The sequence below is a fragment of the Polyodon spathula genome, chromosome 9 (assembly GCF_017654505.1).
Source record: "Polyodon spathula isolate WHYD16114869_AA chromosome 9, ASM1765450v1, whole genome shotgun sequence".
Classification (NCBI taxonomy): Eukaryota; Metazoa; Chordata; class Actinopteri; order Acipenseriformes; family Polyodontidae; genus Polyodon; species Polyodon spathula.
In genome coordinates this window covers 46,497,242-47,073,957 of record NC_054542.1, presented here as the reverse complement: position 1 = coordinate 47,073,957, position 576,716 = coordinate 46,497,242, and the positions used below count along the sequence as shown (strand labels likewise).

General features: G+C 36.4%; 2 protein-coding genes and 1 pseudogene across 4 annotated transcripts; 1 reads left to right on the top strand and 2 right to left on the bottom strand.

Moving 5' to 3' along the window:
* Window positions 1–163,770: 163,770 nt before the first annotated feature.
* On the bottom strand, window positions 163,771–411,205 carry LOC121321104 (annotated as a pseudogene).
* A 1,130-nt stretch (window positions 411,206–412,335) lies between these two features.
* LOC121320948 (tudor domain-containing protein 3-like) lies at window positions 412,336–427,152 on the top strand. 3 transcript variants are annotated; one of them, XM_041259782.1, is made up of 14 exons: window positions 412,336–412,608; window positions 413,723–413,807; window positions 414,416–414,481; window positions 414,916–415,076; window positions 416,070–416,211; window positions 416,649–416,720; window positions 417,063–417,212; window positions 417,662–417,808; window positions 421,393–421,549; window positions 421,744–421,869; window positions 424,270–425,144; window positions 425,478–425,603; window positions 425,949–426,085; window positions 426,898–427,152. In XM_041259782.1, exons 1-13 carry the CDS (start codon window positions 412,571–412,573, stop codon window positions 426,063–426,065), a joined length of 2,262 nt encoding a protein of 753 aa, XP_041115716.1. In that variant the 5' UTR covers window positions 412,336–412,570; the 3' UTR covers window positions 426,066–426,085; window positions 426,898–427,152. The 3 variants fall into 3 exon arrangements, with proteins under 3 accessions (XP_041115716.1, XP_041115715.1, XP_041115717.1); XM_041259781.1 differs by having other exon boundaries at window positions 421,741–421,869; XM_041259783.1 differs by lacking the exon at window positions 425,949–426,085 and having other exon boundaries at window positions 421,741–421,869.
* A 13,924-nt stretch (window positions 427,153–441,076) lies between these two features.
* On the bottom strand, window positions 441,077–445,027 carry LOC121321121 (protocadherin-20-like). The gene is made up of 2 exons (XM_041260022.1): window positions 444,888–445,027; window positions 441,077–444,475 (listed from the first exon to the last, which is right to left on the bottom strand). The coding sequence occupies exons 1-2, from the start codon at window positions 444,933–444,935 to the stop codon at window positions 441,848–441,850; spliced, it is 2,676 nt and encodes an 891-aa protein (XP_041115956.1). The 5' UTR covers window positions 444,936–445,027; the 3' UTR covers window positions 441,077–441,847.
* Between the last annotated feature and the right edge of the window lie 131,689 nt (window positions 445,028–576,716).

Here is a 576,716-nt window from a genome sequence, read left to right as displayed (position 1 = left end):
TTTTGATTCCATGTTGTAACACAATAAAATGTGGAAAAGTCCAAGGGGGGTGAATACTTTTGAGAGCCACTGTAAAGTTTCATAACCAATGCAGTACTGCCTCCTTCATCTGTCCTTTCCAAAACCACACATATTGTAAATCTGTATGTAAAACTAATGCATAAATTACTGTCATGTATATTTAGATGTATTCAAATCAGAAATCAGTGTTCTTTCACTAATAATTACTTTTGAATTACTGACACTTATTGAAAGATGTACATATTCAGATTACTCTTAGATAATATGGTAATATTTTACATTATGTGTCTCAAATTAATGTGTAATTACATAGCACAATGTTATTAGGTATACCAGTAGTTACAATTTACTTAACGTATAAATATTTTTTGCATGATATTTGCAAGTGCACAATTATATCTGAAAAGGGTTAGGTTTAGAGCTAGGTTTAGAGTCAGGGATAGGGTTAGGGATAGGGATAGGGTTAGGATTGGGGTTATAGCATGCAAAAAATGATACATTAAGTGCATTGTAACTATGCATAATGACGTTGTAATTATGTGTAAGTACACATGTATTTACTAAGTAACTATTCTGTAAATACACTGTAATTAGAGACACTTAATGTAAAGTGTTACCAATAATATCTATTTTTCAATAATTACTGTGTCTTCCGCATTTATAAGCAAATAGTACCTTATTTGTTTACTACAATGAGACCTAAAATAGTAGGCATCTATAGAAGCCATTTTATGTATACAGTTTTTGATAAACCTAAAAGTAATAAATGCACTTTAAATGCACAGCATGTGTGTGGTTTTGGATATTGTTTTAAAGTAGCTGTAAGTAAGTCATCTTGTAGCAAAAGAAGTTGATAGATTTCAGCAAACCTTGCCAAGTAGTTACTTTAGAGTATAGTGGATTGAAACCCTTCCAAATGTTCCAACTGTGAACAGCAGATCTACTAGTAAAATAATTTAGTTGTTGAACACTACTCATCCACCAAAGCTGCAGAAAGAAAAACCCAATTCAATAGTTATCATATAAACCTGTAAAAGGTTACCGTTTAAACGTTTTTATACATATAATACATATTTGTTGTACACACAATCAGAAGCAGCTTTAGGCTAGCACACATCTGATCTGAAACACTGACAGGGACAAATCCCCTCATCTTTACAACTCAATTATTGTAATCTTTATCATACATTTGTCAAAGCTGGTGAAAGGCAATCTTGTGAATGAAGATAATAATGAACAAAGGTAGCTCCATTGTGTCAAATGTCAGTAAAGCTAAAGTCAGAGTAATCAAAATAGGTTCAGTAGCACAGCGCCTAATTCACATGCTGTATCTCAATAGACACTTTGAGCAGCTGGCCCAACGCATGTGGTGCATGAAATAATCTGTTCTATGAAGATGCGAATTGCAATACTGCCTCTGTGAGTGAGACACAAAGCTATGGTGCAGATCTGCTTCATTTGCCTTCTGTGTGGTTGATAGCATAACATAGAAGTAAGATCATTATTATACTGCATATGGCAATATGTATCATCTTTATTTAGAAAATCATGAATATACAATTCCTATTGAAATTCATCTAAAGGTTCCTGTGATTTTTACAATACACTTGATCGTCATGATAACCAGTTTCTCTTATCGCTTTGTTGGAGATTAATTTGAGGTATGCACATTTACAGCACTGGGGTTTATTCAATTGAAAGGCTTAGTATAAAAATGGTATTATTGTAAATATCTATTATTGGAATTGACACATTATATAGGCTCAAAATGTCCTTTTATTCATTTAAGTGGCCAGCTAATGTCAGAGCCATGCTGGCATGAAAGTGGTTTTGAACTCTTTTTGAAAGGTGAAAGATACATGGTCATTTTACAAAACTAATCAATTACATCAATTTAGTTTACTTTACAGTCTGGATTAAAACACTTTGAGAATAGGGCCCTAAATGTTTTAAACTTAAAACAAACATAAAGAGTATATAGAAAAATTGTCTATTCCGCAGTTTAGAGTATACTGTTTATTTATTGAGAACCTGAAATAGTTTGTTGACAACAGCTGTTTTAACAATAAGAAGGATTTCATTTATCAAGAATGATGGATATATGTTGTGTATACTTTAAAAGAAAAAGATTTATACCCTGAACCTTTCCAATTGCACTATTTGTGAAGCGTTGAATTTGCTGACCTACGTGCAGGGGAGGGAACATAAGGAGCTTTTCATCATAGTTCCCATTGAAGTAAAATGGGCAACTTGATACAAAATGTGTTTTTTTGATGCATCAGTAAATGTTCATTAATTGAACTTGTCGTAACTGTTTTGCATGTATGTCATTTTAAAAATGATTTGATCTTAACTCTTGCTGTTTTATTAATTCAGCCTAGATTGGCAAATCCCACCTTGCTGGTAATTTATCAGAGTAGTTCAGTTGCTTTAAATGAATAGGGTAGTTGTTTTCTGGTTATTATTTTTTATTTTGTATTTAAAAAAGACAGCCCTTCTATCATGTAAGCATGGAATGACCTGTAATGCAGTTTATACTTGGTGAAGATATCACTTCAGTTGCCTTCAAAGGAAATTGGTCTGTCTTCCTCCACAGGGGAGATGTGAGTACTGTTGCCTAACCTTTATTGGCAAAGGTTTAAAGGCATACCTAAAACCTGTAGCAATTCCTTATAGATTTGGTCTCAGGAAGTATTGAACAATAAGTTAATCTTTCCTACAATTCATTCATTTAAGTCTGAAAGGTAATCCAAATATTTCCACTGAGTAATGTAGACTACTGTACTACACTAGATTGATAAAAAAAAACTATTTTAATCCTGCAAAGACAATCTGTGACTGTATACAGATTGTTGCATGTTTTATTATGCATGTTTCACTGAATCATATATACTACTGGTCAAAAGTTTTAGAATACCCCCATTTTCCCAGTTTTTATTGAAATTTAAACAGTTCAAGTCCAGTGAATAACCTGAAATGGTACAAAGGTAAGCAGTAAACTGCCAGAGGTTAAAAAAAAGTTTAGGTTACCAAAAACTGAAAAATAATGTATGTTTCAGAGTTATACAAAAAGGCCTTTTTCAGGGAACGAGTAATGGGTTAACAACTTACAGCTGTTCTGCAGCAGTGGAAGTAAATTAAGCCTTGAAAGTCGATGCTAACAATTCCTACAGGTGTCCCAGCTTTTGTTGATTACTTACAACCCTCTGTATAAAAGCAGTGTTGGAACAGACTGTCTTACTACACCCTCTTAAGCATTATTTGGACAGTATTGTACTTTAGGAAGTAGTATATTGCTATCATAATGGCGAGAAAAAGGCAATTAACAAAGGAAGACAGACAGACCGTTATAACCCTTAAAAGTGTAGGTCTTTTCTTTAGAGAAATTGCAAAGAAAGCCAAGGTGTCAGTGAATACAGTTTCCTACACCATCAAAAGGCACTAGGAAACTGGAGGAAACTCTGACAGGAAGAAGTCTGGCAGACCCAAAGCCACAACAGAATCAGAAGAGTCTGAGAGTCAACATCTTGAGTGATAGGTGGCTCACAGGACAACAGCTTTAAGCACAGCTTAACACTGGTCGAAGTAAGCAAGTCTCAGTTTCAACTGTGAAGAGAAGACTTAAAGCTGCAGGTTTGACAGGTCGAGTGGCAGTAAGAAATCCATTGCTAAGATGGTAAAATAAGAAAAAAAGAGGCTTGCCTGGGCCATGAAGCACCGCCAGTGGACTACTGAAGACTGGAAGAAGGTCTTATGGACCGATGAATCAAAATTTGAAATCTTCGGTTCATCAAGCAGGGTTTTTGTACGCCATCGACTAGGCGAAAGGATGGTTCCTTGGTGTATGACACCAACTATCAAACGTGGAGGAGGAAGCGTATCACACTGAACCAAAATGGCTACCAAAGCATTTTGCAGCTCCATCCAATACCCTCTGGTAAATGCCTAGTTGGTCAGGGGTTCATCCTACAGCAAGATAATGACCCAAAACATACCTCCAGGCTATGTCAGAACTACCTTAGAAGAAAAGAACAAGACGGTAGGCTTCAAATCATGGAATGGCCAGCACAGTCTCCATCGAGCTGGTTTGGGATTAACTGGACAGAAGGGTGAAAGCAAAGCAACCTACAAGTGCAACACATTTGTGGGAACTTCTGCAACGGTGTTGGGAAGAACTTTCTGAACAATATTTAATTTCCATTGTCAAAAGAATTCCACAAGTGTGTCCTTCTGTTATATCTGATGTCTATGCTTTAATTTCAGAGTACATTGAGACATTAAACTGAGTAAATTTCAATAAAAACTGGAAAAATTGAGGTGTTCTAAAACTTTTGACCGGTAGTGTATTTTAGTTAACACATTTATATGATTAGTCTATAAAGACATTTTTCAGGGATGTCTAAAAGCATGCTTCATGCTAATGGCATTTTCAGTTACTTACTCAAACAAAGACACTGGTTGATATTGTTCATTCTTATTTTCTTCATATCCTACTTAGTGGACAGGAATTGTAACGTACAGTGAAGGCTCTATCTGAGGAGGCAGAGAGAACTAGCAACTGGCTCAGGTTGGGGGGGGGGGGCAACTGGGGACCTTAAAAAGAGAGGTGATGGAGGAAGTCAACATCAATGAAAAATAAGGGATGGTTAAGGGATGTGATGGAGGAAGTCAACATCAATAAAAAAGAATGGATGGTTAAGGCACGTGATGGAGGAAGTTAACATCAATAAAAAAGAATGGATGGTTAAGGCACGTGATGGAGGAAGTTAACATCAATAAAAAGGAATGGATGGTTGAGGCACGTGATGGAGGAAGTTAACATCAATAAAAAGGAATGGATGGTTGAGGCACGTGATGGAGGAAGTTAACATCAATGAAAAAGAATGAATGGTTAAGGCACGTGATGGAGGAAGTTAACATCAATAAAAAGGAATGGATGGCTGGTAAGTAAAGTGTTGTAGGTTGGGTGGGGGGTGGAGAGGAGTGGGACTGGGATGCGAGCAATACTGTCGAGGTTTCTTGAGGTGTCATGGGCTAGTCGAGGAAACACTGAAGATGGGAGGTGCTCAGCTGATGGCCCCTGTGGTGCCCCACCCAGCCCTTTCCAGACAGGCGCTAGTGAGGCTGCTTTTTGGTTGATCCCTGGAGCCAGCATCACCAACAGTGCTGATGTTCCAGGGAGGCTGTAAATAGGGTGATAAACTTCATGTGATCATTGTTATCATTGATGCAAATAGACTGATAAACTTCATGTGATCATTGTTATCATTGCTGCAAATAGACTGATAAACTTCATGTGATCATTGTTATCATTGCTGCAAATAGACTGATAAACTTAATGTGATCATTGTTATCACTGACGCAAATAGACTGATAAACTTCATGTGATCATTGTTATCATTGCCGCAAATAGACTGATAAACTTAATGTGATCATTGCTACAAATAGACTGATAAACTTCATATGATCATTGTTATCATTGCCGCAAATAGGCTGATAAACTTCATGTGATCATTGTTATCACTGCTGCAAAGTGTTTTCTTCAAGACTATATTAACAATTCTTTGTTTTGAGATTGTGCAACATTTTAAACAAAGATTTTAATAGAGCAATGGCAGTTTTCTGTGACACATCAGGAACGCAATCTATTCCAGTTCTATTTGTTCAGTTCTATTTGTGTAGCAGTCAAAATGTTACAATTAGAACTTGAAGCATCTTTCACCTTATAAATCAGTGCATATTACTGAAGCATGAGACATGAATGAAGCTGAAGGTATCCCAGTCTCCACTTCTCCAGGTCTTTCTACTAGGCAGTGGCTGACAAACCCTATACTGGGAAAGAGGAGAAACAGGACCATCAACAAATGCCATATTATTATTATTATTATTATTATTATGTAACTTTTGTTTTATCCACCAACTACCAAGTTTTTCTTTGGACACCACAACAAAATTAATGTTGAAATAATAATTAAGATCTAATTACAAATTTCAGTTTTGCTAAAATGATACTGACATCAAAGCAAAAGGAGCAAGGGGATTATGAAATATCAATAATTTAAGCTATATTTTACTTCCAGACTTGGATATCTATTGCACGTGAAATGCTAGATTAAGTCTCATGGGTCTACCACATCTAACCTGAATCCTTCATTTAACTTGAAAAATGACTGTGTAGCCCACCCTAGAGGCTTAGAAGAATGCCTGCCAGCCTATTTCAGTTTGCTTATTAAAATATGTTATTTTTCATTCTTACCTGTACAGACATACAGTTTTGCCTCTGCTGATTTTGAACTTCTGCAGCATGTATGACACCAGTGTTTTGTGGAGCTCCACTGGCGAGAGGAGCAGTCAAGCAAGGCAGGATGGATGTGCTGTCAGATTTCCCTGTGGTGACAATCCAAGCCATTGGCCCAGATAAGAACTGACAGAAATTGTCACCGATTGAGAGAGCTTCAGAATGGGATGGTGACGTGAGCGTGCCCACAGTAAAAGCTGGTTCCTACATGCTTTCTACAGATGTCATGTCACCATGGCGTGTATTAATGTTAAAGCAGAGTGTGTTTGGACAGCAGCAAGATCTTGTGTGACTGTCTGTATGGTATGAGTGGAGTAAGTATAAATAGGCTCATTCCCGAATCATTTACAAGTAACATTCAATTACCTTCAGCCACAGTGGAGTATCCTCTTTTGGAAACTAAGGTCTATTTAAATTCCCTTCCATCCTCCATGAAATTTTTTAACCAAAAACAATCCCACTGAAATCTGAATTGTTTTGTCACCTTAATCCACATCCATATGGGATAGAGTTAACACTCAACCGCTTTATTAGAAACACTGACAAGATCTTGGTTGAATCAAAGTAGGCTTTACACCTTGTCTCTAGTCAAGCTGAAGCACTTTAATCAATGATGATATAATGAAAATCTAAAGGTTAATAGCATCTAATTCCATTACATTTCCCTTGTCTTTATTTGATGTCAATCTGTATGCTTCTGTATTCGTTTCCTCCAGTATTAAGTTTGCTTGAATAATAGCTGTTTTCTTTTTCTTTGGTGGAATGACTTTTGTGGGTTTTGCATCATCTCTTCATGATGAGGCACACATTGCACACACTTTTTAGCAGATTAAAATAATTATTTGTTTTAACTGAGCATAGTAGGTTAAGCAAAGTGTAAACATTGAAATTAGAGAAAATACTGTGAATTTGTTTCTTTGTCTAGTCTAATGAACATTTCAGTTTAAGACACCAACTAACGGAGAGAATATTAATAAAATGTTCTAGGGGGCATGACAATACAGTAATTATAGTAATAATGAAAAAAAAAAAAGCTTACCTGTAATACTAGTGTCTATTTTGTCTGGAAAACCGTGCACAATAAAACAGAGACCCAAACACAGGTGATTTTGTGTTTGAGAATCAGAGACAGTTCTGTTACCGAAGCATTGTACCCTTGCTCGGTACATAAAATTAACCGCTTTGTGGTGCGTGAAAAAATACAGAGCAACTGTGCAGGTGCATCATCAAAGAAAAAAGGAAAAGTTCAAAAATATGAAGAAAATTACTAAGAAATTGGAGGAATCTTTGTTGTAACTGTAGATGGACCTCGTCTTCAGTGTATGGTCTGTGGTGATGTGCTGGCTAATGACAGCTTGAAGCTGTGCAAACTGAGATGCCATTTTGAGACAGGACATCCTGAATTGAAGGATAAGCCACTCAAAGTTTTCAAAAGAAAACTGGAGGCATTACATCAGGAAAAAGTGTTCTGTTCGTGAAGAAGCTATGAATTGGGATCAATGCATTGGGAGCTCAATCCAATGATGGGAAAGCACAGCGGTTTGGTAGCCCCCGGTTTAAATGAACACACTGTATGATACACATATACAGCAAGCAGTGCAGATAATCCATTTCATAAAAGCACAGCCACTTAATACACGTTTTACACTCAGTAAGTGGTAAAAGGTCAGCTTTTATGGTTTTGACTCTTTTTTTTATAAAATATCTGCAGTAAGCCATTATATGCATTAATTTTCATAAAAACCTGCGATCAATATCTTACATTTATTTTAGGAGTGAAAATGGCTATTCATTTCAGGACCTATTTCCTCCAGTATAGAGAAAATATTTTAAAATATCTTAAAAGTGTGTGTATAAAGCTAATGCTTAATAAACACCATGTATGAATAATGCTCTAAAATCTCTCGCATCCTGAAGAAGCAGTGTCTATATCATTGCTTTAGTTCAGGTTTTTTGCTCTATAAGAAATGGCAATGTCTGTGCCAGAGTTAACTCTATTAACTTGTTTCATTAACACTGCTTGTATTCTTGGATCAATGCAACATAAAATGGAGCAACATACAGAAGATCTCGAAAGAACACTTTGTTCTTCAGACACCTTATGCACTATCAACTGTCACTCATAAGAACTGAGAGCTATATATATATATATATATATATATATATATATATATATATATATATATATATATATATATATATATATATATATATATATATATATATCTGATTCTCCCCCTGACATTCTAAGATAGCTTCCCATAACTTTGCAAAGGATTAAGCAATGAACAGTTATACCAGCAGGTGAGTTGACAGTATGTGCTGGAAAGTAATAAATGACCTTGTGACTGAGATCACTCCTTCAGAACATGTATTCCTCCCTCTCAGCTTTATTTCATTTTTCTCCACTGAGTTTTAACCCTTTTCCAGGGAGGTCTATAACGATGTGTGAATACAATGCTGGTACGTCTCCACACAGCACATAGCTGCAATAAAACCTCATGTATACAGTATGTAAATGAATAGGATCCTTAAAACGTATAGTAACTGCTGTCCAAATAAATCTGCTGAAGAGGTTCCAATTCATTTATTTATATATTTCATACACATTTAATTCGCTCTTCCTAACTATTTAAACATGTTTAATTATGTTGTTCAGCTAGGGTGACACTAAAGTAGTTTTGCACAACAACTTTGACTCATCTCATGCAAGTAGTAACGACCAATTAAAATAATAAAGCTGTACTTTCACTGCCTCCCTTTTGTACTTTCAATATACAGAAAAAAGTTTGATTACTGCAGAATCGTTTCTTCATACAGGTCTCATGGTGACCTAGTTCCATTTTAAAGGTATCAAGGAAGTTCCACCTGAGTGGCTAGCCCTGCTTTTATTCTTTACTTTATAAATACAGGGGCTCTGGATTGTTGAGCATCATCATGTTAGAAACATGACATAGGTCTGTTTAAACACAATCAAACTGCAACAAGAACATTTCTAAAGTCCCGGAAACAACAAGATGGAGTAGGAGTATTATCTTCACACGAATGCTGTGGCATTTTGGATGCATTACTCCAAAATACGTATTCATATATATATATATATATATATATATATATATATATATATATATATATATATATATATATATATATATATATATATATATATATATGTGTGTGGGAATTATCCCTACAAAAGCAATACTACTGCTGTGACTAATTACGTTAAAAACAAGAATTAAAAAAATACATGCAAATTTTTAATCAGGCAATTTTTTAACATTTTTGATTTCACTTGTGATTTATTTCTATAGGAATCTATAATTGTCTGGCTATTGCTTTGCTATTCGAAAGCAGAAACACCTCTTGTAACTCCATTCCATAACAGCTACTGTTTTCTCTGGCCGCAATGAATTGTGTGTGCGTCCCTGAATAAAAATGAAATGCATGTCTGTGGATGCTCTGACACTACACCATCTGTCCAAGAGCACACATTTAAACTCCCAGATATCTTCATGTTTCACCCGGTGATCCCTAAAGAAGCATCACTGTAAACAGGGCCGCTTGGACACAACATCTCTCAGTGCCATCTCAAGGTCTTTCCTTTAGTTCCGGGGGTCTTTAATCTGAATGAATGGGGGGGTGGGGGGGGGGGATTGAGATGCATAAAACAGAGTGGTGGTAGCCAAAAGACACAAACATTTACAGCTGAATATGCTGGTTGCTATCTCTCGGTCTACCTTGATAAAACATGTATTGGAAATTAGCTCAGAAGCCTCATGAATTATATTCAATTTGTGCTGTGGGCACTTGTCAATTTTGGATACTATTACTTACAGGCTACATGGACAGCAAGCTAATAGAGCTCTCAGGTCTTAGAATAAAAGAATAAGCAAGTTTGGGAGTTACCAGGTGGAGGTGGTTCTTGGGCTAAGGTTACTGAGGTTAATTCCATCTTTGCCAAAATCCAAGTGTGGAATGTGGCTGGGTCTTGGTTGACTAATTGATGTAAAGGGAGACAAATGCTTTGTTTAGAAGAAGGTAGTTAGAGTTCAGTGAAGGCAAATGCTCAGCCTAACCAGTAGGAAAAAGCTACATCCGCTGTGATAGCATTGTTTTTGTGTTTTTGATGTATTTGTATTTGGCTTGTATTGTTTTGTTAAAACTGTTATTTCGTTCCTGTGTTTTTTGTTTGTTTTTGTTAATAAGCATCATGCACGTCCAGCACTTTAAACTGCAGCTTCCTGCGTCTGAGTCTCCCTCCTGGTGGTAAACAGTCTTGCCTGCGACGCTACCCTTATACACTGGTGAATTAACTGAGTTAGGCCATAGTTTACAGTATTTGTGCTGGTTTCTTTTATTGACTTCATTAGAGTATTATTTGTACAGTATGACTGATATTTATTTATTTATGTAAGTCAAAATATATCAAAGGCCGGAAACACATACCATCTTAACCATAGAATGGTGGCGAGCCACAAAAGTGAACCCAATTACAGGTACTAAAGAAAAGCCTGTAAGGGAAACATTTGTTCTCAAGAGCACATTAGATTATAAAGCACTCCTAAATCATTAGATTCTGTTAAACAGAATGGAATGCAAGACCAGTTACTAAAGCTTTACAGTAAAGTCCTTATGAAGGTTAAAGAAAAGCTGATGTTATTCTTAGTGTCAATAAACTAATTTCTCTGCAGCCATATGATAGAAGATCTCCAGTGCTCAGAATGCTAGTTTTCAGCGACAAGAAGAGACTCCTGTGGAGAGAATCAAAGAACATATCTTATTGATTTGTTCACAAATACATTTTATTGACCCAGATTCCAATAATTTTGAAGGCTACTTTTGATGTATCCCAAGAGTAAACTGCATGATTGCTATTTTTATTGAATAAATGAAATCATGTTAGCAGACAGAAGCAAATGCAAACTGTTTCAATTAAAATGGATCTGAAAGGACTGAATGACAAATGAAAAAGTGTAATGTAATGCAAGCATAAAACAGGCAAACAGCAAGAATGATGATAATCACATGAAGCAGCCTACTAAGCTTGTTAACCCTTTTTTAATTGCCAGCTCTGAAATTCCAGATTATCTGAATTATTAGTTTGTCATCTTCTTATTTCTAAAGCCTTGTAACATTTTAGTAATCACCAACCAGCCTATAAAAAAAAAGCTTTTCTACCCCATTATGTTTTTTTTTATTTTGTAGGCAGAGTAATAGATAGACATCCTTGACTATAAAAATGCTATAAGATGAAATATAATATAACAGCAGACTTGTCTACATTGACAGACAACATTCACAGGGCGCATGCTGAAAAAAAAAGTTCTTTCATCAAGCAGCAAAAATGTAAAATACATAAATTGTGCTACTGTGCTACCATATTTTTCAGCGGATTGATTTGGAACAGAGAATAATCATAGTTTGAACGATAACATTCAGGGTCCTTTACCAGAGATTAGGGACATCATATTGACCAATTAGGTTAAAGGAAATATCTGATCCATTTTCTAAGGTATATTAAATTGACTTCTGCTTGTCATTTTTGTACAAAATGAGATTTGGGAAAATATAATTATTTCACATGGGAATTTGTTTATCAAATTATAATTTGAACATCCACACATCATTACTGTATAGAGTAGAGTAGAGTCATTTAGTTCCCAAATGGTAGATTTAGGCTAATTCTGAAGTGTGTTTTTGTTTTCAAGGTAGCTAATAATGTATTGGATCATTTCAACATATTCTCTGCAGTCTGCAGTCAATTATACATTTAAACGCTGAACTATTATTAAGAACTATCTATTATTGAAGACAGTGTATTTTTTGATTTTTTTTAGATAATGTAAGGTAGTACTATTGTGATTTAAAAGCTGTTTAATTATTTACAATTAAGGGATGGTAGAGTAATTGATGTACATTCTTGATTATGCATTGTATTTAAAAAGGATCAGTGGCACTGCAACAAATATATTTTGTTCTTCTGTCTTCCTGTAATAGATTCTCGGTTTGTCCATAAAGATGTAAGTAAAATGAGCATCAGACTATTACTTTAATTGAGTCTCCCCCTGTATTGTAGGAGTGGCCAGGTTTTGTTTTTTAAAAAAGCCTTCAATGGAAAAGCAGACAGAAAAAAAAGAGTGGGTAAAAGAGTAAGAACTACCAACAGGGGAGAGTCACAATTAATAGGAGTTAAAACATGATTTAAGATAATCTTGATAGTTTTTATCCACTAATCAGTTGTAATTGTATTATTATTATTATTATTATTATTATTATTATTATTATTATTATTATTATTATTATTATTATTAATAACTGTTTGTTTCTTCTAGTTTGATATGAGCACAACTGTTTTTATCTAAGAAAATTACCCTTTGCACTCGCTAGAAAATATATTCAATATCTAATTAGGAAAACACCTTGAGTTGCTTTATACAGAACAGTCTGTGAATAATCATATCTGTAGCAGGACAGGGTTTGTTAGTCATGGAAGTGAAATAATAAATTATTATTATTATTATTATTATTATTATTATTATTATTATTATTATTATTATTATTGATGGTAAACAATAATATTCCTGTAAGCTACAGTGTTTAATACTATTATTATATATGGTGGTAGTTCAAGATTAGGCAGTGGAACGAGAGCTGTGTATAATAAGATTGCCTGTGCATACTGTTGATGAAACAACTGCTAACCTCAATTTTTAAAAACAAACTCAACCACCAGTACATGAACACAATAAAACATCGTCAACACCAAAACAAACAACAGCGGCCAGATTTCAAGTTTTAACCACTGAAGACAGGGAGACATTTGTGGAAGGGCAGAGTAATGCAAGTACTCTTAGAAAAAACAATAAGAAGCATATATTTAGGAAGAAAGTACCTCATCCACTCATGTTAGATAGTAGGTAATGTGGACTGATGGCCCTCAGAAAGATGAGGCTCTTGAGTAATAATGAAATCATCCAACCACGCTCCAAAAAAGCCAATCCAATGTTCTGCTGCGATTCTTAGAAACATTACCTATAATATTCCTGCCCCCCCCCCCCAATAAAAAGTGTTAAGATAATTTAAAAAATCACACCACCTAATTTTCAGTTGTTTAAAACAAACACTGCTAGTTCCACAATTTCTGTCCTTCGCCATGTAGACTATAACAAATAATATTCACCAAAACTAGCGCTCTAATGATTTATGTCACCAGAAGCCCTTATAGAATTACAGCCTTATTATTTACAGTTGGATGTACACTATTATTATTATTATTATTATTATTATTATTATTATTATTTATTATTATTATTATGTTTCCTAATAGTTAACCTAATAAACTTGGGCTCATAGAAACATGGAATTTTTAATTCTTTCTATAGCATTCTGAAGGGTTTTTGAATAAATGTATTCAGTGGGCAGAATTTCAAATTAGTATGCTAGGTTAATAAAGGTTACCAGAAGGCATTAAAAAAAAAAAGTGTTGTGGTAATGGCTCTTTCATTCGGTTTATCACAATATACACAATAAGTAAGGCTACAATTTTGTCACGGAATTCAAGGAAAATGTGAATTTGAATAAAGTCTGTGAAATCTTAGAAATGGATATAAAAACCCATGTGATTAGGTGCCTCCTTTATTTCTATAAATAAAATGCAGGATGTCATAGACTGAAAACAAAAAATCTGCGAGTGTCTGTAAATTGCTTGCGTACGCACGCAGCAGTTACCTGTCGCTATGTAGGTCATCGAATGAGATATAGCTGAGCTGGCATGCATGTAAATGAGTGGGGTGGAAGCTTATGGGGTGAAAAACTGGAGACAGAAGTGTGAGTAAAGTGGCAAATATCACTGCTGAGCAGAGAAGTGACAAATATCCAAAGGAGACATTTCATGAAAGTGGTGGCAGGATGTTTTGTACACATAAACGAAAAGCTAGCTGTGGCAAACATGCTGAAAGCCAGTACAAGCCTTTGAATCTGCTGTAGGAAAGACAGTTGTACAAAAAATGGTGAGTGAGCTGTTTTCTATGAAGACAGAATAGCAAATGCATCGGAGAACAGAGTTTACCGACTTACAGAGGCTTTCTTTACACACACAGTACGTTTTGTACTCTAAAGTAAGTTATTTGTTTTGACGTATTATTTAAAAGCTCTTGTATATGTTAGTGTAGCAAACTACATTATTTGGTGACCTTTCCGTGAAATCTTGTTGTTTTTGCCACACCTCAATCGTGAAATGTATTAAAAATGCTAAAATCATAGCCTTAACAATAAGTAACTTGTCTAAAGCAATTCTGCTGGGAATTTTTGTTATTTACAGTTTGAACATCACGTGATCATTCAAACATATTGGGATCTATTAGCAAGCTAGCATGTTAGCAAATAAAAAAAAAATATATGTTTATCTCAAAGTGATTATGTACTGTGTGAAAAGCATTTGAGAAGGTTATAATAGGCAAAGCAAAACAGATGGGATCAAAACAAAATCTATTTAAATATGCCTACTGCCAACAACAGGTCTAAATATTCCTGCAAATGATTGCATGCTATGACACCTACCAGCAATGGATTATGGTGTCGATTTCACATATGATGATTTTCACAATCCTAGACCCTTTTAATAAGCATATGTAAACTGCTTTGTAGAGCTTTATGGCATTGTGGTGTGATGTGCTGAGTTATCACAGTGTTTTAGGATGAGGAGGCTACAGGTGGTGTGTTGTTTAAAAAGTTAATTGGTTAGGATGTGTGATTAACCAATCAGAGCACAGCATCTATAAATGCTATTTTTGTAAAAACTATAATTGCTGTGGTACATATTATTAGGTGTTGCTTGATTAAATAAACAGAAGGCAAACAGCATTCTTGCCGTCACATTTTTCAGAGCTGGACGCCTAATGGCATAAACCTTTTTTCCTCTTAAAATAAATAAATAAATAAAATCAATGTAAACTAATTTTGGACACACAGTCCCTTGTCAGGTTGATACTTAACCACTTTCAGTGGGTTTATACTGTTCCAAAGCTAATTAAGCTTTGCTGTGTGAACATGTTTACCTCTTTTATTAGTTGTTAATGGCAATAGAAGTCTTCAAGATTTGTAACCATGTTGTTCTTGTCTGGATAAAAACCTTTTGGTTAGAACCCATGCCCTGGATGCACTGATCTGGAGCACTTTACCAATGGAAAACAGAGGACTGGGTAACTTAAACATACATATTTAATTAAATATACATTTTAAACAAAAAAATAATAATCTGTGGAGATGCACCTAAACTATTTTTTGACCGTTTAAAAGCCTCAATAGGTGGTCCACAGGCCAAAAGGGACCTTATGGGTGACCCTACAGCAAATCCATATTTATTTATTATTAAAATAGATTTTATCAGACTGTTAAATAATAACCTATAAACCAAATGTTTAAATATTAATGTGAGGCGAGAGTGTATTAAATGGAATGTCCAGACAGTAATTTATGTGTACAGAAATAAAATAATTTATTTTTATTTTCTATACACCACAAAAAGGATTAAATAACAAACGAAAAAAAACAAAATGGTGTGAGGGAAGGAGTGCAGGGGTGAAATCCAAAACAAACTGATGACACGTCTTTAATTTGTCTTCGTCGTGACCATAAACAAAAAAAAGACAAAAGAAATGTTAGTATTTCAAAAAAAACCCGCTGCACAAAATCAGTATCTCCCTTCACCGTGACTCCTCCTACTTTTTCTTTCGGACCAACCCCGAACACAGTAGTACGTTCCCTTTAGTATGTAATGTCCCGCCTCTGTAGTCAGTGGAACACCAATCCCCAACCGACACGTGTCCTTATCCTTCACTTGACTCCAGTGGCTGGAAGTTACATACTCGTACTTCCGCCCCTCACCAAGGTGCCGCCCCTCAAAAGATGACTTTTGCCATGGTCACGAGATCTTGGTAAGGGAAGTCCCGAGTTGGTTTGATGCCACCTACTGTCGGGAGGCTGAATCACAGACCGAAACCCCTTTGACTCATCACAATTAAATATAAATCTTATTCAATGGATTATAAGCACACTGTAAAATTATTGTATATATAATAAACACTTGATAGATATACAAAAGCTGTAACTTGCTACACCTAAGAGTATACTAATTATTTCCATTTGTTTGTTTAGTTGTATGTTATTGTTGCATAAATCTAAAATTTAAATGTAACTGGCTACATATATTCAAAAATCCAGCCTGTTATGTAATTCCAATCAATAAGTCTAATCGAGTATCACTGGTTTAAGATGTCTCCAAAAACAGTCGGCATCTCTTATTTATATTTCAGTTACCTACATGCATTGACCATCTAAAGTGTGTCAGGCTGCATTATAAGTGCAATATCATAAATTAGTCACTAATAATGTGATACAATTATAAAAGTACATCTTATATAGGCCTACATCTATTTAACATAAAGTAATTTGTTAAATACCACCACTTCCATGCTCACTGGTATTTGAAATGAATTCATTATAACACAGTAGGCATACTTCTCACACCACTTTATTTTTCATCTACCAAACATCCACAGTCCTTCAGGGTCATGGCTAACAGGGTTATTAACACAGACGTGGTTGAAATACAATCTGAATTCACAGTAGGAGGCCTTACATCTCAATCAACAACAGCAGTGAGGGGGATCTTCTTGGAAGTGGTGTGAGCAAGAAGCCAACTGACTTCGTTGTCCTGAGACCAGACTGTTAACCCAGGAGTATTCACAAATATACAGCTTATTGGCTTCCCTGTCATGAGGCTATGTTAGGTATGGAGAACTGAGATAAACAGTCTACAAGATAAAAAAGACATTCTACAATACCGTACAAAAACTAAAATAGGTAGAAACAGATCATATATATTTACGTGTTTGAAGTAACAGGAAAACACTATATATACAGTGCCTATAGAAGGTCTGAACCCCCTTTCAAAATTTTCACCTTTTGTTGCCTTATAGCCTAGAATTATAATGCATTGAAAATATTTTTCATTTATCTACACATCCTACCCCACAGCTTCCAAAATTTATATACAAATTTGTATAAAATTAAAAATAAAAACTGAAATAGCTTGGTTGGATAAGTGTCCACACCTCTTGTAATAGCAATCCTAAATTAGCTCAGGTGTAACCAATCACCTTCAAAATCACACACCAAGTTAAGTGGCCTCCACCTATGTTAAATTATAGTGATTCACATGATTTCAGGATAAATTCAGCAGTTCCTGTAGGTTCCCTCTGCTGGGTAGTACATTTCAAAGCAACGACTCAACCATGAGCACCAAGGCACTTTCAAAAGAACTCCAGGACAAAGTTGTTGAAAGGCACAGATCAGGGGATGGGTATAAAAAAATATCAAAGGCAATTATTAAGAAATGGAAGGTGTATGGCACCACCAAGACCCTGCCTAGATCAGGCCGTCCCTCCAAACTGGATGACCGAGCAAAAAGGAGACTGATCAGAGAAGCTACCAAGGGGCCAATGGCAACTTTACAAGAGCTACAGGCTTTTATGGCTAAGAGTGGTCAAAGTGTGGATGTGACAACAATATCAAGCACTCCACAAATCTGGCCTGTATGGTAGGATGGCAAGAAGGAAGCCATTACTCAAGAAAGCCCACCTTGAAGTATGCAAAAAACTCTCAGGAGATTCTGTAGCCATGTGACAAAAAGTTTTGTGGTCTGGCTAAACTAAAATTGAACTTTTTGGCCTAAATGCAAAGCGTTTTGTTTGGCGCAAACCCAACACAGCACATCACCCAAAAAACACCATCCCTACTGTGAAGCATGGTTTTGGCAGCAACATGTTATGGGGATGTTTCTCATCGGGAACATCGGGATGTTTCTCATGTCAGGATAGAAGGGAAAAAAATGGACACAGAAGAAGTGAAATCCTCGAGGAAAACCTGCTGCCCTTTGCAAGAAAGCTGAAACTGGAACGGATGTTCACCTTCAGCATGACAACAACCCAAAGCACACAGCTAAAGCTACACTGGAGTGGCTAAGCAACAAAAAGGTAAAAATCCTTGAGTGGCCCAATCAGAGCCCTGACCTAAATCCAATCGAAAATTTGTAGCATGACTTAAAGATTGCTGTCTATCAACACTCCCCAAGGAACTTGACAGAGCTTGAACAGTTTTATAAAGAATGGTCAAATATTGTCAAATGTAGGTGTGCAAAGTTGGTAGAGACCTATCCTAACAGCCTCACAGCTGTAATTGCTGCCAAAGGTGCGTCCACCAAGTATTAAATCAGGGGGCTGGAGACTTTCTTTCGGTTTTGCATTTTTAATATATAGATATATTTTTTGCTCAATAAAAAACCTTTTTCCCCTTAACAATGTGGATTGTGATGTGTAGATATGTGGAAAAATCCTCCTTTAAATACATGAAACTCTGAGGCACTGATATGTATATATCCATCCATTTTCATTAACCACTTAATCCTTTACAGGGTCGTGGTGAGCTGGAGCCTAACCTGGCAGACACAGACAGACGCGCAAGGTGAGACTACACCCTGGACTGGACGCCAGTCCATCGCAGGGCACCACACACACACACACACACACACACACACACACACACACACACAAGGCAATTTAGAGTGACCAATCAACCTGAACAGCATGTCTTTGGACTGTGGGAGAAAACCAGAGTACCCGGAGAAAACCCACGCGAACACGGGGAGAATATGCAAACTCCACACAGACAGACCCCTAGACCAGAATCGAACGTTGGACCCTGGTGTTGTGAGGCAGCAGATCTACCACTACACCACATATATAAAAAAATAAAGAATGTCTCCAATAAGCAATCTAATAAAACAATTCTTGTAAGGGTGAACTAACCATCCATGCACCTCACTTAATTGTTGATATTTATGGACTCAGGACTCGTCGCAACTCTTATATATTCTTTAAGACTTGACCACTGTTGCAGTAAAATCTTCTTGCTTTTGATCTGCTTATATATTTTTTATATTCAAAGAAGAAAAAACACAACGTGTGTGTCTTTATCAGGTGTAGCTATACAACAATCTCTAATTATTTAAACAAGCCCAAAGGCACTGGGCAGATGCAAAGTAGATCTAAGCAAATATCAATATTCTTGGGAAATATTGGGAAAAAAGATGCGTACCTGGTTAGTAAGATAGAAAATATCTCTATCCGTTGTTTAAATGACTTCTATTTTGTTTTATTAATAAACAAAGAAACCAATGATGTGGATGAGAAACGTCAAGGTCTTAAATGGAAGCTAAGACCCATGCAGAGAGATTGAGGGGACCCTGCACTATATAATAGAGAAATTCTGAAGATACTGTAATTCTACAGGCCATGAAATAGATCTCTCTGCCTGCAGCTGAGAAGGAATACATAGTAGAGGGATATTTATAAGACAGGACATATAAGGACCTGTATTAGAATGGGAAAAAAATTGAGATTGATAGGATTTTGAGGCAATGCTGTGGGATCAAATAGCTTCTAAGCTGTGCTGGTGAAATGTGGCAGTATCTACAAGCCGTGAGATTTTTGAGAAGCAGGTGACTTGCATGTCATGGTATAGCATGTAAAAGGTCAAATGTCTGTGTATTGTCCATGGTACTCAAGTCATACTTGGAATACCAATATGGGTGCCTAATAGGAAAATATGTATTGCTGCTCACAAAGATCACAGGTTCATAGCACACAGTGTGCTCTGAATGAAGCTCTGCTAATGTGTTTCATGAAGCCAAACTTCTGATACCCAAAATCTGCACAGCTTTAAACATACAAAGTATTGACCTTGACCAGAAGCAGTAATTCTTTCCCTGGATTTTGTCAACAATCAGAAAGTACACTTGCTTACTCCCTCTTCAAGCCCCGACACTCCAAAACAATATATCTCAATGGAGGATTAACACTGGCTGCAAACTCCCGAATGCCTTGTTAATGGTTGGCACTGTACAAATACTAGAGTGTGGAGGATGTAGAGAGCTTTCTAAAGTACAATCGCATTTTCTGTATCTAAAAAAAGGTTTAGAATACAAATGGGTTAATTAGAAGACTACCTTACTAAGTTTTAAGCCATAGCTTATCAAAACCTTGAAGATTTAGTTAATTTATGAAAGGTCAAACATGATTATTAATGCACATTTTAGACAAAAACAGAATATGCCACTCTTATAATAAAGAAAAAAATAGCCTTTCTGTTGGAGGGGAAAGGAGAATGTCTGGAATTTTCCAAACACATCTGATTACCTAAACTATTACAATTAATATTTTTATAGAACCTGTCTGTGTGTGCCAGTTAAAGGAGGCCATTTTATTAAAATTGCATCTACAAGAAAATCCCCAGGGCTTGATAACCCTTCCATTTTCATTTTCTAACAAGAATTAAAGACAAGTTGACCTTCTTACCAGTCCAAGCATTTGCTAAAACTACAGGTTTGACTCTAATGAGTGCACTGTCCTTTAGATCTGTGCAGTATTGTAATGTATTTCAGCCCAGGGAATTTATAAAGAGGTTTTTTTTTTCATTGAAATATTTGACCAAGAAGTTCTTTATCTTGTAGAGAAATAATTAGAGCTGCTAAAATTAATAGATTATTGATTGCCATGGCTTTTATTTTGTGACCCTCAATTATACATTAGTTGATTGATTAATTGCCCTGGTGCCCTATTTGGTGCCTCATGTAAATCAGCTAGATAGTGTTTTTCTGTGCAAAACGATATTATCTATCTATAATATATATATATATATTATATATATATATATATATATATATATATATATATAGTCTGTCTTCTTGCGGAAAATTAATTTTTTAGGGTCCCAGTGCATAATATTATAAACGGTAAGAACAAAAGTCATTCAGTTTTATTTAAGAGGTCACATGTTTTGTTTGCATCTTGCTTTTGAATAATAAAGTGTTCTGAACGCATACATTATTGTTAATCGTTACCAGTCTAATGTGCGATTAGGCAATTGTTGCTGATTTCACATCTAGAAATAGAAGTTTACACTCATACCATCATATAGTCAGCATGGTAAAGCATTGTAAAGCATGATGAAAAAAGAGATATATGGTAAAGCATAGTCATGCATGGTGAAAATTGAGAGGTATGGTAAAACATAGTCAAGCATAATGAAAAACAGAACTATGGTAAATCATAGTCAATCATAATGAAAAACAGAGATATGGTAAAGCATTGTCAAGCATAATAAAAAAAGGGAGATATGGTAAACATGACAAACTAATGTAAATGAGTACTGTGCTTTATAACGCTGTATTCAGAAGCCATAGACACTGCTTCTTGAAATGGAAGAATGGGAGCCCTGAGGCCATATCACTTAACAACCATTTCTACAGTATACAGGGCTGTCTTATAATGAGGTAGCACTGTACAAGCATGGGGGAAAGCATTGTGAACTGCCAAATTGCTGTGCTAATTTACCATAGTAAAATTGAACATGGATAGAATGACCACCCTGTAAATACCGGAACAATATTATATGAACAATCATACAAGCATGTCATGTAAAGGACACTTGATCAACCTTGATAACATGTTTAATACGCCCTTTAGTGTAAAATCTGATGGTAATAGTTGGTATTCTTTAACAGTAATTGCACACTGAACTATGACACAAAATACATCCATATGTCAGAAAATATAACTGATGTTTGATCAGTCAGCAATACACAAGGTGGCCAATCCATTTCCAGTAAACAATGTCACTTTTTAGTTATTTATGTATTTATTTTGAAATGTTAAAGACTCTGCACTCCGTGTATAACTGTCAAGCACAGAGTCTCTAACCTAGTTGTTTTCAAGGCACAGTAATCATGCCTGTAAACGGTCTTGACGATCTCCATGGAAACAAAGATCGTGAGTGTAACCCTTATTCATGCCCACAAAGCTTGACCAGAATGCCTGAAGCATCAGAAGGGGAGTAGGTTTACACTCACAGGCACATTCATAGAGACTGCAATATCTTATTCTTAGGTAACCTACATTGGCCTGCATTGATTATGACAGCTCATATGAAATCAAATACATTGGTGTGAAAAAAAAGAGTACTCAGTAAACTGCAAATGTAATATTTCACCTTCGTCAATACCAGTGTTAATGTGCCTCCTGCTTAAAGTGTTCTCCTCAGCATATTTATTGAAATGGAATGGCACGTTCGTGTCTCTGTTTATTTAAGAGAGTTGTGAAAATTGTAGTCGTAAGAAGAATACATCAGTCATGGATGACAGGAAATAGACGAATAAGCAGCATTTAAATTTTTGGTAAAGTAATTGTGCACATCGATCACAAACAATGCAGGTGCTGCTACAATGTAACAGATACATTGTGTGGGGGGAGGGCACACGCCTACTGAAATTTAATTAAAAACACTAGACAGATAGAAAAAGCTTTATTTTCCTTAACAGTCAATATCTCATCAACCATAATTAAAGATATGACAAGTTTATGCCAAAAACAAAAAAATCACATCTTTGCTAAATAGGCTGGTGAAGTCCTCCTAGCTTTAGTGTCTAATTACTGGTGTCATGCTTATAATAATGGCATCTGTGCACACTCTCACAGGCAGCTCCTCCTGGACTAATGCATTTGAATTGATGGTGTGTCGCGTGGCTTTTGGCTTCTCTCAATTGTAAAGGAGGCTGTGCCCTTCTGCTCGCGCAGTCCCTGAATGGACAGGCTCTCTGCTGGGGAGCACACACTTACAGATGGCCAACAAAAGGTGAAGGCTGCCAGAGCTTTCTGTCCATCACTCACTTTTGTAAAAAGAATGTGGCCTGATTTGCTAATCAGCTTCCTCATTACCAAACTTCTGATCCATCATGCCACTGCTGTTAATCCCCTTACTCAAAAGAGAAGGCTTGTTCATTGCTTTTAGGGGGGCGGGTCAGTGTTTTCAAATAAAAACACTTGGATTCAGCCAATCAGATTCAAAGAACTTCACACCAGTGATTACTTTCAAACCTGACCTTTTTGTTTTATACACTGAACAGTGCATCTTGATAATACACTATGTTATATATGTTCTATTTAACAGGCATTCACGTATGTACTACTAACTGTAAACATCTCAATACGAGAATAATAATAAATACATAGATAAATAACTCTCTACTTCCTATTCAAATGGTAATCGTTAGTATATTTTATATACAACTGACAGGAAGTGTTTACTGTATTTGAATAAATTCATTATGTGTAATTGATGTATTCATTGTAAATGGCTGTATTTGAAATAGTGCAATAGATTAGATACTGAGTTATTTTGTTTGAGGCAAAAATAAATGTCACTGTTACGTTGCTGTTCAGTTAGTAATTGCACACTAGTGAATCATTTTCTCATAACAAAGAATATTTTATCTTTGAATATAATTGGTAAACCAAAGGAGCTTTTATATTATTAGAATTCTTATGAAGGTGTTATGTGCATTCATATTTAAAATGCGTTTCAAATTACCTGGTATGCAATCAGAAGCATGCATAAAAAGCTATGAAATAATTAAGGTGTAGTTTTTCATAGCAACTTCACTCAGTAAGCTGTTTACCTTCCTGCAAAGCCTCATTAACCAGAAAAACAAGGAGTTAGGTTGATTAATGTGCTGTAAGTGCGATTTCAGAAAGAAATTATTTATGCAACATTATGCTAATAAATTTTACCTCCGTTTTTAATGAAATGCCTCTTTTCATTAGTTATTTTTTAGGGCAGTAAATGTGTAAATTACTAATCTGTTTCCATTTAGTGGAACTTCATGACAGGAATTGCATTTATAATTGCAATCAGGAAGGTGCTTTACCTGTGATAAACACATTTATAAACCCTATTGTTAACTTTCAAAATGGTACACAGGGCTACATGATCGGGCATGTGATAACATGAATAGAATTTCTTTTTTTGTTTGTTTGTTTTTCAATCAGATAAGACAGATGACACAAAGTAAATATCTGCTTTACTCCATTGATGTTACTGAGCAAATAACATTCATTATTGCCAAATTGGTGCAGGTGCTCTTTTCTACACGAGTGGCAACTGCAGTATGCACAGTGCAGTAAGCGCACTTTATTGGTACTGATAGTTATAGCATGCAAATGTGATGATTTAAAGGATTTGTTTCAAGCAAAACAATCATACAATAAAAACATGTATTGTTTGTGTTAATATAATAGGTATATGAGCTGATTGCAGCCTGGACCAGCAGAGTACAGCTGTGCTACAGAAAAGCGGAAGCAGTAATATTATTGCTAGTGCTCATAAGAGGTAAGAACATTGTATTTAAAACCCTGCTTCACACTACTTTAGGCATCCCTGGTTCAATCCTTACAAAACTAAAGTTCTCTAATGTTAGTAATGAAGTAAGAGGCAAGACACTCGTTAGGGTTAAGAAAGGTCGTTGGTTATCTAACAGCAGCAAATCAGGCAGAACCTCCTGCTACAGTAGTATTGATAAATGCACGCAAATTTGGATAACAAGAAAGTTTGGGTAACTGTGACACATTTTAATACTGTAAACAATATTCCAGTATGTCGCAATGTTTCTTTCTGTGAACTGAATTTTGTAGTGGAATTTTGTAGTGTATGGTTATTTTCCGTGCAGCATTGTGAGTGGGCTCAATCATATTTTATTGTATAGAATAGTAGTACCAGCACTAAACTGAATACAGGTAAAGTGAGCTAAACCCACTCAAGTATCACTTGTTTGAATAGATGCTTTCAGTAGCTGAAGTATAATAAAGTGATTTGTTGATGTTGTTTTTGAATATAGAGTAGGCTATAAAGTCATTGCTCATTTAAAGTAAATTGCTCTACCCCAAGCTCAATAACGTTTTGTTTTTTAATTCGACATTCAATGTAAAATGCATTATTCATATTGTATGACCAAACCTATGAGTAATCCCAATTGTTCTAACAATATGGTGTTTGGTTGGTCACAGGTGGCTAGTAGTATAGGAAGAGATTGAATGAGAGTGCAGTGTACTGTAAGGCTGGACTTCAAATTTGAAAAATGCAGTCCAAGGCTTGGTGGGATCAGCTGAGACTCTGATTGGCTGAATCTTGCAATGGATCTGTGTTGTTATTTGAAAAAGCCATATGGTCACTGTAAGCTGCCTTGGATAAAGGTGTCTGCTAAATAAACACTTAATTAATAGTTTAACGGGAATCACTGTGGTCTAGTGATTAAGTTGGGGGCTAAATCAGGCAAGAGAGCTTGTGTTTGAATACCAGCTCAGTTGGTTGCTGACCAATTTTGAGATCTGGGTACAATGAAAACAAAACTGGTGACATGAAGAAAATGACCGCTTCCTCAAGCATAACGATGATTTGAGTTCACTGTAAATAGCATCTTATTCAAGGGCCACAGACTGCCATAATAAATAGTATTGATCTAAATCTATATAATACATACATTTAACAAAAGTGTGAAACTGAGGTATATTTCATCTAACAAACCAAAGACAAAACAAATTGATTTAATATTGCGCATAGAAATAAGAGAAACTAAGAAAGATAAAGACAAGTGATGAAAGGTAAGTCAGTTAAGAGGAATTGGAGGTTTAAAATAGTGCACAGAAATATTCAGCACTATTATACATGATCCTGCAGACCCAAGAGACAATGCCTTAGCTAAACAGTCTCCAAATTCACACAGCGGAGATAAAAAGAGGTGATATCATTCACATCACTGAGAAGAGTACGAGGACTGGATACAATATGTAAATAACTATATTACAAATGCAAAGAAGAATGTGACAGATACACCTAGAGATGCAAAATATACAATTTTGTCTTTTTTTCCCAGTATTTTACAAGCAAGAGTTTGGGAAAATTGGAAGTTAGATCATTACACATGGTATAAACATTAATAAAGTAGGAAATGCCATGTACCATTGTCAGATTGCCCACTCACTGAAAAGTAGAGGACAGTCAATAACCTGCCATGCCCAGATGTTATTCAACCTTAGGGTTTCCTAAGGTGTTAAAGAAGAAAAGAGAAGTTCTGTGGATCAACCAGTGACCACAGGGAATAAAGTGCCACATTACTGCCTTAGGAAACCGACAGCAAATGCTGCATTGTATTCTATAACAATAGTACAAAGTAAAAAATAGCTTTTCCACCATTGGGTTGTAGTATAGTATATCTGATCAGTTCCAGATTAGGATAACTTTACAAGTGTAGAAACTACTGCAGAACCACAAGACCACCATATCATTACCATTGGTATGTCAAAGTATGAGCACGTGATATCACTGTGCTTGCTGTCCTTGTGCTACCATTGCCCTTTAGCAAAGGACCTTTGCGTTGTCATTGCGCTATGCATTGCCACTGGCAATTTGGTAGTTGAGGGCACTATACCTTTTAATATCTGTAACACTGAATATATTAAAAACAATACTAAGGAACAGGCTGTGCAGCAATGAACTAAGAATAGATAATCTGCAAGGATCTGATCCAGCCTAATTAACCTATTTGACTTCTTTGTGAGCTGGTTAGAAAAAAGGTCAAACATGACTTAATTTATCAGGATTTTCAGATAGGCTTTGATAAGGCTCAATGTGACAGGTCGCTACTTCAGCAAAAAGCATCTGGGATGTTGAACAGAGGATAGATGGGATTGGAGAAAGGTCTGGTTAAAAAGAAAATAGGAAGCAAAGAACTAGGGGAACAATATCAAAGTGTGATGGGAGAGGATTATTCAGCTGTTAATGATCACAGTGAAAGGCTGAAAGCTTAATAAATTGACAGTCATCACAGGGATTTAGATCTGTGCCATGATTGGTCAGGCACATAGAAAATATGTTAAATTGAATGCTAACAAATGTAAAATCACAAACATGTTGGATCATGTACAAAACTAAGGGGATCGAACAAAAGCTACTTCAATACTTCAAACCAGACTTTTTGTAGTTACAGTGATCAGCTCTGTAGCAATTACAACCATAGCGAAGCAATTCTAAAGAGCATGTGCTCAACACTGTGGAAAGACCCCACCTGAAATATCCTATACAAGAGTTTGGTGGGAAAGGAAAAGAATGATTCCAGGGTTACTGGTAGAATAAAATGCTTTTTTATTGACAGACACATATTCTGCTTCATTTTCTTAGGTATTAATTGTTTCTTGGCTTCAACGTTACCATCTAGACACTTTCTCCTAGCTACAGCGTGAGGCAATGATCCCTTTTGTAATGAAATTTTACCTTGATTCAGGTAGCAAGAGAGTGTCCACCCCACTACTGGTCCTTGAAGATAGCAGGGAGCTAGATATGGATGAATGGCATCAGCCCAAGGCACTACTATAGCAGCTTTCTTGCTTTTTATTTGAGTGCACAGGGTAAAGCCGGTTCCAGTTACAATAATACATAATATCAGTACTCAGGGTTCCTTAAGGGTTGAAGCGTGCTCCCTCTCTTTCTTCGTGCGTTCGCTGCCTGACTGCATACTGTCATTCAAAAGGGCTGAGCTGGAATTCTGCCACCTCAGATTATTACATTTTTCTTGTCCTCATCTCTGTATTAACTGTTTTGGATGGGAGGTTGGACACACAATGGATAAATATGTGAACTTCCTAGCACAAAGTGTGGTCTTGCTAACTACAAGTAATGACAAAATGAATATTTGACGTGCGATATGTTATGATAAAATAAAGGTTGAAACGCTTGAATGACATTTTGAAATGCTTGAACATGCATACGTATGTTGCTTCAAAACTTTTTAGTTACAATCCCCAAAGGGTTTTGAGCTGCTTTAACTGAGCATATTCTCCACATTGTCGATTCTTAAAAGACTTAAAAGGTCAACCAATAAACCTCTCTCCAATTTTAGATGAATGACTGCACAGATCCACAACCCAGGCAATACAAGTCTCACCCTTGCTTTTGCATGTAATATTGCTAATATTTTGGCATTTCTAGCCAGTCTTATGAAATGCTAATAGACTCACTGAATATACTTTTTGACATATAGGACTTCATCCCCTCTACCTTTTGACAGTTTAATAATACATTCAAAATAAAGACAGGGACATTCAGCCAAACAATGACGAGAACTTGAACACAGTGAGGTTCAGACAAAGAATTTAAAAGAGGCATTTTTGAAAGCACGAAAATGAAAATGGAAGGAAAAAACACTTGCTGATATAAACAAAACAAAGTCGTATTTGCATTCAGTGTGAGAAACAGGAGGATCAAGGGATATAAAATAAAACAACACAATACAAAATATCCAATACACATGCTCTCTGAGAGTTTAAGTATAACGGCCCCCCCCCCCCCCTTTGTCACTAAGATTCTTTCTTCAAATTGTACTCCTGACAGGACAATGTGCCATTAAACTGTGCCGTTAAAACATATCATCTGTGTTCTCGTAAAAAGCCCTTTTTTAAGTTGCAACAGCTGTCGGGTCAGATGGGGGGAGAAAGGTAATGAAGGCAGTTTTACTGTGGTGGCAGGCTTGTTTTTGTTCATATTTCTACAGTAATTCTAGATCTCCTTTTCTTCGGTCTCTAATCATGGTGCTGTATTGACCACCTTCTATTTTTCACCCTTTCCTACCTCATTATGCTCCACTTGCACTTCCATTATCACTTCTACTCAACTCGATCTAACCATTTTACACCTGTTCTTACTACCACCCTCCTATTCCCTTTAATCTGTTTCACATCAGTTGCTGCTACAGCTGTTATGTGCCAAAAAAAAGTGGATTCTTGTTTTTTTTTCTGTTCTGCTTCTTCCTGAAATGAAAGCAATGCAGGCAAACCTGTTTGCATCTAACATATATATATTCCTTCTCCTTTGGAATAAGCTACTGTTGTTTGCTTTATATATATATATATATATATATATATATATATATATATATATATATATATATATATATATATATATATATATATATATATATGAAAAACAAAAAAAATTAAGTGCTGCCTTAGTCACCTAACGGCATAATCTTAGCATGCTTAGCAGCCCTCTAAAAGAAGGAGAAGTCTGGTTGACAAACTTTGACTTGCGGTGCTTTGTCATTCTGTTTCAGCCAAGTCTCTATAGGGGTAAAATATCTAGATTTCATTCAAAAATAAAATCAGTAATTAAGACAGATATATTAAGTGATACCAAGCACAAGGTAAGTGGTTCAGGGTTGTTTGAGTGACCACAAGACGTCATAACTTTAATTAAGTTATCAGGACAAGAACCCTGGGAAGAGGCTACCAAATGACAACAAGGTATACTGTCACTACCTCAGAGGGGAAGTTGGGGTCATGAAGCATTCCTTCTTTAAGAGAAGTCTATATTTTTTGCCAGTTTAACTGAACCCCTCTTATTGGGATGTAAACCATCTTTCTTAAAACAAAACAAAAAACAGGTCTCTCCCAAAAGCTATCCCAGTTATCAATAAAACCCAGTTTCTCAGAAGTACACCAAATCTGCTAACCCTACATTTAAGAACAGTCTACTGAAAGCTTCGCATCCCCTACCAATAGCAGTTATAGGTGCCGAAATAATAAATACTTACCAAATTCTTTTAATTTACAACAAAGTGATTTAAAATTATTCTTGACAGTCTCACTCTCTGTACATTATATCGTTAATACCTATATGGACAATCGTGGTGGACAACTGTTTATGTTGTTGAAATAGGTTGTCATTGTTAATAAATAAATAAATAAATAAATTAAAACTTTCGAACCCCTCTCCTCTAAATGCGCGAGCCCGAGTGAAGCTGCACCTGCTATTGCTCCACCACTGAACTAACCTGTGGAAAATAATTAACCTTTTCATGAGAAAATGCTAATCTGAGCATTGAGAATGACAGTGCTGTCAATGACAGGTTTTTTTTTTTTTTTGCTTTAATGAATTTCCTAACAGCATGCAGCTTGTGTGCAATCACCTCAATTAAGTTAGTCACTGATGTGCAAAAAGAACTTCAAACATCTATATGCAGTGTGGAAGAATGGAGGGAAGGGCTTGAGAAAAGCAGTATCATTAATGCCTTCACCCGCAGTTTTGGGCTGGCTCAACCCCACAGAATCACTAGGAAAAAATATATGATATACCGTGTATGGCTTATATCATTTTACACTGTGACATTATTTGAAAATGGGAGCATTAAAAAACACAAGATAAAAAACGAAATGTTCTGGTATCCATCTGGAAGCATGGGACCTAATGTTTGCAAGAGTAGACCAAACAATTTAAGACTTCCAGTCATTTTGAGATTTCGAGATTTTGGACCTATACCCACAAGGACAAGATGTGTTTTTGACAGCTGGGAGAGGATTTGTGGTTGTATGTACCTTTCAGTGTCACGTGTAGGTTACAATAAAAACGGTCCTATTGTTAAAGGTTATATAAGAACCTTTTTATTTTATTGTGTTTCCATATGTTGCTACTGTGTATATTGTTTTCATTTTTTTTTTCTTTTTCCATTGTAGTAGAAAATGGCACATGGCAGAGTATTAGTTACTTGGATAATGAAAAAGTACAAGCTACTTGTATTTTTCCAAGACCTGTTGTTTTTTCTACCATATAGGCTTTAGCAAAACAATTACTATATAAAGAATTGTCTAGTTGTCTAATAAAAAGGAGAAGTAACCGTAAACTGCCAGATGCTGCAGTTTTAGGGAACTGTAGCTGTTAAAAGAGAGAAATACGATGTATGTACGTGACTTTCTACACGAACACCCAACCACCTACCCCATGATTAAGCTTGCTTTTGTCCCAGTGACAACGTAGACATAATTACACATTATTATGGGATGTTCTTATGCTCAGTTGTTCTGTTATGATTGGCTAATGTATATGTATAATGTTAGTAACTTACTAGTGTTAAGGGTATATAAGGAACTAATCTGCTTTTGTATGTTGGAACACTGCTCGATGATTATCTTGCACCCTGTGTGTTGAGAGTGTTTTCAGTTTGCAAACTTAAGAAATAAACGCCTGTGTGTTTGGAACTTGCAGTCTCTCTTCCTTTTATTAGAATTTCCAAGACAACATTTTGACCTCTTTTTTAAATTTTTAAATTGCATCACACTGCCTCGAAGATGGCTTCACATGGACCTGCTTGGACCACTCAAACTACATTTCCCATCATCCTCCTGCTCACATATGTAACTGAGATAGATTTACCACTGAGCAGGAGGATGATGGGAAAATGTGTTCTGATAACTACATGAGAGGCCATCTTGGAGCTACAAAAGAAACAGCCAGAAAGCACTGCAATTGAAAAGTGAAAAAAAAGTGGTCAAGATGTAAAAAAAAAAAAAAATTATTAAAACAGTATACACACCTTACTGAAACAATTGTAGCAAAATATGCGGACATGTAACACAATAAAATAAAAAGGCCCTTATATACCCTTTTTGCAAGTGCAAAGGCAAATTCAATTGTTCTGAACAAGACACCAGTAAAACAGTAAGAAACAGCTTAGTTGTGAGCAGCTGAATATTTTTTTATGGAATAGATTCTTCCAAGTTTCATGTAACAATGAAAGCCCTGTTTTTTAACATTTTGCTGCTTACGGCACGGGGAAAACAGAACCCGTATCCAGAGGCAGTCATAATACATTAATTATTTATTAAAAAAAAAAAAAAAAAATGAACACATATAACAATATAACTGTTTTACAATATAAGATTATAGCCATACAATAATGCGCTGTGGGGGGGTCAGAAGGGTATTGCACCAGAGGTGGTGTATCTGCTGCCTTTCAGCTATCTTGGAATATACAGTAGCTGCTTGATAAAATTGGCATATCACTGCACCAAACAAATAGAAAGGCTTACTAAATCGACATGTGTAGCTGGATCACACGACACAGGTTGATTACTGCAGGAACAGAAAAGGGCTTACAGTAGATAGTTAAACCAATAGATGCTGCTGTTGTAAAGTTAGATACTGGTGTTTGTTAATAGATTATAAACATTCAAAAAACACAGTCAAAGAAATTATAATCTGAATCATCAATTTAAAAAAAAAAAAAAAATCAGAGTTACAGTACCGATATGAATAGTTTGCACCGATCATCAATGTCCAAAACATTTTGTATGCAAACACTATTATTTCCAGTGACTGGGTAAAAAAATAAAAAATAAAAAATAAAAAATAAATAAATATATATATATATATATATTTTTATATATATATATATATATTTTTTTTTTTTTTTTTTTACAGTAAGCCTCTCATTTCATGCTAATAAACCACATTCAGAAACTGCAGATTACAGATTCACTACAATGCACATTCAGAGAGGTTTGACTTAATCCAGACTAGGATTTATAAAAACACATTGTTCATTTAGCAGATGCATTTATCCAAGGTGACTTACAGAGACTAGGGTGAGTCACTTACAACAATGTCTCGCTGAAAGACAGAACACAAGAAGGTTAAATGACTTGATCAAGGTTACACAGTGAGTCAGAGAGTGAGTCGGGATTTGAACGAGGGACCTCTTACTTACAAACGCTTTTCTTTAACCATTGGCCCACATAGCCTCTCTTTGTTCAACAAGATGCAACACTTACTGGAAAAGAAATAGCTTTCCTTAATTGACAGAGACTGGTTTTGCTACTTGACTGAAATACATTTGTTTTTTAGGATTCGATTTAATATGTTTTGTTTCTTTGTTTTTTAGTTGCTTAAACTTTAAAAAAAAAAAAAGACAAAACACAGTGTCACTGATTTCTTCAAATGTACCCGCACAGTTGATATCAAAATCATGATTTTTTTATATGTGAATGAAATGCTTTCAGGTTTCTTTAACAGTTGTGTTCCGAGCATTGCCAAGCAACTTAGGAATTAAAACAGTTGAACTCAAGAGCCTCAAAAGAGGCATTATGGACAGTCCAGGCATTTTAAAATAACTACACAGTATGAACCAATAAAACAATATGCCAATGGAATGAAACGTTTTCATAAAGATATTTTGTTATACCTTTCGGTGTTTAAGCATAAATCGCCTTTTCTTCATTATTTATGATTTGTTTCTGATTTATTTCAGCAATTACACAGCTTGATCAGGAATAATACCCAACCATGAACAGTTATATGCATGCTGTAATCCAACTATGGGATGCTACAGCATGTGTCTTCTGTATTATTCTTTATTGGTGTATTCACATAGATTGTTAATGTTATAAACGATATGAATCACAATAGCATGTAAGCACAATGTTCTGTCATCTAATTTAGCTGCTGTCATGAAGTTCACAGAAAACTGTCACAAAATAGGCAAGGCTGCAGTGTTAAGAAATTACAAAATAAATCCGGTACTGTTTGTTTCATTGTAAAGCTATTGTTTCTATCAGCCTGGAAGAGAAGCTGTCATTTAAGATTTGCTTTCAGCTTATGGGCTGACATACAGAAAAACAAAATCTACCCACTGTACCATATTCGTATAAAACATATAAAACAACTGCAGCTCTGTGGACAATGAAAATAGTTTAACAAAACCCAATTGAAGGGCTTCATTATCTTAAGGATTCAATAGCGTAACCCTGCCAACACATGTGATAAATGCAGAGGTCCATTATAATTATGGGATTGAGAAGATAATGACTGGGACAACCTCAATCAAAACAAAAGCATGTTTCAAAAAGAACAAATTCAACCAGTGTGTCATGGGGAGAAAGTCCTCTCCTAATACAGGAGCTCTGAGTCAGACACAATAGACCCTGCCAGCGTACTGTGTAACTTAATGAGCAAATGGGGCAGCAACAGGAGAGTGATGTGTTCAGATTTAGCAACTTAGTCACTGAATCATGATGATACATACCTTATGACATGTAGCATTAACATGATTGGTATTGGTCTAACTTTGGCATCATAGTGTATTCTGATTCGCCGTCACTGTGCTGCTCACAGCTCTGATTGGCTGAAAAGAATTTCAAAATACATCAAACTACAGATTGTGTAGTGAGAGGTTAGTGCACATGTAGGTATTTTACTGATTTACCGAGTATGTTAGATTGCAGTTTATAAACAAGTAGTTACATGGCAATAGCTGGGGGATGACGATCATTCTGGTTGAAAATGGGTGGAAATGGCTTGTGTCATGATGTTACCATGTAATTACATTTGTTAGCAAAATGCTGCTTATAAGCAATTTCCATGGAATTGTACTGGGTAAGAGCAGGAATCGTTGGTATTTACCCTGTCATTATCATGTAATTACATGTAGTGCATTGCTTTTTGTATTGCACGTGTTTTTTCTAGTTTTTACTTTATGTAGTAGATATTGTAAAGATAAAGAGCAACCATTCCCAATTTATAATCCGTCATTTCAGAATTCTTACAGTGTGTCCACAAATTGAAAAAAAATAAACAAACAATCTTCTTACTAGGTACGCTCTCATGGACGTATTTATTTATTTTTAACAGCACTAAAAGCTTTTTTGTTTCTGATCCTTTGAAAAAGTCCACAGAATATATTAAACCATTGATTTGTAATTCATTTCTGTGTAGTTCGTTAGTACATAGCATCTTACTGTCATAGTTTGATCAAGTCAATTTAAAAGCAAACACACAAAACAATGTCTAACTGAGAGGACTCCAGTAGTAAAAACTGCAAGCAGCAAGGACAGTGGATGGAGATTTACAACGCAAACAAACAAGATCAAAGGAGAAGTTAGCAACATCACTTTACTGTATAAATAGGTTGATTTTTCTGCTGTTGATTTAGTGTGTAGTAAATAAAAAGCAAATATTGGTAGCTATAGTTCTATCCAATTTTATAGTGTTGTCACGGAGTCCATTTCCTGTGTGCTGTACAGTGCGGCTGTAAAAAACAGACAATGCCAGAAAAGTGACCAGAAAAAGAAAACAAATAATTGGTGTTATCTTCACACACATATTAAAAACAACCATTTCTACCTTAGCAGTGTAACATCATCAGCACCACCCAGGCATGACTCTAAAGTCTGTATTGTGTTAATTGCATGTTCGTTTACACCAGCATACATTGAATTGAAAAAACACTTTTTGATTAAATCACTGCCTTTGTTTAACCAGGCAGCCTGTTCCATGTTTCCTGCAGATATTAATAACCAGTTATTTAAATATGGTTTCTTATGTGGGCACAGCATACATGTATTGAGATGTTTCAGATCTTGATGTGAGGATGCATTCAACAAGTTGATTTCAGGTGGCAACGTGTGACTTCACAAAACTAGTCCTCTTGTGCAGAGAATCCTCAATCCACTGAAAATACCAACTGTAATGACCCCACAGTCCTGGCACAGCCTCCTCCATGCTTGACTGAAGGAATGGTACATTGCTGCTGCTTACTTTCACTTAACAGAGTACCATCAGCAACATCAGGATTATCATAGCATTCAGCTGAGACATGCCTTACCATCGAGATAGCAGTTGATTAGTCAAGGATTCAATCTACAAAGAGGTCTTAGAACAATTGATTGAGGAGGCTGAGATAACATTTAATGTTAACCATGATCTACCGACAATGTTGTTATCTGAAAGCATTTTTTGTATATCCAAAAGAACAGAAACAGGAACAGTCCCTAGCTTTCAAAATTATTTGTTAAAGTGCCTAATCTATGCTTGTACATGCAGTGCAGCTATCCAGTGTATTCACCCCAGAGCCTCTTTTGAGCACACACTGCTAATTTAACCCCAGTGTGAGGTAGCTTAAGGTTATGAACAACTGGTACAGTAGTTCATTAAAAAATAATCCTTTCTATTTTTTAAAGTAATTTCTTTCTCTGAAGGTGGTTTCAGGCGCTACATGTGTGAAACCAATGGCTACAAGGATCCTCAGAATCCAATAATGCCTTACTTTTCAGTCTAGTCAAGAACACAGTTTTTTTTCTCTCATAATCACTTTGGCTGTTGCCATAGTGAGTTATCTTATTAATAACAGAATGACTTCCAATCAGTGGCACCAAACACCTGGAAGAAAAGCAACATGTTGTGACTGGACTGAGCGCTGCTACAAGGTATTGCATTTTGCTTTAAAGCCCTGAGCTTTAGATGTACAGTCAGTGAAATAAGGATTGTCAAATAAACACAATGCAGCACATTTGAAAATATATTATCTTAAGAAAGTGACCTGGAAATCTATAATCTGACCAGTCAAGGTCAGAGTTAACGTGTCTGGGTCAGTGGTAAAACGAGACTGTCCAGTATTAGATGTGTACATGTTATGCCTGGTCCATGTATAGATGTAACAGTAAGTCCTTATTTTTGAGCAACTGAATCGTAAATAAATATTCAGAGAGAAAGTACAGTGCTCCCCCTTTATAACGCGGTGATTGGGAGTCATAGTTACGAGACCATGCTATTTGTGTTCCTTCTTATAAAGAGTATGGAAGTGCTAGTGGAATGGCATTAGAAGCCAAATGGGAGTCACTGCAATGCTACATTATAACTGATCCCATATTATAAAGGGCTTCCTTATAAAGTGTGGGTATTTAAATAATATTACAAACTTCATTGTATAATAATGTATCTGCTCCTTCTTATAACTTTGTTTCTTTCCTTGTTAGTTTTATACTCGGATGCTTGTATTTTGCACATGCTTCAAAAGGCCTGTGTAGTTAATGTAGATTTCTCAGAGCTGTTGGAATTTACCTTAATGTCAGTGTAAAAAAAATACATGCTTAAACACTAACATTAAGGTTTTACAGAATGTCTCTCATGCTGTATCCCTGCATTTGATTTTCAACAGGAGATGACATATGTTGTTTCTGAAGATCTTCAGACATACATTGTGGACTGCATTCTACAACAAATGAATTCAAAATCTCAAAACAATTGTGACTTCTTACAGTATATTGCAGGAATACATTAGAGAACTAGAGATAACAATGTTAGGTAATAAAATTGTTGTAAACAATACATGATTTTCTGTAACACTTCATTTACAGATGTATCACAGTAATTTTTTTTTTTTTTTAACAAGTACTTAATTGGTCCAATTAAGTAATTTAGGGTTCAGTTGGAAGAAAAACCAGGAGGGACACCAGCCCCACAGGACCAGAATTGGAGACCACTGCTTTAGATGATTAAATACATATTTGATTTACACATCAGTTTTCAAATATTGGTATAAATTAGCGGTCCTTTGTGTAGATATTGACAAAATTAACTGTGAGAGCCTTTGTATTTTGCATGGACAGAAATTACATAAACAGGGCTTCTGAGTGGCGCATTCGGTGAAGGTACTCCGCGTGGAGTGCAGGATGTGCCCTATAGCCTTGAGGTCGCCAGGTTCAAGTCAGGTTATTCCACTGCTGACCGTGGTCAGGAGCTCCCAGGTGGCGGCGCACAATTGGACGAGCTCCGCCCGGGTGGGGGAGGGCTTAAGTCGGCCAGCGTGTCCTTAGCTCACTGCGCACCACCAACCCCTGTGGACTGGCCGGGCACCTGCGGGTCTGCCTGTAAGTTTACCAGAGCTGCGTTGTCCTCTGAAGCTGTAGGAGTGAAATGAAGCGAACAGCTGACGGCGCACATTTTGGAGAACGCATATGTCAGTCTTCATGTCTCCCGAGTCAGCACAGGGTTGGCAGTGGTGGGCCGGATTAAAATAAAAATAATTGGGGATTTCAAATTTATGAAAAAAAAAAAGAAATTACATATACATTTTTATAACTGTGGACAATTTATGTAAAAAAAAATAGTACAGGTTAACTTGTTTAGCAAAAAACCTGCCAAAGTTCTTAAACCAGTGTGGATGTTATTGCAGCAGCATATGGGGAACTAAGGACACCTAAACACTATCATACCCTGAGCAGTATTGGAACCTGCAGTGAAACTACAGTATGTGCTTCTTAGCCCACAATATTGCTTATTTCTGCCAACAATACTTTAAATTAAAACAAATCGGTGTGGAACATGAACAGATGGTGTTCGACAGGTGGACATCATTCAGAGGCCTAACAGGACATTTTACACATAGCTGAATCTGTAGGGGAGTGACATCAGCAATCAGCCTACTAAAAAGAATGCATCTTCGTTCTACAGAGACAAACAGGAGCAGCTTACTGTTTGAATGTTCCCCAGTGATCAAGTACTGTGTCTCTGTGATGTGATGGCTTCCCCCTGGGAAGTTTATGATCATAGGAGAAACTACAACCATATGGGGGTTCAGAAACGTGGAGCTGGTAGGTAGTTAGAGTCACTATGGGAATTCAATTGCCCCAGGCCATATGTCTAGGGGGTCCTCACTTGCATTTAGTTCAGTTAATTCTTTCCTTTCACTGAGAATTGTGTGTATGCTTTCCCTTATTTATTTGATATTTATGAAATTCTATGGAATCTAAAATTCAAGCTGGAAACCTGGGGATCCAACACTGTTGAACCAGATTTAACAGACGATGGAAGACAGTTAGGGGGCCGTGACAAAAGAAACATGTGCACAGCGGGGAGGGAAGTCGCTTGTTTGGCACACAGTGTTTAGCTGCAGATATACTCTGTACTTTTACTTTGTGAGATGTTTGTTCTGAATTAAAGTGCATTTCCCCAAATCTTTTTTTTTTTTTTTCATTTATTGCTATGCTTTTTGACTGTCTTATACTTCCAAAGTCATTTCAATTAGAGATGGAAATGGTCCTCATCCCTTCGATGGCTTCTTTCCTGACAATAACCAATCAGCTTCTTCCCCTATTGACTTTCAGCCAGTAGCATGCTTTAGCCCAGAAGATACTGCTGAGTTGCTGAGTTGCTGAGTTGAAATGACCCAGGCATGTACAAGTGCAAAAATATAACCCAAGAAAAAGGAAAAGCAACTGAGTTTCCTTTAACCTGAAGTAGCCCCAGATATTTTAAAATTAAAATTCATGTGATTATGGGTTTCATTTAAAACAGCACTTTTGAGACGCATGTAGCTAAGGGAAGTGCAAAAGGCTTAAGGTTCATGGAATTCTTTTGTTAGGTACAATTACTTTAAACTCGTTCAAATGGATCTTATCCTTCTGTACAAAACTTAAGGTTGTTGCTTCCAGACTGTTAAGTAACCAAAGGTTACATGAGTGTAACACATGGTGGTACTAGAGGTAGTTCACTTCTGTCAAACACAAGGAAGACCCCTGCTGGTGAAACCTGGTAATTAAATATAAGCAGCAGCATGCATGTCAGTGTTATAAACATGACAGACCAAATCTAGCAAGGCTTGGATTACAGGGCTTATGGAAATTTACAGTCAAATGGATCTGTTCTTTTTGTGTGCAGCTACGATGAGATAGCCAATTGACAAGCAGCATCCAGAAGTTACAAGACCACTCAAGCAAATGCAAAGCTTTTACAATCTACCCAACAGTAAATAAATGTATGACGGTACCATCACATTTGCCTTTTGCCTATACAAGGTGAAAATTAGTAATTAATATATAATGGTATGATTCTGCATTCATCATGATGTGAAAATATGCAGGCAATTTTTTATTTTTTTATTTTTTTTTAACAAATTACGATTTATAGTGACTGCAGTGACCCTTGAATGTCAAACAGAATGCTGTGAACCTTCATTATGAATATCAGTATTTTAAGCTTAATGTCTGTTCTGTTGGTTAGTTGGTTAGTATTTAAAAACCAAACTTAATTGACTTACATATTTAAATAAACTGTACAAATAGAGACACATATCTAGAATACGCATACGCTTCTGTGCTAAAGTCCGGATCATATTAAAACCAGAGCTATTTTATTAAAATGTCAAACACTAATTGTCTGTAGCCAGTGCTAAATGAAGCAGCAAATAGATCCACACTCATAATAATTGTGGGATAAGTAAACATTTTCAATTATGGAATAATCAATTTTGTTTTATGAAAATTGCATTAAAAAAAAATGGGCAATAAAAACCAATCCTGAAGGTAATAATTTGCCAACCAAAAACAGGAATCTGCCATTTATAATTTGCTCACTCAAAAGACCATTTAAACAGCTAATTTCATTGTAATAAATAAATAAATAAATAAATAAACCTAATTTAATGTTGGACACCAATACTATATGAGGTTTTAGAAATATGAAAATTCATGAGGGAATTAGTTTATCCAATTTGCATTGACTAAACCTGCTCAATTACTTGCAAATCAGTTTTGGAAGTGACACAATTGGCACACTGTAATGAAGGGAGGAACATTGTTTGGTGTTTTTTTTGTATTCTGTCAAACATGTAGACATCGTCTTTTATGTTCCTTGATTCTGTAAAATATCAGTTTTAACGTGCATAAATCATGCCCCCCCCACAAGATTGCTTAGTGCTATGCTTTTTTACACAGTAGTGATTTCATTCAGCCAGTTTAGAATGGATTGAGAAAGCTACTGTACTGTGACTCTATATGAGGACTGAAATATATGATATTGCTGTTATTCAAAAAAAAAAAAAAAAAATGCCATAAAAAAAAAAAAAAAAAAAAAAAAAAAAAAAAAATGCCATAATGAATCTACTATTTTACCAAATACATCTAGGCAATCATGCAAACCACAACTCTAATATTTATCATAAACAATATTTCCTTCCATGTAGTTTTGAAACACGGTCTACTGTCTGCTTTGGCTCTGTTGTCATAGAACACATCACATGGGTCTTTGAACCTGTGGTCCACGACAAGACGTTTGGTCACACACCCATTAATAAAGTGGTATAGTATACAAATCATTGAACTTGACTCCATTTTTAATGTATTATATACTGTATCTTTAGTGTGTGTCAAAATACTGGATGGAATTTGTATTCCATGCTAGGTTTTTTTTCAATCTGTAGGCCGAATGTATTGAATTGTAACGAAGTGTTGTGTAATACTGCTTTAATTGCACTTGTCTCACCTTGACGTCTGTCCTCTCACATGAACTGAATTCAATTCAAAGATTGGCTTATCTATGAACTGATTAAGCCACAAAGACTGAAGCTTTTAATATTATTCTTCTCTGTAGAGCAATGTATGTAAATATGTGAGTATTTTATACTAGGGGCTTTTTAATAGTGATTTTTGGTTCAGTTAGTCCTCAGATCATGAATAGAATATATATGACTATACTCCTGTAATCAACTGGACAGTTATTGGGAATAGAAAGAAAAAAAAAACTAGGTAGATCATGGAAGTGCGCCCCTAGTGGATAGAAAGTAGGGTAGCTGCTTCCTTTAAGTAGGGACAGATGTGTGCGAGTAGAGGCAGAGAGCCAACACAAGAAATAAAGTGCAGCACCAAACAAAATAATACTTTTTACATAGAAAAGAAACAAACAAAACCCTTGCAGTGAAAGGCTCGAACTAAACTCTAATTACCGACCTAACGAGGGGGCTAATCCCAATACTAAGCACAGAATTACCCTACCTAACGAGGAGGGCTAATCTCTTTACTAAACACAGAATTACCCGACCTAACAAGGAGGGCTAATCCCTTTACTAAACACAGAATTACTCTACCTAACAAGGAGGGCTAATCACTTTACTAAACACAGAATTACCCTACCTAACAAGGAGGGCTAATCACTTTACTAAACACAGAATTACCCTACCTAACAAGGAAGGCTAATCCCTTTACTAAACACAGAATTACCCTACCTAACAAGGAGGGCTAATCCCTTTACTAAACACAGAATTACCCTACCTAACAAGGAGGGCTAATCCCTTTACTAAACACAGAATTACCCAACCTAACAAGGAGGGCTGATCCCTTTACTAAACACAGAATTACTCTACCTAACAAGGAGGGCTAATCCCTTTACTAAACACAGAATTACCCAACCTAACAAGGAGGGCTGATCCCTTTACTAAACACAGAATTACCCAACCTAACAAGGAGGGCTGATCCCTTTACTTCCAAACAAAAAGGTGAACATGCAGTTCAAGCAAAAGGCGAAATAAAACAAGGTGTTGGGGAAACAAAAATAAAGAAAAACACTGAATGGTTTTCAGTTTAACAGTCATCTCTCCATGCACTCTTCTCCACTCAGTCTTCTCTCCCACAAACAAAGGAGCTGGCTCTCATTTGATCCTATATGTGGCTGGGCTTAATTGATCCTCAATTAATCAATTAAGCACCAGCTCCAGGATTTGGCAGAGATGAGATTTTAACCCCATCCCTCCTAAACAAATTCAAGTTACAACTAACTTGAAATTTACAACTGTCTCAGAGCTGAAAAACAAGTAAAAAGGTCTAATTAAGCAAATTACCAGTTAAATTAGGGTATAGTTAAGTAATTGAGAGTTCTGTTGGAATGTAAACCAGCAAACACAGGGAGGAAGCCTATTCATTTTGAAACACAGTCTTTTCAGCTATATATAGGCTTGCTACGATATTAATCAGTAAAGCTCACTAAACATTAAATTCCCAAAAAAAGAGAGTTCGACTGAAATAAATTTATATAGGATAAATGTCAGTAAAACCACTCACTACTTTTTATTTTCATACCAAAAATAACAATTTAAAAATCATCTATAACTTTTTTAGTTTATATGTTTACTGTCCATCCCGTCTCTGTTCCACTCTGAAAGTCTAGGGATCATTTCAGTGATCTTACTGTAGTATAGTTTCACTGTCACTGTCATTTCACCCATTTCTGACAGATCTCATTGACTGAAGCAGTGCTCTCATTCGTTTAAATGACTGTCCATCAACAAGACCTATACCGACGCTGCACTTTTATTTGCCAGCTCAAGCGCCTGTCATTCAAAACGCCTACTTTTGAAATTAGAGGGTTAAGATGTAGGTAGGCTTTTGATAAGTAAGTAGCAGCATGGGTTCATAACTGGTTACAAGATAGAAAGCAACGAGTTGTAATTAGAAGCCAGGCATCAAACTGGAGTAAAGTAACAAGTGGAGTACCACAGGGATCAGTACTGGGACCATAGCTATTCTTAATCTATAAAAATGACTTTTAATCAGTAAACTATGCAAATTTGCAGAAGACACAAAATTGGGAGGGCTAGCCAACTCCCAATCAGCAACTTTAATAATACAAAGAGATTTAGGTAGCAGTGGATGAATCTCTGAAGCCAATTAGACAGTTTAGAGAATCTATAAAAAAAAGCAAATAGAATGTTAGGTGATATAGTTAAGACAGTAGAATTCAAATCAAGAGAAGTTACAATATTAAAATGATACAATGCATTGGTACAACCACACCTAGAATACTGTGTCCAGTTCTGGTCCCCATATCATAAGAATTACATTGAGGCATTGGAGAGAGCACAGAGGAGAGCAACACGATTAATTCCAGGATTGTAGTGTATGTCATATGAAGCTGAAAGAGCTGAATCTGTACAGCCTAGAAAGAAGGCGAGCTAGATGCAACTTAGTAGAGGTATATAAAATTGTCAAGGGGTTTAACAAAGTAACTGCTGAAAATTATTTTTCACAGGTCACAGAGAACAGAACCAGGTGCCATGGGTGGAGAAGGGCGTATTCAGTACCAAGGGGAGAAGGAGCTTTTTCACAGAAAGGGTGCTGAATCACTGGAACAGGCTGCCAGGCAGAGTTGTTGAAGCAGAGACCATTTGATCCTTCAAGAATAGACTGGAGGCTGTCATGAACAATACTGTATAACCCTCTCTATGACCATACCAAGACTGGTCCATTTAGCCACGGATTCCCAGAGGTTTCATTTCCCCTACTACCCTGGTTAGGGTTTTTTTTTTTTTTTTCCTCTCCTGAGTGCCACAGACCACACTGGCACCAAAGTGAGTATAGGTGGGCTGAATGGCCTTTTCACATTCTAGAATTTCTTATGTTCTACAGAGCTGAAATTCACACTGTCACATTTGAATGGAATGAGGAAGGCTGGTCATTTGCTCCATTTAGGATTCTCCAGACAAGCACAAGGCAAGCTCAAAGCCAGGTAAAGGGTTAAAGAAAAATAACAATAACCCAATTGGGTTGTAACAGAACCTTGAACCACTCTGAATGATTGCAAACACATGCAAAAATATAGATAAAAACTGCAACTGAAGCTCCTCTTAAGAATTCAGCAACCAGGTTATTCAGCATGCAATTAAAAAAACACAATACATATTTTTCATAACACTGTAGAAATCCCATTATGCAATAACATGATATCCTGGATTGATTCATGAAACCCACCAGGATACTATTCAAAACGTACAGTAACTGCTGTTGTTTTGTGTGTGCATTCCCATAGCACATTCTAGAAATATCCCTTCATGGACCTACTTTTGAACTGCTTCTGTGTGATCACTAAAAGAAAGAGAAATGGAAGTTGAAAAGAACTTGATAGACAAAGGGTTATACAGGGAAGTGGAGAGGTCCACAACAGCTTTGTAGTCTGCTGCCATTCTCTGCCTATGATGCACATCTATAGTGGGCTGGGCAGATCTAGCTGTCAACAGCAATGTCTCTCAATGAAGCACCCTTGTCTGTTTCCGGGACTTTATTGAAAGTTCTATAAACATTACAAAACCAAGAAGTAACGGGTGTACTGAAATGAACATTACGTGGGTGCTTAGTTGTGGATTTTGAGCGTATGCTTTTTATTTTATTTATTTATTTATTATCTCTGCACAAATGTAAAATGCTTAAAAAACAACCCTGTCATTGTAAAATGTATATAGCTGTGGTTCTTGCTTTATGAGTGGCCTGCCAGGTTTCAGGAACACTGACTGAATCTCTGCTTTTAAAAAAGGTCGAGAGACACTGATCAAACACTACACCTGGGAAGCTGAAAAGAAGTGAATCCACAACAGTATGCGTATCCTGTCTACTGCGATCCTTTGGGGGGTATGGTGTGAGTCTCTTAAGTGTACTTTTGTCTTTAAAAGTAAAATGCCAGGTTTGTTAGATCTAGAAGTAATGAGATTTGCCCACTTTTAGATGTTCTACTGAAACGAGTTCCAGTATATTAAAATCTTCTGCTCATATTGATGTTACAGTGCACCAGTATGAAATGTGTAATGATTATTTGAGCTTACAAAAAAAAAAAAAACACCATGACACCCTTTTTTTAATAAATATTTACAATATATTTTCATTTCAGCCCATAGAACCAGTGAGTACATACTGAAGTTAAGTATTTCATGAGCCCAAATCCCTCAATACGTAATGTATATGAATGTGATATGAAAGAACCAAATGGTTACATGATTTACACATAAACATGTGATAACACAGTAGCAAGGAATGAGCTCTCAACTCCAATATGTCAATATCAGTCTACTGCCAGCTGTCCATCCACTCTTACTAATATCAATCAATGTTCATTTCTGAACTGCCAGTTATAATAAATCAACTCTAAAAGGTTTAAAATGCATAAATACAGAAATAACAAAGTAAACCATGATCCTTAAATGAAACGAGGGCCGTACTGTTATTTATTTAACTGTATAGCAATAATATTGTTACACATTTAAGCATTCAGGAATACAATTATGAGACGGATCAGCTACTGAAACACACAATCAATTCATTAATTTGTTTTGTTTTTTTGTTAATTGTGTTGTTGTTTTTTTTTTTAAATTGCAGTATTTCCTTACATATGTACCCATTTCCACACAAATGTGTTATTATTATTATTATTATTATTATTATTATTATTATTATTATTATTATTATACATTGTATTATTCAATAATAAATATACGGATAGTATGACCTTAACTGACAAAACATGTTTTTGTAAAGCAGTTTTGCTTTCTAATTTCATTTCTTTGAAATGAAGGTGGAGATTTCTTAAAGAAATGACAGTAGACAAGGGCATTTATCTTTCTTAAACAGCCCTTGTAGACTTGGGGGTTGAATTATTGCTGGGCCTACACTCTTATTTACAGTGTTATGTACGTGTGTGTGTGTGTGTGTGTGTGTGTGTGTGTGTGTATATATATATATATATATATATATATATATATATATATATATATATATATATATAGATAGATAGATAGATAGATAGATAGATAGATAGATAGATAGATAGATAGATAGATAGATAGATAGATAGATAGATAGATGGTGTATTATATTGTGTCAGTCTTCAGGGGTCAGAGAAAAGGTCTTTCTTGCTACAAGAATGGGATTTTTTTTTTAAGTGTAAGCTCTCTGAACAAATTCCCTGCAGACTAAAGGTTAATTGTGACTCTTTCGGGTCTTGTGTGTAATTGTTCAAGCAGAATGTATCTCCTGTGCTGTTTAAGCATTGTGCATTCTGTTGTGGTCATCTCAGTTGTCCTGCTGACTAATATCATGCTTGATCTAGGCCCACCTATCATCCTCTGCATGAAACTACCAGGTTTGTTTTGTGTTGTTTCTGTACGCAATTATTATTGTAATAATAAAGGTATACATTGATGCTTCTCCCCACCTCCACCCTTTCTGCTTTGTGAACTTGACCTAGTTTGGTTGTTCTGGGACTCCTCTCATGCACTATGATCCACTTTCTTTACACCAACAAAAGATTAGTTCCGCTGGTCATTTTTCTAAACATTATAATAGCCTAAAACTGCAGGTTAAAAACGTGTCAATTTTTTGTCAACTAAACCTCTTATTGAAGAATACAGACAAAACATTTCAATCAGAATGACATCCTGTATGTACATCATGCTCCAAATGATATCAGTTTTAGTGCTGTAACAGTCTTGGAATTCATTGCAGAATCTCATTTCTTTATGGACAACATGAAGAACAAACATCTTGCTAGTCATTCTCCTGCCAACCCTTATCTTTTAACTCCCAATCGCTTCTCTTTTAACAATTGCTGGTTACCATGATATTTCATAGCTTCATGAACTTCACTTCAGTCAAAACTCACAGATCAGAAAAAGCATGGCATTCTGGGTAGCGGCACAAGGTAATTCTCTATTGGCCTTTGCAATTTAGCAACAGAGCAGTCACACTCGTCAGTGTGAAAACTGATTTAAAGATTAGCAAAGAGGTTTTTGTTTTTTTGTTTTTTTTTCTGGAACACGTCTCACTTAACAGAATGTTAAAGATGTTTAATTGGGATTATGCCACTGTTACCAACTATTATTTAAACCTTCCTTCAGGTTTCTTGAGCGTTATTGGAGACACAATCTGGTCTATAAAGCAGAACAGCATCAAAGGGCCTCTGCCAATTAAACTGCTGGATACATTTGAGCAGAAAAGGAGAGGAAGGCATTACTTTGAAATGTAAAAATAGTGGAATGCATAGAACAGTACAGAACAGGAAATAGTGTGCACACTTTCTATACTTTAAATAGACTTGAATTCGTTTGATCAGCAAGGTGTAGCAGTATTTCATACTACCATAACTATAGATATTTGTGATTAATACCTCATTGTTCCGATTTACTACATTTAAAAAAAAAAAAAAAACAGATCTGGCTTGTGAATCGCTAAGCACATGTGCTGGAAGGCTAAAACAGTGTGTCCTTTCCTATGTGTTTCTGTTTTATTAAAATACCAGGCATTTGGCAGTGTTGCCTTGTGGTTTTAAGGGCCAATGTTGGGGATTAAGGCATTATTATAGTCAAATTATATTTTTAAGTAACTTGTAACTGTAGTGGTTCCTTTTTCAGATAGGTAATGAAACATGGTAACGGATTACATTTGATACAAAAAAAAAAATGGGTCCATTTAAAGTGTCCGTACTCGATATAGTTCTGTGTGAATTGTGAACAACAAAGCCTGCTTGGGAAACGAACAGTAACAGGATTTATTTACAAAGAGTGAAAAGCACACGTGACACTACCAGCAATGGTAGAGCACTGAGGACATAGAGGGGAATGTACGTAAAGTACAATAACAACACTCTACAAAAACTATCAAATAAAGGGTGCCATGAAAAAGGTGTGCGCTACTCTTTACTGCATGGAGGGCCTGCTTATTCACCTCGCTGTCTATACTTGGTAGGATCTACAATCCCTGAACTAATCTTCTCTGTTCAATACTGCACAGATCCTGACTCCAGCTACTCGCCTGGCCATCAGCAGTTTCGGTTTCTTTGCGTTCTGATCTCGGGTCACTCTCATGGCGTCAGAGGATTACAGCAAGGTCTTTAGGTCTCTTTGTTCGAATAGCATGGACAATGTTCAACCCATTGCCCTTGGCATTGCAGCAGCCCTGAGGTGAATAAATAGGACCTCTTTATAGCCGAAACCCCGCTGGAACACACCTACCTGCTGATTATCCGCAGCTGGCAATCCCACCCACACAGCAGGCAGGCTCTCCCAGGAGTGCCAGGTACTTCATTCATTATTTACACACAATATTTAAGTTTTACATATTTCATAAATATTGATAACTTTCAGAATGCAGAATGCACAACACTGCCAAGAAAGCATGCAGAATAAAGAAGTAATACAGTCACTTTCTAAAATCAATCTTCGGGGCGTGCGAGGTCAAGAGATTACCTGCAGGTGGCAGATGCATTTGGTAAATACTGTAGGAAGGGCTTCTATTCTGTTACTATGCCTGAGGTCAGTTATCTGATTCAGTGGCTATCTGAACAACAATATGTGTGCCAATTATTATTACTGCAACAATTGCATTGATCCCTACCTCCCAAGCAAGTCTTCTCTAAGTGGTATGTTTCTTGAAACTCCAAGAGTGGTTTCACAATAGAAACTATCTTTACTGCTCATTTACAGTATTACCCTTCCAGATCAGCACCTTTGTCTAAGATGCAAGATTTCTTATAAAAAGACCATTACGTGTGTGGATTAGGTAACACAGGGTCATTAAAAAACAGACACTACCCTGAGGTACAGTGGCTTGCGAAAGTATTGACCCCCCCTTGGCATTTTTCCCATTTTGTTGCCTTACAACCTGGAATTAAAATGGATTTTTTGGGGGTTTGTATCATTTGATTTACACAACATGCCTACCACTTTGAAGATGCAAATATTTTTTATTGTGAAACAAACAAGAAATAAGACAAAAAAACAGAAAACTTGAGCATGCATAAGTATTCACCCCCCCAAAGTCAATACTTTGTAGAGCCACCTTTTGCAGCAATTACAGCTGCAAGTCTCTTGGGGTATGTATCTATAAGCTTGACACATCTAGCCACTGGGATTTTTGCCCATTCTTCAAGGCAAAACTGCTCCAGCTCCTTCAAATTGGATGGGTTCCGCTGGTGTACAGCAATCTTTAAGTCATACCACAGATTCTCAATTGGATTGAGGTCTGGGCTTTGACTAGGCCATTCCAAGACATTTAAATGTTTCCCCTTAAACCACTCCAGTGTTGCTTTAGCAGTATGCTTAGGGTCATTGTCCTGCTGGAAGGTGAACCTCCGTCCCAGTCTCAAATCTCTGGAAGACTGAAACAGGTTTCCCTCAAGAATTTCCCTGTATTTAACGCCATCCATCATTCCTTCAATTCTGACCAGTTTCCCAGTCCCTGCCGATGAAAAACATCCCCACAGCATGATGCTGCCACCACCATGCTTCACTGTGGGGATGGTGTTCTCGGGGTGATGAGAGGTGTTGGGTTTGCGCCAGACATAGCGTTTTCCTTGATGGCCAAAAAGCTCAATTTTAGTCTCATCTGACCAGAGTACCTTCTTCCATATGTTTGGGGAGTCTCCCACATGCCTTTTGGTGAACACCAAACGTGTTTGCTTATTTTTTTCTTTAAGCAATGGCTTTTTTCTGGCCACTCTTCCGTAAAGCCCAGCTCTGTGGAGTGTACGGCTTAAAGTGGTCCTATGGACAAATACTCCAATCTCCGCTGTGGAGCTTTGCAGCTCCTTCAGGGTTATCTTTGATCTCTTTGTTGCCTCTCTGATTAATGCCCTCCTTGCCTGGTCCGTGAGTTTTGGTGGGCAGCCCTCTCTTGCCAGGTTTGTTGTGGTGCATATTCTTTCCATTTTTTAATAATGGCTTTAATGGAGCTCCGTGGGATGTTCAAAGTTTCGGATATTTTTTTATAACCCAACCCTGATCTGTACTTCTCCACAACTTTGTCCCTGACCTGTTTGGAGAGCTCCTTGGTCTTCATGGTGCCGCTTGCTTGGTGGTGCCCCTTGCTTAGTGGTGTTGCAGACTCTGGGGCTTTTCAGAACAGGTGTATATATACTGAGATCATGTGACAGATCATGTGACACTTAGATTGCACACAGGTGGACTTTATTTAACTAATTATGTGACTTCTGACGGTAATTGGTTGCAACAGATCTTATTTAGAGGCTTAATAGCAAAGGGGGTGAATACATATGCACGCACCACTTTTCCGTTATTTATTTTTAAAAAATTTTTTAAACAAGTTATTTTTTTCATTTCACTTCACCAATTTGGACTATTTTGTGTATGTCCATTACATGAAATCCAAATAAAAATCAATTTTAATTCCAGGTTGTAAGGCAACAAAATAGGAAAAATGCCAAGGGGGTTCAATACTTTCGCAAGCCACTGTATGTTTATATACCAATAAAGGTATCAATTCCCAAACATCCCTGTGATGAGTCAAAGGGATTTCGGTCTGTGATTCAGCCTCCCGACAGTAGATGGCATCAAACCAACTCGGGACTTCCCTTACCAAGATCTCGTGACCATGGCAAAAGTCATCTTTTGAGGGGCGGCACCTTGGTGAGGGGCGGAAGTACGAGTATGTAAATTCCAGCCACTGGAGTCAAGTGAAGGATAAGGACACTTGTCAGTTGGGGACTGGTGTTCCACTGACTACAGAGGCGGGACATTACATACTAAAGGGAACGTACTACTGTGTTCGGGGTTGGTCCGAAAGTAAAATAGGAGGAGTAACGGGTGGAGGGAGAGACTGGTTTGGTGCAGCGGGATTTTTAAAACAAAAAACACTAACATTTCTTTTGTCTTTTGTTTATGTATGGTTCGCCACGAAGACAATTAAAGACGAGTCATCACGGTTTGTTTTGGATTTCACCCCTGCACTCCTTCCCTCACACCATTTTGTTTTCTTTTGTTATTTAATTATTTTGTTGTGTATAGATAATAAAAATACATTATTTTATTTCTGTACACATAAATTACTGTCTGGACATTCCATTTAATACACTCTCGCCTCACAATCCCATAGGAGGCTGTGTGGTCTAGTGGTTAAAGAAATGTCCTTGTAACCAGGAGGTCCCTGGGTGAAATCTCAACTCAGCCACTGACTCATTGTGTGACCCAGAGCAAGTCACTGAACCTCTTTCTGCTCCGTCTTGCAGGGGAGACGTTCTGGTAAGTGACTCTGCAGCTGATGCATAGTTCACACACCCTAGTCTCGTATCTTGTATACCGCCTTATGACAGTGGTCCACTATGAAAGGTGCTATATAAAGATTATTATTATTCATTATATTATTATTATACGTATCATGTGTGTTTCAGCTCAGGAGTATGTCTCCACTGTGTCACTCCCAACGTTTTTAATGATGTCCTCCCCCAAGGTTCAACCCTCTTCCTTCTTTTCCTCCTCCTCCTCCTCCTCCTCCTCCTCTTCCTCTTCCTCTTTCTTTTCCTTCTCTTCCTCCTCTTCTTCCTTCTTCTCTTCCTCCTCATCCTCCTACTCCTCCTCCTTATTTTCCTCTTCCTCTTCCTCCTCCTCCTCCTCTTCCTCCTTCTCTTCCTCCTCCTCTTTCTCTTCCTTCTACTCTTCTTCCTCCTCCTCCTCCTCCTCCTCTTCCTCCTCCTCCTCCTCCTCCTCCTCTTCCTCCTCCTCTTCCTCCTCCTCTTTCTCTCCTCTTCCTCTTCTCCTCCTCCTCCTCCTCCTCCTCCTCCTCCTCCTCCTCCTCCTCCTCTTCCTCCTCCTCTTCCTTTTCTTCCTCCTGCTCCTCCATAGTAGTAGTGGTACATTAAAATCACATTGAATTGTAGAGGGAATTATCAATCAAAAGAAGAAATAAGCATATGTTCAACTTATAGGCTTTATTCTATATACAAGATTTATTTTTCTGTATTTATATGTATATCTCTATGGGTGAAGTGGACGTTTGGCTATAAAGGTGCAATACAGTACAGTAGTGTATATATTTCAATTTAATATTAAATTGCTACTAGCAATACCATCAGTGGCAAGTATTCCCACTTGAAACTTGAAAAGTTGGATAATTTGCTTTAATGAAAATAATTACAGTCATCAGATGTATTCATGCAAACAAAAATAGTGGCTGGGAACATGGCCATTTAGGGTATTTATGATGATATGGTTTAATTGAATAGGACAACGTTAACATAATTATGTTGTTGTGGTTTTATGAATATTATTTTATTAGCATTTTCTATGCCTGCCAAAAGTAATATTATTTGCATGAATAATAGCCAACAATGAAAAAATGTACAATACATCTGATGGCTAAAAATCAATTATTAAAACAAATTAGTCAACTTTAAACGTCAAGAATAATAGTATTAACAGACAGGCAAGTCTGTTTAGAAAACAGTGTCTATTAAATGTACTAAACAATCTAACTGAAAAAAAAATCAAATGGCAGTGTCGTTACTCAATTAATCAGGCACAAATGCTGTAAAAGTGTCCTCTCAGGTGTTTGAACTGATATTTGAAATCATGTTAGTCTTTAAAGCAGTTAAGATAAAAGTGACATAAGTAGAGCTGTATCAGAAGGTTTGAAGGTTCATTCGCTAGCCAGGAATTCGAAAATTGTTAAATACAACTTTGTTCTTTATGTTTGCATGTTCTTCTCTTGTTTTTGTTTGTTAAATTACAATTAAAAAGTTAAAAGTATAGGTGAGGTATCTCCATTTTATTGTTAACTCACAAATGTATTTTTTCCATCTAAATACTGCATTAGATTTGCTTGTAGTCTGAGAAATTCCCCTGCCAGTAAAGATGAAAAGTAGAATATTATTATTATTATAATTATTATTATTATTATTATAGTAGTAGTAGTAGTAGTAGTAGTAGTAGTAGTATTATTATTATTAACTGTTTGTTTCTTCTAGTTTGATATGAGCACAACTGTTTTTATCTAAGAAAATGACCCTTTGCAATCGCTTAAAAATATATTCAATATCTTATTAGGAAAACACCTTAACAGAACAGTCTATGAATAATCATATCTGTAGCAGGACAGGGTTTGTTAGTCATGGAAGTGAAATAATAAAATAAGCATTTACAGAACAATATTTTATTTTAACTAAAAAACACATTTCCAGTTTCCTAACCACCAAAAAACAGCGTCGCACCACCATCAGTCCGACCACTAGCGTAGAAAAAGAGAAGGGGGTAGAGGTGAATGGGACAGTGGGTAGAACAAGAGCAAAGGAGATGAAGAAGTGGTTCGAGAAGGAGAGAGGGGGTGATTGTAGGAGAAAAAGGAAATCAGCTTCTGGAGAAGATCAGCTCCTGCTGGCAGCCAGCTTTGTGAGTAGGAGGCAAGGGGGAGAGGTGGAGATGGAAAGGGTGAAGTAGAATGAGTCGCATGGTAAAATGAAAGAGGTGGTGATTGAAGAGAGGAGGGAGTCAAGCTCATCAAGGAAATGAGCTGGGGGACAAGGGGGGAGGAGTAGAGGATGGGGGCACGGGGAGAGAGATCAGGTTGGAAGGATTAGAGCAGTGCTGGTGGGAGATTGTGCGATAGAGTGAGGAGAGAAGGACTGGGATAGCAGAGAAAGACATTGTGGATAGAGTGGACAAACTAGCAGTTAGGAAGCAGTGGAGGAAGGGAGTGGTGCAGACAGTGCACACAGGCAGAATGTATAGGGAGGAAAAAGCCTGTGTTTGTGATGAGTTTAAATAGCCAGTGTGTGAATACAGTAGTAATTCACACAGGTCTCAGTAGCACCTAGGACAATCTAAGACAGTTTAACAAACAGTGTGTTCATTTATTCTAACAAGAACTATATCTTGGCATGATCCATGCATTGGTAAACCTTAACAACAGAGAGTACAAACAAGTTCTGAGTATAATTGCACTTTCTATTTCCAATAGAATAAGTAAGAGCTGCATTTTTTTCTGTAATCCTGTTATACTAAATGTCAAACCCAGTAGAGAAGATATGATTTATTGATTTACTTTGTTATAATGATAAAGTGCAACAGAGTTCATTCACACACACATTCAGGCTTCTGGCATGTGTCACACCTCATACTTCACTTTGAGGCACCCTCTTGTGCCATGTGGAAAGAAGAGTCCTATTTTGTTAGATAATATTTTGCATTCAGAAAAAAAAATTAATCATGAACTTTATGTGTAGTCAGTGCTCCAGATAAGGTTTTGGATCATTGAATAATTTACTCTACAATTTAAGAACATAAGAACATAAGAAAGTTTACAAACGAGAGGAGGCCATTCGGCCCATCTTGCTCGTTTGGTTGTTAGTAGCTTATTGATCCCAGAATCTCATCAAGCAGCTTCTTGAAGGATCCCAGATTGTCAGCTTCAGCAACATTACTGGGGAGTTGATTCCAGACCCCCACGATTCTCTGTGTAAAAAAGTGCCTCCTATTTTCTGTTCAGAATGCCACTTTGTCTAATCTCCATTTGTGACCCCTGGTCCTTGTTTCTTTTTTCAGGTCAAAAAAGTCCCTTGGGTTGACATTGTCAATACCTTTTAGAATTTTGAACTCTTTCTAGAGCAGCAATATCTTTTTTATAGCGAGGTGACCAGAACTGAACACAATATTCAAGATGAGGTCTTACTAATGCATTGTACAGTTTTAACGTTACTTCCCTTGATTTAAATTCAACACTTTCCATAATGTATCCAAGCATCTTGTTGGCCTTTTTTATAGCTTCCCAAAATTGTCTAGATGAAGACATTTCTGAGTCATCAAAAACTCCTAGGTCTTTTTCATAGATTCCTTCTCCAATTTCAATAACTCCCATATGATATTTATAATGTACATTTTTATTTCCTGCGTGCAGTACCTTACACTTTTCTCTATTAAATGTCATTTGCCATGTGTCTGCCCAGTTCTGAATCTTGTCCAGATCATTTTGAATGACCTTTGCTACTGCAACAGTGTTTGCCACTCCTCCTATTTTTGTGTCGTCTGCAAATTTAACAAGTTTGCTTACTATACCAGAATCTAAATCATTAATGTAGATTAGGAATAGCAGAGGACCTAATACTGATCCTTGTGGTACTCTTCTCGTTACCTCACTCCATTCTGAGGTTTCTCCTCTAATCAGTATTTTTTGTTTTCTACATGTTAACTACTCCCTAATCCATGTACATGTGCTTCGTATAATCCCTACTGCCTTCAGTTTGAGAATTAATCTTTTGTGCGAGACTTTGTCAAAAGCTTTCTGGAAATCTAAATAAACCATGTCATATGCTTTGCAATTATCCATTATTGATGTTGCATCCTCAAAAAAATCAAGCAAGTTAGTTAGACACGATCTCCCTTTTCTAAAACCATGTTGACTGTCTCCCAGGACCCTGTTACCATATAGGTAATTTTCCATTTTGGATCTTATTATAGTTTCCATAAGTTTGCATATAATAGAAGTCAGGCTTACTGGTCTGTAGTTACCTGGTTCAGTTTTGTTTCCCTTTTTGTGGATCGGTATTACGTTTGCAATTTTCCAGTCTGTCGGTACCACTCCTGTGTCAAGAGACGGCTGCATGATCTTGGTTAGCGGTTTGTAAATAACTTCTTTCATTTCTTTGAGTACTATTGGGAGGATCTCATCTGGCCCAGGGGATTTGTTTATTTTAAGGGCTCCTAGTCCCTTTAACACTTCTGCCTCGGTTATGCTAAAGTTATTTAAAACTGGATAGGAACTGGATGACATGTGGGGCATGTTGTCCGTATCCTCCTTTGTAAAAACTTGTGAAAAGTAATCATTTAATATATTTGCTATTTTTTTTCTTCATCTATGATTTTGCCATTTGTATCTCTTAGACATTTAACCTCCTCTTTGAATGTTCTCTTGCTGTTGTAATATTGGAAAAACATTTTGGAATTGGTTTTAGCCCCTAGCAATGTTAATTTTTATTTCTCTCTTGGCCTTTCTAACTTCTTTTTTGACTTGTGTTTGCAGTTCGGTGTACTCTTTCTGTGTACTTTCTTTTTGGTCCTTTTTTAATGCTCTGTAAAGTGCCTTTTCTCACTGAATATTTTTTTTAATTGATCTATTAAACCATTTTGGCAATTTAGTTTTACATTTAGGATTTGTTTACTTTAGGGATGTAATTGTTTTGCGCCTCTAGCACTACATTTTTGAAGAACAGCCATCCTTCTTCTGTGGATGTTTTCTCTATTTTACTCCAATCTACTTCTGTTAGTCTCTGATTCATACCTTCATAGTTTGCTTTTCTAAAATTGAAAACCTTAGCTTTAGTCATTACTTTTGGGGTTTTAAAAAGCACTTCAAATGAGACCATGTTGTGGTCTGAGTTTACTTGTGGTTCTCTGACCTCTGTTTTAGTTATTCTGTCTTCATTATTTGAAAAGACTAAATCAAGGCATGCCTCCCCTCTAGTCGGTGCCATGACAAATTGTGTTAAGAAGCAGTCATTTGTCATTTCCACCATTTCTATTTCATCCGTCGTGCTACCCACCGGGTTTTCCCATTTTATATGGGGGAAGTTGAAATCCCCTATTATAGTATTGCTTCTCCTTTGCTACATGCATTTCTAATGTCATTGTATAACAGATTATTTTGCTCACCGTCTGAATCTGGCGGTCTACAGCATGCTCCTATTATTATGCCCTATTATTTGTGTCCATTATTCTGACCCACATTGATTCGGCTTTATTTTCTTTGTCCAGGTTTAACACCTGGGCTTCAAGACTGTTTCTTATGTATAGCGCTACCCCTCCTCCTCTTCTGTCCTGGCTGTCTTTCCTATACAGTGTATACCCACAAATATTATAATCATCCCCATCACTCTCAGACAACCAAGTTTCTGTAACACATATCACATCATAGTTACTTGTTAGTGAAGTAGCTTCAAGTTCTAAAATTTTGTTTCTGATACTTCTAGCATTTAAATAAATACATTTAATGGTTGTCTTACCTGAGTTGTCCTTGTTTGATGCGGTCTCCCTTCTGTTTTTTTGTTGATTTCTCCCCACTTCCTTTCAGGTTTAAATGCTTCTGAACCTGCTTGAGGATATTTTCTCCAAGTAGACTGGTGCAGTCTGTCCCGTCTATACAGATAGTCCTCATTGTAGAATGTGGGCCAATGATCAAGATCGGTGAAGCCTTCCTGTGTGCATCACGTCTTCAGCCATGCGTTTAGATTAATTATTTCCAGCTGTCCATGTGGTCCTTTGCAAGGTGCTGGTAGTATACCAGAAAATACCACAGTTTTGGTCTTCTCTTTTAATTTCCTTCCTAGCTCTCTGAATTTGTTTTGCAGGATATTCCAAAGTTGGTAAATAGCGACTTATAGCACTTGAATATAATGTCATCCCACCTGAGGATAATGACTAAATGTTGTACCAATGTTGGCCCGATGAGTAAAATGATGTAGGGCCAACCAAACTGCAAACCTGCCTGGATCATTTTTGGCGCACACAACCAATTCCATTCTGCAAACCCCTTCTCTCTACTAACAAACAATCCCACAACTACCCTCTTCACTACATTAACACACCTTAGTTTCAACTAGAGAACAATAAACCAATTATTCAGTCGGAGTCACAAAAATAATAAAGTGTGCATTTTAAACACCATGTTATCAATCAATAAAACAATCCAATCATTTGTGACAATACCATAAAACACCCAACAGCAACAACATAATGAAATGCACTAACACAGAAACAGCAACACATCCCTACCACACAATACACTGGGGATATACAGTATTTATTTAAAAAAGCTCCCTAACGATAATTGTTTTAAAGTGTAGCTGTACAGAAGTTGATATGATTTGGATTTGATAGACATGTAACTTGATTGTTGTGACAAGTCTCTACTGTTATAGTCTCCACAGGGCACAGTAAACAAGGCCTTGCATCTCAGAGGGTGGGTTCTGTATAATCATTTAGTAAATAATATCAATAAAATAAGGCTGTGTTGCTGCCACCCCTGTTGCTTCAGCTGTAGGATTATTTTGTCTAATAATAGGCACTGGGAGCTATTTGTGTGTAAACTGGTGAGCTTCCATTAGCATTTTCATTATTCAAGGAACGAGGAAACTCATCTACCAGCATGTCTAAAATTAAATTCAGCATCAACTACCAAAATGAGTTCAATCTGCAGGGTCAGAGGTTTCTCCCGTGTTTGTTCATTGAATTATACAGTAATCCTTCGCCAACCACGGAATTCATGTATACACGGCTTTCCTTTTGTATACCAACATGCCAACCGCAGCATATAGATTAGTGTATACGCGGTTTTGCATGGAAACATATGATGCATCCGCATTTGCTTCTGCGCCATCTTGTGTATTCTTCCGTGCTTCCATCTCGCCAGCATCTCCGTCTACCAGTGCCAGCATCATCTTTCGCTTTGTCTCGTGTACTAGTCATAGTAGCATGCACATGCGGTCTCGTTGCTCCGTGTTAACTTAGCGTAATTATCACCAGTCAACAAAACCCTGGCATTCAACTCTAAGGATTCAAGGCAAATAAAACATTACTTGCTATTATGTTATAATTTTATTACTTTTTTACATGTTACATTACCCAGTATGTTATAGTATTTGCATTGTTTTTATGTTACTGTGGTTTTCATTTGTGTTTAGTGAAGGAAAATACAACTTAGATAGGTTTTGATAAGTGTAACCGTTGCCATGCAGAACCTAACCCCCTATTTCCCGTAAGCTCTAGCATTTATCAACTGCGGTTTTGCCAACTACTGACATTTCTTTATTTAAAAAAAAAAAAAAAAAAAACAAAACTGTAATATATATTTTGCGCTTTTGGTATTCACAATCTTCAGCGTGTGACCCCTACTCGTGAAACACTGTATTTCAGTAGTAATCTGTGACAAACCAGTTTCAAATCAGATAACTCCCTCTAGCGTTCAGAAAATGCAGGACAGGTTATCTAAACTGCATATCATGGAGATTAAAGTGCCATATTTCACTGTTTTTATAGCTGCTTTTGGGTGCCACTGTAGATAAGAATTTAACACAGTACAGTTATACACACAGTAAGGACATTTGAAAACCTCAACTACTCCAAAGATGTGTATTTAGTGCACTTATAATTGACCTTATTGTTTCATAATGATCACATTTCTTCTCTTTCTGGATGTACAATTTCATGATTAACCAAACCGTTCTTCCAAATGAAGCAGGTTGATTGCATGTCAAGTGAAGCCACTAGAATGTACACTCAGCTATAAACAGTGGGTGAAGTATTGCATGATTTCTGATTAGTTGGGCTCAGCTACACTAAACATGCACAATCTAATTGATTTACTTTGGAAGAAGAATAACATAACTCTCGAAGTATACTGCATGATGTTAGTATTGTTGTGATTAGTGCAATTTAATATGTTTAAATTATTATCTTCAGTTTTCTTGAATTAACTTGTGGTTATTACCACACTAGTGAAGAAGAAATGAGAAAGCAGACACAAAGTATGACAGCATGGACGTATTGTTCTTATAGTACAAGTATGTCTATGGAAAATGAATTTGGAAGCAAAATTATGGATCACTCGACTGTATTGCTGTCCCAGTATACCACCTTGTGCTAATCCCTGTATTTATTTCCACAGCATTTGGAAAAATTATATATATATATATGCCCTTATCATGTTGAAGAAGGATTACAATTGTGTCAGTTGTGATGGGGCATGCCTGTACCTTCTGCCTTAGGGCATTTTGTCTGCAATTGGATGTTTCCTAAATATAAAGTGGACTTTCTCTAAATATCTTCCTACACTTCATTTGTTTCCTACAGCAGTTTAGGTTTAGGTTGTGTGAAAGGCAAGAATCAAGGGAAAATGTTTGCCCAAAAGCGCATCCACATCTTAAGGGGATTTATTATGTACAGTTGCAAAACTTGTAGCTTGTACTGTAAGTTGTTGCCTTGTTCATAGCTATCCATACAGAAGAAATAGTCAACCAACGCCGAAGAATGTAGTGAACAAATGTTCTTCCACAATTGAAGTAGGGTTAATATTTTCAATCAGTTTATGTAGTGGTCTTTGCCTCAGTATTTCAAGTTTAATCACCGAGGTTTCAGCATAATAAAGAGGCTGCAACATTTACTAGGAGCCATAAGAATGGCAATGTTGTCTCATAACTGTTAAACAATGAGCTATTACTATAAGAACATTTTAGCTCATTCATTCATAAGTGTATTTAATAATAAAACAATGCACCTTTAATGAATTAATGCTGAAGAATATTAATATTATAATGGTGAATGGTTCACAGACTCACCTAGTAAAGGCTCTGTAAGGGGAGTCTTGTGTTCATTAATCCCTCTTACTGCAAATTACCGGTCTTGGCCAGGGGCCCACAGGGAGTGCTGCATTGTCCATTGTATTTCAGTGGGGTTAGTTCACCCTTGTCTTGCTTCGGTGACAACCACAGATAAGCCACCTGATGAGACCCGGTGGAGACAGCCACAGCTTTGCCCTTGCCTCCAGGATTCATTAGTAACATAAAAGCCATGGTTATGTTCAACAAGTGAAAAGACAAGATGGGAAAGAGAGTAGGAAAAGAGGTTGCCTGCTCTTTTACAGTCCATCTGATCAGGTGGATATCAGAGATGATGCAATATTCAAACTCTGTATTTAATGTGCAAAACAGAAGCAGTGTGTTGAAATTTCATAGGAAAACATAATGTTGCATATCAGCATTGCCCTCCGAAAGAAAAAGTGTTGTTAATAAGGACTCAATGCTGAATTGTATGCATTTATTAACTTCTATTGGATTGTCACAATCAAATTGCCATTTGGATAAAAATAAAAAAATACCTCAGGTCTAACCCTGCTGCTTTTAACCATGCAGCTCATCAGGAGAGGCTTAGGTTTGCAGTGATGCATAGATTAAATCTTGGAATTGTATTCTGAAACATGTCAAAGAGAACGGGTGGTGGGGATTAATGACTGAATTGCTTTTGAGACATCAGTGGACATCAGTAGCTTCTCAGTCTAATGATTACATGCAATGCAAATGACTGTGCCAACTACCCCAGCTCCAGATTTGTTTTGTGTCGAGTTTGGACTGCTTGCCAAGTTGAAAAGCCATCAAAAGTCTGAAAGATTCTCTTAGCTAAATCTATCATTGCACCAACACTGGAAAGTATACAATATACTGTCTTTATATAGTCATATGGTTTTCATCGTTACCAAGTGCATTCACTAACAACAAGAAAGTGAGCAAAGGAACACTGCATTATTGGCGCTGGAAGGACAGTAAATGCACACAATATATTTGCCAGCACCACACCTACACTGTGTCCTGTGGTAGTCTGATTGTGTGGGATCCCTGCTATCATTAAGTCCACACATGTTTTCTTTGTGTTTTAATCAGGTTGCATTGGGATTGCATCACTCGGGAGCTCAGTGCCCAGTGACTGGCGTCGTTAGGGCTTTATGGCTTACTTGCATGGCTGGCTTCAGTTACTGTAATAAGCAAATGGCGCAGAGAAAGTAAATAAGGTTAAAAAAATAAGAAAAAAATATTTTACAACCCTATTTATATTTTGCTCTTTTTGAAAATGACGCTGAAAGTGTTACAATAGAAAGGTTCTTATTGATGCCTGGAAAGTTGAGGTATATGCTATACGAACCTGTCATCTGAGGAAATCATTTTAAAATGAGAAAATGGCATTGTATGTACATCTATAGTCTAATGTTTTGCATCACCTAGAATTATAAGATTGAGTCATAATTAAAAAATATATGGACATAATTTAGATCTTTTATTTAATCAAAGATCATGCAATCAAAGAAAGTACAAAATTATATCGTAAAAGTCTACCGGAAGCCAGTAGTATTTCATGTTAAGTTTAAAAATGTCAATTTTTTTACATTTTTGCCAAATGTTCGTGAAGTATATGAAAACTACAATGTGGTATGTAATTCAATATGTTAACAAAACATTATTCAGCAGGTTTTATTCGACTTTATGAAGCAAAATTAGTTAATTTTCTAGGGTGATGCAAAATTTTTTAAAATGCTCTTTTTTTGTTGCTGTTCACAAAGGATGTATTGATGGTATATGCTAAAAGCACAGTGCTTTTGTTTCAAATAAACCACAGAAGGTTAATAAACATGACCCTAAAAGCTTTTAAGAAATAGACTCCGTATGATCCCCCCCCCCAAAAAAAAGAAACCTTCACATGATGTCCTTCATTCATATGTCAGGCACAGTGGATAACAAATAAAAACAAGTAACGAGTAACACGGCTCAGCAGGTCGGACGAGCCGAGACATTTTCACTAGCTTGTAGTGGGTGTTTATCAGCAGTCAATCGCCTCTCAGTATGTGAGAAGAAACAGTTTCTGTTGTTATGGAAAATGAAGTGCTGAAAACTAATAAACAGTAGAAATGCTATTGCTAACACTATATCTGCATTGAAGTTGTTGCAAAAGACTTCACCAACCCATTATACCCTTCACAGAGTAGGCAATGGAAAAGCTCAAATATTTACATGAAACACATTTCTGTCTCCCTTCATGGTAACTATAGCTCACTATGAAAAGGACAAACCTTGGCATTCTGCCTTGGTTATTATGTGCAACACCTTTGAAAACAGCTCAGATTTTTAAAATCTCTTTATTCTAACACGGGTTATGTTACCCTATTATTACTCAGAGCGGTTGAATTATCAGCATGTCCAGATATGCTCCAGTAGAGATATTGGCAATAGAACTATAAGCTTTTCTTTCAGTTTTTAGTGCCAAGAGCATCTTCATTTGTTTCCCTTGGTGCTGAGAAATTGCATGGAATAATGTAAACTTGTTAAATCTGCAGACAACACAAGAATAGGAGGAGTGGCAAACACTGTTGCAGCAGCAAAGGTCATTCAAATTGATTTAGACATAACTCAGAACTGGGTAGACACATGGCAAATGACATTTAATATAGAAAAGTGTAAGGTACTGCACATAGGCAATACAAATCTCCATTATAAATACCATATGAGAGATACTGAAATTGAAGAAGGAATCTAGAAAAAGTTTTAGGAGTTCATGTTAACTTAAAAATGTCTTCATCTAGACAATGCAAGGAAGCTATAAAAAAAGGCCAACAAAATGCTTGGATATATAATGAAAAGTGTTGAATTTAAAATCAAGGGAAGTAATGTTAAATTCTAAAAGGATTTAAAATTCTAAAAGGTATTGACAATGTCGACCCAGGGACTTTTTCGACCTGAAAAAAGAAACAAGGTCCAGGGGTCACAAATGGCAGATAAAGTGAAATTCAGAACAAAAAAGGTACTTTTTACAAAGATAATTGTTGGAGTCTAGAACCCACTCCCCAGTAATGTTGTTGAAGTTCACACTCTGGGATCCTGCAAGAAGCTGCTTGATGAAATTCTGGGATCAATAAGCTACTAACAACTAAACGAGCAAGATGGGCTGAATGGCCCCCTCTCATTTATAACCTTTCTTATGTAAGGTTATGTCTCCAGTAACAATGTTGTATATTATTCAGGCATTATTCAAAACAGATGATCTATTACTAAGTTAACATTGTAAGATACTTTAAAAAGGATGTTTGTACTTTTGCCAGCCAATAAATAATAATAATAATAATAATAATAATAATAATAATAATAATAATAATAATAATAATAATAATAATAATAATAATAAACTCAGCCAACACAGTGATGTATGAGAGACCAATGATACATAACAACAAAAAGAAAACTAATTAGGAGTGGAGAGCAATGATACGGAAAAATGGAAATAGGGAATTCATAAAAGAGAAAATATTTACAGTGTCAAACAAAACAGTAGCATTTTGATAGTCCTGCAAATGTGCTGAAACGGAACAGTCATCACAGTTACCAGAACTCCTCATCCACCATGGCTTATTTGTGTGTATTCATGTTTTTGTAAAATGTTTTAATACATGTACAACAGAATCCTATGACTGGGATAAAAGCTTTGTTGCTTGGTCCCATCCTCAGAGTCATGGTGTTATTTGTTATCTGCTTGTAGTAAATATTAGTAAATGGTAACCACAGTGTAACCGCATGCAGTTAATGTGCCTGTATTTTGAAGTTTTCCAACATTAATATATAGAGTTGAAAAACACAGATTTGTAAATGTATGAAATTTTGTTCTGTTTTTCAAGCAGAATTTAAAACAAATAATATTCAGTTTTTTTAAGTGTTGATTAAATACAGTTTATAAACGTGGGATACTATACTGTATATGGAGCAAAGATATTACATGCCTCACGTTTGGAAATGTGATTTCAGATTGCAGGTACACTTCTCTGTGTCAAAACAGTGGAAAACAATCATTATGTGTCACTAAACCTGCCTTGACTGTTAAACGGGCTATAGTTATGGAACTCAAGGGAAACAGATGAAACTCTTTCTTTACTGACATACCAGCCGCATCCCTGATCTTCCGCACCCCCTTTGGCTCCCCTCCATGGTGCATTAGATCAGCACTACAGTCCCTAACCAACTGGAACACCCTTACTGTTCTAGAGTTCATCTGCAACTCAATTAAAGGTTCTTTATATATCTCAGTCAGGTATGCTTCTACTCTGAAGACAAATGGAATAAATTCATTGCATCCTTTATTTTTATATTATATTCAGTTTTCTGTAAAGACAGTAAGCTTTTCATAAACCCCACGGGGTCTAGGGTTTGAAAGTTGTTATGTTATATGAAGTTAAGTAGAATGTTTTTAATTTAGTTTTCACAGTAACAATTTCAGTGTAATAATAGAGTACATAGTAGCACTGTTTTAAAAACCGCTATAAACTGGTGAGGATATTTCAGCCAATCAGAGAGCACGTTTCACCTGCTGTATTCCATGACACGACACATAGAAACCTTTGCATGACATCAACAATTTATGTTTTTTTACAGTGCTGTCTTCTCTATTTCAGTATCATTGACATCACCTGCTTTAAAAATAATTCATACCTGAGGCACATCTCGAAAATCAATTTAAGTGCAAAGCCAATTCAAAATAGTGACAATTACTGACATATACAGATGTTCACTATCCTATACCCCTATAATAAATCGGCTATTGACTTGACTTTTTACATTTTAGTGGAAACAACTTGCCTGGATTGAAAAAAAAGTGATCTTCAGTACAACTTTCGACTTAAAATACACTTGGTCTTCCACTATAGACTTCAACTAACTTCAACTTTAAGCTAACAATTTATGAAATATATGTTAATTACACTGAAGGCAGTAAACACAAATGTGAATATCTTGGGGGCTGTTCAGTTCTGGGACATATGCACAATTGAAGAATTTTGATGTTACAGCTGAATTTCACATTCAGTTGTTTATATATATATATATATATATATATATATATATATATATATATATATATATATATATATATATATATATATATATATAATGTAAAGATATATATTAATGTTAATAACAAACTATTGTAAAAATTTGAGTAAATTCAGAGGACGGCGTGAGAGCGTGCATATTAAAGATGTAATGTCATTTAAACAGGCTCATTTTGCGGGCGGAAGTCTTTCATCTTGGGGAAAGCAAGCCAGCCTTATCCCCTCTGATACCATTGCTGGTAGAGGTTTTTGTTTGTATTAAATAAACACTTTTTGGAGTTTTCTACTGTTTGAACCTTGCCTTTGTCACCACCTCGTAAAGCTAGTTTTCTATGTGACACAAACCTGGCTATTTGATTGGCACAAGGACACTTGAATAAGTCATTACTCCCTCAGGAATAATATCATTTGATTTTAACAGTAAGATAAAACTTCAAACTCCTTCTTCATGCCGAGATGACTAGAACCTGTTTAAATATGCATGCAGTTAAGGTTAATAGGAAAGGACTTCCCATTCTCTAGACTGGCTGTTGCACACATGCTGTACATCTTACCCCACTCTTTTTTACTTTTTTACATGGTCATGGGATGGAAGGGAAGGGACTAGCAGGAATCAGAGGGATGCCAGGAAGAGTGCTCTCATCAGGGTAGGGATAAGTGACTTCCCCTTAAATAAAGGAGACCAAAGAAGCACTGTGTAACCTCTTCATTACCGTTAGGCTTTGGGTAGACTGAATTCCTCCAACCAGCCCCAGGTAATAAGAAGTATCAAGCCCTGCAATTACCACTACAAAAGCAATGGGGGGGGGGGGCACTCATTTGTCTTGATTGCTATAATTAACCTGCTACTGTTTTAAAAAATCAGTCTTAATAGTTAAGTTGGTTTGGATTAGTCTGAGATGCTGGAATGCAGGCTAGGGATATGAAAGGTCAACATTCTGGTGCATGACTGGAAGATAAAAGCAAATCCTGTCATTGGGCAACAGAAAATAATGACACACATTTTAACCAACTGTCTTAATCAATGGTCAGTGATTGACATACCTAAGCACTATGTCACAATGTAAGAAGCTGCTGGGAAGGTATGTCTCTGTGTTCTGCATCACATAAAAGGCAGTGGACAAGGATAAAGCCCTGGTATCCTGTCTGCCATGCACATTTATATTACTCAGCTATTGGGGAGGGTTCATTATACTTTCTAGTAACACTGTATTTTAATTACCATTTATAACAATATTATCAGTTATTACAACAGACTAACTGAAGCCTGACTAAACTCAGCTGTCACTGTTAACCATGAATTCATGTTCTTTTATGAAGACATGTGGGATATATAATTAATTCATTTGTACATCTTGAAATGATTATGTAAATACCTAGGGCCAGATAGTCAACAATTTTGCAAGGGCAGGTGCAGGGATTTTCTGCCTTGAGAAAAAGTTGTGCCTATGAGTGAAATTTAAAACAGGAATATTATTTATGTTATTGTTTATGTGGTTGCTAGGGTTATTCATGTTATTGTTTATGTGGTTGCTAGAGTTTATCAAAGGGAATCATGGGACAGATTATGCTTTGAATATATGTGTTACCCAAGTAGTTCAGCTGGAAATGGTATTCAGCCAATTTTATTGAACCAGGTTTAAGAGCTATCAGTGATAAACTGTAAAAGGAGGATACTGAATGAAAACAAGTTGAATTTTCAGAATATACAACTTGAAATTGGCTGAATACGTCCCTTGTCACGGCTCAGGGATTATTCCGCTGTTTCAAGTTGTATATTCTGCAAATTCAACTCATTTTAATTCAGCATCCTCCATTAACATCAAAATGCTGAAAATTCTGAGTACATTATAAAAATGAAAATCCAAGCAATGCTGGATTAGTTTGCATTATCTCTAACATGAAACATATTATTCAGTTCATTCAGCAACATTATGCATGGTTTTAAGAGTGCTGTGGGGTCTCTGCACTCCCAGCAAGCTTGTTACCATGTTAAATGAAAACCATTAATGTTTGGCAGGCTCAAAAGCCTTATTAAAAATGTGTAATACATATTGTGTTTTCTGGTTACATTTATTTTGTATTTCACTTTTACTATAGATTTTTTTTCCAAACCATCATACAAGCCTCTTTTCTTTTCCCCAGCTGCATGCATTATGGGTGAATTTGCTTGACAATCTTACTCCATACGTTACCAATAATAGAGCATGCTCTTTGACAGAACACCAAAATAACTTTTTTACAAATCTAATCGCATGCCTCTGCCTGAGGGCAACCCTATTAGACAAGAAATGCAATATACTTCTGTCAGCATCTATAGATACTGGGAGGACGGGGGGTACATGACACAAAGCTCTTCATGCCTGCTTAATATTTTTTAAATGAATTGCTTTCAGTTGCCACTACCATGGTATTGAAGACTTGTCCTTTCTGGTAGTCTTCATTCATGTGTTTTATTTTTCTAGGAGACCATTTTACGCTATGTCAAACAAGATACTAGAATCTCTGTGATGATGGTTGTAAATTAGAGTTATTGTAACATCCTATTTTGATCCAAGTGCAAATTAGAACTTTTTTTTTTTCTGAAACTGAACTCAAAACAAAAAACCTATGTTTAAAATGGCTTGATATTCTTATCTATTGTATGACTGTACATGGCCAGCTTCAGGTGTGTATCTGTTGGTTAGGTCAATCTCAAAGGGGACCATACTTAATTGTATTTTCTGGTAAAATAAACCAAGACAAATGTACAGTGCTTCATACAAAAAAGTAATTTGATATCAGTACTGTATCTTTAATTAACCATATCATTCCATTGTGCATGTCCATGTTTCTGTAACACTTGCCCAAGCTTACATTGATAATAAGCGTTGTGACTGGGTCAATTTTACAGCTGATATGTGGATTTCGGCAGATGGATGACGATTAATAGATTTTCTACTAAAAGAAACTGCACATCTTCAAACAGCTTCTGGAACGAAATTGTAACAATATAACTATAATGCAATCTAACTCTGGATCAATGAATAATCAGCAGGTTTTGTGTGTCATTTCCTTACAATTATAAAGCTGTGCTCAAAAGAGATATGCTCACAAGCTTTTATAGAATCCAAACAAGAAAATATATAACAGTAGGCATGTTACATACAGTGTGCAAATACTCATGAGAAATTTATAAACATCACCTCTCCTCATACACTGCCTTTAAACACTGCCCCAAGAGGAAAAATGCTTTTATATAGCAAACTCTTTAACAAAAGTGAAATCACTAGCTGTCATGCACTCCTTTTCTATGGATCCAGCTATATAAAATCTCAGTATTTTCTGACAGAAATCCTTTAAACCACACCAAGACATTAGTAAGAGACTGTCATGCAGTTGGATTATTAAGCAGAAATACCATTAAAAATGAAATATTTATTTTACAAGCATCATGGCCACGGTCCACATTATTACTGTGCAGTAGACCAGTAAAAGGAGAGTGACATTGCTGGTAAAATTATACTGTTGCAGGAAAACCTGTATCATTTATCTGTAATATTCCATTAACTTATTCATGCACAGTATTCCACCAGGGTCTCTCGTACTCAGTGTTTGGTCTCCGGGGAAAAGATTGCAAAACACACAGATTCAAAACTAATTACACAAACAATAACCAATTGACAGTATTACAGTGAATGCTCTATGTATGGCAATTTGCATGTTTTAAAATGTTTATTGCTATAATAATCTGTTTCACTGGGATAAGAGCATCATGTTTTAAAAGGCTCCTGGGCAGCAGGCTCTAACACAATGTTTAGTTTCATAGATGGATTGTAAATTTTCACTACTCATGTGCTTAAGCACTCTTTCATGAGGTGTGAGTCCTGTCTAGTGCATATCTAAAGGGGCAGGAGTGTCAAAGACAAAAACAAAAGTGTGTACTGTATGTGTCAGAGATCAGCACATAGACTTTACTGAGTTTGAATGCATTGTTTTAGGCTTTATTGTGGGTGTCTCTTCAAATCGCTGAAATTGATCACTCTTAGATATTATTGATTTTTTTTTTTTTTTTTAAGAAAGTAAATGATTGTGCAGTGAATTTGCATGTCTGGGCTGCATAATGTGAATATTGCTAATTTACTCATGTTCTATGTTGATTGAAAATATTGTCAGTTGAAATTTGTCAATAGGAAACTAAGGTTACAGCACTGATTATAAAAGAAAAGATTGTGTTTTCCCCAGAGCATTATTAGCCCCTGTTGGAGATGCATATTCCCACCAGGGGATATAGCAGGTAGCCAAAAGCACCTATGTCTGTATGTGTGACACACTTTAAAGTTTTGCATATGTATAGAGAACCTCTTGTCCAATAGTGATGAAAGTTGACATTATTTAGAAGAAATTATTGAATGTATCACAATCTCTGGGTAAATGAAGGCTCTCTGTATTTCACTTTTACTTATTAAAAAACTAATATATTCAAAATAACTTCATGTAGTTTATTTGTGCCTCAAAACAACGTTTAATAAAACTAATTTTATTCTTTAAAATACTGTCAAATAAACAGACTTCCTAACTTAATGCAGGCACATTGCAAGTTTGCTTTCTGACACTGCATTGGGTGCTTTTCCAGAAGATATTTAGGCTCAAATAAATGATGACTGACCGCCCCAAAGGGTATTGTGCATTTCTACTTTATTGCATCTGTGTCTGTAGTAAACTATTTTTGCAATATCATTGTTTCTAGTAAACTAGATTATAGATAAGCAAGGTGTATAAAATAATGTCTATCTTTTTAAAGTCTTTTTTTTTTTTTAATTATACTTGGAGAATAATTGCAGAATCACCTGCGTGCCAACAATGAAGCCAACATCTTCAAGAGTTAGATTATAATCATCCCTAAACCAAAAAGTCCATGACCCTAATTTGGCAGCCATGTGGGTATAAAGTGAAGGATGCCGTAGATTTTGCTCCCAGAGTTGCCACAATGCTTATAACTGGAAATGGCTAGCTTTATATTAGCAGCAGTTGGTGTGGCAGCAGGTTGACAAACTCAAACAAGCTCCCTTACAAGGATGCTTATTACACAGGCAATGCAAAACTCTACATTCAAGAAATACACAGCTCAAATGGGTTGTGTGAGGGAGGCTGATGTGTTAATGAGTTCTTGTTTAATAGCCACTGCCTTTTTTTCACAGATGATGTGTAAATGAATGTGCTGCTAAAAGAGTTTAGTGTTGGATCTGTTTTTAAACCAGTGACATAATAATGCTGGATTTCTTAAATGTCCTTAATTTTCTCTACTATTGCCAAACCCCTTGAGTTAATATCAGTAATTCATTTGCCCCTTTCCTTTATTCTAACAAGTGTACTAGACGACTGTTAGTTTGCACGTTCTTAAGAAGCGGAACAAAGTTGGCTTCACTGTAAACATTTGTATTCTGTTGCAGGTCATATTTTATTTATGGGATCATGATAAAAAAAAACAAAATTCTTAGTTACACATAGTTGTGGTATTCCACAGTTGTTTATATGTGGTTATGGTATGGTCTTTATTAATTCTGATTTAACATAGTAGTTGTGATGAATGTACAGTAGGTTGTTCATGCATTTGTGCATTATTTAGTGTTAATGCCTACTGTAGCTGTTCGTTCCTTGCCACACAGTTAATTTGTTCTGTTAATTCTCTGTCTGAATGTATGTATTCAATGCAAAGTCTAAAACTAGCATTTATAGTATATCTCGAATGGATATCACTGGACAGTGGGTGCTGAAGCTTGACCAAAGCCCTAGAGTACAAGATTACCCTTAAAACACAGTTCTGTCTTCTGTGAAATAGTGATTATCTGTATATTCCAAACTCTCAGATTTCTTTTTCCCCAGAGTATGATATTGTTGTCTACTCATTCATCACAGATGTCATCTTTACCTACTTATATTGTTTATCTTAATTGGCTAAATAGCTCTGAGGAGTGGTCTGGATAAGCCCTGGGATCAATGAACAGAATGTCCCAGGAATCAAATGGGCACTGCAGCCTCCAGCTTGCAATTCTGTCTGGTCTGTGTCTGACAGAGACAGTATTCAGAGAACAAGTCTTGCAAGTCATGCAGAATAGTGCCCACCTAATCTTTAACAAAAATCACACTTGCACGTTACTGAGATTATATCATCACAAAAAAAAAAAAAAAAAAAAAAAAAGTTGTAACTACCTGTGCAAAGTATCTTTGGGTGAACTGAACATCTTAACAATGTCTTTATAGGTGCGGTTAAAACACCTGTTTGGAGAAGACACACTATATATTTATTGGTTATATGTAGGGCTTATGATTTTCGATTTTAAACAATAAAACATCCTCGATACAAAACAAAATGAAATTGGTGTATAGCCAACAAACACCGGAAAAACACTGGAAATGGTTACTCAATTCAAATTGACTTGATCCTTTCCTATTTAAAAAAAACTACTAGAAAAAAACAAAATCAAACCACCTTTAGAAGCGCACCTTCCTGAATTGTCTCGATCATTGATTCGCTCTCAATAATTTAAACACACCCCAACTACTGAGTGGCAGAAAATTCCTATATTTGTATCGGAGACTCCACTTGCAAAATTTCAGATGAGATTACACTCAGACGGTTTCTTCGCCAGGATTTAAAGCTATATTACGGCTTAATAGAACTGCAAATTGTGGTGAAATGTTAAAAAATGCCTAGACACACAAAAACCCCAGAAGAATATACCTGGGACCATAAGGATTTTGTTGTGTAAAACAGCAAAGAAAAGAAGGTACAACTGTGCAAGCACTGTCGAGTTACTATACATACTAGGACCAAAAAAAAAACGACCAAGCATTTTGGAAAGTAAACGAAGACAATAATTTCATACAGTATATAAAAAGCACTGAAAAAATAAATAAATAAATAAAGATTTACATAAAACAAAAAAATAAGCATAAGCACCAAAAAATTTAATTAATAAAGATGGAAAAACAGAAGACCTAGCTACAGTATATGCTACCCCCCTATAAGTGAGTTTGGGTCCATTCTTCTCTTTGTGATAGGGGTCATGCCAGAAACTGATCCAAACTCACACTTGAGTGGTTTAGAGCAGTGTTTCTTCAAATGACTCACTTTGGCTAACTTCCAATTACATGGAAGCAAATAGTTTCTAAGTGTCAAATAACATGTAAGTAAATATATATGTATATATATGAGCTCAATAAATGATCAAAAGGATTTGCTCTACTCCAAAGATACACTTGAGTCTCAATGTACAAAATGAAATTTACTGGTTGCATAGGTTTTCACTCCCTTAAGTCAGTACTTGGTAGAAGCACCTTTTGCAGCAATTACTACTATGTATCTTTTTGGATAGGTCTCTATTAGCTTTGAACAGTAAGATGGTGAAATTTTTGCCCATTCTTCATGGGAACACTGCTCCAGTTCTGATAAGTTTGTTGGGGATCGTCGATTGATTAAAATCTTCAAGTCTCGCCATCAATTTTCAAATGGACTCAAGTCAGGTCTTTGACTGGGTCACTCAAGAACACTAATTCTCTTCTTGTTCAATCACTTCAGTGTGGCTTTGGCTTCATGCTTCAGGTCATCGTCCTACTGAAATGTAAATTTCTTCCCCAGTTTCAGAGTCTTGGCTGACTCAAACAAGTTTTCCTCAAGGATTCGCCTGTACTTTGCACCATCCATTCTCCCATATATCCTGACAAGTTTCCCAGTCCCTGCTGAAGAGAAGCATCCCCATAACATGATGCTGCCACCATCATGCTTGACAGTTGGGATGATACTGATTAGGTGATGTGCAGTGTTGGGCTTGCACCAGACGTAACACTTGGAATTTAGTTCAATTTTTGTCTCGTCTGACCACAAAACCTTCTAAATGCTTTTTCGCAAACTCCACATGTGCTTTAAGATGAGGCTTCTTGATTAATGGCTTCTTTCTTGCCACCAGTCCATACAGGCCAACTTTCTGTAGGGACCGGCTTATTATTGATGTGTGAACACTGACTCCCATCTCAGACACAGAACTTTGCAGATCTTTCAAGGTCACTGTTGGCTTCAGAGTGACATCCAGAACCAGTTTCCTGCTTGCCCGGCTGCTCAGTTTGGGAGGGCAACCTGATCTGGGTAGTGTCTGGGTGGTATGATGCATCATCTTAATGAATGATGGACTTCACGGTGCTGAGAGGGATAATGAGCGCCTTTGAAATGTTCTTGTACCCTTCTCCTGCTCTGTGCCTCTCTACCACTTTATCCCTGACTTGTTTCGAAAGCTCCTTGGTCTTCATGGTTGCTTTGTTGGATCACTATGTGAGTTGCAGCTTGAAAGTTTTTATTCTGTATACCTTAGGGAAATTATCTACATGTTAAACCACTTTGAGTACACAGAGGCTGAAACCATTTCACTAATTTTGTGACCTTCCAAACAAATCATTTGTACCTGAGCTGATTTAGGGCTGTAGTAGTAAAGGGGTTGAATACTTTTGCAACTGAGATTAATCGTTTTTTCTCTGTAAATCTTATTTATTGATATTCTATATGCTTTTTTTTTTTTTAATTTATCAATGTGGAGTAGTTTGCATAGATTCGACATGTTAAGTCTAATTTGAAAGTGTTATGGAGTACGCTCAGGTGCCAAAAAAAAGTGAAAACTTTGCAGGGGAGTGAATACTTCTGCAATACTATATATATATATATATATATATATATATATATATATATATATATATATATATATATATATATATATATATATATATATATATATATATATATAGTGGTTTGCAGAAGTATTCACCCCCCCTGCAAAGTTTTCACATTTTGTTGGCAATATATACTCGTATGGTCATACAAAAAAAAAAAAAAAGTTTTGTAGACACTAAACAATAAACTGTAAGAGAATACTCAAATTTACCTGTGTAGAACTGGTAAACTCTTTTGAAGTTGTTTACCAAAATGCTTACTGATTACCTAAATATATATATATATATATATATCTATATATATCTATATATATATATATATATATATTCATATATAGAAGGAGTAACAAGTGATCAGACTCATATAACTTTATATTATAACACATGTCTAATATACCTTGACACTTGAAATTGTTTTGTTTAATTGCCTTGAAGGAACGCTATGCAAAGTGTTCTGCAGTGAAAAAGCTGTTTGATGAGATTCTGGGAACAAATAGGCTACTGTGGCAGTGCGATTGCCCTGCACAGTGGTAAATTAGTGTTGGTGTGGTTTATATGTGGGAATGGGTTTATTTTGTGTCGTTTTGGGACTTGATTAGTTTGACTGTATTATTGTTTACAGACGGGCGCTCGATTGAGACTTGCTGCCTGCTATGCTTGGTTGAGGGAAGGGCAGCAAGTGATTGGCTGTGCTGGTCCTCAATCAGCACGTGGGCGGGTTTCGACCGAGTGTCCGTCAATTTAAAAACATGCGCGGGAGATTGCTCGGGGCTGCTGCAAGGCCTGCCGTTTTCACGGCACCTTTTGAGTTATAGTTTGGGGTATTGTGTTTTATTTTGCACTTTTTGTACAGTTTGCTGTATTTGTCCTCTGTGCGTTACCATCGCTGGTAACGTCACATGACCGCCTTTATTTTACTTTAGTTTTATGTTTTTGTTAATAAATCCTGAGCGCCTGTGCCGGCGTTTCAACACCATGTCTGTCTCTCTGTATGCTTGAACAGCGGCGACCCACACTCGAGGAAGACCCTGTCACAGCTACTAACAACCAATCCATCAAGATAGGCTGAATGGCCTCCTCTCATTTGTAAACTTTCTTATGTTCTTATATGTCATACACTGAAGAAGCATTTCGTGATCATTAAGAGTCAAAAAACATGATATTCCAATCCATACTGAATCCTGAGAATGTAACATCATGTAACATTGTTATCATTTATACATGCAAATGTGATTAGTTTAAAATAAATAGCATATGTAAACAAAGGATATATTAATTTACAAGACTAATTTCTATTAATAATTAAAAAGCAATTAGACTGATCTTGGGTCTTTTCCAATTGCAATGGTAACAATCTTTTATGTAGGCCAAGTTGGATTAAGAACGGATGCTGCAATTAAATGACTATTTGCAAAGCTGATAATACTAATTTTAACGAACATTAACATGTAAATGAAGGATGCATTGCAGTTATTTCAACACAGCAACAATGAGATTGTATTTGATAATGAATCTTCGGTGGTAGGATATTGTACAGGAGTTCTTAAACAGTACATTCTAAGCAATATCTATCTTGACAATCTTAATAATCACAATCCTGTGAACCAGATAAGCCCATGGAACATGTCTGTAGCTGGAATACTATTTTAGCAAGGTTTTTATTGACCCAGACCAGGAGCCTGTAGATTGAGACCAGCCACATTGATTGGATACCAGTGTCCATTCATGTTGCACTCAAATTATTGATTGTTTCTGCATCAGGAATAATTGCTTCTGCTTAAGATGCAATACAGAGAACATTGAGTCAGCTGGCAGTCAGTGTCTTTGAAGTAAAAAGATGTGCTTTAGGAGACAAAATCGCCATTAAAAATAAGCTCAGTGTCATTCAGCGGGTGTCCAAAGTGAACCGATTCAAAAGTTAATGCAGCTGAGGGTAACCCATGTTAGTTTATAGTGGAAAATTGCGAGTATAAAGTTGGAAAGTTGTGAGTATAAAACTAAAACAAACATGAACTTACTAGAAAGAATAAGGACTGGAAATAGGAACAGAGAAGAGAAAGTTGTTTCTCAGTGTGTGTCTGGCATTAGTTAACAGAGGGTATGTTTAACATGTAGGAGCAATTTTAAAGAGCCAGTATCACGTCTGTATAAGTTATAACAATACCCATAAGATGCATTGGACCTTGCTGTGCTAATTCTTATCCTCCCAAATAACTTTAAATAACTTTCAGTATTTTTCTGGCCTTTTGAATTGCTTCAGGCATGTCTGTCCTGAAGCTTGGTGGTATATTTACGTTTTGGGCTACAGTCCCGGATTTAGCGTCTCCATTCCTTCAGGCCAGATAGTAGCAGTTGCACCACAATAAAAGTTAGTACATGCACCTGCTATTCTCACTGGAGAGATCCCCAGGGCTAAGTTGAATACAGTAGCTGCTCAGGTTGCTAGGATACGGTATGCCTGCAGTTACGTGCAGCAATGTCATTTAAAATGAATGCGCTCAATGACCTATTGGTTTTAGACTTAATTTTTTTGTATTTTAGACACCAATAAAACTTCATTTTTAAATGTAGCATGTATTCAATGCAGATAGACCTGCCTGTGGAATGGCAATATAAGGGTTACATTTTGATAGTGATGAGTTGTGTTCAGACAAAAAATGAGATCTTTGTATTTGTTGAACTGTGTGGCCTCAGCGTCTTTAAATTACAGGTTTGAGCATTTGCATCTGTGCTATTAAGGTTCCCGTATCAGCACCTGAGTTGAACGTTGTATAGGGAGACACAGGAAGTGAAACCTGTATTAATGAGGGAAAGTTGTTCTGTACAACTCTTCCTTTATACATTACCATAGTAAGAAGTGTAATAAAGCACCGTGAAAAAATGCTAAAGCATAGGCAAGCACTGTAAGGTCCAGAGAGGTACGGTAAAGCATATTAAACAAGCATGTCCTTCTCCTGCCATGGCTGTAAATTCAGAACTAGAGCTGCAAGTATGACAAAAAATTGGCAAGCCAAGGTAAACTATAGTCAATGCATACTGTAGTATAACCATGGAAAATGCATGGAAAAACCACACATCACTGTGTAAGTTTACCAGGGTAAACTTTTCTAAGTACTGCCGCTTATTAACAACCTCTCTGTTTCCAGGAATAAGCGAAAAGACCCAGTTTTCAAGTGTATTTATATGGATCAACGATATATACTGTAGTTGTACAAATATGGCACTGAAATACATGTGTTTTAAATGTTACAGTATTAAAAAATTAACATGAGAAACACAAAATATCCAAACATAGTAGTGTTTACTTCACGCGTGTGTAAAATAAAAAAAAGGAGCAGGCTTAAATAGTACTACAAAAGGATGTACTGCAAGTGTCCTTACAATGAGTAAAGCAAACATAAAAAAACATGTGTTGTACTTCATCAATTTTAAAGAACACAATTTTAAAATAAGAAGTTGTCCAACATTGTCTGCTTTTTTCAATGTACCACCTCTCGCAGTAAATCCATCTCAATTTTGCGTGTAGCTTCGTAGCCAGTTTCTATTTCACAAAGACTACACATTTTGTCTTAGTTTGTTACTGTGGGTTTTTAACTACACATACTTTAGTGTCCACATGTACTGTTTTCCCCTCTCGATGTTTATTTGTTACAGTGAATCCTAGATTCACATACCACAGGTATTTAACCCTTTAAGGGGACATAAGTGATACCCCAAATAAAGCTTATTTTTCCAATGAGGTGCGCAAAACAGTTTAAAATTTACTAAGGTTGGATCTGCTCATAAGAACATAAGAACATAAGAAAGTTTACAAACGAGAGGAGGCCATTCGGCCCATCTTGCTCGTTTGGTTGTTAGTAGCTTATTGATCCCAAAATCTCATCAAGCAGCTTCTTGAAGGATCCCAGGGTGTCAGCTTCAACAACATTACTAAAATTATCAGTTTCCTCATGACACCTGAGTCACTCTCAAATGTATTTTAAGAAGAACCCGTTTGAACCATCGTTCAATTCCTTGTGTACCTTAAGGGGTTAGCCATAAAAAAGCACTCATGTCAGAGAAAAGAGTTGTGTAGATGGCAGAATTGTAAATTGGAGCAAAAAAAATCAAAATAAGATAACTGAGACGAAGTTAAGAGAAAGCTGCTGCTGCTGCTGCTGCAGTGTGAACCCTATCCTCACCCTCTATCTGTACCGCATCATCCTTATATAACACTGCATAAGGTTTCTCTATATTATGTGACGCACATTCACCAGCAAGTATCTCGTGTGTGTTTTTGCTTCTGTAATGTCACACAGCAGATATTATGGAGCAACTTGATAACTGAACATGTTTTTTTTTTTTTTTTTAACTATAGTACTCAAGGCTCCGATGTCCCATAGTCACATTCATCTTTGCAAACAAATGAGAAAATGAAACGAGCAATACAGATATTTGGAGGTATAATACTGCAATATGATTGAACTCTATAACCCAATTAAACAAACAGGTTTATTTAAGTTTCTTCAAAATCAACTATTTTTATTGATTTCAACATACACTGACTTGTATCTTAGTTACTGTGGTCTGTAATTGATTTCTAACATTTGTGAATATCATCAACAGGAAAAGTAGTAAAACTAGTGTTTGGCACTTTATTGTTGACCTCCAGAACTAGACTGCCAGATTCAAACAGCACTTTGTCAAGACAGGATAAAACCTGATGAATTCTTTTCTCTAAGTCAGTGGTTCCCAACCTGTGGTCCGCAAACAACTCCCACAATTCGGTTCCGTAGTTCTTGCAAACGCCCACTTGTACACAATCACACATTGTGATACTAGTAAGCAACACAACAGAAAGCTTTAACCATGCCATATATAATTATAAGACATGTATGCAGCATTTTCCACCTTTATCTGTTTTCTTTTATTACAAGTGTGTTTATAAATTAATACAGTAGATATACAGTACATATTACAGCGCCCTTGGATGCAATACCAAGCGAACTTAATTGAAGCAGCTTTCTAATGTGAAACAAACACTAAATAACTTACACATTATGAAGGCACATTTGTCGTGTCCAAATAACACACTTCTTTTTTTAGCCAGCATTATTTTAAAAAAAATCTAGCATTCACATAAATGCACATCTTTGCAATCTGTTCTCATTCTAATGCTTGTGTTCACTGTTCAGGGAGAAATGTAATCCCAGCCTTTTTGCTCTGCATAAAAGTGATGCACTGCATTGAATATTCTTAACTTGGTTGGAATGACTAAAATAAAACAATTTAAAATTAAAAAAAAACAAAAAAAAAAACAGTAAAACCACAGTTTTAGTTCTTTTCATTTTCCGCAATATAAAATATATGCTATATTGGTGCCAGGGATGTATGAACTTCCTTATTATTTGCATACATTTTTGGAGAGGTTAGTAATAGAAGTTAATCTTAAACAAAAAGAGGCTATATGTGTAGCTTGTGAACTGTACCGTAGTGTGTGTGATTGCTTTCAGCTCCATGTTATTATATGGGTTTATTCAGACAGGTTTAATATCTCACAAGACTATAAGCCAAAAGGTAATTCTCTTAACACTACTCTAGAAATAATGTGTATAGTCTGTTCTTGACGCTGTCATATTTAACCAACATGCTATAAACTGTGTCAACTGTGCGCCACCAATCCTGTACATTGAGAGAAGTTGGCAAATAATAAAAGTGGCATTACAAATGGGTAGATTTGTTTGCTGCACGAGGCAACGGTTGCGAGGAGCAGCACTGGCATTTCCATTTACTGAATCCGAGGACGACCCAAGCTCCATTGCACTATTTGTCAGGACGTTTTATCAAACAAAACTTTTAAACCTGCAAAACTGATACACCATTTATCTACAAAGCATTCAGAATGTGAAAAAAAAATTAAAACAAAAGAAACAGGAACTTTGCCATCAGCAACTTTCAAGGCCAGGAATCTCATTGTTAGGTATGTTACAAAAATACTTTATATTCTACATGTACTTATACATATGCACATAAAAATTAGTCTCAGAATGCTGATGTGAAAAAATGTGTTGCAAGTGGTCCGTGGGAATAATCCAAACACCAAGGTGCTCCCTACCTTGGAAAAGGTTGGGAACCATTGCTCTATGCTTATTAAAATAATAATTGTAAAGCAGAATATTCATATACATAGTATCTTACTAGCACCTCTCCCTTCTGTTGTTTAAGAAGTCCTTAGTATCTGTGAGATAACGCCATCCTGTTCCTAACTGGCTGCCAAAAGATAAAGATACTCATATTATGAGAAAAAAAAAAAAAGATGATAAATACAGCTTTCTGCTAAAGGGTTATGCTTGGCTGCATAAGGTGTATAAGTTAAATGGTGGAGTGGGAATTATATATTAATGAAATGAAGGAAGAGGGCACCTATAAGATTCTGTATTGAAGGAGAGGGAGTCGTTATGTATACAGGAAGCAATTACATGGATGTGGCTTGCATGTTATTCCTGAGAAAAGCTTGGTATTATGCATGTAAAAGATGCCGGGTGAAAGGTAAGATGTAAATACACAAGCTTGCATCCTTGAGGGTGCTGTTTGTAAGGAAATTAGAAACATGTTTATTTTTGAAGAGCACTTAGCTACATAATATATGCAGTATTTACTTTTGGTATATTCCTTTTCTTTTGATATACAGATTAATAAAATACATTTATAAAAGTCCTAGTCTATGAAACTTACAATGGTTGCGATAAGGGTAATTTAGATGCTGGGCACAAAGCCAGTTATCTAGGTTTCAGGAAAACTGGAAAGCTGAGATAGACAAAGATATTTTACCAGCATACATGGGGCTGGTAACAGCTTCTCTGATCTGAGCAATCCAACTCCCCTCTTCCTCCAGTGAAACATAGAGATTTTTCACTTATGTCTCAAGTATTGAAAGACTCTATAGTGGTAAGGCATGAATATTAACTAGGTTTTAAAATGACCAGTCGATACCACTTGGCTCTCTTGAAACAGGATTTGGCAGTCATTTAAAAACTGGCACTATTGCTTTACCTTATTTATTATTATTTACTTTTGTTACCTTGGCTGCTCTGCATTGTTTTCTTAATGTATTTTTTAGGAAATTGAAGTTTCAATGCAAATTACCATTCCAATCCTCTTTAATCTTTCCAAACAAGATGTAGTGCTGGTACCTGCAGGGCTTACGTTGTGAACCAATATATTGTGTTGAGATATACCAGGAGGATGAGGCAGAGTGACTTGGCTGCTATCCAAGAATACACATCAATGATAAATTTCAATTGAAGATCATTAATTTGTCAGCAGGGTTTATTGAAGAAAGGGTAATTTTGAAACACCCGAAGGTACAATACAATAAGATATAAACCGGGCCTTGCAGGTACCATACAGTGAATAGGAAGAGAGAGGCTCCAAAATAGCACAAACCCTTAGCTTTATTTAGTGAAGTCTCTTTACCACATGATTGCCAGCATTCACATTTGCCCAAAACCCACTGGTCCATAAATAATGGACATGCAGCCTGTGATCAAATTCAGTAGAGCACACTAACCCTTTCACCTCAACCTTCCAAGAGAATCAGCAGACACACCAGGGACCAATGAGCTCCACAGGGTCCAATGTGCATTCAGAGATAGTATATGGCTTCATACAATACATAGAAGCAAGGTTTCTTTTTTAATTTGCCCGAAGTTCAGACAGAACAGGACAACAATTCCCACCTACTTCTCAAATCTAATGGTACAGTCTTCTTTCCTTAGGTCACCTGTTTCCACAATACCTGTATTTCCATAGCAATCTATCTCCCCCAGTATGGTGACAGTATTTGGGCGGGAGAACTCCAGATGCTCTCTGACATAGAGGGAAATGAGATATGTTAAATCAAGGTCCTGTCTACTTCATATAAGGTACAAGCACATTTAGGAGCCAATAGCGCATGAAAACACCAGTGATGTGACGTACATCAACAAGCAGCAAAAACAAGGCTCAAAAACTCATTCAGAATTAATTTGAATTTTATATCTCTGTTGTTCCTCAAATGTGGAATGCTAAGAGCCTCACGTTACAGTTTTATATCTTGCGGTCCCTTTATCATTGTATGACATTTGCAATCATTCTGAGAGCTTCGTATTGCAAAAAGCTATTTGCCTTTTTACTTTTTATGCATCAAAGTGAAGCTTTGAGAGCATAATGCCATCGTTCATGGAAAAGTACCTGGTTAGACGCAGTGGTACATTTTTAAACATATCGCCAACTCTTTTGAATGGTTAAATCACATATCATGGGTCATAAATCAACTGGGCAATGCATTTCTTAACATTTACTCGGGAGGTTTTGCCAGGAGAAAAATGATTCTCTTCTAAGGATGGCAGTGTATCCAAATCATATTCCCCCCTGCAACAATACACCACTCATTTCAATTAGAGCACCAGCGTCATTGCAGGAGGGAGCATGAACTGGACACACTGCAAACACCTCAGAGTAAAAGTATTTCCCTAATCGATTCCCCTATGATATGTGAATACCAAAAATATCAAAGCAAATTGGGAATATGTTGAAAAACATACTGTGATATAGACAACTTGGGATACAGCAAAGGTAAAGGAAACACTGAAGGGGTTCTGTAACATTGGTAATAATGATACATCGACTGTCTTTCTGTTCCCCTTGTCAATAAAGTTTATGGCATATATTAAAATGGCTTTCTGCATAATTTCCTTCTTGATTAAAAAATTTAATTTATCGTATCCAGATGTTTAGTTAAGTCTAGAGTCAAGAGGACATTGTCATTGCAGTTCTAGTGTTGCGGTGGGGGGTTGTATGTATTTGTTTGTAAACTTGGATATAAAAGCTTATACATTTCTAATTTGATCAGAGTGAATTGACGATGTCCAGAGCTGTTGCCAAATATAACTTTCCTCTTCTTTTCTTCTCCCGGAGTACATTTCTGCCCAATGTTTGAAAAACAAACAGCAGATTCTGCTTCTGGCTAGTTCAGAGGCTGCACGTTAGTTCTGTAGGTACAGTAGTTGTCAGCAACAGACATGTGTAACGCACTGAAGATTAGGCAATGTATCTTTATATCAGTACGCGCCAGCTCCATCTAGTGAACACTCACTGTGCATTTAACATGTTCTGGAAAAACATATTGATCCAGTTTTGTGTCGTAATCTAAACATTATGTTAACCTTGGTTGTTTTTATTTTCTCAATGAAGTGTTATTCTTACTGTCCTACTGTTGTGAGCATTCCACTTGTCTACCTGAATCAACCAATAGGACGTATTGGGAAACACCTCAATTCTGATTCTGAGAATTCCGCTTTAACAACATGGCCCTTTAAAAGGGCAATGGATCTTTCTTTGATTGATTTTAGATAACTGTATGTAGCAAAGGACATCTGAAAGATAATGGATGAACAAATGGAGATCAGTTCCAGTTCTAAAGTAGAGATGTGTTATTTGTAAAAGCTTATTTCCCCTTTATGGATGTTTACATTAAGGAAACACATTTAAATTATCCAAAAGAAAATATTATCTTCAAACATTAGAGCAGCCCTGATGCAAGAGCAGCATCAATAGCAGCCCCAATATTAGAGCAGCCCATGATGTTTAATTTTTTTCTTTTTTTTTCAAGGTTATAATAACAGACCAGCTCTATTTTGTCCCGTTTAACAATCCATTTGAACCAGTCTTTCCGAATGGCTTTGTAGAACATTCACATCAGTAATAATGATAATATTCCCCAGGGCTACATGCAGTGAGAATGGTAGGAATTTAATTTACATTAATCTGAATAGTGTAATAGAAAATGTGATTGTTGAAAGCAGTGGGTGTGGAGGAGAGAAGGACGATGAACAATAAGAGGCAGGAAACAGGACACAGATGACTAACTGTCTGGGAGATCAGCGGTAATTTCTTCTTTTAAAACAGGAAACGTGTCTAGAAGTGAGGAAAAAGAAGGAAGAGTAACAATAGTCCATAAAGGACAACAGGAACTGTGGCACACAAACATCCCCAATTAGATTCCAGACGATTCAGACAATGACCGACGAACATGTTTCATTGTAAGATAGTTAGAAGATCCCTGCAATAATTATGATGCTTAAAGATAACGAAAGAATTGCCTATGTCTTCCTGCATTGAGCTTCAAACCTATGGATGAACCTAAAAATATCAGGGTGAGCAACCGGTATTGCTAATGTAAAATACCAGATAGGCAGCAAAGAAGATTCTTCTAACTATCCACTGAGCAGGCACAGCATGTGGGCCAGTCACACTGTGCACATACTGTATTGATCTCCTATTGTGTCTGCCAGGAGTAACCACCATCAAGTGTGTCAAAAGGTAGTTCATTTTTCATGCCTGCAGCCAGGCCTGCGGCTCTCTAGTGAGATTCTATAAATTCCAGCTAAGATGGGAGTTCAGTGATGTGGATACTTGGCAGCAATCAGGCTTAGGTCTCATCACACAGGTCAATCAGACTAAATTACCTTGAGTTACTACCATCGTGAATTTGAAATAAACCACTAACCCAAGGTAAAAGGGTTTATATGCACCTGAAAATTCCACCACTCAGCTCACTGAAATCCAGTGTTCTTAGGAATTGTATGCCATAGTACAACTGGAATACTTCCAAGTTAAACTGCTGTAATTTATTAAATTAGGAGATTCATTAGAAAATATAATATTTAAAAAGTGGGCTAGTAAAAAGTGCAACGGAGCTATACAATATTGGAAGCAAGACTTGTGTATTATTAGAAGGGCTAACATATACTTACTTTTAAAAACATTTTGTTACAAGCTTTATTAAACTTATTATTAAACTTATTACTGCCTCCTCTTTTATAATGCTGAGAATCATTTGGCATATTACTTGTTTGTTTAGGATATGCAAATATAGGTGGGCACCTCACCAGTAAAGGCAGCTAAAGTATGAGGGGAAACATAACAAAGTGGTGGTTCAGGCAGGGAACTTACTGTTTAAACTAAATTAAAATCATAAACATCAAGCATATTAGGTGTCTCCATTACTAGGACATCGTCAGTTAAATGGCTAGTACTGTATTTCATTCGTCACTCGATAAACAACAAGTCCAATGAGCTAGAAATAGCTTTATATATTCCCTCAATCCATTCATTCCCACTGTGTGCCAGAGTTTGCCTCCACTCAGCCTTGTGGGGAGGGCAGCTATCCTGCCTCCTTGCCCATGGCTTCTCTACAGTCAGCCTCTCCACTATCAGCAAACTCAATTATGGCCAGGGCCAAAGGCCAAGGATGTCATCAAAGTAGGTATACTGTGGATTTGTTGTGGAAGCTTTAATAAATATTGTTCTCTATCGCATGAGTTTTCCTGACTGAACTATTTTCTGTTCAAGCACTAGTTGCTCATTAATTAATCAGACACCTATGATTTCACTGCCCGTCAAAAATCAAACCACATTTATTTCAAATTACTGGTTTGAAACTTTAAATTAATTAGACATGTGTTTGAGCAATTAACTTCATCAAAATGCAAACAAGAGCACGGAAAGATCTAATAAAAGATAATGAAATTGGAAACAAAAACCTCCAGGCATTGAAATGTGCAAATTAAGCTAACTGACTGATTAATAATAAAACAAAAATGTCAACTGCTTTCTGTAGCTCTGGCGAAATAAAATATTTTTTACTCCGTTTGTCACTCTGTTCTGACATTATTTAACTGACTTTTAAATAATGTATTGCTATATCAATACAATGCTCAGCCATTGTGTTATTTTGTGCATTTTTTAGCATTCAGTATGACCAACAACAAAGAGGTGCATCTTGGAAGACCTGCTCCACTCTTTGAAGTACTGTAGTTACAATATAGGTGTGCTTTTAAATATGGCATAGCCACTCTCCAGCAAAACAAAACACTAGGATCTACACTGATGCATTGCAGTATGTGCCAATCTTAAAGTACAGCTTAACAAGTCAAGAATGTGGGCTCACATTTAAATCTAGAAACTTCCCCAATAACAAATTGCCAGGGCACCATAACTACATTATAGGTTACTGGTTTTGATTACCCAACATTCAAGGTTGTTTCAATGAGTCGGAGTACAGACAGTCAACCATTTCATATGCAGCAACAGCAAAGATCCAACCCAAACCATGTAAATATACCATCACCCATAACTATACAACACTCAATAGTGGAAGATTTAAAAATACTAAAAGAAACTAGTAAATTCAGTGACAGATGTTTAGACTAGAAGTTTTTCTCAATGTCTTCAAATATACCCTCAGCCATGCAGTTGTATTGGTAAAGGTGTAATTATAGCCCTGGACTAATATCACATCCGGTATCACCATTAGATGTGATTTACTGTATGTGCCGTGGTTCACTTCAAACAGCACATCAGGGTTCGTTAGTAAATGCTCTGCCTCTTTCAACCTGAGCCAAAAAAAACCTGTCCTTTCTAAAACAGACAGAAAGAACAGTGAAGTGTAATATCCAAGGTGTTGCATGCATAATTTAATAGAGCCGCATCACCTGGTAACCTCGGGAATGATTGCATTTGGTCAGCAGCTTGTGTTATTCCATGTATATTCTGTTGATATGGAGCAGATCGATTGTTTACAATGATTTTGTTGATGCAGTTAACAGAAGCGTAACTCTAATATTCTTGTGTCCAGGTCCATTATCTCAGCATGTTAAAGACCTATCTATTGTAAACCTCATAGACGCAGAATCTTTATTCATGGTTTATAAATGGAAAAGCATCCAGTCTAGAGGGTTCTAATATTGATCACCTGACTAAAACGGTCTCCAGGGTGATTACCTCACAGATTGCTCATCAGTTTAATCTTTCATTGATTACTGACACTTTCCCTTCATGATGCCAAGATTATTCAGCTTTACAAGTGCTGAACTAGTTTTTTTAGCAGGGGACTAGAACCCAGTTTCTTTGTACTTTCTATCTAGTTTTTAAAATGACTTCATGTGTACATCTGTTTTTAGTGTTTGTATTAGTGGGCATTAAATAAAGGTTGTACTCTTGTGATATATAGTAATCCGTCTTGTAACCGGCCGTCACATATCTGCCCTAACCATTTATCCGCCATGATCAAGCTCTTCAGGTAGTTTATTATTGAACAGAGAATATTGGTTTAGAGATTGAAGATCACCAACATTTTCATACACTGTGATGTATGGGCTCTGTGCTCTACTGGTACTGTCACGTGAGCTGTTCATTGCTGACATCTAAATAAATCCTGTTCACCTGCAGGGCGTATCAACTTTAACCTCTGTTTCGATCAAAGCTGAATCGCAAAACTATAATTGTGTGAATATTCTAATTGTTACAATTGTCTATAATGGCTTTTAAAACAGGATTCATTCATCTGACTTTTTACATCTCCGTCCTTACCCTGGTCCCACTGCAGTCGGATATGCAACGGATTACTGTATTTGTTTAGCCTGTTTAACAGGATGTTATCTTTCAAACTATATATTTTTTATGTATTTAACGACTTTCTATTTCTATTGCAGTCTTTTCTTTCTTCAGTCTCTATTCAGTTTGAAACCCTTGCAGGATGACAAGCTGCTGTTGTGCTATGTAGGACATGAATAGTCCAGAAACCACTTCTTATCACCTTTGATAGCAAACAATCAATGTATAGATTTAACAAGCTGGGCCACTTAACAGCTTGTCAGATTTCCTTTTAATTATACAGTAACACATCACTATATAATGGTGGTACTGTGCAATGCTGGAAATGCCCATATTACTGTACATGAATTCAGCACTCAGAAAGGTTAAAAGCATTTATTTATCTATCTTGTTGATACTTTGCATTGATTTTGTATGTTTTTGCAACTGTGCAGCTAAGGACCACTGAATCTCAAAAAAATCAGCAACGTTGAGTTTCCCTAATCCCCCCTGAAGTATTTCTCCAATCCTAATGTACGCTTGATGTTTTTAATGTTCTTGTGAATATGTTACTGTTATTTGTATGTTAGTTTGTTTATTTTGTGACATGTTGCTTTGTACAGGGGATCATCTCAAAAGTCTATTAGTCTATTATTAAAACACCTTCAAACCGCTAATTACAAACATGCTCTGATGGATTTCAAAATGACGAGTTCCCTCCAAATATATAAAAAAAAAAGCTTGAAAACCTGTGTCTGTTTGTTCAGTGGTTTTGTAGACCCCTTTCTCCTTTACTGACTGATTTATTTTTAATGTGTCAGTGTTTTTTTTTTTTAAATAAATGAACAAGGTTCTCTTTGAATAGAAGCAAAAAAAAATAGAATGCTGTCTTTACATTTCCCTTTAAATAAATAAATGAATAAATAAATATATACAATGTATCAGTGCTTTTGTTTGTTAAAGATGTAGAATGCTCTTTCTCTTCTTTTAATAAACTGTCTAACACCCCTGGTCTTTTTTGTTAGTTTCTTCACAGGCACTTAAATTAGGAATTCTCTTTATAACTGAATGTATAAAAGGCATAAGATAGACAACAAAGGTAGGAGGAATAAGTAATGTATGCCCTTTAAAAACCTGTCCTGGGATCCACTGTATCCTGAAAACTCAATGCAGTGAAAGGATAATAAGATATATATATATATATATATATATCTATATATATATATATATATATATATATTTATATATATATATATATATAGATATATAGATATCACACACACACACAATAGCTTTTTTTTTTTTTTTTGGAGGCTTCACCTGCAGCTGTCACGTCTCTTTCACACTGGCATGCCCTAGCTGGGGCAGGCGTTACCTGGGTTGGCTACGCAATTTCACACTGCTTTCTGAAGACACTGTGTTGACCTGGGTGACACAAGCAAGTATTGTTTGCTTTACAGTACATGCAAATTTCACTGTTTGATGTGCATTAAGTTACCTGGATTCACATAAAGTAGCAAATCGCAGCGTATTTGGAAATTGAAATAACAGCCAAATGTATTGCAAGACGTTGCTTCCATTGGGCTTGTTGCAGTTTATTTATGGAACTCTCTAGTCCTTTATTAAATAATGTGCTGGGTAAAAATCAAATGAGTATAAACTCCAGTGGTAGTGATTGTCAGCTTTTGAGAAGTGCAGTGCATATTAAAATCATCATTTTTTTTTGTCATGATACCCTTCTTAAAAAGGAAATGCTCATCAACAGGTTTTTTTTACTCGCAAAATATTTAAATACAAATGTTAATGAAAAAAAATGACAGTTTTATTGTTTCCTAAATATACAAAAATTCAACACAACATTTAAAGAATAAGTAGCGGGTTCCGAAAAACATAGCGTTACACGTCTCCATGTACAACTGTTTAAAACTTACCAGTCATTTTTCTTTTCACTGTTAAAATCCGGATGACTTCTTACACTTATAACTTTAAGGTCTGTTTCAAAGCTCTTCTCGAAATGCCCCCAGTAGTGCAAGGATTATTGCCCACATTGTCAAACAGGTAACACATCAATAACGATCCATGATGCGCTGCGGAACACAAAAGCCAGAGCGCTTGTGGCAGACTTTTTGAAAATAACTTTGAAAACGACTTTAAAGTTGCCAGGACGTTAACTATGAAAAGAAAAACAAAGAGCCGTTATTTAAACAGTTGTAGCGAGACATGGAGACGTATAACAGTATAGCTTCCGGAATCCTTCTACTGACTCTTTAACCTAACATGTCAAACAGGGTCCTTTCTGTTTCATATAATCATGTTGTGTATTGTAGTCATGTCAGTATGCTTTTTTTATTTTTTTATATCTTTTCTATTCTATTCAAGCAGACCCATTTTTCACGAGTGTAATTAACAGTTTCCCCACAATTGGATAAGGAAAAATGTAAGTGTGCATACTGACAGACAGACCCCGCCCCCCATATATTATTGCATCCCCAGAATCTGATTTTCTCAGTTAATTATGCTAAAAACATTATGCTAATAACTAAATAAGTGATTTTCCAGAAGTCTGAAAAACGTGAACCATGACGTGTGTGTCTGACCACCCCCACTCAACCTGTAACATTATCAGTTTGTTTGTTTTACAAAAAAAAAAAAAAAATGAAAATAAGAATAAAAAGGTGCAATTGTAGCACAGCGGTAACTGTTTCATGAATATGGTCCCATGTCTTGTATACCGCACATGGTAGCATGGCATGAATTAGTTGTCTAGAGAACTAATTGGATGTATAGTATTGAAAACAAACAATCCTGTGCCAGTGAAAAAGGGGTTGACACTAACAAATAACCATGGTAGGCATATGGGATTACATTGTTTTTCTGGGGGGAAATGGTCTGAATTACAGTATTTTTAAACTGTTCAATAACTTTTCAATGTGTACTCAATGAACTAGATTATAGAAAATATAGCCCCATGGCTCTTTCTGTGAAGTGATAGATGTTGTGTAACTGAAGTGCTTTTAATAGCCAATGTACTGTTTTACACATGGATGGTGTATTGAGTTGCATTCTACACATTTCCAAAGAAATATGTTGTAAACCAAGACATATATTTGTACAGGTTGACCAATTATACATAGAGTGATTAAATTGTTAAGAAGTTTTTTTTTTTGTTTGTTTTGTTTATTTAGCAGACACCTTTATCGAAGGTGACTTACGAGACTAGCGTGTGTGAACTATGCATCAGCTGCAGAGTCACTTACAACCTCTCACCCAAAAGACTGAGTACAAGGAGGTTAGTGACTTGTTTACAGTCACACAATGAGTGAGCTGGGATTTGAACCGGGGACCTCCTGGTTACAAGCCCTTTTCTTTAACCACTGGACCACAAGTTATCTATTAAATAATTATCTTATTTAATGGATATCATAAAAAAGCTTTTGTAAACCTTTAGGACAATATTCACCTTTGTTGTAAAGTTTCCAGATGACATTTTAAAAATAGACTTTACTTGACTGTGAATATTCCATTGATGCCAGCAGGGCCGTTTTCTGCAAAGCTGCTTATCAAAATTTAATTGCTAATGAAGTCATTATTGACAGGAGCTGTGTTTAAGAATCCAGGTCAGCAAAAAGATGCAGTAAGGTAACCAAACAGAACTAAATCCGGCTATATTATCAAACAGCCATGAAATATTCACAGCACCTTTAATGTACTATTTTCTTTTACCCACTCCTTTGCTCTAAAGCAATAATGTTCTTAATTACATATCTCTCAAATAATGTCAGATTTGTTATGAATATTCTTTTCTCATTGTCATGCAAAAGGGGTGGTTAGCTGTCAGAAGTTAAATTAATATTAAGTTTCCTCTGTTGTACAGCAAACAGAATAAACAGATGCATCTCTGCCTTACCTTTGGAGGGAAAGTGAGTCTGTAATAAAATAAATTACATGAGTGCTGCTTAATATAGCTTCTAGAAGAAGTAAAACAAAACAAAACAAAAACTTGTTTATTTGCGTAGCTTTCTGTTCATTATTCATTTGTAAAGTATGTATGTGTGTGTGTGTAATATGTGACCTCTTTGGAACATACAGAGGGGGGAAATAGTATTTACTTTTTTGTCAAGTTGACCCAAAATGTTCTAATTATTATCTACTCCCTCTGGTCACTGATGCAGACAAAAAGCACATAAGGTTCACTGAACCCACAAGTGTACAGCTGTTATCTTTGACTTGTGGCCAAAACAAAATGGGAACAGAAGAGACTCAGACAAGTGTAAAGCCTTCTGTTTAAGGAAGTTATTATTTTTTTTTAAGGCCACTTAATCTGCTTTGAGACTGAGAGGCAATGAATCCTTATATTTTACGAGGACATCAAACTAAGGTCAGCTTCAGTAAGAAGAGATGTTAACTCGGATTACTCACTTGACTGCACAGATCTGCCGAAGTGTAACAAAAAGTTAAATGCAAGGAAAGTTAGTCAGTGTACTTAACAATGTTACTCCATCCCCCTCAGATATTCTTAAAAGCAGTTAGAGAGAGAGAGAGAGAGAGAGAGAGAGAGAGAGAGAGAGAGAGAGAGAGAGAGAGAGAGAGAGAACGACTCACTGTATTGTAAATAAGAAATGGTTGTATATAAATCTAAGGTGTATTAGAGACAACATCCAAAGAGGCTCTGACCCACTTCCAGCAGCTACAGATATTTTATTTCTGCATGGTAAATCGTAGCATCTTATTTTCCAGGATTGCTGCCCTCAGTTTGAGGGGTTGGGTTGCTGCTGATTTTCTAATAGTCCCAGAGAAAACCTAGTTGTTTTTTTAATCAGTGTACATGGTGTAGAGCTCACGAGTTAGCATGTCTACAGAAATTAAAGTGTGCTATTTTATAACAATTCAGCGTCGTGCATATTTACATTGTATATCTAGGGTCTGTGTCACAACTGTGTCCTCACCAATTACCATTAAAGAAAATACCCATTATAGCTCATCATGTAATTATTAACCATGATAAACACAATAACTCAATAAGAACTAGCAATTCGGGCTTAATTATCTATAGATTCATAATGAAAATAGACTAACAATTAATATTATGTATGTTTAAGTATTTCAAATCAATCATAAATGTGTATTCGTTATAAGACAAAAAGAAACCTAACAATTATCAATTATTAAAGATGGAGAGCAAACAATTCATGGCATGATTTCAAGTTGTTTATTGAAACCCAAACCCCTTTTTTGTAAGTGTTTATGGTTATGTTTCATTTTTATTGTAATTCGTTTACTCTAACCATTGTAATTTCACTGAAAAACAACAGCCATTGTTAAGTACACCTGCTTTTGTATGATATACCATACAGACCTCCCTGTGAACTCTCACACTGTTCTCTGAAGAGCTTCATGATATTGTAGCTTCTGTTCGCCCATGAGAGCTCAGGCACCTCACACATTCACACAGGCCTGATCCTCACAGCTGTATTTAATACATGTGTCCATAATAAATGTGCACAAGAAACGTTAGTATCAGGATTTCAAAAAGGAGTCACCACAAACAGATGATTACCACTGTAAAAGGTTGAGTCAATAGGGGAGAAATTAAAGGTGTAGGCTGGCGAAGTTTATTCTTTACTTCCTTGGCACAGTTTTATTGTTTTTGGTTACAGCATTAGAATACAGAGCTAAAGACACTTGCTCAAAGTACCCCATGGTAACTCTCTCCTTAGTTCCAAGACACAACCTAACTCAAAAACAGTTCAGCAGCCAGGTCACAGTGTGTAAGACAGGGGTCTCCAGCCCTGGTTCCTGGAGAGCTACAGGGTCTTCTGGTTTGCTGCCCAACAGAGCTCTCAGTTACTGTTATTGTCTTAATTAGTCAAGATGAACAGGTGTTCCAGGTCTTTAGCCACTGGTGATGTAAAGACAACTGTAAACCCTGCTGGATAGGGGCTCACCAAAGATGGAGACCTTCCAGTTAAAGTTACAGTAGAATTAGCTGAGCAGTACAAAAACAGAGTACCATGTTTTATTTATTTTTTAATATTAATTCTAACAACTAATAACATTATCATAAAATCGTCTGAACAGTGTAAATACTGTAACCTGGCCAAAACAACAGAAAATACATTCCAACATAACAAAGGTATAATTGTAGAGGGAGTAAATTTTAACATTACTTTAGGTAGGTAGATTATGTTTACAATTAGGCATGCTTAAAATTCAGAAGGTATAGCATAGCACAGCCACACTAAATAATTAAGTAGTGCCGTTAACATTTTTTAACTAGTGAAATGCAATTCAAAGTTGCTGCAGTTTGTCCCCTGTTTTGTCATTTGAGATATTTTCAAAAAACTAACAATTAAACTTTAAAGCTGCAGTGTGAAGTGCAAAACCACATTGTAGGTGAAAAACGCTGGAATCAAAGTTGCTACATTTAAAAGTGATATATAATACACATGCAATTACATCTAGGCAGTTTTTTTTTTTTTTTTTTTTTTTTTTTTTATTCACGTGAGCCGTGATATTTCCCCTCAGGCATTATTTGCATATGGCTATTAAAAGCCAGGAATTAATGGTGAAAATGTTACTTTCAACTGAAAGTTGGGAGGGGGAGCAATAGTTCAAACCATATATATGTGTGTGTTTGTCGATATATATATATATATATATAGTAATCACAGCAGCTTTCATCCTGCAGACGTGTAACATTCTATAGCGCTGTTTAATGCATAAAATATATATATATATATATATATATATATATATATATATATATATATTATAATATATATATATATATATCTATATATATATACTTTTTAAAAAAGTTTTTCAAAGTAATAATTAAAAGACTCCCTTCATTATATAATTTAACTCTTATTTACTCCCTCTGAGCCCAGAATAAGGGCAATCAGTTTTATTAATCATTATGTTCCTCCCATTATAGGCTAGAGGAAAAAAAAATGTAATCCCAGACAATGTTCTGCTGTTACTTTTCAAATATTTATACCACTGTAATGTTTTATGAAGCCAATTGTACTCCATTTAAGTTAAGGAAACATTTACCATAAATAAGTTTTAGCATTTAAAAGCCAAAAAGAAAAAGTTATCGTGGTAAAAATCCCCAGTACTCTACATAGCTTAAATGGCAAAACTCTTTGTTCATTCCCGTTCATTTTAATGATTAAAATTTAATTATTAAATAGATTCTACTTGTGTGTTTTCTCTGAAAGAAAATTACCTTAAAAATGTTCCTCGCACTCTAATTGTCCCTTAAGGGAAATTGTCTGCGCATTATATAGACTTCACAGAGAATGTATGGGCAAATGTTCACACACAAACCCCAGGCTTCAGGAGAGTAAACATCCTAGAATATTTAAACTCTGAGAGCACTGCATAACCCAATGGTTAATAACCTTGATAAAGTCAAGAACCACTTTTTCAATGTTTTCATCTCTTTTGTTGACTACAATGATTGTGTACTTGGTGGAAACTGTTTTGTAGCTGCCAGAGTCATAAAAGTGCACATAAACTTTGATCTGTCAGCAAATCAAAAAGGGACAATTAAACTGAGTAGTCCATGGAACAACATCGCTGATTTATAGAAATTGCTAGGAATGCTCCTCCGCCCCTTCCCGTATCTCATCAATCAAGGCTGGGTAATAAAAAACAGCCCTGTAGAAGTTGAAAGGTGACTGAAACTAGGACTTCTATAAACATTTTCATTAGTAGTATTAGCTCTATATCCCCTACTCTTATTTGCTACAGTGTTGTTATTTTTAAAGGAAGGTATATACTTTTTATGACCTTCTTACTTTCATTTATTTTCCTTAAAGGCACAGGGGCTGATGAGACCAAATAGAACTACCTAAAATGCAAAGTCCTTGTGGATTGGCAGTGGAGCAGATCTTTCACCAAAAGGGCACCAGGCCACAGCAGACAAGGTTGGCTGTGATCAAATGGCATTTCAATCTGGTGGCTGTTGGGAGCCTATGTGAAATGAATTATGGTCGTATCTGCCCAGTTCCAAGGGTATGTCCACATTAAGAAAGCTTACTACCACCGTTGACTTTAATGGCTAGTTTTGCATGCATTCTCAGAGAGGCTTAGGATTGGATGGAATGATGACTGAACTGCCCTCTCGCCCACAGAACAGGGAAAGCTGCCTGTGCTGTACTTGCTGTTTTGATTAAATAGAGGACTTTACTTTCAGTGCCCTCTAGCACCTTTCAAATGCACACAAATCCATTACAACAAATGAAGCTTAGCATTTACAGGTGTTCTTGCAGTGAGGCGAAGCCTCAGTCCGTTGCAAATTACCTTTTGAACTTAGTACACTACCGTATTTTGATAGAAGTTAGGAAGTGTCTGAGGTAGATTTATTACTAGAAGTAAAGAAGCAACAGTACATGGACCAAAAAAATGGGGAGGCAGAAAAAACAGGGCTGCTGCAGTAGAATGTTTTCATTCTGACTGACAACACTCCATATCTTCTTAACAGTTTATCCCAGTCTGGCTGTTAAATGCTTTTTTTCCCACTAGCTGGCAGAGAAAATACAGTTGGGGGACTTCACGTACGTTACCGGTACTGTCGTTAATGAGAAATTATGATAACTAAATTATTGTTCTGTTCTAGATGTGTTTATGACAAAATAATAAAACAAAACAAAAAAATTGATAATGTTTAATAAAAATATGTATATAGTTAAAACATGATGATTTTGTTTTTCTGTATATCCATCTATACAGTGTTATTTTATAAAATAGTTATTTTATTAATGTGTATCTTTAATAAAAACAAATAAAACAACATTTTTAGTGAATACAATGAAATAAAATGAAATTTGTAAATAAATAAATAAATAAATAAATAAAAATATTTTCACGGGGCTTTAAATTTTAGTAATAACACTAGCACAAATTCATAGGTCATGATATTTCAGTGTAATATTTTTTCAATTACATAATTTTTTTTTTAAAGATATACAGCGTTTTTAAAATGTTCCTACGATAGGATGGATTTCTTTTTCTGGTCACTTTTTTAAAATCTTGAAACCAAATGATTAAATTTCCATTATTCAGCAATTCACTCATAATATAATTTACATTTTTTTCACATTTAAGTTAGTAATATTTAAACTGTTGATTACAGTTAAGTGTATCATACAGCCTGATTCATCTGATGTGGTTTAAATGAGACTTTCCTAACAAAGAATTACATATCACAGCAAAAGCATCTATAGGCTTAGTAGTCATATGCCAAAAGAAATGTTACTGAACCTAGCTGAACACAGGTCTGTTTCTTCTGTATAAGGAACAGGGCTGACACATTTGTGTCCTACCTCACTTGTAATTATCTGGCAATCCTTTCTTTGCAACAAACCCTTCTCCAATTAGCAATGCACATTAAATACTTGATAACAAAAGCAATAGTGCTCTGAAACAGTACTGAACATGGATTAGTGACCATCAAACAACACCATAAGCAAAGAACAATAGAATGAGATTTGCAAGGACTATTTTTACCGATGATAAAGGAGAGTTACTGACGATGGAACTGAACTGTGTAATCCCCGACCGATAGAATGCTAAGTGCTTAGCCTTTTCTTTTATGCAGCTGCTTTTTATTATTGGAAAACAGAATGGAATACAATTTAAATCTAAATAATTGACATGGTTAGATTGAGCATGTAAGCCTTTAATTTAATAATATGGAAGATTAAAGGCTTGGCTTCCACCTTCACATGAAATGTTCCCAATAGGATAATTCCTCCCCTTGGTAACCTCAGACGAAGCTTTTAAAAAACAAAATACTTTAAAACACATCTCATGCAGCATTTTAAAGATACTATCATAAATGGAAGTTTTGTTTTACTGGTTATTATTTCCATTGAGTACATATCTGCCTTTTTATATCTTCAAAGGTTTAAAAGTTAAAAACAACATTATTAGCCTTTGCAATCTATAAATAAGAATAGGTACTTGTCTATTCAGCTGCTCTGTATCATACAGTGTTTGAATGAGTGGATTGTCGGATCTCTTTGTTTCGTTTGCAATGCTCTGAAGATCGACAGTTTCTTTTAAAAGGGTAATGACTCAAGCCGTGTGTATTGTTAACCCTGAGTAACATTTTCAACAAGAGACCCCCCCTTTCTGAGCCATCTGTCAGGGACTATTTTTAATGTGTTCAAAGATGATTCATTTAAAATTTTACTTGTCTTCATTTTAAAGAGCAGCCTGTAAAAAATGTTCCCAGATTTACATCTGCTTTGTGCACTCCTGTAGAGAGATTCCCATCAATACCAGATGCCCTTCTATTTGTAATGTACTTGGCTTTACTATTTCTGTCTCAGTCACAGTACCTCATTTATATGTCTTTACCTTGGGGTGTCACAGTTGTCAGAGATCAGTGGATCAACAGGTTTTTGTCTGTTTCAAATGGATTCACAGAGTTCTGAAGATTTACACAACGAGAGTCGCTTTCCAGTTTTAATAACCACAGCTTTCAAAACAGTCTACTGCTGTTCATTAGCAAGGCAAGTCATTTTGCTATAAGTCTTTTTCCTTTTTTTACTTGGACTTGATTGGAGACCATTTATCCTGCCGCAGCACTAGAAAGTCCACCCTCAGTTTATCTTTGTCTACCTGAAAATAAAGGTTGTGTTTTCTTTTTGTTGTTATTTGATTGCAGCTAACAAAATAATTCCATCTCATTTGCTGTTCACATCTATTAGTTAAAGTCTCACATGTCCAATTTTAAAAGAAACACACGATTGGTGATTTCATCTTGAGGGTAATATTGTTTCTTGTCATTAACCCACCAGCTGCTTCCCCTCTTGACTGACATGCTGAGGTGACATGACAAGGAAAAAATCACCAGAAGGCTTAATTTTTCACGGTACACTGGGGTCCATTCAATTGATCCGAACAGCATCGGATCTAAATATCACCATGAAGATTATATAAATGTGTGCACCATGGTTATAAAAAAAAACAAAACAAAAACAACAAACAAACCCGTAACATGCATATATCTTTAGTGCATTTCTGTCTTTAGAAATAATATAATATAATCTCTATAGCATTATATTAAAGCTGTGAATTGTGCATTATATGCAGAATCACTTACGATATTTAACATCTCATCTGCAGGATGGAGCACAGTGACTCGCTCAGGGTCACACAGTGAGTCAGTCAGTGGCAGAAGCAGGATTTGAACTGATGACCTAGTGGTTACAAGCCCCTGGACTTTAACCACTGGGCCACACTACCTCCTGATATTGACTTGAGAACTTCACAATGTGTGGTACAAGACAGTGAATGAATGACTGGAAAATGTGTCAATGAATCAATGAATGACACATTGGAAAAAACATACATAAAAGGTACTTACAATGTAACACATGGAAGAAGAATATACTAAATTCCACTGCAATATTTTTTCTAATCATATTTTGAAACACACATTGGATGGCCACTATTCTGAACTACAGTATGTGTTTGCTTCTGAACATAGCTGCAAACATTAGGATGTAGAATGTCTACAGCAGGTATCAATTTATTTGACTACCTGACCAATTTTACCACTTTCAAAATGGGCTCCTACATTCCAGGTTCTTGCTTTGATCACTGATCTTGAAGTGGCTAATTTTCTGTCCATTAACATTTTCAGGCTTTTATCTTTAGATGTCATGATAGTGCTCTGTAGGCTGCTGAGCTGCTTTGGGAATGGGTGACTTGATTTTGTTTTCCCTGTTAGTTGTTTCATAGCCACATAAAATAATAAAGCCCCATCAACCAGATTATTCACGATACCTCTCAGGCCTAACCAATAAGCCTAACTGTCACTCAAATGTTACCCATCTAATAATTTTTATCTGCAGTGATGAACCCTACTGTGATAGATGGTACTGTAACATTCTGAGCACAGGAAAGATGCTTGGTTTCTTTTCAATGCTTTGTTTGTACGTTCTCTCACACACCAGAGTCCACAGCTCTGTCAGCAACAAAGGATTCAAACAGTGACACAGATTGTTGGGCACAACCCCTTTTTATACACATAGCTCTGCCGCCGTTGGTCCTCGGCAGTAGACTTCGTCCACAGGGAGCAATGTCTGAGAGTTCAGCTCTACAGTTGGAGCTATGCTAGTCCTGCTGGTGTCACTACGATTCGGTTCAGGGCTTGCCTCTTGGTTTGGCATCGCGTAGGCTGCAAAAGTAGTACAGGTAGTACAGGTCCTGGAGGCACGCCAGCATCTTCTTGATGCCGAAGTGCCTTACCCCTGGCACGCCGTGGTTGGCCTGGAGTACTGCATGCCGGAGCAAAGCAGGCACCACTAGTTGCAGTCGGGCCACGCCTCTGGACGGGACTTGCCATTTGCGGTGTAGGATACCCCCCTGGAGGTCCAAGGCAGTCCAGTGCAACCACAACCCTTTCACAGTCTGCAAGGGGGGCTACTTCAGCCCAGTCGGGCAGACGGTCCACTCTTTCCACTTCATGAGTATGCCGAGCTCTGGGTCCTGTGATAGATTGGGGCTGCACCTCTCTCTCAGTCACTGTGTCCCCGTCCTCTCCCAGTACCTCTCTCTCCCTGGTTTCCTGGTGGTCACAGTACTGGCAACTGACTGCTTCGCTCCTGGCTTGTTGGATTTCCAGCTCGGAGGTCTAGAGAATTGAGCAAATGGGATACCTGCTCCTCAGGTTCCTTGAATCACAGCAACAACTGCAGCGCAGTGTTATTGGTGCGGAGCACAAACCAGCAACTACAAAGGGAGTAGCGGTAATCTTTGATGGCTTCCAATCGTGCCAATAGCTCTCGCCTCGTCACACAGTAAATGTGCTCTGCTTTGCTGAGGGCACGAGTGTAGTACTCTTAACCATAACTCTTTCTCCATCTTCAGGGATTCCTTGGGAAAGCACCTCACAGATACCCTTATTTCTTGCGTCTGTGTCCAGGTGTTCTTATGGATGGGGCTGCGAGCACAGGAGCGCTGGTCAGGGAATGACGCAGCTGGGAGAAGGCGGTCTCATGTTCGGATGCCCGATGGAAGTGCTGTTTTTTGTTCAGGAGATGGTGACGGGGGCTAGTGATGGTGGCGAACCCCTTCACAAGGGGTTTGTAGAACCTGAGGCCCAGGAAACTGCGGAGATACTTCATGTTGGCCGAGGTGGGCCACTGCTGCACAGCAGAAATTTCTCCAGGGTCATTGACGATGCCCTCTTCGCTGACCTGGTGGCTGGTGAAGGCAGCCTTACACTGGCACAGGTGGCCCTTGTCTGGGTGCAGTTGCGGTCCGACAGCCTGGATCCTCTGCAGCACCTGCCGCAGGTGGAGCAGGGCCTCGGAGAAGGTCAGGGTGTGTACACACATGCCTGTCTGTGGATGCTGTCCAGTATCTTCTCTGTCAGCCGTTTGAATGTGGCCGGGGTGTTGCACAATCTGAACGGAATGACACTGAACTGCTTTTTGTTCTGAGGGTGGTGGTTAGCGCTTCTAGGAGTAGCGCCAGTTCCGCTCGGAGCATTACCGTCCTTCACTCCAGGTCCAGTCGCACTCCCGCCTGCTACAGAAAATCAAACCCAAGGATACACTGGTCCTGGATGTCCACAATCGAGACCTTCAGATCGAAGGCGGTCCTGCCCAGGTGCAGCTGCAGCAGCCCTCTCCCTGTTATTGGTGCTAACTGGTCCGTCACCATCCACAGTTGCACCGGCGTGGGTGCCACCTCAGCCCGGCTGATCTCACTGGCCCGCTGGAAGATGTCAGGTCTGACCAGGGTGACGGAGGACCCAGTGTCAATCAGCGTGGTGCAGGGCATGCCCTGTACTCAGCAGTTTAAATGGAGGTGTGCCCCAGTACTGGTTCTCCCCATGGTAATTTGCGCAATGGTTGTGTTGTGGCTGGAGGCTCAGGTCGGTGTTTCTCCTCTTACATCGGCCGACGGCAGGAGAAGTGACTGACTGATGGGTGGTGGTGGCCCTAACCATCCCAACATGGCTGCACACTTCAAACCAATGGGAACACACATAGATGGGAATAATCACAGGGGGTACACAGAACGCAAACAAACAGGCAGAGGTAAACACAGCAGCTGCGGAAATACAGTGTGGGAAACACAATTACAGCGGGTAAACACATCAGGAACAGTGGGAATGCAAAGGAGGGAAACACAAACACACAGATCGCTACATTATTTTCTGAAATGCTTTTGGGTTCAAGATAGGTACACCTCAGGATACTGGATAGGTAAAGTAATGCATTTCTTGTAAACACTACTGGGTGTTCTGTAACCTCATTAAACACTCTTTTATACATTAGAGACACTCAGAAGAGGCTCTGTATATATCCATGGAGTGCATAAGCATAGACAGCAAGACGTTTCAGTCTTAAAATAGAATACTGTAGTTTGGAGAATAAGAAATCCCTGTTTTCTTAGAACAAGTGACTTATTGAGCAAAAATAAACTAAATGGTATGAAAATAACAACAAACACATTCATAAATACAGTTTGAGGATGTACAAGTTCTTAAAAAACAACAGAACGTTTTACCTAACAATAATGCACTTCACACAAACTGGCAAACAGCCATCATCTCTCACTGATATGGATGCAGCCATTTTGTAAACAGAGCAAGGTTTGTCTCAGCATGTTTTTAAATCTAGCCCAATCAATCAAAAACAGGGGTGTGTTATCAAGGGAAGGAACATGCCACTTTCTAAGCCTCTTGACAAGGGTAATGTTGGGAGTCTGAGCAAGTGAGTGAAATCAGTGCAGGCACTCTGAAATCACTTTCTCAAGCTCTGCATTAAAGCAAAGATAATGACAGTCGGTGGATAGTAAAGCAGTTCACTCCCAGCAGCAGGGAGTTCTAGTGAACTTTTCTTTTTGTTATCATTTTCATTTAATGTGTAATGAATTATCGATTTCACCCCCAGTGTATATCAATTTTCAAATTAAATTTTAAGATAAGACCTGAAGGTCCTTGGTCCAATATGGCATCAAATAACTGCCTCTTAAAAAATGCTAAACAAGGTAATGTTATCATTACAATTGCGATATTCTCAGCATCACCTTCATAACCAGGACAATAATTATTTTAATCCTACAGATTGTGCAAACTTTAACTGATATTCATCTTCTCCTACTAAAAGGAACACTTGATTGTCTGTTTGGTTTAATTAATTAATTGTAAGTTAACCACACGTTTTGGCACACCAGAAGAAAGTGCATTACAATAATCAATTCTAGATTAACTACTTTTTTCTATTCATGTCTCTGCTGCAAAAACAAAAATGAGGGTCCAAGTTTGCCCAGTTGTGTTTAAAAGCCACTTATATTAAACTGTACAGGACTGATTCTTGTTGTATATATCCTGGCCTCTAGATATGACATCTTTATATGGCTGGTTGTATTATACACAGTGCTGTACTTAAGCAAGGAATACTGACAGTCCCAGTCAGACATCATACAGTGTCTGGATGGAAATGTTCCCAATTCCCTGATGTGGAGAGACTTAGTGTGTTCATCCTTGGGTGTTTGATCATATCTAACAGTCTTTTTTGTTCTTTTTTTTTTCTGTATTCTGTACTGTATTTGATTCTGGTTCTGTTTTAAGTATCCTTCCTCGGGAGTTCTTCCTCGTTTAATATTTGGTTTAAATAAAATGTTCTATTACTCTGCAGCAAATGTTTCAATGTATTCATTCTGTTGTTTAAATCGAAATGTTTTTATTCTCTGTGACAGCAAGTGAATCAAACATAGCTCTACAGCACAGGTGCCATGGTGGGCTGTTAAACTATTACAAATGACAGTTGCTTTATGCCTCAAGATGATAAGATGTCTGGTTTCAAAATTGATTTAATATTCCCATAATATGGAACATTTTGTTTAAAGTGAATTGAACTTGAATAAAATCTCGTGATTGTGTGTAATTTATCTTGTGGCATGCAAAGGGTGCTTCCATATAATGAACTTGGCATCTAGACCTCTATTTAATCCATGCATTTAAAAGCTGCTTTCTGTTTTAATGGCATCAATTGGTGTTTCTCAGCTTACAGTTGCAAAGGAGTGAACTTATTTTCCTTTGTTAGATGACAGTTTGAGATCGTTGGTCTGTGAAGACATTGAATGAGCCTGTGGCTGGGATGACCATCTACATTTCAGTGGTGTCAGGCCAGATCTGTCAGCCTGAAAAGAACTCAAGCAATCTTGTTAATTGTGCCACACATATCAAAGAACTGCAGTTGTTAGATACAGGAATGTGAATGTGCTAGTGAAAATATGAAATCAGGTCATTTGTTATTTTATTTTACTGCACTAAAAGCTCAATAAATGCGTATAAAAATCTAGAAATATAAAGGTCACTTACGTAAAACTCTCTTTGTTCAAATTGACAATAAGTAACAAGGACTGTTTTTTTTTTTTTTCTTCTATTGATATTGATCTGTTTTAGTTTATCCTGCAAGTGGAGCTGAAATAAGCATCAAGTTGCTGGTATGTAATGGGTATTAAGACGTGAGTAGTTTTATATCGTAGCCAGCTGCTCCAGTCATAGGGGCGGGCAGTACTTTGTTCTGACTGATAATGCATTTAGGCACTAACATGAGGGGATTATTGTGACAATGCAGGAACTATATGCTACATAAGTGTGGGGGTCACTACAGTGATGATGTGGAAAGATGTGTTTCTTCATTTAAGTCCTAGTTCCAGCCCCCTCTCTAGTTCACAAATCAGCAGCATACTGTACTTGTTTTTCTAAATATAGTAAATTAACTAATACAAAACAAAGGTACTTATGCACAAGCATGCATAACCCAATGAATGATAATGTGCTTCGATCATCATACACAATTTTGCAACAGTATTTTTTATTCTTTGAATGTCTTACATTGCAAAAGTGTTTTTGCTGCAATCTCTGCTAAAGCTTTTAAAAATGTCAGACATACTGTATCTGTTCTTAAAGTACCCTCTGGTCTGCCGCCTTATTTTCAATCACAATTCATCTACACTTCCCTCACTAAGATGCCAAGATAGCGTTGTGTTGGTGATTTTTGTATGTGCTTTGATTAGCTAACATTTTCCAGGAATATCTCTGATGGAATTCTATTCCTGGGTTAGTGCTGCAGTGTTGCTCATCTCCTTCTTCAGATAAATATCACATTCGACAGTAAAGGTTATAGTACACATACAGTAGGAAGACTGGTATTGTGTAATGTGTTTTATATGTTTGTAGACATACTTGTGTCTACTAACTGATAAGCATCATGTTTCTATCACTATTTTCACACAAAATAAAAGGTGGTGTTGAAGTAAAATGTCGACAGAAGAAAACTGGTAAATGGTAAGTTTGGAAGCTGGTGATATGGACTTATTATTATATATTAGTATATTATTCCAAATATCCAATTTGCCCTGGTCAATTTCTGCTTTTCTTAGAGTGGATTTAAAAACAAATTACTGTGCCCCTTTAAGATCTGCTATTGGAGGAATATTTAGCTGTGTTAGCAAAATTGCCACTTTGATTCAGTCTTAATTTGAAATGTATTGAATCAGGAAAATGCACAGGTACTTTAATTTTCAATTAAATGTACCAAGAATATTACAATTCTAGCAGTTTCTGTTTTAACAAGGTTGCAACATAGTTGGGTCATTGCAAGTCTTTGTCCCACAAAGCTACTGGGTGTAGATGTGCTGTCCGTGGTGTTACATGCTGCAATCCTATAATGCAACACTTCACTGACATCAGTCAAGTTCTGTCAATTCACCTCCAACTGATCCAGGAGTGCACACTAAATCTGTACACATCAAGCCAGGAGTTGGGCATACTGTTGTCACACTAGATGAGACTGTTACCAAGATCCACCTTATTGTGCATCTCAGACATTCAAAAAAGCTGGCAGAAAATGAGATGGTGTTACTCGCTTTCATATTTCAAAGAAACCACTGAAAAGATGATGACAGCAACTTGTTTTAAGTTTCTTGTACAGGAAAAAAGTACAGCAGTTACTTTAATAAGATCATGATTCACTGGCAAAGGCTATTATCAAGCTCATATCAAAAATTCCCACAGGACAGTGAATGAATAAATCCTAGTTCTGCAGTGGTAGTTCAGGAGGTGGATGTCTGATTACTGGCGAATATTTTTTGGACTGAAAATACATGTGTCAGCTACGGACAGAATGCTGGACCTCATATTTACAGCAGACACCAGCAAGTACAGAGCAGTTCTTGATTATATACCTGATATTAGAATGTTGCCTAACCGAAACTCAGAGAATTCGAACAGCGCCTCACTACTGTCAAACAAAGAAATTAAGTTACGCCTAAAAGGCATATGGAGCATTTGCAGAACTGCAATGCTAAAAGCTGAAAAGGACAAGGAGGGGTAAGAAATATTACAATGCAGATACATAAGAGGGTCATGCCATTTAAAGAGGATGCTAATATCTATGACATATTGATGAGACACAGAAAACACACACACAATACATGCTGCTGCATTGTTAATGGTGATTTTAGTAACCACGTTTTCAAATCAAGACACTGATATGCTGAGCACCTTAACTGGTCTGAAGGCAATTACAATACACTTACATATATGTGTTCAGTGCAGAGGAAGCAGGAAGGAAAACCACAGGAAAACAAACAAATGGGCCTGTGTAAAGAAAAAAAAGATAGTTGTAACAAGAAAAATGGATGCAGACTTTTCAAAATAATTCTTTGTGCCTGAAAATTTTAGGAAAAGGCCATTGTCAAACTATGTAAGGATAAGTGAATGGCTACCTGTAAAAGCAGAACTGCAAACATACCCCCCTTCAGTAAACACATTCTTATTGGACAGACAGCTTCCTGAAAGACTGTTCTTGTCTTTAATCACTGACATACTGCAATTGTGATTTCAAATTGCGGTAACTAGCTTTCTGAAAAGACACAATTATACCCCAGTTTTACATGAAGTTTACACCATTTTCAGGGTAACATATGATGAAGAGCAACTCAAAATGCATTGCTTATGACCATATTTATGAAATGTTTGTATAAAAAGTAGTTCTCAAAACGGTCTCAGTTCTATAAGGTTATTTAAAATTAACCTTGTATAAACCACCCTTCATTTAAGAAATCTGTTACTAGAATCTTCGCTGCCCAGTTTTTAATTAACATATCACAGTCAATAATGTGTACATAGTGGATGTAGTTAAATATAGAAAATGGGGCAAAACATGACACATTTGAATCTAAGAACATTCTCACTTTCTCTGTTGATAAAACTTATACTTTTGGATCAAATGTAAACAAACATTTCAGAATGGGAAATGTATGTACGTGCACTTACTAAATAAAAGCAATGGATCTCAAATAGTAGCATTTGTCTTTCACGTTCATTGAGAATAGTCGCTGAAGCTTTATGTTGCACTTATTGTCATGCTACAGTCATATGAAATACATACAGTGATAGGTAAGCAATTCAATATACACATTTGGAAATGCAAAATTGAAACACCTTCCCAAATGCCCAATGTGCTACTGCTGTTTTTGTACATCACCTTTGTAATTAACATATAACACTATCAGCTCTCCCAGGTCTTCCCTGTTACTTAAAATTTGCCTCCTCTGGCAGACTTACCTTTTACAACAGGGGTGGCAGAGATTCACTGCTTCACAGTATGAGACTGGCATCGCTACATACCTTCTTTATTAGATGTCAGGCATCTGGTCCTTGTACGGCTCAAGGATTTTGTGTTCATAGACACAGCAATTAATTGACATAATATTGCCAGTTGTAAGCATGAGGAAAGGGGGAAAGCTTTCAGGTTAAGAAATCAGTTTTGCAAAATGAAGACATTGTTACATCAACAAGGTGTGCGTCTCACTGTGTGTTTGTGCATTGTGCAGTCTTTCACTGCACAATGCAATTAGTCCGTCTCATCTGTGTATTCAATCTGAATCGATTGGGTTCATTGCATGGGAAGACTAGTCTGTTGTTGGAAATCTAAAACATAACAAAATAAATGTTTTTTGTAAGATTGAGTTTATAATTTTTTTTGATAAACTGATTAAACTGACAAACCAACAATAGGTTAATAGCAACACAGAACCATCAACATATCGTATATGGAATCGAGGCACAACATTTGAAACCCTTTACAAAGTCAGTATTTGTTGTCAAAATAATATATTTATAGGCTGGAGCTTGTGTTAACAGAAAAGTGACAAAGTGAGTAGCTTTTTAGAAAGTTGGTCTTTACTTTGTAAGATTGACAGTCGACCTCATTAATGTGGCAAATACTCAAACATACAGGAGCTCTAACATGAAGTTATAATAAATGTACTTCAAAAGGAACTACTGTACGATAAGGTCATCTTCCACAAATGTATCATTTTAATAACTTTAGCATTTTGTTTCCATTCAAGACAGAGGCCCTGCTCATTTTCTTTTCTCTGTTATGTATTGTATGTGATTGTTACAGTGCCTTCCACAGAACATTCTGCACGTTTACTGTCATTGAAAGAAACATAAAAGGATAAACCAAACAGTACAAAAAACAACACACTATTCAAATTGTATAATACAGTAAACTACATGAGGAGCTTACATTGAAACAGACAGAGTAGCTGCTTCCCTATTTTCTCTAGCACACGTTTGCAAAAGGGAAAACAGACTGGTTAACCTACAGAAAAAGCAGAGACAAGGTTTATATTATACATAAACATTCTCGGCTGCTGGAAATATTGACACAGGGTTTGCATTTTTTCTCAGCGTCCCTTATTTGGGTGGATATGAGAAGCTCTTTATTAAGGGCCCTACAGTGAATTATGGTTCTCTTCTGTTACAAGTTCCATAGCACCTGATCCAACTAACACTTGTCAGCTTACAAAGGCCAATAAAAGGTGATCCAGTTGTTTTCCCACATCCAAGATGGTGCAGTATTCCTTATTTGGAACGGACAGGCTCTTAAGAGCAAAAACCAATGCCTCCACATGCCCAGCCATGTGAGCTGCAAGGAAATCACAACTCATGTTAATGGCATTGCACACGTCCAGATGCTGCTAAGAATACTGACATCCACAATAGGTTTCAATGGAGCCAACTATCTATTCTTCATTAAAAGCACAAGCTGCATTCAGGCGATGCTCTGCTCTAGAATTATAGAAAGTTCAATAGCACTTCACTATTAGTGTGCACTATAGAAAATGACAGACATACCTGTTCTTGCATCTGATCTACTTATATATTTTATACACACAAAAGGAAAGTACATAATAGGGTTATTAAATAAATTACACACCTCCTGTTTTAGACTATCACAGTTAGATGTCTGCTATTTTTATCTATATATTGAGAAGTTGTTGCTACCCCCCACTTTAAAGAGGTAGGCTGTAAACTGCATTATATGAAGTCACTTACAATAGGGCATGGACTTAACATCTTATTTGCAGGACAGGGCACAAGGGAGGTAAAGTGACTTGCTCAGGGTCACACAGTGAGTCAGTCAGTAGCAGAGGTGGGATTTGAACCAGTGACAATCTGGTTACAAGCCCTGGACTTTAACCACAGGACCACACAGCCTCCATGGTGTTTTAAAACCCATTTGTCCAAAAGACCAATAGTTGTCATGGTAAATCCAGACAACCTGCAGCCACAGATCTAGACTAGGTCTTAATCTGGCCTTGCATATACCATGAAGATGTGCAGGGTTTCAAATGCAAGACATACTGCACTTGTGAAAGTATCCAAACTTAAAGTTGGGCCTGGTCAGTACTTTAGAATATCCGGTGTTGCAGGAAGTGGCATTGCTGGCTCCAAATAAAGCACACACATGCTATTTCGTTCTGTTTCTTTGCTAAGAAACCCAGGCCGGTCTCCTTTGTGGGCACTAGAGATATCAAAGCACTCTGGTGTAAACCCTTGTGTACTGGACATTGGAGGGATGAAAATATATTTTTGACATTAGTTAAAACAGTGAACCCGTTAGATCCTGCAGTGATCTGTGACCATTACAGACCACATGCTCAGCTCCTGTACTGATCTGCTGATAACATCTCACAGACATTCTTACTTTTAAAAAGAATATTGCTAAATAAAATGAAAACTGTACAGGTTTTCTTTTGAAAACTCCAAGAATGCTCTGGAAAAATGTGAAACCAGCATGAGACAGACAGTGCTCAATCAGATTCCATCTAGTTTGAATAGATCACATACTTGACTGCAGCGTTTTTGTATATGTAGAAATTATTGTGAATCAGCACTTATGCTTTAGAGGTGTAATCCCACAATCTTTTATCATTTGACACTGTTAAATTGCACATGATTACAGGACGTGTGCATCCTTCGAAGATCAATTTGAATATATTAAATCATATTTTAACACATTCTTCTTCTTGCCAGCTTTGAAAAAGTATAACATTTGTACAAGAAAAATTAAAGATTTTAATTAAAATTCCGAAAAATTAAAAGTGCCAAAGAAAAGGTGAACTACCCCCTAATGTGGAATACACAAATAATCCTTGGAAGTTTAATTGCTTTATAACACAGTGTGTGTCAGAATAATCTAGCACTGTATTGGGCAACACCATTCAGTTTTTGCACAGAATAATTCAAATAAAAGCCAAACCCATGATGAGGATTGTAATTAGTATTTAGAATACATTAAGAGCACTGATTGCAGGTAGCATTCTCATTACCTAAACAAACCCATCTGTATCGGTACATATTATCAGGTTCACATTAACAACGCCAGATGACAGATGAATTGTTTTGTGCGTAACGAAATGAGATTCGTTGAGTGACAAAATAAAATCGAATGAGTGCAGTCCCAGACCTTTTAAAATGTGCGGCTAATTCTTCACCAAAACAAGAAAACATTTACACTTGCTTTCATTTTATTGTATACATGATGTTTTCTGAAACAAAATGCTTTTTTTTTATTACATTATCCTATAATTAAACACTTAGAATAATTAAGATCAGTAAATAAGAAAAGCACATTTACTAACGACAGAAAGAAATTCACTTGTTCTGTTTGGATATAGCGGTAAGATAAAGTTATCTGGTCTGATTTAATTCTAATCATTAATTTTTTAAAGAGATTATTACACTTGTAGTGCTTGGGAGAATATGTAATTATTAAAATTAACTGTGAAAAATCCCTGTGTGTTGCTTAATCCAATTCTACACCCTACTGCAAAACACACTTATAGGAATCCAACTGAGATAAAGTTTAAAATTACAAGATGGATCTGCTTATTGCAATTTCATGTTCAATCGAATCGAGGTAAAGAAACAAAAAAAGTTACTTTGATGATCTACATTATTTAGTAGTTCTTACTCTAGCAGTTTACACAAAGAGAAATAATCAAGACAGCTTTATCAAAACAGAATACTTAGTGACAATTACAGAAAACATATATTAGTATATACAGATACAGCTTTTATGAAAACAGTTTGCATAGATATAGCTATATGTGTCTCCCTCTTTGAATACATTTTAATCTACACATAAGATCAGTGCTTTGGTGTTCATGCAAAAAAATATATAAGAGGTGCAGAAGTGAATGAATAAATGTACAAGAAATATAAAATCTAAATGTTTCCTTAACCCTTTATTGCCCAGTGTGGACCTACATAACCGAGTGTGGTATAAATTCATGTGGGGGAAATATTTGATCAAATTGTTGTTTTACAGGCAAGATTATTTGTGCAACATTCCTTGAAAGCCATAGTAACACTTTAAAACGAATTCACTAAAAACACGCTCAACCTTGTTTTAAGGAGCATCTGCAGATAGTGACCACACTACATTGTTGCAGAAGTTAGTTGGGAACGTTGTAGTTAAGGAACACGTCACCAAACAGATTGGAAATTGGGCAGCAGGAGGCACAAAAAAAAAAAAAAAACAAGGACTAACTTCATGTGTCATGAATGTTACTGCAGTAACAGGTTACAGCGACCCCCCCATTCGTCTCAAGAGAAAATTTAAAAACATCCATATTAAGACTGTTCTCCCTTTCCTCTTAAGCAATGCAAAGTTACCAACCGACTTATAATCACCCAGTATGTTTTCCGCCTGCAATCCCTTGTAAAGACCACCTGGTTCTAAAGACCAATTTTAATGGTACCTTTATAATCAGGCTTGACTGTACTCCTTATGGAAGAGGAAAATGACATTGGCTCCAATAAATACAATAATGGATATTAATGTACACATTTCCTGTATATTTTTTTTTTTAGATATTTTGTCTGGTTTGGTATCTCCTTGCTTTAAACTGTACAGAATGACAATTATAGAGCAAGCGAATTTTCCTTTAAATTGTAATATTAATACATAACAACATAACATAACAAAAACACAATATAAACTTTTGAAATGGTTAAGTGTTACTGTATCATTAATATATTCGCCTTCCGGACTGCTGTGCGTTGCTGAATATCTACATTATATATTAACTGTCTCCTTAGTCGCTGATCTGGTGCTCCCCTACATTAAAAACAGTGTAATCTATATACTGGTACTCTACGAAGGGAAAACTGTAGGTGCTAAATAATAACCTAGCTTATTCATTTCTGTTCTGCCATAAGCCTTAAACGTTATTGAACAAAATGTCAGGAGCTCAAAAAGGTTAAGGATCTTCAAATAAAGGTTAATTGTGAGCAGGTATGTGATATACCATTTTGCTCATTAGAAAAATGACACTGTAACACTGTAGTGGGTTTACAAGGCTTGCAATCTAGCACACAGGGCCTCTACCCCATCTCTCTTTTATATGAGGAGTGTGTGGAGAAAGGTACTGGTACAATGGTGTAATGTAGTGAGTTTACAAGGCTCGTAATCGAGCCAGTAGGGCCTCAACATCATTGTCTTCCTTAGGAGTGGAGCTGGCAGGCTCAATTTCCTTCTCCCGGGTGCTTGGGCCAGTGTGGGCCTCTCGCTTTCCAGCAAACCTGCTTCTTGCTGTAGATGAATGAGGCTCCGATTCATAATTAAGCTCCTTGGAAATTGGTGCTCTTGTCAAGCTAAAATTTATATTCTGCCGAGAACATGACCTTTCCAAAGGTGCCTTCTGGTTTTCTGCAGTTGGATAGGAAAAAAACAAAACAAAAAAAAGTCATAAAACCATATAAACAAAAAAAAAAAAAGGGGGACTGAGCTGCTTTGAGTTGTGGGCCATGTAAAGCAGAGATATCATTAGACAAACAGGGGAGGAATCATTCAGCACAAGAGGGTGAAAGCAAGGCAGTGTCGGTCAGAGATGCACAAATGACAACCACACTCAAATAATGAAATGGAAGTGTAACTAAAACCCAACAGTGGTCTGTTTTGAAGTAATACTTATTTCTAGAAAATTCAGCCGGAAGGGAAAAATGGTACTGATGTAGGCAATGCATCTTTAATAGACAGATTCACATTTCATATTTTCACGTCGTGCTAGACATGTGGGACAGGCACTTACACTTCTGCTCTTACATCCACACCTGGCTTAAGTCTGCAAGGGATTCTCTAAGGCATGGATGTGCCACTATTTAATTTCCAGCAGGTAACTAAAGAGAGACTGCGATCCTGAAATATCATATCTGCTGTAGCAGTCAGTTACACTGGTTGATGATTAAATGGGTCTGGCTGATTGACTTTCGACAAGGAGTGCCGGGCTACATTCTTTAATGTAACATGCAGCTTGCCGACTATCGAGGGCGCATTATAAATTATCCCCCTTTTGCAGATCTCAAAGTTTTAAAATGGGAAACTCCATATTCGTATAACCTTGAACGAGGCTCGAGTAACAGCATTGACAAACTTGACATAACATGTAAAGTCTCTCGGTTATTCTTTAAAAGATGTTCTATCATCCCATCAGTAATGACTTAGGAGCAGAGACATTCATTTGTGACAGTGTGTTTTATGGTACGCTGAAAATCCCTACCGAAAACAGCTTGTATATTAATAGGCAGCTGCGAAAGATATTTACTGTAGTGTCATTTCTTGACCAGGGGCTTGTGGTGATGGATTAGTATTTTACACAGTCCCTTGGACAATCTCAACAAATCTCTGGGAATGATCACCTTGAGGTCACTGGGGAGAAAATGGAGGCGCTCGCAAACCTCACCAAGCAAGCAGATAAGGGCCTGTCAAAACGCATGTAAAATTTACAGGAAAAACAAACAAACAAATAAAAACAAAAATAATTGTATCATTTTATTCAGTTCAATACAGGATGTCTGGGGGTTCCCTGGTAAAAGCATGGTTGTGTGGTGTGCAGGGTGAGTCATACAGTCAGGAGAGCACAGGTTCACGTCCTGGCTGTGTGGTGTGCAGGGTGAGTCATACAGTCAGGAGAGCACAGGTTCACGTCCTGGCTGTGTGGTGTGCAGGGTGAGTCATACAGTCAGGGGAGAACAGGTTCACGTCCTGGCTGTGTGGTGTGCAGGGTGAGTCATACAGTCAGGGGGGAACAGTTTCACGTCCTGGCTGTGTGGTGTGCAGGGTGAGTCATACAGTCAGGGGGGAACAGTTTCACGTCCTGGCTGTGTGGTGTGCAGGGTGAATCATACAGTCAGGAGAGCACAGGTTCACGTCCTGGCTGTGTGCTGTGCAGGGTGAGTCATACAGTCAGGAGAGCACAGGTTCACGTCCTGGCTGTGTGGTGTGCAGGGTGAGTCATACAGTCAGGAGAGCACAGGTTCACGTCCTGGCTGTGTGGTGTGCAGGGTGAGCCATACAGTCAGGAGAGCACAGGTTCACGTCCTGGCTGTGTGCTGTGCAGGGCGAGTCATACAGTCAGGGGATTTCGGAGGGAGCGGCACATTGGCTTTGGTGCTCCCGCGGGTTAGTGAGGCAAAACCAGCAGGGACGGTTTCCCCTCATCACACTACAGCAGACCCTACCGGCCAGGCGCGTAGTGAGCCCAGGAGGACACCTGCAGGGATGGCCATTGTTTACCAGAGGCTGACAGTTCACTGACATGCGCTCTCGAGTTCCTGGGTGTAAAACAGTAAACTGGCTTGGTTGTGGGATCGGAGGACGCCCACAGAACCTTCTGAACCAGTTCTCCTGAGATATGTGGAGAACTGCTGAGATGACCAAAGCAGAATAACTACATTCACCAACAAAAGGCTCAGTACATGTTTTTTCTTTAACAAATGAGCATTTTCATTTATCACAGTGACAGGAGTTAAACCTTAGCAGTTACGGTTTAAGGCTTCTATGATTTAACTTGCAGTCAAAGCATAATGACTAATTGCTCATTCTTTTTAATTTGAGTTCATTTTGCCTCATCTCCTACACTGGCGGCTGCATCTCATTAATCTGGCTTTTCTATGTTGTTGTACTGATTTTGGACCTCCTCCTCTGTGTTCTCCAGGCTGCTTGTCTCTTTCCGTCACCCCTGATGCCCTTAGCTGGTTTCCTGGGGGCAACACTCATTAGTTTTGTCTCCTCTTAGGCCTTACTTTCACTTGCTCTGATTTGCTAGTCATGATATGTAGGTCATCCGGATATCAACAAATCTTTTTAATGAACAACAAACTCGATGATCACAATCAAATAAAGTTCAACTCACATTATTGTGCTTGCCTGCCTTTTAAACTAACATTAAAACACAATCAATGTCAGCAAGTCTCTTCTTACCAGTGTAGCAACCCTTGAAAAGGGATAGTGATGAGACCTGCCCTCATTCTTTTCTGATAACTATGTGAATTGATTATTGTTTTTATGTTTCCTACTAGGGGGTGGGGATATTGGGGGGGGGGGGGGGGGGGGGTATTGACCTGGTTGAAAAATGGCAAAAAAAATAAAATAAATAAATAAATCATCAAGTCTCATATACTTATTGTCATTATGCTTTTTATCACGTCTTGTAGTAAGTTACCCGGCCATAGCTGTAACATTTTAATTTGTCCAACATGTATCCTTCATGCATTAGCAATAGGGCTTTACAATCTGCACACCACATAATATTATTTTTGCCATAATAATTACCCTCTGACAGAAGGAGTCTGCAGATCAATCAGGTCTGCAGTTGAATCCTAAACTGGCTAATATTCAAATCAAGTGATGTGCACAATCCCCAATTCATCTTCACAGCAGTACAGATATGACCTAGTAACCCAAGACCAACTGAATGTATTGCCTCTTAAAGCTGCAGAGACCACGTTCACTTTCAGGTTTAATCCGAATGCATGCCGTTTACCCCACTGCTCAGGCATTCACATTGATGTTTGTTTACTGTACATTCACTAAGAGTAACTTTACTTAAAGTGTTTGTTACACTGAAAACAATTTACTGGAAACATTTACAGAGCAGATAATTTTAGAAACAGCCACCTGATTAGGATACATATTATTTGTACAGCTTTCTTGGACAAATCTTTACATTCTTAAAGCACTTGTGCTTCATCAATGTAAACATGCTTATCCCCAGTCCAGTGATTATTAAGACAGACACGCTGATTTGACTGACAAAATACCTTGCAATTGTGTATATGGCTGTATACCAGAGCTGCTCTTGTTATACATATAATATACCAAAAAAAAAAAAGAAAATTATATATATATATATATATATATATATATATATATATATATACAGGCAGTACCAGTCAAAAGTTTGAGTATACTTGCTGGAAACTAGGTCTGTTGTGTTTGTTTTACATCATATACGTTTCTGTAAATACTTGAAAATGAAAACACATGTTACAATATACAAAACAGAAAATCAGGAGTATCAAAGCAATGTTCAAGAAAATTGAAAATTGTCTCTAAATCTTGGATTTCTCAAAATAGCCACTCTTTGCCTTAACAGCCTCACAAACACGAGGCATTCGGTTAACAAGTCACAAGGAAATCACCCAACATGTCTTCCCAGCTCTTCTGCAGCAATTCCCAGAGATGTAGGGCACTTGTGGATAGCTTTGCTGTGACTCTTCTGTCCAGTTCGTCCCATACTAGTTCTATGGGATTGAGGTCTGGAGACTGGGCAGGCCAGGTCATTAGATTGAGTTCACTTTCCTTCTTCACAAGATAGTTCTTGCACAACTGTGAGGTGTGTTTCAGGTCATTATCTTGCTGAAGAATGAAGGACTGCCCAACTAGCCATAATCCTGATGGAATGGCATGCCTCTGAAGTATGCTATGATAGCCATGCTGATTCAGCTAACATGGACTTGGTAAAGATCACCAACTCTGTCACCAGCAAAGCAACCCCAGACCATGACACTGGCTCCTCTGTGCTTGACAGTGGCAACCACACATGCAGAACTCATGCACTCACCCTCTCTGCGTCTTACAAATACTCGGCGGTTGGATCCAAATATTTCAAATTATGACTCATCAGTCCATAAGACCGACTTCCACTCCTCAAACGTCCAGTTTCTGTGTTTTTTGTCCAGGCAAGTCTCTTCCTCTTATTCTGCACTCTTAACAATGGTTTCTTTGCAGCAATTCTTCCAGTTAGGCCAGCTTCACGCAATCTCCTCTAAACAGTTGATGTTGAAACATCTGTACTTCTAGTAGCATTTAGCTGAGCTTGTATGTCAGGGGCAGTTAATTGCCGGTTTCTCAGACTTATGACTCGAATGAACATGTTCTCTGAACATGTCACCCTTGGCCTGCCTGACCTTGTTCGGTCCTCATGGGTACCAGTTTTTTCAAATCGTTTGATGGTCTTGGCCACAGCAGTTACAGAACTTGCAAAGTTCTTGCGATTTGTCTTAAAGATTGACCTTCATTTCTTAAAGTAATTGCAGACTGTCTTTTTTCTTAGCTTAACTGAGCGTATTTTGCCATTTTCTGCTCCCTTACATTCAGGAGTGACAAACTTGTGCTTAAGCTACCTACATTTATAGTACTCATGGACCCTCACTTGTTAACAATAATTGGCGACAAAAGGTTAATTAGGTAACATGCTAGTTAACTCAGAGAACATCTAACAAAGACACTTTTATACTTAGGACAGTGTTCTAACACTGTGCTATACACATTTCAGACTTTTAACTGACTTGGGCTTCAGACTGAAATCCCCTTGCTTTGGGTGACCATTTCATGGAAATCGACAAGATTTACATTTTCATTTAAAAATTAAATTTTTGAATGCAATTCACTTATGATTATCAGCTTATATAAGTACACATATCATATAAGTGTTTATAAACAAGTTTATACAGTTAAAAGCATAGATAATCATAAAAAACCTGGTTTCAAGCAGATGTGTGTGTCTATACAATGCCTTGCAAAAGTATTCAGACCCCTGACCAATTCTATCATATTACTGAATTACAAATGGTACATTGAAATTTCGTTCTGTTCGATATTTTATATCAAAACACTTAAACTCAAAATCAATTATTGTAAGGTGACATTGGTTTTATGTTGGGAAATATTTAAAAAAAAAAATAAAAAACGGAAATATCTTGCTTGCATAAGTATTCAACCCCCACACATTAATATTTGGTAGAGTCACCTTTCACTGCAATAACAGCTTTAAGTCTTTTGGGGTAAGTATGTACCAGCTTTGCACCCAGTGTCGGAGTGATTTTGGCCCATTCTTCTTGGCAGATTTGCTCCAGGTTGTTCAGGTTGGTTGGACGACGCTTGTGGACCGCAATTTTCAAATAGTGCCACAGATTCTCAATAGGATTGAGATCAGGACTTTGACTGGGCCACTGTAGGACATTCGCCTTTTTGTTCTTGAGCCACTCCAATGTTGCTTTGGCCTTATGCTTGGGATCATTGTCCTGCTGAAAGGTGAATTTCCTCCCAAGCTTCAGTTTTTTAGTGGACTGAAGCAGATTCTCTTGCAGTATTTTCCTGTATTTTGCTCCATCCATTCTTCCTTCAATTGTAACAAGATGCCCAGTCCCTGCTGATGAGAAGCATCCCCACAGCATGATGCTGCCACCACCATACTTCACTGTAGGGATGGTGTGTCTTGAGGCATGGGCATTGTTAGGTTTGCACCACACATAGCGCTTTGAGTTTTGGACCAAAAAGCTCTATCTTGGTCTCATCTGACCACAAAACCTTTTCCCACGTCGCAGCTGGGTCACTCTCATGCTTTCTGGGAAACTCCAGACGTGCTTTCAGATGGTACTTTTTGAGTAACGGCTTCTTTCTTGCCACCATCCCATACAGGCCAGTGTTATGCAGAGCTCTTGATATGGTTGACTGGTGCACCATTACTCCACTCCCAGCCACTGAACTCTGTAGCTCCTTCAAAGTGATTGTTGGCCTCTCTGTGGCTTCTCTCACAAGTCTCCTTCTTGTTTGAGCGCTGAGTTTTGAGGGACGGCTTTTTCTTGGCAGTGCCTGGGTGGTGTGATGCAGCTTCCACTTCCTGATTATTGATCCAACTGTGCTCACTGGGATATCTAAACACTTGGATATTATTTTGTACCCTTTCCCTAATCTATGCATTTGTATTACTTTATCTCTAACTTCTGTAGAATGCTCTTTGGTCTTCATTTTCCTTCAGATTCACAGCCTTATCAAAGATCCTTCAACAGTGGGGTTTTTATCCAGAAAATGTGACAGGAACTTTAATGGTTCACAGGTGGAGGGCAATGGTAAGGTAATTGTGTCCTCGTTAGGGCAATTTCTTTCATCGGTGCAAACTGGGAGCTTCCACAGCACAGGGGTTGAATACTTATGCAAGCAAGATATTTCAGTTTTTATTTTTTTTTCTTAAAAATATTTCCCAACATAAAACCAATGTCACCTTACAATAATTGATTCTGAGTATCAGTGTTTAAAAATAAAATATCAAACAGAACGAAACGTCAATGTACCATTTGTAATTCAGTAATATGAGAGAATTGGTCAGGGGTCTGAATACTTTTGCAAGCCATTTTGTGTGTGTGTGTGTGTGTGTGTGTGTGTGTGTGTGTGTATATATATATATATATATATATATATATATATATATATATATATAAATTCAGGCCTTTGTGATTTTATTATTCGTGTTGTTGCAGGTTTTATATATAACAAGGAGAACATTGATTTTTTAAATTATTATTACTAGTTTTAGTAGTAGAATTGTTTTGTGTCACTTTTCTGTCTCATAGGGCAGTGAACGCCATAGAAAAGTTGAAAAGGTTTAATATTATCAAGAGATTGGTGTCAAAACGCACAAGGTTGCAGAACCCGATAGTCACACTTCCCTGACTGAGTTCCCTCATCATTTGTTTAGATTTTTTTTTTTTTTGCAACAAAATTTCAACACCAACATCAAAAGTTTCAATAGGCTGTCTGAGCCTGCACTGAGTGGTATAAAAATAACCAGCACCTTTAGTCTCTCTGACACTTGATGAATATAATTATTAGTGTTAAGGGAAATAGGCGCTCATGTAAAAATCTCTCAATGTCCCTTCATCTGGTCTTTAAGGCCAGTCGCACACCAGGCAAACATTGCATTTAGACCAACATTTGATTCTAAAAAGTAAAAGGCTAGGGATCATCTTGGGACTTTAATTATGCGAAAGCAAGCTAACAACAAATGTGATCAGAACATGCAAGCTCTGTGCAGGACGGCTCTTTGACAGACGAGGTTAAGAAAACATTTATGCTGCAAATCATGGCATCTGCTGCTTATAGTAGGAGCTGCAGGACACCACCACTAAATCACTGAACCGTCTTGGCAGCTTCTGGGTACTTGGGCTCTGCAGGGGCTTCATTCCTTTGGCAATTTACTAAAAATGCTGCCAAAAATTGAATTAATGCCAAAGATACTAAATTACGGGGAGAAATCTCTGGTCGTTCAGACCTTACAAGGCAATTACATGGAGGGATTTTAACTCTACTGTAGGTAATCACCTAAGCAGATGGATTTTTAGCCCTCATAATTCCACAACTTAGCAGGAGTGTGAAACATTAAAACCGATGCATCCTTCAAAAGGAGCTGTAATGCCCCTTTGTTGATAACTAAATATAGTTTTATGATTCATTTAGCTTATAGCTCATTCATCTTTTGTCAACAGCATTATTTCCCAGTTTAAATACTTTTGGGGAGGTCAACGGCACCCAAAGACAAGGTCAGATAAGCACACAGCTGAATTTTACAAATATGCGTAACAGACAGGAATGCATTTAGCAATTGATGCTTTATTGATGCATTTGTGAGTTCAAAAGCGCGATTAGCTGAATACAAACTACTATGCATATGTGATGTGGTTGCTAAGCAAAAGGGTACGAAAAAAGAGGAAAAAAAATAGAACCATAAATCAAGATGCTGACGGCACTGTTATGCCCTGAACTGTCTTGTTGAAGGACTTGCAGAGCAATGACCTGGACATTATCCCACATCAGAACATTACTTAAGCAGTAATTAAGGAAATCATTTGCAAGTCCAGTCATTTAAAATACCAAAGGTAATGGATCCTCTTCCACTAAATTCTGCAGGTTTCATGTGAGATGCAAATGTGTTATGTATGTCAGGAAATAAATATACTGTATGTATGTTATACAAGCAATCCTGAAAGGTAACCCAGCAGCATGTTGTATTGCAATTCGTTTGAAAGCCTTATCTGCAGCTGTTGGGTTCTTTTTTCAATTGATGTTATTCTCACCAGGTACGTAACACAAGATTGTCTTTGTTGAAATTAAGCAAGTGAATCAGTAGTGCCTGTGGTAGTGGACGGAACCATTTGGGAATCTTCCTAATGACTTGCAGACAATTCTGATGTTATTGGTCCAGTTGACCATATCACACTAGCTGTAGTGATTCCATGTACTGGAGAAAACTGACAATTCTTAAAAACATCACCAGAAATATATAAAAGATAATAAAAACATATTCTCTGATGACAGACACTGCAGTTTCTTCAAGGGATTTAATATTCAAACTTTAAAGCCGTTTCATGAAAATCAAACTGATTATTTTAAACTGGCATGGGTTAAATATATGCATCCGTACATTTTACCTGGCCAGCAGTGGCGACTCCAGGATTCTGGATGAGGGGAGGCGAAGGGGTGGCAGACAGATGGGCTTGTGGAAAGGTTTTTTTTTGTTTGTTTGTTTTTTAACCCTATCCTAGCACAAACACAATATCATGAAAGAAACAGGTGGAAATTATTCAGAGAAAAAAAAAAAAAAAGAACTAGCCTGGGTGTTTACTTGAAAAAAAATATTTCTGTATGATACGTAGCTCTATTACTGTAATGTGTACAATAAAATCCAATATTAAAGCAACTAATTAAATCTATTTCTATGAACAATGGTTTTAAAAAGTATAAAGTGAATTAGCCTACATTTGTTAATAAAGTCTTTAAGGTCGGTAATTATTTATTTATTTTTTAAATTACAAACACCCTTTCAAAACTTAGCCTGCCATTTGATGATTCTAAAGTCTACACGGAAATACATTTCAGGGAGCTCAGAACGATCACATTACACATTTTGGAAGAATGAACAGTTTAACAAATCTGTTTCTGCAGTGCCTGAAAAAACAAGTAAAGGGGAAGGATTGATAAAAACTACAGTATAATTGATTTGTTAATCACACTGACTGACATTAGCTATTTCATATGAAACTTATTGCAATGTAAATTTCTAAATGCCACGAATACGGGTCCCATTTCATCCCCAGTAATGCAGTATTATCAATACTCACTAGAAACCTGTCAGACATCAAACAAATAGTTTAAACTCTACGGCCACATTCCAGCAATGCAGTTTTCCAAGACAACACAACACATTCATCTGTTTTTTTTTTAATTATTATTTTTCAAATAGCATTCTTAAATCATAACACCGTAACAGTGAGATTTCTTACAAACCTGTGTGTGTGTGTGTTCTACACAAGGTTCCTTATCAGCTCGGTGGCACATTTTTTTTTCATTGAGGCTTGACACCGACTCTGGAAATAATTACGTTATTTGGGTCCTGTATTAACATGAAATTCTTCACCTCAGTTAACTTGTTAAAATGTACCATGGAATTGCTTACAAGCTCACAACACAGCGAAATAAAATAAGGAATTTAGAAAATCCATGTTATAAAACAGTTTCGTTTAACAGTATAGGCACCTTTCTTGCTACAGTGGTACAAGTCATGAGTCCAGTTTCGTTTGTTGTTCACGCTTCAACCAAATGACGTCTGCACTGACAATGACTGAGAGTAGCTTTCAAATGTTCTTAATACTCTGATTGGCTGTAAAGATAACAAGGCTAACAATAGATTGGATAATGCTTTGTTGGGTGGACTTTTCTCACCAGTAACTGAAGACATGGTATTCTGGGAGATGAGGATTGCACTGTAAACAGAATCCCCAGCAAAACTTATATAAAAAATGTATAATCCAGCATATGCAGCATGCAGTTTGAACTGCTGCTTGAAAGGCTTGGTTGTACTACCCAATAAAAGCAAAAGCATAACATCTATATAATCTATTGCTCAATGAACTGAGTTAGACATTTTGTTTTTGAAAACTGGGGCACAATTAGAGGATGCGCCTAACATAAACTGAGTGCGCACAAAGCAACTTGGTTAGACGTGCCTCAATAACAAAACAACACTTTGCACCACGACTAAGCTTTGGTAAATATTTCTTTGCAGTTATTTTCGTCATCAGTGTTACTTTTGCTCTTGCCATTTGTTGATTCCCACAGTGCTCAACACACACCTCTACTTCTCTGGGACAGACTTTCATATACATTCAAAACAGCCTACAGTCATGTTCCATATTTCATTCAAGCTGAATATTTAAAAAGATCAACCCACTCAAAAAGCTATAAAACCTTCCTTACTTCATCTACTATCCTATAAATAAAATGTCACATGCCATATCACATTATTTAACATTGCCAGGACGGCCTTTTCATATGCAAGCACATAATCCACTCCTTGTTGTGTTGCACAGCCCAGGTTACTTTCATGTATAACACAGGCTTCGTGATACACTGTGTCCTAATCCTCAGCAAATACTGGGAGGAGCTGTAGGGCTTCTGCTGCCCAGCTTAATGTCACATGTTATTGTTTATTGTAAATCTGCAGCAGAGGGAATTCAATTCAAAGCACAGCCATGAGCACAAATGACAACAAATTAGTGAACACCGAACACAAAGACCACAATTAATGTTGGCAGACTTGCAAAAGAAGATGCTTTACTTCATGGTACTGCAGATCGTCACCACTGTATTTTGGGCGTTTCTGCTGATTTTGCAGAAAATAGCATAGCTGTGCTTGACAAGCTCTCAATCGATTACGTTTACTTTCTTCCAAAAACATAACCAAGAACACAGCCTCCATGTTGTCACACAAAACCTCACGATCTGCGTGTAATGATGGCCCGAGTTCAGTGGTTTGTTTACAGGGAGTGCACTCACTTCAGTAATGAAAGGTGTGTGTGTGTGTGTGTGTGCAGCAAACAACCGCAGAGAGTGCCATTTGTAAATACGGTTGTCGAGCCAACTGCAGTGTGTGTGTAGGTAGCCTAAGACTTACACCTGTTAATACAATCAGTTTTCTATTTTTACTATTGCAAACTCAGTAAGACTTGAAACAAACAGCCAAACAGTTACAGTTACTATATTCCTAAACCATTCACTGTAGGCTTCCATGGTTCAAGTGAAGCAAACACACGCTAAGACAAAATAGCTTTTTCTATGTCTCTGTAGGGAGCACAGGTTTCTGTCATTAGAAACTAATCTAGAACATAACTCTGTGAGTCAAATAGGCACACAGGGTGCAGCCACTTGCAATAACAGCAGGTCCAAAATTCTATGTTTCAAGTTCTGTTATAGTTCAGAAGGCAAACTTTTTTTTTTTAAATCAAAATTGTGTTTTTGTGTATATTTTTAACATCCTCTTACACAGTTTTTTTTTTTTTTTTAAAGCACATAGAGGCTCTACACCAGTGCATGAAAAGATAAACACAGAAACACTTAATTAACTGCCACACCTGACACCTGTGTCCTGTTAATCATTATTAGTGTCTAAGGAGCTAATCAGTGTCTGGCTACACCTTAAATCCCAATCTGACAGAGGCATCCTAGGGGGGTAATGCCAATTAGGATATATGATGTCATTTTGCTCCTTTTAAAGAGAAGCCTTGCTAAACTGTAAGGTTATAGTTGAGTATAAATGTGTCCAATGTTGAATCAGTAGCATAAAACAACAACAAAAACCACACATATCCATCTCAATGTATCTGCACTGGAGTATGTATGCATTCATAGACTCCATTATCAGAATTGTATTGTACCAGTGAAAAGTACCACTTCTCACTGTTTAATATGACTTGGTTGGCAACACTTTGACCTAGTTGGTATTGAACATCATTCCTACTGCTTTCAACAACATGAAACAAACAACAGAAATCTCTCTGTAAGAAAAGAAATAGTACCAGTAAGCGGAAACTCTAGGCCATGACTCTTGATATGACTATGCCATGCAGAATTGTATTCAGAAATGCAGTTGGGCAGAGGTCATACCGAGGGGAAGCATGCAACTCCTCCTACTGTAGTCACTGCAGCATACAGTGAAATGTATTGCAGCAGGGTCAGATCCCAGATATACTGGCATCATGCTTATACATGGCTTCTCCTCAGCTTTCAAAAACAATATCTGTCAGCCACTGCTGAAGTGCTTCTGCAATAGAAAACCTACACTTCCCACTCAAACCAGAACGGCAGCCTAATCTTGGTGTCAAACAACGCTCTGCAGGAGAGTGCCTCGAACTGGGGCTAATTCTATAGACTCATACGGATGGGGACAGAAGGGGCATGGATGACAGTAAAGAATTACAAAAAAAAAAAGTGCTGATAATGTGGGTCACAAAGGTCACACATGTCTGGGCAAATCTGAATGCATAATGTACACCGGGTAATGTTGCATGACCTCATTAGAAATGTGCGTTGATATATCAGAATGCTCAGAAAAGGAAAACTAAAATAAACAAAGGAAGAATACAATGAAAGTCTCACACTAATGACATTTTGCAATTCATTTTACTACTTTAAGTACATAACACACAACTCTTTGCAGCCCAGTGTCCAATATATTTGACATTGTGAAAATAGGCATTAAACGTACCCAGGGCAGTAAAGGGTTAACATTTTAACAAGGCCCTACTTTCTGCAGTTGGGGGATGGGGTCATTTGATTTAGAGAACTGATAATATGCAGCAGCTAAGAGAAAGAATAAAAGAACATCAGAATGCCTAATTAAATGGCACTGTGATGTCCAATTCCTTTGTGTAATATCCAAGGACACTGGCAGCGCTGAGATATGTATTTTCTAAACAGCTAACATTTAGAGCACAGACAACTGTGGAAACGAGCTGGGTTTGATAATACAACATGGTTACAATTCACATAGACCTCATGGGATTAAAAGAGCCAATGTACAATGTGGAGCACTGGCTTGTAAAACAGTTCCTGCCTGAAGAAAGGGATTTACTGTTTTCAGAAATATAATTGCCCAACATGAACTAACTTGTGTCCAAGACGGAACCCAAGCTTATATTCTCTCTCTATGGATAAATATAAATATAATGTAAAAAAGAAAATTAACCAGCAGCATCTCTGATGAAATGATAACTCAGACAATTAAAAATCTATGCTTCAGTACTCCATCCATAGATCTGATATGTATTTGAAATGTTTTGGTCCCCAAGAGTTCCAAACTGCTGATGATGAAGCCTATCACAAATCAAGTTAGTGCTTAAACAGAATAGTGTAATCAAAACCTACAATTCTACTGACACCATATGTTTTAAAAGAACTATGATTGAAATGTATTAACCATATTCTACTCACTGTTGCTTTACTCTTTGTTGTATATTTTAGCATAAAAATTAGAACAGCAAATAGAAACAATCAAACAAATAATGGATTGGTATTTCTAAAAAGCAGGATCACTTTATTTTATTCTGTGAAACACTTCCACCCATTTTCCAGATTGCCGATGGCACGGATTTCACTATGAAAGGCGTTCAACAAGTTTAAAGAGCGTTATTGACTTTATCATAACAGAAGAATATCATGGAAGGTATTTTAATGACATGTCTGTAGATGCAATAATTGTTTTTTCTCCCCCAGACGATGAGAAGCTATTACCTACAGCTTGTGACAAGCTTTCATCGCTTCTTGTTTGCTCTTCTTACAAAGGTGGCTAAGATGACAGAAAGGACTAATATCTCTCTGACTACTGGAATTCAATCCTATCCAATCTGCAAGTTAGAGCAGTTTTTTGATGTCATTTGATTTAGAAGGAAGCAAGAATGCACTCATATAAGTTGTTACAAGCTAAATATTCATCGTGCTTTAAAATGATGAATATATATTATATTATACTAAACCTCTGTGTTTTTGAAGGGGACATTTCTGGTTTGTCATTCACAGCCTATAAACCTGCAGTAAACTATCCAGTCTGTAGACAGAGCTTAGAGAATATCACAGAAGTTTCTGATAGCCGAAAGACAATATTTTCCATGATAGTTTGAGTATTATCTGTATTAGATATCCTTTATAATTTCTAATTCAAAAAAGCAGTCTCTCTCTTTTCCTATTTCATCATTACTTGGCGAGTAGCATTGTTTTTATGTGACCTTAATCCTTGACCAGCAAGCAAAGCCAGTCAGAGAGAGTGAGGAGAGAGAGAGAGAAATGTGCTTTCCACTATCCAACAAAGTGTCTTTTGAAATACATAGACAGGTAAATAGAAAGGACAATGTATAGATGGTTAGACAGCGGAAAGCACATTTCTGTTTCTACAGTAATACATATCAAGAATCAAGGTGAAATTCCTTAGTAGAGAGCTACGGTAATATAAGTATGCATTTTTGTTAAGTTTTGACAGTGATAAGGTTTCAATATATATTCTATATCAATGCACACAATCTTTGTGCTTTCCCATTATTGTTGCTGCACAGCTTATACAGGTCTAATTAATTACATCACAGTTCACGTAAACATTTTAATTTGCATATGTTGCAGATTGGGTTATGCTCCAGTGTTACTGACATTATATTTTTTTGGACCCAGTCAGTGTATAAAGCAGTCACATAACAAAAGAATAAGGACTGCTAATCTATATGCAGCATTGCAGTAACAAGTAGTAAATACTACAACAAATAATAATAAAAACAATGAGTGCTTATGAATCTAGATACATAGTGTGTTGAGAGCACTACTAAAAAAGTGAGTAATGTTTTATCAAGACTTCTACAGAGAATTGTAACTAGGCTGACAAGCTAAACGGACTGTGACAGCTCATCAGTGATTAGACTCAGACGTTTGTAACACCAACAGTTGTGATGTCTGTATATTCAGGGGACCTAAGCGATGGAAAGCCTCCAAAATTAGACCCGCGAGTCAAAAAAAAGCTAAATATACATCCTACTGTCAAAAGCAAAGTGAAAGCAATAGTCATTGCCACTTGTGTGATGCCAGAAACTAGAGAATGACAATGGAAAGCAACTACTACAAGTCAAGAGAATGGTGCAGTGCTGCTCGTCTGTGGTGGTTTTGTTTTGCCCACGCTGTCTGAGGCAATAAAGTGAATCAGAAGTTAGAGACACACACACCACATAGTCTGTAAATGTGTCAGGAACAAATTCAAAACTGCACGACTCGTATTATCTTGGAAACAATAGATGTGGCAAGTACAATCTCTTGTACCTGCTTTGATCACACAACATATAAAAGGAAGGTGAAACGGACAGCACCTTTTTCCTTTCAGTGGTATCTTGATTGCCCATTTGTACAGCAGTGTGATTGTATTTAATCTCCACAGACATACCTCAATTCACACAAAGCAGATTTTTACACTATGAAGATTCATGCATTGCTGCTTTGTTGGAATGGGACTTTTTGCTTTTTTCCCGACTGCTTAGGACAACAATTAAAATGAATCTCTGTTTATCCTATGTTTTCTCAGGTTAACATGTTCTCAGCACCAGGCAGATTAATTAATTTTGTTGATTAAACAGCTAAGGGAAAAGGGTTCCAAGATCCTCCTCTTACTAACAGTTCTGTTTTTTTCAAGCGATGGTAACCAGAGAAAAACAGGAAATGACAGGTGCCGTGTACAAGTCAATCATTTCTGACAGCTTCTCATATTTTCTGCAGCTAACGGGATAAAAACAAAATACATATGTGGTAATACTACTGAGCACAAGGAAAAAGGAAGTATTCTAGATAGACAAACCAGGCTTTATTGTGTACAGGGAGATGCCAGAATAACAATTTAAATGTTATCAATAAAAAATAAAAAATGCCTGCTCTATCTCCCTGAATCCAAGCCTGTTTTCCTTTTTATTGAGAAGATTATGTGAATATTGGAGTGCCAGTGGCAAAACATGGATGGAATTGAAATGAGCTGTAAAATACAATTTTAAGAAGTCATATGGCACCAAGTGGATTTGCAGTTATAACCTTCTGAGGCTGTCACTTATGTTACACAAATATGATATTGTACAAGTTCAGTGCTCATGAATGTTGGCAGATTGACAGCACTGTGGACTAATGTCCACTCAGTAGATACAACCATAGTGAGCTTTATCATGCTGCCTAAATATGTCCCACAGGCATTCTTCAAAGGCTACATCCCTGGCAGGGGTAAGCAAAGTTGACTTTTTCATCACAGCTCTTTGTTCCAACTATGTTCCAGGCGCTACAGTATATACAGGTAGCTATTTGTATCTATAAAAGACAGAGTAGAATTGCCTTGAAGGAGGTGAACTGGAGTGCAGAGAAAATGTATCCACACAAAAGTTCACTCTAAAAGAGTGAATCGGAGAACCATTTTCTATAATATAGCCACATTGTCTAGGTTGGAGACCACCAGTCAGGTACCATTCCAGCTTTGTTTTTTACAAGAAGCTATACTTCTCTACTGGATGATGTAAAAGAAAAGACATGTTAAAGACCAGGTTAATGTAATCTTGGGTCTGACACACTAAATGTATATACTTTATACCTTTATCTATTGTAATCTACACAGATGCACTTACATACGGCTATAATCACACTTTAAATAAAATTAAATACACTTTGACAATGTGAAATAGTTTATGTATTTTATGTTAGCTTTTTTTAAATATGCATCACACCAATTGTAATTAAGAACAATCAGTATGTAGCTTCTAACATTTGCAGACTTTAAGACTGTATCAAGCTTGTAAAATCCAAACATGTGCTTTTTGAAACTGTGTTGCTATTTTATTTGTACCATAATCAAAATCGGGAAAGCAGTTTTCTATCTTTACTGTACAGTACCTTATGGTCATTATTATAGTCTGTAGTATAAACGACAATGTAACAATACGGAAGACAGCTAGGGTCTACGCTCAGAGTTGCATCCTGATTTGTTTTGGAAGAAAGTAACCAAACCTAAAAAAAACCCAAAAAACTGCCATTATTCTTCTAGTGTCCCACAATTGCATAACAAAGTATTAACTGATCCAAACACATTTTTTTATCTGATTCGCAATGTGGTTAAGTTATACGTGGGAACGGAACTATACACGGGACTCAGGTGTTTGTTGGGAGTTTACGGGAAGCAAACATGAAAAACAAATCCTAGATAACGCACTTCGATGCATTCTGCCCACCCTTCTTCATCTTCCTCAATCATATGTAAATGGCTGTCTGATATACTGCGAAAACTACGGTACTATACCAGAAATAACTAATTACTGGTATTCCTTTCAAAATGTATACATTTTTTTTTTTTTTTTAAATCAGATTCAGCTTCAGTTTCCTGTTTCTGAATAGCTGAAATGCTACCCTGTGACAGGGTACTCCCCGCCCCATGTGCATTATATTATGTGTTGTATTATTATTTCAAATGAATGGTTTAGTGTGGTAAAACTGCTTTTCTTGTTATTATTGTTTGACAGCCTGGATGGGGTTAAAATGCCCCATACAGATAAAATCGTGAGAGTGCGTACTTAATAGCGAGTGCTTATTGATAAACTGGCTGTTGACCACTTATATGATAAAACCTGTGCCGAATGTGGTCGAGGGGTAAACTAGACAATTGGTAGCCAGTTAATCCTTCGGCCACAATATAAAAACAAGCAGCTTTAGCAGAACTTGGTTGGTGTGTTCAGAGGCAGAACGAGTGGGGAGGTTAAGCAAAATAATAAATAAGGATTAATAACAATTATACACAGGCTGGTCCTACACCAGCATGGTTTGGTTCCGTGTTGTTTTGTCTGTTTGTTTTGTGAAGTGTTTTGTTAAACCTTTTGATTTATAATAAACCGGCACCACAGCGCATTCACTCACAAAACTGTGTCCTATACTTCTTGGTCTGATGTCACCACAGAGCTTACCTGTGACATACCCAAACCTATTTGATTTATGGGGTATTCCTTTAGAGATATGTTGTGCCATTAGAAATGAAGAAATATGGATTTTAGAGCTGCAGTGTTGAAGCAGAGGAACAGTTATCCATGTCTACTGTACTTGTGTTCTGTTATTTGAAGTTATCCATGTATACTGTACTTGTGTTCTGTTATTTGAAGTTATCCATGTATACTGTACTTGTGTTCTATTGTTATTTGAAGTTATCCATGTCTACTGTACTTGTGTTCTATTGTTATTTGAAGTTATCCATGTATACTGTACTTGTGTTCTGTTGTTTTAAGTTATCCATGTATACTGTACTTGTGTTCTGTTATTTGAAGTTATCCATGCCTACTGTACTTGTGTTCTGTTATTTGAAGTTATCCATGTATACTGTACTTGTGTTCTGTGTTATTTGAAGTTATCCATGTCTACTGTACTTGTGTTCTGTTATTTGAAGTTATCCATGTATACTGTACTTGTGTTCTGTTGTTATTTGAAGTTATCCATGTCTACTGTACTTGTGTTCTGTTATTTGAAGTTATCCATGTATACTGTACTTGTGTTCTGTGTTATTTGAAGTTATCCATGTATACTGTACTTGTGTTCTGTTATTTGAAGTTATCCATCTCTACTGTACTTGTGTTCTGTTGTTATTTGAAGTTATCCATGTATACTGTACTTGAGTTGTGATATTTGAAAACCTAAAGGAGTATTTGGCTGAGAAACCATTCAAGAGTTGGGTTTGTAAATAAACAAACACCTGCAGACCTGCAAGGTCCATGCTTTCCATTGAAGCACATTCCTGTGTTTTAGTTTTTTAATTCCTTGTGTAACAAATTCAGAATATTAAACAACTAACAGGCAAGATCTAGTTGTACAAGACTGCTGTTTGCAATGACAGCATACAAATAGTACCTCGGATGAATGCTTAATATCTCTTTCTGTCTGTTGCCTGGTTCTGCTTTCCATCATATACACAGCAGCGCAAAGTGGCCAAATATTTAGCAATAATGCCTTCCTCAGTGCAGTTGTTCTGTGCTAAAACAATACAGTATTATAGTAAAATTATGAAAAACAAGTATGGTAATATCGATCACTGTTGCTCGTTAAGAAGTGTCGGTTACATTGAGCGATAGAGACCCACTGACAACTTTTAGCTTGCAGCAAGAATAGCAAAAGACAAAACTCTCTGTAGCGTTTTGCCAATTAGATGTTATATTTGCACCCTGTATCTGGGTATTGCAGGATCTGGGTTGATACTGTCAACCATGATAATCTCACACACTGATTTAGCGAACAACAGCACTTACTCTAGAAGCAAATAGTATATGACAAAGGTATAAGAAGAGTTTGAAATGCATTTGTCCTGTCAACAGGAGTGATAGAAAGAAATACCAAACCATTCCCCTGAGAGTTGGGGGGCATGGTAAAGATTATTCCTCACAGTTTGCAGTTTGTCAGAAAGGTCATCACCAAGCCAGGACCCTGTGTAATTCTGATTCTCCTCACAGAAATCACAAATAAATTCACTCTTATTTGCTCAGTGAGGCACGGCTGCCTTAGGTTCAGCTTTGAATGCACACGTGTCAATTTACATACAAATATGTACACAGCACTCCAATTCAATGTATTTTTCCTGACAATCCAAACATTAATTTCTGAAGTCGTGTCTATTTCTTTATTTCACCAGTAACCCAATGAACTGTGACCTAATGTAATGTGCAAGTGGGTGCTGAGAAAACAACATTGACAGCAACACATTAAAGGAATAAACAAAACCGGTGTGATTGTGTTATTTTAAAAGGCCCCATTATGAATTTAATTAAACTTATGTGACTCTTTGGAATACAAGTGACTGGCTTAGTGCATCACTTTTCAGAGATCCACCTACATGTTAGGTTTAGATTACCACACTGTCCAGCTGGCTCATTCTCAGTCTCTATTCCGAATTGTTAATCAGGACTCCATAACTCTAAGTGCGTCATTGCCATTATATGGCCAGCTGTAGGACCATGAGAGTAGTTAACTGCACCAGCACCTTGAATTGTAACAAGGAATTGATTTTATTGACTAGCTTAACCTGGTCTCTACGGAAACAGGTGATAAAAACTTGAGCCCCTCTGCTTAACAGGGGGTCTACCTGGAGTTCTCAGGTGAAATGGCAGGGCTCTGCATTTAGCCCAATAAGTACAAAACTGTATCACCCTGCTCGGGAAGTTAATAGCAGAGTAATGCATTAGGTTGTGTGATAGCGTCATTCAAAAATAAAATAAACAATGTTATGGATTATTTGTTTAACTATTCTGATTATGTTTATACCATACGTTTAAATGATAATAGCTGATCTATTTTTTAAACATGGCTTTTTGTACATTTAAAATGTTTTGACTAGATGACAACATAAAAACGAGTTATCTGCAAGAAATTCACCCAATGTTAATTTTTAAACTATTATTGTGTTATTTTATATACTGTTATTTTTGTTACTGTTATTAGTAAAGAAAGAAAAGAAAAAATACTCAATTTTTCACTGTGGAAATCTGGTAATCCTAAACTACATGGACAGTGCGAGAAACTGAAGCTCTGGTAGAAATTTTGATCAGACATCAGAATCTTGCCGAACTCGACAAAACTCTCAAAATAACAAATTACTTTGTTTAATGTCGACATTAGCAGAACCATGCGTAAAGCATTCTCCTACTGTAGGTATTCAAGAAATGTATTCATTAAATTAGCAAAGTGCTCCCTAGTGGTTTCTTCCACAGCAATATGCCAAAATCTAAAATATGCTGTATTAAAAACTGGAGCAATACATCAATAGCTTCCATCTTTCAATATACCTTGCAGGATATTGTAAATATCCGGTTCACACAGCATATAAATGAGCCCAGTGCACTTGCAAACTGCATTGTGAACACAAACTGACTCAGTCCTGAAAAAACCCAAAAGGGGGGGTGGGCTGAAATCATTATGTGAAAGTGACTGAAGGTATACAGAGGCAGAATAACATTTTGATCCAAGACATTGAGGTGCTGACATAATTAAGAACAAATTAAATGGGTGCTAAATTTAGGTACTGTGAATTCTAAAAAGGTTCGGTAAGACCGATGTTATTCACTTCATTTGTGTTGCCAACATTATGCTGCCAACATTACTACCAGCCAGTCAAATTTCTGGTACTTTATAGTCACACCCTTTCTTGCTATTTATTTTTACAAAATTACATAATAGCAAAACAATGGTGCCTAACTGCCTACCATGTCAGTGTTTGAACAGAGAGGTTTAATACTTGCCTATATGGGTGGGCTTCGGAAAACAGCAACTAAATAAAATGTATGATGTGATGAGGAACAAGATTTACAACATATGGGAAGTCTAAACACACTTTTTTTTTTTTTTACACATGTCATATCTTTTAAGCTCAGAGGAGTCAAATAGAGAGAATTAAAACAGCTTGGAAGATCACAAAAGCATTTCAAATTAAGGGAAGATTATGAAAAAGGGTATTTGAAGCCTTTTAAAAGTTCCCTTATATCTCTCTTACATGTCTGAATAAAATTATAAAACTCCTGATCGGTTTTAAAAATGGTTATACAGCAAAAGCATAAACAGGATCAGCAATATCCTATCCTGAAGCAGTTCAATTGAATAGTTTGTAAACAGAAAAAGTAGCTGCAGTTTTACTAGTGGAGAGGGAATGAGGGTGCTGGGTGCTGGTGCAGGCTGACAACGACCTTGCATGAATGATTAAATAAATCACTGGTGCATGGCTGTGATGCTATAAACTCAGTTCAGACTTCAATTTTATTAAACAATTGTTCTCACTTAACCTATTTACTGGGAAAACTGCCTCAAAGTTTGCTGATAAAGCTTCAATTTTAAATTTTAAATTTGTTATTAACGTGTTGGATGTTGCCACTCAACAGTGGTATACTGTATTAAGAGAACTTGACCATTGGAAGTGCACTGTCTGCCTCCAATAACCTGAGAATAATCTTTGATTCTCAGAACACAGTACATATCTCTTCCGCCCTATGGATCACCACACACATAAACCTGCTGGCAAAAGCATGACTTGAGAAACTGGGTATTGACCCAGTTATATAATAGAGTACCCTGATATGGATATGAGAGGTGGAAACAACGTCATGATAAAATGAGTGATACTATAAATGATGAAACAAATATATAGTATAGTGCGGTGTAACATTCAAACTGATTTTACCCACTCAAGGTTAGAGGGGCCAGCAGGTCCACTCGTGGGCACCCACTCTGGCCTCTCGAAGTGCGTATCAACTTGCATTGTACTGGACCCTACACCCACATATAATAAATCAGACTTGTATAATTCTTTACAATGCTTACTATATAGAGAGTTTAAATGCATAGACCAAAAGACAATGCCTCTTTCAATGCTTCAGGGAAATGAGAATTTACCAGCTTAAGTCAATAAACCAGCCCCCCTGTGGAGCCCAGTAGTCATGATATTTAAATGGGAATACATGTTAAGCAGACTAGTTCTACAGTACAGCAGTACAGTACGTGATATTACATATTTGACGTTAATAAGGAAATAAATTGCACACATATTTTCCCTAACCTCTAAGTTGAACATATGCAAGGGTTATTCCAAATTAGAGAGAAGGAACACAAGAGATACCGAGGGACCTGGAGCTTATCCAACAGTCCACCCATACAGATGCACAGTTACTGTGGAGCCAACCCAGCAGAAAAACATGGTACAAAGCAGCATGTACTCGATATTATATTGCAACATATAGTGAGATTTTAGACTTCTTAATTTCAACAGAGCATGGCCTGAAATCCTACCTACTAGATGTACTCTGTGGCTTGCTCATTATTAATTCTGCAAACATCAAAAGCAGTTAACATGACGACATGTTCATGGCTGGGAGAAAGTCTGTATAAGTATGTACAGTAGATGGCACAAACCCAAAAGCACATCAACTTCAAGGCAAAAATCAATTCAAATGATGGGTTAGTTACTGCCCGGAAAGAAAAATCCAGATATAAAAACAAAAATAAATCCGAGAAACAGCCGGTGCCTGCATGCTTTGCAGGTATTTGTGTTTGGCATACTGCATGAAGCTATGCTTATAAGTGTTTCCAGCTTGACCATGAAACCTTTCTTTCAGCCGATAAACAGCACACAGTATTACTGTTTTGTTCCTGGTGATGATAGTTTACTGGCATATTTCATTTTGTCACTGAATTCATTTGACCCTTTTGAAATTATTACACATCTGGTATGTTTTCTATAAAAGAATATTGGAAATGTCTAATATTTTGGTGACAGTGTTTGGCTTGTTCCATTTATCTTCTGCCTTTGTAGTTTCCATAAACCTGAATTTCCAAAGTCAGTTTCTCAAATGGTTTATGAGACACTGACAAAGCAGCTGTGGTGGAGGGTTTACAAAAACATGCAAGCGCTACTTTATGGGAAAAAACTTGCTCTCAGCCAGCAATAAAATCACATAGGAGGCATCTGCACACAATGCATGCACTTTCTCTGTCTTACTTTATATAGATCGAAACACCAAACTGAAAATGACAAGGTTTCAGTCACATCAAGGTGACATCACAGATCACATGTAAAATGAGCGATACTGTTTAATCAATAAGAGGCTCACAAATAGATTATGGTTATCTTAATGTTGACTGATTAATGTTGACTGCTTGTTACAGCAGGCTTTGTCCTGAGAAATTAAGAATTCCATGTTGCTGTTAAAGGCTAAGAAAACATAAGGATAGACTTCATATTCAAAAACTCCAGTTTTATCCATAGCCGGCCGAGCTAACTGTAAAGCTACACTGATGTGACTAGAAGCTGGACTATATTGGTACTATAATCAAACTTGTTCCATTGCATTTGAAACCTTTTAATATAATGCCATTACCAGCTTAAAGTGCAGTATGAGTCCTGCAAATGCATGCTGTGAACAGTGACATATATGCTGTGGCTGCTGCTATTAAATTACTTAGAGGTTTAAGTAGCTGTAGGTCTTGATTCAGCAAATGTCCTCTATGACATGGAAGGGGAAAATTAACACTAGTTAATTAACAAACAGCCCTGTCACAGGACTTTGAATGCTAACTTACAACTTTCCTGAACAAGTGCCTATTAAAGCTGAAATTTGAAGCCTCCCATACATTCCCTAAACACAAGACACATGTCCTTTGGTCTGTAGATTGGCAGAAGGGTATGATGCTCATCTTTGCATCAAGAATGCAGACTATAAACGGAACCAGAGGGAATGGGGTGGTGTGGGATTATGTCTGGAAAGATGAAATTGAAAAGTACAGGGCTAAAACCAACTGTTTGGAGATATGCTAACAGATTTTTTTTTTTTTTTTGGAAACAGGACAACTATTAATAAATGCAACAGATGTACAATAGGAAGACATATGTCAGATGCATTACAGTGAGTTATCATCAATTTAAACAGGTCTTGTGTTTAGACAAGATCCATTTTGTAAAATATTTACATCCTTATAAATGCCCAAGTTGAATTGTCAGAAATGCAGGAGAAACAAATGGCTTTGTTATTCTCTGCTCGACTGGAAAGGATTTTCCACATGCCTCCCATTTAGGCGAAGCTACAGGTGGGGGCGGAGGGGCATAGCAAGCTATGTCGGGATCAAGCCTTAGATTTGGTGCCAGTTATCCTTCATTTGGAGGGCAACTGATCACTATTTCACAGGGAAGTGCATTCAGTAACTTGCTACAATTAATCTTGTCACCAGACTCAGTCAACAGTGCAGACATGCAAACTGGAACTCTGTGGATCCATACATAACAATATCCATCGATTACACAGCGCCAGAAACTATTGTCTCATAAGTGCTTTACAGAGATAGGACAATACATCATACTAATCATGGGTTGCAATATCACTAGACCCAACATTTCTGCCTAATTTGTCAGTCGGGTTCGGTTACTTTTATATTTCCCCCCAGCAAGGAACCGATTGAGCTGATAAAACAAGCCAATTTAGAAAACACTGCTTGTAATTCAAAGCTCTGGGAGAGAGCTATAACACTGCTACATTTGCTGTTATAACACACTTGCTCTGTAGGCAGACTCCTGCATCAGGTGTAGACAATTAATGCAAGTCAATATAAAAATATTGACAAGATGGGTTAACTCAAGTTTTGAAATCAATTTACCAAATCTAAATTAGCTCCAGTAACCTTTTAGCTTTTCTTAACTTTGAACAGCTTTCTTTGGTGTCCAGACGGAGGATCTTTCAAACTATTCAATGCACAATATGTGTCTGTAACGATCTGCAGCAGATTGCAGAAAATAGTACAAATGATGTTGTGGTAAAAAATTGTTTACTGTCGGGCTGGGATTGTAGTGCATTAGGGCTATTTAAGAGCAGTAATTACCAAGTACCACAGACAGCAAGCCAGCCCGGACACAATACTCAGTGAACAAAACAGATATACAAGGTTAATTACTAAGTCAAAAGGTAAAAACAACCTTTTCCATATTTCTGGGTTTAGAAAAGGTTGTTTTTACCTATTACTGAAGCTAATAGTGTTGCCGCATGCATGTCAAACCTTTTTCCTTACATCATCTGAAAAGAAAACATTTGCTCACTATCTTAATACAAAATTAAGGTAACTTGACTGAGAATGACATATTGTTATATGACACAGCAAGAGTTTTTTGAACTTTGAATGCAGCAAAATCAAAGGAAGTAAATTTAGCAGTAGCAGCACATACACTGTTTAATGAACTGTGAAATATGTAAGCGTGAGATAAAAGAAGAGCAGGTGAAGCTGTTGACAGAAAGAAAAGGGTCTCAGTATAGTGTGTAGAAGAGATGGCAATAAAAAAAAGATAAAACTGCACAGCGGATGAATGAAGGTAGCAGGTACAGAAACCCTGTCAGGTGTTTGAAAACAAACCTGAATAATACAAAGGAGATGGTGAGGAGGCCCATCTCTTCTGCTTTGATTTTTGAGTGTTTATGTATTGAACTTGAACTGGATTCAACATCAACATTCTTTCATTTCATCCTTCTTTATTTCATCACTTCTTTTGGATCGCTCTTTTTTGTATTAGTTGAAAACATATACTCATGTAAATCTGTAACATACTTTCTAATGTTAGTGGGCTATTAATATATATGCTGTAGTGTTTTATGTTATTCAAATATCAAGGTGGGTAAACAATTAACTGGTACTGGTGTAGACGTTGGTGTAGGGGGTACAGGTAGAATACAGTCTGACTGCTCTGTACAGCTGTACAGATATAAAATAAAAAGGAAGTAATTATGTCCTCATATTCCATACATACTCTAGTGTAGAGAAGTGAAGTTTAATCAGGGAAAATCCTTCAGCCTCGCTGCAGGGCCGAAAACCTGTTGATCCACAAGTGCAATTCAAATCTGTACGACCTTTGTTTTAATGTGTGAAAACAAAAAGGGTCAGGTGTGCAGGACTGTCCTAAGGCTTTGACACAAGATGCGATTTCAATGCAATTGACGGCTTGCGATCATATAATGATGGGTCGCAGTCAAGCAGTCACAAGCATTCATCTGAGGGGAAAGGCTACACATCAGAGTGCAATACTGGCAGCAGAGGAGGCTGGCAGCAGAGGTCTTATTACGTACAGGGGACATGTGCAAACTTATTAATGACCAGTAATGCCAGACCTACCAAATGAAAAACAACACTGTAAGAGCTTATAGGAAAATGTGTTTACCATGTATAATAATAATAATAATAATAATAATAAATAATAATAATAATAATAATAATAATAATTCTGTATAAGATATAATTTCGTACAAAATAAAACCAAAAAATAACAAACAACCCCCCCTCATAAACAAGGTAACTTTTGTAAAATGGATCATCCTATTAAATGCACCCTCTTTAAAGAAAATATTACTCGAATTGCAAAAATAGAAACAATCTGAAAAAGGGTAAAAGCCGTTCACCGAGTACAAATGGTAATAAGAGACCCCTACACACAGTGTATTAACGTTTATTATGGGCCTAATAAAAGACCCCTACGCACAGTGTATTAATGTTTATTATGGCCCTAATAAGAGACCCCTACACACAGTGTATTAACGTTTATTATGGCCCTAATAAGAGACCCCTACAGATAGTGTATTAACGTTTATTATGGTTCTAATAAGAGACCCCTACAGACAGTGTGTTAGCATTTATTATGGCCCTAATAAGAGACCCCTACAGATAGTGTATTAACGTTTATTATGGTCCTAATAAGAGATCCCTACAGACAGTGTGTTAGCGTTTATTATGGCCCTAATAAGAGACCCCTACAGATAGTGTATTAACGTTTATTATGGCCCTAATAAGAGACCCCTACACACAGTGTATTAAAGTTTATTATGGGCCTAATAAGAGACCCCTACGCACAGTGTATTAACGTTTATTATGGCCCTAATAAGAGACCCCTACAGATAGTGTATTAACGTTTATTATGGTCCTAATAAGAGACCCCTACAGATAGTGTATTAACGTTTATTATGGTCCTAATAAGAGACCCCTACAGATAGTGTATTAACGTTTATTATGGCCCTAATAAGAGACCCCTACAGATAGTGTATTAACGTTTATTATGGTCCTAATAAGAGACCCCTACAGACAGTGTATTAACGTTTATTATGGTCCTAATAAGAGACCCCTACAGATAGTGTATTAACGTTTATTCGTTTATTATGGTTCTAATAAGAGACCCCTACAGACAGTGTATTAACGTTTATTATGGCCCTAATAAGAGACCCCTACAGACAGTGTATTAACGTTTATTATGGCCCTAATAAGAGACCCCTACAGACAGTGTATTAACGTTTATTATGGCCCTAATAAGAGACCCCTACAGACAGTGTATTAACGTTTATTATGGTCCTAATAAGAGACCCCTACAGACAGTGTTTATTTATTATGGTCCTAATAAGAGACCCCTACAGACAGTGTGTTAGCGTTTATTATGGTCCTAATAAGAGACCCCTACAGATAGTGTATTAACGTTTATTATGGCCCTAATAAGAGACCCCTACAGACAGTGTATTAACGTTTATTATGGTCCTAATAAGAGACCCCTACAGACAGTGTATTAACGTTTATTATGGCCCTAATAAGAGACCCCTACAGACAGTGTATTAACGTTTATTATGGCTAATAAGAGACCCCTACAGACAGTGTGTTAGCGTTTATTATGGTCCTAATAAGTACAGACAGTGTGTTAGCGTTTATTATGGTCCTAATAAGAGACCCCTACAGATAGTGTATTAACGTTTATTATGGCCCTAATAAGAGACCCCTACAGATAGTGTATTAACGTTTATTATGGTCCTAATAAGAGACCCCTACAGACAGTGTGTTAGCGTTTATTATGGTCCTAATAAGAGACCCCTACAGACAGTGTGTTAGCGTTTATTATGGTCCTAATAAGAGACCCCTACAGACAGTGTGTTAGCGTTTATTATGGTCCTAATAAGAGACCCCTACAGACAGTGTGTTAGCGTTTATTATGGTCCTAATAAGAGACCCCTACAGACAGTGTGTTAGCGTGGTAATAAGAGACCCCTACAGACAGTGTATTAACGTTTATTATGGCCCTAATAAGAGACCCCTACAGACAGTGTATTAACGTTTATTATGGTCCTAATAAGAGACCCCTACAGACAGTGTGTTAGCGTTTATTATGGTCCTAATAAGAGACCCCTACAGACAGTGTGTTAGCGTTTATTATGGTCCTAATAAGAGACCCCTACGCACAGTGTATTAATGTTTATTATGTTACTCTTAATAATGGTATGTTTATTAATAGTACGCGTAACATTATGGGTGCAACACCTTTTTTGTTTTGCTATTGATTTTATTCCAGAGCATTTTCCACCTGACCCCTAAACCCTTTCACTGTTGAATTCTAATACTGTAAAGTCTCCTTGGTGCTTAACAACCCCCATGTTAGATATAACAGTGGTTGGACATTGACAGCACCCATATTTTACAGGATCTTCATAAATCTGATCCATACTTGAGCCACAAGAAATACTTTGTGTCAGAACTGTCAGTTTCTGCATTGTCTTGGACCAGAAAGTTTACTACTACTACTACTATTATTATTATTATTATTATTATTATTATTTATTATTATTATTATTATTATTATAATAATATATAATAATAATAATAATAATAATAATAATAATAATAATAATAATAATAATAATTAACTAGGATACATTGTTCCTCTTTGCAATGTGTACTGTTGTGGGAAAAACATTCATATAAAATGCATTTATTTCTTATAGTATCTGTTTGGCATATGACCTTCATAGACCCTTCACAGCCTTCTACTTCTACTTCAAAGCTATTAGCAATGCGAGACTTGAATACAAATTACTGCAATCAGCTCTACAATATGTCAAATTCCATGTACATGCTCATACTGGAAAGACTGTTAAAAAAATCAACATGACTCCCAAAGTCACTCAACCATACATGCTGACCTTGGGCATCCTGACTGACCCCCACACTTAAAATGATTCAATTAATCAAAATGATTTAATTTTGAAAAATTGATATTGAAATATCAAAGTCATTTTTGGAGTAGGATTTTCCCCGTTCTTAGCCCGCTGCATAAAAATAAATACATGCAATAACATATGAATGAATACATTCATTTTCAAACTAACTTCAATTGATATTAGTCATTTCAAGGCCATTCATGTTATTCCACCACTACTCAAGAGTAATATCCTTAACATTTACGGAATGCTGAAGAAAGGACCATTAACAATTGAAGAGTACTGGGTAGCTCTTGCTAGTCACTGCTTTTCAGTCATATATTGCACACAGAATGGGTAGTCATTCAGACTGAACTCTACATTTTAATTAAAAAGACAAAGCAAAAAAAACCCTACAAACTAAAATGAAAAATATGGTTTGTGGTGTGGCTGAAAAAAACATATGATGGTTGATCAAAGCTTTATCATTTTCCCAACACTAGTGTTTTATTAGGTTATCATGAGGGAGGTACAGTGCATCTAACCTTGTTATAATAAAATCAATGAATGTATCCTAAAAACAAATGCAGATAAATGGAGATGGAGACCAGGATTTTTGGTCCAAAAAATGTCTAAGGGGGACGGTAGTAAGTAGCAACAACCCTGCATGAGATCACGTTTACAGAGTGAAACACATTGGCAGTCAGTGAGTTTCAAATGAAAGCAACGAAGAATAAACTAGACTGTGCAGGAATCCAGTGTGTGCAGACAATAGAGATTGCAACTCCAAGATATGCATAACAGAAAGTGTGGTACTGACATAAAAGGGAACAGAAAGAAAATGTCAGTTACATAAACAATCTGAAAAAGAGATGCCCCTAAATATATATTCCTGGAAGAATTGGAGAGAAGGTCTTCACATAACAGTGGACCAAAATGAGGGGCTGAATTGTGATACAAGAGCAACAGATTCTGTGTAACAAAGTTCCTTTTAAGACAAATATAATTATCTTAGACCCAGGAAAGTGTCCTGCAGCAGTTACATTAGTACATGTTCCTGCCTGTACAGTTTATACTATGGGTATATGAACTTTTAATGATATATCTTAATAAATATCTGACCCTTCGAAAACATTCTTGTTGTTTGATTGAAATCATAGGTATAATCAAGTACAGTAAATAAGTTCAGATTTGTGGATGACTGTGTCCTGAAATGCCCTTTCTGTCAAAAGAGATAGAACCAAGAACATATTAAGAGATGGCATGATATGAAAACATGTTTTTTTCTGTTTTTGGCAAAGCATAATGAAGTCACTACAATGAAACAAGACAATGTCCACCAGCTACACCTTCTCTCAAACCCTACTATTTAACTTCTCCGGTCTCCATCACAGTGCAGTGCATGTGTTATTCTGACTATCAGGAGTAAGATACAAATTTAATATAGTCGTTGTTGTAACCAATTGTATTGACATGCTAAATACCTTTGGGAACCAAGGATGAAAATCAAATATACACACTCCCTCTTACCAAGGCAAGCCTTTATACAGCAGAAAAGTTTAAACACAGCAGTCTCTAAACTAAAGCAAAAATACCAATAAAAAGATGTCAGACTCAGCAGTACTAGACCCAACATTGTGAAGATATTCTTACAAACAAGTATAAATGATAAAATGCTTGGTAAAAAAAAATCTAACTATTGAAAGATGAATGATGTGTCTGTTGTGTGTGTGTGTGTGTGTGTGTGTGTGTGTGTGTGTGTGTGTGTGTGTGTGTGTGTGTGAGAGAGAGAGAGAGAGAGAGAGAGAGAGAGAGAGAGAGAGAGAGAGAGAGAGAGAGAGAGAGAGAGAGAGAGAGAGAGAGAGAGAAACTGCAATACTGAATGATTCATATTTTCTTCATAAAACATTGACTGGTTTCCATGATCAAACAATTTAAGACAGTAGCCTACTCTTATTTTTCTGTATGAGAGCCAGCTGCCAGCTACATATTGTTATAATAATCAGTTTCCACGTACAAAAACATTAAATATGTATTCCTCTTGTTTTTTTCAAAGCAGCGGAAGCTGAAGGTTTAACGTATTAGCTGTTTGTCTACAGTGTTGTTCCTAATGAATTGCCCTGTTGCTCTGCAGCTCCCTGATTATAATATAACAGCTTTCATTAGTCATTGCAAATAAGGTTTGGTGCCACCTAATTTACATTATCAGTGCAAATAATTGGCATTTCATGTAACAATTATTCTGTGCACTTGCAAACTTGATACATGGGCACATCAAGATTCCTTTTATTTGGTTTACAGTTCTGAGAAGTACAAGCAGGAGTTGTTTTCTTTTCTTCACTCTTATTTTCATTACTAAACTATTCTCATGTAGTATTCTTTAACAGCTTGGGAAATCAAGACTCTTGTAATTACTGTAGACATTGTGAGCAGCAGTGAAGTTTCCCTTGTGAGTGAACTGTCGCTGAAGGGAAAACATTGACACTGAAAATGTATAATGACTCAAAACTTCTTGTCAAAAAAATAAAGACCAAAAGCAGACTTTATATGGAGTTGAGGGGCAAAGTAAATAAAACTAAAAACATAAGCACATTCATTTGCCTTAATAAGTACACTGCTATTCCCCCACCTGTAAGGAGTGATGAGTGGCTCCATTCTCATGTGTCTCCCTTGCCAAAGCCTTGAGTAGGCTGCAGACACAGTAACAGATGAGCTGTTTGCAGGTAAACTCACAATGGAATAGCATGCTGAGCCCTTTTATGCACTTTACTTGGCACAGAAACCTAATTTATCACTTACAGAAAGTGATCCAAACTTTTGAAACTGGGTGTCTGAGGTACAACTCCACAAGGTATCCGATAACTCTGCAAACACTTGTAAGCATCATTAATCTTAAAGTTTCTAACGGACTAAATGCAGAAGCAACAGAAAGAGAAAAACCCAAGTAACAAATAAGAGGTGAAAACCTGTTGATGTGCTGAGTAGACCAAGCCCATGTGAACTGAGACAATTTACAGCAAAAAGAATGAATGGCTGCTGATTTTTATCATTTTTAAATCCCTGTGCCACTGGGTTCAGTACAGAGCTCACCCTTATTTTGGATAGTTTCCATGCTTTTACATGGCGGATGTCTTTCAACTCACACACAGCATGGGACAGTGGCTAAAGGAAAGAGTGATAAAACCAGTATTTATCAGAATCCACAGGTCCTTACAGGAAAATATGTTAATGAAAACTACTGCAGTACTGATCTGAAAAGATATAACAAAATAAAATAATCAAAGTGGGCTTAAACCACACGCAGAAGTGAAATGTTTCGGGAGTTTAAAAGAGCAGCTATTGTTCTAACAGCCCATCTGATCAAGCACTACCAGGGAGCAAAGGTTCAATCCCAAGTTACTTCATCTAATGAAACGTATTCTGAACAGGCTAGATACAGAAATGTACAGTCCTCCACCCACAATCTACAAGAACACACACATCAAATGTTTTAGTAATGACAAATGTGGCCTGAGATAAGATTAGATAATACATTAATTAACTGATTAATAATCTAAGAAACACCATATTTCTTTAATGAACATGTGCACAGATAAATTCCTTGCTGGCAGAACCTTTTTGCTTTGCAGCTGTTACTGTGGCTTCTAGTTAAGCTTCCTAGATGTATTCTCTCTATTGGGAGACACCTACTGTGTCTCTGGGTTTCTGTTTTTGTGCTCCAGACCTACAATACCTGGTATTGCAATGACAGTAAAATAACCAAAATATAAATGTATTAATTGTACAGCTTTTTATTCTTGTTGACATTTCATAGTTTCAAATGTTGTATATGTAATACTGTATGAGAATACAGTTTGTTTGTGTTCGGTTTTGTCTCCCTTATTGTGGATTGGTATTACGTTTGCAATTTTCCAGTCTGTCTGTACCACCCCTGTGTCAAGAGACTGCTGCATGATCTTGGTTATTGGTTTGTAAATAACTTCTTTCATTTCTTTGAGTACTATTGGGAGGATCTCATCTGGCCCAGGGGATTTGTTTATTTTAAGAGCTCCTAGTCCCTTTAACACTTCTGCCTCTTTTATGCTAAAGTTATTTAAAACTGGACAGGAACAGGTCGACATGTGGGGCATGCTGTCCGTGTCCTCCTTTGTAAAAACTTGTGAAAAGTAATCATTTAATATATTTGCTATTTTTTTCTCTTCATCTATGATGTTGCCATTTGTATCTCTTAGACATTTTATTTCCTCCTTGAATGTTCTTTTGCTGTTACAATGTCGGAAAAACTTTTTGGAATTGGTTTTACCACCCTTGGCAATGTTCATTTATATCTCTCGCTTGGCCTTTATAACTTCCTTTTTGACTTGTGCTTGCAGTTTCAAGAACTCTTTGTGTACTTTGTTCATGGTCTCTTTTAAATGGTCTGTAAAGGGCATTTTTTTCTCTGAAATTTTTATAAATTGATTTATTAAACCATTTTGTTTTAGATTTTGATTTGTCTACTTTTGGGATGTATTTGTTTCGAGCCTCTATTACTACATTTCTGAAAAACAGCCATCCTTGCTCTGTGGATGTTTTCTCTATTTTACTCCAATCTACTTCTATTGGTCTGTTTCATTCCTTCATAGTTTGCCTTTTTTTAAAAATTGTAAACTCTATTTTTGGGAGGTTTAAAAAGCACTTCAAACAAAACCATGTTGTGATCTGACCTCTGTCTTAGTTATTCTGTCTTCATTACTTGAAAAGACTTAAAGTTTACATTCTCTCCACTCTGTAGTTCAGGTTGCACTATCAACAATAGATATCTTTTTATTCTTTCTTGTCAACCATGTGTTGCATTACAGCATTATGTTTCATGTTATATTAACGAGTAGCATCTGAAGCACAAGATACATTAGACCCAACCAGGGGAACAAACCACGAGGACATCTGCTTCCCAGACAGGCAGCTAAACTCAAACATACTGTCAATTGTAATACCCTGTCCCCAAACCCAGGCTTCTGTTTGGTTTACAACATTTAATGATATATCAATAGAAATGTTTTTATGGGATGATATCTCACATACAACTGTAAAAATAATAAAAAAAACATATAACAAAACAAAAAAAAAAAACAGGAGGCCCCTATGCTTGCCTTTATTTTTGAGGGAAATGACAGACAAAGCTGCAGACAAGACCACTTTTTACACAATAATTACTGTAGTTAGATGTATTGTACTGAGGACTTGCCCACTCTGGGACTTGCCCCTAAGTATTCGAACAACAGGTCAAACAGAGGGCAAAATAACTCTAAAGCTCCAACTCTTTGAGGTCAAAGCACTTTACAAGCTGCAAAGCATGTCAGTCATTGTGAGAAACAGCTGGTTGGTTACTGACAAGGAAGAAGGCCTCGCAGGTGTGGGGTCAATGTCTCTCTCCAGGTGAAATGACCAAGACAGTGAAACACATAGATTGCTTTAACCTAGTGTTGTGCCAGCTATCATGTTTTAAAAATGGAAATAGTAAAATACCTATATAGTGAAAAGACACGAACGGCGCAGAACATTTATGGAATCATTTTGTTAGCTACAATCCCTCTGGTGCTACAGGTAAAAATGTGGCTTCTGACTGATGTTAGTTGGTCATTAAATATCAATGGAAAAAAAGATGCTTCCTTTACTAGACCTGTCCCATATTAAGCAAATTCAAATTTCTACCATCCTATTTATTCTCACTTGATAGAGGCAAGATCATAAAAATATTACAGCCATTCCTCTGTACTAAGCTTTTTACTTTGTGTCCTAACACCCAGTGCCACAAAGCATTACACACACTCTGCTGAATAATCCTTTACTATTTATTTCATAACTCCTGAAAGGAATTATTAAGTTAAATCAAATACACAGGTCACTGCCTTTGAGGCTCTGTGTCACTTTCTCTTTGTGTCACTTATCCGCACCACTGCACTGCCACTGTGGCCACAAGAGCTCACGTCAGACGGAGCCATCAAATCAATTATAACAGCCTGCCATTGTCTTACACAGACAACAAATGATTGATAACAAAATCTGCCTACCTTCAGTCTTACAGCAACAAAACAGTCCATGCCTGCTATTACAGATATCTGTCATAAATCAAGAGCAATTTCATCAGTCAGGAAGAAGCTGTCAGCCTTACTCATTCCATCTGTTTTCACATTATTTTCAAGGTTTATGAGCAGAAGTATTATAGACAAGGTATGGCCTTCTCACTGTACTCCTTTCCACCACTACCATTTAAAACAAACCAGCGGTGGGCATAAAGCCTCTTTGGTCTTCCACTACACAGTGTAGCGCAGCTGCAGAAACAGAGACTGTCTGCCATTCTCAGTGATGGGAAGTGTGTTAAATGCTGGGCTTCGATCAAAAGATTCAGCTAAAATCAAACTGCACCTGAACTGAACACTCACATTCTTTCTGGTTCTTATCCCTATGACTTTTGAAGCAGAATGTGGCCCCCTTTTAAAATAACAGCTGTTCACAAAAGCTATATTTGCAACCTTACAACAATTGTGGGCTAGTAACAGGATGTCAAGTGAGTGGAGGGGTATGGGGAAAACACAGTAGGCTTGTAAAAACAACGTGAAAGGTTTAATTTGCATTTAAATACAATACAGTATTTTTTGTATTACTCTATATTTGCTATTCCAGGAGATGAGAGAAGTCGTTCTTAATATAATGATCTACTTTGTGCTGCTGAGAGAAGCACTCTTCACTTCATCTCTGTTCCTGAAAGATGACCAAATAATTATCCTCCAAAGAGGTTTTGATTAAATGCTTCACATTTCTTATGTGTTTTCTTTATAGATTTGCATGTGCTTCGACAGGGAGCTGAAAATTATTATTTATTGTAAGCAGGGTATAAAATAGAATTGAAGGCGGTGGCACTTCTATTCCACAATCCTAACTAGTGAACACTACTGTTTGTTAAACTGTATTACTGGTTTTCTTCTTCTGCCATGCAGTTGCTTTACTTCCATTTCTCAGTTAACACATTTTCAACAATTCTTACAAAAACTAAATATTCAATATGTAAGAGAGAACATTACTACACATAAACATGCAGACAGTCTACTTCCAGAGAGCTGAACAAAATATGCCATCATGGATTGCTAAAACCTCAAACGCTCATTTTTCACTGGAAGGGAAGAAACAGGAGGTCTAGTAAGTTCTTGTGGGAGTATTAGTTAACATTCTCAAGGATTCTTGAGCAGCGAATGATAAATCATTAATATTTTTTTGATGGAAACTTGTCTGCAATCTTCAAAGGGCCCTAAGTTGTAATTGATGTCTGGTAAATAACTTAATCCTGCATCTAAAAAGAATATAGATAAACAGTTCTGCATAAAAGAAATACAATAATTATTTATGTTTATTTCTTGCACAAATGTAGGACTTGGGTTTAAAAAAATGAAACTAAATATAATGGCTGAAGTAATCTTAAATTACAACTGTTAGATGCAAACATCAATAAGATTCTCCCCACATGTGCTTTAGTGATGAAGGCACTCACCAAAATGTTAGTCATTATTACTAATTCAAGTTTATAAATGCTGTATCAGTTACAATTTACTATTAATCTAAATTAATAAACATATTGTATTATTGAGAAAGAAAAAGGTTGAAAAGAAGCAATTCACAGCAGGACTGATCTTCAGCCCTTTTGACTGGTAGGTGGGCTGTTGCAGTGAGGTAATATTTTGAACATAATTGTTACATTAGTATTGCATATTTACTAGGGGTTTGCTGAAACTCGACAGTGTTATTTAATATAGAATCTGGCGTGACCAAACTAATTAAAACTCATTTATATTATATAAACAGTTATTTGTCTTACCTTTCTTGTATATTTCTTCTCCTTTACCACGGCGACTCCCCACACAGCTCAGGGACCCAAGGCTCAGTAGGCGTCCTCTGATCCCACGAGCCAATCGGCATCTTTTTACACCCAGGAACTCAAAAGCTGATGTATGCAGGCTACCGGCCTCTAGAGCAAGGTTTCCCAATCCTGGTCCTGGGGACCCACTGTGGTGCTTAATTAGACTTTTACTTGTTTTCAGCTCTTAAAGTTGCAGATTTCAAGTTTGCTATAACATTTTATAAGTACCTTGAACTCTGCAACTGTTTAAGAGCTGAAAACAATTAAAAAAGGTCTAATTAAGCAAATTATCAGTTCAATTAAGGGTCTAGTTAAGTAATTCAAAGCTCAGTTGGAATGAAAACCAGCAGACACAGTGGGTCCCCAGGACTAGGATTGGGAAACCCTGCTCTAGAGGACCAAAACCAGCCAAGCAAATCTCTGCCTTCAAGCTCACACTATGTCTGGCCTGTAGGGGTCGCTGCAGAGCGGTGAGGAGAAACAGAACAGATCCAGATTTCACCTCCCCAACCCCGGGAGTGCCAAAGTCAATGCGGTGCCCTCGGTATGCCCCAGTAAACACCGGCTGCCTCACACAACCAGGATTCGAACTTTTGATCTCTGGTTGTATGTACGACAGTGCTTTTACCAGGTGAGCCATTCTGGGACCCCCCTTTCTTGTATCTTTTTGACATCAAATCATTAAAAAATAAATAAATAAAAAATAAAAAAATAAAAAAAAAATAAAAAAAAAACTCCTTAGATTCCTAAGAAATGCATCATCTCTGCAGTGAACTGTGGGATTGTAGTCCTGGGTCAGGTGTTATCTGATTAAACTCCACAAAGAAATACATAATCACAGTTTCCACAGCCGTAGTTCAAGTTATTATTACATTGCTGTGGCTGGATTACTTATTTATTTTTATTTTTGGCACGAACGTGTTTTATCTTCAGGAGATTTGTCCCCCAGATACTTACCAAAGCACTGCAAATCACTGACTGAAGTGAAAAGAAAAACAACTTTTACCATGTTAAGATGTACTTTTTACAAATATACTGCTCTGCCTCAAAGTAAATTATTAATTATAATTTATATTTCAATATAATAAAGTGGAAATCAAGAATACAATTTCAATTCAGTCAAAGAAAACATACTCTGTGTAGTTTTGCTACAGACCCAGGCTTTAAAGAATCTGCTTTTGTTGATTCAATATGGATTACACAAATTAACATAAGGGTAGTTGATAGAAGAAAAATAAATTGATTTGACAAACAAAACACAGGCCAATTTAGACCTGCGTTACAAAGTTATTTGGCCTATGTATATTTTCTGTATAGTTATGGGCTTAACTATCGTTTAAAGTGCACTTCAAAGTAGTTTAAGAGCATAAGCATGCTTTATTAAGAAGAATGTCACTACAGAAAATGGGGGATTCGATAAAAAATATGTCATGCTATAAGATGTCGTCCCTTACTGCATCGCCAGGTTAAAGATATGGGGGCCTGCAAACACTCAAGTTAAAGATTGTCTTTGTTGTTTTATGGCACAGAGGACTTTATTATGTTGTGTGTGATTTATGGCAGGGAGGCTTCAACACTAAAGTCTGTTTCTGAGGGGGATGCTGACGCCATTTATTTTCATTCTTTGTGAACATCTAAAATAATAAAGAAAGAGTAATCCATGGAGATGTAGGATTCTTCTACTAGTGCCATTGTGGTAGCTATCATAAGATAATACTCACTGAAAGTACAGCTTCTACTTATAATGTGACTATGTAATAACCTGCTGCTACAATGTTTTCAGAATAACAACCACCTTTTGGGGGAAAAGTCAATACCCTAAAACTCCTAAAATTACCTCATGAGCTTTTAAATATACTTGCTATTTGTAGACAACTACATTTACATAAGGGTTAGATTGCAAGTGTGATGCTATTACTTATCTTTGATATAGACTACAGGTTTTAAGATTTATGTCTGACTAAGCTTTCTGTTCTTTCCAATTTCTGGATTTAATAAATTATATTATTAAATAAATATTATTAACTGAACTTTCCTTGTGTCTAGTGTGTGTGCTCACAGTAAGTCCTGGAAATATTTCAGATTGTAAACTAAATACAACCTACAACCAAAAATGCCTATAGTGTTTGTTTTATTTTCTTAATACTAAAATTCAACAATGATCTTCTGGAAAAAAAATAAATAAATAAAAAAAATACAGTGACAGCCATATCATACACTGATCTCAGAATTATGACACTGAAATAGTGGCTATTATCATACACATCATTATCATGGTTCGTATTACAGGCCAGTTTCAACAACCAGGGTTCAGATTAGCAAAAGTGAACTGTATCTTGTTACCAGAATGACCACTAACTGCCTGCTTTGGATACATAAGGTTTTCCTGTGAGAGATAAAAAATACCCATTAAGGAGTCCCAGTGTGAATAATTTTCTTACATGATAGCGAGCTGGGCCTGCTAAAGTATACCTCCGTGGGCTCAAACACAGCTTGTAACAACCTAATGAGCCCTTTAGCCTCAGGCCACATCAGATTCCCCATGCCGAGGGCTGGAACAAGCAAAACCCTTGGTATCTGAACTGTCTTTTTTAACATCTCTGAGTTGTGCCCAGGATTAAAGAAACGGCTGTAAAGATTTGACTTAAAACGGTCTCTCTAGGATTGGTGTCAAATTAAATCTCAGTGTCATCAGCCTTTCTTCCCAACAGGTTTTGAAAGTCCCAGATCAACAGTTGTCAGTGCTTCAGCCAAGCTGTGCTTTTGCCTACAGTAGCACTACGAGCGCTGACGGCTGCTCAAACTATTTCTTTAAACAGAGCAGCCGGTAAGCCTTAGGCACAAGTGCTTTTGGGGGCACATCATGCTGTTAGCCCAAAGACTCAGAAAGCGGTACAACTGTGCTAGTTAAAGGAAAGACAGAAGGGACAACAAATGGCTACAATCAGCATCCCCCCTCCCCCTCCTTTACCTTCTGAATCTGAAATTGTCACCATGGCAACAGTTGCATCATAGGACACAGGCTAGCTCTGTAAAGTGCTGTAATACTTTTAATAATACAATCAGCAAAGTTTAGGATTAAGGGAAAAGAAATATTAATATATATATAGGTTATAATATATATATATATTAGATATCATATCTATAATATATATATATATATATATAAATATATATATTAGAAAATAAGGTACTGTCATTCCAAGACAAGGGTTCTGTCTTCCTAATCTACTGCAGATGACGGTTGTCGTCACTATGATAATTGTACTATTTTTCATGATTACTAGTGGTGCAGTCGGCAACCTGATTTCATATTCAATTATCGTATAGACATTTATCAACAATAAATCAATGTATTGACATTTTTTTTTTTTTTTAATAAATAACAAACATTAGTTTATTTAACAGAAGATCCAATAATTAAAAACACCGTTGTGCATAATAGTTAAACAAAAAGGCACAAATTAGAACATTTAAATGAATCTCACAAATCCGGACCAATTTAACTACCGTACTAAATACGGTTTCTTTTTATAGAATATTGCCAAATAATCAAACACAACATACCTTGAAACAACAGAAGGCAAATGAGTAGATTTAATATTTGCATTCTTTTGAACTTATTATGCCTAACATAAAAAGTATATTCTTGAGTAAAGCCAATAAACATACAGGCAGACCCTCAGCTTGGGAAATCACGCTAGTTCTAATGAGAACGAATGTGAAGGTATGGTACCCTTTGTGAAGCTGAAACTAGAAAGGCAGTACAAATTACTTAATACAGAGCCATTACAGCGACAGAATTAGTCTGCTTTACCCTACTGTATGTGGGAGGGCTGTGTCAGCATGGAAATCTAAGATAATGAGTATATAATTCAGTTAGCACAAAGTGTAAATAGTTGTTAATTTATGACAAATTCACATTAGCTAGAATTAATTTGTCAGAATAAAACTGATGCTAGTTAATCTGGATTACAATCTGCTAACTGTTCCTGCTTGTGGTTCTTTCTACTTCATAGTAAAAAGCAATAGAAACCCATGCAGCCTTCTGCTTTTGGGTTGGGCATTTAATAAACAGAGCTGTACTGTGAGTCAGTAGGTACACTGCTGGTGTCTCCCAGTCACTTCATTATAATGCTAATGGCTCAGTGCTGGCTCAAATCATTATGTGGATTTCTGTGATCAAGCTTTCCATTTCAAAATTCGTTCTGCTGATAATACATCTTTCTGAAGAAAGCATATGGCTATTAAAGAAAAGATAACCAGAATTTCTTAGAAGCACAAGCAATTTTAGATTATTTAGTCACCTGCTAGTTCTCTTTAGGCACAACTGTGGATGCCGACTAAACTTCTCAATCTGGCTCGCCAGTTCCATGCTAAATAGTTTCCACTTCAGATCGCTTAACCGCTTTGAATACATCCCTCAGCATTGCACTGTATCACAGTGGAAGACATTTTGCAGAACATTAATTTTTGTTCTCCAGAATTTTATAACACAGGCCATGCAAGTCAGATTTAAATCTTGGTCTTGCTGATATTCAGTTAATAATACAAATAAATAAAAAATAAATAATTCCACATGTGAAACTTTGAATTGATCTAAGACCTATACTATACTGTATACTGGAAATAGGCTGCTAATACTAAAAAGAAAAAAGTTTCAGAGGCTTCACGGAGATTTGCTGCCATAAGCAAAAGAAAAAACTCATCTCAGTCTGTTATACAGTATGTACGAATAAGAAACAGACATCCGCACCCCTCTGAACGTTTTTGGCATTTTGTTGTGTCATGCATTTAAATAAGGATTTTTTTCCCCACTTATCTACAAACCATACTCCACACTGTTAAGGGGGAAAACAAGTGTTTATTGAGAAAAAACAAATTATATATTAAAAATACAAAACTGAAAGATCATAATTGGATAAGTCTCCACCCCTCTGACTTAATATGTGGTGGAAGCACCTTTGGCAGCAATTACAGCCGTGAGCAGTTGGGATAGGTCTCTACTTTGCATACCTAGATTTGGCAATATTTGACCATTCTTCTTTACAAAACTATTCAAGCTCTGTCAAGTTCCTTGGGGAGCATTGATGGGCAGTAGCCTTCAAGTCATACCACAAATTTTCGATTGGATTTAGGTCGAGGCTCTGACTGGTCCACTCAAGGACATTTACCCTTTTTGTTCCTTAGTCACTCCAGTGTAGCTTTGGCTGTGTGCTTTGGGTCATTGTCATTGGAACTTCCGTCCCAGTTTCAGCTTTCTTGTAGAGGGCAGCAGGTTTTCCTCAAGGGCTTTTCTGTACTTTGCTCCATTCATTTGCCCTTCTATCCTGACAAGTGCCCCAGTCCCTGCCGATGAGAAACATCCCCATAACATAATGCTGCCACCACCATGCTTCACAGTAGGGATGGTGTTCTTTGGGTGATGCACTGTGCTGGGTTTGCACTAAACATAAAGCTTTGCATTTAGGCCAAAAAGTTCCATTTTAGTTTCGTCAGACCACAAAACTTTTTGCAACTGGGCTACAGAATCTCCTGAATGTTTTTTTTGCCTACTTCAAACAGGATTCAAGGTGGGCTTTCTTGAGTAATGGCTTCCTTCTTGCCACCCTACCATACAGGCCAGATTTGTAGAGTGCTTGGGATATTGTTGTCACATGCACACTTTGACCAGTCTTGGCCATAAGAACATAAGAACATAAGAACATAAGAAAGTTTATAAACGAGAGGAGGCCATTCGGCCCATCTTGCTCGTTTGGTTGTTAGTAGCTTATTGATCCCAAAATCTCATCAAGCAGCTTCTTGAAGGATCCCAAGGTGTCAGCTTCAACAACATTACTGGGGAGTTGATTCCAGACCCTCACAATTCTCTGTGTAAAAAAGTGCCTCCTATTTTCTGTTCTGAATGCCCCTTTGTCTAATCTCCATTTGTGACCCCTGGTCCTTGTTTCTTTTTTCAGGCTGAAAAAGTCCCTTGGGTCGACACTGTCAATACCTTTTAGAATTGTGAATGCTTGAATTAGGTCACCACGTAGTCTTCTTTGTTCAAGACTGAACAGATTCAATTATTTTAGCCTGTCTGCATATGACATGCCTTTTAAGCCTGGGATAATTCTGGTCGCTCTTCTTTGCACTCTTTCTAGAGCAGCAATATCTTTTTTATAGCGAGGTGACCAGAACTGCACACAATATTCAAGATGAGGTCTTACTAGTGCTCCAATGCATATTCAAGACCTTTGACATTTTTTTTATACCCATTCCCTGATCTGTGTCTTTCAACAACTTTGTCCCAGAGTTCTTTTGAAAGTGCCTTGGTGCTCATGGTTGAGTCTTTGCTTTGCAATGGCCTATCCAGCAGAGGGAACCTACATGAACTGCTGAATCTATCCTGAAATCATATCAATCATTACAATTTAACACAGGTGGAGACCACTTAACTTGGTGTGTGATTTTGAAGGCGACTGGATACACCTGAGCTAATTAAGGATTACTATTATTAGGGGGGTGGACACATATCCAAACAAGCTATTTCAGTTTTTATTTTTAATTAATTTTCTACAAATTTGTAGAATATTTTTTTCACCTGGAAGTTGTGAGGTAAAATGGAAAAAAACAAAAAAAAAAAAAGGGGGGGGTGTAGACTTTCTATAGGCACTGTATCTTGCATTCATTCAAATCCACCAGCATCAGTGGACGAATCACACTATTCCAGATTATGCAGTGTTGCTAAGCAGGTGCAGAGACAGAGATGGAAAAATACATGAACATATTTTGAAAAGAAGATAACAAAATAAATACAAACAAATAAACTTTGGTTCAGATTCTAACTAGCCTATTTTTCAAACAACATTTTCCATATAGTGAACTGTAAAAATGTAAAAATGACAACAACAAACCTCCCAAAACTAACTCTCCAGCTCCTCCAACATATTAATGTGTAATTGATTTATTGACAGGAAGCTCCTTTGTGCAATGAATGTCAAATACTACCGATTTCCATATCCCTGCATTCAATGTATATTTTGGCTATTTTTCCATGACTTACTGGGTTATTAAAATCAGCCCTTCCTCAGCTGGTAAACTGAGAATGATCTAATTTATTTTCCATTACTGATCATTAAAATCATGCTATAAGGTCCCTACTTCTTATTGCTTGTGATAGTTCAGCCATCTGGTTGTGTCAGATGTGTAATGTCAGGGTGCAGAACAACAACTGTAAAGAAGCGTCATTCCCCTGGAAGCTCAGCGCCATTCAACTTTCGAAGCAAAATTGGTTAATTCTATAGGGGGATGAAAAACTTTTGGCCACAACTGTACTGTAGATTTAGTAACCTCAAACTCTTGTGCTAGCAATGTTATACATTATGACAACTGCATGAGCCACTCTATCTGGATAATGACAAATGAACAAAAAGTAGATACTATTTTTCAAGTAGACTTCATACTGAAGTCTGCCTGGTCTAGAGAATGCAGGGGGTGAGGAAGCACTTCAAAAAGTCCATACCCCTCCCAGCTGGCTTTGATAAAGCTCTGAAAGATGCACCAGAGAAGTGATTCAAGGACCCACAAGGTCTTTTTCCAGCAGTTCAGAATACATTATATCAGGTCAACTGTAAACGCTTGCTCTATAACAATATTTTAGGAGGAAATTACATTACAGGGTTTGATTTTAAGGCTTGTCCGTTTGCTCGGAAAAATCAAACAAAATTGGTGCACAAGTGCTTCCAACATATTTGGCGGCCCGTGCAACAAGTGCTTCATAAATACATTTCAACATCTTGTATAATGAAAGCTGACGCTTCCTCTAGTGGTGTGTGCTGGCAACTGTACAGTGCTAGTACTAAAGATCAGAGACGCTGGGAACCAGAGAACGCTACTTCTGCAATGTACATACTGTAACAACATACCTTGTGTCTTACCAATCAATTAGCAGTTTTAGTCCGCCGAGTGCAGTACTATTATGGGATGTAGATGCGTGTCCCGCAGGTGACTGCACGTCTAAACGGGATTTCATCATTGTGGGAGGAATCGTAATAGTTCTGCATGTTTTACATTTAGTTGGCTGTTCTGAAATTCAAGTCAAGTATAAGCATCATCGTATAGTCAGGGTGTATTGCTTTCATAATCTACTGTAAGAGATTGAACAGTATTGTTCATTAACCAGTTACCTGGCATTCAGTAGCACAGCTTTCGTTTAGGGTGGAGAGTTAATAGTATAGTTCTCGTCATCCTGCTTAATTACAAGGTTAGCTTTGTTCCTGCTCCCTTTTCTATTTGTATATGTAATGTAATACAGATACAGCTGATGTTCTGCAACAGGTCAAGGAATGTGTAACATTCGGGCATCCTTCTCCCCATGTTACATTAATGAAGTACGTGAATAGAAATGTTACTATCCTCACAATCTTTTGCCGGGACCTTGTACTCCTGAGATACTCTAATACCTCACTAAGAGATACTGATAAATCAAGCCTTTCTGACTATTACAATATTCAGACACATACAGAGTTCTAAAAAAAATAAAATAAAAAAAAATAAAAAAAAAATCTTGTCAAACTGAAAGCTGTTTTTCCCATCCAATGCCACATGTTAGAAAGGTTGATAAAAACAGATGATCTACCTAGCTGGTTAAGTGGTTAGGTGAAGAAATATTTGAAATATTTGAGCATGAAAAGGAATTTTCTTAAAAACTTAACTGACTTTGTTGGGCGTATTATGACATACTCTTCTAAACAAATAATTCTTCAAGATCTTTTTTACAGACTGCTTCAAAAAGAAAAAAAAAAAAAGTTTAAAAATTCCTGGGTCCACCAAATGATGCCTGAGCACAAAGCATAATCCTCAATATAACCTGTTATGCTTGGAAACCTCAATTCTTAGCCTGCCCGTTGCGGGAAGTAGGCAAACTGACAGCAATCCATGTGAACAGAAGCCAGTGTGGCTCAGTACAGTTAAGTGCTGTTCTAGTTTGTCAGCCGTCTCTGCAATAGAGCTACCAGTTTGAGTGCCAGCAAGGGGGCCCAGCTCATGATGAGTGTCCAGGTCTTGAAGACATGGCTCAGTGGTGACGCAGTGATGAAGTGGACAGCTGCTTCCCTCTAGAGACCGCAACAGAGAATCAATTTGATTTCTGTACAACACTGGCGCGGTGGCCCAGTGAGAGGCAGCAGCTGTGGGCGATGCTGCTGTTGTCCTCTGTCCTGGTAGTTGCGGTTATTTTAGAATTCCTATGATAGGGTTTTGTATACGATTTTAACCCACTGATTCTCAAATTATAATACAAAAATTATATGATGACAATTTTTGTAAAAACGTAGACAAATTATGCCAAACAGAGCATCCCTGTAATAGAGGAGTTGTATCTCATAGTATATATGCTGTCAAAATGTGTTTAATGAATAACACAATATAAAAACAGCAGCCTGCTGGCTTTTCTTTGTTTTGTTCTTAAATAAGTAAACAAACAAAAACAGTACTACTCTTCAAAAACAATTTTTGCACGCTGGTCTCAAGTGTAAACCAATACGTACATCAAATGAATACACCATGACTCTGTAAATTACAGGTAACTGCCTCTTCTCAGTGGGCTTTCTTGACAAGCAAAATACATATACATGTGCGTGTAAACAGCCAGTATAGGAATGCTTACAAAACTTAATGAATCAAGGATTTTGTGAACTAAAAAGTGAAAGGGTTACAGAATATAATGGAAAACTGTGGCCCCTGACATGCACACATAATGTTCATAGGTAGTTACTTAACATATGTTCTGAATTCATTTAACTTTCCATCTAGATAGTGTTTTTTTTGTTCTTACCAGAATAATCATTCTTGCGAAGGTTGTATGTGTATAGAACAAAAAAAATAAATAAACTGCAACATATTCAGAGTTGGTATAAACTGTAGTAGGGCAGTGCAGGTGTCAGGTCGCTGGATGAGAAACACTTCAGCCTTGCTTAACAGAAAGCTGTGATCTCATTCGGGTTCGGCAGCACTCCTGTGCAGGTGTAATATGTCATTAAAATGTGCTGCCTACATTGGGGGGAGTTTTGAGGCCATAAAAGCCATAATTTAGGAACCTCATAGCATGGACAGTCGAAAGGCTTGGAGGTGTCAGTGTAAGACATGCTGCAATGAAAGTCTTTACCACAAGTCATTCTCTCCTGCAGAGTCATCAGAGGTTATAGTCTGAGCAGGAGAATGATCAGTTTCAAAACTATCACACACAGCATGTTATTTTTGTATTTAGCAGACTAAACATCAACATATAACTACTATGCCTTGCCAAATCATCCACCTTGTCCTCACACTTGAGACAAGCATGGGAGATGTATTCAAGACAGCCACACTGGAAAGAGACAAGCATAGCAGACATATTCAAGACAGCCACACTGGAAAGAGACAAAAGGAGACAGACACACAGGAATGATGCGTGGAATGCAAGTCGAACCCAGGATCATGTTGCACGTATGTAATGGCCACCATTACTGCCATGGTTGGCATACCTGCGAGCCAGCAAGACTTTCTATAATATCCCTGCCGCTTTCATTACTCTGTCGCAGTCAGCACAGTGCTTGTAGAACACAACACCGTTAAATCTACAGCAAAAAAACATTGATATCCAAGGAACAAAAAACAAACAAAAAAAAACATGTTGAAAAAAAAAATAAGGTTGCTGAACTTGTAAACTTGTAACTTGCAAAAAAGCTAAGAAAATAGGATTTTCTGGCTATAACAAACAGCATAGCAGTTGGTATAAATGGAAGCGAGGATAAACAAAAGCTCTGGACTGCACTGAGAAATAATTGGCTGCATTCAGTTGTAGGCCAGTGGCTGGAAAGTGGAAAGGAAGCTGACCTGGAGCAACACAGAAAGCCTGCAGACTTATTACTCAGTAAGCTGCAGCCAAAAGAAGGCAGAACCTGGAGCAACACAGAAAGCCTGCAGACTTATTACTCAGTAAGCTGCAGCCAAAAGAAGGCAGAAGCAAGAGCCAAGCAGGGAGCAGCTCCTCGCAGCAGTGTACTTTGCCCTGTGAGACTTGACTGGAAATCCCTTAATGCACTGTGCCCTTCATTTATTTTTGCTGCTGGATGTCTGTGTGCAGTTAGCTATGTGATGTTTCTGCTGCTGCTTTGCCAATGAGGAATAAAACAAAAGTAAACTTTAAAATTGTATATATCTATATTGTATATATCTGTTTTCATTGCATTTAGTACAAAAAAAACCTAAAATAGTTTATTTACTTGTGTGTGTGTGTGTGTGTGTGTGTGTGTCTCTCTCTCTCTCTCTCTCTCTCTCTCTCTCTCTCTCTCTCTCTCTCTCTATCTCTATATATATATATATATATATATATATATATATATATATATATATATACACACACACATATATATATATATATATATATATATATATATATATATATATATATATATATATATATATATATATATATATATATATATATATATATGTACACACACGCACACACACGCCGGGTCTGCTGGCAAATATTGTAAATAAATGCCAGGTCTCTTGTCAATGCCATTGAAGCTGAGAAAGAGCAATGAACTGCTAATAAGTGACAGTGATGAAAGTGACTAATAATAATAATAGAAAACATAATTTAAAGTAGGTCTACATGTAATGCAGTTGTTACGTTAATAAAACTTTTGATAATTTTAAGCGTGCTGAAAGTAGGCCAGATACAAACCTCTTGGTGTATTTTAACGTGTTTTGTTGAATTAACAATGTACAAGTTTCAGATTAAACAATACATTATTTTTGATAATGACACATTGCTTTTATTGTTAATTAAAAAATAAAAAAAAACATTGTATTATTATTATCATTATTATTATGATGCTGTAAGGGTAGCCTACACACCTGTGTTCTGATATTTACACATCTGTCTTACTGGATTAAGATCATCTGTCTTTTTTTCCTTTTTATTATTTTTTTATTTTTTATTAATGCTTTAAGACTGAATATATTTCAAATTATAAAGGCAACAGCTTTTGTCTGGATGAACAAACTTACCATGAAAATGACTTTAAAACCTGTATTCATATCTAATTTGAAACAGCTCAATGCTGAACAGCAGCAGAAAGACGAGTTCAGCATCTTCAGTTCCTGACACTCTGTCACCCGGCAAACTGGGGATAATATATCTGTTATTATGTAGCAAGTTGCTACACATTTCCTAAGCAAATGGTGCTCAATTTTCTTTTTTAACTGCAATTATAGTTCTGTAACTCTGGATGTACCTAACCTGCTGAATCACTCAATTAAAAAAGAAGAGCAGTGAATGCACTTGTTACACTGATATGAATCATCTACTGTATGAAATTCCCATTCTGTAGTACATGTTCATGCACGCTACTTGAAAAATAAATTATTACCTGGCTTATGATAATATGGGCAGGCAATTGCAGTCAGCTTTGGGGCTATCTGAATTTATGCAACACATTCAACACATAGGAACCAAAAAAAAACCCCAAAAAACACATCTTTCATCTCGCAGGGTGTGCAAATTGAGACCACGACTTGGGAGGTAACAACAATTTTGGAAGGGCAAAGTACACTCACTCAGTGCATTTATGAAAATAGAAAAGATGCTGAAAAACTAAAAAATAATAAGCTCAGGTATGATAGAGGTACAGAAAGCATGCATATTTATTATATAATATATATTTTATAATATCTAATATATATATATATATATATATATATATATATATATATATATATATATATATATATATATATATATATATTTTTTTTTTTTTTTTACCATGGTTAGGTCTTCAGTTTTGGCCTCTGCGAGACGTTCTAACATGAGACGGATCTGTGCCCGTCAAACATTTTCAGTTACCAGTGTGAAAGTGAGTTACACTTGTCACATATTATATATATATATTTATTTATATTATATATATATATATATATATATATATATATATATATATATATATATATATATATATATATATATATAAAAAAATATATATATTATTTTTTTTTGCCTTCATGTTGGAGTGCACTGTCCTTTCAGATAGATATATTTTGTGGCAGCTGAATGCAGTGGCAGAAGGAATAAAACATTTACTTCATTGGGGCGTTTCAACTTCCTATATAATTATATTAATATACAACTCACAAAGATAAGCTGCATATGCTTCTATGTAGCTGTCTTGTCATTATAATCAAGCAACACAGACGTCAGTACATCGCTTCACAAACTGGTACTGACATCAGCCAACAGAAATGAGTGTCTTTCTGTCATCTGTCATCATGAAGAAAAGATTAAGAATGCCCCCTGGCGCTGCCATCCTTCCTCCCCTACAGCATTTCATTCATTGCATAGCTTAACTTTTTGTTGGTCAAAAAGTTAAGAATTGTATTCCCCTGCTCCCAAGGTAGGTAACATAAAACAAGGACGGTATTCACCTTTAGGCCTGGGTGGACGCTTCCTCCGGTCTCTGAATGCAGCACCTGACTGCAGGGCCTCCAGCAGACAATCCATCACTCCTGTCTCATCATTCTCTGCGGGGGGGGGGGACAAAGAAAAAAAAAAAAATGAAAGGACTGGGGGAATGAGGGTTGCCATAGCAATGTCAAAGAATACAGGGATAAAAAAGGCCACTATGTCATGACTAAAACCAGCAATTTTAAAATCAGACAAGCTTTTAACTTGCTCATAAATCAGCTTTACTTTTACTCTGAACTCAGTCTCGTTTTGTGGTTTTGTTGCCGTCCAATAAAATGGATCAAAGTTCAATTGATTAATCTCAGGCCATTGCCTTTTATAGTGAAAATGAACAATAACTCTCTGCCGAATAACACCATTCTCATATTGGAACCGATAACAGGACAATTGCGCTACTCGTAAATCACCTTTCCTTATTTGAGGATTGGTCATTCTTGGCATTTCTATTCCTGCACAAAACAGCTGTTATTAGAAGTGACTTGAGTTACATAAACTACCACTTAAAGCATGTATGTGACACATCATTAAAGTTAACAACATTAACCTGTTGTTTCAATATACAATATAAAACAGTTTCAGATTCTGATACCCTCAATAACTTGTAGTTAAGAAATCTGTAAACCAATATCACAAATGAGTATTCAGCATAACATACTGTAAGTGTGACACACAATAATGCATATGCAAAGACAGGTGGAAAGAGCATGTTTAACATATACTAGTTGAGTCCCTAGCTCTACCAAGAGTAAAGTCACTTTATTCTGCAACACTTGATCGAAGTTCAACTGGACGGATAGTAAATTGTGGTAACTCTGATGTGCCATGGCATGAGATCAGCTAGTGCTACTGTAGGTGACAGTATGTGATAGTTTGCATGTTTCTATACCTTGATGGTATCAATAACATAATTCATGCCTGCCCCACAAGGTCAACAAGGTAAAATGTTAACATGTTTACTATAAGTTTCATTTTTCACAGGCCAGCGATAGCCTAGGCCATTTGATAAAATTGCATTGGTTTCTCATAAACTCCTTTGTAGCAGAAAGGATTTTACTGGGTTTCCTGTATTGCAGGATCCCACCAGATGGTCACTAGAGTAACATAAGCATCAGCAATTGGTAACTTCTGCACCACTACTGAAATAGCCTTGAAAATATTGTTTGAATTACGGAACAATATCCCCAGGAAAAATATAAATAGTTCCCAAGGTGCTAGTGCCTTTACCGAATACATTTAAACAAAAAACCCTTTTTATACAAAAAAATCTGTTTTATTACATGGTACATAATTTTTTTTATAAAACTTATCTGCAGAAATGGTTTTTGGTCCCCAACTAAAAACAAGACTCAAAGCTCAACTAATTCCAACATGGCCATTTCAACAGTGTTGCTTAGCAGAACATGCCACACATTAAAGACACATTAATAACCTGGGAGAATGTTAGTACGTGTACGTTAATGGGCTCCAGTCATAATGGACTGCAGTGCTGATTGAGCAATTGTCAGAAAAAATGAACATAAGTCAGGTCTCTGGATCCCAGAAAAAGGTCAATATATTCTAGTATTTGTGGCATTTTTCAACCCGGTTCTCCCTTTCACATCTTTGTACTTACACAGATGACAAGGCCACTGTGAATGCAATCAATCATTGTTTCAGGGCTCTCAGAAACTAGTATTCACACAATTGACATTTTGTAGACAAAAATACCAATCACAGAAAAAAGGTTTTATCTAAAAGGAATCACATCTGAAAAGCAAAACACACCATTGACCTTTATTAGCTGCTCTTCGTTTTAAATAGGATACGCCTTCCAAAGAGACCCAATGCAATCTTCAGGAATGAAATGATCTAAATACAGCATATACATACACACACACACACACAAACACACACAGCGGCATTATAGTTAGGGTTCAGTAGGCAGTTTAATGTTAACCCCAATTTCTGTACTTCGCTCTGCTCAGATATGCATGTTCTGAGATCGAGATAGTGAAAACATTTTAAAAATCTGTGTTTTTTGCTATTTTTATTTTATTTATTTATTTTTTTAGGTCTCCAGCTTCCAAACAGTTTTTCATGTCAGTTTGAGAGGGCAGCACCAACAACACGGATCAACCAAGAGTTTTTCATGTCACGCTGTATGAGCAACAGAACACAGTTTAATGGGAGGGATGGCATCACCATCACAGTTGGGATGTATACGTTGTACTGTAATACCAGTATATTCTGTATTCTCCACTGCTTTAAAACTATGTTGGCAGATAGCACACCCATGTGTTCTGTAAATATCCATCCTTACGCAGTGCGACTTCCTTGACAGCATCCCAGTAGATTTCTAGGGAGCACTTAGAGGTAATACACCTAGTGGACCATGATGATAGATGTCTCTTGTGTTATCTGCAGAGCGCTGTTGTTCCTCTCAATTGATGATGGTTGTCTGTGGTTGCTTGTGTTGCCTTGCCCCTTCCATTGCTTGTAAGGGGGTGGGAGGGAATGGAGAATTAGGATTAAAAATCTTAACATCGTATTTCCCTACTTTCATCATTTTAATATATTTGCAATATATATATATATATATATATATATATATATATATATATATATATATATATATACACACACACACACACATGCACATCTATCTATCTATCTATCTATCTATCTATATATATATATATATATATATATATATATATATATATATATATATATATATATATATATATATACAGTACTGTGCAAAAGTTTTAGGCAGGTGTGAAAAAATGCTGTAAAGTAAGAATGCTTTCAAAAATAGACATGTTAATAGTTTATATTTATCAATTAACTAAATGCAAAGTGAGTGAACAGAAGAAAAATCAAAATCAAATCCATATTTGGTGTGACCACCCTTTGCCTTCAAAACAGCATCAATTCTTCTAGGTACACTTGCACAGTCAGGGATTTTGTAGGCATATAGTCAGGTGTATGATTAAACAATTATACCAAACAGGTGCTAATGATCATCAATTCAATAAGTAGGTTGAAACACTATCATTAACTGAAACAGAAACAGCTGTGTAGAAGGATTAAACTGGGTGAGGAACAGCCAAACAGCTAACAAGGTGAGGTTGCTGAAGACAGTTTACTGTCAAAAGTCATACACCATGGCAAGACTGAGCACAGCAACAAGACACAAGGTAGTTATACTGCATCAGCAAGGTCTCTCCCAGGCAGAAATTTCAAGGCAGAGAGGGATTTCCAGATGTGCTATCCAAGCTCTTTTGAAGAAGCACAAAGAAACGAGCAACGTTGAGGACCGTAGACGCAGTGGTTGGCCAAGGAAACTTACTGCAGCAGATGAAAGACACATCATGCTTACTTCCCTTCGCATCAACTGAGAATTGGCAGAAAACAGTGGGACCCTGGTACACCCATCTACTGTCCAGAGAAATCTGGTCAGAAATGGCCTTCATGGAAGACTTGCAGCCAAAAAGCCATACCTCCGACATGGAAACAAGGCCAAGCAACTCAAATATTCACGAAAACACAGGAACTGGGGTGCAGAAAAATGGCAGCAGGTGCTCTGGACTAACGAGTCAAAATTTGAAATATTTGGCTGTAGCAGAAGGCAGTTTGTTCGCCGAAGGGCTGGAGAGCGGTACACGAATGAGTGTCTGCAGGCAACAGTGAAGCATGGTTGAAGTTCCTTGCAAGTCTGGGGCTGCATTTATGCAAATGGAGTTGGGGATTTGGTCAGATTTAATGGTCTCCTCACTGCTGAGAAGTACAGGCAGATATTTATCCATCATGCAATACCATCAGGGAGGCATCTGATTGGCCCCAAATTTATTCTGCAGCATGACAACAACCCCAAACATACACCGAAAGTCATTAAGAACTATCTTCAGCGTAAATAAGAACAAGTCCTGGAATTGATGGTATGGTCCCCACAGAGCCCTGATCTCAACATCATCGAGTCTGTCTGGGATTACATGAAGAGAGAGAAGCAACTGAGGCTGCCTAAATCCACAGAAGAACTGTGGTTAGTTCTCCAAGATGTTTGGGCCAACCTACCTGCCAAGTTCCTTCAAAAACTGTGTGCAAGTGTACCTAGAAGAATTGATGCTGTTTTGAAGGCAAAGGGTGGTCACACCAAATATTGATTTGATGTAGATTTTTCTTCTGTTCACTCACTTTGCATTTTGTTAATTGATAAATATAATCTATTAACATGTCTATTTTTGAAAGCATTCTTGCTTTACAGCATTTTTTCACATCTGCCTAAAACTTTTGCACAGTACTGTATATATATATATATATATATATATATATATATATATATATATATATATATATATATATATATACACACACACACACACACACACACACACACACACACTTTTTTTTTTTACTATGCTGTGCAATTTAATTTATTTGTGAAGATTGGGAGATTAAAATTAACCACCTTTTAGAAAATACATATGGTACACATCCTTGACATTACACATGGCATTTTCCCCACTCTTCATGGATTTCAGTTTGACCCTTTTCAATAAAGCCACTTTGTAATCCACTAGCCTTTCTGAGAATTGTGAATGGATAAAAAAAAAAAAGCACTTTATTGATAATTATTTTATTTACCAACCTCCAATAAAATATGTCCTTGCTGTATGTGATATGGTTTGAATGTCTAATACGGTATGATACTCTTACTGAGCTGCAGAGCTGTTTTAGTATAGCTTGATTCAGATTGATTTTGCTGTACTTTTGAAATAAGTGCCATGAAACAACTACTGACAGGCTGCTTTACTCTGTGTTCAATGTGAGACACCATTCGGGGCAGAGGGTACAACTGGTGTGGAATCAAGTTAGCTGGATGCTGCTGCTCCAATTGCTACTGCCACAGTATTTTAAAGATGTGAATGACCAGATTTATAGTGTAGTGTACATTATTATAAGAAATCAGGCTTTTGTAAGGGTTTTAAAAACGCATAGAAAATAAACTGAACCAATTCCAGGTAATTGTACAAAGCAATCGTGCTTAACTAAAATGCCTGAATCCTGATTGCCAAGCAAACAGTATCAATTCCCCTAGTATTAGGATTGGTACAGTACAGGGAGCTTTATAAATTGGAGTCTGACATGCATTGGAAGGAATGTAGGTCTTTGAATCCCCTGGATAGTTAGCTCTGGTTCTATTTTATTTATTCATCTTTAATACAAAGTAGAAAACCAAAAGGATACACTTCCTAAAATATTACCTTTAAGTGAGGCCAGAACTAATGCACACTCTCTATATTTGTGAGAAAGGGAAGAGGAGAAGCACAAACTTTACTCTACCTCATTCTGAAAACCAGGCTCTGTAAAGAACGCCCTGATTAGAACAGCTTGTTTCATAAATAGCAGTCAGAGTGATGCACAAAGCACCTGCCAAAATGATTGAGTTCTCAATTATGTTACAATAAATTTGGTTGATGATATCAGTGTTGCAGTTCTTTAGAGTGATAAGATAAAAATAATTGATCGGTGTGCTTTCCACCAAGTACATGAGTAGCATGATCAAACGAGTCACATGCAACTAATGGTATGTTTAGAACGGTTGGCCTTTACTATTTAGGCTACACTGTAAACATGTTTTTGTACAGGTGTGGCTTCTTCGAGGAATCGGAAAATAATCAGTGAAGTAAATAAACTAACACTGTCACTATAATCCTTGGATATGAAACTTTTCACTTTATTTTTTTAGTGTCATGACTTTTCAGCCGGCACAACATAATAAACATTTTAAATAACTGAATATTCCAATCTAATAAAATAAATAAAATAACCGAGTTCTACATTTGAATGGGTACAATATCGAAAGGCAGAACCAGAAAAAATGTTGCTAACTAGCGTTTTTAAAGTGGAAGCGCAGATAAAAAGTAATGATACAAATGCAGTAATGTATACTTTTTGTAATAAAAACAACAACAAACTATTGCTTTAAGAATTACAGACACCATTTACTTCATGTACCCTGCCCATGATGGGAAACAGCACTGTGTGCCCAAGGGAAGTCCATAGCAAGACCCACAAGACTAACAAGTGAACAAAACAGCACATCACATGTTGATGCCAGTTCCCAACGGCTGTGATTCTGGGAAAGCTCATGGATGCAGGTCCTTCTCTGCCTTTAACGTGTCAGAAGCAAGGCTGCTAAAGCAATTAGCAGAGTGTTCTGAATTCAGCTTTACAGAACGATCACCAGAGTGGCATGACTTCATTAAATCCAGAGCAACAGCAAAAAGGTTATACCATGCTGAAAACTATTTGTGAAGAAAGCAGACTGTCAGATATTGTACAGCAAGAACCGGTGTGGGCGTGCGTGCAAGAGAGAAAGAAAGAGAGAGAAAATAAGGATGGAGTTTTCAAGAGATACATTTAAAAGAGAAAAGGAAAACTAAAAACGTACATGAATGTGACAGACTGCCTAGGTAGTAATGAAGATTGCTGAGAACAAGGAATATGATTAGAACTAATTGCTGTGAAATAGATTTGAAATGGTATAGAACCAGGCCTTCTGTGAAGTGACAAGGTGGAAGCACAGGGTATAATCTTCCTTTGAAGATAATACCAGGGAACGAGGCTTTGATGCTCACAGCTTTGCTCGTTCGATTTCTGTCTTTCCTAATTTTTGAAGCACCTTTGAGTGTGTAGGTTTCACTAGATGTGTACTGAACATTTTGCTTTTCAAATGAAAAAAAGAAAAAACTGACTCAAGCATACACACGATACACAAACAGAAAATGAATCCTAAATAGAACATGCTCATATGTGTTACCGTATACTGCCTGATGTACTCCATTAAATGTTACACAGAGGTTATACTCAAGTGCATATTATGATGCCTGAGGTAGATTTTCTGTAGTAAGGTTAACTATAAACACTCAAACATTGAGATATAAAGTAGAACTAAAATAATCTGAATTCAGTTTTTTGATGAGAATCCTGTAGATGTCTTTTGTGTTCTCACGAAGGTTGGTTGATAATGACAGTTTATGAGCAACATGTTTTTAAACTCCTTTACATTCTGACTTTCTCCCTAGTCCTTCAGACACATCTGCTTTTTCGCTTGTTGAATATTTTAAATAAAGCCATACCACTGGTGCCTTCCACAATAGAGGGAGGACTGAAATAAAATAATTTTGGTGGCTACTTTTATGACATGGCACTTACAACCCCCCCACCCCCCACCCCCACCAAACCCTTGCATTTCTTTGTAGACAACTAGCTTGTAGCAGTGGTGCAGATTCTTTTTAACATTAGATAACTCAGAAACACGGTTATTACGGATATTGATTACTGACAGTATTGTTTCAGTGCTATCATTAAATAAGGCTATGAATATTAAAATCATGGTTTGTACCAGGGTAGGACTGCAATCAGTACTCAGTCAGGTTTTATGCAGGTCATTAAGGATTACAGACCAATTGGCTAATCAAGTATGTATTAAACCCTGGAATGGGTGAAACTGCTATGGAATTGGAGTCCATCCTTAATCTGGTATCATGATAGGTTTGTGCTTCTTTCAAAGTTGCACAAATGAGTGCTACATAGCAAATAGAAGTGCACAATTATATACAGTTGCCAAGAAGAATGTTCTTAGACCAGAGGTATATTACATGCTAGAGCAAGCAGTACAGTTAATTAACATAATCCAAAGGGAATTGCTGTCAGAATATTCAACATACCTGAATTCTGGGAAACAAACTTACTGTAAGTCTTGGCTTCTTATTTCATCCTAAGCCAAGGCCTAATGGCCCTCAATAGGCTGAAACAAGTGAAAGAAACTTGCTTTGAAACAATTAAGTTCTTACCAGTATTCATTTCCAGCAAACGCTGCTTCTTCTTCTGCTGCCTCTCCAGCTTCTCCCTTTCTGCCTGCTCTTTTGCGATTTTGACACGTCTCTGCTTCTCCTCAGCTTCTCTCCTTTTCGCATTCTCCTTCACTGCTTGCTGCACAGAATCAAAAGATAAAAAAAAAGAAGTGGGCCAGATTAAATGGAGAAGATGGACACTGGAACTTAAAGATCGGGGAGATGGCTTTGGCATTTTATTAGCAGCCTTTGACACCTATTTGGTGACACTGAGTATTCGCTGAGGTACTGTATGCTCTTTTCATTGCGGTTGCATATGAATGTTGGAACATGTATAACTTTTAAATGAAGTACAATAAGACTTGTTTTATTCTTACCAGCTGGTGTCTTGTAAAAGTGTTGACATCTCTTTTAGGTCGAGCCCCCCTTTGCTAAATATTGGCACTGACTCTTACTCAGTGACACTATTATTAGATAAGAACCGGAATTATCTTTTTTAATATCCAATCTGCCATCTGTGCAAGATGTATAAAATGTTCATATTCTTCAATACAGCTCCATGATTTGCTGACACAATACATAGGAGACGAGAGGATTTGATATAATCAGAATATAAAATTAATTTAAGCAGAATAACTATTACATAACATTACAAAAAATGGAGCTTTAATTATATTACAGGATAAATCGAATTCTTTAGGAGAGCATCAAATAAAGATCACATGTTTTTCCAATGCTTTTTTGTGGTTCCTAGTAAAAGCATGAAGCTCAATAGTGTCTGTGTACAATCCACTGATCAGTAATCTTGAGGCCAACAAATTCATTTAACTTATATGTGTATAAATACATGTATGAACAGATTAAAAGGGTCTGCTGTGAGATGCTGACAGTGTATGGTATATTTTTAAAGAAACCGTAGGTTCAAATGTCACTAATATATTAGTATATCTTTATTCATTCATTTATTTACTTTTTTTTAACATTTCCGTTCTAATGTTTGCTATCATTCTGGGTGGTTCTGGTTTGCTCCAATATTGAATCATTATAATTCTCTACATCTCCCTTTACCTTGCTTTGAACTGGGCTTCAGAGCCCAAGTACCTGCTCTGTACAGCCTTGCTCATTCCTTTCAAATCACATGACCTTCCCACTGTGCCAGACCTGCAGTATGTCTGAGAGCTGTAACACTCCATGCCAAACGTCCTGACTAGAAATCAGAGCACCACTGACCTCAATGGATCAAACTATTTCTGAAATACATTTCCAATAGTTTACTCCATGCTTCAGACAATAAATTGCTAGTTGAAAGTAAAAGATGGAGTCTCAACATATAAACCTTAAAAGGTAAAAAATATTTTGTTCCAAACGGTTTGTGTGTTTTTAATTGGGTGTTCACTTTGTGAGTGGTTAAAATAATAGACAGGCACTGCATACGTAGTCTACATAAATACAGTGGAAGGTGCCTGATAGCATTTTGGTTTATATAAACCTCTGTTTATTGTCACAAGACTGAAGTGTCCACATCACATTATAATGGGAGTCAACAGGAATGAACCCAATAATGTCAAAACGCATATGTAACAGTCCCACTCCACTAAACATCACTTAATGACTTCCAGCCATAATTCATATGTAGCCTATTTATTATCATTACATTGAACTTAACTAACCCTTCCTTGATCCAGTAGCAATTAACAACGTGCTGCTTTGCTTGCCCCATAACCAATCATTGCTGTATCCAATAACAAATCAAACTTACTGTTTTGTGTTGTTTAGACTTTACCAGTATTTTATGTGCAATATGCATTGTGGTAAATAATTGACAGTTTAGATTCCATTAAACAAGTACAGTATAATCAAGTTATTTATAATGCATGTTTCAGGGATGTCGGTGTCAAAATACACATCAAATGTAGTTTATGAATCTACAATAACATTGAAAGCTATACATTCCAGTACCTGAACAATATTTTGGACCCACTGTACTGTACATCGGTATCATTTACACTTTAGATAAACAGATACAAAAAATCCAAACAGCTAGCATGTAAGAGATCAATTTAAGATACAGAACACCACATCTGAATACACTGTATAAGTATATTATATGGGAGTGAAATCAGGATATATTCTGAGGTGCAAACTATAGTGTCACATGATAGTGTTTTAACAAATCATGAGACAGATTTTAAAACCAAGGTTTAATATGTATATACGTGTGTTTGTGTGTGTGTGTGTGTGTGTGTGTGTGTGTGTGTGTGTGTGTGTACAATGTATATGCATGTACTTAAAGTTTAAAGTTTATTTATATAGTACCTTTTCCCACAGTGTCTCAAAGTGCTTTACAATACAATAAAAAAACAACAATACAATAATAATCAACATACAATAAAAAACAACAAAGCAACAACTCTGTTTAAAAACAGAAATACAGTGAACGAAAGTTTAAAATAATAATAGAATGATACATAAAATCAGGATTCAAAAGCTAAATCTAAAAAAATGAGTTCGATTTAAAAACATTAAGTGACTCGCTTCTCTGATGTTGGATGGCAATCTATTAGTCTTGGTGCGTTATAGCTAAAAGATCTTTCACCCTTTCTCTTGGTCTTAATCTTTGGAATAGGCAAAAGGCTGCAGTCGGCTGACCTTAGAGCACGGACAGGTGCACATGGGCACAGGAGTTCTTTTAGAGTCAGAAGCCAGACCATGGGGTGCCTTGTAAGTTAGCAGCAAGACCTTAAAATCAATTTGAAAATGTATCGGAGGCCAGTGAAGTGCAGCCGGTACTGGAGTTATGTGGTCTCTTCTTTGTTCTATTTAGCACCCTGGAAGCTGGTATCAAACGCTGCACTTACTCCCACTTAGATCTAACAGAACCAGAACAGATATATGACCGGAGTCTGCGCTCAACAGTAAATCATTCAGCACTTTGACTAGGGCAGTCTCTGTACTGTGACCAGATCTAAAGCGTGATTTAAAGTTTTCAAGTATTACAAATAAATACAGTTTAAGTATCACCAAGAAATATATTGAGTTGGTCAGCTACCTTCTTCTCTAAAACCTTAGCGGCAAAAGGTAACTTGGATATATGTCTAAAGTTGCTTAAAATAGTAGGATCTAAGTTAGATTTTCTGAGTATGGGCTTAACCAGGGCAGTTTAAAAGCAGCAGGAACTATTCCAGTTGACAAAGATTTATTTATAATTTCCAAAATTCATTTTTTTCCACAGATCATTAAAAAAGTCTTTGAGGAATTTAGTGTGGATTGGATCTAAAATACAAGTGGAGGAGTTCATCTTCATCACTAATTTATTCAGGTCTTGTAACGTGATAGGAGAAAATGATTCCATGACAGAACCAACTGGTCTATTGGGTACATTCAAATTCAAGTTAGGCCATTCTGAGAGATATGATCCCTGATCTTGATCATTTTATTGTGAAAATAATTAATAACTTTTTCACACTTAGCAGGTATGGCTTCAATCAAAGGTACAGTAGAAGATGGGTTAGCTCATTTTTCATTGGTTGAAAAAAGAACCCTAGAGTAATTTTTATTTGTGTTTATAACAGTGGAAAAATATGAGCTTTTGGCTACCCTCAAGCATTACTGAAATTCACCTGATGCTGTTTCCAAATTTCAAAATGGATAAACAGTTTTGTAGTCCTCCATCTGCGTTCTAATTTACAACCTTCGTTTTCATCTGGTGTATGTCAGCAGTTACCCAAGGTGACGTTTGTTTAGAGGGGACAGTGCAAATTGTGACTACTATAGCTGTCAACTAACAATGACTGAGAAGGAGTGAGCGGTGATAACCTTAATATATTATAAAACTTGGATGTAGTTAAAGGGTTTATTGAAAAAGTTTTATAAGAATGAACTTCTCTTATTTTGTAAGGGCAACTCAATATTAAAAAGAATAGCAAGATGGTCGGAGGTAGCAAGATCTAATTTTGATAGATTATGAACACTTAAGCCCCTAGAGATGACCAAGTCTAAAGCATGGGCATGATTGTGCGTAGGCCCTAAAACATGTTGGGTGTAATCTAAAGAATCTAAAAGCCTTATCAACTCTACAGACAGTGAACAAGATTCATTATCAATATGTATATTAAAATCCCCAACTAAAAGGACCCTACTATGCTTAGTAGTGTTGACAATTAGCAAACTCTGTTAAGAAATATGAACTATATTTTGGCAGTCGGTATATAACAATGAGAACAGGTAATTTAATATTTAGTATTATTAATAAGTGTTCAAATGAGGAATAATCTTCATTATTACCCTGTTTGATGTTGTGAGTACTGTGACAGATAGCAGCGATTCCACCCCATCGGCCCACAGAGAGTGACTTCTGGAAAACAATATACTTTGGAGGAGAAGCCTCTATCAGTGAGATGTTATCATCAGTACCCAGCCAAGTTTCAGTTAGGCATAAATAATAAAAAAACAATATAATATATATATATATATATATATATATATATATATATATATATATATATATATATATATATATATATGTATATATGCCAGGAATGTAAGAGTAGTGCAAAATGTAAAGTTCTTTTAAGAGGCAATGATTGAGCCACATTAGTGAGCATGTTAGCAAGACTATTAGAACACGCCCCTAAAGACTTACACACTGACATATAGCAATGGGAACTATTTGATAATATGACGTCAATTTTATGAAATCGGTTGGTAATTGTTTTCCCGTCCACAACCACCTCCTGTTTAAATAACTAGCTATGTAGCTTTCAATGTTTTCTGCCAGTCTCCTTGCCCCCCATTTATTTTGATGTAGCCCATCTTTCCTGTAATAACCAGATGTTCCCCAAAATCAATCCCAGTTGTTTATAAAACCAATACCTTCTTTTGTACACCAGTCTGCTAACAACTTCTTCAGGGATCCTGTTCTGCTGTATGCTTCATCCCCCATGCCAAAAACTGGTAATAATCCTGACATAAAAGTTTTGCCTCCAAAATCTACCTGCAATGTATGTATGTATGCCCTTTTCTTTAGGGAACTCTTCTGTAAACTGATACAAAGTGGGTACAACGGCATATAGATCCTTTATATATATAATTTATATTTAAAAAAAAAAAAAAATTGTAGAAGTGTTACTAATGTCATACCAGTATCTGTGTAATAAGATCTCATGTGTTTTTCATATTTTTTGGTCTGTGTATTTTTCTATTTTTTTTTTTTTTTTCACACACCCAGTGTGTTTTGAATCAGGTTAGATATGGAATACTGATCATATTTATAATGACTGCTGTTCCTGACTCTGCTGGTTTATTTGAGAACAAGGTGTCATCGGCCAACAACTATAACAAAACGTAACCCTGATTTGAAAATGGCATTTTAACATGTTTCACTTTGTTTTAATTTGTTTGCAGCAAATGGAAGTCAAAGGCTTGGTTATAATCATTAATAAAAAAAATACAAAACAATTCTTAAACCTCCCACACAACAGAACACAGCACATTCGATGCACGATAACATTGTAGACGCATGAAAATATTGTAGATGCACAATAACTTTCCCGATGTGGCCATTCACCAGGGTGTTACTGTTATTTAACAAGTGTTCCCATAGAGCTAATATGGCAAGTACGAAATAACCCACGACAGGGTGTGCAATAAGACAATTCTTACAGTACATCCTGGAGTGGGTTACTTTGCTTATAAAATGGCTAAAAAAAGTGAAAATAATTACAAAAACAAGCTTTTTTAAGGAAACTATTTGAAATGAATAATGTATCCTTCCACTGAAAAAAAAAAATCATTGAATACACATATTTTGTACTTTTTTTATTTGCCATAAAACCATTACATTGAACACTCCCTTTTAAAGTAACATTTTCGAGATAAAATGACATTTGGGAATTGAAAGCAGACTGATTTCCCACACCTGAGGGAGGATTCACGAACATCTAAACACTGCACTTGAACTTGACATCAAGGGAGGAGCTTCTGAGTGTTTTTTTTTTTTGGTTTGTTTTGTGCAGGAAATGATCCTACTCAGGTTTTGCAGTGTTCAATAGAAGCTGATCAATAATTTCAGAGGCTATTTTCACATCGATGGCCAGTAAACAGCATCATTTCCCTAGATTGCAAACCAGCATTAGATATGTGGACTAAACAATCTTCCCATCAGTGGGGAGCACAATAGAATTCTTGTTTAAAAACCCAACGGTTGTGTCAGAAGAGAGCAGGAGATTTTCATTTTGTTTTAAATGTTTCTGAAATCGGACGATAGTGGTGAGATGTATCTGTTGTGTCTAATTTAAACACTGCATACTCATTAGTCAGTTTTATGAGGCGATAATTAGTTTAATAAGTAGATATCACTGCTGCATATATGTTACATTCTGAGTGAGTCTTGTGTTGTGATTTCTAAAATGGCTCTTGAATAAAGTGTTACTGCTACTTCTTACCTCAAAGTTTTTTGTTCTGTTCTCTGACTAAATACCACAGTATATTTGCCACATTCTGCAATTCTTAGTGACAGGTGAAAAAAACAGATTGTTGAGTGATTTAAATGCCGTTTCAGTTGTATGTTGACATTTTTACCTACAGAAACAGTGTTTAGATTATTGTTACTGTTAAGGTGTAGTAATATTAATAGATCAGGTAAGTAAGCTGGTTTATGATGTCATAGCCGTGCGGTAAGACAATTCTTACCGCACCGTCATGTGATCTTGTTAAGCCAATCACAGCACTTAATTTATCCAAGCCATTTTATAAAATCCACTAATCAAAGGTGCACCATTTGTGTAGTAATCTGCATCCGATTTATAGTATAGAACAAGCAGACTGTCCATTTCTCTTCAGCAGAGAACAAGCTAGTGCATCCATACATGTGTGTGGTGTTTTGTTTTTTTTTTTTTTTTTTTTTTTTTGCAAATACTCTGGCTGGCTTCCCAGCATGCTAAATGCTAAAATTCAAAACTAGGCAAGGGTGACAATTATATTCTAATTAGCTTAAAAGAGAACAATACTTCAAATCCCTTCTGAGCGGCAAGCTCTTTTATGGCAATTTTCAAGACACTAACAATTTTGGCCAAGAAGGACACACTGTAAAACTGCTGTACTGCAGTATACTGGACATTGCACAACAGCTGCCACTTACATTGACAAATAAACAGACATACCAAAACCAGTTTTTGTTAACAGAACAAAGTAAAGTCCTACTACGAATTCTAAGACTACAACAAATGTGAAATAATTACTCCAATAATTTGCTTTGAATGCAAATCGCTGGAAGAGTTGCAGGCAGCACAGTTACATGATTTGTATCAAAAAACCCATAAACTTACCATAAACATAGATCTGAAGTTGCTCAAGTCGGTGAATAACTCTTCAGCTGATGTCTTCTTTGAGTCAATGGCGTAATACTCCACCAGGTTCTGGTAAAACGTACCCATGTTATTATGCATAACAACCAGCTTCTGATACTGCTCCCTGGCCTGCTTGGAGAAGCTGTAAAGCCACTGTTAAGGACACCCAACATACATCATGCAGCTCTGTTCATATATACTGTAGCGTGGAGTCCAGCCTTAATTAAACAGTCCCCACAGTCACCAAAGGGGCATACCAGTTGTGGCTGGCTATTCAAGAGGCCTCATATATACACGCACTGGGTTTAAAAAAAACCCACTAAATCTGTGATTAACTGGCTGGGACAAATATACACTTGTTTTGCTGTATATGAACTGACACGAAGAAAAGGACTTTTTAAAAATTAAAATATTTTGGGCTGTGTTCAAGAAATAAATTACAATAAGATGTGATTTTAATTGTAATGTTAACAGCTGGGTATGTCAACATGTCCAGAATATATGATAATTAAGACAAATTAGACATAAAACATTAATTACGTGACACAACAGCTACAAAGGGAAATCTGGGGAAAAAGTCAAAATCGTAGTAGGGTTATAAATATGTGCATTGAAGCATATCCAAGAACTGAACTCACACTTCAGTAAGTGCCCCCCCCCCCCCCCACCCATAGCATCATCATGAGCTGCCATGTTGTCTTCACATCTTGACTTTCTAGCTTTCAGAAACTGCTACAGCCAAAAGAGTCATCTTAAATCACAGTTCTGTAGCAACAAAGAGCCAGGCAATTCTGCAGGGTACTTTGGCAGCACAATCATAAGTCAGAATTGGCTGTTGTTACATAGGCAGTCATACACAGGCTGCTGTATGGAAACATACCAGCTTGTTGATAAATGTGAGAGTAAAGTACTACTCCTCCTCTCAGATCTTTTCTATACAGTCCATTTGCAATGGTCATACCCAAGTAAATCCATCCTGTTGCTGCTGGTATGTTTCAGATGCTTCATACTTTATAGTACATGCTTTAACACGTTACAGAATTAGTTGTTTATGTGCAGATTTTGTTGGATAGTCGACACTGCCGATTTCACTTCACTCATTCTTCCCTCTCTCAAATTCCCAGTTCTTATTTACAGTTGCTTTGTAGAAATGTATATCCACATTGTGACTTTTCAGATCTTGACTGGTAGATCAATGCTAATGTGTTCAGTTCAGGGTTGAAGGTTACACTTTTACATGCACTTTGTTAAATTAAGTGCTGTAATCTGCCCACCCATCCCTTTTGCATATCATGGTGTCGATCAAATTTCCTATCAGTGCGATATATTTCTGCCCTCATGATGGATTCAGAGCTCAGACTGAATCAGTATGGTAAAATATGCAATCCTATCTGACTTCTTCCTATTACAGTTTATTGGACAGTACCATTTGCAGTTTGACTTTTGAATGATGAGCAATTTGTAAAGAAGCTCCACTACATGCAAAAGCAATCACATTATAATGATCTAAAGTTAAAGTATGGCATCCCATGTCAAATGCTTTGGTGAAATCAATGAAGCTCACTGAATAAATGTTGGTTCAAACCCTATTCCTTTCATCACAGGTTAGTCATTATTTTGTCGATCTATGGTTCCATTTTCTTGTTCTAAAATAAAATCTGCCAGCACTTTGGTCATGAAATACTACATTTTGCATTCAGCTGAACTTGCAAGTAAATGAAAATAATGTGGTGAATCAGTTTGTTTTTACTCTTTCAGGCTTGTAAATTCAAGAAGTCTGAATGTGAGATCTGCGGCTGCAAGGCAGGCATCGTTAGGGATACCATCAGTAATGTCCAGCCTCATAATACCAGTGGAATTACATTGACGATTACGGAATCAGAAAGACTAGTGAGTCACTGGAATTATTGTTACTGAAGTATCTCTATTTTAAATACAATGATGGGTGGAGGGTACCTCGAAATGAGTGTGAGGTTTAAAAGCAAACTCATAAGAATGAAATAAGGGTGTCTCTCAGTGCACATAAAGTTGAATGTTTGCAAATGTTCAAAACAGGTATATAAACACACAACAAAAAAGGTGGATAAAACAATGTATCGTAATCTCCCCAATAAGATGGCATTGTTTGAACAACAGTAGTGTATCTGAACAGTTCATCCCTGATGTGATACCCTCTTAGCATGTTCTACAATCAGAGATGCCAACTTATGAAAGTAGAAAATAGTAGCATATAGTAGTAGAAATATTTGTTTTAAGGCCAGTGGCTGCTAGCCTCTAGAAATGAAAGGTTCTTAGGCTCTGGAAAGCCAGTTACCTCATTTTTAAAGTGAGTTAAACCTCAAAACCCATTTGCACAAACATACAGTAACGGGGAGTGTCAGATTCTGCTTATTGCTGGTGTTTCTTGTCCCTATGTGAGTGATACAGTCATGACTACTACCACGTTTCACAGAGAAGTCTGCCCGGCAGTATTCACGGTAGATGTGAGATTGAGACACTTGACTTCTTTTAATGAATGACCGTTCTGTGGTAAATTCCTCTCGATATTTCTGACAAGCTAACCCCGATCTTTTAGACGGAGGAGAGTGACACTTTTTGCTTGATTTGTAATTCCTATTTTAATAACTCATAAGTAAGGCTGGGATTTTGTCATGGAAAGTTGTTCAAAATCATGAAGGAAGAGGGAAATGGTGTGTGATGTCACAGGGATGAACAGTACCTACATAAACATAATATGAATCTGTCTATAGAAGTAGGAAAAAGGGAAAATTAATCTAAATAGGGCTAAAAAAAAGTATACAGTTACATAATTACATATTCTGAGTGGGTTAATTCTGGACAAGATTATGAACTTTGTCTGCAAGGATGATAGAAATAGTTTGCAATTGAATTACACAAGGATTGTGAATGCTAATGAGTTCATTAGTAGTCTGTTGCCTCTGATATTCAGACACAGGATGTAGTGGCTCAGTAGGCTTGGATCTGTAATTGCACGTGGGATGACAAACTGTTTCCAGCAGAGCTTTGTCCTTCCTGTTTCTGATTTCCTGCTGTCCTGTATTTAGCAGTTCCGTGGGTTAAACACATCAGCATCAGTCAGCTCCCTGTGACAGACTGAAGTGCAGATGGGATCACACATCCCTGCACTTTGCTGAAGCCTTAACCTTTTCATCAGGCTCCCCTTGCTTAAGTAATGTATTGTACCTCAAGTGCACTCCCCTAATTAGTATGCTCACCAAGCGTTACCAGAAACATATGCAAAACCACTGTTTCTAAATGAGGACCAGTCTGCTGGGACAAGAAATAGATGAATGTTACATGAATGTTTCCTTTTTTAGATCAAAATTCAGGTAAATTAAACAATATGCTTCCCCCCATTCCTTTGTACTATTGAATTAAAGCCGACTCAAAAAAAGGCCAAACAACAGTCATATAATGACATCCCGTAATTCACTGCCAGCCTATCCAAGCTACACCAATGTGAAGTCTTAGTGCTACAGAGCTGGGACTAGACATTTTATACTGGAGACTGAAAGTTAAACTGATATTGCAAGACATACTGTATACTGATTAATGGATTGAAAATGTAAAATATATTGTGTTGTTTTTGTAGATATATTAGTTATATGACCACATATGGCAGGTCAATTTCATGGCCACCAACACATTTAGTATATAGTGTATATATAACTCTTCAAAATATGAAGTCACAAATTATGCCACAAAACGGATAGTTTCAGTTACAATACTCACATAGCCACAAGGTGTCAGCCCACATGTCACTCAAAGTAAAGGGTGCCGTTAGATTTTCCTTGATGATTTCTATTAAATTAAAAATCTGAAGTTGGCATATTATATCGTTGATATGATATCAGATGTACCAACAGTGGCAGTATGCTCCCCTCATGAGGAAGCTTAAAATATTGGTAAGGATTTAGAACACTAATCTAGACAGATCAGCTGTCAAAAAAAAAAAAAAAAAAAAACACAATAGTTTACCATTTAAACCCTAGCTTGTTGGAGAGAAAACAACGAGAGGACAGATGCCGGGGGGGGGGGGGGGGGGGGGGTTGCTTGTCAGTCTAATCAGTAAAGAATCTCATGAACTTTTATGTAGCTGTGACATTTGGAGAAATGTTAATCCACACTGGAGATAAGAGATCATCAGGCTCCAGGCAACTAGTTGGTGATATACTGTCTTGCATGTGTTTCCACAAATAGTTTTGATTAGAGTCTAGGTACAACAGCCTGAAATCCACTTTAGTAAATTTTAACAAAAGCTTGCATATTTCACTGAAATGCAATCTGCAAATCCCCTTCTAAATCCCATTTGTAAAGGCGACCTTACTGCAAAAAGAGGTGGCGATTGCAGGGTCAGTGTTTAATTTAGTCATGGCTCGAGTAAGCCCGCTATAAACAATGTGCAGGTTTTCAGAAATGCTTTCAGAAGCTGACACTTAAGCTCTGCATGTTTGAGTGCCAGAGTTGAAGCTGCCTCAATATTAATATAAGGGTATATGCAAATGCATCCTAAATGTTAAATAAACCTATAGCTAACTGACTGATGCTTGGTGACCACTGTAACTGTCAGAAAGGATATGGACAGCTTTGTCACAAACTTGTCATACATGTCCTCTGTAGGGGGAAAGGTCTCCAAATCCTTTTCAAGCTGTAGAAGCTGTCGCTCCATCTGCTTAAGGTTCTTCTCCAGGTTTTCTGCTGAGACTAAAATAAAAGATGAAAAAAAAAAAAAATGAAAGCATTAAACCTCACAGCAGAATGCTGTAAATGTACAAAAGCAGAAGCATAAATACATAAATAATTACTGTATAAAAATAAGTCCTTTTTGTGGTTTCTCGCTTTTAAATTACATTTAGACAATTTAAATTGTGATTTATTTGTGTTCTATTGGTTAAAGTTTTTAAATAATTTTTTTCCATTTTTCACAGTAAATTCTGCTTTATTTTTTTCCTTTTCAACATGGACTTATTAGGATAGACAGAATTGTGCTGTCAAGCAAAAATAATTCTGTGGCACTGTCAGATCTCACACCCTGCTGTTGCTCCTTGGAACATTTTTGATCAAAAAACAGTTTCTTTCAATCTTGCTGTGCATGAACATGACATAATAGAAAAATGCAAAACTAGCCAGAAACAATGATACTGCTAGCTCTATCATCTTGCTTACCAATAAACCACTACTGTAATGAATCACCTTGAACTATAATTTTTTGTCTGAAACAACTGCATGTAAAGTAATTACTGGAGACACTACTGACAAGAACACTCTGCTGCACGTGATGCAAAATGACTCAAACAATGCAAAGGTTTTACATTTTAAAACCATGGGGTGGCTATTCTTTTAAGTATATATTTTTAATTAAAGGTGTAATAAAACAGATTGCTTTCATGCAGCAATCAGATTTTAAATGGAAAGACACACTAATTTTTTAGTCTTAAGTCAAGTGTAAGTTCCCATTATAGTCATACAACTGGCTGACCAAGTAACTGGTGCAGAAAGACTTTATAGCAACACATGTAGTACTGTAGTTTGGATCTCTTCCCCGATAATGGGATAAGAAATATCTGAGGCTCTGGGTACTGTCAAGTTAAGGGTATTTTTCAATGCAAGTTTCAAATGCATGACAGTGAGAGAGGCATGGCATAGCCCCGCTGGATTAAAGAACAAAAGCCCTAATGTCTCTGCAGACACTTCATGCAGCAGTTGTCACAGGTTTGACCTTTACTTTAAAATACTAAATTTGATGACAAGCATAAGCATGAATTATCACCCTGCAATTTTACCCATGTTTAACTACTACAGTTTAATACCAAATGAAAATGAGAGAGGAGAAACAGCATATGGAAGAAATAGGGTACAACATGGCATCTCTTGTCATATCAATTTTCTACTGCATCTTTAAAGTAATTGATTGTTTACATGCAAGAAACAATAAACACAAGCATCATTCAAATAACCTACATGTCATTTACAAGTACGCAACTACTGTACATTATATCTTGGCTGAATCGTAGCAGTGAAATGGGTGAGATTTGAAGAAAAAAAAAAACAAAAAAAAAAAACACAAAAAAACAAACGAACAAAAAAAACCAAACATTTGTTCCAAAGTCATGTGGCACTCCAGGGTCCTTTCCTCTTTTGGGAACTAGCGATTTATGTATCATACATTATAACAGTGAATGCCTTTGTATTATTCCTGTAATTTCTCATTTACACAAATTTCCTTTAAAACAGAAAAACAAGACAAAACACCGCAATATATTACTTTTCATAAGAGAGTGAATACTTCAGAGACTAGAACTCACTACAGACTCATTGAAAACTGCATTTCTGTCTAAGAAAGAAATTGAGACATCAAACACTGATGTGTGTAGTACTGTATATGTTCCAATGTAGCTTCATCATAGCCTGCTTATATGACCACAGCAGCTACTTCTCACTTTGATTACCTTTCATCCAACGAAGGGAGATGTGTCTAATACGGGATGACAACACAGCGAGTACAAAACATATGTGTGTATCTTCGAGTAAAGATAAAGAATGTTGTTTTAACAACACAACATGTTTTGTAGGTTCAGTTGAAGCTTATTTGAATTACTTATTTTTTAAATGTGTCTTTTAATTAAATTGAGGAACATTTTTAGAAGACCAATAAATCAGAATTTTTACATGATACAAAATGTATTATTCTTGTATCGTACGACTCCCAAGTTGCAAAAAATATGTTATTGCCAACTGTTTTCAGAGAACACACATTGCCTGCAGTACTTGATTACTAATGCCAGCGTAATAACAACCTGAGGGAATCAGTCAGTTCTTTGAGAGAATAAATTGGTAGTTTAATATTTATTTGATGCCTGATATAGACAAGTATTCCTTCTTCATTCCCATGTTTTTCAGCTCTGTAAAATACATGTCAATACGTCAGAGAAACTGATGCTTTAAGAAAAAACAGAAAAGAACATTTACTCCACAGGCAAATTCCATGGCTCCTGTCCTTCATGCATCACCATCAAACTAACAAGATGCTTAGTCCTTGAGGTCCTTGCATATCTTTTGTCTCTAGTTTTCCAATGGGAGTAAGACAACTTTAGTAATCTATTTTAAAGAAAACTATTATTAGTTTTTAGTTACATATACTGTGGAAATCTGTCAATTCTTATAAAAAAAACAAAACAAAAACAAAAACAACAGCATTGAGATGAAACAAGAGTAAGAAAGATGAAAAACAAGCTAATGACAAAATGGCTAAACTCATTTCAGATCTGTATACGGTTTCTTACATACATACACATGGTATGTTTTGCCCTTTATGGCTACTACAACTGTTATTCATTATTATATGTTCTTCTTGAGAGTCTAACAACACAGCACATCTTTTTAAACAAGAAGTTTATTGCCATGAACAGGAGATATACATAATAGGATACTATAGATGAGAATGCAGGAGAGCTCAAGAATCAGAAATGTGAAGGCAGGGTGTTTTAAAGGCTGTTTTTATCCTCACTGTTGCCTGACAAAAACCCAACTGCAGGGCTTTTACAGAGCTAAAAGTTTCTTTCTCCTTCATTAAGAGGGACTTTGAAAATGTAACTGTTTTCAAGGCAGACAAGGAGAGTTATTTACTATGCAATGCACTTTATAAAAGAGTATTAATATTGACGTTAATTTTGCAAAACTAGAATCAAACATCTACTGCAAGTAATTCAATTCAAGGCATCAAGTGTTCTCATTTAAAATCTTGAGGAAATTATTTGAAAATGGGATGCAGTTATACCCTAAGAAGTCAGTACACATACAACAATGTACCGAGTTACGTGTTATTGAAATGTATTGAGTCTGCAGATGCATTTATTGAGAAAGTTGCAGATGTGTGTTACACAGTCTATGTAATACAGAGCTAGAGTGTACAGAAAAATTGTGCGCTCAAATCTCCTATAGATTTGCATAATATTTTAGGGCAGGCAACTGTTTACATCTACAACAGATGTACTTCTATTGACTCAATCATAAATTCTGAGCTGGAACTTTTATATAAGGGGTGGACAGTTCTGGTCCTCAAGGTCCAGCGCCCTCGTGGTCTTTATTCTACCTATACTCTGAATTATTTCATTGAACAAATGCTTTCAGTTCTTAATTACCTAATTGCTTGATGATATCGATAAAGCCTGGAAGACAGGGCAGTATTTGTGAACCCCTGTTTCACATGATCAATGCAACACTCAACGGCATTTATTGAGAAAGTTGCAGATGTTTGTTACACAGTCTATGTAATACGAAGCTAGAGTGGAAGCCAGTATAAAACAACAGGATCCAAGGAAGGGACTTTCAAATTGAAAGGCACAAAAGCTTATTTACTTTTATATTTTTAAACAAGTTAATAAAAGTTATTAATGTTTTTATTATATTACTTTTCATTCAAAAGATACAAATCCCACCTACCTAATCATAGTTTGGCATTTGTAGCCAAAGGATGTAACAATGTACAATTATAGTAAGGTTAGATATTAATGTTTGCATGGCTAAAGTACTTTGAATTGTACAACTTACTGTAAACCACATAACAGAGGGACTGCAAATCGAGTCACTGACTTTACTGATCTGTCTTTATTAGTACCTGGACTACTTACAATAAAATGCTTAGTACAGTACATATGCAGATTCTTTCTGGAAGATCCCAGTTTAAAAGGTGAAACTCTCCTGGTTCTGCCTCATGCTGCATGGTGAGAAAATGAACATGGGAATTCTGGCTGTACTGTTATAGAGCAATTAATTAGCCTATGATATATTTACATTTTCTAAGATCTAGGAAATTCACAAAGATTATTAGGAATGGAAAAGACAAACAAGCAGACAGGTACAAATGACAGGGAAAAGGATGCTTTGTGTCTATAAATTACCTATTTTTCTGTGTTCTGTATGCATATAATGCAGTTTTCTAAATTTATGCAAACAATGTAGTTGCCATGGGGTTTGGATCACTGAGGATGTGCGTGATTCTAACTGAGCGACAGGAGTCTGAAAGAGACTCCCAGGTGCTTGGCTGGTAATAGGAAGAGAACATTTTCAAGTCTGAGCTCTTTGCCCCTCTTAATCCTGAAGGAATGATAATTTTGTGAAGACTGAACTGGCCCGAGGCATTTTAAGCAAAGGCTGTGTAGTCTGTTACCAGCATAGTATGAACACATTTTGCAAATTAAGTCCCTTTTTGATGTACATGTCAAGACATCTAGATCGGATCATTGTAACTTCTCTTTCTTTACAATAATTAAAAAATAAATAAATAAATAAATAAATAAATAAAGTATAACCAACACAAAACTTCCTTTTCGTGAAGCTCATTATCTGGGGAAGAGAACAACAAAAGATGCAAAAAAAAAAAAAAAAAGTACAGAAAAATTGTGCGCTCAAATCTCCTGTAGATTTGCATAACATTTTAGGACAGGCAACTGTTTACAACTACAACAGCTGTACTTCTATTGACTCAATCATAAATTCTGAGCTGGAACTTTTATATGAGGGGTGGACAGTTCTGGTCCTCAAGGTCTGGCGCCCTCGTGGTCTTTATTCTACCTATACTCTGAATTATTTCATTGAACAAATGCTTTCAGTTCTTAATTACCTAATTGCTTGATGATACCTATAAAGCCTAGAAGACAGGGCAGTATTTGTGAACCCCTGTTTTATATGATCAAGGCAACACTCCACGTCAAAAACCTCTAACACCCTCTTATGGAACATTCTGCACAACTCTAAAGATAACCACAGTGGTGCGTAACTAAGCTGATTATACTGTATCCTTTTTCGAATGTGGATGTTCAGAAGATCGCAATGTGCGCACACGGTTAATCTACTCTCAGAAATGAAATTTGTGCCAGAGTCCAGGTTGGGGTTGATGATATCTGTTCACGTGTGGGAATAACTGACACGACAAGCAGAAAGCTTCGAAATTTGACTTTGAGGACCTTGCTTTGTGAAGCAGAAGATAAATATACCAATATCCCTTTGACTGAAAAATGAAATAAATAAGAATAGTGATAAGTGAGGTTATCGAGTAATGCATGACGGATGGCAGACTTTTCACAGCTTGCTTGAAATAAGCTTCAGATCATGAAACAAGGTAAAATCATATTGGTTTTTAACACCTTAAGTCAGTTACAGAATATTAAAATTATCCATCCGGTCTGGAGAAAAGGGATTACTTCAGTTTTCAAAGTATCTTTCTAAACCAACTATTTAAAAAACAGAAAACAAAAACAATAGAAGCTACTGTATAAATGTTAACATCCTGAATGATAAACAGGGCAGCAGGCAGAGGTAACGTCGGCATGATTTTCTCTCCCTTATGAAAACCACAAAGCATGGCAAGCCCCAGGCAACAGAGACCCCTTGGGACAGCATTTCTTTTTCTTTTCTACAGTAGATGTCAATTTCAATTTCCATGCCCTTCCCTCAAGGAAGTAAGAAGCAAATTACAAAACACATTTCACCTCTTATTTAAATAGTTATTCAGGAATTTACCCCCCCCCCCCCTTCCTAAATCTGTTGAGGTGGTTACATTATGTGCAAAATAACAACACAGCATAAAACTGTATGTAGAAAATAATTACATATTGTTCTGTCATACTACAAAATATCTTTATACAACAATCCTATTAGACTTGCTTTTACAAATACATCTCCCAATTAAAGTAATTGTGATCCTGAGTACATCTTGACACGATTATTTGAAATTAATTTGCCTTTTACAGTATCTTGTTATGACACACCATATTTTACAAAGACCTAGGATGACACACTCTGTACTGTCAGTATTACCAAACGGTAACAAGCTCACTACTGATCTCAAATGAGATAAGCCAGTTTTTATTTTTTATTTTTATCATGTTAAAGGTAAAGTACTGTTAACATCCAAATTCATTGATTATGCCTGTTTTTGATTAGTTGGGTGCCAAGTAACAAACATTGTAATATTCCTTATCAAACTTATCATTTACTTTTACACTCAAGAGAAATAAATCAAAGAGGCTTAGTTAAATCAATTACTCATTTACTGAAAAAGAAGAATGCCCAACCATCCTGTGACTTTTGTTAAGCTATTAATTTTAGCATTGTAAGGAAATGAAGGGTGTCCACTAAGAGCACCAATTCTGAGGAAGCCAAGAGCAAGGGTAACAAATGCTTTAATATTACTGATACATCAAACCAGTATGAATAAATCTGGCATCAGCACTGTGGACCACATTTTGACAGCAATAAGTGTTATTGTTTATCTAGATAAGGCTCCCTCCTGCAGCAACACTGAAATGTATGGCTATTATAAATGGGAAAGCCAGTAGGGTTGCTGAAAGAGGAAATAAGAGCTGGATACAATATGATGTTCATAACATAAAATAATTTTTCACATGCTGGTCGCCCCAAAACAAAAGTATTTGGTTTTATTCCTAAGTAGATCTATGACTCATGAATGAAAACATTTGTCATTATGTGGGAAAACAATATAGCTGCTATACATGGGATGCAGAGGCAAAGACACGGTAGTGTGTTTCATGTAAAAACTACAGGGCGCTCAGTAACCATTCTAGATAGAGATTTGTGGTTAGAAATGGGTCTGTTCTTTGATGCTTTAATGTCACCGTCATGTTGTCTAGATACTAGAAGTGCTCTGATAGACGGGGTTGTATTCTCCTGGAAGGATTCTGCTGCCCAGCAGTCTGGGGTGCTGCCAGTTAATCATGCCGTGTAATAAAATTGTAAATTATTTAAAATATGACATTTTCTCCTACCACCCCCCATCCCAGCCTGATTCATGCAAGTTTGTTTAATTTGCACCATTGTGGAGTGGACACAGATACAATAGTCCTGCAGGCAATTTCTCATACTGACAAGCCATCCTTCCCCAATGTGCATAGCAGTAAGCTTTCCTGAAAATAATGTAGTTCCCTGCAGACAGACTTTATAGTAAAAGACAAAACTGTGGTCAGTATTCCATACTTGTATCTGCAGTAGCCAGTGTACTCTAAACAGCATATATGCTTATGTCAAAGGATGAACACTCAATAAAAAAAAAAAAAAAAAACTTCCATCATTTATATGACTGTTCTTTAAAAATGTAGAGATTATTAAATGTGTCAATGCAAGCTTTTTCATACAACCTCAAACCACCCTTGTTAAATCTATAGATTTACAGTAGCAAATGTAATTGTTGTATGTTTTCTCTCTCATGTAACTTTAATCTAGAAGAAAATAGAGCATATGTTTACAGGTGGCCTGGGGTTTGGTAGAACAATAAATCTTCCACTGATTCTTATTATTGACAGAAGCATTATTCTGAGTAATACCTGCATCCAAAAACACTCATTTTGGGGGGGTGAATAACAGTCCTGACACAGGACACAAAGTTTTTCAAGGTTTTTAAATGCAACCCATTCATTGGTTGGGGAATAACTTTAAATTCCAAACACAGTGTTAAGTAGATGCCTCATACCAAGAGTCTTGATCTGCCTGTATTTCATATCAGGCAGAAATACTAAAGAAAAAAATATCATTTGTCAGTAGAGGCTGCAGGAGAGATAGTGCCAAACCTAACAATACCATAAAAAAAATATTCCTTTTGATTTAGAAAGTGTTGCATATCTACTACCCAAATGATATGTTGCTACAAAAAAAAAAAAATATTATTTATTCTTTTTTGAACCTGGTATTATTAACATGGTCTGCACTGTGAAAATGCAGTGCATTCTGGACCAATGAAAACTTGCATGAAATCTCCAACAACATGTCTTGCAACAGCTAAAGCACACCTACTGGGTTCAAACAAAGAACTTCAAACAGAAAGACACAGTCTTGTGAAAACTTTACCCACAATGGCTTTGTACTATTACATATAATTGAAAAATGGAATCACATCAGAGAAAGACAGTAATGACTAGAAACAAGTTCCCTACAAACAAACCTCCAAGTCATTATCTCTTAGCAAACCTGAAGCTTTAATGAAGTATATCTTGTGAGTGTCATGAGGATAGCTTATCAACAAGATATGTTACTTCACAGAGTAAACATATTCACTTATATACACACATACTGTACTTCAGAAAAAAAAGCAGTTAAAACATTAGGCCTTTGAAGACTAAACAGTTTTTTTTTTGTTACATTGCATTACAAGGCTATACAAAATAGCATCAAGAATGTTTTAAAAAGGTTGTCCACCTTTTCCCAAGGACTACTCTAATATAACAGAACTTAATGACATTTTATCACAGAAGTCGCTTTTTTTAAGTCTTGAATGGTTTGCAATATTCTGGATAGTTCACCGATTCTCAGGATGAAGTGGTGGTATAAAATATATATATATATATATATATTGTCATTGATGCATGCAAAATCAATCAACCTGTTGTTTTTCAAGGACTGCATATTTCTGATATAATTAGAAGGGAATTAAGAGTTCGTATGCAACGAGTCGCAGATCCATGAGTTACACAGGACTTCACTCTGATTGGCCACCATTACGTATTCTGTTAATACTTGAAGGCACTTTTATTAGTATAACCCTTTTTGGACCTCACTCTGCACAGGTTAACTAGACCATGTGACTGGCACTTTTATAGTAAATGCCGATTGGTGCTTGCTGGTCCATGACATCAAGTTCTAATTCTATGTTTGATGATGTAAACGCAGTCATTGGACATTCATGTGTTAAAAGGAAGAAAGTTACAGATTAAGTTTGAGACACAATCAAAGGTGCCTAATGTTAATTAACACAGATTTTCATCAGCCAGGGCAACACATTTACACAGGGCTATGCCTCTGTTTAAAATGGTTTGCCATGTAGTTTCACATGAGTTGGAAAATGATGAGTTGTGACAGTCTGTGTACCCAACTGTCTTTTTGCCCAGGGTGCTGCCTGCAGCGTTCTGACCACATTGAACATACATCAAGTTTGTACTCTCGTGTCAGTCACTTTAAATTAGTTGTGCTAGGTCTTACTCCACAGAAGGGATTCTTAATTGAGAAATTAATGTAATGATCTAGTAGGTCACGGACATAGATACATAAGACTATCTGCTGAACAATGAAATGATAAAACACAATGTATCTTCAACGACTCTCTTTACCATTGCAGCATGAAGGATTTATGAGGAAAACAGAAAATGAGAGTTTTCCTTGATTAATGTTAGTTTTGTTAAAAGGGAGGCCTTTAATTATTGTCATAATCTAATATATGATTCCAATCAGTGACTCATGTGTGAAATCCAAAACACTAAGACTAACATAATATATTGTGTAGTGTTACGGTGCAACATATGTGCCATGGTGTTTCACACTAGCGGGCTCTCGACCTTCCGGATTTGTAATGGCTTGGTATTTTTCATCCCATTGAATTGAATGGAAGCGCAAAGGCTGGACACAGACCAGTGACGTCAAAGAACTTCCGTTTTGTTTTATTCCATTCCATTCTATACAGATGCAGAGGTTTCTGATGAAGGGACTAATATAAACCACCACTTGTCTTCATTTTCTTGACACTTCTTTCTACACAGTCATATTCCCCAAAGGCTGTCTTTTAGCACCTTAATGTCAGGATGAGGAAGTTTATTGTGCACTATGTGAAATACCTGGGGAAATAGTAACAAATCATGACAAAAACCCACTGTTTTAGTAATGTAGCACAACAACTAAAACAGACAAAAAAAAAAGGAAAGGTTATTCTGTGTTTTTGGTCAACAAACACAAATATTTTTGAACAACAAAGCAGTTAAGGTGGATTTAAATGGAAGAAAAAGAATAACATCAATGGAAATAACACTCTCAAATTCTTAAACAATTTCACTAACCTCTTCTGGCTTTGTCTATGTGTTGCCAGTCATCCACAAACTTCAGCACATCAGGAAACCTTTCCTCGGATACTTCAGCAAGGAAATGCAGCAAAGTTTTTTTCTAGTCTGATGATTTTGTGTCCTTGAGCTAAATAACAAATAAACACAGAATCAGAAAGGTTAATTACAAACGCTCTAAATGTTATAATCAGATAGATTACTAATGAAACCATTATTTTTGTTTACTTCTCTTATCACAATGGCAATGGGTAATCTTATTTCAGGATCAGTTTAACCTCTGCTCATACAAGTCTTAAGAAAAGATTTGCATCAGTAAATACCTTTAATTAATATGGTTATCAGATGATTTAATAAGATGCCTGTTGCAGGGCTATTAAATCAACAGTTATTTACACATAAAAGGTGTTCTTCTCTAAAATAGGTTTTATGGTAATCCCAGTGTGGTATTGAATATAGCTGAAAATCTTTATCTGATCTTTCACTGCATTTGAAGAAATCAGAATCTAGCAAACAAAACAATTGAAGAAACAACTTGCCATTTAGGGTTTGCACTGATGTTGTATATGAGCACATCAGTGTGTGGATGCATCACGTTCCTCGAACAATTAAAAAAAAAAATAATAATTGAATCTGTATGTGTATGATTAGACACATACTGAAGGCCTGTAAGCTACATCTGTATTAAATGTTAAAACAATTATGCTAGTAATACACCACCCCAATCATAGTTGTAAATACAAAATAGGAGCCTAATCTTTAGGTTGGTTGCTTGTCTTTCACAAGTATATTTGCAAGGAAAAAGGAGCATTTAAAAACATATTTTCTATCTGTACTAAAATGTACCGAAAACATGCAGCAACGCTCCCATGCAAGGATAAATATACACTACAAAACATCAACAAGCAGCATTTCAAACTTTTCAAACAAAGTTAAAAAAGAGTAAGCTAATGGTCAACATTTAAAAGGTCGAATAGCTGGCATTTAAACTGATGGTTGAGATCTCCACTAATAAACGAATGGCTTGGCACACGGCTAAAGGAGGCGATGCATGTGCAATTATTCTTAACCAAGTCACAGATAATGTGTGTCTCTATACAGCACTCCTCACAACTTATTTTAGTTGATCGTCTTTTTCTTTTACTAAATATAGTATGTCATATTAAAATGGATGGTATGTGCTACTGAACTAGTGTAATACAAAAAGAAGGGCATTCCAGAGCCGAGCCATTGTTTTCACAGCGGTCAAAATATTCTATTTCTATATTCTATTTCACCACTAAAAATAGTATGTGGAAGAAATACTGTAATCATTGCTCCTTCCTCATTCTATAGTCTCTGCAGACTTCCCTTTCTGGTGTCTTGCAGTCACCTCTGACCTTCCTGTACAGCTAACTGTTCGTAAAGTTAAAGTGTGAGGAAGCTCGTGATCATAGGCAGACAGCATTAAATCAGAATGCATTTTTAAAGTAGTAAGTTGGAAGTTGAAGTTTTTGAGAGGATTCTTTTTTTTTATATGGTACCAATTACAGAACACCTCATAAATGTTTATCTATTGGTGCTCATCAGCTTTTAAATTAAAAAAAAAGCAAAAAATAAAATAAAGCACACAACGAAACAATACAACTTTTGTAGTAATTGTTAGTCAGTTCAAGGGAAACATTTTGATACTGTTTTCTTTTTATGAGATTGCTTGGAATGCATTTAATAGATAGAAATATGTCACTGTCCATGCCCTGTCAAAATTAATATGGTATACACTGGGTGGATGCTTAACATTGTAATCAGTAGCTTCTGCTTGCTGAATGAACTTGTTTCCAAATATCTGGCTGCTATAGAAATACTGTGCTGTGTACAGTGTAGTACACACAATTTTAAAATACAGTAGTCTCTGGCTAAGAGAACAGCCTTCGGGAAGCAAGAAAAGTGTTCTCTTAGCCAAACTGTTCTCCAAGACAGAGTTGACCACTGCACACAATATGCCAAGGCCAATCATGATATGAATCAATAAATACAAATGTATTTATTACTTATGTCATGATGTATGTGCATCAGCATATGAAATTAACAGAATAAGAGAAAAGCAATAGGCAAGCATATGTTAATAAACTATAATTATAAACTAATTGACAAGCTAAAGGTAAGAAATTAACTTACAAACTAAATTAACAAAGCAACCCTAAATATGGTAAAAATGCAGCTGCAGCTCTAGTCCAACAGTAATTATGAATACGAGAATTTGAATTTGATGAGTTATCAGGTTACACAATAGTACTATAGCAGTTTTGAATCGGTTACTAATTAATCATCTCATTTGAAGCAAAGTTTCTGTTCCTTTAAGTGGAACATTTACAATGCGACATTTCCATTTCACCACATGGTTGTTCCCTAAGCCGAAGTGTTCTCTTAGGAGGTGTTCCTATTCGTGGAGACTACTGTAACTAGGTGATTTAAATCAATCTAGCTAGCTTTAACCCCATTGAAAACATTGGATTTTGAAATACAAGTTACCCATGGCAATAGCTGACATATTACTAGTACGTATAATCCACAAAACAATATTGATAATTTACTAAAAAGATTACAAGCCCAACTTATATTTCAAATAAAACATTTTTGTATTATATAATAAGGGAATATGCATATATTACATAAAAAACTGGAATGTCATGTGTTAGTGAGTCCCATGTACTACATACTAATCTCTTGGGCTTTACAGCCTTTCCTAATGCATAACAATATAACAGCACACTACAAATGGATGTACTTAAATATATAGTTAGCCTCCTGTCCATCCTCTCCCAATGATCCCCATGATGGTGCATGGATAGGGCATGCTTGTTATCACTAAATTCTGCTCTATTATTTTTCTTTATTTAAAGAAGGGATCAAATACAGGCAGATGTCTGAGGTTGAAACCTGGTCCACTGTAGTTTGCTCTGCAGTGCAGATGGGACCCAGTCAGTGGGGCTGTATGATGTCTGCAAACTGTGTAGACACATGCACACAGAGAGGTGCAGCAACCAATGACACAGCTGTGAGGTGGTTAAGGTCCAACAGCAATGAACTATCAAATGCACAGTGGTAATCCTCTTGGGTACAACCCAACCCCAACGTTCAAATTCCTTTAATGAAGTAAATCATTTTATTTATTACCAAAATCTGACAATTCTTAAGAGTAATGTATGTCTGTAAATTAATTGACTAGAGGCATGGTGTAGCTTCTGAGCCATCCATTTACACAAAAGCTCTGAGATCACACATCTTGAAAATGTGCTTCATGGGCAATGGCATTATCCTTTTTTAAATGGTTTGACTCATTCTTAGCATTCAGTATCTCTATCCTGGCTCTATGCTTGTATTTTAAAGATCAATTTGGTATATGCAGACTACACAGCAGAAAGAAAGGTTCCTGTTACATCATGCTCTTAGTGTTTGTTCACTCACTCATTGTATAAGCAGCCCTGCCCTTCCCAGTTAAACCTATAACGTCTGAGAAACATGGACAAATACACTTACAAAACCCTGCAACTGTAACATTAATAAGACAGTTTCTCCGGTCAGTTAGAATAATCTGATATATGGCATTTTGCAGCTACTAAACAACCTCTAGGGACCACAACAATAGAAAAAACATAAGGATCAAATTGCGCGTCACAATTTTACAGCAGATACCGTTTTTTTAAAGACTGGCTTCTCCAGACACTATATAGAGTACGTATACAAATCCATGGGAATCTACTGGATGTTAAGGGAAGGTCAGGTTGGGCTTGCTGATTTAATGAGCTGTTGTAACACAACAGCAGGTAATGAAAGCATTGATTTTTAGATTGGACTCAACTTGGAAATGTGGTTTAACATCTTCCAGACTTTGAAACTCGAACACTTTGGCGATAAACACCGACATGAACAGACACCTCTCACTCCATCACATTACCTTCAGCAGCAAGAACATCACTGGAGTAGTAGTCATGTAATCACTCACTCAGAAGAGTTTCAGGCTACGTTCTACATATTGCCTAATATGGTGTATATATATGTTATGTCATCCAAGCTCAGTTACTCTTTAAAAATCATTACTATATCCTCCACTTCTCCACAGAGAACTGCTATAAAATAAGGAGGCTACTCCTATGATATGATATAAAACACAGTACACATACACAGATATATGAAAACAACTAACATTTTAAATACCTCAACTATACAGAGAATGGAGCCATGGGTAACAGTGTAAAGGTGTGATAACTGCACAAAAGATTCAAAGGAAGGAAGCAAGGTTGTATCGACAAGTTCACTGCTATTTAATATAATGTACATAGTCTGGATCCCACTGCATTCTGTATTCAAACACAGTTCAACACAGGACAGATTCACAACTTCATTAAAAAAGGGAGGACAAGTTTGAATGTCTGTATTTGTAAAGCTGTTTATTCTGTGTGTATTAAAGGAGATACATTACATTTTCACTGGATGACATCTTTGTAAAAGGTATGCAGAAGGTTAATTAGACATATTTATGTTGTATCTGTCAGAGTATCACAATGCTTTCAATTATATTGCTGGCAGGTGGTATTTTGTATTGTGGAAAGATAACAGTGTGCTGTGTCACCTCATTATTCTTCTTTCAGTGTGACAGGACAAGCAAACTGCCAGTCCTAACAAAAACAATGTAGACACAGCTTCAAAACTTTCAGTCGACAAGGTGACTCTCACAATTTGCATTCAGACAAGTAATAGAAATACTGAAGGATAAGAATAATGCACTCTTTGGATCACATGCTGTACATCTTCAAAAAATATTTCAGGTTATCAATGCAATTCAAGTGAAAACACTGAGTGGAAAGTTAAGTATATGCTTCAATCTCTTTTCTAATTTATTCTAGGGAAGGAGGGGTTATACAGTCTGATTCATATGACATTCTTTCATATTTCAAAAGAATTATATTAAAACTGGTTTTCTAACAAACTTTCAAGGTCTCAATTAAATTGTAGTATAAAAACCAAGGATACATGTTTGAAAAAGAACCGTACAAAGACGGCAGCAGATAGGAAGAATGTTCTCAGAAATGCACTAGTGATGTGCAGCTAGAAGACATTGACTCACTTTGCACAGGGAGCTGAGGTCGAAGCCATAAGACTGAGCATTTCGGGAGCCGGAGTTCATGTAGTTTTCCATCAGCAAAACCAGCTCCAGCAACTTGCTAAAGCTTTTACTCTTCCTTATCTCTTCGCAGGCAGCATTTATCGCCATGATGTCACGTCTGACGTTGTTCACCTGCTCCTCAAACTGCAGTTTAAAGAGAATGGCATTGAGCCGTGGCCGCAGTCTCTTCACACCTCTCATCTGATTGGAGAGAAAGGCAGAGGTTCTCTTTAAATCCCTACTCAGTTGTGGTTCCATATAAATGCATATAATCAAAAGATGATTTATTGGTGTTATAGGCCACAAGAAGCAATATATCTCTTAAAGCTGATAGGAAATGGATGAATGAATGAGGGACACTTGGGTAAGCAATTGAAATCTTGCTTGTGGTTGCTAATAACAATCACCTTTCCCACAATAGCTGGTGTGTAAGCAATAAAAGATATGGCCTCATCATAGATCAGACCTGTCATCTCACACACCAAATCCTATATCAAATAATAAGAGTTTATGACCCAGAAGCTGCAAGGAAATCAGAAAAGTACTTTCAAACTAACAGTGAGATAAACTGCAATCAGGAGTGGATGCAACTTTTGTTTCCCTTGACTAACAAAATACTTGAAATCGTTTCTATAAATATGGTTCTTACAAGCAAGCAAAAGCAACATATTCTGTCGTATCGGATGATTGTAGGTTCTTGAGAACATTGTCAGTTCTGATTGTTATGCCACTGTAAGTGCAGAGCTGCATTTTAAATGCTTTACCTTTGTACAAAACCTCTCGAATGATGTTAGAATCTCAAGGTTCAATATATTGTATAACATGCAATTTAAAATAGAAAATTAATTGAATTATAAAACGCATACACACAATAAAAGAACTTAAACTTAATTGCAGTTTGAACTTTACTGTAGTGTTTGTATTAAATTCTAGATTTCAAGGCCAAGCAAATCTTAACAGTTCCATGACAACTGGGCTTTTATTATTTAGATTCAAACAGTTTAAACAACTTTCTAAGAGCAAGTTTTTTTTTTTCTTTCTTACAGTTCACTTTTAATATAATTACATGTCGTCTTTACACATCATACACAGATACTTGCAATTATGTACTGCAGGAACTTATATATTGATTTATTTATTGATCACATCTACATGTTTGTATTACATAATATTCTATTATGGTAACACTGTATACAATAAATACTAAAAAGTTAATAGTTACAAAGAAAGAGTAAAAAATATATCAATGTTGTTTTTGATGTAATTGATAAACATTAATTTATTAAAAGCAAAGTCGTACAGAATTTGTTTGCAATTACATTATATATATATATATATATATATATATATATATATATATATATATATATATATATTTTTTTTTTTTAAAATAACAAAATGTCTGTCATGTGTTTAGGTGTACTGAAACAGGATCACACTCTCTGTTGAGTGCTTCTGCTGCCTTGTTAAAACTTTTACACAATACTACAGCCAAGCCTCAGCTTTTGCAGGAAGCTCTGAAAATTGCAGTTCCATGTTGAAAAATATATCAATAGCAGTGGGATAATCAAGGAGCGGTTTCTACTGGCTGTCATTCCGTGTAGAGTAGTTTTTAGGGCTCTGGAATCTTGACCGCAGGGTCGCTAGTTCAATCCCAGGTGGGGTACACTGCTGCTGCTGTAACCTTGAGCAAGGTTCTTTACCTAGATTGCTCCAGTAAAAACCCAACTGTTTGAATGTTTAATTGTATGTAAAAAATAATGTGAAACAATTGTAAGTTGCCCTGATAAGGGTGCCTGCTAAGAAATAAACAAAAACTTGTAATAGTTTGCAATGGTATATTGCATACGATGCTGTGCTTTGCAGTTGCACAAGCATTCAAAAGTTTTAAAATACATTGATCTAACAAAATAATTCCAGTAACTTTCACCTCATAACCTCATTTTTAAAGATTTTACATTTTCCTTTGTGAAACACAGACATTACGACAAAGGTGAGTTTTATTATATTTTATTGTAAAGCTTTTAGTGAATAAAATATAGATCACATTTTTCCTTGCATTCCACGTCAAGATGTTGAATGAGAGAAGGTAGTGGACACTGAAAACATAGCAGTAATAGGAACAGCAGTGCTTAGTATTGGCAAGGGGAGCCAAAGTGTGAAGTTTCTGGGAGTTTCAGCTTGTATAGGAACTGAAGTCTAAATGAAAGCAAAATTGTAGAAAATGTAGTCTAAACATTCCAAATTATTTTTACAAGAACTTTACTCCCAGACGCAACCCATATATATTCAACGCTGATTAAATAATCGAAAGCACTGATACCATAATCTGTGTTTGGACATTTTTGACTGTCCTTGACAAAACTCTCTCCTTTCTTGTTTAAGCCTCCATTTTTATTTTACTTCTATAGAATTATTTTAATTTCATACTTGCTCATTACAGATTGTGCCACTACCAGCTCTGACTTAAACTGTACTGATTTTTATTACAACTAATAAAAGGCACTTCTATAAAAGTCCTCAACATTTCCAGCAACAGCAGGTTTGACAGAATTTTAATATTTTAGCATTCTACTCCAATAATCCTTAGAAAAGTTCAAGTTAAACCAACTGACATTTTATTGGTGGAAGTGAACACACAGTAGTATATGCATAACATTAACATGTTGTTTCTGGTTATATTAGGATTTGGCTTTATACAACAACTAAACATACACAGTATGCATATATAATATAAACTGACAAAGCCAAACCATGTTTTTCACAGTAATTAGACCTTCTCTGGGTAAAAACAGCAAGGGCTTTAATTGGCAGCTAGTTATAAATAAATAATGGTGCTTCTGATGGTAATAAGTGAATATATTATTTGAAATACCCATTCTACTTTCCAGTTTTTTTAATCAAATGAATAGCTTCACAACAGAAAGCTAACCCAGTCTTGTTCACCCACCGTCTCCTAGTCAACATTGTGCCACTTATGTAAAACCAGCATGACTGTTGGGTGTGATCCCTCTTTTCCGTTTTCAATATACTTTTTATGGAAATCCCTGCACTTCAAATTTCTCAGTGCAGCTGAGCCGTAAATGGGTGGGAAAAAAAAAAAAAAAAGATTATAAGCCTCCATGTATTTTTGTATGTTTTCCTATTGCTGCTGCCTGGTTCTTTGCAGTTCTTTAAACCGTGATTATGAACCGTTGAAGAAAAATGAGATATTATAACCCATCATATTGTGCTTACATCTGTGACTGGTTCAGCGCTCAAGGCTGTACTTGTCAACATGAAGGCAGCTGAGGATCTAATTTCAGGGTGGACACGTTTTTACCTTAACGATTGGCAGAGAGCACTATGTTAGTAAACGGGGTTGAGGTTGACAGATTAAATCTTTATAATAATTGAACAACCCCTTGTCAGAACCAGCAAAGATGTTGTTTTTTAAGCTGATCCTCTTAAAAGTTGCCAGGAAATGGAACGTATAGGGCTGTAAATCATGCTTTCAGGATCTTGAAATTGGGAGCCTTCTGAATGTCTAGATGGGACACAAATCTTAATAACCTTAAAAGACAACCATTGGCAAATGTGCTGCGCTCGGGAGACCTTTTTTGCATGCAGTTACAAAATGCTGAAGGGCTGCTTTCAAATAAAATTAGCATGCATGTCATTTAGCAAACCAAAAAAAAATCCAGAAACAGCCATAAAAAGGAGAGACAAAAATGTTAAATACATGCATAATGTATATGTATAAATATGCTGCCAACTTGCAATGTGTACCATCTCATTACGCCAACCTGAATCTAATCCATATTGAAACAGAATTGAATTCAAAGGTGTTTGTTTTTGTTTAAAAAAAGAGCATTCACTTGGGGAAAAAAGGATGATATACTATATTATATATATATATATATATATATATATATATATATAACATCCAACATTGACAGGAACAATGACTTTCAACCACAACCAGACAGACTGACAGGTTACCTGGCCTAACAAATTTACAGCAACCTTAAATTTCAGTTTGGTGCACAATCTGTCAAGCTAATTACATTTCTCTGTCAGGTTACAATACCCGCAGAGACTAATCCTTACAGGCAAAAGGCCAATTAAACTTCAGTGCTCTTATTGTTCTGTGGATGTGAAAGTGTTCATACATAATCTAGGTGACGCTGCACTGCCCCAAATATAAACAAGGTGATGTGAGCAGCGCTTAGTGAAATAGCTGAACAGGTAGTCTGGGCTAACTGCAGACATTATGCAAGGGAAAGATCAAACTACACCAACAATAAAGCAATAAGTTCTAACACATTTCTGATGCCACACTGCACTGTACTTTATTGGAGTTGGTGCCAGAGCACTTGGAGAAAGAAGACATGTTAAGAATGGCTGTTTCAGCACTTTCTGTAATACAGGTCGTAAAGTTTTGGTGGAGCTAAAAAGTTGTCAGGAGGATCTAAAAAGCCATGCCATTCTTGCAGGGTTAGAAACTTGCACTAGTTTCCTGGGTTTCAGAACTACTACCCTCAATTAAGAATATTATTTGAAAGTGTAGGAGCTAGGAGTTTGATCAACCATGGAGCATTCCATGGCTCTTTATTTACAGCACAGCTGTGTAGTACAGCTGCTTGAACAACTACTAGTAACCCTATAGACTCTGGTGAGACTGTGCAATACTGTAATATGTGCTATGAGTTCAGTTATTTCTTTTAGTATTACATTTGTAAATATTGAAACCATAAAAAAGAGGGGCTGTGGCAAAGTGCCCACCCCTATGTGTATTATATGTTGTATGTTAACGTTGGTGTATAGTTATTGGTACACGGGATATAAACGGGTCCGTGTAACACAAGTGTTTAAAATGTATATTTGTATTTAGGCACGAGGACTGCACAGCACTTCATGTGCAAGTAAAATGTAATATGTGAGCACGGCGAAAAACGACAAAAAAAAAAAAGTCAGAAGACACCGTCAGGCTAAGGGACTGGATCCAGGACAATGCTGGGCTGGAGGCCAAGTCCATGCCCATAGCCATCCGGGTCCTGTGGCTGATGGACAGGGAGCGATGGGAGGCGTACGAGAGGGAACACACCCCAAACTCCCTGGAGGGAGGTGTGGAGTTGGTCCTCTGCTACCTGGAGGCAGCTATAAACAGAACAGCAGCCCAGGTAGCAGGTTCTCCAAATCCCAGGCAGGGGGACCGTGAGAGTCCAGCGCCCAGACGGGGGGACCGTGGGGATCCAAGGCCTGAGAGGGAGCTGTTCTCATCTCCACCAGTAGAGGGTGAGTGCCTGCTGGTATCACTTCCCCTACAGTCACCAGCTGGAGGAGAGGAGCAGGTGCTTCCTCTGCCTCCATCACCTTCCCCTGCAAGTGAGGGAGAGCCGCACCAGTCCCCTGCTCCCACCTCCGCCGCCAGGAGACTACACGCCGCTCGGCAGGAGCAGAGCAGCAGGAGCTGTCTCTGCCTATGCCAGCTCCACCAGCAGAGGGTGAATGCCTGCTGGGTCCCCGTCCACCAGCAGAGGGTGAATGCCTGCTGGGTTCCCGTCCACCAGCAGAGGGTGAATGCCTGCTGGGTCCCTTTCCACCAGCAGAGGATGAATGCCTGCTGGTATCGATTCCCCCACCAGCAGAGGATGAATGCCTGCTGGTATCACTTCCCCCACCAGCAGAGGGTGAATGCCTGCTGGGTCCCTTTCCACCAGCAGAGGATGAATGCCTGCTGGTATTACTTCCCCCACCAGCAGAGGATGAATGCCTGCTGGTATCACTTCCCCCACCATCAGGAGGAGAGGAGCTGGAGCTGCCTCTGCTTCCATCACCATCAAGAGGAGAGGAGCAGGAGCTGCCTCTCCCTGCACCAGAAGGACCAAGACTAGATGTTGGTGGTCCTCAGCAGCCCTTGCATAAGAACATAAGAACATAAGAAAGTTTACAAACGAGAGGAGGCCATTCGGCCCATCTTGCTCGTTTGGTTGTTAGTAGCTTATTGATCCCAGAATCTCATCAAGCAGCTTCTTCAAGGATCCCAGGGTGTCAGCTTCAACAACATTACTGGGGAGTTGATTCCAGACCCTCACAATTCTCTGTGTAAAAAAGTGCCTCCTATTTTCTGTTCTGAATGCCCTTTTGTCTAAACTCCATTTGTGACCCCTGGTCCTTGTTTCTTTTTTCAGGCTGAAAAAGTCCCTTGGGTCGACACTGTCAATACCTTTTAGAATTTTGAATGCTTGAATTAGGTTGCCACATAGTCTTCTTTGTTCAAGACTGAACAGATTCAATTCTTTTAGCCTGTCTGCATATGACATGCCTTTTAAGCCCGGAATAATTCTGGTTGCTCTTCTTTGCACTCTTTCTAGAGCAGCAATATCTTTTTTATAGCGAGGTGACCAGAACTGCACACAATATTCAAGATGAGGTCTTACTAGTGCATTGTACAGTTTTAACATTACTTCCCTTGATTTAAATTCAACACTTTTCACAATGTATCTGAGCATCTTGTTAGCCTTTTTTATAGCTTCCCCACATTGTCTAGATGAAGACATTTCTGAGGGAAGCACGGGGAAGAACCGCCCGGCCGCAGTGGCCAAAAAAAAGTGGCCACTTGTAATGATGCAAATTAAGGATGTTGAACAATTCCACTTTAGACTATTAAATTAAATGCACCAATATTAGGATTGTTTTCAATGTTTCATCCAAATAAATAAATAAATATCAGTATATTAAGTAAATTAATAAATGCATAAAATACAGTAGATGTTACAAACACATTCCTTTAAATTAGAATGTATCATATCAGTTAGTGAATACTGACTTTCTGTAAACATTAAAAGAACCATGCACATCATTACATTATGCACTGACAAGCACTGTGCCAACCTATGATCCTTGTTAGTCTGTGCAACAAAGAGACTTTGCTAGTCTCCAGTGATGTGTGCTTAAGAGAAGGTTTAGAAGAGGATAGAAAATATTCAGGGCCGAATACAACCTATGCAGGCCTCTGTGTTTAAAAAAAAAAAAAAAATCAGGCGCCTCGGCCCTCACACCTGGTTTCCAGGGTAATGGATGTGTGTTCCGTTTCCTTGCTGAAATTTGAGGCACTAACTTGATTGAATGCTGTCTCCAGATATAGCATACATGTTTATTTAATATAAACCCACAATACTATTTTTTCAATTTTATGGGGTTGTATTGTTATTTTCTTTTTGTTGCTTAGTGTAATCCCTGCTTGAGTGTGTGTGTGTGTGTGTGTGTGTGTGTGTGTGTGTGTGTGTGTGTGTTTATGAGCAAGATTCTGCAGTAAGTACAGGTTTGTCTTTATAAAGGATTAAAAACACAGAACCTCTCAATTAATGTTTTTAACAGCTTCTTCAAAAAACATATAAACATGTTATAGGAAGTTATCTGAAATAATTGATGTACTTCTCAGAACTGATCTTGCCAATCATCACACTTCAGTGTGTTGCAAGCCTCTCGATTAGCCTGCAGAGTATATTAATTGCCTTGGCTGTGGTGTGAAACCAAACAAGCTTTCTTTTACGACCCAACTCTTTGCAACATGTCCAATAATCACTCAATATGCTTTCAGAATCCCTGATGTCAGTGAATCAGATTCAGAAGAAAATGTTTCCAATAATGACCCAGAGGCTTCCACATTCGACCACTTTTAGATTACTGTACATGAAGCACATTTAAAACAAAATATGAATGATATATTACAGTATTTTGGGCACTGCTCAAAAATAAAACCCAGAAAGAAAATCCATTGGTTACACTATTTATACAGAAATGGATTCAAATACATATTTTCACTTTTTTCCCCCAAAAGGGCTGTCTACCACTGTTACTGGCCACACAATGACTCATTGTGAATTCAAGGTGGCAATAACTAGAAACATAAAACAAGTCAGCAAGGTACACAGTAATAACTAGAAACATAAAACAAGTCAGCAAGGTACACAGTAATAACTAGAAACATAAAACAAGTCAGCAAGGTACACAGTAATAACTAGAAACATAAAACAAGTCAGCAAGGTACACAGTAATAACTAGAAACATAAAACAAGTCAGCAAGGTACACAGTAATAACTAGAAACATAAAACAAGTCAGCAAGGTACACAGTAATAACTAGAAACATAAAACAAGTCAGCAAGGTACACAGTAATAACTAGAAACATAAAACAAGTCAGCAAGGTACACAGTAATAACTAGAAACATAAAACAAGTCAGCAAGGTACACAGTAATAACTAGAAACATAAAACAAGTCAGCAAGGTACACAGTAATAACTAGAAACATAAAACAAGTCAGCAAGGTACACAGTAATAACTAGAAACATAAAACAAGTCAGCAAGGTACACAGTAATAACTAGAAACATAAAACAAGTCAGCAAGGTACACAGTAATAACTAGAAACATAAAACAAGTCAGCAAGGTACACAGTAATAACTAGAAACATAAAACAAGTCAGCAAGGTACACAGTAATAACTAGAAACATAAAACAAGTCAGCAAGGTACACAGTAATAACTAGAAACATAAAACAAGTCAGCAAGGTACACAGTAATAACTAGAAACATAAAACAAGTCAGCAAGGTACACAGTAATAACTAGAAACATAAAACAAGTCAGCAAGGTACACAGTAATAACTAGAAACATAAAACAAGTCAGCAAGGTACACAGTAATAACTAGAAACATTCAGCAAGGTACACAGTAATAACTAGAAACATAAAACAAGTCAGCAAGGTACACAGTAATAACTAGAAACATAAAACAAGTCAGCAAGGTACACAGTAATAAACTCATAAAACAAGTCAGAAAGTTACACAGTAATAACTAGAAACATAAAACAAGTCAGCAAGGTACACAGTAATAACTCAGAACACCCTCAGCAAGGTACACAGAGTAACTGTGCTTAAAACAAGTCAGCATGGTATCCAGTTAACTAGAAGCATAAAACAAGTCAGCAAGGTACACAGTAATAACTAGAAGTCCACAAGTCAGAAGGTACTGTAATGCTAGAAGCATGGTCAGCAAGGTATGTAATTAGAAGCATAAAGCAAGTCTGCATGGTGTAATAACTAGAAGCATAAAACAAGTCAGCAACACAGTAATTTAGGGAGTAAAACAAGAGCAAGGTACACAGTAGTTCATCAAGTCGTGTTCTTGTTAACTAAATACAAGGTACACAGTAATATAGTTCAATACTAGAAACAGATACACAGTAATCTTTTACACAGTAATTAAAGCATAAAACAAGTCAGCAAGGTACACATAATAACTAGGGATAAAACAAGTCATTAATAACTAGAAGCATAAACAAGTCAGCAAGGTACACAGTAATAACTAGAAACATAAAACAAGTCAGCAAGGTACACAGTATAGGATTCATAAAACAAGTCATTTGGTACACAGTAAATCCTAGAGTATTCGGCCAGTCAGCAAACCCTGCTAGAAATTCACACCAACTATTTAGTAAAATTTTCTAGTAGGTATTCAGGCCTAATCCTGGATTCGGTGCATCCCTAGTTATAAGCACATTTTACATTTAACCTTATGGACAGGTCAAAGGTCACAATCAAGGTAATTTTTGAATAGAGCATATATGGGTTTCTAAATGTGCTGTACAGTAACCATAACTATGTGCACTGCAAGGAGTTATAAGCTAGTTTTACATTTTACCATAGTTTCCTATATGACTTCCATAGTAACCATTAACCCATCTCTACTTTGTAAGATTTTGAAAGGTTTTTAAAAAAATTCGCCAGGTGGCCACATTATTTTACGCACAAATGCCATTTTTGAAAAAGTCAACTGTATTGACACAGGGATGATGCTTGTCAATTTTGGGGTTAATCAAATAAACAATTTTTCTTCTGGCAGCCATCTTGTTTTACAAAAGAACACCATTTTTCCCTATATGAATCCCACTGTCACCAGGATGATGCCTACTAAGTTCAGAGAAAGTTGGTTAAACGGTTTCAAACAAAAGCAGTTTGATGTTTGGGGCGCATTTCAGTTAATTTGCTGGCAGCCATTTTGATATTAAAATTTATCGCTACAATTTATGCTCTGCAACTTGAAGCGGGTTTGGTTGCTGATGACATATGCAAAGTTCCAGATAAATCGGCTCACCGGTTCCCAAGAAGATGATTTTGAAAGGTTTTTCCAAAAAAATACATCAGGCCGGTTGACACAAGAGTGCTTTTTTTTTTTTTTTACATCTGAACTGTAATCTACACGGGATGATACCTGGCACGTTTCATGTTGATTGGTTATACTGCCTGCGAACAGGAGCAGTTTCATGTTTTTGGAGGAAAAGCGACAATAAAAAAAAACAAACAAATAAATAAATAAATAAATAGATACAAGAATCTTTGCAATCTTAACAATAGGCTTCCAAGCCAGCTTTGCAGCCTAATTATTATTATTGATGTGTTACTTGCTCAGTCATTATGCTCTTTTAAAAATAGAGCAAAGTGATGTCAAGGACTACTAAAGGACAATAAAACCAGCTTTCAATTATGCTTGTGAATGCAGTGCTGCTGAAATTTACAGCTACCCCCAACAGCTCTGTACTCTTTAATCGTGACTGCCCCCTGACATTCAGGCCTAGACCTCTATCAAACAGAAACTCAAAATGTTGCTACTATGATGAATTGCTTGGTGGTTTCGGGACCTGGACTACTGTTCACAACTTGATTCAAATCCAGACTGCCAGAGGTGAAATGCATGAGAAGCTGGGGAGTTCTTTCCCCAGTACACACACCTTTGCAAGTGTTGTTTTAGTTTAAAGTGGGGTGTGTTATTTATGTGAAGTGGCAGTTGCTAACCCCTCCTATTTGCCAAGTGTTAATGGCCCTTAATTGTTACTATTGTTCCAGATATGTTTCCATGAATATCCAATGAAATTACAGCTTTTTTGTTTGATATGTAACACCTGTCACAGTCAACTATTTATCACCAATTAAAAGTTGTAATTTAAAAGATGATTTTTTTTTTTTGTTTGTTTAAATGGAAGACATTCAGAGGTACTGCATAACACCGTGTAACAATTTTTTTTTTTTTTTGGTTCCTGGGTAGTAAGTGTTATTTCCTAATTGCTTATGCCTCAAAAGTATAGAAAATGGCTATTATTCCCCACAAACTTTGCTCTTGTGACCAGGACAGTGATATTTTGAAATTTTCCAGAACATTCCAGATAGATTCAGTGCTGAGTAAACTTGGAGTAACTTCTAGAACTTTCTAGAACTTTCCAGTAATATAAATAGTAGTATAAATACAGGGGCCTTAAGCCCATCAGTTCAGTTTAGTTCCAGCTGCCTAAGTGGATACATATCTGCATTTTTCTGAGATAGCATCAAGAGGCTGCAAGCATCCGGCAGACGCATTTTGCTATGTCTGCGGCCAATTTATCAAGACAAGAGCAAAAAAGTACTCCGTGGAAGCATCTGCTAGAAGGCATATTTCGGCATGCCTGTCGGGGATCAAGACAAACCCTGGGCACCTCATTTCACCTGCGAGCACTGCAAAAAAACTCTGGAAGGTAAGATGGACAATTGTCGCTCGCAATTTTATGTTATAAAATTTGTTAAAAATTTTTAAATTGTAAAGTTTTTAATGTTAAAATGTTTTACAATTTTCAGTGTTATTGAAAAAATATATCATATATGAAAAATGTTGCGAGAATCTCTTACACATTAGTCATGGGTGAAATAAATGTATTTTTGTAGGATGGTACAGAGGGGAAAAGAGAGCCATGAAGTTCGCTATCCCAAGAATTTGGTGGGAACCCACTGACCACTCAAGCAACTGCTACTTCTGCATGGTGGACCCTTCCAAACGTCGGACTGGCAAGAATGCACCTGCTATCACGTATCCAGACCTTCCTTCATCCATTGCCCCGATGCCACACTGCCATGAGCTCCCCGTACCCACTCCTCCGGAGAGAAAGCAGCCGTCTTTAGAAGAGAGCAGCAAGTCAGAGAGCGAGGAAGATGTTGTAGATCCAGAAGACAATTTCAGAGGTGGAGCTGAGGAGAGAAACCTGTACTACCCCAACCAAAAAGACCTCAACGACTTGATTAGAGATCTTGGTCTCACCAAGTCCAATGCCAAGCTTTTGACGTCTAGGCTCAAGCAGTGGAACTTGTTGGATGAAAGTGTGCAAGTCGCAGATCAGAGGAAGCGTCACCAACCTTTTTCCAGCTTCTTCACCCGTCAAGATGGGGTCTGCTTCTGCCACAATGTGACCAGTCTGTTCGAGGCAATCGGAATCGCCTGTAACCAGAATGAGTGGCGCCTCTTCATTGACAGCTCATCCAGGAGCCTCAAAGCCGTGCTGCTCCATAATGGTAACAAGTACATGTCTCTTCCCCTGGCTCACTCGGTGCACCTCAAAGAGGATTACAACAGCATCAAGATCTTGCTGGACGCCTTGAAGTATGATGAATACGGCTGGGAGGTCAAAGGAGACTTCAACATGGTGGCATTCCTGATGGATCTCCAAGGCGGTTTTACCAAGTTTCCCTGCTATCTTTGCCTTTGGGACAGCAGGGACACCAAGGCGCACTACCACAGGCGGGACTGGCCACAGCACAGTTCTCTGTGGGGAGGAACAATGTCAAGTGGGAGCCACTGGTGGACCCCCTGAAGGTGCTGATGCCACCACTGCACATCAAATTGGGCCTTATGAAACAATTTGTCAGAGCTCTAGATAAGGAGTCGGCAGCATTCAAGTACCTTCAAGACTTCTTCCCTAAGCTGTCTGGGGCAAAGGTCAAAGCCGGTGTCTTCGTTAGACCACAGATAAAAAAGATCCTGGAGTGCAGTGAATTCCCCAAGAAGCTCACTAGTAAGGAGAAAGCGGCTTGGAACAGCTTTGTCGCAGTGGTTCGGGGCTTCCTGGGCAATCACAAGGCCGAAAACTATGTGGAGCTGGTTGAGACTCTGGTGAAGAACTACGGCACAATGGGCTGTAGGATGTCCCTCAAAGTCCATATCCTTGATGCTCATCTTGATAAATTCAAGGAGAACATTGGAGCGTACTCGGAGGAGCAAGGCGAACGCTTCCACCAGGATATACTGGACTTTGAACGCCTCTACCAAGAACAGTATAACGAGAACATGATGGGAGACTACATCTGGGGGCTGATTCGTGAAAGTGATTTACAGTATAATCGTAAATCTCGAAAAACTACTCACTTCTAAATCTTTTGTAGTCATTTTTGTATTACTTTAGTATAAATACATGTTAACTTGGATTCATATGTTGTTTTTTTCTGACTTTATGGGAACGAAGACACAAATTTGCCCGTTTTCTCATTGTAAATATTTACATTTCAAAATATCACTGTCCTGGTCACAAAAGCAAAGATTGTGGGGAATAATAGCCATTTTCTATACTTTTGAGGCATAAGCAATTAGGAAATAACACCTACTACCCAGGAACAAAAATTGTGTTACACAGTGTAATTAATACATTTTACAAGTTGCCAATTCACAGAATATTTATTTTCTAGCTTGTTTTCTGCGTAATGTCTGTCACAATGCTAATTAATCAATATCAACCTTTAACGACTGCATTAGGTTTCACTTCTGGGGTGGTTGTCATAGTTGACAACAAGCCTCATATACTGTAAAGTAAGGTTCTGACAGTTTCTAAACACAGTTTAGAAAACACCTAAATGTTGTGTGTTAGTAACATCTTTCACACCAGGTTTCATCCAGATACATTTTGAAAGTGATGTGCAGTATATAAATATTTGACTTAAAGGTCCACGTGTTTTAATTAACCTCTTGTCTGAATTTGTAAACTGGTCACCTTACACAGTCATTACAAACTGGGAGTGTTTGTTTTTAAGCTGCTAAAACAGTGTCCCCTATATTTTAATGAAAACCTCCCTCAATCCTAATACTGGATTCAATTTGTAAAACTGATTCCAGGATTTAAACATGTACACGTTGTTCTGTTTCAGATGTAATGGCTGTGTATGCAGATTTATTTTATTTGTTTTTAAAAAATAACTTCTCTTTCAACTCTGAGTCCCAATCTGCTGTATATATAAACTGAACCATGTAAGTATATGTCAAGCCCAGTTACGCGTGCTAGTTTCTGCGCCTATCTACGCATGAACATTTGTATTACAAGGTATACATTTTTTCAATTTAGCATTCTAGCTCCATGGTAACGGATATATTATTATGCACAGAATAATAAAAGGACCCTGGGTAATCTAAGGCAGCCTAGTCAAGCGTGTTGTACATGGGTGCATGTTATATTACAAACCTAAAGATGTGACAATACTTAGCATATCATTGCTTAAATAACTCAAGGAAAGAGGTTTGCTTCCAAATACAATTTTTAAAAAAAATTTTAAAAAAAGAAAAAGGAAAACATGGCTTGGGCATGTGCCATGGTACTGGAGAAGACCCAAGAGCCTGTGTCTTCTAAACTGTTATTTAAAGTTAAAAAAAAAAAAAGGTTTAGTGGCATACAAAATAATAAGAACAATGAGAAACACACTGCCATACGCCTGTCTACTTACCACCACTCCAAACTGCTCTGGTTCAGACAGGCTAGGAAATTCATTTTTAAAGCGAACCAAGGCATTCAGCTGCTCCTGCTCAGGGAGATGCTTTACCAGATTCTGTTGACAAAGAACACAAAGTTAAGAAACAGACTGACCCAGAGACTCGCAGAGAACATTTACTCTACATCAATCAATATTATTGTGATCATCTTGTTACCATTTACCTTTTTTTTTTTTTTTTACCATTCTACGTTCTCTTTTGACAAACAAACAAACAGACAGACAAAACACAGTACACAGAAGCAAAGGAATTGCCGGGCACACAATGTGTGTACAACAAGCAAGACGAACAAACATTTAAACAATGGTGAATTGGAGGTGAGAAACATAAATCACGTGCCACACAAACTCAATACTTCTCCACTGAAAAAACCCTCTCAACTGCATTTGATTTTGAACAGCTTTTGAATGAAAGAGATCAAATAAAACTAAAAACACCTGAGCAAGCTACCACTATAGGTATCACTTTATGCCAGTCCTTTATTATTATAATTTTCTTTTTCTTTACAAGCCCTACACATCCAAGTGTAAACAACCTGCTAACAAAGCTGATATTTGTGGAGTGCATTTCAAGAACACTGTACATAAAGGGACATATAATCTTATGCTACTGGAGGACCTATCATCTATACCTGGGCTTGTTTTGACCCCATGATGTTATGAATTCCAGACTGACACAAATTACATTTTACATTATTTGGCATTAGCTGTTGTGTGCAGGGCTGTATAATACTAGTACATGAAGGGTGCCATGCTAATGCGAGTTGTGTTGTAATTTACTGTTTAAACATCCCTGCCAAACAAGCACATTTCTTGATCATTGTATTTGCTAAGAAACGGCAAACTTGTTGTCAAAAGACAAAGAGTTTAAAATACAAAGGGCAGAATTCTTAAGAATGACTTTTTGCCTGCGGTAATCTCTGTATACATAGCATATGGGACTTTCCAAAGCAACCTCATACTGGATTAGTTCAAGTTTGCTTAGACTAATTCAACACTTAACAATACTAAGATGCTTTCCAGAGTCTTCCCCTATGCTGTTTTACAGACAAGCAGTATTGATTATATATAATAATGTTTGAGAGAAACAGCACCAATGAGTAAGTCTCCAGCACCACTCCAGTAATGTAAAAGAACAGCCATTATGTTACCTGACACATGTTTGTTTGGTTGTTTTTTTTTTTTTTTATTCAGTAGAATATTTTGAATATTTTTGTTACTTTTGTAACATACTTGCGCTATTAATATTATATAGTATGATATGGTGTTTTGATATACAAGAGGTCTGTGTGTGTGTGTTATACAAAAGCTGCATTTTATACTAGAGGTGTAACCCTAGGCAGCTCAATCACTCATTTTATATAACAGAATGCGTCATATTCTAAGACATGACAGTAGACTTACAGGGGAAAAAATAAATAAATAAATAAATAAATTCTGAATACTACACTTCAACCTCACCCATGAGAAAAAAATTGCTTATCATCGTTTAAATAACACACACACAAAATAAATAATTGGAATTAATAGTTTCCAGGCTACCGTGGCTTTAGCTCCATAATGGAATACCATTGACTTTCAGTTTTGAATAAAATGATGCAGAATGTGCATCTCTGTGCAAAGGGAATCTACGGAAGTTTCCACAAATAAGTGCCTGTCAGAGATGCCTGAAGGCACGATGAGAGGTCAAGTCCCCTTAATTGAATAAAAACAAAATCCTTGTGACCTTTCTTTGACAAGCAATGTTATTGTCAGTACTTCCCATTCATTCCACTGCCTTCACTGAATGCCTGAAGACACTGGTTCAACAGGCAAAACAAAATGGGCTGACTCATTTTCTTTTTATATAGAATTAGTTTATAAACAAAAGGTCCTGTTAAATGCTGTCTCTTCATAGGTTTCAAATCACTAGGAATTTGATAAGAAAAATGTAAAGGGCATATGTAACTTATTTATGTTTGACATTTTGTTAATAAATTACCTTGCTGCTCTCTTTGTTTTCATTCTTGACTTGCTGATTGATGATATCTGACCAGTGATATGTACACCCACATAGTGTGAAATGCGAATGACACAATATTCAACCAATTACAAAATCTGTTGTTCATGGCTAGAAACTGAGCCTTCAAATTCTATCATCAGACATTTGTATTTCTTTCACTGGTAACATTGAAAATATATCCGCACGTCGTTTTCTGAACAAATTTACAATACACAGAAATTGTAGTTTTAGTTTGTTTAAGGTGAAGCCCTCAATCTCCTGACCTGAATCATAGGCTCTGTCAGTTTTTCTTCATCCACTTCCAAAACCATCCTTTTGATTTCTTGATAAGGTATCCGAAAGGAACCCAGAAAAATTGCTAAAAATAAGACAAAAAAAAAAAACACAAAACTTTTGGATGAAGTATATGCTTCATTGCGACTGGTGACTTTGCTTGCAAGAGCTGCTGTAAGTGGCTTGGGGACATGACAAAGCCAACAGCACGACCACAGGCACACAACATATAACACCACTCATTTAGTTTAAAATAAGAAGAGAAACTAGGTTTAAAGAGCACTCAAGGAAAACAACTAGATGGATGACCTTTCTAAAGCATGCTTTCAAAGGAATTATTCTGGTGGGATTTCACCTATACGAAACCATTTTAGATGTATTAGCGATACAGTAACCGGTTTCTCTTACCATTTGAAAATGCTTCAGGGTTTTGAACTTTCTCAATATTAGCACATGCATGGCATTATATATATATATATATATATATATATATATATATATATATATATATATATATATATATATATATATATATATATATATATATAGATTGAATGCACAGTGGCTTGCGAAAGTATTCAGACCTCTGAACAATTCTCTCATATTACCAAATTACAAATGGTACATTGAAATTTCATTCTGTTTGATATTTAATTTTTAAACACTGAAACTCAGAATCAATTTTGTAAGGTGACATTGGTTTTATGTTGGGAAATATTTTTAAGAAAAATAAAAAACTGAAATATCTTGCTTGCATAAGTATTCAACCCCTGTGCTGTGGAAGGTCCCAGTTTGCACTGATGAAAGAAATTGCCCTAACGAGGACACAATTACCTTACCATTGGCCTCCACCTGTGAACCATTAAAGTTGCTGTCACATTTTCTGGATAAAAACCCCACTGTTGAAGGATCATTGGTAAGGCTGTGAATCTGAAGGAAAAGGAAGACCAAAGAGCATTCTACAGAAGTTATATAAAAGATAAAGTAATACAAATGCATAAATTAGGGAAAGGGTACAAAATAATATCCAAGTGTTTGGATATCCCAGTGAGCACAGTTGGATCAATAATCAGGAAGTGGAAGCTGCATCACACCACCCAGGCACTGCCAAGAAAAGGCCGTCCCTCAAAACTCAGCACACAAACAAGAAGGAGACTTGTGAGAGAAGCCACAGAGAAGCCAACAATCACTTTTAAGGAGCTACAGAGTTCAGTGGCTGGGACTGGAGTAATGGTGCACCAGTCAACCATATCAAGAGCTCTGCATAACACTGGACTGTATGGGAGGGTGGCAAGAAAGAAGCCGTTACTCAAAAATTACCATCTGAAAGCACATCTGGAGTTTGCCAGAAAGCATGAGAGTGACCCAGCTGCGATGTGGGGAAAGGTTTTGTGGTCGGATGAGACCAAGATAGAGCTTTTTGGCCAAAACTCAAAGCGCTATGTGTGGCGCAAACCTAACACTGCCCATGCCTCAAGACACACCATCCCTATAGTGAAGTATGGTGATGACAGCATCATGCTGTGGGGATGCTTCTCATCAGCAGGGACTGGGCACCTTGTTACAACTGAAGGAAGAATGGATGGAGCAAAATACAGGAAAATACTGCAAGAGAATCTGCTTCAGTCCACTAAAAATCAGAAGCTTGGGAGGAAATTAACCTTTCAGCAGGACAATGATCCCAAGCCAAAGGCCAAAGCAACATTGGAGTGGCTCAAGAACAAAAAGGTGAATGTCCTACAGTGGCCCAGTCAAAGTCCTGATCTCAATCCCATTGAGAATCTGTGGAACTATTTCAAAATTGCAGTCCACAAGCATCGCCCAACCAACCTGAACAACCTGGAGCAAATCTGCCAAGAAGAATGGCCCAAAATCACTCCGACACTGTGTGCAAAGCTGGTACATACTTACCCCAAAAGACTTAAAGCAGCTCTACCAAATATTAATGTGTGGGGGTTGAATACTTATGCAAGCAAGATATTTCAGTTTTTTATTTTTCTTAAAAACATTTCCCAACATAAAACCAATGTCACCTTACAATAATTGATTTTGAGTTTAACTGTTTTAAAATAAAATATCGAACAGAACGAAATTTCAATGTACCATTTGTAATTCAGTAATATGAGAGAATTGGTCAGGGGTCTGAATACTATGTGTGTATATACTGTATCTATATTATGTGTGTGTATATATATATATATATATATATATATATATATATATATATATATATATATATATATATATATATATATATATATATATATACACACACATAATATAGTGCACTCCATTTCTAAGAATTACTGACATAAGAATCAACTGCACAGTGATCAAAACCACTGGGACAAAATCATTCTCATACTAACCTTGCTAAAATACTCTGCTTATAAGAATCATTTTGGGGCTGACTACATTCAATATGATACTGTATCAAGTGCAATGATGTGTACATCTCAGGTAATTAGGTAGGTACATAGTGTGAGCAGTATAATCCCTGGTCCGCAGCAACTCCCAGTAGAAAAAAAAGCAAGTCGTGCAATTTATGTGTGTCGACCTGGCAGGAAAAAGAAAGACATACGACTGCATTGTACAGGTATTTTTTGTGTTCTCTGTTAGTAAAAATGTGTTTTAGATAAAGTGAATACACATTCATTGAATTCATACCGAGTACAGGACTGTTATTGTGTGATATGCATGTAGAGGAAAGTGGATTGCGTTGCGGAGCTTTGAATCTCTGCTTAGTGAAAAACTGTGTGATTTGCATCGCTTAAATGCAGTGGTAGTCCTGACAGTAAAATACTGTACTGTAATGTCATTTTAATTCAAAGGCCATTACATGTAACACTGCACGGCAGTTAAAATAGGCACCCTCACAAGACGATTGCTTCTCAAGTATACTGTAGTAAAATAGGATTCTGCAGTCTTGAGTAAACATAATCGTGATCATATAACAAGTTGCTTACCCAGGAGGATTGTTTTGATGTGTTGTCTTAGTGATTGAGCACCATTGACATTTATATACTGTATTTAAGCTGCTGATGCAGAGACACTTTTGCTAATTGTAATCCTATCTGTCTGCTTTTAAGAATCAACCACGGATAAGAATCAAATCAACGGGTCTGATTCTTATAAAACAGAGTGCACTGTGTTTGTTTTTGTTAAAAGTAACTGCTTGCCATTATGTACCTTCTGCAGATCATTTGGATCAAAGGAAATCACATCTCATGTTCTAATAATTATTATAACATTTTTACTTCAGCCCTCATCATGTAACAGCAGTTACTATGTGGAGCTGTTTCTGTTTTAATACAGAGAAAGAGAGTCATAGGCACAGAGAATATATTAAAAACACTGTGTTTGTGAAACCATAAAGACATAAACAAAATATCCCTTGAGCGTCCTCATCATCTTCCTCAAGTATGATTTCTATACTATTTCTGCATCAGAAAAAACACTACAGCAGTCAGAAGTTTTCTTCTGCATAATTTATTACTTTGATTTCAATGATTAGCCTCATTTTCATTTAGTACTGGAAACAAAGGCCACGTGCCCCTTTGATAAAGTTCAATGAACTGCATATATTAGTAGCTACTTAAGTATTTTCAAACCATTGCTGCTCAAAGGAGGATTAGTGATAATTCAGAGTTCTAAATGATAATTTAAGAGAGATCACTGGTGGTGTGGGGACATGGCGCAGATTATTTACAGTGTGTAACTTTTCCATTGCAATAAGGGTTCCCAATCCTCATAAGACTTACCAGGCTTGTATTACCTTAACACTTTCCACTCTGGTCTACGTTATATTGCTTGGCAGCATGCTTTGTTTTGCTTGCTACTGAAGTAGAGTGGGATTCCATTGCAACGGCAATATTACACTTTAAACAGCAGTTACCAACCACAGCTTTTAGTTATTTACATTCCTAAACTGCTGCAGTATTCTCTTCATCAAAGCTAGTCTTATTAAGATGGTATTTCTTATCTGAAATCTACTTTTCTGTAAACCTAGTTATAGCACCTTATGAGTCCTGGATTGCTGCCATGAATAAGAGACACATGCTGGTTCTTCCCTGAATACCACTGGAAGAATTATGCTGTACTGGAGTTTTGCAGTATCACAAACTGACCACCACTCAAATTCAAGAGGGTGATGCTAAACTAGATGAAGTCGATTTGAACTCGGCAGCGCTTTATCTGCGATGTAGGAAAAAAAAAGTCCAGAGAGAGAAATGACCCATTGAAAAGCATCGGGCCCCCACATTGTCGCAGTAAAAATATAAAAGAAATTCTGATTCAAGGCTGGACAGAGAGGAGTGAATGCAACTATATGAAAGAAATTGTACTTTGCAAAGATGTGGGCAGTAATTCCTCTCAAATTTGAATGTAACCAGAATCAACCTAAACTCATGCCAGCGTTTAAGACTATTGTGCATGTAACCAGAATCAACCTAAACTCATGCCAGGGTTTAAGTGTACTGTGAATGGTGGTCTTGATTATAACAAGTTCCATGAATGCATATTGGCTTATCGCGCAATGAATTCCATAAGAAACGAAAGTGGCCACTTACACAGATTCTGTGCTATCTTTGGATCCAAGACTTTCAGTTATTTGATTCTTTTTTTGATGGATTTCTTCTCCAACTCCTCCTCCTCCTTCTTGGCTGTAAATTAATCACAATACATTTCAAATGAATCTGAAACAAAATGCTTATCCTCATTATCTGTGTAATCCTTGGAACAAACAGATCTGTGTGTCTGGATAAGAATGCTTTATGTCCTATATAATGTTATCCACCTTTGACTTTTTATTTTTTTTTAAACAGCCTATTAAAAAGCCTTTAATAATTTAAGGAATACAAATGAGAATATTCTTCTTTCACTCCTTTGATTATTTATCATTCTTATGACCTCAATGGTTATACATATTTTGTCAGCAGCGATTAAATAATGACGACTTCTCTCTAAAGCATGCATTTGTTTGTTTAAAGCTGTAGTGCCATTGGTAACCCTGTAGGCCTATATAATTCCCACAGTGATTACGACATCTCCCCAACAACATTAAATATTGTACCCTGGTCTCTCATTTTACGTCAATATTCACACAGGACCAGTAAAAACAAAACCAGCTTTGAACACAGGTCAATTCTCACAGCTAAAACATAAACGTCATACATCTCGCCAGACACAATAGCAAACTAGAAAGCACTGCAAATAGCAGAAGAAATGTTAGGTAAAGATACACAAATATAGAAGCATAACTTGTATTAGGGCTAGTGTCTTCACTGTCAGTGACGCATCATTTTAATGGCGACTAATAAAACCTACAATAATACAATGTGTTATCCTCTTATTCATAAAACCAACCCATGGTGCCAAGTGATAAAACTCAATAGAGATGGTGGATTTACCCAGCACACTCCATAATAATGCAACAAAAACATGAATCTTTTTGTTCTCAAACAAATTTTACTTTTGTCAGATTTAGGAGATATTAATTTATGAAGAGATAATTCGTCAGTTATGTAGAGCGCATTTACAATGATGTAAGCTACCTTTTCAAATGAAACACTTTGTAAGTCATAGCAGAGGTCATTAACTAGCTGCTTTGCAGGTCTCCTATAATAATGTCCGACCACCACCAAATTACCATTAAATAGGACTGTCTACCAGAGTTTCTGAGGGGATTCTGTTGAGGTATTCATTTTATCAATGTGCAAAATAAATGTGTCACAGTTTTTATTTATTTATTTGGTTTACAAATAAGTCCCACCTGATTTCTCTCTTTTTCCCCAGTTCCTATTTCATTGCTATTACAAAGTGTTCCTAATTGGATTTTACATTCTGTTGTCTTATACATTTTGAATACAGGCTATGATTAAAGATGGCAGTCTTGGATATGAACACTGCTACATCTTTGCAAATGCCAATTTGCTTGGTTTCAGATGTCTGATGAACAGCAGATGATCTTGCACTCTGATTATATTATAAATAGACAGTAGAACATGCGGATGGCAGACTTGGTCATAGCACTGTACATCTACCACTCAATTGTCCAAACTTTGAGACAAAAATATTGTATTATAGCATAGGATCATAGGACATGTAGAATCACTCTGCCATTTCCTTTCATTAGGATTCTAAACCCTGTTACTGTACTGCACATGATAACGTATAGCTGATAAACAAACATCACATAGGCTAGGTTCAATAAGAAGCAGCTATATGTTTGTTTTTCTGTAGTCCAAAGCACTTTTCTGCTCACACACAATGAGTCATATAATTAGAGCCTAAGTACTGTATTATAATAGTGTAGTATATATTGGGTATTGTATTATTAGTATTACTATTTGCAACATTCTATACGTTATACAAAAGTGTATTAGCAATTTGCTACGTAACACTAATTTACAGTGTTAAATTCATCCTTTAAAACATCCAAATTAGATGCCTTACATCTTGGTTTATCTATGCTTTGTATAAGTAAGTAGCCTTTTTAAATCAAAGAAGGGAATCCAAATAAGAGCTCTGGGCAATTGATTTATGTTGGCAATGGATGAAGCAAGATTTTGCTGAATGCAAGTATATTTTTTAGAAAGCATCGCAAACAAGCCCCTGGACAACAAAGCAGTTTGACAATTTTCTTGGCGTAATAAAAAACAGCAAGCTGGGAAACAAAGCAATTACTGGTAATTAAAAACGATGCATATGGCTCACATGACTACTGGAAATTCACAGGGTCGAGAAGGAAGTGTACTAAGCTGAGGCAGGGATTTCACAAGGGACACACCTAGCAGAAGGTACAGTAGTACACAACAGGGTAAATACACAGTGTGGAAATGAGAACTCCCATGACTTACGTGGCTCCTCGTCACGACATTTCACTTCACAGACTTTAGTTTGCCAGGAGAAAGAACGTTAGAGAAACATTCAAGCAATATTTGAGAAAACATTCAAAGTATAAAACCTTCTAATACTTGTAATTGCTTTCTTGTTTCTACATATTTAATGATGGAATAAGTAAATAAAAACACACAGACTTAATGTACAGATACAAGACTATTAAAGTTTAGTTCATTGAAATAGCTGCTTGTTTGCTTGTTCTGTTCCTAAAGAAACAAGACATGGGTGAAAGTTACTGTTCTATGCAAAGCAGTAAATTTGTATTATTTGTTTCAAGTGCTCATTTCTTCTGCGAAGATTATATTGCAAGGAATATATTTAAGTTGTAAACGCTGCACAAAACGACAAATGGATAAGTACTGAATGACAAGGCAGCCAAATGTGGATTTTAATCATTCTCACGAAATGATAAATGTCAGATCAAATCACCTTGGAGGTGAGGCAACTAAAGTCAGGCAGATGAAGCTACAGAGTCCTGCAGAGTTGTGAATGCCAATGGAAACAGCAGCTCTTAATTGCACTATTAGGTATCTCAATAAATAATCCTGTAGAGTCAATCAATAACTATGACATATGAAAAGACATCAACACACATTAAAACTTACAACCTACTCACGCCCTTTTTGTGTGCCATTTATGTGCCATTGATCTTCCCAGAAATAGCACCATTACACCACCATGGAACGTTGTGCTGTTTCTAAAACCTAACAGGAGTCCCTTTTTGTGATGCGATAAAATTGCAAGCAAAGGAAAATAATATTGGATGAAATATATTGACAAGATGAAAGACAAGATTTATCTTTGAAATGCATGTCTGTCTTTCATTTTGATAGCTATAATACAGATTTAAATTAAGATCCGTTTTAAGCTTGAACACTGACCATATGAAGCTGCAAGCTCCCCTCACAGGGCTACTTAACTATGTATGAAAAAGTATCAGCTAGTAGCATTCCTATAGCTTTGTATACCTTGTCAAATGTGCAAGATATTACATAATGCTGTCTGGATATGGTACAAAAGACCAGGGGCCATATTGCTGAAACCTTCATAAGAAAAAAAAAAATCTTTAATCCATTTTTTTTTTTATTAAATTTGGACTTAAGAAAAAAGTTAAGAAGAAATTATATTCTCCAAGAACCTTTTTTTTCTAATCTTTTTTCTTAAAAACAAACTTAAGTAAAATCTGTATTCTTAAAATGTCTTAACTAAGATAACTAAACCCTTGCCTTAAAATAAGTAGCTCTTGGGAGGTATGTAGAAGAAATACATATTACATTTTTTGAAGAGTTTAATAAAGAAATGCAAATATATATTTTAATATATTTTATATTATTGTGAATCTTACAAATTCCCAAATACAGTTTTCAGTTTTCATTACATCATGCTATAACTAACAATGCCATTGTGTTATGGATTATTTATGATACCCTAAATATAAAGTAGGAAAATATGCATCCAATGTGTATTATATATTGTTGAGATGTGTATGAATGTTTTATTTAAAATATTGCAACTTTTTTGTAGAATGGAGGTCCTGTGGTTGATCATACAGGAGGCAGAGAAGACAAACATGAGAGTGAGATGAGAATCAGCATCACTTCAGGGATTTAAAAAATGCAGTGAAATGACCTTGCCTTTTAGTCAGTGATTGACAGGTCACTGCAGCTAGCGAATCACAACTTACACATTACCTTTGTTTTGCTTTTAGAGTTACAAAAATGAAAATGCATAATAATACTACTACTACTACTACTAATAGTAATAATAATAATATATTATTGCTATTTATGTTTGTAGGTAGGCATTGTATGTCCCTGATAAACACCCACGGCAGCCGATGGTGGGTGCACGGAGGGACAAACTTATTAAACGCTTTGCTTATAACTACAGCCTAAGCATACATTACCATTATACTTCTGAATTTAAAAGGTTTTCAATCTTTAGGGACTGTTTTTACCCTTAAGAAGACCATGATCTATTTGCTGCACTACAATCCAATCACCGGTTCTATCTCCATTTCCGGAAGCCATAGTGCTAAGGACAGATCAGCGAGTGGATTCCCCAGGTAGAAGAACGATTTTTTGGTCAGTTAAAAAGTAGAGCTCCATGCTGCTGGGAGTTGGGCTATGATACAACTGCATTTCCATTAAGTTGAGTTACAAGAACAAGAATCACAGCAGCCCAATTTAGTTAAAAAGTCTGTCACTGACAATTACTGAAATAGTATTGTATTGTTGTTTTATTTCTGTTTAGATTTGCCTGAATACATTTCTCAGATGAAACTAACAGAAGCCTGTGGTCACGTTAATATTTATGCAAACGAGGACTGATTTGCATGATTTATTTATTTATTTTAGTAATACGTTGTGGCAAAGTGTTTAACAGTGTGCAGGTGCATGAATGGAACAGTGACCAATCAATAGGCAGACAATGATAATCCAGGTGCAATGATCTTTTATTTGTAAATCCGATGGTCTGATGACACAAATATAGATAACAATGCTAACAGGCAATACAGTGGCATGTATTGCTCTGTTTTAATCCACGGTTTGGTCCCGAAATAATAATAGTCCCGTTCCTAAACACTCACACGTAACACAAACACGAGTCCACGGTGAGAGTGATAGTGCTTGTGGTGTAAATAGAGTTTATTAGTGAACAAGGTGCAGTGTTGTCCGGGTTTAGTGCTGGCCTTTAACAACAACTCCGGATTGTGTTAGCCGTCTAACAACAATAAACAAACAGTTTTTTAGACACAACAAACAAACAAACAAACAACACACTCACGATTACAATACAGGTCTCCTTCCAGTTTAACATTTAACCATAACAAGGAACAGATCACTTTGCTGTGCCCCCTTTTGTATAGTCAATCAAGACCCCTTGGTTAACTAGTGCAACCGCTTCTCCAATCCATGGCTGCCACGTCGTTTCCCTTCCAGGTCAATGATTTAGTGTATCGTAGCTCTGCCCCCTTATTAGATGATCGACTAACTATTAACCCTGGGAATTAACTGTATGGCCATCCAGTCCAGGACACACTGTTCCCTTTAAACAGTGGCCTCACAGGTCGGGAGAGAGATGTATCACCAAAAATCATTCTGTCTCTGTCACATATGTATACGGTTATAAATAAATACATACATATATACATATGATTAAAATGTAAAGAGTGTTTAGCTAAATCACAATCTATGTATTTTAAATTCAGTTAGCCTTAGGCCAATATTGCTTTGGATTTATTTATTTTTTTCTTAAGACAATATTTAAGAATTTCTTATGAAGAAATTTAAGAAGATCGTAAGGTAAATGGTAGGACTGAACTGAACAATCTTAGGAAGACCTTAACTATTTTCTTTCGAGCTTTGACGTTTTGTCCGAAGATGACTTTCAAGATTACGGCAATGGCAGTTTCAATTAATACCAATTGAAGTTCAGGATTCAACATTCAGACCCTCAGCTTCATTTATTTGTCCATTTCTCTGCATTTTGTAAAATAAGCAGATGGCAACTACAGTATTAAAATGTAACTTCTTCAGTCTGTCCGTCACATAAAATATATGTATTGCATTCTTGCCTTTATGACATGTAGAAAACAAAAAGTACTGATTAGAGGAAAAACCTCAGAATGGAGTGTGGTAACCAGCGGTGTACCACAGGGATCAGTATTAGGTCCTCTGCTATTCCTAATCTACATTAATGATTTAGATTCTGGTATAGTAACCAAACATGTTAAATTTGCAGACGACACAAAAGTAGGAGGAGTGGCAAATACTGTTGTAGCAGCAAAGGTCATTCAAAATGATCTAGACAAGATTCAAAACTGGGCAGACACATGGCAAATGACATTTAATAGAGAAAAGTGTAAGGTACTGCACACAGGAAATAAAAATGTACATTATAAATATCATATGGGAGATACTGAAATTGGAGAAGGAATCTATGAAAAAGACCTAGGAGTTTTTGTTGACTCAGAAATGTCTTCATCTAGACAATGTGGGAAAGCTATAAAAAAGGCTAACAAGATGCTCGGATACATTGTGAAAAGTGTCGAATTTAAATCAAGGGAAGTAATGTTAAAACTGTACAATGCACTAGTAAGACCTCATCTTGAATATTGTGTGCAGTTCTGGTCACCTCGCTATAAAAAAGATATTGCTGCTCTAGAAAGAGTGCAAAGAAGAGCGACCAGAATTATTCCGGGCTTAAAAGGCATGTCATATGCAGACAGGCTAAAATAATTGAATCTGTTCAGTCTTGAACAAAGAAGACTATGCGGCGACCTAATTCAAGCATTCAAAATTCTAAAAGGTATTGACAGTGTCGACCCAAGGGACTTTTTCAGCCTGAAAAAAGAAACAAGGACCAGGGGTCACAAATGGAGATTAGACAAAGGGGCATTCAGAACAGAAAATAGGAGGCACTTTTTTACACAGAGAATTGTGAGGGTCTGGAACCAACTCCCCAGTAATGTTGTTGAAGCTGACACCCTGGGATCCTTCAAGAAGCTGCTTGATGAGATTCTGGGATCAATAAGCTACTAACAACCAAACGAGCAAGATGGGCCGAATGGCCTCCTCTCGTTTGTAAACGTTCTTATGTTCTTATGATCTGAACTTTGAAGATTTATAAAAATTACAGAAGTTGCTCTGCAGTATGCCAACATGATGTTCTACTGGATAACTTATTGAGGAGAACTGGATAGAACTTGGCATACAGTATCTGGTAAATAGTATTTTCTTCAGATAATTTCTTTGTCATTCTATGCTGCATAGAAACTAGTTTATTTCCAATTAGTTTCTGAATTTAGCATTACTGATCTACCAGCAAGTGTCTATTAATATTAAACCTTTACACTCTCACAGTAACAGTGGCTAAGGTTATCCAGTGCAAAATTATTTATTCAACACTGCAGTGGTCTAGTTAATAACAGCAATAATACTCACCACAATGCAGGTACTTCAGTCATGGTTGCATTTTGAATATTGGACTAAATACCACAGTGGACATCTGGTATCAAATGCAGAGTTAAGCTTGGTTTTCTGTACAGAAGGTAGTTTTTGATTATTGACTGAATGCTGATTCAGTATACATATGAACATCCCATACATTTCTGACAAAGTTGGTTCTCACCTATAATAATGCTGCAAGATTTCTACTGAATGCAGATTACAACTAGCACCACTGTACTCTCTGAAACTTTAGGGTGGCTCAGTCTGGGGAATAGAAGGCTCTGTCATAATTTGTGTTTAATTTAGAAGGTGTAAACTGGAAATGCTCCAAGTTACATTACTTCTCTGTTAGACATGCAACTCTTCCTATGCAGTAAGATCACAGGATGTGCCTCCTTTTAAAATCCCATGGGCCAGCATGCCTTTGTATATCAAGCATCTCATCTTTGAAACTCCTTGCCTTCGAACAGAAAAACATCCTCTTTACAATACCATTTTAAATCGCTCCTAAATATTTATTTTAAATCTGACCAGGATTGCAAATCCTGTGAATACTGACTATGACCAGGATCATGTAAATTGGAATTGTTTTTATTTTTATGCTTTGAGTTTGTATTTCTGTTTTTTTAATTTTTTTTTTATTGTAAAGTGTTTTTGTCTTGTTTAAATGATTTGTCTCTTATTGCCATTGATTTTATCATGTTACTTTGTGCCACCTTCTCCTGCCAGGACCCTCTTGATAATCAGATATAAATCTCAAGGGTTCTACCCTCGGTCCACCGTAGTGGTTGTGTTTCTCTCCAATAAATAAACCATTTCCCATTTCAGCAAGAATAACCAATTCCAAGGGAATTACCAACAATTACAAACCAGTGCTGTTAGTTTAGGGCCCAGACCATCTGCTTTAGACATCCGCTGGGATCAAAATATGGATTTCTATTCCTTTGAATTTTTATATCATTAATATCATATATCATATATATATATATATATATATATATATATATATATATATATTATATATAATATATATTATATATATATATATATATTATAGCTCACTGTGGTATGCCTCCTATAGGAATTTAGATACTTCATATTACAGCTCAACTGTGGTATGCCTCCTTAAATCTAGCTGAAGTTTACCCCTGGGGGTGGGCTGATTGCCCCACTTATTAAAATGACTATATATGATAAAAATGCAAGGGAATGGGTCAGCAGGTTAGCATGTTTTAATGGGGCTTTCATGTACTGCATTTTTCAGGACACAGAAAACTAATGAGACAGTGAGTCATGTATGTGTAATATAGAGGTAGGCTTTGAATGCAATAAACTAACTTGCCCGTTAACTGCTTTTCTCAATTATCCATTCTTCTGTCAGACAATAAATCACATTAGCAACAGCATTTATTACACACTGTGTTTATGACTGTTTTCACAATCATAAGCACAGTATTTGGTCAGGTGCTTATGAGCTAATGAAATCAGTTTGTGCTCTTCAAAGATCTCAAGCCTTCATTATGCAGAATCCCACTAATTAATTGCCTGAGGCTTAGGTTCATTAGTTAATCAATCACAACATGCACTTAACATATATATCACTACAAGCATCGCAAAGAGTGCATATCCTATATCATTAGATGACAATACAGTCTGTATCTGTGAACATGTAAATAAGCTGCTGTTACCTAATACACATTCACTAACCAAAAAAATAAAGGGGTGAAAAAAATGTTCAACCTCAAACCCAGACAAGCTACATAATACACTACCTAGTCAGCCTTGTCACTTTAACTGCACAATCGTGTGGAGCACTGAACTGCAATATTACAGCTGACTCTCAACAGCTGTCAGATTACAAGGGAAACAGCAAAGACAGTCCTGTACACATCTCCATGAAATGTGTTTAGCTCAAGAATGAGTTTGTAAGTGTTCAGATAAAAACAAGGCAAAAGGCAATCTGCAGCATCCCTTATCAACAAAGCAAAAGTAAACTACTTGATAGTTTATATTAGCGACTCAGAAGTGTGCCTAAACTGAACAAAAAAAACAAAAAAAAAGTGTAAATTGAATTTTGGTGTAAAATATTTAAAGGGGGTTAATATAATAAGTGTACAACACATCCAGTTGCAATCCAAAAGATGATATGTGAAATCTGTTCTTGCCTGTACTTGTTATAGCTATTGGAGTGCTGCATGTATATTGCAGGTATGTAGCTAAATTCTGTTGCGGTGCAGAAGAAACCAGGAAGACTTCACAGGAATGCAAACAGGAGTGTTTTTACTATTGTCCATAAAACCTGTGAGGACATTTCATCTCAATTCCGCTGCCTTCTCGAAATGATTTTGCTGAGACTTTATGTTATTCAATACAATGGGCAATTATACCATATGGAGCTAGATGTTATTTTTATAATCACAGCTGCAAGAGTGTTGAAACCCAGTTGTTTCATCTAGTTTAGCACCCCTCTCTAGAACCGCGGCTTGCTCCTGGTTTGGGGTACTGAATGTATCCTACATATATTAAGTATTATACATGTATAACTGGTGCGTCTTATCTTGCTCATCTGTGCAATATTTATATTATGGTTGAATGGCCTTCATTGCACACTCGGCGATTGGATCATTGGCTTAGGTTATAGAACTCTGATTAAGAAAACCCCACTATATCTGCACAAAGTATTACAGTTCTCTGCTTCATTTTAAAATTTAAGATCAATTTAATTCCAGTTTGCAGCTGCTTATAAGAACATAAGAAAGCTTACAAACAAGAAGAGGCCATTCAGCCCATCTTGCTGGTTTGATTGTTAGTAGCTTATTGATCACAGAATCTCATCAAGCAGCTTCTTGAAGGATCCCAGGGTGTCAGCTTCAACAACTGTCTGCTTCAACAACCTATGACTGGAATGAATTTCAAAACTACAGAGTTTTGTTTTAATCAGAATCTGAATTCACTATTGTCTGATGCATGTTTATGTATGTGTTATTTATTTTTTCTATGTTGTATTTGTTTGCTTTGTGCTGCTGTGATGTTTGCCTCATGATCAGATCGTTGTTGTAAATGAGAATTTGTTCTCAATCTTCTTATCTGGTAAAATAAAGGTTAAGAGGTTTACCTTCAATGACACTACAGCATCATTTTCTATTAGGAGTCTGTGAAGAAGCAGCAAGCAGTCCTTATTTAAAGTACAGAAACAGGACTCATTATGGGCTGGATATATGTTTACTCAGATTGAAAGTGCAAGAGGGATAACTAGATCGAAATAGAGGAAAGTGTAGGTTAGAACAAAAATATGATCTACTGTAAATGAGACATCTTTTAATAAATCAGACCCAATCTGCTAAAGAATACTCTAGAGGGCCCCCTAGTGCTGACTCGGAACTTAACATTATTCTTACTAGATCATTTCATTTTTTAATGCTTTTGTCTAGAGTTCTTCCTGCCAGTCTTGTTGTTTGACATACAACCAGGTGATCATACATACATTAAAGACATTGTCACAGTGCAGACTCCTGTCTGTCAAGAGTATTATTTTATAATTATTTTATAAGATGAGCAGTTTTATTTACAAAGATGCAGTGGGAGATTATGAACATGTCTGAGGGGAGGTTATGAACATGTTCGAGGGGAGATTACGAGATTATGATTCCACTCTATAAAGATGTCAAACGCAATACTAACCATGTTGTTCCTTACTACAACAGAAACAATACAAGGGATTAGCATTTATGTTCATGTTAAAAAATAAACTGATTAACAACTATGTCTGTTTTACTGAACATACAGCACTAGGCACTGGTTTGATAAATACAATTTGTTTTCAGTTAGTGCAGTCTACTAATGTACAACACATACATTTGATGTCATTACTTCACAGTTAAATACTTCACACTTCTGGATCTTGGCAACTCTGGACTTCACAGTTCCTACTTTTGTCTTGTCATTAAGAGCATGAGTCATAAATAAATCTGGTACTAATAAGAAAATATTGTTTCTAATTTACATAATTTGGCAACTAACTTTTAACTGTCTGTTACTGAAACAGAAAAACAAATGGAAACTGCTTCTGCTGTCATTTTATTTCCAGTCTAGCATGTGCATCAGGTTAAACCCGACACATCATTCTTTTGAAACCATGCTGTTGTTAAACTCCACTGGTCTGGACAGAGGTTAATAAAAGCCTGCTTAATACCGGTGATGTATATGGGAGGTATGACAAACAAAGCAGGTTATGTTTTATCTGCCTAGTTCATTAAAAGGGATATAAAGAAACACATATGCCTGGTCACCAGCTTTTTAAAATGATGCTGAATTAATAAATTAACCTTGGATAACAAAAACATGTGAACAAATACATTATTTCCTTCTTGTTCTTTTGTGTGAAGTACTTTTACACTTTCTGTTTGTTTTTGACAAAAAAATAAATAAATAAAATAATAAATAAAATAAGAGCCTGTGTGGGTTGAAAGGGGGATCTGCAAAAAATCCTTCTTGATCCTCAGAGTACAGGTAACTGAATGCTGCAAAACTGCTGAGGTCTCTGTGTTAAGCAGATGGTATCAGAGCAACATTAAGGCATAGGCAAAACGCATAAAAAAAGGCTCACAAATACTTATGTCTTTACAGTATATAAAGTTATATTTCCTATCCAACCTTGCCTCATCATTTTGACTAACTCATACATTAAACATGTACTGCAGACAGAGCTAACAGTGGAAAATGAAATGCCCCTCAGGAAGACTATTGTTACCTCTAGGGTGCAATGCCCTTAGCCTGCAGCTTCGGGCATCATAGCCCCTTGTCGGAAACAGTAGTCTTCCGTGTGCAATCATTTTCCACTATAGCCCTCCGCGCCTGTCCATATGTTACCAGTCAAAAGTTTGAGTACGCCTGCTTGAAACCAGGTTTTTCATGATTATTTATGCTTTTAACTGTATAAACTTGTCTACATACACTTAATATTTCATTATATGATACGTGTATTTATATAAGCTGATAATCATAAGTGAATTGTAATCAAAAATTTAATTTCAATGAAATGGTCACCCAAAGGAATGGGATTTCAGGCTGAAGCCCAAGTCAGTTAAACCTAATTAACCTTTTGTCACCAATTATTGTTAACAGGTGAGGGTCACACCAATTGCATTATTTTCAGCAAATCACAACTGAAGCATATTCTCATCCTCCCTCTTTACTGAATAAGCAAATCAGGACACAGCTACTATTTTCTTTATCTGGTATGGATATAAAACTTTATCAGGCTTGGTATAGCAGCACAACAATTTAAAAGATAAATGGTCAGTTCTATTCAGTAGTGAAAAAAGCAAGCCACCCAACCTTTTAATTATTTCTTTCAATTTATTCTATTCTCAAGGGAGTATGGATCCTGATGGTATGATTACTATTTTTGCGTATTTTAAATTTGAATCAGAGGTGTAAAACCTGAAAGATTGAAATCTGGAGGCATGTGAAACAAAGATAGTGATTCATCTCTTACAATAAAAAAGTGGGAATGAATTGTGTCAATGGCCATTTAAGATGTGTGATTATTCACTCTCAGGTTTATGAATTCATAAAGGTTCCTTGATTGAAATTCACAAAGCATTCTCAGTGTGGAGCAATCTATTATCCTACACATGTTCAGAGAAGTCACTACAATTGGGGCTTGCACAGAGGCATAAAGCTCTGAAGTGCAATTAGGGCTTGCAGAGACATAATGCTCTAAAGTTGTTTGTGTGCCTGTGATAGAGAGAGAGAAAGGATCGATGCTGTAAATCTCCCTCCCGATCAGAAAGGGCGCTGTGTAAGGGGGAAGGTAAGCTGCCACCTCGGTGGTAGGTGGAAACCAGAAGGTGACCATATTAGGAGGGGCGCATAGCTGCAAGTACTCAGGATGATTCCATTGCAGTCAGCTGCGGGGCAACCCTCTATTAGGGAAACCATGGCAACGCGGTGACTGCAAGGAGGAGTTTGCTGGGTACAAAGGGGAGCAGCTACGTCAAAACCTCTGCTTATGCTAAAGAATGAAACTAGACGGCCGGAGCCTGTATAGATTGATTTGTTTGGTTGGATTACGTGTGTTTTGTGTTGCAGAGGAGGAGGGAGCCGCGGACCGGCTGAGCACAGAGCACGTCCCTGCACAGCACAGCACAGCACCGCACCACACCGCACCACACACGGCACCACGCTTCTCAGCACCAAGAGCACTGCGTGCACAGAGAAAGTGGGGACGGACAAAGTCCCGTTTTTGTTTTATTTTTATTAAGAAGAGCTGCCGTGGATCCCCCAATATCATTGCTGGTAAAGGGGTGGATTATTTTGTGTTGGTATTACTTATTTGTGTTGTTATTATTTTCGTTATTATTAAAAGACAGACCGTTTTGGGAGAACGATTGTGTGGACCTCCTTCCTTCACTGCACGTGACCACACTTGGTGTCAAGAAGAGGGATTATAATGGACCCAACCACATTGGCAGCACTGTTGGAGGCGCAGGAGCGGAGGCATCAACAATCATTGACGGCCATGATGGAGAGGATGCATGGCTTGTTCCTGGAGGCTAATCGGGGGAGGGAACAGGTGGTTCAACCAGCAGTAACCTTACCAAGGGTAAGGGTAGTGAAGATGTTGCTGGAGGATGACCCCGAGGCTTACTTAGTTGCCTTTGAAAGGCAGGCAACAGCAGCTCAGTGGCCTCGGGAGTGGTGGGCTACCCAGTTGGGCCCCAATTTGATCGGAGAGGCCCAGGCAGCCTACCAAGCCCTGACACATGAGCAAGCCCTGGTGTATGACCAGGTGAAGCAGGCCATTCTCCAGCGGCTTGACATCACAGAAGAGACACACCGCCACCGGTTCCAGGAGTACCAGAGACACCCAGGACTGCAACCCCGCGTGATGGCCCAGCAACTAGTGGATCATGTGACCCGGTGGCTCTGCCCTGGCACCAACGATGCCGAGAAGATCACAGAGCTGATTGCCATAGAGCAGTTTTTGAAGGTGCTGGGGCCGGACACCCAGAACTGGGTCACCAGGCATCGACCCACCACGCTAGAGGCAGCAGTCCGATTGGCTGAGGGGTATGAGGATGCATCGGCATCAGCTCCCCTGGTAGTTACCCCCACTCCTCCCTCCAACCGACCCCGGATGGTGAGTCTAAGGACAGGATCCCCACAGCACTTCACCCCCTTCCCCCACAGGGCTACTTCTCATCGACACCCCACGGGCGGCTTTCCTCCACCCCAATGGAGGGCTAGGTCGTCCTCCAGCGGGGTGAGAGCAGAGAACCCCTCCTCACTGTCGAATCGGCAGCGGGACATATAAGCTCCGTGGGCGCCCTTTCACCCCACGTGCTACCGGTGCCATGAGGTCGGCCACCTCGCGCGAAATTTTCCAACAACGATGGACTGTGGTGCGGCCTCCCATTACTTACCAACAGCACCAGGTAAGTCCAGGGGTAATGATTGCATTGTTGATGTACGGGTTGGTGATGTGAGTACCCACACGTTAGTGGACTCAGGATGTGGGCAGACTTTAATTGAAGAAGCTCTGTTGGTGGGGGTACCTTGGTAGTCACGCAGGGTGGTGGTCATTTCCTGTATTCATGGGGATAACAAGGATTACCCCCTCACTAAATTAGATGTGACGATTGGATGTCATACCCACCACGTAATCGTGGCAGTGGCTACAAAGTTGCCATATCCAGTTATTTTAGGTCGAAACTGGCCATATTTTGAAACAATGATTAAAAAAACGGTAAAGCCAGTCTCCAGTAAGACCATGGGAGCAGCGGGGGAAACTATTGGGAAAATATTCCCACTGCAAGCTGATTTGTTCCATTCCCAATTTCGCCCAAAAAAAAACAAAAAAAGAGGTTGAAAAATGGGAAGGAATGTCAATGAGACAAGGCTGGGGTTTGGTGGGGGAAACTTCAGAGTCTGTTAAATGTAAGGAAAAGGGGATTGGGACTCAGTGTGACCTGCAGGGGCGGGTTACTGAGGCCCCTAGTACTGAAGCTACTGTAGCTCCGCTCGATATCCCGAAGTTCTGGGACCGAGATGTGGACCTAGCGTTGGAACAAAAAAATTATCCTTCGTTGGCACACATCTGGGGGCAGGTTCGGTCTATCAAGGGGAAGGATGTAGAGGGTAACCGGCCGCTTACATTTCCTCACCACATTATTGTCGGGCATTTGCTGTATAGGGTATCTCAAGCCACGAGCACAAGCCAGATTGTAACACAATTACTCGTTCCTCAGTCTTTTCGACGTGAGATCATGCGGTTGGCTCACAATGTCCCATGTTCGGGCCATTTAGGTAGCGATAAGACTCGGGAACAAATATTGGCTCGATTTTATTGGATGGGAGTCTATAATGAGGTGACGCGATATGTAGCGGAGTGTCCGGAATGTCAGCAAGTAGCGCCGGGGCGGGTTCGCCCGGCCCCGCTGGTCCCCCTGCCCATGATCTCAGTTCCCTTTGAACGCATTGCTATGGACATAGTGGGTCCATTGAGCCAGTCTGACTCTGGATACACACACATTTTGGTAGTGGTGGACTACGCGACCAGATATCCAGAGGCAGTATCATTGAGATCCACTAGTGCCACAGCAGTTGCTCGAGAGTTAGTACAAATTATAACGAGAGTAGGGATTCCAAAAGAAATCCTCACTGATCACGGAACGAACTTCATGTCACAGTGTTTGAAAGAATTGTATAAATTGTTGCAAATTAAGTCCATTCGAACCTCTGTTTATCACCCGCAGACGGACAGTTTGGTGGAACGTTTTAATCAGACTTTAAAACAGATGCTGAAGCGGTTTGTCACCCAAGAGCAGAAACATTGGGCTAAACTCCTCCCCTACCTGATGTTTGCGGTGAGAGAGGTGCCTCAAAGCTTGACCAGGTTCTCTCCCTTTGAGCTGCTGTATGGGAGGCAACCACGGGGCATTCTTGATCTTGTGAAAGAAGGGTGGGAGGAGCAAACAAAAACTTCCAAAAACATAGTCAAATACGTAATCCTGTTAAGAGACCGCCTGGAATTGGTTGGTCGTTTGGCACAAGAAAACCTAAAACTAGCTCAGCACCGCCAAGAGCAGCAGTACAACAAACAAGCAAGAATTCTGACTTTTCGGCCAGGTGATAAAGTACTGCTGTTACTTCCTTCATCGGAGTCTAAGTTGTATGCAAAATAGCAGGGGCCATATGAGGTGATACGGGGAATTGGTAATGTGAACTATGAAATTAGACAACCCAATCGCCGAAATAAGACAGAAATTTATCACATCAACTTGCTAAAACCCTGGAATGAAAGGGAGGCCCTGTTTATAGCTGGTGACAGTTCAGAAGAGGATTTTGGTCCCACTGTCAATCCATCAGCTACAACTAACATTCCGATGGGAGAACAGTTACTTCCGGATCAGAAACGTGAGCTCTTCCAGTTGGTGGAAAGGTTTAGTGATGTTTTTTCTGATTTGCCTGGCAGAACTAATGTTATTTCTCATGCTATTATTACTCCACCAGGTTTCAGGGTCTGAGAGAGACCGTACCGGATCCCGGAAAGTTGCAGGGGTCCCGTTCGCAAGGAGGTGGAGGATATGCTCGGGCTTGAAGTCATTGAACCTTCCCGGAGCGAGTGGTGCAGTCCTATCGTGATGGTGAGCAAAAAGGACGGCTCCACTCGGTTCTGTGTGGATTTCCGGAAGGTTAATGCCATCTTTAAGTTTTATGCGTATCCAATGCCCCGAGTGGATGAGCTCCTCGACTGACTGGGTAATGCGCAGTTAATTTCGACTTTGGATCTGACGAAGGGATACTGGAAGATTCCACTCACTCAGAGCTCAAAAGAGAAAACTGCTTTCACTACCCCAGATGGCTTGTTCCATTTCCGGACCATGCCCTTCGGGCTGCATGGAGCTCCCGCCACCTTTAAGAGACTGATGGACCAGGTCTTGGCTCCTCATCGTCAGTACGCAGCTGCATACATGAATGATGTAGTGATTTTTAGCTCCACCTGGAAGGAGCATATTATTAGGCTTTCAGCTCTCCTACAGTCTCTAGGGAGGCCGGGCTAACAGCCAAGCTGGGCAAGTGTGCATTTGGTAAACACGAGACCCAGTATCTTGGCTACATTATGAGTAATGGCCGGGTAAAGCCTATCGCCTCCAAAGTCCAGGCGCTGGTGGAGACAGCTATCCCGAGAACAAAGTCACAGGTGAGATCACTATTGGGGTTAGCTGGCTATTATCGCTGTTTTATCCCTGAGTATGCAACCACAGTCAACCCCCTGGTCGATCTCACCCGAAAGGCTGCTCCAAAATTAGTTAAATGGACAGGGCAGTGTCAGGAAGCATTTGATACGATTAAGAAGCGACTCTGTCAAGCCCCCGCTCTGATTTCACCAGATTTCAGCAAACAGTTCATCCTTCAAACTGATGCCTCCCACATTGGTCTGGGGGCGGTCCTGTCCCAACAAGTTGACTGAGTGGAACACCCTATCATTTATTTGAGTAAAAAAATGGCTCCTAGGGAAGTTAACTACTCTGTCATTGAGAAGGAGTGTTTAGCCATCAAATGGGCTACTCAAGCTCTTCTCTATTACTTGTTGGGGCATTCTTTCTCTCTTGTCACTGATCATGCTCCTTTAAGGTGGTTACACACGATGAAGGACAATAACGCTCAATAATTAGGTGGTAATTAGCGCTGCAACCCTTCCACTATACAGTGAAACATCATGCGGGCAAGGAGCATCAAAATGCTGATTTTTTTTCTAGGGACGGGGGACCATTGGGGAATGTAGATTTGGCCGAGTGTTCCTTCGGCATCACTCTGAGGGGTGAGATATGTGATAGAGAGAGAAAGGATCGATGCTGTAAATCTCCCTCCCGATTAGAAAGGGTGCTGTGTAAGGGGGAAGGTAAGCTGCCTCCAAGAGCTGCCACCTCGGTGGTAGGTGGAAACCGGAAGGTGACCAAATTAGGAGGGACGCGTAGCTGCAAGTACTCAGGACTATTCCATTGCAGTCAACTGCGGGGCAGCCCTCTATTAGGGAAACCATGGCAACGCGGTGACTGTGGGGAGGAGTTTGCTGGGTACAAAGGAGAGCAGCTACGTCAAAACCTCTGCTTATGCTAAAGAATGAAACTAGACAGCCGGAGCCTGTATTGATTGATTTGTTTGTTTGGATTACGTGTGTTTTGTGTTGCAGAGGAAGAATGAGCCGCGGACCGGCTGAGCACAGAGCACGTCCCTGCACAGCACAGCACAGCACCACGCTTCTCAGCACCAAGAGCACTGCGTGCAAAGAGAACGTGGGGACAGACAAAGTCCCGTTTTTGTTTACTTTTTATTTTTATTAAGAAGAGCTGCCGTGGATCCCCCAATACCATTGCTGGTAAAGGGGTGGATTATTTTGTGTTGGTATTACTTATTTGTTTTGTTATTATTTTCGTTATTATTAAAAGACAGACTGTTTTGGGAGAACGATTGTGTGGACCTCCTTCCTTCATGCACGTGACCACAGTGCCATACCCGTTTGCTCAAGCAGAATGCTTTGAGCCTGAACGGTGGACTTCAACCCTTTTTTCACAATACACAACTGATATGCAATGTAGACTTCAGTGACAGTTAAAAGAGTGCAGCACATATCTGACTATTTCATTTTGGCCCGTTATAACCATTGCTTTTCAGGAAGCACAAAAAAGATGCATGGTTTTGCTGTAACAGTACTATATTTTCAACAGAATTAGTATTTTAATTCACAACAATACGTATCACTTGTCAAGATAGACTACTGTGGACACGTGGACTGTAATACAATAGATACTTTTAAATCCGGCACGTATTGTAGCAGTATGTGAAATTCGCCATTAACGACCCAACAGCAAAATGAAATCAAAATGTTACCCATGAACAGAACTGTGTAAAACATAAAAGGCAATGCAATTGTGCAAAGATTAAAAAAAAAGAAGACGTTTCCAGAATCAAAACAGTATCCAAAGTCACTATTCAAAATTGCAGAATATAGTGCTTGATAAGGCCCTAATGTCACAGTTCACTTGCAAATGAAAATGCACAAAAGTTACTATAGATCACAGCTTCGGGCTGTGACGGATAGTCTAGTCGGGAATCGCGTGTGACGGTTAAGTGCATTAAGTTATTACAAAATTGAATTCGGACAGATGTGTATCCGAGTGTCGTATAATGAACTGCTGACTGTATATGTTTTATATGCTTTTCAGTTCTCATTTACCCAGCATACTTACTTTTTTTGGTACATTCTTTTGTTGTATCTTTTGTCAACTGTATAGTTTAAAGCATTTGGAAACAAATTAAGTACAACAATTGAGAAAAATCAATTTCCAGGCACTAATCAAAAAACACAGTTTTGAATTCAAAAGGGAGCAGCAAACAAAAAGGCTTTAGACTTCCACATTAAGTTACAAAGACTGCTTAGGCTGGCTGAATGTAACAATCAAGGACATTGACTGGTAACTATTACGCACAAAAATCTACATTCAGTAATAGCAAAACATCTGCTATACATAGACTATGAGCACCCCGTGCATACTGACCCGAGTTCTGCTGTATTACTGATTGAAATGTTCAGGAATTGTATGTGTGCTACTGTAGCTCTTCAAACCTTTCAGCTTTAGAGAACAAATTAGCTTCTTTTCCCATTTTACAGAATTACTTATGATTTCTGAATACACTCGGTAAAATATGAGTTATCAAGACCTCCATTGCAAGAACATTACACTTTTTTGTTAACTTTTTTTTTTTTTTTTTTTTTTAATTCAACAGCCTCTTTTTTTTAATGTGGATGCAAATTAAATAAATGTGCAAGTTAGTACAGCTACAGTAGTATGAATCGCAGTTACGAAGCAATACAGGGAGACACCATAACCTCTTATCCCAGCCTGAGCTTGTCATTGTATTGGATCACTCACCTGCAATGGGTTTTAGTGTGCTGAACTCCAACAGAGCTCATTTTGCCCCAATACAATTTATTAAAATCACTGACAATTTGAGCATCAGTTGAAGGGTGAAAATAGGTAGGTTTTTGTAAAGAGACTGATATGCATGCTGTGAAACTGCATGATGCATTTGGGTTCGGTTCTGTGTGGTAAACAATGCAAAAAAAATAAAAATACACCTTTATAGCTCTTAAAAAGAATGAAAGCGAGAGGAAAACACACACACACACAGACAGACATGTAAGGCGTTCTATGATGTAATGTTCTGATCTCTGCTCGTAAATGTACTGCAGCTATACTGCATGCTCAAAATGCATTTTTCTGTCAGTCTAATAGGGTCTGTCCCAGGTGTAACTCCCACATAGCCCCGCTGGGTGAAAAGTTGAAATTGACAGGGGTGGTTCAAAACTTCAATATACCATCCAAGAGAGACTAAATATAAATCCCCAGTAATGCTCCGCGTTAAAACATTACCTCCGAGCACAGTTCTCCCATTTTAATAGGTACAGGAGTTTTGACCTTCATTATTTTGCATAACTGCATTGTTTTGACTACAGTAATTAGTATCTTGGATGTACAGTAGTATAACAGATCTGTGGGTTGCGTTGCTGCTAGAATAGTGAATTAGGTCTTTCACTTTTTTTTTTTTTCGCTGGTTTTACAATAGCCGGTTAGGCCAGCTAATGAAGAGGAGAAACATCTTTAGGGCTTCTCAGATTTAGCAGTTTTGTTATTATTTTGTTGCCCAGGAAACTTGTCCTAATTTTTTTTTCTGGATTGACTATAACATTGGACAATATAATGCACTAGCTCCAGATATTAAAGACAGCTTTCTTAGGAGGAATGCATTGAAGGACTGAATTGGGTTGAGTAATCCTTCTGGTAGTGTTAAAAGCTACAACATGTGTACTGTATGTAAACATTGTGTGGCAAGGTGCCTTGAACCCCTTTGTAGACAGGCTGTACTACTATCATTAAAAAGTAAAAAGGTCTAATTAAACAAATTATTAGTTAAATTAAGGGTCTAGTTAAGTAACTGAGAGCTCAGTTGGAATGAAAATCAGCCGCCGCAGGGGGTCCCCAGGAACGAGTTTGCGAAGCCCTGCTCTGGATGATTTAACTGTTCAAGTACATTAGTTTCATCCAACATCAGGACAATGATTGAATCTATTTATACATAAAAAAATAAAAAGGGTTGTTTGTGTGTGTGTGTGTGTGTGTTTATATATATATATATATATAGATAGATAGATAGATAGATAGATAGATAGATAGATAGATAGATAGATAGATAGATAGATAGATAGAATATGTGGTTCATTTAAAACAGACATATTTACTTGGCCATCGTCTCTATACTTTTGTTAGATTATGATAATTATATTCCTCCATTATGCACTCAAAGTGTATTAATGCACCAGTACGAAAACTGGGGCAACCAAAAGGACAAAACTAAGTGATACAAATCCTATTATATTTCTGCTCTTATTTATGTCTGGCTGTTCAAAGCCACACAATATAATCCACACTTTCAAATTCTGCAATCATTTCAGAATGGTATAGACAGGCGACAGTATTCTTCATACTACAAAGGGACTTTTTAAAAGAAATTGCATCATTAACTCGAGACGCTTACCTTGGGTAAAATTAAATTGATGCTGCATACCAAGTCCATTATCCAAGCACTTCAGTGATCTCAATTCTTGCATGATGTTACTGATATTATTTATTACAATAAAGAAAATCCACAAATTATGGATGGGTTCCACTTTATCCAAGTAAATTCTAAAAGGCTATTTTTCTTTCATAATAAATATAAAAATGAGGTAGCATTCATATCTTAATGATATGGGTAATAAATAAACCCTATTTGAATGTACTTAGTCTTTTGTAAAATAATCATAGTTCCATATCGAAAGAGGAAATGCATTCTCATCCCATCGCTGTAATAAGTATCACCCATTAATATAATGCTTATCCAAGTAAAAGGACAGAAATCGTGACTAAACACATGCTTACAGTCTGCGATATATATATATATATATATATATATATATATATATATATATATATATATATATATATATATATATATATATATTTAATACAATACTAATCTGAATCATTCCTTTCTAAAGATCCTTATTGTAAATTTCTGTTAAAACCCCAGTTAAAAATGTACTTGTAGGTTATAGTATGCAGACCTATTTATTATTTACTATCAGTACAGCACACACACACACAAAGGTCCAAGCAACACAGATGAGGAACTGCTGAAAATAACTGGAAAGCCCCATGCATACAAACAGCAGTTAAGCACAAACAGAACCCATGTTCCTACATTGCTAACATAACAAACTTTGCAAAATAACTCCCCCCAAAAAAAGTACAAACAATACTGCAAGCCGCCACACACACGACACTGTGCTCTGATCAATACCAAGCTGACTGGAGTGATGGGGAGACCCACAGGCGCAGGATGGTAATTTGTATGAAACGTGGCTTACAGGTGAAAACATGTGAAAGTAGGACTATTAATTTTGTAACAAAGCTCTCTTATACAGTTAAACGATGCATTATTATAAAAAGGAGTAGGTTACACAATCTAATCAAACGGCTGAAAACAAGCGCAGCGGCAAGAGTTCTCTTTCAGCAGCCAACTCAAGATGTCCTCAGCATTTTTAAAAAGGTAAAAAGATCAAAGAATGAAGCAGCTGCACTTTAACAATACAGGTTAATCAGTAGCTCTTTCTTATCAGAGTGTGCGTGTCTCAATTATTAAAAAAAAAAAAGGCACTGGAGCATGAATCCCCCCCCCCCCTCTCCTAAATTAAAGGTTGTCAGTCATGCTAAATGTTTGCATGGTCTTATTAAAGCACATTACCCAAGTCTGAAAGAACAGGGGAGAGAACACCGAGGGGAAAAGCTGCATCTGCTTAACCTTAAATCAACAAGCACTCATGCACCTTCATTAGTTTCTTCATCTCTCTTGCAAGCATGATACTGGAACTAGATCTTCCCCCTAATTGATCCAGACAACAGCTGGGCTGGCTCAGGACATAGGTGAGCCTTCAAACTGATGAGGCAAGTCAATGCATTACAATTAGTTTAAAATATAATCTAAATTGCATTTAGAAGCAGGGTATCATCCTCATATTTCAGCTCTCCTAATGACCCTGTTGGGTTATACTGGCCAACACCACAATTGAGGGATTCTTTTCAAGGCAGCAAGCCGACAGCCAGAATTTGCAGATTTTATGTTACTCCTTGATGCAACATTACAGATGCAGCACCATATCCAGTAAGCCAAAGGGAAATACAAAGTAACCCTGTTCAGCAGCATCCAATTTAAAGGTTACCTGGAGAATAAGGAAAGCTTCGAAACCTTCTGAGTTACAGATCCATCTTTGTAGTGCCACCTAATAAACAATTCCATTACTGAGTTTCCCTAGGTGAAAGTAAATGTCATGGTTAAGTGGTACACACCTGTATGCATACTAAGGTGTCCTAAAATGTTGCTGTCCAGTTATCAGTTTAGTTGCACTCTGATAACAATAGAATTTACAAAGTTTCATAATAAGCAACAAAAAGGTGCCCCTATTCAAAACTTCTATTAAACATTCATTGATACAGTGTGTCAATTTGCACCGCTTCACGACTTTGTCAACAACCACTGGTGCATAAGTATTGCAAACAATCAAATCTTGTTTATTATTAGACATAAGAGTCATGAACAATACTGTATAACCCTCTCTGTGACCACAATAAGACCTTTAGGTCCATTTAGCCACGGATTCCCAGAGGTTTCATTTCCCCTACTACCCTGGTTAGGGGTTTTTTGTTTTTTTTCTCTCCTGAGTGCTAACAGACCACGGAATGGCCTTTCCTCACTCTGGAATTTCTTATATTCTTATCTTCTAAATTGTCACTTTTACCCCAAAACAAGCCCTCTGATTATAAACAGAACACATGGTCAATAGCAATATAGTGGGATAAGGCAGCAAATAAAGGCAGCAAAGCTTTCATTACTCTTGATAACATTCTTTAAACTGTATAGATGTGCACAAATTTTAAATGTTGATTAGATATTCTCAGTAAGGGTCTGTGACAGGGTGCCCACCCCTTGTGTGTAATATATATATATATATATATATATATATATATATATATATATATATATATATATATATATATATTTTTTTTTTTTTTCATTTTTCAGCATTTGTTATATTATATATTATTATTGTGTTTATGTGTGGGCGGTCGAGCACCATCCATCTTTTATTATTTACTGTTTGAGACCGGCGAAAAAGCCTGCCTTATAATGTGTAGTCAGCGGGGATGGGGTTAAAACCCCTTCCCTAGAACTCTTGTGGGAATGTGACTGGAGCCTTAATACAGTCATTTATTAATGGGTAATTAAGGCTCCAGCCATGAATATAAAAGACCCACTCTTGGCTTAGATACTATCTGTTTACTGTTTGTTTGTTTGGTCCGTGTGCCCTTTTTGTTTAGTGTTTTTGTATAAAAATATAAAAAAAGCTGAGCGCTCTTGTGTTTCAGTTTTTGCCCTGCCATACCTTGTTTTGACTTGCTTCCTGAACCTGACGTCACCACCCACACACCACACAAAGCTATCTGTGACAGGGTCCTATACGCACAGCATAGAAGGATTCAATTAGGCTAGAGATTTATGCAGAGCAAAATGAACTAGGCTAACACAGTGGTGAAGAGGGAGGCTGCCACTAGCTATACAAAGCTATTGAAAAGAATGTTTGCAAAAGTTTTAAGCTGTTTGTGTTTTCCTATTGAAGTAACTGGCAACAGAAAACAATCATTTTACACACATTTTCTATGAATGGGATTTATCAAAACAGTAACATTTCTATTTTTTGACAATTAAGTGAACAATGTTGTTTGAGGGCAGAGTACTTCATGGCAGGATCTATGTGTATGTGCTACTGCTTGCTGATCTGGAAAGAACTTTCACAAAGCTGCTTACAGCACAATCCATTCAAATATAAACAAGTTCACCTTATGAATTCTGGAGAAGTAATTGTGGTCTTAGAGGGCACTGGATAAAATCTTTATAGAAAATAAAAGCTACTGTGTTGAATTTGAAACCACACTAAACGACAACTGGAACTTGTACTAAATTGTATGTAAAAGCAATTAGCACAAGTTCACAGCTAGGTAAAAACATACACAAATAATTCTAGCTGGCCCTACCACCACCTTAAAAAAAAAAAAAAAAGCATTTCTGTTCAACCTCTGTTCAAGACACACAAACAAGGACTTTAACAAGGGATTATAATTACAAAGAGGTGAAAGGTTTGTTTCTTTATGTGAAAGGCCATCCAGAATCCCCTCCATATCCCCTCTGGGAGGTGTTGTTGCAACACAACTTCCCGAACACATTAAACAACAGAAGAGGATTATTTTTCAAACTTGTTTTCTATCTGCCAATAACCATGTTATTCACCCAATACAGTCACAGCTTCTCCAGGAGATGCAGAGGAAAACAGTACATTACAAAATAAAATAAATAATAAACACCAATAAAAAATGTAATAAACATCAAAACACACATCTTTATTAATGCTCACAGTTAATTATCCATGTCATTTGAACACGAGGGCATCAAAAGTACCCCCAATAGGTTTTTGTATCGCACCATCGTGCTCCCCATTACCAGTTCTGAGCCATAACGAAACTTCAGCACTCCACATCAGCCAGATAAGCAATATAACCAAAGTCAAGCAATTGTTGTCAGGCCTCTACCTATAAATGACTACACCAGCAAGAGATAGCAACCAATAAACATACCCTTTCTTATTTCACAAAAGCACTACTAACGTTATCATTGGCTCTAAGCATATCAGAATTGTTTTTACCAATGTATTAATTACTGAGGCAAGCATGTCATTAAGCTGGTTTCCGGCTCTTCTGGGAAGAGGTGGCTTTAGGAGGAGATGGTAAGCAATTCACTTCCTGTGATATCGGTCAGTCTCACTCATATTGTCTATCCTTCAGACAGTTGGTGAGTGTTTTTTGTTTTCTTTTTAAAATGCATTAGACTATACTTTATATTTGTATTGATTCAAGATTATCCCAGACCGAACTGAATATTGATCCTTGAAATTTGATCCTATAAACTATATATATATATATATATATATATATATTATATATATATATATATCTTCATTACATTTATACCATATCACTAAGTCATTCAAGTTCGTTTGAAAGACTTTATTCCTAATACGGCGGTTCCGACACAATTTTTCTGCCACGTAAAAGAGATTCACATAAGACTAAAGTGTGACACATTTTTCTGACTTGTATTTGGCAATTAAACCGTTACATTTTCAACTGTTTTTTATGTTGACAATTACGAGATTTATATTATAGTGATACACTCATTTAATAAATAATAAAAAATAAACTTTTAACTATGTTAATTAATTAATATATATATATTGATATATATATTAATATATATATATATATATATATATATATATATATATATATATATATATATATATATATATATATATATATATTTTTGTTATTTAATGTGTGACAGCAGTGTATTTCTGGGAAATTTTTTTCATTTGCCATGCCTTTTTATTATGCTTTATTACTACTATAATTTGAATCATCATTTTGTGTTACGCTCAAAAGCTATCCTAGCAAGTTTTATCATGTTGCTGTCCAGACCGCTGTCCCTTTCAGTTTATTCTTAATCTATAACCCCACTAGAAACACTCAATTTAAGCCATGTCTGTCACACAATTATTTTTTAGGTACTTGTGGAAAATTCCCTTATCCCCATAGTTCAGTAATTATTTGCGAGTTAATAATTACTCAGATATTGCAGCCTTTTCTTTTGACTCCTCCTCCAAAAAATTGCGGTCATATGCACACTTCAAATCATTTCAAATGCTTAGTCAAACCATGTACGTACTTTCTAAGGTATTACTGTAAACATGTGCCTCCTTATTTCTTGCATGTATGCCACGCTGACCAATCTAATACATGTTATGCATGCTCATTAGTGCCCCTGGGTTTCGAATGTCACGGCACGTTTTTTTGCTTTTCATATGGTCTACTCATCTTTTCATTTGAAAGACACATGCCTACAGGGGCTGCTCTTTTATATAACTGTGTTAACACAACATACAGTTTTTTCTAAATAATTTAGAAAGCAAATCCCCAAAGCGTTACTAAAAGCATTTACTTTTAATAAAAGTAATTAATAGTATAATGTGAAAGCAAGTGATATATTTATCAGATCCGTAATTAGGTGACAATGTTTAAAAATAAAAAAAAGTGCCTTAGTAGGATTAATCAAGTAATGCTGATAGTTGAGCTGTCCATCTTCAGTATTACATCATGCAAGGCAACACCGATAGCATGCAGCATGTAAATGGACTGCCCTTCTTTAGCTTATGTAAATGACATCCCAGATATCATTCCATGCTAAAGTCCCCTGAAATAATTAGAGGTATTAAGGGCAATTTAAAAGAAGCTTCAGTCTATTCACGACTGTCCAAAGTGTTTCTATTATGTCCAGCCCTCTTTCCCACACTTAATAATCTTGATGTAAATATCACCCGGCTGAAAATCACTTTAAGATGGTCAGTGGCTATGATGGCTGAGGAATGCACAGTGGCATGCCTAAGGACCATAGTCTAAAATTCTGGCAATCTAGCCCTTTGTTTCAAATCAGCTTCATTTTTAAAGCCAAACTAGGCAGTCACAGATCTTAACCAGATTTTAAATCAATTGCTAACCAGTGTTCAAAATCCACTTAGTTTTATTATTTTATTGTCACTAGTCACCCTTTTTTGTGGCGAGAATTTTTTGGTTCTTCACTTATTGTTTTATATTAGTTTTGTAACTATTTGAAATGTAATGCTGTAGACATACTGCTGTATCCTGGTACCTTTGCTGCAAGTCAATTGGTCTGATTGCAGATGCAAGTTTGAACAACCCATGCAGTGATTAGGTACCAGATATCGGCAGCATTTATACTTTTAAATATTTCAAAATGAAAACATAAATGCACATTACAGATGCAACAATTAAATCAGTTTTTGATTGCCAAAACTTATATTTTGATTGATTAATTAATCATCTTCAATCAATTAATTGAAAACTGCTTAATACAACTGCGTAGACAGAGACAAACAGCAAACAAGCAGGCACAAACAAAACCAAGTGTGTGGCTTTGTCAATGCTATGTGAACATTACAATAATACATTCAAATTAAGCATGGTAATCTAATATAAAGGGATGGTCATTAACATAAATGAATACAACAAAAACAATTACTGACCTTTGGGCTCTACTGCAGTCATAAAAAGAAAGAAGCAACGCAGTAAGAGAAGAAAGAAAGAAAGAAAGAGTTAGTTTGGCAAGTGCAGAAATTCTGGGCCATATGTGCCTTATGTATCGTGACAAGCAAGCATAACGCAGTCACTTCTCAGAGTGCTGTAAATGAGTTAGTGACTTGTCTGTTTGAAGAAGGGAAATCGAGTTAAAAAGACATTAAAAGCATAATTGACCAAGCAGACAGTGAACTCAACAAGCTGGTCATTTTCTCCCAGATGGGGTTAGTAGCTGCCCTCCGGGGACAGAGACAAATCAGAGGTGATTGCAGATGCTTGGCTGGCAACCACAATGCAGACTGGCTGCTGATCAGGAGCAAGCAATTTCAAACCCTGCTAAAGGCAGCCTGCAGCCCCACCTAGACCCAGGGCCAGCGCAATGATTTTTCCACCCTCCCTTTTCACTCGTTTTAAAATGTTATATATATCTCAACGTATAAACCAATTATTGTACATCAGATTTATTTATTTATTTATTTATTTTTTTTTTTTTTTATCATCAACACAAAACCATATACAACTATATAGACATCACTTGGGTTACAACCGGTAGTGACAGACATCTACTGTGAGCTCCACAATGGCAATATTTATGATCAATGGAATCTACCACCATGCATAAGCTTAGAGTTATGAATAACAATTGATACAGGATATGCAGGTTACTTCAAAACACATCAAATTTTCATTGTGCCTGACCGTAGTGCGCTCATTAAGTACTATAGAACTGGTATCCAACGTGTAGGTTAGTGATCATATAATCATGCACAGCAAATCGTCTGGTACTTTTTTCTATGGGCAGATCCTTGATTAACAATTAATTTTAAATAATTAAATCATCTTTAACGATGTGTTATGAAAATGCTTAAATGGCAGCAACCGCTCTAATTTCAGTGCCTGGTCAATCTCTTTTCCGTGCGGAAATCAAATATCAAGCAGTGTTGCCAAATTAGCAAATTTCTCACCAAATCTAGTGACTAAGGGCTGACTTGGCAACATCTGTTGTCAAAAGCAACTAGCTACAAACCTAGCGTTTTTCAGGACAGTCACTGGAGAATTCCAGAGATATAAAAAATCAATAGAATGTTTAGATTATCCTGTATTAGCAATGTCCTTTTATAAGAATCACCGTCAGGGAAATCAAATTAAATCCAATAATGCCCTGACCCATTTGAATATGCAAGGAACTTCAATGCGTCCTTTGCTTAGCAAAGGGCTCAACAACCCTGTTCCCAGGGGAGACCGGATTTCGCACCCACATGATCATCTTGACCCCCCAGCGTTCCCGTACTTCCAGATTTAGGACGACACCACTGCTCATGAAATGGTTCTGTAACATCAGCAATAAGTTTTGCAGAACAAAAACAGTGATCTAGGATGTTGAACATTTTACGATTAAAGAAATCTGAAGTATAAAATGTAATTATGTACCGTTTTTGCTGCCCTCTTCAATTTGCCACCCTAGACGGCCACCTGTTCTAGACCAGCAGGGCAGTCAAAGACATCGAACCACAGGTCTGCTGGAAGTGATAAGAGGCTGCACACATACCGCTAGTATACTTGTCAAAACAACTCAGGTCTCAAGAAAGTTATCTGCACTTGTATAGTACATATAAAATGTACAGAAATTAATTTTAATAATAATATAATATCATTATTTTTATATAGCGCCTTTTATAGTGGACCACCATCACAAAGTGCTTTACAGAGGTAAGCTGTGAACTGTGCATTATATGCAGTCACTTAAAATAGGAGATTGATTTAACATCTTATCCATAGGATGGAGCACAAGGAGGTTAAGTGACTTGCTCAGGGTCACACAGTGAGTCAGTAGGTGGCAGACAGGTGGGATTTGAACTGATGATTTTTTATTTTTTTTTGTACCCTAAAGTCTTGAATTAAAGTGTAACAACAGATTTAAAAATAAATAAATAAATAAATACGTGTAAAAAAAAAAATAGCAAATGTACATTGTTTTTTTTTTTTTTGTTGTTGTTTTTTTTGTTTTTTTTTTACAGACAGAAAAGATAAATCAAATTCTATAGGTCATTATTCATACAGTATTGAGGCACTAGTGATTATTTTCCATTTGTTGATACATAAAGTATATAAAATTAAATATATATTGCTCTTAGGCCTACAATGTCGAACATAATGTTTTACATGAAAAAAATGTTTAACCATTTCTAAAACATTTGAGTTACTGACTGCTCCAATTTTTCACACATTTCTGCCATTTTCTGCAATTCCATGAAATAACAATACTATTTAAATACACCAAAGTGTAAGCTGTCACTTACAATCTGCAACGAACAATCAACTTCCACTCAAGATTGCCTTTATTTCCAAACAATAAAGAAACAAACTGTACACACACACATTATATAAGCGTGGGCATATCTGGCAATGGATTTTTTTTTTTTTTTTTTATCTCACTCGAGTGGACAACATGCTTACTGGGACTAGTTTTTAATGTGTCTTTGCATATATTCCAATCCAGTTGTGTGCTGCTGAAATTCAGGATGGAGCTGTACTTAACAACTTAAACAATTCTGCCACCTATACATGTTTTATAACAGCTTTAAAATGTTCAGTCAAGAAATGCCAGTTACCGATCTGATTGTGTATGACTTCTGAACAGCCTATAGCCCCTTCATTAAAACTGGTAAAGAAAGGAAACAACAGAGAGGATGTAAATTGAGACTGAGCTCAATGTTCTATCTAAAGACAGAAGCAAAGAGGCCATAAACAGGGTTCGAAATGAATCTGCACTGAAGCACAGTCTGTTGACAATGATATTATGAACATTCAGAAGTTTGATTTAAGACAGAGAATGTCAGAAAAAAAAAAAAAAACCTTATAAATGTAACAGTAACAAAACAAAAGAGCTTCAGGGTTTGTTTTTTGTCACAGTGCCTTCATGGAACCGGCATTAAAATCATCTACTGAGGGCAGAATGATTTACAATTGTTGTTCCATCAAAGGGTTATTTGAAACCTAAATAAAATGAGTTTAGGTGGTCTCAGTGCAATTATCAGTCTGTATTGTAATTTGTAATCCAATAATATATTGTTTGAATGCCAAGTTGTTCAAGAATATGCTTTCAGCATATGAAACAGAAAGAATACCCGTGTTGAACCTCTGGAGAGGCTTATGCTTTGTAAAGTTAAGTAGTGAACATCCAAAAGGATAGGAGATTTGTGTTTGTGAGCAGGGAAGCTGGACACAAGACAGGTTTCTCTAGTATTTCCAGTGTTGATGCATACAGACAAGCTAGTGAGGCAATAATCTTCAGTTGCCTATGTGCACTCCTTGCAGCTACTTCATTGGTAGGTGCATCTGAATTACAGGACCACTCCACTCATAGCACTTATTTAACAACAATAATAATGAACAATACATTGTAAATACTAAACTAAAATAACTGCACCTGAGAAACCTCTCATTATACATTCTGAGGGGGAAATTGGTTCATAAGAGATATGGGATGCAATCTCAAGTGAATAAACTAATAGAACCTTTCTGCTGTGTGTATTTCTGTGTGATACAATCAGAATAATGCAATGGGAAGCAATAAGAAGTGTGCTTGGAATTTTAAATCCTCAAAGCATTAAAAAAAAAAAAAAGTTTTTTGTATATACATCTATTTATTTTGTTAAATTATACCTATTTTAATAATCTAAAAAGCAAGATTACTAAAAAGCAGGCCTATTTATATAATTATATTTAGAATGTTAATGGTCCTATAAAAACAACTAATAAATAAATAAATAAATACATTTTTTAAGAAAGTCACAAAGGGAGATCAATATATAGTTTAAGGGTGGTAGGTCGTATTTACTTGACACTGTTTATATCATTAAAATGATGTGTTGGACCCATGTGTTCCCTATATAGAGAACGGCTTATCCAATTGTGTGCAAATCTTGATTATGGAATTCTTTGCCAATATTTACTGAGAAGAACAGGAATATACAGTGGAATACCTGTACAGTATTTTATGTCACAGTTACATTTTACATGCACATCTGGGGAATGGAGATCATGGTGATCCACTTTTGTGTGACTGATATTAGTCGCTCTTATTTTATCTTTATAGACAGAACTCCTGTTTTGCATCATTGCCAGGGCTTCATTTTTTCATCTTGGTAGTACAATAAAACAAACCCATCTAAACTCCATTAGCAGTCAATTTGTGACGAGCAGTGTGACCATACTTTAAGTGTCTTCATTAAACATTATTATACTGCAGTAAATCAAACAAATGTAGAATATTGCTTTCAGATGCAACAGCTTTAAAGTCAATAACCGTCACTTTTTTTCTTGTAAATGTCTGTGCTTCAACTATTTGCATCACAGTAGAGTGCATGCTGTCACACTACAAACAAATCAGAGGGTTGGGCAAAGAATATTAAAAGCATAAGATACCACAGGTAAGGATTCTAAACAAAATCAGAATCTGCAAGTTATGTTATTCCAAGCTAATCAGAAGACAAACTAAATACATTTTAAATAATTTATGTATATATATATATATATATCATATATATATAATATATATATATATATATATATATATATATATATATATATATATATATTATTATATATTTTATATCAATTATTATATATATGTCATATTAATATATATATATATATATATATATATATATATATATATATATATATATATATATATATATATATATATATATATACACACACAACACACAATGCCTTGCAAAAGTATTCAGACCCCTGACCAATTCTCTCATATTACCGAATTACAAATGGTACATTGAAATTTCGTTCTGTTTGATATTTTATTTTTAAAACACTGAAACTCAGAATTAATTATTGTAAGGTGACATTGGTTTTATGTTGGGAAATATTTTTAAGAAAAATAAAAAACTGAAATATCTTGCTTGCATAAGTATTCAACCCTTGTGCTGTGGAAGCTCCCAGTTTGCACCGATGAAAGAAATTGCCCTAACGAGGACACAATTACCTTACCATTGGCCTCCACCTGTGAACCATTAAAGTTGCTGTCACATTTTCTGGATAAAAACCCCACTGTTGAAGGATCATTGGTAAGTCTGGAATCTGAAGGAAAATGAAGACCAAAGAGCATTCTACAGAAGTTAGAGATAAAGTAATACAAATGCATAGATTAGGGAAAGGGTACAAAATAATATCCAAGTGTTTGGATATCCCAGTGAGCACAGTTGGATCAATAATCAAGAAGTGGAAGCTGCATCACACCACCCAGGCACTGCCCAGAAAAAGCCGTCCCTCAAAACTCAGTGCTCAAACAAGAAGGAGACTTGTGAGAGAAGCCATAGAGAGGCCAACAATCACTTTGAAGGAGCTACAGAGTTCAGTGGCTGGGAGTGGAGTAATGGTGCAACAGTCAACCATATCAACAGCTCTGCATAACACTGGCCTGTGGCAAGAAAGAAGCCGTTACTCAAAAAGTAGCATCTGAAAGCACGTCTGGAGTTTGCCAGAAAGCATGAGAGTGACCCAGCTGTGATGTGGGGAAAGGTTTTGTGGTCAGATGAGAACAAGATAGAGCTTTTTGGCCAAAACTCAAAGCGCTATGTGTGGTGCAAACCTAACAATGCCCATGCCTAAAGACACACCATCCCTACAGTGAAGTATGGCGGTGACAGCATCATGCTGTGGGGATGCTTCTCATCAGCAGGGACTGGGCATCTTGTTACAACTGAAGGAAGAATGGATGGAGCAAAATACAGGAAAATACTGCAAGAGAATCTGCTTCAGTATGCTAAAAAACTGAGGCTTGGGAAACTCACCTTTCAGCAGGACAATGTTCCCAAGCACAAGGCCAAAGCAACTTTGGAGTGGCTCAAGAACAAAAAGGTGAATGTCCTACAGTGGCCCAGTCAAAGTCCTGATCTCAATCCCATTGAGAATCTGCGGCACTATTTGAAAATTGCGGTCCACAAGCGTCGTCCAACCAACCTGAACCACCTGGAGCAAATCTGCCAAGAAGAATGGCCCAAAATCACTCCGACACTGTGTGCAAAGCTGGTACATACTTACCCCAAAAGACTTAAAGCTGCTATTGCAGCGAAATGTGGCTCTACCAAATATTAATGTGTGGGGGCTGAATACTTATGGAAGCAAGATATTTCAGATTTTTATTTTTCTTAAAAATCATTTCCCAACATAAAACCAATGTCACCTTACAATAATTGATTTTGAGTTGTTGAGTGTTTTAAAATAAAATATCGAACAGAACGAAATTTCAATGTACCATTTGTAATTCAGTAATATGAGAGAATTGGTCAGGGGTCTGAATACTTTTGCAAGGCACTGTGTGTGTGTGTGTGTGTGTGTGTGTGTGTGTGTGTGTGTGTGTGTATATATATATATATATATATATATATATATATATATATATACACACACACACACACACACACACACACACACACACACACACACACACACACACACACATATATACACACACATATATATACATATATATATATATATATATATATATATATATATATATGACCCACACACATATAAACAAAAGCAACAACACAAACTTGTCAAATGAATTAAAAAGTAAGCAATTAGAGTAGAAAATGTTAGCAAAGCATCAGGGTCTGGTCACTTCAGTAATCAATTAATTCCATTCTGCAGCGTCTATAAAAAGGAAGCTAAAATCTGTTTCTCTCTCACCTTATTATTTATACCTGCCCTTAGATCCATTCTTTTTCCAATTGCATATTTTGATATGATATTTTAACATTCAAGACAGTATATGATATATATATCACAATATATTTAACATTCTGATGATGGTTTATTTATTTATTTTGTACATTAAAATATAAAACTAGAAGTACTTTTAAAAGCTTCTTTTATATAATACTGCAGGCCCAAAACACTTCTAATACTGTACGTTTAAATCATTCGCAAAACAGAACATGCTTTCCTTTCTAAGGTTTTTCACATATTGATTAAGTTACTCTTCCACTATAGATTGTATTTATATACATAACATATGTTTGTTGACATACAACAGAAACATTGGGCAAGTAAATATAGTTTAATATTTAATATTAAAAGTAAGTTATTTTTAATAGCCAATGTAACACGGCACACCCTAGGGCAAGTGACAGAGAAAACAACACAAGGCACTGTAGGCTGCTTTACTACAACTGAACGCTAACTATAGTTAAACATACTCTAAATAACACAAAGACGGGTACATTCACATTGTTAATCTGTAAACTCATTAATTATTATATACCATTAACAAGAACAAAAAGCTTCCTAAAAACCTTCTGGGAATGGGAGGTAGCTTACATTCACATAATATAGTATTACTATATTATAGAAGTACTATTTATAATATAGAAGTATTATTTATTAAATAATTTTCTAATTTAAAACAGCGCAAATGTAATTAATTGAATACTATTATCTTTTTTAAATGATATGAGATGTTAGAACCATAGCTGGTCTACATGAAAAAGCAAGAAGCAAACAAATCAACCCTTTCATGGAGATTGAAATTGTGTGTTTTTATTGCATCATATATCAGCATTGCACAGCTATTATTTTTTCCATTTCTTGATAGGCAGAAAGATAAATAAATGTGTTATGAACAGGTTTTTGGATGAACTCAATTAATTAAAGGTATATATGAAAAATATGGAGTGTATATTGGTATTATACATGAGTGATGGATATGTACCTTAGATGATAATAGTACAAGTCAGGCGAATTGTACTGGAGAGCTTCCTGTGGGGAGAAAATAATTGGTGAGCGTCCAATGTGAGATTTGTTTTTTTTTCCTTTGTTATTTGATGAAAGAGTCTTGAGTAAGACATCAATTCTTCCTCACCTCTGCACTGCAAACCATCAAATACATTTTGTACATGTAATTTGATTATACCACAAGGTTTGGGTGCAGCCCTGTAAGAGAAATAATGCAGATTTTGAAAAGTTTGGTTTGTCCACTCCCTCCTGCACAGCACCTATATAAAACATGTATATGTTACATACGTTGTTGCTTGAAGGGATTTTCCATAATATAAGGACAAACGGCAAATCATTTGGTGATCACTAAACTTCTTTACTTTCAAAACTAAAGGTGCGCTCACCTGAACAGCAAACAGTAAACCTACTGTAGGTTCAGCTCATTGTTCTCAGAATATGCTTCACTGCAAGAATGACACCCTTTTGCTGTGAGCTACAGAAATACATTAAGTAACAGTTGCTACAAGATTAGTATTTACTTATTTATTTTTTAATTGAATGTATGATTTCTTGTATTCATTACTGGGCTATTCTGGAAAAATAGGCACATGCAGTCGTAAATCAATATTTTGCACAGTAAAAAAAAAAAAAAAGAATGAAATGAATAGAACTGTATCGGATAATGACACCTGCTGTATTTGAGATTTCCTAAAATGTCCAAATTATGTGTTTGTTTTTTTTGTTGTTTTTTTTTGTTTAACTGTAGCATTGGTAGAAGTGCCAAAGACATTTAAAGAAATGTGCATATATTGTTAAAGTCAAAATGGGACTGTTCATACTGCAAGATAGTCTTTTGTTTACACATAAAACCAAAACAGGGACACAAGGCAGTGCAACTTAAAATGTGGTACTGGCCATGCTAGTGGGACATAAAAAAATAAAAAATAAAATAATAATGTATTGTGAAACATGCTGCAGTCTCTACCTGCAGTAAAACAGATAACCAAGTGACGAGACAAATGCGGACAGGGTGTTCTGCTGAACTAAGCCTAATATAGTTTTGCCAAGACTTAATGAAGTTGTACTGATTGAAAACAGGCACCAGTTACAAAAGGAACACTGTCTCTGCTATGTATTTGCTGGTTCCAAATAAAGAAAGCATGTGCATTGTAGAGGTCTTAAGATTGACCCAAGAAGGTGGCAGTACACAGACACTGGAATTAAAAGGAGCCCTGCAAGATAGCACTCAGCGAAGAGCCATCCACCTGAAGGGGTCCACAGATTAAAGAGATGAAGCTCCTCAGAACATCTGGCACTCAGTTGCTGCTGCTGGTGGCCACTCAGGCAACATTTTATTTATTTATTTTTTTTTAATTCTGCAACTAATCTCTACATTCTAGAATTTCACGTTTAAGGAACCCATGTTTAGCTGAGGGGTCTGGTGAGACGACTGCTGTTTCAGCCCTGCCTAGGAACTGGACTGCAGGATAACACATTGTTTATTTCAGCTCCATCCTGGTAATTTAAAAGATGTCAATTTACCTGCTGTGAAATCAGTGAAAGTAAAGTCAGGGAAGCATAGCGCTTGCTATGCTACCCTATACATATATAGCCATAGCCACACTGTATATATTAAAAATCTCAGCATTAGCCTACAAACCATTTTTGGGCTTGCAGTTTGTCTCGGATATTAAACGGTAATATAATGATGTATTTGCTGGTATTCCAAGTCAATTACGATCAATATCAGACAATCAAGCAGTTTGACACAATGCAGTTCTGATAGCTGTATTATACAGTACTGTACATACTGATGGCTAAATATAAAAGGCTTTGAATTGTGTTGTTGTCTGAGATGAAAAAGAACCCCACCCTCCTCTTTGAAAACTTCTAGAGCATTCACACTTCAAGGCTCTTTCCTGTCACAGAATGTCACTAAATAATACAAAGTGTCTCTGTCACCAAGCACAGTCCTGGCCTCCTATATATTGTATGATTTATAGTAACTGCTTCATCAAATTAAGCTCCTTCTGCAAGGTGCCTTGCTATGATTTTTAATCTCTTTTATTAATTGTACAACAAAAGGTGCTTTTCAGAAACAAGAGCAATTTAACCAAATCAATAATTTTTATGTGCCTCTGGTAAATGTGCAATGCCAACCGTTCATTCAATATTATGTAATTATTTAAATAGGCTTAAAATAAAACCACAGACAAAAACAAAAACAAAACAGTGGGTAATATGGAGAAATTAAAAATAAATAAATAAATAAGTTAAAAAAAAAAAAACAAAAAAAAAAAAACACACAACAACAACAAACAGTAATTAAAACACAAATGCAGCCATACAACAGGAAAGATTGAACGTTTAAAGTAGCACAATCCAATTTCTTCTGTAGAACAAACCAATAGAATGATCTCCTAATTACATTAAGACTGTTTTACCAGGCACTTTTCAGGTGTTACACAACCGCACAATGTGCAAATACAGCATACATGTCTAATCTGTGCTTTAACATTAAACATCTGGATCAACAAAACGCTTAAATTTAAATGTGATAAAGCCACTCAATAAGGAATTTAATCTAGAGTCTGCCATATTATGTCTAAAGTGCATGCAGAACCACAGCTTTCCTCGTCAGTGTTTACTGCACATACTGCAAACAAGGTCTCGAATCTCGTTGGGCTAAACTTGTCTTTGTAGCTGTTTACTTCATGTAATGTAAATACTCCAGTAGTTATGCAAATGATACATTTGTAAAAACCGTAGATCAAAGTAAAAGTAAGCTTTTGGCTTGCTGGGTGCAAAGCATTTGACAGGTGCCTGCAGCAAAATGTTTTTTTTTTTTTCTGCATTTAGTTTTATAGTTATCTTACAAGCAGGGGATATTCAACAGCACTACCAAGAGTATATGGGCAGTGTGCATTGAGCCCATAAACAGCTAAGGTGCACAGTTCACTGATCGTGTTAAAATCGGAGGTGTAGTGATTTTTACAGGCACCCGAGGCATACCATGTTTGACAATGCCTATACCAAGTCAATACATTAGCAGTTAACAGTTAAAGCCATAAACGTTGCATCACCTCATACACTACTACTGCTAACACTTCATTATATTTGACAGTAAAACCTGTATGAAAGATCCCTGTTTCTAACCAGTCTATAGCAGCTACTTTGATGAATTTCACTATGTTACATATTTTCCATATCAAATTGCCTGGATATAAAGGTCACTTTAAGAGTCCCTTGAATGCTAATTATGAAAAGGTTGCAAATGTTTTAACAGCATAAAAAAGGGCCACATACACTATCCAAGTACATGCCCCCTCATGTCATAACGATGCTAGAACGTGACTGATGCACTGGAACCACCATTCATTTAATGACACATGTCCTATTGTAGTAATTTGTTCATTTTACCTTTTTTTTTTTTTTTTTATTGAAGCCAACTCTGAAATGATTATTGAAGCCTGAAAAATAACTGAAATGAAAAATGTCAACATTCACATTTGTTTTCTTTCTGGTCAGTTTAAAATTGCTGAGTAAACAACTTAGTAAGAGCTACCATTACTACTGTCAACTGCAGTATCAGCTCAAATAAATGTCATTATAAACCCAATTTTCACACAGATCATTGAGCCTTTAAGATTAATAACTATCAATGTCTCCCCTTGCCCCCATTATGATGGGTACTTGATTAGCCTTGATTAGATCATGTTTGTTCTATTGAAAATACGTTTTCTTTGGCTTAAGAGAAGCTCTAAAGAGTGCTATGAAAAATCCTGAGTGACAATATAAATCACAGGCAGACAATAGGTTTGTTCTTTAAACTCTGGGAATTTATTATTGACATCCCAATTAGTAAACACATATTCCCTATTAACACACGCTGATATCTATAACACTGAAAAACATGAATTCAAATACATGGTAATTGTTGTTAAATTAAGATGTTAAATTTATAGGAAAAGCAGTTGCACAGTTTTTTTTTTTTTTTGTTTTTTTTGTTTTTTTCAAAACATAGAGGCTGACATTTGCAACTGATCAAAAAAAACAAAAACAAAACACAACTTTAGTCTTGTTTGAAGAGCTCTATTGTAACCCATAGGATGTGGTTTTAGTGAACATTGTGCATATGTGAAATCAGCACAGCTGCTGTCCAGAACAGTCAACTCTGGAAACAGGTTACTTTCACATCTATTACATCTTTCTTAGATGAGTTACGCTACCAAATATGAAGACAGTATCTCAGAGCATGCTACTTCTATCATTAATTAAGCCAAGAGATCTTGATATGGCAGCTATATTGGGTCAGAGGTTTAATGTCAAGGTTACTGACACATTGAAAGTCACATCCATATTATCTCTAGGGCGTCTGATCACTATGTAACACAATTTTTGTTCCTGGGTAGTAAGTGTTATTTCCTAATTGCTTATGCCTCAAAAGAATAGAAAATGGCTATTATTCCCCACAAACTTTGCTTTTGTGACAAGGACAGTGATATTTCAAAATATCACCATTTCCAATGGGAAAACGGGCAAATGTGTGTCTTTTCGTTCACATAAAGTCAGGAAAAAACAACATATGAATCCAAATTAACATGTATTTATACTAGAGTAATACAAAAATGACTACAAAAATTTAGAAGTGAGTAGTTTCTCGAGATTTACAGTATAATCGTAAATCTCGAAAAACTACTCACTTCTAAATCTTTTGTAGTAATTTTTGTATTACTTTAGTATAAATACATGTTAATTTGGATTCATATGTTGTTTTTTTCTGACTTTATGTGAACGAAAAGACACACATTTGCCAATTTTCCCATTGGAAATAGTGATATTTTGAAATATCACTGTCCTAGTCACAAAAGCAAAGTTTGTGGGGAATAATAGCCATTTTCTATACTTTTGAGGCATAAGCAATTAGGAAATAACACTTACTACCCAGGAACAAAAAAAAAAAAAATGTTACACTGTGTTTGCGGGTGAAATTCTTTTCCAAATTAGGGTGAAAAATCAGGTAAAATTATTTAATGAAAAAGTCAGGTGAAATCGGGTGGATTATTTATTTGTAATATATAAATCAAGAAAGAACAAATAAATAAATACATACATAAATAAATATTTGGGCAAAACCCAAAAATCAGATGCCCTAATTATATCCTAGCAGAGGAAGCTACATATTAACACAACATTACACAATAGTAAAAAAAAAATCAGGAAAGCAGTGTAAGGGATATGGGGTGCTGCAGATATATTGTAGCATGCTGGTCCTGATGAGGGATATGGGGTGCTGCAGATATATTGTAGCATGCTGGTCCTGATGAGGGATATGGGGTGCTGCTGCAGATATATTGTAGCATGCTGGTCCTGATGAGGGATATGGGGTGCTGCAGATATATTGTAGCATGCTGGTCCTGATGAGGGATATGGGGTGCTGCTGCAGATATATTGTAGCATGCTGGTCCTGATGAGGGATATGGGGTGCTGCAGATATATTGTAGCATGCTGGTCCTGATGAGGGATATGGGGTGCTGCAGATATATTGTAGCATGCTGGTCCTGATGAGGGATATGGGGTGCTGCAGATATATTGTAGCATGCTGGTCCTGATGAGGGATATGGGGTGCTGCAGATATATTGTAGCATGCTGGTCCTGATGAGGGATATGGGGTGCTGCAGATATATTTGTAGCATGCTGGTCCTGATGAGGGATATGGGGTGCTGCAGATATATTGTAGCATGCTGGTCCTGATGAGGGATATGGGGTGCTGCAGATATATTGTAGCATGCTGGTCCTGATGAGGGATATGGGGTGCTGCAGATATATTGTAGCATGCTGGTCCTGATGAGGGATATGGGGTGCTGCTGCAGATATATTGTAGCATGCTGGTCCTGATGAGGGATATGGGGTGCTGCAGATATATTGTAGCATGCTGGTCCTGATGAGGGATATGGGGTGCTGCAGATATATTTTAGCATGCTGGTCCTGATGAGGGATATGGGGTGCTGCAGATATATTGTAGCATGCTGGTCCTGATGAGGGATATGGGGTGCTGCAGATATATTGTAGCATGCTGGTCCTGATGAGGGATATGGGGTGCTGCAGATATATTGTAGCATGCTGGTCCTGATGAGGGATATGGGGTGCTGCAGATATATTGTAGCATGCTGGTCCTGATGAGGGATATGGGGTGCTGCAGATATATTGTAGCATGCTGGTCCTGATGAGGGATATGGGGTGCTGCAGATATATTGTAGCATGCTGGTCCTGATGAGGGATATGGGGTGCTGCAGATATATTGTAGCATGCTGGTCCTGATGAGGGATATGGGGTGCTGCAGATATATTGTAGCATGCTGGTCCTGATGAGGGATATGGGGTGCTGCAGATATATTGTAGCATGCTGGTCCTGATGAGGGATATGGGGTGCTGCAGATATATTGTAGCATGCTGGTCCTGATGAGGGATATGGGGTGCTGCAGATATATTGTAGCATGCTGGTCCTGATGAGGGATATGGGGTGCTGCAGATATATTGTAGCATGCTGGTCCTGATGAGGGATATGGGGTGCTGCAGATATATTGTAGCATGCTGGTCCTGATGAGGGATATGGGGTGCTGCAGATATATTGTAGCATGCTGGTCCTGATGAGGGATATGGGGTGCTGCAGATATATTGTAGCATGCTGGTCCTGATGAGGGATATGGGGTGCTGCTGCAGATATATTGTAGCATGCTGGTCCTGATGAGGGATATGGGGTGCTGCTGCAGATATATTGTAGCATGCTGGTCCTAATGAGGGATATGGGGTGCTGCAGATATATTGTAGCATGCTGGTCCTGATGAGGGATATGGGGTGCTGCAGATATATTTTAGCATGCTGGTCCTAATGAGGGATATGGGGTGCTGCAGATATATTGTAGCATGCTGGTCCTGATGAGGGATATGGGGTGCTGCAGATATATTGTAGCATGCTGGTCCTGATGAGGGATATGGGGTGCTGCAGATATATTATAGCATGCTGGTCCTGATGGCTCTGCTTTGGTGGGTTTAGTGAATGGATTTGTTTTCCCATTTCAGTTACACACAATTTGAAACGTAACACTTACAGTGCTACAGTAGATCACTCTATAGTGGTTGTTTGGGTCTGTTTTTGCAGAGCACAAATGACAAACCTAGGAAAAGCCATGTATATTAAAGAATCACCATACATGTGTACCCCACAGGTCCTAGGGCCACAATACGATACATATCGCGATACACAAGCCACTGCACAATAGGCATCATGATACACAAGCCACTGTACGACAGGTATTGCGATACACAAGCCACTGTACGATAGGTATCGTGATACACAAGCTACTGTATCATAGTTATCGTGATAGACAAGCCACTGTGCGATAGGTATCACGATACTAACAAAAAACTAATCTCTACTTGACGGACTTACACTAATTACAATTTCAAGTCTACTGACACAGATTCAGTTCAAAATACATGATTTTTGTTTCCCACAAAGTAGTAAAGCACTAGTTTGAATTTAAAGACAAAGCAGTATGTCAGGTAGAGTTCCTGGGATATCCATTTTAACTGATTTAACCAAATCTCCTTACCACATTTCTGAGAGAGGAAAAAAAAATACTAAAGCAAATTGTTTGATAGCTATTAAAGTATAAACTTTGTTCACGTGTTTCTTTAGAAAATTCTAAAATAAAGTTTTTCAGCATTTGTGATGTCTTATCAATAACAATTGAAACAGTTTTAAAAAGCAAATCAGTGTTTTTGATTCCATCATACTAAACTTTAACTCAACAGATTATTACAAGACTTATTACTGGTATTATAAATACCATACATTTTATCACTAAGTATGTGTATTTTTGAAGTTAATGTTGAGTATATTATTTTATTGAGTATATTATTCTACACTGTGCTGTTTTTAAGGTGGTTAGAAATCATTTTAATTATTAGATTACAATTAATGATACAATTAGTATTAAATAAGTCATTTTTCATCAGGATTAACACATTTCTTTAAAGAAAGTAACATATTCAACCAAATCAAAGTTTAAGGATTATTCAACCAAATATAAATATATATATATATATATATATATATATATATATATATATATATATATATATATATATATATATATATATATATATATATATATAGATGCACTGAAAGGTGAGCAAATATAAAATAAAACTCGTAAGAAATGCAATATGTTTTGTCATCTATAATAAATAGCTTTACTGGAAACAAGAAATGTTCTTTCAGCAAAAAAAAAGACAAAAAACATCTGGTTTAACTTTTTAGTAATAGGTTATTTATTTCACATTTTTGTACTCATTTCAAACTTGTATCACAATTACAAAAGTGTACCATATCATGTTGTAAAGTATCATGATGCATCGACACAAGATGAAACATCTCACCCCTTATAGGTCTTGAAGTGGACATCCAAGTCCTATGACAGCATGAAGCTTAACTGCACCAGGCAGTAGGGATTCATGATTCTATAGCCTGAGCAAGCAGTAAAACAGTAATATATTATTCTGCAGTCTGATTGAATATGCCGTTGGTATGAGGGTTGTTACTGTGTGCACTGTATGTTAAAGGGTTGCAACTCATTCAAAATGAGACGGAGGAATAGATCACTTTTACATTCGATTTCATTAACATACCTTTTTTTAAAGAAAGTAAAGCAGTTATTATTAACAAACTGAAAAGTGCGAAGAACTTCATTAGTAAGGAAACCAGAAGATCTCTATGAATTTTGATTAAATGTTTTCCATGTTGAGATTTACTGAGAATGCAATACCCTTGTGCCTGTAATATTTTCTGGATTTAAATGAGCAATTTACCTCTTTCAACAAGTCATTTTATACTAAGTCTATTCTAGGATACCTAATTGAATAAATACAAATGGGGCCGATATATATTATAACATTTTAGATTAAACATAGAAAAAGTAAGTATAGTTTTATATACTGTTTTAAATAGAAACACATCTAGGTAAACTAAGCAGAAAATAAGGATTTAGTATTTAGACATTTAATAAAGAAAATCTGCTTAACCAGACAGACTCTTAATAGCATTTACCCTTCATGAACCCTGAAATACATGTATTGTTGATTGACTGCACCGATATTAAATATAAATGCAGCCCGTCTGGCTTATATTCTTCAGCATAAAGATCAATGGGAACCTAAATACTGGCCGATGCCTGTTTTAAAGCCTTTTTCAGACAGACACAAGATTTTTTTTTTCCAATCTGACAGGCTAACAGTACATCTGTGAAATGACTTGAAATAAGGTGTCTTCCATGGGTTGTTTTATTGCATTAATTTGTACTGTGTGTGTATGTAACATATGTATAATAACTATAGAACTGTGCCCTATGCTTATCACAAAGGCACATTCCTGTATGAGTAAAAATAACTTTGACTACTGCATTCTGTTTCACCAGCCACAAAGATAAACTTAACAGGCAAACAACTATGTTTGTTAAATTGTTTTAGATTAAATGTGCATAAACAACTGCTGCGTGTTAAATACTGATAAAAAAAATAAAAAATAAAAATCTGATTATATACTTTAACTCTAAAGTGTCATACTGTATGTACGTGCAACACTCCATTGATAGGAACTCAGCGTAGCCACAGGTCATCGTGGCTCTTGTTACATGTTTTTTTTTTTGTTGTTGTTTTTTTTTACCACTTAGCTCTTACTGGTTTCAGCAGAGTTTTTACTGGACTGGTCACAACTTACATATTATAACAACATAGCTATCTTTGGGCATTCATATTCTGACTTATCAGACCATTTCCAGCAAGCTTCTCCTGAGAAGAACACTTCCCTCCCATCTCCGCAGCTGATGAATGGCTTCTAAACAAACCTGTAATAAACCCCTAGACAGTAGAACCTGGGGAGCTCTTTATGAGGGTCTACCGCTTCAGATTCACAATAGAGAATGACTTGTAGACAATTATTCTGGATATATTAAGGCACTAGTCCCAGTGAATGTTCTGAACAACAGCCTAATAATAAAGAAAATGCCTGCAGTTCTATAGAAAATATCTATCATTTCGGATGTGATACAATGAACTAAGTTTAATAAAGTCTTGAAGCTGACTAATATCTTATATCTGTGCATACCAAGGAAAAGGGGAAGAAAAAAAATATATACGGTGTCTCACCAGTCCCTTCCAAAAATAATACTGCATAATCTGTGAACAATATACTGATATCAGAGCAGGTATACCACATGAATTGTAAATCACATTTTCCTGCGGACTTTGGTATTAGATTCCATATTGCTACATCTATTGTCTTATTTTAGTTTAACGGAATAATTAGCTTGGAAGGCAGTTTTACCTGAGCAAATCCGGACACTGCTAAAACAAAAACTGAAATCTAAAACAGCTGCGTAAGAATGATTAATTATTTGTCAGGGTATTTATGAACTGATGGACTTTTTTTTAGGATATTCACAGTTTTAAAAGGTATTTTCTTCCATCTTCTGCAATTTACTTTTGTTACTGAAGTCTAATCATGTGGGGGGAGATCAGTAGATCAGTGCTACCTTTGGATTGGTTTGTTTTCACTTATATCCAGCACAGGATTGTTGTCAGTCATACCTACTGCACATCATTGTCGGCAATTTGTGTTCATTGATTGATGAGTTTCAAATATTACATTTTTGATTTCCATGTTGATAAAGAACATGTTTTCTGCCTAGCTGACAAAACGCATAATAGATTCTGCTTAAAATACAGACTAAGAGCCACCATACTCCACACAAAAAAGATACACACAAACACAAACCTGAAAAAACATGTTACTCAGTGGCCAGTGCCTGCCAGAACATGTAACTGCTACATAACTAGATTGTTGAATTTGTGTATAATCAGAAACGCAAAATCTATAGCAAAATCTCAACATCTTTCCTTCCTTAAACAAATCTGTTGATGAATCCAATAAAGAACAAGAACATTACAAGGTGAACAAGCTCATGCGAACATCCAGATGAGTTCAATTAATGTCTAGTTCTGTGCTAGAATATTTTTAATTAATTCAGACTCCCTGTGGTGACTTGTCATGTTTAAATAAATAATACCACTATGGAGAGGCTGAATATAGTCAAACATCTCAGCTATTTTGCATACTTTTGACCCAATTGTCCCACAGAGATGTTTATGCACCCTAATAAAGATATGGTGTAATTACTATATGCAAGCTCCAACTCTGAAATGGATTGTAACCTTTAAATGGTGTTAATGCATTCAAAAACAACTAGCTACAAGCACAGTTTAACATTGCATTTTCTAGTTTTTAACAAAGTAGTGTCCCCCGCCTTTTGTTCTGTTGGTATATGCTTTCAAATGTGTTTTAATATACTGGATAATATCACAATATGTACATTTCTACTCTGTTCATCAACACTTTGTATTGTTTTATTTATTTATTTATTTATTTTTTTAAAATACCAAAATATTGCTGAGGCAGCACAGCTGACATAAAATGTTAAACTTTCACCCCACCAGGGAACACAGCTTGACTGACAGAACCTGACAGATAAAAGTTGGGACCCTGTTCTATTGTGCACTTTCACACCTAGTCCACTTTCAAGCGATTTGAATCATGGTTCATTTGCAAACAAATGTTTTTTCAGGTTTGCTTCGGTTAGTTTCACACCAGAAAAAAATCAAGCAAACTTGAGTTTCTTTTAAAGTTAATTCAGATGCGTTTGCTTAGTTCACTTGCAGCTTCATCCAGACAAGAGGGCATTGCACTTTTCCAAACGCCCTCTGCTCTCTTGCTTGTTACTAAAACTTGCTCATGCCCAACAATGGAGAATACTTTTGGGTACAGTGCTGTTGTCCGTGTTCTTTTGGTTTATTTGGTGCTTTCTATTTTTGTGCCATGGTTCTAATGAAACGAGATACATTTTTAACAGATTGATAAAGAATCAATTATGATTTCTTAATATCCTATTGATTAGAATTCACTGAATTTATATTCATTTATTTACGGGCTCATATTTACTAAAACCTTTATTCTGCTTGCATATTCATATCATTACATCTGCAAAGTGTTATTAGTTCTTATAGAAAGACAAACTGTAGATAATTAATGTACTCTAGCTTCCACATATAATTGATATTTACACTGAAGCTGAGATATTACCTGACAATAATTGCTTCCTGAGATTAATGTGCTGATTTGTGCTATTTTTATAGTAACCTTCTCTACTTTTGTACCCTATTTTATTTACAAACTTTTGTGTTGTATTGTGTAGTTGTTTTTTCACGATCTTGAACTCGTTTGGGAGAAGTGTGTACCAGAGTGTTAACTGGAGCTAAGCCACTACACATGTTCATTAATTATCATTAATTGGGTACCTAAACACCAATTCACCCTACAATACCTGTGTTGCGAAACCACTTTAATTCATTATGCAGCCACACAAATGAATCTGCTATTAACCTAGTCGCTGCTGTCTCTATAAAAGTTCTGCGTATTAGGGAATGTAAATCATCTCTGCTAGGTAACACTTAACTTTTCATTAAAAAAAAAAAAAAAACACATCAGAAAATGCTCAAGCAATAATGCAAGCATTCTTCCATCAATACAAAAAACAGCATGTACTGTAGAACAATATAGGGCACCAGGATTTCTCAGACTGTAGCCTCTACTAAAATCGTCATTGGAGTGACCTCATACCTAGATATATAGTTTTACTGTGAGGATGACTAGGGGCCCTGATCTAGGCCCCTTTACTAACCTTGTCAGCCAGCCTTCCTTAGAACAGCACTGAAATCAATATTGGAACAAGCTGAAAACGCTAGTACAAGAATAGATTGTCACTAAGCTTTTATCAGAACACTGTATCTGTCTCTGAGGTATAGAGATTATGATACAATTTCCAGCTAACCAAATTTACGACAGCCTAATTGATGACATCTGTTGCAACACACTGATTACATTATAAATGTTTACCCCCACCCCCCCCCCAAAAAAAAAAAAAAAAAAACCTGATAGCATTATTTCTGAACTACCGTCACTGCACTCAACCAAGTGGTCTGTGTTGGAGACTAATGGAAGTGCTTCTGTCATGGGTATTTAATTATCTATTTCTATAGGTTCTCTTTCTGGTTAAGTTTGCAACAGACTGCAAAAAAATAAAAATAATACAATTCCATCCATCCATCCATCCATCCATCCATCCATGCCAATGAAATAAACATTAATTTTGAATGAGGACCCCAATACAAATTGAAGAAGAAATGCTGGTACAGGAACGTCATAAAGTGGGTCCATTACATTACATTTTTTATTTGAAGAAACCATTGAATCTACTTCAGAAGCCTGTACATTTTAACCTTTCACTGCTGTACTTCTGACTATTTATTTATTTTTTTTTACTTTCAATTTGCTATCCAATTAATTTTCATCAACTTGTAGGCCTTGGTCATAAATGATCCTGGAATGGTTAGCAGTTTGATTAGTGTACGCGTTCTCGCTCTTAAGAAAATGAAAAATCTAGCCCAGAGATAAAAAAAGAAATGGGTATATAAAAGAAAAAAGACTAGTAATCAGTACTCAAACATACTAGAATAGTCAAAGCAATACCAAAGTATTTTCATTGTGATGGTATTTCTCAGAGTTTAGGAAAACATAATAGCTTCTAACACGGTTCAGTTACTTACATTCTACAGATGGTAACTATCTGACACTGTATGATCAGTAGCATGTGCCGGTAATGGGAATCTACTGTATTATTAAAAAACAGTGCTGATAGACGGGTATTAGATGGGAAAAACGGTTTACCTGGTGCCATAAGAAAATGCATTGCCTGGAAGCATCAGACAGAATCTTTTATTAAGGATTTTATCTGAAGGGTAAGGGGTGGTCAATTTGTATAGCCCGACGCCCAGGTCAACAAGATTTGTAGGACGGACAACAAGTTTTGCCGTTATACTTTGGACAAGTAGTTTTGATTTATTAGTTTATTTTTCCTGTGTTCACTCTGTTGCTAGAAAGGCATTATGGGTATATCTGTAGAGAGCCATGCAAGTTTCTGAGATGTAAATTGTGGAAGTCTACCACACACACAAACATTTTAAAAAGTGTTTAAGTCCCACCTCTGTTACTTCTGATTGGCTAGCTGTGGAAGAAGCTGATCTTCTGTTGGTTACAAAGAAACCCAGAAATGGCTGCCTAAGGATGACAGCCTCTGTGAAGATACATGCTAATCTTTTAAGCTTATGGTATTACTTACGTTTTTTGTAAATGAGAAATTAAGTTATACTTCTTTCTTAATACATGAACCTGACATTCAAATGCAACAATCATGTTAAAAATTAAGTTGAAAAAAAATATATATACCAGGTCGCTGAGGTATTAGCGGATTTGAAAAAATGGTGTTGTGTAATTTATAACATTTTGTTATAAATGTAAAGTTTATAGAAGGCTGTGTGGTCCGGTCATTAAAGAAACAGGCTTGTAACCAGGCGGTCCCCAGTTCAAATCCCAGCTCGGCCACTGACTCATTGTGTGACCCTGAGCAAGTCACTTAACCTCCTTGTGCTCCGTCTTTCGGGTGAGACATTGTTGTAAGTGACTCTGCAGCTGATGCATAGTTCACACACCCTAGTCTCGTATCTTGTAAAGTGTTTTGTGATGGTGGTCCACTATGAAAGGCGCTTTATAAAAATAATGATGATTATTATTACTTACTGTTTAGAAGCATTTCAAGACAAACTTTCCCTGGCAAAAAATGTTAGTGTTGCTAACCTAGATTGCTATTTACATATCGGGCAGTAAGACATTGTATGTAGTAATGTAAATATGGTCGAAAAATATTAAAATATCCAGTTAAAAATTAATGAAGAGTCAGTTTCACAAAATGACTGGTATGCATTACAAATAAAATATCAAAACAGCGTCTTGTTTAAAATAGCAAACTAGTTCATAGTGCAAATTAATATAAACTGGAAGATATGAAAAGACACCTTGATGTCTTTAGTATCTTCCATGACAGCAGGTATTTTGGCAGGTGTTTTCTGTGATTTTGATGGCGCAGTGATACGTGGTTAGCACAGGTGCCATGATTTGCCTTTGTTCCCAAGTAGTTCTTAATCATGACATTGTGTTGGATATTGTAACGGCTTTGAACACTGATGGACCAATCAGCATGCAACATTCTAACAATCCGTTTTACAATTATAAGTATAGTATAGTACTATTAAGTAAAATAAATATATCATAGAAATAAACAAAAGAAAAAAAATATTTTATGTCTGCAGTATTTGATGGAGCCTACTGCATTTTGGTAGTACAATAAAAAAAAAAAAAACAAACACAGAAAGTTGACAGGTTATACACATTGTTTATAAAATTGGGGTTCAGCAATTATAAAACCATTTACAGTAGAAAATCAGAATTTCACCTGTACATCAGAAGGTGAATTCAGCTTATAAAGAAAGAGTGGAAAAAAAACAGGCAGAAGTTATTTTTAGATTTGAATATCTTCCAAGTATTGCTTATTATAGTTGCACTCTTAGTATGTTACTTAAATTTAATAGCAAATGTGTTCCATACTGCACTGAAAGAAACAATTCCTTAAAGTATGGTATCAATTTGTTGAGGTGAGGTCGGGTCACGGGGAACCTTTTGTGTATCTTTAAGAATTTAGTGAACCAGTCAAGCTACAAGGACAGACCTGCCCCTGTTAATCACAAATTGGTTGATTGTGTTCACTGTTAAATTAAATCAAAATACTACAAGTTATATTCTACTTATGTTGTGTGTGTTTTGTGCGATGGGGAGGGGGCAAATATTTTTAAGAAGGACAAGAAGATTTTTTCTAGAATTTTGTCCCGTGGACAACATGTTTTTTTAAAAAAAATTTTTAGGAATTGGCCACCCCTGAGGGGAAGAAAGGGGCAGGGAAGACCTGGAATACACAAAGTTACCATAGATATTAAGGTAAAGCTTACAGTACTATCACTGAAGGCAGTGGGAAATGTATTTAAAGTCCCTAAACTGTTTTTACATTTTATTGTGCACTTTACATGGAAAACCAAAACATGGGTTGCTTGACGAATGGATTAATCAATACCACAGCAAAAATCTTCAGTGTTACTCATCTTTTTTTATTGACCATTCACGATCCTACTGTATTGTACCAATCATAAAACAGTCTTTATATAATGTGGTTTGTTGTTGTTTTTAATGATAATAGAGTAGGACAGCTATTTTTACATTAACTATATGAAGAAATAGTAAAGTTAGTTTAATTTACTCTCTCTCTACATTTGTTTATTGTACAAAATCACTTTTTTATTACAGATAATTCTTTTCTCCTTTGTCTCATTGTTGTGAGTACGGGCTGGCTCAAGTACAACTAACCAATTCACAACAATGCCAAGGACACAATCACAGCATTGGGGAGACTGCACTACACCGTGAAAGAGCTTGTTGTGTTGTTTAAGCAACATATTCACGAAATACAATTTGAAAGGATGGACTTGAAATCTGTGAATACGTGGCATGCTGTACAGATGAAGTTTTAATGAATAACTTAAAACAAACATGCACACTACAAGAAGAACTTTTAACCTTACTGTGTGTGCATGATATTTTTTATATGATTTATTTTGACCAAGTTGTAATCGTCTGAGAAATATATTGGTGCTCCACCAGAGAGCAGCAGTTTAATCAGCATACTGGATTACTACTTCACTACAAAGAGATGGAATAGTAATAAAAGCAGCCACACAAAGCTGACCCCTGCAACACTCTGCTTATCATAATGTAGGACACAGAGATCAGGTTGCAATGAACAATACTGTCATATCCAAATGGTGTCTCCTCCCAAGTCAAATGTGATTTATTTATTCTTTTCATTTTGCTCAATTCCGGATTTCTGGAAGTAGCAGTAAAATGTTTATATCCTGAAAACCCATTAAGATTTGTCAATGCAATGTAGAACTACAGTATGTGCGATCCTCCATTTCCATTTAATTATACTATCTTTAAGGAAACAACAACAACAACAAAGATATTTTAAACCAGCAGGCATAATGTAAACCACAGTTCAATGTCTACTTCAAACACACTTCTTGAATACCATGTAGGAATCTAATAATCCTATCAAATTTCCACAGTGCTGATTGCCTAGTGCCAATTCGGTCTATATAAATAATACAGACATACTATAAATGATAAAGTGTGTATAATGCATACATCATTTTGTATTAATACACCATGCTTTTATCAGCATCTAGTTTGCTTGTGTCCTGCACCGACTGCTTCCTGACAAAAAGAAAAAACCCTCTTTGAAAAAAAGAAAAAAACCCTCCCTCTTTGTGACAAGTGATATGTGATGTAACAAAATCATCATACCGAATGCAGCATCATCTGTTACAGAGAATATTTTTCTCATTTGTGAAATTCGACTCCTATTGCATTAGTATATATTTACATATCGGTGAATAAATACACTATCGAGTACTGAAAACGTATCAATTAATCTCAACCTGACAAATACTGTGGTGTCACCAAAAGAAATAATAGGTTATGTATAATTATTTGCATGCATTAACTAAGATTACAATTTTTAAAATCACAATTATTTTTAATATATATGAAAAGGTGCTTTAACCCTGATTCTGATATGATCAATAGCTTGTCCTTAAGTACAGAATACTGACACTAAGTTTGATCACATTCAGTACAGCAATTAGTGACACTGTTAAGTTAGACATCACTTGTATTGACACTAATATATATCTACTATTATATTCTATCTATTATTATATATATATATATATATATATATATATATATATATATATATATATATATATATATATATATATATATAACCCTAACATACAGTATGTGCGACGAGATAGAGATACAAACACACTGCCTCCACATACCCTCAGATTCTGATACTCTGAATAAGTTGTGCTAAAATATACCTACTTCTAGTTCTAATTCTAATTAGAAAAGCAGTTCTTTAGATACATGTAAATAATTGAAGAGTAACACACAGGCAGTTGGACAGACACCATGCACACTCAATAACTTGAGCAAAATAAGGTTCTTAAGTTTCGTCCTAACCAGACAAGAAGTTTTAAAAAAAAAAAAAATGTAAACGTGTCATATGAACGGCTGAAGTCTTCATATATCCCAGATTATTATCAGCTGAATAATTTGTGCTAAGGAAACAACGTGACAATTGGACAAGAGTTTCTACAGATATATGCACAGGAAAAAAGAAAAAAAAAATATTGCTATATAGCTATAAAAGTATAAAGTCAAGCGACCGTTAAATTGGTAGCCACTGTAGTCACAGGTCAAAGTAAAGAGTAGGTTACATTCTGCTCGAGAAGGTTCCATAAAATTGAAAATTATTAAGTTACAAGCCTTAATGTTTTAGGAATTATTAGCAATTATAAAAATAGTAGCAGCCAATTTGCAAATTCATACAAGCTCCATTCAGAGATGCTGGGAAAAAAATAGGATGTAATTAGGCAAAATGTCTCACCTAGTGAAGAAAAGGAATTAACAGGTGCCACCCTCACAAGGATTGGTGAATGTATGTCTGTGTGATTGTACAGGGACTAGCAGGAGAAAAGGTTAATGTGTATAAAAAAACAAAAACAAAAAAAAAAACGCCATATCATCTTTACTACAGTACGTGTCAAATGTTCTTCATTGTCCTTTTACTGTTTATTGCAAAAGTGATTAAAATGAACATGCTCCAGCAATGTCACCAAGCTATTACTGCAAATTAGGTCAGGGGAAAAATGACAATCACGTTTTAAAAATAAAGTGCACAGCATATATGGCTAATGGATTTGCTATCTTGATGAAACTACTGTCTTTTCTTTTTAGGTTAACTGTGTTGTAAATTATGGAAGCAGATGCCAACTTCTTTTAACATGTGAAAGGGTACTCAAGGCAACAGTACACATTACATGCATTATTACAAGCTTAAACAGTGCGTGTGGATTATAAACGGATATAGCATTAAAGGATATAGAACAAGCTGTGCAGTACAGTAGTTGCTCTGTATATTGATTGAATAAATTCGAACTGTAATCTATGTAGCTAATGTTAAAAAATATTACAGTAATATTGACCATATCTTGAGTCAACGCCCTTCCCCCACTTTTGCCTTAATATTAACTCTACGCCCCCGGGGTGTTGACTCGGCAGAATCTGGTGTATGTAATTATGTATGTATATACAGTGCTCCTTCGCTATAAGGCTCTTGATTATAATGCACCTCGGATATAACGCTCCTGCAACATGTCCCCCAATTCCCTATACTAGTGATTCATGCAATATTTCTACAGTAAATACAGTACCGTGTTGTAAACAACTTCAGTCTACCTTCCGTTTCTGTCGCTCCCTTTTGCTACAGTATCTGAACTGAAGAAAAGTTGCACTGGCACTTTATAACACAGATATCTTATTCAGCATAACTAAATAAACATTAGTTCTATTATCTTTCATAATGTATTTATTTTTTTGCTGCGAGAAGAGCTGCGGCTTTCTCCAGGAGACGAGACACTTCAGCTTCGCTTCGGCCCCACTCCAGCACCCGAACCTGGGGCGAGCCCATTCCCTCTTCCTCTCTCCTGACCAGCTCTCCTTCTCGCACTTGGTTTGCCTGTCTATCGCTATGAACTGAACTCCTGACCACCGTTTAGCCAGGCTATTTATAGTTTAAAAACTGCTAATTAAAATCATCCATGAGTGGGAATGTTACCTTTTTTTTTTTTTGTAAAAAATATAACGTGCTTCTTATAAACGGAGTGCAGTGCACTGTGTGTAATATATATATATATATATAATATATATATATATATATATATATATATATATATATATATATATATATATATATATATATATATATATATATATATACACACACACACACACAGTACATGGTGCCATCTAGTGAATACTTCCACAAACAATGCAGCATAAATGCAAACATCCATAGAAGGCAATTACAAGAAGTCTTCTGTTTCTTGTGGAGACTACTGCTACAATAATCTGGTTATTAATGGAAAGCTGTATTTTTTCTACACATCATAAACCCCTGTCAGAACAGAACATTACTGGCTTAACGGACAGCTGCTGAACAGGAGTGCACTATTATGACTACGAAAACGGGGGATCAGAAACAGCACAAAGTGATTTAAAATTACCACACCAGTTTGAATAACAAAATGCACGACAGGTCAATTGGAAAATTGACGAGGACGACATGGTCAATTGGAAAATGTCAAATGTAAGTTTGAAGACCAACTATAATTAAAGCTACACAATGCACAGCATGAGCAGCTGTTCTGAAAACTGCAAATACACACAGTGTATCAATAGCACATGTTATCTTGTCATGATTCATATGTACTCTTGTAAAGAACCATATTTAATCAAAACAAAAAAAAAACCCTACCGAGTTTCTTAGACCCAAATGTAAGTGCTAGCTTAACCAGCAGGTCAGGGATCTCATATCTGTCTTCATTTGCCATTATCCAGAAGCATGTTTCAGACATCTCACAGGGTCTGATCTGCAAATACAAGAGAGATAAAGCTTTTTAAAAAAAGCAAAAGAAAAGCTATTTCTGATCGAGTCCTTGAAATTGTAAAGGAATATAAATGTTCCTATTGTTTCAATCTGCGTTTTTGGATCATTACTTGCTTTCAGTTTTAAAATGATTGCATTGAAAAGTAGCTTTGCGGGTGGCACTTGATTGGCAAACTTAAAACACAGACTCAACAAAGGCCTTGATTTTAGAATAAAACCGGTTTAGAATATATATGTTTCTGTTCACTTTACCAGTTTGTTTACAGGCATCAGTTTTAGCTGTAGTGGGAAAAGCCTTGCCACCTCGATTTTATTATAAAAACTAGTTTAAAACTATCATATGAAATCTGTACAATATCCCTTGTGCATTTTAGTGTATACAACTTGTATTTACATACTGAGAAAGACAACGTTGCACTGATTCATATTCAAGGAAATTCAACAAAACCATTTTTTTTTTTTAATCATCTAAACCTGTTTTTAGTATACCAAAAACAATAGACAATGATGAATGCCTCACCAATAAATCCTGTAGCTGCTGACACATTGTCTTTGCAAATTATTTAGTGTTCACAACAAAGCTAAATCAGACACAAACCATAATTCGTATCAGGAGATAATAATAAACCAATGTACAAATAGTACAGTAAAAACAGATACATGCTACCATACGTGTTTTAACTGCATCCCCCGTCTTCTCAATCACAACACTAAGTCACCTTATAATAAAACCAAATTAGTCAAACTTAACATCCAGAATATCTGAAACATTTATCTAAAACTTACAAAAAAAATTATCCTACAAATACCAAGATTTCCATTACATGAGAGTAGATGTTGAACTTCATGCTGATTTGAACTCAGCTCTCGCCAAGATAAGCACCAACTAAGACGTAGCTTTGCAGTAAACTAATGTGATCCATCTGCATCTCCATCCATTTGCATTGTTTTCCATCTGATGATGTAGATATCCTTCTGTCTGGTGTTGATTGCTGAAGTGTAATGCTGACTCCAGGGATCAGCTTATTTTGCCTCCCCAGCGCATCAGCAAACACAACGGCTGCGATGCTGGCTCCGGGGATCAACCCAGTGCAGTCTCCCCAGCCCATCAGCATGACAACCGTCTGGATCGAGCTAAGTAGGGTACATCTCTGGGGTCTTCAAGTGGGCACCTTCCATCCTCTGTGTTTCGTTGACTAGCCCATGACACCTCAAAAGGGCTCAACAGTGATTCTGGCGTCCCAGTATCACCCCCCTCCTTGTCCCACTCAGCTCAGCCCAGCTTACTTACCTGTACATCAGCGTTGCTTCCTTTCTATTGTGCTTGAGATCCCATTCCAGAATCTTTCCGTCTCAACCACAGCCAATTGCTGCTCCTTTCTGCTGCTTCAGATAAATTCTTCACCGTGCGACGCAACTCTTGGCCACTGAACCCGACGTCTCTGAGAAACTGGGTTGTAGAGTGTGCCACAAATCCTCAACAACCCACCTCCACAGGGTAAACTCGGCCTCTCCATCCTCGCTGTTCCGTTTCAGCAGCTAGTTGAGCATACTAAAAAAGTTTCGTCCTCTCATATGCCTCATCCACAGTATCTTCCCATGGCACTGTTAACTCTACCAGATGAACAAGGCGTGCTGATCTAGACCACAAGAAAATGTCTGGTCGAAGGTTAGTGGTGGCAATCTCAGGTGGAAAAATAAGCTGTTGACCAACATCTGCCAGCATCTTCCAGTCTCTAGCAGCTTCCAGTTGTCCTGAGCGAGGCTTGGTTTTAACTCCTTTTCTCGGTGGTTGCTCTCCTGGACAGAGGAATATTGTCTTTTGTGTGTAATGCTTTGATGGAACTGGTGCCAACTTATTGATCAGGTTACGCTTGTCATCCAATGCTAAGGCCAAACATCGCACCTGGTCATGGCGCCAAGTAAACCGTCCTTGGTTAAGACCCACCTTACATCCAGTCAAAATGTGCCTTAATGTTGCAGGTGATGAACAAAAAGGACATGAGGGATCCTCACCCACCCAGAGGTTTAGGTTTTGTGGTGATGGGAGAACATCATGCTGATCTGATGAGGAAACTGATCCTGCACTGGTCCATTGTCCATAGGTCTTGCCAGCCGATCTTGCGTTGTTCCATACTCTCCCATCTCATCCATTCTGCATGCTTGGCCTGGGAAATGGCCTTTACACACTTGATCCTCTCCTCATGCTTTTGCACCTCAATGACTACCAGCTTCCTCCGTTGAGCCGAGGTTGCCTTGTGCCATGTAGGAGGAGCTGAACTGAGACCAAAACCTCCTTTTCCATGCTGAACTTGCCCCATAACATCTCCGATTCGAAGGGCAGCCTTAGCATCTGCCACAGCTTTCTTTGCCATCCATTTTCTTCCAGTTTTCAACACAGGTGCTGTCTCCCTTACACATTTGTCACGTGAATCTACTAATGTCATTTCCAGTTGGACTTTAGCACACTTAAACTCCTTGGTTAGAGCAGAGACTGATAGTTGCAGTATTCCTTTACCATAAAGTCCCACTCTGCTAAGGCACGGTGGAACACCCAACCATTTCCTGACATATGAACTGATTAAAGCTTCCAGCTTCTCAACTGTTGTCAAGGAAACCAGGAACAGTCAGTGGCCAAAGCAGTCTTGGCACTAGATCAAACTGAAAGAACCAGTTTCAGTTTGCCTGGTAAACGCTGCTATCTATGCTCTTAAGAACATAAGAACATAAGAAAGTTTACAAACGAGAGGAGGCCATTCGGCCCATCTTGCTCGTTTGCTTATTAGTAGCTTATTGATCCCAGAATCTCATCAAGCAGCTTCTTGAAGGATTCTAGGGTGTCAGCTTCAACAACATTACTGTGTCCTTTAGATCCCCGTCGTACCATCTCCCTAGACTTTTCACTGGATTCTCAGACACTGTTGGTATTGCCTCACCATTAATGTAGAACCTTTTATCTAATACTTGACCTTTAATTATAGACATGCTCCTTGATTTAGTGGGCTTGAATTGCATTTGTGCCCATTCAATGTTATTGGTTTATTTGCCCAATAACCAATTAGTGCAGGCTACTGTTGTAGTCATTGTTGTCATGTCATCCATGTATGCTCGAATTAGTGGTAGTCGCATTCCAGAAGCCAAGCGCTCTCCTTCCACTACCTATTTTGATGCCCTTATAATTACTTCCATTGCCATGGTAAAAGCCAGTGGAGAAATGGTAAATCCTGCCATTATTTCAACTTCTAGGCATTGCCATGTAGTGCTGAATTCTGAAGTTGAAAAACTAGATTGCAAATTTCCAAAGTAGGCTTTCACTAAATCTGTTATTGTCATTGGTACGCTGAAAAAATCAAATGCTACCCAAAGAAGTTCATGTATCACTGAACCATATACATTAGCCAGGAATGTCACATGTAGCTCCTCTCCTTTTTTGCTGATTGAATTTGTTGCCAGATTACGCTGATATGTTCTAAGCATCCTGGGAAACCTGGAATGCCAGTTTTTTGTACTGAAGTGTCAATGAAGCATTCTTTAATAGGTAGGTTGACAATCTCTGAGCAATAATGCTGAAGAAAATCTTGCCTTCTATGTTTAATAGGGAAATGGGACAAAACTGACCGATGCTTGTAGAATCCTTTTCTTTTGGTATAAAGACTCCACCTGCTCGGCACCATGCTCTTGGTACAACCTGTTTTTCCCATACCACTTTCATCAATTTCCACAGGATTCGTAGAACTCCAGAAGTCTTGTACACTCTGTATGGAACTCCATTAGGCCCTGGAGATAATGCCCTTGCTTTTTTCACAGCTTGCTCTACTTCTTTCCACTTAGGTGCACAGTCCTCCATTTGGTATTCGGGTGGATTGATGGTGGGATGTCTGAAGGAACTGACATAGGCTCCTGTCTTTTTGAATCTGTATGTGTTTCCTCCAAATATTCTCCAGCTCCAACTTAGATGATTTTAGTGTGCCGTTTTTCTCACTGGTGAATATCTTCTTTACAAATTTGAATGGATCTTTATAAAAGTTAGTTCTCGCACGCTTTCTTTTTGTAGCGTTTCCGTAGGAGCTCAGCTCTGCGCAATGTTGAAAACTTATCTTTTATGACCCTTTGTAACAGATCGAGTCCCTCCTCCTGACTTTGTTCTGCTTTTTTCCATTGCTTCCTCAACTGTCTCCTTTCTCTAACCAAGCATTCAATCTCCTGCTGCCGTCTAGACTTTCCAGGAATAGTTTGTACTTTTTCCTTCCTTTTTTCAATTCCAAACCTCTCGCTTCCATATGCATAGATGACGTCCCCAAATTTATCCAGCTTCTTTTTAACTGTTCCATTTAACCTTTCCAAAGTAAAACAGAGATCTGTGTTTACTGTGTCCCACGCAGTTTTCTCACAAGCTCTTGGCCATTTAACTCCAGGCTTGTGTCCGTTGAGGTTCTTTTCTCTCTTACGCTGGTTGTCTGATCGGGTTTGCAAGGATCATTAGGTTCATCACTAGTATCCATGCAAGTCCTCCTCACGTCTATGACAGGGGTGCTGATATCCTGCGAACTGTGGTTTGCTTCCTGTCACTGGATTTCATTCGACTGACTTAATTGACTTTGTAAGAAGTACTGATCAATGCAAGGCCCCTGTCCCTTCTCCTTCAAGCATTTCATTCTCCCATGATGAAACTTCAAACCCCTGACCGTTGTCGCCTTGCTCCAGCCGCAGACACAAACCTGGAGTTCTACGTCTTTGCTAACTGCAGATCTTGAACTAGTCTTTTGTGAAGTACTCTCCATTCTCATATTCGTTTCCGTTCCTAAGTTGTTAACCGTGTTATCCAACTTTGAGTCATCTCCCCCCCCGCTCTCGCAGACTCTAGGGGTATTTTTCTCTTTAATTGGTTAAAACATGCCTAATTCTAAATGTAATCTATGTAGCTAATGTTAAAAAATATTACAGTAATATTGATCATATCTTGAGTCAACGCCCTTCCCCCACTTTTGCCTTAATATTAACTCTACGCCCCCGGGGTGTTGACTCGGCAGAATCCGGTGTATGTGTATGTATATGTATATACAGTGCTCCTTCGCTATAAGTTTACCGAACAAAAACGTTGTTTTTTTGAGACCTGCTATCTGATTATTGACTACTATCTTAGAGAGTCATCATGTTGTACCTTAGACCAATTGAGCCTCTTCATGGAGATTTCAGGCTTGAATTCCTTTTTAGGCCTCATTCCAAAAGGCAGTTTGTTGGGGGGCGGGGAGAAGTTTGCCCCCCCAAACCCGAGTGGAGGTGGAGGAGGGGCCCCAAAGGGCGGAGGCGCTCCAGATGCATGAAGAAGTGAAGCGCGGGGTGGTGGTCGAGGCGCTCCACCACCAGATGCAGGAAGAAGGACCCGCGGGGTGGTGGTCCGCATCGTGGAGTAGAGGGGGGGGGCGGGGTCTCCCCCACCTCCACCTCCCATCTCCCCCAGGTGCAGAGGGGGGTGGAGGTGGAGGGAACTAGTTAAAAGACTTCGAGGTTTGAAGTGATTGGAGGAGCGTCTGAGCTCCGCGTGACTGTCGAAGCATGTCTGAGATCCAACTGTGCCCCGAGACAAACTGCAAAAAAAAAAAAAAAAAAAAAAAAAGATTGACATGGCACATTACACATTATATTGCTTTACTTTATATTCTGGTACTATTTGTATTCAGTCAGTATATAGGTTGTATTTTTATCTGTTTAAAAAATATTCATTTTTGTATTGCAACATATTTTAAAGTTTCATGACAGTTGCTGTCATTTTATTGTAATTTAAAAGAAAAATAAACTTAAGGTCTTAACAACAACTTTGTAATATTTTACAATGATATAACATGCTTTATGATACCTGATATTAACAACCAAACAAAACAGTACACAATAGGGGCCATTATAAGTGCTTACATACAATCTACAAGCAATTAATTGTGCATAATGTAAATGGAACTATGGAATAGGTGTGCATTGTTTGTTGTGCATTGGGTGTTTAATTTGACTTTAAGATAATAAAATAATATTGCAGAAACATTACAATTTTACAACTAATTGTGGCCACCTCGATTTACAAAACAAGTTGTGTAATTACAGAGAATAAGGAAGAATATCACTCAGTAAGATCGCTGTTTCAATTTCTCCTTGTAAGCCAATGATTTTTTGATAAAAGTGTTTAAATCATGCCAAAATTACAGAGCCCTGCCCTACCCCTTCCAGGAGCACCATGTTTTCAACAAAACAAATTATCATCTTAGAAAAAAAAAAAAAAGGATGCATAGTCATTGATAGGGAAACAGACTAACATTTTCTGGGTCAAAAAGGGAAACTTTCACCAGAAATAGCTGGTTCTCCACACAGTATTTGTTGTAATGCAGTACATGGTCCTGCTTTTGTTTAACTGATGAGGGTTTTTCCACGGTTGATGAACAGAAGAACCTTTCTTCAACGTACATCTGCTGCTGACAGATACTTAGAAAGCAGTGATGATAAATAGCTACCAGACAGCTACAGAGATCTGAGGCTGGAGACAGCCTGTGTTGACTCTGAAAGCCTGGAGACTGATCAGCAGGAATACAGTGAAGCTGATGTGCAGACAGCAGTGAGAACCTATAGGTCATGCATGGCAGAGACAGCTAGAGTTATGGCAATGCCAGGTCTGCAATAATGATTCATCCATACTTTAACCTTGAACTGCCAATGCACACACATCAAGCGATTAATCCAATGCTACAGCAGCTCTTTTGTATACCCAAGAGTGACTTCCCGCTTCTGCTTACTCCAACAGTAATTCTGTTGCCAAGCAATGAGATAGTGGCATGAATGGTCCTCATCAATTTTCCCTATCGATGAAGATGGTACCCTGCAACACCTGTACACTAGATTTCAGAAATGCCCCTGCATTAAAATCATGTCCATGGTGTTGCATAGAAGCTTTATGCAACTATATGCAAAACAGATACTGTGAGGTTTATTATGTTCATTTAATGAAACAGCCTTAAGGCCCAGATAGTTATAGATCATCTTCCTTGCCAATGTATGTTTGAATACATTCTTCCGTGTGCATAATAAACCTGGCACTGCAGTATTGTGGCTGTCACTTGTTATTTTTAATTAGCTGTGTTTGTGTGTGTTTCTTTTATTTTTGTGACATGGTTTTATAATTTGACAATGTGTTGTTTTTTTTTTTTGCTTGTTTTGTTTTTTTTTTTTAAAGGGAATCAAATTCTGTAACCAAGGCAACACATCTCCTCAAATTGTGTACTACAGAGCAAACCACTCATTGATCTGTGCAACAGTTTTCAGAGTAAAGAGTTACAAAAGGTCAGCCATGGTCTCTTTGCTGGTACCTCTTGAGGTATAAAACATACACTGCATTTAACAGATACTAGCTTGTTGCTAGTTATTTCTAAGGATTTACACAAGACAGGCGTAAAACTTTAACTATTACCCATGCCCTACATATACATACAGTATGATAAACAGCTGAATTGGTGTTACAATTGTGCTGGATGTGATGTGCAAAACATCTACCATTAATAATGTAATGCTGTTTTGTATCTTGATGAATCAGTAAAGGCGTTGGTATAATTCATTTGTATTCATCTATACAAAAGAGGGAAGCACAAAAGCAAGACCTTATTACTTTCAAAGATGTAAATCCTATTTGTGTACAGTAGTGAGCCAATGAGCCTGGAAGCAATTTCAGAACGCAATTGTTAACACTGTAGTAGCTCCTTGTTTCGGCATGCTAAATGTGTCACAGCAATATGTAGCCGTGGAGCCTTCATAATCCAAGCTTATACTCCACTTCAGCATGCTTTGAATCTGTTTACTTTTCTAAATTGAAAAATTATCAGAGAAAAAGTTCTCACTGAGGTTTGAGTTATCTTTCACTGCAGAATAGCCTGTGCCTGGGGTAGGGTTGAATACATTGCTTAAAGGAACAATTTCCTGTGTGGGGATAAGGATCAATGATTAAATCCAAACTGAGGAGCAGCAGAGTCTGTAGCCTTTGTGGTTAATTACTTGGAAAGTGTTCGACACTGAGAGCAACAACAGGTTTTAAAAATAAGCAATCTGTTTAACTAACACAATCCTAGAGCAAAGGCATAGATGCATCTGGAACAACCAAGTCAAATTCATTATTATACAAACCAAGCTTTTAGCTTTAACTTTAAACCTATGGAAAGAAACAAAAATAGCAACATGTTCAATAAAATAAACGATACAGTATATAAAAAGGCCATGTTAAGACTTGAAGGTATATAGGCAAATAGGGTTCACCGACAGATATTTTGGAAATCAATAAACTCCTTTAAGCACGTTCTACTACCTGGGATCTAAAAGCCTGCAATTCTGCTTCAAGTTCATTGATTTTTTTCTTCCCTTTTCAGCAGTTCAGCTTGGGTCTCTTGTCGAGCCATTAATTCTTCATCAAACTGAAAGACAAAAGTAAATCATTGGTTTAGACTCAAGGACATAACACTATAAAGATTTACTGTGTACAGAAAGTTGTTTCGCAGTTTGTTACCTCTTTTGTATAACCATCCTCTATGAAGAAAGCTATATACCCAGCCATGTGTTATATATACATATCTATATAGATCTATATATATATATATATATATATATATTATATATATATATAATATATATATATATATATATAGACACACACACACACACACTGCTTTGTCAGTGTACCAGTGTAACATTTTATTGAAATAATCATTCATTAAATTCATTCATGGGTCACATGTGTCAGTGGTGGTGGATGCTTCAGAGCTGGGTCATTGAATTTTGCAACATCAAGGGAGCAGTTCCAAGTCGTGAGTGGGAGCATCAGTGTTACAGATATGAGTGAGAGATACACGTTGTTACATTGTAAAACAATGTTGTATACTGTATTTTCTTTAAAAAAATAAGACAGCTTTTCATGGATAGTGAAATGACAGTGCTGTTATTAGTAGAACACATGTAGCCTTAAGTGAGGGAGGCCCAGCACACAATCTCTCTACAGTAATTGACCCTCTTCAGAGTTGAAAAGTAGAACTCAAGAAAATCAATTAAGCCATCTTTTAATCTGAGAATACAGTTAATTGGAATCTTCTTTTAATTAACAACAAGTTAAAATGTCATCTTAAATGATTAAGAAAACTACCTAGAAAAAAAATTGCGCACTTGAGAAAACAGCAATAGTGCTTGCCTTCTGTTCCAGTTCTGAAACTCTCTGTTCACACTCTTCTGTTCTTGCTTTATCGACACAGACATCAGCAGATACAGGTTAAAGACCTTCAGTTTTCATAGTGTACAAAGCTGAGCGTTATCTTTATCCATTCAATTCATCATTTACTGAAAAGACAGAAACAGAACAATGCAACTCACCTATCAGGTGACTGAAATCTACATCACAGCGCTTGCGATATGTAAAGTCTGGGTCTGTACCACTGCGATGTAACAGTATCTGGGAGATGCATTCTTCTATAATCTTGAAATATTGTGGCCTAAAACAGATGAAAAAAACAGATAATGTAAAGGTTAAACAATCCACACTGCTTTATTTTGCTTCCAAGATCAATAGTCAAGGACCAAACTAGCCTGCAGATTTAATTAAAATATGAGTAATAGGCAATACTGCATGTAGAGTTAAGTATATTATAATTGCAGCAGTCTTTCATCGTTTCACCCATTCCAGGTTTTACTACAAGCTTGATTAGCACCACAATGTATAGGTTACAAGCTCAGGTGTGTTCTTTTAAAACGTATAGTAAAACCAGAAGTGGATCAAACTGCTATGCATTGAGTGTTGTATTTCCATCATTGGCGAGGCATTGGATTTTTGTGCCAAGGTAAATTCAGAAGTAATGTGTACACTACCGGTCAATAGTTTTAGAACACCCCCATTTGTCCAGTTTTTATTGAAATTTAAGCAGTTCAAGTCCAGTGAATAACTTGAAATGGTACAAAGGTAAGCAGTAAACTGCCAGAGGTTAAAAAAAAAAGTTTAGGTTACCAAAAACTGAAAAATAATGTATGTTTCAGAGTTATACAAAAAGGCCTTTTTAAGGGAACAAGTAATGGGTTAACAACTTACAGATGTTCTGTAGCAATGGAAGTTAACTAAGCCTTGGAAGTCGATGCTAACAATTCCTACAGGTGTCCCAACTTTTGTTGATTACTTACAAACCCTCTGTATAAAAGCAGTGTTGGAACAGACTGTTTTACTACACCCTCTTAAGCATTATTTGGACAGTATTGTACTTTAGGAAGTAGTATATTGCTATCATAATGGCGAGAAAAAGGCAATTAACAAAGGAAGACAGACAGACCATTATAACCCTTAAAAGTGTAGGCCTTTAGAGAAATTGCAAAGAAAGCCAAGGTGTCAGTGAGTACAGTTTCCTACACCATCAAAAGGCACTTGGAAACTGGAGGAAACTCTGACAGGAAGAGGTCTGGCAGACCCAAAGCCACAACAGAATCTGAAGACAAGTTTCGGAGAGTCAACAGCTTGCGTGATAGGCAGCTCAAAGGACAACCACTTCAAGCACAGCTTAACACTGGTCGAAATAAGCAAGTCTCAGTTTCAACTGTGAAGAGAAGACTTCAAGCTGCAGGTTTGACAGGTTGAGTGGCAGTAAGAAAGCCATTGCTAAGATGGCAAAATAAGAAAAAGAGGCTTGCCTGGGCCATGAAGCACCGCCAGTGGACTACTGAAGACTGGAAGAAGGTCTTATGGACCGATGAATCAAAATTTGAAATCTTCAGTTCATCACACAGGGTTTTTGTACGCCGTCGAGTAGGCGAAAGGATGGTTCCTCAGTGTGTGACACCAACTGTCAAACATGGAGGAGGAAGCGTGATGGTCTGGGGCTCTTTTGTTGGATCCAGAGTCGGCGACTTGCACAGAGTGAGTGGCACCCTGAACCAAAACAGCTACCACAGCATTTTGCAGTGCCATGCAATACCCTCTGGTATACACCTAGTTGGTCAGGGGTTCATCCTACAGCAAGATAATGACCCAAAACATAAGTCCAGGCTATGTCAGAACTACCTTAGAAGAAAAGAACAAGACGGTAGTCTTCAAAGCATGGAATGGCCAGCACAGTCTCCAGACTTAAACCGCATCGAGCTGGTTTGGGATGAACTGGACAGAAGGGTGAAAGCAAAGCAACCTACAAGTGCAACACATTTGTGGGAACTTCTGCAACAGTGTTGGGAAGAACTTTCCGAACAATATTTGATTTCCATTGTAGAAAGAATGCCACGAATGTGTTCGGCTGTTATATCTGCAAAAAGTGGCTACTTTGAGTCAAAAATTTAGATTACATTTTGTTAAACAAAAACGATTCCATGATTTCTTTTTTGTCTCCAATTGTTTGTTCTATCCTTTAATTTCAGAGTACATTGAGACATTAAACTGCGTAAATTTCAATAAAAACTGGAAAAATGGAGGTGTTCTAAAGCTTTTGACCGGTATTGTATATTAATGTCAATTTCCTACATCAAACTCACAGGCATTTTAATTTTATTATTGCGCTTAGATCATTACCCAGACAGCCCCATCCTCTTTTAGGACATCACAGTTAATTAAAACGATTAGAGAACACATTCAATAAAAAGACAAAAAAAAAAAAAAATACATTACTAAATGCATTTAGTCAGGGGTTTCTCTTACTACAGAGTGCAAGAAAGCTTTGTAAAACGGATGCATTTGGGCTGTTATTTGTGTCCTTGCAGCAACTTCAATCACTTTGTTATTGCAGCAATTGTTTATTTATCCATTTACTTTTTCCTGGAAAAGGGGGGGGGGGGGGGGGGGGGGGGGGGGGGGGGGGGGGGGGGGGGGGGGGGGGGGGGGGGGGGGGGGGGGGGGGGGGGGGGGGGGGGGGGGGGGGGGGGGGGGTGGGGGGGGGTGGGGGGGGGGGGGGGGGGGGGGGGGGGGGGGGGGGGGGGGGGGGTGTGACAATGTTCCACAGGGGGGGGGGGGGGGGGGGGGGGGGGGGGGGGTGGGGGGGGGGGGGGGGGGGGGGGGGTGGTGGGGGGGGGGGGGGGGGGGTGTTATGGAATGGTTTTCATGTACATCACCTTCGGCCACATTTTTTTAAAACCGTTTGTGTAAATATACATGCAGTCTAAAATCGATACATAAATAGAAAACGTAATGTGGTACAATTATACAGTGACTGATGGGATATACAGGCGTTAAGTGAAGCTCCACTTAGTATTTGCTATATATTCGCTGCAAGTCTCTCTCAGCAGTAATGTGAGTGGATTCAGGGGCTACTGGCATTCTGACAAGTCTTTCACCACAATTCAGTTACTATATATTTATTTAATACAACATGAACAGTGTAATAATAAAAAAAAGCCTCTGAAAACTAGCGTTTTATTTTGCCTTTAAACCAATTTAATTTAACTCCACCTTTGGCTTTCAGCACGCATTGCACGCTTTGAGGCATTGACCAAATATCGTACTGAACATTGTTTTGCCTTTTCTCCGTTTGAAATTGCCTGTTATTTTTTTTTATTTCAAAAACATCTTGTCACGGTGCTCCCAGTTTAACGTCTGGATTTTGGGCAAATCATAGAACACTTGCTTTTTTCAAGCCCACGAGATTTTTGTCTGCATGTTAAGAGGTGTTACATCAGAAAATATAGGTCTTTGTCAATATAGACAGATTATCAGTAGGCATTAGAAACAATGGTTAAACATAACAAATTATTATTAAACCATCAGAATAACATGATATTGCAACGGTGATACCCTTACCTTACAAAATAGTCGTTCTGGATTAGCATCAAATGCTGTAGAATGGAGAGAAAATAACCTTCTGCATCCGTATCCTTTACCATGTTCAGCACCATGTGGTAGACATCATTGACATCAGTAAGCCAACGTTAAGGAAAGGCGCTGTCACGTGCAGCTACTAACATTGTTATCCATATTGCTTGGGTGTCCCCATGGTTTACCTTGTAAGAAGCTTCGCTACTTGAAGTGCAGGGGGAGCCAAAGTGAATGTGGTTTGAATCACACACATGCCAACTTGCCAGTCTTAGATAGGGTCCCAGAGGGGGTGCTGCATTGGACTTTGCACTCCCATAGGGTTAAGGAGGAAGTTAGCAGTGGCTAGTTCACCTCCCTGTACCTGACCGCAGTGACCACTTCTGCTCAAGTGCGATTCTTGATGGAAAATTAGATACATTATTAATAAAAAATACTTTAAAAAATAAAAATAAACCCTAGATAAACCCTCAAAACTAACAAAAACTTAGCTATAACAGCAATATCAAGAAACATTTACATAAGCAGGGATCAGTGACTTGAAATATAGCTAATTATTTTTTTTCTGTTCATCGAATTTAGAATTCAAATTATTCCACTAGTGTTACTGTTTAGTTGATAACAATTGTGCTTGTAATCCCAGATATGGTGGTTTTAATCTAAACTACAAGCAGCTTTATATACAAAAATAATAATAATAATAATAATAATAATAATAATAATAATAATAATAATAATAAATAATAATAATAATAATAATAATAAAATGCAGAGTTAGCCTTTCAATTCTGGAATCCTGGGTTTAGAATGTCATGGACACAAAAGAACATGAGATCTCAATAACCCACAGTGAACAGCAGTCACAGAAGCAGTACAGGGCAGGCTTCAGGTTTGTTCACAGGGCAAATGTGGGGGAGCTACTTGAACAGACTTATCCACAAAATACTTTTTATGAGTAACAACAATGCACAAAAACACTTAATAATATTATATCATTAGTTCTACAGTGCTATATTATGCATTCTTTGTATGCAAGATCTGCAATGCTTAAGAAATACATGTATCACAAGAGTGATGTACTAGATATAGTATGAATAGTTTGAGGTATGAGTTATATGATATATGATATATAATGAAGATCATTTGATAACCCACACGTATGGAGTGCTCATCTAGATCTACTGGTTAAAAGGATATTCCAATTCACATCTAATATCCTCTAGACGATGAGAGAACTCAATCATATCTTCTTCTTTGTGCTCTTCAAACACTTTGAGCTGGATGTCCAGCGCATCACTTTTAATGATATTCAGATGCTGCAAAGGAATAAAAAAAAAAAGGTGCAGTAAAAAAGGGGTGAGGTTTTATTATTTTAAAAACGTTCTCTTATCCTTACAATTTACACATCAGTAGATCCTCTATTCTGCTAGCTATGCTGTTCCCCCTTTCAGTTAACCCAGATGGATGACTGCCATATTAAATTATAAAAAAGGGACATCAATCTTGCATCAATTTAAATGTGTACCATCCTACATCCTGTTAGCCTGCAAAGAAAGGGGAATACAATGCACTTTTGTTACACAGAAAAAAAAAAAGTAAGATGGAACAAAATGGTGCACAATAATAATACAAAAACCTCATACAGGTTAATACATTATTCGGAAAGGCATTTTATCATTTTTCACTCAAGTGGACAACTGATTTAAATATTAATACAGAGTCAGTCTACAGGGCACTTACTGGCAATATCGCTTTCAGTCCACAGCGCATAAATTCATTTCTGATGTGAAGCCTGAAGTCCAAATCATCAGAAGATGTAACAAGAGCATTGATGAGCTGCATACAAGCCTCCTACAGCAGAACGCAGTCAGAAAATTGAAGTTCAATGTTAAAAGGACACAAATGTAGCAGTATTGTGATTTTTCACACATTCCACTTTTATTGCCATGTCTATTTACATTTTTAAAGCAAGCAAGCCATACTATTTTCAACACATCCTATTTCTTACAAGGCAGAGTGTATACATTCTATTACCCCCACACTGCTGCAAGCGAAATCACTTCATGCCAAGTGTTGCCAAATTTAGTTAAACAAATCTGTTGCAAAGTAAACACAAATACCAAGCTAGAAAAAGTATCCCTTAATTTGCAGATTGCTACACTTACATATTGCGGTCAATATTTAAAACCACTCAACAATAAACCCAAAGCACTTGATATCAACCTTCTCCAGCTGCCAGTTGCCATATCTTGTTAGAACACAAACACAAAGAAATGAGGGGAAATATCCATGTTATCAATGCCAAAATGTACAGTTCAGTCCCACATAAATGTGCATACCCATATCCCTTATAGTATTATAGTTGTCAACATGCTGCAGTCTTCATTGTAAGCAAGTTGAGCCACCCCCTGCAGCGTCAACAGCTTGACCAAGTCTGGGTATGGAGCCCACAAGAAGCTGGAACATCTCCTGAATTATCTGGGACTGTTTATCTTTAAATTCAATGCTGAGTTTGGGTTATCAGCAACTTGGATAGTTGGAAAAATCATGATCTACTGCTGTTTATATCATTATTTGCCATGTTTACTAACTATTCCAGCTACGCATGAAAATGTCACTTTTTAGCCACTTTAGATCACTATTTACCATGTTTACTACTAACTATTCCAGCCACGACATTTGAACCTTCGATCTCCAGGCTATAGGGAGCATCCTGCTCTCCATGCAGAGCAACTGGATGCGCCACTCGGGAGCCCCTAAGTTTTCCATTTTCACAGTTGCAGAGTGGAAATGTCTAAAATCACCTTAATCCAGAAATTCTGCTTTTTGGAGTCTTCAGAAACAGGACCCATTGAAAAAGGATGAAAAGGGACTGACTTGAGTCTGTTACTATTAGGCAAATAGAAACAACAAGAGAGTTGTACAAAACTACACATTACAGTAACTGGATATTAAGAAATGAAATAAACAATGTTGATTTTTAATTAGCTCCAACATCAAGGGTGCTACAAACAAAAATAATATGAAATAAATACAGGTATTCAAAAACAGACTATAGTACTTCTACATAAAAAAAAAAAAAAAAAAAAAAAAGGTGGATATGTTGGGTATATTCTTGTGAATGTTAAACCTCCTGTAATTTCATACAGGATCTGAAATGCATTCAGCATCTGTTGTGATATAAACATAAAGCATCACAACTACACTGGTATCCTGCCGAACCACGCTGTGCTTCCTTTCTACCTAGCTGCTTGTTGATGATCTGCCTACATGCTTCATCTTGTAGACAGCTAGCTACATGGCAAAATTAAACAAATGGAGCACATTTTAAATTGCTAAAGAAAAATGGCTAAGGACAAAACCTTCAGCTTTCAAAGGCAGGGCCGTTAACAAACGAGAGACCACTTAAAATTAAAACTGCGTTATAGAACATGACTTGAGGGATTTTCATTATTATTATTATTATTATTATTATTATATTATTATTATTATTATTATTATTATTATTATTATTTTTAATATTTTTATAAATCAATCCAGAGTGCAAAGCCCGTGGTAAAAAAGGAACACACAATCAGCTACGAGATACAAGCCAGTCTATATAGTGTGCCGAGGCATATTGTTAAACACAAAATCTGATTTGATCTTTCTGTTAACGCTGCTCCCAAATAAAGGTGCTTATTAACATAATTTAGTAAGCGCATCCCCTTAAGCCCAACAGCAGATGGGTTTCCTTGATACATTTGTAACACTCTAATGTACACTGAATAACGAGTTAAGATTGCAAAGCAAAATTTAATCCAGAATACATTAACTTTATTAAAAAAATAATGTTTAAAAAATACACAATCATGTATGTATTACTTAATTGATCTATCCATCCAACAGCACAGGGAATACCAATAAAAATGCCTTAAAGAATAAAAAAATCCAGTAGCAAAATGTATTAAATATGATCTTCTTAGATGGGGTGGACTGCTACCATTATTACCGTGTATCAACCCATAAGTTCACATCAAGTTATATGTCATCAACATTTAACAAAGTTTAATTTTGGAAGACGACTGACAAGCACTACTAAATATTGAAGCCATAATTTTTGATCAAAAGAAGAGTATTTAAAGTTTTAGTTGATGGATGAAGCTTGAAGACAGTGTTACTATTTAAAAAATAAAATAAAATAAAATTCTGGTACTTCGGAAACAAAGGGTCCATACTGCAAATGTTGCAGAAGCAGATCATTCTTTTCATGCACAGTGTGTGTGGGAGATGTTCATTTAACTGTTGTTAACCCAACTTTACAAGATTAAAGGTTATGTCATACGATCTTTAATCAATATGTGGAGTAAAACCCAGCTCTTTGCTTTCATTTTTCTTTACATGAAGAGAGGCATGGTTTTCCATTTACCTATTACTCTTTGAATGGCAATAACGTGGGTGCTTAGCAGTGATGGCACTAAAACACTGTATAGTGTGCAGTCTCCAATGTTTGAGCCAAGACCATCAGACAATATTAATACAGAATGCTCTTCAGATTAATTCTATTCACTGCAATTGCAACAATGAAATGCCAATAACAATGATGTGGGTGTGTGTGTGTGCAATTCCCAATTCAATTGCTTCAAGGTGTGATATCCTAACTGTAAAATGATTAAAGATAATTGTGTTAAAATCACTAAAAGATAATAACCAGTATTATAAATATAGCAACCCAGGAAAAGCAAATTATTATTATTTTTTTTTTTTTTATACACACACACACACACACACACAATTCAGGGACATCTAAAGTATTTAATATTATGTATTTAAAAATAATAACCTGATGTATCAATAAAGCAAGAAAAGCCTGCAACCATGAAATGCTTTACGTCTGTAATTCATTGTTTCTTAGTTTTTTCACTCATTTTTTCATTTGCTTTTGGCACATTTTATTGGACGTATTCCAGCTTGACAGACTTTTTGTTTCTCCCAACAGTTGAGGCCAAAAGCATAATAAACAAAAGATTCGTTATTGCAAAGCACACAGGACCAACCTTGCACATTAGCTTCCCTGACAGAATTTATCTTAGTAGTCAGGCAAAGTATTTGACTAAGTATGAACAGAACCTGGCACACGGGGGAAAAAAGCATACCTGGTTCCCTTATATAAATGTGCATATATGCTACCCTATCACATACACCAAGTTATACTATATAGAATATTAATACTTGTGTATACTGAACACCTTCTAAAGTATAATATTGTACATGCAACCTGCCTACAGATGCTTCTAAATTTTGTAAATGGGAGTGCAATATATTCTGAACATTAAAATAATGATTATTATCAATCCACTCCTTTTGTATTTGTTGCTTACATCTAGGACAACTTCCACTGAAGTAGTACTGGAGTACCAGATAGACCAAAATATGAGATCCCCTTTTTTCATTTAGCAGGTACAGTAGGTTGGTAGGGAGTCAGAGCAAATAGTGTAATTACTTTGAGATGTAATTACACTAACACCCCCCCACCCCCATTGCCTGAGGTTAGTGTACATTTCCCCACCACCCATCAGGGAAATATTATGCTCAACACAAATTTGCATTTGAAAAGCTTTTAAAAAATAGATGTTTAAACTAGTAATTTTCTTACTTGAAATGTCTAAAAAATTGTTCATGTCAAATGATTGTCTTCAGAAATGTTGCGGCCTCCAGTGACAATGCAGAATTACTGCAGGCAATTTAATAATGAACCAAAACACAAAATCCCCAAAAGCAGCCACTGTGTTATCGAGCACACGATGATTAGGCATCTCGTTCAGGTACCGGTGGTTGATAACAAATAACAATCACTTAACCAAACCTTCAAATTCAGACGACTTCTGGAGGTACTTTTATACATAGCTTGAACATTTTCTTTTCAATGGAAGGCAAAATGACAGTCTTGATTGGTCCTCTGTTGAGCTTAATCATTGCCAGGCACTCTGGCATGGAGGTAATACGAGCCTGGAGCGTGTTATTTTAGCATTAACGAACTACATGGAGGTCTTTAACTGGTACAAAATGACCTGTAGGGGTGGTTGGGCGAGATGCCCAAAGGCACTTACAGAAAAGTTTGTCAAGTTTCCTTACACATTTTACCTTAATATCTCAAATATAACAAATAATGTGTGTATGAACTTAGGAAAGCCTCCCCCACTTTCCCCAAGAGGCGTATTGATGAAATATTAAATATGCACACAACGGTTTGAGTGAAGAGAAAAAAAAAATTAAAAATCGAAGCATCACAAGCATACAGCCTTCCAGTCCCAGTAATGACAGTCTAAACAATGCGGTATAGGTCAAGTGTTAGTTTCAAAATCAGCTGAAAGCGACATTAATGATCACACATGCCAAAGAAATGACAGCTGTAAGGCTTTTGTCTGTCACAGATCTATCAAATCTAAGAGCAGGTCCATCATCTGAGATGGAACAGAATTAGTTTTCCATGAGGGATTTGTATGCATGTCTTCAATAAACAACTATATATGTCAGCTATTAAAGTTTTAATTAAACACTGCTGAATACAGTGATTAAAAAACAAACAAAAAATCATAACCGGCTTAGTGGTATTTTAACCCTTTCATGCATGACTACCTCATATGGGGACTGATACAAAATACAAAAATAAAAACTCTTCTAGTCTTTATATGGGGACATATGGAAGATACAAATGCATTATGAAATAATATGGAGGAGGCCACGTTTCCCCTTATAAAAGCAACTCAAACAAAATTGAAAACAGTTTTAATGAAAAATATGAAAGGTTTAATAATTCTGCTTAAACCTAGGAACTCCTCCTCCTTTTCTTCTTCTTCTTCATAATAATAATAATATGTGATCATTAAAACTACAGGTAGACCCCATGCTTTACACAAAACAAGGTCAATTTAGACAAGGAGTCTGATCACAGGTATAAGAGCTAGCTGGTTCATCCTCAGCTAGGATCAGTAGGCTATGGCAAATAAGAGCCTAAAAGATCTTTTACACCACAGGGAAGGGAAAGGAAGAAGAGAAAAAAAAAAAAAAAAACACATAACATTTTTTGTTTTTACAAGAGGATTACTTACTTGCAACAGCACTGAGTGGTCACGCAGGCCTTCAACTATGGGATGAAACCTTTCAATGTTTCTAAGTTCCGCAGCAGTAGTTATTGCTTCCAGAACCTTTTCAAGGCTAAATAGAAAAGTGAATCATTATTAAATATAGCAAATCATATGAGAAGTTGCAAATCTGCTCTCAAGTTCCACCTTATTGTATATAAAAAAAGAAGCACTTGACTAGGTAATGCTATTCTGTGCAGATCAACAATAGCATTGCTGCCTGCATCACAGCAAAAAAAAACAGCAGGATTCAAAAGAATCCTGGTCCCATATGCAGTTTCACCAGCAGAAAACGACGTGCCTAATTCAACTGACAATATATAAAACAAAAACACAAAATTCAATATTGGCCTCTGAGATAAATATAGAAAACTATCAAGTAAAACATTGAAACAGGCAACTTCATAGGCAGACTTCTCATGTTAACAAAGCCACACTGCTGTGAAGAACGTATCTGATATTATCATCAGCATTTATGAGCAATCATCAGTCTACAGAACGTTTCAAAATGTTTTTCTCTTGGTCTGTTTTCCTTGCGATTTTCAACACTGCAGACATGAATGAAGGGCTAGAAAAAAATATCTCAACTCAAAACTGTGGACCGCTCTATCAGTATAGGAAAAAACACTTGACCTGAAAACAACAGACCAGTAAACTAGTCTATATGTTCATTTTTATTTCCCATTATGGTGATACTGAAACTATTAGTCTTTCTGTAAAGTTACAGGATTGTTCTGTATAATGATCTAGAATCGACAATCCACAAGATGATACAACATGTAAATAGTTAAAATAGTAGTAATATAAATTATTTAATTTATTAATTCAAAACGAAATAAATTTTTGATTAAAACAGTTGGCCTAATTCTAAACTACGCATTAGTGTTAAGTTCAGATGGATGATGCATCTCCCATTAAAAACTGCAGCTGAACCAGAGTCAACACATTGTTTTCTCACAATACTTACGTATTTTCCTCACCGACGATGCAAATTGCAGACAGTAGCTTGACCACATCTGTCATCATGTTAGGCTGCCTTGGTTCGATGGCTCTGGCCAGCAGGGAAAGGCTTTTCTCCTCCCCCAGGATCCTCTCCAGCCCATACTTCATTCACAAGAACAAGGTTAAAGAGATATTAAACAACTGCAACAGAAATAAACTATACTTGATCTATTGATTAATATCTCGATTGTAAACAGAAATGCACATGTCATCGACAGTAGTATGGCCACATAGAGCGATTCTTCTAATGGCCAAAGGGCATGCTTCTCCCAGTAATTATCCTCCCAAGGGGAATACAATTAAGCAGTAACACCTTTAGGAGCAATCTTGACTAGGTTCTTCTGTAGCTACATCAATATCAAATGATATGCCTGAAGCTGTAAACGCCAATGTAAAATCTGTGCAGGTCTGGTTTGGGAAATGAGGAGCCAGCCCATTGCGATTCGCTGAGCATGATCGATAAAAAGACCACTTTTATAAAGATTCTTTCACAAGAACTGCATTAGTGCTTCATTTTTAGATGGGGAAATCCTAGGATGTAGTTATTTTTTTGTCAGTCTATTTGCAGTTAGAGTAGAACAGTGGTTCATGCATCTTTGCTATATAAAACTGGTGTCACGCAGCTCTAATTATTATTATTATTTTTTTTTTTCTCACCTTAATTCAACAGTTTACTTCATCAATTCATTCTTTTAATGATCTTCAGAATGCTGGTTAGTAGCACACTGGAATCCAAGGACAAATGTTAAATAAGGCCAGGTTGCATATAACTTTGTCCTTGGATAAATGGATGATCGTCATTTGAGGAATGTAAATCAGTGACTATATCTAGACATTATATAGTATCTATATATATATATATATATATATTATATATATATATATATATATATATATATATATTATATATATATAACAGCAATTAAAAGCTAACGAAACCAGAGCCTAAAGGCTGAAACGACAACCTGGATTACATTCATGGGATTCCACTGAGGATCCAAATCCTTCCTTATTGAATAAAAGTATAATGTTCCTTTAATTAGCCATGATTTCAAAGGTTGAAGGCACAGTGAATGTTTACTGAACCCTACAGGAACAGGAAATAACTACAATGCTCAAAATGAAGTAGAGAACTAATAGAACTAAAAGTAATCATTCACTACGTAATTCAATGTATTTTGAAATCCATTTTCTTAGACGCCATCAAGATATCAGTTCATTAACAGGTTTCATTATGTGCTCCAACAACCATGTCCCCAAACTGAATATTGTTAGATGTAAGAAAAATACTCTTCAAGTGCAGGATTTCCTTTGCTCAGCTGAGACCGGATCAATGGTTATTTAACACTAAACATGTAACACCAGGAGTTAGAAACTGTTTTTGTAAAAAGATTATTATTTTCAATAAATCTTAAAACTGATTCCTCTGGCATATTTTTTCACTTTACAGCAATTTGTTCAAAATTAAATATTTACGGCTATAAAAAAAAAAAAAAAGGAATTATAGATGATTCCCAGAGCCAAGCAACAAGATTTCATTAACTAGGTTTTCAACTGCAGATGTTTTACATAAATCTTCACAGGGAACTACTATGAATAGTTTTCTTTATGTGCTATTTATTATGCATTTTATCTAACTGCAGTTTTACTCCATGTGTCATTATGCTAGTAAAAAGTAATAGAATTCAACAAATTAAGGATAAGAGTAATTTCTGATTTGACAGCTGGCTTGCTTCCAGCTTGCTTGATTTCACTGTTTAGTGATTGCTAGTGCTGAACAGTGTACCACAATCCAGACACAAGCCCGGATGAGATAATGGATAGCTGCTCGGAATAGGAAACACATAATGCAACCTGTTAAAACCCTGAATACATCCCAGAATAAAGGTCTTCACTAGCCTCTCAAGGAAATAAAACAATAGGATGCTGGGATCTGTTCACAAAGCTTTAAGTCCACAAAATATTTCAAAATGTTATTGCGTTTCTAGTTTAACAACCACCCTAAAAGAATATCAAATATTTTTATAATAATGTTTTCCCCCTAATATTTAACTTACAGTCTGACTTGGTGTTTTTCTTTTTTTTTTTTTTTTTTTTTTTTAATTTTAAGCCCCTAGATTGTGGGTTGTATATTGCACCAAACAGATTAGCATTCTTTACAAGTGACTGGATAGAGTAAGCATTCGTACTCAACACTAGAATTGATTACTTAAAGCTCTCATTGGCTGTACCCAAAGGTGAAACATCAAAACAGAGCTGACAACCACTCGGGTCCAAAATACCGCTTTATACTGAAGCTGGATATAAGTTATTGTACATCAAAGAATTACATAAATCAGAAATCAAATATGTTCTCTTTCAGTCAATATTGACTTAAAAAGTAAGAGATTCCCAAAAAACTAGATAGATGCTCATAAAGATATGTTAAATAGTGTTAGTATTTTAGGGTGAAAAATTAATGTTTGGAAACTAAATTATATAAAGTGAAGCTATGCACAACAGGTGAAACGACCTAGGAAGTGTAAGTGTAACAGACTTCCTGGCAGGCAAAAAAGCAAACAGATAGCTTTCTTTTACCTAGTGTAAAACAAATGTCATGTTTAAAAAACACAAACACGTTTAAATAAAACTTAAAGATACCATACTATAGGGTTCTTTCAAAACAGCACATTTAAGACCTAACCTGTACAGTGAATGGAAGAGCAGGAGAGGACAGATTGGTCAAAGTATTTTGTTAGCTGCAAATTATAATATACCACTACTTGGAAACATAAACTAATGTAATAACTGTCTAAGAATAAATCCATGTGTCAATAATTCCGTTGCAAATGCAAAACCTTGTCTTACCGTGCTGCAATGTGCTTCCCTCATTATGAATTTCTATGCATTGTCTTTTCAATCATCCACAGATGACCAGACTGTTTAGGCAATTAATGAAACATTTACCAGAATAAAAAGGTCAAACACCTAAACTTGGTGATTTAAGTTTGCTAGTCAGTTTATGCCATCACCCCTTCCAGACAAACTCATCTGTCAATTCAACATGTATGACATTGCCGGTTCAGTTAATTATTTACTGAATTTAGTTTTCAAATACATCAGAGAACAGTATTTAAATGCATCAGTAAATATAATCTCTCCTACACTGTCAGTCAGTTGATCAACTAGTGTGTTGAAAAACCGGTTGTTTATTTGATATGATTAACTTTGTGTAAAGTGTGAATAGGAATAGTGCTCTTAAACACACAGATAATGGCGCTAACCAGCATCAGTTACCTTAGATGGCCACAAATATTTGAAATTCCATCTTCACACAGATCAATAAGCCAATGCCATCCTGCAAACTCTTCAGGTCGATAGGAACTAGTCAGAGTGTGCACAAAGCTTTACAGCAAATCTTAACAGCTCACTTAAAACATTAAATAGCACCTAACATCAATCTACTTTGTCAGAATCAACCAGCTCCTTTCAGTGTAAATTAAACTTTGAAAGGTGTACCCAGGCCACTTACTAGTTTCCTTTGTCATGTCGATTTTAAGATGCAAATCAACAAGTGTTTTAACCTTTTACCTATTAGCTGCATTATTTACATTCTGTCGCATTATCCTTTTGTTACTTCATAATGGCCCTGACTGCTGTGTACAAGTAACTTGCAAGTAGAATAAAAATGACATGTTTAATGTTTTTAAAACAGCATGTTAAAGTAATAATGGAGCGCCAAAGAATTCACTCCTGATCGTACGACACCCTGACATCCACACAGCATCGTGTACCCTGCCCAAACTCATTTAATAAGGACAACACAATGATTTATCCTTGAGGAATTTTAACCCTGTTGCCAGGCGTATCCACTACATTAATGATTAATCATAGACTAACAAGGTCAGCTGCTCTGAATCTGATCATATTTGCTGAATGTGACCAGTACATAAAACCGATGAAGAGGCCAATATCATCCACTATAATAATTACACTGTGTTACCTTATTGTTCATGAAGGCCTTCAAGCACTGTATGACTTTATGTTGACTCTTCTTTTCAATCTTGTCAAATTCTTGACTTTTGTGGGAAAGAAAAAAAAAAACAGCAGGTTTAATTAGAAGGATTTGTGTAAATAAAATGTGTAATTATTGCTCAAGATTAAATAACTGAAGACATGAACAACTCACTGTAAAAGGAAAAGTAAAGTAGGTCTTACTGTTTTTTGTAAAGTAATCTCTCCAAAGTGTCCAATAGTAGTCCCAAGCCTTCATGGCCAAAACTCTGTACCCAGCTGTAAAACAGACAACGAGAATTAAAAAAAAAAAAAAAAAAAAAAAACACACCAAGCAATTGTGTTTGATCAGGTCCTCAGGTTTCACGGGATACTGGATCACATACATAATGAACTAAAACATTAAATACACTTTACAAGAGGACTCGAAGCAAGAACAGCTTTCTTTTTGGGCCCTTGTAAGAATGGATCCAAATGTTAGCCCAAAACTAAAGAGAGTCACACCACCTACTGCAAAGTTCCCCAAGAAATATCCTGCTATCTTAATCAAAATGAACATCTGAGACTATGCCCTCAACTGAATACTGATATCTCCAATGAGCCGCCATGGTTACCTTGGCTTTGAACATACCATCGTGTATTGTATAAACATTAAACCCACTCTGTGTTAAACACCACCCATATAAACGTAACCTGTTAATCCCACAGGGATGTTTTAAAACAGCTCTACACAGTCAGTGGTGGCAGAGACATGCACACTACTCTACATGTTACAGTCTTGTTATACACGTTGGCACAGATGCTCAGAGACAGGCCACAGCTGTGCATGAAGACTGTTACCAGGAACAGCACGATGTTAGACCTGGGACACAGAGAGCTCACTCAATGTCTTCATACATGTATGGTGACTTCTTCAAAGCCTTTAAGTCTGGATTTTCCACTTTCCCTTATTAGGTTGTGTTGAAAATGCCTTCAATTAAGTTAAATATCCCAGTCTAAAAAAAAAAAAAAGAAAGCCAAAATATGAAAAGGTTGTTAACACATATATTGAATAATTTTAGCCTTACTACAATTAGTTATGCGTTACGGCAGAGAGGAAAATAGGGCCTGACGTATAAAATGCTTTATTTAATTAGCATTTATTAAAAAAAAAAAAAAAAAACATCATTTAATGTGGCCTAAGATAATATATATATATATATATATATATATATATATATATATATATATATATATATATATATATTATCCCTACATATTTACATTTTTAGAATGCTCCCAAGAGATGACTTAATTAAGTGATGTTAATTAAGGGATCAGTGATGCTTTACTGTTTTACCCTCGTTCCTGTTCCATAAAACCTCAGGTAAAGATTACTGAATTCATGATTCAAGATCAGATGTTAGACTCTGTTATAAATACACATACACACTGCTGCCTAAGTTGAGCCAGACAAAAATACCTTGATTTAAGATCACTTTGAACTATATGCATTTAAAAATATCTCCATCCTTATTGAGGAAAATACTATATTGACAGTAGAATATATCTTGAAGAAAAGAAAAAAAAAAGTATTTTCTGTATTTGGGTATTGGTTTTCTTCATAGATTAAAAAAAAAAAAAAATCTATTTTAAATAACCAATTTTCAAAATGCTAACCTATTGGTCTGAAATTGAATAAAAGCCTGCTGAAAATATGATGCGATTGAAATGCTAAATGGGTTAAGTGGTCTCTGCTCTATCCCTCTGAGGCCTATGTCACTATTATTGTGAGTGAAATGAGAATGCTGAGCCCAAACCAACATTGTTAATCTGGACAGGCTTACCCTCCATTTCCAAAGATCAGGTTCTTTGGCAGAGTACAAATGAAAGTGCTGTGCCGAGTTTAACATTTTATTATTTAAAAGGGCAGAGTATTTTTTAAATGTAGTATTATTATTTTTAAGTGGATCTCATCTTAGAATCCGTCAAATCCAATTACACAATGACTGGGTACCTGCACTGTTCCAAATCACCCTATACAGATGAGGAGCTCAAGTCAAGGACTCCTAGAATCCAGCTGTTTAACTGAGGGTTACACTAACTTTCTCGCTATATAGTACACTTGTTCTATACACTATACTATGGTCATTGTTCAGGTGAGACTGATAAAAGTATACAGAGGATATTCCAAAAATGTTCCTCGAGTGCTATATTTATTGCACTCAAACAGTACTTTATGAATGTTCTATTTTTTTTTCCCCTCTCTCAGTAGCATGTGAACAGTGACCGTAGAAACACTGAAAGACAGACCACTATTTTAAAAGTCACATGAGCACAATGCGGAAGCCACCTTTGGTCACAGGTCAGTGAAGTGTAGAACTCGATTTTGCCAGATTCCAGAAACATTGAAATGGTATGTGAGATTTTAAGAGGTTTTTAAATGCATCCTAAAAAATGGCTATAATTCCATGCGTGCGAGTGCAAGCATTCCAGAACTGCATCCAAGTGTCAATTTAACATGCATGTTGAATCACCGGATTGTGAAATAATCCACTGCCATACAGCTATATCCACTGACTGGATGGTGTTTCACACAACAGCCATTACACCCAACTATCGGAAAACTTCATGAGCGCCGTGAAGAACCCGGAGAACGTAATCAGATTACTCTTGTTTACTTCAATAGTCAAAGCCCTTTTCTAGCCCTACTCTTTTTCAAATCTTCCTCTGTATAAAAAGGTTCGGGAAGAGCTTTATTTCAGATCAATCCATGTACCAGTCATTTCTGACCAGGCCCAATAGATAGATGAATAAACCGCTCATTTAATACATAGCACACCATACACATGCAACCTTTCAGTTTCACACCAAAGGTCAGCAGCTTCTTTTTTGTTGTTTGTTTGTTTTTTTTTAATGTATTTTTTACACATACTTTTTTTTTTCTTTTTGTTTAGTTTTATTAAATAGGATTCAGAAGAAAAATACAAGTTAATAGTTTAACCTCTATTGATTTCTGAGTCTTGTGAAATATGAAATGTTATGCTTCCATAACTTCAAAAACACTCATAGACCCTAAGGTAAAAGTTAAAATCAGAACATCTCCTTGGGAAGTACAAAAGCTACTGCAGTAAATTGAATACATGAGAACCAAGGTAGTGTAGATTTAATTATTCTACCCTCGAATGCTATTAAATCAACAGATTGGTGTATTTGAAATATTTGTTGTTCTCTTCCTTATCTTGTTGAATAACATTCTGATATTCTCTGACTAAAACAGGCGATTTCCTAACCCTGACTTTGCCGCACACCACACTTAAGCATTTGAATAAACTCCAGAACATCATACCGCTCTCAATTGGAATTCACCCCCTGTACATTTCTAATCAACAAGCTGCATGCCTTCAAGCAACTAATAATCAAACTCAAGCATGTATGTCAGTGTGAATTTCAAGGTGAAGCAAAGGGGCCTTTACCTCAATTGAATTTGTCAAAAAAAAAAAAAAAAAAAAAAAACGAATTTGATGTTGCTCTTGCTTTTCGTTCCTGAAACCAGATGTATTTATCAGTAAAGTACCAAAAAAAAAGGGGAATATAGTTTAAACATTCTTCAATTTTTGTCAAAATAACACATATTTAAAACAAAACAGGTCATTTCCTAAACTCAAACTGTCACTTGGGAAGAACAGAGCGAGAGAGATGCATGAATGAGTAACCTTGTCATATGGTGTAGAGTGCCATTGTGCAGATTCGGGGCAAGGAGAACAATAAGGTAGGGTATTTAAGACCTTTACATTGAGCCCTGTGTAAATAATTTCAAAAGAAAACACTCAGACCTTCACAATGCATGGCATTTAGGATCAGGATAATGAAATCAATGTCCTCAACAATGTGATTTAAAACACTAATGGACTTCATTAAATTTATGTGGCTTTAATTAAAAACGTGCTGTGAAGGTTCCACAGTAGAAATCAGAGGAAATACATGTTTATGCCTCGCAATTAATAACAAATTATACTAGAAATATGTTTTGCCAACAGTTATTACAGAGGAATAATTTCATTTCATTTCATTTTTAGCCATTTTGGAAAAGATAAGACAGACAAAGTAATAAGTAATACTGAGTATGCAGGTCCTAGGTCCTGACATCAGTTCATTTAAATGCATCGCTCACTATAGTGAAGGGGTTATTGAAATGCACAGCTCACTATAGTGAAGGGGTTATTGAAATGCATAGCGCACTATAGTGAAGGGGATATTGAAATGTATAGCACACTATAGTGAAGGGGATACTGAAATGCATAGCACACTGTAGTGGAGAAAGTATAGTACTGACAAATTTCAGACTTAAAAAAAATACTAATAAAAATAAATCACCCCTTTGCAAGAAGCACCCCGTAAATTAAAAATAAAATGACAATATGAATGTGTATATGAATACATGTGTACAACACTAATGAGTATATGGAATAGACTGAATAAATGCAGAATATTAAATACATCATCTTACATTGTACATTTACTAAGGCCAAATCTATATTTCATGTTTATACAGCTTTCATGTAGAATATTATTTTGCAGTTTGTGAAACCTGATCCATTGCACAAAACATTTTCGGAGTTTAAAGTAGATTACTCAGATTTATATCTCCAATAAAATTAAGCCTCCTGAGCGGTGGATAATACGTCTTTATTACTGTTATTTCAGTGGCTGTCACATTCACTTTGGAACAATAAGGATCTGCCAAGGTGTGCTTAGTAATGCTGACAGTGAACACAAAGGCCAGAACAGAGCTGGGTAAATAGCCTGCGTTAATACGGCAAGGATTCAAATAAGATATTAAAATAAGGATTAAACACAAGACACTTTCAAAATCCACAAAGCTGGTTAGCGTTGATATGATCAGATTTAAATCAATTTATCTGCCAACAGTCTCTAAGTGTTTTTGTTGGTATTTTTTAAATGATACAATGCACAACACGAACATTGTTTAACCCACTCTCAGAATAAAATGTGGTGTGGAATTTACGCCATTTACTTCTTGGGAGATACAAAACAAGCTAATGAAACAAAAATGTGGTGCAAAATAAAAGTACACCGTCAGGTTACAAAAATAAAAGACAGCCATGCATTTCTAATAGCAGGTCCCCTTTCATATCGCACACAGGATTGTATTGCACAGTCGCTATATGTAGTCAGGACAGAGTTTCAATTGGGTTGGGTATATAGAATGTTATTGATACTCCATTAAGTGAGTAATTTTTCCATTGCATGCATATGCATACATATATATATATATATATATATATATATATATATATATATATATATATATATATATATATATATATATATATATATATATATATAGCTATTCGAAAAAGCATCTTTCGTAGAATTCTACAACAATAATAATAATAATAATAATAATAATAATAATAATAATAATAATAATAATATAATAATAATAATATATTAATTTGCATAGTGGACCACCATCAAAGTGCTTTACAGGTGTACCTTGTGTAAATAAAACCGGTCACCCAGCCTAAAAGGCCAACTTGGTTAGTGTTTATCCAGTTTTGACTGGGACAAAAGCATTTCTTCACAGATTTCAGCTACAAATTACAAAGAGAAAAAAAAATTCTACAACAGGTTTGAAGTATGGTTTATTACTATTGGTATTTACTTATTGAAAATTGGAAACTGGCCTGGGATCAGGATTCTATCTGGCCTTGAGCAGAGCCCTTGTAAAAATCAATACATTCCAATGCACTGCCTGTTTTGAAAGTTTCCTAAAACACATTTAAGTTTCAAGTGATGGCATCTAACTGCACAGTTTGCCCAGATCAACAGTTACAAGTCAGTTATAAATGACTATTGCCAGAACTGGTAATATATATAACTCGATAGCGCTACAAGCATGTTAAAAACTCCACCCTACATAGCCTTTGTTGTCATGTGACTTAGGAACATTTCCTGCAGAGACAGAAATGAATTATGTAACTACACTTAGAAGTTTGTGTTGGGAGTAAAGTGTGGTATTGAATTAAATTAAAAAAGAGGCAAAGTGCATATATTTTAAATGGAGAAAATGTGGTCAAACTAAGCGAAGGTGTCAAGTTATCCACCAGTCGAGTTAACCAAGACTGACTGTACCCTGCAAGATATTGTAAACACCCAGTTCACATACAATAAACGAACCAAGTGCACTTGCAAACTGTATTGTGAACACAAACAAACTCGGTCCTGAAAAAACTAACTTTATCTTGCATCCAAACAAAGTCGGTCCCTTTACTCGCAGGTAAATGTAAACAGCAAGCACATTGATACATTGTTTCAAACCAAATGAACCAGACCGAGTCCATTTGAAATGCAGCCTTAACTAACCCCAGTCGAATAAAAATACAACAAAACAAACAAAAACCCTTTGAGCACAGCTATTTCTGGAAAGGTGGTCAACAGAACATGAAACACCTGCTGTTCCATATATTTTGTTCTTTAGACAGAAGCACCTTAATGACACAAATTTACAAATAAACATAGTTTAGAGAAAAACTAAAGTATGGTATTTTAACTTCTATGCTAATATGTATGTTCTTGCTTTCTGCTTAAAAAAAAAAAAAAAAAAAAATCTAAATTAATAAAAAAAAAAAAATACACAAAAATTCTCCAAGATCTATACTGTACCTACCTACTTTTCCAGGTATGACAGCTGATATGCAGAATCATGAGGTTTTTTTTTTTTTTTTTTTTTTTTTTTAAATGAGTGCTCGATTACACACAGTCTAGATAGATCACCTCATGTTTCTATTCACACGCAGCTGAAGCAGGAAGGTTGAGGACTCTCGTCTTAAAAGCTTTCCTGTCTGGTATAAAGTGTGCCTTTGATAAAAAAAAAAAAAGGCAGTCTTAAGTGTTCTTTGTGGTTCTCTGCCCAAAAATTCAACTCCGAAACTCAACTGCCTAAACATGCACTTTCAAAACGAAATGTGTTGCTTAGCACAAAAGGGATATTAACAACACCTTTAAAATACAAGTCTAAATCCTGGTGAAGTTGCTACCATGCATGAAAGCTGAAACATGACCCACTTTATACTCCTCTTGTCTGCCACTGCAGCTAAAATGGTCGAACTTTTATTCCTATTTAACTTTTTTTCTTTTTGTTTTTAAAAACATGTTTTGGCCTTTTCTGAATATGAAATGTAATAAAGTAAACTCATTTTCATGTGCCTCTGGTAAATAACAAAACAAACAAACAAACAAACACACACACACACACACACACACACACACACACACACACACACACACACACACACACACACACTACACAGACCTTAACTTATTTAAATACTGTAAATCAATAAAGTAAATAAACTGCACAGTACAGTAGGATGTTCAGCTCCATAATAATAATAATAAAAATAATATAATAATAATAATAATAATAATAATAAAAAAATCACAGTTGAGACAAATATTAAAAAATAAATAAATACAAAAAAAAAATGTCCAGTACAATTTGGGGAAATAATATGCAAAAAAAAAAAAAAAAAAACATACTGGAGAATTGGCTGAAATGGCACCATATTTATATGCAAATGCATAACGAGAAAGGGCACAAGGGCCCATCTAAGAAAAACCTGCCTTGTTTTTCATCTCAATACAACATTGTTTTACAAATCACAGAATATAGGCCAGTTAAGCCATTCTATTTATTAAACAAGCTGTAGTCGATTTTTTTTTTTTTTTTTGCAAGAAAGAAGGTACGCTAGTGTATAGGCTATCACACAAAATAACAAATCTGGAGCCATAAACTTGAAGGTCAGCTTTAATATAATATCAAAAACCAATTTCCATGTGTTTGTCAGATCCATTTATCACTTCATTCAATACAATTAGTGTGTATTCAGCAATCACTTGTTACTCCTTTCTTCCAGTTGTAGAGGAGGGGAGGGGTGTGAAGGGAGTGATTATTTATTTATTTTATTTATATAGCATTTTTTATACAGAAGTATTGCAAAGCACTGTACAATACATGGCAGAAAAAAGAACAAACCACAATACATTTGTATAGCATGTCACACATACAACTGCCACAGTCAGACCATTTAGTTAACATATTTCAAGAACAGTATACACACAGTACAAAAGCAGCACTTTTAAAAAGTTACATTAAAACCCACTAAGATAAGGAAACCATTTTACAAGTGCGTTTCTAGTCTTGACTGGAAAACAGTATCGGTCCCAGCTTCCCTGACAAATGAAGGAGGATACGGACAACATGCCCCACATGTCAACCTGTTCCTATCCAGTTGTAAATAACTTTAGCATAACCGGGGCAGAAGTGTTAAAGGGACTAGGATCTCTTAAAATAAACAAATCCCCTGGGCCGGATGAGATCCTCCCAATAGTACTCAAAGAAATGAAAGAAGTTATTTACAAACCACTAAACAAGATCACGCAACAATCTCTTGACACAGGGGTTGTACCGACAGAGTGGAAAATTGCAAAAGTAATACTGATCCACAAAAAGGGAAACAAAACTGAACCAGGTAACTACAGACAAATAAGCCTGATTTCTATTACATGCAAACTTATGGAAACTATAATAAGATCCAAAATGGAAAATGACCTATATGGTAACAGTATCCTGGGAGACAGTCAACGTGGTTTTAGGAAAGGGAGATCATGTCCAACTAACCTGCTTGATTTTTTTGAGGATGCAACATCGATAATGGATAATTACAAAGCATATGACATGGTTTATTTAGATTTCCAGAAAGCTTTTGACAGTCCCGCATAAAAGATTAATTCTCAAACTGAACGCAGTTGGGATTCAAGGAAACATGTGTACATGGATTAGAGAGTGGTTAACATGTAGAAAACAGAAAGTACTGATTAGAGGAGAAACCTCAGAATGGAGTGAGGTAACCATTGGAGTACCACAGGGATCAGTGTTAGGTCCTCTCCTATTTCTAAATTAACATTAATGATTTAGATTCTGGTATAGTAAGCAAACTTGTTAAATTTGCAGACGACACAAAAACAGTGGCAGCAAAGGTCATTCAAAACGATCTAGACAAGATTCAGAACTGGGCAGACACATGGCAAATGACATTTAATAGAGAAAAGTGTAAAGGTACTACATGCAGGAAATAAAAATGTGCATTATAAATTTCATATGGGAGATACTGAAATTGGAGAAGGAATCTACGAAAAAGACCTAGGAGTTTTTGTTGACTCAGAAATGTCTTCATCTAGACAATGTGGGGAAGCTAAAAAAAGGCCAACAAGGTGCTCGGATATATTGTGAAAAGTGTTGAATTTAAATAAAGGGAAGTCATGTTAAAACTGTACAATGCATTAGTAAGGCCTCATCTTGAATATTGTGTTCAGTTCTGGTCACCTCACTACAACATGGATATTGCTGCTCTAGAAAGAGTGCAAAGAAGAGAGGCTAGAATTATAGAAAGTAAAAAAATTAATAAAACTTTGTATCCGCAGAGCCAGCACAGGTACATCAACAGCACAGCAGAAATAGAAACTGAGATATTTACCAAAATAATACCAGTAATAGAACTGCATTTTAAAAAGACCAAATTTCCATTGGGCTTTTTTTTTTTTTTTTTTTTTTTTTTTTTTTTTAAATTCTATTGATTTTTTTTTCTATTATATTCAGGACAGCCGCTATAAGATTGTTACTTTTATAAAAAAAAAAAAAAAATGCATATGGATGAATCTACCAATTTAAATCTACAGTTAATCAACTAACCCCATCAAATTAACTGATCAAAATTTTGAATCAAGTGTCATGCCTAATTGCGCAATATACACACACACACACACACACACACTCATTATATTACATTCATCAGAATGTAATATAACGAGTGTGTGTATGTAGAAATGGGTTAAACGCTGACACCTGGACAGCATTTAAATGTTCGGAAAAATGTACCAAAAGCACATCCCTAATATCTGTCATGTCTTGTCAGTAGCCATTACAGTAATCCCTTTTTGAGGAAAATGAAGAACACATATCCCACCCAGTCATGTTAGACATCGTTTGCCTATTGTTGAAGAGGCTATGCAAAGATACTCTGTATCCATATGGCAAGTGTGGCTGGTGATACATTCCACAGGTCAGTGGTTCTGTACTATATTAGTTAGTAGTGGACATCACTATCTAAAACACGTCTCTCTAACATTGAAAGATGATTCAAGATTTAAACTTGGCATATACTTAGCAGACATCCTTTTATCTTTAGTAAAGTGCTTGAGGAGCACTCCCACTGTATTTTCCAAGAGCCACACCGCTGCACAATTGTACTGCTGCTTTCTTTGCGATTGTGAAGAATGATAATACCTGAAAATGATTCACAATACTGAATTTTGTGATTCCTTTGTAAGGAAATTGCTGCTCAAAGATGTGTATCTGCTAGAGATTCTAATCTTTGATGGAGATGTATTTCTATTGTCCCTTTGTAACTCATTTGTTTTTTGTGTAAAAAACACAATGAACTGAGAAAAAGAAATGAGGACAAAGGGGATCACATTGTCATTAATTTTCAATACAATTCAGTGGAGATGCTAAATAAAAAAGGGACAATAAAAAAATAAAACATACACACAAAATAATAACATGCTGTTGTAATGTCAAGCTTGGTGCATTGACCAAATCAACTGAAACCAAAGAGATCTGCTAAGCTCAAACCCTTCAAGCCACATCAAACATGTTCCTTGCCAGATGGTTTAAATATAAAACATCCACTGGGTAAACATGCTCAGACCTGAGGGTTAGAAACATAAAGCATGTTCTCCCCCAAAGGCTCCCTGGATACAAGGTCTGCCTAACCATGCATGGTGCGCACCGCGAGGCAACCTTCAGGTCAGTAATCTGGCTTTCTGCCAGTGGTACTGTACAGGTAAGTCAAGTACTTCCATAAATACACTGTTGATAATAATAGCTAAATTCACTTTAATATAGCCCTGACATTCACTACGAACTTTGAATTAAATATAACTTTGAAACAGTTGTTAAACTATTAAGCATTCTGCAAAAGTATGCCTAGCTCTACCACAACAGGAGTACGATGTTTGTTTTTCTATAATGGATTTCACTTAAGCCCTTGTCCTAATTGATATTTACCTATTAAGACCCCAATACCTGAATACAATACACCAAAGCTGCTCGAGCCTGTGGCACAGTCATGCCCGTCCCCGAGGATATAAAAGGAACTGCGCACATAGAACTCAGCATCATTTTTACTTCAAGCCTGCTGCAATCACGGACTCAGAGACCTTGAAGGTTAATGGTTACATTTCTATTTCAGGGAACCAGGGTTATGATAATAGCCCAATGTTCCATTTCAAATACGAAATGTAACCATTACCTAATGGGCGAGTATACCCAAACCTTCGCAAGCGCAGTACTGCATAACAACTGAAATGTTACAAGGCTAAGCAGAGAGGCTGCCCCATTAGGAACCCTAGTAACAAGAAGCTAGAGCTAGAGAACAGAGGAAGAACTCGCCTATATGCCTGTGTTGTAAGGGTCGATTCGTAAGCCATCCTTAACACTAGTTCTAAAGCCAGGGTTTTGAGAATGCACAACATTTAGGCTGTAGAACCTAGTAAAGGTATGGAGAGTAGCCCAATCCACTGCACTGAATTTGTCTTTGAAAGTTGCACCCTGGAATAAAGCCCACGAAGCTGCCATGCTCCTGGTAGAATGGGCAGTGAGCTTCTCTGGAGGGGGCAAGCTGGCTCGCTCATAGGCAGTCCTGACTATCTGCTATCCATTTGGACAGCCTCTGTTTAGACAGGGCTTGACCATGGGACCGCCACATAGCAGACAAAAAAATGTCTTTTCATCCCATCAACATAGTACACTAGTGCTTGCACTGGACACAGCTGTCGCTCCCTGTCAGACTGGAAAGGAGGTGGTTGGAAAGCCTCCAATTCCACAGACTGGTTGACGGTTACATGTCTTTCTTGTAAGGGAACAATACACTTCTGTGTTGAAATTGTGTCGCAAAATTTTATGGGAAGCTGTATTTTGTATGCAAGCAGACAGCTAGTTTGCTTTCTTTTGTACTGGTCTCAGTAAGGCTCCCATTGCCTTGATTTATTTTCAGTATGTGCAAGCAGATTCTTGAAAGTGACAGCAGCTACTCTACTGCAGGAAGCTAAACCAGCCGGCAAACAGCAGGGATTAGACTGAAGAAAACAAAATGTCCAGGCAAGGTGAACCAAACAAATGACAGCTATCCTTCATATGTGCAAAATTCTACACCCCCTAGATTATTTCAACCATGAATTGGGCAAGACTGAATTGCCAGGATTGCATTATTATGACCCATAAGGCAACGAAGGCTGTATGCTTTGTGAGGAGACCACACAATTCTGTTTTATAATGCTATTTAACCCCTTTTTCAGGAGCAAGCGGCAAAACATGTATAAAAGTAAGATATAACCCTTTAAAACCAGAGTAGAAGATGTTTAACAGTAAAAAGGTCATACTGCAAATGCTGTTAGAAAAGCCAGTGCAGCGATGACTATTCTGTTCATTTTGATGTTTAACATGTTTTATGGGTTTCATGCTTTAAGAAACATAATTTGCTCCATATAACGCTTTTCACTGTACAGGTTTTTGGTTTCCCTTGATGGAGAATGTTTTTTGTTCTTACTACTGGTTTGCCAAGCAGCACAATATGTTTCTGAAGCGAAGTGGAGTCTAAGGCAATAGCCAGTTTACTGTTTAATTATTTCTGTCTGGGTCCTAGGTCAATATGGTGTAAAGGTGAAGGTTATTCCTTCTCCCCAGGGCTGGAAAACCACCTACACTTCACAGACGAATATAAATCTCAAGCTGACCGAGATGCAGAAACCCCAGTGCTCTCTCATCACAAGTCAAAATCCACTGCTGGGACTTGAACTTGTAGCAACAGACTGCAAGGGGCCAGTGCACTAAGCCATAGCGCTTCACTGAGCATTTCAGCATCCAGCAACCCACGGCAAAAGGCAGAATCCCTAACGACCTACGGGCATTTCAAGCATAGATGTGCTTTTTCACAAGATAAGTTGTCCTTCTAAATAAACTGTTCAACAAAAAAACAAAACAGAATTTGAACTAATGACTTTTCTTACTTTTCACTTTTTTTACAAATAAAAGCTAATGGTCATTAAAAAGATATATAATGTTGTTCAACACTAACTGATGTTGTGTGGGAATTTTGTAGTTATAATTGAATATACTTGGTAACATTACATTTCAATTGTTACTCTATGAAACTTGTAATGCTGTGATGCTAATTAAATTTGTCTTTTCCCAACCTTCTTTCCCCCGAAAATATTCTGGATTGATCTCCTTCAAAATAACTAGGTATTGATAACAGTGTTGGAAAGATTTACATTGGGGAATGGTTGAGATTACCTGCTGTGCTGACCTCTTGTTTAAAAAAAAGCAGATTCTCTTGGACTCCTCTTTTGTTCCTGAAAAACATCGCCAATAAGTGACCTCAGAGGTGATGCTTGAATGGGGCTCGACTCCAAGCACTGTAACACCGACATCCTCCCATGATGTCGACTCTACATCCAACTGCAACTCTGTGCTATGAAGACCAACTGAATTTCAACTTTGACTTTCAACAACAAACACATCTCCAAAACAAGTATTAAGTTTCAAATACTTTAAGATTCAATATATATGTTTGGATAAAAAAATATCTACATGCAAACCAGAAGTAAAAACTTTTAATAGTGTTAAACATTGTGTTGAGATTAAAAGAGACAAACAATGCTACTTTGATGAACAACTGAAACAAGACTAACTGTACTGATCACATTGTGTGTATTTCAAAACAACTACGAGTGTTGAAACCATTTCAACATTGGTTGAGTTTATCTACAAGTTTTGAAGTAACTCACAACTTAACACTAAATGCAAACAAAACATTTGCTCTTTTCTGATTTACGATGCAGTTCAACACGACTTACATGCAGTAGAATAAAATCGTTGCAGATGGTATGTATATTTTAAAAGAGAAGAGTACTAAAGTATAGTTTAATACATGCAGCATTTCATGCCCAGCTTCACACTAGCTTCAATAATACTGTATAATTGCTAGGGACCACTGATAGCGTTCGGTGAGCAAGCAAACACATTTCACTGTCTAAGAACTCTCTCTCAGAAATGCATTTCACATGTGAGAGAACGTTCCAATTCCATGATTCAGTTTGCAAATTGCTCTCAACGTCAACCTATTTTTTTTTTCATTATCCTCAGAGGGAAAACGTATGGGATGACAAAAGGTATTTACTGTTGTTGGTATACAGAAATTCTAGAGGCAGTATAGTGTAGGATAACCAACTACACTGCAGAATGCACAAGCCAGCCTTCCTTGAAAATAGGACAAGGGGCAGTTAAAGAACAGCAGTAGTTTAAACACTGAAGCATTAGAGAACATGCTGTATTTATATTATTCTTATTAATTAATATATTTTGTTGGCAAGCCTGGGCAAATGTATCCATGTAATAAAAACAAATTAGAAGATAAACACCTTGGTGTTTAGCTTCACCATTTATTGACATTTGGTGGTTTAAATGATGAATTAGCTCTCAATTGTAAATTTAGTACGTTTGTTTTCTGTACAAAAAGAAAAAGGCTTTCCTTGTGAGGTCAAACAAGGCTGGAGGTGCAAACTTTACCAATGATTAATAAAAAATACAGCCCTTATGATTGTCTACAACTAATTCTATTGAGTCGAGCTGGACTTGGTACCAGATTGCCCCCTTTAAAAAAAAAAAAAAAAAAAAAAACACACACACACACACATACATACTAAATATTTCTTGTAAAGAACATTAAACAGTTAAGTGGTCAAGGTAGAATGACAGGAGTCAGTATGTCATGTGCATACCAGTATTGTTGACAATCTCCTTCAGTATCTAGTTGCTTTCTTATCACACAAATCAATAAATCTGAGGTCCTCAATATTCTTGCAACACAATTCCTACTTAGGTCAACATCCTTACTGTCACCTTGTAAAAGACTGCAGTATGAACATTTAATTCCAGTCTTGTAACAGTATGTACTGCTTCGTTTGTACTGACTGTTTGATTAGATGCAGCTTAAACTGTTAAGAATACTGCTTCTGTCTTGCTAGAGCATTAGAGCAGGGTCTATTATGCCAAAGCACTGGGGGTGGAGGGTGTTAGTGATTAGGGTTCTTTGTGACTTCCTGAACGATTTTACGCCTTGCTCTTGGAGAGATTTTGGCAGGACAGACGCTCCTGGGCTGATTCACTACTGTGCCAAACTTTCTCCATTTGGACAATATGGCTCTGACTGTGGTTTGGTGAAGCTCCAAAGCCTTAGAAATGGCTTTGTAACCCTTTCCAGACTGATAGGCATCAACAACTTTTTTTTCCCCCCAGAGGTCTTCAGGAATTTCTTTGTGGCATGATGTGCCTCTGGAACCTGTGTACGGACAACTTCACTATGATGGTAAGGGCCAAAGTTAGTCCAATTTATATTGGGTAGGGCTGGCCCAAATCAGGCCTGATTTTTAACCAAAGTATTCAAACAGCTGACCCTAACTATCCCTTTAATTGGGTTGAGTTAACCAGGGGGGCAATACATTTTTAACAGTTGTCATACTGCAGGCGTAGAGGAGACATAATTTACAGCTACAGGTCGTTTCTAAAACCACTTCAAAAAAATTACCATACAGGAACTTATTGAAACGGGAACATTGTTAATATAATGTAAGCATGAACAACAGAGAGTGCTACAGAACACACATACAAGGGGGGGGGGGGGGGGGGGGGGGGGTACAAAACAGGGTTGTGCAGATACTCTGAAAATATGTGTAAGCCCTTTAAAATGTTAAAGCCAAAAATTATTGATTCAAATTAAATCAAACCTCTTAAAAACATGTAAATTACACAACACAAAACAAAGCTTCCTTCTTTCCTCCTGTGTACAGAATTATTGAGTACCAATCAATACTGTTGTAACAATGTGAGATCTGTTATTCTCAAAACAACCAAAACCACTCATTTTATCTGACATAATTTCTTGCCTTTCTGTTTTATATACAGTACTGTCATTTTGATTTCACCTACTGATTGTCACTTTGCTTGTTGCCATAGAAATGTGTCATTTTCCCAAAGTGTACAACATATCATCAGTGAATTGTGGGACGGCAGGTACCTCTTTGTGTAACCTCTGATTAAACTTGACAAACAAATACATCTCCCAGTGTACACACTGGCAGATAATTCAGTCAGAGTCGTGAGCTCTTAAGGCTAAGGAAAGACATGTACCTGACAAATTTGCGCATTTGCCAGTTTCGCTAGTTTTTGGTGTCATTTTACCGTACCACCTACAATTACAGCAGTAAACAAACTGACAAAAAAAACATGTTAAAGGGAATTACTCAGATTTCCCCAGTATCTGCAGAGCCTAGTAACTAATACTTACTGTATAGATCAGTGGTCCTCAAAGTGGTGCCCGCGAAGCCAGGCCATCGTGCCTGCGGCAGCTGTTCTTAAATTACGAGTCGTGAACACATTTCTGGCGGGTTGTAGGGTGGGAAAATAAAGAAAGCTTTAAAGACATTTTCCAACAAAAGCATCAAAGCAGTCTGTTGACAGCGCTGCTCGCTTATGGTGTGCTTGTACGTACGCAACATTTTTTTTTCCTGAATGGCTTTTGCGATGTGATCAACCAATTGAATATCTGCATTGTCTCTGCGGTAGTCCAATCATAAGTTAGCTGGATGGGACATAAACTGTGTCTGTTTCAAGTGCAGGTACTGACTAAGTTTAATCAAATAGGAGAGTCAAATCTGTCAAGTTTTACACAGCTGGCCAATCATAAGCAAGCAGAGGCCGTTCTCGGTATTCTGCATGAAAATTGAAGGCGAGTAGCCAAAGGGAACGTGAAAGATGAGACAGCTGGCCAATTATTCGTAAGCTGAGGCAGGGTGTTAATATGCGTGGTGTTAATATGTTAGTAAGCACTGAATTTCGACAACTCTTACTGGGAAAGAATAATACATTTTAGTATTTAAAATTTAATTTTCTATCTCTGTATTTCACCAGACAAGGGAAACACCATTGCATATTTAGTTACAAATCCACTTTCTCTGAATGATTGTACTGGAGATGAGCGATCTTTAAAACAGAGTAGTGTTGACAAATCTGTCAAGTTGAAACAAAGCGAGACACTATCTACACTTTTTATTTTATTTTATTTTAGTTTATTTATGGTTATCTGTGTAAACATGCTATTTAAAAAAATATTTGCATTGCGTATTTTAAAGAATAACTGCAGCGCCCACGATTACTACCTGAGACTTTGCCTTCTTAGAGTGAGCCAAGAATAACCCCACTAAAACTATTAAAGAATATATATATATATATATATATTATATATATATATATATATATATATATATATATATATATATATATATATATATATATATATATATATATATATAAATGTGTGTGTCTTAAGTTACACATGTAAGATATTGGACCCTACAACAATAGTCAGCGTGTCCGCAAACAGCCAACTAAGATAAATTTATGCCTGTGCCAAAATTACTTTGAGGACCACTGATATAGATGGTCAGAATACATTTACGATATTTATGATGCTAGAGCATATAATGCCTGAAATAGATTATTAAAATTACAGTTTAGTGTACGTTTTGTTTGCGTGGACACAAAACGTAGCTCACATTATTCATATTAAATCACAACTGCTCACATGGTGAATGCTACGATGCAAAACATTGTTTGAATGCATATGCCTGGTATTGTACAGAAAATCTTGAATACTTAGCTCTGAATTTGATATTTGATACCACTGCTACAAATGTATTTTCAGCAACAAATCAGAACAGGTGTCTTTAAGCATTACCATTTTACATAATCTGAAGCTATGCTATATTGTGCAGAGGAACTGCTCCTGCGACAGACTCCCTGGTAACTTTTTGATAAGCAGTTACCCCAGTCAGTGTCAGCCAAGAATCCTCACTAACCCACACCACCCCAAGAGGCCAACACCAAACGTCCATCCCTAAGAAGTGACCCACAACCCCACCACGCCCCTCCCTCCAGCCATCTCATACACACATCTGAAAGCTTGCCAACGAGCAAATATTCCACTTGAAACTGCACCCTGACTGAGGAAATAAGGCTATGACTCTTGTCCATGTATTGCAAGCTTCTCAAGAACCACTACTAAAAAAGAATGGCTGACAGGCTTGGTTTTGACTTGACCATATTTAGACTGTGATGAACTCCCCAAAGCACAAAACATTTTGTAGTATCTTTATACCTTAATCTGTTTTTCCTTTCATCCAGGGGCCATGTTCTTTTTTAATATGTGCTTTGCTTGTTTTACAGCTCAGGTCCCCCCTGGATAATTTTTATTCCGAATCGTACATTGCAAAGGTAAACTAAGCTTCTACATCTTGTTCCCAATAGGCCCAGTACCAAATTGCACAACAGGGAGGAAGAAGCTGAAGGATGAGGTAGGGTAACTTCACTGAGGTCTGTCATATGCCAAGTGACTTAAGATTTAATTCTTACTTCGAGCAATCAAAATACATAGCAATAGAAGTCTATGAGTTTTTAATAAAAGGATAGTTTCAAACAGTTCAATGCATGCAAACCTCTTGCAAGTTTCGCAAAAATTGGAAGATTAAAAATCGGAAACGTTTAAACTATAATAATTAATAACATATAATTAATATATAATTAATAACAGAACAGAGCGCAAGGATTCTTCTTTTCCTGTCTGTCAATTCTTTGAACTGTGCTAAAAGTGAAATGCAACTCTTACACATTTCTGTTAATTAATAAACTTGATCATTACAATGAATATTGCTATTTGAGGTTCTATTTTCCTGACAGAGACAGTATCGTCCTTTATAACTGCTTCAGTTCTCAAGGCATGCTGTTTACCCTGGCTTTGCCCCCAGTTGTGTCACACAGAGCAGCAGATGTTCTTGCTAAACCCTGGCTGTTACAAATAAAAATGACTGTAAACACATCTCTCACGGTGAGCTTCCTCCATCCACCTCCTTTCAGATCATTTGCCCTTTCCTGAGGCAATTGAGGCTTTACAAAAATGAAGGTCATGTTACCATTAATGGGGAAAAGCAACTTTTTGTAGTCAAATATTGTTAACTGCCTTGTCTATACTCAGTTTTGCAGTACAATATTGATATTACCTTGTCTATATTCATTTTTGCAGTAAAATGTTGATATTACCTTGTCTATACTTATTTTGCAGTTTAATATTGATATTACCATGTATATACTCATTTCTGCAGTAAGATATTGATAATTACCATGTCTGTACCCATTTTGCAGTGGAATATTGATATTGCCATGTATATACTCATTTCTGCAGTGAAATATTGACAAATACCTTGTCTATACTCATTTTTGCAGTAAAATATTGATATTATCTTGTCTATACGCATTTTGCAGTAAAATATTGATATTACCATGTATATACTAATTTCTGCAGTGAAATATTGACAAATACCTTGTCTATACTCATTTTTTTTTCAAATTTAAAAAATGTGCTTTACTTCAGCGACTTCTCAAATAATTCATATTTCCTGTCATTCCACTGCAATCCTGGCTATCATTTAATTTTTTGCATGAGCATACATATATTTATTAGGAGGGTAACACTGCGAATATAATTCCTTAATTCTTAAGCCAGACAAACTGGCGCATCCCCATTACTTGAGGCATGCAGAGGTGGGTTCGATGCAATGGAATGTTTTACATGACATTACCAGTCTGAAGTGTGCTCTGAGTGGCGTAACTGACATGTAAACCAACACTTTAAACATGCTGCATAAAAAGGCTTATTTTAGCAGAGCTGCTTTTGGCAGGAATGGAAAAGTAAGTGATCCTGTCTGTCTAGTTGCTGTGCCCAGTAGGATGTAGGTACAGTAGTAATCGCACTGTTTTTTTTAAAGGAAATAAACCAGATGAACAGAAATTGGACTCTATTACATTTACAACATGTCTCCATTCACTTTACACCTACTGATGGCCCTTTTCCAAGAGAAATTAACTGACAGTGCAATGGCCACCTTAGCATGAACAAGTTAAATACTCAGTTTCACAATGGCAGGAGAGTAGCAGAAGCAAAAAGATCCAATATACACAAAAAACTTGGGGTCAAACTCACGGGAATAGAAAATACATAAAAATGAGGTGTCATTTTGTAATATTTCACTGCAGGGTTCTCCATAAAACAAGAGCCATATAACAAACTCAGCCACAGCCCTATTAAAATGTTCCTGCAACAGGACATAATATTAACAATAGTCAATTATATGAAAGTAATAAGGTCTTACCCTTGCTGGAAGCAAATTCGCACGGATTACTGTTTTATAAACTTGCAGCATGCAGGTCCCTAAAAATAATTAAACCTCAATAATAACGTTGTCCTTCTTCCAGTTCTCATTACTAATGCGTGCATATATCAAACCTTCATTCAATAGTTAATAGGAATCGTGACGTTTCATAAATTAAGGGGGGGGGGGGGGCAGTAACTTCAGTTTTCCAAATTATTTACATCTTTCACTATCTTTAGGCTATTCTAAATATGATCATGTCTTATCAGTACTTTTTATCATCAGGAGTCTTTAAATGTAAAATATCAGTATAATATGAGTAAGGGTCACTCTCCAATGAAACACACTAGTAAGAATGTATTGAGAATACAGCGACATGTCTGGGTTTCAGAAAGAGAAACCTTGGACAATCTCCACCTCTTACACATCCATTCAAACCATCCATTTTAAAGCACGATACAGTACATGTTACTACACAACGTTAAAGAAATTGCTGTTTGCAGGCATTGCTTCCAAGACTTACATAGTGAATGGAAGTGACAGGTAAGATGTATTAAAATGAGTGTATTAGCTACATACACTTCTAGGAGAAATGTGTGCTAACCAAGTTTGCATTAAGGGAATTAACTAGATCTATGTTCTTATCTTCTGTAACATGCGGTCTGTCTTTGCAAAGCCAAAACTTGTGTTGGCCCATAGTAATCTTACACAGCACATAGTGCTTTTGTTGCTAAAATCAGATCGTATCTAATAAAACAGTTGCCATGGTTCTGTAACAATAGCCAGACTATCTTCTAATTTTGACAAGAACCAGCACAAGTTTCTTAGACATCAGCATATTCCCTTTTCTGTTAACTGCATCCATTCAAGTATAGTAAAAAAAAAGGCATACATTGACTTAAAAACTTGTTGATGCCATGAAGAGGTGCGAAATCAGAATCTATCAAAATCAGAAGGTTTGAAAATAAGTAAATGGACACTGAAACCTGAAGAAACCTGGTGTTTGAGCAGTACATTTTCAACGTATTAAACATGTTAACATGATGGCCTTTGCTGTACCAAAATACATAAATTATTTAAACATTATTTATCATTACCCAGATTTCCATGCATGTTTGCGTTTCAGCTTCAGGGAACAGCTGGCTAATTGTTACGGTGGACATCGAAGAATTAAAGGCTCCCTAATTTAACCTGCAGCACTTGTATATTACTAATAAATATTAATGAGGCTCAGCATACAGTTAATGCTAGCGTGATACAGGGAGGAAGTCATCTATTACGAAATCATCAATAAAGCAAAAGACTACAGGTCTAGTGCATCTGTTACGTTTTCCACAACAAGGCTTCATTTTGCACTGTTGGGGTGCAATAATTACCTGACCGGGTTACTGGTCAGAGACACACGCAGAGAATCCAGGCAGCTGAAGAGCCTTTCATCTGTAGCACCTGACTTCAGTTCAGAGATGAATTCCTGTGGTGAGATCTGATGCCTGCTCTTCAGGCTGCCCTGCAAAGAAAAGAAAACGTATGGAGAGACATTGCCTGATTAGTATCCCAGCTGGTTTAAATGGATCACCCATCACAGCTGCTATCAGCAGGATAAAGAATACTTACCCCCGCTGTTTATAAAGGAAAAACACTTGAATTGCTATTATACAGTGCAGGTTTTGAACATTTCACTCTGATACATTGACATAGTGTTATAATCCAGCATCTGCAGTCATTAAATCTGTATGTCTGTAAAGGTACACATTCAGTACTGTATGTATTCTTCACACTAAAATACTGACTACAGTCATTTAAGCAGTGGCTTGTTTAAAGCAGGCAGCCCATCTGCTATCACTGTCTTTCAGTATAATGTATTCCACAGCGTGCAGCATGACAAAGCAGTCAGTTCTTTAAACTGCACATGCACCTTTCCTTCTTTGTGAAAAGTATACATTCTTAACAAATACCAGTAGCACTATAAGCCTGGTCAACCGCTCTGATTTCCACTTTATTTTATATTATGCTGGTGCTTATAAATGTTGTGCTCTTGAAAGTAAAAGAAATGTAAATGTGGCAGAGCAAAGCTCTGCTGTTTAGAAATTGGCAGGGATGGGGTTAATTTCCCCTACCTGCCTGGGTTTATTATGTTCAGGTGGCTGGGGTTGATTAGTTGATTAAATGATTAACTTAACAATCAATCAGCGCCCAGCCACCTGATATAAAAGGAGACCTCTACCTCTCATTTGTGAGGAGGGAGCTGAGGAAGCAGGTTGGTGGTTTTTGGTTGTTTGTATTTTTGAAATTTTGAATCCAGTGAACGCATTGCCCAGCCTGGAAACCTTATTTTTTTTTGTAAGATTTGCTTTTTGATCTTGCTTTATTTGTGTTTGAACCTTTTTGTTTTGCCCTTGTGCACTTTATTTTTGTGTTTATTTATAATAAAATTAGTATTTTTTTGAACTGCAGTCTGTCTCTGGGTCTCTATCCACTCGCGAGCCTGCCACAGTAAACAAGAAAAAAAGACCTTAAGGTAGTTAAGAGTGTAGCGTCGGTTCCCACGTAACATGTGCACAGAAGCACTGTGCGTCAACAAATCTTCATCCCTCCTCAACGTAGCAGCGTCAAATTAATGCCATTTTTTTAGATTCTAGTTGGTTAGGACACCATAGTTCACGATTTGCAAACATTAACAAAACAATTAACAGGAAACTTGCATAGAAAACAAGTAACCATTTCAATACTTGGATTGAAATGTCCTTAAACAATGGACCACTAGTTACACTACTTGAATTTAGTTCCCTTATAAACATGTGTACTGTAACTGCCATGCTTTTCCGATGGTTCAAATGCATAATAACTGCAGTAAAGATTAAGTTGATGCATTAAGGACTAATCATATGCAATGAGAATGTGATTGTTAAACCAGCAGATAAGGGTGGTGGCCTTGTTTTATTGACTAAAGATTCCTATAATACAGAAGTAAGACGCCAATTATCAGGTATTAACTTTTATAAGAAATTGGCAGGTGACCCCAATACTGCTTTCAAATCGGAAATTGATTGCTTTTTAAAATCAGCATATGAAATCTGAGCACATTCCAGAAAGTGTGTATAAATATTTAATATGTAAATCACCCTATACATTAAAGCCTGTGAGATTATATATAATATATATATATATAGTACCCAAGGTTCATAAATTATTGGACAATCCACCAGTTCGCCCCATTGTCTCTGGAATTGGTTCTCTCATTGAACCTCGTTCCAATTATACTGATTCTTTCTTGAGACCCCTTGTTAAATTCCCTTCAGATGTAAGGGATATGGCTGACTATTGGTCAGTTATTGAATGTAAGATTACCTAATGAAAATATTACTCTAGCTACACTTGACGTTTTAAGTCTATATACCAATATTCCACATGGTGATGGTCTTAATGCTCTTAAGTTCTATCTTGATAGCAGAAGTGATATCCAGACACCAATTGCATTTCTCCTTGAGATGGCACATATAGTTCTCACTAAAAATGACTTTCTCTTTGAGAAAGATTTTTATCTACAAATCCAGGGCACAGCAATGGGAGCTTCATTTGCACCAGACTATGCCAATCTCTTTATAAGATTTCTCGAACACAATAATATATATGAACATAATCCTTTCATAGATAACATCTTCATGTGGAAACGGTACATTGATGATATTTTCCTGTTATGATCCGGTACCGATTTAGAACTTAAAACATGTGTTGCTTATTTGAACGGTCTGATTTCCTCTTGTTAATTTTTGTTTGGAATATGATACATTTTATCATTTAGTTTGGAGTAAGATACAAGGTTAGGTTTCTCAACACCACTGAATGTCTTGATAAGGGATCTTTATATACCACCTTTTGTACTAAACTGACTGACAAAAACAGTATTATGCATGCTTCTAACTTTCACTTTGTACCACTCGAAAAGGGACTCCCTTATTATCAACTTAAACAAGTTTGTTTTAAATCTGAAGATTTTGACACAAATAGGCAAAATGTAAGAACTATTTTTATCTAGGAATTACCCAAGGGATTGGCAGGATAAAGCTCTCTTCAAAGTTCAAAACATGGATATAAATCCTCACGTGAATAAGAACAAAGAATTCTCTTCCATTTGGTGCACGACTTTTACCACATGCAGTCATGAGAATAAAACACATTACACTGTGTAACACAATTTTTGTTCCTGGGTAGTAAGTGTTATTTCCTAATTGCTTACGCCTCAAAAGTATAGAAAATGGCTATTATTCCCCACAAACTTTGCTTCTGTGACCAGGACAGTGATATTTTGAAATGTACCTATTTCCATTGAGAAAACGGGGGAATTTGTGTCTCTTCGTTTACATAAAGTCAGAAAAAAACAACATATGAATCCAAATTAACATGCATTTATACTAAAGTAATACAAAAATGACTACAAAAGATTTAGAAGTGAGTAGTTTTTCGAGATTTACGATTATACTGTAAATCACTTTCACGAATCAGCCCCCAAATGTAGTCTCCCATCAAGTTCTTGTTATACTGTCCTTTGGTAGCGGCGTTCAAAGTCCAGTATATCCTGCTGGAAGCGCTCGCCTTGCTCCTCCGAGTACGCTCCCATGTTCCTTGAATTTATCAAGATGAGCATCAAGGATATGGACTTTGAGGGACATCCTACAGCCCATTGTGCCGTAGTTCTTCACCAGAGTCTCAACCAGCTCCACATAGTTTTTGGCCTTGTGATTGCCCAGGAAGCCCCGAACCACTGTAACAAAGCTGTTCCAAGCCGCTTTCTCCTTACTAGTGAGCTTCTTGGGGAATTCATTGCACTCCAGGATCTTCTTTATCTGTGGTCCGACGAAGACACCGGCTTTGACCTTTGCCTCAGACAGCTTAGGGAAGAAGTCTTGAAGGTACTTGAAGGCTGCCGGCTCTTTATCTAGAGCTCTGACAAATTGTTTCATAAGGCTCAATTTGATGTGCAGTGGTGGCATCAGCACCTTCAGGGGGTCCACCAGTGGCTCCCACTTGACGTTGTCCAAAGAGAACTTGGTCCGCTGTGGCCAGTCCCGCCTGTGGTAGTGCGCCTTGGTGTCCCTGCTGTCCCAAAGGCAAAGATAGCAGGGAAACTTGGTAAAACCGCCTTGGAGACCCATCAGGAATGCCACCATTGCAGCCTCTTGATGCCATCTCAGAAAAATGCAGGTATGTATCCACTTAGGCAGCTGGAACTAAACTGAACTGATGGGCTTAAGGCCCCTGTATTTATACTACTATTTATATTACTGGAAAGTTCTAGAAAGTTCTAGAAGTTGCTCCAAGTTTACTCAGCACTGAATCTATCTGGAATGTTCTGGAAAATAGGTAAATTTCAAAATATCACTGTCCTGGTCACAAAAGCAAAGTTTGTGGGGAATAATAGCCATTTTCTATACTTTTGAGGCATAAGCAATTAGGAAATAACACTTACTACCCAGGAACCAAAAAAAAAAAAAAAAAAAAGTGTTACACGGTGCTATTAGACACTAGCATATCTGATACTATTGATAGCAAAATATTTCAATCTACGCCCCTTTTTACACACTAGAGGCAGAAATATGTGGGGCATTCTTGTTAAAGCTGATTCTTTTAAAAGATACAGCTAAACATTTAAACTGGGGTACAGTCATAAACTGATTCTTTCCATGTCAGAAATGTGTAGCTTGTGACTATGCTATTAAAACTAAAACCTTTACAAGTCATGTAACTAAAAAGAATACAATATTTCACAAGTTATTACCTGCACATCTGATTTTGTAGTTTATTTTGAGTCTAGGTCGGCCAGGGTGTCCTCGGCTCACCGCGCACCAGCGACCCCTGTAGTCTGGCCGGGCGCCTGTGGGCTTGCCTGTTAGTTGCCCGGGAGCTGCGTTGTCCTTCTAGCTCCTGGGCAGCTGCATGGTGAATCTGCAGTGTGTAAAGAAGCGATCGGCTGACGGCACACGCTTCGGAGAACAGAGTGTGTTCGTCTTTGCCGCTCCCGAGTCAGCACAGGGGTGTTATCAGTGAGCCGAGCATAAATAAATAATAAATTGGCCATTTCAAATTGGGAGAAAATAAAACATTAATTGGCAACGACTAAATTTTTTTAAAAAATAAATAAATAAATAAATAAATAGTTTCTGATGAGGAAAGATTTCTAATTTAAAATGGTCACCTAGACTCAACAAAAAATTAAAGCTAGAACCCGCAGCCAGTCACTCAAAAAATATTCACAATATTCGTGTTTAGTATGCTGGTTTATTATAGCCTGTTACTAGAATACATGAAACTAAGGATAAGGCCCGTAATTCAATCAATATTGTACTGTAGAAATGATTCTTTTCCTATTTCGCAATGGTTTGGGACCTCAACTAACACTGTTTTCATTCAATACTTTTGCATTTAGCTGTTTGAGTGAATTCAGCATCATTGTTTTTATTAGGTCTAAATTTGGTCGACACAAAGTCAAAAACTTACTTTAGCTTTTCAGTTCTTAGGACACATTGTTTTAACAAAGGTTTAAGTTAGGGTAAACCCAAACCCAAAAAGAAAACAGCCCCTAAACCTGAACACCCAGACCAAGTATGATGTTTATCAGAGGTGCCAGTACTTCGTTGCATGAATTTACAACTTGCAAAGTGCACACTTTTTCTGTGTTTTACTGCCAAATCATAAATTACACAACCTATTTATATTCGCATAACACTCATAGTATTCAGTTAACTTATTCAAGACAGCAATCAAAAAGACACTTCAGACATGTATGGGTAAACCCACTGAGCACAGTGGATGGCTTAATATTTTTTGTCTTGTCAAGATGTTGCACAAATATTGTCTGCAACAAGGTGACAAGAAGAAGAAAAAAAAAGCCTACGCCAGTCAAATAAAATTAAGACAATACAATGCGAAAATACAGAAAACATTAAAATTGACATTGTTTTTTGACACGTGTCAAGTGGGATTCATTTTCCCCATCTTTTCAACTACTTTGTTTGCATGGTTTTCAACCAAAACAAAAAGAGCCAGAACAAACATATTTGTCAGACAGTCCTTTTCTCTTTAGAGTGGAAGCTATTGAATTTAGGGGGATAAGTAAGTCTGTAGGAAAACAGTTTTAACCCTCCACTGAACATAAAACGTGGCGCAGGGGAGATGCCAAAGGACATGCATATGAATTAGCATGAACATCATCTTCAGTCAAGTAGATTCCAATGTAATTGCATTTATTCCACCTTTTCTGAGTGGTTCCGAGTTCAGTTTCTCCAATACTGGACTTCAACACGTTTTTTCTGTATCAAAATTAACCAGCCATGTTCTGAACTTGCAGAATTAAATGATTAAAATTCAACACTGGAGAGTCCTAAAACATCAACATCGCAATAAGGAAAGTAACTGATAAATGGCCATCGCTAATCGATGTGAGAACAAAATCCCATGAATCAAAATTGGCATTAATTAAATAAATAAACGACTACAACCAGTGATGATTAAATGGTTACGAGATACTACAACTATGGATGTCAGAAGCACTTTGGTGATACGTCGCATCACACTACACTGCTGAGCAATAATTCTTAAGCGCAATACAATGGGGTTAGGACTATTGGATTTGTAGACCCAATTTACCCACTTATATAATGGTTTTTAAAGCTCCCCATCAAGCATTTTGAGTTTAAGCTGTGACATGATTACTAATGATGGTACTGCCTGGTAGTATTGAATGTTTCTAGTCCCATAAGTTATGTTTATTTGTTTGCTTATTTAAAACAGATGAGACCAACTGATTGCAGTTACATTTCCAACCAGCAATGAAGGATGCATCATAGAAGTGAAGGAATACCTCAACCCAACCTACCTAGCAATACATATCAGTGCTATGCTTTGCAGAATTAAAGCAGAATCCTTGTATAATGAAGACCTGGTTGTACAATACATTATCAAGAGAGAGTTCACTGCAACATGCGGACATCCGGGATGGTAGTTTAAATGAGTGAGTTGAATGTGTCTGCACAAGTGGCTGAAGTTTTAGAAAATGTGGTTACCAGTTTGTGGGAGATAAAATATTAGAATTGATTTATTTTGTTTTTAAAAACACACCTCTCATTTAATATTGGTACTGTAGTCAGGCAGCTGACTAACCAAAATGAGCATTACAGAACAAACAGGAATTATGCACTCCATTACTGGTGGTTATACTGTATATGAAGGACTATAAATCCCATGGTTCCTGACCCTGTCACATTCAGGTCCCTGGGAATCTCAGGGATAATGGAAGATTTATTATGGGATTTGAGTTAAAAACATCCAGTAACATGTTTTTCCCTTAAAACCCTGCAGCCCTAACATGGGGTATAGAGGGTATGATTACTCTCTCCCTATCATAATTCTTCAATTAAAATGATACAGTAACAGTTATTATTTACTGATAGCCACAGAGAGACTTTAGATCTAAATGATTACATATCTGCTTGGTGAAACTCACAAAGATCCATACTCTTTTGGTGTAAGGGAGGAAATGAGGTGCACATTAAAAGAGCATGTTGACTCATCAATATCTGTGTGTATTGGAAGACAAAAAAACAGAAAAATAAAAGCTTAGTTTGCATTTATAATAGTTACATTAAAAAAAAAAAAAAAGTTATTCCAATATTATCCTGCAAAGGAAAGCATAAAAAGCTTGTATTTATTTTCTGCCACACTGTGTATGACAAGAAAGATTAGTTAACGGTTTTTCGAAGCAACAAAACAGACTTATAAATTGTGGCTTCAGATCAATAGCTCCTGAAATTCATAGCAAGTTTATATATAACCGATTACACTAAACTGACAGACAATTTCAAAATGTAATCATAAAATTTATAAGAAGGGACAGAAAGTGCCACTAAACCCTGCTATATTGATTTAGTTTCGAAAGGCTCTGCATATATGTGAATAAAAATGAGGAAATTAATTTCTAGGCAATATACTGCTAGCCACATATATAGGTAGGTCTACGGAATTGAACACATTTATTAACCCATTTAAAGCCATTTTATCAGACAATATAAAAGCCTGGAAGGAAGGGTTTATGTGACTGGAGTAAAATATAAAATGCAATCACACTTTCAATACTCAAAGAAACATTTTACAGTATCTACAACCGATTAAAACACAGCAGTACTTTCTTCAGATAAGAAGAACGCTTATTGCACATGCATTGTTTGTAACTGCCCAACTATAAATCTGATGGGTTACACTAGGAACTAGACACGAAACCGTAAACCTAAATCTCATCTAAAGTTGTGCAAGGCAAGTAGGACATGTCCTGCATGTCTTTGCTGTCACTAAACCAAGTGCTTCATTAAGTGCTCATAATTAGAGCATGGATGTGTGGGTTCCCAACTGGGAACTGAAACCTCTGGAGGAAGGACTGAAACACATACAGAAATAAATACTCCCCAGGACCTTTTCTCTTCCACACTAAACCTGACATTGTATGGCAAAGCAATTAGAATTAGTGTGTTCTTATTATTATTAATTCTGTTCCATTCAAAGTCTAGTGGTCTGGTGGTTAAAGAAAGGGGTTTAACCAGGAGGTCCCGGGTTCAAATCCCAGCTCACTCACTGACTCACTGTGCAACCTTAAGTAAGTCACTTAACCTCCTTGGGCTCAGTCTTTCGGGTGAGACGTTGTTCTAAGTGACTCTCCAGCTGATGCATAGTTCACACACCCCAGAACTTTACCTTTGATAAAACAAACAAATAAAAAATATAAAAACAAATAATAATAATGTACAAGACAAAGATAAGAGTAGGTTCAGCATGATAATTTTATTTATTTAATTATTTTTTGTAAATCAAATATGGAAAGGGACTACCACAACATTATATAGCAACCATTTATTCTACAGTGTGAACTATACGACAAGTGCATAATGTATGAAATAAAAAAATACAGGCGCAAAGAATTCAACTAACGACTTTTGTGTTTGGTTAGGCCTAAGAGAGAACACTATGTAGTGGTATTACAAACTTATAGGCTACAGCAGAAGGGTATCATAACTTCATTTTTCATTTCGAACCAGTAAACAGGTGCTACACAAACATGCCTATTCACTGTCTGTATTTTATATATATATATATCACTAAGAGAAGGAGAAGTGATACCTTTTATTGGACTAACTAAATAATTATTCACAAGCTTTCAAGACCTCAATCTTCTTCAGGTGAAAGTAAGAAAGAGAGATTGATGTTTACATTCAAAGGTTGCATCAGAACTTTAACAAAAATAACCCATTTTTAAATCTTCAGCTAAAATTGGGTATAATTCTTGGAAGATTTTGCGGAGAGGTTGTAGGGATGGATTGTACATAATAACTAAGGGGACTCTATTAGACACAGGTTTTACTTTGTATTCAAGAAGACTGCAAATATGTTTGTTTCTGTCAGTAGTTTCAGAGCAGTTTCTGTAAATGACAGATTTATGTGTGTGATGTGGATGAAAACTAGAGATGTGGAGGTATTTTTGGCTGTGGTTGGGGTTTTCTGTAGATGGATGAAGTAATATTGCCGTTTGTGATGGCTATGGTTGTGTCTAAGAATTGTATCATTTCTTTTGAATAATTCATTGTCAGTTAAATAAAATTGTGATTTGTAAGGATATTGTTCTAGAAATTCGTTTTCCAGATTAGCCATGAAAAGGTTAGTGTATTGTGGTGCCATTTTGGTCCCCATAGCTGTTCCTATGATCTGTTGATAATATTTGTTGTTAAAGGTGAAACAGTTGTGCGTAAGAATAAATTTAATTAGTTTTCCAATGATGTGAGGGGGAACTTTAAGATCGTTGGTCTCTTTTTCTAAGAATTTTAGACAGGCTGATATACCATCATGATGAGGGATGTTGGTATACAGGGCCTTTACATCCATAGTGACTAGTATAGAATTTTGGGGTGGTTGGCCAAATTCCTTAAGTTTTTTAGGAAGTATGTAGTGTACTGGATGAAACTATCTGTTTAAGTAAGGATTCTATAAATTCAGGAGATTCTTATGCCAGACACAGTGGGTCTCCCCGGATTACCGGGTTTGTGGATTTTGGGAAGTAAGTAAAAAGTACCTGCCCTAGTTGTTTCAGGTATGACATTTCGCAAGGTAGATTGAATGTTGTCTGGTAACGATTTTATGATGGTGTTTAGTTTTTGTATGTATTCTTTAGTAGGATCTTCTAAAAGTTATTTATAATAGAGTACATCAGAGAGTTGACGGTCTGCTTCAGCAATGTATTCTGTGGTGTTTACTACAACTACAGCACCTCCCTTATCTGCTTGTTTAACTACTATATCGTGATTATTCTTTAATGATAATATAGCATTTCTTTCAATATTTGAAACATTGTTAGGGATATTAGTTGTTTTTGGATAATCTGAGAACTTACTTTCTGATAGAAGGTGGTGATTTAAGCTTCTAGGCTGGCATTACGTCTACTTGATGGTGTCCAGTCAGAGGTTTTAGTTGTTACTTCTGTTGTATGGAGTTTGTATAGCAATGTTGTTGTCAGGTTAATGAAAAAACTCCTTTAATCTGAGGCGTCTGAAAAATGCTTGCAAGTCTCCACAGAATTTTATTTTGTTCAGATTTTGAGACGGGCAAAATGTCAAACCTTTCGATAAAACTGAGGTTTCTGCTTCCGTTAGATTGTGTTTAGAAAGGTTTATAGCGCTAAGTTGGTTAATAGAAGTGCCATTTGTTGGTTTTGATTCCTGTAATTTATCTAGTTTTTTTTTAATTTTCTGTTGCATGCCTGCCTGTAGATGTTTCTTGTAATATTCCTTAGATTTAGTATGCAAGTCTGCTGCTGTGCTGGTTTTTGTTTCTAGGTTAATATACAGTGTTTTAATCTGTTTCTTTAAAACTATTGCAGTGTCCATGTGTACTTCTGATACAGAGGAACCTTGACACATTGTTCACTTCCATTGCAGCCACATTATGTAGCCACTTCATTTCTGCTTTTTTCAGTATGCAATCACTCTCAATTCATTAGCATCTCTACAGGTTTTGTGAGCCCTGATTAAGCATTGTACAGTTTAAAGAGAATGTAACAAAACTAACAAATATATATTCACCTAACTTTTCATTAGATTGATTAGTCTATTTGTAGATCAGAAAGGGTTGCCATTTATTATGCATCCCTTTTCAATGCAGATAATTAAAAAGACAGTCTGGAAGGGAATAGGTTTTTCTTACGTTTCAACTGTGTGGAATAAATTTCAATGTAAAGAACCTGCTCAATCATTACATCTCAGTCTGAGTGGCTTTTTGTCATGTCTGAACAGCGAATTATTCTGTGATCAATATTCAATTAAACACTCACATTTTAGGCACTGAAAAATGTGCGTTAATGGCTCAAGGTATTCGATTTGGAGACACTTGAGGGACTCGGAACTATATGATGCAGAAGCTACATTTAGAAAATGCTATTGACCAAGCTCATTGATAAACACACTGCACAGTGCCTAGTGGGCTAAACTCTCAAACCGTATGCTCCACCAGAAGTGAACTAACTGGTTTAGTAGTTTGCTCCTACCACAAAACTGTGCAGTGTCTTTTGGTAAACAATAATTAATGTTATTTATATACAGTACAAGTTAAAGTTCATCCATCACAGCTCTTGGCTTTGTCTAGGTCTGTTAATGTACTGCATTTGCATCAATTTTATTTTCCCCCATGACACTTTCCAATAACACCCCTGCTATTAGGTCAAACAGCAGAGTTGTCTAATTACACCACCTAGTGCCAAATAACACATATTGCAAACACTACTTAATTTCTATTACACAAACCTACAATAGTATTCGTTAATTGTACAGCAACATTGATGTTATGCATAATTTTCACATAATAGCCATACAGATTTCACATAAAGCAAGCGTTAATACGCAGCGATGACAAATGAGGTCATAAATACACCAAGCTACAAATATCCATTTCCACTGGCAAACATGCACATTTAAGAGAGATTATGCAGCTCAAACAATATGCATTGAAAGATCATATTCAAGTATCTGTTAGCAAGTCATTTGCAAAATTGTGCCTCAGAAGCAGGCACCCAGTGTCACCATGGAAACTGGTTGCTAAGGTGCATCCTCACAAAAGGAACACTTCTCAGGGTCTTTGATTGACTTTCTGCTTCATATGTGTCATCCTACAATACCATTATCACGTTTACAGTCTCTTCACTTAGTTCATTATTATACAATGGGCCTATTTGTTATATCACACGTCTCAGGTATACAGGAGTATCATATTGCTCCTGAATTTGTCATGATTAACACGAAAACACATGAACCAAACTAATTCATTTTTTACTTTTACCTTATTAAATGTAATTGGCAAAGTAAGAGCTCCGATTGGTTGTCAGTGATCACATGGCCACAGAAATTTCTGCAATACAGCACAGGTCAGAACTTAAAACTGAAATTAATTGCATAAAGATCAGAGCACGTTTGTGTCAGCTGTTTTTAAAGGTGAATTTCGATGCCATTGTGGGTGATTAAGAACTACAGGCCACTTAGACATTCAGCTTGTTTAGAATTTTATTAAGTTAGTTAAAAAATCAATTTAATGAATCTATTTTGGATTTTGTTTATTGAAATCTAAAATTATGAAAAAAAAACTCATTTTTTCCACACCATACACAACAGGCAAGCTACAATATAAACATAAATAAATAAGTGCATACATGTACAAATCTGCTTAAATAGTCAATGCTCTTTCATTGGAATAGCAGATTTTGTACATCTTTATTTGCAACCCTCATGACTACTGCACTTGTCGCTTTTACTAGGGTTGGCAGAATTACATGTAAATAACACTCCCATTATAATCAATGTGGAATAAAGAAGACTTTCTTATCCTCTCTATAAATTCATATTGATGGAATAAAATTTTACAAAGCCCTCTACTTAAAAAGCTATTATGAATTGGACATGAACTTTGATTTCTGCTGTATCACTTCCCAATGAGGACCCACATTGTAAATTCAGAGTCTGAGTAATGCAGGCTTACATTTAAAGTAAAGGCCTAATATCTTATTATTTGTACACCACTATACCTTAATATTGTGAAAATGAATGCAATAGTTCAAACAGTATAACAAACTGTTTACCAACATGTTTAAAACATACATTTACAGCCTTAATTCCTTCTACTGTCATAAGGGAATTTTGTTCTCTTTGCAACTCAAAATGAATTCTGACTGTTCATTATTAGCTTTAAAAAGTACAGTACGAGAAAGATTTGCAGCATCATTAAAACAGAAATAAATTTTAGTATACTACTTTGTACAGTAGCAGTTTCCTACAAACAAAATAATGTGCAGTAATACAGTAACTGCTTATTAGCAGGTGTATCTCAAATGAATGTGTGGGGTATTCTCGCTAAAAATCACATCTGTCAACATGCAGAAAAATAGTGAAAATGTTCCCTTGGCTAACATACTGTCCTGAACAACAGTAGGGGCCTCTTATATGGACAATGCTGGATTAAGCAGAAAATATGTCTTACAAATCCCAGATAGGTTACCCGGCTGTCCGTATTTTTTCCCACCCGAGCCTATATATGGTTTGTTGATAACAGGCTACATTTCTCGATATCAATCTGAATATATGCACGGCCTCGTTTTCGCTCATGCGATTTTCCAGAAACCTTGTGTAAACTGCTGTCAGCTACTTTTGTACATGTCCAACTACTAAAACGTACACAGAAATATCTAAAAGTGAAAGCAACTTTAAATTTCTTACCGGTAGACCTACTGTATTACTGTGATGACAATATAAAAAAATCTTGTAGTTATTATCTCAAAACATGCTAAATGTACACAAAGCAAGCTATGTGTTACCATTAAAAAAAAAAAAAAAAAATGTTTTGGGATTATTTGGTTTTGTTTTAAACATCAATATTATCAACCAGACAACCATGAAGAAGCCCGGAGGTGTGAAAGTAATTAAAATACAAAAAAAACAAACAAATATGTAGCCTAAAATCGTTTTGAAAATCAAAATATAAAATTACCTCGACAAACTGTTTTCATGGTACTCCGTACAAATGTTTTACCAGAATGCAGAAATATAATGAAAAAAAAAAACCCTTTCATCCTTCGCAGGAAATTAAATCACTGTGAACAAATTTTCAGAAACTCGCTCATATCACAAACACACCTATATGTTGACATCATTCTTAAATGTTTCTTTGTTATGGCTGATCCCAGAAAGTTGCGATGCAACATTGGGTCTATTTACAAAGATACATATTCAACATAGAACACTGTAAAACATTGCAATCCAAACGTGGAAAGCAGCGTGTTTGGAAACAGGAACCATTTATTAAATCACAGGGGTTTCAATTTATTGATTTTCGGATTTGCAATGTTTTTAATGTGTACTTTATGATTACTAGTTGACTTTGACCTGGTTAATCCCAACAATTTTCATTTGTCAAATTTGAAATATGACAGATTTCTGATATTAATGTTGCAAATACATCATTGCAAATCATGTTTAAGATAAATAAGGATGCATCTTTAAAAAAAAAAATCTGTTTAGTGTCTAAACACATGTACCATGATAATATTAATACACATAAAAACTCAAATTTATGTAGGAGTTTTAAAGCTAAAACTCTGACTTGTTTCACTGAACTGTAAATTAATTGGCACATCTATTTTGTTATTTTCTGAATTCCATCAAGATTATAATTACTGCAGATTTGTTATTTTTAATGGGAGACTTCTTTCTTTTTTTCCTCTACTACAAAAATGACTATTTGCAGCACACTTTTTGCAGCAATATTTTTTGTTTTGTTTTGAAGAATGTACTGACAGGTCATTAAGTGACACAGTAATAATGCTGTTATATTTTAGTCCCAGTGGTTTCACTCCTTAGAGCTACCTGCCTATAGCATAAAACAAGGCAGGTGGAAAGTTTATTAAGGAAGATGCACCCTCAAAATGAGACTGAGCCAGCTGTGAGGTGGAGAAAGGGGAGATGGTTGGAGAATGAAGCAAGGTGACAGTGTAACTAATGAAAGTACAACAGGGCTATTAACAAAGAACTGGAAAATAGCACTTGACATTTACCATCCTCACACTGCTTATTCACAAAATAAATAAAATACAATAAAAAATAAAAGGGTTTTACCTACCTACCCTATTTTCTACCAGCATAACCCGAACCACACACATTTTTTTTTTTTTTTTGTAATTTGGCCTAGTCATTAAAGAAAGCAACAAGTGCTGGAAGTGGGTATTAATTGCACCACAGTAGCTATTGCACATCTCTACATATCTTAAACAGCTCCGGAGATATCAAAGACAGATGATCACAAAACCTATAATTGCCATTCTGCAAACCACCAGCTCTCCTTTTAACAAATGTCTGTAATTAAAACCTGAAACCTGAGGCTAATATTCAATATACCCTCTTTATTTGTCTTAATATAAAAGAATGTCACATTTCTGCAAAAGTAACTGTCTGGGTTTTATAGATTATACATGAAGGAAAGGGGAGAAATATATTTAAGGAACAATAGCACACACTTTATACTCCAGTTTGCTTGCTTTTAAATGGTTTGGTGTGTGTTTACTACTTTAAGCTCTAATTATGTAGTGATTATTTCTGTATTTAATTATTTTAATAAAGGGAGTATATTTGTACCTATTAAAACGCTGTATCTTGCTTGGTACTGATGCCCAACATCTTGAGGGTGTTGGTTAAACCACTGCAGAATATCCCAGGTTCTATTTTGCATTAAAATCACCAGGGGGAGTGATCCTGCAGATAAATTAAAACTCACAATGATACGACTGCAATTTAGGGACTCTTATCGTACCACTCTCAGTCCCAATCCTACAATGATAAACTACAGTAAAATGCAGACGGCCAGTACGCACTGCAGCTGAAGTGAATTGCGCTTCCACCACTGCAAACTAGAATTTAAAAGAAACCTTTAAAGATCCTTAAACATAACATCACACTCATGGCAGCCTAACAAACGTATTGAAAATATAAACTTATTTGGTATTCTAACCAAGCTGTCATTCAGATATTCAAATCACAATAGTTGGCTTATTAATTCAGCACGACAGGTATATCAGTGATTAAATTTAACAATGAACCGAAATATTTGAAATGACATTTGTACTTCTGTGTGACAGGTCTTGAACTTCTTCCACATCAGATTTTCGGTGGGAAAAATGTAACCAATGAATTGATTTTTCATTGTTGAATTTAATGAAAAGTAAAACAGCATGCTCTAAATAATCAGTAACACAATGCGTGTAGGTACCTTCAATACAATACTGCATTAATTAGTATTAAAATGAGCATTAAAAGCAGAAGGAACTCCAATGGTTGTGCAGCTAGTATTAGCTGGCATTCCTTTTAGAGTGACCTTCAGAACTGTATAGGGAAGTCTTTACAAGTATTATTTTGCATTCATATCTTTTTATCCCCTTCAGAAAATACAAAAGTGAACAGTTCTACATATAATTGGTAGTTTGTTACATTCTAAGCTAAACTAAAACTTAAAACTGAAGGGACATTCTTTAAAATTCAATTAGTAAAAAAAAAAAAAAAAATCTTATTTTGTTTACACCTGTATATAGATATATATATATATATATATATATATATAATATAATATATATAATATATAATATAGTATCGAATATATATATCATATATATAAATAATATTCCATAAACAAACTCTGGTATTGTTGAGATTGGCACAAGGGGTTGGGGGGGGGGGGGGGGGAGGTTACAATGTAATACAAGAGAAACTGCAGTAATTCCCCACAACAGCTCAGGAGGACTGAAAGTCAGGTGTCACTGCACGACAGCGAGGCAGGCGTCCTCCTGAGGTCACTAGGCGTTCACTGTAGCGCGACGAAGAGAAACTGTTTTTCATCCCTAACCCAATGAAGTGCTTCCTCTCGAATCCCCAGCAAACGCCTCCAGACTTCCCACAGCTAGACTGCTCGACTCCCCCTGCACATCATCCGGGCAAGCTGCCTGAACTGCCAGTTGGTGACAAAAAGCTTTCTGAAGATTGTTCCCCCTTGGCTTTCATTAAACTATTAATACAGAACTTTAAACAAGTGGGCAAATTAAATTTAAATCAATGTGTTTGAAAATCATCTGGAGGAAGACTTGCCCACGTTGCACCAGGGAAGGTGTCCAAGTATACTCCCATCATCATATTACTTATTCTCCCGCTACAACCATCAAACAAATGCATGTTTAGAACGTAATAAAACAAAACCAGGTTGAAGTGACCTTGAGGATCAAGTATGGATACAAAATTAAATATATCCCTATCTCACTGGCATTTAAGCATTTGAACATGATTTTTCCATGCGAGACTTGAAACCTGTCATTCTTTCCAGCTGCAAAAGGAACATGCTCAAGAAATAGGGAGTGGGAAGGTTTGCATTTGTGTGGAAAGTGGAGGCGGGGCTCATAACTGTGTCCAAGATCACATGCTAAATTAGGAACATCAGTTCATCACCATCGATCCACTTGGATGCAACATTTTATTTTTCATGGATGTCTTATCCTTATTTATGGGGTTGGTAAAGTGAGCATTACAATTCACTTTTCTTTGGTTAATTTAATTCATAATTGCTTTACGCATATTGGAATTTTACCAGGACAACGAGGTTAAGACTGCTCTTGCTTGAAAGAAAAGCACGGGGTCTACAATATTAAATAATGCTTGACCTCTTCTTCTTTAAAAAAGACTCAAAAACAAGGCAGATTCAAAATTGGCAGAGGAATTTTTTTCCAGGCTGTTGGGGACAGCCAAGTGCACACCTGCTCACTTTGTATTTCTTTTATTATAAAACTGTACCTTCAGATCTATGTCTCATAGCACAAATTGCAGCATTGTTTAAGATTTTTGTAAACAATATATAGTTAATAGAACAAATATTATAAAATGGCAGAAGTAATATTATTTCTTACAAAAAAAACTCGCTCTCCAGGCGTAATCTTGTACTATCAAGATCACACTTCTCCATGATAGCACTGTAAGACGATAGAAATTCAAACACTTAAATAAATAGTGGTTGCTTAATATTCAGCTATTTCAGATCCTGATCCCACAGAGAGGTTCATTCATATTACTTGAAGGTTTTTTTTTTTTGTTTTTTTTTTGTTTTTCATGAGGTGAACCTGATAAAGCAGAACACCTACCAATTCTGCCCAGGTCTCCTAAAATCTGCTTCAATATGAACTTTAGGCAGTAAAAGCTTAAGCTTTTCAAAAGAAGCTTATAGAAGTATTCTCAGAACATTGTCAGGAGGTTTTCAAATGTTTATTCTCACTTAAGGTGTCACTTGCCATTTATATGTGGAGGTATTGGAAGACTTTGTTGAGATTTTGGACTTAGTCCTTAAAAGGGTCCTTAATATGTTGGTTTTAATGCTTACCTGTTCAAGGATAAATCTAAGAAAATACTGTAAGACTTTGAAACAGTGACAAAATTTGACAAAATAACTGTTGCATTTTTAGACAACATGTTGCTTAATAATATAGCGTGTTCATGCATTTTAATGTGCAGGGAATAGAAGAAACTTTGTTTTGGAGTACCTCACCATCACCAGCTGAAGGATGCAGCTACAGTATATAGACCAATATGCAGTTCACACAAATAATTGATGCTCTATTTTGTTGCCAGCAGCTTTCTTGGGTTATTTAACCAATGTGTTTGCCAGAGGGGAAACTTGCCTAGAGGTAAATAATTTATAAACCAATTGACAGTGGATAAGTGAAAGAAAGCATAGCATTGTTTAAGGATACCCAGTATAGAAATTAGCCTCCACAGGATGATGTGTAAAACTAGACATAGACTCACAATTACCAAAAGGTAGAGAGAAGTCATCTGTTCGTAAACTGAAGTAATGTATTTGTTTAGATTCATTTTTTTTTCTTTCTAAATTAAAAATCCCTGGAACAAAGCATCACAGGAATATATATTGCTAAATAAATTCCACTTGCTCAGTAACAGGACTGAGGTCCCTCTGCACGATGTTACTGGATCCTCAGCTGATGCATTATCCTTGCACTACTAATGTGTCATTGTAGATATAACTTCTTGTAATCCTAACTCACGTTACCTATTTCATATTGTATTTTAGTAGTATTATTTGCACTTACAGTAAACCACACTTTATTTAAATATTAAGCGTGCACCCGGAACTGCCCTGTAACACCTGTAAGTCTCCTTGGATAAAGGTGTCTGCCAAATAAATCATATAATTTACTAATCCTCTGATGTTAAGTATAACAAAACTACAGGATACATGTAGTTTTATTATACTACATTTAAAATGTATTAACCCATCATGACCTAGATGTTTTATAAACTAACTGTTAACTTGTTATGGGTTCTGTTTTAAACTTCATTACACCCATTATGCAAAAATGCCAAACTAGGTCTTATCTGCCCTTTCAAGCTGTGTTAACCTCTGCTTCATTGCATGCTTGAGATCTGAATACATTTCTACTGTACATTTAGTGAAAGGTCATGACAAGCAGCACATTTTCAAGGATTTTGAAAAACCCAATGCACAGAACTACAGACAGCAGATTTCAAATACAGAACAAGAATGAACTGTAGACTTGCAAAATATCACTGCAAATATCTCCACTCAAATAAAGATATCTTAAAAAGAACAACTGATATGGTGCTCAAAACTGCATGCATGCAAGTACATACGATGCACAGACTAAACTGGGAGTCTGCGATGCGGCTTTATTTACTTACAAGTAAAAAGAAAAATTGGTTCAAATACACAGGCCAAGCTTAGGGAATGCAAGTTGTTGATGACTGCATTTATTTTATTTCAGAACTTCAAAAAAACAAAATCAAAACACAAAATCACAAGGTGTAATAAAAAAGGCCTTAAGCTGCTTCGAAATTGGCAGTACAGTAAGTGCTATGGTTTCCCCTAGAGACTGCCAAGTTCTTTTCAACGTGCCATATTGCCCTCATATCCTGCCAGCACCTGACGTGAAAAAAAAACACCACCACCACATCACTGATCACATAACAGCATAAAACTTCTGACTTTTTTTGTTTAATTGTCTGAAAAAGTTGGTCTCTACAGTAGGTCATGACTGCAGCCTAAATAAAATGACCTTAACCCACAGTTTGGAAAAAACAATAGGATACCTGGCAACTAGTTTCAGTTCTATCTCTAAAGCTATGTTTGATCTGTAGAATTGCACCCCCTGCTGGACACAATTAATACCATAAAATACATTACTGCAAGCATTTCTAACAGACAATCATTGGTTCAGTTATGTTTTCCAATTATGTTTGTTTGTACAAATACAAGGCTATAGTTCTTTTAATAAAACATACTGTATTACAAGATTACTGGGTTATAGACGTTTACAACAGGGCACCTGCCAAATAAATAAATACTTTAAAATTAAATTGTATCTTTGAACTGAAACCAACGCCTTAACTTCCATTCCAGATAGTTGCGTTACCTACTTTCTTTAATCTAGTTTAGATTGTGTATTAAATCGTTAAACCTTTTGACTGCCATGAAAATAGAAAATTGGTGTTCAACTTCTGCTACACCTTGGTAAAATGGCACTTGGACATCGTTTCAATAATGTCTTTTTTACCCCCCTCGAGTATTTTACTAACACACACTATCACAGTATACAGAAAATACTCCAGTACAGTGATAGATTTGCACAGGAAATCAGAACCCTGTAGCAACTAGGGAGATGATGATTGTGTGCGTGTAGTCGCTTAGATCAAACCCCAAGTAATAATAGTTCCACACATGGTTAAATTAAAACATCCAAAATATTGGGGTACTGAGTATAGTAAAATAGGTTCGTACATTTTATTTGTTCTATTAACAGTCAATTTGCTTTGCAAAATATCTTTAAAAGACAGATGAGAACAAGATAGAGCTTTTTGGCCAAAACTCAAAGCTCTATGTGTGGTGCAAACCTAACACTGCCCATGCCTCAAGACACACCATCCCTACAGTGAAGTATGGTGGTGGCAGCATCATGCTGTGGGGATGCTTCTCATCAGCAGGGACTGGGCATCTTGTTACAATTGAAGGAAGAATGGATGGAGCAAAATACAGGAAGATACTGCAAGAGAATCTGCTTCAGTCTGCCAAAAAATTGAAGCTTGGGAGGAAATTCACCTTTCAGCAGGACAATGATCCCAAGCATAAGGCCAAAGCAACATTGGAGTGGCTCAAGAACAAAAAGGTGAGTGTCCTACAGTGGCCCAGTCAAAGTCCTGATCTCAATCCCATTGAGAATCTGTGGCACTATTTCAAAATTGCTGTCCACAAGCGTCGTTCAACCAACCCGAACAACCTGGAGCAAATCTGCCAAGAAGAACGGGCCAAAATCACTCCAACACTGTGTACAAAGCTGGTACATACTTACCCCAAAAGACTTAAAGCTGTTATTGTAGCGAAAGGTGGCTCTACCAAATATTAATGTGTGGGGGTTGAATACTTACGCAAGCCAGATATTTCAGTTTTTTATTTTTCTAGAAAATATTTCCCAACATAAAACCAATGTCACCTTACAATAATTGATTTTGAGTTCAAGTGTTTTAAAATAAAATATCGAGCAGAACGAGATTTCAATGTACCATTTGTAATTCAGTAATATGAGAGAATTGGTCAGGGGTCTGAATACTTTTGCAAGGCACTATATATATATATATATATATATATATATATATATATATATATATATATATATATATATATATATATATATATATATATACACACACACACACACACACTTCACTAGTATCTCCTGTTATCTATGGTGTTCTCAAACATGAAGACCCAGTACTGTATCTCAGAGTGTGCTTTCTCAATCATGCAGAAAAAAACACATTACCTAACATGGAAAACATACGGAGACATTTAGAATGCAGTGTTTTTGTAACCCTGCAAATAAGTAAATACCTCAATGGTCCCGATAACGTCTAGATTATATTTCACCCAAGGAGTTTCCATAGCATTAAAAGTATGAACACTGTATCTGAAGTGGTTTATATATGACACGAGGCGTTTAAAAAGCACTGGCAGATTTACAGAAGACACAGAAGCACCTCTCAGGTGGAGGGATAGAGGCTTTAACATGCAATTAACAAAATGCAATGCAACGTGACTTAAATGGGTGGTAACAGAGGAGACCCAAAAGCAATCCCACCTCAGTTATGGATTTCCTGTGTGTCCCTAGAAGCACCATACCTACTGAGCCACCCACCTTTAACAAACCAGACTTCGCAGTAAGGAAGATGAGAGATCTCATTTGTGCCGTTCATCACAATTTACTAGCATTTAAAAAAATGTAATTTTTTCCATCAGTATCCAAGCTGCTTCGTATTATATCATGAAAGGTTTATGACAGATTTACGAAAGGATGGAGTGTGTCACAAATTCAGTAACAAATTCCAATGTGTATTAACTTTGAAATGATGGGGGTGGGGGGGTGGGTATGCAGAGGATTAATTAGACCTAAAACTGCCATGAAACTTAAAGCTATATCACAAATATAAATGCTAAACCCCCATAAAGGCTAAACAGAACACATTTTATATAAATCCTCAATTGTCTACTGTGGTTTGCTTTTAAAACAGTGGCACTGGTTACGTTGCCATGGTTTTCTGGCATCAATATAATTTCTTTCAGTCTGCATGTTGCGGCTATGCAATAATAAAATAGCCAGGCTCTTCAGAAAAGCTGGCTTTGTGATTGCATTGCTGTCCATTTAAAACACATGACTGTAAAAATCGTGGGATTCCAAAATCCAGCTCAAATACAATAATTCATATTTATTAATACAATTAAGAAATGGGACAGGAGAACACAAAAACAAAGCATCCGTGGGGGGCATCATTTAAGGAGAACAGCAAATAATAAGAAATGAGTAAAATGAAAAATGTGTAAACATGCACTTGTCAAGTGGTTAAAACAAACATGTCAGTCAAATGGCTTTATTGAGAGAATCATAGAATACAGCTGTGTACCACTAATAAAGACAGTATGTTTGTTGTCTGTAGCATTGACATGGACAGATGTTAAAACAATGTGGGTATCGGTCAATGTTACTGGACATAACAGTAAAGAAACTTCAAAGAAAAATCTAAAGAACACAGCTGTGTACCAAACATTATAAACTTTACAGTAGGAACTGTGCAAATATAAAGTCACTACCTGAAATGGCTCCTGAGATATGATGCTCTGACATAGTTTCTAAAGTAACTGACAAAATAAAATGTCTGCTCGTTTGTTTTTTTTTGCACAATAGCCATGACAGAAGAATCCCACAATGCAGCTGTGTATAGTAGTGTCTCGCCAATACAAACACCGTTCTGCAGTGCATTCAGATATGCCAGCCACAATGTTTGCCCCCCAGTAATATCCAAATATATGTGATGCTACTTCACTCTGTATTGCATGATCCAAAGAGACACAATGGGGTACTCTATTATACTCACAGAAAAGACAGAGCAAAATAAAACAGAACAGATATGAGCAGCCTTGTAAAATCTCTAAAATTAAGTACATGATTAAAAGATGTTGTATTAAAACTCATACCCTACAGAGTTTAAACTAATTGTGATCGATTTGTTGGAAAAGGGCGAGAAGCTTTCAGAAATACTGATGGACTCCAGTAGTTTGAAACGCAAGATGTGGACCTAGCTCTAAATTTGAAAACTTGAATTGCTTTTGCAAAAAGTCTGACTTGTGCCAACAAAAAAACAAAAAGTAGCTGGTATACCAAGTGATTTACTTGGAGCCACAGGTAGTCCTGTAATAATGAATATTTAAGGTTTGGGTATTGCAAATCACAAATGTGTGCTACAGCTAACACAACAAAAAGTAACACAACTTCAGTCATTTTGATATGTTTTTTTCATAGAAATGATTCTGGAATAACTCAGATATCCAAAGGACAACCTCAATACAGTAGAACAAAATTAATATTGTTAATAAATAATGTACTTTATGTGAAAGCATGACTGGTTGAACACTCACCATTATGACAAACAGAAATGAAGATTCAAGCAACATTACACTTTGAAACTTTGAGCTTAGTATGCCATTGCTGCCAATCACAGGGCTGAATAAACCAGACAGGTAATATTTGCACTGCTTGAAGAATCAATGTTAAAAACCAAGAATCTTTCTACTGGTCAAACTACAATTTACAGGGTATCTGAAAAGTAAACACTTAAAAGATCACTAAAACATTTAACCCATTTTCATTTTGTATTTACTTGTTTGTAATTGTTTTCTATATGCTACAGCAACTGTACAGGTAGATAAAACAGTCCCACACAAAAGCCTTATTGAAATTGTTAATGGCAGTACAACCTAGAAATGGTGCCCTTTGAACGGCAACACATTCTAAACGTTTAAACAACATGTTCGATATAAACAAACAGAGATGTTAATACCAGCTTTCTGTCTGTTTTTCTATTTAGATTTACAGACTTGTATGTTTACTTGCACTCAGTCGTAAGAAATACACTCTCAGAGTTAGAGGGAGCCACCGAACACTTAACATACAGGAGAGTACACAGAGTGTAGAATGAGGCTATCAATAGTTCAGTGTCAGGGGAGGTCAGAAAAACACTGCTGCACACCACTAGAACGAGAAGCCATGGCTAAGAAACGGAAATGAATTGCAGTAGCACTGTAGCAAGGATAAGAATGGTTCAAGCAGAATGGTATAAAACACACATAATAGCATATAAAAAGGAGATAACATTTAAATAATATGATGATCACATAGTATTTTGAAAATCCAACAGCATACATTTAACATGATAAATGAGGTGCGAGTTATATTTATGGACGAGCTAGGACGGATAAGGTAAAAAACAACAAATGAACAGTATGGATATCCAGCCACATGTTGAACAGGATGAGGTAAATCACTGAACATTATAGACATGGACAAGGTTGTAACAGAGAACATACATCGAGAGAGAACATTCACAAGGTGATAGTATCCTATATGCAAGCACCCTATGAGTACGATGGGCTGTGGTATACACATAGAACAGATGCAGGTTTACAAAAAACAGACAAGACCAAAACATTTCATCGGATTTATGTGGCACATAAGCAAATGTCTTTACAAAAACCTACAGTTTCCTACAAAATACTGGAAATGGTTACTTAATTCACGTTGACTTGACTAATTTCCCTTTGAACTTAAACTAAAAAGAATATTATATATATATATATATATATATATATATATATATATATATATATATATATATATATATATATATATATATATATAGACACACACACACCCAGTACAGTTGGGCAATTTCCCACCGTCCCTACATATATCGCTTTAATTCGTTCTGAATATTTTGAACTCACCCCAACTACTGCGTGGCAGCAAAATCCTACATTTCTATTGGACAATTTAAAACAAGATTACAATTTAACATGAACCATTGTTCTTGCTCGCAAGACTTAAAAACTATATTACAGTTCAATTGGGTTGAAATGTAAAAAAAATGCCTAAACACATAAAAACCCCAGAACAACATGCCAGTGACCATAAGTATGCAAGGACTGTCTTGTTACTATACATATTGTGACAAAAAAATAAATAAATTGTAAAGTAACCAAAAACAATTTCATACAGTATATAAAAAAGTAAAAAAAATAATTTACATAAAACTCAAAAATAGATCATAATAAGCTCCGTAAAAAGAAATTAATAAAAAACAAAAAACAAAAGCCCTAATTATACTGGAGGGGGATATCAGCAATGTACCCTGAAGCTAGCCAGAGGATGATGAGTGTAAATTCTAATAAAAAATAATATTGTAATCCTGTGAAAGTAATATGAAGATTCTTCAATCTTGAGTTTGTTTGTAGGCAATAGTGCACTTTGCTCTTATTGTCTGGGTTGGCACAATACAATATTTGAGGCGTTTGTGATTTCCAGGGGGAAATCTTTGCAAAACAGATGGTTTTGCCTAATTAGAAAAAGTTACCACCAGCACAAATTAATCAATAAACAAACAACTAAATTCAGCAGTCAGTGTCGATTAATAAACCCAAAGCTACCATGCCATAAGCAATGCAAAAAGCAGTGCCTGCAATTTTACTCTCCATGTCTTATTCCTAGTCAAGGTTACATCCAAGTTTAAAACGTAGCCTAATTAAGCTGCAGCCCTGGAAATAATATGATAAATCAACTTGGTAATGATTGTTAATCTACCCAGTAGTGATGGAAAAATAAAGACACATTGCACTGGGCTCACATGGTGCATCATGTTTATTTTCCATAATTACAGGCAGCACAGTACACAAACTGGTTGAATTAAACAAACAAACAAAAAATATTATGATTGATAGATAGATAGATACACACACTTGTGTCCTTGCTGAAACAAAACACTGAACAACAGAAGTGCAGGGACAGCAGAGATGTAACTTTGTCATTTGGCGTGTCTAGTTGGTGTAACATGCACAGCACAGCAACATGTGCTGCTGTGATCAGTTCCTAAACTGAATGTGAGACCTCATCCAGGTACTGTAACTTTACAGAGATGTGTCAGAACTTGAGAAGGTGAATTTGATATACTGACAAAAAGTTTGTCACTGTAAGTGAAGCTCTAGCTGCAATGTTTATTAAATAAATCACTTTCAAATGAAGTTCCTGTTTAACCTGTTATAGCAAAATAACGATATATTTTAACTTTACATTTAAATCAATCTAAATACCTCAAATGAACTGTCCTTTGGTCTATCTAGAATAACCCTATTTATATAGTAACTCATATTTGGAGTACCTGTAGATGTATTTAGTTTTACCTAATCTTTTTCTTTTTTTGTAAAGATTTCTGAAATGGCTAGTCAACCTTTCCACTAAAAAACATCCTAGATCTGTACTTCTCTGGAGTTCTAATAGGGCTGCAAGGGCAGGGGGCTCTGTTTTGCTGCAGGCAAAAAAATAAATAAATAAATAAATAAAATAAAATAAATACATCTGAACTTTTGTCCCACCATGGTGGCTTGAAATTGAGATGCAGTCCACAAAGAGTAGATATGTCCAGGTTATCAGAAGAAGTTATAACAGATGGATCAGTTACCCGTTTGTCGCTGTACTGCCTATATACTTTAAATGAATCTTTGAAGTGCTGGATAAATTTGGTAATTGCATTGCGTGAACACTTTAATATAGAGTGCAATTCAATCACTGTATTTAGTGACCATACCAATTATACTGTATTGACAGACAGGGATTCATTGTTCTGCATTTTTTTATTTCATCTTAAACTTTTCAAATTACTAACACACACCTAGCAAATTCTTATTGAGAATTGCATAACAAGCCTCAGACAAACTGGCATTTCAGTTTTAAGAGATGTAACTGGTTTTGCTGAACAAGGTTACAAGATATAATTGAAATTATACTGCTTTTAAAACTAGTGTGGCATGTGAAAGCTTGGGATTCCTAATACTATTTAAAAAAAAAAAAAAAAAAAAAAAAAAAAAAAAAAGGATAGGTGTTTGTTTTAATTGTAACTAGAAACTGAAGTCATCACATTAATAAAAAGGCTGATGTCAAGATCTACCTTCAACAGTTGCTAATAGCATACACTGGGGAAACAAACAATATATACAAGCTCTGCAGATGGAAAAGGTCTTGTTTAATAAACCACCATCTTTCAGAAATGAACATCATAAGAAGTCAAGGCTACTACAGAATTGCTTTTCTTAATAACATAACATACAGCCACCAGGGATAAAAGATGATGAAACCTTTCCAATATGATTTGCAGGAATCTTCTACCTCCAGTATATACTCTTCCCAATGAAAAAAGAAAGAATGTGCTCTAATTATTGTCCAGCAAACAAAGTGCAGACCCCAGCATCGCATCACGATCTGAATAACCTCATATAAATCAACCTGGAGGGCCTGTCCTGCGTGCTTCTCGAATTTGCAAGAATCAAATGCAAGATGAGAATTGCAATATTAGATTTTGCATATTAGAAAAAATAAAAATAAAAAAATAAAATTTTTGAAGATGTTTTAAATTAAATGCTTCTCAAACACATTCAGATTTTTCTTCTGTTCCCCGTTTAATTCATGAATTATTTTATGTGCGTATTTTACAAGCTGTGTGAAAGCTATGGTATTTATATATTTTTAAATGAATTAAAGTCCCTAAAGTACATTTTTCAGCAGATTCCACTTATTGTGCTTGGCATATTTACTATTTCGTACACCGGTTACCAACTACTAAAACTGGTCTGTGATTTCCACCGGCTGTACAAACAAGCATGGAGATGCAATACTGTAATTGAATAAGTTTTTTTTTTTTTTTTAGACCACTATAATGAAAGGCTAGTCTGATAGCAAAACAAGGGAGTATTTAAATTTACACAACTAAGAAAAGGTTTTGTTGTCTTTTTCTGCCAGTGTAAACATCTACCAAACTGTTTTTCTACTCTAACATTGTAATTACCATTAAAAGCAATGCAAGAGGCTATTAATTCAACCATATAATTATATACATTATGAATTAGTGAGACACATAGAAATGACCTTTGTCGGTAATAAACCTTTTTTTTTTTTTGTTTTAATCCAATCATATTATCAAAAGGATTAATGATAAGCTAAGAAAATTAGCTTATTGACAAAACAAGAAGAGAGCTGATGGTCTTCATCACAGCAGACACTTTGAGAATGTTAAGGATGTTGCAGAAGTATAATGAATCAATGATGACCATCACCCTTGCAGAGCTGGTCAGCGGTCAAACGACTTCAATCAGTATGTCATTTACAGTTTCTCAAAACCAACTACATCACATCAAGAGAAGGACCACAATACATTACCTTATGACCTTGAAACTAACTAACTGTAAAATAGAGAATCAATAGGCAAGTGGCAGAAAAAGAAATCTGCTGCAACTTACCGCACTGACAATTTTAGTAATTCTGATCAAATTTATTTTAATCTGTGCCACCAATACAGGCACATTCAGATTTTAAATGCTGAAAATGTGCACGTTTTCCCTCATAGCTTTGGTGAATTTCATTAAGCTGGCAGTGCATCGGTATGCTGTGACATGTTTTACAGCTTCACAAAATGAACTAACTTTTAAAAATCAAAAGAACAAGGTGGATCAGCTTGCAAGCAGTAAAAAAAAGTTTCATTGCTTGTTTTGGAATACTGTTTTCATGTGCTTGTCTGTAGTGTTAATAACTGCTCCTCAGTTGGCACAGCAACCTCTAGCTAGTTAGCGATGTTTCCTCTGGATATTGCAGTAGAGCTTCTGAATCATGGTGGGTTTTAATATTCGATCATTTATAAGTGCTTGTGCAAGAGTTTGTGAAAGTACAGTAATTGACACAGTTGCCTGGAGTCCTTCAGGGATAGTGGAAGACTTGTGGAGTACCTAAGCTGTTGTTGACACATGGATACATGTTGTTTCTCCCATCTCAGCCATGGAACACTGTAGGTCTTTCAGAGTTGTCATTGGCCCCTTGGTGGCTTCTCTGACCAATGCCCTTCTTACCCGGCTGCTCAGTTTGGGAGGACGGCCTGCTGTAAGCAGATTCTGGGTGGTGCTGTATACCTTCCACTTCTTAATGATTGACTTGACTGTGCGACAAGGGATATTCAATGCCTTTGAAATCTTTTTATACCCCTCCACTGAACTGTGCCTTTCCACAACTTTATCCCGGAGTTGTTTTGAAAGCTCTTTGGTCTTTATGATAGTATCTTTGCTTTGAATGCACTACCCAAATGTGGGACCTAACAAAGTCAGGTGTACTTAATCTGAAATCACGTGAACCACTTTTATTGCACACAGATGAACTCCATTTAACTTAGTGTGAATTCTGAAGGCAATTGGTTGCACCCAAGCTTATTTAGGAGTGTCATAGCAAAGGGGGTGAATACTTCTCTAATGAGGACTTTTCAGGTTTTTAATTTTAATTAGTTTTTTCACACATACACACACACCCATTTTTTCACACATTGAAAGTGTTGAGTAGGTTGTGCAAATCAAAAGGAAAAAAAAAATCCCATTTAAAATGCATCAGGATTTCAGGTTGTAACACAATAAACAGTGAAAACGTGAATACTTCCTATAGGCACTGTATATTTAGCATTAATGTTGGTTGCAACTTCTGATACACAAGTAAACTGCACTCAAGTATATCGCACACCTTGTCTAAAGTGCACTTAAAAGGATGTGTAGCAAATGAGGCTTTCCTTTTTGCATCAACTTGGACTAACTACATTTGCTTTCCATTTCTTTTCTCCCGCTCTGAAAATTAGCAATATCATTGTAGTCTGTCATGCCATGTTCCAACATTCGTTGCTCCTAGAAGATTACGTATAAATGATTGGGGCAACTTGTCTATTAAAATGTTTTGCCCAGAGCCTATTTTTCAGAGATACCATGAAAGTGTAAAAGGTAAAATGTATTGCCCCCTAATATTTAAAAATATTAGGATTCAAAAACATGCATGCATTTTCAATACAATATTGTCTAGTATACCAGTACTGCATCTCCATATTCACTTTAACATATGAAACTGGAATTCATGTCTAATAGCTGCAATCCTTTTCTTAATCATGACTGCTAGACAAAGCATGGAATCCTACAGGTCTGAAATTTAGCTCACGGTAGTGAACCCATTTTCTCATTTTATGATATCAGATATCAAAAGAGCAAGAAGTGTTAATAGCATAAACACTTTAAAAATAATAGTATGCGCATACACACACACACACACACACACAGAGTATACACATTACCCAGTGCCATGCAATCTTTGCACCTATGCCTACACTGAATGATAAGAACCGAGAAGAGACTCAAGTACTATGATAAAATACATTTCTGAACATTTTAATGTTTTGCAATCCACAGCAGGTAATAGAATATGTCTTATCAACAGTCTCTAAACGACTGTGCATGTCTATAAAATATATTTATGTGCAGAATGGACATCTAAAAAGATGAATTTCATTTCAAATGTATGTATTTAACCAGGATAGAACCCTGGATATCTCCATCTCATTTGTAAGGAGGTCCTGGCAGGAGAAGGCGACAAATGGTAAAAGTAGACAAACCATTCAAACCACAGTAAAAACAATGAAATCAATTACAAAAACAGTAATTCAAAATAAAAGCATAAAAAATAGAACAAATCCAATTGACATTACCCTGGACAGAGTCAGTATTCACAGGATTTGCAACCCTCATCAGATTTACAATACATATTTAGGAGGCTGTTTTTCTGTTTGAAGGCAACGAGTTTCAGAGATGAGATGCTTAACATACAAAAGGCACGCTGATCCATATTAGATCTCAATTTAGGCACATCAATGTATCTTAGTACATAGGTATAGTTACGGTGTACAGTTTAAAACAAATACATAAAGAATGGAAACAGACATGTTTAAACAAAAAAAAAGATTGGAGGAAATGTCCCTAACAAGACCAGGAGAGTTGCAAGCTTTTTTCAGTACAACTCCAAGAACCCTTGTGGAAATTATGCTGTAGCGGGATTTATATGGGTTTAATAGCCCATTGAAAAGCACATACTGCATCTTCAAATAGCTGCAGCAAAACACACAGTTCTTGTGAATGAAAATCATTTTTGCTGGCTTTCCTATGCAGTCTTTCTGGTTTCTACTTTTTTTTATTATTATTATTATTATTATTATTATTATTATTATTATTATTATTATTTGCCATGCCATTGCAAAAGGATATGCTTTAGACATACAACAGATCTTAAAAGTGAAAATGAGACTAACCCTTTAACATGTCTAATTCCACTGAATCACAGCCATCTACATAGATATAGAAGGACCGGTTAATAGAAAACAATAAGTGATCTACGTCACATGAGCATTTTAATGTAGTAAGGCCTTGAGAAGCAAAGATTTTTACAGCCTTGTGTTTATGAACAGTTTAGAACAGCAATTTTGAACTTCCATAAAAGAGAAGGAGATAAGGTAATAATCCACTTTAAATAACAAAGTTGAGGAGAAAAGGTTGTGAAAAAAAGAACAGCAATGGAGCTGAGGAAATAATGGTTCTGGTTATACCATCACAGCAGTGTGCAGCAAAAACATTAGATGTATTGAAAGAAACAAAATATGATGGAAACAAGTTTGTTTGGTCTAAATTTTAAATCACTCAAACATGTTTTGTGTGAGAGTAGGACAGTGTATTATTATGAAAGGCGCTATATAAAATAGGTTGATTATTCAGTAGAAGAGATCGAAGTGTTTTGCAATTTTAACACAGAATAGCATCAATGAAAGACTTTTCACAGGCGAATGTTGCAACAAAGCATATTCTTAATTTCTATGTTTGATCAGAGTGTGGTCTGTTTTTAAGAAAAGCAACAAAAACCATGAATAGAATTTAGTAAAACCTACCTGGGTAGAGGAAAAAAAAAAAAAAAAAAAAAAAGTGGAGTGTGTGTATTACTGTTCACTTTGTTTAATGCATGGTATGGATTTTCTTTACCCCATTACATCCCTAAAATGAATGCCAACTGTGAGCCTACTGCATCCCAAAGAGTGACCCTGCTAGTATCCTAGTGTGGAAGGGGTGTGGGTAATTCACTGACCAGGAGACAGACAGGTGTATTCGGGAAACACCACACAGGTGCCCAGTTTTATTTCAGACCGGTTCCTTCTTCTCTCCGGCAGAGGGCACTGTTGACCGTGGGCTGCCTATCAACGATGATAGACAGCACCACGGAAATACCACAGCTGGTACACAAACAGCAAATGCACTCGCAGGTGCTCAAAGAAATAATAATGAAAACAGAAGGCGAAAAGAACAAGGGAAAATAAAACAGTAATAAAACTACAAATAAAAGGTGCTGCACTCGGCAGCGTTATCCCGGTCGCCGCTACCCGCACGACCCGGATCACCGTCCTACTCTCTCGGCTATCTAGCCTGCTCTTTCACAATACGCCGGGGTCTGCCCAAGGGTTCCCCGCTCTCTCTCTCTCTGTCTCTGTCTCTGTCTCGCTGATTCCCGGTCCCGAATCAAAGAGTCCGCACCCTTAGCGCGTCTAAGTGGGCAGACCTGAGGAAACAACAGAGCGTTATTTTATAGGACCAACAATCACCCAAGACCCGCCTCCCAGCCATTCAGAGAGGGGGAAAGTCCACACACACCCTTTCCCACCTCCCCGTGTCACTGCCATGACTCACAGGCGGCTGTTGGGCGACTGTCGCCCTCTTCCTGCAGCCCGTGAACACGCCAGCAGAGTCAGCACAGATCTCTCCCTGTTACACCTAGCTTTACAGGTATGGGAGTGAGGCACTAGAAAGAAAGAGTAAATTGACAACCCAGTTAATTTCCAAGGCATAATAACTTGGGTAAATGTGTAAAGGTAAATTACATTCATTTTAGTTAGCAAACAGTAGGAAAGTATACTGTGGGATCCATATTCAAACTTATTATGGGGCTAATGTGGCCAGTAACCTGCAAGTGTCTGAACACAATTTTCCAATGTAGTACTGTAGTCCCTGTGTATAGGAACACCTCCCAAGAGAACACTTAATATGGCACAATCATGATTCACATGGGACTAATGAAACAGGTGTCCTCAGAGCTAGTCAAGAGTTAGTTTTTATCTGTAAATTCAAAATGAAATGCTATGTTTGGGTCAACGTTTCGCCCATTTCCAGTCTGGTTATGCCCAATCATTGTGTTTTACTTAAGTGGAGATTCTCAGGACAGATTATACCAATTTGAATACTATATTATGGTTTATTGTGAAGGCTGGTATTGCTTTGCGGCGAATAACCTGGAAATGCTATATTAATTCTAACATAACACTGACATGATCGATTCACACAGGATTAAAGAGACACAGGACGCAAGAGTTTGAAATTTTACAGAAGGTCCCGATGTCCTGAGAAAATGGTCTGGAATAAAGAAAAAAAATGGACAGTTCACACAGGACTAAAGTTTACCAATGTCGGTAAAAAAATCTGAAACCACCTGTTTATGTGATGATTTTTACTCCTATGCAAAATTGAGCTTTAGAGAAAAACCTTGTGGTGAAATGGAATTTTCCAATGCTCCTCCTAACGGAACAGGAACTTTACTTAAAAGAACACCTTTTTGGCATCGATTGCAATTCGTTGCTGACTGAAACTGATACAGTACTGTTTTGTAGCCTGATAACTCAAACTATAATTCAAATGGTTTATTCAAATGTTTTCAAAATTGATTTGTCATCACAAGAGTAATCTATATCTCATATTCTGTTAGAGACACTGGTGAATTTTTACCATATATAGGGGTGTTTTGTTAAATGTAGCTCGCCTATTGCTTTTCTCTTACTTATTCTGTTAATTTCATATGCTGATGCACATGCCATAAGTAATAAATACATTTGTATTTATTGATTCATATTGTGATTGGCCTTGGCATATTGTGTACAGTGGTCAACTCTGTCTTAGAGAAGATGTGACAGAAATACAAATGAACCTTGGTTGTCAATCTCCCTCCCAACCTGTTTTTTTTTTTTTTTTTTTTTTTTTTTTTGACGGGTTGGCTTGACAGTTCTTTCCCCAGGTCAGGAAGTCGGTCAGTCTGGAAAAAGGCAAGACTCTGTTGCAACAGCCTGGACGGGAAACAATGTAGCAGCCGCAGATTGTAAAGGCAGTTGCATTCATTTAACAAGTGGTCATGCGTGACAGCATTAAAAGGGGGTTGGAGAATTGTAATCTGTTACTTCGCATTTGGTTTGAGTGAGTAAAAGCCAGGAGGACAGTAAAAGTGTATTGTTGCTAGAAATCGCGAGTGTTTTTGTTTGTTTGCAATGGTTTCGTCTTGTACGTTACGAGACAGTTAACACAGTTCCGGAGCGGTCGCTAGGGGCCAGCACGAAACTGGACAACACTGCACCTTTGTCACAAATAAAACTATTAGCACCACTAGCACCAATTCACGCACTAACGGACTTGTGTATGCGTTTTGTGTGGGTGTATAATAAAAAAAAGGATTACTATTTGTGAGGCAACACAGGGATTATAAATTAAGTAATACACACCACTATATTACTTACCTCCATTATTATTTACTGTTTGTTTTGCTGTCAGGCACTTGACTTAAAAATAAATAAAACAAAAATTTTCACCTGGATTACAATTGTCTGTCTGTTCTTTAAATCAACTGCACCTGGACACTATCAACCACTTTGCCACAGAAGACTTTGGCTAAGAGAGCACCCTTGGGAAGCAAGCAAAGTGTTCTCTTAGCCGGAGACGACTGTATATTCAACCAGTTCAATTTCACACATTACGGGAATTACACTGCAACTATTCTAAATAAGTGCACAGTTACGTGATATGCCCCTATTTTAGCTTTAGGTTCGTAATCAACTTTTCATTATTTGATACAGAGATACTATTTTTACGGATGATCCCGCTTTTAATTATAGGTTGTTTCAAAATGTATTATATTGCATAATTTTTGTGGCATCTATAGTAGTCTATTCTTGTATTTAGTAATTACATATCAGTATACAGTAGAAAGTGTCATATCCAAACCTGGAAGACACAATAGCTTCTATTAACGGATAGACCTCTGGCATATGTCATTTGTTACCAACTGAATACTACTAATGGAAACTGATCAATACAAATTTCACTTAAACAGTACACTAAGCTCTTAGCAGGACAAATGTGAAGTTTCAGCTTCATTTTTTGGGAAATCAGTTTCACATTTTACATGCAAGTCAGTGAGTGACAGGATTGGGTCAAATGTAATGCAACGATACTTGACTGTATATGGCAGTCAAAAAGGATTTCTGTCCAGTACATCAGAAAAATCAGGATTGTATAATTTTGTAATCCAGTCAGTCAGGTGTTGACATGCACAATGCTGGTGCTAAGATTACACCATGGAAACTTCCAAATTACCATTTCTCTTCAAACAGAACGGCTGTTATGAAATCGTATCACGTCTTAACCTGACAGAATGACACTCAAGATATATTAAACCAAATACTAGCAGTCATGACATTTAACCAGAACACATTACAAAGGAATTGTTGACTGTTATTTAGCATTTTGAGTATTGTGATTTCAATTTGACCTTCTCAGTTTTTTGCAATTTGATTCACATCAAAAATTCTGCACCATCCCATTTGCTTTACATTGTAGAACAAAAAGACAGATAATGAAAAGTATGCATGCATGCAATTCCTTGCCAAAAAAAAAAAAAAAAAAAAAAAACTATAGTAAAACATTTATTGGTTATGTTCCAACTGAATGTTTTGCAAAAAAAAACCCACCTCAAACCTTATTTACTTACATGTCATTATATTTCAAAGATCAAAGAAGTGTGGTGGAAGAAGAACCACCTCCAGCAAGCTACTGTCCCACCTAATACATTGCATCAGCTCCCTTTGGTTATAACATTGATTTTACACTGTAAACAAAACTTCAAAAGGTGATGATACAATATCTGAACAAATAGGGTTGTTAACATTTTGGTGAGAAACAGGCAAGTCTTACAGTGCTGTATATACCTTATAAAAGGTATCATGAAACCGCATTAGATTTCAATTTGAAATACCATCTGCATATTTTATGCATTTTATTATAACTGTGTATGAATCCCAACAAGCTTTGCAAAGTATTTCTGATAATCAATCTAGACCTTCATAAGGCATGATGAGAAGGTCCAATGCAACTTTCAGCCAAAAAAAAAAAAAAAACCTTCCACAATCTGCTTGTTTCATATACCTCGTTTCCATGGACAGGCAACTCAAGTGTGCTCGAATTGGTCTGAATTCTTCCAGCACGCTAGTTGACAGACAACTCCTGTTTGTGAAAAAAAGAGGCGTTTCCATGTTTTTTCAGAGTTACCGGAACGTGAGTTGGGCAGGAAATATTTGCGTGTTAAAAAGGTCAATATGTGCATTCGCTGCAGACAGTATTAAAGTCAAATGGTCAATGAATTAAAAAAACAAATCCATCTATATATTCTTACACATTTGTTTCATGCAGTACCTATACCTCTGGCAGACTGGTTTGCAAAACAGTGAAAGAGAAAATAATGTATCAGATCATTTAATCAAAACACTCTCCCAACTAGCAGCAGGACTTGCATAATCTAAATTATGTCATGTTCTTAAAGCAGTCTTTAAGAACTGCTTTTGCTGCAAGGAAACTAATTTCAGGTGATTTTTTTTTTTTTGTTGCTGCTGCTGGGGCCTTCTCCTGGCTGTCCCCAATTTAAACACTACAGTAATTTATGATTTAATGTTGCACCTAAGGGGGAAGTTTATATTACAATAAGCAATCACGTTAGTTAAGGACAGAAATGTAGATCAATCAATTCTGTCAACAATGAATTAATTTAATTATTGGTAACACGGAAGAGAATTCCCCAGCCAAGGGAATGATGGCAGTAATTAATTGTTTATGCTGAACATCGGAATCATATTGATCAACAGTATTTTTCCTGTTATATTCAAGTAAGCAATAGTAAAATACAGTAGGTACTGTATTTTTTTGGTGACAGTTGTTTTTCTTTTCATTCATTTTGTTATTGGACTGTGAACAAGTCTCCCCTTAATGCCAATGATATTTGACAAGAATAAAAAGGAGAGACAAGGAATTTTTGTCTGATTCAATTCTAAAGCTTTTCCACTTTGTAATTTGTTAATAGATCAACAATGATTGGCCCCAATTGACAATAATAATTAACAGTTAGCAGGAACAGGCAAGGGAAAGCAGTGGTGTTTGTAGAAGGTGTTAATGACATTGGTGTGTGTGCGCATGCTTACTTGCATAAAGTTGCCAGGTTATTGTCAATTTGTCTGAATTTCTTTTTGATTTTTTCAGTATTTGATACAGGACTTGGGGGGGGGGGGGGGGGGGGGGGGGGGGTTGCTTTTTATGTTCTGTAACTCAACACATTGTTATTTGCACCAAATCAGAAGCTTTACTTTGCACAAAAATCACCACACAGAATATACAGTAGACAAGGCTGGCATACACAAGTATCAAGGGCAAGGTGTCCAAAACAGATACTCCATAGCTGTGTTTTTGGAATACTGAATACAGGGATTTTTGTACATCAACAAAAGCAGAGATGTGTAAAGTATAGAACACTTACTGTTTTGGATGCTGTGCTGATATACTGAATGACCATCTCTTTTTTCATGCTGAGGTCTTTTTCCCTGAGGGGTGCTTTTTTGTCCTCATTTAAGTTCATATCCTCCTGAAAAAGTATGAAACAACTTTGTTTTTTTCTTAATTTTTGTGACCTGAAATGGACCAATGGTCCCCACCTCACCATCTCAGATTATTTTGATATAAAATGAATATACCTGGAAGTGTTAAGAAGAGTTACAATGTATTACCTTGTGATTGGTGACCATGGATTTCAATGTGATTGAGGCAAATGTAGGAAAAAAAATAAAAAAAAGGGCAACGACACCAATAAAAAAATGTCATATTGTACTTGTGAGAACTCCTGAAACATAGTTATTCTTTGTTAAATGGATAAAAGGATGCCAACTAGTTGGAAGCCTGCTAAATGCTTAAAAGTGCTTTAGTGTAAACTGTTGTGGAACAGTTTCATTTAAAAAGGTATTGGCATTTCCATCTTCCCAGACACAGACAAGGATTTCCTGGATTTCTTCCATAGTGTGTCCACACCTTGCCTCCCAAAACGCTAAAGTTTTCCAAGGAAAGTTAATCACTTTGACCTGCTAAAATGAATTAATTTATCTTTGCTCCATGTTGTCCCAGTTTGATAAATTGGAATTTAAGTCCTAGTTCACAACATGTTCTATTTTTGCACAAATTAATCAAAATTAGCAAACAGCTAACAAGGTTTTAGATTATACACTTGTCAGCAACTTCACAGGTCAGACATGCATGAAATGATACTATCTCAGACCAACCACACTCTCTCACCCCAGTCTCAACCACAAGCAAACAGAGATCGTCACAAACACACCCCCAGGCCCACAAAGGCAAATTAAACCCTGAAATGTCCTGCTGAAGAAACACACTCATTTATTGTCACTTTTTAATTAAATTGAAAATAATTAGTTTGAAGTGATTAAACTACTTCATCAGTTAAAAAGAAAAAAAAAAGTAGAGAGGGGGATCAAATAACTGTGACCTTGATGACTGGTGATGGGGTTATCGATCATAAAGTGTACATGATCCTATTTAGCATTGTTTGTTTGTTCAATTTAGAGCATTTCATTTGGCCATGTAATGGGGAGATGGTTTGAGCTTACCCCCACCCACAGTCACATTTTTCAACTCGGGAACAGAGGTTTTTGGAACACAGAAAAGCAACTTGGCAGTGTTCACAGGCATACATATTCATTTCAGAACTGGATACTTCACACAAATGACAACTGATGGTCATCAGGTTGTAAACAAAATGACTGACGTTCGCAAAGACAAGATCACAAATAATCCATAACTCCCAAGACAAGGCATTAAATATGATCACAAATAACAAAACGACCACTCCCAAGGAAAGACAAGGCATTAAATAATCCCCAGCCCAGTCTACTCCTAACAGGATCAATTAAATGGACAGTTATACCTGGAATGATTTTATACAAAAATTAATTATTTGACATTCATTCCATTCATACTTTTTACAATATACATGTTTTTATCTCCTTTACAAATTCGTTTAACTTGCATGAACACCGTCTAATTACAAACAGATAATCAGGAAACATTTCCATTATAACTTTACTTGTTATTATGCTCTACAGGGGTCGCCAACCCTGGTCCTGGAGAGCTACTGGGGCTTAATTAGTTACTTTATTAGTTACTTAACTGAACCAATTATTAGTTTAATTGGTCAAGATTAACAGGTGTTTAGCCATTGATAATGTAAAAACACCTAGAAAACCTGCTGGATAGGGGCTCTCCAGGACCAGGGTTGGAGACCCCTGCTCTAGTCCCTAACTCTAGAATTGCACAACAGCATGCAGGATACCAGTATTAATGAAACGTTTATGATTTCGCTGCCGTCAGATTATACTATAATCAGCAATTTATTCTTTGCGGTACTATTTGCAAGTGTATCTGAATACATAAATAATAACATTATACAATTCTGTGACAAATAAATGATCACAGATCGACTTTGAATAATAGTAACATTAATCAAATCAATAGACTGCCAACATGAAAATTACTAAGTGTACAATAAAAAAAATAGTACCAATAAAATACTTGACGAACCGAAAACTTCTCTACATAGCTCATTATATCAAATGCAACATTTGTAGTAAACCATGTAAGTGCATATAAAGCTAAATTCAAAATGTAATCATTATAACACAGTTTGTGTTACAGCTGTATTACTGATCCATATCTGTGCTGCTGTAGCTTTAAGAGAGTGATGTTTTGTGCTGCAGTGCTTGCAGGGACAATGGAAGGGAAGTCTTGATTGTAGTACAAGCATGGAGTTAGTGTGTTACTTTGGCATCTTCAAACTTACAAGAATATCAGTTCATATTCCTGTTTGTATAAGTGGAAAAGGCATAATCAAGTCACTGTATATCCGGGAGACACAAGAATAAAGGTTATCTGGATTAGTTTTAGAAACATTTGTCTGGAAGTAGGTTTCTTTCATCGATCGTCAGAATACAATACGATTATGTTACAGTGATACTTGTAATTATCTTTCAATACAATGCCATATCCCCAGTAAACAAGTGTGATTAATCAATTAACAGATCAGATGACTAACTGATTAATAGAAAATGTCAAGATTTAAACCCTTAGTTTCAAGTTAACATTCACAAGTGAAAACCCCATCAGTTTTGAAAGTCAAAATGTGTTAAGTGTGTAGCAATATGAGATCTAACAAATTTAGCATGCAGCTCATTCAAGATTTAGAAATGCAAGAGTCTTATCATAATACCAAATGGTACAAAAACAGAGGCAATGGACACTTTGCAACTGCTGTTAGAGTTAAAAATGTAATGTACAACAGAAGGGTTAAAATACTGTATAGTAATTTGACCAATGCGTAGCAGACACTATAGGAGGCCTACTTTCTTATTTATTTTATTTTTTTACTTCTCTCAGTGGCCTTTATAAAATTATACAATGATCTGAACACCTGCCCACTAAAAAGTTGCTATATAGCCAGTACTGGTACTCACGGCAGTTGTCATTCTGAACTGCTTCAGAGTGCTTTTTATAGACATCCTCTGCTGCTGCAGCAGGCCACGACCTTAAAACAAGGGCACCTGTACTAATCCACACAGGAAAGTATGGCCAGAAGCATATAAAGCAAATATGTGACATTTAAGAAAACAACACAGAGCTGTATTTTGCATTCTTTCAAATGACTAAAAAATGTGCTCAACAGCCCATGTATACTGAAGATAGCATTATTTTAATTTATATTTAGTCAAATATGCTTTTAAAATCAATTATATTTTAATTGCACTTCAGTTAAGTCATCCATGAGTCTAAATTCCTAGTAATGAAAAAAGCCGCCTTTGAGACAAAGAATGCTGTAATATCTACCCAGGGTTCTCCCCAGGCCTTTTCAGCTGCTGCCGCCCGGCTGAAAAAAAAACAATCCGTCTGTCTTGCAGATGCTACTGTGCTTTTAACAACAAGGATTGATTGTGCTTCTAGCAGACTAGATCACTTGCGCATTGTTGGGTAAAAAAAAAAAAAAGTAAAAATCCTTGGAACCACATGACAGCTGTGTTACGTCTTGACACAACATTTAACCAATCAGATAGTTGAAGGGACGGGTTTTCTGTGTTATGCACTTCGAGAAGCTAAAACGTTAAAGATGACTGCTAAAAAAAATAACCAATTATTTTCAAAGAAAAACAGTGACAATGAATGCAGGTTTTGTTGTTGTATTATTGTAATGTAAGGTGATATATAGTACATAACAGCTATACATATGCACCCAAAAAAAAAAGAAAAAAAGGTATTCCTATCGTGATATCTAAAAATAGGTACCGAGGTGCTATACAAATGCTTATGTGCCACACTCCGGTTTCATGCAATTGTGACCAAGCGTGTGCGAGTACTGTTGAGTTTAAAAAATAAAAAGTTAAAATGAACAGTTGCATTCAAAAAACGTAGAAAACCAAAAAACAAAAATAGACTTGCATTAACAAAATGCCCTAAAAACTTAATGAAAACTATTTAAATGAAGCAATAAGCTCAATAATAAAGCTAAAAGGAAGCGAAAAGGTAACGTTATCTTTCCACAGTTGAAATCGTACAGTGCCTAAACAAGCATGGTCATTTACCATAATAAAAAAAACAGTAATGAAAAAGAAAATGTAGAATATAAAAAACCGCAACCACATATAAATCAACAAAAGACAACACATTATTCAAATTAGTTGTCGTATTATATATAAGGTAAAAGGCAAGTTTATTTTTCCATTTAAAGTGCTCCTAGCTATAATGTTCTGCTGCCCGTCTGTACAGAATTTCTGGGAAGAACCCTGCTAATGCTTAACATAAAATTTCACACACATTTAAATGCATTTTCTACTTCTATGTTTCAAGTGGCCTTCAAGTGGCCCTTCAGGTAGCATAATACCACCAGGCTTGTTAACACCAGACTCCTTAGACCAAAATCAAAGTAAACGTAATGTACATTGCAAACTGGAACACTGCCACATTCTTAATGCTCTCTGCAATCGCCTGATTGATTACATCAGCCATTTGGTGACACACAAAAAATATCAAAGTACCATCTGTTCAAAAGTTCTAAGGGTGTCAAGACAGTTATTAAACACTTTACCAAAAAAGTGTTGCCAGTAGTGCACATACAGTTCTTCTTCTATTAATTGTACAGTTGGATGAGAAGTAAAACCAAGGTCCTATTTTTAAGGTGACTCTGCAACAGCAGTTGTAATGTATAGTTCACCCCCTAGTCTCTGTAAGTTACTTTGGATAAAAGCATCTGCTAAACAATAATAATAATAATAATAATAATAATAATAATAATAATAAGCCCATGAAGCCAGTGACGGTACATTGTCCATGTTACAAAACTCTCTAAATGTTCTGAAAAGTGTAATCTATCTGCATTTAAATACATAAAAGTTTTACTAGCTTGTTAGCATCATTCTTGTAACCCTTCATCTGCGAATGTGTAGGGTGAATAGCTGCGTGCAGAATAAACAGTTTCATACCACAAACAAGTTTCACAGTAACAGAGCAGATTGTACGCATTATAAACAATATATTGCAACGCAGTACAAAAACAAACTGGAGATAAATAAAGAGCTCAAACTTCTAACCGTTTTAGTAGTAAATTAAAACACAGGAGTTTCTATGTTTAAAAGGTGGCAGCCTTAGAACCCAATACAGAAGCCATCGTAGGTCGCAGGTTAAAGGAAATTCTGTCTTCCATTGCCTATTCACAGAATTGTATTATTAGATGGACAGAATTAGTGTCCATACTGAGGGTTTAACATAGAATTCAACTGACTAAAATCAAAATCAGCTGACTGAACTTGTGTCAATAACAAACAAAAGTGAAAGACAAAATGTGCAAGACGGTGTTGATTAGCGTTCAATGCAGGTCAGGTCCTTGTACTTAATGATTAAAAAAAAAAAAAAAAAAATCAATATGACCTAAAATCTAATTTACATTTTTAATCTTGATGCACAATTAATTGCCCTTAGGTTTATGTTATTTACATTAGAATTCATGCATACGTCTAAAAGGACACGCATTTTAACCAGTTTGTCAAAAAGTCACTGCAGGCTACATAACCATGTACTTAACTGTTAATCAAAAGATTTGGGATAGAAATTACATAAACTTTTTTAGATTGAGGAATAATTAGGTTATTCAAAAGGAAAATTATAAGCTTCAACTGTGTTTTCACTCAAGCTTCTAACATTTTCCACAGTTTGCAATAACAAACACCCAGTTGTATCAGCATTTAAAAAAAATACTGTGGGCTGTGTGGATCACCTGCTGTTCTTTATAGAAGGGAATGGACCCAGCTGTTCTTTTGTCATGAACAGTATACCTACTCAGTATTTTTTTCAATGTTCTGCAATACATGCTGCCTATTGTGTACACTACAAGACATATCCTAGGAAGGGGTCGCCAACACATGGCTCTCAAGTCAAGTCATTCACAAACACACACATAAAAAAAAAAGTACTAATTAAAGAAACATACTATTAGCGTCATCGGACATCTAGAAATAACCAACTCAGGATGTAATACCTCGCTTTACTTATATATTTTTACATCTACCTCCCTGCTGCTCTTATTGGTGCTTGTATTCCTGGAGTCTGTTTCATCGTGTTTTGATTGGTCGACAGATCTGTCAACCAATATGCACACGAGGCACAATCTGTAACCCCGCTTTTTCTGTGTTTTTTCAGAGTGTAGTGTAGAGCTCTGTCATTTCATTTAAAAATTGGCAAAAAGAACAAAGTCAGGTGAGGAATACCGTTAGTTTCAGCTGGAATGGACTGATGTGTACGTCTTTGTGGAGAAGTCAGCATTTCTACTTTGTCTCAAATGCAGTGAACGACTGGCTTCAAACAAAAAATCGAATTCACAACGACATTGCATGAAAAAACATGCTGCATTTGCAGTGAAATACCCAGAAGGTGAGGCGCAGAAAAAGGCCTGTGAGGACCTGCAAAGAAAAATAAGTGGGGCAAAGTCGAATAAGGTGAAAATAGATTTTTTTAGGAATGAGTTGGATTTAAAATAAAATACAATAATTTAATTTAACAACTACTCATTTTGAAGCACAGAATCTAATTTTAGGATAACCATCTATACTATTCATGATTTTATAGACTTCAATCAAGTCCCTGCTTTCCCTTCTTTTTTTCTTGGCTGAAGAGATGTAATTATGTTAACCTATCCTCATAGCGCATGTCATTCAGTCCTGGGATTAGCAGAGTTGCTCTTCTCTGTACCTTCAAGTGCAATGCTGTCTTTTATGTTAGTAAAACACATAGTATTCTAGGTGGGGTCTACCTAGGGCATTGTACAATCTTAGCCGAACCTCTCTAGACTTGTATTCCACACTTTTTGCAATATAGCCTAACAATCTGTGTCTCTTAATTGCCTCAACACACTGGTAAGATACTTTTAATGAGGACTACACTATAACCCTGAGATGCTTTTCAAAGTCCCCTGTTCCCGACCCGTTCATTTCATACTTACAAAACATGGATTGTTATGCCCAATATGCAGTACTTCACATTTCTTAAAATTAAAAATTAAATTTGCCACAAGGTTTGCCCAGTTACAGAAAAGGTTAAAATCCCTTTGAATTAGCTGGGCTGCGGATTCAGAGTCACCTACTCCGAATTTGGCATCTACAAATTTTACAATATCGCAATGTGCATCTTGGTCCGTCATTTATATAAAATGACAAACAGTAAGGATTCAAGTACTCCACGAAGTACATCCCCGCAATTTGATTTTACACCTCTCACTGCTTTCTGTTTTTCAACTAACCCTGTATCCAATTACATGCCCTCCTCTGGGTTCCTGCTGATTTTAATTTTAGTCTTTCATGAGGGACTTTGTCAAAGGCTTTTTGAAAATCAAAATTGTTACCATCATCTACATTAGCTGTAATTTCCTCCAAAAAGTCAAGCAGGTTAGTTAAGCATAACCTCCCTCTTTTGGACCCATGCTGGCAATCCTCTATAATATTGTTGCTGTATAGATAAAAAGTCTTCAAAATGTACCTCTTAATATCGATCCATCAGTTTCCATGCTACAGAAGTTAAACCAATAGGTCTATAATTACCTGGGTCGGTCTTATTCCCATTTTTAAATGTTGGTACATTTGCAATGGAAACCCCTGCCTCATATGGAAATATATGGACTAAACTGACAGGAGATAATGACGGTGATTAACTTTATGAAACAATGTAAACACTTTCACAATTATACTCACTTAAGGCATTAATCAAAAATACATTTTGGTGTAAAACAGATTTGTTTTAGGCCTTAAAAGGAAGAAGAAAAAACATAATGTGTGGCAGTGAAGGGATTAAGGTGATGTTGCAAAAGATATGAGAGACAAAACTTGTTTGCTTTTTTTAAGAAAATACTTTAAAATGGACTGTTCAAATTAATTCTAAACCTGCTCACATAATGTTTGTCGTTGGTAGGTAGGTATCTGTGGTAAGATCAAAAACACTGCTGGATTTACAGTGCTGGAATACATCGAATCATCGATTTTGTTTTCAAAAATCACACAAGAATGATTTAATGCCCCTTTAGTAACCAAGCACACCTAACAGGCTTTTTATAAAACTTAACTACAGTGGTTTTACTTGCAATTTATTTGAAACCCAGCTCAGAAACTGCTTCCCCATATTAACAGAAAAAAGAAAATTATCAACACATTTCTAAAGAGAACATAAGAACATAAGAAAGTTTACAAACGAGAGGAAGCCATTCGGCCCATCTTGCTCGTTTGGTTGTTAGTGGCTTATTGATCCCAGAATCTCATCAAGCAGCTTCTTGAAGGATCCCAGGGTGTCAGCTTCAACAACATTACTGGGGAGTTGATTCTAGACCCTCACAATTCTCTGTGTAAAAAAGTGTCTCCTATTTTCTGTTCTGAATGCCCCTTTGTCTAGTCTCCATTTGTGACCCCTGGTCCTGGTTTCTTTTTTCAGGCTGAAAAAGTCCCTTGGATCGACATTGTCAATACCTTTTAGAATTTTGAATGCTTGAATTAGGTCACCACGTAGTCTTCTTTGTTCAAGACTGAACAGATTCAATTATTTTAGCCTGTCTGCATATGACATGTCTTTTAAGGCCAGAATAATTCTGGTCGCTCTTCTTTGCACTCTTTCTAGAGCAGCAATATCTTTTTTATAGCGAGGTGACCAGAACTGCATACAATATTCAAGATGAAGTCTTACTAGTGCATTGTACAGTTTTAGTATTACTTCCCTTGATTTAAATTCAAAACTTTTCACAATGTATCCGATCATCTTGTTAGCCTTTTTTATAGCTTCCCCACATTGTCTAGATGAAGACATTTCTGAGTCAACAAAAACTCCTAGGTCTTTTTCATAGATTCCTTCTCCAATTTCAGTATCTCCCATATGATATTTATAATGCCATTTGCCATGTGTCTGCCCAGTTTTGAATCTTATCTAGATCATTTTGAACAACAGTGTTTGCCACTATTTTTGTGTCATCTGCAAATTTAACAAGTTTGCTTACTATACGAGAATCTAAATCATTAATGTAGATTAGGAATAGCAGAGGACCTAATACTGATCCCTGTGGTACTCCACTTGTTACCACACTCCATTCTGAGGTTTTTCCTCTAATCAGTACTTTCTGTTTTCTAAGGTCTAGGAACTTGGAGACTTTAATTTACTCTCCTCGTTTCTCATGTACATGCGAGTACTCTGTATTTTAAAAAGGGATTAACACCCAGTGCACCACTGTTCAAATTCCAAGGTATTGTACCATCTGACCCATTCAACAACATAACAATGGACATGGGCAAATAAACCTTATGAATTCATTAGATAAATATTTACGCTTCAAACCTTTCAGAACAGTCCCGATGCCGAACACATTTCAGGAGACATACAATGAGTTTCTGCTAGGATAGCTTTTCTCATATAGCTAACAACCAAAAACCAAATCTTCATGCCATTTTTCTTCATTTTACTTGGGAAGCAGCGACACCCTTCTTACATATAAATTACCTGGAACTAACACTATGAAAGCAAATCTAGTTTTGCCATGGTTTAATCTGCAATTACGCACAGTGAAGACATTCATTTACTGTAAACTAACCATGTCATTGCAAATGTGTCAGTGGGATATTAATCACTGCTTGGCATTTACAGAAAGTGTTTGATGTGTCCTGGCTTTTTTGTGACACCACCCAACTTCAGAGGGAAGATAGTCTTCTGACATTAGAAGGACTGTAGTATATCTTATATATATATATATATATATTATATATATATATATATATTATTATATATATTATCTATATATATATATATATATATATATATATATATATATATAATTTACTATTGCAATTAACGTTGCGGTTTCAGAAAAAGTCTTACAATTTGGGAAGCTCAAGATGAACTAAATGACAGATAAGTTTTAATTGAGGAAAGCATCAGACCAACACACACACAGACTGCCTCTAGTTAATTATATAAATAAGGTTGGTATTAGCAGATATCATCGCTTTCCTCACCTATTAAAGAAACAAGAACACAGTGATCAACCTCACAATGTACAAAGCTGCATAATTCAACTCATTTTAAATATATGCTGGTAAATATGCAGTATAAGCAGCGATGTGTGTTCGTCTGTGAGAGTTCCTTTAATCACATTTCAGTTGATGTTATAAGAATGTATCATACAAGTCAGGGATTGTTAACATTTACTAAAAACACTGAATTCTAAAAACGTTTCACACAGTGTACATTAATAATAACGCGAGAGAAGACAGAAAACAATTTGCCATCATCTTTTCAAAAAGTGCTAGGATCTCTTTCTCAGACATCTGCTTGGAGGCAAACACTTCAAATTCGGGGGATGCAGACCATTCACGGGTGGAGGAGCACAAGTGCTTCAGGTGGGAAAGAGTGGCCCACACTCTTTTGCTGCCTGGAATACGGATGCTGGCAAAGCGGTCAAGCTACACAGAAGGAAAAAAAAAAAAAAGACAATAGTGAAATATGGCAACATCAGTAATATTTAATTGTTGTCAGATGTGTAACTATGCACAAAAGTCACAATACAATATGACAGCAAAGGCATCCTTATAATACTAGCACACTGCTTTGTGTGAGGATTCTTCATCACAGAAAAAAAAAACATAAAGATATGGTAAAATATGGACTTCATTTATTCACCATTGAAAAACCACCAGGCAATTAATAAAGCTGTTGGTTACATCACAATGCTTATTTTGAATAAACCCAACAGTGAACAGGAAATCATACCACTTTGGCTTACAGTATTATAGTTATACTGTATGGCATTTGACTTGCATAGAGTGCTTAGATACTAAGTGTGGTAAACGTCGATCCAAATCACTTCCCTACAGGAAAGTACAAAAACTACTGTGCCGTTAAAGCAGTCAATCAACATTCATAATAGCAGGGAGCTGCAAGGAAGTTAGGCGAAGTACAAAATGTTCAAATTGTATGGGGTTTGGGATTGGAGAGCAGTCAATTGCTGCACATCTTGTTCTGCAAATCACGTTCTCATCCATTTCCTCCCTGGCTAAGCAGAGATGATGTGGCTTCAACTAGCAACAGAATGCAGTAGAGCTGAATAATGTTTTTATCCTTAAAGATAACAAAAAAAAAAAAAAAAAAACCTATGTGGCATTGAATGGAACTTTGCGAAGAGCATAAAATACACCTGTCAACTACAAACACCCTACGCTCAAAGCATGTGGTGTGTATCAGTGATCGGTCCAGTTAAAGTGACGCAGCAATGAAAGGGATCATTTTTACTGATTTCTTTTTTATTTAAATAAAATAAAATTAAAAAAAAACACACATGCAGACAGAGAACACTGCTGTACACCAAAATTAGGACAAAACTCTTAAGGGGTACTGTCAGTATGCTGCTGTAAGTTAGTCCCATGATCTCAATGTTTATCCCTTGCTGTAATGGACTAGAGCAGGCATGTGAGAGAGTCGAGCGCAGGAAGTCTAGTTTATCCTTAATTTAAAATCTACTGTAAGCTAAGCAGTTTGCTCAACATAAAAAAAACCTCCACTTCAAAGGAATCAGGCAGCTCAGTTTTTGCTGCAGTGCTGTCAAAAAAATAAAGAAAAGCATTTTGTTTTGTTTTTATTAGAAGTAGGTTAACATAACCTCTAAATAAGACCAAGGGTGACATAGAAGTAAAATAGTACAGAATGTGATCTAGTTGAAAAAAGTAGTCCTTTAGTACACAATAATTCCTACTGTAGAGATGCATAAACTAGTGAATGTAGTCCAAAAACATTATATTGCAATGAAAGTCACAGTTCTTTAATACTCTTCTATTACATTCAAAAAATAGTTAGTGAAAATATCCAAAAATAATGTGATAATGGAATTCTAATTAGATTAAGACTGTCAAAAACTACTTCCTCTTATCACTGGTTAGCTGTGGGGTACTTCTTTGAAATGTCATTTGAAGGTGATAAGGTAGGTGGTTCAAGTGTAAACACTAGCTTCATCTTGCATTGGGCTTGTAAAATGAACACATCTAAATGAGCACCCTACTGTGCATGATCTCATGAAGAGTAATCTCTCAGATAATCAGTGGTGACACTAATATACAATTAATGAAATACAAATGCAGCAAATTCACAATTTTAATCTACATTTGGAAACATGAATATTAACAAGAGACAATTACACAGATGCTATATTAGTCAGACGCATCTAAATCATGTCTTCACCATTTAGCAAATTGTATCTTCTGTAGAAATGTTGCACAGATCTGATAAACCTACAACTTCAACCTGGCAAAGTAAACACAAAGCAGCTTCCTGTTTTGCCAAGAACTATCTTTTCTTTGAGATCTATCAGGTTGAAATTGCATGTCAACTCAAGAAAGTCGATTAATTATAGTTGTAGCATTTTCTAAAGGTGCATATTGATTGTAAATCCTAACAATATTGTTTTTCAATATTCCAATGATCGCTCCATGAATGGTATCGTAACCTCAGGAGCATCATTTGCAGTTCCCTGTGAACTGAAAACTGAAGATAAATGATTATAGTAGAACCTGTCATATCTGATTTAATTGGTTGCAGGAGTCCATTGGATTTGTAAAGCTCTTGTATCGCGGAGGGAGTTGTTATAATACATTGTAGTTATTAACTATAGTACTGCACATATACTATACAATGAAAAGGACTGAACATTTTTGCAAAACAAGCCACTGTAATATAGTATTTGGCAATTTACATAACAGAATTCAAAAAGCACTTCCCGTTCTCTGTCTATCCCAAACAATTATTTTTTTTTTTTTGCACTGCGTGTTAATCAGAGACCAAGACAAGAAAGTGTGCACACAAACACAAACTGGCTTGATATTGGCAACAAAAAATTGTTTCCACTTTTTAACGGCACAGCAATTATATTAATCCCTCGTTTTATTTTATTTAACATGGCTAAACTGAACAGTTACGTTAAGTGACAGCATGTAAAAAGTGAAACGGAATTCCATCTTTTTTTATTTTATCTGAATGTACTGTTTTACACCCATAATAAAGGCTGCATTGATCAGTTTCCATCTGTGCCATTCAGTTGGTAGCAGCATGTGTAAATGACACGTGCCAGAGGCCCATCGGATAATAGAGGGGATCGTAGCTTACAGGATCCAATATGACTGGTTCTCCTGTGCTTAAAATTGAAATGCACCAAATGATGCAATTTGCTGTCAGTTTACCCTACCCTGCTGACCAGTATAGTACTATACACTACACAGCCTGAAAGAGAATTGTGTTCAGATATTTGTACAAAGCAGCAGATGCATTTTTTTCAGGTCAAAGCGCTCAATTTTATCTTGTTGTCCTTGAAGTAATGCTTACATTGCTTACACAAATGTGCATCCTTTTAAATGAAAATTATACTGCTCAGGACAACTCCAAGCAAGGCTGTTTGAGAACTGTGACAGCAATCCTTATTCAGTTGAATTACAGCACATACATGTTTGCTACAAAGACACTTCCAGGCTTCAAGCATCTGTCATAATGATCAAGCTCCTGTTCCTGTGCAATGCAGCCTGCACATAATTTGTAAGCACACCACTGAAACTGTGTGGAATCATTATTTTAACTTTAGCTCAGTTTTATGACACCAGTGCAAACTGAGGTGGGGATTTTGCTTAAGAATTACATTGAACCAAACCAACTATAAAAGTGATTTTACTAAGATTTGTGCTTGTATCTCACACTCTTTATGCTCACTTTTGAAGATTAAAATACCTGTATAAAAGAAACTGCTTTTTCTTTTTTGACATTCCACTTTCTGGAGGACAGTCATTGTGTAGCCCTCAAAGTGAAGCACTCCACAAAGGAAGAAACTTGCTCTTTGGGATTTATAAATCACTCGACATCATAATGCCTGAGATTTTGGTGTTGCACTTAAATTTATATATTTCACAGGACTAATACGAATTTCAAACAAAAGAGGCAACATCCTACTAAATCTTATCTTGTATGTATTACCATCACTTTGTGGAGCTCACATTTTCCTGTATGAAAGATGCACACATTATGTCAAACGTGCATTTGATTTTTGTTTTGTCATAAGATTCTTCCGTTTATGAAAATAGCTGTAGAATAGTAAAGCCCTATACAATGTTAAGTGATGGTTCAGTGAACGCAGAAGGTACAGGCAACATTATATGCACATGCTTGCACGGGGAATGTAATATTGTATACCTGCTGAAGGGTCATAAAAGTAATCCGAAGCCCAGGAGATAGCGCACTTTGCCTGAGCTGCACCTTGAATTTTCATGAAGCTTGAGTCGCGATTCTTCCATTAGCTCCCTGGCTATACCTTATTTTAATTAAATCATTCATCTGTAATGCAATCTCTGGAGCCAATAAGTGGTAGTTATTCAAACTGAATAAACATTTATTTTTCTTTTCAAGCAGTAATCTCTTGCTGGAAATACCCTTGAGTTCTCGAAGCACCAGAGTTTCAAATAGTCCTTTTTTATTATTATTTAGGTCGCCCTGTGAAGGTGAGATTTATAAAATCAAAAATGTCCCCTATGGCACAGTAAAGGAATTATGCCACTGAAAACCCCTTGTATTGTATGACATACTTCCATCACTTGTTATGTATTTGTCAACCTCATTCGATGCCACATCCCATCCATGCAGATCATAAAACAGTTTCTTATTTACATGGTTTTAATCATTGACTTACAGCATTACTATCAAACACAACCATTTTTAGAGCAGACAAGTTACTGCACCAAAAATAGTTTAAAAAAAATAAAAAATTCCAGTCTGCAAAGAAAGAAAAGAAAAAAAAGCAAATAAGTGCAAGGTTGTACTGAAAGAATGAAAAAATCCAAATAGAAAATGGAGGCAATGTTGCAAGAAAAGGTTAACCCTCACCTAAAAGGCAGGCAAATGCTCTCTCAAAATGTTTCTGTAATCAAGAACACATTCAAATACTAATTCATATTTTTATTCTAGTTTTCCCACTCCATGTAAAATAGTGAAAGCCTGTGAGGATGTGGAGAGAAAACTGTATCAATTTTCTGGTACTGACAAGTGGTTCAGATGTTTTGAACATTAAGAAAGCGGTCCAAAACTCTTTTAAAAGGGGGGGGGGGCGATGATCTACACCAATACGTTTTGTACGGATCTCACTGCAGCTAATTGGCAACAAATACCCCACCCCTAGTCATTCTTCATTCACTCTCTGACAATATACTAAACATTGGGTTACCATTGCTTTCAACAGACAGCTTGTTAATTTAAATTAATATCAGATTTTGGACCATTGAGCGCAGACAAATTTTTTTTTAAAAAATGAATGCACAGAACAAGCATCATGAGACATAGCAAGGAAGGCCACCAGGTAGAGATGACTATTCACTTGCTTCTATAGCAATACAGGAAAGAGGGATAAGAAAACATAAAATCCTGCCCATGGAAAAGAAAAACATTATTTTTCAAAATGCCACTTGTACTAGGGATGCCATCATTAGTGTGTACAGACTTGAACAGGTTGCACAGGCCAAAACAAAATCTAAATAAACACTGATTTAGCTGCATTTATCACAGTGAACTTAACAGCAAATATTTTAGTTTGTTTATTTTATGTATGCTTTAGCAAAACAGATGATGTTTTTAGTCAATAGTTTGGGTTCAGACAGTGCTGCTTGGAATTAGGTACTTAATCTCCAACTATTGGAAAAATTGTCAGACTGATTTGTCCGTCATGAGTTAAATAAAAGGCACATGCACAGGTCACGACACATACAGGAGAGCTGTGGCACAGTAGTGCTGCACGGAGAAGTTAATGTGTTTTAATATTTCATAAGAATATCTAAGACTGACCAAGGAGCTAATCAGTAGTTTGGGAGAGGGGTGTCTAACACAGTACAGTAGATGTAAAGTGGTTAGATACTACACGGAAGCATGCATATTATCTTAAGCCGTTTTTAGTGTTGTCTAATGCAAGGAAATTAAAGTCACAGGTCAATAGGTTAAAGTGTTAAAGCAGAATTAAGCTCCAAATATGAGCTAAGGAATACAATAAATTGAAAAATCTTACCACATCATCCGTCACGGTTCTAATGTTTAAATGATAGAAAAGAAATAAGAATCAGAATTAAGGGATTGCAAATACAGTATACAAAGTTTTATAATTCACCAACTACAAAGCAATCCCTCTGGTGGGGGGAGAAATCAACAAAAAAACAGAAGGGAGACCGCATCAAAACAAGAACAACAACTCAGGTAAGACAACCATTAAATGTATTTATCTAAATGCTAGAAGTATCAGAAACAAAATTCTAGAACTTGAAGCTACTGCACTAACAGGTAACTATGATGTGATAGGTGTTACAGAAACGTGGTTATCTGCGAGTGATGGGGACGAATATAATATTTGTGGGTATACACTGTATAGGAAAGACAGGCAGGACAGAAGAGGAGGAGGGGTAGCGCTATACATAAGAAACAGTCTTGAAGCCCAGGTGTTAAACCTGGACAAAGAAAATAAAACCGAATCAATATGGGTCAGAATAACAGACAAAAATTCAAAAGGCATAATAATAGGAGCATGCTATAGACCGCCAGATTCAGACGGTGAGCACAATAATCTGTTATACAATGACATTAGAAATGTGTGTAGCAAAGGAGAAGCCATACTAATGGGGGATTTCAACTTCCCCCAAATAAAATGGGAAAACCCGGTGGGTAGCGCGAAGGATGAAATAGAAATGGTGGAAATGACAAATGACTGCTTCCTAACACAATTTGTGAAGGCACCGACTAGAGGGGAGGCATGCCTTGATTTAGTCTTTTCAAATAACGAAGATAGAATAACTAAAACAGATGTCAGAGAACCACTGGCAAACTCAGACCACAACATGGTCTCATTTGAAGTGTTTTTTAAATCCCCAAAAGTAAAGACTAAAGCTAAGGTTTACAATTTTAGAAAAGCAAACTATGAAGGTATGAAACAGAGACTAACAGAAGTAGACTGGAGTAAAATAGAGAAAACACCCACAGAAGAAGGATGGTTGTTCTTCAAAAATGTAGTACTAGAGGCGCAAAACAATTATATCCCTAAAGTAGACAAATCTAAATGTAAAACTAAATTGCCAAAATGGTTTAATAGATCAATTAAAAAAAAATATTCAGCGAAAAAAGGCACTTTACAGAGCATTAAAAAAGGACCAAAAAGAAAGTACGCAGAAAGAGTACACAGAACTGCAAACGCAAGTCAAAAAGGAAGTTAGAAAGGCCAAGAGAGAAATAGAAATAAACATTGCTAAGGGAGCTAAAACCAATTCCAAAATGTTTTTCCAATATTACAACAGCAAGAGAACATTCAAAGAGGAGATTAAATGTTTAAGAGATACAAATGGCAAAATCGTAGAGGAAGAAAAAAAAATAGCAAATATGTTAAATGATTACTTTTCACAAGTTTTTACAAAGGAAGATACTGACAACATGCCCCACATGTCATCCAGTTCCTATCCAGTTTTAAATAACTTTAGCATAACTGAGGCAGAAGTGTTAAAGGGACTAGGAGCTCTTAAAATAAACAAATCCCCTGGGCCGGATGAGATCCTCCCAGTAGTACTCAAAGAAATGAAAGAAGTAATTTACAAACCGCTAACCAAGATCATGCAGCAGTCTCTTGACACAGGGGTGGTACCGACAGACTGGAAAATTGCAAACGTAATACCGATCCACAAAAAGGGAAACAAAACTGAACCAGGTAACTACAGACCAGTAAGCCTGACTTCTATTATATGCAAACTTATGGAAACTATAATAAGATCCAAAATGGAAAATTACCTATATGGTAACAGGGTACTGGGAGACAGTCAACATGGTTTTAGGAAAGGGAGATTGTGCCTAACTAACTTGCTTGATTTTTTTGAGGATGCAACATCGATAATGGATAATTGCAAAGCATATGACATGGTTTATTTAGATTTCCAGAAAGCTTTTGACAAAGTCCCGCACAAAAGATTAATTCTCAAACTGAACGCAGTTGGGATTCAAGGAAACACATGTACATGGATTAGGGAGTGGTTAACATGTAGAAAACAGAAAGTACTGATTAGAGGAAAAACCTCAGAATGGAGTGTGGTAACCAGCGGTGTACCACAGGGATCAGTATTAGGTCCTCTGCTATTCCTAATCTACATTAATGATTTAGATTCTGGTATAGTAAGCAAACTTGTTAAATTTGCAGACGACACAAAAGTAGGAGGAGTGGCAAACACTGTTGCAGCAGCAAAGGTCATTCAAAATGATCTAGACAAGATTCAGAACTGGGCAGACACATGGCAAATGGCATTTAATAGAGAAAAGTGTAAGGTACTGCACGCAGGAAATAAAAATGTACATTATAAATATCATATGGGAGATATTGAAATTGGAGAAGGAATCTATGAAAAAGACCTAGGAGTTTTTGTTGACTCAGAAGTGTCTTCATCTAGACAATTTGGGAAGCTATAAAAAAGGCTAACAAGATGCTCGGATACATTGTGAAAAGTGTTGAATTTAAATCAAGGGAAGTAATGTTAAAACTGTACAATGCACTAGTAAGACCTCATCTTGAATATTGTGTTCAGTTCTGGTCACCTCGCTATAAAAAAGATATTGCTGCTCTAGAAAGAGTGCAAAGAAGAGTGACCAGAATTATTCCGGGCTTAAAAGGCATGTCATATGCAGACAGGCTAAAAGAATTGAATCTGTTCAGTCTTGAACAAAGAAGACTACGTGGCGACCTAATTCAAGCATTCAAAATTCTAAAAGGTATTGACAGTGTCGACCCAAGGGACTTTTTCAGCCTGAAAAAAGAAACAAGGACCAGAGGTCACAAATGGAGTTTAGAAAAAGGGGCATTCAGAACAGAAAATAGGAGACACTTTTTTACACAGAGAATTGTGAGGGTCTGGAATCAACTCCCCAGTAATGTTGTTGAAGCTGACACCCTGGGATCCTTCAAGAAGCTGCTTGATGAGATTTTGGGATCAATAAGCTACTAACAACCAAACGAGCAAGATGGGCCGAATGGCCTCCTCTCGTTTGTAAACTTTCTTATGTTCTTATGTGTGGGTATTGTTGTATTTCATAAAAGTACAGACTTAGGCAACAATGTGCAAGACAATGCTTTTTTCCTAGGGAACAAATAACATGTAAATAAAATGGTCATGTTAGTTAGCTTCTAGTTTGTGCAGAACTAGAGCTTTTTTAGAAAATAAATAGTACAGGTTACTCTTTGGATAAAGAGTTAAATATGTAGATTTTAAAACTACTGCGTGCTTTGTAATATATTTCCCAGAAACAGTGTTTAAGACCGAATTTCAGTTTTGAGACTGAATTATTTAAACATTTTGGATAAATGTTACTAAAGACAGATCATTTGTGCTCACATTTTGAACTTCCTACTATAACAGATCAGTTATTTTTTGCATTTATTCTTTTAAATCAGATTAACATATTTTCTATTTTATTGTTTAGGGTCTTCATTAAAGAAAAAAAGTGGGGATCCTTACATACGGATTGAATCGTCTGTCTGTCTGTACTGTAATGACTGTAATTCTCAGTCTCCCCCTACGGAGACTAAATGATAGTGGGAGACCCCGTCCCAGTGGCAATCTCCCACAGAATGGGGGAGGAGTGTAGAGAAGTAGGAACGAAGCAGCTGAACGGCAGTAAATCAGGCTGACCGGGAAGCAGGGCTGGATTGCTGGACAAACTGGACACTCGCTTTGTCGTTTCCAGAAGTATGTGAACAGCAATTGTTTTTATTTGGACTCATTCAGACTTGTGGAATGGGACAATTTTAAACCTTTCCTCTGTGTTTAATGTTTTGTGCTGCGTTACATTTGTTTTAGTATTTTGGTTTATATCCTACTAGTAATTAGTGTTATTACATTTGAAGGCTACTACATTCTTGGAAAGTAAGTGCTGTTATATTTAGTTTTAATTGAGGGTTAATTTATAAAAGATGTTGGGTAGCAGTTGCTCCTGAACAGTGGGAACTTACTGGAAGCAGCTCCTTGCTGAAAGAGCACACGGTGCACGGGTTCTACATGTTTCACATTATTGTTCCTTTACCGATATCTTGTTAAATATTGATTTAGTTATATGGGTTTGCACTTAGAAGTGGCACTTCATTGTGTTTGTATGTCACCGTTTTGGGGTGTGTTGTTTTGATTGACAGTATAGTTCTTTAGGCACTGTGGTGGTTACAAACTTGCTGCCTCTCGAGGTCTCTTGGTTATTTCACCACAAATTTGTTTTTTAGTTTGCTACCCAGGGTAGCTGTCTTAACCATAATTGTTTGATAAAAACTATTGAATACTACTACTTTCGTCTCCTGGTCCCTCTCTTCTCTCCCATACACCAAGAGTGTGACAAACAATTTCCATATCATCATGACGAACTGCCGTTGCCTCAATGTCAGGGTAGCTTTAAAAGCTGAAGTGATTGGACTCAATTGCCTGAAGGCTTTGAACCTCTTTCAAATCCTGCTCTTTTCAACCAAGCTTCGGGAATAAGAATCAATATCATTTACCAAGCAGTCACAAAAATACAGATCAGCTTCCACAGGCTGAAATTATAAAAAACAGAAAAAGCAGCACAGCATGCCACCAGTGGATGAACAGTTTGTTTTGAATTGGTGGAACTGGCAGCATCTACTGGTAGGGTAATGACCACTCTACTGCTGGACGGAGGCAAACTGAGGGGTTTATTTTTCACAAATTACTTTTAATGAGAATACACACTATAAAAATTTAGTAACACCAATGGCAGACTCACATTTGGGGTTTGCACTATTTAAAATAAAGGCCTACAACACATTTCCATTAAGACTGCCAAGCATAATGTAGCCCTATGCAAAACTGAAAATTCTATAATCAATAAAAAATAAACAGTATTATCCTCATTGGGAAAAGGAGCCTGCAGCATTGACCATCAGACAGTGCTTTCCAATATTAAATCAGCCGGTACTGGACTACATAATATCTGAAATAGCGTAAAAAGAACAAAAATTTATCATCTCAGAACTGTCCTTTTAAGCACTGGTACAACAAGATCAGTGTTTACTGTACAAAACATTTAGCAATTGCAGTAGTTTTCCAAATCCAAGAATCTTTCAACATAATTTATTGCATAAGGTAATTTGAATGCCTCTATTTAAAAACACTGTTGCAATTTTAAAAAAGTGTTTAAGCAATATTTGATGCTATATATTGTAGTTTATATCACTTCCTGCAAGCAGCATAAATAGCTTTTTTTTTTTAAACTGTACTTGTAATTTAGCCCAAATAAACCAGTGCTGGGAAATAATGATCTGGCACTACAGTGTATATCAGAGCACAACACTATTGATGAAAACTAATGGACCAAGGTAAGCTAATAAAAGCAACTGTCCTTATGTAAGCACAAAAACAGCAAAACATCAGAGTTCAGTCAATACCTAGCCTAATATTAACACTATATCCAGAATCTGAAACATTACAGTTGCAGCCTGTCACTAATGTTCACTAACAAGTGAACTTTATCCATCCACTTTCAGGATTTACATTTTTAAATATTGATAAATAAATGAAAAATCTCTGGCACTTGTCAACAACATGAAGAACACTTCTTAATTCAGATCAATTGGCAAAAGGAAAGCCATATCTATAATCTGTGAGCACAAAACGAATTATTATTATTATTATTATTATTATTATTATTATTATTATTATTATTATATATATAATAATAATAATAATAAAAGGGCAAATGAGGAAAAGCTAAGGAAATGATATGTATCTCTTCCTCTCTTCCTACAGAACATGCATAATTTATCTTGACTTTTAGCCAGTTTTTCTCTTCATTACTGTTCTCTAGTACAGCACAGATTTTGAAATATAGGCTACTGTGCGTAGAGTACTGTACAAATAAAGGAAAGCTGAGCTGAAAACTACATTCATTTCATTTGTCTTGCTTTGCTTTGACATTGTTAACATTTTATGTGTGATTAATTCAGACGATTCATCAGGTCATGCTGAAATACCAGAAAGTTATTGAAGTCTCAGCTCAGTGAATCTGCCATCAGTCTTACTTCATTAATAAAGTCAAAACATATCAGCTTGGCTCTGTGTAAACAGGTGGTAAGAATGATCAATCAAGGAGAAGCTAAGTGGGGAAATAGCCTTCAAATATAATCTAAAAAAAGACCTTTGTTAATTACATTGCCAGTGAAGAGAAAAAATGTCATAGAATTCTGCGGAAGCCAGTCTGGGTAAAAAAAAAAAAAAAAAAAAAAAAAAAAAAAGACTATGATCACCAGCCATCAGGTAATACATCTAAATAGGGGTCACATATTTTGGAAGTTCACAATAACAAAACATATTCACATTTTATTAATTGTATTGATGTGTATCATATCATAACCCATATACTAGGGCATCTATCATATCACTGTGAGCCTGAAGGTACAGACTTGGCCCGTATGCACCCATCTAGAAGTAACTGAAACGGACAACCAAAAGCTGGTTTTCGGTCATCCCGAACTAACCAAAACCCCGAACAAGTGTGAATCTGTTCCATACACAGAACGTTGAACAATCCTATAAATGACGGATAAAGTACCTGACCATGTTTGTGATCACTACTAACATCCTGCAGTTGCTACACACAGATGCTACTTGATACACTGTTGCTTTCCTTGATATAGTATGTCACTTCTGAAGGTCTTGTCAAGATCAGAAACATTCATGCTTCTATTTAAAAATCCTCAAAAGAATTGCAAGGCCTGGGGACAGAGAAAAAAGACTTGACTTCAGGAGATGCAGAGCTCCAATGTCAAACGTCGGTCACATCTGAAGATGGGAAGTCAGTGCAAAAATGCTAATTACTCTTGTGCAAGGTGTGTTCACTGTTTCTAAGCAAATTAGTCTCCTCCAAAACATGTACACTTCATTACTAAGCTATTGCACATGTGTAATTGAATAAATATCAGCTTATTACTTAATGACATCTGACATATCTTGGATTAATCCATGATTGCTTCCACAAATAATGCAAACATATAAAAAATTAATTAACTTCACACAGTGATCGGGGGTTTCATTACCACATATCTTACACAGTGGTAGTTTACCACCAGCAGATCATCACTCAGTTTGCTCAGATTTCTTCAATACTCCCAATCCCCTACAACTTTACCATCTGTAAAGCTTCATTCAACCAACAAATTATATAAAAATGAACAGGGCTATTGGAGACAGAGAGAGAACAGGTCTCAGAAGGTAAACTGATTTAAAAAAAAAAAAAAAAAAAAAAAAAAAAAAGTGCCTTCTATTGCTTTAATGAGTGGAAAAGGATAGTTCATAACTTCAGAAACAATGAGTTGATGGATGCTGGGAAGTCAGTGCGATTTCCAGAATAATTTACAGTAAAGGAATAGGTCTACAGAGTCCACATTAAGGCTTAGGTGGTGAAGTGCAGTTTTGTTCTGTTTCTGTTTTGTTCATAGTATTCATTCCTTTTCACAGTCAGTCCTCAACCTGAAACCTCGGAGCCCTTGTTTTTTCATTTGACAGACACACCCAAGAGCTACGCAGAGAAAGTTAATAATTTAAATGTGTGGTGGGAAAAAAAACAAAACAAGACTGACTTTCACCCCTGTCTGAAGAATGTCTCTGCAATGCAGCCTTTTAACAAGACCAGACAGGAATAATAACTGCATAAGCTTCCCTCCATCTTTTGCATTCAAGTCACATATATCTTAAAAGGCCCCTTCTAACAATATCTGACCGATATACATTAAAACCTATTAAAATCACCTTTATTTCAACAGGCAACTCATTAAAAAGCAAAAGTCTTTACTTGTAGCCTTTTAGTAACAAGTACTGCATGACCTGCCCAAAAAATAAAAAATACAATCTCCACACATGGCACATTAGCGTTTTACACATATTTAAATAAGCACCATGAACTATAAATGGCAGGATAATGACAGTCAAAGTATGTTACTATTTCTTTTTTTTTTTGTTACTACATCGCAAAGCAATTACTCTCTAAAGGGACAATTCCTATCTACCTTGTTGGAGATGCAGATATTTAGTCTTTTTTACATGGGAAGTAACAGGAACAGCCTAGAGCATACAACCTCTTTAACGAGAGCAGATCACTTTGGCAATTTCAAGGTTTTGAAGAATAACATGCTCAGCTCAAAGTCAAGATCTGAAGACATCTATTAAATTTGCCCAATTTTCTTTTTTTTTTTTTTTTTTTTTTTTTTTTAACCAAATGTGCATGTCCAAACCCATCATCTTGACATTTTTAGGCCTACAGTATTCTTTAAACAAGCTATAAGAAACTGTGGTCTTACAGACCCTTTCAAGCAAAGGTATATTGGGGCCTGATTAGAGGTTTAATTAAAGACATTGGGGGGGGGGAGATCATTCGTGTTGCAGATCATATCAATTCCAAATGCTTCATAAAAAGTCCAAGTTAACTTTTGAAGCTTGGCAAAAGTTGCTTTCACCCAAACATATTTAGATCTACACTTTTAGAATAAACCAAAATAGCAGCCCACAAAATGCAAAATTGTTATGTAGCCTGTAGCCAATAATGAAAAGACTATCACATGCACAGTGTGATTTACTGTAAATGTAGCTTTTGATAGTGTAGAGACATTTTCCTAGGGTGACAGCATTGTTAACAAAATAATTGATGTATGCAATATTGCAATAGTATTACATACAGTATTATTCATTTCAGCCGTGGCTCGTACACACGAGCCATAAAAGCAAATAGAGCTACTTGAAACATTGACTTATTGATGCTGCCATATTATGCTATAGAGTTATACGCCTAAAAATACATATAAATGACTGCACCTTTCACTCCAAATCCTCCTTTGACAAAAATTCAATTTCAATTTTAATAATAATGTATTGTCCTGGCTAAGCATTTGATGTTGTACAGCTTGTATGAATATATGAAAAAACAAAAAATTGTCGGTTAAACGCCTATATTTCGATACTACTATATCAGTGGTTCCCAACCTGTGGTCCATATGTGGTCAACTCCAGGTGGTCCACAAAATCCCAGAATTCATTTAATGCAGTTCTTGCATAAACCCATTTCTACACAATCACATGTTGTACTACTACAATATGTATTACTAATAGGGATGCACCAATAAAGATTTTCTTGGCCAATACTGATAGCCGATGGTTATCTACCCATATCGACCGGTATCGATTGGAAACCAATAATAGATAGTGCAGGTAAGCTATTGTAAACTACTAGAACCAGACATAGGGCCTATATTTAAACTTTTATATTTATAAACCTTAAATGAATAGATATTGTTTACTTGTTGTATTTATCACAAATTAACAGGTATTGTTTACTGGTTGCATTTACTTCAGAAAATGAATACAAAGAATAATGCAGTATTGTATTGTGTGCTTGACAGCAATCTATACATTTGTTTTATACCAGTCACACAAAAATAACATTTTGTATTTGTACAAGTAAAAACACTTCTGTAGAAAAAAAATGCATAACGAGACATTAACTTTTACAGCCACTTGCTGTCAAACAATGCGTATTACAACTTCTGCCTGTACTGTACAGTAGAAAAGAAATGTAGCCTGCTCAATGTCAACTACAACTTTTGTTAATTGTTATTTTTATTATTATTGTAAGCATACTCTGCTTAAAATGCAGCTCAAATTAAATTGTTCAGTTAAATATATATATTTTTTTTTTAAAATATGTCACAATAACATTAAACTTCCAGTTACAAAACTCAGGTCAAATTTGAATTTGTTACTTAAAAGACAGCGCAGTAATCAAATTCAACTTTAAAATGCTGCCGAATACACCCGCAACCAATGCAGAGTAAGCATCAGAATAATATTCTACTCACAGTTCATCGTTGGATTTACTGTAGCATCAAGTCTCTTCTGCTGCACACATCTCGGCTATCCAAAAACCACTCTTTTGAAACATTATGGTAAAGTTTAAAAAAAAAAGAAAAAAGAAAAGGAGAGAAATTGAAAGCTAGTTCTGGAATGCTGATGGGATGTCATGTTTGGCCCAGCATCAATTTTGGAGACTCATAACTCAGTAACCGTCTACCTTGTGACGTTGCCAGTGTTTAAGTCTGTGTTGTGGTTACATAACCTGGATAAACTACAGAGAAGGAGATGCCTACACAGTCATTCAGGAGGTATCGCAGATACCCACACAGTCATTCAGGAGGTCTCGCAGATACCCACACAGTCATTCAGGAGGTCCCGCAGATACCCACACAGTCATTCAGGGGGTCTCGCAGATACCCACACAGTCATTCAGGAGGTCTCGCAGATACCCACACAGTCATTCAGGGGGTCTCGCAGATACCCACACAGTCATTCAGGGGGTCTCGCAGATACCCACACAGTCATTCAGGGGGTCTCGCAGATACCCACACAGTCATTCAGGGGGTCCCGCAGATACCCACACAGTCATTCAGGAGGTCCCGCAGATACCCACACAGTCATTCAGGAGGTCCCGCAGATACCCACACAGTCATTCAGGGGGTCTCGCAGATACCCACACAGTCATTCAGGGGGTCTCGCAGATACCCACACAGTCATTCAGGAGGTCCCGCAGATACCCACACAGTCATTCAGGGGGTCTCGCAGATACCCACACAGTCATTCAGGAGGTCCCGCAGATACCCACACAGTCATTCAGGGGGTCTCGCAGATACCCACACAGTCATTCAGGGGGGTCTCGCAGATACCCACACAGTCATTCAGGAGGTCCCGCAGATACCCACACAGTCATTCAGGAGGTCCCGCAGATACCCACACAGTCATTCAGGAGGTCTCGCAGATACCCACACAGTCATTCAGGAGGTCCCGCAGATACCCACAGTCATTCAGGAGGTCCCGCAAGTACAATATGGCACTTTTTCTACAATTGTCTCCATCGCATCATTGCAAATGGTCACCAATAGGCAATACGTTGACAACAGTAAACAAGAGCAGTTCTGTGTGTGCAGGGAGTAACCAGAAGGCAGCTTGAATGCTTTGAAACACCTAACCTCTCACACATGACCCCTTTTCAGTGATCAGTTTTCATCCATCATGTGGACAGTATGGTAGCCTACCTACAAATTATATCATAAAAAAAGACAAGAGATGTATTCAATTAAAAAGCAGTAAAACAACTCAAATGTGATTTGTAGCAACACACTCTCAAAGCACAATGTCTCCACTTGAATGTACAATTAACAACATGCAGGCAAAGATAAACAGCTCCGTTTTTCACTAACGAGTAGCAATAATATGGGCCAAAACAGGACAGGAGAACAAAGAAAACATTTGGGTGTTTTTTTCTTGGTTATCTTTGAATCTTACCATGAACAGCTACATTGGTAATCAAATATGTATGTAATGATTTAATAAGAGTAGGACCAGGCTTTTAACAATATGGCCTATCCTATAAATGACTAGCCTCATTGTCAATCCAAGAAAAACATTTTATAAATACAGTCCCTAAGAGAAGGAGCTGGCTATTAAACAAATCCACAGCAGAAATTGGTACACAGCCCAGTTCATTCCTGAAAGCTCTCTGGCACACTCTGCTGGGGAGGAAAAAAAGTGATTTTACAAGCTGCCCTGCAGGAAAACAGCAGTAGGGTTTGACATGCCTCGAGTTACCAAACGGTTTATGACACCAGGGGAACTTATTCACTATTCAAGTCAAGTCAGCAGTTAACTGTAGAAAAGTGAAAAAAAAAAAAAAAAAAAAGTCTAAAACTATAATCTGCTTAGTTTGATACAACAGACTGGCTGTATTTACCTAAATCATAAAATAAGAAAAAAAAAAAAAAGATCAAATTGATTGAAATCAAACAAATTAAAAAACTTTAAAATTAGTCTTAATAGTGCCCCACTGCCAGAATGAGATTCATCAACAGAATTGTTTTTTTTTTTTGTTTGTTTTTTTTGTTTTTTTTGATAACGTCAATGATTTTCCATACATTTAATTGTCTTTTTCTCGAGTGCTTCTCGAGTTCTCGGCACACAGAACTTGCCCCGAGCCCTGCAAATATGATTGTGTGGAGCAGATGCAACATCATCAAGTTTACAGAGCACTCATACTTTACCTCTCTGACAATTATGACCAGTTGCACTTGATCCCTGTGGCTCTTGTTCTACACAAGGAGCGCAGTACAAATATCAAGGTGAAAATACATGGCATATTAAAGCACATTAACAAAAGGTTTAAAATAAAATGAAGAAAATAATGATGCGATAAAAATCATCATTTTATTTGATCTTACTGCATAGGTAGAGTTGCATGTCTAACAGAAGTAAGGCAACTTGGAGCACTTCCAGTGTACCCCTTCTAAACTAAGCAAATCATGACAGAGCCTTCTATTCTCCAGACCAGTAAATATCTAGCAGCACTATTATAGATGGGCACCAGCTTCGTCAGAACTGTATGGGATGTACTCATGTATACTGAATCAGCATCATCTATTCAAGGCAGTATTGTTCGGGTTACCAATCGAATACTACAGGTTTAACTCTGCATCCCAGAGGTTATACAATCATTATGTTAACTGATGACAAAAGTCTTTCCTTGTTAAACTTAATGCAATGTTACGTTTGAAAACTAACTAAATAATAATTCTATATATTATATATATATATATATATATATATATATATATATATATATATATATATATATATATATAATAGTATCACTGTTTTGTTTTTTTTTTTTGTTTTTTTTATATGGACTGTATTCAAAGCACAAATAAGAGAATGCTTTCTATAGGGAAGCAGACAATCCAATCTTCTAGTTGCACTGCACATTAATATTGCATTAATTTACTAAGCTAATCAACAAGGCAATTCATGTTTTATGTTCTAATCCCAGCTCGTTTCAGAGGAAATCACTCTCGCCTTTCAACGTTTTACTAGAATTCATAAACTGCATAGCTTTACAATTAACTTTCATAAATTTAGTAATCACCGGCATTCCAGCCCGTTTTTTTGGAGGACATCTTCATGAAACCCTTACTAAACCGAGCCAGAAGACAGCTGCTTAGCCAAGGACATACTAGAATGCTGGGAGAATCAGCAGGAAAAATCACTGATAAGAGTTATATTGGAATGTATTATTAATTGTCAAATAGAATTACAGGTATTAGTCAACTTTGTTTATTACTAATTTATAACCAAGCCTGTTCATTCCAAGGCAAGGGAAGGAAAGCATTTTGGCAACTGGACAAGAGTACAGCACAGTGAATTATTATCACGGTATTTTCAAAATGGTCCAAAGGGAGCAAGTAATTGTAGAATAAATAAGTCTAATAACAGTGTAATCCACAGAGACAGAGAGATGCACCTGACAATGGTAGCAACTCATCATCCATCTGGTGGAGAAGATAAACCACATGCAGGACAAGATATTCAAGGGGAGCCAGAGGATACAGCTAAGGATAACAGTGTTTACTGTGAATCTGAGCATTGTTACCTTTCAAAAAGACAAATAAATTCATAACTTAAGCAGCAGCATGAGAAAATGAAAATCTATGCATGTACTGTCCAATAATAAATTGTTAAATAATCTATTACTCAGAAGTGTATCCGAGATCGATATTGATAATGTTACTCCCTTCCATCTAATACCCAGCTTTCTCAATAATAAAATGCTTCAAACACTCCACAAGTAGGACTTCCAATCTTTCTGTTTAAAACCGAAAAAAAAAAAAAAAAAAAAAAAACTAACTGCATTGGTACAGCCAAGGGAATGGGACATGTCATGATTACACATGTCGTCCTTTTATTAATTTATTTATTTATTTTTAAACTGTGATAAATAAGCTCAATACAGTGTTGTTGCAGTGGTTCAGGACCTCAACTAACATTGTATTTTTTTACAATACTTTTGCATTTGTCTGTTTGAGTCTGTTTAGCATCATTATTGAATTTATAAGGTATACACAGAGTAATTTAACACACACGACAGACTCCGCTTATGAAGACACAGTTATCCCTACGGAGGGCAATCAGGTAATTTTTGTCATAACTTGATTTATGTTACCCTATTACAATTAAGGGGTGTTAATATGAAACCTGTACGCAGCAAAGTGTGTGATGAGCTCCTGCAAATGTCGTGGCTCAGTGCTGAGACTGGAGGCTTTTCATTGAACAAACAAAATTCATGTTCGGTTCTCTCTTCTTTGTCGTTATCATTCGGTGTGGATTGTTATGCAAATGTTGGTTTCGGTTCTGTTCAGTTTGGGAAAATCATAATCCTTGCACCCCTGTCCACAAGGCCTGCTTTTGTCCCGGTTCTACTATTCAAGTAATTAAGTTTTATTACCATGGAAATCCATCCTGCTTTGAGAACCCTCAACAGCTGGAAACCCAGATGCATCAATTGCTATTAAGGTTTGAACTTCACAGTTCAGTGAACTCAAAAATTCCCACTACTGAAATACCAGATACTGTCTCAAACAATATGACCAGATTCCAAAAAACTCAGGGTTAATTGTGTCATTAAATTAAAATCCCTAGTTGCATTTTACCAATTTTCTAATATTTAGTTAATTTTCTTTTTTTTTTTTTTTTTTTAAATTGTGCAAATTTTAATGACTCTGTATTCGGTAATGCTACAGTAAGAATTAATAAACTAGAAAAAAAAACCTCTACGTAGATTTACCATTTGTATTTTTCAAAAATAACATTATAAACTCACCCTTGGGGGTTGATTTGATAAACCTTTCACCACAGAGATAAGCCACAGCTGGATTACATCAACTATGCTACCTGTCTGTGGTTATACCGTTATTACCCCTAAAAACAGGTGATTGATGTGATCCAAAGGGATTCTCTAGTGCTCTAAAACTATACAAGCAGAAGCAATGAATGCGGTCGTGTACAGCAGAAACCTTACTGCGACCTGTAGGGGATTGGTCGGCTCTTCTCATTTAGATAATCACCGTGTTGTCTTTTTAAACAATGACCAAAAATATTTAAAAAGTGTTTAAAAAGTGAAGCTTTTGAATTTTTTGTATATTATTCAATGAAAAAAATAATGCACATCCCCACCACAGTTCTAACAAAATCAAAGCAAATCAGTATCATGAAAAAGTATACAACCATGACCAACATTCACCCAATGTAGCCAAAATGTAAAAATTAAAAGGCCAATTCCTATACTAGTGGCCTGGAGGTAAAATATAAAATGTATTAGACATCTATTTGTATTTGGGGTTTTAATCTCGACATTTTCTACTGATCGATTAATCATGTGATCTGTGTGATTGATGAACCACACCTGTTTGCTAGCGGAATGAAATTGTATTGGAAATACAAGTATTAACATAATGCTATTTACTGCAAATGTTTCATAATGCCAGCTAATGTTAAATGTACATACATTTACTATGACGTAATCTGACCATTTGAAAATATTTGTTTACATGCAATTGGAACTTAGCCAAAGTGAGTCATTTTAAAATAGGAACTTAGTTTTGAATTGCTGTTTGTGGTGTTTTATGTGTTGGGATGGCTCACATCTGGCTTTTTATAATTCGATAACTGAAAATAGAGGGTTTTATTTTTCTTTTTAATCAATGGTGCTGAGAATGAGTTAATAAGCTTACAGAGCTTTTAAAAGTGGAAAAAACGGGGAAGGGTTGTGACCGATTGTTTGGAATGTCAAGATGTATTTGGTTGTTTCATGTATGTTTGCACAGTCTTAACGATGGATTCATTGCGTTTTTTTGACTTAAATAAAAAAAACGGGCTCCCAAGTGGTGCATCCAGTAAAGGCGCTCTGCGTGAGTGCAGGATGCGCCCTATAGCCTGAACGTTGCCAGTTCAAATCTGGGCTATTCCACAGCTGATCGTGGATGGGAGATCCCAGGAGGTGGCGCTCAATTGGCTGAGCATCGCCGGGAGGGGTCTAGGTCGGCCAGGGTGTCCTCAGCTCACCGCGCATCAGCGACCCCTGTAGACTGGCCGGGCGCCTGTGGGCTTGCCTGTTAGCTGCCCGGGAGCTGCGTTGTCTTCCTACACTGTAGCTCCTGGGCTACTGCACGGTGAATCCGCAGTGTGTAAAGAAATGGTCGGATAACAGCACACACTTCGGAGGACAGCGTGTGTTCGTCTTTGCCGCTCCCGAGTCAGCACAGGGGTGGTAGCAGTGAGCCAAGCATAAATAAATAATAATTGGCCCTTTCAAATTGGGAGAAAATAAAAAAATAATTGACAATGACTAAATTGAAAAAAAAAAAAACGCTTGTGTCCAGCATTGGAAATGTCTTTAGCTTTCTCCAGCTTAACTCCATACACTGTAGTTAAAGTTTTTCAGACAGTTTGTCAATATAACATTTCTGATACCGTCTGAAAGAAAAATCTACTTCCTACACTTCAAATGATAGACTTGCAGTACCGATGAGCAAATGCTGCAATTTTTCTGGAGATATTGTGAAATGCCAATTTTCAAGATTTATTTTTCACGCAACATTTTTTGATACGGCAATCAGGTAGACAACTTTTTTTTTTTTTTTAATCAAAGCTCACAGGTGTGAATAATCGAGTAATAATTAATCAATTAAACCCCTAATTTATGTGGTTTGGGATAATCTTAAATAGTATGTGTGTTTATGTACAGCACAGCATTTTGTACATCTCAAACCATTAACTCAGCAAACCCTTCCTGACAATTTAGCACCCAAACTTACAGAATATTGTTACTTCAACTGGGAGGTCAAGCATGATTATAAGGGTACTTACTTAGAATAGAAATGCAGAAATAATGCACGACATTATCATTTCCATCCTCCCAAATTTTTTTTTAAATAACCTGCTATGAAAAACACACTTTTTGACTAATGTTCAGTTGTTAACTGCACCATTAAAGGCAGCCAAACACGTTGTGATAAACTTAGGCATAGATAGCAAATTCTGTTCAATAAGCACAAAACTATGTGCTGCCTACAAAATTAGGTCAATGCTGTTTCCTTAATTTTACAATGTAGTTTCCCTGTCTCGACTCTCAAATTGGAAAGGCCAGTCCTGCAGGTTACAATTGAGGCTTGTTTTTTGTCAACACTTAGAAACAGAATTTAGAATTGCATTCCATGTAACAAATATAAAATTAAAGGATTGGACTTATAAATAAATGCATGTGCAGTGGCGTCGTTTTGTTTGCAAACATCCATCTGTATTCAGCTCTGGATGCAACAAAGATGCTACAAAATGCTATTGTACATTACAGCATGTAATGCACCAGCCTGCTAACATTGGGGGAAAAAAATAATAAAAGGTGCGAAGTTGTGTTTTCTACAATGCATCTCTTATATGGTGGGAAGGTGATGCCTGTAAGCAGTGCGATACAGAACTGTAGTACCGCTACATGTCAGTTTATGACAGAAGAGCTGTGTTGGCAGCAATGCAGGCTAAACAAACAAGCTGTTTTTAACCCTGTGGGCACTGCTCAAAGATTATGGACAACAGCAGTCCTATAGTATTGAACGCCTTACTTTTTCTAGTCTGACCAAGTCCAAAAAATCTGCATGAGATATAAGCAGTGCATATCTGCTGGATGTAGATGTTCTGTGTGTTTTTAAAACTTACCAGATAGGACACAGACGTGCACTGGCTACATTTTGGCCATATGTGTTCTATAACATTTTCATTACACAGAAGGGTTACTTTATAAAGCCAACACAATCCTATAGTGACGGCCTAAAAATGGGATCCAGCCAACAGAACACAATAATAGGTCTATCACACCATTAAAAAAAAAAAAAATGGATAGGCTAAACTTTCTTGAATTTTAATCTACATATTCTGTGCTGGTGTTGAAGGTAATTTAAATTTACCATCTATTGTACGTAATTTTGTCAAATATAAAAGGAAAACACCCAATCACTGACTGCCCTGAACAACCTGCGGTTTCCCATTGCAAGGACTTAAAGTCAAAAATGATTAATAAAGTATGCACATAACAATCCTGTGAACAGGCTAGCGACGTGCAGGTCATAGTAATTGCACTGCTTTACTGGTAGTAAATGACAATACGGGTGCTGCTGTCTCGCTAATGACTAAAAATCACCTTCCCAGGACCCAGCCTGCTCAGGACTGATGAGAATTTTAAGGACTTTAACAAGTTTTTAAAGAGCAACTGGGTATGGATATAAAATATAGCAGCTGTAGAAACATCAGTATCGTTATTGTGTCTTGAGTGGGTAAAACATTTATAGCTAATTGTAAAGCCTCACTAAGATTAATATTAAAACTTGTTTTTGTTTTAAAAGAACAGATTAGCAAGCCTTATCAGTCCAATCATCCCACTATAGACGGCTTTATTAAAAGTTACAAAGACGGGTTTAGTTTCTCATTTTGGTAGCTTGTTTAGCTCACTGTCAGACATGCTTGCAAATCTTAACCAACTGTATAGCCTATTGCGATTGAAAGTTTCTAAAAATGAACAGCTCCCAGGGAAGTAAGACAACAAGATCATATTTATTATATATATATATATATATATATATATATATATATATATATATATATATATATATATAGCACAAGCTGGAAAGTATGGCTATTAATTTTAAACACCCTTGTGACTTTAAAACAGTGCAATTTTAGGTCTCTCTCTATTATCTCTAGAATTTTACGACTACTTCATGAAAGTACCTGATTGGTACCCTCAGCATCAGGGAAATAAAGTCATTTTGAAATTTTTTACAACATGTTGAAAAGTTCCTGATCAAATTTAATGTTACACGTATCCTGCATAGTTGTTTTATTATGTCATATGTTATTACAGTAAGTACACAGGACATTGAAAAGTTCACTTTCTTAGTTGAAAAGATTATAGATATGTACGTGCACAAAAATAAATAAATAAATAAAATAAAAAAAACACACAACCACCATAGGCTGCAGTACAAAATAACACATTATCAGTGAATGAAGCACATACACAAAACAGTCCTTTCTGTATTTCTGTTCTTTTATTTGCGGTTACAAATTCCAATGTGTAGTGCAATGCAGAACACATTTTATTTACCTCAACATGTCTAAAGAAACAATCAAACTACATCTCAACCATGAACAGAAATGTTGGCAAGCACAGGCATGGCTTTCCAAGGGTGCTTAAAGGAAATACATTGACAACTAAGGTACATTTAAGAAATTATTTTAAAAAGTTACTAAAACGGCTTTCCTCATTTATCTTAGAATGCTTTATTCAAACATTATCATTCAGGAGGAATGTCACTGTTCAGAGGATGCCTCAAAGTGCTAATTCGAAAGCACCGTGTCTCAAAAGAAGTGCGCCTGCAGCTCTAAAACATGTATCGCATCGAACATCAACAAACATGTTTACACATTATTATCTACAATAATGTGTTCTTTTTAGCGAATTCAAAATAAATGACAAATTGGAAGGGGGCACAAAGAAGCTGACAACACCATCAAGTGTCCTCATTTTTATAGTTTTTTACCCTGTTTTATTCCCAAATTTGGAATGCCCAATTATTTTTTATCCCGGTTCACCGCTGCAGCCCCCTGGCGACTTGGGAAACGGAGGCTGAAATACACATCCTCCGAAACCGAAACGTGCATCCTCCGAAACGTGCATCCTCCGAAACGTGTTCCAGCCAATCCATCATTGTTCACACTGCGGATCCACAGAGAAGCCACCAGACCTATAGTGCCGGAGGACAACACAGATCTGAATGGCTCCACTGCAGACCCGCAGGCGCCCTATCAGCCACAGGGGTCACTGCTGCGTGGCGAACCATGGATTGCCCTGCCGACCTAAGCCCTCCCTACCCGGGCGGCGCTTGACCAATTGTGCGCCGCCCCCTAGGAACCCCCAGTCACAATCAGCAATGACATAGGCTGAATTTCAACCTGCGATCTCCAGACTTTACTGAAATGCGCCACTCTGGAGACCCCCACAATATGGTACTATAAAGATCTATGCATCACTGTCAGTATTTTTATTTTAGGTTTTTCAAAAAATCTTTATAATTTAAATATTTTATCTTGTTTTCTCCAAAATTAGAATTAAACAGCTGGGGTTCTTAATTATTGTTGAGAGAGAATACACACAAAATCTGACCTAGAACATCAAGTAGTGACAGCTTTCTCTACTAAAACAGTTTGAACTGAAAGCACAGGACAGAGAGTCCTGCTCACTGTATTCATGTCCACTACTGGAGTGTATACAATATTGTGAACTTTGTAATGAAATAAGTCTGAACAGAATGTAAAACTAGGTGAAGGCTTTGAAATGATGTACGTACTTGCAGACACCAGCGCCTGTAGTCTTCATACAAGCTGCACAGAGGAGTGGTGCACAAATACAGAAGAACCTCCTTTTATTTATTATATGTATCTATCAAATATGAAAACCTCCATTGAACATTTAACAATTAAGATATTAAGATTTAGTATTGGATAAAACTAGAGATTTAAGCGCCCCCCCCCCCCCCTTTATATAAAACAAAAAAAAAAAACATTGTTGCTGTCCAGCTGTTTTTAAGTGGTAGCTGGATGATTGACTCCTTCACATGGCACTGCACATGTTGGATTTTTTGGACGTTCTGAATATTATCCAACTTTTCTTTCAAGTCCATCACTGACCTACAGTGGTAACCATGGATAATGCATCACATTACATTTCTTTAAACTAAAACGTGACCAAACTGCTACTCTAGAAAGACAGTTAATTAGGTGTAATCTCTCTTAAACTGCTGAGAACTGAGAATTGAAATTCCCATTGTCAGTTTTAGCACAAACTGGGTATCAATTGTATGGAAAAGGATAATTCTGCAAGCAACTACTTTGATAAAGTGCTAAAAGAAACCTTCATATGTGTTGTTTTTTGGCTCTCTACTCGCCAGTCTGCTTGTGCAGATGTGCTCTGAAGGGACAGGATAGCTCCTTCGTTTTCGGCATAGCAGCATCTCATTTCCACTGGTATAGAGAGAGTATACTGCAGCTTAAACTGTACAAGACCTATCATGATATTCTGAAACTGCTCTACTATGCAAGGCTGAAAAGCTGTGAAATAGAAAAGAGTGGCCTCTCCATAGTCCGAAGCAATTGGGATTAACCAATTAGTGATTTGTTCAGAATTACCGCTATCTGTAACAGCTACTCAGTTGCTACAACTTGTTAGAATGGCAGCAATATAAGTCAATACTTTTCTACAATGAAAAACATAATTCAGGATTAACCTTTTTTTTATTATTATTATTTTGTATTAGATGTAATTTACTGGCACACCTAAAATCTATTTTCTTTTTTTTCTTTCTACTACATATTGTAATCATGATAGTTTTGAAAAACATCCTTAAAAAAAAAGGGGGGGGGGGGGGGGGGGGGGGGCCGTAACAGGTATTAAATGTATAAAAAGAAAGGCAGTGTATTTTGGAGAATTATTGTACAGTTTTAAAGTATTGAAGAACTACAACTTCAAATTGACTACCAAATTATCCTTTTGTTTTTTTTTTTTGTTTGTTTGTTTGTTTTTTTTAATTACTGAGAAAATAAGACAGTCTGAAGGTCAGTTGTAAGTGAGTGTAACAAAAAACACATCTACAGTGAGCGCAGGGTGTTGAAGACAGTTTGTGTTTAACAATACAAAGACTGGCATCCTCATCAGCCTCATCTAATACAGTACTGTGGGAGGGTAGTGGGTGGCGCTTTTGGGAAGGACCAGAAATGACAGCACACAGGAGCCAGAAATGGAGATTAGTCCTTAGAGCCCTGTATCATCAATGGTATCAGGGCAGGGTTTTATTTTACAAAAACAATAAAAATAGAACAGTCCAGTATTGCAAAAAATAAACAAGAAAACCACCTGGAATACCAGCAATGGTAAACTCAGGTTTGAAATAAAAAGAGTAAACAAAAATGTCACGGTTACAAAATAAATAACAACAAAGGAAGCACTGGGTTTCGTTGTGGTACTGCGGTGGGTTTCCTCTCACCGCTTCTTAGCTCCCTTTCACAGATTAATGGCCAGTCCTCGGTTCCTCACTCTAGTAATCCAACAGTGTCCAAGATTTTCAAGCTTCTGTGAATAACAGCAGTGAATGAAAGCAACAAAGCAAGCACAACATGTGTTTTCAGTTCAGCCCAGAGAGCCCGAATGGCAAAACCATACTGCTTAAATACTGCCAAGTCCCACCCCTGCAATCAGCACGCTGCCCCACGTCAGCCAATCAACGAGAACAGCACAGCTGATTGCAATGATGGGACCCGACGGCCGCATGGTTCTACCTTGGGCCAAGATGGCTGCCTGACCCAGAACTTCCTGCATGGTCAGAGTTCAGCCTCCTGATCCAATCACGGTCAACCCTACACAGCGCTGCCGGTGGTCGGGAGGGCAAATTACGACAGGGACTCCTTCCAGTCCTGTCACAAGTACTAATAACAGTTATTTTTCTATAACAACCTACTTTGGAAAATATCAGAAAAATACAGTCTCTTGTCTAAAGCACAGTTACATTTTTTCTGGAAAAGTTCAGTGAACCTTGTTCATCTTTTAATTTGGTGGTTGTGACAATAATTCTAGCTACCAAATCAATTCTTGAACAGAACGTCAAGAACTTGAAATCAATGTGTTGTCCCCAATTCACTTTTACACAAACAATGTCAGCCTGCCTACAAATAGCACATGATTGTGTACTCTCCTAGTTGAAATATGAAAGTACTTCACCATAATCCCCAGTTGGGTACATTTTTTTCCAAGAACAGTCCCCGAAAATGTTATTCAGATTTGAGAGTGCTGGTAGCCTCCAGACCATCCAAGGCAAGACTCTGAGCACAAGTGGGTCACCACGACACATATTCTGTATTGTGCTCTCAGGAAAGTGTACTGACTACAGCACATTTTATCTCAAGAACTAGAGAAGCCAGTTTCAAGCCAAAAATGTCAATCCCGAAATTAAAACAAACACGTTTAAAACGTGTCTGAGGGAGATACATATCCGTCCAAAATTAAAATTTCAGTATGCAAATTCATCAGCCTTTATTTTTTTTTTTCAAAGCCATCACATGTCATTAACTTCTGATATTTTTCTTTAAAATTCCAGTATTGCATGACAAACCTGAAATGTACCCCACAGTACACACTTACTGTCAGACAAAAATTGATTAAAAAAAGAAAGAAAAAAAGCTAAAAAATATTCATTACAATTCCCTTAAACAGTTGTCAAAGGGAAAACCCAGTTATGATTGGGTCAAATTAGCATAATCTTCCTCTACCATGTTTTGTGGACCCCCTCCCCCACCATTAACACGGTAGCACAAATATTCCAACAGGCACAAACTCTCTTCCTAATGTTATTCTGTGCTCTTGTTTAAAAGTTACAAAAGTTCATCACAAACAATTCTAAAATAATTTTTATTTTAAAAGATCACTCAAAAAGCTTAGTAAGACAGGTCAGTGGGTACGAGACACAGATAAAACTGTCATCACCATACCGCTAAGCTGACCTGACTTTGAAAGGTTGAAAGTGAAGTCAGTATTTCATTTACATTTGGTATTGCCACAGGAGAAAGGAAAAAAAAAAAAAAAAAAAAAAAAAAAAAAAAAACACACTGTGCAACCTTTTCTTTCAATTTTTAATTTAACCTACTACCAGTCAGTCTACAGTTTCTGAGAATAATGTCCAATACTTACATGGTACTGCTGACAAAATGTATACATCAGTAAATGTGACACAGACGCTGCAAATCCATCTCTCATCTTTCTGTAGACATACAGTAATGTCAAACTCATACTACCATACATACTGTTCATCTCCATCAGGGGATAAAAACATTAATATCATGATTGGACAAGTAGGCTATATGTCCTCTGGACATGTACATTATCTTAAAAGGCAATGCATTATCATCCTGGTTTTTTAACCGATCTGCACAGGACTAGGCGATCTAAACTTTTAATTTTAAGACAACACTAGCATGAATGCATAGTAAGAGACCCTTGCATTCTGCAATGTAAATATCAGAATATGAATCATTGTGGAGTATGTTTGGCTACAAATATTAAAAAACATAAAATGTCAGATTCAAAGGCAAATGTGCTTTGCTTTTATTCTCAAAATTAAGTTTACACTTTAATGGTAACTGTCTTGAAATCCATATCTGTGTCTAAGGTAGGGCTAAGGAAAGGTCACGTGTGCGTGACGAATCATTACTGTTTTGCTAATTTGCTATGTTTTGAATCATGTTTTGTATCATTTACAGCACTTCACATTTACAATCGGTGTGCTGACTGACCCTTACTCGCAAGTGTTTTTTACTAAACAGATTTCGTTATATCTTCATATTTTTCCAGAAAACATGCTATTCCTCCCCCCAACAAAAAAATTTATAGAAATGTTTTAAAGCTAGAAATATGAAAAGTCACCATATTCATTTTTGTCTGTATGCCTGCAAGACCAAAAAAAGCAAGACTATTATTTTTTGACAATTATTATTTTAATTTTTTTGGATGTGTGCAAAAACTAATGAGGTACATCTTTTACACAAAACAAAATTCAATGTACAGTCATTTCAGACCACAAATACTGGTTAAGAACATATTTTCATATTTATTGGTCTTCTTAAAATGAATTACCCTGAATTTTGACCTTTGACCTTTTCTGGTTCCAAAATGCATATAAAATGACCCAATTATAAGGAATTGTTGGCAATTTACTTTAGACATTTAAAATAATGATTGTCGAGAAAATGGAAAATGCAATCTTAATTTTTAAAACCTTTTTTGCAGACTTCATATGGCTTTTATCTTTCACAGTATTGCAAAATAAGCAAGACAAGATTGCTTCTGATATGCATTAAATTGTTTCTTTCCTGTCTTACTGAGACTATGCAATTAGTCGTGTGCTATTTGACATTTTGAAATGCACGAGCAAGAGCTTTCTGTAAAAATCAGGGTTGGCACATTCCGTTTTGTTTTCACTAATGAGCACAAACTAGACCAGGATTTTCTTGGATTTTCAAGTCAAAGGGGTCTATTTTAATGACGAAACGGTGATCAATCTATTTAACTCTAGATCAATCCTTCTGCAGTTTCCCCAAATGTAATTGATTGTGAATTACTAACAATTATATGCAATAAAATGACAGTGAAATAGTGCCTGTGACATATCAGGATTAATAAATTATAGAAAAGCAGTAATAAGTTCTACCAGTTTAGAGGATAAAAAATATCCCAGTGAGTTTTACAATTTAGCCAGTATTGATCAAGTTTATCTGTAATTTTAACACAAACAATAAAATCAGCAATTTGTATACTTTACCTCTGCAATTTACTTAAACAGTACTGCAAGCAATAACACTAAATGCACCAAATGGATATTAATACTGTGGTACAAATGTTTCTAGATAATGGTGGATTTTTTTGTTTGTTTGCTTTGATTTTTATTTATTTGTGGATTTAGTGATCATAAAATGTAAAGGGAACAAGGATACCCCAGTATGCGTCATGAACGTTTACATCGCATTCTTCATGTGAAGTAAAGTATACATGTCCAGCGTTTACACAGTCAGACTGTAAAAAACAAGTTTTGTTGCAGGTGGTTGTTGTCATGTCCAATTTGTCATTAAAAAGAGACTAAACCTGGAGAATCCAGTCCCTATAAGTATGATGGATGTTAATTCAGCAAAGTTTAGATTAACACTATCTTCATCAGTAGTGTAGTACAAATACAGCAGTATACCATATCTCCTATAATGTAGGCTAGCCTAAATTAAATCCAGGTCTGGTGCAAGTTATTTATTTCTTTCTAAATTTAATTCACTATAGAATTATACACTTAAAAAAAATCCAAAACGTAGACTTCCAACAGCTGCACCAATGTAATAATTTGTGCACCACTGATCCCTGTGTGAACCAATGTCTTTAAATAGATCCATTCTGCCTTGTCCAGCCAGACCCATAGTTTTCATTTACAAACCAAGCTCTATTCAACTGCCGTCTTGTGCCTGTGGGTCTCCCCACCAGTCATACAAATATCAGATGGTCCCTGCACTTCCCAATAGCAGCAACTCTGCATTGGTCAAAGCACACCATGGTGGCTGCAGCGGCTCACAGTATCAAGTGCAATACTACTTGTGACCTTTTTTTTTTGTTACAAACATTTTAGTCATGTTATGCTGTGTGAACATGTGTTCTATGTTTATATGCATAATCACTGTTTGTATGCTTGAGGTTTTCCAATTCTTTTTATACAGTTCATCATCTGCATTTCTTGGACCACCACATCAGGGACAGTACATAATAAATAACAAGCCTGCGTGCATGCAATATAGTACTTCTTTCTCCTGGCAAACAACTCAAGTAGAAACTGAGAAATGTATCCAGCTGATTTATGACCCATACTGTAATAAATCTAAAAACAATCTGCATTACGTTTACAAATAATTGAACATATTTCTGCCACATAGAGAACACAGGTACACTGCAGCAAAGGTAATCATGTGTTTCTTGTTGTAAATACTGCAGCAGTGGAACATACTTCAAATAAAGAGACACACGATTTTCACAAGGCGTTTACACTATATACCAGTAGATAAGAATGATTATTTTACAAAGTTTATAAAATATACACTTCAGGAATACAAACTCACAGAAGAACCAACTCTGGTATGTTTCTGCATGATTGGTTATGGACGCAGTAAAAAGAACACCTGATGGCAATGAACCAAAAGATTAACACGTATAATAATGCAAGACCAGCGAGAACAATAAAGCCAGCAACAGGTAAGAAAATGGATTTAAAAGGATCACTAACCAACATCTTCATAAAATCTGTATTAATAATTACATTCATGTTTAAATTAACAGGCAACAGTCATAACTACAGTAAGAAACCATATGTGTTAACCTATATTGAATCAGTTAATTAAATCGATTCATTTTTACCTTGCAATACTTATATAATCAATGCAATATTCACTAAAAAACACAAAAAGACAAATCAGTAAATGTCCGCACTTCCACCACACTCAAACACTATAGACAATTGCTTACTGTGTATGCAGCAGATCAGTACGCTTTTCTGACCACATTGCTGATGACAATGACCATCCCTTCCAGTTCCTTCTAAAGTTTGGATAAAGCTTGGATAATAATTAGATTGTGATTGGGGAAACTTGGTGCATACTGTAACAAGACAACAAAACTAGGGAAAATTAGATTTACAGTACTATCGACCTTCCGGGTCAAAGGGCAAAGCTACTTCAGTTAGAATCCAATAGCTTGTGGGAATAACAAGTGCGTTGCAAAAAGAACAATTTACATTTATAGCCACACCAATCATGTGAATTATAGCAGAACAGCATGTTGCAGTACAGTATACTGAAGAATCTACAGCAACCACAGTGTATCTGTTTCAGAAATGGAAGGAAAAGAAATACAATTATCATGCTGCCTGCCTCCAGGGAGACTAGCGTGTGCAAGACTACCAGGTTACTGTGCAAGATTAATCATCTGTACAAGATTGCTGGTTATAGAAAGGGACAGGAGAAAGGATCTTTGTAGCTGCAGGGTGCAACACTATCAACTGCTCAAATCATTCTCGATTTTATGAGGCGCTCCAAAGCAATCGAAGCAGATTTGATGTGCTGGATGTCTAGGGCAATTAAAAGGGAGGAGATGACGACTGCATCTTTAAATTGTTATTTAAACTTACTCTGTGTCAAGAAATTATAAATCACTGAAGGGAAGCTCTGGATAATACAATCAAAGAGCACAAACAGTGCTACACTTTAATCTGGTTAAATATAAAGGCTGTGCTTAACAGTGCCACTAGGAGGAGCCATTAAAAAAATGCACAAACTTTCACATTTTATCTCAATACAGGAAATGCAGGAAATGTTTACAACTGACACTGAGCTCAGGGAGACCCCTGTCTGTTGTTTAGACTATATTTTCTCCTCAAATAATGCAACTTGTCAGTACATTTCTTCAGTGAAAACAACTGAGACGTTAGGGCCAATGTACACCTGAGCGAAAAAAATAATTCAACTAATCTTCATTCTGTATGTTGCTTCAATTTTTAATGAACAGCTAAACAAATTAAAACGTGTTCCGAAAATAGTAAAATCAAAAAGCATTTGATCAATGTCAAATGCTGTGAATGTTTAACTTGAAACTTGTAAGCGTATTTCAGTTTAAAAAAAAAAAAAAAAAAAAAAAAAGAAGCATCACCACATGGCAGGGTGGGACTCTAGCTAAGCTCACTGTCGTGTATGTATAACATAACGTATTTGTCATAATACAGCCCAGTAACATTTCAACAATGGTTACTGGACTAAAACTTCAGTAAATCTTAACACAAAGTTGCAGGAGAAATGTGAAATTGTATTTTATTACAAATAAAAACAAAACATACATCAAAAACACAATTATTGTGTAGAAAAAAAATGTTATCGAATAAGTGAGTGTGGGGGGGGGATTTGGAGAGAGAGGACACTCTTGTAGTTCTAACACTACACACTATTAGATTTCACATTTAAATTAATGAATTTGGAAGGAGAGAACACTCTTTTGTAGTTCTAACACTACACACTATTAGATTTCACATTTAAATTAATGAATTTGGAAGGAGAGAACACTCTTTTGTAGTTCTAACACTACACACTATTAGATTTCACATTTAAATTCATGAATTTGGAGGGAGAGAACACACTTTTGTAGTTCTAACACTACACACTATTAGATTTCACATTTAAATTCATGAATTTGGAGGGAGAAAACACTCTTTTGTAGTTCTAACACTACACACTATTAGATTTCACATTTAAAGGCCAGTCTATGACCTTTCCGCTTCAGTAAGAGCTCTGCTTCTTGTAAAAGGCTTAATTCTAAGAACAAATCCTTAATGGAGCCACAAATAGTACATCCCTTCTTTACTACTTTAGTTGGATACAGGATTAAAACTACCAGAGATCAATTTAGCTGAAATAGAAATGCCTGGTACTTAATAAGAAAAACACAATGTATTTGAGAGGTGTTTTTTTTTTTTTTTTTTTTTTTTTTTTAAGTTTAGAAACTTGTTATTGCTGTTCATATTTAAAAGAATATATTTGTTCCATGACAATGACATGCTTGTAGTGTCAACTACAAATAAACAGTTACTTTTAATACAGCTACAGCAGAAGCATTCCCAGCTCCAAAGCTTCCTGAGCCCACTGAATTTCTTTCTGACATGACCAGTTCTAGACAAACAATGTGTAAAAAGCTACTTGCACAGGCATTTCTTTTTAAATCCAAGATCTAAACTATGCCTTTTGTCCTCATTTCAAAAGTTGTCTGTATCCGCTCATGCCTACTCCTGCTAGGAGTTGAAAATTCATGGTGATCCTCCAATTCTCTTTACAGTCTACCTTTACACTGTGTTTTCTACTTGTATAACAAGATCACTCTCCCCAAGCAGTAGTACTCTAGTAGCACTATTTACACCGCAGTGCCGCGTGGACAAAGGGGCTTCATTGGTTTTGTTTAGACACCAGCCAAGTCATCACGTCAATGATGCAAGATTAACCTCTTTTAACTCGGCCTCCAACTGTTCATTTTACACTTTGATTAATCTCAATCCCTTCTGTGCTGAATGCGGCTTCACCCAGGGGTAAAGAAAACAAAGGAAACAGAGATAAAAACAAGGCTACATTGAATAGATTCTAGAGAAAAGTATAATAAAGGTTAATATAATTTCTCTAAACAGTAACTTGTCAATAATGCCATGACAGTTCTATCCATGAATAAAGCAAAAAGAAAGAATGGGATTAAATCAAAGCACTCCATCGTTTAATCTATATAAAGCAACAAAGCTTGCTAAGACCGGAAGAGAGTACAGTCAGTATTTTTGATGGTACAGAACAATAGAGAAAATTACACATACAGTACAGCAAGATATTTCCTTTTGATTCTGTTTCTCAGGTGTAATATGGTTCAAGTTTATAAAGAGCAACAGAAAAGCCATTCCTATAGCCAACATGAAGAATTCTTAAATTAACTATTTTATTTGTATTTACAGGTTTATTTATTTGGTGCAGTGTCAGTGCTCATTGGTTGATCAATGAGAGAAATCTTTAGTGTTAGAATCTTTAGTGTTAGAGTAATATTATTTTCTTTAGTGCGGAGAACCTATATGAATATTCTAACAAACATTTCTGCACATAACTTTGAAGGCAAGAATCCATGTCTGTGTCTGCCATAAATTACACAGTTGATAGATATTAGAGAAGCGTAACACAGCGTCTTACCACCTTGCCAGAATTTGAGAGCCAGTTTCTAAAATGGCAAGTGATGTGTGGGATTAACGTAAACAACAGGATCAACAAAAGGCCTGCTTCAGAAGTGGCAAGCGAGTCAGAATCCTAGGATACAGATGCTGGTTCTGTACATCACTCGAAAATGCTTCACGCTTTCCAGACACTGGCCCAACTTGCATGGTACATGTTACATATAGTGATCAACGTTTTGTTTTGATACTATTTTCTGTTATGAAGAGAGTAATAAACGAAAACCAATGTTGTAAACAAACAATTATACAAATCCCACTAATGCTATTAAAGCAGCATCCTCTTTATTTAAATTTTATTAAAACTAGAAAGGTTGACAACATCTTAAAACATTACTGCGCAGCAAGCATTCAAGTTTAATAATTTTTTGACTAATTTTCCCTCGCTTGTGTGACTGATAGGGCTATGTCTCATAGGGAAGGCTTTGTAGGAAAGCAGCATCATGTTACAGTGGAGAGGAAAGGCTGGTTCTACTGAAGTAAGCAACTGCATGACTCTTATCCTGTGGAATTTTAAACTTGCCAATAAGCTTCTTGCCAGGTTTCCATGATTATGTTCAGCTTTTTCCCTGCCTTTGCAGAAACTATGACCCCATTATTCAAGATATGCCAGCTCTGAAAAATGAAACAAATTGTTGAATATCTTAGTAGCCTGCCTTTTTGCTTGTCACCACATTCTTGGCTGTAGCACATACTATTGTGTTTTTTTTTTTTTTTTTTTTTTTTTTTTTTTTGTTTAAGTGCTGGGACAGACATTGTTTTTGCATGTTCAAATATTCTTTGAAAATGTAAACAAATATTCAAATATGATTTAATATTGAATTAGCTGTTAAATGAATATAACCCTGTACAGTAAAATCAGGGTGTTCGTTTAACACGTCATTTATACATTGCTTTTTTTGCATGATCTCTGACACAGTGATTTATAAATTCAATTATAAACGAATACGAACGTGGTCATATTTGCCACTGAACAATTTTCAAGCTATGTCTGTTCAAATAATTACCCCAACACTTTAGTATTGGATAATAATACACAGCTAGTTTTCTTGGCAAAAAATGTAGGTTTTAGATAATGCATAATACAAATAAAAACAGAAATGAAAACTACCTCAGTTTTGAACAGGTTGTGCTTGAAAGCTTTATGCTTGATTGCTCTGTGGGAGTTCTAAATGACTGCAATATGTTATATCTTGTTTTTGCATCTAAAATAGGTTTAAAACGTGGTTTAAAGTGCTGTCACTTTATTAGACAAAATAAAAATCCATATTCTGTCAGTGTTATTTATTTGATTTAATAAGAAAGCTTGACCGGAGGACAGCATCTGACAATGAAGTAAAGTACTCAATGATTACACGATGCCCTTCCAAATGCAAGCAGCCAGATGAAGCTCAGGAGATGAGGCTCAGAGTTCTTCACGGCCCTGTGTGATATGCTGCAGAGCAGCTCTGTCTGTGTGCCCTTCTCCAGTTGCTTCTCATTTATACTGATAAAGTACATCTTGCAAACTAACAGTACAGACCCTCTAAACAGAAATAGATTCAACATATAGCGCCACACACGTACCTTGCTATGTCAGTATGTTTGCAAATTGATATTTGCTTACCATATCCTGTGCATTAGAATCTACATGTATACTAAAGTATATTACTTGGTTATTTTGGAGGTATCTAAAAGATTGTTAATCAGGGAGACAGCTATTCACTGTGCTTGCAAACCACCCCCCCACCCCCCCACCCCCCCACCAAACAGAGAATGCAAGGAATGAGGGAACTCCCTTTGAACTATTCCTTTAAAATACAGTTCCCAACTCTTAAACAGCTGTAACACTTCAAATCCACATTTACATTATAATTCCAAAGTACAATTTTCAGTTTCTAACTGCAAAAAAGGTGATTTCTAATCTTGTAACTTTATCGTAAAGGCTAAATAAAATTATACATAATAAAAACTGACATACAATTAAATGCCTTTGCAAACAAGTCAATTGACACATGTAAAAACAAGTACATATTTTTAAGTTAGACAGTCTCTTTGATTTTGGAGGGGATTGGCCTGGTTGGAATGGGTGTCTGTGCTGGTTATGACAAAGCAGAAAACATACATGTTCTATTATCTGCTGTTTGTCAGTAATATTATAGTGTATTTAAATAGGATAATAAGGGAATACTTACAAATTTAGGCTTCCTTTCGCTGTCTTCATAATGACCGGTAGTCCCGCCGGCTCCCCCAGCAAAAACTTTCTTTCTGCTAAATTTATTCTCCCTTCCAGGGGCAGAGGACTCATACCGCTGCTGACGGGAATTCTCCATGACTTTTCAAATATACTCTAATAGTATGTGTGTATTATTCTTTCAACTCTATATTAACTGCAATGCAAGTTAAATCGTTGTTTATAAATAGAGAGGCACAGGTAGCTAATCACTAACGCTGCGGCTACACAGGCAGTTTTACAAAAAAAACAAGCCTCTTAACAACCAATTATACTAAGTTTCTATCAATCCTAATGCATTCAGAATGTATGCTTATAACCAGCGGAGTGTGATGCACAACTGAAGTACTTTTTAACTGAAATTGATATTGACATTAATCTGAAAAATCCCGCCACACTGTACCGTGCAACTCCGCCCCTTTAGCCAATCCCCTCACGTTGTCTTCGGAAGCCTCTTACCTGCAGGGTATCTCTGGTTGGTGGAAATGTTTGACAGTCCGTCAAGCTGGCATTACAATTGGTCAGGAAATGTGCTACTCTTCTAACCGGTGCCGGTTAATTTTAGTGACGCTTTTTAATGATTCATTCCTGCTGCCTTACTTTATAGGGAGGAGCTCAAAGGAATATGTGTCTCCGTTTCGCTGGGATCTATTCAAATATGTCAGTTCAAAACTGTCTTAACGGCTGTTTTGAGAATGTGTGTGATTGATCAAACCCTTCTTTCCCCTTTTTCACATGTTGTATCGTATCTTTTGTGAGAAATACCGCAGTTTTTCGAAATGTTGCCATGTTGTATAACTCTACGAAAATATGTGCTTGAATTTTAGTCTAGGCGCCCAGAGGTGAAATTTGAGTTTTCGTTGTACCCACCCCTACATTTTGAAGAAATGAGAGTATAATTAGAGAGAGGGTTGGCACCTTCAAGAAATCTCCCACCGACAAAAAGTGTCCTACTGCCATCTATAGCTAATTATGAATTACTACAATGCTTCAGTGAAACACTTTACGCACACAAGAATATAGCGCAATGTCTTTTTTTTTCTCACCTAGGTTAAATTGGTACTGTTGTAACTGTAACCCCGTACGGTTACTGTGCTTAACTGTCCCAAGTGGCGGAAAAAACACAAAAACCTTAACCTGCAACCGGCAAGACAGTAAGCCAGTGAGGGTGCAACCCACAAGGACAATGAAAACGCTGAAAAGGGGCCAGTGTTTGAGAGGTCAGATCAACAGAACTGCTGTTCTAGTTTAATAATGTGTCCGCATATCACCTTCTGGTTACCATGGCTGTTTTTGTGTTGAAAGTAAGAGTGCAATGACAGCAGTACAAATGCAAGGCGCATGTGAGAACTGCTGAACCGCATCCATGCAAATGCACCACTGTGACTATTTATTTATCCATTAGGAGGATAATTGTCAAACTAACTAACCAGCAAATCACACTAGCAGAACGAATGAACAGTTTGCACAAGAAAAAACGAGTCTTATGTGTATCTGTTCGCAGCGTTGTGTATTGCGATGCACCTCTCTATTTGCCAGTCCTATGTATGTGGCGTATGGCTTCATAGATACTGTACGTGCTTACGTCTTCAGGTCACGCAGTAACCTTTCAAAACTTACAGGCCGTGCTTGTTCGGAGTTTTGAGTTGGTTGGTCTTTTGTGATCAGACGTAAATTTTGTTTACATTGTTGCGTTTTTTTTTTTTATATTTGTTTTATTTTATTTTTTTAAAAGCCATTCTACATGTATTTCATATAATTATATCCCCGAAACTGGCGTGTTCCAGTTAATTACACAGCTGAAAAAAGACCGCAGGCCTATTGTTGAAAACGAATGTTCCGAAAAAATGGCTGATTTGACCACAGCTCTGTCCAAAGAAGGCTGGTAAGCAGCTGTGCATTGTCATGTTATTTTTTAACAGAAAATTAATTAAGTGTTCAAGTCTAAAAAAGTTGTTTATTTAATTTCTTCAATATAGAGATAGATTGGAACAACCTAAACGTGTTCGTCGACTTGCGTGAAGTAATAAAGGCTCTGTGCTTGTGATATAATACTTGTCAATTGTATTAGGTTAGTTACATTTCTGAATTATTATTATTATTATTATTATTATTATTATTATTAATTCTTTTTGGGGTTACGGAGTTTTAACGTTCTGTTCCATTTCTTAAAAGTGTGCACAAGTTGATACCTACGTATACTTCACGTCATTAGTTTGCATTACCACAGTTATAAGGTAGATCAATTTCCTAAATTGACTTGTGTTCTGTTTCCCCATACAGCATTATATTCTGGACATTCGTACAGCGCCCCAACATACACATCTTGTGCCTTCTCATCCTCCTAGTTGTTACTAATCTATTTAATAACCGTGCATCTTAAAACATCTGAAAGCTAAATGCACGTTTTTATGTGCCGTGGTGGTTGTGTACTGTGGGGAAATCCTTTCGCAACAATTCGATCTCAATTAAAAAGTAAGCAAAAAACCACCACTGTAATTATTAGGTTATAGAACAGATTTAATAAAATGTGTACTTTGTCAGCCACTTATTCTACATCAAAACAGAAAGCTATGTGGATTCCAGACACTTGCCGAAATGGCCTTATTGTGACGTGGGGTCCAGAATTTAATTCAATAATCAAAATGCAGACTCTAGCCTACATTTCTCCTTGTTGTAAACTACAGTAGACCAGAATCATTCCAGCTCAACTCGACATAATTGTGGAGAAGTGTTTCATTTGTTTTGTTATTGCTACATAAATCACATGTAACAGAAAGGGGTTCCAGAAAAGTAAGAGCTGTGTAATTCATGCCCCACGTGGTAAGAATATGTGAAGCTTGCATAATGCCAGTTTAGATGACCCCCTTGAGGTGATTTTTCATGGCCTAAATTACACTGATGCAAGGTGAAATTAACCTTGATTAACCCATACACATGCAAAATGATTTTTTTTTCTTAATCATTCCTTTTTTCAACCACTTTTTTTCTTGACACAGGTGTCTTTCAGATGAAGGAATTGAAACCTGCACAAAATCTGTGGACAATGTTCCTTTTAACGACATTGTCAGGATTGCACTTAATGTAGGTATAGTATCTGTGCTTTGTTCGTCTATATATGCATAAGTCAGTTGCATTGCGGATCGCTGTATCAGTGGTCAGTGTTTATTTAGGCAGTGTTTTTTCACTGTCTTTGGCAACCCCACATTTCAACAGGAATTACAAGCAACATGTTTTGTTTTTTAAACTAAGTGTCAGATTGTGTCATTTAAACAATGTTTTATATTGCTAACATATTATTTGGCACTGAGTTTTGAAAATGGGTTGCATCTAGAGTGATTGAACAGTCCTTCCAGTGGTAATTGCATTTGATAGTTTTGAATTGAAATATCAGTGTGACTGCTACTTAGTAAGTACTGTATGTAATTTCTAGTGTTTGTGCTTTCTTTGTGTTGGAACTTTGACATTAAAAAGGTTCTTCAGAGTAGCTTAATATAGTTCTGCTTTTTATTAATTAGATTTATTCGATTTGCATTTGGGGTGTGATGGGGAAAAAAGTGGTATACATGAATCTTGTTAAAAATAAAAAAAAAATGATATTGTCAGTTGTCATACACTGAGATAACTAAATATACCATTGCAGTATGATTATATCATGTTTTCTATTTTTCTTTTTCTTTTGTTTTTGTTAGAGTGATCTACGATCAATTGGCAAGACATTTCTGCCAAGTGAAATTAACAGTGGAAGAGTGGAAAAGGTGAGTAAAATAGGTAATAAGTATATTTATTTAGTCTACAACTTGCATAATAGCAGAATACAGTCAAACTTTATTTTAAAATGACAAATACAGAACAAATATGATGTGCTAAGAGATCAAGTTATAAAAGGATAACCTGGTGTTTAATTCAAACTTGAAGACAGGTCTTGATAGGGCCAACTTGTAGACCCTTACAGCCAGCCTGTTCACAGCCTACAAAGGGGGGTGTCCGTGATGAATGAAAACGAGCACTGGGAGGGTTACATTGCTGTGGCAATTTTAATTTTGCCCAGTCTCAGCATTTTATGTTGGATTGAACTTTATTAAATCTACACAACATCAAAGGTTACCATTTAATCGTAAAGGAGTTTGATATGAAATGTAACAAATGTATACAAATGTATATATGTATATATTTTTTTTAAAATTTTAAGCTTGAAGGCCCGTGCATTCTTCAGATACAGAAAATTAGAAATGTGTCCGCTCCTAAAGACAATGAGGAATCACAGGGTGCTCCAAGGATGCTACGATTGCAGATGACAGATGGCCATACAAACTGTTTGGGAGTAGAATTCAAACATCTCTCCAAAATAAGGTGAGGAGGAAAAAATAAATTTCATTGACATGGGGTCTCCCGTTCGGTTGCCAGGTGTATTTTAAAAATTTCTTAACAAAGTTTCATAGTGGTTATTGGCATAAGAAAACTATTCAATAATCTGTCTGGAGATGTTTTTTTGTTTTGTTCTCGCAAACAACAATGTTTAATTTTTAAATAGATGTTCAGTAATTTAATGTTCTGTGGTTGTATACCAATACCGTAACAACGATGTGCTGGTGATGAGTCCCAAAGCATACACTGGTTCAGGACTTCATATTCATTTTGAACAGCAATACTTACCAACTGTGCACTTGTGTGTACCTTTCCAAAAACTCAGGTACAAAATGGATGTATATGCTTTAATCCATAGATTTTTAGCTGTTATGTCTCAAAGCTCATGTTCTAAGTTAATATATGGTGTGTAGGGTGTCTCTTATTATATGCGAGATGTCATTTTGTGTAGTGTGGGCGAGAGGCTGCTCAAGCTGTGCAAAGTGACATGTTTTATACAATATGAGACACCCTACACACAACATATTGGCTTATTATAAATCACACAAAAGTTTGTAGCGATTTTGATAATATTTTCTTTGGAGGAGCTTGTTAACTTTATCAACATTTAAAGAAAGTGCAGGTAGGTTGTTTTTTTTTTTGTTTGGAGTTAGGTGTAGTGTACTATGCATGGGATGACACCTGTACACGGTAAGATGTACTTGTATTTTGGCATATACTTCACTGTAATTGGTTGATTTCTGATATGAGGTTTATGTGAATGACAAAATCAAAGGGTATTTTGTGTACATTGTCACTAGGGGGCACTGTTGAGGTAGAAATGCAATTGGATTATCAGGATTGTGAAGTTGTTTTATGTTGTAGTGTTAATTACATGTTTGCAATTGAGACCAACGCAGATATTTAATTGACACATGGTTCCCATATTTTAAGGTTTTTATTTTTGAAGCCTAGTGACGTTTTGTCTTTGTTTTCCAGTTTAAACACCCCCCCTGGTACGAAAGTAAAACTTCTGAGTACAGTGCAGATAAAAAATGGCTTTTTGCTTTTGGATGACACCAGGATTATTGTCCTTGGAGGAGAAGTTGATCATATGATAGACAAGTGGGAGTTACAAAGGGTAAGGAACACAACTATTGTACCTGTTCTGTGATACATTAACTCAGTATGCCATATTAATTAAACCAAGACAACCAACAAACACTAAATACAGAAACAGAAACCAGAATTCGGTATAAATATTTTGTACCACAGCAGTTATTTATTACCTGGTTTATGTGAGTCTTAGTGCTGTCAACAGTAGCTGGAGTTTGTTTTTTTTACTAACCACATGTGCATAGTTTCTACTCATGCATCTTGGTGGTACTTGTTGGGACTTTCTTTGCTGCAGTTTTTTTGTTTTTGTTTGTTTCTTATTGTTGTTAACCTGTTGTATAGAGTACAGGTGAAGGTCTAATATTTGAATTGGCTTGATGATTTTATGATTTTATTTTTTTTTAACATTGACAAAGAAAAGTTCATCCTTTTGTTATTTGTATTGTTTTCCACTTTTAACAGAGTTTAGCAAAACACAATAGAAGTAATATTGGTGCAGAAGGTGGACCACCCCCGTTTGTGCCTTTTGGCCAGGTAATTTCTTCTTTTTTAAAATAAGTACTGTATGTACAGTAATTAAAAACATGGGTTCAATGTTTGAAGGTATTTACTCATATTATATATACCAGCCTGCTCTCCATTAGTAACACATACTCTGAAGTACTAATGCATAGTAAAGGATACTCCTGGCAGAAGAACAGCAGTTATAATAAATCACATTAGTAATTCAGTGTTCGTCTTTTGCCTCACAGCAATCTTGTCGTATATTGTACCATAACTGTAGAGTTCTGTAGGTTATGGTTCCATGTTAATGACAAAGAATAACAGGCTTAGTTGAAAAGCTTTTGCAGCACTAAGACGTCTTCTCTTTCTAAGAAATGTGTTAATCAAGAGCAAGTGGACACCAGGGAGCTGGATCAAAGGAAGACACTACAGGTCACAAATATTGTTAAGCCTGCAGATGAAAATGATGAATTTGAGAAGCAAAGGATTGCTGCCATTGCAGAAGTGGCAAAGAGCAAAGAGGTAGGTATGAAATAAATATGCCCAACCTTAAATCTAGGTGATTTTTGCATCTTCTTGTGCTTTTTTGTAGGATGTTTTCACTTGCGTTAAAGGCAGAGCTTTTTCAAATATTATCAATCTTAGAATCGGCAAAACTATTTCATCACTGGGTAACGAAAACTGGACTAAAACCAATTAAATGGTTTCAGTCTTACAAAAAGTGTCATATAAAAATGATTTTTGAGAATACCTAGGCCTGTTAAATTGTATATTGTGTTGAGGGGATTTATCTTTCCTATACTGAACCACCAGTCTAAAAGACAATCCAGGTAAAGTTAGGATTTCCCCACACTATACATTAATTAACCTATTTGTTTGTGTGTGTTATAATTGATGCTAGGTTATTTTTTTCCTTCTGTTTTTGTCCTTTTTATAAAACAAATTGATTAATTTTTCTCCTTCCTTTAAAGACGAGAACTTTTGGAGGAGGAGGAAATGCTGGAAGCAATCTCAACACCATTGGTGTAAGTTACAAAAGCAGAGATACATTCCAGAGAAAACGAGAGGAAAAACCTGCATGGACAGAAGGCCGCTCTGAAGGTGTTTATCGAGAGTTGGTAAGAACCAAAATTCTAAACGGTGTATACTAATTTTATATGTATATATATTTATGCAGTGAATGTGAGAATTTTCATAGATAGCACATGCTATATGTGCTAAGCATAAAATAACGTGTCATAGCAATAAATAACATGTTATGCCCATTGGTGGGTTATTCACAAAAGGCATACATTAGGCACCTAAGACGGATATATTTTCACAGGCTTTCTTTTTTTAGCTTAAGTGCTGTAGTTAAAGAAACTAAAAATAAAAAAAATACCACCTTACAAGTTAAATGTTTACAAAGGTTTATCATTCACTTCAGATATTTTAAGCCCAATCAGGACTCCTTAAAATACAAATAGAAACCATCAGAATGAAAATAAAGTAACGGTGACGTCTGACTGCCTGCTTCGCTGCTACAGGGAGCCCAACCTGCTGTTAACTGATGTGTGGAAAACGATGCAACCCCCCACCTGCATTGTGACTCTTATTCTTAGGTCAGTTTGATTCAATATAAATACAGGTTAAATATTTTTACGATATATTCACTACAAAATGCTACAGCTTAAATTGGCTTTTCACATGTACCCTTTCTATGAGCAATGTATACAGTGCTACCCTGTTATAACGTGGTTGGGGTCTGTAATTGGAGACTGCATTATTTGTGTTTTGCCTTTATATCTAATATTGGCATTCCCGAAATTATTTACAATGGCCAAAGTCATAGTGTAGCATACTATTGAAAATGAAGGAAGGAGACTCGCACAATCTGCAGGTACTCGAATCCACGGTTTACTGGGACGATTATTCCTGGCCCTTGTCAGCCTGGGCCACACCAAAAACAACAAACAGTCTTTCACATTCACACAGCAGCTTGTCTGACTCAGCTGTCAGCTCTGACCGCGCTGATATGGGCTTTCATGTCCCCGCCTCCCTAGATGTCAATCAATCCCAGCTGAGGCAAGCTAACCGCTTCCCTGCTTACACACACAAACACACACACACAGGGTCCGTAGACCAGTCGTGTAACAGTATAAATCCCGGGTCTTTACAGTATGATAGAAACTGCTATTCCATCAGTTTAAAGTTTAAAGTTTACACCACTCTTATTTAAATTGTATATTTGTTATAATAAATGTTGTAAACTGTAAATAAATAACACAGAATCCAAGGACATTTATACACATTTATATTTTGTACTTGTTTTGTAACATTAACGGTCATTTTTTTTTTTTTTTACTTTTAGAAAAAAAAAGTACAGTGCAAGCACAGGAGATTTGTAAATATTATATGTCCTAATGGGGTTAAATACGGTAATGTAAAACAACAATAAAACCCAACGCTTGTGAGTCAAATTGCATTATGGGGGAAATGGGAACCACGTTCTTACCATGTTATAACCGATTCCGCACTATGGTGGGTCACGTTATAACAGGTGAGCACTGTGTGTGTGTGTGTGTGTGTGTGTGTGTGTGTGTGTGTGTGTGTGTATGTGTGTGTGTGTATATATATATATATATATATATATATACACACACACACACACACACAGTGCCTTGCAAAAGTATTCAGACCCCTGACCAATTCTCTCATATTACTGAATTACAAATGGTACATTGAAATTTCGTTCTGTTCGATATTTTATTTTAAAACACTCAACAACTCAAAATCAATTATTGTAAGGTGACATTGGTTTTATGTTGGGAAATATTTTTAAGAAAAATAAACTGAAATATCTTGCTTGCATAAGTATTCAACCCCCACACATTAATATTTGGTAGAGCCACTTTTCTCTGCAATAACAGCTTTAAGTCTTTTGGGGTAAGTATGTGTGCAAAGCTGGTACAGTGTCTGAGTGATTTTGGCCCATTCTTCTTGGCAGATTTGCTTCCACGTTGTCCAGGTTGGTTGAACGACACTTGTGGACCGCAATTTTGAAATAGTGCCACAGATTCTCAATGGGATTGAGATCTGGACTTTGACTGGGCCACTGTAGGACATTCACCCTTTTGTACTTGAACCACTCCAATGTTGCTTTGGGATCATTGTCCTGCTGAAAGGTGAATTTCCTTCCAAGCTTCAGTTTTTTAGCAGACTGAAGCAGATTCTCTTGCAGTATTTTCCTGTATTTTGCTCCATCCATTCTTCCTTCAATTGTAACAAGATGCCCAGTCCCTGCTGATGAGAAGCATCCCCACAGCATGATGCTGCCACCACCATACTTCACTGTAAGGATGGTGTGTCTTGAGGCATGGGCAGTGCTAGGTTTGCGCCACACATAGTTCTTTGAGTTTGGGCCAAAAAGCTCTATCTTGGTCTCATCTGACCACAAAACCTTTTCCCACATCGCAGCTGGGTCACTCTCATGCTTTCTGGCAAACTCCAGACGTGCTTTCAGATGCTACTTTTTGAGTAACGGCTTCTTTCTTGCCACTCTCCCATACAGGCCAGTGTTATGCAGAGCTGTTGATATGGTTGACTGTTGCACCATTATTCCATTCCCAGCCACTGAACTCTATAGCTCCTTCAAAGTGATTGTTGGCCTCTCTGTGGCTTCTCTCACAAGTCTCCTTATTTGAGCGCTGAGTTTTGAGACACGGCCTTTTCTTGGCAGTGCCTGGGTGGTGTGATGCAGCTTCCACTTCCTGATTATTGATCCAACTGTGCTCACTGGGATATCCAAACACTTGGATGTTATTTTGTACCCTTTCCCTAATCTATGCATTTGTATTACTTTAATTCGGTAATATGAGAGAATTGGTCAGGGGTCTGAATACTTTTGCAAGGTGTGTGTGTGTGTGTGTGTGTGTGTGTGTGTGTGTGTGTGTGTGTGTGTGTGTGTGTGTGTGTGTGTGTGTGTGTGTGCCAACCTGTTAGATCAGTTATATGAATTTAAATATTAAGCAGAAAATTGTAATGGAAAATGAGCTGCACACTATATAATCATAGCAATTCAAAATTATTTAGAATTGTTTGTACATATACGCCCTCAGCTGTGTGCATGATGTACATATTATTAATTAGCTGAAATTTTGCAAGGCATTTTGATGAAGCTTAAGAGAGATTATGCTACAGTTATATTGTCACTAGATGGCGCAAAAAGTTCACAATTTACAGCAGACAAAGAACAGCGGATTGAATACTAACTTGTGTCAGTTCAGAAAGATTTGATGCAGTAAAGTTTATGAAACTAATGACTGACTTTTATCAACCACCAGTGTCCTTTTAAAAACGAAAAGCGGTGGTTCACAAGCTGCTTTGGATAATTGAGTTATATAGTTTGCAGGAAAGTGATTTTAACCACTAATTGGTACCACAGGAATTCTGCAAAATAATTTACTGTTTAAGCAAAAGTGAAAGTAAATTAAATGTTATGATATCAGCATCTCTGCATCTGTTTCTGTATTAAGATTTTAAAATGCGTCTCTATTGCTGAACAATGTAACCAGTCGGATTGCTGTATGCACCAGCAACGTTATACTGTTTCATATGTTTATTATTTTTGTTTGTTTTGTTAAATATGGAATCAGTGATGCTTTGTTTTTTGTTCACAAAATCTTCCATTTCCAGTTTCGTTTTTATTTCTTGTCTTTTTCAGGTGGATGAGAGGGCTTTAAGAGACATAATGGAAATGGGTTTCAATAAAGAATCTGCAAGACAGGCTCTTATGGATCATAGCAACAACTTGGAAGCTGCACTAAATTTTCTACTAAACAGCAATAAGCCGAAACCTGCTCAGGGACTTCTGCCAAGAGGTACTATAAATACAAGACACAAAATTATTAACTGAAAAATAATTTATAACAGTAATTTAGCTCTGTGTATACAAATCACATTTTAGAACAGGAACGTAACGTAATGAAAAACGAAGACATTGAATTAACGCTCCATACAAGAATACCAGATAGTCATAATCAGCTGCCAAACATAGATGTTTTTGTTTCAGCAGGAAAGGGGCGAGGCAGAGGGAGGACTAGACCAGAGGATGAAGATGAATTGTTGGGTGGTAGACCGTCTGGCCCTAGTACATTGTTTGATTTCTTGGAGTCAAAGATGGGTTCTTTCTCTATTGAAGGTATATACCAACCCCCTCCTGTTTTCGATACCAATAATGACTTTCGACGATATTCTGATCAACCTGTATTGATTTGCCATTGTGCAACTGTTAAATATTCCCTCATTTTACGTAAGGGAGCAAATAGGCTCCAGTCATAATGAATTGTACTAAACTGCCTTAATACCTCTTTTGGGGTATAGTGGAGGTGCCTATGGATATGTCTGCATGTCACACTTTTTTAAGAAACAATTTAAATGGTACCTGCATCTCCGTTGGTACATGCAGTTTTAAAGAAATTTCAAATTTGTTGAAGTTTAACAAGTTGTTGACAGCATTTGAGGACAGGTGTAGTGGGTGAACAGCAAATCACATGGAAGACAGCCAAAGCAGAGCAAGTAAAATGCAGCATAGATGAACAACGAGGTAGCAAACAAATGAGTACAAACATTATCTTTCTGTTTTTGTATAATTTCAGTGGTGTTTTTTTTTTTTTTTTGTATTTTAAGCAGTTGGAAGCAACCTACTTGCTCTTAAATTTGCACCCTACACTTTTGGCTCCTTAGGTAAAAAGCTTGGCTGGAGCCCTGTTGTTTCTAGCAGTACTGAGTGGTGGGGAAAGGTTGTGCTGATTATGTTTAATTGTTTTATAATTTTATTTGACTGTGGGTTGAATTTCAAGCCCCAGAGAAATTTTGCATACAAGGAGGATAATTAGCACTGAACTGCTGCATAACCTCTCGATTACAAATGACTATTTTAAAGAAAAACACATTGGAGCCTTTCAGTTCATACAGTTTCTTTTCAGGTTAGAGAATACGCTACACTGGTTTTGACCTTTGATCAGTGAAACACATTTCGATTATTTCTTCTAGACAGTTTTAAAAATTATACTGCCTATAAAACATATTCAAGTGAAAGTTTTTTGTGTGACACATGTTCAACATCAAACAGATGGTGAAGCTTAATTAAAGGAATTAAGAGAAGTCTAATAAAGGGTCTGTTAGACAGCTCTTAATTCCTTCAAGGTCAATGATTGCAGGCAGTGTTGATAACATACAGGTGGGTTGTAGGGATTGATACAGCTGACATGTTCACTAATGGACACCACACTTTTTTTTTGGTCATGTTTACAATGTAAAATATCCACCCAAAAAACTTTTTAGAATTAAAAAATTGTGGAATATTTTCTTACCAATCATTGTGCTTTGTGGTCTGTGAACAAGAATTTACATCAGATCTATCATTTAGATATTTGCATATAATTGATGGCACAGTTAACCTATTAAATGCCATTGTCCTCATCTGGGGACTTGCATCTTCCTGTTTTAATTTTCTTTTTAACTATATTGTTATGATAACTTACTCTAATTTTGTTAACTGCAAAATTTAAGTCTAAACATAATGTATCAAATTACATAAACACAGCTTGTGTTCCGATTTTTTTCAAAGAAGTATATTTGGTAGTTGTGTAGTGTTAAGTCTTCTAGTGTTAATCCAAAGCAATGCTTGTATTGTCATGTACTTTGGTCATCCTGAGAGTGAAATTGTCCCCATTCTTTCACTGTCTTTACGACCAATAACAAACCATCTGCTTCCCCTAATGACTGACTTGCTTTGTAGCCTGTAAGAAGTTTTGACCTTAAAAAAAAAAAAAAAATAATAATAATTCTGGACGTTCACGATCTGGCTGTGTGAAGTCGCTGGTCTTTGATAGGTATTCTGAAGGGAGGGTCACATTGGCTCTGCTTTTTCATCGCGCTACAGCGAGCCCTGCTGGCCAGTGAGCTCAGACCGGAGACCCGAAGGGCTGGCCTTTGTTCTCTGGAGGCTGTTGGCTCGTTGACATCTGCTCTTGAGTTCCTGGGTGTAAAAGAGGAAGCTAGATTGGTCGTTTGATTGAAGGATACCTGTTGAACCTTCAGTTCTTCTGAGCTGTGTGGGGAATTTCCGTGGTGAAGGGAAAAAATAATTTGACATTCCAAATTGGGGAGAAAATCAGGGGTAAAATAATTGGGCACACTAAAATTAAATTACATTGGAAGCAGAGCAATAACAGACTTCCTGGAAGGCAAGTCAAACAAACTGAAAATTCTCTAACTTATTGCATGTCGTGTTTTAATATGAAAATAAATATTTCCTCTGTTTCTTTCAAAACCGTGTGTTTGAGACCTATTCAGTGAAAGTGCAAAACAAGTATGTTCTATGAAATTATTTTGTTCCCTACAACCACTTCAAATTTCTGCGTTCAGTGGTATTTCAAACAGTGTACACTACTCCTCTATTCATGTTATACTGTAAGAAGACAGTGGATCAGATTTACTGTGACGTTATGTAAGTAGCTGTTAATGGAGAACAGGGTTTTATGATTAATTTACCTGTCTGGTTACTTACTGATGTATGTATCTGCTTTTTGCCTAGAACCAAAAAGCCAATCTACAATGAACCATCAGGCACAACAGAACAAAATATTTTACCCAAGCAAAGACTATTGTACAAGGGAACCCCAGGAACCCATGCAACCAAAATATCTTCAAAGAAATGAAGTGAGGCATCAAAGAAATGACAGACCACCGCGATTCCAAAAAGACAGTCCACCTGCCAGGTCAGCTCAGGAAACACCTGCCCCATCCAGATGGACTGCTCCTGAAAAGACAAACTCTGTAGGGTCTGAAAATAGGACTGAACAGGGAAAAAAGGGAGGCCGAACTTACTCCACCAATGTGAGGCAAAGAGAGCATGCACCGTCAGGCACTTCCCCACAGAATGAAATGTTTGTTAAAAAGAGTCTATGGGATAATACTGTGCAGAACAAATCCATGGAATGCAGCAGTGAAACGGACCTCAAAGGAAATCCAAGTAGTGATTACAAAATTGAAGCAAATCATCAAAAGAGAGAAAAATATGAGAAGCAGAGCATAGATAATTATAAAAGAAAATCAAAAGTCGTAGATAACGGAAATTTCTATAATTCACAAACAGGCAGAGACACCAATATAGCAAATGACTTTGGTACTGTTAGAACAGTTGTCAGCACTCACAATGTGCAAAATGGAGAGTCGGAGCATTCTCAACATAAAAGAAGAGGACCCATAAAGAAGCCAAGTACAAACTCTCTCAATGATCATGAAAGCAAAAATGCTTTTTATAATGCTGGACCTAGAACAAGGTCCGGGCCAGTCAAACCTGAGAAAGCATTTGAAACCCCTTATGTTTCTTCAGAGTCTAACCGTTTGCATTATGATCATTGGAAACCAGGAGACCAGTGCCTTGCTCTTTACTGGGAAGATAATAAGGTCAGAAATAAAAATTTATGATTTTTTTACTGAACAATTTTCATTTTATTCCACAACAAATCTATGATAAATCAGGAAGAGTCTGAACTAATTTCTAATAGTTATATGTTAATAGGACAGTGCTTTAGCGTTAGGCAACTTTTGTTGGCTATCTAATGCCATTCATAATTTAAGGTAATGATAAAGTAAATATGATTTATTTTTAAAAAATTGCTTAAAGCAAGTCTGTTGCGAACTGTGATTTGTAGGCTTAGCCAGTGAAAGCTCTGTGAAAATTAATTTTTTTATTGAATACCTATATATAACTGATAAAGTATATTCTTTGTTCTCAAGTTTTACCGAGCCAGAATCAATGGAGTTCATCCTTCAGGAACAACAGCAGTGGTTGTGTTCAGCGATTATGGGAACTATGAAGAAGTGTTGCTCCTTAACATCAAGCCCATTGAAGCTGAGACATGGGTAAGTATTCTGTTCGTTGGGAAAATATAGGCTAGGTAATTTACACTTCCAGAAACATTATTTTGAGTGGGGCAGCAAAACAGTGGAATTGGTATTGAATATTTTTCAAAGAAAAGGATGCTCCTTGGTACAACTTCACCCTAGTAGTCTAAACTGACAGTTGAATTACCTTAATTGGTTTACAGTAAGAAAAGCAAAACAGTAAACATTGTATTTCAGGTTATGTATTACAGAAATTTTCCAACACCATGCAAGAAATCATGGAAACTGCTAAAACCAGTTGAAATAAAACACACAAACCGAGTAAGACTAAACAGTCATTTAAAAGTGGTTGTTTGCTCACAGGAAGAAGATGACGTGTATTATGAAAAGTCACTAGAGTACCGTGGAGGTGGGGATGGGCAGCCAAGGCGCACAAGGCCTACACAAGAATATTATCAGCCTCCTAGAGCTAGAGACTGATGTGTGAGGAAGAATTAAAGGTACACTGGAATATGACTGATCAATTTACAGTATCATACCTTTTAGTAAACCTTAAAGCCAACCAACTAACATAAGGGAAACTAGCTAACACATTCAGAGAATTCAATGCTATGGGAAAGTAGTGCCTAGTGCATCTCGTGTGTCTTTTAGGGACACACCAGTTACTTCACATGCACAGCATGTATTTATAAATAAACATGCTTGAATATCAACAAGTTCATTTATTTTATTAGTCACTTTTTTTAAAATTCAGTTGACATCATGTTTTGCCTTTTAATTTTTTGTATCACAAAACAGTTACATTTTTATAATGCGCCCTAAAATTAGTTTGAAGTTGAACAAATTGAAGGTGGCTAGGGGAGTGCCAATGAGCATTGCCTGCATATGCACTCCGTCATTTCAGTTTGTACGCTATTGTGGTGGGATTCAAAACTAAACCACTGCCTCTTTACATCTATATATAGTGGTTTATATGTGTTTACTGTTTTCTGCCTAAGTGGGTGTTATCTACACCATATAATAACATCTAAACATGAGAAATACTTCTAGTGAGTTTATTGTGTTTAACAGTTGTTTTTGCAGGTTTGTGCAAAGGTTGCATTCCTTTCTTGAATCAACTATGGAAACATCAAATACAACACCAAATCCTTATAAAATAATATGGATTGGGTGGAGTTGAGTGTTTGTCTTCAGTGTGTAATTGTATTGTATAACCTAAAGCAAGGAGCATACTGTAGTTCAAACCATAAGCATTCATTTGTACTAACAACATAGCAGGTTGCTTATGGTTTTTTCTTTTTTTCTCCCCAAGGTCGTTGGCTCAAAGAAACACTAAAGGAAGCACAACCTTAATGCTGAAAAGATCTCTTCCTCTAAAATTCTGAGTGGTTTCTTCCACGCTTGGCTAAAGTTGTGTTAAGAAGTAAACCTTTTGAAAAAGGCTTTTGTAAATGGTGGGTAACCTAACAAGGTTAAATCAAAGACATTGTACAAAGCACAGAGCTTTTTGTACATGATGTAGATGTGTAAGAGTGTGTTAATAATAAAATGCAGTGCATTATTGTGATTATTTGTTTTGTTTTATTAAGTCAAAGCACATATAATTGCATTTCAACATGTATTGAAAAATAAGTAGTTTCACTAACAATGTGAATCTTAATTAACGTTGCATTAGTATAGTTGCTCAAGGTTAAATGCCATTGTTTTTAATCGGGTGATACCACTCGGCTTTCTGTGCAAGGGACATTAACCAGTATATACCCCCTCTGTGGATAGCCCTGGGAATGGCTAGAAGACTTGTCACATTTACTGACATGTGCGCCTTTCAGAAACACCAAAAAAAAAAAACAGATAAAATGCAGGTTTTAGTACATAAAAATCTTGTAAATTTCCACTGCTTGATGATAATAACACTGTGTAACACAATTTTTTGTTCCTGGGTAGTAAATGTTATTTCCTAATTGCTTATGCCTCAGAAGTATAGAAAATGGCTATTATTCCCCACAAACTTTGCTTTTATGACCAGGACAGTGATATTTTGAAATTTACCTATTTCCAATGAGAAAATGGGCAAATGTGTGTCTTTTCGTTTACATAAAGTCAGAAAAAAAACAACATATGAATCCAAATTAACATGTATTTATACTAAAGTAATACAAAAATGACTACAAAAGATTTAGGAGTAATTTTTCGAGATTTACGATTATACGGTAAATCACTTTCACGAATCAGCACCCAAATGTAGTCTCCCATCATGTTCTTGTTATACTGTCCTTGGTAGCGGCGTTCAAAGTCCAGTATATCCTGGTGGAAGTGCTCACCTTGCTCCTCCGAGTACGCTCCCATGTTCTCCTTGAATTTATCAAGATGAGCATCAAGGATATTGACTTTGAGGGACATCCTACAGCCCATTGTGCCGTAGTTCTTCACCAGAGTCTCAACCAGCTCCACATAGTTTTCGGCCTTGTGATTGCCCAGGAAGCCCCGAACCACTGCGACAAAGCTGTTCCAAGCCGCTTTCTCCTTACTAGTGAGCTTCTTGGGGAATTCATTGCACTCCAGGATCTTCTTTATCTGTGGTCCGACGAAGACACCGGCTTTGACCTTTGCCTCAGACAGCTTAGGGAAGAAGTCTTGAAGGTACTTGAAGGCTGCCTACTCCTTATCTAGAGCTCTGACAAATTGTTTCATAAGGCCCAATTTGATGTGCAGTGGTGGTATCAGCACCTTCCCGGGGTCCACCAGTGGCTCCCGTTTGACGTTGTTCCTCCCCACAGAGAACTCGGTCCGCTGTGGCCAGTCCCGCCTGTGGTAGTGCACCTTGGTGTCCCTGCTGTCCCAAAGGCAAAGATAACAGTGAAACTTGGTAAAACCGCCTTGGAGACTCATCAGGAATGCCACCATTGCAGCCTCTTGATGCCATCTCAGAAAAATGCAGGTATGTATCCACTTAGGCAGCTGGAACTAAACTGAACTGGTGGGCTTAAGGCCCCTGTATTTATACTACTATTTATATTACTGGAAAGTTCTAGAAAGTTCTAGAAGTTGCTCCAAGTTTACTCAGCACTGAATCTATCTGGAATGTTCTGGAAAATAGGTAAATTTCAAAATATCACTGTCCTAGTCACAAAAGCAAAGTTTGTGGGGAATAATAGCCATTTTCTATACTTTTGAGGCATAAGCAATTAGGAAATAACACTTACTATCCAGGAACCAAAAAAAAAAAAAAAAAATGTTACACAGTGTAATAAGTGATGAGGGGGCTACCGAGTGGCGCATCCAGTAAAGGCGCTCCATGTGGAGTGCAAGATGCACCTTATAGCCTGGAGGTCGCTGGTTCAGGTCCAAGACTATTCCATTGATTGTCGTGGATGGGAGTTCCCAGGGGGCAGTGCACAATTGGCCTAGAGCCGCCTGGGGTGGGGAGGGCTTAGGTCGGCCAGGATGTCCTCTGCTCACCGTGCACCAGTGACCCCTGTAGACTGGCCTGGCACCTGTGGGCCTGCCTATAAGTGGCCCAGAGCTGCGTGGACCTCCGCCACTGTAGTTCTAAAGGTAGCTGCATGGCAGGCCTGCAGAGTGAGAAGAAGTGGATGGCAGACAGTACACGTTTCAAAGGACGCATGTGCTCGTCTTCGTCTTTCCCAAGTCAGTGCTGGAGATGCAGCAGTGAGCCGGGCTTAAAAAGAATTGGGAGAAAATGGGGTAAAAAAATAAATACATTTGTGATGAGGAGGGGAAGGATGATGACAATACAATGAGGGTAATACATTATAATTAAAAAAAAAAAAAAAAAAAAAAACACTTAATAAACTATTAAATGTTATAATTCAGATAGTATTGCTTTTGCTCAGTACTTAACAGTTAAAATAACACTATTGGGTGGTATAAAACTTACTTGAACTGGTCTTGTATTTACAGATTATTAAATGATACCTTTTATTTTAGAATTGGAAACAAAACAAAATATATATGTATGTTAGTGCTTCATAGTAGAGCTTTCTCTTCACGTGTTTGAATCTGAGCAATGACTTGTGGTATAAAATTGGTCTACGCTGCACTTTATAGCATGCCCATATTTTATTTAGAGCGCTGTAAATATCGACTGCTCTGTCAAAACAGTTGGAAATCTGCGGAGTCAAAAAAGCAAATTAGAAATGATTGTATATGTACACATGCTTAACATACACACCTGAGTTATAGTTTAGATATTGCAGTGCACAATACCTGTATAATGGGCCAATGGCAGAGCTCAATTAAACATGTTCTGAAATAATGTTTCATAAAACATTGAAACAACTTTGTCAGATTCCTAAGAAGGAAAAGAAAACAGTTTAATAATTTTCATTTTGTATGGTATCATTGTTATCCCTTTTTTTGTCTCGTAAATAATTTATCATAAAATAAAAACACCAAACCGTACAGAAACGAGGACAAGAGGACACAGCTGTAAATTAAGTGGAAACCGACTTAGAACAGAGGGAAGGAGACACTTCTTCACACACAGCTACTGCATTTTGTGTAAGGACAAAGTCCTAACAAAATCTCTGTCCTCACATCTCCCATTCAGGACCATGCCTTGAGGTTTATCACTGTGTGTGTGTGTGTGTGTGTGTGTGTGTGTGTGTACATACAGTTGTAGTCCAAAAGTTTACATACCCCAATGGAAATTTATAATTTCTAGAAGTCAAAATTGTTCCAGTTCTTTCAAATTCTGAGGACTTCTCTTGTGCACAGCCTTCTTCAGCTCATACCAAAGACTCTCAAACGGATTTAGAGCAGGACTTTGACTAGGCCACTCCAAGACCTTGATTTGATTCTTCTTTAACCATTCTGAAGTAGATTTTGATGTGTGCTTTGGATCGTTGTCTTGTTGGAATGTCCAGTTGCGCTTTAAACCAAGTTTGGTAGCGGAGGGTTTCAGATGATATCTAATATCTTTTGGTATGCTATGGAATCCATTTTTACCATGTTTTGGAACTAGATTTCTGGTGCCATTAGCGGAAAAACAGCCTGTAGAAGGATATTACCACCTCCATGCTTGACAGTTGGTATGGTGTTTTGTTCTTTGTATGCCTCACCAGACTTTCTCCAAACATAATGACTATCAGAGTGACAAAAATAACTCGATTTTTGTTCCATCACTCCACAAAACCTTTGACCTGAACTCATATCGATCATTCAAATGCCATTTTGCAAACGTTCAGCGATTGTCCTCTTGACGTTTTCCTAAGAGTGGCTTTTTTCCTTGGCCTTTGACCATTGAGACCTTCACCATGCAATATTTGACTTATGGTTGAAATGGAAACCCCAGTCCCCCCTTGCAGCCAATTCACTTTGAACATCTTTGGCAGTCAATCTCAGATTGTTATTAACATTCCTCACAATTCTTCTGCTTCAGCTTGGTGAAAGAACCTTCTTTCTTCCAGAACGTTGTGACAGTACCATGAATCTTGTACTTGATAATAGAAGCAATAGTTGAAATTGGGATACTCAGATGCTTGGAAATCTTGTTGTATCCTTCTCCAGCTTTATGACAATAAATAATTTCCTGCCCAAGGTCTTCAGATAGCTCTTCACTTTTTCCCATATTGACTTATGCCTAACCCTTTTATACTCTATAAGAATATTCATCAACAATGCAGACTTCTAGACAATTTCTAGACTTTTCTAGAATTAGGTTCTGCATTATCATCTTGAAATTTCTAGCACCTTCTAGACAATACTATTATAGCATCAAACGGTATGAATACTTCTGAATTAGCATTTTTTTTCAAATAGAGTTTTGCAAAAAATACTTCGCTGAAATAAATAACTGTAGACATCTACTTTTTGTAACTTTTCTTCCTCATCCACAAAAACAAAACTTTTGCTACAAAGGATTTTTGCTAAAATTCTTTGTTTTCAAGAATTTTCTAGAAATTATAAATTTCTGTTGAGGTATGTCAACTTTTGACTACAACTGTGTGTGTGTGTGTGTGTGTGTGTGTGTTGTATATATATATATATATATATATATATATATATATATATATATATATATATATAATAACAATGGGGGATGCACCATGAGTACTACTACTACTATATGACTAATATAATAGTGAATGATAATTGCCGTATAACTGCTTTAATTATATAATTAAGGGATTCTGTGGCCTGCTTGTTAACTGTAAACATGTCAAGAAAGATTTAACTTTTACATGTTTAAAACTTGAATGTAGAGAAAGATGTCATTGTTGCTGGAAAGAAGAATGGCTTTTCAAAGCAAATGAGGACAATGACTTTGACAAGAAACCAGCAGCAATACAAGCCTGTTCTGTGGATCTGCTCCAGCAGGTTTCTAGTTCTCCACTGCGTTCATTGTACAGTGTGGCCACAGTCCTTATAGGTCCTTTTTTGAATACCTGATTAAAGAGCCCTTCAGTTTAAGATGACTTTCCCATGTGGAGCTCCTGCAACCCCTTTAGAACATGATCAGCTTCTGTAATACAAGAAGAAATGTTTTATGCTGTCTGAAATGTCCTCCCACATAAAGCAGCATTTCATCGACTGCATTCTGCTCAGGAGAACCATGCTGCCATAAAGATATCCAGACCCTGTGATCAGCTTTTTTTTTTTTTTTTTTTTTTTTTGCCTATACCCCAGGGACATGCATTAGAGAGCAAATTACTGAGGCATTAAACATTATGCTGAGCCAGTGTAGAAAAGCAGAAAAAAATCTGAAGTGCTTCATCCTCTCAAGTGGAATGTTTCACTGAAAAAAAAAAAGAATGACTAGGTCAATTTATAATTTATTTGAATTTGGAAAATATTCACCCCACAGGCACTGTAAATCACAAGTATGGGTTAGTTTGTTCAGAAACATTACATCTATTTAACAGGCTCAATGCCACATAAGTAAAACTGATACAGTTTTAAATGGTTCACATATTGTGTAATCTGTTAGTGTTACACAGACTAAGTGTTTTAATTAGATTCAGATTTTGTAATTTAATCTTGTTTCGGTTAGCACAGAAATACTTAGCAGAAAATGTGCCTCCAGTTTGTAAACCTCGGATATTTACAGTATGTGCATTCAATCTTCCAGCAGTTTAATACACAATAGAAAACTACAGGGGTCGCTGGTGCGCAGTGAACTGAGGACACCCTGGCCGACCTAAACCCTTCCCACCCCCCGGGCGGCGTCCCCTGGGAGCTCCCATCCACGGTCGGCTGTGGAAGAGCCTGGACTCGAACCGGTGACATCTAGATACGCCACTCGGGAGCCCTTTTTGTTATCCTTAAAACTTCTGGCAGAGATCAATTTGTGAGGTTATGTTTGTAAGAAAAAAACAACTACCCATAAATTAATTACTGGATCAGTCTTTCAGAAACAAGACCTGTCAACTCTTTTTTATTTAGTGGGAGGCTCCCTTATTTTGGGCTCATCTCCCTGACAGCTCCCAGGGCAGATTTTCTCCAAAAGCAATTTTCGTTAACATTTCAGGTTCTAAAATCACAGTTACTGCAACACAATTCGAGTATGTATTTGTCATTCTTTAGGAACCAGGGGAATTTCAGGCTACCAAATGTTCACTGGGATTGTTCAAGCTTTTCAACTCGTATCACAATACATTCTGGTTTGTTTATCCTGTCGCAGGTATCTTTTAGTTTAAAAGCCTAACTATCCCAAAACTGTCCTGTTCAGAAAAAAACAACATGAATCCAAATTAACATGTACTTATACTAAAGTAATACAAAAATGACTACAAAAGATTTAGAAGTGAGTAGTTTTTCGAGATTTACGATTATACTGTATTTACAGTATAATCATAAATCTCGAAAGACTGCTCACTTCTAAATCTTTTGTAGTCATTTTTGTATTACTTTAGTATAAATACATGTTAATTTGGATTCATATGTTGTTTTTTTCTGACTTTATGTGAACGAAAAGACACACATTTGCCCGTTTTCCCATTGGAAATAGTGATATTTTGAAATATCACTGTCCTGGTCACAAAAGCAAAGTTTGTGCGGAATAATAGCCATTTTCTATACTTTTGAGGCATAAGCAATTAGGAAATAACACTTACTACCCAGGAACAAAAAAAAAAAAAAAAAAAAAAAAAATTGTTACACGGTGTGATTACACTCTTTGGTGTAAAACTGGCATTGTGCATTCGAATCAGGACCTCCTAGTACGTAGGCTGGCTGGCTGGCAGCAATACAGTATAATAAATTGCAGTTATATGCTTGACAAAGCGTATAAGAGGATTTTGCTTTTTAGAGGATTATCTCAGGCTTTCTGGAAATGTATCCCACGTGTAATTTTCGTGACCTTCATTTTTTATTTGGAAGCGAAAGGAAGAGATTATTATTATTGGATTTTTAGATGATTAGCACATCAAATTAATTAGTAAAGAAAAAACAAATACCTTCAGTCACAAACATCACCCTTTAAAAAAAAAAAAGAAATTAAGCAACCACATATGAAAAATACATATAGATAATATAGGAACACACAACACATCCTGAAAAAGAATGCTGGAACAACGCAAAATAGCAATATGCTAGAAATATACAAAGGGACCTGGTGAACACTTTTGGATAAGATTATAAAAGCTGTTTACTCAAATGCCTCATTTAAAACACACCTAATAAAGATATTACCTCAGTGATTGCCTCCCGTGCTGCTTAAGGCTGTCCTTTACTGTGAACATGTTGTTACATTAAAAGATTACAATTACACAACCACACAAAGGACCCTACACTGCAAAAGATGATGTGTACACAAGCCTTTCATTAGCTCTTTGATTGCTTTTTTTACGTTTCCCTGTACAAGAAATCTGAGATTAAGGGGTGTACAAAACAAGATTTTTTAACTCAAAATTAAGTTGTATTTATTTCACAATTACTGAGAAGTTGTATTTGATGGTTTGATATGTCTCATTTCCTAATTGTTTCTCGGTTATGGTTTCTTCAATTTATGTCAATTTCTATAAAAAAGATTTAATGATGAAAATGACATTCATTAAACATAATGAGATGGTTACATCTTATAAAACTGCTAATTATCCTTTGTTCAAAACTTTCCAGGTTGTATGTTGTAAATAACATGTTAAAATCTCACAAATGTAATTTCTATTTGAATATCATTTAACATGTATCTTGATGTTCAGACAGTTTGTCCTTTTTTTTTGTAATTTTCCGAGCTGGGTATTTTGGCATTATGGTAATTTTGTGAAGACAAGCAGCCTTGCATCCAATTCTTATTTCCAAAGGAAGCAGCAGCATTATAAGAGAATCGATTAAATGAACAGAGGCTCTGAAAATGCAAACACAGACCACAATGAAAAGCCTGATAATAGTATAAATCACATAGATAAAATCAGTTATGGATTTGTCAAACTCCCAGCACATTTTACTGTGTGTAGAGATATCATCCCATGGCATGGCATTTGAATATATTTCTGTAATGGATTAATAATTGTTATCATGCAGAACATTCCTTGTAATTCTTCCAGTTCAACTTAATGCTGTTTGACTTTGATGTTTTGCAGCTTCAGGAAGAAATATTTATTATGAGTCCTTTTTAGGAATGCCTACTCCTGTCATTTTGAAGATATCGGTGGGAGAGGATATGAGGTGTAGAGGATTTCATGATCAGGTGTACTGTAGACTAGGGTAAGACTTTCTAAAGAAAATGAGAACTACAGAAGAACCACTGCTTGAAACATGAGCAGACTTTGAAATGTACCAGTGGTTGAAAATAGCAAGGGATATTTATAGATTGCAAACATAACTGAATTTGATAAGCATTGTAAGAGTGTGCCTTTAAAAGGCATTATTCATTTTGGCAAAGTAAATTATTTAAAGTTAATTAAACTGAAATCTCAAGCTTTGGAAAAAGTTTGAAGTGAAAACAGAGGGCGCATAAGCTTAGAAGAATTTTACTTTTACAATTTACTACATATTAGGGGTTTTAATCTTGACATTTTCTATCTAATGATTAATAATCCAATTGATTAATTGATCAATCCTGCCTGCTTGCTAGTAACATGACATTTTATTGAAAGACAATTACAAGTACTATAATACAAAGTATTACCATAATGCTGCTGTATTCTGCCAATTGGTGAAAGAAACTCACTTCCAGACGGAAGTTTGTGAGACCAATCTAGGTAACGTTTATTCTTGTGTCTCCCGGATATACAGTAACTTGATTATGCCTTTCCACTTATACAAACAGGAATATGAAGATACCAAAGTAACACACTGACTCCATGCTTGTACTACAATCAAGACTTCCCTTGCGGCACAAAACATCACTCTCTTAAAGCTGCAGCAGCACAGTTATATATTATTCACTGGGAAATGTAATAGAGCTGCTTTTTAAACAAAGACATTTAACTGCAGCTCCTGTTTGCTTGCCAAGCTCCAACTTAGCATCAGAATATTTTTACCATGTTACAATTAAAAACTGTATTCTTGTTGTATTGAATGTGTTTGAAATTATCCTGCCTGTGTTTTTACAGGATGCAGTCCTTTTTGACTATTTCCTGGCGAATGTTCTGTTAGCTGTTATTTTTTTTTGTACCTTTAGCCGAGCCAGTACAGCAAAGAATGATTTATTTATGTATTCTTCATTAAACAGCATGTAACATGACCAATTGAAATCGAATATATGAATATGTTAGATCCGGAACAGGACAGAAATACACGTTGGCATTAATTCTTTTTCCCTCTTTTCCCCCTTTGAAGAATAGACCGGTAGATCCTCCTTGTACTATCATAGCTACTTCCAGTGCATTACCAGAGCCTGCATCCACGTGTGCATGTGCTATAGGGACGACTGTATAGCAAAAAGTTCTTTGTACTCTAAATTAGTACCTTAACTTATATCTATAGATCCATCTACAATTCCCACAAGTAGCCTAAAGAAGTCAGTAAAAAAATAATCTTTGCTTTTATTTATCTAAAACAGTGCTTTCTCACTTTAAAACGAACGTGTGTGAAGGCCACTTATTTGCTATCCAGTCTATAATACTGCAGATGAGATTATCAATATTGGTAATTAGTATTACTATGCCACTCTCCTCTATTTTCTAGAATTTTCCAGGATAATTCCAGTTGTGTAATATCTTTCTTGGGTGTCCCAAATTATTATAAATCTTAGTATGCATGTATGTTCCTTGCAATCTGTACTTGTATAGCTGGTGATCTTGTATCCAGACGCAAAGTAATTCCATCCCATTCATCTCTGACTGCCATATTGAGGAGTGGGGATCTCTTAATTCCTTTATGCCTTTATTACTTCATTCCATACCTACTGTAAGAGATCCTCGCATTGGCATTGTAGTTTAACAGACATTTAGTGGTACTGCAGAACGATGCCAGTACTGTGTGTATTATGATTGAGGCATTACAGTTTGAATCAGTTTGTCAATCTTCAGATGACCTTCCACACTGTGCACAGGTTTTCTGCTGTCACACCTTAAATAATCCCAATCATTAACTGGAATCGATAAGCACATTATGTAAATGTTTATTAAGACACCAAGGCTTAGCGTAAAACTGCTACAGATCATGACTTAATAATTTATTTTAAAACCCAACTAAATGTAAATTCTGGTCTTTTCAAGATAGAAGCAGTTACATTATAACATCCAATGAATGGTGCTTAATTCCTTCCCTGAAGCACACTGGAGAGTTGATTAAAGTCATAACAGAACAGAATATTTTATTTATATAGTTATTTTACATTGTATGTATTATTACCAACTGTACTTTGTATGGTTGAACCAGGCAGGTTTTAAATTCTATGAATCATTAATAGTAATACAGTCCTTACACAATTTAGCGTTCAAAGCCAGGAAAGTTCTTTTTCACTGTTTTATATGCCTGAGTAACATGAATCCTTACTTGAAGCAAGTGACATGGAAGACAAATAAGAAAGGGTCATCTTTTACCCACAACATGACAAAACAGCAATGAGGATTTCATTCATTGACTGTATAAGCTACATGACCTAAAACTATACAATTAACAATTGTTAAATAATAGTTATATATTGTGTAAGGGTAGCTGGACCTTTCTTATCATCTTTATTAACACTGTTGTTTGTCATTGTTGTGAAAAAATTAAGCTGACAAATGTTTTTTGAAAAAAACACTTTATACACAAGAAAGGTATACCTCCAATACAATCATATAAGCACAAGATTTAAACTGACTTCGGACAAGGCCTCAGTACAGCTCAGTGCATACATTTATATCAGAAAGCACAGATATCCATGGAGTCAATTCGAAAGAGATGAAAAGACTGACAAAACTTTACAATGTTGGGTATATATACCTTTGTAATCAATTGTTGACTCCACTCCCATTTATCTTACTTCTGTCCAATGATAGGAGTTTCCACTCTATCATTGCACTTTCCCTCTGCGGGGAAAAGGGGGTGTTGCATACCATGTTGTGCCTAGTAGGGCGCATCCATCTTGTCTTACAGTTCCTCTCCCCCATCTCGCACTATCTCTGCAAATCTGCCTTTTGGCGTTTAGCTTAGACAGACAGAGTCATGTTAGGTGATGCAAAACTGCACGTAGCTGGTTTTGCCAATGGGAAATGAAAGAACTTGAATCTTACACAATACTGTGTAGAAACTTAATATAAAAGCATATTAAAGCAACTGAATTAGTAAGCACATTAACATGACTATAAAAACATCCACACACAATTTAAACATCATGATTAAAAACAAATTAACTATAAAAGACACACATACACATAATGTAAAACTTACAGTTAATAACATAATTAATATCTCATGCAGAAAGCCATCAATACATCGTCTTGTAAACACACAAGAGTCAGTGGACTGCTGCAGGCTTTCATTTGATGTTTGATCCTTGCTGGTGCACAATATTAGGTATTAAAAGATACCTATGATCAGTATGCATTACCTTTGTGGGGTAATGTGGCAAATTACTGGAACACTTACATGCTTGTTTAAATATGATACTCTAGTCATTGACTATATTTACAAGACAAATAGAGGTAGCACAGTATTATTGTGGAGCTATTATTCCCCTTAAAAATCTACTTGACTTGAAATGGGTTTCCAACAAACTTCTAAGTAGGGACTGTGTTAACATTGTCATGCATTATGAGAACAGTGCTGATAATTAAATAAGCATTGCATTAAAATGGGTGTCAGCTGTTTGAATTTGAAGAATGACTTGCATTTCATAAACCATAAACGTGGATGCATTTTGTCCTGGGACTGTTTTGTAAATTCTGCCTTCATGCAAATACTGATATTTTTAAATGTAAAATAATAAAACATCCATTGGACTTGATGAATTACTTTTATTTTCTGATAGGAAAATTAAATCACAAATCAGTATATATCTGTTCATGTTATTCGATATAGAAAAAAAATGCTATAACCTTTTTTATGAAAGGACATACCCACATGCTATAGAGCATGTAATACATGAATGTAACATATATGAAACATGCTATATTACAATGATGTTCTCGATTGTATCCAGAGCACACTGGTCATTGTATTCTAATCACCAGATTACATCTTTTCCTCTGGGACAAATATGCCTAAAGATGTCAATATGTCAACATAAGAGCTCTTACTCTGTTCCAACAGAACACATAGAAATGACTGTACTGTTTGGATTTACAGCTAAAACAAAAAGTAATGTGATCTGTAAAGGATTAAAGACTGGAATAGAATGCTCTTGCGTCACAATCTTCAAAGGCCTATTTGGATCAATGGAAATTTTTGTAAAGCATAATTATTCTAAGTAAACCCCATTACATTATTAACAAGGAGAGACTTGACAATATGAAGTTCATTTGTATCATCACCAGGTCCCAGTGCGAATCACCATCTCAGACCTATGGAACCCAATCTGTTTCTTTATTAGCCTGGCATTTGTTTGTATTCACGGCACGGGCAGAACAATAAAGGCAATCTGGAAATGTGATCAGTCCATGAGTGATAGTAATTACTTTCCGTCTGCACAGTTAATAATTTAAAGTAATTTTAGATACAACACTTTCCAGAATGCTTTTGCCTGTAATCAGATTAGATTTATTTAATTGAAAACATGGCTTCAGGTTAAAAAATGTATTGTTTAATAGGTCATTCTCTTTTGAATCTGTTCATACTGTCCTGGACTGCAAAAGGGTCACCGCAAGTTCTTCCACCAAATAAAATGGGTGGGGTGTGTACTACATGACTGTCCAGGAACACTGCTTGTTCTCGCATGCAGAAATCATGCTGGTAGGCTTCAGTGTTCCAGCTAGGATTCCAGACATATGCAATTAGAGCTATGCTTAAAAGCTGAACCTTTTTTTTTTTTTTTTTTTTTTTTTTTTTAAGTACGCCACACTAAGTAATTTGTAAATGTCATTAGTATGCACTTCTTAACCTTCATAGTATTTCTCAAAATGCATGTTTAGGCGCCAAAAAAAGTACTGATATATGACATAAACTAATGATTTTATTAACCAGAAACATTTTACTTTAAAATGTTTGTTATTCTTTGTGGTTAAAATACTCCATCAATGTAGCAGAGCTGTGATTAAACCCAATTAGCAGGGGATGGTGTTGCTGTTTCTTTTTGATCATTCTATACTCGGTGCAAACAGCTTTGATGGATGACAGCTCCACAGATTCCATGAGTCAGCTGTGAAAAAAAAATCAGCTCTGAATTACAGCGCTGGCCAAAAGTGTTGCACCACCCTATAGAATGAAGTCACTTTGCTTCAAACCTGCCGAATAATGTTGTGTTAACATTTTGAATTCCATGCCGCTTTTTGTAGTTTTCCATATGCTTAACGGAAAATTGACAACATCTGACATTTTGAAATCTAACATGAAATATTGTACTGCTATTATGACTTCCAGTACTCTTTTGCTAAATCATTTTGTAGTTTCTTTGACATGATGTTATATAAAATATGTAAATTATGTTCATCTAGGTTTTTTTTTTTTGTTTTTGTTTTGATTTTATGTCTCAATATTAAAAATCTTATTTTATATTATTTTAGTATATATTGTATTAATAAACATGTTGTCTTAGTTTAGGATTTGGAAATACATGTATGCTGGTACATTAGAACACAGTGGCACATACAAGTTGCATTCAAATTGTGTAACCAATTTAGGAGGTTTAAAATAAAAGTTTTAATAAAACTTTTCTTTGTTATAATCAATGCAGTTACTAACTCAAATACTGAAAATATAAACTACAGATTCAAACTGTGATCCTTTGTAAACATATAGTAAATACATATTTGGTTATGGGAAAGAATCAATATCAATTACTATGTATTTGGTTACAGGAAAGAATCAATAAAAATGAATAATACCAATTAGGAGTGTGGCTCTTAGTTTAAAAATAAATAAAACAAAGACCAGTAATACAAATAGTTATGAAAACAGGAATTATTGAATGTGTTATTATAAAAATAAAGCACTTTATTTATTTTACATAAATGTAATATATTAAATTAAAAAACAATCCACATTATCCACAACAGCCAATGAATATGCACTGTCACAATCTGGAAATACCTGACTTAAAATGACATTTATAGAGAACAAAGGAAAAAAAAGAAGTTCTTATGCATATAAAATATTCCTACTATAATGTATCCAAATATTCTCAAATAAAGAAAGCATGTGGAATCCCCAAACCTGCTGTAATCAGAAGCATTGCAATTAAACAGCACAGCCACCTGAGATGATCTCAAACTGGCCTCGCTCTGTTCATGAGTAAAATGCATTTCCTTTTTATAGCCTCTTGAAGTGAAAGAGAGCCAAAAAGCAGGAACAATAGTAACACTCCAAACAACTACTTTTCACTGTCTTCAGCTTCTCTGAAGTTTTACCTGTGGGCATTTTAATGAGGATTGATTCAAGGCACTTTTAGGCTTACTGTGGGTGGAACTGTGAAAACTTGATTTTGATAAAAACAATTAATTTGTGGTGGAAAGGAAAATGCCTAAATGGAATGCATTAAATAAAGTTTTCAAATCCTCTGATTGCCACATCCAGAATTCTCAGGCAAAGAAACAGTGCACTAAACTATTCCATAATATTGGCTTTATTATAAAATTATAAACATTTATATACAATATACATCTTAATATAACTTATTTTGTTGCCATTTTATATACAGCTACCTTCAAGTTAAATAATACTCCCAACATAGACTGACAGAGCTTTGCAAACCTGATTTCAGCTTCAGTGGTGTATCATATATTGGAAATCTCCATCATCTTTTTTTCTTTTGCCTGGAAATCCTTGTTTGTATTTAATGGTATATCTACTTCCAATCTTTTTTCTTTATGTTTACGCTTCTTCTGTTTCCTTAAGCAGATGCAGGCAGACATTAGAATCACTACTAACAGAAGCCCTAGACATGCAGCCGAAAGTGATATTAATACAGGAACACAGGGAAACTGTTCTAACTTTCTCTTAGCAGGCTCTGCCAATCGTTCTGGTGGCACTTGCTCCACAGTGATGTCAGGTTCTTTTTTCAGTAAACTTTCTATAAAGCTCTCATTGCTTAATGTTTCATTGACATATAGGTTAACCATAACTGTTGAATGAAGAGGCTCTGGTTGTCCATGATCGCTGACTTTAACGAGTAGTCTGTACAAGCCACAATCATTCTGCTTCAGTGTTTTCTGCAAAGTAATGTTGCCTGTATCAGGGTCAATTTCAAATGACTCGGGCTGAGGCCCCTTTCTTCCAATGATGTTGTAGGCTATCACTGCATTCATTCCTGTGTCTTTGTCTACGGCATATACTTCTGTTATGGAGGAGCCTGGAAGAGTTGTTGGTAGCACCAGCATATACGACAGATTAGACTGAGGAAACAAAACCAAAGGTGGATTGTCATTGACGTCCAAAAGCAAAACCGTAATCACAGTGCTAGATGAGAGGGCAGGCTCTCCACCATCTACAGCCTCTATCCATATCAAGTAAGTACTGTTTTGTTCTCTATCCAAAGGCACTTTGACCCTTAATACCCCTTTCCCTGTGTCAATGACAAAAATGTCGCTGCCATTAACAATAGATAGAGCGACCAACCCATTCTTTCCTGAATCAGCATCGCTCACCGAAATAACTCCAATTTCGCCAAAACCTGGGATGTTCTCTGGTACAAAGAAGCTGAAATCCTTGTTGATAAATCGTGGGCTGTTATCATTCCTGTCGAGCACTGTGATGATTACAGTAGCTATGGATTCCATGAGCGGTGAGCCACAATCCACAGCTCTAACTGTAAATCTGTACTCATCCCTTTCTTCTCTGTCCAGAGATGTGGTAACCATAAGAACTCCAGAAACTTTGTCCAATGTGAAAACTGAAGGAGCATCAGACCCAAGAATATACAACACTTGACCTTTTTCTCCACTGTCTTCATCTGTCGCATGTAGTTTTGTCAGGAATGTATTAGGAGCGTTGTTTTCTTCCAGTAATAAATCAACCAAAGACTGCTTAAAAACTGGAGGGTTATCATTCTCATCTATTAGTTGCACCTTGATGATGGTTTTTACAACAAGACCCTGGGAGTTCTTAGCAACTACTGTCAACTCATAGTTTTGTTTTAACTCATAGTCCAAAGTCTCTGTAGTCTCTAACAAATATTCATTAATAAATGTCTTGTAAGTTGATAACCTGAAAGGTCCATGACCTTCCAGGTGGCAATCCACCTTTTGCTTTTGATCTAGATCCTTTATAGTGAAAAATGCTATTGGTGAGTAGGATGGCTCTGATTCCTTCAAATACACTGTGCCATCTACCACAGAAGCTATATAGCGTGGTACCACGACTGGAGGATTGAAAAACACTTTTATTATGTTCACTGTCACAACTGTCACAGCTGGTATACAACCAAGTCCATTTGCAAGTACTGTTAGTTTATGACGCTGAGCAGTGTTACCATCCATTATACCACTGATTTTAATGATCCCTGAATTAGTATCAAGATTAAATAAAGCCTTGGAGGCCTGGGGCACCCTTTCACTGTAAGTGTATGATATTTGGGCATTAGACCCCAAATCTGAATCGAAGGCGTGAACTCTGGTAACATGGGCTCCATTGGCAGCATTTCCATATACTGTTACATTAATTTGGGACTCAGTAAATACAGGACAATTGTCATTCACATCTGTTATGATTATTTTCAGGGTAGCTGTTCCTAAATGCTGTGGAGTTCCTCCATCCTCTGCTATTATATCAGTTACATATTCATCCTTGCTTTCTCTGTCAAGGGAACCTATCACAATCAAAAAGGGTGTTAGGTCACCATTTTCATTTTCTTCCACATCCAAGGTAAATAGTCCATAATCGTTACGCAGCCAATACGTCTGTACTCCATGAATTCCAGTGTCAGGGTCGACAGCAGAGTGCTCGATTGCAAATCTTGAGTTGATCTGGGCATTTTCTGGAACAAAAACTTGAATCTCAGAAGCAAGAAATCTGGGTGAATTGTCATTGACATCTTTTACTATGATTTTAACTTTCACCAATCTGAAATATTGCTGTGGTAGGATGAGAATGTCAAAAGATAAGATACAAGCCTGATTGTCAGAATTTTCTGGACAAAGGGCTTCTCTGTCAATTTCGATGGCAGCTGCGTACAGTTCCCCTGTAGTGTTATTTAGGTTCACATACTGAACACTGATCTTCTTTGACGCCAGATTGAATGAAAGAGGGGGGTCAGCAGAGAAATCCAACTTTAAATCAGCTCCAATGTTTCCTATTAGTGTTCCCTTGGGTAATCCTTCATTTACTGTATAAATGATTTCATTGGCTTGGCTGTAACTTGAAAAGCAGTTGAAAGGTCCGATGAACAGCAGAAGAATGAATAACCCCTAAAAAGAATACAATTATCAGTTACCATTTCAGTTTAAAAAAAGCAATATGACATCGTAAACATCAATTTTATTATGAAATACCGAGTGCAGTAAACATGCAGATGTGACGACTGAAGTAGAATCAAATTAATAAACTTAATGAATTAAATAATAAAAGATGATATAAGGATTATCAGAAATTCAAAATCATATAATCAAGTTAAACACTTTACATGAATATATAATATCTTTATAATATTACTCACTGCTGTTTCATCCTGCTCAGTCATGTACAAAATGACATCCACATATGTTATGCACTACCATCAAACAATGCATATCACTTAGAATAAAATCATTCTAGCACAAATGTTAACACTAAAAACAAATGTGAAAACTTTAAAAGGTTTTTACATTTCTAGCTCTGTACCTGTAATATTCCTTGTGCGCGAAGGCTGGAGGTGCTTCTCTGGAACATGTTTTCTTACTTCTATTATACTACAAAAAAACAAAACAAAACAAAACAAAAAAAACACTGACACTGATACATACAGAGTACAGCTCTGTTGTATTTTCTCTGTGTACTGAGTTTGTCTGTAAAAGTCATTCATCTGCTAAACTGAAAGGAAATGAACACGCCCCCCCCCAATGCAAATTTCTCTTGAACTACAACCAATTGGCATGGGTGCACCGAAGCTTAAGAATCTGACGTTGTTACCCTATAAATGCTGCTGATTTTTTTTTTTTTAAAAACAAGTAAAATTCCTCACTACATGTTCAAACAAGTTGGATGTCATTATTTTTACTCTGCAATACACCCTTTTTAATCACTGCAGCATCCACTAGTGTGTGGGATTTTTTTGGCTACTGTTTTTAACCCTGTCTTGCTCATTTCTGTATCACTGTTTTGTACAAGAAACAGACTATTTACATAAATAAAGTCGCTTTTCTCATTTCAAACATACTTTGGAATTACAGAGTTAAATTCAAACATACAGTGCATATACAGTAGGAATCAGTCACATACAGTCCATATAGAACTTCACGAACAAACACATACATCTTTATAAAAATTGAGAACTAGTCTCAATATCATAGAATCTGACAGCACAGCAAACAGTAGATTTTCGAATGTGTCAGAAATTCAAATGCAATTACTCATGAACTAACATGAATAACATAAGCAATACTTTCTTATATTGGTGACAGTTTAAATTGAATTACTGTCCGTTACAGTTTTTTATATGTAGGTGTCATTAACTAGAATATTTTACAACCTGTGTGGCAATGAATACATTGAGGGGTTTGTGCTGGGAAGGATGTGTTACTGAAAAGCTATAGCCTTGATTTCTGAGAGACTTTCTAACACTTTCACATTGAACAGCTGCACTGATTTTACTGATTTTACAAGAAGATTAGAGCAGGTTAAAAAAAGCTAATAAAGGTGCTTACCATCAAATTAATGTGAAAAAAAAGCAGTTAATAGTGTACAAATACATAATTTAAAGGATGTGACAGCAAACCATTTCTTTAGCAGTTTTCTTTTCTTTCACAACACATAATTTGTTTTTCATTTTCTAAATCTCTGAGAGAGCTTCCAGCTTTCACAGTACTGATATGTTTTGCTGAGTCATTTAGGTTTAAACACCTTTAATACCTTTAGTACCTTCTAGTAAAATGTTCTCTATTATAAACACTTTAAATGTCTGAGGTGTATTTGTCTTTGTTTCATTTGTTTGAATCGATTCTCTGGCTCATACAATTGTGATAATACTGTAAATACAGTTTGACAGATATTGAGAGTCAGAAAACTGTGCCCTCCCAAGCAAACTCACTTTGTGTTGAGGCTTTTAATGTATGCTGTGATGCTTGAAGCTAGGGGACAGGTGAAGGAAGTACTTTTATCTCCATAAAGGAAACAACTATTATTATACAATGCTCCGTAATAAAAGTTTCCTTTTTAATAATGTGGTACACTGGAAAAGGGGAATACAACAAAAACCATAGAGGAAGCTTGTTAAAGCACAGCTAGGCATGAAAAAAAATGGATCATGCCTGGTTGAAATAATGGTTGACCATGTTCCAGCTGGTAAAAAGACTTATATATATATATATTTTACCATGCGTATATAAAAATATACGCATGGTAAAATAATTGTAAACTGATATTTAACTGTGTAAGTGTTCTGTGGTAAGGGCCTGTTTGAAACAGTGTAATAAACATTCACTGCAGATACATGGGTAACCACAAGCACTGCAAAGTCTAAAGGGAGCTGAAGGCATCTATATTATAGAACTGCAAGCAATGGAAGCGGGATATCAATGGGAACAGTCTGGGAGCGCCATGAAGAGAGCAAGCGAATTTGAAAATAAACAAGTAACGCTTGCTTCTTCTTCCCAGTGCCCCTGTGAATCCATAAAATGCTGTCATAGTGCTTTCGAGAGTTAAAAAAAATAAATAAATAAATAAAATGGATTCTTTAAATCATTGAATTCCAACAGAGTTACAGAGAAAACGTTTAAAAGTTGGAGCTTCTCATTGGCTTGCTCCCAGTTAAGGTGTCCACACAAGTTTTTGGAGTTCCTGTGGTTGCTTTGCTATGCATTTCTCTAGTTTCTGCAACATTGCCACATCATTCTGAGTGCAACAAGAGAGCTTAAGGGCACAACTTACCTGAGACTTGCAGTACTGCAATCAGAACGTGTGAATATCTCAAAGATAGAGGCGTTTTAGAGCTTTACACATTTGTTGATAATCCCACTAACATCACAGTTTGTTTCAAGGGATGGCATAAATGCTGTAAGTAGTTGACTTTCACATCTGGTAGCTTTACATTTAAACTTGTTTCGAGTTAAATAAATTCAATAGGTCCTGCAATCCAGATCTCATAGTGTGTGTGTGTGTGTGTGTGTGTGTGTGTGTGTGTGTGTGTGTGTGTGTGTATAATTATAAAGCCTTGTATTTTTTTTCTGTTTTTCATAACAGAAACAAAATTCTATTTTCTATTATCTTTTTTTGTGTGTTTGTTTTCTGTGGTTGACGTACCTGACTAATTTGTAAATGTGTGTTGAATGTCAGTCAAGCTTGGAAAGAAATATCCTCATAGATTGACGACCATAATTACAGAGCTTTAAGAGGGTAAAAGTAAAACAGGCAATGCATAGCATCAGTCAAGAAGTGAAAATACAAGGAATAGTGGATACTTTGTGAATGAAAAAGTAATAACAATGAAATAATCCTTAAAAGATCAGTTCAATAAAAGCTTGGTTATATTTCTTATAGAATACAGACACATATCTTCATTGAAGCCCTACTGCCCCATCATTAAATCCATACTGGTGTGTGCTCTCTGTGAAGTGGAAATTTCAGGATTTGCCCCACCAACTTTCACAGTGGTGCTAATATTTTGAGAGATATGAGCTGGTAAATAAACTTTTTAAATAAACTTAAATGTATGTGAGTTTGTAATTAATTGGGGCCCACCATATTACAATGGTTCAATTTTTACCCTCAATATAAAACTCTCAAAGACACCAAAAGACATCTGCTTGCTTTGACTCTGACACGTACAGTAGTGCTAACTTGATGGTATTTCAGTGTCAGCCATCTGTTGTTTAACGCATTCAGCATCTTAATGTTGGTACATAATTCATCAGTCCCTCACTGGGATTTGCCACCCACGTAATGTAACTAAACTGATTATGTATACCAGATTTCAAAAATACACTTTATGGCCAAGTGAAGTGTACTTATTGATTTGAAAAAGAGCTTACATGACTCTATACTCACTGAGATGTCAAAACTACAAAATACATATTAAATAAAATGATGGATAAAATAGTGAAAGCATAGTGAAAGCATGGTGAAGCATAGGTAAGCACTGTAAAGCCTAGAGATGTATGGTAAAGCATATTGATAAACATTGCAAACCAGGATAAACTATGGTAAATGCGTAGTGTAATCATGGTAAAAGAATGATGAAACTGCAAAAATGCCATGTTATAAAACATGCCATAACACTGCAGTAAACAGAATAAAAGCAAAACACTGGCAACTATTCTATTTGTTAAATAAACCTCAAGTGTGAATTTTCTTTCAGATCTCTACATATTACAAAGCATTTTCATGTGTGCTATGCAATAAACATAGTTGGCAAGCATTCAGTAAAAAGAAAAATAGTTTAATAATAGGTTTGTTATTTGGTATGTGCAATAGGTACCTTTATTTATTTTTTTTAATATTTATTTTTCAAATTTTTCTCCCAATGTGAAATGTCCAATTGTTATTCAACCCGGCTCAACGCTGCAACCCCTGAAGTAACATGGAAGAGACAAAGACGAGCACTAGCGTCCTCCGAAACGAGTGCCGTCAGCCTATGGAGAGAGATTACTGTCAACAATACAAGAGTGCAGAAACACAATTTGTAACTGTAAAATGCAAAAAACACAACCTCTCAAAAAAAATAAAAATAAATAAATAAATACTTTGCGTATTTAAGGACTCTGCAAATGTATAACTCAGGCAGCCTAGACGACTGTTGGCACGGTCGATGAGCATTTCAACTCAAAACATGCCAGAAAACCAAGCACCAGATGAGGTACAATTGGATTTCAATCATTCTGTATGGTTTTTGTGTTCCGTAAGTATACGTAATGATATTTTATTTTAGTTTGGACAATTGTACCTAAGTAATTACTGGTCAATAACTTGCATGAAAAAAGTGAGGTAAGGTCTGTGCTAGTGGTACTGTCACTAATATTACTTTTTAAATTATTTCATTAAGTGAGGCTGACACGTTATTATGGAAAGCGAATTACAACTTTACGATTTAATGATTTACCATTGACTACAATGCAGCATTAGTGACATTTTATTTATTTATTTATTTATCCATCCATCCATCCATCCATCCATCCATCCATCAACAGGATTCACTAAGGCACCATGTGTTGGATATTAGTGATATCAGTGACAGTACTCAAAACTATCGGTGCCAAAATGTCCTAATAACGGACATTTAAGCCACGCTGAACGAATGTTTGCAATGCAAAAAAACACATCTTCACATGCTCTGACTATTAACAAAACAGTCCAGCATGAAACACAGCAGTATTCACAACACCGATGGCTGACACAATCCTTACTGTGTGGCTCGTTATCTCCACATTAACCGCTCATTAGCGAGGAACAAAAGGTTTGATAATGTTTAAGGAAAGGTCAAAGTTTACCGATAGGTCTACTCTGCCCTAAAGGCACATTAGCCTAGCGTTCAATATAGGAACTGGCATATTGTCATTGTAAACATGGATTTGTGCGCTTGTGTTGTAGCAAGTACGTGTAATGCTGCTGCTGTTGCTGGCATTGTCTCTATTGCTGTAATAGATGAGGGGCATCGAGTTTAGCCTTTGCACCAGGAGCCTGCTGCGCTGCACTGTGAACAACAAAGAAACGTAAGACGACATTTGCGAGCTAGAATTTATAGCACACGCATAAATGTATTCAACCTGCCTAATGAGGATATCATGCAACGGTTCAGATCGAATCAGACAGCAATATTAGATTTGTGCGAGGTAGACAGCAGAAGCCACGCATTACACATGCACATAAAAATATTAATGGCATTGGGATTTTATGCAAACAGGGTCTTTTCAAGGAGACGAAGGAGATAGATTTGGGGTCACCCAGCCAGACATGTCCCATGTCCTGCATCAATTAACAACTGCGTTAGTTTGTAAGGCAGGCAATTATATACATTTTCCCACCGACCAGCAGCAGCAATGTCAAAAGAAAGATATAACATACATGGATTTCCATCAGTGTTGGGAGCAGCTATTTTCACATGTGGTACTGTGGACACCTTCTGGTGGGGCTGCATTGTACATGAATTAGGGTGACCAGATTTTCAAAGCTTAAAACTGGCACACATTATTAAATAACTGATAAGACTAATTACACCGTTTAAATATAGGCTTTTTAATGGTTATTTAAATAGCAGCCCTCTCACTCTTAGTATTATTATTTTTTTCTTTTGCACATTTTTCAGTTTTTTGGGGGGGTTTTTTGGTCCCTTTTGTATGTATGACCATAATTCCTTTATTTATTATCCAATGTGTTCACATTGTTTCCCATGTTCCCTATGTGTTGAAGTTTCACTGTACACTGTCAGATTTGAGCTGATCATGCTGAAACACATTTTATAAACAATAAAAATATTTTTTCTAAAACGTATTTTCTGTAGTTGTTGTTATCTGTACTAAACAGGGTGAGTCTCAGACTATTTAACTTTTTTTAATGAAAGCCTAGTGTGTGCACATTCATTTCATGTATAACATGTACCTGTAACCTTTATAGTTAAAGAGTTATAGCCACAAATCTAACAACAGTAAAAAACAGACGAAAATAGCTAGGACCCTAACTAAACATGATGACAAAGGCTTTTAATGGCTATCTCAAAATATTCCTATTTCCTACTACAATACATGTACATATAATATTAATGTGCTAAGACATGTAACATGTATGTAAGACATGTATGTGTGACATAAACCCAATGCAATCCAGAGTTGTATTTGAACATTAATTTTATTGCCCTCTAACATGTAATATGCATGAAACACTCACCTGAGCATAGCTACAGATTGCTCCAGTAAACCCACTGTATAAATGGGGACCACAATTTGTATGTAAAAAAACATGCTTTGAATAAAAGCATCAGCCAAATAAATTAATAATAATAATAATAATATATAATAATAATAATAATAATAATAATAATAATAATAATAATAATATACTGTACATATTTTATATATTATTGTATATGTATTGCCCTGACTTTGTAGCTCTGTTGCTTGGCATGTGGCTTGAAATACACCCATGTAGGGAGTAACGTTGTTTTCATAACTCAGAGTGCAGCTGTGACCTCAAAGGGATAATAAAACCTTTGTTGCTGCTTAATAAGGTGTTTTGAGCCTACTTTCAAACTATAATCAAACAAATTAAAACTGGTTCTAAAACCAATTACTTTTGTTAAAAGTGACACGTTGCAACGTGTAGGGTTTCTCTAATAACCACACACCCTGTGTGGGGCAGTGTACACATTGTTTCCTTTTCATTGTACAACCTGTTACTTATGCTTCTGTTTAAATGGTGAGAAATCATTTAAACTGTCTGTAAACATTGTGTGAATCAATGCAGAGTTAATGACCTCTTAAAATTAAGCTGAAAATAGCAGTTTGCCATCACCAGCCCTGTTGTTCTACCTTGTGATGCGTGGGTATAGCGCTTTGCTGCCTTTGAGAATTGAGCAAAACTCATAGCATTGTTCTTAAATGTAACTTCTTGTTATCTGGGTTTCTGCTGACATTGGTAAAGTGAAGAAGAAATGCAAATGTTACCTTTTAATATGCTTTGTCTCACACCATGCATCATGCCAGGGATATAAGACTTGATCAAGGAAATTAGCAAGCTGTATATCTGTACTGTACAAAGTCATTTCTTGGCTCAGCTCAGAAACTAACATCTACACTGATGGCGGCTCAGAAACTAACATCTCTGTGCCATGCCGGATCAGAAGAAACTAACATCTCTGTGCCATGCCGGATCAGAAACTAACATCTCTGTGCCATGCCGGATCAGAAACTAACATCTCTGTGCCATGCCGGATCAGAAACTAACATCTCTGTGCCATGCCGGATCAGAAACTAACATCTCTGTGCCATGCCGGATCAGAAACTAACATCTCTGTGCCATGCCGGATCAGAAACTAACATCTCTGTGCCATGCCGGATCAGAAACTAACATCTCTGTGCCTTGCCGGATCAGAAACTAACATCTCTGTGCCATGCCGGCTCAGAAACTAACATCTCTGTGCCATGCCGGATCAGAAACTAACATCTCTGTGCCATGCCGGATCAGAAACTAACATCTCTGTGCCATGCCGGATCAGAAACTAACATCTCTGTGCCATGCCGGATCAGAAACTAACATCTCTGTGCCATGCCGGATCAGAAACTAACATCTCTGTGCCATGCCGGATCAGAAACTAACATCTCTGTGCCATGCCGGATCAGAAACTAACATCTCTGTGCCATGCCGGATCAGAAACTAACATCTCTGTGCCATGCCGGATCAGAAACTAACATCTCTGTGCCATGCCGGCTCAGAAACTAACATCTCTGTGCCATGCCGGATCAGAAACTAACATCTCTGTGCCATGCCGGATCAGAAAACATCTCTGTGCCATGCCGGCTCAGAAACGAACATCTCTGTACCATGCCGGCTCAGAAAAAAAACAACATCTCTGATGCCATGAAAGCTCAGCTCAGCTCAGAAGTAAATAACATCTACACTGATGCCAGCTCAGAACACCATCAACTTTTCTGTGAAATCATCAATGTATCGCATTTGATTTACTTTGTTCCTGTTTGCATTTTGATTCCTGAATAAACTATTTTTGATTGACTTTCAGTAGGTTCCTGTCATTAGTAAAAACAAGCAATATGCCAGTCATAAGCATTTTTTAAAACATTTACATCATAATTCATCACTTTTGTTGATATTGTATCTGTTTTTGTCTTGTTTTCCCTGGGCGGAACGCCATCTACCTGTTACTCCCTGTCTATTAAGCATTTTATTTTCACTGATGGAATCCTGAATAGATTGATTGTACCAAAGGATTGAAGGGTGAATGTGTGCTCATTGATTGTCATTATGTCATATGTGACCAAATTGAGCACTGCACTTGTTCACTTTTCATTGATTGATTGACTTGCACTGTTTGTTATAATTTTGCTGTGTGATTTATTTGGTTGTTTTATTTGATATTACTTACTATGTTCAGTTTTTGCGTCATGTGTTTTATTATTTTGTTGTATTTATTATTAGCACACTGGTGATCAAATGGTAGAACTGATTGACATTCTGAGGATCCTAATTGCATCACCACTTACCCATTACCGCATTTAATTTTTGAGTGGTGAACCCTGTCTAGCTTGCAGATAAGTGCACAGGGCTAGAATAATTTTGTTCAGTGTGCGACTGGAAACCATTTTATTTGACAGTACAACACATATATGGACTTTACTGTTATGAAGTGTGTTATAGCATTATATTGATGGTACATAATTATTGTGGTGCTCTGTATATAAAACAACCTGCTGGAGTATGGCTTTGAAGGAAATGTCAGCTAAATAGGATGACTTGCTGTTACTCAACTATGGCTGTGTGTGAAGCCAAAGTAAAGTGCTAGAAAGAATGCTGTTAACTAAGCAAAGCAGACAAACAGCCTATGGCCTCTCAGATCTCCTGAATGACAGAGAAACAGTGGCAAACATGTTTTGTTTTTTCTCACTATACAGCTAAACCAACCTTAACCCCATTAAAGCTGTCCCCAAGACAAACCTATTTCTAAAGTCTGGAAGGACGATACTGTACAGTCTGTACAATTTGAAAACAATAACATGTTATTGGATATCCACAAAGACTGAAATGTTATCATGTTGGTAACACTTTAGTTTATGTATTCATTATGTGATTATAAACAATCTATGAACATGTTTTTAATTATGCTATTTAGAATATGATTATAACATACTATGCACTTTTGTCAATGTTATCATTTTATATTGTTTATAATCAGTTATAACAGATATAGCCTGTCTGCCTGTCTTTGCAGGTTGGTTTGTCTTTCTATGCCTGTCTGTCTTTATATGACTGTCTTGCCAATTGTATGGGGCTGCTTTGACAGGGTTATTGTTTATAATCACTTATAACGGATACCCTAACTAGCATAGTATTTAAGGTACTGGTAACACGTTACACATTGTTCCTACCTGGTTAGAAACACATGTATTTAGCACAGACTAGATTTAATATTTCATTTGTTAAACAGAATTATGTGGCTAATATGAAGTTTACCTATTCTATATTGTTTTATAATTATTGGCCATTTAAAATATATTCTATGTAAATCAGATGGGCAGATAGTAGTGATTGAGATTTTGTAGAGATTTGTTCTAACTTTTCATTTTATAGAACACATTAAACATAGTGTCTTTTTAAAATATAACTGGTCAGTGATTAAGATCCAGCTAAAGACAAAAACAGTACTGGTTTAAAAAAAAAAAAAAAAAAAAAGCAGAGCTGTTGTAGCAAAACACACTGATGTTACAGTCGTTATCCATTCCTCAACATGGATCCTCAAGAGGCTCACTGGAGCCCCAGGTTACCAATGGAGACCATATTTTCTTCCTTTTTTTTAAATCATTTGTGCTGTATGAGTTATGAAAGTTCTTTTTCTGTTATTATTGTTGTGTGTGATTAATGTGCTTTATTGAACTCCTCCCTCTTTATAACAGCTCAATTAACCCATTTGCCCTTAGGGTCACCTTCCAAAGAGCTAATCAGGCTAAGAATACAGCCTAAGGTCATTTTTTTAAATTGCTTGATATTAGTGTGAATCACTGACACATTCATTTTGTAAGGAAAAGTTCACAGAGGAGTCTGAAACAGCTCATAATTTTGTAAATGATTGTGTTTCTGTGTAAATGACCCACATGTGTTAAATGTTGTATGAACATTAATTTGAGATATTGAGTTACAGAGAAACAAAGGGAACTTGCATTATTACAAAGTGGTGTCTGAAATTTGTCACACCAGAGCCTTGGGTTGTCTTCTCATGTTTTATTCTACTTAGTTCTGGCTCCCTTCCCGGAGCATACTAGGACCCCTTCGAGCTTAAACAGAAGCATTTATATGGAAAGCAAAGTTCCTGTACTAGATGATCTAAGGCTTAGTGTCTACATAAACTAGTTTTGAGCAAATTTACTTTCACTGTGGAAACAAGGATTTGGAGGGTGGCTAGCAATACAGCAGTTTTGTTGTTAATAAAACCAGACCTGAAGATAAGGGTAGAATGTCTGTAAAATGACTTGTAGATATTATTATCAGTATATCCAGCTCTCTCTTCAGTGCTTCGAGACCTTGTAATTGGGTCACATCCATATACTGTAATCAAACTAGGGAATCCTAATGTTAGCAAAGCTCCACTTCAATTTTAACAAACTGCCATAATAGCATGCTAACAGTCAGCTTATTTTTTTTGTTCAGTTAAAAACAAAGTGTATTCAAAAACCATGTAAACACAGCCATAAGGAAACATAATATTTGTTTATATTAACTGTTCTAAACAAAATGCCAGTTTTATCTTATTTGGGTTTTTTTAATCTTGAGATTGTCTTGATTAAGTCTAAATGAACTCTGTCATCTCTGAGTTAACCAATGGGAATTTCACAAGGAGCTACAGTCACTGTAGAAAAAAAAAAAAAAGTTAAAATACCTTTAAGATATGCATCTTATTGAACATTCTTCTGGTCGTTTTGAGCTGTTTTCCCAAGATGGGTTTCATAAGTCTGTTTCAAGTCTGTTTTCATTTTAACATGAGTGTAATTCTGGGAGTTGTTACTTTCCTTGTAAACTTAATCATCCCCAAATCATAAACACACTGAGTCATTTTTAACAAAATAAGCGAGTGACAGCAATGTCATTTAAGTTGCTTAAGATGAAATTATACAAAAAAATTAAATAATCATATGTAGAACACTTGACTCAAGGTACATTACCAATGAAACATTTGTTCAATTGATCAAATAATTCGACCAATTAAGTAATTGAGTAGGATGAAAGCCAAAAGACGCAGCGGCCCTCCAGGTGCCGAGTTTGACACCCCTACTATAGTCTGATGAATATAACTTGTATGATTTACATTTCTTTGATTTCTTTTAAGTTAATGAACTTTTTAAAAACAAATTAGGACAGATTACCACTTTCTTGATCACTGAATATTATGCCGACTGACAAATTTCTGAGGTTGCATGTGGCTGTGTGATGGTCATGGCTATGGGCAGCTACAGTATACTTGTCCCTGCTTTTATCAGGAAACTTTTGTTATAAGGAATGAAAGTTATACAACTCATATACATGTTCTGATAATGTTGACAGTGCATAACAGTGTTTTAACAATTTAAATCCTTTTTTTTTAATTATTATTAGAATTTGATCTAATTGTGCATTGAGTCAAAACCAGAACATCTCCACATTTTGCATGTCAAGCATAACATCAAAGCAGAAACAGAAAGCTGGATTGTGTTTTAGGATTTGTTTTATACGGGCAGACGGATGATTTTTAATCCAAACATGTTTGTGCTTTACTGTGTTTCTACAATACTTTCTTTTTGCTGTACATCAATATAAATTAAAATTGTATCTTAAAAAGTCAAGCTATAATATTTTTTTACAATGTACTAGGGGCCCTATTCATACAAGTACTTCATTTAATTTCATTTAAAACTAATGAAAGTCGTCCATATTGCTATTCATAAAATGACCCGAGAATACGGGCGACTGTCGCAAAGCACTTTATGAATGGGTATGCAGTCATTCAAGAACAAAAATCTGCCTCTTTCTCATGACCTCATCAGCATTATTAATGTTCCCTAGGTGGTGACTGCAGCTGTTGCAAAAATAAAAATAGATCCACCGACAGTACTTCTGAAACCCGAGTCTGCAGCTACTAATCACAGGCAGCTTGCAAAACCTGATTCCGATGCCCCAATCACGTCTTAATTTAGAAGAAAAAAAAATAGTCTTTAAAAAAATAGTCGTAGTTCAGACTGTGGAAAGTGTTCAATAAGTCCTAGTTATCGACAGCATTTTGTTGTCGTTCACTCTTAGGAATAGCAGGTCGATGCTCAGGACTGATGAAAACCTTAAGCTAATGAGGTCATCGTTAACCTTTCTCTCAATTCGTTAAAAACATGCCCTCATAGACAGAAATCGTTGGGGCTTAACGACGCATCTGAATTATCTCTTATGAACTGCAACTGCCGTTAAACAGGCAGCTATGGACGAAATCCGATTATGTATTCCTGTTTTCTCATTTTGACAGGCGTTAACCCTTTATGAATAGACCCCTATGAGTCAAAAGTGAGTTCCAGGACAAATAATAACAAAAAACAAAAAAGTAACAAAACTGTTTTTTGTGGCTATTGAGACAAAATATGAAGTCTGTCCTAAGGGTTTAAAAAGAACAAAACAAAAACTGCATAACAGCATAACAATAAATGACATTACATCCCTTTAACAACTAACACCATCACAATCCATACCAGTAAAACAATCTATACCAGTAAAGCAATCTATACCAGTAAAACAATCTATACCAGTAAAGCAATCTATACAAGCAAAGCAATCTATACCAGTAGAGCAATCTATACCAGCAAAGCAATCTATACCAGTACAGCAATCTATACCAGCAAAGCAATCCATAACCACAGAGCAATCTATATCAGTAAAGCAATCTATACCAGTAAAGCAATCCATACCAATAGAGCAATCTATATCAGTAAAGCAATCTATACCAGTAAAGCAATCTATACCAACAAAGCAATCTATACCAGTAAAGCAATTCATACCAGCAGAGCAATCTATACCAGCAAAGCAATCTATACCAGTAGAGCAATCTATACAAGCAAAGCACTCTATACCAGTAGAGCAATCTATACCAGTACAGCAATCTATACCAGCAAAGCAATCCATAACCACAGATCAATCTATATCAGTAAAGCAATCTATACCAGTAAAGCAATCCATACCAGTAGAGCAATCTATACCAGTAGAGCAATCCATACCAGTAAAGCAATCTATACCAGTAGAGCAATCTATACCAGCAAAGCAATCTATACCAGTAAGTAAAGCAATCTATATCAGTAGAACAATCTATACCAGTAGAGCAATCCATACCAGTAAAGCAATCTATACCAGCAAAGCAATCTATACCAGCAAAGCAGTCTATATTAGTAGAGCAATCTATACCAGTAAGTAAAGCAATCTATATCAGTAGAGCAATCCATACCAGTAGAGCAATCCATACCAGTAGAGCAATCCATACCAGTAAAGCAATCTATACCAGCAGAGCAATCTATACCAGTAGACCACACATGAGAAATGAGCGCTAGTGTGAAATAAACTGAAAAGTCATTCATGATAAATAAACCACCTCACTCATTGCACCTCAGGAAACATATATTTGCTACTCTTTATGAAACCCCATGCAGTGTACCTGCATTTGGAAGGTTTAGATTTGCAAACGCTAATGCTCAGTTCACTTTAGATTTTTCTGCTGATGCATACCTACAGTATTTTGTCTCTTAAATCATGTCTGGTGCCTATTGCAATCTGGCCATTTCATCTTGGAAATCCAGTCACACTGCCTGGGGTTGTGTACTTTCTACATCACACATTCCAATCCTCCTTCTGACAAGTTTTCATACAGATTCACCTGCCTGTTTACCTCCTATAACTATCTTTGGCTTAAACCCATTAACCAGGCTGCACATGACACTGTATTTATACACAACCAGATGGAGGTAATGGGGCCTGATCCCATTGTTAGGTGGCAACTGAGGTGTAGGAAACGTTCCATACAGTCATTTAATCAGCCATTTGGGAATTTTGCTGAAAATAAATACATGTCAATACCTTTGCTATTGCAAATAATATTCCCCCCTGTAAAATAACTAACTAAATCCCTGGGATTCCCTGACAGCAATGCAATGCCCTGGTCTCTCACATTACGCTCAGGGAATCTCAACTGGCTTGTATCATTTTAAAATGAAGGATCTCCTCTTTCCATGTAAGGGAATGTATGTCACAAAAGCAAGTCTGAATTTGGGAAAACCACGGCATGATACAGTGCCAGGGGTACAAATTTGGCACTGTAGCCCTAGCAACTCATATAGTGCCAGTAAGATTCAATTCTGGCGACAGTAGACAAGTTTAATTTAAAACAAAAGTTAATACTTTTTTTTGTTTATTCCTTAGCAACCATAGATGATGGTAAATGACAAATTTATACCCACCTTCACTGTGTATCCAATTTAAACAAAACTGTTAGACTGTCCATAATGTAGTGCCATGGCTGTTGGTATCTGGATTTGTAAAAGCAACAACCATACCAGTGCTAGTCAATTTATATATACTAGATCCTAATATAAGAGATGGTATTTCCTATTGTAGATGTGCTGAACTAATCTGATCAATTATTTATCTGAACACGAAACGTGAAGAAACCTGGATGCTGTCCAGCTCTTTGTCTTGCTCAGTAACATAAACTTCTAATGCCTCCCAATGCCTGGATTGAATCAAGTTTCACTTGAACTGTTGACTTCTGTTCAGATTCACAATTTGTTTAAAATGTTTGTTCTGAAACATGATTATACAGTGCATTTAGCATTGATTCTTTTTTACCCAATATTGTAAAGCCCAGCTTGGAAACCTTGGGAAATGTTTCTTACAGGGTGCAGGTGCTTTTCTTACCTGTTAAAAAGCACAGCACTGGATACCGAAAAAAATCACCAACCCTTTTGTGTTTAATAGGAAGACCGTAAGGGCATCCTTTGTGTACACAATTCTTATTACAATACTTTTCCAAAGAAAGCATGTAAAGAGTCCAGGTGCAGAACAAAACAACTGCCTTTGACAGAATCATATTACTGAAAACAAACTCTGCAAAATGATCTGACGACTAGACAATCCGGTAGTGCAAGTCTTTACATGCTAGCGTTTTGGATGGAATTGGATATCCAGTTAAATTCAGGTTAAATGATTACATACATACACATTTTTTAAATCTTCTAATGACCAATTGTATTTCCAATACTGGATTACATGTGCTGTAAAAATCTTGAGAATGAAACATTCCATTTTATTGAAGGCCAGCTAACTGGATTCCAGTGTAAATTTCTATCTATCTCTTTACACACAACACTAAAACTAAGGGATACTTTGCTCTAGTCCCTTGCACTCTCTATGTTAGATGAAATACTGCCTGCATTTTGATAAAGGTACCATACCAATGCCCCTCCAACATGAGTCAATGGGCCATAATTTAAAAGTGTTTACCAGTCTTTAATTAACTCCTATTTTTAACAGAGCAACATTCATGTTAATGTTACCAAATGAGAAACAAACAGCTAGAGGGTGCTTTGGAGACTTTGTATTATATAAGAACATAAGAACATAATAAAGTTTACAAATGAGAGGAAGCCATTCAGCCTATCTTGCTCATGTGGTTGTTAGTACCTTATTGATCCCAGAATCTCATCAAGCAGCTTCTTGAAGAATCCCAGGGTGTCAGCTTCAACAACATTACTGGGGAGTTGGTTCCATACACCCACAATTCTCTGCATAAAAAAGTGCCTCCTATTTTCTGTTCTGAATGCCCCTTTATCTAATCTCCATTTGTGAACCCTGGTCCTTGTTTCTTTTTTGGTCCTGGTCCTGTGTGGTTCTAGTTTTGTCATTGAGTATATGCTTTGAAAATATAACACATTGTGTGTTCATGGCACCCATCTACCTCCTGGTTTGGGAGACAGTGTACGAGAGAATCCATTCTACACTAAAAAAAATCATGCGGAAAAGAGTTACTGTATAGGCATTTTTACTGTTTACAAACACGTTGAAGACTGCCTCGATTGTCTATTTAAAATTATGTTCCCAAGACCATATCTTTTCCATAATTTATTTAAAAAAAAAATCAAAAAAAAAAAAAAAAAAAAACAAACAAAAAAAAAAAAATAAGATGTGATTCTCAAAGCTTTTCACTTTAAATCAACACTAACTCAATAGCTCCCTCGTGTGGCAAAAGCAGAAACTGCTTCAATGTAACACTGATATTTTATTTGAACTGCTTGACCCTGTCTGGTGCACTGCTATAAAGTAACATCATATCTTAAAACAAACAAAAAAAAAAAAAAATTGACAGTTTAACAATTGTATTCCACTTTTTAATTTAAAATAACTTGTCTCTACATGGGAAACATTTTTGGTAAAATATTATGTTCTGTAAACATTTGATGAAACAGGCAAGAGCAATACACAGAGGTGTCATCAAACCTATACTATTTCAATGACATCATGCAATCAAAGCTGGACCGTTTCTTTCTGTCAAGCCTAACAGTGCAGCAGGATTACTCAGGATTTCCTACAGCAACAAAATGCATTGTTTTCCACACCCAGTTTATCCTCTCAGCAACCTCAGCATAGAACTAGAATAATGTGCTTCAGTGTAACATACAGACACAGTATGTTACTTACAGGCTGGTATACTTCTAGATACACTTAATACATTGCATAGTGATATATATGAAAAAAATGTCTACAGGGTAAGAAGATCCAAGACTATTCAAAGTCCTTCAGCTCTCTATCTCAATAGTTAATAAGTCTGCACCATGTCGACACATAATGAAACCCTGTAGCAGAATGTAAAAACAGCAAAAACATCAGGCCAGATTTAAAACCCCCGGGAAACTCAAATTAAACAATGTCAGGAGGGAGGGATTTTTTTTTCACAAATTGCTGTTCATTCTCAGCAAACAATTTCAAATAGCATTCAGAGAATAATAATCAAAATCAGGGGAGATTTCAACAGAGGGTGAGAGAGGAAACATTGAGGGGTTGCAGTCGGAAGAATTGAATCCCTTGCAGATCACAAAAACAACAAAAAACAACACCATTAATTGCAAAGAGCTGCCAGTTTGAAAGATCCATAATTTTTGTTAGCTTGGGAGTTTGAACTAACTAATCAACCAGACAAACGTACAAATAAACATAAAAAGTTGCTACTATTATGAACAGTTATTGTAGAATAATGTTGCTTATTGGTAATTGAGTTGGTTTTCAAATGACATAATTAATTTGTAAGCATTGCTATCAACCGTGCAGTAGACCATAAGGATATATATATATATATATATATATATATGCACACAAACAAACTCCTTAATAAATATAACATTCTAATCACAACACAATCGAATTCAAAAGATAAATAGTGGCTGGAAATTAGTCCCTTTTCATGGTTCAGTTAAAATGAAAGAAAACTTCACCTGATAGTTAAAATGTTGTTAACAACTACTGCCACCTGCTGTTTTTTCCTATGATTTGATTGAACACAGAACACCTGTTATAGACAAAACAGACAACAGTTAAACTTCACCAGAGTATAGACTATGCCTCATACCAATATGTGTAATTCTTTACATACAAACACACTATGCACAACAAAGAAGTTTAAGTAATAAAACGAAGAACAGATATGTATTTAGACTGCTGTTATAATGTGTCAGCAGAAACCAACAGGGGTTCATCTAATAGAAAAATATACCCAATAAATGATTGTTATTACTACCTGCAGTGAATGCTCTGTCACAACTGCAGATGATACAACACCACGTGACCTAATGAAAGTTAAGACTCCACTTTGAAATGAATCGCTATAGATATAAATGGACTTTCCATGTATTATTTAATATTTTATTCATGTGTCATTTTTATTATCAGAGATGCTGCATGTGCGGTACCAATTTAAGATACATCTTTTTGCATAACTATCAGAAAAGGTTTAGGGTTAGGGTTAGGGTTAGGGTTAGGGTTAGGGTTAGGGTTAGGGTTAGGGTTAGGGTTAGGTTTAGGGTTAGGGTTAGGGTTAGGGTTAGGGTTAGGGTTAGGGTTAGGGTTAGGGTTAGGTTTAGGGTTAGGGTTAGGGTTAGGTTCACAGTTATGCGTAAGGTTAGGGAAATATAGGGTAATATCATGCAACAAAAATGTACACATTAAGTACATTTTAACTATGCAGAATAACATTATTTATTTATTATTTTATAATTTAGTTGTCGCTAATTATTAATTTTTTTAAATATAAACCAAACAAAAACATTATTAGGGCCCACTGAAAGGTGAACAAATATAAAATAAAATTTCTAAGAAATGTAAAAATGCAATGTTTTGTCATCTATAATAAATATCTTCGGAAACACATGTTCTTTCTGCAAAAGGTGTCGAGTCAGATGCACTTATAAATTGTTCTAGCCTATCCATCCTCACAAATTATAGACTTTCCTTGAATATATATATATATATATATAAATCAATTACACTGGTTTATGATGAGGAAAAATTAAAAGGAGAGCAATACATTAAAACTGGTAAAAGGAGACAAAGAAATATATATCATTTGAATACAAAACCTAGCAACTTTAGTAAAATTACAGTCATGGTAGCGAATACAGTCAAACCCCTGAAGCCACCCCCGAGCTACTCCACTGGTGGTCCCTCCAGGGTATTGTGAGGCACAGAAATGGGACAATGCGGCATAGATCATGTTGCTACTGCTTGGCCTAGCCCTGCTAATACAATGTTAAACATTATAACCTTTTCCTAAACTCCTGTCCGACTATTTTGTAACTTCAAGATGAAAATAAAATAAAAAATCCAAATCATTTTACTGGATTTATTAAATATCTGGAACTATTGATAGACAGTTGGGAGCTGTGTATTAATTATAAAGCCTTTTAGGTTGATGAAAGATAGGCTGACAAAAAAACTGTGCAGTATGTCATCAGTTCAATGCGTATCCATTATAATGGTTTTCATGAAACCTTAACAGTTCTTTGCTGACTTAAGGCAATTATGCAAGCCCTGTGTCACCAAGGACAGAAACATACTTGTAATTTTCTAGAGAATAATGTATTTGATCGAATACTCAAAGGAGTGCTGTTAAGATATCTTTGAGTATAAAAACTCCCATTACAGCTCTCAGGACCCTGCTTGAGTGTATACAGATCAAAGGTTAAATGTGGCTTTGAATAAAATTCTGTCCACCTCTTATGAACAGAGGTCTAGCTAGCAATTAATTATCTTGTGATCTCCTCAGGGGTTGCTACAGCCATTGATTGATGTGGGATGTTCACAAGTTCCTTCCAAAATGGGCTTTTCCTGAAGTGTAAATTGAGCTAAGGAAACATATTTCCTTTAAAATGTTTATGATTTGTGTTACTGAAAAAAATACCTTAGGTTGGATATTCAGATATTGAGATCAGTTTTATTTCTATTACATGTTTTCACTTTTCAAGGGTTATGAAGGTGCCACTCGCCTCAGCATACCGGTATTAGCGTGCCTTGCCTGTTAGAACCCAAATACTTCATATAGTTTGTGCCACCCTGCATCACCGTGGGTCAGTTGAATGGACCAGCTAAATATTTCCTATGAAAATGACACATAGGTCTTTGGGGGCCTTAGATGTCTATAGTGTCGCACTATTAGAGATGTTTAAAGGAAAGAAAACGGGTTAGAAATGAAACGGTACTGAACTGAAAGGGTGCTTAAGAGAAGGGAAATGGATTGAACACTTTTGTGAACCTCTAAAGTCTTGACTAGTAACATAATCCTTTACTAGTCACTGTTCTTTTTTCTGGAAGCTTTAGGGATCAGTTGTCTGATTTTTAGAAGAAGCTGAAAATGGTCTTAAGCAGAGAGCTGTACCAATCAAAAGTTTCCCTGTAACAGCGCTTGGGCACATTTGATGCAGTTTAAGTATGAAAAAGGCTGTTTCATCTACGCTATTGCCTCTACAGGAAGAGTAGTCTACAGAGTATATAAAAGTCTATGTTGTAGAGTGTAGTGTAGAGGCAGTAGAAAAATGAGTAGCCGGGAAGATTGCTACTGTGCCAAGATGAACCAGAAAAATCTGAAATAAACTTGATATCAATCGAGTAGATATGAACTGTGTACTTCTTTCTCTAAAGCACTTCAGGCTTACCAACAGCAAAGCTCTGTTGACACACCTGGATTTTTTCAAACTGAAAACACATTTGGCAAATACCCTTTTCATATAGGGGTTTAAACTTGAATGCTGTTAGAAACAGTTTATGTCAATTTAACTGACAAAATTAGAGCCCATGAAAAAGTAAAAAATATCATCTTGACCGGGTGGTTATGCATTTACAATGGGGTTAAAGGACATAACCATTTGTACGTCTGTGTCATTACAATGTGGTTAGAGACACTTTAAGTATAGTGTTGCCCACTTGGATAAGCAATTCTCTAACAATAAGTAGTATGTTAAATAGACATAAAGACAAAGATACAGGGACATTCTTATACTGTGCTCTTAGATTCAGTTACTCTCAAGCAATTGTGCTAAAGTTCATATCACTTTTGTATGACTAATTTGATTGTGTAATAAAATGTGCAGATATTTTCAATTTCTAGGGAAATTAAATTTAAGATCAAAGGTATTTTCTTTTTCTAGGAGCATTCTGTAGGATGTGTCCTTTGGTAGCCGGTAAATTACACTGAACCTCTGGGTAATGCAACTAATATCAGTCTGGAAAATAATGGGGGGGAATTCCGACAGCATTCGTGGCTTCCTAGATAGTATTCAAAGAGAGCAGAAAACAAAAGCACTGATGATACCACTGTGTAATGCTTGCAGGAAAATGAAGAACTAAAAAGAGACTTGGTATCTTAAAGCATTAACTTTTGAATGCCTCAAGTGTACAAGAAATTTACCATCTCCTGTCTCCTGACCACAGGTAATACTTGCAAGAGAGCGAGTTACTGCTACTTCTCGAGAAGCACTCTACAGTTCTAGCTGCGCTGTTTCTGGCAAGTGTTTCTGGCAAGTATTTCTGGTAAGTGTTTCTGGCACAGTCTAGTTCACTATGTTCATTAGACACAGTGTTGAGATGGCAATTGGTAAATACCCACATGCAGTGGCACAGGAGAAATCGGTGCAGCGGGGGCAACTGCACAGGGGCCCACGCACTCAAAGAGCCCTAGAGCGGTCAAAAAGTTTGGAGAAAAACAGATATTTACATGTGCAGATGTTACCTTCATGTGCATATCATTGTAGCTACCAGTGCCAGTAATTAAATTTTGATTCTCCCTGGTTTCAACAGGTACTGATATTCTCTTAATTATGTTTAAAAAAATGGTTGAATTAAAATTAGTTTTCTAACTTTTTTTTTCTTCCCTTGTAACTGTCTTTGCATGGAGGTTGGTATGAGGCACTGTTTTATGTTTCGTTGGCGTCTCTTTATTGAACTCCGCGACCACTTTAGCCTAGTGGTCTCTCAATATTGACAAACAGTCTCCTACTGTCTTCATGGAAGTTTTTGGGGTGCTGTTCAGCAGTCTTTTGCAGTTATATTCTGTGCGCAGCATGATTCATCCTGTAGTTTAGGTGGAAGCTGTTCACAGCTGTTGCTGAGTACCAAAATAAACAAAAACTAATTAACATGCCGGTATTTCTGATTGAAAAAAAAAAATAAATTCTGCTCGAGAAAATTTCTGTGAATTTCTGCAGAATCCTGGAGGGACTGGTGATTAAACTTGTTAGCTTGTTATTAACAAGAGTGTGGTATCAGAAGTAAAGATGCACACAAAATGCAATTCAAGTAGGTGAGTAGAAAAGCTTCTTCTTACATGTGGTCGTACATTGTTTCATACATGCTAGCATTCTGAGAATAACATATTATTTAATATTGAACACTTGACTTGACATGTTTTATATTTATAAAAGTATTACATAAAGGTGGGGCCCACAATAAGTCCTGCACCAGGGCCTGTCTTTCACTTCCTCTGCCATGAACAGCCCACATGCATTTCTTTGTTCTTCAGTTACCTATAGTATAAAGAGGCAGATTTTGAGAACTGACTTACATCTGGCCCTCTACATAGTAGTAGTATGTGTATGAAAAGTAATGTAAAATGCATTATATATGTATTTTCAGTATAATCGTAAATCTCGAAAAACTACTCACTTCTAAATCTTTTGTAGTCATTTTTGTATTACTTTAGTATAAATACATGTTAATTTGGATTCATATGTTGTTTTTTTCTGACTTTATGTGAACGAAAAGATACACATTTGCCCGTTTTCCCATTGGAAATAGTGATATTTTGAAATATCACTGACCTGGTCACAAAAGCAAAGTTTGTGGGGAATAATAGCCATTTTCTATACTTTTGAGTCATAAGCAATTAGGAAATAACACTTACTACCCAGGAATAAAAATTGTGTTACATAGTGTAATCCAAGGTTTTGGATGATTCTCACAGCAGCTGTATGAATTATTTTTAATGAAGAACTGACAACTGTACATTTTATTACTTTCCCCTTGTGTTATCCATAGAATGGTTGTCGTGATCATTTACACATTCCATATTTTTTCACTTTGCTAATTTACTCAAAGGTGAGAGCGCACCTGAAACCAGCAGCAACTTCTTCTCTCCAGATGCTGGCACCACCTGGCTCATATTTTCTGGGACAGGTTTACTTTTTCTCCCTGGCCTTCTCCTCTTAGCGATGAGTCCCTGCCAGAACTCATTTCATTTTTAAAGTAATAGCCTGTATGATTGATTTCAGGCCCTTCACAATTACCAAGAAATCACTGGATACACACACACACACACACACACACACACACACACACACATATGGGTTGCACTGATTAACACTGCAAATATACCATTTTCACTCTCAATGAGTTTGGTCATGCTATTTTTGAAAATAACAAGGTGTGAAAACAGTTACAATTTACAAGGGTGAGACAATTTCTGGCAATTGTTTTTCTTTTGAAAATCAGTATTATGAAAGCACAATAGATCCATTGTGTTAAACGAATAAATAAATATATTACTGCTATGAAAAGAATCCACAAAACTGAAATTTGTAGCTTTTGCGCAGTAGAGATACACAATGTCTAAATACATAGTGCAGTCATCACCACTAGGTGGCACCCAAGTACTTCTTGTAGCTGAACTTAACCAGCCTTTACAACAGCTTTGAAATGCATGTCGAGGTTCATGTTTTTTTTGGACCGATAGGATATTGATTTCCATTTATTTCTTGAAGCTGATACCCTTGCTCTTTGAGGAAAAACAGCTGCTCTGATCTTATACCAGGTATGGACAAAGCTAAGTTTAACTGCACTAGAGGTGTAATTAGAATGTGATACAGTTGTCAAATGTGACACAGCCATTTGGAATCGTATTAGATGCAAATGACATTACAATAAAAGCGGCAATACTGTTGAATTGTTCATATTTTACTACATTCAGAAATATGGAACTGTTTGTTGTATATCCACCCCACTCAATTGCTGTGGCTGTCGTTTCTACCGTACAACACTGGGGCTTGATTTTATTACAACAAACAAAAAACAAAAAACCACTTAATTTTGCAACCTCGGCAAAACAAACAAAGAAAAATGTCCTGTCTGATAACCTTTGAAACCAGTTCAAAGAAACGTCTTGTGACCACAGCTTTTTTGTTGCCCTTGTTGTGTGATGGTCTTTGGGAATGCATTCGTATTGGAGCAGTTCCACCAATCAATCTGCAAGCCTGCAGTGTACTCTGATTAAACTAAACGGCTACCAAGCAGAATAGTCTGGTATAGCGTATACAGGGTCTATTTCCTTCCTGTCTGCAGACGGATACACTTGCCAACCTCGAGTCTACTCTGTTATCATGAACAGAAAATATACCAATTAGAGGGCTTGTCTTATAACAGTGTATTTCATTTCCCATGCCGTTGTGCACCGATATTCAGTGTATTCTGCTGTAGGGTGGCCTGGTTTATAAAACAGATCACAATATCTTGGCTACTGTAGTTGATGTGTTTTACATTTTAATAGGAGAGGGAGTCTTGCTGACAAGTCAGTCATGTTGTAAAGCAGATATTAAGGGAGCTAACCTTACTTCAGTGTAAGCCAGGCAGCAATAAATATTGATTCACTGGCCCATTATATCTCAGTTATAATGCTGGGGATGAGGGTAAAGGAATGGCTTGCAGGATTATCTTGCTGTAGCATATCTTTTAGAAAAGCAGTGACCTTGAAAGGCTGTGTTTGAGTCTGTGCCTGAGAGCCAATGTTTTTTTTTTTTTTTTTTTTTTTAATTATAATTCAGTTTTCTTCAATAATATTTGGCAACTTCACTTAAATCCATTGGATTAATTTCAACACTAAACCGAATCTTCAAAGGTTCCCTTGTCTCTAATTTAATAACACACCTTGCTTTCCTTGCCTTTGCAGCTTTTTAGAGATTGCCTTAAAGGTATTTTGCATTGCCTAATTTAAAACTTTGAAGGTAAGCAATAAAGCAATCATCGACTTGAAGGAGTACATTACTTTGGATTCCCACCTAGCCTATGTCTTCAGTGGGCATAACTTTACTGTCTGTCTGGAAATCCTAGGTAATGTACAGCTTCAATCAGTAACCCTTGGCTTGTGAACTCTGTTGAAGTAATGTGACCTGACAGCTTTAGAATTAGGATTTAACTACAGCAATTCAGAATTTCCTCATCGAGCAGTGCAAGTTCTTGATTGTCTGCAAGTGGGAAAACAATCCAAAAAGTTGTCAGTCCAAAGTAATACAAACATCAATGACCAGTTTCTGATGTAATTATAAAATCTAAATTCAGTAAAGGAGATAGACATGTTCTGCGTTCACACTCTGGAAAACAAGCACAGCTGTGTGTATACTATTTGCATATACTCCAGAGAGTAGATCTGCTAATTTGATAATTAAAAATTACAAGTTTAGCAATTTACAAGAATATATTTTTTAGAACTAATGTAAATGCTGACACATTTTCAAAAAACAGACATGGATTGGATTTACATTTGACAAACATTACCATAAAAATCTATTTTTGTTGCTGTGGACTGTAAGTATTAAACTCACAAAGAAACCAACCTGCAGAGAACTGGGGTACACAAGTAATGCTTTAGTGTGTACTGTTAGAAACATGTAAAGCTTGTATGTAAAAGCTGATGTGTTTGATTTAGGTACTAAAATGACGATGGGTTGCAGTGCACACCGTAGCTGCGTATGTGTTATGTCTGTATTGTATTTGTGTATGAAAGGTGGCAATGAGGTTATGATTATTATTGTTTTTTAGAGCAATTGCAGCCAAAAATATTATCATAAAAAAGGATTGCTTCACGCAACGCTTTGCTCTGAAACAGTGTTATTCACACCATTTTCTTTCTTTTTTTGTTTGCGTCCTAGGCAGCCGCCTATATCGCCAACCCCTAATGCCAGGCCTGCTTACAACTAAACAGCAAGGGTGGTTGTCTGTGCTACGCCTAGTATGCTGTCCCTTGTTAATGTATAGCAATGCCTGGAGGTAGCTGGAGGCTGGTTATTTGTCAAAACTGCATTAGTCTGTGCCCTCTTTTGGGTGTGTTAGGATTGGTGTTAGGATTGTTTGTGGAGGGTGCTGGTCTGCCAGTGAAGGGAGGGGGTTGTTAGGAATATGTCTGAGAGTCAAGAGATGATGGTAGCAATCTGTAGGAAACTGTAAGGAAACCAGTCCTCTTACTCTGGATTCTTTTTGTTAGGCCCTGCCAATAATAGAAGTTCTCTGCAGCTGGAGGCCTGGGGCTCAAGTTTTTGTGATGTCTAAGCCTGTTAAATAATTATTTTTTATTTTCATCCTCCAATGCTTGGTTAAAGTCATTGTCCAGGGTGTTCCGAGGTGGAGAACAATGGCAAATATAGTAACATTGACAAGGCAGGCAAATAATTTTTTCAAATATAATTGGTATATTATTATTGCAATGTGTGTATACATTGGTGTCTAACTGTTATCAATGTAGTACTTGTTTTTAAAATAAATTTTAAAATGCACACCGTAGCAGGGTTGTGGCAAGAAAGAGACTCAGAGACTTACGAAACCACAACCACGCACTTTAATAAACAACATAACATAAAACATAAACAAAATGGCACAAGGGCTAAAACAAAATGTTCAAACAAAACACAGATCATAGGCTGGGCATTCGCCTTCACTACTCTCAGCTATAACCTAGTAACACAGTAAACAACAGATTCAAAACACCAACTCCTCTTCTCCCAGAGACACTATGTCTGCCTGCTTTTATGCATGTGGCTACTGCCCAAATATATCTCCAATCTGCACTAACTGGAGAGTGGCCACACCTGTGGTTGCTGGCAGAGACATTAACCCTGGCCCTGCCACACACACATTTACTATTTCTTCAGCAGTCTAGCTGCACAAGATAAATCTTTCTCGGAGAGTAGCAAAGCAATTTGCAGCCATTTTGACTTTGCACTAAGGTGATTTGTCCTGAATGAATTATCCATTTACTGTAAGTGTAACCTTTTTCAGTGTAAATGTAAATATTGACTACTTGTAGCATTTGTGACAGGTGACTTTTTCTGCCAAGTGAGATTGAAATGTGTCTTTGAGTGCACAGAAATTACATTAAAAGTTACTGTAAGAATTGCTATTGGAAATCTTTAGTATGCTAATAAATATGCTCCTACTTAAATCCTATTTACTGTCATTTCAGAACAGTGACTGTTAACTGCTCGTACAGCTTGCAGTGTTAATTCAGTCATATTTGACTTGTCATGCCTGAGTGATCGACTTAGGGATTGTTTAGTTTAGGCTAGATACAGTGCAAGGGAGTGAGAAGAAAGATGGTAACTGCAGCTGCTGTTTAGCTGTCTATACATTGGGAATTATCCAGTAAAGAGTTTTAGGAACCTAACAACCTCGGCGGAATCATTATTAACTCTTCATATTCTACATCATTATGAATTCTAGTAATATTTTGAGTATGCTATAGTTTTACCGGTGACTAATGGAGTTTAGCCATACAATACACAACAGTAAGTCTTTAGTTTTAACTGGGAGGGGGCGCCACCTCAAACGCTGCCTAGAGCACTAGTTAACCTAGTGCCGGCCCTGGCTTAAAGCACAACAGAATCACTTTCAAAGTCGTCACCAAAACGAATACGAGCAGGTCGAATGAAAGACCTGAAGGAAATATATCTGGATAGTAAAATAAAGAAGGTCTCCGTTCTGAAAAGGAGCCTGCCTGACATCTTCACCTTACCTTGCATTTTACAATAGCAGATTCAGAATAACAATTGAAAATCAATCAGACTACTCTAATGAAAAAAGAAACCTGCTTAATATACCAGTCCAATGTCTTAACAATAATGAATGGCTGTCTGGCTGCTCAGCATATTGAATATCAATATCTATTCACACATTCTCTTCTGTGAAAGACAGCTTGGGATTTATTTCTGGCTATTTTTCTAATTCTGATTCATTATTTCACAATCTATTACCTTGCCTTCTAAATTAGAAAAGTACAAAAGTCTGCAGATAGTCAACAAGTTCAAGAGCATTCCAAAGAAACGGCTGTTCTACAGTATGTTACAATTAGTCACAATTAGTTTTGATGTAATGTTCATGCAGAGGCCATACAGTGGGATCTAAGTACCACCACTATTGGATTTGTGTGTCAAGATTCTGGATATCAAATATATAACAGTGTATGTGAGTCTCTTTAGTTTATGTATGTTTTTCCAAATATTTATAAGACAGGTAAACACAGTGCTCTGATTAGCTGAAAAGGATTCCAAGCTATGTAAAACATATCAGTACAACCTTCAATTAGTTAATTGGTGATTCAGTCATTCAAACGGAACAGTTCAGGTAGTCATCATGATGTTTGTAAACAGTATTGTTGAATTACAATACAGAGATTTGAAAACATGTATATTTATTTTACTTTATAATCTTACCTTATTCATGACATAATTCAATTTTATTTTTCAATTAATTATTAAAAAATATTCATGGCTGCACATACCCCCAAAAAATCTTATTAATTAAATCATTGTAATTCCAAGCACACGTATCCAGTAGTTTATATATCAGGGAGAAAGCAGCTGAAGTCATATTTTTCATTCAGTCCTTTAGTACTCGGGCTATCCAATGTAAAAACCCAGAAAGCTTCACGGCATAAACAACAGTTTCTGTCTATTACCCCCTCTAGTAGGTATCCTGTTTTTTTCTATAACCATAAATCTTAACATAGATGCCATATGTTTAGCTTCCTTAAGATGTTTCGGTAGCAGGGAATTTAAATCCTCCCGTCTAATCGTACTCTTATGCTCAGAAATGCAGCTTTTAACAGGTCTTGCAGTTTCACCAACATATGCAAGTCCACATGGACATTTTATCAAGTAAACCGCATAATTAGAGACTCTTGTAAAGTAATTCTTAACATTTCCGTCCACAATATTACTATTTATTTATTTATTAGCAGACGCCCTTACCCAGGGAGAATATGGATGGTGGAAGATCAAATCATACTATTACACTATTGCACAGTGTCTGCATGCTTTATTCCCCCAATAGCTCTTATCAGATAAAAATTGTGTTTCGGTTACAACCTTCAGTTCTGAATGTGAAAGTTTATCTCCCAAGTTATTCCCTTGTTTGCAAGACATAAGTGGCGGTTCAGAGAAGATCGTTTCTAAGTTTTTATTCTCAGCAATTAAATGCCAATGTCTTCATTAATTCAGAGATAGTAGAAGATCTTGTATTATAGGATGTAACACATGCTAGTTTGATTGTATTATTCAACTTTGTAGTTGCATTGAAAAGATCTTCCCTGTTTAATGCAAGTGCTTTTCCTGTATTTTCAATCATTATTTTGATTAGTTTTTCACATAAACAATACAATTCTTTTTATACAATTCTTTTTATTCGCTTAAATTGAGAGCATGGCAAACCTTTTTTCAAAGTTGGAGGGTGGAAACTGTCCGCTCTCATTGTGTATTACGATCAGTTGGTTTATGAAACAGGTCAGTCTCTTCTGAAAAACAAATTCTTACATCTAGGAATTCCACTTTCGAATTGCTACTAGTTGCAGTAAACGTAATAGTCGGATGTATATTATTTAGAAATTCCAAGAATTTTAGAAATGCAGTCTCAGTCCCTTTTTATAGAAAAAATGTGGTGTCAATGTATCTCATTGTGAGAAGTAACCCTGTTGCTGGTTCCTGCGCAGGTGTAGGCAGCTGTGACGCATTGCTAGGCAACCGGTTAGGCAGTTAGGCTCGCCAGAATCGAGCGGCTCAGGAGGTCAGGATTGGCTGGGGTACAGGCCCAGGGAAGCTGGGCGGAGCTAAAAAAAAAGTGTCTGTGCTACAGCTCGAGGCTACTGCACAGCCATAGCCAGCACAGACAAGCGCTGAGAGAAAGCTTGCTCTGCTGACATCGAGGAGGAGAGCGTCTGCTTCATGGAGAGAACTACTACACAAGCCCTTCCACTCCAGACAATGCTCGTGGAGGCATTGCCCAGCCGAGGCCATTTCAAAAGAGTCGGCGTGAGGATGTCGGAACTCTGGGAACCCAGAAGTAGATGATCCCAAACAGTATAGAGAGGTTTTGCGTAGTGTAGCAGATTCCTGGAACTGGGTGTTTTTTTTTTAGTAAGACTAGAGCTTGCCTTGTGTGTCAACCTTTATTTTTTAGCTCTGTTTTGTTTTATTTATTAAATCGGACACTAGGGCTGCCATTGTTGGCACCCTAGTGTCAGCACCTGTGTGTAATTAATCTAACCCTAACCCTAACCCCTATCCGTAACCCACACCTTAACAATTTTTTGAATCAATTGTGTACTTACCGGTACATGTATTAAGCAGAAAGATTTACACATTAAGTACTTTGTAACTATGCATAATAACAGATTTAAACACATCTAACTAGTTATTTAAATGTTCCTAATCAGCGCTTTTTTGTTTGATTGCTAAATAAAGTGCTATAGATGCTAACCGTAAGACTAGTTAAGAAACATGCATCTCGAGCACTGACAGAGTATGTACAAACTAGCACTGATAGAGTATGTACAAACTAGCACTGATAAGAGTATGAACAAACTAGCACTGATAGAGTATGCACAAACTAGCACTGATAGAGTATGCACAAACTAGCACTGATAGAGTATGCACAAACTAGCACTGATAGAGTATGCACAAACTAGCACTGACCTAACCAACTCTAAAGCTTCTGCAAAGGCGCAAAATAAGTAAGTAGACAGACACCTGCAACACATAGAAATAGTTATTGTAAATGAAATCTGAGAAGGCACAACACACATCAAATAGATTACACCACATATTATGCTATTTATTATAGAGACCCCCCCATTGCAACGGTTTCAGCTGATGTCTCCCACTGACGGGTGATTATGAGGTGGAATAATGTCTAGTAGGAACTCATCTGAGTTTACAGGAATATGGATTCAAATGCATTTTGGTCTTCGCTATGTAAGGATACAGTGAGTTCCTTTACCACAGATTATACTTGATAATAATACAGCTCAGAGCACTGTGTGAATGAGACTTTAATATCCTAGGGTTCTCTTTCCAAAAATGTGTGCAGGGGTGGCTAAATCACATAACATCTGTAAAATCTAACTCTAAATACAAAAACCAAAAAACCAAAAACAAAACAAGAACAACTGCTGTGTTCAATTCCTCTAACTTGCACAGCTTCCTTTTTGAAAATGTAATTACATTTGTCGACTGGCATCCTTCCTTAGAGGATGCCGTGGACATGTTCAGGAAATGAATGCGATTATTCTCATTTGTAATCAACCATATGTTTTCAATAAATGTCGTTGACCAAATGTGGTAATTTGTTCTTGTTGTTATATGAAAAGCAGACAGAGGTGGTTTGAAAAAGTCTTAATTTTTTAAAATCTTAATTCTATTGTTAATGTAGTGCTTTTCTTTGGTTTTCTGTTGAGGTACATGTGAGCATGTGGATGGGTTACTATTGACTGGTAAATTATTTTATATTTGAAAATTAAAAATGGAGTTGGAGACATCTGACTGTTCATTTGTCTTAGCATGTGCTATGTACGTTAGGTAGTTTGTTATCTTTGAAGTGCTGATTAGTATTAAAACAATTACTTAACCACGCATTCTGCACGTGTTAACATTCAGTGTAACTTTTTGTCCCACCTGTCATGCAATTTGTCCCTCCTAAATTGCCAGTTTCCTTCTGAGGTATGAGCATTTTTCATCAGTAAATGTTCTACTTTGATCAGCTGAAAGCAGTGTAAATATGTATGAAACATAACCACTGAGCACATTTTCCTCATGTTGCTGCTTCTCCCAGCTGTATGTGCAACACCTTGTCCTGTTACTGCGGCTGGGCTCACCATGGTAGTCCTCTTGTAAAATATGTATTGTATCTACAAAAGCAGGTTCCTTTACTACCTAAAGATCCTTGAAGTTAACTCATCATTTTAATTGTATCTCAGCTGGACAGAGCAGCCATGGGCTAATTATCATTTCCATCACGTTCTAACAATACTCAGCTGACTGCCTTGCATGATTTTACCACATTGCATAAAATTACTTTCAATATAACAAGCGACAGATCAAGCTGGCATCATAATGCACAAAAGCCCAGTGCTAGAAGGTTACACTTTCCAATACCTGCTCTAAATCTGAACTAAATACCTTGGTGTTGAGTTGTGTTGTTTTTTTAGTGTACTTAGGGGTGTTATTAGATGTTACCTGGAAGCACTTAGGTTTGGGGAATTTAGTGGAAATGAGAAATTATTAAAAACTCTTTGCTGCCAACTGTGCAGCTCGCTGTTGCTGAGGAACTGGCATTAACAAGTACCCATCGTGTGGGTGCCCATGGCTACCTCCACTACTGTTCTGCCAGCAGGAGAGAAAGCAAGGGAACACATCTTCTGGACTTTGAGTGGTTCATAACACAACGTGACTGAATATAAATGATGAGATATTCTTGGAGATATTTTTAAGCTTCATATGTAAAATAAAGGAAGTGTGATATATAAACACCTCCACAGTAACCCCTGTCACCAGAGGTAATACAACTTGTGTGGGTTACTTTGCTAGCAAAGATGTGTGGGTCATTACTTACCAGGTCACTGTGTCTTCAATATAGGGAGATTTATAGTAGGTATTGGTTAACACACATCTTGATCTAGTAACCAGATACATATTAGATAATATTTTTCAGGATTTTTAAGTAGTTCTATGTCTTTTAGTTAATGTTGGTTTAGTAAAGCAAAGACTTTCACAAATAGCACAATTAAGCATGTGCTTTGATAATCTGAACAACACCTAATTATTAAAGGTTTTCAGAAACAGCACTTGTTATACGAAATACTAATTGGCTTTAAACAGAATTGTTATCTAATTAAATTTGGAGAGATAGCTGTGAATGTATGTGCTTATAGTATGGTGCAATGGTTTATTTACAAATGACTGCATGTGAAGAACTAGTAAGGTTATAATAGCACAAAGACTGTACTTGTCAATTAACAGTTGTTGACTGCTGTTGTTTCATTATTTTGATTAATCTAACTATTCTATGAAACTGTCTAGCTATTCTATGAGAATTCCATAACCATGCAATAATCTGTTGAGACTTTTTTTCCATGCTTAGAACAATCTGTGTGCTGTATAAGAAATACATGTATGGTTCATAGCTGAATGAGAAAGTGATGCTATCTTTCAGTGGCTGACAAGGTGCCTGGGGCCAAACCAAATTCACAGGGCAGTCGCAGATAATCCAAAGCACTTTTAGCAGCTAAAAAACACATTGATCAAATTTATAGTAAATGAAAGCATATCTAGTTATCAATATAGTAGACACTTCATCTATGATCTGGCTGTATATTATTTATAGAAACTCCTGGGTGTTAGACGTGTAGTTTAGCATGATTATTGTGCATTTTTTATTTTAATTAGCACAGGTCAATAAAAAGCAATATTATGTTTCCTGTGTTCATAACATTAGATGCTTACTGAATTTACATGAGGACATTTGCAGGACCCGTACAAATAGAACATGGGTATAGGGATACCAAAAATTGCAAATTAGTCTGCAATATTTCTCTTTTAAGGGAAGTCAATGAGAGGAGTACAGTGAGGTTGTAATGTGATTTTGCTCCTGATATGAAATAAAGTACAGCCCACAATTCTTTTCCTTTTTTTGGAGTTTTCTAACAGTTACCATGTCAACTAGGCAAAGAGGTTTAGACAGCATATGGTCATAGCAACATCTGTGTACTCCCGGGATTCCTTAGACTTGAACTGCAAATTAAATTGGATTGGTTAAATTAGCAGAAATGTATAAGAAACTGCCAACAGATTATTTTAAGAAAGTGAGTTACCCATATGTTGTTGTCAGTTCCCATTTGAAAATATCACATATGACCCCTTGACTTGAGTACAAGGTCAATTTACAAAACTACATGACCACAGTTGGTAACTAGGCACGCCATCTTCCCAAGCTTCCAAAAAAGTAACAGGTTTGAAAGGTTATTGAAAGACATTATTTGCTTATGAACATGGCCCTCGCAGGGCAACACATTACATTGTTTCCATAATTACTATGTGTTTACACAGTAGTTACATAGTAAATTCATGTGTACTTGCACTTAATTACAGTGTTATTATGCACAATATATGTAAGTACACAACTGTATCAGAAAAGGGATTAGAGTTGAAAATGAACACCCCTGAAGTCTGTGTGCAGTGTAATATAGAAATATTTAGGTTCTGAGGTGGCTGATGATGAAATAGTGAAACAATATAACAAGACCTTGTTTTTTCTCCTTGGATATTGTGAAGCAAAGCACCAGTAAGTTAAAGTAAGTTATTGCTTTTCATATGTACATATGTGTTAACATCTGTACATGTGTATATGTTTGATATTGCAATTGTGTTGTTGTATTTTTCTGTGTTCTGGAAGACTTTGATATTATCGATATTGATATCGAAAGACGTGCACTATACAGTATTATAGTCTCGCTCTCCAACAGTTTGAATGTTGAATACTCAAGTACAAAAAGCTTGGCAAATGAAGTTGGTCCTGATCTGTATTTCAGTACGTTCTGTACATTACATCCTCTTCTTGGCCTAGCATCTACACATACCAACCACACAATATATGTTTATTTTAACACTGTACTATTATAAGGAGCTAAAGGAATGTATTGTGCAATGAGGCAGTAGATCTGCCATCTCTTTGTGTATTTGCTTATACTGGATTAAAAAAAAAAAAACTTTTTAAATCGTGACATATTTAAGAACTGTTTTTTCTATTTTATTATTCTTATTTGATAGTAAGTCATTTAAGTGAGTCCAGCTTTAAGCTCATGCCTTAACTGCCAGTAACAAAATTATTAGATAGCTGTTAGGGAAAGGACTGAAGTCAGTGGCAGTGTCACAACATCTGTTATTTTTAGTATAAATACATCTAGTAATTAAATATATCACTTCATGAAAAATGTGCATTTCTATTCATTTAAATTATTAAAAATGCTGAAGATGTTTGTTTAATTGTTTTCTATTACAACAGCAGACTCAAGACTGGTTTCAGTGGAGTTGTCTGTTTTAAAACTACAGTAGGAATAGTTGAAAAAAAAAAGTCAATGTAATTTGTGAATACTGTTTCAAGGTTACAAGATAACGAAATCCTTCCACTTTTTTTTTTTTTGCAGAAGTCTTACTGTGATGTTTCATTTGCAGTGGCAGAATTATTTGCAAAATGCTTGTTTTGTTTCTTGATGCATCATAATGGCATTCCCTTTGGGCAGAAAGTAATTGGTAGAGGATTTATATCATAGCAAGATAATGACTCCAGACACTTTTCACATTTTTGTACACTCTATTTAAGCCAGTAGGAACCTTAGCTTCTTCACCTTAATCTATTAGATTAGTTGTGGGGATAGCTGCAAAAACTAGCTGAACAAGAAGTACCAGCAATGTGGGGGCTGTGGCACACTGGGGTGAGTTTTAATACAGTCTCTCACGCTAACTATTGTACAGTGCCACCACTTTTCTTTATCATTCATTTGCCTGGTCTGTAACTCAATAGAAATGCAAAATGTAAAACTATTTTGATTAAATATGATCTATTAAGAATATAGCCATTACGAATAAATTCATCTCATAATTTAAAATATGTAGTAACATTTGTGAACTAAATGCGATTCTGTATGAAAGTGGCATGAATTGTTCAATAAAAAGACTCAGCCGAGCATGTCGCTGTTGACAGTCCAACAGTTCAGACAGCTGAAGGAAATCAGCACTGCAATAAGCCAAAGGTTAAAAATATAGGTAAAAAAATTAAATAAATAAAAACAGGATTTTACCTGGTTATTGCCAAATGCAATCTGAAAGGTCAGTGGAGTATCTGATAAATGTTTGGTGAAGTTTGGTGTACAACCTGTGCAGTTACTGTATTCACCATGTAGAGTGTCACAGATGGACAGACACGATTAGCACACCAGGGACCCCGTTTTTAAATGAGAACCTGAAAAAGAGATCTAAAGTGATTCTCATGGTATATAACAAAATAAGAAATCATTATGCACTGACTGTACAACATACAGAACATGGATGTGGAGCTAACCCTTCATCACAACAGGATTACCTGTTAAAGTACTTTGCATTTAAAATGCAGGTTTTCCATCATTTTTTTTTTTTTTTTTTTTTTTTTTTACACATTTAAGGTCTAAAGACAGGGAGCTGGGTTTATAGAGCACATGTTAATAATGTGTGGGTGCCTGTCACTAAAGTGTTACCATAGTTACAGCTGTTCTTCAAACAACTCTTTATTAACACTGCTTATGACTAAAAAAATACATTAGCATAACTACCACCCAAGTCATAATCCATAAAGCTTGTGTAATTGATCCTTCAAATTATCTTATCCACTGTGCTTTGAAACCAATTCATGAATTACAAGGTCTCAGGTCTCAGGCATCTTTGATCAGCTACTGTAAGATGAGTTATTGTTTTATTGTCTTGTGCTTACTCAGTTGTTAACGTGCTTCTGTGTTTTTCTGTTATCTGGGCTGACATTTTATGCATATTTTACTTACATGGGTTGCACTATTATGCACTAATGTACTGTTGAAATTTAGCAGTCTTTTTTTATTATTGTCAATTATTTGTTATGGTCAGTAACAAAGGGGAAGCTGGATGCGAACCAGCAGCCCCACACACTGCAAGCAAGCATCTTAACCACTATGCAAAAGAGCCAGGCTCATCTGCATTTGTAGTTATAGAGCTTTTAATCTCAGCTCACCAGAGATACTAATTATATTCACTAGTACTGAAAATAACTACAATCCGTCAGAGGGTAATGTAGGCCATTTAAATACTTACAATAGTAACTTTGTGATCAAAGTCTTGAGTCTGCTGGTGTCATATGCACAATAGCAAACCCATAGTAGTACACATGTCTAGCAAATACAGGTGATTTACCTGAGGCATCCAGTGATCAGTGGTTGAGCTAGGATTTGAAACCAGATTTGCTTTAACCTCAAGACCATACTACTGCTTAAGACTTTTCGAATTATCAGAAAAGCAATGCATCTCATGACACAGAAAACCCTTAGAGAGCCTCTTGACTGATGCTCTCATGAGGAGTTTTAAGGGCTTGTAAATCAGACAATTGTTATCCTGAACTATGCTTACTCTGCTTTTGAAGGCTTGACACTTCATTTGCTATTTCTCAGGATTTTATAATTGTACCACAAGCTCTTGTAAAATATTGCCTTTTATTTCAATACTGTATCTACAATCCAATGACTACATAAAGCAGTTGTATTACTGTACATGTCACTTTACAGAAGAACCTGACACAGGTACACTGAAAAGAAAAACAAAACGGACATATATAATACTGGTTTTGCTAAATATAGTTGAAAGAAAAAAGCATTATGCATGCCATTTTCTTAACCATTATTGTAAGCTAAGATTGAAGGAAGCTTTTTTGTAGACATATTACGCATCTATGGAATAGAACAATCAAACAGGTCTGTGTCTTTGCAGTGGAAAACATACAATGGAAAGAAGACATAGCACTGGAGCTAGAGATTTGTCAATAATTGACAATGAACCTTAACACCACAATGTGTGTGAGGATATGGATGGCTGAGATAACAGAAAGCACCTGATGCCCAAGCAGCCATTGCACAGAGAGTTACAGGACTGAGAGAAGCAAAAGAAGCAATGTTGTCACTGAGGAATGGTGAGGCGACTGGACCTGACAGCATCTCCAATGAGTTTTCTTAAATATGCGTAGAGAAAACTAGCTAAGGCAATTGCAGCAGTGCTATTTAATCACCAGCTGGGGAATGAAACTGTTCTACTGGAGGGGAGGGCAGCAGCTTAGATTTTCAAAATAGAATGTATGAGTGATTACAGAACTTCAACAGTCCTGAGGAATTCAGAAACAATATGGCGAAGGGGCTTTATGCTTAAAATGGTTTAATCAAATAGAACACCAGATATTGGGTATTATAACCTATAAGAAAACGTGGATTTGTCCCAGGCACAAGTCTGCAATGTGTTTAAATGGTTCTGGAGGGATAGGCTCCCATGTATCAATGATAACCAGCTCAGAGCTACAGTAATGTCATAGCCCGCTATGCTTTCCCCAGTCTAATACAATGGACATATAGGTCCACATTAAGTAAGCAGGTCTATGACAGAAGGAGAGAAGCATAGTAAAACTGTGTTCACTAACCAGCTTATTCACTTATTTGTATTCTTGAATAATTATTGTTGCATACATTTATACATTTTGTTGCTGGAAACACAGCTAAAGTAGTCAATGAAGAGACTAGGGATGTTTCAGTCAGTAAGGTAAGAAACATGTTGGATGGAAAGAGGGTGGCGTTTATTTTGTAGGTGAGAATTTATGGTGGTTGGAGTCTATCCCAAAACAACATGTCTGTCCATCTGTTTTAAAAGGCTAGCACCAGTGAGTTCTAGTAAGAAAAATACAATATTATAGATGGATGTTGCTTAACACAAATGCTTCGGAACAAGCAAAAACAAGCCTTGGTGTTTTTAACCCCAAACAAATAGCATTTACAAAGCATAAAAAAATTAGAATTGAAATGTTGTCAGCGATCAACATTTACAACATTATGCAAAGCTAAATGATAGTTGACATAATGTGCTGTAGCTGTATACATGTTTTGCTCTTTTACCTGAATTCCTAGAAATGCTAACAGATTATTCTCCTGACGGGGGTGCTAACAGACTGCTGATAGCAGACCAAAGGTTTCTACGCATGATGAGGGAAACTGTTATGGTGAATTAAATAAAATTCAGAGAAAAACATCTTCATTCACCTCTGTCATTTCTAATTTAGCATTTTGGTTCTTGACTAAAAGGCTTTAAATCAAGCGGGATAGGCAACTGTCATGGTTCTTAAAACTGACACTTAATGACAGCATTATTTTCTGCCAGAAATGCAGAAGTAGCTATATGTTTCTCTAATTTTCCAATTATGCGCCACAGTTTAATAGCTGGCATTTTTAACATTATGCACTTCTGCATTTAAGAAGGTGTCAGTGAGTTTTCTTTATCATCTCAAAGTTCAATACTGTGCACCCTGATCATACATGGTAGTAAACTGGAGTTGATGTGTGCTGTATTTGGAATATCTGGAAAACTGAGACAATATCACAGCTGGAATGGATTTGGGTTCCTAAAAGTGTGTCTAGACCTGGGATCGGCATCTTGTCCATACATGGACATGCATGTCCATGGCAAGAGTTATCTGTGGCAGTGAATACATCTGACACAAACAAGTGCATAACTGTGTAGAACTTCCGTTTTGTTTGTCCGTGGCCAAGATGTTTTTTTTTTTTTTTTTTTTTAAATGTCCATCATACTATGCGTGGTGCCGAACCCTAGTCTAGACATAAATGTAGGTTTACATTGTGCAGTATATGGCATAGAATAAATGCTGTGCGGATTTTTCCTGGGGGTTGGTGCTGTGGTTTGTAGCCATTCTTTTTCTAGGTGATGTAATAATACTGCAAACTTAAAGATGTTAGTTACAAGAAAAAAACAAAAAACTGTCTATTTCTTTTGGTGCTTTATTTGTTGGCTTAACTAAATGAAATGTTATAAATTATACTGCCTAGCATAAAAGAAGTGTCAGTGATCATACTGTTCCACAGACTTCAACAAACTTTTTAAACTTCATAAACAAATAATAATAAAAAAGAAATATATATTATATATTATATTATATATCTATATTATATATATATATATATATATATTATATATATATATCTCTATATATATTTGAATTAGTCATTTACGGGGTCTCTGAAAAAATATAAAGAAAAAATAGGTTATCATGGTTAAACAGGTAAAATAATAGCGGAAATACAACTTTAAAAATGAGTAACAAGAAATTCAAACCCAGCTTACCCTGCAGTAAAATATACCATAATTAAGTTAGTACTCTTACATGACACAGCCGTGTACTCTATAGTTTATAGTTTAATTGATCTGAATTGTGAAGAATCCGTCAGTGTTTTCACACACACACACACACACACACACACACACACACACACACACACACACACACACACACACTTCAGTGTGGAGGAACAAACCCTGTGTGGGAGGAAACCTCTGGTGATCCAGGCTGATAGATTATTTAGATTTTGATAGCAATAATGGTTCAAATCTTGCGGATTCAGCATAAGGCTGCTGGGATTGAGTAGAGATGGTGTGCTGATTTGGTCTGGATTTTCAGTATGGGTTTATTGTTTACTGAGTAAAGTGTGGCTATATTGCAGTAAAGTTGAACGAGAGTGATGCTGTCAGACAATATGAAGGCAATATTTAAAAACAAAGTTCTGTTAGCTGTATACCTATGGGCCAATCCTTACAATAGAGCTTGAGTTGGAGAAGGATAGTCTGTTGGTTTCCTTTAGGACCAGCAGACCAGGGAAATGGGAAGGCAGTGCTGATTTTGTGTTATCACTCTTTTCATCCAACATCAGTGCAACCCAGTGCATGCAACACTTTTTTAGACCTTGACATTCAACAAAAGTCACTCTTTCCTCAGCCATTGCACCCTCCCTGGTCCCTAGCAGTAATGCTTCATTACATAAGCAGAGAACTACAGTGCCTTTTAAAAATATGTATATTCTGGAAACAAATGTCACCTTACGGATTGACACCCTTTGGTTTCAGATACTCATTACATCACTTAGTTATCTGACTGTACAGTTTCTAGTTAATACAATCCTTAAATAACTTCCAATGATCAAACTTTTAATGACAATACATATTTATTTTTACCTTTAACATGAAACAAAAATTAACAGTAATATGATTATTCTAGGAAAGTTTTAATCTTAACTAATCTATGCAACAAGTGCATCCAAATGGCAATGTTTTTGCATTATGCAAATACTTTCTGAGTAGGTTACGGACAGGTACAGAGTACAAGAAATGGGTCTTCAGAATTTCAGAATATGTTTGGCAAAATATACCATAAACAGGGTTGCTAGTTTTACATGACAGGCTTCTTATGACTGAATATGTATTTTCTCTATTTGCTATTTCACTATTATATTTACAAATATATGTGCATATTTTACATGTCCTCTTTCAGGTTTTAATAACCTTTAATGTGCCTATGATTTGTTTATAGTTTAGTGTGGACCACAATGTCAGCTAAATTTGCTCTTTTATTATATACAAGTAGTTAATTTCTCATGAGTTTGTCAAAGTAAATATACACCAGGTTCCCCCCCCCCCCCCCCCTCTCAGTTCAATTCAAAATGTTTTTTGGCATGACTACAGCAGAAGTATTGCCAAAGCAATTAGTAAATAAATAAATAAATAAATAAATACATTAAAAAATTAAAAAATAAAAATATCATAACAGATGATTACAAATTAAAAGGATATAAAAATGTTTAAATAAAACAGACGCATATAAAGCTGTTTATTTGTATGTATATGTATAGTGGAAGGGAGTTTCTGTAAGCTTTTACTGGTCATGTCTCAGTTCATGACACTGTGTGATATATTCAGGAGCTATATATAATGTATTTCTTAGCAGACAGCCTTATCCAGGGTGACTTACAGTTGTTACAAATTATCACATTAATATACCTCAGATGGAGAGAAAACAAGTCAAAGGAAGTAGAAAAGACACAGAAGTGATGCTGAACAATAGGATAATGATGAAATGTGGCCACTAGAAGGGTTCTACAATTCAGACAGCCTGACAGCAGTTTCAAAACTATTATGTTCACATGCTGACTTTAAGCAACCTACAATCCCAATGACCCTTAAACATTCTGCACAAAAAAGACTTCACATTGAGGCAGCTCCACCTCACTGCCAGACTATTGTTAAGCATGGGGTGCAGTGGACCTGAAGGGTTAGAGTAAAGAATCATTGTTCACTAATAGGTATAGTTAAAGGTCTGTGCAAGTATGCTGAGAAGGGGATCAGGTATAAGTTCAAGGTCAAAAGAAGTGCGTTGGATTGTAAAAGTAGAACACATGGTTTTCTGTACTTCTTTGTGGTAAACAGCATGTATTCTGCGAATGTATAGGTTGATAAATTGTGAATTGTAGCAGCTGCTTAATAACTTATTAGTCACAAAACCTTCAGGTTAATTGGCTTAAGACATGCATAGGATATTAGCTTGCATTGTTTGTTAGAGTGTACATAAAGAGAATGCAGGATAGAGAGTCACTCGGGACCTGATCTGCTTGAAGACATCCCCTGTCCTGACCTGAAAGAGGACTCCCGGTTCTCAGGTAGTATTTGGCCGCGCTATTACAGTATGTAACTGAATAACTAGTAGACGACTATATTTCGTATAGAGATATATGTTGCAATAACTGCTTTGAATTGATGTTTGTTGTATTTGAAGAATAATAATAAACATTATTAACCAACATATCAGTGTCATGACATTAATTACGGAATAATCAGAATCCAGTCAATACGCAATGCCTTGCAGAAAAACATTCCTGTCATTGTTGTCAGCCAACAGCCAGGCATTGTAGGACCATATTCACTACTGTCCTTAAAGTGCTTGTGACAGGACAGGGTCTTCCTCATGTCATGTATGTGGGTAGCTGCTGTTCAAGCACACAGAGAGACAGATGTGGTGTTGTTGAAAACGCCGGCACAGGCGCGCAGGTTTTATTCACAAACAAAAAATACATTTTTTGGACTTGCTTACTTCCATTGATAATGAAGGACAATTCAACACATCTATTTTTCGTAAAATAACTGACAGAAATACAATTTTACGTGCAGACAGTTTTCATGTCAAACACACAATTAATAATATACCATATGGGCATTTTCTGCGATTAAAAAGAATATGTAGTGACAAATCTGATTTTAATGATAAAGAAAAAGACATGGGAATATGGTTTAAGAACAGAGGTTATAATAAACAGCTAACTGATGTAGCTTTAAAAAAACAGAAAATAAAACTCAACTAATGATTTATTGGAAAAAAATCAAATTAAGACTAATACTGAAGACAACAGAATTATTTGTATAATGGAATACAACACTGCCTCTAATAATATATATATATATATATATATATATATATATATATATATATATATATATATATATATATATATATATTGTAAGCAGCATTGGACGGTATTACAATGGGATCCACAACTCAGGTCACTAACAAGTATGTATCCCAGATTTAGTTTTAAACGATGAAGAAACATTAAAGATAGTTTGGTATCTTCTATGTATAAAACTCCCAAACGTGTTGGAAATTGGCTTCTTATAATCAGTCCTACATATAGTAATTTTCGATGTGGAAAATGTATCCACTTTTCTAACACACATGATACAAAAAGTTTTAACCGTCCACTGTCTGGACGTAAATTTAATATTGACAGTTTCATCAAATGCAACACTACACATGTAGTCTACTTACTTAAATGTCAGTGTGGCCTAGTCTATGTTGGACAAACTGAAAGACTAAAAATATGTATAGCAGAACATAAGGCAGCTATGTGTAACTCCAACATGGACTGTGCGATTGCAAGACATTATATAAAATGTAATCGTGATTCTGTTTCTAGACTTAGATTTATTGGAATTGAAAAAGTATGCCCTTCAGACAGAGGTAGCAATATTGTTAATTTATTATGTATAACAATTGCAACATTATTGTAATAATCTGTGTTGTTAATGCTCTTGAATTTTCACTTATTAAATTTGAAACATAGACAGATTTATAATATCAATGATCTTCTTACTCCGAGTCCTCTTTGAGAATGTATTGATGACCGATTACGAATTTTTGGGCTTATGTTTCCATAGTTGTACTTTTTGAATAAGGAATTATATCTACACCATCATATTTACTTAAGTATGTCAGGACGTATTATCTTGAATTGAGATACTTTGCTAATGAGTTAATTACTTATTATTCTATTTAATTGGTTCCATCTACTGACTTCTATATTGGATTCACGTGATGTTGTTTTTTAAATCTCTAACACCTGATGAAGACACGGATTGTGTTTCGTGTTTTTAGTAATAAATAATTGATTTTTAGATGTAAAATATTGCTGCTTGCTTTTTAATCTCTTGAACAAGTCTAAAATAAATGATATGTATATTATACAGTGCTTTACATATTAAAGAAAAAATCTAACAGATCAATGAGATACAGGTGCAGCTTATTGAAAAATGTTTTCTTCTTTTAAGGCCTACATTTATATTGGTTGTATTATCAAGGTAAAATGCAAAAATACCAAAACAAACTGAAAGTAAAACTGAGGAAATCCAAAACCTAATCTCTCTAACCAAACAGCTTCCTGTATTTGATATATTGTATCCTTCAAACGTTTGACTACCAGTTCAAACGTTTGACTGACATACACAAATACATTACTACAGTACTACAGTGTACAATAACATTTTTAATAAGAGTAAAGGTGCAAGGTTCAAGGTAGTAGCTCTTTCAAGAAGAAGCCACATATTCTGGATACCCACAGTCTTTGGTAACATTTACAGTATACTGTTGTTACACAAACAGATGGGAAGCGGGCTGAATTAAACATTTTGCCAAGTATGAAAACAAAAGATTTTTTTCCCCAATTATGAAAACACGTTTTCATTTTGAAAGCTGTCAAAGCAACACTCTTCTAAATAATACATTTAACAACAGCTGTATACGTACCAAATTGAGACAATTTTACTATGAAGTCGTACAATTAGCTTTGTTTTTTTCTGAACACTGCATGGATTATCTTGCATGTGTGAAAGATTAAAATGCCACCTTTTTGCTTATCCATATATTCATATGTTAAAGATTTAGTCTTCTAATACTGTATTTATATAATCATCACCTTATTTTTTAATGAGTAAACAGGGCTAGAGCCCTAGGGCACCCTAAATCTTACCACTCAGGGTTGACAAACCACAGAAACAGCTAACCAGAATAAGACCACAGTAATTTCCTGTATCAAATGAAATATGTGGCTCATGTTTTTTTCTTTTTTTTTTAGCACAGTAAATGTATCTTATAGGGACAGTTTGTGTTTGCTTGAGCAGTGCCAGTTATGTTTGTCAGTGTATACTTTAGTAGTCAAACACCATTAGCCTGCAACCATAAAGCCAGGAAGTTAAATAAATGCATGACCTCCTGGTATTAGAGGCATAGCTGGAACCAAATCCAATTTAAAAAAAGATTCAGGCCTGATTCAGAAGGTATAATATATCTTTTGCAGCTCAAGGCCTTCTCTGTATTGGTCATTTGAAGTACTGTAATATGCAATGGTGCCAATGTGTTCATCTACATTTATGGTTTTGAAAACCATACCAAGACATACCACAAACTCAACAGAAAACATTTCTTCTGTTAGAAAGCTATAAATATAAGCCCTCACCGACAAACTGCACCTGCCATTTGCATCTGACTAATTTACAGAACATATCCTTCACACAACTTCAACATCTGTTGACATTCTTGCAGGTAAACTTCAAAACACAACCGTAAATAGATCCCCCATGTTAACTGCAATTTTTTAAAGAAAGATAGACATCGACAAAAAACGAATAAAATGTGTGGTAAGATTCTAAATAAAAGGAAGATACAACTGGGAATAAAAAATTGAAACAATATTCCACTTTGAGTACTAATCTGGTTGAACAGTGATTAGGAAAAGCAATAGTATATGTTTAGTTGTTGGAGGCATTGACTGCAAATGAAAGCAGTATTGTCTTTGTAGTATGTGAAAACTAAAATTATGTAATTTTGTTGAAGCTGACACCCTGGGATCCTTCAAGAAGCTGCTTGATGAGATTTTGGGATCAATAAGCTACTAACAACCAAACGAGCAAGATGGGCCGAATGGCCTCCTCTCGTTTGTAAACTTTCTTATGTTCTTATGTTCTTATGTTCTTAAAATCAGAATAAAAACAGGTGCCTGCCAGAAAATAAGGTCATTTAGTCAGGTACAAAATACTGTCTTGAGAAAATCTTAATATTTTAAAAGAATAAGTAGCTTAGCTTTGTGGAAAGGGTTCCTTCACACAGAGAATATATACCGGTAACACCCGCAATTCAAAATTATAAGACGTTAAATTGGAGGATTACAGTCACATTTATTGGTTACTGACTGAGCAGAGCTGAAGCTGGAATTGCTTTTTAGAAATTTAGATCAACACCTTGATTTGCAAGTGACTATACATTCATGAAATACATGCAAGATACAGTAATGCATGAGTTGTAAACTTAAAAGCTTACCTGTAACTGCCATCTTATAGCTTGCTTTTTTAAAAATCCTTTAACCAAAAATTGAACTAGAATTATGCAACATTTATTATATGCTTCAACAAAATGTATAACACTTTAAATGCACATTCTATAGAAAATATCAATAATCTGATTAAAGGAATATAGTTGGACAAAAGGCATTTCAGGGGGGAAAATCAGGATTACATTTGAAGTCTGCTGGAAAAGCAAAACAGCAACATTCAAACTGCTGGTGTAAAACTTCTGCAACTTTGAAGGAATGAGACACGAGCACATCACAGACTGGACACTGGAAGAGTACTCTGTGGCAGGTGAACAATGTTCAGAGACACCATGCTGGAAACAAATTGTAAACTTGGTTGCTTTTTTGGAGGGGAGAATCCGCCCATAACCAATACGTCATCAGCAAGCGCATAAAAGCTCTGTGTATTATTCATTCTTGTCGCTTCTTTTTGTTTCGGCTGCTCAGTCCAGCACTGGGAGGTTGAAATGGGAGTTGACCGCTTAGAGTCTGGAGGAAGGGCTTCTCTCAGCCATGGATTTCCTGATATTTCCCCCTAAAAAAATTTAAAAATATGTGAGTAGGGTTTTTTCCTAACCTGAGTGCTGAGCGGTTCGTATTTAGTATTTCTGTGGGGTGCATGGTCGGGTTGAGAGGCTGGGCTCTCTCCCTCGGTACAGTCATGCTCTGGGGGACGGGCTGTGTCTCAGCTGCTGATTTTCAATAAATTCAATATTTGGGGGTTAGGTGGCAGTGCCACTGTGGAGAGCCTTACATTTTTAATTATTCATGCATGGTTTGGCGGCCTCGTCATTTCAGGGAAAGAAATCTGCGGCACTGGGATGCATGTATCCGTTTGTGTATTTCTAGCCAGCCTTGCGCAGATAGCCGTCGGGCACCTGTGGACGAGACTTCCGGCCAAATATATATTTCACTCGGGCCCTGAGCGCCCTTCACAGTCATAAATCATCTGCAATTGCAATCGCTGTCATCATTCATTCATGCTATTCACTTAAGCGATTCTCTGTGCTGAAAGCCAAATTCATCCAATAGACTAAACAAACACAGTGGTTTAACTGATCCATCAAACAATCCTAGATCCATTTAGTATAAAACAAACTGCAGCGATAGGAGGACTGGGGGATTGCAAGACTAACAAATCGCCTGGTACAGAGAACATGTACAAAAGTGCTTAAAGAAATGAGAGGACATCGCAAAAAGCCTTTACAAAGTGCTGCATAAAAGACTAATCCTAAAGTTAACATACATATAAGTGGATACATAACTGGTTAAAACATAGGAAGCAGAGGAGGAGAAACATGAAGCTGGGGCCATGTACTCACTGGAGTGCTGCAGAGATCCATGCTTGGGATCCCTTATCTCTTTCCGTTTGCTCATTACTATCACTAAATAAGCAGTACAATTCAATAAGCCTAAATTGTCTTTTGTGTCAACAGATCGCAGATGACATTACAAGGGAGTCCACACTTGTGAAGATGACATTTTTCACACCAGTGGTATGCACAGTGTGTAACATGCATACAACTGCAGGCACCAATCCTCATGTGAGTAGTCCAGACTCAGTGAAAAACTATCAGCATCTATGGTTGATGAGAAAAGAAAATTAAACATGTAAAAGTAAACATGCCCGAATTTAATGTTCCTGGAACTATATGAGGTACCCTGGTGCTAGAATCTAGTGCCATAATGCCACATTTGCACCCCTGTAATCCCAATATTTAATAAAAGACTGCAACTTGCAACATTTGCTCATCGGTCATTCGTTTCATGGCAGTACTACACATTTATCGTATAACCTTAGTTGCAAGTAAGTTGTATTTCTTTCAAACGGTATCAGAAAATTCACAGCTATATCATACTTTTTCTTCAGCTAACTAAAAAACAAAATAGCACTCAGTAAGATAGCTTTGTTAGTCTGAAACTTAAAAGCTTACAGCATATCAAAAATGGATCTGTTGAATACAGTATTTTAGATTGTAGTGCAAATGATTGTTTGTAATTGTGTTTCAATACAGTTTCATATCAATAGCAAATAGGTGTGAAAAACCTATCATAGATCTGATGATTAATCGATCAGTGGAAAATGTCAAGATTTAAACCCCTAATATATAGTATACTATCTATATATCTATATATATGTATGCATAGCCTATAATATATAGCAGTATACATATATATATTTATTAAGAAAATACCTACTTTATTAGACAAAATGTCATCTATAGGTCATTGACAGGCAAGGAGATTACAACAGATTATTTCCAGTGTTGAAGGAAAATTATGTTCCTCTGGGACTTAACAGCAAATGACATTATAAACAAAAACTGGTTTCTGCAGCAGAAGGATTACACTGTAAAAAGCACAAAATGCATACGCTGTCATCTGTTTAATCTTCTCTAGGCAACAGAAGCCTTCAGAGATTCAATAGATTACAGGTTTTCTGCTTGACATACAAAAAAGGTGTTGTACAACTAAGTATTATGCACATTATGTGAACAAACTGGTTTTATAGAGTGTTCTGATGCCAAATATTATCAGAAGTGCACGGCACCTATACTAATAGAAGACTTAACATTCACTGCATGCAACATTGCAGTAAAAAGGATCATTTTTTTATATATATTTTTTCTACCTGCCTCTATAATATTTTTGTATGCCTATTGTACAATTTAAATGTATATGACTTGATCATATTTAGTGGATTACAACAGGCAATGGATAATGAGCGTGTTGCAACCCCAGGAATGCTAATTATATCTAGTCATGGGGTGATTTAGGAAGAGCACAAATTATCAAATGAGAGTATTGGGGAATTATATTACCACATTACATCCTGAGAAAATAACCTGAAATTAAATCAATTTAATCTTTAGCTGCATTTTAGGGAAATATTAATACGTTTAAGGAGAAAATGTGAAATTTGATTTAATTGTCCCCCCCCCCCCCCAGTAGTATTAGAATATAATTAAGAAAGCAGTGAAATGCTGTCAAGTGAGTGGCTTGATTCCAAGATAAAACAGATTGACAAAACCACCTTGGGTTCAGGAGGGTCCCTATTGAGAAGAAAATGGAAAAATACATCATAAACATCATACAATGTACCAAACACAGAATTCATAGCAATATAATTTGGACTGGATAGAATAAAATACTAATGTTATTATAATTATGTTCTGAAAGTTGCCATAAATTTACAAGACAAACATTAACTTACTCTAAATAGCAAAACACACAGATATCTTTGATATCGTTGTAAGTGCTGTCTATGCATTAAATATATACAATTACTGCTTTTACTGACCCTGCTAAAACATTAAAGAATACTGGGGTGTATATTGCAATTTGAGAATTGTGAAAAGAATTGGGGGGACAAGAAAACTGCTGAACATTTGATTGCATTTACTCTGACACTGGCAGACTGAGTTTAATTATGGAACAAGCTGAGTATCTAAGTGATCTGTAGGTATAGTTCTTAACCTCAACTACAACAAAATTCACTTTAACAGCTGTTGACCCAGATGCCCTTTGATCTTTATGCAGTTAATTTAAGTCCATAACGTCATACCCTACAATTGTACATGTTTCTTCATGTAATTTAACTTTCATTTTTTGTACTACAGACTCATTTGCACTGCATCATCTTTACTAAAAAGGGTAGAAACATCAGTGTAACTGTGGCAGGCTGGCGAGTGGACAGAGGCCCAGAGACAGACTGCAGTTCAAAAAAATATATACTTTTATTATAAATTAACACAAAATAAACATGCACAAGGGCAAAACAAAGATGTTTAAACACAAATACCTAAACAAAGAAAACAAAACTTACAAAAACAAGGTTTCCAGGCTGGGCAATGCCTTCACTGGATTCAAAATTTCAAAACCACCAATGCTTCCTCAACTCCCTCCTCCCAAATGAGAAGCAGAGGCCTCCTTTTATGTCAGGTGGCTGGGCGCTGATTGATCGTTAATTAACCTAATCAACTAATCAGCCGCAGCCACCTGAACATAATAAACCCAGGCAGGTAGGGGAAGTTAACCCCATCCCTGCCAATTTAAAGGGCAGAGCTTTACTCTGCCACAGTAACACACATACAGCATATCGATTTGACTGTTACAATGTATTAATCATTCCGTAATTCAGATTAGTATTTCCAGTAGCACTCCCACTATATTTCACTGTAACACCTGATGTACTGCTGCATTCAAATAACAGCAACAAATGGGTTCTGAAAATCTGCTGCCATAGGAAGTGAATGGGGATGGAAGTCCGCACCGGGAAGCCAGAATGCTTGCGGCCCAAAACGAGCTGCAGGAGGTTGGCTGCAGAGAGCCGATAGCCCCGCCGGCTTAAGACAAGGCGCCGTGTGGCAGGAACTATTTCATTGAAATCTGTTAATATTGGACTGAGCTTTGTTTCTACTCAGATTTCATGACATGATTTACTGTACGGCTGTTGTAGGTGGGGAGGGGTCATTTTTTGGATTTTTCTATTTGGAGACACATGTTCTAGCTTTTTAACTTGTGTTACCTTCTGTTAACTATTTTATTTCAAATTACCAGCCAGCAGTTAAAGCCACATTTAGATTTTTGTTTTAATAAATGGGATTATAGAACGTAATTTATATTTTAAAGTTAAACATGATTTAATAGATTAGAGACCTTCAAACTGTTTAAAAAAAAAAAAAAAACAATTACAGGGAACATACTGTATATATGCAGTATATTGTGTGTGGTTAGATTACGGACACGAATGGTGATTAACAGCATCTAGCAACTGTATTACACACATTGTTCTACACATTATTTAAAAGCGATGAATACAGCAATTATCCATACATTATGAGAAAATAAGTGAGACCTACATGGTTAAATATGCTTGTCATGCTCTATAAAATAGAAAACGATGCCTTTAATTAGAATGCAGGGGCTGCAGATTAATACTTTTTCTGGCATCATCAATAATACATATTTGTGATTTATAATACTGTGTTTCATTTGGCAGCGTAACAGCCTCCAAATGCTAGAATCCAGTGTCATGAATATGTATGTAACGTGCTGTACAAGTAGAATACACCTGCGACTACTTCAGATTTTAATAATGAAAATATATAATACCGAAATTACCATTTCGACTACAACATTTCTGCAAGCCCGTACCAGATGAAAATAAGAAGCATCATTTCATTTAAATGGAAATTTAATACAGAACATGGAACTGAAATCGACAAATGAAAACACTCTGCATTAAGTGACCTGTCAAAGTTGCCTTGAAAAATGTGTTTCAATTCATCATTTTCTGTTGTGTAACACATACTAATAGCTGTATAATGTATAGTTGATAAGGGCTGTTGAGACTGCTATGAACTCCTTATATATATATATATATATATATATATATATATATATATATATATATATATATATATATATATATATATATATATATGAACAAGTATAGGAAACAATATATGTCTGCAAAACTCATCAAGTGAGGTGTCATTTAAATGTCATTTTAATGACTAGGGGTGTGCAGATACTGAGATTTTCTGAGTAACCTTTAACATGTTTTAAGTTGTTAGGTATTAATTAAAATGTGCAAAAGTACAATATATTGTGAGTTATCGACAAGGAAAGGTATGTTGTATTACTGTGTCTTTCTTCATTTAGTTGTATTGTTGTGCATGAAGCACACTTTTAAAACACCAGCACTATTATTGCATGGAAGCAGTTTATGAGCAGCATGTACTGATATAGTGTTCTATCTTTTCACACCAAAAATATGAACAATTATTGGTAGTCAATTATCAGTAGTCAATTGGTTTGTGTCATTTTCTTATCGATGTTGCATTCACCCAGTGATTCCAACATTATGCACAGGTAAAAGCTAATCTTCAATAAAATAAATATCTAACCATTTTATTGATTGAACTTGCCATCAGTCTGCATGTTCCCCTTTAAAATTGGTGTAGTCGTGTAGCCATGAATATGACAGATTATCCATAATTTTTAAACACTCAATAATGTTTAATTTAGAAATACTAAACAAACTTAATAAATTCAATGACAAAAGTTTTAAATATAAGTATTCAATCGAGAAAGACTTAGTTCAAACGTTTGTCATTTAATCTATTTTTTAAATCACTAAAGTTTCTTTAATATTTCTAATTAAATATTTTAATTATGACAGATTAATTTCAAATAATCCCAGAGCACAGGAATAGAAAAAATAAAACATCTCAAGAAAAGCGGTTTTGAATACGTTCAGTGTGTATGAAACGCAGAGTGCAAATAATCATTCGTGGAACATGTGAAATGTATTATTGAAGTGACTGAAACCCAGATCATATTCAAATGCTCCAGTGAAACATTTCCAAGAGACTATAAACCCTGATTTATTCAGAGGTTCTGCTAGACTGCAGACATATCACTGACTACGCAGTAACTGTTGTCAGTTTAGAAGCATATACTAGCTCTACAGTGTACCAGTATACTGCTTCTCTGGCAATATTAAAGCAGCAGGACTGCTTTACAATGTTACTGATATGTAAAGCTATGGCCAAAAGTCTTGCATCACTCCGTAGAATTAACACATTTCGATTCATAATGATGAATGAAACATGCTGAATAATATTAGGTTAACATATTGAATGACATTTCGAAATCTAACATGAAATACTGTACTACTATTATGGCTTCTGGTATACTTTTGCAATATTATTTTGTAGTTTATTTGATTGCATGATGTTAAATAAAAGATCAAAATTATGTTCATATATATATATATATATATATATATATATATATATATATATATATATATATATATATATATATATAAACACATTTTTTATTTAAGTCCATTTAATTCTAGGTAAGATCCAACCCTTCTAATTCTAGGTGATGTAAACCCTTTGTGACTATCAAAACATTTGCCTTTGTGAATAAAACTTTTCATTATACAGCAATAAAACCTGACTGTGGAGGAACCAAATATATGCAACAAGATTCTAGGACCACAGCCACGGCTAACAGAGGGTGGCCTCAACACATTGTTAATGCATTCACTTCTTAATATGACTAACATTATCCCAAGAAAGACTTCCTTCATTGAGATGGAATTAAATGCAGCAGAATTCTGCAAGACCTGATGGATGGCATGCGTTACGGTAATTTATTTAGAAATGTATTTCTCTAGATGTTGAAGGAAATTAAAATGTCCTTTTTGTGGCAGTGTAGAAAAGTGGAATTCGAATTCGAATGTTGTGTCTGGACCAAAATGTATCTCTGAAAAGTAATGGAAAGCTGTTGTATCAAATAAAAACACACAAAAACGAGGGCTTGTATTGTAGTTTACACTTTTCTTTTTAGGAATATGGGCTTAAGCAGCAGAGTGTTGACAAGTGAAACAATGCATCAGTACATTGCCTGGTTGAGTGGTTGGCAATTAATGTGCTGAGAAAAGTGGTTTGTATTGTTCCAGTCAAGATTACTGGATTTACTTTTTTAAGATTAACTTTTTTCATGGATATTGGATGTAAGGCTACATACAGAGATCAGCATACAAAGCCTATCGACTAAGATCTTGTCTAGTTCTGCTAATTGTTCTTGCATACAAGGTTTAAATGTGAAATTGAACAGCACAGTGCTTGTGAGTAAGCTATTTACTGCAAACTGTCAAAAGAGTAATTTCTTCATAAAACACCAATTACAGTTCTAAAACGAATAAGAAGCAACCTACTACTACTTACAAGCCCCTAAAACAAACGTCTGTGCTGATTATTTCAGGCATGGTAACTAGAGGCAATTTCTCTTTCTGCAGTAATTATGCTAAGGACATGCTCGGGTAAATGGATTTGAGAATCTAGACCTACATGCTATGTTTGTTTCTATGAAAGCTTGTGAATCTTATAACTTGTGAAACTTGCATGATTTCAGATTGTTATAACAAACTGTACCCTAAAACACAGATAAAGGCCACCCACCTGTTATGAGCATAAATTTGGGAGATCTGCTGGTATGCAAATTCCCTTCTACAGTTCTTTATTTAGCTGGAAGAAAAAAAAAAAACACATTGGTTTATCCATGCAGAAAATGACTTCTGCATTTGTGTTCAGCTGTTTAGACTGTCTTGTTTCGTAAGGATGATTTCAGTACAATTACATTGTCTCACTCAGTACCCAAGATCTGATTTTTTTTCATGCGCTGCTTCTGCTCTGAGGATGACATCAAATGAATCAGGTATTAGACTCGGTGAGAGAGTGCTGTTGCTATGGTAATGTATTGATCAACTTATTAACATTACTATATACAATACAAATACAGCAACATGAGGTTTGTGAAAATCAGGTTTATACATTGTAAAAGACAGTAAGCTTTGAGACTGTTCAGATAATTAAAATAGACCCTGATGTAGGATAAATAACATATAGGCTATATCTTAAGCATGTCACCAGTCATTCTTAGTGAGGCACAGATGACACATATGTTTGAGATACTACTGTATTTATAAATTACAGATGTGCAACCTATCCTAATCATGTAAAACAGTGCTGGAATGTCTCCATGTTACAAGGATATAGCAGTAATGGCATGGTCTCCATGTATACGATACTCGCCTGCGCTGTTTCTTGTTTGATTTTCATTATACCAAGCCACACTTCTTAAGACCTACACTGCCTTCCACAAGCATGCTAAGCAGCAGCAAATCAAATCATCGATTTCATCACCTGTACCGGTTCTGTATCCAAACAGATTGTATATATTTTAACATTATGCTCTATTTAAGAATGTGCAGTACATGTCTAAAGGGCCATGTAGTGAATCTTCACTGTGTTCTAGAATGCCCCTACTTAGAAGCATGAGGTCTTAAATAACCCCTTTGTTACCTCTATATAACCCCTGTGTATAATCTCTATATAAGCAATCTGAAGCATTTACTGCTAAGCAGGGATTATTTATAATGTATTGGGTAAAATAAATCTTTCTTAAAATGTAGCCTTGCTAGCTACCTTGGATATCTGTGCCTTTCCTAACAATCATTTTACTATACCATACTAATTACTCTGAAAGGCCTTAAAGTCTCTAGTTAAAAGAAGGAAAGACAAAGAGAAAATACATTTAAAAACACCCACATATATAGCTGTAGTAAACCTAATATATGAAAATAACCCAATTAGCAATGCATAACAATGCTTCTAACAACTAACAATCTGACAATACAGTGAACTCACTGTTGCAATAAACTATTTCTAAATCCACCATTAATTTCCCTAGTGACCTTATTAAGACAATACTGTACAGTATTTGGAACGGGGCGGGGGGGGGGGGGGGGGATTCTAAATATTTAATATATATATGTATTATGTTTTTTTTTTTTTTTTTTTTTAAAAGGGGGCATTTAAATCAATAAAAAGCTATTGTTAATTGAATGCAAATAAACATGACTCCATAATATAATTTAAAACTAGAATAATGTATGCTGGTACCTGTAGTCATTACCTTATAAGAAAACCAATGCAGCAGCTACAGAGAGTCCTCAATCACGCAATACTAAATGCACAGGAAGTGAAAGATTATACTGCAGTCAAGTGCAATCCCAATAGTAGGGATGGGCCCTAGGGCCATGCAAAATAAAATAAAAATAAATAAATTTCAAGTTTCAAAGTCATTTTTATTATTTTTTTTTCTTGCATGGCCCTAGGGCTCTTCTGTAGAATAGTATGAAGGAGGCTAGGACTGAATAATAACATACAAGTTTGGTGAAGATTGGTATTGATCAATAAAACCCCTCCAGATAAAATGACCCAAACATCTTTTAACTTTTTTTTTTTTTTTTTTTTTGGACAACAAAGACCAGAGGAAAGAATTCGTTAAATCAAACAAGTACAAGTTAATGACTCTACTTTTGATATTTTATTTCTAACAAAACTGCACTATTACAGTTATGGTTGTAGTATTCTAATTATATTTTAATTGTTACTGTATTCTATGTATGGTGTTTAAACTTTTAATTGAAGCAAAGAAAGCACTGTTATGTTATGCTTATATTACGGGACATTAACACCTTATCTACCAGAACTGTATTAGTAAGATCTTGAATTTTACCACTTTTCTCTGAAACTGTCTGTCCCTGCATGGCGTTGCGATGATACAAGCTGACTGCTTTTATTATCTCAACACCATGCAGGGACAGACACTGAGGACTTTCCTGAGTTACAGGAATGCCCTGTGTCAAACCAGCTCAGCTCTGTGTGAAGCAGCTCTGTGGAGCTTTCCCCTTCAATATGTGCTTCCAAGTGGTTCAGATGGAGTTCATAAAACATTGTGAAAAAACTGTTTCCAAGTATCGAGGGTTTATTAACTTCACTTAATTATTATAATGTATTGTTTAAAGTTGTTTCTGTATTATGATTTTGTTGTGCACCACAAATTTTGCTTCTTTTGATTATTTCATTTGTGACAATAAATGTTGTTTTTGTATTTTGACACTGGGTTAGCGGAGGACAATGGGAATGCACATTAGGCTTCCAAGGAACCAGCCACCATCAATCACCTCCAGGTGCAGCACTCCAGCAAACCTGTAGGAGATCAGTTGTATGAGACCCTCCTATATATAAATTGGACAGAAAGAGAAAGAGAAGAGGGAAGACAGGGGCATTGTGTTATGTCTTTTATTAATTGTATCATTCAAAATTATTGCTGTATAGAATACTTTCCTGTATGAAAATAAAATGTGTATTGCACTTACCAGTGTGTGGTCCTTGGTCATATCCTGGAATCCAAAACTACCAAAACAAAAAACAAAAAAAAAAACAAAAAGAAAATAATAAATTGTAGTATTAGTGAATGACACTTGTCTAACATCTGACTGCACTGACATACTGTACAGAATACAATAATCATGTTAAAAAACTTGATTTGCAATACGTAATCAGAAAACACATGAGTATGGAGTGAGTGAAGATCTCTGTTATTATAAAGCATGTACTGCTTTGCAGCCCCTTTGCAGACACACACAAGACGAACAGACACTAAATGGTAGACATAATTCAGAAAATAAGTTGGTTTACTTTAGGCTAGCGAACAAGTAGTTGGTGCTACAAAATTATTATTATTATTATTAATTATTAGTAAATGCTTATTATCCAGCTTATTATCTACTGCAGGGAATGAAACTTGGTTTTAATATTATTTAGCATATGTTGTAGAGAGAATTAGATATCTGTCTTTCTTACATAAATACCACTTATCTTATTTTCAATAAACTACTCATTGCCATATCTTATTCTGTAGTATTCTGTCACTGTAACAGACACTGACTGCATGTCACCAAAGAACACTTTGGTAGGCAGCTGTGAGGCACGTCATGACATGCCTCAAGCCCAGGTATCCTCACTTGGCTTGGTTCAGTATTTAGGACGTGGTTTATGAAAATATCTGATACTTTATATATTCTTGTGTGTTAAGCTATTAAACTGTGTATATTGCTCAGTTTGGTTAACATATAAAGTTATTTACTTAAAAATGTAATACACATAATCCAATACACAGAATTTTAATAAAAACAAAAACAAAACACTATTTTCCAGGTTCACTGCAAGGCCCAGTTTTCTCCAATGGACTGTCTGTAGATCCTCCTGATGATGCCGTATTAAGGTTCTTAAATATAGTACATTGTCCTGCCCCCTTTTACTGTATTATCTCTCTACTCATTAAGATTTCTTAAATGTTAAAGATAACACAGTATAGAGGATTAGATACTCAATTGTGGCTCTAAGCCCATTCCAGTCTAGAACTTTGCCCCTAAATTGTCTTTATTTGAACCTAAAGAATTGAAGGCCCTGTCTTGTAACGGGCTGAAGTACCCTTAAGTGATTACCACTGCTGTTGCCTCTTTCTACCTAGCGTACTTTCCACTGGTTGTTACTGTTTCCTAAAACTTATGACTGGATTCCTCTGGGTGTCAGTTATCAATAGTTCAAAACAAAAATAAATCCAATGAACAGAAATCTTTTAGGTCACAAGAGGATAGAGCATCTCTCTTCTACACGCAGATCAGTGTGACAGTGAATTTGTGGGACAATTCTTTTTTTCTTTAAATTTAGTTGTCGCCATTTTTTTTTCCCCCTGGTTTTTTCCCCATTTTGAAATGGGGAAAAACCCCCCTGACAACTCGGGAAATGAAGGCTGGAACACGCGTCCTCCGAAACGTGCTCCTGCCAATCTGTAATTTTTCTCACTGTGGATCCACAGTGAGGCCACCAGACCTAAAGGGCCAGAGGACAGTGCAGATCTGATGGCTCCACTGCAGAACCGCAAGTGCACTGTTGAACACAGGGGTCGCTGGTGCGTGGTGAACAGGCGATTCCTCTGCTAACCTATCTCCCTACCAGGGTGGCACTTGGCCAGTTATGTGCCACCCCCTAGGAACCCCCAGTCATGGTTGGCAGTAATATAGCCTGGATTTGAACCTGCGATCTCCAGGCTATGGGATGCTTCCTGCACTTCAAGCAAAGCACCTGTACTGGATGCGCCACTCGGGATTCATCTTGGGACAGTTCTTATAAGAGATTACTTCAGTATTTACTTCCGTTTCAGTAAAGCAGGTACAACAAAGCAAGGAGTTCAAACTGAAAACTGGAAGAGGGGTGCTGTATAGTTGTAGTCCTTCACACATGTTTCTATGAAAGGAAAATGAAACCAATAAAAAAAATTGTGTGGTGCAGTGGACAAAAAGATGTATCACTGAATTTCCCAGCAGAAATTAATATAAAGGTCATTTAGTAAATGAAATAAAGTACAGACAGGAATAGGAACTATAACTTTAAATCTCAGCCCCCTTTGTTTTTCCCACATCATTAAAGCTTATTCTCAAAAGGTACCCATGCGGCTTTCTCACCTCAGTCCCAATTAAACCAGCTCCCAGAGAGCAAACATTTCTCTGTGATGAGTGTGGAAGGGAATGAAATGTTAAACTTGTGCTGTTCAGCTAAATCACTTGCTGGATCTATATTTTTCTCTTTAGCTTGTCTATCTGCAATTCATTTAAAAACCATATAATTATACAGTCAGCACTCGGCTATCCTTTACCCAGATAAACATCATTCATGTTTTACTGCCCTTGTATTAAGAATAAAATCAATCCCCATTATACATATGTAACAAATTAATGCACTTACCCGTCACACGCGATTTCTGACTCTGTCACCAGTTTTTTTATACGAAGCCCATCTCTTCAATGTTACAGTTTATCTGAATATGCGTCACAGCCCACATTTAAACAAAAATAAATAAATAAATACATAAAAAATCTCTCTAATGCCAAATCAATCTGTCTTGTATTGTGCAGTTACACAGCACTTCCTCCAGTTTCACCTGATGGAAATGCAGACAAAACAAAGCGAACGAGACAAGCTGGGTAATATAACAGTTAATCATTAAACAGTTCTAGATACTGTGATGTATTTTCTTTTATCTACGATCTTTAATTGTTTTTGTGCATCTTCATTTGCAAGTGAACTGTGACATTAGGGCCTTATCGAGCACTATATTCTGCAATTTTAAATACTGACTTTGGATACTGTTTTAATTCTAGAAACTGTTTTTTATCTTTTGGTTTTGGTAAATTGCATTGCCTTTTATATTTTATGCAGTTCTGTGCATGGATAACATTTAGATTTAATTTTGTCGTTGGGCCTGATTTAAAAGAATGTACTGTATTGCAGTTAACATGTCATCTTTTTAGTTTTGGCAAGGGATATTTTCAAAACCATATAGTTCTGAATTAAAATACTTATTCAGTTGAAAATATAGTACTGTACCAACAAAACCAATACAGTACATCTAAATGAAAGCCTAACATCACTGAAGTCAAAATTTTATAGGGTCAGATATGTGAGTGCTGACTGTATGTTAAAAATGTCATTTATGTATTTTCTTGCATTCAATATTACTTCACTCCAACCCATCACGAAAGTCCTCAAAATAAGCTTGAAGCTGTTTTAAAACCACATGGCATCTTCCTGGAAAATACCTATTGCATTCAAATCACATTTTGGTAATTTCTTTGGTTTCCTGAGGTGTCTATTGTTTATTTGTATTATTTAGAGTTGCTAGATTAATTGGCAGATATATTAGACAAACCCAATGCAAAGCAAACCGCTGAGAGGAGGAAATCAGCATTGAATGGTATTTTTTTTACTAAATTATCCAGTGTAGCCAACCCTAAAATATAAGAAAAATGAAACATCAAATTGTGCCGAGTCTGAGACAACAGGCCTACACTGCCTTTTTAGTAAATAGAGCCTCTAAAGTAAACAGCCTGACAATATAGCCTAAAAAAAAAAAAAAAAAAAAAAAAAAAACTGTCTATAGGGTGCAGTCCACTATTTGCACCCCAGAAAACACTGTTTCAACAGCTCAAGTTATAAAGAGGTTTATTTCCCAAAGAGATACACGGTGAGACCTCAAACATTACAGATTTTGTTTCAAGTTATCTTGGGTGAAGTCTATTCTTCTGAGTGATCCACAAAGCCTTCACTTTCAAGAGTGTATCATGAGAAATCTTATGTCTTACATATATATATATATATATATATATATATATATATATATATATATATATATATATATATATATATATATATAAAAACACCTGCCAATTGATGCACCTACTATGTACAACCTATAGTGCTATATATACCTATATATATATATATATCCATATATATAATATATTATATATATATATATATATATCTATCTATATATATATATAATTTTTAGCCATAACAATTATCGTGTTGTTTTCATCAAAGTGCATACAAACTCATTGTGAGCTTCTTAATTCATTAGGATTCATTATTACATTTTCCAAAGCACAACATCTGTGTTCCAGCGTCTGAGTGGATTCTGATTCATTTTCAAGGATGAGTGAGTAATATTTGTTCAATGATTTTAACATTAAATTATCAGATTTAAAAATGATTTAATTATCATCCTAATGTTTGACAGTTAGCCATTAGTCATGGAAGGATGATACATGAGATTAAAGTATGGAATGCAACTATTGTATGCATTTCTTTTACCCAAGACAGTTGCAATGAAATAGTGCATTAAAAGACCATGTGCTGTGCCATTTGTCAGGAATATTGTTTACACAACCCGCATTTGAATTCCTTGTTGAGCTCTAAGTATTCTGGCAATCACTTCATTAACTTTTAAACTTTCTCAGTTTCCTCGAAGGTACAATTTTAGCAATTTAATCATTTTTTATTCTCAACATACAGTTTACATAAATGTACCTTACATATTAACTTTGACTTTTTATTTAAAGACGGTTGTTTAAAAAAAAAAAAAATAATCTGGTTTGTAATTAAATAATGGAACCTCTGATACATATTAAACACGTATGGCTGGCTTGGTTGTTCCTATTCACAGTAATATGGATGTTATGTGTACGCTGTACAGCTCTGGCTAAAAAGGCTTTGCATCACCCTATAAAATGAACTAATTTTGCTTCACAAATTCAAATGAAACTTGCTGAATACTGTTACACTAACATATTAAATTACATACCGCTTTGTATTTGTCCATATAGCGGTACTTAATGAAGAACTGACAAATATAAAAAAATGTAACATTCCAAAATCTAACATGAAATACTGTGCTACTATAATGGCTTCCGGTAGGCTTTTGCAATATCATTTTGTAGTTTCTTTGATTTCATGATGTTAAAAAAAAGATTAGGTTCATAAAGTACTTTTGTTTTAACTTTTGTCCATAGCTGTAGGGGCATGCCTGCGTGTAATAGTCAAATCCGGGAGGGGCCTGTGCTAAATTGAATCCCCAGGCTCAGGTTTTGGCAAATTAATTAGGATGTGCATGGGAGATTTATGTGTCCTGAGGTATAGTGTTCTTTCGGGACTGAACATCTGCCACACAGGTGCCCAGGGGAAATTTAGAAAAGAAGGGCGCTTGCATCCATAACAAACAAAAAGGACCTTGTAGATAGACGCTCTGGGTTGTGATGTACATAAACACTCAGTTTTTTTTATTATTCCTGACAATCACTTTACTTTCTCACGTGAGCAGGAGTTGTATATATTTTTTTAATATGGGATTTCATAAAGTGTAACAATTATAAAAACTAGAATAGCGTATTCTGAACACTGAAGCTATTATTTTACACCAAACAACATAATGATTATCCCTTGCAAGATGGTGTACATTATCTACTACCATGTACAGATAGGGTTCCCACCTGGCCCCATAATTCCGGAACACTGTGAGACAGAACAGGATGTTGAAGTTGCCTTTAAACTGAAGGAAATCAACATGTGAATTGAGTCCTAAACCTTTGCTAAATTGATTCTGGTGATTAATTATCTTGAGGCAGCATGACAATACAATAATAGCTTTTAACAAATGAAATAAATAAATAAGTACATCATCAATATTTATTTTATTAATAGTTTAAAATATATATATATATATATATATATATATATATAATATATTATATATATATATATTTTAAAGTTTCTTTACAGTTTCTCCCACTGAAATCATTAATACTGAGCAGCTGTTCACTATTCCTGACACCAGACAGCGTGAACACTGGATCAGTGTTGTTATTTAATTGGGAGAGTCAATGTAAAGTAGGGCTATAGATTACTAATTAATATGATATAAATAGCATCTTTTAAACATTGAGAACTGAAATATAATTTGTACAAAGTAAAAATAAATATCTTGAATAAACCTACAAACATGTTTATTCAAGATGCTTTTTTATTTTGTAAGATTTGTATTATCGCAATGATTTGGGTAATTCAGAAGCAGTATAAATTAAGCAAGTGCTTAGTGCTCAATTCACGTGTTTATTGCTTTCAGTTTAAGGGCAACTTAAAAACCATGTCCCGTCCTGAAGTGTTCCGGAATTATTGGGCCAGATGGCAACCCCCATGTACAGATGGAAACGTCATTGAGTATGCTGTACTGTAAGGTGACCACATGGTGCCGTTTGGGACAGTTCAGGCTTTTCAACTCACAACCCACTGCATTCTGGTACGTTTTACCTGTCTCAGGTACCCTTCTTTCCTTTAAGAGAAGCAGGACTACGCTTACCAGAATGCATTGGGTTGCAAGTTGAAAAGCCTGAACTGTCCCAAACTGTCCCGCTGAACACGAAGCCATGTGGTCACCTTAAGTATACAGCACCTTGCTCTGTTAGGCTGCCAAAAATTACAGTTAAACATTTTTAGAAGGTTTGTATACTCTTAAATAAAGGACACCTGACGAATATATATATATATATATATATATATATATATATATATATATATATATATATATATATATATATATATATATATATATATATATTGTACATAGTAGTAAGCTACTACTGTAAACTACTGTTTACAAAGACATTTGGTACATACCATATACTTCTGTGGGGACCACTTCATAGATAGATGCTTTCAAAACATGAATATCTAAAATGATGCCAATTAATGAAATTAACTCAAATTTAACAGCTGCATCATTTCTGGAATGAGTCTCCATAGACTCATCAGCCCAATAAAGCCCCTGAAACCATTCATTATCCTGAACAGAAACCTGGCAAACACATTTTATGACTCAATATGGTGTTAAGACTGCTATTTGGAACCCGACTTTAAACCTTACCAATATTGAGATAAAGTCATTTTAATGTCAATATACCATTGTGATGATTCTTATGAACATTGCAAAATACAATGTTTTCTTAAATTGGAAAAACTGATGGAAAAAAATACTTTAAAATATATTATGCCCTGAACTAAATGAACTAATCTGTCCTCATAGACATTAACGTTGTGCTGTAAATATGGACTGAAATACAGAAAGATAAGATTAATATTGTAAATGTATAATACAAGAAATGATGGGGTCAAATTATCTTGAAATACTCTAATGCAAATCTAATGAACCAATATATTTTTTATAAATTGATTAGCAATGGTAAAATTATGATTGTCTCTTAATAGTCTGGTAAAAAAATAAAAAATAAAAATGTCCTGCAATCATAGAGCAATAAATAGTTATTCATTTCTTCCTCTCATGGAAAATATAATTGTATATAAGAGACTTGTAATTGCAGCATACTGGTCCAGCTTTTTAACTGTCACATCAGTGCCTTGTTTAGAATTTCTTCCCTCACTCAACATGCCACCTAGGTTTGATTATATGTCATACATATTGTGTAAACAAAAAAGAAAGACCGAAAAATATTTTTTCGTGTAATTTTAGTTTTAGTCTGTGATAATACATAGCCGCAAAGTGAGCACATTTATTCTTATGCAAGCTTCTCACTCAGTACAGCCAGTGCCTGCAAAGTGTTGTACATAAAAAGTTATAATAAAAAATAAACAGAAAGCTTCCTGTTGTTTGACAACACTCTAAAGAATTGTGTAAAATAACTGAGTTAAACTCCAGTTGTAAGCAACTATTGTCAGACCTGATACCGATGGAAGATATGCATTCAATCCACATTCTACCTGGATTGTTTAATAATCTCAATGACAATTGCGCTTACAACACTGGAAAACAGAGCATTACGTTGGTAGTGTAAATAGGGTATTAGGAACGAGAGATACTGTCCATTAGATGTTACCAGGAAATGACGCATCTTTGGTTTAAATCTCGCTTGACCAGATCACAGATATGCCAAGGAAAAATAATGCGTCATACTGCAGTGCAATGCAGCTTGGCAGGTGCTACGGGTATCTGTGGGGAAAATGATGGCATGACCTTAGATCATAAGGGGTTTAAGATGCCAATATGTCAACCATCCTCTGACCCATTGCCTACTGCTTCTACCCGAAACACAAAAATGAAAGTAATTCAATGAGGTACCCTCAGAAGAAATTCGATGGATTGGAAGCCTTATTATTCAGTATGCTCTTGGTATCTATCACAAATCCATTTTGCTAGTTGAAATTATTTTTGATTGAATTAGTTCTACATAAAAATAATTTTGACGTGGGATGTGCGGAAATAATATATGTTACATTTGAACTGGAACACGATCAAAATGTTTGCACCTTTTAAAGTGTAAACCAGCAGTGATCTTTAATTGTAGCGCCCCATAGAATATTTCCACTTTCCTGGAGTGTGCACGTGTAATCACATTTAGTCAGCGACCAAATGAAGGCACAAGGGTAAAAGCATTAAAGATGTTTTTAAATGAGCTTTTAACAGAGTGCGTCACACAGCTTGTCTAGTTTGGTGGGAGTACAGTGTATATATTTTTGAAGCTGCAAATAACTAATCCAGTTATTTTGTAATCACCCACTGAGCACTGACAGTCAGTGCTGCATGCTTGACTGCATGTCACTATTTATAATTGTATAAAAACCTGATATATTCGCTGTTATATTACCTGGCATTTGGAACACAGCGCAATATGTAGCACACACTTTTGTGTAACTGTGCTACCCTTCGTGACTGATGTGTTATGAAAATAGTTTTCAGTAGTTTAAAAGCTGCAGCCCCAGTTACAAGTCCTTCTGAGTCATGATCGGCAAGACAGCAGATGTAACTGACTTTGACAGAGTGCTAACATTAGACACTTGCCCTTATCCAATTGCTGGAGTTTCATGTGGAGCAGTCTAAAAAGTGATAACACTGTTGTCTATTGTGAGATCTTTGCTAAAGGTAAGGTGGTAATAACTGTGAATTCAAAAACTTGGAGAAACAGCAATGAAAACACTACAGCAAACACGCAGTATAAGGATGCCTTTTCTCACACTGCATGTATTTAAACATGTCCAGTCACACTTGCCTTCTGAGTAATATACTATACCAATAGATATGTCTTGCTTCCTCTGCACCTGTTTGTATCTTTACACAGTAGCAATTACATATTTCATATTAACAGAGTACCTGTAGTATTGATTTAGTTTTTTGACCTCTTTTCTAAGGAGCTGTATTTATCTTTGTTTTTTTTAAAAGGTGTGTGTGTGTGTGTGTGTGTGTGTGTGTGTGTGTGTGTGCGTGCGTGTGTGTATGTGTGTGTGCGTGCATGCATACATGTGTGCGTGCATGTGTGTGTGTGTGCATGTGTGTGCGTGCATGTGTGCGTGTGTATATGTGTGTGTGTGTGTGTACATGTGTGCATGTGTATGTGTGAGTGCATGCGTGCGTGTGTGTGCCTGCGTAAATGAGTGTGTGTGTGTGTTATGTGTGTGTGTATGTACATGTGTGAGTGCATGCGTGCGTACATATGTGCATGTGTGTGTACATGTGTGCATGTGTGTGTGTGTGTGTGTACATGTGTGCATGTGTGTTCAGGGGTTGATTCAAGGTAATATAGAGAAGTAGCCCATTCCAGGTACAGAATCAGGTAAATGTCTGAAGCATGTGATCTTCACACAATCAGATGAAGAAAGAAAATCTGTGCTAAATGTAAACCATACACCACACAGTTTAGGTTAATTTCAAACAAGAGACATAAGCAAAAGAGGTTTAAAGAAAAGTTGACTAGAATGGAGTTTCTATTGGCTGGCTGCTTATTAGGAGACATATTATAATATAATTTTGTGAGTAGCTCTCTATTAGTCGTAGTCTCCCTATTCTCAGGATGCAGAGCATAGACAGATTTTGTCAGATAGGAAAGTAGACATGGATTTTATAGCATCACTTAATATGATTTACCAAAACAGACATATTGCTTTCCCTTCCTTTCCATGTGTCCTTATCCTAAAATAACAAATACACAGAAATACATGCATAGCCTTAGATTTTAGGTTTTATTTTCCTGTTTAGTGTTCAGTCTAGATACTGTAGCTTAACAAAAACATTGCTAAAATCTTTGTAAACAATGTTGTTTGAGATTTTAAAAAAATAGCTTAAAGTAGTAATTAAACATCTCTGGTACAGTTCAAGACTAAAAACAATATGGCACACTGAAAATGATATTATCTGACAGATGTAAGTTTTCAGAATGTTTAAAGGTCATTCACTACATTAATGAACTGAGTAAACATTTGCATTTAATTGAACACTAAAATGGTCTTCCGTTCCATGAGGTGCTTTTGAAGTGGGGATAATAAGTACTTTAAAGATCTGCTTTGGCAAACAAATCTCTTTTTACTAAAGGTTACAGGGGATATGCTGTAAGCAGGGTGCTTTATTGTGTAGGAGAGCAGGATTTGGAATCTGTTGAATTTCAAAGACACATTCCCTCTTTTCCAAGAAATGCTGTTTGTCACTTTAACACTAAAAGACCAATTTGCCACAGCATCTCCTTCCTGTCTATTACATATGAAACGATAGAAAGTGCACTTGTCTTCTACCAGAACAAAGTGTCAGCACCACTCAAAAAACTCACTTATATCTACCCATTAGTAGAGATGGGTTATTCAAAAGTAATTTGTATTTTAGATTTTAAATGAATTATTTTTCAAGGAAGGAAATCCAATTTTATTTGATTCATTTGGGCTTTACATGCTTCCCTGATAATTTGTAGAATAACTTCATTTTTACTGCAATTTGGATGATTCATAATTGCCATTTGTTTTTTTACATGAAACAAAGCAGACGACAAACCTTGACAGTTTAATTCTATTAGATACAGTAACTAATTACAGCACTGTGATTACATTTGCTCTTCTTTCAGTTTGTGGTGTAATTAATATTTTAGTATAGATAGCAAATACAGTAAATCATTAATGCATTAAATATACATTAGCCTCCAACAAGTAATATGACACAGGACATTGCCAAACAAGTCAAGTGGAGTGCAGAGCATCAAAGCTTGCTCTGACACTGGCAGCCATGATTAAGACGATAATTACAATGTGAACACCTCGTATGTATTGACTGGAACTGAAGCCAACATCCAACTGTTCAGTTTCCATTTTGATATACATCTATGTTTTTTGCAAAATTCACACACTTGGCTCATTTAGTTTTGTATTGTTTTAATAACACATACAGTAAAACCCACTTGACGCTTTTTAAAAACAGGCAGAATTCCACTCTTAAGAGGGTAGCAAGAAGCACATTTAGTGCATGAAGTGATTTGACATATGTTCACAAAAGTGCTGGGCTTCTGTGGTTTACAAAATCTATTTTGAAGCTCCACGAGAGACACACCAGAGTTTAAGCATAACAACACTTTATCAAGTATATCATTTGTATGATAAATAATTGGTAAAATCCCTTTTTACAATCTATTGTATTTCTTAAAAAGAGATTGCTCATTTATTTTCATTATTTTAGATTACACATTTCTGATTTATATATATAGATAGATAGATAGATAGATAGATAGATAGATAGATAGATAGATAGATAGATAGATAGATAGATATCAGTATTCTTTTTAATGACTGACAGCCTTTATTTCTACAATGCTTTGGTAATATCATGTGTGCTTTTTTCAATAAAAATGAATGATTTTTCTGCTCACAGTGAAGAAAGGTGTTTTTTTTTTTTGTTTTGACAATATATCAAAGACATTAAATAGTTTAAGTAAAATCAATACTATCTTGTTAATGCCAGAGGAGGCTGCAATATGAACATTTTCAGAAGTGTTTTTATTCCCAAAGGATTTGGTTGTCTTAAAAAAACAAACATTGTCTTCTATTTTAACCTTATTACAATGATATTGTCATGCACTTTATAAATGTTCCTTCAACTGTATTGCAAGCTTTTCAATGGACATACCCTAGGCTGATAGTTATACCCACATCTGACTCTGGCAGGATCAAATCTATGTTTATCCAGTTTAGCACTCCTTACACAGATTTGCTTTGCGATTAGCTCTGGTGTGTTCTGTATGTCAGTAATATGCATGTATTAAAGAGATAAACTTGTGTTCATAACAAAGATTTTTAGTGTGCTGTGCATATGATGTTTATTAATTAATTAATTTATTAATTTTTTTATAAATGTATTTGTTGCCAATTATTTTTGTTATTTTGTCCTAATTTAAAATGCCCAATTATTTTTTAGGCTCAGCTCACTGCTACCACCCCTGCGCTGACTCAGGAGCGGTGAAGATGAACACACGCTGGCCTCTGAATTGTTCGCTGTCAGCCACCCGCTTCTTTACACACTGCGGACTCACCATGCAGCCGCCCAGAGCTACAGCATCAGGAGGACAACACAGCTCCCCGGCAGCTAACAGGCAAGCCCGCAGCTGCCCAGGCCAGACTACAGGGGTCGCTGGTGCGCGGAGAGCCGAGGACACCCTAGTTGACCTAGACCCCCCCCCAAAATCTTATTTTGTTTACCAGTCTCTAATATTTATGTATTTTCATTCAATATATTTTTTTCACGCAAAGGAAAACAAAATACATATAGGTACATTCCCTAGTTAAGTGTTAAGTGTCAGCACTTTGTTATAAAAAAACAACAAAAAGATCAATAAATAAAAGCAAATAATATTTGGCGATGCAGATATGCAATACTATGCCAATACTACTGACTCTTTCAATCCAGGCTGACATGCTGACATTAATAAATAAAAAAGTATTGTTGTAAAAATTCTTTAGTGGTAAACTGTTCATAGCAGTCTCCAGTGGGTGCTGTTGAATTCTTATAAAGCCTTCCTGCACTGTACCTATTTACTCAAAGGAATGACCATGGGGAAGATGTAGTTGCATGTTTTGAAGAGGGACGTACTGTGTGAATAATACATGTTGCTTTTAAAAAGCACGTTTAAATATAAATGGTTTACTTTCATATTTCTTACACTAGTTTTTTATAAATAGGTTACTTATTTAAAATATCACTGGTATTTCAAATCGTTTCCAAGTGTCCCGGATTCACAAACACTCACAAACACACCCTTGCACACATTATACATACGCTACCATACACCATAAATAAAGACAAAAACATAAGTGTTTTTTATTATACTCTACACTGGAAGTGGTTACTGTGTAAAAATATGTTATTAGACTTCACAGTTTTATAAGACAAACACAGTTAAAGTGCTGGGTTTATTACAAGACTAATTTGACTGGTTGGTACATTGTTAGAACCCTGCTAGGCAATTTGGTAGAAGGCCACATGCAGTCTTTCCAAACGCTTTAGGTATCCTGAGGTACCACTAGCTCATATTAACCTCTCTTATTCTCTTACAGAGTCATGACAGTGATAAAGTATGGCTTTGGTAGACTGCGGAAATGATCAAGCTGTCTACTCTGACAATTCATCATATTATTTCTCTGTTTATAGATGACAAGTTGTTTTTCTTCAGAATCCATTCCTATAATTTTAACTTCAAACGTTATCCTTCTCACAATAGCTGAGCCCCTAGACTTGCTCAAACATCCCTCTCTCTCTCTATATATATATATATATATATATATATATATATATATATATATATAATATACACACACACACACACACACATTTTTTGATTTTTATTTGTCTATATATTTGTACTTCTATATTTTTGAAACCTTGGTTTTAAAATCTGACTTGTGGTTCGTAATTAAATAAATAAATAAAAAACAAATGAATAAAAACATCATGTGAGATATAATTTGCTCTCCGAAGTCCTTAACAGACATTCATAACAACAGCTCTCCTCAGGTTTATGGGGATGAGCTTCAACAAATCCTCCTGTCAGACACTGTGGGGGAGAGGGGAGAGGGGAGAGGGGCGTTAATTGATAACGCCAGTGTTAATGAGCAAATCGGTATGTAGCATTGATTTTGGCATCTTCAAGCAATTGTTATGCCTAGTTCGTTATTAAATAATCGTTGTAATGTGATTTCCAAAATTATTTTAATTTACTAAATAATATTAATATCTTAACGAGCAGTGCTTCTTGTGACTGTGTCTTTTGTTTGTGTGAGAATTTAAAAGGAAATACATGTTAATTGTCATAATTTATCAGGAGTTAATTTGGAAAAGGAGAGTTTTAATTAACAAAAAAGTATATAACTCACCTTGAAACAGTATTTAAGTTATTTTTGTTAAAAAAAATAATAAACAAACTACAGTGTGAATTTGCTGGGAGTGACAGCAGCAAATTAAATTTTAGAGTTTGTGTGCAAGCCTGAGATTGATAGACCTCAGCATGTGACATCGATGATACAGAGAAAGGGTGTACAGGACCATGGTTCATTTCTTACATTTACCAGATGACGATCTAGAAACTCAATTGTGTCTGTATAGGGCATTTTGTCGACCTCTATCAAGCTCTGCGGGAGGTCTGAAGTCCCTATGAAAATCGGCCGTGCAGTGTTGTCCTTCTAGGTCATTTAAAAGGGTCACAGTTGCATTGATAAAGAGGGTTAACGATTATATCAGTATCCCACTTAATCAGGAGCAGTTACAAAATATTAAAAATAAGTTTCATGACATTGCTGGATTTCTCAGAGTAATGGAAGCCATCGGTTGCAAACACATTGCACTGAAATCACAGCAGCATCATGCGTGTGTGAACAGGAAGGGGTTGCATTCACTAAACGTTCAGATGATTTGTGATACATCCTGTAACATCTGGAATGTATGTGCAAATTTCCCTGTGACTCTTACATTTTGATACAATTCGCTGTGTTTAATCATTTCAGTGACCCAATACACCAGGTGGCATGTTAGTAGGTCTGTATTGTTAGACTACCTATAAAATTCAGTATTTGTAATTATGAAATATTTTAGCCTTTTCTATACTTGTGGTTATGAATGATATTTATTCACTTATTTTAATCATTTGTAACCTTACGGAACAAAGTAAATAGCAATACAAAAAATAAAAATCAGTTATGCTTCTAATGCTAAAATGATATACCATTATTTGCACCCAGTGTAATGTTACTACCAATCAATTATCAACGCAACTGTAGACTATTTGAAAACATACATTATATGACAACTGACCTCTGCTGTAGATTTTATTTTAATCATACAAATAAAAACCTGAGAGTAAATAATGAAAGCTTGGTATAGGAAACGGCATACTCAAGGCCGTAGCCATCTATGAGGCAACCAAGGCACGGGCCTCGGTTAAAATCATACTAAAATAATTTACTTAGCCTCTATTACACGTTTGCTGCAATATAAAATGCATTTCATCCCTCGCTGTGTGTACATGAATTCCCAAGTCCCGCTGAGATATCTACAGCCTCTGTGCTCTTCAAAATCTTCACTGTCACAGACTACAGCGACACCGTATGGCTCGGTTCATACCACCATAGCCTTGTTAGTTAAATGTGTTTGAAGGGCTTTGAAATGACCAAGGTTTATTAGTGACCTTGTTTTACAAGGGGAGGCAAAGTAATAGTGTCAATTAGAAAGAAGTACATATCAGCTTAATGCTAATGAATAATACATTCTCTTAGTAGTCTGCAGTTTAGCGAATCCAGTATATTAGTATTTTAATGCGCATGGGCAAGTGCCTCGTAATTTTTCATGTTTGGCTATGGCCCTGATACTATTACAGTTGTTTACTTTCAGGTGACTGCGGACTTGCAATGCGTCCTTGTTAGGGAATTCTAAGGTTAAAAGCTTAATATATAATATAATGAAATGCTACATACATGGTATACATGTATAATAACTAACCATTACAAACACAAATAGCACTTCAAACGTATTTATTTATAGCCTACAATTGTACATATTAAAATACATACAAAAGTAGCTATATATAAAGTATATAAGAAAATAAATTCCAACCATGCCTACATACCCCCCCTCCCAAAAAAAAAAAAGATTGCAAAATTCACATTAGAAGAGTTGTATATAATAAGCTGTGACAAAATATCCCCCCGAATGAGGGGAAATGACTAGTGGAGTTATTATTATTATTTTTTGTAATCTGCCTGAGCAGTCCAATTGTTACCCTCACGCCAGTTAATCGTAAATCAGTATCGTGGAATCTATCATGGTCTCTGCCTCCTCCTCGGCCAACAACCTCAGAGTAACCCTGGACCCCTGCCTTTCCTACTCCCAGTACCTCTCCACTCTCGCACGCACCTGCCGATTCTTCCTGAGCAACATACCTAAGAATCTGACCCTTCCTCAGCAACTACACGCAACTCTTCATCCAGGCCGCTCGCAACCAGACTCTTGTACTCGCCTACCGATGCCTTGACCAGACTGCACCCAGCTACCTACAGACCCTCATCTCTCCCTACACCCCCACCCGACCTCTCCACTCCGCCTGCACTAGAAGACTGTCTGTACCTCCAACTACTCTCCCCTGCCTCCAGAGCCCGCTCCTTCTCCACCCTCGACTTCTAGACAATATAGCACTCTGCCTTTAATGCACTTTAACCTGCACTTATCTGCTCCCTATTTTACTGTATTTAATCCTGCACTCAACCCAATCTGTAGTATTTTGTATTTCACTTGCACTCGTATCTAACCCTGATGTAACTATCAACACTGTTATCTCCTCTTGACTTGCCCCGATATCAAATCGTACTGTGTTTTGCATTGCTCTTATTAGGACAGAAGTCATTGTATTTTATATCTTGCTCTTAATTGTACTGTAATTCTTGATATGTATTTTTTTGTATACAGCTGTAAGTCGCCCTGTTTAAGGGTATCTGTTAAGAAATTATTATTATTATTATTATTATTATTATTATTATTATTATTATTAATAATAATATATAATAATAATAATAATAATAATAATAATAAATAATAATAATAATAATAATAATAATAATATATGTGAAGTGTTCTAAATAAATGTATATTCTGGTTGACAAAATGCACAATTTTAAATGAAGTTTACAAATTATTCACAAAATAGATATTCCCATTCTTTTTATTTCCAATTGGCTGCTGTACGTTAATAGTTTCCATTACAACAAATTATGCTTATATTCATTTTTGTTGACCTCGTTAACATGCATTTTGATTGACACGTTCCCCTTATCTACTTGTTGAGACAGGAAGTGATGTACGTGACCTGCGACAATTAAGCTTTTCAACGAGAAATTAGTTAATTAATGACCTGATCGACTGAATTTCAAAGCATTAACGGATTGATTTAATTAACACATTCCGTTTGAAAAGCACTTGCTACTGAAGCTGTCGTTACTATACAGCGAGTTCCGTAACTAACGTTGATGTTTGACAATCCCCTCCTATATCCTACTTTGGACAAATTGTTTTCCACTAGCCACCTCTACAGCTGTTAATATACTGTATGTATAACAGCAAATGTGTTCCTTTTAATATAGGCATCTATGAATTCATCACAAGAAAATCATATAGTATATTCACTACTTGAATTCAGGTACTTCATTATGTGTATAGTGGTATTTTTCAAACTAAGTTTTTGGACACTAAATAATGTAAAACCACCGGTCACAATGTAATGCGCCTGTATTGTGGTTTATTCAGGTGAGTTTAATGCAGATGGCAAAGGGGTTAAATACATCGCTATCAATGAAAAATAGAGCATTGTCCTCTGTTGTTCTCTTTTTACTTCTTATCAAACTTTAATGGTAAATGGAAAATGCATGCTGTTAGCGACTATCTTTACAAATGACTTGCTAGCCTTTTATTTCTCTGCTCATGCTTCAAACGCTCAGAGGACATTTTCAGACTTTCACTAGATGAAGGTTCAATCCTGCAATCACTTGACAAGCTGTATCATCCTTAGGAGAATTTGACATGATATTAAGCTATACTTACAAGCCAATACTTGAATGTGGACCCCTGGGGAAATCTTTTAGATTTGGAGCACAACGTTTACTGCAGGAGGCAGGTGTCTGCATCAGTGAACCAAACAACAATATGATATATTTAGTATCAAAAATGGATACAAGCTACCTACCCTTACCACTAGGGAATGATGTGAGAGATGGAAAAATGTGCCTTTTCAGCCCTGGAGAATGTTAATTTACCGTCAGGATGAAATATGGTCTCATCATGGCAGGTGCAAGCAGAACCAGGTGCTTTTCATGATACTGTCTTAGAATTGATGTTTCTGCTTAGCAGTGATAGGATGTGAAACAGCTGCAACAGCCATGTGTGGGGAAACCAAAAAGCTTTTAATTAGCCATACGAGTGCCATTAATTACCTTTAGGAACCATTTGTCACGCACTCATATCTAAATCTCAGCATGAGTTTCCTATTGCCTTCAAACCCAAGAAATCTAGACAGCAATTTATTACAGCTATTGTACTACTCAATTGAAGCTAACTTGTGTGAAGCAGTTTAATGAACTTCAAAAAAAAAAAAAAAAAAAAAAAAGATCTGTATGACTCATAGATTTGTTCCTGCATAAAATAAATAAAATATCTGACATTTACGTTTAAACAGAACTCTTGCTGTACTAGGACTGCATATACATTGAAGGTCCTCCACAAACCAGTAGGATACTGTATGTGCTAATGGTTATGTATTGATAGGTTTGTTTTTTTTGTCACAGCATGCTTTGGGATCATGCATTCCTTTCTAGTTGGTAGAGATGGTTGAAAACTACAACTGGTATCATAACATTTGCAAGACACACCCATAAGGACCTGCATTTACTAAGATGTAATTTCTAGTGTCTTGTTTTAAGTCACTATGAATGTTTTATTGATTGTTTTGGTTTTCTATTTTATTGTACAAAAATACTTTTTTATACAATACATGGCAAACGGTTTCCCGATAAACACTAAAAGAAATAGGTGTTCTATTTAGAAACAGAATTATTAATTGCAGCATTCTGTTTCTGCTTTTAAGAAGCAAGTACATATCAAGTACATATCATAGTATTTATTTATTTTAATCTATCATACCTGGCTGCAATAACTTTTAATTTTGGTATCATATAGCTATTGATACTGCTAGTGCCACAAAGAAACACTCCAGTTGTATTTTATCTTCCTGTTTCCAACAGACCATACTCTGCTGGTTTCAATCATTTTTCAAGTTATTTATTCTTCTAAAGCTCTGATCCAGTTCTGTCATGCCGGGGACCCTTAGCCCTATCTACCTTGATTATATCACCACAAGATGCATCTTTATATCTCAGCTGGTTGGGTGTACGTTATACCCCTTTCATCATTGGTTATTTCCTGGTCCCTTACAGTTCTAAAACCACTTCCCATTCTTGTCACTTTAGGTCTCTCTCAATTCCAACCTCTGGCTGGAGTTGCAGTTTGACTACAAACTCAAACAAAAAGTGTTTGATCAAATCTAATTATATACATGCTGAGTGATTGTAATGTTTAAGCATACATATTCAAAATGCACAAGCTTGTGAATTTTAGGGTTGATTTGATCATCCCATATCCTACTGGGATAAGCTGCAGCTGGAAGTATTTTACAGCCCTGGGGAATCACATTGGATTGCATCAATCACCTAGTCATGGTTATCCTGGGATAACCTCTGAAAAGAGATGGATGCAATCCAGGTGGACTCCCCAGTGCTGAAAAACACTTTTAAAAATCTAGTAGTAGCTTATCCCAATGGTGTACTGGCTAATCAAACCAACTCCATTTCTCTGAAGAGACATATTAAGGCTGAATCAATTAGCTTTCAATAAAAAAAAACTTTGTTTTAGCTGTAGCTTTCCAAAAGTATTGCCCCACCCCACTCAACTCAACCCAAGTCCATGCCTTCTCCTACATTACTTTTACTGCAAGGCTTCACAGTAGAATAGACAGTGGCAGGGTTTCCATGCTGCTTAGAAAGTTGTTACTCTCTCTCCACAGTCATTATTTATGTGACGTAACACGTACATACCACGTGCATAGGAAGTGTGTGTGTAAAACGTTGTATGACTTTAAGGGCTGGGTAAATCGTTTTTTTCATGGAAACATGTCCAGAAGTTGTACATTATGTTTATGAGACTTTAGCAGTGCAAATCCCGTTTGTGACGTAACATCACTCAACTTTCTACTATAGCTGAAGACCATGCCAAGCAGTCTTTTACTGGCAAGCTTCTTTGACCAAATAGGGGGAAAAAAAGCATATTGTATGAGGTGTTTAATGACCTCTTCATTCAGTGTGTTTTTATTTTTTTTCACAGGACACCATTTATTCAACGTTTCAGATTATTGCCATTTGATGAAGCTGGCCAGATTTTTAAGTCCTTAAACTGGGACAGTATGGAAATACTGTGAACAGCTTCCAACTTCCAAGCTACAGGGAAACTAGGGCTTTTATTTTCACTTTGGCAAAGTTTGATCTAATATCATATTGACAGTGAATGCAGAGATGGTGATATTCAAAGTGGAATCTTTTACTTTCAAAAACTTTTTTGTGAATAAATGAGCTTATTGTCTTTGTAATTCCATTTCTACAAGTATAGTTATTACATTACACAGTAGAAATTCAATAATATAAAATTACAAGATTCTATTATATTGCTGATTACTCCTATAAATCATAGTCCTTTTTCTACCTAAGAAACTGCAACTATCTCTATCTCTATCTCTATATCTATGCTATCCTCCAGTGTCCAATCTGCAAGCCAGGCCCTCCTGCATGAAAACATTACATATCTCAATATTTATATTTATTAAATGCTTACTTCACAGAATCTTTTTTTTCGGAATATTTAATTTTTTTACCAGTGTTTGTTCTGTATATTTTTTTCTATTGCAGTTTCTGCTTGGATCATTAGTTTGCCATGAGTAATAGATACTAGGATTTTTTAAGCCACTTTCTGCCATTGAACTATTACTATTAAAGGCGATGAAATGTGTTAAATATCTTTTGACTGTGTGCAATAAATGAAGCCCACTAATCAGTTTTTCTGAGTTTTGTTTAGAAGCTGTGATTGCAAGAACAGGAATTTCAGGACAGGAACAGGAAGTCTTTATTAAGTCTGGCAAATAATAATCCAGTTAGACAAACCCTTTAAATTTCTCAGATTAGTTGTATTTCCAATTAAATGAAAACGTGATTTTTTTTTTTTTGTAATTGTTTTAAACTATTTGTACCATATTGTGACAGAGAGCAAATGAAAAGTCAACAATCTCCCTCTCGACCTGTGAGGGCACTGTTTAACAGGAACAGTGTGGCCCAGACTGGATGGTTGGGCAGTTCATTCCAGGGTCAGTCAGAAGCCTGCCATCCAGGAAGAAGGCAGGGTCAAGGTACCAGAAGCCATCACCCTAGTACAGTAAGCGATGTGTCAGTCATAGATTGGAGGAGACGTGATTGAATTAGCTATCGGAGGGGGTGTGACTAAGAGTATTTTAGGGGACGTGATGCCATAATCTGTTCCTATGATGTAATTATTGAAATGACTTGTTTAGGAAACTGACTTAATTATTGTGAATGTTCCGTGTTTTGTTTGTTTGATGTGCTAACTGTTTGTCATTTGTTTTTGTTAGATGGCTAAGCACTAGCTGGGAGCTGTCACTAAACCCGAGCTACACTATGCCACTGTCTTTCACCACACCTGCACAAGAGCACTCACTATCAGGAGAAGTGACCGTGTCTGTGTTGTGTGTTAATTATTAGAGTCTTACTGTTTTGGGGCTGAAACCCTTGTTTTGCACGGAGCGATACACATTGCTGTGCATTGCCCGTGCTTATTATTTAAGTTTTGTTGAAACACAACCCAGCCAAATAAAAGAGCTGTTTTATTGAACTTCCACTGTCTTGTGTGTGTTGTTCCCAAGCACTGCATAGACTACACCTGCGAACGGCAAGCCACTTTGCCAAACATACAGTACACAACTTTCGATGTAAATGTTTTTTAAAGAAATTAAATGTATTTCATTTTTGCTAAAACAACATGTATACTTAAAACATGTTCTGAAACTTTTAACATAAGAATTTCACCAACGTCAAAATAACTAGTTCATAAATTATTTTGTATTATTCACTACCATTCGTTTCTTAGAGGTACCTGAGGTGAACTGAAAGTGAATATAGACTTATTTCAATAGAAAATATGTTTCCAAATACTTTTGTCATATTTTACAGCCCCTCCTGTTGTTGTGATGGGCTATTTTGATGCACAAAGTTTAATGCTTTAGTGCACTGTATTGTAAACATGGCACAGCAATGTGAAATGCCAACGTTAATTTCTGCTATTGTCATTCATAGCTACACATGAAGCAGTCATTTGCATGCAGATATACAAATATCATGGATGAAGAGTATAATTCCAACACAATACAATGGTACCTGTATGAGCCTGGAAACCCGGACACACAGGAGCTGTATGTACTACGCTACAATATAGAAAAACGTAATGGTACAGTATAGTTGTTGTCAGTACCACGCCATAGGGTATGTACTCGAATATAATTTTTATATATGAACATAATTTCGATATTTTATTTAACATCATGCAATCCAAAAAAACTATAAAATGGTATGTCAAAAGTATACCAGAAACTACAATAGTAGCACAGTATTTCATGTTAGATTGCGAAATGTCACATTTTTTCATTTTTGGAAAACTACAAACAAATATGTAATTTCAACATGTCAATGTAACATTGTTAATTCTATAGGGCATGATGCAAAACTCTGGGTCATAGCTGTAAGAACCCCCATAGCATTAAGATGGAATTCGTTGTACAATAGCTTAAGTACCATCTATCATGGGCACCTAAAAAGTCACCAAAATATGTATAAAATGAGCGTATTATTTGTGTAACACCATGGCTGCGTTTGTCCCGTTCCGTCCCGTCCCATCCTGTCCCCCACCCACACCCCTAATGCTTTTTTTATTAAATTTTGTTTTTGGTGGCAAAATGAGGCAGGCTGCACCTGCAGTGTTTTAACACAATCTGAAAATCTTTTGGAAACCCAGTTTAAGAAAGCTGTACGATATTAGCAATCACACAAGGCCAAATTTGAACCAAGACACCAACACTTAAATAAATCCTCCTGCATTCTAATATGCATTAGGTTATTTGCATTTGGAACAAGACTTTCTCTGGCTAAAAGAAAACGACACACAACTCAAAAGTACTACCAAAATAGAGCGAGAAAAAGATAAGACATATTTTTCTTTTTCCATGGAAACTGCCCCCATTATTATATATTTGAATATAGTGGAGTTATAATCTTTCCCATTTGTGGCTGAATTAGCTTTTTACCTCTGACTGCTCTTTTTTACTCATTGAAACAGTAAATCATTCAGTTTGTATACAATGCAGAACAATCACAAAGATGTAATGATTTGCATTCTGTAAATGTGCTTCTTAGCTATGAAGGTTTTAAGAATCAGCTGCTTCACAGTGTTTGGATGTAACGCAGTTCGACTATCAATGCAGCCTGCCACCAACAGCAAGATATGCTGTTGAAAATGCACATTAATAGCTTTGAGGCAGAACTGAACACACTTTGTCCACATATCCAGCTTTTGTCATAATTCATATTCGGAATAATGCCTTCAATATATTTTGTATGGCACCTGCCGATTTACAAAATGGGGTAATTATAAAGAGAATGAGTGAGCAGCAGTTGGCTGTAAATGCCATTATTTCTAATGGGATCTATTAAACAACAAAGCATGTCATCTTTCTCACGCATCTGATCCTGAACTGTCTATATTTATATAATGTTTATGCATTAGCATATGCTACAGTTGTTTTACAAACATGGCAGCTGGTTTGCCATAAAACCATGCTGCATAAGCTTAAAAAAATAGCTTTCACGTACACAAGATTTTATTTTCTGAACTGAGCTCCTTGCTTTCATGCTATGACCTTTTTTATGGCAGGTGATAAAGAATTAGTTTCTAGAGACTTAGTGCCCAAAGCACTGATGCATTAGCAGGTGTGTGTTGGTAGCACTGCGTATATTTCCAGCATCAGCTGAGAATTGCTTAAATTGCTCCAAGACATTCAAGAAATTGAGCCTGTTGGTGCAAGATGTATCAATTTACTACAGTATGGGCCACAGGCTATTCATTAACAATGCTAATTTGGTTTTAATAGACACTTGACTCTAAGTACATTTTTGTTTATTTATTTATACAAAACAATGTATGACTTCCACTGGATTCCAAGATACATAAAATTATATATATATATATATATATATATATATATATATATATATATATATATATATATATATATATATATATATATATATATATATATACACACACGCACACACGTGTGTGTGTGTGTGTGTGTGTGTGTGTGTGTGTATTATAGGTAGGGCTTTGAGAAATTTGCAGTAGCATTTGCACCTGCCCACTAAACTGCAATTCAGTCCCATAGTACAGTCATCAACTGATGAATAAATAATAAAGTAAAGAATAATAAAGTAATTAATTAAGTGTTAATCATGGACATTATGCAACTGGTGTGTTTTGCAGGCCACAAGCTTCTTAATTCATAATCTTTAACTCTTTTTTTTTTTTATTTAACTATCGCTTCCCTTTTTCTTTGAACTAAAGGTCAATAACAAGTTTAACATAAATAAGGGAATCTAATGAATCTGGGTCCAGTCTGTGTTTTCATTTTCACTCCACCTCGCTGAATAAACTTCAGGAGGCTGACAAGATGATAGCAACCATAAAAAAAGGTTTTAGACCTGTGTTCTAAACAGCACCTGAATGATGCAATTATGATAATATATTTTAACTAATATATCTTTGTATATTTAATTTGATACGCAAAATTGAGAAAGACAAGAACAGCACCTAGTTTACCGTATGCATGCCAAAAATGTGTTGGGAAGGGAATCAAATACATTGTTTCTGTGCTTTAGATTGCAATAATCTAATCTTAACTATTAATTAGGATTATCATGGCAGACATACAGTGTTTCAATTCAAATGACATCTAACATGATAAAATGATGTGTGTATCCATAGTTGCAATACAGTTGGGAGATAACACCAACAATGGTAAACTATTTGGATTTTGGTAAGATTGTTTAGAAGCAATATGTAAGACTTTTACAAAAAAAAATACTTCAAAATGTAAGTTAATAAAAAAAAAAAAAAATAATTCGTTTTGTTGTACTTGTAAATCCTCTGAAGTAAGTACAAAAAAAATTGATATATATTTTACTAACCTGTGATGAGTCAAAGGGTTTTCGGTCTGTGATTCAGCCTCCCGACAGTAGATGGCATCAAACCAACTCGGGACTTCCCTTACCAAGATCTCGTGACCATGGCAAAAGTCATCTTTTGAGGGGCGGCACCTTGGTGAGGGGCGGAAGTACGAGTATGTAACTTCCAGCCACTGGAGTCAAGTGAAGGAGAAGGACACGTGTCGGTTGGGGATTGGTGTTCCACTGACTACAGAGGCGGGGCATTACATACTAAAGGAAACGTACTACTGTGTTCGGGGTTGGTCCGAAAATAAAGTAGGAGGAGTAACGGGTGAAGGGAGAGACTGGTTTTGTGCAGCGGGATTTTTGAAATACTAACATTTCTTTTGTCTTTTTTTTGTTTATGGTCACCACGAAGACAAATTAAAGACGAGTCATCAGTTTGTTTTGGATTTCACCCCTGCACTCCTTCCCTCACACCATTTTGTTTTTTTGTTTGTTATTTAATCCTTTTGTTGTGTATAGAAAATAAAAATAAATTATTTTATTTCTGTACACATAAATTACTGTCTGGACATTCCATTTAATACACTCTCGCCTCACATAACCAGACAATGTTAGTAGCCACCTAAATCACTCTCTAATAAACTGCTGATTCGTAGTTTATAGTAAACAGATGACCAATTTACTAAATAGTAGACATGAGTAATTGTTTAATTTTTGATTATTACTTTACTTATGTTGAGACTAAACTGACATAGTGCAGCTCTAGGACTGAATTACAGGTAAGCAGACAAAGTGCGAAAAACTACAGTCCTAAATTTTAGGGCTATAGATTGCCAAATATATAGGAGTCTACTGTACGTTTATCTCTACAAGCAGAAGTGAAATGACCACGGTTAAAATTTGAGGCTCTTAAGTGTTCATTAACCTACACATAGATGTCCACCGTCCTATATTGTAACTCTAATATACGTATACATGTAGAAATGTAACAGTGTATGGCCAGTGTCATGACTGCCGTTTGTGCTATGTCATGGCATACGACACACAGAATTGTCTTTTTGATTGGCTCCTCAGAACGCTACATTTTTGTTATTACATGCAAAGTGAAATCTCTCTGTCGTCACTCACTGGGATTATAAATGATTATACACTCTACGGTTTCAATGCACAAATGTCACAAAGGCTGTCAATGCCTCTTGCTAATGAATTACCGATTCCGTTGAAATCAGATTCAGCAGAAGCAGCACATGCATTATTTATTATTTTTAATTATAAAAAAATCCAGTAAAAATAAAAGCACTTGTCACATACTAGCTATAAGTCAAAGGCACATCAAGTGTACTTGGAGCCCTTCCTTGGTACTATAAATACTGCTTGTTGCAATAACAGAACACGGTACATCTATCTAAGTCATTTCTTGAGCACACAGTATTTCCATTATCAATAGGGGCTGATTACCTCTAAAACTTTTGCTCCTTTTGGTGTGTAGGTTGTCTTACTGCCTTTTATTTATCCACAAACAACTTCAAGATGTCGAATGTTTCAACGCTGACATCATAAGTAATAAGAAAGGGTCGGGGGTGGCAACAACTGTTTTCTACAAACCCTAAAAATAACAAAACAAAAAACATAGAGGCAAATATAAATCCAGCTGTGAGCTGCATTTCCATTGAGACCTAGTTTGAGTTGCAACCTACAGTAGCTAAGCTTTGAAGATTAAAGTCTGTGAAAAGCAAAAACATTCATGCCTTTGTCAAGCAAGCCTTTGAGAGAAACGTTTGATTCCCAAAGGTAAAACACCTATAATTAGGTCAAAACAAGGCCCAGAAAATGTCTAAAGGTGAACGTAACTGCAATTTAAAAAGAAACATTTAACTAAAAAGAAAAGGAGCATAGTGTTAGATCTCCACAACTTGACAAAATAGTTTCCTACCAGTATCCATATACTGTAATGTTTTCTAACCTTGAAAATCAGGTGAATTTCTGGGTGTAATTGACAGTGTTGTGTTATGGTTTCTGTCCCCCGTTGGTGAAATGAGATGAGGTTAACAGCTCCATAAACATTTATGCAGACAAGTCCTTTTTGCATAGTGGTTAAGACACAGGCTTGAGGTGTGTGAGGTAACCAGTCCATGCCCAGCCTCCACCCTGTTACAAGGACATGTACCATTGTGAAAAACTGATCTTCCACCTGAAATAAGTAAAGTATTGTATAGTAATTAAAACCAGGAAACAAATGTACGACATCTCAGCCCTACCACAGCTAGGTTAAAGGAAGTCCTCAGATTGTCCCCTTTTAGGAAATCTGTTACTGATTCACTTTCTAGGTCATTTCACATCAGCTGTATCTTTGGGACCAACACGTCTTACTTGATAAAATGTATGTCAGTCAAAGAGGGAAGCAGCTGGTTGGTTGAAGTGAATTTTGTAAAACTAAACATCCCATCTAGATTTTATAAGGGATGTGAAAGAAAACTGCTTATGACAGATACATCTTGGTTATCGCACAGAACAACTAAATACATGATTTGTTTATAAAGAAACCTTTCATAAAATAGGAAATTATGTTTCTAACAAGTTTCAAGTGCAACATTATTTCTAATTCACTAGAATCTCTGGAGAATTCCTCAGAAAAGACTGAAACAAAATGTGCGTGAAGAATCGTATCTATTTCTAATTTGTCACTGAGTGCATGATGTTTATCTTGAACAGTGAGGATGGAAACCATATCACGCCGAGACCCAAAGAACTTGATTAAATTGCAGAACTGTAGGGTGGCTATAATGAAGAACTGGGTTCTCTTCAGGTTACAGGAAGTCTTGGATTTCTAAATGTTCTAATTTAGTCAGACAAAAATCTTACTTAGTTTCCCTATTTCATTGATTGATTTAATTATATTAAAATCAATACTGGGTAGATGGAAATCTTCAGCTCTGGCTAAAACCGAAAGGGACCTGGTTCTCACAAATCTTAAATTCATCAATATAAAATGAGATAGCAGAGTTGAGATCAGGTGGAAAAGAAATAAAAACCAAGAGAGGTTATCAAGGTCATTTTAAAAGAAACTGACAGAATTTCTAAAAAGTATGCAACTATGACTGTTTACATTTTATACTAGGAACACGTGCTTCTATCTCAATATGAGTGTCACCACAATGCTTGTAATATTGCACTCATACCCCAGAACGTCAGATATTTTCAAAACAATGTTCTGTACTTCTATAAACGGTCCTACCTTGCTGCTTTAATTTCTGAAGTGATTTCTTTTCTTTAGAGCAAAATAACAAAACAAAAGCCGAAACATCAACTACTGAAACTTAAAAGTAAACTGCCGAGGGGTCCCGAGTGGAGCATCCAGTAAAGGCGTTCCGCGTGGAGTGCAGGATGCGCCCTATATCCTGGAGAGCACAGGTTTGAATACAGGCTATGTCATTGCCGACCACAACCGGGAGTTCCCAAGGGGCGGCGCACAATTGACCACACACAATTGACCCCTGTGGCTGACAGGGCACCTGTGGGTCTGCAGCGGAGCCATTCAGATCTGTATTGTCCTCTGGAACTACAGGTCTGGTGGCTTCGCTTTTAATTTTCTGCAGTGCAAAAAATGACAACTTGGCAGGAACACTTTCGGAGGACGCATGTTTCAGCCTCCGTTTCCCGAGTCGCTGGGGGTTGCAGCGGTGAACCGGGATTAATAATAACTCAATTGCCGATTCCAAATTGGGGAGAAAACTGGGGTAAAAATCATTGGCAACGACTAAATTAAAATAAAAAATAAGTAAACTGTCTAATCTTCATGTTTCATTTCCTGAAGGATTTTGAAAAATGTTACGAAAAAGCAAATGTTAGAAAATCCTACAAAGTAACTTATTTACATGGAGGATTTATACTCTCTGGCCATTTCCCGAAGCGAAGAAAATCAGGAATATCACCACGACCCGGGTGCGTTATAAGTCACAAGGTGAAGCCTTGGTGTATTTATTGATTTCACTACTTAAGGGCTGATAATTATTATAGCAGCATAATAATACCGCTATATAGTTATGGTTTCATCTTTGTTTCCATATTTGTTTTTTTCAACCAATAATGGCAATACTAGGGGTACTATGTAGGGGAGTGACCTTTGGAACATAAACACTTTATGACATTAACGCCTTAAATCTTTAAATTAATTTTCCATAGGATTATTGTTTTAAAAGATAAGAGAGGGGTCACAATGTTAATTCCCCTACACTTATATATGTAATTATATATAATTATATATAACAATATATATTTTTTATATGTGTTTTTTTTTATATATAAAAATATAATAAAAAAAAAAAAAAAAAAAACTACACAGACGAACGTGGTGACGGCACATATATTCTTACATTTACAATGTTGCAATTAATATCAAAGTTTACACATTATTCAGTTACGGCTACAATGCCGATGGTATTATTATATTATAATTATTATTATTATTATGAAATAATAATAATAATAATAATAATAATAATAATAATAATAAAATGTCTTTATTCAACACTTGTGTGATAGAAATATGCCTCATCATGGCTTCTTGAAACAACGCACAACTAGATTATAAACTGGAAGTCATAGTTGAAGAGAAGTACTAAGATAGACTGACACCTTATCCAAGCTAAGGGCTCTTCTAGACAGACTATTAAAGAAGTATTTTGCAAAGCAGCACCCCAGCGTGTTCACACAGCTAATTACATTAATTTGTGTTTGGAACAATGAATGATTAATATCCGAATGCCTTAGTCATTGCTATGCTTTGCAATCAGTTTTCCGTAAATACTAAAATTATGCACCCTTCTAAGTCTAGAACACTAACCCTAAGTTGCTGAGTAACACCAATCAGAAACAACATATTTTAGAGTCTGTCTAATAAAACATTATAAAATAAACAAGACATCAGTCATGGCAACTGTTTAATCTACTTTCATGCTTGTGTCAGACAGGGTTTTCCCTGGACTGCATGTCAAAGAAGAGTTTCTAATAGTCCCATATCACCTGAGTTGTAAGAAATTGAAAGTGTTAATTAGGTGTCTGATGTCTCGTTTCCGTGGCCTTTACCCAGGTATAGCTGAGCTGGACGGTCTGAGTGACGTGTAGTTAAAAATGTCTGTCTGCGTTTCAGTGTAATTGTCAGGTATAGCTGACCCAGGAAGTAGTAGTGCGGCAGTAAAAAGGTCATGTTGTGCTATTCACTTTAATCTCTATTAATTTTTTGATTTGATCTCAGCACTGCATAGTGATCGATCCCCTGCTGCAGCAGAATTCCCACAATTTTGTAAAACACTTTTACATATATAACTGTGACTGACAGCTGTTCTTGATTGTGTTTTCCTCCCAAAGGTTGAGAAATGCTGGAATGTATTCTGTGTCCTGAGATGCAGATGAGGTATAGTTGAGCGTCAGTGGAAACACCCTCCAGCTACACCTCACCCACCGTCCAGCTCAGCTATACCTGGGGAAAGTGGTTTTGGGAAGTTATAAGTCCCCAAACTAGGGTGAGCTCTAATGCTGCATTACTCTGAAGTACACACACACACACACACAGCCTGCAACAGACAAAGAATGACCTTCCCTCCTACATATTCCCATGTTTCTGTCTGATAGTTGCTTTGAGCTCACATTATTTGTACACAGCAAATATGAGGTTAACCTTTCAAATACCAACACTGGAGCAACATGATTGTGTAAACCCAGCAAACACACTCCAGGAACAATTGTACACAAAGTGAACATGCCTGTATTTAAAATACAGATTCTGGGAGAATCTGTATCTCTAGAAGCATCTACAGCACATCTACACGTAAACTGATAACGTCATGTCGACTCCAATAATGCCACACTTCTTTACGCAGGATGTTCCTGGTGTATTAACCAAAACATCAGTAGCAAATGTACAATATTTCTTTCATTTAGTCTTATGAACTCTTAATGCGGTATACTTTTTAATACTGACACTTTCTTAAGGCCAATAAATCTAATTATTTCTTAAGGTACTGATATTAATCAGTGTAACCCTAGATGAGCTTAAAACTCCTTTAGAAATGGAATTAAAGTTGAAAACAAAAGTTATTGTTTAAAAATAGTGGAAGCCCAGAACATACCCCCTATGCCATTTTAAGGCTTCCAGCAACCACAGAACATTAACCTAACAGGTATCCAACCATTGCCTGATGTAGGGCATATGTGTAGATATGTGTTTGTTTAACTCTGTTTGATATATTACTTACTATGATAAAATACACAGCTGGAAGTGACTGATACCTTTTTAAATTAATAAAGCACAGTTGTAGGCCATTCATTGTTTCTGTGAATTGAGACTTTTAATTGATCCTACGCAGGTGCTTGTAATTGAGAAATATGCATTAGGCTGATGGTTTCAACTTTAATTTGCTCTGGGATTTTCCTTATGCAGCTGAATCTGTGAATAAGGCTTGTCTGCAGTCTAGAAAACCTATTTGGTCTCTACTTGGAGTAAATATCCCAAAGATAAATGTGCGAACAACATATTATAAACCCATATTACGCATACATTCATAATGCACTTAATACATGACCATTTTAAAGCGATTATAGCTAAGAAAATCATTTTTAAATTGTACCTGCTTTGTACTTCCATTTGCTACACAGGTTGGAGCAAGCATGTATTTTAATTTTAAAGCATGACATCTGGTACTACACTGATAAAGAAAGTTCTGCTTGCTTGCCTTTCAGAAATATGTTACTGCTTCACTTCCAAGGTCATTTCACATAAGCGGTGTCTTCATGGTCAAAGAATGCTATTGGCTGCAAACGATAAAGGAGTTGCAACACTATCTGAAAGCACGCCTAGCAAATAAAGATTTCTTTAAACTAGTGTAATACCACTTATCATGTTTTTTTTTTTTTTTTAATTTAGCCGTTGCCAATAATTTTTTTTATTTTCTCCCAATTTGAAATGGCCAATTATTATTTAGGCTCAGCTCACCGCTGTCACCGGTAGTCCTTCGAAGCTGTCAGCCGACCGCTTTCTTTATACACTGTGGATTCACCATGCGGCTGCCCAGGAGCTACAGCGTAGGAGGACAAAATAGCTCCCGGACAACAACAGGCAAGCCCACAGGCGCCGAGCCAGACTACAGGGGTCGCTGGTGTACGGTGAGCCGAGGACACCCTGGCCGACCTAGACCCCTCCTCCCCCCCCGGCAACGCTCAGCCAATTGAGCGCCACCTCCTGGGAACTCCCATCCAAGGTCGGCTGTGGAATAGCCCAGACTCAAACCGCCGATGACCAGGCTATAGGGCGCATCCTGCATTCACGCAGAGCGCCTTTACTGGATGCGCCACTTGGGAGCCCCTTAGTTATCATGTTTTACAATAAAAATACATCAAAAGTTTACATCAATAATTGAAGTATTATGGATGTTCTTGTTGTTTTTGTATCTTGTAAAGCTCTTTGTGATGGTGGTCCACTATGAAAGGTGTTTTATATATTTTTATTTTTATATATATATATATATATATATATATATATATAATATATATATATATATATATATATATATATATATATGCTTGGTGGTGGGTGTTGTACAGTAAGTTGGCCACCTCTTGATTATTTTTCAAAACTTTTCTTTTGTTTGGTTTGCTATCTGAACAGTTCCTTTTCTTGATATTGGTTTCAGTCTCGTGGCATAAATCTATCGGACACTAAAGGTAGCAAACCCCCTCAACCACAGAGGATCTGTAATGGACAAGAAGATGGACCTCATATTCTGCTGGGTCCACTGGATGCAAGTCATCACCATGAAGGAAAGGAAGGAGGATTATGAGGATGGTACTCCCAGATGTTTCATTCCCTACGTCACGTGCGGTGGCGGCAGGCTCGACCAGCATGAAGTTGAACATAACATCAAAGCATGATGTTTGTAGATTACGATTGGGAATGGACTAAAGGCCCTGAGCAGACTGGGCTGCAGCTTTGACCAAGGGCAAGGATTGGCAGAGTAACTCTAGTTGGATGAGTGCCCCCACCAATGGGTGGACAGTTGAAAGGGGCTGTGGAAGCTCAAGCAGGTCATCAAAAGTGTCAGCCTCATCAAGAGTGGTACCATTGCCACCAGCCCTGCTGAGTTCATTCCCTGGTAGTGGGGTCTACACCGATTCAACCTGGAGGGTTGTTGGTAATAGGCCAAGAAGGCTGGATGAATGGTAGTAGGTAAAGTGGTAAAAAAAATAAAGTGTTAAAAACTAGAGACGGATTGTAACTGTAGATGTTCAGGGGGGCTGTGTCTGAACTTTTCTCTGTCTGGTTTAATACAAGAATTTGGTGCCTGCAATTTGCTGTGGGGATTTGTGTACAGCAAGACTTGACCATTCGTTACACACATGAATGTGTAGTTACTGTGCAGTTACATGTTTAGTTTTGTAATTAAACATGGTGGCAGTTGCAAGCATCTTTGTAATGACACTGAATTTAAATGTGGGCATGTGGACTATGTAAGCACACATGCAATCACAGTACAGTTAGACACTTTTTTGTTTAATTTTACCTAACATAGGGTCCTATTTTATATATAAGCTATGGAAGAATTATGGGGAAGGGATGTTGGTTGCTTCCTCAGTTGATTACTATTCTTCATATTCTTTAACACTTAGGTAAACCTATTGTGTTGTTGAGGATGAACAGTTTTCTGCTTATATCCTCCAACTTTATGATTGTGTGGCTTTGTCCTTGTTGCCCAGACATAATCCCACAGTTTCCTCTGACAGGACAAACAGCCAATACAATATCACTCATTGTTACCTTCCTCAAAGAAGTGATCAAGACTCTTACATACATGTTAGTTTAGACTATTAAAGAGCCCATAGAGGGCTCCCCGGTGGCTCGCCTGGTAGAAGCATAGGTCAAGTGTGGTGTGGAGGGTGAGTCATACAGTCAGGGGAGCAAAGGGGAGCGTCCTGGCTATGTGGAGTCACCGGGGATTCTGAAGGGAGGGTTGCATTGGCTCTGGCACTCTCGTGGGTCAGGGAGGCAAAACCTGCAAAGACTGTTTCTCAGTACTGTGCCCAGTGAGCTCAGACGGACACCTGCAGGGCTGCCCTTTTTCCTCCAGAGGCAGGGAGCTTGCGAATTCCTGGGTGTAAATGAGGAAGCTGGCTCGGTCGTGGGATCAGAGGATGCCCGCTGAACCTTCAGTTCTTCTGAGCTGTGTGGGGAATTGCTGCGGTGAGGGGAAAAAAATAATTGGACATTCCAAATTGATGGTAAAATAATTGGCTCACTAAATAAAATTTTTAAAAAAGAATAAGCCCATAGTCATGATGAAGCCCTATCTGTCTTCTTGCATGTTGACAGATATAAATGAGGAAAAAGAAGGAAAGGAACCAAGCAACTGGCATCATATGGCCTTATCTATAGCTGCATGGTATTTAAATTCAGAACCAGGAAATTCATATTCATAGTTGTATCCATAACCAGTGGACCAAACTGTCTTCTTGGTTTAATATTTAGTCATTCAAACATGCTTGTTTTTTATTTTTCTTTGTGTAATAAAGGTTATGCAAGGGTTCATTTGCATATGTGTGTTACAGTAAATGGTCCCAGAAAAGCATAACAGAAGGAATGTTTTAGTAGTCATAATTCTAACTGACAGGATGGCTTCAGTACAAAATGTTTTATGTGCTATTGTGGGCAAAGAACCTGCTCAGAAGCAGGTTCAATGAAGACATCACTATCTAGGAAAAGATTCCTTATAGGAACAAAAATAACTGAAAACCTACATGAAGAAAAATATGATCTTGTGCCTTTCTGTGTCGGGAAGATAAAATAATGCCATTGAAATGCCTGAATCAATGAGACTGGGTTAAAGCACATTGATCTGACTCTGAGGAAGTTATGGCAAGGTTCCATTTACTGAGAAAACAACAAAAGCATCAGTGCGCTCCTCTGGTGGAAGCATAAGGATATAAATCCTCACAGTTGGATCTCTTGAGATTGGGCAGTGCTGCAATATCAATAAAGGCTGAGTGTTCTGGACATAACCTTGCAGTTCATGAGTCTTGCTCCACAGTGCTGCTTTCTGTGAGCTGCCCCTTTGTGTGATATACCCTGGCCTGCCACAAAATGTATAACCCATTCAGTCAGTTTTAATTACATTTTTTAGAAATGGTAAAACTCATTCTGTTTCATAAAATTGAATGAAACCTGCTGAATAATGTTACATTAACATATTGAATTACATAATGCTTTGTAGTTTTCCATATACTTAACGAAAAAATGACAAATTAAAAAATGTGACAAATCTAACATGAAATACTGTACTACTATTATGGCTTCCGGTAGACTTTTGATGTTATGTTCATATAGTTTTATTTTTTTATTATGTCTCAATCTTAACATTCAACAGATGAATGCACATTGATTATAAAACTGAACAAGGACTGAATGATAGGCAGCAGATCTTAAAGTAACAGAATAAGATCCTAGTAAACATGATTGCTCCCACCCACTTCCCTGAAGTATGTGTGTGTGTAAAATTGTAAGGATTGTTTTTCTTCTCGAGGGAGTGGTTTTACATCTTTGGGTCACTGAATTGCCCTTTGGTTCACTTGTTAATGTTGTCAACTTTCTATTCTAGCCACACAAGAGTGCATTACTGTGTTCACAGAAGTGGAAATACAGGGGTAATGACTCATCAAAGAGATCCAATTTAGAGGAAGACCTTTAACCAAGTCCTGCTAAAGTAAAGTGGAGGTTCTGTAGCTTTTTTTTGCAATCCACAGCCTTCAGCATTTTCTAGTTTGCCTCACAATGAGCAGTTATGCTTCTCTCACTGTTTTATTAATGCCCAGCACCCTGCAACAATAGACTTCAGAACTTGTTTCATTATTTAAAGGGCAGGACATTTACAACCTTTGTAGGTAGTAGTGTTTTGTAAGCTTGCTTTCTGAAATGTTAAGAAATGAAAGTGAAAGATTGCTCACTATAGTTTCCTCCAAATGGACTTAACCATGTCTAGCATGAAGATGCCAGTAAAAAAAGGAAATTTTATGAACTGACCAGACTGACTCCTATAATAATGAATCATCCCATGAACTAATAAAACCATTATATTAAATCAGCGGTATTGCACATTTTAGCAGTTGCATTTATTTATTTATTTGGTCTTGTACTGTCTTAATTTCTTACAGTGCTTACAATTGTAATATTACTATTTTACATGATTTAAAAACAAGCAGACTAACTAGAATGACATTTCTCAAATATATGTGCCTTCCCACAGGTCTTTTTAATGTGTGGAGTTTAAGACCAGGCTTCCTCTAACCTTCAGCGCATATGAAACACATTATTTCAGAACGGTTATTGTTGACAGTGGAACATAAATGTTAAATAACGTCTTTGATATGAGAAGCAGGAATATGCCACTAAATCTGTAAATTTTACCTTGGGGAGCAATCATAACAGATTGAAATGCCTTCTGGGATCTATAGGGGAATAAGATATTTTGTAAACAAGATGTTTAAGCGTATACATTTCGCTTAGGATGAATGTTTCATATATAAGGCTATAGTAATCTTTAAAAATGAATCCAAAATATTGTTTGGGGAATTGTGGAGGATGGTCTGTAAAATGTGGCTAGGTTTTTTGCAAATAATCACAATTGGGGATAATATTTGTATATCTTTAATCAACATTGTCTAAAACAAAGCTGCATAACATGTTTTAACTTCATTTTAAAGAATCGCAATTATAAATATGTTGCTGAAAAGTATGAGAAGAGAATAACTAACGTGAAAAACCCTGAATTGTGGGAATATAGCATTTACTGTATAAATCTTGTGCTCTGTGCCACCTCACACAGTTACAGTGAGATTATTATTATTATTTTTGGATCAGTAAATATATTAACTTTTTCTGAATGTTTTTAAAAGACTTATTCTCCAAGGTTACAAAACCACTTGATCTAATGTCTCCAAGAATTAAACAGACATAGTCCCAGAAAGTCTCCTGTCAAACAACATTGCTATTTGATTCACAACTTTCAGAGAGGTTGGTAGTGGTCAAATGTCCAGGGTGGATTTTGTGTCAAAGATGTGTTTATATGTGTGTGTGTGTGCATTAAAAAAAAAAAAAAAAAAAAAAATCAATCAATTATTGAAATGCTCCTTTGATACCGTCCTCACCATGTGACATATAGGAGGCCCTCTGTAATCATATTCATATGATACAATCAGGACACATGTTGCCATGGGGAAATGTAAAGGTTGTAGCTTTGCTTCACTTTACTGTAATCATCTGTTAAGCGTTTATCATAGATTATCATTCATTCTTTAGTATTCCCAGGAACAATCAATATCAGGTATCAAATGAAATCTATTTCAGTCAACTCAAGAAATAATGTCAACAAGAGTCCCTTCATCTACCAGCTATAATCTGCAAAAAGGATGGCTGCTTGCCAATACTTTACCCTATAGCAGACAACAATCAAAAACAAAAGCAAACTCTGTAGTGTCTACTGGAAAGAGATGCTGGTCTAATTAACCTCTGTCCAGAAATAAGAAGTGTGCCTTTCCAATTACATTTAATCCTTTCAGATATCAGTAGGGCAGAAGAAAGCTAAAAGTCAGTATGTTTAATATACATGTCTGATGTATAAGAGCTAAACTACATGAGGTAAAATCCAATGTCATGTACACAATATGATGGTCACTGTTGTTAAAATATGTATTACTTTAATAATCTAGTAGAACAGTACATTAAAAAGACTATCATATATTGAACTCATGATTGGATTATATATGACTCCTGCATCACAAGAAACACTAAAGAAAATCATGTCTGTCTCATAATCAGAAAACACAAAGATCCTTTTCATGTATCTCACTGTTGCTCTGGGAGATGGTCTCCCTACATTTTCAATACCATCTTAAAATTAACGTTCTACTTGTACTGTATTATTTGCTTTGCAGAAAGTTAGCAGGGGGACAATCAACATATTATACATAATCATGCAAGATTCCAAAAGGTTGGGATGAATGGCAGTGTTTCAGTTTACATAAACTGGCTATGATTTAAAAAAAAAAAAGAATACAGAGTATATTTCCCATGAGATTTTCCATGGGTTGTGGAATTTAAAGTCTGGAATGTTTGTAGTGTTCCCCAAGGCATTATGCAAAGCAAAACACAGACCTTCATGTTTAAAGTTTTCATTTTTCATTTAAAAAAGAAAGTACTAGTTGATAAATCAATGTCTTTATATTTCCTACAAATGTACAGGAGTAACAATTTTTTTTGTAGCTGGGACAATGCACTATTGTTCAATTGACAAGTGATTTAAAAAAAAAAAATCATTCATATGATGTGGCCTTCTGTCATTCAACACCCCTATGCTGGAGATCTCTGAGCAAATAAAACAGGGACTGAAGACTTTTAACCATATTATCACAGATGATTTGTGTATCTTATAAGTGTGCCTACATTATACAATATATGTTAAATTTCAAATCTGCTTATCTTCTATTTCTAGTGCTTTGCCTGACCAGTTGTTCTAAGTTTATTTAAGTTTGTTGCTTACATAAGAATGAAGGAATACATTCAGCTAATAATATATATTTTATTTCATTCTTTTTGGAACATTCAATATATTATTTCAAGGAAGAACTTGTATGATTGCGGTAGAAATTAATTTATATGAAAGTATTATATTTTGCAGGAGAGAGTAGTTGCATATATGCATATTTATTCAGGGCAATGAATTGTATTATCATTTTCTAATTAGCATGCTGCTTTTTAATTGGCATTTATATTGTTATTGTTGGCAATTATGTATATTTCCTTTGATTGCATGCTATCCGAGTCACTGTATTGTCTTGAAATTATTGAATAAAATGTGAGAAGGTTGATACTGAGGCTGACATTTATTATTCTTTATATAATTTGCTTGTTACACAGACAATAAAAGTACAATTGATCACAGTATCTCTTGCACTAATCCTGGAAAAAAAAAAGATAGATAAGATTGTCACAACTCACTTCTTGATTGATTTGAACTGTTTGCTATATTTCTGCTGTGATTATTTGGCTGTTTTTATTTTATATTAATTATTATGTTCAGTTTTTGCTTTGTGTGTTGAAGGTTTTGTTGTATTTCTTACTAGTATATGGTTTACCAAATGGTAAAACTGATTGAAATTCTGAGGACCCTAATTACATCACCTGTTACCCATTACCTCATTAAACAACTAACTGCCCTATAAAAGGTGTGTTGTCAGCACAGTGCAGGAGAGACCAATGCAGACTGTGTTGCCTGAGGACCCTGACTAGGCAGTGGATGAGAGAAGCTGCAGGAGGAACCTGGAAAAGTTGGATAGATGGACAAACGGAAGTTACAACCAAGTAGCAATACTTTTGTTTGAGTGGTGAACCCTGTTTAGCTTACAGATAAGTGCACAGGCACAATAATCTTGTTTAGTGTGCATTTGGAAACCACTGTACACTGAACAAAAATATAAACTCAACATGTAAGGTGTTGGTCCCATGTTTCATGAGCTGAAATAAAAGATCTGGGAAGTTTTCCGTACGCACAAAAAGATTATTTCTCTCAAATTTTGTGCACAAATTTGTTTACATCCCTGTTAGTGAGCATTTCTTCTTTGCCAAGATAATCCATCCACCTGACAGGTGTGGCATATCAAGAAGCTGATTAAACAGCATGATCATTACACAGGTGAACCTTGTGCTTCGGACATAAAAGGCCACTCTAAAATGTGCAGTTTTTTCACAAAACACAATGCCACAGATGTCTCAAGTTTTGAGGGAGCATGCAATTGGCATGCTGACTGCAGAAATGTCTACCAGAGCTGTTGCCAGAGAATTGTAAAATCCATAGATTAGGGAATAACTTATTTCAATTGACTGATTTCCTTATATGAACTGTAACTTAGTAAAATCTTTGAAATTGTTGCATGTTGTGATTATATTTTTGTTCAGTGTATTAGACAGTATAACACACATTGACTTTGCTGCTATAAAGGAATTAAGTGTGTCTGATAACATTGTACCTGTTGTACAGATTATTGTGGTGGTCTGCACATAACAACCTGCTGAAATATCTTTGCAAACTCACATGGGACACAATATGTTGCAGTAGAACTGTAGTGACGGTGGCTTTGTTTGTCTTTCGCTTGTTTGAGCAGAGTCTGGGGTTTTGGGCTGACCCCCAGTGGACAGTGACTGCATTTGGGACCAGGAGAAGCCAGCCCCAGATTTTGATGGGGCCTGACTATGGGGCTAGTCTACAGTAAAGAGGACAAGGGCCATTTTGTGATCTGAGCTGGGACACAAGGAATGCAAAGTTACATCTTTCTGTGCCATGGCCTCTTCTCACAGTCAAAGTATGGTGAGTTAGCTGGGTTATCAGGACCCTCCCTATTTGCACAATTAACCTTGTTTTTTTTTTTTTTTTTTTAGATAGTGTTAATATAAGCCAGTTTTAGGAAGAATTGTTAGATTTTGTATTTCTAGTTTTAGTTGTATTATTGTGTGACTTGTTTTGATAGATTACTCCTGGCTAGTGATTGTAAAAAATTGAAGCTTACTCACCTGTTGTGGTCCTTGAACATTCATCTGGGGGTTTGGGGTTGGTGCTGTGAAGAATGAACCTGTAGAAAATGGGAGGGTTAACTTACGTATACATAGTTAATTGGGTTATTACTGGCTCTCTACCAGTTTGGTGTGCGACAATCATTTTTCAAGTTATGTAGGCATTATTGAAACAAAGCAGGTTTTCCCTTGCATTTCTGGTACCCAATAATGGTGATTACAGGCAGGAACATTAGGTTTACACTTATGATTGTTCTCTTAAAGTACTATGAATACAATTTAGTTCTAACAAATCCTAACTAAAGCATACAACAGACATACTTCCAGCTTAAAGCCATAGAGCGTATCAAGACTAGAACTACTTTAACCCTTCACAATTCTTTTATTTACCTCTGTTTTCTGCCAGATCTGGGTTTTGTATAAAGCTTTTTTTCTACACCTGGCTACACTTAATACATTTGTCTAGGGCAGGCAAACATACCAATGTCCCAGGGCAAATAAACAGATTAGGCACACATGCAGCCCATCAATGGTTATCTGGCTCCTGGAGATTGTTCGCAAAATTGAGTCTGGTTTTTAAATGATCATTCTGTAGCAACAATATGGCTTGGTAACCTAATCACTTATCTTCTGTCCTAAATTGTCTCCATTCTGGTCTTGAACTAAAGTTAACTTTGTCAACTTATTTTAGGATAGACATTTTAAAAATCCTTATAGGTAGACAGAATAATTGTCCAACCAATCAGGACCCCAGTTTTCCATTCCAGCCATATTCTCACGTTGCTGGAACTGAGCAACTGGGGAGTCAATTTACCTCCAGGACAATGCAAGTGCTGGCAAAAACATCACCTTTTGAATTCACATCAAACATTAACAGGGGCAGTGTTACAAAATCGTATATGCACAGTATTACTTACAAATAGTGACCATTATAATGGTTTATACTTGGTACCAATAATCATATTGTCTAAAATATAATTTGATTTAAGGTGTTTTGTCTTTAAAAATATGCTTACTTGTTCATTTGTAACTAATGTAACATGGAAGGTATGTTAGCTCAAGAATGAACAAGGCATCATTCCCTTGGACACAATGAAACAACTACATTCACCCCTTAAGGTTGTTCAAGAGGTTTCTGACAATTTGAATGACCAGATCAAACCAGTCAAAAGTCCCATTCTTTAAAGGGTTATGGATAACAAATGTAGTACCTTTTGGCCTGACCACTAGGCCAGATTGATCAATATATGCAACACAGTTTTATATAATGAATATTAAGGTATTTAGACATGCAGAATGCAATCGAGGACAGTCTGATTGATGAAGCACAAGGGCTGTATTGAAAATAAACTCAACTTCCATATTCTGTCTTTGTCTTTTTGTATGAATTGAGGGAAAGCTATGTCGCTAGACCTAAAGTGAAAGAAGACGAATAGGATCTAAAGAGTATGTTTTGTTACCACAGCTTGGTAACCTGTGTAAGTAAGTGTCCAGGGGAACGGTTTAGCTGCCCTGAGTTGATTTAGGAAGTGTTAATATTGGCAGAACAAAGCCAATTCAAAGTTTGATCCCCCCAAAGTGGAGATATGATTTATTTTGCTTTGTTATGGAATGGTCAAACAAATGTTTTGAACGATTGTAAATACTGTGAATAAAACCCTCCATGTTTGAACTGTAGCTGGGGCCTGGACTTGTGTGTTTGGTAAACCCTGGACTACAGTATTTAAACAGGTCAGAACGGACAAGGCGAGGGACACCACGCTGCACTAAATATTGTAGGTCTATGCAGACATTATTGAAACAGAGCAAGTTTTCCCTTACATTACTCCTACACCAAGATGAATAACAGTGATTACAGGCAGGGACATTATTAGATTTACACTTATGATTATTCTCTTAAAGTACTATGAATACAATTCAGTTCCAACATGAATCATAGCTTCAGCATACAACAGAGACACATTTTAGAATCTTAAAGATAATAACTAGAAATGTTACTTAGCACTACTTTAACCCTTCTTCACAATCATTTGAGTGCCCCAAGAATTATTTGCTTTTTATTTGCAAGCTTGATTGATACTATGAACACATAATGTCAGGTATTGTTGTAGGACTATTGTATAATCTTTAATAAAGAACCTTCTTCATATACAATGCACAAAATGACCTGGGCATACAACTAAAAGTGTCTCTTTGTTTCTACAGTCCATTAGTCTGAGGCCATGTCCACAAAAGGGTGTTTTTACAAATATAATCACCCCTTTCTGTATACACCTGGTGTTGGGTGGTGACTGCTAAACCAAAGTATACTGAGCATCAAAAGAAACGGATCACTTGTATTTGAGCATCAAAAGAAACGAATCACTTGTATTTGAGCATCAAAAGAAATGGAAAAACTTTTGCTGATTAACAATTAAGATCACACTCTGCTCTCTTGACAGACGTGACATCTTTAAAAAAAATTATGTGATTTTCTTTATTGCTTTTATCAAACTTGCAATTCAACAGCTGAAATGACTCCATATCCAGTGTCTAATCAACTGTCTCACTAATTAGGTGATTAAGTGCATATGCTTCAGTCATAGTCACTCAAGCGTGTCATGGTCAACGATGAATGATAGACTTATTTAAGTCTTATCATTTACCTTAAATGTGTTAATAGTGGTAAGTTTATTTTGATGCTAGGTATAAAATGTACACTGACACTGAATGAATGGATCTGTAACCTTTTCCATGTTGCATTTTGATATGTGATCTGAGTAATGATTTCCATTACATTAGAGGAGATGTTGAACTTCATGCTGATTTGAACTCGGCTCTCAACAAGATAAGCACCAACTAAGACGTAGCTTTGCAGAAAACTAATGTGATCCATCTGCATCTCCATCCATTTGTGGTGTTTTCCATCTGATGATGTAGATATTCTTCTGTCTGGTGTTAATTGCTGAAGTGTAATGCTGGCTCCAGGGATCAGCTCATTTTGCCTCCCCACTGCATCAGCACAGACAACAGCTGCGATGCTAGCTCTGGGGATCAACCCAGTGCTGTCTCCCCAGCGCATCAGCATGACAACCGTCTGGATCGAGCTAAGTAGGATACATCTCTGGGGTCTTCAAGTGGGCACCTTCCATCCTCAGTGTTTTGTTGACTAGCCCATGACACCTCAAGAGGGCTCAACAGTGATTCTGGAGTCCCAGCATCACCCCCTCCATCCCCCACTCAGCTCAGCCCAGCTTACTTACCTGTATATCAGCGTTGCTTTCTTTTTATTGTGCTTGAGATCCCCATCCGGAATCTTTGTCTCAACCACAACCAGCTGCTGCTCCTTTCTGTTGCTTCAGATAAACACAATAAAAATACATAATCGTGAAGGAGACAAAATTACGAAGTAAAATTTTTTCATAAAAAAGATAAAACTAGATAAATTAACTATTGTTAGCTAGTCAACTTAAAACACCCAACTATACAATAAAGCAAAAAGATATATACTATAGTTTCATTCTGTGCCATTTGTTGATGAGATGATTGTGTTAATATACAGTTTCATCTGTGGAAAATGTTGCATGGCAAAAATGTTTGACATTATGATTAGCATTGTTCTAGTCCTGCTGGTAGGCTACCTCCATGTGACAAAGCGTAAGCCCTGCACATGGAGAAATATGTAGTTTATTGTATGTTTTTGTGTTAATTGTTAACATATTGATTTAATTAATTGTTTAGCTGCTGTGGCGCTCCACCGGGGACGATTACCCGTCTGCGTGGAACAGCAGCTCAAAGCAATCAGCTGTTCCAGCAGGCGGGTGGGCGTGTCTCAGCGGAGCGTCAGTATAAAAGCATGGCGATCGCTGTGATTGGGACTGCTGCAAGGCCTGCCGTTTTCACAGCACCTTTGATTTATAGTTTGCTGCACTGTGTTTCATTTTGCACTTTTTGTACAGCTTGATGTACTAGTCCTCTGTGCGTTACCATCGCTGGTAACGTCACATGACCACCTTTATTTTATTTGTTTTCTGTTTGTTTGTTAATAAATCCTGCATGCCTGTGCCGGCGTTTTCAACATCAACACTACGTACCCACACGCGTGACACGAGTAAGACCCTGTCACACTTCATCAGTCATCCCATATCACTTGTTAATGAATACTATGTCTTGCTCAACATGAATTACCATGACGCATTAGGTCTTCAAAATTAGTGTTAAACAAACATGAATGCATGGTATGGTCACTTTGTGAGTGCAAATCATTTCCAGAAATGGATTTTTAGGATAATTCAGGTGCTGGCACCATTCAAGTGATGCAGAGAAAATGCATCAGAAAATGTGAACATGAGATGCCCAGTGGCTTCCCTAGCAAAAGGAACTGCAGTTTACAGTGTAGGGTGAGGAATGCATGGGTGGCTCCTGTATCAAGTGCAAGTGATGAAGTTAAATTCAAATTGGGCATTTCAAATCTGTGTAAAGACATGATTTAATATACAAATAAATACAAACTGTAGCGTTCCATATGTAGAATTGTGCTGTGGGTCATGTCAGAGCATTTCAGTAAACTGTACAGCAATATTTATACTAGTAAATACTGGTTGACTCCTGTTATAGTCAGACATTAAAGGATTCCTAAACAAGTTTTTAAAATGCATTTTATCACCTCTTCTAAACTGTATTAGTAGTTTTACTGTCTATCCTTTTTTTGTCTTGAGGTTCTTTTGGTTCATTGCTTGTATTTTATATTTCAGTTCAAAATACGCAGATTTAACAGAAACAATACTACAGATGAAAGGTTGGTGCTGCTTCCTCACATCCAATCATTCTAGGTGTTGTACCTGTAGTTCAGACTTATTCCAATGGTCTGTCTGTATCAGACCATGTTACCAAGATGTGGCAGTTCATCTATAAAATATGCATAGGTACATTCTTGGCTATGTATTGGTTAGCATTCCTTCAGGCTTTATTAAAGATTTTCTTACTTATAGATTCAGCAACATTTTCACCAGTCCATTTTTTATCCTCCACAGGGGAAATTAAAATTGTGATGAAATGTGGTATTAACATTATTTAGCATAAGTTATTCAGAATATCATATTCCAGGGATATATGGAGGTGTCTGTCTGTTTGTATATCTGTAAATTTTAGCATTTATCTGGGGAAGCACTTAACTAATCATGAAACTTGGTTTTAACCGTATTTAGCATATTATTGAGGATAGGAGATTCTGCAGATATGAGGTGTCTGTCTGTCAAACATTTGTCCAACTGTATGTGACACATTTCCAGATATCTGGAGGACCGCTTATTCAGTGTCATGAAACTTGATTTTAACTTGAGCAATGAGCACAAATAAATATCTGTGATAAATAAATACGTCTAGTAGATTTGCAATCTGGTCAAAGTGGTCTCCACTTCAATTATCTACGCTGATCGCTTCCCATATCATTTGATAATCAAAAAGCTCAACAAGAATTAAAATTAAATATTAACCTTGAAACGATCAGTATCCTTGTTAAATAAACATTAAACCAAAGTATATTCACTTTCTGGATGAAAATCAGAGCCAGGGATGTGTTTTAACAGCACTTCCAGTTTTTGCCCACTTCCGATGACGTATTTCTGTACTTACAGTAGAGCTGAATGCTGTTCAGTGGGCTTCAGGATTCAGGATATATCTGCTATATCTTCTTCTAACAGAGTCCTTATATATTGACACTTCCGTTCTAAAGCATCCTGTTAAAAAAAAGCATCAACAATTGCTGCTTTATGGTCACTTACAATAGGACCTCGGTTTTACGTCTCATCCGAAAGAAGGAGCACAGGGAGGTTAAGTGGCATGCTCAGGGTCACACACAGTGAGTCAGTGGCTGAGCAGGGAACCTCCTGGTATCAAGCCCTTTTCTTTAAACACTGGAATACCAAACCCAAGGTAGTCCTAGGTTTATATTATGAAGAAAACCCATAGAGAGTCTAAAATATTGAAAATGTGATTTGGACTAGTGATGTGATCATGCCTGTTAGTTAACTTCCTAAATGTTTTCTAACATACCATGTACAGTGGCTCTCAAAAGTACTCTTTCCCCCCCTTGGACTTTTCCACATTATATTGTGTTACAACATGGAATCAAAATGGATTTAATTAGGATTTTTTGCCACTGATCAACACAAAAAAGTCCATAATGTCAAAGTGAAAAATAAAATCTACAAATTGTTCTAAATTACAAATACAGAACAGAAAATAATTGATTGCATAAGTATTCACCTCCTCAGGTCAATATTTGGTAGAGACACTTCTGACAGCAATTACAGCCATTAATCTATTTGGATAAGTCTCTACCAAGCTTTGCACATCTGGACACTGCAATTTTTGCCCATTCTTCTTTGCTAAATTGCTCAAGCTCCTTCAATTTTCAACTCTTTCCACATATTCTCAATTGGATTGAGGTCCGGGCTTTGACTGGGCCACTCCAGGACATTGACCTTTTTGTTTTTAAGCCACTCCAGTTTGGCTTTGGCTGTAAGTTTGAGGTCATTGTCCTGCTGGAAGATGAATCTTCTCTCAAGTCCCAGTCTCTTGCAGACTTCAGCAGGCTGTCCTCCAGGATTTCTCTGTACTTTGCTAAATCCATTTTGCTCTCTATCTTTCAAGGCCCTAACACAGAGAAGCATTCCCATAGCATGATGCTGTCACCACCATGCTTCACAGTAGGGATGGTGTTCGCAGGATGATGGGTGGTGTTAGGCTTGTGCCAAACATAGCACTTAGCTTTGAGGCCAAAAAGCTCTATTTTGGTGTCATCAGACCATAGAATCTTCTTCCATTTGGTCTCAGAGTCTCCCACATGCCTTCTGGCAAACTGTAGCTGAGATTTGATCTGAGGTTTTTTCAACAATGGCTTTCTTTTTGCCACTCTCCCATAAAGGCCAGTTTTGTGAAGCACCCGACTATAACTCCTTTAGAGTTGCCACAGGCCTCTTGGTGGCCTCCCTGACTAGTGCACTTCTTGCCCGTATACTCCGTTTTTGAGAATGGTCTGTTCTAGACAGATTCACAGTTGTGCCATATTTTCTCCATTTCTTAACAATGGACTTTACTGTGCTCCAGGGGATATTCAATGCCTTGGAAATGTTTTAATATCCTACCCCTGATTGGTGCTTTTGAAGAACCTTATTCCGGATTTGCTTTGAATGTTCCTTCGTCTTCATGATGTAGTTTTTGTTAGGAAATGTAGTAACCAACTGGGGGACCTCCCAGAGATAGGTGTCTTTAACCTGAAACCATATGAAACACCTTAATTGCACACAGATGGACTCCATTCAACTAATTGTGACTTCTAAAGACAATTGGTTGCACCAGAGCTTATTTAGGTGTGTCATAGCAAAGGGGGTGAATACTTAAGCAATCAATTATTTTCTGTTTTATATTTGTAATTTAATTTAGAACAATCTTTAAAAAAATACATGCTTAATTGCTCACATTTAGTTACTTAAAATAAATTCAATACAAAGAAATAATCCTTTGCATACAAAATAAATCACAATTGTGGCTCTAATTATATTGCAGTATAATGTAGGTTTAGTGTTGCTAAACTATAGGTATACAGTGTCCTCTGTCATTTGAAAGTACCCTTCCTTACATGTTGCCCACGGGGGACACACATCAGAGGTCTGAGTCACAAGATGAAGCTAAGTGTGGCTCTAAAATATTGATTTTAAAACAAGCTGAAAAATGTGTATTTTTTTCGAAGAAGAATAAGAATCAATTTATCTACCTGTTAAATTTCTGCCAGCTAACAATTTCAGTTGCAAGATTATTTTCTTGTACTCAGAAACAAACTCTAGATGGCAGACTTGATGTATGGTTCTCATTATTTGCTCTATACAGGATAAACATAAGCAATTATAAACTCCAGTTACAATACATATATAAAAGGGCTGATATAACTTTTAAAAAAATATTTTGATATATTCTGTAACAGAATGCTTATGAAATGTTCATCCCACAAGAAGCCTGAAGCAATACCAAATCTATGGGATTTTATTCAGTATTTTGCTGGTATATACTTTACTATTACAAGTTATTTACAGGTAGCTAATGAATTCAAATTGCACTGAAGCCTGTGTAAAATCTTTATACTTATGTGCCTATGGAAAAAGCTCTTCACAGTCTCCTTCACTATAATATAATAGGGATGCTACTGACTTTCTTCATGTTCTTAATATTGAATTGCGTACCTATGAAATATCCTGGAGCGTGTTCAGCATCATTCTCTAATGCAGTTTCTGCTCAGATCAGGCTATTTCAATCTAAATTTCTGAAGTCAGGCGGCTTAAGAAATGATAAAATAAAATAAACACTGCCATTGCACTGCGGTCAATTTTTATAAAGTACTCCATGACTTCATCTTTAGAAAGTGGTTAAAAAGGACATTAGATAGGAACCCTACTAAGTAATGACTAAGTAAAACAACAATGGAGAATGACAGGAACACCCCTGATTGAATATTAAACAGGAAATATGAAAATGTACATGGTATAAAATATCCCTTTATGAGGACCATGGATTGCAGCTGTAATTGGCAGTCTTAAACCAATCTTTAGTAAATAATAATGTGACAGATACTATAGTACTATGGAATGCATACCCAAGCTACTCTTAAAATCACCCATTTTGTTTCACACTTAATCTGAGTTAGTACAACACTGTACTTAATTATTTATACACAGTTATCTTTAGTGAACTTATCTGTGCAATAATGTACATTTCCAAAAAGTTAAAGTCACACTACTGTCCCTATTGCCTTAGCAATCTAATCAACTTTGATCTAGATAACCTTCCCTGTCAATCGTTCTGTTTGCAGCTCGGACAAGTATGACAATCACTCCAAATAATACACAAAAAATAGCTTGCACAAAACAAACTGGACTGAAACCTGTTCAGAGTTACATGTCAAACAGACACACTTCATGCCCACCTTCGATAGCAGCTGGCAGATTTCAATCATAAACAGAGTTCAAGCCAAGTATTGATCTGATTGAATCACAAACTGATACTCTTTGTACATTAACTGTGATAAGTCAAGTACAGAACATAAGTTACAGTGTAAGCTACTGTACTATTTGTTACACCTCATCCTAGCTGCAGGGGACAGTCTTGTACAGATACTTTATACTTCAGTTTGATACCTGGCACCCTGTAGTATATCAATTAAACATGCAACTTCTCACTTCACTCATTTCTATATTTAGTCAGCTATGATTTAAAATATCCATGCCTTTTTAAAAAGTAATTTTTACAAGCAATAAAGAAAAACAACATAAATTAAGGACTGTTTTGTCCCTGTCAAGGGCTACATTTTAAAATTTGACAGAACATTTGCAAAAGGCAGATCAAGACTGTAATTAACTACACATTTGCATAGATTTTTTTTCATCCTCTCTAGTCAGCATTCTTTTTTTTTTTTTTTTTTAACTGACTAGATGATCAGAATATTAATTATATTTGTTTTTGAATCTCGTAAATAGGTCTGCCAAGCACTTTAAGTGATTAAAGTGTTAGAGCCTTGAGGTTTTTTTGTACTCTTGCCAAAAGCAACTATTTCTAATGTAGATATGACATTGGCTTAGCTAACATGAATGGGAACTTCTCCTTCAGCAAGGTTGCAGTACATGCTGCTGGTGGAAATTGGAACATCGATGAAACTGGAATGTTCTTTCTCTTGAAATCCAACATTTCAATGTAAGAGGCACGTCTCTTGTCTTCAAGGAACTAGCCCACATGTTTTTTTAACAAAATGGGACATTTATCAGAATTTTATTTTCATTCCTTGTGTTCTTTTTCTCACACAGAAAGTCTCAGCAAGACAGGTTATACAGGTTATTGTACCCCCCCCCCCCTGGCTAGCATGCAGGCTGCCTCTTTTATATCCCACAACCCTTACAAGATTGCAACCAATCAGTGGCTGCTATCAGCCCCACTCCCTCTGGCTCCTGCCAGATACACATAATGATCCCGGGGTGAGGGAGATATACTGACCTGATGATCCCCGGAGGATATAATATATATATATAGCTATATATATATATAATCTATATATAATCTATATATATATATATATTAGATATAGATATATATATATAATTATATATATATTATATATTGTAAACAATCCGACATACTTGTAAACAATCCGACAAGGTGACCCTATGAAGGGTAAATGGAGTCAAATGTCAATTTTACCGAACAGATCAGCGATAACTAAATAATCTTTTGTTGCAGTTTTGTTATAGTTATTAGTAAGGTATATGATTTATTTTTGTTATTAAACACTTTAAAAACAACACTGGCGGTGACTCTGCAGAATCCGATAAGTGTCTCTAGTCATTCCCTAATATCATGCCCACCTCGACTTGGTTGTTTCATTTATTAAAAATAATGCACATTTCATAATGAAAATTCATAAAACTTACCTCAGTTACTACAGTCCAATTCGCACCACCTTGCTTCAAATGTTGTAGTTCATGCTGTCCTGACAGCCGGTCAACCAATCACAGAGTGTTTTAGATAGCTGCCTATTCTAAACTATACATCAAGTAGAAGCTGACCAAAAACTGTCCAGACTTTTGAAAATGGTGTGAGATTTGTTTACTAATGAGAATAGGGCCAAATGCGTGAGTCTCAATCTATTTGTTAACTGTATACAACAGCAGTAAAAAGTTTTAAAATGAGTGCTATAATTAATGCTGGACATTTTAAAAAATAACCATGGATCTTAGTTCTAGTGAAACTATAATCAAAATCATAAACAAAACTTGCACCAAAAAAAAAAAACAAAAAAAAAAAAAAAAAAACCACCACACTTTCCATTTTAAATTTTGCAAACATTACATTTCCACGTGCCAGATCAATCTTTTAAATATCGTATTAAAACCTGTCTGAAATGTGACCAGGCCTGTGAGCAGAGATTGATTACTGGCTTTGACTTGTCTGTCTTTTTGTATCTTATCTTTCATGAAATGTAAATTGTAATTTTATCTGAGATCATTTATTTCCCCTTGGACTGAGATGTATATCTAAAGGGTCTTTTGTTTTTTTTTAATACTTTTTTTTAGTTTGAATAATCTGCTTGCTGCAAATAAACTAAACTGCATTAAACAAGAACCACAGTGAAAGGGTTAATCATGTTTATTGACACAGACAAGAGCTACAGGGGGAGGATGTTGAGATAAGGGGCTAAAGTTAAGCAGGGATAGCCTAAAGTTCACTGTAAACTTCAGAAAGTTGAAATACAAATGGAAAATAGTAAAGCAGCTTACCAAGTAAGTGGTGGCCTGTAGAAAATGTTCTGAATCAGCAGTTACAGGGAGGGACTGGCTATTAAAGAACAGACATAGCATATTTTAGCAGTGCTAGAGGGGGTCATCCCAATTGGGAACAGCCTGTATAAGTCCACACAGGGAGCTTTTGATTAATCAGATTTAACAAGAAGAAAAAAAAAAACAAAAAAAAAACATAGGAGTGCCACTGCTGGCTAAGAGCTTTTCACTTGCTTTCCTGGAATGCAGAATTTCTTCAACAGATAAGCCACATCTGAAGTTACGATGGTTTCAGTTTATTAGGAGATTATGAGACACAGTTTGAAATTCTCACAGTTGGCAGTGGCTAGAATGGAAATCTGAAAGCAGCACATTTATCTGCTGATTTGCAGGGAGTGGCACATTTTTTTGGGATCCTGCTGCCAGTCAGTGAGATGGCTTTAATTCCTTATTGTTTGTGCTTAGCCCAATATTTTGAGCTTAGTGTCACACCATAATTTACATAAAGAAAATAAAGAAAGAATATATCCCAGTTCATTTAATGACTTCACTGTCTGGATTATTAGTCTTGCCATTCTTGATATGATATGTAATATATTTAATAAAATGTCAGATTACATTTACATAATCTAAATTACAGTATATGGAGTATAGAGATAGATTTTTGTCTGAGCAATGCCTAGTGCAGAACTGACAAGTTTACAACCATGACCACAGCCTGGATCTCCTATTAGAAATACAAATACATGTAGGTTTTAAATGTAGGTGTGGATGAGTTTAAATGTAAATTGGGCTGTATTGGAAATCACCTTTCTTGTATAGGGACTATATAATAGTGACTAATGAACTACTTGATATGGGAATGGAAGAGAGTTAATGCATTGTGCGATGTGATACATTTATTCAATATACAATATATTGCAGCAGTGGAGCAATCTTTAGTTGGCTTTAATTTCTGTAATGTGTATAAGGATGATTGTATCATCACTAACAAAGGAAAAAGAGAACAATTTAAACTTTACAGCGTAACAACAACCTGTTAAAATACATGTTCAAAGTATTTGTTGCTGATAAAATCATAGATTCTTTATCATAGTTTATAGTCCTGGCAGTATCATATTGCCACCTCAAGACCGTAACCTAATGCATTTTATGTTTACTATATGAAGTCATGCAACTGGTGAGTTTAATTTGTTCAATTGAAACCTCTTGAAAGTGGGATCCTAAAGAAAGATGGGCCATTGAGCCCCTGACAGCTATCACTGTATTACGTGTTTTAAACAATACAATCAAAATTAACCTGGGGGAGCTTTTAATTTTGGGATATTCTTACACAGCATGTTGCAGCCTGATTGCTGATGGTACTTCAGAATGTCTAAGAAAGCACTGAGTCATCCAATTAATTAGCGTCTAAGCGGTTGATTTGATCAACATATACACTGCTAAATTTTTTAGAGAGATTTACAGAAACAGGGAATACACCTGCATTACTGCAATCACTTTTTAGAGCATAACAACAGGCAAGTGGTTCATGCAATCAAGGTTGATTCCGCAGTGCTGTAAAATGCTCACATCGTGGTATGGGTTGATCAAAAAAAAAAAAAAAAAAACTTTAAGGGTTGGTTGCACAGATCCCAATTAGGACAAATCTTGGTTACCTTAACTAAGGTGACGTTAGGTAGTCCAAGATTAGTGTTGATCAAAGTCTGTGAAACCTTAGGCATGTCTAAGGGGTTGATTTGATGGGAAAAGCCATCTCTTGAATGTATTAGAGCATTTTGCAACACAACAGAGTTACTTTTAAAAAGACAGAAGCAATGTATATGATTTTGAAAGACAAAAGCAATTTAGCCACTGTTTTATGTATCTGATACCAACAGAATCGAATCACAAATATGATAGCTGTCAGGGTTGTGCTGAATAACAAATATGGCACATTTTATTTTGTATCATTTTGAAGTTCAAATGTGTAATTTTAACTGTGTCAGATGTATTAGGTATTTAGTAGTGCTTGTGATGAGATCACTTGGAAAAGACAACACATCTGAAAAATGTATTATTAATGTGTACCCTTCCTCTTAGAAAAGTTTCAGAAAACACTGCAGAAAATGTTCATAATGGATCACATACTGTACATAGTTATAGAAAAAAACAAATAACTTTATTAAGCAAATAACATTTTACTTGTCTGAGTTGCTTATAGTTTATCTGGGCAGTGCCAGATATCTTCCAATGCCTGCCATGTCTCGGTTTGTTGTTGAAAGAAGTCGAGCTGAGGCTGTGATTGGCTGATTCAGCAGTTATGGGTACAGGACTGGCTGCTTTCGTCAGTGCAAAGTATTAATTGGCTGGTTTTGGTGGGTAACGAAATACATTTGTTCTAATAGCGTCTTTGTTTAGTATTTCCTGTCCAATAGATGTGAATTGAGCTTTCATTACTGTCCAAATAAGATGTGAACTTGAGCTTTCATTAACGCAAGTCAAAACCTTATCATAGAAGCCTGCTAGAGCTAGAAGCGAAATGGCTGATAGTACTGAATAATTTTCTAATGCATATTATTTCTATAACACAATAGTTAAATACATATTCAGTAGTATAAACATATATTGCCCTATAAGACAGGTCCTGTTCTGAACAAAGTAAAAACTAGAAACAGAGCATACATCTAATATTTTGTGCTCTTTTATCTTGCTTCCTGATGCTCCTTCAAGCATACATCAAATGCGATTTCCAATAATATCCAGGTGACCCTGAAATATGTATTTACTTTGGAATGCACTCCCCAGATACGTTGTCTTTGTTGAGCCTCTCAACAAGCTAATATGCAACACAGCACTTAATATTGTTTGCAATTGCATGTTATTGTAAGTATAAAAGGCTGCTATTAACATTCTATTTAAGGTCTCCACTTATATTGGAGTGAAAAGGGGAATTGTCGTCTCATATTCAAGAGGTGAAAAAAAGAATATTTAGGAATGACTGTTACATACTGTAACCTTGACTTGCCACGAGATAAATAAAGCTCCTGTAGGATGAATGGCCATTGTCTCCAGGGAACGAGTTAACTGCACTTGCTGTAATGCTGTAAGGCAGTGGAAGAGCCTTTCAATCTGACATAGCTGATAAAGGTGGCGACTAATAGTGATGGGCAGGATGCTCTACGTGCTGTGAAGAAACAGAAGGTAGCCACGAAAACCATCCAGATATTTAGATATTTGCATGAACTAGCTTTTTTTTTTTTTTTTTTTTACAGTAGTCAATGTTTTGTGCAGTTGAGTAGCACTTGGTTGAATTCAAGATTGTAGCTTAAATGTGATTTATCATGCTCATAAACTGAATAAAAACCACCAGTGCTCAATACGCAGAACATAGCAATGCAATGTTTCAAATGATCTTTGAATGACGCATATTGACAGAATATTTCTGAAAATTAAAGAAATGAAATAAATTGGCTACCACAAAAAAGATTACTGTGTTTTTCTTAATAAAGCAGTGTCACATTCAATGTGTCAGCTTAACACTTATTTTGATTTAAAAAACATACTTTAAAAATTACCGTCACGGACTTGATCCATCTGATGGTGGTCATGCCTATCAAAGAATTAATAGCAAATAAATAAACAGCAATGGCTACATCGTGTAATGGGGAACGCTACTTTAGTGGACAGCTTAGCAAAGTATGGGATTTGGCCTATAAAAAACTTTTTGAGGCACACCAAAATAGACAAATAATTCATACCTGGAAAACCGACAGCTGGCCAGGTTTGTGCATTGTGTTCAATTTTGTCTCAGCTTCACTATAATTATTTAGCAAATGAAATATATCAGTATTCCTGCCATTCACACACAGGCCTAAAGTAAAACCCCTGAGGATGGGATGCAGATGTTTTCATCTGTGAACAAGAATCTGTCTTCTATCAGTTGCTTGTTATGTATGCATGGTCAAGCAGCAGTCAATGTTTTTTGTTTGCCTCATTAGCTGTGGCGACAGGAAGAAGTACAGCTCTCTTAAAATATCTGCCCTTATTCCTACCTGGGGCAACTAAAGTGAAAAGTAACTGTGTCAAACTGCATCTGATTGATTTGATGTTCTTCATGGGCAAATCTATCACAAAGTTAACAAACTTCCTAAGCTCAATAACAGATTGCTTTGTAGAAATTGAATTAAATGGACTTTAAGTATTTGTTGTTCCATATTTATGCTTCATTATTCCCCAGCTTTCAGGGAAGTTAAGGAAACATTTTAATCAGGTTAGTACCAAGAGTATACCACGGCTTTCTTAAGCATAATGACTTAATTATTGCTATAAATTTTATGAGGAAACCAAAGAATAACAATACATTTTGTTATCATGCATTGCACGAGCAGGAAGTAATGTGGAAATGTGTTTAGATTTGTTAAATTATATTGATTTATCACACACTAAATGCATCCCTAAGGAAAGTACAGCAGCACAAGGTTCCGAGCATAAATATCAAAATAAGACATGACCTTGAATATATTCTTAAGTAATTTAGCTGTAGTGTTTGATGGGAAGCTGATACAGTTCAGCATGCCAAAAATTGTGTCCAGAATGTGCAGAATATGTGATCTACAATGATTAATCAAATGATGACTGTAATCACTTGTGCAGCTATGCTAGGTAGAGCAATAAAGGAGAGACCTGGTTTTGATCACATTTTAGATCAAGTGTTTTTGTATTTATTTAAGAGATGTCATCTTTGGTCTTCAAGGGGCCTGGTGGCATTTCCAGAGGTTCAATTAAAATACAGGAACTGGCCATTTAGCACACATAATCATAGTTTTTATAAATGTGTTAGAAAAGTAATGCAGCTGCAATTGATTGAGATTGAGGGTTCTACCTGCAAACCAAGTTTGTGTCATTTAAAGTACATGAGTGTTGAATACTGCAATGGGGGTGAATGTGATCAAACATTTAGATAATCTATCCTAAACGATAAACACAGTGATGAAAGCAGTGCAGAAAACTGCAGAAGGGTTTGGTCTACAGAAAAAAAAGATGCAGTTGAGAGTTGGAACAAGACCATGCAGGGTAAAGAAGTTAAGGCAACAGATATAAAACTGTGACTATCGAGCTTCTACAGGTAGAACACACATCAGACATGGAAAACATAGCACAGGTCAATCAAGCTATTGGTTAACACATATATTATAAAACTGATGTGGATGTAGACATTGTGGACATGTAACTATAAGTGACTGTGTTTACCTTTAGTAAAAATAATATATGCACACATACTGTTTTAAATGGGTATGACTATAGTAAATTATGCATGCCTATTTGTAAATCGGTATTTTATGAGAGACAACACGAAAGACCAGATTGAGCGACCATAAATGTCAGCTGAGTGCTTCAGCCATGGTTAAACATACACAGTCAAAATACAAACAGTAACATGTTCTTGTTATGCCGTGTGAATAATTTGGTGAGTTGAATGATTGTTTTCCCAAAAATAAATAAAAAAAAAACAAAAAAACATTTAAAACCACAATTTGAACTTGAAACAAAATCCAGGTTCATTTTAGGACATTGAAAATTCACTTATATATACATGTGGAATACCAATTTAAATAATTAAGAAATGATCATCCACTGTCTAACCCTATTAACCCATGTTAGTTCTAGGTGTGCTGTCACTCTCTCACACTCCCTGACATATTGGTTTTTGTCTTTAAAGGTACACATCTCAATTAAAAGGTGTGTAAACTGTGGTGTGTAAATGGATATTTAATTATATGTGACTTTCAACTTTCCGCAAAATCTTGCTGCAAGTGTTTCAGTCATACATTTAAATCTGATCAGAAGCCACATCTTTTTGTCTCTACCTGTGGCATGTGTTTGATTTTTACAAGACACCGTCTAAATGTTAAATGCAAACTTGATGCCTGGTTTTCAGGTAGAACTGTAACCCTAATTTCATAAACAAGATTCAGGGTGCCTTTGATGGTTCTCCAAATATTTGTTTTAGCTGGCCAAAACTGTGTTGCAAAAAAATAATTCCTTTCATGTCAAAACCTCATAGACATAGACGTGCTCTTGACATGTATTATTAATAAACTGTTGAAATAAATTATTCATAAAATAGATGGTCAGAGGCAGTTCTCATGAATATTGATTTGATTTGGCGTATATATGTGTGCTCACTGGGTTGGCTACATTTTCTTTTGGAATATGTTAGTACACTATGTATAAATGTGATAATCAGATGTGACAGGGGCCTCCTGTGTTGATCACAAGCAAGTCTAATTTCAATACTATGTTAATAACGAGCTCTGCATATATAATGTGTGTGTCTTATATATATATATATATAATGATATGTGTGGGTGGGGGGGGGGGGGGGTGGATTGGAAATAACACTTTTAAATAACTGTTGAAGAGCTTGGACTATAGAACAATGAAAAATGAGTAGGGACCTCACCCAATACTTTAAGCAAAGCTCAGAGACCAGAACCAGAAGACAGTTAGAAATAAAGTGGAGATTTAAGTCAGAGGTTAGGAGACTTCTTTACACAGCAGAGGTGAGGGTAGGGGTTGAGTTAACCAGTCATGATGTTGCTGAAATGCTGAAACCCTCCAACTTGACAAAGTTTTGAGATCACTCAACTCCTAGGAACAGGGCAAGGATAGATGGGCTGAAATGGCCATATCTCATTTATGAATGTTTCTGTTCTTGTATTTATGGTTAATAGGTACATTTTATAGACATTAGACATCATTTCTCAAGGCAGCCACATCCTGTTCTCAAACATGGTGAATTAAACCTGATAAAGGAAAAGTAAAATGTAATTGTCTGTTGCATGCAAATGTCTTTTTTTTTAAATAGTTATTTGCAAAGGTAAAATGTTCTCATTTATTTTAATTTTTAACATCAGCACAGTTTCATGAGGTAATAAGATATGGACAGCAACTGGCATGTAACCGTTGTGAACTGAAGTGCAGAGCACTTCTGCTGAGCAAAACATGTACATATAAATGTTACAATTTAGCAGCAGTATGCCCCAGAATGACATGGTTTTACTTGGCACAGAGTGCAAGCTGGGGTTTAGCTGAGATAGTAAGATACTGTCCACATTCAGAAACTTTGAATTAGAAGGCACCAAATACAATCAACGAGAATAGTCGGTTTAGGGCAGAAATTGGCCTATACGACCTCAATATGAAATGAGCCCGGCACAGCCTCATGGGGTTAGGCACCATTATGTTAAGAAAACAGAGGCTTTGAGTCCTGCTCCTTTTCGAGTGCCTTCAAAATAATCCAAACAATGACCTTCCCCAGGCAGAGTGAACCTTGCTCCACATGTACAGCTGGCCAGGCCTGAGTATGGATGGGGGATTGTGTTTATTTACTAAAACATGGCCATGTGTGAGTATAGCCATTGACATGCATGACAAAACTGAGTTACCTCCACGAATTTCTGTTCCAATATTTTATTCATACATTTTTATCTACATTACTGCAGAGGCAAAAGAATGCATCTGGTGTGGAGAGATTTCAGGTTTAGTTTGACTTGATTGGGTCAATATATTGCCCAAAACTGTTTTGAATAGCTTTCATTTAATGTAAGATTTCAGATTTATAGCAATGATTCTTCCTGTACAATGTCCAGTTTGTCTGAGAATTAATCCCCATTTGTTTCCATTTTCTTGATCAGTTTAATATGTGCTTTCCAACAGAGCAACATTTAAACTGAATCTCCAATAGCAATGACAACTTAACAAATGAAATGCTCTAAACCTGTAATATGTTAATTATATATATATATATATAAAATAAACATCATAGGGTTTATATTGTGATTATACGTGAAAAACATACCAGCGTGTTTTTTAAAAAAATTTTTGTTCTTTACACCCTGCAGCATGTGTCCGATTTTAAATAGTAATTAGTAACCGTTCTTTCAAAAGTACTTAAATAACACAAATGTTTATAGAACTAGGCGCCTGCCTTCACAGGACTATCATAGAACAATAGCTAGCTTTAAAACAAAAATAGAAGGAGAACACTATGGTAGTAACGCTATTGTTACCACAATATGGGTCAATGGGTGAAGTTATTTTTATCAAGTAAAGTGAACTAGTTAGCATTACATTACATTGCTTTTTTTTTTTTTTTTAACCTAAAGGTGGCATTATTGGTCTTTGAAATGCTTAATTAGTGTTTGGCCAGTGTACTCTACCATCATCTGCAATAAATACATCATTCCTGGCATAAATGTTATAACGTAAAGATAACAGTAGGGTTTCACACAAAGTAGAGCTGAAGAGCAAACATTTCACTGTTAGAATTAAAAGTCTGAGTGACATGATTTTAATTAAAAGAAAAAAGCTGAAGAACAAAGGTAGTGATTACTTCAGGGATCATTTGACAGGTGTTTCAGATAATTTTTCATTGTGAAAAAAAACACACTACTTATTACAGACAATAAAGAAAATTGATGTTATCCCTTAGCACATTAAGCAAGTGAACATTGATAAACACATGGAACTCAAATATTTCTTCCCACAGAAAGAGGTCCACAGGTCTATCGATATAAACAATGGTTAACCTACAGTATATTCCACTGTAGCTTAAAGCATTACAATAGGAATGCTGAGTGCTAGAACATGTAAAATGGCTTGGAGGGTCTATTTCAGTGATTTCAGTCATGGTGGTATTCAGGTCCAATTTGAAAGATTAATTTAATTATTCTTGGCTGCTAATTAAACTTTGCTGTTTCATAGTACTGTAACAAGTAGCTGCTATCTGAACACTGTACTTGTGTTGTAATGTTATCAGTAGTGGTACAAGTACTACTGTGTTTTGCTTGTATTGATTCTGAATGTGTTGCCCATATTAGTTATTTTGGTTTTGTAGAACAGGTATCATTTTAATAACAGTAAAGGTACTTGTTTTGTGTTTCCATTCAGCTATACATGCTTAGATGATAATGACAGTACAGAACTGACATGCATGCTCTGATCTTTAATCTATTAATCAGATGCGGTCTGACTGACACTACAGTATAAAAGAAAAATGTACAGTACTTTTAAGTCCTAACAGGCAGTGTTGTGTGATCCACTGCTGTTACGGATTGTGTCCCCTGCTGGTGAGGTGAGATGAGGTTAAAAGCTCTAAAACCAAATGAGATTCAGTCCTGTTACACCTGCACCCTGTTATCCAAGTGACATGACAGTGAGATGTTCTCATTTAAATATAAATATCCACTGTGGTTTTTTTTTATCAAAATTTTTATGGATACACTAAAAAAAAAAAAAAAAAAAAAAAAAAAAAAAAAAAGTGGTAGTCTGAGAACAGCGTGCCCAGCATTTTGTTACTCAGACTGTGGCAAAATAAGAGTACTCCATCCACACTTTAGCATCTGTGTGTTACAGCCAACTAAGCGCAGTTTATTTCCTGTCTGTTCTCCAGTCTTTCTTTCAGTCCAGTAGCAGCTCGTTGGTCTCGGCAGCAGCGTGTTCGTCTCTCTCCTTCTCCCAGCCAGGGTTGCCAGATTTCTGACAGAAAAATAGCGACCTCATTCTTCACAGCAAGCCCAAATAAGACCAAAACAACCACAACCCATGTTAGAGTAAATTTCAACCACGACTCTCAAAAAAAAAACAAGCCCAATCCTGTTTATTATTATAAATGGACTTGGCAACTCTGCTCCCAACAGCAGCAGCCCGTTACTTCTCCCCGCATCCAGGGCACGCCCAGCCACCAGCCACCAATCCCAAGCAGACACGGCTTCCTGGTCTCAATCCCCTGATGGTTGCAAAATCTCTTCCCTTGGTTTGTGACAACAAAGTGCAATGGCTTGTGCGGCACGACGAGCTTCTGTTTAGTGGCGATTCTCCCGTCTTTGACGTCCCTGAACATCTGCTGCCATTGAACTGTTGACCCTGGGTCACAGAACCTTCCCAATGTGGTTACAACAGAACTAGGCTCAAAAGACTGGTATTTCGAAAACAAAACCAAATTGCAAACTCTCATAATTGGTTAATGTTATGTGTCTGGAAGACATACCTCTTTGAATTATTATCTATGTGGGGGGTTTGGAAGATATGTTGGTTGGAATAAGTGACACACATTCAGGTTTTTCCAGGTGTACAGTTTAACTCATTCTCTGCTCTGAGACAATGGCAACAGTGCAGCTTCGCTGTGACAAACCAGCTTGTTAGTGCCATGTCCACACCACCTTCTGCCCATAGTGATATGTGTGGTTTTCAAGAGGCTGGCTTGTACACATAAAACATCGATCCTCAAATTTAAAGCAGCCGTTTAGCTTAGAGTAACATTCTTTCTTAAAATATGTTATTCATTTAGTAGAAATATATTTCTAATTTAAAATTAAGAAAGCTCAAAATCGGCAGAGGTGTAAAAAAGAAATCTAAGATGGCTGCCAGATAAATAAAGAAGCAACATTTGGTGCGTAAAATTGAAACAAAGCTTTTTATTCCCACGCTAATACATAAAGTTGTAGGCGTCTTGGCTTATGTCGGACTGACAGACTTTGCTGTCACCATGCATTCTCCATAGACCGTTCTAATTATACACGATGCAATGGAGATCTGCACTTTAATGATTCCACCTGTGGGCGAAGGCATTGTGACACTTGGGCTGCTCACTGAAAGCAGATAAGAGATTGATCTTGAAGACATTTAATCATTGCCAGTGACACCAGAAATATTTCTGCAATCTTTTCCCATCATATTTGATTGCCTAAATGTTAAAATCTACATGTATTAGACACCATTAACAGGCTGGCCAGCACAAAAGACAAGTATTCAGATTCATACATTATTATAAATGAAATTACATTTTTGAAGAGTGACAAGTACAATTACTAAGTATTCAAATCATAGACTACATCTATGTGTGTGTGTGTGTATATATATATATATACACACACACACTGCTGTGCAAAAGCCTTACATGTTGCATTGTTCTACTCTGATGCATTATGAGCATTAAAAATTTACTCAAAGCCTCCGCTAGTGTTTTCCACTTGTATAACAACCTTGACTTGCATAAAGAAGGAAAAACATTGAGTGAAATAGTTCGCATCACTCGATTTTCAAGGTGTGGTAGCCAAAGCATAATCAACAAGTACAGAGAAACATCATCTATAATTGACAAACCCAGGACTGGAATACCCAAAAAGCTGTCTAACAAGGATGAGCAATACTTTAAGATAATATCCTTAAGGAATAGAAAGAACACAAGTGTTGAATTGAAAACAGAACTCGCAGAAGGCACAGGTGTCGTTGTCCAACAAATCAACAGTAAGAAGGTGACTCTTGAAAACAAGACTTAAAGGATGTGTTGCAGTAAGAATACCTCTGTTAAGAAAGGGGAACACAACTAAAAGGCTAAAATATGCACGAGAACACAGAAATTGGACTATGGAACAATGGTCAAAGGTGTTTTGAACTCTTGATGGATGGACAACGACACCTGTACATTCTGCCAGTTCTTGTCAATTCAACAGAAGTGTGTGTGTGTGTGTGTGTGTGTGTGTGTGTGTGTGTGTGTATATATATATATATATATATATATATATATATATATATATATATATATACAGTGCCGTGAAAAAGTATTTGCCCCCTGTCTGATTTTCTGCATTTTTGCACATTTTTCATATTGAATTTGGTCAGATATTTTTGTGGTTTGTAGTAGTATATAGAGGGAGAGAAAAAATGACACCAAAGTTTGGTGCTTCTTTCATTTGTTTGGTGTGCAAGGTAATCAAGCATGCAATCTTCAGGTGTAAAAAAGTTATTGCCCTCTGTGGCAATGTTGCCCCGCCCCTGTGTGTATTTTTTGGTGTTGTATGTTGGTGTATAGTCGTTGGTACACGGGATGTAATATGGGTTACGAGCAGTGTTTAAAATGTATATTTGTATTTAGGCACGAGGATTGCACAGCACTTCACATGCAGGTAAAATGTAATAATATGTGAGCACGAGGAATTGCACTTTATTAATTAACGTGCAGTTGTACTAAGACTCCAATTGAATGATTGAATAGCAATAGAGTCTCTGTACAGCTGCATAAAAGCAGCATATTTTCACTCACTCTGGGTTGTGTGTTCAGTGAGTGGAGAACGGGATTGGAGACGGAGGTAATAATAATAGTTAATCATAATATCAGCTCACAGTGCTTGTCTGTGTAGTCCATTTTGTTTGTCTCTTTGTTTTAGCTACGAGTGCTGTGTCCTGTGTCTTGTTTGTCTTGCAACTTTTTATTTTCTGCTTGTGTAATCATTAAATGCTGAGCGCAAGCAAGCACTCTGCTTCACCAAAACTCCACGTCTCTCTGTCTGTTGCGTATTGGTTCCTGTTTCTAGTCTGACGTCACCCACTACAGCCGTCTTTGTGATACCCTCCCTAGTTAACTTATCCCAAATTAAAGGGATAATTAGGGTCAGCTGTTTGAATACTTTGGTTAACAATCAGGCCTGATTTGGGCCAGCCCTGCCCAATATAAATCTGACTAACTTTGGCCCTTACCATCAGAGTGATGCACACAGCACACAGTTTCTACAGGCACATCATGCCACTATCAAAAGAAATTTCTGAAGACCTCTGGGGAAAAAAAGTTGTTGATACCTATCAGTCTGGAAAGGGTTACAAAGCCATTTCTAAGGCTCTGGTGCTCCACCAAACTACAGTCAGAGTCACAGTAGTGAATCTTCCCAGGAGTGTCTGTCCTGCCAAAAGCAAGGCGTAAAATCATCCAGGAAGTCACAAAGAACACTAGAACAACATCCAGGGATCTGCAGGCTTCTCTCGCCTCGGCTAAGGTCAGTGTTCATGACTCCACCATAAGAAAGACACAGAGGAAAAATGGGATTCATGGCAGAGTAGCAAGGCAGAAATCACTGCTCTCGAAGAAGAACATGAATGCTCGTCTCAAGTTTGCCAAAAAGCACCTGGATGATCGTCAAGAGTTCTGGAACAATGTTCTATGGACAGATGAGTCAAAAGTGGAACTTTTTGGGCAACATGGGCCCCGTCATGTCTGGCGAAAACTAAACGCTGTATTCCACAGTAAGAACCCCATACCAACGGTTATGCGTGGTGATGGTAGTGTCATGATTTGTGGATGCTTTGCTGTATCAGGACCTGGACGACTTGCCATCACTGAAGGAACCATGAATTCTGCTCTGTATCAAAGAATTCTACAGGAGAATGTCAGGCCATCCGTCTGAGCTGAAGCTCAAGCGCAGCTGGGTTATGCAGCAAGAAACTGATCTGAAACACACAAGCAAGTCTACATCAGAATGGTTGAAGAAATCAATTTAAAGTTTTTGGAATGGCCAAGTCAAAGTCCAGACCTAAACCCCATTGAGATGTTGTGGCAAGACCTTAAACGAGCAGTTTATGCTCGAAAACCCACAAATGTCACTGAGTTGAAGCAGTTCTGCATGAGAGAGTGGGCCAAAATTCCTCCACGGCACTGTGAGACACTGATCAATAACTACAGGAAGCGTTTGGCAGATGCCAAATTAGCATCAAATTTTGTCAACTGCCCACAGCCACCTAGGCTGATGGCGAAGAAAGATTTTTAACAGATACAGTATACTACTACTAATACAGAGTAAGTTACCTCTGGCAAATACACACTGCTTTAATATTTTCTGACAACGCAGTTTAAGCAACGGAACTCAATCAAATATCAAACCACAGGTTATATCATAGATTAGATACAGGGTGGGGTGGCAGGGTAGAATAAAATGCAGCAATGTTTTATTGTATTGTTATTGCAGTAATGCATACATATCTTTGTTACTGAGTTGCTTTGTTTGAATGAGAGATCATAAAACAGGCAAAGATATGGAAGCACAGTTAATGTAAAAAGGAGTTCATATCTACCACATCATGCTTTTAAACTTTAATTTCCACGATACTGCGTACTTCACTGGCGACATCTTTCACTCATTCGTGCAGCACTTCCTCTTTATTCCAGATGTATTCCCAAAATACAATTAATATTGCTATGATAAATGAGTTGTTTGGCACTGTGCTCTTCCTGAGTTTCAGGTAACATTTAACAGGATGGCTTTTATAAGTTTAAACTGTCATTATTAATCTCTTGCTGATATTGAATCAGTGGAACTCTGCACAGAGATCTATATTGCATTATTGCCATAAGAGTACAATAAAGTATTGTTGCATTTTATTCTGGACTCACCCCCCCCCCCCCCCCCCCCCCCCCCCCCCAATTACTCTAACCTCTATATCTAACCAACAATGAAAATAACCTTGTGCATTGATATTTTGTTGAGTACCATTCCTCTAAACTAGAGTTGTCAGAAAGTGTTTAAGTTATTTGAATAAACATGGCAATGGGTGGTTCGATGGCGCTTAAAGGCAACAGAGGTAATTCACCCTCTTTAATAATATACTGTATCTGTTAAAAATCTTTCTTCGCCATCAGTTGACAAACTGCCCGGGCAGATGCCAAAATGACAAATATATAATTCGGCATCTGCCCACCGCAGGTAGGCACTTCGCCCTGGTATTTCGTCAACTGCCCGATTTCATGTGTGTGTGTGTCTATTATTTATATATATATATATATATATATATATATATATATATATATATATATATATATATATATATATATATATATATATTATGTTTGATTGGGCATGACATCCATAGCCACCGTTTATAACACATTAATGCTGCTATATTTCACTTTTATTTTTTCTTTGGTTAGGTTAAACTTCAATAGTTTTAGAAAATGTAATGCTATTAATTGTTTTGCTTCAAAGACAGTGCAAATGAATGATCTAAAATTTCAATAATTTACATTCTGCTATAGTATGTACCATGTAGATGCACAATAACACACGCACTGCATATCTGTTCAACGAGTCAGCGAGGCTGCTTTGCTTCTCGTAGGCGCTTTCATTTATCAAATGTTAATCTATTTCATACTTCAGTTAGACTGTTCATGTTTGCACACTTACCATTGAGGTCAAATGGTATTTTCGGCCAGTTTGTAGTTTTGCGTCCAAATATTTTTCCTCTTTGTAAACAGACCTTCATTGTTTTTGTTAAATGTTACTGTCAATTTAAAACCATACTGCATGCTACAGGAAATCAACCTTTTTGCCCCACATTTACTCATATGTTTGACTTATTTAAGATTTGTGCCTCACATTGGTTGATTATTTGAAGAATGCCAGCCGATATACATCATGTGTATCGGGTGCCATTAAACTAAAACGCCTTTCCTTTGCACTCTGGCACAGTGTTATACAATCCCTATAATTCCAATCAGATCAGAAACACTTGTGTATTGTGAAAAAAACAATGCTGACTGAGGTGTCATCATCAATAGTTCCCCAGATGTTCTCTGAGTTTTTCAAGGCTATATGAAATCAAGTACCAGAAGTTAAACAGTTTTTAAAACATTAAGTGATCAACACACATTGAGGGACAACTACTTTTTATACTGGTATTAATTGTGTTCTATATAACCAAACCAGTTGCCTTATTCCTGCTCACAAAATAGTAAATATAGAGCTATAACTAATATTCATCCTCAAAGGATTTGCCTTTTCTTTTTATCTGAACACCATCCTTTATTTCTGTTTGTGCAAGCTGGTATTCATTTTCTTCTCTATTTGTGCAACAGTAATGTATTTTCCTAAGTGTTCAGTGGGCTGCTTCCTACAGTGGATGCATGTGCAATACATTTTCCTTCAATCACTTCCTCTCAATGGCTATTTCTGGAAACATCATTTATATTGGTTTGTTCCCCTACCAAAATATAGCCAACAAGCCCATTATTAGAGACAGGTGTGCATGATCCTGAAAGATACCATCTGTCATCATTTTCCATTTTAAAACCAATCTTAAAAGCACATAGAGCTAACAAAATAATTAAATATTACCTAATATGTATTCTGTAACTACACAGGTCATATACGAAGACCTATTTTCTTATATGAAAGGTTTTTGTAATAATATTATTTTCATAGCAATCAGTGAAAATAAAGGATTTTCCTATCATATAATTCAATGCTGCACTTTTGCACTCTGACATGTCTTCAGGTCACATGAAAAAATGCAGAGACACACAAAACATGCAAAGTGACAATAATACACTTTAGGTAAGATTTACTGGAATTATTGTGTTCCCTCAATAGCCTTTCAATTATACATTTGCAGTACACAAGTGGAACACTGCCCTTATTCTTGAAATTCTAATCATATTTAACTTTATTTAAGATGATGACATGCATGTTCTTATATCTTTCTTGTGTGTATGAAGGTGTGTTTTAAATCAGCATTGTCCTCCACCATTTCAAAACAATCTTTGCCGTGAATGTTTGGCATTTGCAAGTGGTTTGTAATGTTAAGATACCCAATGTTTTCCCTTTGGGCAAATAGTAATATTAAAAATAGTTAAGTTATTGTTTGTTTCTATTAAATCTACAGTGATCCTCTCAGTTGCTTTTTTTCTAGCTGTCTCTTACTTGTTGTACTGTAATCCCCACCCTCTCTGAAAATGTATTTCATTGTTTCTCTAGTTTTAAACTCAGGGTATGGATTGCCTATAAACACATTTGAGTTCATGATATTATCCAAGCCTTGTAATACATGAAAGTGTCCCTTAATACCTATCCAATGTTTGTCATGCTGGTATCAAAGCTAATGGGTAATAACTCTGGTGTCTTTAATTTATTGTGTTTAGCACACTTCCCTGAAATACTGCACTTGGTGCCAGTATTTTATATTCACATAAGCCTTCAATTTGCCATTAATTTATTAAGTTAGTTACTCCAGGGCAGCAGATTATGCCATGGCGTCAAGCCATTTTGTTAACAAAAGTAGATTATGAACTTTGTAATTATTGAAAACAAATTATCCTTCAAGCTGTTGGTAAACACAACATTACTAATTAATGCAGGGTTAGAGATTTCCTTCTAGTAGTAGTCCAAGAAAATCAAAGGATGTAGTTTCTTCTGTCTTTGTTTCTTGGAGTAATAGAGTATTCACAAAATAGTACACATATTCCAGACAGAAATTGTCTAGTAGATACTGTTTGGCAGCAATATTGCGCCTTTGTTCTGTTCCAAAGGGCTGCCCAGGTGGCTATGGTCCCAATGTAGAACAGCATTCTTTATTTATTTATTTATTTATTTATTTATTTATTTATTTAATTTATATCACGCTTTTTATACAAAAGTATTGCAAAGCACTGTACAGTATATAGCAGAAAAAAAGAACAAACCACAATATATTTGTATAGCATGTCAACTGTCACAGAACATTTAAATAACAGTATACACATAATACAAAAGCAGCAACTTTAAAGTTACATTAAAAACAACTAAGAAAGCCATTTTTTAAAAGTGCATTTTTAATCTTGACTTGTAAAACTGTAACGGTCCCAGCCTCCCTGACAAACGAAGGCAGAGCGTTCCATAATTTAATCGTGTGTTGCTTTTATTAACCCTATGAATAACCAGCAACCCACATCCTGTGATCTCAGAGTGCAAATAACTAGGTGTTAATCCATTCAGGGCCTTGTAAGTTAACAGCACAACCTTAAAATCAATTATATACTGCACATGGAACCAGTGTAAAGAGGCCAAACAGGGGTAATATGTTCACTTTTCCTGGTTTTAGTCAGAATTCTAGCTGCAGTATTCTGAACAAGCTACACACGGGATACCACACGTTTTGGCACACCAGAAAAAAGTGCATTACAATAATCAATTCTAGATGAAACAAAGGCATGCATTAGTCTCTCAGCATCAGATACGGAATAATTGGTCTAAGTTTGGCTATATTTCTCAAATGGTAAAAAAATACTTTAGTAACTTCCCTAATATGAGTTTCAAATGATAGATCAGGATCAAAGATGACCCTAAACTCTTAATGTCTAGTTTAAGTTTTGATGAGAGACTGACGGGTCGAACTCATGTAATCCCACATTTCCTTTTAGTTGGTTCTGTGAGCCCAATAGCATAACCTCTGTTTAATCTGAATTCAACGTTGAAGAATTCTGTGAAATCCAATGCTTGATGTCTGTAAGGCAAGTAGCTAATAACACCCAGGCAGAAGAAAATCCTGTCTTTAGGGACAAATATAACTGGGTATCATCAGCATAGCAATTGAAGTTCACTCAGTGTCTGTGGATAATGTCACCTAATGGTAGCATATATAATGAAAACAGCAAGGAACCTAGAATGGAGTCCTGTGGAACACCACAGACAACTTCCGATAATGCCGATTTTACCTCCCAAATAGTGACAAATTGAAACCTATCAGAAAGATAAGACAAGGCCAGACAGTCCTACTGTGCTTTCGGTGGGATGGAATGGTCTACAGTATCAAAGGCAGCACTTAGATCAAGAAGAATACTGATGAAAATCCTGAGTCAGAGCTTATCAGCAGACCGTTCACACAAGGGCTGTCGCGGTGCTATGTGCAGCATGAAAACCAGACTGAAACTTATTGTCTATACCATTGAGTTATACATTTTTGTAATTGAATTACAACTGCTCTCTCTAGAACTGTATCTAAGAATGGCAGGTTGGAGATTGACCTATCGTTATTGAGGACTGCAGAGTCCAAATTGTGTTTCTTAAGCACAGGCTTTACCACAGCTACCATAAGTGCTGAGGGAACTATACCGGAGGTAAGTGAACCATTCATAATTTCTTTAATGTGGATATTAATAACCAAGAACATCTCTTAATAGTTTTGTAATAATAGGATCAAGAGAGCATGTAGTAGCTCTCATATGTTGAACTAGCTCTGTCAGTTCCTGTAAGGTTAATCAAACAAAAAGCCCCTATAATGGCCTTAATATGTGTAATTGGTAAAATTGTGCTGGAGTCCTCCTTAATGGAAGGTGTCTGTGGAATCTCATTTCTGATGTCTACCATTTTATTTTTAAAGAAATGTAAGAAGTCATTGCAGCTATGAGAGGAGTCAAAGTCTAGGGTAAGACTGTTAGGGGAAGGATTAATTTATCTAGGGCAACAAAAATAAATCTAGGATTATTTTTATTTGTTTCAATTAAATTTAAATAATATGATGATCTAGCCAATGCCAGAGCCTTCCTATATTTAACCAAGTGGCCCTTCCATGTATTGTAGTGAACATGCAATTTAGATTCCCGCAATCTCCATTCTATTTTACAAACCTCATATTTCATCTCACTAATTGTACCATTGAACCACAGTGAGCTTTCTTTAAAAGACACTCTCTGAGTGTTGATTGGTGCTACAGTTTCTAAGATACCAGTCAAGGTGGTGGTGTAGGTATTAACCTGCTCATCTGCTGATAAGGACTCAGAGAGTGGTAATCAGCTAAAGACATTAGAAAGCTTAACAGCAGTTGAATAATGAATGACCTGGGATTTAAATGTACGGTCCACAGTCTTTGTACTTGTACCACAGTAATCTGATACTGACAGATTCACCTCAAAAAGAATGGCAAGATGATCAGAAATAGTAAGATCTAGGGTTATGATATTCTTAGCAGCTAAACCACGAGAAGTTACCAGATAAAGTATGGCCATGATTATATGTAGGACCTTGCAAGATATAATCAAAGGAATCCAGTAGCCTCAAATTTTCCAACGAGTTAGAATCAAAATCAATGTCACCATGAAGGTTCAAATTACCCCATAAAAGATTCCTATCATATTTGACTGCCAATACAGATAGCAGATCCCCAAATTCATTCAGAAATAGCAGGTTTAACTTAGGTGGTCGATAATTACAATATGAACAGGTAATGCCTGTTTAATGTCAAGGTTAAAACTCCAAAAGATGAACAACCTTCAACAAGGTTTGACTCTAAGTTCACTGCTGATAACAGCAGCAAGTCCATCTCCCTGCCCAGTAGAGCGAGCTTTCTGAAAAAAAGAATAGTTAGGAGGAGAAGCCTCAATCAGAGAAACATTGTCATTCGATCCAAGCCATGTTTCAGTTAATAAGAGAATATCAATGTTATAATCCTGAACAAAATCACTAATTAACTGAGCCTTATTAGACAGAGATCTGACATTAAATAAATCTGTTTTTAAATTGGTCCAATCAAGAGCATGTGATTGAGCAGGGGTAATAGGAATTTGAAGGAGGTTACTGTAGCACACACCTCTGTGTTACTCAGCGGGTAGCGGGAATGGCAGGATACTTTAACCTGAATTTGACATGCCTCTTTAGATTCCCTCCCCAGTTTCTTTGATTGTGTAGGCTGCAGGTACACACAGAACAAGGATGCTCATTCTGAAATCTGAAAGCTGCTTTCCATTTCTTTCATTTTCATTTATTTTAATAACTGAGATCAATGCGCTACCTTCAAGCAATATTAATGCATGCCACATACCCATGCTCAAATAATGCAGTCGCATTGCACATAAAAAAGCTTCAGTCTTGTTGTTAAAAAGAGAGCACAGACAACTTGCATACATAACAAACAAAAAAAAGATAGTCAGACTTGCACACTTGAAAAAAGAATGCCAATCTAAATAGCACATCTAATAGTCAAAGCTCACACAGATGCACATTCTAAGATTGGAAGTTGACTACATAGGGCAAAAAAATAGATCTGTAGTGCTAAATCAATATTTTTAGAAGCAGTACATCTTTTCTACATCCATCCTCCAAGTGCCTCTGCAACTCTCAATACCCTGTTCTGCTCGTAGTCATATATTATGAAAGAATTTTGTGAAACTTACTGAAGCAGAAAAATCATATTTTTTCAATACTGTACTGTAGTAGGTAATAAGCAGGATACTGTCAAGAATTCAGTTATCAAATACAGTGCTGGAAACCAATGTATTACACAGACATAACCAGGACTTGTAACCAGGAGGTCCCCGGTTCAAATTAACATTTTATCCACTCCCTCAGTTATTTCAGAGACTTCCACCAAACCCATCCTCAATTCATACTATCACGAATTCCATTAGAGAATGAGTGTGCACTCACTCCACATTCTGGGAGGAGCCCCTCACAGTAAAATGTTTCCATTTTCAAAACAACCTACACTTGACTGTGTAGTGTGCAAGGTATATTTATATTTGGACTAGTTTAAATTGTAATAAAATACCACCTTTGAATTCAAGTCAAGTAGAACCCAACCTCTATCGGAATCAGACTAGACAATGTTTCTAGTGAATACAAAGTTTATTAGAAATAAAACTAAATAAAGGAAAAATTAAAGGTGCAACAGCTAAACTAAAATAATACAGAAAGGAAGAATTAACTAAACTAAACAGTACAGAAAAGAAAGTTTAAACAACGACACCCCACTCGTGATGGTTGATCAGCGATCCAAAGCAATCTATGGGAGATTCCCTTAAAGGTTACAACTGCTTTCCTGACAGTTATTTAAGATGAAGGTTAGTCTTGACAAGGGTATCATTAGTAACACAAATATTTACTTTCATTAATATCTTATAATTAAAGCATCGTTATATCAGTTTCACATATATATAGTTTTGGTTCAGAAGACAATTGTCACTCTTGTGAGATAGACACTCTTTGCGTCCAGACAACCTGTCAAGAATTATCTATTATCAAGACAGCTAAATTTGGAAAACGTTAATTTTACTTTGTCTGCTTATTCTCGAGTTCATAAAAGGATTAAAACACTACTCGAGCTGATCTGTGTCTTCAACAATCCAGGCTCTTGAAGGCTCTCCTGTTGGCAAGGACAGGTCCAGGTTCCGGGTACGAAAGAAATGTTTTTGCAAAGAACAAGAGTCATTAACTATTTAGGTATTTCATTGAAAAAGCAATTCCTCCACCAATATGAGAACTCTTCATCCAATTATGTTTGGGATATTCCACCACAAACTCCGACACTGCCAGCTCAATAAATTAAATGTATTTCAATTTAAGTCGACTTCAAATGTTCATCCAACTCTTTCTCCAGTGATCAATCTGGGCTAAGTTAGACATTTGATTACAAATACTTTAGGATTCCCACACCAAGGCAAACACTAGAATAGTTATCTCGCATTAGAGTGTCCGAAAACGTTATTTCTGTTCCAGCTGGTCGCAGTTCAAAGACTGGTTTGTGTATCAGAACCTTGGATTTCATGTTGGGAGCGTGCCTGAGTGCACGTGGAGTGCTTACCACTGGTTGTTCTTGTTGTGAGATGGCCCACTGTTCTCAATTGTTCCGCTATTTTGCCCCCTGAAGGCTGGATTTATGAGATGGATTATGTTTTCTGTCTGAGGTGTCAAAGCATCCAAAACTGTCTGGCTTGTACCCTCTGCAAGATACTGACAACACCAAGTGACTCATTGGAGATTATCCATTTGTCCAGTATTTAATTTACAAATATTTTAAAAACATTCTTTGTCAGTGGTGGAGTTTGTGACCAGAACCCAAGTAGACCCAGAGAATGGCTTAGGACCCCCCCCCCTTTTGTATATTTCAATTCTGTTAATGTCATACACAGAATGATAGTATGACCCACTTTGACTCCACAACTGCTTGGAGTGTTTGCTAGTGGATTATGCTGAAATATTAGTGTTTGTCAGCTTCATGCATTGCCAGTGTGACACTATACAGGACCATTACAATGTGTACTGGATGAATAAATATACGAACAGCAGTAAGCTCTGTGTTTAAGTAACAAATCTCATTTGAAATAATTTAGTGGTCCAACAAGACAAATGGCCATAAGTCAAATGAAACAACAATTGTTTAATCTGATTTTGAAAATAATTGTAAAAAGACATTATTGGCTCAGCTGGGAAGAAGGTAACATGCATAGCTTTTTACAGTATACCAGTTCTAGCATTGAGAGAAATTGCACCTTTGATAACTAAATTACAGTGTGATTTAGAATCATTACTGGAGACTCTACTTATTGTCTCTGAAATGTTTATAAAATAATCAACTAAAAATAATAAAAATGATACTGTGACCTTTTATATCAGCTCAATGTTTGTCTTTTATATAGCTCAGGGTGTCCTTGGCTCACCGCAAACCAGCGACCCCTGTAGTCTGGCCAGGAACCTGCAGGCTTGC

Bases quoted from the DNA above. Each gene is read 5' to 3' on its own strand.
- LOC121320948 (XM_041259781.1), top strand. From the start codon at position 412,571: ATGGCTGATTTGACCACAGCTCTGTCCAAAGAAGGCTG. The intron at 416,721-417,062 runs GTAATTTCTTCT...TCTCTTTCTAAG, and splicing joins CGTTTGTGCCTTTTGGCCAG to AAATGTGTTAATCAAGAGCA. The intron at 425,604-425,948 runs GTAAGTATTCTG...GTTTGCTCACAG, and splicing joins CCATTGAAGCTGAGACATGG to GAAGAAGATGACGTGTATTA.
- LOC121321121 (XM_041260022.1), bottom strand. From the start codon at position 444,935: ATGTTCCAGAGAAGCACCTCCAGCCTTCGCGCACAAGGAATATTACAG. The intron at 444,476-444,887 runs GTACAGAGCTAG...TATTCTTTTTAG, and splicing joins GCGCACAAGGAATATTACAG to GGGTTATTCATTCTTCTGCT.